Source organism: Mustela erminea, chromosome 5 (genome assembly GCF_009829155.1).
Source record: "Mustela erminea isolate mMusErm1 chromosome 5, mMusErm1.Pri, whole genome shotgun sequence".
Lineage (NCBI taxonomy): Eukaryota > Metazoa > Chordata > Mammalia > Carnivora > Mustelidae > Mustela > Mustela erminea.
The window spans coordinates 68,261,888-68,809,332 of NC_045618.1; the positions used below are offsets into that span (position 1 = coordinate 68,261,888).

General features: G+C 40.3%; 4 protein-coding genes and 2 long non-coding RNA genes across 21 annotated transcripts; 5 read left to right on the plus strand and 1 right to left on the minus strand.

The window, feature by feature from the left end:
• The first annotated feature begins 14,910 nt into the window (after positions 1 to 14,910).
• CTXN2 (cortexin 2) lies at positions 14,911 to 27,959 on the plus strand. Of its 2 annotated transcripts, XM_032343637.1 has the most exons (5): positions 14,911 to 15,195; positions 16,785 to 16,882; positions 22,759 to 23,624; positions 25,415 to 26,610; positions 27,799 to 27,959. In XM_032343637.1, the coding sequence occupies exon 3, from the start codon at positions 22,816 to 22,818 to the stop codon at positions 23,059 to 23,061; it is 246 nt and encodes an 81-aa protein (XP_032199528.1). In that variant the 5' UTR covers positions 14,911 to 15,195; positions 16,785 to 16,882; positions 22,759 to 22,815; the 3' UTR covers positions 23,062 to 23,624; positions 25,415 to 26,610; positions 27,799 to 27,959. The 2 variants fall into 2 exon arrangements, with proteins under 2 accessions (XP_032199528.1, XP_032199529.1); XM_032343638.1 differs by lacking the exon at positions 16,785 to 16,882.
• A 47-nt stretch (positions 27,960 to 28,006) lies between these two features.
• Positions 28,007 to 113,826, plus strand: SLC12A1 (solute carrier family 12 member 1). 3 transcript variants are annotated; one of them, XM_032343634.1, is made up of 26 exons: positions 28,007 to 28,437; positions 39,829 to 39,963; positions 40,119 to 40,194; positions 45,576 to 45,671; positions 48,711 to 48,850; positions 49,948 to 50,058; positions 52,005 to 52,116; positions 53,740 to 53,867; positions 57,991 to 58,075; positions 60,797 to 60,948; positions 61,496 to 61,603; positions 61,921 to 62,044; positions 63,818 to 63,919; positions 65,965 to 66,120; positions 67,409 to 67,508; positions 68,686 to 68,797; positions 77,375 to 77,515; positions 80,138 to 80,244; positions 83,953 to 84,035; positions 95,106 to 95,249; positions 98,280 to 98,411; positions 98,650 to 98,761; positions 100,572 to 100,658; positions 109,437 to 109,572; positions 111,454 to 111,521; positions 112,515 to 113,826. In XM_032343634.1, the coding sequence occupies exons 1-26, from the start codon at positions 28,018 to 28,020 to the stop codon at positions 112,648 to 112,650; spliced, it is 3,303 nt and encodes a 1,100-aa protein (XP_032199525.1). In that variant the 5' UTR covers positions 28,007 to 28,017; the 3' UTR covers positions 112,651 to 113,826. The 3 variants fall into 3 exon arrangements, with proteins under 3 accessions (XP_032199525.1, XP_032199526.1, XP_032199527.1); XM_032343635.1 differs by lacking the exon at positions 45,576 to 45,671 and adding an exon at positions 46,175 to 46,270 and having other exon boundaries at positions 112,515 to 113,825; XM_032343636.1 differs by lacking the exons at positions 28,007 to 28,437; positions 45,576 to 45,671 and adding an exon at positions 44,948 to 45,043 and having other exon boundaries at positions 39,872 to 39,955; positions 112,515 to 113,821.
• A 19,008-nt stretch (positions 113,827 to 132,834) lies between these two features.
• Positions 132,835 to 177,134, plus strand: DUT (deoxyuridine triphosphatase). 10 transcript variants are annotated; one of them, XR_004285820.1, is made up of 10 exons: positions 132,835 to 132,901; positions 138,683 to 138,818; positions 141,373 to 141,464; positions 143,169 to 143,213; positions 149,471 to 149,545; positions 149,698 to 149,768; positions 158,407 to 158,529; positions 170,042 to 170,318; positions 174,120 to 174,197; positions 176,884 to 177,134. XR_004285820.1 is itself a non-coding variant. In XM_032343641.1 (9 exons), the coding sequence occupies exons 1-8, from the start codon at positions 138,011 to 138,013 to the stop codon at positions 174,192 to 174,194; spliced, it is 768 nt and encodes a 255-aa protein (XP_032199532.1). In that variant the 5' UTR covers positions 137,779 to 138,010; the 3' UTR covers positions 174,195 to 174,197; positions 176,881 to 177,134. The 10 variants fall into 10 exon arrangements, 5 of the variants coding, with proteins under 5 accessions (XP_032199535.1, XP_032199532.1, XP_032199531.1 ...); XR_004285818.1 differs by lacking the exon at positions 132,835 to 132,901 and adding an exon at positions 137,492 to 137,724; XR_004285817.1 differs by lacking the exon at positions 132,835 to 132,901 and adding an exon at positions 137,768 to 138,161 and having other exon boundaries at positions 176,881 to 177,134.
• A 34,076-nt stretch (positions 177,135 to 211,210) lies between these two features.
• Positions 211,211 to 221,481, plus strand: LOC116591040. Of its 2 annotated transcripts, XR_004285822.1 has the most exons (4): positions 211,211 to 211,243; positions 219,452 to 219,615; positions 221,188 to 221,335; positions 221,454 to 221,481. It is a non-coding gene; the product is annotated as an uncharacterized LOC116591040 (long non-coding RNA). The 2 variants fall into 2 exon arrangements; XR_004285821.1 differs by lacking the exon at positions 211,211 to 211,243 and having other exon boundaries at positions 219,065 to 219,615.
• On the minus strand, positions 213,978 to 445,714 carry FBN1 (fibrillin 1). 3 transcript variants are annotated; one of them, XM_032343646.1, is made up of 66 exons: positions 445,555 to 445,714; positions 444,569 to 444,913; positions 416,831 to 416,913; positions 414,771 to 414,869; positions 406,389 to 406,484; positions 402,883 to 402,978; positions 339,231 to 339,428; positions 335,718 to 335,843; positions 328,112 to 328,237; positions 322,544 to 322,702; positions 317,273 to 317,452; positions 316,474 to 316,614; positions 314,643 to 314,762; positions 311,653 to 311,778; positions 309,449 to 309,571; positions 306,213 to 306,335; positions 305,009 to 305,161; positions 301,157 to 301,210; positions 299,151 to 299,276; positions 296,692 to 296,817; positions 296,090 to 296,209; positions 295,739 to 295,876; positions 294,843 to 294,893; positions 293,118 to 293,243; positions 290,591 to 290,818; positions 288,739 to 288,864; positions 288,520 to 288,648; positions 287,628 to 287,753; positions 287,389 to 287,514; positions 286,079 to 286,201; positions 285,066 to 285,191; positions 282,992 to 283,117; positions 274,587 to 274,709; positions 274,324 to 274,446; positions 273,049 to 273,174; positions 271,045 to 271,167; positions 269,184 to 269,306; positions 268,719 to 268,883; positions 266,070 to 266,138; positions 265,848 to 265,973; positions 264,524 to 264,646; positions 263,732 to 263,890; positions 260,954 to 261,025; positions 257,131 to 257,256; positions 254,170 to 254,292; positions 250,125 to 250,250; positions 247,961 to 248,077; positions 247,006 to 247,134; positions 246,293 to 246,412; positions 243,756 to 243,881; positions 239,917 to 240,066; positions 239,471 to 239,536; positions 238,626 to 238,742; positions 236,855 to 236,974; positions 235,149 to 235,271; positions 234,005 to 234,136; positions 231,712 to 231,837; positions 230,954 to 231,160; positions 229,228 to 229,353; positions 228,861 to 228,983; positions 226,269 to 226,385; positions 225,885 to 226,013; positions 225,006 to 225,125; positions 219,798 to 220,029; positions 217,206 to 217,380; positions 215,591 to 215,980 (listed from the first exon to the last, which is right to left on the minus strand). In XM_032343646.1, the coding sequence occupies exons 2-66, from the start codon at positions 444,730 to 444,732 to the stop codon at positions 215,591 to 215,593; spliced, it is 8,616 nt and encodes a 2,871-aa protein (XP_032199537.1). In that variant the 5' UTR covers positions 444,733 to 444,913; positions 445,555 to 445,714. The 3 variants fall into 3 exon arrangements, with proteins under 3 accessions (XP_032199536.1, XP_032199538.1, XP_032199537.1); XM_032343645.1 differs by lacking the exon at positions 445,555 to 445,714 and having other exon boundaries at positions 213,978 to 215,980; positions 444,569 to 444,732; XM_032343647.1 differs by lacking the exons at positions 282,992 to 283,117; positions 285,066 to 285,191; positions 286,079 to 286,201; positions 287,389 to 287,514; positions 445,555 to 445,714 and having other exon boundaries at positions 213,978 to 215,980; positions 444,569 to 444,836.
• Positions 269,950 to 294,931, plus strand: LOC116591041. The gene is made up of 3 exons (XR_004285823.1): positions 269,950 to 270,234; positions 283,655 to 283,777; positions 294,333 to 294,931. It is a non-coding gene; the product is annotated as an uncharacterized LOC116591041 (long non-coding RNA).
• Positions 445,715 to 547,445: the final 101,731 nt, after the last annotated feature.

Here is a 547,445-nt window from a genome sequence, read left to right on the forward strand (position 1 = left end):
TATAGTCAGATTTTTTCCCCTAAATATGAAAAAGTAACCCGTTAAACTTAATCAACTCCTAACTCCTGAGTACTGTAATAATATTTCACATTTAAATAACCTTTGTCAGCCGAAAAGTTTAAAGACTTTCCCAAAAGCTTCTTTTAATGAAGAAGCTAACACATGGTTTACATGCTTTGCAGAATATCACACACAGATTAGTGGTAAAGTGGTAGTTAGAAACTAATATTCAAGAAATACATAATTTCCTCATTTTCCCCCGTTCTTTGGCATTTTAATTATGTAGATTTCTGCCCTTAACCAAAAAAATACCTTGGAACAGAAGAGTTGAACTACTTCATCAAACATACACACATTAAAAAATCGGAACAGTCTTAGTCCTGAGGAATACACTTGGTAAAATACTACTGTTTTGGGTGCTATTGACATTATTTCATAAACACAACACATGCTGTTGTAGTTGCTTCATCAATTCCTTATCTTCAGTCAATCCCAAAACTCAGCATTTGGAATAGCAGAAAGGCATTGAATTCTGATACAGAAAACCTGGGTTTGAACCCCAGCTCTGCCACTTCTGCCTGTTACTCCTTGGGCAGGTCACTTAACTTCTCAATCTTTCTGTAATAAATAAGGAGGATTAAGGTGAGAATTAAAAGAAAACACTTTATGTAGGGCAAAATGCTATACGAATATAAAGTAGTATTAGAATTCCCTATCTCTCCAGGCTGAGCAGGGTTTTAGTCAAAGAGAAGTCAGGTGATTTTTCCATAGAACTGAACTATAAGTAATTTCAAACATTGATCACCCTCTATTATTCTTTTGCTATAGTTGATTTTAATGTTGAAAACATAATCCAGCTGTCCCTAATACAGGATATTCTTGCAAAATCTTTCAATAGATGGAATTGAATATTTTTAAGAGAACTTTATGCTTAAAACAGAGTAGTAAGCACATGAGGAATATGAAAATGCATATAACACTGTTGGGGAGAACATTTATAAAAAGTATTATTTGAGTGCTAAAGCAGAGATAAATGTGAAGCATAATTAAAAATTTATTTATAAAAAATTTTATTTACCAAGAGACTGATCTGCTTGGTGTAGTGTGTTAATTAAAATATTCCATTAAAATATTTTTGTTGACTGCTGAGCTTTTTTGGTACCCCTTAAAATGTTGTGCCTAAAACAAATATTTCCCTTACTGTAACTTAGTCCTGGCCCTAATAAATGCAACAAAGGGGAGAGGCTACTTTCTGAAGAGGGATTGGTGAGCATTTCATGGAAGAGCTGGATCTTTAAAAGATGAAGAGAATTGGGGCAGCTTCTAAAGAGAAAATAATTAATATTACTGCATTAGATTGCTCTATGATGTTTCCTTCCTCTCATGTTATCAATATTATAATTACCTTAGCTAAATCTGCAAAAATAAAAAATCGTTATTAACATTCTATTACTACATTCTATTTCTCTATTGTCCTTCCTTCCCTCCACTGTTTTTTTTTTAAGTCTATGTATACATACTGAAAAATTCTTGAGTAATGCTTTAGTTTTTATCTTCTCACAATTCCCACTGCAAATGTTATTATTTGCAATTGCAGAAAATGTATAACTGGTACAACATCACATAACCACTTAGTTGGGGTGTGTGTGTGTGTGTGTGTGTGTGTGTGTGAAGGGAGGGGTAGATTGAAAGAGGCCATTATACATATCTGGAATTTAAGCCTAAAATTCCAAAATATTTTCAATCAATACTTTAATGTGTGTGTTATTTATGAATTGTGTTCACCTGCTAGTAATAAAGACTAGAAATAATTGTGTCTTCAAAAAAATAGAAGTTACTACTTTCTTAAGTTAAAGTGGTGCAGAAGTAGGCATCACAGAGCAGGTATGGTCATCATGGGCGAAGGTTCCTTCTAAATCTTGCACCATCCTTGTGTGTGGCTTCCAATGTTATGGCCCAAAATGGCTACTGGAGATCTAGGCATCTTGAACTCACTGGAGGCCAGAAGTAGTTCAGAAAAGGGGGATCCTATCTAGAAGTCTCAAATGTTATGCCCCAATAATGGGTCCATGATTAAAGGAGCAAGACTGATAGAAAGTGAAGGTCAAGCAAAGCTTTATTTCACGCCAAGCATCAAGAATCTAACCGAACGTTCGGGGACGCACCTCTTACAAGAGATGCGACCCTTCTCTGTTTCACAGCCTAGCTTTTAAGGGCAAAGGCCATGTGGTCAGGTCTAGCCGCGCACAGGTGACCAATGAGATTGTAACACACACAGGAAACTCCACAGTGATGCTAGGTGACCAATTGAGTTACAATTTACCCTAGTAGACATTTGACCCAGCCTATCACCTTGTTTGGGATTGGCACCCAAAAGGCTCCCAAAGGGCGGGACCCATACTCCTTGGTAACCAGGGAGACAGTAAGCATCCCCCCCACTGACTGGATGTCTCCACCTGGCCTGACCCACCCTTGTATCTGGGCTTTGTTACCTGGAGCTGGTTTCCGGGCCTTGTTCCCTGGGGGAAGGGGAGCGGGACAGTTTAACTTTAATGAAAGCCTCTTGCTAAGTAGGTCCTTACATCAAACAACACTTCCATCATGGGTCAAAACTTAGTAATATGACACACTCAGCTATAAGGGAGGTGAGCAAATAATTTCCCAGTTGGGCTCACTGCCCAGGGTTGTGTTTCCAAAGAAGAGAATGGAGTATCAATTTAGATATGATAATCCTTTTAATTTGTTTTAACAGTACAAACAGTACAGCATGATTTTTTTTTTAAGATTTTATTTATTTATTTGACAGACAGATCACAAGCAGGCAGAGGAGCAGGCAGAGAGAGAGGAAGGGAAGCAGGCTTCCCGTGGAGCAGGCTTCCCGCTGAGCAGAGAGCCTGATGCAGGGCTCCATCCCATGACCCTGAGACCATGACCTGAGCCGAAGGCAGAGGCTTTAACCTACTGAGCCACCCAGGCACCCCAGTACAGTATGATTTTTAAGTCAATTTACTTGGCTTTGTAAAATTAAATGGCTGAATTTGGAGCCACTAAGTTTCCACACTTTTAAAGAATTGAAACCCAAAAAGGAATTTATAACTTCAGGAAATACCATGGGTTGTATCGGAGCTCCATATATAGTTCCTTTTCTCATCATGGAAGTTCATTGTATGATGAAAAAGTGGATGCCAGTTATTGTCATTAGAAAAAGTGTGGGGAAAAGTATGGTTTATTCTGACAATGAACTGGTTATATTTCTCTCTCTCTTCTCTCCCCTCTCTCTCAATGTTTCTCTCTCTCTCCTCCCACATTCCCTCATTCTATTGCTCTGCTTAATTTAGGAATCTAATTTTTCACATTTAGCATTCTAAAAATACATCCTAAGGAAAGGTCTCCACCAACTAAATGAATCTTGGAATTAAGGCAATTATCTGAATAATCCAGGCAGAAATCCCACATTCACCTCAATTATTCAAATAACTCAGATAATACAAAGGGTTTTGCTTGAATTCCTTGGGTAACTGTTTCATTTTTCAACTTTACAATGCCAGGGTCATCACCCAATCACAAACTTACTTTTGATTTTTATAAGCAATATTTGGACATTTTTTTCCTTGAAGACTAAAGACTCCTATAACTCCTATACATTTACTTGTCTCAATTTTTGTCCACTTTCTAATTTCTTAAATCATTCTGCTTTTTCCTGAATCTCACCCCAGTAACTCCACTAAAAGGTAGCTCAGAAGAGCCAATTTCTAAGGTTTCTGCCCTGCTTTTCTGCCTATAGGCTTAGTTGCTCCCTCTTCTTTTTTTTTTTTTTTTAAGATTTTATTTATTTGACAGAGAGAGATCACAAGTAGGCAGAGAGGCAGGCAGAGAAAGAGAGGAGGAAGCAGGCTCCCCGCTAAGCAGAGAGCCCGATGCGGGACTCGATCCCAGGACCCTGAGATCATGACCTGAGCAGCGGCTTAACCCACTGAGCCACCCAGGCGCCCTGCTCCCTCTTCTTTAATAATCCAATGAACTGGGCTTCCTCTGTCCAAGGCAATGAGTATTGTATGGTAATATTTTTAATTATTCTAGGTTTAGTCCTAATCTAAAGAATACTAATGAAAATGATTATAACAAATATTGTTTTTCATTTAAATAATTCCTTTTTTTAGAACTATTATTCTCAATTTTCAACTACTACATTTGGAAGAGAAAATAGATTTCTTACAGTGATGAATAAGATTCAATTCATATGTTTCCCCACATATTTGAAGATAATCCTATAAATCGTGGTGATAGAGATAATAACTAACATAATCCATATTCCTCTTCTTGTTTGATAATAGAAATTTATTTAAGGTGACTATGAAAATTGATAAAAGTCCCTATTCCCAAGTCTCACTTATAGCTCTCCATGACCAAGTAACTCTGTTCTGACTAGGAAAATATAAGCAGAAAGGTTGTGAGGACCAAACAGGAGGTTCCTTAGAAAGAACTGACTTAATTGGAAGAATGGACTTTTTTGTCCTCCCTTGCTGCCTGCTGCTGGCTGGCTTTAAATGAAAAAATGATGTCTGTAGCAGTAGCAACCATGCTTGACCATAAAGTAATTTTGTGATTGGAAACTAAGTGCTAAGGATGATGGAACTTGAAAATAGACTAATAAGAAGAAAAAAAAAAAAGAAAGAAAATAGACTAATAGATTAATCAGCCCATCATTAGATAGCCACAGTAACAACCTTCACATTCTCACCCAAAACTGTTGTCAAGAGGAGGAAATAAATTTCTATCCTAATTAAATTGCTACTATTTGGAGTCTTCTTCTTCTATACAGCTAAACTTAATCCTGATGATCAGTATTTTTATAGAAATGACTGAGTTACTTTAATAGTTTCTTCTACACTGCGGTCACACAACACTACTTTTAAAAATGTTTTTTTCTGAAGACATCATTTACATTGGTTTTTGTTTGCTCCTTTGCTTTATGGTTTAGAACACTATAAATTACCTATCTGGTATTCATTCTCCCTTTTTTCCTTACTGACAGAACCACGGTTTTGGTTAAACTAGCAATGTGCCCAGCTAAAATCCTGGGAGTGGCTTTGGAACACAACTCTACCTAAGAAGCTGTAAGGAGAAATACACTGGGGATCCCAGGGGGTCTTTCTTAACAAGTTATTTGCCTTCTTTCTTTCCTGTGAGGCTAGAGGGTAGAATATCCCTTTGGAAACCATGAGAGAATAGGAATGAGAACAAAACCCACAGCTAAGGATGACAGATCAGAAAAACAGGGGACTGAAACACTTAGGATCTTACAGAGCCATTGTAAAACTCCCAGCCTGCCTATACTCAAACTTCTTATTTGGGGAGAAAAATAACTTCCTTTACCTTAGACATTGCTGTTGGATTTCTGTTACCTCAGTTTCATGAAACTGAACAGAATTCAAAAATCCTACCCTCTTACTACCTTTTGTAACAAAGGACACACCATTCCTGATGGCTGCTTATGAGCCTAGTTCATCGGAAGCAATGGTTTTCGGTAGTATACAAATGTGGTACATTTTTTCATAGTGTATTACAGAATGGTAGGCTGGAGTGATTTCATGTCATTACATTTCTATTTACAAACTAAACATGCTAAAAATATTAACCAATATCCAACGAAACATGGTAGATAGTTCATGTAAGTTTTAATGCAGAAAGACTGAGATTTACACAATAATTAGGGCTGGTGAAAAAAAAGGTCTAGGAGCTACTGCTAGAATTTGAACAATTGGGAAGAGCAGGAATCATGGAGAATCTATCACCAGTGAACCCTATGCCTATAGGAGAAAGTTAAGTCTCAGAGCTTACTAACACCCCAAAACTGCTGGTGTAACACCTCACCTGCAACTTGCTAATAACTATAAGTTTAGTGAGATTAAAGATTTATTTTTCTTTACCCCCCGTCTTAAATTTTAAACCAGTGCCTCTCATTGGTAGAATTTATGTTGAACTACTGCTGGCTACAGAATCTGAGATGTCTCATAAAGGAGATGGGGCTGGGTATCAGTTGATCATATTTGGCACAGTGTCTAGGCCATTTAGTATATATTCTGAGGTACGCCAAAACAAAAGAGAGAATTACGATGTCCATTTTTTCATTCATCAGTTCATTCATTGTATCTGTTAAATTTAGGAATGTCTGTGCCTCTAAATAAGGTTAAATATGTAAAAATACTTAGAACAATGTTACTGTTTTTTTTAACTTTTTTTTTTTAAGATTTTATTTATTTATTTGACAGACACGGATCACAAGCAGGCAGATAGGTGGGGGCGGGGGGGCGGAGTAGGGGGGAAGCAGGCTCCCTGCTGAGCAGAGAACCCCATGCAGGGCTACATCCCAAGGTCCTGGGATCAAGACCTGAGCCAAAGGCAGCGGCTTAACCCACTGAGCCACCCAGGCGCCCCAGCAATGTTACTCTTTTGACTACATCAACAAATCTCAATTGTGAGTGCTTTGAGCTATCCTTCAGATTTTTAAGGAAACTGCATGGTAGTACTGTTAAGGTCATTGTTCTGATAGTCCCAAAGTCATTGAGGAAATTTAGGTGTACATAAATTTCCATTTACTTCAACCTAGATTTCTACGTATAGACTCTTAATATTTCTGGAAGCCAGTGTCAAAAATATTTCTGAAAAATCATACCTCATTCTTCCCAACTGTTTATTGCTTTGAGTATCATCTAAGAACAGTTAAATAAGAACTACTATATAGATTATATAAAAATTATAAAATTAATCAGTCCTCATAACATTAGGTTTATATTTTCTCCTTAGAATTTTCATACTTTCAAGTATCCCTTTATGCACTACTCACTAACTTGAACTTATTTTACTGATTTTTAGGTAGTATTGAAAGATAGGGTCCCTATGTAGGCCTTTCTAGTTAACTTCTATAGTTGCCTAAAGTGATTAAACACTCATACAGTTTAGTTTTACTTAGAATATGAGAAGTGTGAATTTTACTTGTCTAGCTTAGTTGTAGAAATCTGATATCAATTATACAAGTGTTTCTTCTTTAACAATGCACACATTCCTGGAGGGGGTTGGGGGGAACAATTCCTGTTCTAAAAAATTATCTCCTGAAAATAACTAGCCACTTGGGGCACCTGGGTGGCTCAGTGGGTTGAGCCGCTGCCTTCGGCTCGGGTCGTGATCTCAGGGTCCTGGGATCGAGCCCCGCATCGGGCTCTCTGCTCAGCAGGGAGCCTGCTTCCTCCTCTCTCTCTGCCTGCCTCTCTGCCTACTTGTGATCTCTGTCTGTCAAATAAATAAATAAAATCTTTAAATAATAATAATAATAACTAGCCACTTAAAAAAGTAAAAAGACAGACTGGGATAAGATCTTTGCAAAACACATATATGATAAAGAACATTTATCCAAAATATTCAAAACTCAATGATAAGAAAGCAACAACCCAATTAAAAACTAAAAAAAGATCTGAACAGACACCTCATCAAGAAGATACAAAGATGGAAAATAAGTATAAGATGTTCCAAATCTTATATCATTAGAGAATTGAAAATTAAAACAATGAGATATGATGATTAACCATTAAAATGGTTAGAATCCAAACATTGACAATACCAAATGCTGGTCATGAACGTAAAGCAACAGGAGCTCTCATTCATTGCTGGTAAGAATGCAAAATGGTATAGTCACTTGGAAGGACAGTATGGCGGTTTCTTACAAAGCTAAACATAGTCTTAGCATTCAACCCAGCAATTGAACTCTTGGGTTATTTACCAAAATGAATTTATGTCCACACATGTACATGAACATTTATAGCATCTTTATTCATAATTTTCAAAAATTGGAAGCAACCAAGCTGTCCTTCAATAAGTGAATGGCTGAACTGTGGTATAACCATGCAGTGAAACGTTGTTAGGCAATAAAAAGAAATGAGGGTGTCTGGGTGGCTCAGTCGGTTAAGCATCTGCCTTCAGCTCAGGTCATGATCCCAGGGTCCAGGAATCGAGTCCTGCATCAGGCTCCTTGCTCAGCAGGGAGTCTGCTTTTCCCTCTCCCTCTGTTTCTCCCCCAGCTTGTGCTCTCTCGTGCTTAATCTGTCCTTCTCTCTCAAATAAATAATATTTTTTAAAAAAGAAATGAGGGATCAAGTCATGCAAAGTCACGAGGGAAACTTAAATGCATACTGCTAAGTGAAAAAAGCTGTCCTGAAAAAGTAACTGTTTATATAACTCCGTATATACAATTCTGGAAAAGAAAAACTATAGAAACAGTAGAAAGATCAATAGTTTCCAGGGGTTCATGCTGCAGGTGGGTGGAAGGGAGGGGAGAAAATAAGTAAGATATTTAAAGAAGTAAAACTATTATAATACTATAATGATGGATGGATAACATTAAACATTTGTCAAAACCCATAGAACTGAACAACACAAAGAGGAACTCTAAACTATGGACTTTAGTTAATAATAATGTATCGATATTGGTTTACCAATTGTACCAAATGCACCACACTAATGCAATATGTTAATAGTAGATGAAATTGTAGGGCAAGGGGAGAAGAGGCATTTGGGAACTTGCTATACTTTCTGATCCATTTTTCTGTAATACTAAAACTTCTCTAAAAAATAAAGCCCACTTGGGATGCCTGGGTGGCTCAGTCAGTTAAGCATTGGACTTCATTTTGGCTCAGGTTATGATCTCAGGGTTGTGAGATTGAGCCGCACCCAGGCTGTGCTGGGTGTGGAGCCTGCTTAAGATTCTTTCTCTCCCTCTCCCCCCTTCCCAGAAAAAAAATTAAAATTAAAAATAAAGCCCACTCAATTAAAAAAAACTGAAAATATTTAGGAGAAAAAAATCACATTGGGGGGGAAAATGTAAAACCCATTCATCTTCACAGCCTGAACACCACAAAAAAACATTTACAAAAAATGAAAATCTAACATAGGTAAAAATATACATTACAATATAACTAGAACCTCACAAGAAAATTTTTAGTTAGGAAAGAATGATAGAAAAAGTGTAAAGAAAGGTTGAATTATGAATATAGGGACCAATGCACAAAGACCAGGAAAAACTGATAAGTATGCATTTACAAGACAGAGCACATGGCCAGACTGAGCCAAGAGTAAGAAGGAGTGAAATGGGCATGTGTATAGGACTGCTTTCCTCCACAGTTCACTGCATTCAGCTGTGTTAATGTAGACTTGGGTTTAAGCCACTTTCACTTGATAGTCAAGCCCTAACATTTGGAGGAAAACTGTAAATAAATCAATTGATTTCCACATGCTATTGACATACTTATTTGCCAATTATGTATTAACTGATTCATAGTACTGACACATGCACTGCAGCAAAATAAACTCCTTCTGTTTCTTTGTTTCTTTAACCCAGTAAAATAAACCAATTTAATATATTATACCATGGTTATTGCTCACACATTTATGGAGATTGTGCCCAAGGTATCCTTTCATACTCATTAGATTCAACAGTAAATATAGTAGAGGGCTTCAAATATACTTTAAATGAAACAATTTAAGGCTTATGGGCTATAAATTAAAGCCAATTAAATGAAACTTCATTCAAATAGATCACTCTGAACTGAAGCATTTAGCACATTTTTTTCTTTGCAGAAAAGTTCACCAGCAAAACATAACATCTCATTTCCAAGGGTGCTCATCAAACAGAGCAGCATTAGATCATTATCCACACTGAAGTGTCATCATGCTCAATTCACTTATGAGTCCAGTTACTTTAGATAATTTCTTCACTGTTGACAAAAATCCCACAGTCATTTTCTAATCAAATCTAATCATCCTATTATTGTACTCTTTAATCTTTTTTTTTTTTAATGTATGTAAAATCAGGAGAGGACTACCTAATTTTTATTTTATTTTATTTATTTATTTGACAGACAGAGATCACAAGTAGGCAGAGAGGCAAGCAGAGAGAGAGGAGGAAGCAGGCTCCCTGCTGAGCAGAGAGCCTGATGCAGGGCTTGATCCCAGGACCCTGAGATCATGACCTGAGCCGAAGGCAGAGGCTTAACCCACTGAGCCACCTAGGCGCCCCTGTACTCTCTAATCTTATGTCAGCATATTCAGCATTGGCTATTCTCTAGAGATCAGATGGTAAAATGACCTAGAAGAAGAACTCCAAGGAAAGAAAATAGAAAACTAATAGGATGATTAGAACAAAAAAAGTACGGGACTTTAAGCCAGTCAACCCTAAGTTACAAGACTGAGAACAAGACCATGGACCATTCATTTTTGCTGAGATTTTTAGATTGTTCCTTGAATTACTTTGGGATAATAGAAATGGACTTCCAACCCCCCTGAATGCTCTAAGCTGTGAGCAGAATTTTTTTTAGGTAGAGGGCATGTATTTCTTATGGTATTTTCAATCAATCTTAACACTCAAAAAAAATTAAAACCACTCACATGAGAAAAGGGCATGGCTAGATAAAAACGACACCAGAATAGGTAAGAATGTACTTTTAAAGATAAAGGGGACTTTTGGATATAGCTAATTATTGCCTACCATCTAAAGCCAAATAAGCATTGGATTAATTTTTTAGTGTTTATAGCAAAAATAATTTATATTTGTCTTTAATATATTTTTTAGAGTTCAGTAGTTGAGAAAATAGCAATACTTCAAATAAAAAGACCCAGCTATATTAAGACATTTTAGTTTAGAAAGAATAATCAAACTTCAACCAGACAAGATGTAGGTTTCCACAAAAAGCTGAAGGTAACATGTTGGCCTAATAAGTTCAAGAGATGATCTCACCATAGAAAACATGAGCGCAAGAATTTAGCTGGAGCAAGGGAAGCAATAATTCACAGCAAGGAAAATTTCCCTCTGAAAAGTATCCTGAGCCAGCTTGTTAGAAGAAATTCTTGATTTTAGTTCCTTTGTTGCACTATTATTCTAATGTATGTTCATAAAAGTGGGGCTGTCATGTTCTTTAAATTTCTATAGTTGCCACATCTTCTAGTAAGTTGGATAATCAACACTTCTGCTCTCTGACATAAAAAAAGTCCTACTCATACAAAGGATACTATTTAGCATATAGACAGAGAAACAAAGTGTTTTGAAATAAACCTGATCTATAGTCATCTAAGTTAAAATTTCTTCCACTAGCTTAACATTTATGTAGTCATAATAAATTATATGTTTATCTTCATAGCTAATTATATGATTTTTTTCTATATTTTAGTGTCTTATTAAAAATAAACTTATAGAACAACTAACTATATATACCCACACAGTAGTCAACATTTTTGGCCAAAAAGCAGAAAAATAAATGTAGAAAAATAAATGTATTTACTTACTTCTAATTTCTTTACTTCATTTCTGATTTTTGTGAGGACATTTATATAGGACACACATTAAAACAGATAATGAAAAAAAAGTAATATACCAATACATGAGAAAACAAAATTGCAGTAGTCAAGGCAATAGAGAAAAAAAACCATAAAGGCCTTAATGTTTTACACAGTTATTAATTTCTAGATATTAATTTTACTTGGACATCCCTATGACTAAAAGAAAAAGCAAAGGGGATCAATTTTATGATGCACATTGTGTATAAGAGAGCATCCCACTTAACTTTGGATGGTTTAAGTGAGGAGGAGTATGAGAGTTCAATTCAGGAAACTGTCAATGAAAAAAATGTTTTTGAAGAGATTTAATATAAGGAATATTAAGTGATGTGTTGGGCAAATCCGAGTCTGTAGTAACAACACTATAGTACATATAGAGCAGGGCATGTAAACTGAGGATTGTTTTATACAGAATATTTGCATATAAGCTGAAAGTAGAATGTTGAAGCATAGGAAAGGCAATTCAGTTTGGAGGAGGTCTAAACAATGCTACCTATATATTTACCTTTCCAATAATTTGTATTGTCTGAAAATACATAATAGACTATCCAGAAGTATGGATTAATCATGTGTGCTTTAGAAAAGCATTTATATGTTTCTTATCTGTAAATAATTTTTTAAAATAAAAATTAAGCAGCAGGCATTGACAAGGACCTGAAATGCAGGTATTCTGGGTTTTGTCTATTTTGCTATTCTTCATCACTTCTTTGGCAATGGAGAATAGAATATAAATTACTAATCTCTGCACTTCTATAAAACTTAGTAGACTTGCCATGTTGTTTTGCAATGTATCTCATCAAGGTCAGAGACCAAAGATCATCTATCTTTGTATCCCAGCCACTAGCAAAGGAAGTAGAACATAATGGATTTTAATTCATTGTATTTTCCTAAGTGAGCCACTTTGCAGACTTTCCAGAACATCATCACCTTTCATATAGCTTGAGAAAGGTCAAGATCACGCATAAACTAACACCAAGGAACTTAATATATAGTCAAAACTTATCTTTCACATCAATTCAAAAATATTGACTAAAAACAGAGTATCAACTGATATATGTATGAATTTATACATAAGAAGGAGGAGGAGGAAACCATCCAGAAGAATCTTCAAAATCTAACTATACTTAGGCTATGTCAGTGACAGATCAGAATTTACTCAAATGATCTATGAAACAATAGCCCTATCTCACTTTCTAAGTTGGATGAGAATTAGATTGTAACATTCAGATTTGTAAAGTCAGTATAATGAGCATTTAGCATGAAGCCATACTAAAAGTCATAAAATGACAAGTCAAAATCATGAGAATAAATCCTTGGTGTGGGGCCCATACATGAGCAGTAAAATCAGTTACTTAGGTTTTTTTTTTTCCTTGAGTTTGGAATGCAAAGAGAATGAGTAATTGCCAGTTATAGTATGAAAATATAGGGTGATGTAAACTGCGGTATGTGTCTAGACAGTGTCAAAATCAAAACCAAATGAACAAATTTAAAAGCAGTTTGAGGTACAAACAGTTGGTTAATATTGTGTAAATTAAATGGTTAACCTCTGAACTTATTTGAATAGAACATTCTTGCAACAGTCTAGAAACATTCATAGAATAATAGATGGAAGAAAATGACCTCCTTTCCCATACTCTATGAGTGACTGTATTGCCAGAATACAATATTTCTGGAACTTGTTGCTTGAAGTGTGGTCCTGAACTAGCAACCTCTGACATCATGTGGGATATTAGAAATGCAGAATCTGAGACACAAACTCATTCTTGCTGAATGAAAACCTGCATTTTTTTCAAGATCCCAAGGGGTTTCATATGCACATTAAATTTCAGGAGGCACTGCTCTAGCATATACTACCAAAATAGGATGGGAGCCCTTAGCAAGTTTTATTTTATTTTATTTTATTTTTAAGATTTTATTTATTGATTTGACATGGAAAGTGAGATCACAAGTAGGCAGAGAGGCAGACAGAGGGAGTGAGAGGAAGAAGCAGGTTCCCCACTGAGCAGAGAGCCCGATGTGGGGCTCCATCCCAGGACCCTGGGATCATGACTGAGCCAAAGGCAGAGGCTTTAACCCACTGAGCCACCTGGGCGCCCCCCTTAGCAAGTTTTAAAAAAAAAAGTCGATAAAGACATGGCTAGGAACATGTTACTAGAAGAACTTCTTCCACTTTCTTCATTGGTGGGCAGTCCACCTATATTATAGAGTGTTTAATAGTTTTGGTGTTTTGTTTTGTTTTGTTTTTAAGATTTATATTTATTTATTTATTTGAGAGAGAGGAATAGGTGAGAGAGATTTCCAAGCAGGCTCCAGGCTAAGTGCTGAGCCTACTGTGGGGCTCAATCTCACCAACCTGAGATCATGACCTGAGCAGAAATCAAGAGTTGGGCACTTAAACAATTGAACCACCTGTGTATCCCAAGGGTGTTTAAAAGTTTTAAATGAAAAAGAATAAGTATTTTTCAGTATAGTCTTGTATGAACTCCCATTTATACATTGCCCATTTCTTGTAAGACCATGAAATTTCCTAAATTAGTAAATACTCTAAATACATTATCTTCACTTTATTGTTGAATTCTAACTCATCTTTACATCATGGGCTTTCAGCATTTTTTACACTAACAATGACCCAATTCTGCATCAACATTTCCCCCAATTGCTGACAATTTAATAACATACAGGACTAATAATTAAGTTTTTAGAGAATCTACAGGTGTTTGCAATTTGAAGGTTCTGAATATAGTATCCAAACATAAATAGAATTGGACCCTTATAACTGAGTTGGACAAGACCCCCAAGTAAGAATGCAGGAAGAGATTGTATTGTTGTTGTTTTGTTTTGTTTTATTTTTGTTTTGCTTTCAATACCGTTTAAGTTTAGAGTCTATGTACTGAACAGTGTTTAGAAAACGTGCCATGCAATCACATATGGGCTTTTATGGAACATTCCTGTCTTGGTGTATTCTAGCTCATTGGTAGGTCTTACTACGCAATTTTTCAGCACTACGGACAGCGCCTAGACGCCAATCCCTAAAAAGCAGGGGCGGGCAGGGAGGGCAGGATCCGGTTGGGTTTGCGCAGAAAAGAAAAGGTGAAGAATAGGAAAAAAATAACTCCAAATGACGCATGCGGTCCCCAGTTAAACCAACACACTTTCACTCTCCTCTTCCTCTTATCAGACGAGAAGGAAGACGTATTTAGCGTCAACTCCTCTGCTGAGACTGCGGTCAACCAGTACAACAAAATGCCCGCGGCACAGCTACGGATGCAGAGGAGAGGAAAACACGGATTTTAAGAATAAATTAATTAAACCTCCACTGCCTTGGGAAGCCAGATGAATGATGAACTCCGACTGCTACCCTGCAGTGTGATAGTGAAAATGAGCACCTTTTTTTTTTTCTTTTCTTTTTAGAAAAACTGAGGAATAGAGCCTGTTGCTGCGGTGGCCCATTCCCCGCCCCCCTCTCATTTCCCAACTCCTCTGTCTCACAAACACAGACGTCTTCACATACACGCGCGCGCGCGCAAATATTTACACTCTGCCACATCGAATAAATCCAGGCACATTTTCCTGCAAATACACTAGCGCGCGCACACGTACTTCGCGGGCGCCCACGTCCTCTGTCTCTCCCTGACAGATACAGACATTTACACACCTAGGCCAGGAGAGCGCTAACCACGGTCCTGTGACTCCACGCAGTTTCCCAGGACACGCCTTTTACACTGTTACTGAACCGATCAGCGAACACAGACAAACCTGCCAACACTTAAGTCTACTCGCTGGATTTCATCTCCATGGCAACAAGCATGGAAGGTGAGACATCGCTGCCTGCGAAGTAACTTTCTCCCCTTACCCTCCGCATTGACTGACAGGGTTTCAGTGAAGGTCCAGAGGAGAAGCCTGTTCTCATTCTCTTGTATTTCTGAAGCTAGGGAGCCGGAAAGGGGAGGGGGGTGGGGGATACAGCCTGCAGGTCTGGTCAGTTCAAATTCTAAAGGAGAAAAGAGCCCTGATGTTGCTGCTGCTGCTGCTGCTGCTGTTTCAAAAAGAAAAAATAAAATGTGTTTTGTGTTTGCAGTTAGCTTTCTGATGCTTCTCCCATGTTTTGTAGGAGGTTTCTACGCTTCTTTAGTTTACTATGTCCAAAGAGAACTGGAGACAAACAAAGCAGAACGATAATGACAGTCCAGGTTTCTCTAGTGAGACATTTTGAAAAATTTCAGACCAGATATCCAGTATTTGAAAAGATCCAATGTCAGAGTCCTTGGGGAGTCATACGAAGATTCTCTAAAGGTTGAAATCTGAAAGGTTGAGGGGAGGGTATTGGTTTTGGCAGATCCCAGGGTTTTGGATCTCTGGCAAGGCCTGAAATGTATGTACTTCACCATTATGACGACATCTGGGTTTGTAATTTAAGGTTTTTCTTTAATTCCAACACATTCCATTCCTAATGATTAACTAGTCTGTGCAGAAATGGTCTGAACAATGCTTCATTTCCCTGTTTACTTTGAATGGGATTTAATAACCTTGATATTTGGTGGGGGATGTATATATGTGTATATGGGAGGAGTCATTTTTTTTTAGCCTAGGTTTTCTTACATGTCTCATTTTATGAAATCATGTGTGTTCATATTATTAGCATTAAAGATCACTATATCTGATATATCAAAATACTTTTCACCGAGAATACCATATTCCACTATAATAGTTGTCATTTCAGATATACTGTTTGGACTATCATTACTAGATAAATATACCAGAGGGAAAAAAACCTGTTGATTAAAATAAAATACAAGAGGTTTTCTCTCTTTTTTTTTTAAATGGGCATATACTTTTCAATATTGGTTTCTACGGTTGCAACATTGTGGCATGCAAACAAACTATAGGTTTCTGAAAAGTGAAATTTTATATTTCTAATCAGTAACTTATTCACAGAAGAAAAAAATCACATACAACATCCATGTCATATGTGGTTATATATATATATGTGTGTGTATGTATATGCATATTATATACATATTATACATATTATATACATACACACACATATATATGGTATAAAAATACTGGTATCTTTGACTACTCACAATGGTATGATTTGTATGATCATAAAAAGACTTTGTTTATTGGTTATTAATTACAAAGCTATTAAGTGAGATTTTGGCCTTTTGGTCTACAGCTATACTGTTGGCCCAATCCTATGATTCATCAGGACCTAAAAATCTTAGTTCCTGACAGTTGTCATGAAGGAAGTGATGTACTTTCAACTCAATTGCTCATTTCTAAAGTACCTATATGTTGATCTTGTTCATTTTTTGTGGTGTAGCATATTTAAAATAACTTCTACTACACAATTTTATATCTACTCTTTTTTTGAAAATTCATTTCTTTTTTCTCAACAGGGTTTATTTATCCTGGTTTTATAACTTCATGGTCTAAATGTCTCTCATTTTTCTATTTCCCAGTAAACAAGATATTAAGATGATGTTTTCCTTCTGAGGTAGGCATTAAAATGTCTGTTTTACAGAAACTAATGATTTATTTTGCTTTTCCATCTCTGTCACAGACTAGAGAAAGTGAAAATGTATCTTTTATCCACATTCATCGAGTAATTTCAGATATCTTATTGATTATGAAGAAGTCAGTATTATAAGTGGAGAGTTCTATTTATTTTTAACAGTATTTTGTTACTAGCAATACTTTCTTTCATCAAATTATGCTCTATATCAATAGAAAAGTACAAAGCTCATTGCACTTACAATATATTCTCAAAAACTTTAGAACTTGCTGTTGAAATGAGACAAGTTGTTCATTTCACACAGCAAGTAAAATGGAAAGTTTGGGCAAATGTTTGAAAAAAAATAGGCTTGAAAATATTGGTATTTCATTTGCTACACCTATGGCTTAAATTACCAAGGGCATCTATTTGCTGAACATATTGTTAGGCAATTGCTTAACTTTTTATTTATTTGCTTATGGAGACAGCCTGCAGCAATGGTCAGACTTTTTTTCCCATCTTAAATACTACCCTTAAATTGTTTACCTTGACTTGTATCTTGTTTTCATCTTTAGTATAGATAGAATTTTAAAATGAATTTAAAAGTCCAAATTCTTTTAAGATATTAATAAAACCTCTGTTCTTTATCTCCCCAATTTCTGGCTAAAAATAGAAATTCCCCAGTTCTTTGAACCCCAACTGAATTTATTTGGTTCTACTTTTAAAATTTGAATATATAATCATGTCCTTATTATTAGAAATAATTGGTTTTTAGATCTAAACTTTTGCACTTAAATTTTTGTGCAAGTAAAACATCTTTTTTGTCAAGTTTCTTTTATCATTTGGCTTTATTTATTCATTACCCATCACTCCAAAACCCTCTTCAATTTAGTGTCCCTCCTGGACATTCCACCACAATTTTTAAAGTAATGAAAATATTCTGAAGGCCAGACCCAAGGCCCTGTTTTCAGCACGTAGTTTCTATCACCGCTGCAGAATTTGACACTGTTTACCAATACCTTTAGAAACTCTAGCTTCCTTTGTTCTAAGTGAACTTCCTACTACAGAGTCACTTATGACTCTGATCATTCCTAATACAACTCCACTAGCAGATCCTGCTTTCCTCTTGTAAGAGAAGGATTCTCAGAGGTTCATTGCTAGATTTCTTTCATCTTCAATCCTTTTTGGTGACTGCAAATAGAACCTTAATGGGATGACATAAAAATTGCTTTCTGGATCAATCCAGAACAAGTAGATCTGGCTTCCTACAGTAACATTTCAAATATCTGAATGCAGTTAGCACCCTCCTTGGTCTTCCTTTTCTGCAAAACTCAGCAACTCTTTCTTTCTCTTAAGTTTTGATCTGTAAATTCTTCTGTGTATTAAACTCTCTTCATCCTGGAGCTATTCTTCCACACAAATTTTATTTGTCAGTAATATCCTTAAGATATTCTTCCCACCAGTAATTTTATGCTAAACAACATGATCTGGGTTAATTTGTTTAAAACTGCCTATTGAGTATCTACTATGTCCCAGGTATGGACACCATAAGTTCGCTAAGCACAGAACTAAACTCTTCATTTACTTTCTAAATTGACACTTTGTACATATTTTCTTAATTTTGGTTAATGAAAGCACTGTCTTTACACTTGTCCAGGCTTAATAGAGTGGAGTCATCTTTGATACCGCTCTCTCCATGGCCCTCTACCTTCCGTCATTTGCCAGAACTTCCCCAATATCTTTACAAATATCTTCAAAACCCATTTCCTCTCCCACATATCTATTTTGTTAGTCCAAGCCCTCATTGCTTCTCACCTGGACCATTTCTTTCCCATGGTGCTCGCTCCCTGAAATCTTTGTCTATTTTGGCCTCATCATCAAGCAACTCAACCTTTAGGCAAATAAATTGCAAACTCAGCCTGACAGTCAAAGAATTTCCCATCTTGGCTCAACCTACCTTTCTAATGTACTGTTTCCCATACTCCACTTTACTTGTGCCAAACTGTGAACAAATTCAGCACTTTTCTACCTTCGTGTTTATTGTCATGCTGTTTCCTTCTGCACATACCTAAATCTTCTGTTTTTCAAGACTAAGCTCAAATACAATTTCTTACAATCTCTTTCCTGATCCTTAAATGAGTGAAATCTCTATTTCCTCTAAATTTGTTGGCTTTGCATCTCTTCTGTTGTCAGGATATTAAAGATAATAATATTAACCTTGTATGGTTATTATGGGGGTTAAATAAAAATAATAGATGTAAAGCAATGTTTGGTATATGGTGTATGCTAAATACAAGTTTATTCCCTCTTCCCTTCTTTTTTTTTTTTTTTTTTTAAGATTTTATTTATTTATTTGACAGAGAGATCATGAGTAGGCAGAGAGAGAGAGAGGAGGAAGCAGGCTCCCGGCCAAGCAGAGAGCCTGATGTGGGGCTTGATCCCAGGACCCTGGGACCATGACCTGAGCCGAAGGCAGAGGCTTTAACCCACTGAGCCACCCAGGCGCCCCATCCCTCTTCCCTTCTATTGCCTTTGTAGAAACCTATGCTGTTTTCTTCCTGTTTGTGCATGGACCCTTGCCCTTACGGGTTGGAATCACCTAGAGTACAAATCATGTGAATCTTTCTAGGAATGCTATCATTAATCAATCTGATAAAAATAAATAAGAAACACTGAACTCTGAGCTGCTGAATTTTGATATTTATCTCCGAGGCCAATTTTTTAAAATCAAACAGAAGTTTTCTTATTCACTTCAACTAAATGTTAAATATTTTTTGACATGTTTTCTGGATGCCTAAAAATCAGATTTTCAGAAACTAGAACTTTATTCATCAAAAATTAGATTTTTCAATACATTTATTTTGATTCAGTTCAGATACTTTTTTGGATAACTATGATAGAAGCTGAGAACTGTAATTAGTACTTGAAAACTAGTTATTTTTGCATTAAAAAGGAAAGTAATTCAGATTGTCTGAGACTCTCAGGAGGAGGCATTATCTGGTGTGTTAGGTAATTTAATAAGAGATCTTGTATCTCAAACTTGGAAGATACTGTGTTTTAATTTTAATAGTGACAAATGAGATAAATGTTTTATTGCTACAGCTAGAAAATGCCTCTTTTTGTTTGTTTGTTTGGTCAATTGATGGGCTTTAATATAAATAACAGAGACTAGAGGATTATTCATTAGGAGCTAACTGACAACTCTTTTAATGCTTAGCTACAACCCTTTGTTTCTGTCTGCAGTATGATTTTTTACAACATAAATAAATTGAACTAATATCATAATTATACATAGTTTAGGTTTTTCTACATAATGTCAATATGGACCAGTTGAAAAATGTACAGATTATTACTAAAACTGCCCAGATGTTTTAACTTTTGCATTAGCAATTGTTGCAAGTGTGTTCCTCAGAAACTGGTCTCTGAGGCAGAGTTCAGTGTGAGGACATTTATTAAGTGGTGCCCTAGGGCCCAACACTTGTGAAAGAGTGGGGAATAGGCAGGAGTGTGCAGAAGTTGAACTATAATGTAGAACCAGTACAGTCTTCGTTTACTGTATATACAACTCTAGACCTAGAATGGTCTTTCAGAGTTGTGCTCTATTGAGTCGAAATGACCAGGCTTTTTAATTTTGCATCAATCAGTCATTAGAAATGGTCTGCCCTGGGAACAGACTGTGACCTTGCATGAGGCAGGCAGCTCCCCACGAAAGGGGCTACATACAGCTGAAGATTATCTAGTGGCAGCACTCCCAGCTTCTGGGCAAGAAGTCCTGCATTGAAGGGAGCCTGTTAGACACACCACACACATCCACCAGTAAAGCAGGTTTATTGCTTCCTCTTATCCGCATATCCTCTGAAATAGTCAAATAATACAGCCTAGCAAAGTCATGACTCTAATGAAAAAAATAGTTCAAACTAGCTACTTGGCTGAATCAGTTACACAACAAAGGTTTGGTTCAGCATGTCCATGTAGAAACATCCTGCTTTTCAGTGTCTTCACTTGTTAAACAAATGAACCAGAGACTGTATGGATCTCAGCAAAAGACCTTTAACTGATAAAAGCAATAAAAATGGAGATTTCCTCAGGGAAAAAAGTTCTTGTTAAGTCCCAAGGTCATTAGATATTCAGTCCAGTCTCATGTCTTCTTCAGGATAAATAGTACAAGAGCTCAATCAGAAAAATCACTCTGATCCATCTAAGTGATACTAAATTTTTAAAAAATTAAAGTATAGTCACTGTACTATACATATTAAGGAAGAAAAAATGATTTGATGGGATGAAGTATAACAGAGAAGTTTGAAACAATATTTTTCCGTTACTGCATACTGCACAATGTATTAAATATTCCTGACACTTAAGGTTTAAAGGTAAAGCTGTTTTGTAATCCAAACTATTATAAAGTAAAATATTGTTTAATATTAACTGGCTTATTCATTAGTGAATAACTGTGAAAGCTACAAGTTTGTTCTTATTAGTTACTTCCTTTCTTTACTCTTTACATCCCGTATCTCTTCTGTATCCATCGTTTTCTGAAAATCGAATCCAAAAAAATTTGGTCAGCCATTTTAGTAAGTAATTCTTAAAAATTATAAGAAAAAGCAGTAATAAAAATGCAAACAAGAAAAATCTATTATTCTTTGTTATTGGATGACAAGTTACTTGCTAGAAGTCCACTCAAGAAGGGTGGCTGTGGGTTAGTAACCATTTGATTTAATTAAACAATCTTAATTTAATTAACATTAAGACATCAAATGGGAAAATCTGTTTTGCTTCAATCCAACACATACTTTGTGAATACTTTTGCTGTAGTTTTAAAATCTCAGTACAGAAGGAGCTTAGGACTGGAAATCTGTTTGGGAAGAGAACTGGGGAGCTCATCTTGAAGCTGAATGTTTATAGCAAATAATGCTGTTTCACTTGGTTTTATGTTTATTTAGGGTGCTGAAAGCTAATGGGGCCGGTGGGGAGACGGTTAATGCACAGCTACTGCTGCTCACTACTTACAAGATGCTATATTGGATACTGCTCTTATTAAAATAATTTTGTAAACACAATCTATCTCTTTAAGAAATTAATATTTAGCATATGGAGCGGTCGTGGGAAAGAAAACACAGGTATATAAGTCTAAAAGCTAAGAGAATGAAAAAGAGAGAAGACATTGCACCTATTTAAAAGGATCAGAATCTACATCAGACAAAATGGCACTGGAGAGAGACCTTAAAACATGGTGTGACCAGCCTACAGGGTCACCAGGTGACCTGGGTGTGACCAGCCTACACCCTATGATTATTTATGATGTTATCTACACATGCAAAAATCAAAGTAAAGGGGCACCTGGGTGGCTCAATGGGTTAAGCCGCTGCCTTCGGCTCAGGTCATGATCTCAGGGTCCTGGGATCGAGTCCCGCATCGGGCTCTCTGCTCAGCGGGGAGCCTGCTTCCTCCTCTCTCTCTCTGCCTGCCTCTCTGCCTACTTGTGATCTCTCTCTGTCAAATAAATAAATAAAAATCTTTAAAAAATTTTTTTAAAAAATCAAAGTAAATATTAGGTGACAATTCAGGTCAAGGAAGCCATGACTTAACCATCTTACACTGAACCAAAAGCTTCTGGGGTTAATTATTTGAATATTCACTTTCATACCTGATTTTATATTCAGTGCGTATGGGTAGTTTCAGGCGTCCCCAAAGGCAACTCCGTAATGAGTACAATAGAAGTAACATCTCCAATGCCAATTTGATCCTGATCCATATCTGATGTTTTCACATGTCTTTTGTGAGCTAAGTCAAGAGAGTTTGAAAACTGCCAGATTTTAGAAAGGTTACCTGCTCAATACCATACACGAATAACACTAAACTGAGTCCAATTTTGTGTCTAGGTCAAGAGGTGACTCCCTCAGCACTTCTGAAGAGCCATAATGCTGTGACAGTGAATAATGAGTAGTACCTATTGTGGCAACTCTTCAACTAAGATGAGTGTCAACGAAGTATCAGCTTTTTCATTGACTCTGGAGCAAAAAACTGGCTTTGCTTTTGTTGGGATTTTGTGTATATTCTTGGGACTTCTTATTATCAGATGCTTCAAAATCCTCTTAGACCCGTATAGTAGCATGCCTTCCTCTACATGGGAAGATGAAGTTGAAGAGTTTGATAAAGGGACATTTGAATATGCACTTGCGTGAGAGTTCCACCATTAAGGCTTTTAGGGCTATGCCACTACGACACATGGAAGATACAATTGTAATTTCCTTGAGCATGCTGGAAGAAGCTCATTTCATTCAGTAAATTCAATAAACACGTGTGGTTGGACAAGTCATCTAACCTGTATGGACTTCAAGGAAGAGGCTAATTAAAGCATTTTTAAGGTCCCTTTCGATTCTAGTGCCCTATGAACCCAGTGAATGTATCTGGAAGCCAGAGACCTGAGATGAATGAAGACTTAAGATGTCATTAGATGTTTTTCAGTTTAGGAGTCTAATCTCTTGTGATTTGAATTCTAATGTTGACTTAGTCAAGAACTAGCCTTATGACTAAGGAACACTTTTCCAGATCTGCAAAACAAGGATAAAGAAACCTATCCTGCATATTTTACAGGGATGTTGAGAGGACCAAGTGATGTGTAATGAATGTGAAAGCAACTTGAAAATCATAAAATATTGTTGGAACATACCATGCCATCATTATTTATTACCCTCATTGGCAATAGAAATAGAGATTCTCAAACCTCAAGAAGGAATGGTTTAGTGTAAGTTATTCCTCTTCAATCTTCATTCTCTTCATTTGATGTATGAAAAGATAGAATTATATTATTCTAAAATTCTTTCGAACTATGAAATTCTTTCTGATTAACAAATGGAAGAATATAGTAGGAGATAAATAAATACAAAACTATTTGTGTCACCAGAACACAAAACTGCCAAACACACTAAAAAAAAGGCTAATATTTACTATGAGTTAGCACTAAATTGAGTGCTTTCCACTTATTATGTGATTTGATACCCTTATGAATCCTCTGAGTTCAATACTACTATTTCCATTTTATTATATTAATGTCACAGATGAGGAACTAAAGCTGAGAGAGATTAAATAACTTTCCAAGGTCATCAAGTGAGAGAGTGGTTGTGTTAGGAATTGAACATGGGCAGGCACCTGGGTGGCTCAGTGGATTAAGGAATTGAACATGGGCAGTCCAATGTCAGATGCCTTGTTTATAAAGACCATGATGTACTCCAAGACACTATCCTGAGTATTTCTGTACACCTTACAAGTATGGTTATTGCTCAAGTCTATGACATTCCAAAACAAGTTGTCTCATTCCTGATACTTTCTATCTCCCAGTAGACTTAGAACACATCGGTGTTAATCTTCTGGACCAAATCCACACCTCAAGGAGCTCTTTGAACCCCAGTAGGTACAGGAGTGTGGGCCTGGGACACCTTATTGCCAGTTAGTTTTGTCCAAGAACATCTCATTGAGCCAAGTCAGCTGGATGTAGTGAAAATTATGTGTGCCCAGGACACTAAGCATCTCCTTTGAGACCCAGGCTTCTTAAGTATTTATTAAGGTATACATCCAAGTATGAGATGCACCATTTGTCCCCCAAGGAGGATACCCAGCAAGACCCTCCATTTTGGTGACTAGAACATAACAAGGACAGATTTTTCCTTCGAAAAGAAGAAAGACCATAAAACCCAAAACACAAGAAAAGTTTATGACATATCAGCCTTGTTTCTGAAAGTTCAACACTCGAAAGCTTTTCAGATATCATCAATTCCACCAAAGTATGATTTTCAGTCCCACTAAATGAAAACCCTTTTAACCAAACATCTCTTCATCCATAGCATTTATTCATGATCTTTTGTTTACCTTGGACTTTTGGAGGGTAGCAGCAGGGAAAGAATCATCAGTGTCTTTTTTTCAGAGCCAGAAACAATATAAAAAATATGAAGAATGGTTACAGTATGCATACATCATGAAAACTCATGAGATGCTAATTCTTCTAGGAATGTCCAGTGTTACAGTCAGATGATCCCCTAGCTGCCCCTTCCTGAGAGCCCCATCAGAAAAGACAAGAGAAAAAATAGAGGAGCATATCTCCAGACATTTTCCTCCTGTTACTTTACCCACATGTCTGAAAAGCCCAAGTTGGGTTTACCTTTCAAGGTTGGCTTTATGGATGGTATAATTTCATCCATATCCCCCAAACCATCTCCGATCTGCTCCAGAACGTCTGAATCCCCTTAATAGAGAACAAATACTTTCATTTCACAGTTACAGATAAAAGGCTTAGAATGAAAATGTCTGATTGATATAAGACCAAGACTAAAACTACCTCACACGACACTGTAGTCAGGCAGACAAGCAGCAAGGAAAAAGGAAATTGACCACTGTAGGACACATTCCCAATCATTCCAATGTAGGACACATTCACATGACATTCGCCTAACATCTAAGGGGTTTTACTTAGGTATCTGCAGACCCTTTTCTACAATCCAGCATTGGTTCACTGACCTACCTTTTCTCCTACTTTAATAGGCATAGTACCTCTCTCAATCTCTAATGATTCACCCTGGAATCTCCGATGTGACTAAGTAAAATCATCAGTGAATTGTAAATATTTCCAAAACAGTGAAAGTGCTTAAGTACAAACGAGGACTGGTCTAAATCCAACACAAATTAACTCATTTTATCCCCTTGATAACTTTACAGCAAGGTGGGTATCATTATTATTCACAACTGCATTTTACAGTTGAGAAAGTCAAGGCACAGAGAGATCAACCAATTTGCCAGAGCTCACACAGGAAGTGGCAAAACTGGATGTGAGTTGAGTATACAGACTTCAGAGTCTTGCTCCTAGCCACTGCGTCAAGCTACAATCATGCTGCTCAGATAGCTGGAAATCACTTGGACAGCTTCTTCTATAAAAGACAAGGAGGATTCATTCAGTCACCCCGATCGAAAACCAGTGACAGATCTTGCACAGAGGAATTGTTTGTGCTCTCTTAATAATCAGGACCTCACAGATTTGAACAAAACCTTTCCCTCAACAAAACTAAAAAACCGGGTTTGAAATAAATGTTTTGTCAGGTAAAGACAAAAAGGCCACTGGGAAACTTAACATAGTTTCATTCTTGCTTGAAACGGTTTTCCCACTAAGCAGAAATATTTTCAGTAAATAACTGAGTCTACATTCAATCTGCTCACTTCCCATGCAGAGAAGAATTAAGCTAATATCTACTATAAGCAAGATGAAATGACCTCAACTACCATATTCTATTTACAAAGTATAGAAATTATCTCTGGAAGCCTAGATTTTGCTATACATGCTAAACAATAAGAAGTCACCAGGAATCATGTGAAGACAATGGGATTCAATTTACTTAGCACCGAACGACTGAAGCACTGCTTATATTTTATTGGATGATTACTGTTGAGCAATCCAACTCCCCTTATGAATTAAAGAAACTTTATATGACTTCCTATCTAAACGGATTAATGGTTTACTACTGGTTACTAGCTGAGGCATTACTTAAGTTTCCTCAGGGCTAATGACTGGGCAGCGCCCACAGTTTGATCCCACACCAATCACTGCTCAATCATCTCTTTCAAGGAAGATTCCAACCAATGAGAAGAAGCCTACGATTCTGGGCTGAAAGCTGAGTGCCCCATATATGTCTGGGTGATGTTGAAACAGGTAACATTTCCTGAGAAGAACTCTCCTTCTTCTGGTGGTAAGTTAAACATTGTTGGGTGGGGTAAAAATCACACTTAATATTATGTCATAAAGTAGATTCTGAGGAGTGGAGTAAAAGTAAAAGATGTTGAAGACTACAATAAGAAGTGGTATATTCTATAAAAACTAAAGAGATGACAACTTCACTTATAATTTCCCCCATAAAAGTTTATTTGCAAGTTAAAGTTAAAATTTTCTTTCTCTCTTTCTTTCTTTCTTTTTTTTTTTTTTTTTTTTTAGTTCAAATAGATAGCTTAAGAACTTTAGGAGAGAGGCAGGTTTTGTTTGTATTTGTCTGTTTTTCTAAAAAGCCAAAATTTAAGGTATCAATAAAGAAAAATTATTCTAATTAAAGAATGTTCTAAGATGGGCTCATGGATTGTAAAGTGATTATGTAATCTATTTATCTCATGGTTAAATATAAGCTTCCCTATGTATTTGAGACTATTTCATTAAAGGGAATCAATAGGGTGTGATTTTTACCTAAATATAGCATACAACTTTATTAAGGACTGAAATTTATTTCCTTATCCTAATATTCATATTTTTTTAAAGATTCCATGATAGCATTTGTAAAATATAAATGTATGAACAAAAAAAAAGGCCAGTAAAAGATCCAGAAATTTTTTAAAAATCCAGAAATTTACAAAGCTATCTTCTTCACAGGATGTATTTTTATAAACTAATAGCATGTATTTCTTAGAAGTTTTAAAAATATTTTTTAAATTTTGTAATCATCATATAATAAAATTATCACTATCACATAATATGTATTCATAGCAGTAATAAAATAGATTGCAGTTTCAACATTTAGTACGGTCAATGAACTGTGTTTCAGACTGAGAACTGAGACTATTCTCATCAGCTCTTACTGTACTCAGTTGGTAGAGTTATATCTTTTCTAAAATCACGTTAAATCCAACTGCACTGAGTCTAAACAAATACTACAAACACATATAACAGTTTGGTGACTGCATTGAAAATTATGTTTGCTGAAACAGTTCCCCAGTTATTTACTATGGGATTTAATTGTTCTGGTGACTAAAGTTCCTGGACAGGTAGTTTTTAATGAAACGAACTTAAAATTGTATGTCTTGTGACATAAAACTGTTTCCTCATAGCCCCATCCCTACTTAAATGTATTTATATTTCTTGAAACAAGTTTATTTTTCTTTTTCAATGACAGCTTTGAAGAACATTCTGAAGACTGTATAGGAGACAATGCATCAAGAATCTATTTATTGAGTCCTTCTAAAACAAAAGCCAGGAACTCCCTAAAGTAAACACATAGAGTTTATTTTGAGGAGAAAAGACATAGATTAAAAAAAAAAAAAAAAAAAGCAACCACAAAGTAGACAGCCTAGTCCAAAAAACAAAAACAAAAACAAAAAATCCACTTTGGAAGATGTCTCTGAACAACACTTCCAATGTATTTCTGGATTCAGTGCCAGGGAATAGCAATCGCTTTCAAGTTAATGTCATAAACGAGAGTCATGAAAGCAGCGCAGCTGTGGATAACAATGCCGACCCTCCACATTATGAGGAAACCTCTTTTGGGGATGAAACCCATAACAGATTCAGAATCAGCTTTAGGCCTGGGAATCAGGAGTGCTATGACAATTTCCTCCAAAATGGAGAAAACGCTAAAACAGATGCCAGTTTTCATGCTTATGATTCTCACACAAACACATACTACCTACAAACCTTTGGCCACAACACGGTGGATGCCGTTCCCAAGATTGAGTACTATCGCAACACCGGTAGCATCAGTGGGCCCAAGGTCAACCGACCCAGCCTGCTTGAGATTCATGAGCAACTTGCAAAGGTAAGTTTCAGGGCACAGGCAAGTGTCCTCCTTTGCTCCTTCAGGCGATCTCCTGCTCTCTAAGAACGCACTGAATGTCACCATGTCTGGTGGAGAGGTCTATTCCGAACCACCCTTCTTCCTGACATGATTGTCCCTACTTCCCCTGAGCCACCCAAGCGCCCCTTTACTTCCCGATAACCAGAAAATGCACAGAAGTGACTCACGAATGCTCATGGACTGAGCACAGAGAAAGAAAAAATTAGCTCTGAAAGTTAGGCAATGTGTCGTATCTTGTTTACCGTTATCGTCTGCTCAATGCACACTTGGTTAAACATGTCAAGCTAAATACTAAGCTGGTTTCACCTTAGTATTAAGGCCTCCACAGCTGTTGCAAAAAAAGAAACAATCACAGGCCCTTGCTGTACTTCATACCGTGATGCAAGCCTTTGGAGCACATGGGTATTTTATATTCTTTAAAGAGAGAGCAAAGATTTATAAGATTCAGCATTTTATCCCTTCTTCTTCAAAACTTTGCCTAAGGCTCCTGAATGCTCTTAAGCATGTAAAAGTAACTAAATTAAATTTAAGTACAGAAGCAACAGACATGGCTAAACTTTTCATTATTTAAGGAATATAGCCAGAGTTCCCAAATCTGCTAGAAGCATGAGGCAGCACTTTTTCTAATCTTGTAGCAATCAGTTATAAACTCAGTAGATTTCTTCTTCTATACCTTGCTCTAAAATAGGTTGAAGCACTTTATCTTTCTGCTCTTCTGGAACAGGGTTTGGAATGAATATCATTCTTTATGGATATAACTACTTGCTCAAAAGAATAATTAGCTGTCACATAGCCAAATGTAGTTTACTTTTGCACAGCTTTTGAGGTAAAAGAAAAAATTGACTGAAACAATTCCTTTCATATTCATTCATTTAACAATTTTTTTTTTCTAATCAAATGATCACCCACTCTGGGGAGTCTTAGAATATTGCTCTCAAGAAAGATGCTGATAAAGTTGAAGATTTCCCTTTAGTTTCTGCTCATTCTTTTTTCCACAAGGACACCCATCTTTAAAACTTATTCCCCTTATTCCCAGCATCCCTGACTCTGCATCCTACTACCAGAGACTGAGAGACTTCCTGAGGGGAGACTATGCTGTGAACTCTGTACCCTTATCCCTTCTCCCCACCAAGCCTTACTTGTCCCATGGACCATACTGGCAAACACTGGGCTGAAAGGCTGGTTTCTTTACAGATAGAAGATTTAGAATTTGTCTGGGATATTTGACATTTTCATCAAAAGATGTTAGCAAGGTGACAATGTGAGAAAAAAATGGCAGCCCCCATTAAGAATGTTGAGAAGGAGGTTGATTTGAAGCTCCCGAAATCAGACTGAGGTGTCACTTTGCGTCATGTAGGAGAGAGGAAAGAAGAGAGAAAGGGGAGAAGGCAAAGAATGAGAAGTGGTTTGCAAGAGGAGAGAAGTTTTCAAGATACGGAAAGGGCAGAAAAAGAAATTTAGGGCCTTCTAAAGAGGTTTCAGTTTATTCTGAAGAAGGAAAATGAGACTTTTAAAAGACCTGAAATTCTCTCCTACCATAATCAACCTCATTACACAGGATAATTTTTAAAACCTGCATCTTTCACAAAACTGCCATCAAAATTTAAATATCCTCACTCACATTCCTCTCCTAATTTACAACAAAACAAAATAAAACTCTAATTCCATTAAAAAGGAAATGGAGCAAACTCGCATTGTTCTTTGGACCGATACTGAGCGTGATATGTAGCTTGTTTACAATTCCCAAAGCCACAGTTTAAGGCAATCTTTATGTTAGGGGAGAAAACCTCTCAGGGAACAATAGTCGGGTTGGTTGTTCCAAAGCCATCTGAATGACCGGGGTCGAAATGAAGTAGCTGTATCTGACAGATTGCACAGCTGTTTGGGATATCATATTCGTTTTGGAAAGATGTAATGAGACAAAGGACTGAACCTTGACCTCAAACACTTTTTTCTCAGCTACAAAGGAGTAGCAAATTAAATAGTTTAAAAATTAGGTTTCGGCCCGGGTGCTTGGGTGGCATTAAATATTAAATATCAGTCCATTAAATATGCCACTCTGTTTAGGCTCAGGTCCTAATCTCAGGATCATGAGACTGAGCCCTGTGGTGGCTTTTGCTCTTGGTGCAGAATCTGCTTGAGATTCTTTCTCCCTCTCTCTCTGCCCCTCTTGCTTGTGCTCTCTCTCTCTAAAATAATTATAACTTTTTTTAAAAAAATCAGGTTTACAGGCGCCTGGGTGGCTCAGTGGTTAAGCCTCTGCCTTCGGCTCTGGTCATGATCTCAGGGTCCTGGAATCAAGCCCCGAATCGGGCTCTCTGCTCAGCGGGGAGCCTGCTTCCCCCTCTCTGCCTGCCTCTCTGCCTACTTGTGATCTGTCTCTGTCAAATAAACAAATAAAAATCTTAAAAAAAAAAAAAATCAGGTTTAGGCCCAATGCCCTGAATAATCATTCTCAATGAATAGGTATAGTAATAAGTCACTCTTTTTATGAATTCAACCCTTACTTACCAAGATCTTACTCATCTTGATTAAATCATACGGAAATATCCACATAGCTAAACTAGGAGCAGAATTCAAATACAACAGTGGAATACACATTCTAATGTTTCTAAAATTGTAGGGCCCCGTTCACCTCTCCACATGTTCTACTTCTGTGCTCTCCTTCGATATCAAACGTGAATCATCCAGGCCTTCTTCAATTCATCTCTTTCTTCTTTGTTAGTGAATTTGATTCTATTTTCCCCTGCTTCACAGCATAATAGATGAGGACCTGTAGTGGAATGTAGCTATGCTTGCTGCTCCTTCCTGGTGGCCCTTGACATTTTTATGGTGGTCCCTCAGACTACAACTAGCAACGATCAATAGAGCAAATGCTGTATAATAATATCCAGACACATCACAGATTTTGTATGCAAAAAATTATAAATGATAATGTTTACCTAAACAATTTAAAAGTGGGAACCAATTGACATAGTACAAGTGACTTTTTTTTTTTAAAGATTTTATTTATTTATTTGAGAGAGAAAGTGAGAGAGAGCATGAGAGGGGAGAAGGTCAGAGGGAGACACAGACTCCCCGTGGAGCTGGGAGCCCGATGCGGGACTCGATCCCAGGACTCCGGGATCATGATCTAAGCTGGAGGTCATTTAACCAACTGAGCCACCCAGGCACCCGAGTGACATTTTTTTGTACCCATGATTCTAATGCTTTAAAAAGCCATATGAGAATCGTACATTCATACTACATGACAGAACATATTTAGACAGAGACTATTTGGATTTTGTGCAAATCCCAGTTACAACTTGCAAGTCAGAAAAAAAAAATGTGAAAGGTTTTCCTTATAGTTGAAATGAAAAATAGATTTGAAAGATATTATTTTAAGTCTCTACCTTAACTGAAACTCTAGGAGTGATACATATTGACAAAACTTGTAATCCCGATGATTTGCGATCAGAGTTGAAGAAATCTTTTCATTTTCTGTGTAGTAAAGAGCTAAATGCCTATACGGGTGGCTATGAATTATGGATTTCCAAAAACTAGTCAAAAGCAGGAAAATAATGACTCCATCCTTTACTTTCTCTGCAATACTATGCAAGCTACATAATTTCAACTGATATTGTAGGATGTTTGTAAATACTTGAGTTTATATGTATGCAAAGTGTAGTACAGTGCCTACAATTGTTAGAAACTCAATAAATGGTTGTTGATAATAATGATGGTAATTTTCATATTAGCTGATTTTTATTTTAAAAGTAAAATATGCACTGATAACATATTTAACAAGTACTAAAAATATATATAAATGTTTCTTATCTAAGATAGATCTTCAGTTATTCTCTGTAGGACAATCATTACTGGCAGTTTTTATAAATCCTCCCAGAAATTTTCTATGCTTATACAAACATACAAATATATCTATGTCTCTCTATTCCTATCTATTTAATTTTCTGTCTGTAATTTTTTTTCAAACACATATTGAAACATACTTTACACATTGCCTTGCATGCTACTGTTTTCACTAAGTAATATACATTGGAGGTCTTTTCATATCAAAACATGTATAATGATCGTTGGACATCTGACAAGTTTAATCTCATATTTTTACTTTGTAAAAATAATTCCACTTTTAGTGTCCAGTATACTCCTGTGGCTACCTTTTAGTACACAGTTCCTAACTACAGGGCTAACCAAAATGAAATTCATTTTCAGCCTTACTAACCACCATTGTTGCCAGCATTTCAGAAAAATATAATTATATAGAAAACAGGAAAATATCCAGCCTTTCAATCAAAGTCAGCATTCTCATGTTATTGAAATAAACTATGAAAAGTATAAAATACTGTAAAAATTAAGATAGAACTATTATTTTAAGGGAAACCAACCATTTACAAACTCTTCCAAAATAAAAACAATGGGGTGACTTCACATTGGGGCCATTAGGCTATCATCGATAAAAAGTAATTTGTGAATAAAAAGCATTAGAAAAAGTAATTTGTGAATAAAAACCAATACACACGCTCTGGTGTAAAAACAAACTTTTTATTGAGCATTTTTTAATGTATCAGATGGGATGCTCACACTTTTTTAATGTATCAGATGGCAAATTCTCATTCAGTCCTTAGAACAACACTTCAGGGTAGCTAATGTTATTATTGCTATTTTATAGATAGCAAAGGTTTTATAAAATCCTATGGATCCTTTAGAAGAGAAAACAAAAACTCAAGTCAGTATACTTCCAAGGTCAAGAAGCCAAGGTCATGTGTCTAATAAGTTGAACCCGTGTCTGCCTGACTCTAGAGTCCATGTTCTTTTTCAGAACTTTTCATACTCAGCCTGCTCTCCCATAGCACTTTGGAAATAGTAAATAGTGGAATTAGGAAATAGGAAATAGTGGATAGTGATAGGAATAATAATAATAAGAAGAAGAAGAATAGGAAATAGTGGAAATAGGAAATAGTGGAATTCAAGCTCAAAGAAGAAATTGCTTTTCAGTCCTGATGGGCAGAACAGGAGATTCTGATTCCTTACTTGGGGACTGTAACAAAAGATCATGTTGCTTCTCCTATAGAATTAATTGTAGGTCTCAATCCTTTCCATTGTCATCATCAAAAGCATTTATTAAGCTTTTGTTTATAAGAGCTGCTGTATAAAGTCAGTTAAAGAGATTTGATATCTACTCTCCAGAATTTATTTTATATGTCAAACGGCATTGTTATGGGTAGATGTATAAGTGTTTATAGTCTATAAAAAGACAAAGGTGTACAAATGCATTCTCTGGAAAATAATATTTTCTAAAGTGTTTTGAAGTTCAAATTTGGAACTTTAGCATTCAGACTAGGGGTATCCAAAATTAGAAATATCACCAAGCCAAATAAAATAGACATGAAAATTGAGGCAATAAATGCTTTGAAGGTCAGTAAGGACCAGTGGCCTAAAATATTTGTTGGAGTGAAAATCTGCAACTAAAGACTCATCCTAATATTTGTTAGAAGTTTTAGCTGTAGTCTCTAGCATTCAGTAATAGATGGTAAGTAAAGTAGAAGTTTCTTTGAAGTATATGTGGAAAATATTAAGAATCTTTTGGTTTTGTTTTCTTATGCCCTTTATTACACACAGTAGCCACCTTTTGGCCTAAGTTACTAAAAATATGTCAATTCGTGCGTGAACTATGTGTTTTCAGGTACAGTAAAAATATTGTGATTACAAATTGTGACCATGGGCAGTAATTGAGAGGCATGGTTTATAGTAACTGTTAAAACAAGAAAAAAAAAAAAAAACCTTCATTTTCCAAATTTAAAATACTCCCCTTTATCATAAAGGGCTAGTAATGTATAACCATAATAACATTGATCATAAAATATAGACATGTGATTAGACTTGTGCTTTTCATTCTGAAATGAACCTTGGGAATTATCTGATCCTTACTGGGATTGGTTTTAAAAAAAAATCCCAGCGTTGTAAGAGGTTTAAGTAGAATAATACTGGCCATATGTTGGTAATTGTTGAAGTTGAGTGATAGGCACATGAGATCTATTTATTCTCCCTACTACTGCATATATTTAAATATTTCAATAATAAAAGAAAGTTTAAAACAATTGGGAGGGAATCATGTAGTCCTAAACATCTATGGAGCTATTTCTCAATGATGGGATAAAATTTCTACCATCCTGAAATTAAAAGGTGAAACCTAAAAACATGCATAGTAGCAAATATTATCTAGTTAGAATTTAAAGAATAAATATATTTATTTCTTTCTTCTTCGATGACAGTCATTTTTCTGAGGTCTGAAAAATCACACATTTTATATTAAGTAAAAGATTTTACGTGATTGAAACTTCACTGGTTTATCAGTATTGGAGGGGAGAAATGGCTTTTATTTATTTATTTATTTATTTATCTTTCTTTCTTTCTCTCTATCTCTCTCTTTCTTTCTTTCTTCCTAATGCATCTCCTTTTACCTTCTCGAAAACTTAATGCCCAGGTAAAACTTTCTATAAATAAATAATCACTCCCTAAAGCTATGCAATTTAAAATACATTTACGAAAGGTGGTGGGTCATCATTTATGGTAATGGAGTGTGAACAAACAAATTAATCCAAAGTATGAGGGAAAAACTGGTTTCAGGCAGCAATCATAAAACTTTTAGTCTTTGAGACTTTGGTCTCAAGAACATGCACCAGCCAGAAGCCTGCCAGCCACTGGTTGGTTATAACTCTCAGCCATCAAGTGCCCACAAACCCTCGACCCAGTCTTTTCAGTACTTTGATGATAAGTTGACTTTATAATTGCTGTATGGGCTTACAAAGGAGACATCTATTAAAGAGTGAAACCAAGTTTTGCTTTGCCATGTTAGAAGAGAAGATGACAAACACAGAAAAATGATTTTGCCTTAGAGTAAATTATTTCAAAGCAAAATTTTCAGAAAACCCCTTGGATTTATTCTCTTTGGCAGTATCCAGGAAAGGTTAAGTAACTTGCTGGAGGACACACCCTGAATTAATTGCATAGCTGAAACCAGATTCCAAGTCTCCTAGATTATACGGTGCAGTGATTTTTCAGCTCCTGTAAGAGAGTAAGCAATGGAAATGGATTCTGTACTTAAAAATTCACTACAGTCCTTTATAGTCAAGAGAAGAAATATACATTTAAAGGTTTTCCCCCTCTATGGCATAAATATATTAAAAACTTTGAAACTCTAGGAGATGGAAAATATTCACCTAAGAAAGAGTAGAACATCCTACACTGGCTCTATTTTTGAAGTTTTTAAAAATTATGGCCTTACTAACTTCCATATATGATGAGTTCCCTGATGTGCCCTCATAGAATAGTCCTTTTGCTTCATATTGTGATGTCCTAGTGACAAATTGAAGAACTATTAAACTGTGCTCAGAAAGGCATCTGCCAGATAGAAATGCCCATTTAAGGAGAAATTTTAAATATCTTATTCATCCTTTAGCCTATTTTGTAAGTTGTTGTTTTTTTTTTTTTTTTTTTAAACAATCATTGGTATTCCCATTAATCCAGATGTAAGGGGCACAGTTACCTCCGGAGTTCAGCCAGGAACAAAGCAATTTCCTGCACCAAACCCTCAAGTTTAGGTTTAATCAGAAAACATAGGTTTTATTCCCAAGATTGCCTTTAAAAAGCAAGTGGCCAGGGGCTCTGTCTCATGGGATCTACAATTAACTGAGGGAAAGGAAATTGCCTTCTCCCTGAATGAGTAGCTGTTGAGGGTCTGGCCATGAGATCTTGATTAACTAGAATATTGACAATTTTAAAAGTTTTTCTCAAACCAAGTCAAATAAATGAATTTCTTTCTTTCTTTTTTTTTTTTTTTTTTTGTTTAAGATTATTTATTTATTCATTTGACAGACAGAGATCACAAGTAGGCAGAGAAGCAGGCAGCGAGAAGGGAGGGAATCAGGCTCCCGCCGAGCAGAGAGGCCCGATGCAGGGCTGGATCCCAGCACCCTGGGATCATGACCCGAGCCGAAGGCAGGGGTTTTAACCCACTGAGCCACCCAGGCGCCCACAAATAAATGAATTTCTTTTCTTTTTTTTTTTAAGATTTTTATTTATTTATTTGACAGGCAGAGATCACAAGTAGGCAGAGAGGCAGGCAGAGAGAGAGGAGGAAGCAGGCTCTCTGCTGAGCAGAGAGTCCAATGTGGGGTTCAATCCCAGGACCCTGGGATCATGACCTAAGCCAAAGGCAGAGGCCTTAACCCACTGAGCCACCCAGGCGCCCCTGAATTTCTTAATGAAATAATCTCTTCAACATTCGTGGGCATCTTAACACATTCCTCAATTCTGTGCTTTAATTGATTTTCTAGTTATGGAAAATGAAAGTTACATATGAATCACTCAGCTGCCTTATGAGTATAGAATCCATTCAGAGAAAAAATAGAATTTTTAATTGCCTGGAGAGAAACCTCAAATGCTTCATCCATCTGTAATAGACTGCAGTGTACAGACAGGTGCGCTCCAATAGGATAACCCTGGCCACCTGCTGCCCTTGATCCCTTGAACTGTGGCTAGTACAAATTGAGATGTGCCATCAGTGTAAACTACAGACCAGATTTCAAAGGCGTAGTGTGAAAAACAATGCAAAATGTCTCAATTTTTTTATTGCTTTCATGTTAAAATGATAATGTTTTATAGAAGTCTATTAAGTAAAATATATTATTAAATATATTATTAAAACAGTCCATTTTCAGGTTCCTCCTCCAAGGTGGGATGCCACTATAGCTAATGAATTAATTGCAAACATTAAGAATATATTGTTCAAAAGTTAAGTATAGGGACGCCTGGGTGGCTCAGTTGGTTAAGCAGCTGCCTTCGGCTCAGGTCATGATCCCAGTATCCTGGGATCGAGTCCCACATCGGGATCCTTGCTCGGCAGGGAGCCTGCTTCTCCCTCTGCCTCTGTCTGCCATTCTGTCTGCCTGTGCTCACTCTCTCTCCCTCTCTCTCTCTCTCTGATAAATAAATAAAATCTCTAAAAAAAAAAAAAAAAGTTAAGTATATTTTTAAAACTTGAGGGTCCAAATCTGAACCCAAGTTATTTTTTTAATTTCCCTTTACTTTTTTAGAAGGAGCTACTGGAAATATTTGAATTACACACATGACTTGCATCTCTAGCTGGTATAGATAATCAGTTTCTGCCTTGCTCGTTCAGCCTCGATTTCTGTGGACTTCTTTTTATCCGTATCTTACTCTGATGTGAACATATGATGTCAGTTTTCAATTTTCTGGGCAAATAGGGACTGGGGATGCTTAAAATTAAGATATTCCTCAGGTAATTCAAGACTAAATTTTAACTATTCATTTCACTGAATTTTACTCCCAGTTCTTTTGGAAAAACAGTAAGATGGTCGGCCTTGAGATTCATTCTCTTCCCCCTCCCTTTTGCAAATGTAGGTTACATAGAGGAAACCATGAGAAATGTAATACCCAATAGGGATGGAAGAGAAAAGAAATAGGAGGCAAAAATGAATAAGAAACAAGGTCATCTGTTCTTAAATGGTTAGAGGTCAGGTGGTCTTCAAATCCACTTTATGGATTCAATACTCTGTTTTGATGACCTGCTATATGGTTGGCTCTTGGCAGGCATTGAGGAGAAGTAGCCCACATCCCCCAGTTAATATACCATGACTTACCAAACTGAATTGCACTGGTTACCCAAGTGTCGTACTAGTATGAAAAAAATCTTGTGGGAAAACAAAGTTGGAGGAAATCCTTATTTACATAGAGCAGTAGAAGAACATGGAGACAAGAAGTCAGTCACTTGGAGCAAATAGCCCAAATTAGAGTCAGCTTACAGTGGGTATGTTAATGATACATCAAAGCCCAAAGAAGCAATAAACCTTGAGCATAGTAAGGACAAGAATTTTGATCACCTTCAAATAAAGTCCTTATAATAAATACTGAATATTTATTTCACACCAGTCCCATTTTAGAGGGGGAGACAATTGTCCTTGTCTGAGACTCCTTAACTAGTAATGCGGGAACACGTTGTCCCAGCTTTAAACTAATTTAGAGCACTTAAATAGAATAAGCTTGTTCTTTAATAATGGTAATTAAGTGCTGAATCTAAAAGACATCCCCAGTGGTTTCCACCCCTTATTGGATAAGATTGTTTTGGGGAACTCAGTGGGTAACTCAGGTGCCAGAGTCAGGTAGGTGCCAGATAGGCTAAATTAAGTGACTGCATCTGAAAGTATTCAAAGTCATATCTAAAAGAGAAATTAGATTTGTTCTTTACTTGAGAGAAACAGGGCTATTTTCTTCCCCCATTAAATTCAGATTATCCTACTGACAAGGAATGTCTTCAAAATCAGGTCACAAAAAACCACTAAATAAGCTTTTGACATTTTTTATACAACTTACTCCTTATTTCTACTCAACCTACCTTTTTATTATTTTTTTTTTAATTTTTTTATTTTTTAAAGATTTTATTTATTTACTTGACAGAGATCACAAGTAGACAGAGAGGCAGGCAGAGAGAGAGAGGGAAGCAGGCTCCCTGCTGAGGAGAGAGCCCGATGCGGGACTCGATCCCAGGACCCTGAGATCATGACCTGAGCCGAAGGCAGCGGCTTAACCCACTGAGCCACCCAGGCGCCCTCAACCTACCTTTTTAGTAGTCAGTCAGTCACGAGACTTCTTACCCTTTGTACAAGACTACTAGCACATCCAGCAATTTTCAGGCAAAGACATATCAAATGTAAAAGAAACTTCCTCTACAGGAACAGCATTCTTGTCACCAGATAGCATCTTTAAATCTCTTTGGAACTGTAACCCTTTTCTTCTTGTTTTTAAAGAAACGCTTTGTGTGTTCTTTCATTCAATCTTCTTAAAGATGATGATTAGAGAAGTTTTATTATCATTATTTTAAGTGAATAAAGTGAAGCCCAGGGAGGTTAATGGAAAGAAGTCCAGAGTGTCTGCGTCAATGAGATTAACTTCCTACTATGCCTCAAAGACCCTCATTCACTTTGATAGGCTTTGCACCCTGCCTTGAGTTTCTTTTTTTCTCCTTTGTTCTTTTTGTCTTCTAAATGTACCCAAATCTAACTGGTTTTTTAAGGTAATATTTTCACCAGTAGAACTGCCCAAGTTCCTTTACCACCCATGCAGCCTTGCTGTGCCTGAAATCACTCACAAAACAAACCCATCAGCGCCCAGGGCAAAAAAAAAAAAATTATTATTTTATTCAAATGCTAGAATATGTTTCTTTTTTTTGCGTGTGTCTAAAATTTTGTGTCAGTTGTTCTGATTTGCTTTTGAAAGTTTTACGGGTCCCTGTGTTGACCAAATGTTATGCTTTTGCTACCTGTAAAAACGCAGAACGTCGCAGTGGCGCCAGGTTCCGCTGACAGGGTTGCTAACGGGGATGGGATGCCTGGAGATGAAGAAGCCGAAAACAAGGAAGGGGAGGATAAAGCCGGTGCTGTGAAGTTTGGATGGGTGAAAGGTGTGCTGGTGAGAAAGCTCCTATGTTTCCAAATAAAATCTGTTTGTTCAGTGTCCTTGGGGATTCAGGGTTAGCAAAGCCTGGACACCAGAATTATGGAGAGGGCTGGGTTTTGCCCCACTCTCGTGTCTCACATCCCTTTTGATGCTCCTTCAACCCACAGGTAAGATGCATGCTGAACATCTGGGGTGTGATGCTCTTCATTCGCCTCTCCTGGATCGTTGGAGAAGCTGGAATTGGTAAGCATGTTTCCCCATGCCCCGCGTATAGTTTTCAATGTCAGGGATAAACTCCATACACAACTTGTTTTGACCATGAACGCTGAATGTGAGATGAAGGTCACAGAAATAATCTGTGCGCCAGCTCTTTCCCTTTGCCTCTTTGACGATGTTTGTCAGAGAGGAAAGGTGAAGCGTTAACTTCTGGGAGACTGGAATTTTCCAGCTCACTAGCCAGATAAATGCTCAGGCAAATATTTTTACCTTTCCCTTGAGTTTTAGGTGTACAGATATAGAGAGACATATACATTTGAAGTAGTACTATTCATATTTGGGGACATACTGACATTTGTGTATCTCCCTTATGATTACTGGCAACATTTCACTCATCGAAAACAGCTTGTGGGAAAAGTGGTAACAGTGTGACCAGGTTAATGCTGAATTAGTTGAACATTTTCCAAAGAAAATAACTGTGTTACTTTCAGGTACCTGGGGTAAGAAAACAAAGATTAATAAAATGTTGCCAGATAGAGGCTTAAAAATAATAAATAAAATGACTATGATATATAACTATTACTAATTTTTCTAATGGAGAATGCATGATGTTGAAATTATTTTGAGTGATTATTTGATTTTTTTAATGTATAATTCACCATCCCTTTGACATCAATTGAGTGCCTATTATTGCCAAACACTGTGTTACCAAAAGGAAAAACACCTACGTATACTCAGAGAACACTTCACTTCTGACACCAAATGCTGACAACTTTCCACACCATTATTTGATGTTCTTAAAGATGGTCTTTTATAAAATATCATTTCCTGTGGCAAACTTTTTTAAAATCTAGAATATACTGGTAAAATTTATATGAAAAATTTGATTGAGTTTTATCAAAGTTCCTGGTTCAATGTGATAAAAATTAATGATGTTCTACTCTATATTTTGGGAAATACATTATAGATCCCTTTTGGAGAACACCTATAAATCATGAGTATCAAGACCATAGAGGTTCAAATGCGCTTTTAGATAACTGCTCCAGAATGTACCTCAATTCACATTCAAAGGTACTTGGTCCTTATTTATTGCCTTTGCCCCTCAAAGCATATTGAGCATCACCGGCAGACTAACTCGCAACAAGAAAGGGCTGAGCTGTAAATTGAAACACTGGAACCAGTTCCCATAGTGTTTCCACGTTTCATGTTTGGCAACTGCTGGGTTCCTGACAAAGGGCTGCTTGCCAGCTTTATGATGCATATCAAATGAATGCTTACAGCCGCAGGGCCCAAAGTAAGTGTATGCTGTTCCATGGAAAATCTGCATCTTAGCATTGCCAAGTGTTTGCTCCAGGGTTTCATGCAAAATTAGTTTTTTAAGGGCAGTTTAGTAACTTATTGAGATCATCAAGCAACATTACTTTGTTTGGAGGTGTGAGCGTAGCCAAGGGCAAGAGTAATTCTTTCTAATGCAACTTATTTAACATCCACGAGTTTGGGCCATAATCTGAACTTTAATCAGATCTTACATTAGTCTTCTCAGTTTCACGCTTATTATAAAATTGTAAAATATGGAGAACCCTGTCTTCTGTTAAACTGTATTCTACTTTCAGATATCAGCATTGTTTTAATAAAGACTTTTTCTTTAAGTAGTCATATCCTACTTTAAGTGGGTGTCCAGCGGGTTTTCCTTTGAATGAAGGTTTGTCTGTCATTGTTTTAGTTCTCAGAAAGTAGACTTTAGTGAGTTGTAGAAATTTATCACCAACCTTACTCAGTTTTACTGGCCTTTGCTGTGAACTTAAAGCTAAATGAGTTGATTAAGTCATCTTCTGGGTCCCTGTGGAGTCCTTTTATTGGGTAAGAAAAGAAGCAAATCCAAGTAGTTTCGCCATGTTGTGGGGATAGTCTGGAGAAAAAGACTGAATACACTTTCTAGAGGAGATCCTGGGAACGAAGCCAGAAGGAAGCTGGAGCCACGAGTCACAGTAGCTACAGCCCTTGGGTAGCTGCTCTAAGGCCATGAGTTTGGGCTCTCTCTTCCCCAAAAGCCAATAGTAGAATAAGCCATTAATGCCATTGAATTGTTCTTCTCTGTCTCAGAGACTTTGGCTGGGGCAAGATAGTTTCTAATAAACATCAGGCATGGAAGAAAGGCATGAAACAGGTATGACCTGAAGTAAGTCATTTATACTCCATGAGTTTCATTTTCTCATCTCAAAATGAAGGAGCTGGATTAATTATTTGCCAACCAATTCTTTGAAGATAAAGCTAAAGAACCTTGCTGTCTAAGCAACACAAATTGAGATAGGCTGGGGTAGTGCAATAGTCTCCAGACTGTGGGGTGCCTATGAATGACCTGGAAAGCTGGGTTACAAAACCACAGAATCCTGGGATTCACTTTGAAAGATTCAAATTCAGTGGGTCTAGGCACTTTTTTTTTTTTTTTTTTTTTTAGCTTTTTATATATTTATTTGAGAGAGAGAGAGCACAAGCAGGGGGAGGAGCAGGCAGAGGCAGAGGGAAAGGTAGTTTCCAGGGTGAGCACAACGTGGGGCTCGGCCCCACCTGACCTGTAGGCAGATGCTTAATGGATTGAGCCACCCAGGTACCCTGTGGGTCTGGGCATTTTTAATAAACACTTCAGGTCTTTCCTGAAGTAGATGGTTCAACTCTCTTGGAGGAAATTACAAACTGAATGTTCCAGAAGTTGCCTCTTACCCTGGGATTTTATGTTTGATTGTGAGAGAAAAGTAAATCTCTTGCCGTTTAAATGTATAAAAGTTTGTTCTGGGATTTCAAATGTTTTACAGAAATATATACAATGTAAGAGAATAAATAAGAATTGTTAGTAAAATAGAAGCAAAGGGAAAATAAGGGTAAGGAAGTAATCAGAGTAGGTTTAATGTCCTGAAATGCGAACTATATAGTTCTGCAAAGTTGCTGGGGTCAGCTGAACATTTGACATCAAAAGTCACCAAAATAAAATCAGAAGCAAAATAGTGTGCAAAAGATAAGAGGAAATTATCTGTAGGGGTACAAAGAACTGAGACCACATGGTGATGTGGAGATGATCCCTTGCAACAGATTCGAAGAATTTAGTGCAACTCTTTCTTACAACACCAAACTTTGTAGGGTCCAAAGCAATATGGTCCAAGTTTACATCTCAGGCTTATAGTTAGCCTCTTCCTACTGCACTTCAAACTGTGAAGTAGCCTCGAGACTTCTCTTAGAGCCAGGATACAGCTGGGAGCTTCAAAAGAGGCAGCCTCCAGTGCCCTGTTTCCATTTCTGTCTGTCTTTCCTCTCCTCCACTTCCCCCTTCTCATGGCCAGAGGGATCACGGCCTCTCATCTAAGAGGGAGCAAGAGAGTCTGCCACCAACAATTACGGAGCATGTCAAACAGACTCAGGGGGACGGCATTCTGGCTAGAGCCAGGGGGATTTCAGTGCCTGTGCCCCCAAACTTCTTTCTGCAACACTGGCAAAAGACAGCCTAACAAGAGAAAAACATTCACAAGTTTATTAAGTTCCACATTGTGTGTACACACAAAAGACTCAGCAATGAGTAATTCAAAGGAGCGGGCTTACATAGCATTTTAACAAGAGTATGAGATTTTCTTAGAGAAGTCACAAGACAAAGGGCAAGGACTGAGTTTCTAGGGTGGTGGCAGATTGTGGGAAGGCAGACGTGTGGGGGGGACTACTGGAAAATCAGAAGAGTTCGTTATGCAGGTTCCTCTGGTGCTCCTCCAGCTAATAAGGGTCTAGAATTGGCTCTGATGTTTAACTTCTTCCTGCTGTAGAGAAAATGGAGCCACTTTACAAACTTATGTCTTGCTTTTAGGCAAATAGGGGGAAGTATCTGCTTTTTTCTTTTTGCCTTTAGCTCAAACTAATTTTTCTCCTAAAGGGGTACATTTCAGGGTAGCAGATTCTGGTACCCTTCAGTATCATCCTGACTGTGTCCTTCCTGAAACTGAAAGTAGCCTTGCCTTTCTCTGAATCCTGGTTTATCACTTTCTCTCTCCTAGAATCATTGGCCTTCCGTGCTGTAAGTTGCTTGAGGGCAGCTTTTTTCATTTCATTTTATTTGTTCCTTGCATTTCTCTTGCTACCTGACACCTGGCTGGATGTATAGTAGACTTTCAATAAACAATAGCTATTGTAACTATTGTGGACATGGGCCAAAAAAGCAGGGCCACTCAGTGTGTCGGACACTTTACGCGTGTCTCCTTTCTAATTCTATTGCCATGTTTGGCTCAGAAAATAAGTAACTTGCTAGAGGTCGTGTAGCCAACAAATGAATATAGTTCCATTCGATTCTTTGCACTTTACTTATCTGCCAGATGAACAACTCGTTATATTGTATGTAATTTTGCACTCCCACAAAACCAAACGGACATGAAAAGAGAGTCACCTGGAAGGATGAACATTTACTCTTCAGTTATATGAGCAGCTTGGAATTGGATGGACCAATTGTTATGTTTGTAGGTATCTAGAACAGCATAAAAAATGGGGTTCTGTCAAATTTTGACCAGCCATCGTTGTTCAATTGTGGGCAATTTTTGCTGCACATCTTAGCTCTTCTTTTTCTAGGATCTGTGCTGCTACAGGCAGAGAACTTCAAAGCTGAGCATTTACTCTGGTGATTTCCAGCCAACTTGTTCATTTCAACGTGGTTCTTTGGTGATTACCCTAGACGTGCTGGCTTTTATGTAAACGATCTAATGGATTGTTCCACTGTTTAATTGCCTTTATTTTTCCTCTCTCAACTGAGGTCTTGGTGTGATTATCATCGGCTTAGCCGTGACAGTGACTGGTATCACTGGTTTATCCACCTCTGCTATTGCCACAAATGGATATGTCAGAGGAGGTAATTAGACTTGTGACCTGCATGATCATTTGTAAGGTAAAGGCAACACAGGCTCAGATAGTTCACCACTGACCTTTCTGGAGTGTTTTCAAAGGTAATCCAAGTTGGCTCCTTTTTTTCCTCCTCCAGGCAAGACAGATGCAAGAAAAACGGGGAAGGATTTAACCTTTGTCAAACCCCCAACTCTCTCACGCAGGTTCCTCTAGAGCAAGAGAGAAAGTCAAATGTCATGTTTTCTCTTTCCACAGCCGGGGTAGTTTCTTTCCCAGGACACCAGCATAAGTCAACTTTTCCTTTCCAGGGCACCTTTTAGATTGTGTTTACTTTTGGAAGCCATCCTTCATCGTAATGAGCAGGCCTCGGACTTGATCTTTATGCCAGGCAAGCCTGTTTCTCCCGAGTAGAAAGCAACTCCACTGGGGCCCAAGGCGTGGACTTGAAAACTTACATCAGAGGCAGTGTAGTTTGCAGCAATAGGGAACCCAAGTAAGGAAAGTAAAATGTACTGTCTTTTATCTTTCATTGCTAACAGGTCTTGGAGTTCTCATAATTCTTCTTTCCACCATGGTAACTTCTATTACCGGGTTGTCAACTTCTGCAATAGCGACTAACGGGTTTGTTCGTGGAGGTAACATTTCTAAGATACCTAATGTCCTCATCGCTTGCCACGGGTAGGAAAAGTTTTTATATATTTCTTTTTGACTGGAGCAAGCAAGGAGCCCACTGTTCTTGACGCCAGATGCAGAAGGAAACCTAAGGTACCGTGAGCTCAGTCCTGGTCCCTGCCACTCAGCGGAGGGATTGCCTCTAATGGACCTCGCGGGCCCATCTGCAACTCATAGTTTCCAGGTGCTCAGATTCCTCCGACGAATGTTTTGTTTTTCAGGCCAGTCGGCAAGCCTCTTGCCGGTGTTTCTGGGGAAATGATTCCTGGACGTGGCTTCAGCTTTAAAGTTTAGTACATTGCAGGTGCTTCCGAGACCTTCACGGACTGGGATCTTTTAGAACATTTCAGGTTATTTCATGGGGAGACAGACCCTACTGTGACAGGACGCAGACTGCTGCCTCCTCCAGTTGCTGGTGACCTCTTGACCTACTGGAGCCAAACTCCTTTCTTGGGGGATTTTGCAGGTCTCGGAGTCATCATCATCGGCCTGAGTGTGGTGGTGACAACACTCACAGGTATTTCTATGTCCGCTATTTGCACAAATGGAGTAGTAAGAGGAGGTAAGTCAATTCATTTACTTATGACGACAAGCTTGGCTTACGGAGTAAAGTCTACAGTTGGTTTAATGTTGGAAGGAAATTTTTCATATTCATAATTAGTCCCCAAAGTTTTAAAGTAAAACGAACTAACCCAAATGTAAACATCAAGGCAAAATTCTCTCAACTAAAATTAAGAGATCTCCAGAAGGTTTTCTTTGACCCGTTTCCTGTGATTAAACATGTTTATAGAGAGTGACTAGGTGTCTAGAAAGAAGGCATAAATAATTACAGTAAAATACATGGTTTCTTGGTGCCTTAGCTGGGCCCGGCTGGCCCTCTCCCAGGCCCACTCAGCACCCCAGCCGACACTTCCGGTTTAGTAAGCCCTGAGTTCTGCCCAACAGGACATTCCCAGTGGCCCCAGGCCTGAAAAGATCCTTCAGAAGAAAACAGAAACAACTAAACAGAAAAAAGAGTTACCTTTAAATCATCCAGGAAAAAGCAGGCCTAAAATGAAGAGGGCGAGGTTTATCATTGCTTCTAATTCCTGTCTTCCCCCTCCCATTCTATTTGGCTCCTGGGGCTGCAACTTGGGGACCTTATCCAGGTTTCCCTACCCAGGGCCTTTTAAGAGCACCCTCCCTCCCACAAACACAGCCCCACTCACAGCTTCCCCTGCCCCTCTCTCCTTTTGACCAAGCCAAAGTAACTGGCTCGCCAAGTTATTTAAAGGACCTCTAGACAAAGGAAGTGATTCACTCCACCCAGATAATTGGTTACATTTCCAAAGAGAGCTTTGACCCTTTAACCCAGAGGAGTTACTACAGTGGAGGAAATTCCTTTTCCTTAAAAGATAGGTTTTGGGGGTGCCTGGGTGGCTCAGTGGGCTAAAGCCTCTGCCTTTGGCTCAGGTCAAGCCCTGCATTCGGCTCTCTGCTCAGCAGGGAGCCTGCTTCCCCAGCTCACCGCCCCCCCCACCTCTCTGCACACTTGTGATCTCTGTCAAATAAATTTAAAAAAAGTTAAAAAGATAGGTTTTTGTTTTGTTTTAAGATATATTTGTCCAGTGTCTTTCTTTATTTCCTTTTTTTTTTTTTTCTTTGCTTGTTTAAGATTTTATTTGTTTATTTGACAGAGAGAGACACAGCGAGAGAGGGAACACAAGCAGAGGACAAGGAGAGGGAAAGCAGGTTTACCTCGGAGCAGGGAGCCTGATGACTGAGCCAGCCAGGCGCCCCTCAGTGTCTTTCCCCTACCACTTCTGCCCACCTCCAAGACTAGCTCAGTACAGGAAGTCATTAGTTTCCTACAGTCTGTCAGAGCTTCTAGCTACCTAGGCCTCTCTACACCTAGTCTTTTTTTACCTGTTCTCACTACCCTCTAGGAGTAACCAGAGCAGCTCAGTCTTTCATGTGTACAGAAAGAAGTTCATAGACACATATTTAATGATCTTTTCAAGGTTCAAAGGAGAAGTGATTGTTCCAAACCTACCTTTCTTCCCTTTTGCCACCCCCATACTCATATGGGTATTTGGCAATAATCATGCCTTCTTGACCTAAAAACATAGAGAACCAATTCCAGTTTATAGAGTGGATAATCAGATACCCCCCCCCTTTTAAAAGATTAATTTATTTATTTCATGGTGGAGGAGCAGAGGGAGAGAGGAATTTTAGCAGACTCTGAGCTGAGAGCAGAGCCCAACATTGGGTTTAATTCCACCACCCTGAGACCAGGACCTGAGCCAAAACCAAGAGTTGGTGCTCAACTAACAGTACCACCCAGGGGACCTATAAACAGACACCTTTTAATGCAGCAAATACATACAAGAAAAGTACACCAGTAAGGAAGTTAGAATAGCAATGATAAACTTCACTTACTTCATTTTCTGCCTAAGCCTGCCTGCTCCGGGAAATTTCAAATATAAAACTTTACTTTGGTTACATTACTGATTTGAACTCACCAATGAATTTTTTTTTAGAAGGCAAGGTATTTTGTTTTAGTAAAGTTTGCTGTAGTCTTATTTGTATACAATTTGAATATAATTGGCTTTTGGTAAATCAGAATTTACTAAATCAGGATAATTCTACTGTGTTCTATTATAGTTCACAGAGTACAAAGAAAGGATGGCTAGCTTATTCATTAAAGTGATACAAGATTCTCAAAATCATTGAGAAGTTGCAATATTTTTAACAGAATAAAAATTATTCAAAATTGGGGCACCTGGGTGGCTCAGTGGGTTAAGCCTCTGCCTTCGGCTCAGGTCATGATCCCAGGGTCCTGGGATCGAGCCCCGCATTGGGCTTTCTGCTCAGTGGGGAGCCTGCTTACCGCCCCTCCTTGTGATCTCTGTCTGTCAAATAAATAAATAAAATCTTTAAACAATTATTCAAAATTATTTGGTCATAGAAACTAAATCCCTTAGCACTTCCTTAGAGTAAAGCATGTTCATTTTTTGTTTTAGGTGGGGCCTACTATCTTATTTCCAGAAGCTTAGGGCCCGAGTTCGGTGGGTCTATAGGCTTGATCTTTGCTTTTGCCAATGCCGTGGCTGTTGCCATGTATGTGGTGGGATTTGCTGAAACAGTGGTAGATCTTCTTAAGGTAATTAAAAGTTTCTCTTTACTTCAGCCACATAAGATAATTCAGTTCAAGTTGCCTTTTCAGGGCACTAGGGGATATCATTATGGCAGAATGAGAGGAAATAGATTTATTCTGTAGAAGGCAGAAGTTGGATATAGTTGAAGGAGCTTTAGGCTTGGCATCAGAACTTGAAATCCTGGCTCTCATATTGATCAGCTGAGAGATTTCTCAGAGAAACAGCCAGTCCCTCCATTCATCTGAACATTGTTTCTCAAATCTATCATATGGGTTAATAATACTGTTCTATAGATTTCATAGAAATGTGGTACAGAACAGATAATATACATGAAACACTGTGTAAAACATGAAACAAAAGATAAATAATGGATGCTGTTATCAGCAGCAATATTACTACCATGGGTATTGATTTCCAAATGAAAGACAGTTCAAACATTAGAACAACTCACTGCAGAAAACTAAGCATTTCCTAGTTTAAGTACACCATCTAGTCGGTCTGTCTTTGAGAGTGTTAACTAGCTGGTAGGTGAACTAACTTCTAGTTCTTTCATGGTAGTGATAGCATTCATTGAATTCAATTAGTAGCAGTACCTTTATTTGAAAATTAGATGAGAAAATGGGTGGATTATACAGTTCATAAGTTACGTGATCTTCAAGAAATGTGTTATCTGGTTTATGGAGTTTGTTATTTAATTGAATAATGCTTATTTTCCAATATTCACATTGAAAATCACTCGTTTTTATTTCTCTAAGATTCCCCTTGAGACACAAAAGTAGTCATTCTTCTGAAACAAAACCATATGTTTACAGGTACCCATACTTATCTCAGTGCTGCAATAGCTTTAGAAGCTGTGACTAGAATGAGCATCTAGAATTTCCAACTTCCAACCTTGGCTATCAATTGCCTATTATTATAGGACAAAATAATGTTAATCTCTGGTTTAGGAACAGCTTGTTTTTCCATGATCCTATATGGTCGTTAGTGCATAGTATTTCTTCTTACTATTCAATTCTACAATACAACATACAGGCAAAAAAAACAAAACAAAAAAAAACACCTCCATCTCTAACCATTTTCACGAATTTTGTTTCTGTTCCAGGAGAGCAATTCAATGATGGTGGATCCCACCAATGACATCCGGATAATAGGCTCCATCACAGTGGTGATTCTCTTAGGAATTTCAGTAGCTGGAATGGAATGGGAAGCAAAGGTGATTTTCTCAAAATGATGTTATCAACCACTGCTGCTGAGGTCTTGACCAAATTGCGGGAATAGAACAAACCCCATATTCAAAAAGAATTGTTATTATTACTTGCTCTGGCAGAAGCTGCAGGTTAGCACTGGAGGGAAATCCAAGCCCTCCAAACACACGAGGTCCAGGCAGTCATGACTTCCCGCTCCTGTGTCACGTGATCAGGCCTGCACTTTTTCCTTCTTTGTGCTGTCATCACCTTGACAGAGACACCATGGTTGCTGCCATCTTCACACCCAGGCCCCTTACGGTCGTAGCAACAGTCCATGCTGGAAACCTGTGTCTCCCAGTCCCACCCCTGGTGTCTCATTTTCCAGCTGACCTGGGTGCTGAGGCCCAACGGAAATGGGCTTCTCTCACATGTGATGGGAGAAGGGCATAGAGGCAGCAACTATCATTCTCCTCCAAGATACAGTATTTTGGGAGTAAGTCCTGGAACTAGACACTGGGTGGATTTAACTAGTAGTAATACAGTAAATTTCTGAATGATAGGAGCATGTCTTTTGTCTGATTTATAACTCTCCAGTTACTGATATAATTGCAACTGGTCTTAAGTCCCTGGAGATACCGTACCTAGACTTAAGGAGATTTCCAGAGATTGAAAAGTGGCCAAACCCACCCACCTTCATAAGACAATGAGAAGCATTCCTACACAGCATTTGTTTGTGGATTATGTATTCACACATCAAACCAAAATTAATTCAGTGATTATTAGGTGCTGGGCATTCTGCTAGGTACTGGATATTCAGTGGTGACCCAAACAGGCACAATCCTGGCCCTAGTTGAACATATGGTCTGTGGGGATATGAGTAATGATCAAGTAGATAAACAAGTAAATATAAAACGGTAAATTGTGAACATGCTTTAAAGGAAATAAACAGGGTACTAAGATACAAAATATGGGGCATCTACTTACAATGACTTTGTTCCCTGAGGGAGGCAATGTAGTTTCATGGTGATAGAGGGTAGGTTTATAGCTCTGGCTTTGTTGCCGCAGCACCTAGATTTGAATCTGGTTTATATTGTATGACCTTGTAATGTATGACCTTGAGAAAGGTGCCTAATCTCTCTGTACCTCAGGGTCTTTACCTTTTAAATGATGATAACAATATTACCTACTTCGTATAGTTATTGGTGGTACTATTTATCTAAAAAATATTGATAAAGTGAAATCTGTCTGTTATTGTAAGCCCTCCATGAATGTTAGCTGTTATTATTTAGATTCAGCGGTCAAGAAAGTCCTCTCAGAGGAAGTAACTAAGACTTAAAGGATGAGAAGAAGGAAATAGTTACACAAAGCATAGGGAGAAGTGTATTCCCTACAGAGGGAACGGCATATAGGAATGCCAAGCCAATAGACCCTTGAAACGTCAGCAGGGAGAGAAGGGGGACAAAGACAGACAATTCAGTTGGTCAACCGTGCAAACCACTTGTGCTGGGCACACACAGGCAGTCCGACATCAAGTGTACAAGGCATCTCAGAACTCTATGAATTTTGTGTTATTAATGCAACTTCTGTTGCATTTAGCACTGGGAAAGGAAAGAATCCATAGGCACTCTGCCTAGAAAAGAAATACGCTATCAGCAATAAAACTCTGGGCTCCATTTATATTCCTGAGGGCACTGCAGTAAGTTACTCACATAGAACTTGGAATGTTTTTGAAATGTCACCTTCACGTGCCCACGCACATGCCGCCATTGAAAATGTAACTTCCACACTCAGGTCAGATAAGTCTTGTTAAGATGCCATTCTGTAAGAGAACACTATTACCGACTCTGGATAGTAGTTCTAATCAGAATAACCACGTAGTCTTGGTCCAGTGGACTTTCTGCGGACATGACTTTTATAACTGTATAAAAAGTTGTTCATTCTAAGCTGGCCTCCTTTCACTTTGCCATTCTAGGCTCAGGTGATACTCCTGGTCATTCTCCTCATTGCTATTGCAAACTTCTTCATTGGAACCGTTATTCCGTCCAACAATGAGAAGAAGTCCAGAGGTTTCTTTAACTACCAAGGTACGTGTTACAAATGAGTTGCTTTGCAATCAATGGTTCTCCACTGCCTGCCTCCATCCATCTACCCTTATAACCCCCGCATCAGCCATTAGAATCCCAGTGTGATCCAGGGAGGAGCCTGGGATTAGTTAGACTCAGGAGATCCAGAGTGAGTCTTAATCCTACTGCTTGCCAGCGAGACTGGCCACCTAACAAATTTGCCTGAGGTAGTGTGAGTGATAGCAACTTCCTGAGGGGATTGTTGAGAAGTCAATAAGATAGTGGATGCAAAAGTGCTTTGAAAACCTTCAAGTATGGGACAAATTGTTGTTGCCATCAAATAGTAGAAATAGAATTGTATATGCAAGGAAAGAGAACATCGTTCAGACAGTTTGTTCAACCCCTGAGAACCCTAATAATAACATAATCATTTTCCTGCTAGACTTTTTTTAAAAAAGACTTTATTTTTAAGCAATCTTTATACCCATTGTGGGGCTGGAACTCACAACCCGAGATCAAGAGTTGTACGCGCCACCTACTGAGCCAGCCAGGTGCCCCCCCTGCTGAACTTTTTTGCATCTTGCTTATCTATAGCATTACCTAGTTAAGCATCACTGTCAGGTTTGCGAGCACAAAATATTGTAGGAGTTGGCATAACATCCTGAGGGAATGTCACAAAGCATGAAATTCTCCTCCACCTCTGCACACCTTCCTAGCTTTCCACTCTAGCTTGCTCAAGAATCCACTGCTGAGATTTAAAATAGATTTCCGTTCATCATTTATTCAGTCACTAGTGTCTGTTTCCTTTTGGTATCAGATCACCTCTTTCTTCTTGATTCTTTTTCTTTATAAAGTTTGTCTTGGGTTTTTTTTGCATATTAACATCCTTTTCCTTTCTATTCTTTTCCCTCCTTCTAGCTCCTGCTGTACTTTTTCTCATGACTTAATTTTTTTTCCTTGTTTCTGCATCATCCTAGATCTTTTGTTTGTTGTTTTTCTTCCCTTCTTTTCTGTTTTTCTTCTGCATTTTTCCCTTCTCATTTAAGTAATTTGTTGAGACCCCTATGGGATAGTATTATTTTATGACTAAAGTTCCTTGCTACGTATGACAATTTGACATAGAATTTAAGATCTAATCTCTGGGAGCAAGGAGTGGGAAGGTTAGAACATAAGTAGCCAAATTTTAAGATAGTTTCACCCACCCCGTACAATTAAAAAAAAAAAGCATAGAAAAGCTGTGTTTGGTTAGAATATTAATGCACGTAAGAAATGAGTTGTGTACGTACAAGGCAGTGTACATGTGTGGTATACTTGGGAATATGACAGCATGGTCATGAGAAAAATTCACCTTTTGCCTCTTTTTCAGTCTTTTAGATTCAAAAATATCTGGAGGCCTGGGTCTCTGTTGGCACAAAAACTTTTTCAGAGTTATATCCTAGAAATCTAAAACCCTGCGATACATATACTGACTCTTAGCAAATACTAACATGAGGTTCATCAGGAGTATAGCAACATCTTCAGATTCATCCCATTTAGAATATAGGGACCCATTTGCATGATACATTGATAGAAGCTAAAGGAAACTCTATCTCCTTTTCTGTAAAGAAAGTCTACAAGATAATGTTCTCATTATTTGTGTTGCAGCGTCAATATTTGCGGAAAACTTTGGGCCAAGCTTCACAAAAGGGGAAGGCTTCTTCTCTGTCTTTGCCATTTTTTTCCCAGCAGCTACTGGGATTCTTGCTGGTGCCAATATCTCAGGAGACTTGGAGGTATGTCGTTTTCCTCTGCTTTTGTAATCCTGGGAAGTGGTGGTGCCATTGGTGAGCAGCGCAAGCTATAGAAGTCAACAGTGACCATACTTCTCTATCGATGTTAAAACCAAAATTTCCATTAAGGGTCCCCAGTAATTTAAAAGTTCTCTCTTTTAATGCCAAAATTTTAAATGCCAGACCATCCTATTTCTGATAGTCCATCCTTTTGGATGTACTTATTCAGTGATATCGGAAGGGTAGAGAAAATTGGGAAGTGTGTAACATTTCCAACAAAATGAATATATCCCAGTGAAAAAAATATCAGAACCAACCTCTTTCTTTTAAACACCTAAGGAACAAAAGCACATAACATTCAGGGAAAACAAAACAAAACAAAAACACCCTCCCCACTCCCCCTTCAAAATCACTTTATTAGTGAATTTTTATGACATTACATTCAGAGGTATATTCACTTATTTAAATGGTATTTATTTAGCACTGCATTCATATTAGTTTATGTTAAGTACTGTAATGAGCACTGTTAGAATATTGGTTTGAATGTTTTATAAAAGACTGGTAGTTCTGGCCTAAACAAGATAGAAGTTTATTTTTCTAGTGGATCAAAATCTGAGCTCATAGGCCATGGAGTCGAATAAGAAAAGTCTGTTCCAAACAGTAGACCAGGATCCCAGATGACCTCCCTTGATTGACCACTCCCTTATGGTTTGCCCTCACCTGCAAAGATGACTGGTCAATTCCAAGATCATGTTTCAGCCCACAGGAAGAGGAGTAAGGAATAGAGGGCAAGCAATTCCTGAATCTTGCATATATTACTTCTGCTAACATTCCATTGGCCAGAATTTAATCTCTGTGACCTTGCCTAGTTGCAAAGAAGGCTGGGAAATGTAGTCTCTAGCTGCGCAGCCATATGACTAGAATTTTAGGGAGTTCTTGTGTTAAAAGGAGGAAGGTGAGAATGATTATTAGGGAACAGTAAATAGTCCCTACCATATACACAAAAGAAGACACCGGTTTTACCTCAATACACTTATAATCAACTTTGGAAGACAAGAAATATTTGTAAGAGCCATGAAGAGACATGTATAAATGAAAATCATATAGACTGTTTAAATAAGTTGTGAGATAAACATAAGAAACAGGTAATCGTTAAAGCCGGGATGATTTCCTCAATAATGTTACTTTGAAGTGTGAACTTAAAGCAAAGGCTCAATACTGATTGTTGGTGAGAAAATATAAACATATTCCAGGTAGAGAAGACTAAAGAAGAGTTTAGGCATGGGGATTTGGGAAACAGTAAGGGATCCCTCACAATTTAATTGGAGAAGTCCTGACGAGGCTGGATGACCTTATAATACAAGGGGAAATCGGCATTGGTGGGACCGGAGCAAGAGGTGCTTACCCTGGAATGTAAGCCCATGAGGGTGGGGACCTTGCTTTTGGTTATACTCATTGTTGCCTCTTCAGAGCTAGGAAGATTTCAGTAAATATTTATTTAGTGAATGAATAAAGGCATTTCTATTTGTCATATTAGGGACCACAGTGCTATGGTAAATTCTTGAGTTGAGATATGGCATAAAATAGATTAGAAGCTCAGAAAAGTAAGTAACTTGTTCAAAATGATTCTAGTAGTTAAATATCACTGCTTAATGAAATTTAGCTATGTATGTGGAGCTGCTGTGTCCTCAGATTTGGAAAAGTATCAGAGGTCACTGATCTAAAATTCTGTAGGGACTCCTGGGTGGCTTAGTCGTTAAGCATTTGCCTTTGGTTGGGGTCATGATCCCAGAGTCCTGGGACTGGGTCCCACATTGGGCTCCTTGCTCAACAGGGAGCCTGCTTCTCCCTCTGCCTGCCTCTCTCTCTGACAAATAAATAAATAAAATCTTTTCTAAAAAATAATAAATAAACAAATAAAATTCTGCAAACTGTAAGCACACATTTAAGATTTTATTTATTTATTTGACAGAGAGAGATTACAAGTAGGCAGAGAAGCAGGCAGAGAGAAAGAGAGAGAGAGGGAACCAGGCTCCCTGCTGAGCAGAAAGCCCGATGCAGGACTCCATCCCAGAACCCCGAGATCGTGACCTGAGCCGAAGGCAGTGGCTCAACCCACTGAGCCACTCAGGTGCCCCTAAGCACACATTTAAATGAAAGAATATTACACTTTCCTTAGAAACAAGTCATCAGTTCAGCTCAGCCAACATGTCGCTAGGCACTAGGGAAGCAAAGAAGCACTCAGTCCTCCAAGCTGTTCATGGTCTAAGGTGAAGACAGACTTACTCTGAGTCATGAGAAGCAAGAACAGAATCATGTGCAAAATATAAGTTTAAGAAGTGGTTGACCCTCAGGAAACAGTTATCTAGTAGATTGTTTATGTATTCTGTCTTAAGAAAAAAATGTAACATCTCATGAAGAAAGGCGAAGGAAGGTTAGATTTTTTAGGTTACAGCTGGGGAGATGGAAACTAACATTTAGAGTGAAAACGAAGAATTTGTTGAAGTCCTGGTCTCTGTTTAGGGGAAAGGGAGCCAGAGTAGGCAGTGTGAATATATGATCATACATTGAGATACTGACATCCTAATTTATATTGGGTCAAGTCTGACCCTTAGGTAAATTCTAAGTAAGTAACTTCGGAGTTTGTAGCATGAAGTAGTTCTACATGAAGACTAAGTTTTCATGTTTGAGGTACATGACTGCCTTCCACCTTCACACCTCATATATCTATATCTGTATCTATGTCTCCTTTCCTCCCATTTAATTTAATCTTCTCTTCCACTCAGATCACAAGAAATAGTTAATAAAACCAAACTTGAAACACAGCATGAATTGGGAGATTGAGTGGGGCTCATGTCAGCCACAATTAATTACCTTCTTCTTCCTTTGACATGCTGTTCCCCTGCACCTGTTGGCCCAAAATCACTTTTGTAGACAACAGTTTGGAAGGAGGAGTCTAGGTATATGTGCAGCAGAACCATGCCTCTGTGTAAATATTCCTAAAAGAGTGGGAAGGAATCAATGTTCAGAGCAGATCTACAGAGCTGACTTAGTCTCATTAAGGGCAAATTCACTGGTAAAGTTATTTCCAGGTGTCAGGTTGGAAATTTACCATGAATTGGTCTCTCTGATGGATTTTGATCAGCAGATTTAAGTTAAAAACAAAAACAGAAAAGCTCGAACTTTGACTGCATTTATTGCATATTTGTAGTACTACATCTCAGATTGTCTGGTGGGGAACTAATATCTACTGAGATATTGCCTCCCTCAATTCAATATGTATTGACTCCTACTATATGCCAGACACTGTCTTCTATAACCGAGAATACACTGAAATCTCCATTTAATAATTCCTGTTAAAAAAATAATCCCTGTTAAGATGAATTCAATTATTTAGAAGTTATGCTGCTTGGAAATTGATTATGCTATGATTTAGCTCCCAAAATAGGATATAAAATGGTATGTTATATATGATGTGAGCTCAGTCCAGTAAATTTATATGCATGCATAAGCAAAAGAGAAGCCCATTTTCTGGTATAAGCTTAAATTTGCCTCTTTCTTTATGCCTGCTTATGGAAATGAAATATCTCCCATTGTAGTCATTCCTGAACTAGATTCCAAATGGGAAATTTGAGGGATTGGAGAGCTTAGCAGATCATCCTTTTTGCTTCAAGTTTTCTTTTTTTTTTTTTTTTAAGGCAAGCCTAAGCTTAGTACAAAACTAATACCCATATACAGATACTGTCAAGGTGCATCAATGTGCGGAGTATGTTTGTGTCTTTCCCCTAATACTTTAAGGTTTGACATATCTGCATGAAATTCCCAGGAGATAAAGGGGAGGGAGACGCATTGAGTGAGCTAACTGGTCTACTTTTCTATAAAAACTCTGTCCTGGACAATTAGAGATCTATTCAGCACAAAATTCTAGACATTTCTTTTTTCACCTCGACACCTGTTCTTTGTCGAAAAAGAGCTCAGGCTCACCACTTTGCCATTTGCTTATCTTTTCTTTGGAACCTGCCTCAGGAAGGGTAGCCTAAACATTGGAAATACCGTAATAACTCCAAGTCATTTCTGTTTCTTACTTCACCCCGTCTCTTCATCCCACCATATTATTTCTCCATAGGATCCCCAAGATGCCATCCCCAGAGGAACCATGCTGGCCATTTTCATCACCACTGTTGCCTACATAGGAGTTGCTATTTGTGTAGGTAAGTCGTGTGTCTCTGGTGTCCAAATGCTGGAATTACAAGGAGTCTGGTCATACATGTCCAGTGGGCTTTCAGGGGATCATAAGTAGAAAGTTTTTTTCTAAAAGACAACATTTTTAATTCCCCTCCTGGGCGCTTTAGGAGTTTGAATATAATTAAGCTGTAATACCGGCACCTCTGGGTCAGGGCTAGGGTAGAGTTAATCAGATTGTTATTCTCCCTGAACACAAAGAGAATCCCATGTAGCTACTCTAGGTGATAATCCCACCACCAAAGAAGCCACCACTCCCAGCATCCACTTCCCTTGCCCTGGGAGGCAGGTGAGAAACGAGCAAGAGAAATGAAGCCAGGAACAAAACGAGACAAAAACAAAAAGAAAAGCCTGAGGAATGTATGAAAGATATAGAATTGATCGTTGTATCTCCTCCTGGCACTACTGTCCCTAATATGGAAATGTCACTGTCACCAGTTGGCAGGAAATCAGAACAAGATCCAGCTGCCAGGCGTGTGGGTGGTCAGCCCCCACATTGCTCACTAAGCAGAAAATATGTGGATGCACCTGCTGTTTCTAGGCTGACTTTCATTCCACCTGCTGCTGCAGCCACGCCTCCTCCTGGCTGGGGGTCACCTCACGCTTATCCCGTAGGAGGAGAGGAAGAAATGTGGAACATTCAGAGAAGAAAACTCTTTTCTGTGCACACTAGGGAATATAGCTCCCCACTGCAGAAGCCCGAATGACCATTTTACTGAAGGGCACATCCCAATTGTCTGCTTAAAGGAAATCAGGGAAGTGCATTTATCTTACATTGGTTTCTGGAGAGAAAAGCAAAACAGTCAACTGAGACCCTCACTTCTCTCACTGTCTCTTATTTGAGGAAATTGGATAATGTTAGGTATGTTGCTGTGGCACTTCCAAGTTTAGTTACATGAAGAGAGATTTTATTCCAATACTTATAAAATTGACATATTTTTAAATGACATTGAAATCACCTTAAGTTAAATTTCCCAAATGGTTTCCTAGCTCACACAATGTAAAAATGAAGAAATGAGTAAAGTTATAGACCTCATTTCAGAGATTCTTCCAGTTTTTGCGGGGGAGAAGATTCCATTTCTATACTTTTCCCTGGAAAAGAGGATAGTCTTGGGGTCCTCGGCCTGTCATTAGTGCAAATTTTGGCTCATGGCATGGCTTCATGGAAATTTAGGGAGTTGTGCTATACAGAAGTCAAAAAGTATGATACACAAAAAGCTCAACAAAAATTAACAAAGTAAAAAGGTAAAATCTGGAACAGATGGTTTTACCTGGTAAGCAACATTCATAATTTCAACTGTTTAAGCAGAGGCTAGGTGGTCACCCCTCAGAGCTATGTAAACAGGATTCCTAAACTGATTATTTCAACTCAAAGATCCTGTCATTTCTAAGTCTTTCACAGATTCACAGGATATGAATTCCATGGATAAAATTAAGGGTTCCCATTAGTACCTGTCACTGGGACCTCTCTTAAAGTTATTAGCAAGGCATGAAAACTCATACCAGCTGGAGTTTGAAGAGCAAAATAAACAGTTTTACTGTTTGGGATTTAGTTTGTAAAATATTTATCCTAGTTCAGGTAGTTCAGAGACGTTTCTATATATTTCTCACATATATTCATATACTTCCATAATTCTATCAAATACATAGTGGCAGAGATTATCATTATAAAATTCCTATGGATGGTTAGTGAAAAAATATATATCAAGAATCTTCAAAAGTTCTGAACTTTTTGATCTAGGGATCTATCCTAGAGGAATATTTTGAAATAGAGAAGAAAAAAATTGTGCACAAAGATGTTCATCGTAGAATGTTTATAATGGTAAATAACAAAAATAGCAAAATGGGTAAAAGTAATGGATTAAACTGACACTTGATAGAATATTTTTTGACCATTAATATTACTAAGGAAATCTCAATATTTTATCCCCAAACATTTTTTTATTATTTAAACCTTTAAAATTCTATATAAAGTAGAATTCTAACAGTTTAAAAAATTATGCACTGACTATCATCAGTTGAAAATAAGGGCTCAGTTCTCTTAATTACCAGAATTTGAAAAATGCCATCCCTTAGTTCTCTTGCAGATGAGGAAATAAATTGTTCTACCTGAAAAACACCTAGCCAGTAGCACCTAGCTAGAAATATGAATTTAATATTATGTGCAAAGCACTGCCATGTGTGTTTCAGAAAGAAAGAGAGTTTCAAACCCTAAGTATCTTGCAAGTGTAGGTGAGAGCTTGGACCTAAACCCCCCAAGGCAGTAGAAGTGGCAGACAGGGGACGCCTGGGTGGCTCAGTTGGTTAAGCAGCTGCCTTCGGCTCAGGTCATGATCCCAGCGTCCTGGGATCGAGTCCCACATCAGGCTCCTTGCTCGGCAGGGAGCCTGCTTCTCCCTCTGCCTCTGCCTGCCATTCTGTCTGCCTGTGCTCGCTCTCTCCCCCCTCTCTCTCTGATAAATAAATAAATAAATCTAAAAAAAAAAAAAAAAAAGAAGTGGCAGACAGTCAGAGTCGGGGAGTGCTCTTCAGTCTCTGAGAATGGGAACCTCCAGGTACCATGTCCCCAGGATGACCAGAGAGGATGGCAGTGAACCTGCACCAACTCAAATTAAACTATGTTTTCAGGAGAAAATCCTACGGGAGCAGAACCCTTATAAAGAACTGACGAGCCACACTTGTTTCCCCAGGGGCTTGTGTGGTCCGAGATGCCACTGGAAGCATGAATGACACCGTCATTTCTGGGATGAACTGCAATGGTTCAGCAGCCTGTGGGTTGGGCTACGACTTCTCAAGATGTCGACATGAACCATGTCAATATGGGCTAATGAACAATTTCCAGGTTTGAAGAGAAAAAAAAAAGTTTATTGCTATTGCTTTCATTTGTAGAATGTCACATGTAATATCATGAAACTTCTGAGTTTACAACGGATTGATTATTGGTCCATTTGAATTCAGCACAGAACAATTCATGTGTGAGGGAGGGGAGCCCTGTGGACATGAGGCAGCACATCCTGTGGTTGCATTACCTACGGTGGGGAGATAGCAGGCAGTTGCGTGAATTGCATCACCAGGGAAGATTGCTGCCTGATATACGGCATCTTCCAATCAATGGTGCAAGATTTCATGGTGGGGAGGAGAGACTTAGATAGTTAATACTTTGTGCATGGATCTCAGTTTTGGGAAAGCCCCTGCCATGGTCCTGGAGAGTGAAGCGTTGGGGGCGGGGGTGTAGAAATCTGTTTAGAAGCAACTGGCTTTTATAACGGAGATTCCAAATCACAGAAAGTGGAAGGGGAAGCGTTTGCGTAAGATTTTGGCTTGGTTTGTCTGTCTGTTTTTTAATTGTGTGTTGGGTGAGTCTCCTTACTGGTGTGTCTTTTCTCAAGGTCATGAGCATGGTATCAGGGTTCGGCCCCCTCATCACAGCTGGCATCTTTTCTGCAACGCTCTCCTCAGCCCTGGCCTCCCTCGTCAGCGCGCCCAAAGTGTTCCAGGTGATAGAGGCTAAGAGCACATGCTGCCCCCTATGTCTGTTCCCACTGAACGTGGATCAAGCTGAAATACTCGTTCTCACCAGCCATCATTTTCCATCATTTTCTGAAACAGTTTAACGTTTGCATCTGGCTCAAATGCTGTCTGCCACATAGTCAAGATCGATTCAAATAATATAAAGAATGATAAACTGCAGTGTTAACTTGTGCCCGTATTGTGTATCGCTTCATCTTTCTCCAAATCTTCTTGTTTGAATCACCTAGGGAAAATGACTGTGCATAGATCTAAATGACGAATTTCTCCCCTTCTTTTCCATTAGGCTCTGTGCAAGGACAACATCTACAAAGCCTTGCAGTTCTTTGCAAAGGGATATGGGAAAAACAACGAACCCCTGAGAGGATACTTTCTTACTTTCGTTATAGCCATGGCGTTCATTCTTATTGGTTCGTAGTTTTCTTGTCTTACTGAAAACCAAAGCATTCTTCTGATTACTCGTAGGGTTTTCCTTTTAGATTGCAGAATTACCTGTTTTCTGTTTAATCTCCCAACTGGGACTATTGGAGTCTGACTAAGAAGGTAATGAGGAATCCTTGTGTGTAGAGAGCGTTTGAGGACTAGAGGTAGACTTTGGACTTTAATCTCTTCTTTGAATCCGAATGTTGGAAATCCATCCAAGCAAATGCAACCAAATCCTTCCTCCAAGCCACCCAATATCGTCTAATTCCAGAGCCTTCCCCAACTGCCACCTGTTTCTACATCTCCCGGGCTGGCAGCTACTGGGAGAATTAAAGTGTCATTTACAAAATGTGGCCCACTGACCACCTATATCAGAACCAACTACTTGGGGTTTGTTAACAAAATGATTTTTCAGGCCCAACCTCAGAGTTAGAATCAGTCTCTGGAGATAAAGAATCTGCATGTATACAGGCTCCTCAAGAGATCTGTAGCCCACTGAGGTTTGAGAACCACTTGCCCAGACCATCATCTCGACTCCCTCTCCCTTAGCATTATAGAAACAGCTGCATAATCTTGGAGAGGCACGTTCGTCAGCTGGAGCCTGCGCATTCCTCGTTCCTCCCGAAGGTGCCACCTTTATTGGTGAGCATATCAGAGGAAAAGAAGCAAAAGGCAAGGCCACGTGTGACGCCACTCGGTCTAGCAGGGCAGACCCTTCCTCAGCACAGTGGTGCCAAATAGTAAAAGCCCTTCATCATCACATAAACTCAGAGAGTGGCTGTAATTCCTAAATCCTTATAAGATTTGTACAGGGTTGAAGAGGGGGAAGGTAGGACTATGTTTGTTAGATTTTTTAAGAAATTAAACAAAAAGTGATTATGTACAGAAATATCCCATTACATACTTTAAACTTTAAGATCTCGAATCATTGTTCTATAATGCATTGATGTGATCAAATAGCCGAAGTGTTAAAAAAAAATTGTGTAAATTAAATGTTACCCTTTAAAAATTGCTCAGATCAACCTAGATGAGCTTCATTGCACAAGCTCCGTGGCAGCTATTTTTGCCTATGTCCTTGCTGGCATCTAGGCTCTAGAATCACGCCCAGCTACCACCTGCATTTGTGTCACTGAGAATGTCAATGAGAATGTTTCTAAATTATTTCTTATACAGCAAACCATTTGGCTAGGATTAAATTATGCTGATATTTAGCTACTGGGGTAAACATTTTTTTTGGCAAAGAGGTAGAACTCTCTAGAAATGTTAAGAAAAGGCCAAAGGACTAGCAAGAGTTCTGAGAGTCAGGGAGTGCAAGTTAGGCATAGAAATTTCCAGGTAGGCATTTCGGGCGCCCCTGTATTGAACTAATCTGTTGCCCTGCAGAGTTTTTTGCTTAGATCCACAGCAGAGAAAGATTGCAGGATTTGGTACGTCTGGAAGAGCAGCAGGGGAGTTTATCATCTGCCCAGTCGCCAAACCCTCTACCCACGCCCCTCTGAATGTTTGCTAGGTAGAAGGCTTGTCTGTCGTCTATTTTCTCGTTGGGAGGTTTTCTTGCTCCTTGCTTTATGGAAGCCCTGGCTGAGAATATATTTTTAAATGAATGCAATCCCAAAGAAAAATCACTAAGTTCTTAAACTTTGACAGATGCTAGCTATGTTTTCAATTTCCAAATAAAGTCAAGCTTCCAGGCTCTGACAGCTGTTCAGCCCCTGGTCCCATAACTCACACGGACATGCTCGCTTCTGCTTCGTTCACAGCGGAACTGAACACCATTGCTCCCATCATCTCCAACTTCTTCCTGGCCTCCTACGCACTTATTAATTTCTCCTGCTTCCATGCCTCATATGCCAAATCTCCGGGTAAGTTGACTCTTCAAAACTAAAAGAACCCTAAGCAGACAGTTAGTTTGTCTCAATAAGATGAAAGAAATCAGTGAAAAGTGATCAATCTGTGTTTGTGTGTATCCTTATATCCTAGTGGGCAGCGTAATCTACTTTATTTTGGTGAGTTGGAGGGGGGATGGTGACTTCTGAAATAGAAAAAGAATCATTTGAGCAATGGCCTTTTTGACCAACCGTAAAGTCAATTTTCTCCTGCGGCAATAAATTATTCATGGCAAGAGAAACCACATTTATTTCAGCAGTAGAAAAACACCACTATTTATTTCCAGGGTGAAAGTGACCACAGAAGTGGAATAAATGTATATATTTGAAACTTCCTTACTATCAATTTGTTTCCTGCCCATGGTGCGGAAGAGAAGGATGAGTAGTTCCCATAATTACCTGCTGAGTATAGTCAATGCAGATTCGCGCTGAAGCCAGTGACATCCCTGCCCTCCGCAGACTGTGGTTGAAAGAGGTGCAGAATTTCACACCGAACAACCTTTCCTACCTCACCACCTCCCCCTCTTCCTCACTTTCACTGGCTATTAGAATTCCTTCTGCCTTTCCACCAGAATAGACGCTCATCACCGTTGACCTTCAGAAAGTTCTTCCCCAGGAGGGTCTTTCTCAGGGATATGAACGCATTTCCACTCCGTTAGGGCCTGCTGTGGTCTCCAGCTTCCTTTGGAAAACCTGCTGCCAATAAGACAGAATATGGATGGAAGGGAAGCTTTTGTCCATCCAACGTCACTCGGCTCCAGACGATAACTGAGGAATTTTTATTTCTGTTGTGTTGTCTTCTTTTAAGCAGAGAACCGGAAGTCCTAGCTCGTGAATACAAGTTATAGTAATGGGTGCCTCTGCACCACGTTATGTTCATCTTTGAAAAACAAGGTGAAATAATAGAGTAGGTAAGGGAAAGACCGGAAAGGAAAGAGCGAAAGGGGAAGAGAGAAAAGGAGAGAGAGGAAAAAGAGCAGCCCACATAGAGACAAGTGGATACACAAAATCCCGAAATGACACACACAGTGCCCCTGTGACACACACACACAGCCAGACTCCTAGAAATAAGGGCATTTTCAGTGATGTCCTCAAAGTGCTATTTCCATCTTGTGGCCACTTCAGAAATTGCTCCTGAAGACTTGGAAAGCTCTGTATTTTGGCAACTCCAAATTTAAAATGTCCATTGTCCACATGCCCTTCAAATCAGAGCTTCCCCAGCTTCTGCATGGCAGGGAACTAAGAGAACAGGGAACTCTCCCATGCATATACGAACCCTGAGAAATATTTTCACTGTAAAATGCAAAATCTTATGAACGCATTGGGTTTAAGAAGCCAATTGAGAAATGTCTCCCTCTTTTCCCATAGATTATTATTTCTGAAAGGGCGAGTACTATCCTCTTTTTTCCCTTTATTTTATTTTTTATTTTCAGCATGACAGTATTCATTATTTTTGCACCACACCCAGTGCTCCATGCAATCCATGCCCTCTATAATACCGACCACCTGGTACCTCGACCTCCCATCCCCAAGTACTATCCTCTTAAGGTAAAGACAGCACTAGCAGGAAGTTAATGGCTTGACTTTTGACGATGCTCTGCCTTTTTCATCGGAACAATAAGCCCATTGTCTTAACTTCCTCTTTCTTGAGCCACCAAGGCGTTTTCCCCATCCTTCCCACTAGACCCCACTCTTCTCATCTCTCCTGCCTCCTTTCAGCTCCTGATGGTAGAGATAGGAGAGGCTTAAGGTCTCATAGTTGAGGAAGATAATTGGGGCGTGCAGGACATAGGAAGAAGCCATAAATGACACCTTTTCGGTATTTCACAGCGTTCTCATTTGGTATACTTTCCTAAGCCAGGGACCCAAGATCACAGAAAACTAATAACAGAATTGGGAGCTTGACCCAAACATGCTGATTTTTATGCTAAAAAAACTGTTGCCTGCATTTTAATCATATGCGGTGATATAAAGCAATAGTGTAAAAGTTTTTTTTATGCACTGAGACTTTTTTTTTTCAGGATGGAGACCTGCATATGGAATTTACAACATGTGGGTATCTCTTTTTGGAGCTATTTTGTGCTGTGCAGTTATGTTTGTCATCAACTGGTGGGCAGCTGTCATCACCTACGTCATTGAGTTCTTCCTCTATATCTATGTGACTTACAAGAAGCCAGGTAAGATAAGGACTGTATGGGGGGGGGGGGGCATTGAAAGCGCTCCTCGACTAACCATTCCTTCAACAAAGGTATATTGAGCAGCCCCTATGTGCTTGGGTGTGCCATGTGGACAGTGGATATTAATAATGTAATACAGCATAATATTTAACTATGTTGAGCATCTTTTATAGACCATGCACTCATTGAATCCTCACAATAAGGCTCCATATTGGGTATTTTTAGACCCATTTTACAGATGAAGAAACTTGATCGCTTGCCAAGGTAGCAGGACATGATGGAGCTGATATTTTAAGTAGAGTGTAAGTTAAGTAGCATACCTAAGGTACGTTAAATACTTGGCTCATAGTCAACACTTTAGGCAATATTAATCTTTTTATCTCCAGATCATTCCCCACCATTTCCCTGACTCTTCCAAGTAAGACTAGGGAAATGATTCTGTCTGCCCTCTGGAGTAAATCTGTACATTCCCACCAGGGACTTCCTGATGAAAGGGTCCATCTAATTTTTTTTTTTCTTCAAAAAAAGGTAGGGAAAAAAAGCGGGTAGGAAATGGTAGTATTTACCTCCCTCATGACGAAGATTAGGTCCTAAAAGATCAAAAATTAAAATGCTTGCTGAAACCTCTTCATGGATACCCCAAAAAATGAGAATTCCTGAGCTATTCAAAATAGCTCATGATCCGTGTCTACAGAAATGCCTCTTTTCAGGGGCACCTGGGTGGCTCAGTGGGTTAAAGCCTCTGCCTTCGGCTCGGGTCATGATCCCAGGGTCCTGGGATCGAGCTCCGCATCGGACTCTCTGCTCAACATGAAGCCTGCTTCCTCCTCTCTCTCTGTCTGCCTCTCTGCCTCCTTGTGATCTTTGTCTGTCAAATAAATAAATAAAATCTTAAAAAAAAAAAAAAAAGAAATGCCTCTTTTTAATCCAAGAATTTGTGAAGATGTTTTGAATTTATTTAGGGGTTAACCATTTATCCAAGTCTATCCATTTGCAATGTGGTTATCACATAGCCTCTCCCACCAGGCAAAATTGCTGGGGCTGCAGCTTTAAAGTCTGATCCTTAGCTGGAAAGAGCCATCTCACTTCTAAAAATTCATAAAGCATTCATAGAAAGACACAATGCTCTTTCTAGGAAATACTACTTTGTGTTTTCTCTAATTTGGGCACTCCTCACTGATGACCTAGCCAAGGAAAATCATAGAAGGCAATGACTTATAAAAATTATTCACAGCATACAGAGAGAAAGGTCAATGCTTTTAATGCCAAAATCTTCTGTTGTCCGCAGATGTGAACTGGGGCTCCTCCACACAGGCTCTTTCCTATGTCAGTGCGTTAGACAATGCCCTGGAATTGACTACCGTGGAAGACCACGTGAAAAATTTCAGGTAAAGTCGGCTTCTCAGGCATCCTGGTGTCTCTCCACAGTAGAAGTGGCTTTCCTTTAGCGGAGACAGATGCACTCGAGTAGTGATACGCTTTATGGGTACATTCTAAGTCTAGAGAGTCCTACAGAACTGCCTCATTTTCACAACAACATCTCTGTGAATGACTGCTTCTTCTCTTCCACTCTGAGCTAAGCTTACCCCCAGCTGTAAACTTTCGTGATGCTGGGTGTCACCTTCACGCACAGAGATAGAGAGGTGATCTCAGGATGCGATTTCAGAGAGACACCCCCTAAGGAACTTAATCCTTGGTGCTGTCTCCATTCAGCTTAAGGCTCTGTGGCTTACTGAATTCTCTTAGGAAAAGTAGAATTTTATTCTTTTATTATTTTATTTATTCATTTGAGAGAGAGAGAGAGAGAGAGCACATGAGCAGGGGAAAGAGGCAGAGGGGAAAGCAGACTCTCTGCTGAGCAGGGAGCCCAATGTGGGGCTCGATCCCAGGACCCTGGGATCATGACCTGAGCTGAAGGCAGAGGCCTAACCATCTGCACCACCCGGGTGCCCCCAAAAGCAACATTTTAAACTCTTCACTAGTTATATCTTATTTTGAATGGACCACCCCTCCCTTTGCAGGGACGAGGAAGGAAAGTGGCCTGGAGATAGGTGCTGGAGCAGGACAGGCTGTACTGGGGATTTAGGAAAGCGTGGTGCCTGGAGAGAAAAAGGGAACACAAGACCACCTTTTCCTTACTTCACTTTTTTTTTTTTTTAAGATTTTATTTATTTATTTGACAGAGAGATCACAAGCAGGCAGAGAGGCAGGCAGAGAGAGAGGAAGGGAAGCAGGCCCCCTGCTGAGCAGAGAGCCCGATGTGGGACTCGATCCCAGGACCCTGAGATCATGACCTGAGCCGAAGGCAGCGGCTTAACCCACTGAGCCACCCAGACGCCCCCTTACTTCACATTTTTGCCATCACTAATAAACTAAGGATACAAAGATGGAAAGATGAATAGATAGGATGATTCAAGAATTCTGGCGAGGAACCCAAGAAATATTTAGCGGGGAGGTTGTCCTAGTTGGTCAAACACTCCATTCCTGCCATTTCCACTGAGATTGTTCTGGCTCATAGGCTTCCTATAATGGCCAGTTCTTACATCTTCTTTTCTCCATTTCCAGGCCCCAGTGCATTGTCTTAACGGGGGGACCAATGACAAGACCTGCTCTCTTGGACATTACTCATGCCTTTACTAAGAATAGTGGCCTTTGCATCTGCTGTGAAGTCTTTGTGGTAAGTGCTACTTCACCCCAGGAAGATGCCTCCCTCCCTGCTCACCCTGTATTGTTTCAGGCGAGTCAGGTGGGTACAGGCCGTGACAGGAAAACGGCAAGGCAGTTTGGACAAGAGCCCCTTTCCTTGATTCACAGAGCAAGGACTGGCAAGGGCCATGATCCCGAATTTAAACGAGTGGATAAAAAGTGTTTCAGATTTCATAGGAGACCAACTAAAAGCGATAAATATTTCCAAATTATGGCCTTTGAGACAAGAAAAAGAGAACTGGCTCAGAAATAAAAGGAAGGCATTTGGGGTAGTAACTGTCCACAGAAATATAAAAGGATGGAATGAGCCAGAGAGTGCTATTATGTAGATTAACCGAAGAGATGAAAACCAGACATAATGTCCTGAAATGACAGCACATAGAATTTAGATTAAATATTTGGATAAAATTGATCACCCTACAAATATCTAGAGAATTAAACCAAGTTTCCCATGCTTTGGATAAACATTCAGAGATGAATGAGTTCCTTTTTGTTCAGGAAGTATGTGGTAGACTAATGGTAACTTATTGGTGGTTATCCTGGGAGGAATGCAAAGCAAATTCTAAAAATTGAACCATAATTATTGACCAATCACCGGTCTCCAAAGTGAGGAGAAAGCATTAAAATTATAACAAAATAGTAAGTCTATCAGACCAGTCTATCTCCACTTCGTTCCCATAACAATCTCGCTCTCTCTATCTCCATCTCTGTCTGTCTCTCTCACACACACGCACATGCCACTCAAAGTCCTTAGCTACTTCAATGAATTTTTTTAGGACATACCTATTCCTCAAAGCATTTTCCTACAATTTTTCTTATTTGACCTATATTACAGTCTAGTGAGGAGAAAGGAGAAAGGATCTCTGTTCTTGTTTTTACTGGTTAGAAAAGTGAGATTTAAGAAAATGAAATTCTTGCACGGGGTCACGTGACAAGAAAGTGAGAGAAGCAGGGTGTCAGTCCAGGCCACCCAGCTGTGCTCTGGGTTACCTCATGAGGAGAAGATCTTAGCAGACTTGTGTCCCTGGAAGTGCCGATAGACTCAGGCACCGCTACCCAAACTTCCAACACCTGCCAGGGAGAAGGGCTGACAGAAAGCCGTGCCACGACGCAGGGACAAATTTACTACACATCATCATGACCAGCACTTAAGCATTTTGTACACTTGGCAATGCTCTAGATGCCATACTGGTCATATTCTCCTTCCTCTTAGTGCTTATATGCTAGTAACTGAGACAATATAGCTCAACATAATTATCCAGAAGGGAGTGGAAGGAACGCTACTGACTACATAAGATTGACAGGTTAAGTAATGACCCACTGTGATGCCAGAGGACTTTTAAAAATCTTATCAAGCACCCTTCTCTCTATTATCAACTTTGGTGCCCTGGATTACTGAATTTCATTTTGGCCAAGATAATACAGGAGCCGGTTTTGATGGAATAAGCAGTTTGGGGTGTTTTTCTTCTCCCAATTTAGAGAAAACTTAGTTTAGCAGGCAATAAAATATTTTTAGGACAGGAGAAATGAACTGAGAGTATAAAAAGTCATATGTTGGCAAAGAAGAATAGATCTTTTCAAAGAGATGAGAGATACAGCTTTTTTTTTTTTTTTAAGATTTTATTTATTTATTTGACAGAAAGAGATCGCAAGTAGGTGCTGAGCAGAGAGCCTGATGTGGGGCTCGATCCCAGGACCTGGGATCATGACCCGAGCCGAAGGCAGAGGATTTAACCCACTGAGCCACCCAGGCGCCCCGAGAGATACAGCTTTTAATTGACCCTTTGCTGCTTTCACTCTAATAAAAGAGCGTGATTGTGGAATATCATATGAAGTATGCACCTGTGTCTGTGCCTCCAATGGCCCTGGTGTTCGACATGTATTTTTGGACCACGTTATATATCACTGTGCTGGTCTCTCTGAGTAAGGCCTGCGAGTCATGCTCCCAGGTGCTGAGGTTCTCTTGGGGACAGAAAAGAGTTGCTGCATCAGTTAATGACTTTCCAGTTAGTTGCTGTCTGTGAGCCCCTGGGGCTGCAGATGCCATCAGCATTTCAACTCTAGGCTCAGTCGTCAATCATCTTTGCAAAGAAACAGATGGAATGGGGTACGGGAGAAGTCCGCTGCATACCCTTAGAAAACTTTTTCCAAAAGCACAGTTGTCGGTAGTTGGGCCATCCTTATTGGAAGGCTAAATAGGAACGATGATCTTGAGAGGTGACAATGCAGTTCTTAGCTCTGGGAGGCTGGTGCTCATGGGCTTCTGAGACACACGGTCAAGTTCTGCATCACTCTTTGCCACCTGTTAGCTGTGAGTCCCTTTTGTACAGAATTTAGTCTTTCTGAACCTCAGTTTTCTCTCTTTCCTTATAAAATGGGAATCATAAGAATAATAGCACCTATGTTGTAGAGCTGTTGTGAGAGTTCTAGCAGGTGAGCTTACCAGGGCTCGGCACATCACCTGTCAAACAGTAATTACACAACTAATTGTACTTGTTATTGCTGGAACTGTTATTTTCATCACCATTATTTTTGGTATAGCACAGTTGCTTGCCATTTTCACTCCAAAAATATATCCCTTTCAACAAAACCAAAAACATCCTTTCTTAGGGAAACCAGATCCCAGTACTGGATTTTGGACTATTTGTGGGCATCCAACATGATCATGATAGAACAATGAGCTACATATTCCTGCTGAATAAACATAAGACAGCAGGCTCTGGCTCCATCCCTCTGGTGGTCTTTGCTTATCTTGGTGCTGACTTAAAATGTGGTTATGCTACAAGGAAGGAGCAAGACTCAGAGATCACTGGTGTTTCGTTGCCAGGGGGTGGATGGGAAGTATGTGGCTACAGCTGCCATTTTCTACAGCAAAGGTGTTTTTAAAGGACTAGCCCTTGGAGCTGCTGAAAGTGAAATGGAAAGAGTTATTCATTTTGCTGGACCCCAAGCCCCCCACCGTGTCCTTCCAACTCTCCAACTCTTAACACTCCCGCATCGGAGCCTCTTCCTCCTTCTTGCTTCTTTCCTACCCAGCCTAAATATTTCAGAAGTATCCTTCATCTTTCAGACAGGAGCATCTTTTGTTTTGTTTTGTTTTGTTTTAAGGAATCCAGCTTGGTAACTCACAATATTGTCTACTCCTCCTCGGAGTTAACACGTGCTAAATCATCGACATATATATCTCCCAAGAAGCTTTATTGAACAAAAGTAATTTTCTTCTCCTTCTATGCTTCATTCCTATAGTCACAGAAAGATCAGAGGGAGGAGGACTCCACCCTTCTAGCATCTTCTCATATTTTTTTTTTTTAAAGATTTTATTTAGTTGACAGACAGAGATCACAAGTAGGCAGACAGGCAGGCAGAGAGAGAGAGAGGGGGAAGCAGGCTCCCCGCAGAGCAGAGAGCCCGATGCGGGCCTCGATCCCAGGATCCTGAGATCATGACCTGAGCCGAAGGCAGTGGCTTAACCCACTGAGCCACCCAGGCGCCCCGCATCTTCTCATATTGTCAAGCATTGTCCAGATCGGGGGGGTTTGGCAACAGGCAAATATTAAGTCAGGAGTTGCAGTCTCTACCGATTGTACCCCGTGTACCATGACATAAAAACACACTTTCTTTCTTTGTCCATCAGTTTCCTCACTTATTTATAGGTGTTAGGAAGACAATAAAACCAATCATTGCAATAACTTAGTTTGGGCGTAGGGAGTCTTCTTTCTCTGGGTACACTCTGGTTCTAAAAATTGTAAGGTGTCAGCTCACATTTCTCTTCGCCACGTGGGCAGGCATCCTGCAGGCGTCGACAGTCCCTCACTCATCTACTTCACAGTTTTAGTTTAAAGGCAGGGTATTTTTTTTTTATTAAAACAAATCAAAGACAAAACTTAAAGATGGAAACGTGATCCAATTGATCTGGGATTTAGAACGCAAATCAGATAAAGCCTTTTTTGTGCCCCAAATGTAACACTTACCTCTTTACTAGATTTGGTTTGTCTTAAAGGTGCAAAAGGCTTTCAAGGGTGCAGTAGCATCTTTTAAGTACATTTGGTCGCTCTGGTGGCTGAAAAATAAAGATTTTTCTTAAGATTGCTTCTATTTATTAAATTTTGAAACATTAAGAAAAATAGTAGATTGAATCATATGAAATTTACACTTTTGTCAGTCAAAACTGTGGAACATGGGCAATTTCATATGAGTAAACTATATAAAATTAAAGGACACCCATATCCTACTCATTTTAATTAATGACTGTTAACATTTTTGTCATGGATGTTCCTACTCACTTTTAGAATGAAATAAACCATCATCACTCAAGTCCCTGTTAAAACCACTTCATGGCTCTCTCCCTCTCCAAAGCAATGTTATCTGAGGTTTACTGGTATTCCTCTACTCAGTTCACCTAAATGTACCAAGATGTAGATCTATTTTGATTAATGTTTCCTACTCTTTCACGTCCTTTAAACTTTGATTGTCCTGTTCTTTCCTTTCATGATAAAGGAGATAACAGATAGTTTTTGATTAGCTTCCTCATGTAGATCTCCTTTTAACAAAATTTCACCCTTACTGTTTCCCTTTCTCTTTTTTCCTTAAAATTTATAAAATATCTTATTTTTTAAAAGATGTTATTTATTTATTTGACAGAGAGAGACACAGTGAGAGAGGAAACACAAGCAGGGGACTAGGAGAGGGAAAGCAGGCTTCCCGCTGAGCAGGGAGCCCAATGCAGAGCTTGATCCCAGGACCCAGGGATCAGGACCTGAGCCAAAGGCAGACACTTAATGACTGAGCCATCCAGGCACCCCAAATTTATAAAATATCTTAATAAAACTTAAAGCTCTATTGGAATTCAAAGATGCTCTTCAGAAAAGTCAGGGAATGCAACCAAATCCTGTGCATTTCAAGGACAGACAAACCAGGGGAAACTACAATTCTCATTTTTTCTTCTCCCTTCAACCTTTTTTTTTTTTTTTAAGATTTTATTTATTTATTTGACAGAGAGAGAGATCACAAGTATGCAGAGAGGCAGGCAGAGAGAGAGGGGAAGCAGGCTCCCTGCTGAGCAGAGAGCCCATTGTGGGGCTGGATGCGGGGCTGAATGCTGAGCTGGATGCGGGGCTCGATGCAGGGCTCGATCCTAGGACCCTCAGATCATGACCTGAGCCGAAAGCAGGCTTAACCCACTGAGCCACCCAGCTGCCCCTTCAACCTCTTTTTAATGTTCACAACCACCAAGTCGATGCATGTTTATAGATGCATCTATTCTTCTTTAGCCATCGAGTCTCTGTTACAATGTGTATAAGATAGTGACATGGCCCAGCGCAGGGAAATGAAATGACCTATGAATGGGCACTAGGCACAAGGCGAGACAAAATATGGACCAAAACAGAAAGGAAAAATTCTCTCTCCCACCCTTCCAACCAGAGTGACAATGAAAACAAAGCCAAAGCAGCAAGACTCTCAGTGTCTTGAAAAATGAATGCTGGAAGAATGTTGCTTTTAGCCCAAATTTCTCTATTTGATACTAATGATATTGGAACTCCTTTGCAAATTCTTTTCATAATTCTCATTTTTTTGTAGTAGCATCACATCAACTACTTCTGTAGACTAAATAGAATTTGTTTACCCTTTTCTCGAGCGATGTCAGAGTTATAATATATATATAAGATTTTTGGAGCTTTTTTGTTCAAATTCTAAATTAATTTATGCATTCATATTTTGGAGCCTCACTGAGCTAATCTCTCCAATATTTTAATTGAGTGGTAAAATCCATTTTGGTGACTATGATAAATTTGAATGTCGAATAACTATATTCGAGTATGTCTTCTCTCTTTGTTAGTTAGTTTTTCCCTATTCCATTTGTGTTGCCGCCTTCTCTCACATTCATAAGTGTGCTACAAAGATATTATAATCGCTTTTAGCAAAGAGAGATTCTGCCTGAAATATTTTTATGACTTCTCAGTATGGCAAATTTAGGCATTCATGTAAATCTTTCTGTCACAATTAATGCTTAATCTGGATTTTTGTGGCAGTAATAGACATACATTAGACTGTATTTATTTAAATAAATGCCACTTTCCCCAGGGGCTCATAGTCATTGTGGTACAACTCAATATACTGATGGCCCAATACCCTTTCCAGCTGTTGGTTATTCTTCTGTCTCAGGGTTACCATTGAATTTTCCTGAATAAAATATTTCTTCTTTCTTTGCTGCTGACAGAGCCTAGAAAGCCCAAGAAGAACTAATGGTTCAAAAATGCACTGACGTTCTAGAACCCTGAGCAAAATTTGATCCATAATGACATATGTTTCTTTAGGTTAGGTCTTCTGGTTTAATAACTACTGTCCCTAGCCCATCTTCATTGAAGTCTTTTGTTTTTTAAATTTAATGTAAGTCATCCAAACTGTTTTTGAAAAATCTTTTGAAAAGTTGGCAAGTTCTAGAAAATACACTGGTGAAAATAAGTACATAAAGAATCTGATCAATTCAAATAAAATGTTAAAAAGGAAGTGATCACAGAGATCATCTAGTATTATGGAATAGCAATATAATATGTGTAACATATGTAATTCAAAGTTTTCTAGTAGCCATTGGAAAAAGCAAATTTAAGGAGACAAGAATAGTTAATTTTAATAGATTTTATTTAATATCATGTGTCCTAAATGTTATTATTTCAATATGCACACTATAAAAACTTTAATGAGATGTTTAACATTTTTCTTTCCATTCTAAGGTTGCAAAATCCAGTGTGTATTTTCCATTTCCAGTACATCTCAGTGTGGACCAGACATATCTCATACGCTCAGCAGCAGATGGGCAGGGCCTACTATACTCGGCAGTGATGAACTAGACAATTTCCTTATTTTTATAGATGTAAAACTCACACCAAGAGAGGATGCATGGCACCGGGGTACCTGCCAGTCAGTGTGAGAGCTAGATCTACACCCAACACTCTGGCTTCCAGTTTAGCACTCTGTCGTAGAGCAAACATAGTGATGGAAATAAATCTGGGGCTTCCATGAGATCGTAAGCACTCATTTACGGTAATAAAAATCATTCAACTTTGGAGAAGTACCTACTACCTTCGAGACATCAGACTAGGCACTTTATCATTACTATTCAAAACAACCTTGCAGAATAGAGATTTTACCCCTGTTTTGAGAAAAATCGACCAAAACACAGAAATAATACTTCCAAAGTGGCCACACTTAGATTTGAAACCAGTTCTGCAGACCACGAAGCCTGGCATCTTTCTCATACATTGCAAGCCCTTTCCAATCTAATACCCTCTAAGACTGTGGCCCTAAGCATGGCCTGAGGACCAGCAGCATCCGTCGCCTGTGGGTTTGTTAGAATGCAGATTTTTTAAAAAGATTTTATTTATTTATTTGACAGAGATCACAAGTAGGCAGAGAGGCAGGCGGGGGGTGGGGGTGGGCAGTGGTGGGGGGAGTGGGTTCCCTGCTGAGCAGAGAGCCTGATGCGGGGCTCCATCCTAGGACTCTGGGATCATGACCCAACCCGAAGGCAGAGGCTTAGCTCATTGAGCCACCCAGGCATCCCTAGAATGCACAATCTTAAGCCTCATTCCAGACCTACACACTGCATTTCATCAAGATCCCAAGTGGCTTGTAAGAAATCTAAGACAATTCAACAGCATACCTAATCTCTCCATGAGTTGAAAGAATTTTCCTAGGAAAATAGTAGCAGATTCTTTAGCTTATCAGCCGTATTATAGATCATCAGAAACACTTTTGGGGTTTGCTTTGAAACTTACAAAGAAAAGAGCTAGCTTGGACTTTTGGGGAAGAAGGAAAAGAATCAAAATTTTAGTTAAAATGAGTTTCCAAAACTCAAATCTTAAAATTATAAGCCGTTTCATCTGCCACGAGAACACCTGTCTCCTTCTCTCTTCAGCTCTACTATTCTTCCTGTGCTATAGACTTGTGAACCTCTGTTCTCACCAAATTCTTTGAGTGGAGGGAGATCTTAATTTATTTGGGTAGGAATAAGTCTACATTACATAAGGAAAAGTGACGCAAGGGTGTTTTTACCACACACAAAAAGCAATGGATGGGCCTAGTAGAATTGTCAAGATGTGGTAGTTCATGGTAGAACTTAGAACCCACCATGTTCTGCTCCCAGGAGCTCAGTCCATGGGCTCTAGCTGAGATTCCCTTAGTGTAACTAAACATGCCTTTTACTGTTGAGTCAAAGTTTGATCGTGTTATTTTTCCTGAATTTCTTCCGTCGCATTTTCATTTTCCTGCGCTATGATGCCCTCAGCTCTTTCTTCCATTGGCATGAGGCAGTTAATTAAGCAGGTGTTCATGCATCTGGACATTCTGCGTGGCAAGTGAGTGATGGGAGCAGCACAGACCCACTTCACAAGGTTCAATCTGCGTGAACCCTGTTTAGTGAGGTGTTTTCCCCTCTTTCCCATTTCTTAACTCGATGGGGCATCGCTGGCTATTTTTGTCCTTTAGAAAACATCAGCAGCGCGTCGGGTAACAGCAGGGCTTCTAACCAATATTTCATCGTGTCGTACAGGGACCGCGCAAGCTGTGTGTTAAAGAGATGAACAGTGGCATGGCAAAAAAGCAGGCCTGGCTTATAAAGAACAAAATCAAGGCTTTTTATGCTGCGGTGGCGGCAGACTGTTTCCGAGATGGTGTCCGAAGTCTCCTTCAGGTAAGGCTGGCATTGAGGGAATGAGCACGGAGGCAAAAGACGATTAGCCCTCCCCCGTTAATGAAGCTCCCATCGCGAACGGCTCCAGTTAGACAGCGCAGGCCCAGAGATCAATGCAGATGCTTAAGGAATTCATTTGGAATTCCCGAGGAGAGACAAAGCTGAAACAAAAGCAGAGAGGTTCTATTACAATGAACGATGGATGATACGCTGGAAATGGAAAATGAGGTTGCCTTTGGCCACCAGCATACATTCTGTCCCCACACTTATTGAAATGCAAATTTGTTCTGATGGTTGACGACATTCAGGATCCTATTAAAACTTCAAACTATTTTTGCATTTTATACTGCATGTAGCAATGCTCAAGTCAGGCATTCTGCTCCTTTTTTCTCCTGCAAATGGCACGAGGGCAAGCTGCTAGCTTCCACTGAATAAACGTGTGGTGATCTGGGAGTAAAGTCTCCCTATCCTCCTAAATTATTTCCAGAATGTTGAATAAAATGTAATAATCTCTGTGGTTGCACGCTAAAACCCACAACTTTATCTTTTCTCCCTTATTCTTTCCTTTTTCCTCGATTCCATAATAAGTACATAGAATCTTTTCCGAGGCCTGATCATAGCTTAGAATGGTGAGGTATCCTTAAAACAATCCAAGGAGACCGTAAGGCTTGGCTTTCTAAACATTTTGGCTTTAATATGGTTGGAAAGCCCTGATTCTACATATACCAAGTGACGTACTCGCTTTCAGAGTTACCATTTCTAGGAGTGTCAAAATTCAGGGCGTTGTCCAGGAACTCTGATGCTTACGCAAGCTGGAAAGAAAAAAATTGGTTAAACTGTCGTATTTTGGAGATGAAGAGTGTTTGGTGCATTCCTGTCACTAATATTCCTGAAGAACTCTTGCAAAGTAGCTGCACATGCAGAGAAACCATTTCTGAAAGACCTATTACCCCCAGTGAGCATCTTTTCATCTGTTATGAATTTGCTAAGCCATGGGAATAGATGCGCTTTTAAGAGGCTGATTTCTTTTGTAGCGAGTTACTACTTTTCAGTAGCTCTTTGGTGAAATATGTTGAGAATGTTACACATATCAGGTAAAATTATCACAAAAGATTGGTAAATCAAATTTCCAGGGAGGAATGGGTGGACTAACATGGAATAAACAGGGAGAGAAAAGATGGGTCTGGAAAACAATTGTTACACGACTCTGGAAGAAACTGTAAAAAAAAAAAATAATAACAATGCAGAAAGCTTGTTCACTTGGATTTGCTTAAAGAAAAGTGACAAAAAGATAGGACAAGGGGCACCTGGGTGGCTCAGTGGGTTAAAGCCTCTGCCTTCTGCTCAGGTCATGATCTCGGGGTCCTGGGATGGAGTCCTGGGATCGAGCTCCTCTGCTCAGCAGGGAGCCTGCTTCCTCCTCTCTCCCTCTGCCTGCTTCTCTGCCTACTTGTGATCTCTGTCAAACAAATAAATAAAATCTTAGAAAAAAAAAGGACAGGACAAATGATCACATTCCCCAGACTGCAGTCACAGAAAAGACAAGTCCATCCCGCTGAGCACCAAATGAGAGCGCTAAGGAGCTGTCCTGCTACCTCTACCATTCCGGGAGAAACACAACAAATATGGCGGCAGGAACCCTCCCATTGATTCCCATCTCCTCCTGCTTGCTACTGCCCCCTTTCACATGTCCCACTCTGGTCACTGGTTTCACTCTTCCTGTGATCCAAAGTGTCCTTCCTTCACTCCCTCCACTCTCCTTTCTGTGCCTGTCAACCTCTCACCAACTTGTAATAATGAGATCCCACCTCTCCCTTGAAGCCAGCCTTGAGTCCACAGCTGGAATTCAAGGTTTCCTCCTTTTTGCTTCCACAGGAGCTCCTACTGCTTGTACACTTGAATTATAATTATCTGTGTATATCTTGCCTCCTTCACAGTATTCTAATCTCTTTAGGGCCGAAGACTATGCCTCACTGCTCTTCCACGGCACCCACCATAACATTCTGCAATTAATAGGTGCTCAATAATATTGCTGAGTGAAGTTTAATTAACCAGAAGCCATATCCCATCACCTAATGGGGGGAGTAAAAACTGCAGTGGAAGATGAGTATTCACCATACTGTCCTGCGAGAGGATTAGGTCCTGGAGACATAGCTCACTTACTCTCCACGAAATAATGGAAGTTAACGTTTCAGTGATGCTTGCATCTAAGCATTTTTCCAAACATGGATTTTATTGCTAATGACATTATGGGTAAAACAGGTGGAAATGAGCTTTGAACCACTAAGTTACAACATGCATGCCAACGGTTAAGCCGACCCTCACTTGATTTTAAATTATTGAACCATTTTAATGAGTGTGTCAGAAGAAATGCAAATGACTGCTAATTTAGAAAAGCTACATTTCTGTCATCTAAAATCCATTTATGGCTGAGATGATTTAGAACTAATCTTTCTATTTTATGCTTGGGTACGGGCATGAAGGACATGCACTAAAATGTAATCTCATCTTCAGAAATCTTCCGGACATTACTTCGGTGCTCTTGTGGACATTATTCTTCATTTGCTGTGGTAGTTTCCTGGTATGGAAAGGATTGCCCATGTGTTTATCTCCTCTGTTTAGGCCTCGGGCTTAGGAAGAATGAAACCAAACACTCTGGTGATTGGATATAAAAAAAACTGGAGGAAAGCTCCCTTGACAGAGATTGAGAACTATGTGGGAATCATACAGTAAGTGATGGCTTTTGAGACGTGTTCTTGTTTACAAAGCACTAAACAGGGCAGTACATAACAGACGCTCTTGTAAATGAAATTGCCTGAGAAGAGGGCATTCAATCCCCTGGTACCCTGAGTTCTTTACCAAAGTGAAAAAACACTGCCACAAGTAGGGCTGCATGGGATCATAGCATCAGAGGAGACAGCGTGGGGGGAAACTCGATGTCACAGGAAAAGGTAAATATTAAGCATTACAATCTTGAAACCTATTCACAAGATTAAGAGCAAAGGACAGCTAGGTGAGAAAGGAAATGGTCATTCAAAACACCAAGAATCTTGGGTTGGCCCGTGTACCCTGCTGTGTCATTGTCTTCTCCTGAGGCTTGGATCAGGAATTTACTACCCCAGAGCCTCCTCGGCTCCCCATCTGCTGATCTGAGGCTGTCATGTATAGATGCTTCTGTGTGGGTTTAAGAACAAAAAGTGAGTTTTCAGTGGAACGTGACATCTCATATCTAAACATCAAGGAAGTCTTGGGACAAGAGCAATCATGATAGTCCCCAAAAGACAAGCAGGTCGCAGGCTAGCGTCCTTGACATGAATTAGCCCATTGAATTCTCACGAGAGGCCTTTGTAGTACAAATACTGTTGTGGTTTTATAAGTAGAGATACAGACGTTAAAAATTAATTAGGCTGCAGAAAATGACCGTGTTGTGACAGAGCTGGAATTCCCACCCAGGGCTACTGAATTGATAGTTTAGACTCATGTCCACAATGCTCTGCTGCCTCCGAAAGTATATGTAGAGCTGAAGTATTATCTGGCTCGGTTCCTCGGTTTCTCTGAATAAGAGAAAACAAATTCTTCACATACAAAAAGGCTCAGAGTGTCCTCAGTGACCATTCTAGAAAACTGAGCCTTTCTTCCGGGCTTGAACATGTTTAACCGAATTTGTCTCACGGGGGGCAATGTTAGCTATGGTAACAGCCCTCTTTTGTCAACAGCTCTGAAAATGGAACATTTCCAGTCTGGAGTCTGGCTTTGCTCTGATTCCACACCACAGGGCAGAGAGTGTGCCCTGAGAAGTCTGACTGTACTTTAAAAATCTGTAATACACAGGAAAGAAATCCTCACCCCTTCAAAACAAACATGTACATACACGGTGCTCCTTACACCAGCCTGTGTCGCTGGGCCCTGCTAGAACGAGCGTCCCTTTTATCATTACCTAGGGGAGATTTGCGGAGCATTGCAAAAGCATTCTAGTATGAGTTTGCTGAAAAGACGTCGAAGAAGACCATTTCCATCTTCTGAAATTTATATGCATTACTGACCAAACAGAAATTCACGTAAAAATCTTCCTAACACAAAGAACCTGTGTATTAAATGCATCCTCCCAAATCGTGTTCCCCAAAGGTATGAAGCCTGGATGCCTCATGCAGCCATGTACCTTGAGTTCAGCAGGTTAAGACCAAAGCAGGTGATCAGGATCAGAATTTTACTGTGCTCAGCAACCAGCATTTTGATATATTGATAATCACAGTCAGTCACTGACCATTCTTGGAAATAGATCAGATCTGCTCTCTGTAATCCAGATTGTTCAGTAAAATTTCATGTTTACCACTGGCAGAGAGGCGTGGAAAGGAAAGAAATTTCTTCTGCATCTTTGGGAAGAAAAGGATTGGAGCAAACAGGAAGACTAATGTAAACCTTCAGTGATTAAACGTCCAATAGTTGATAACAAAATTATCTGGGGTCATCTTCCAACCTCCACTGTCCCAAACATTCTAGAAATTAAAAGGGACCAAAATAATCAAACCCAGTAATATTAGGCCAAGGAGACTTCTGGCTTTTATACCAAATTAATAATTGGTCTTCTTGGTAATAAAATTCAATGTTAAGGTGGCTTGAATTTGTACTAGTATAAAGCTTAGCTGGTTTAGTAAATTTAAATGACTTTAGTACCATAGCAGTGAGGTCAATATAGAAGGAAGACCATCATACCTCCACATTGTATTATATTTCCCTTCCATTTAGTTTCGTTTTGTTTTGTTTTATGACTAAAAGCATGGTATAATTGTTAACATAGGGGTATTATTACAATAGCATAGTATTTCTCATTTTTCTTTGAATAAAAGATTTTAAATGTTTATAAATATTCTTAGATATGGTTTAATTTTAATTCGAATCTGTGTTAGTTTTCACTGACAGCTGTAAAAAAATTACCTCAGACTTGGTGGTTTAAAACAACACAAATTTCATAGCCTATGGATGAATGGGCTAAAAGTCTGATACTAATTCAATAGGCTAACATCGAGGTGTGGGCTAAACTGTGGGCTATTCTCTTCTGGAAACTCTAGGAGAGAATCCTTAGCCTTGCCTTTCCTAAATTCTAGAGGCAGCCCACTGCTCCTGGCCGTCTTCCTTCATCTTCAAAGCTCTGATGGGTCATATCCTTCTCATTATTATTCTGACCTCCTCTCCTACTTCCCAAACGTTCTTTAAGGAGCCTGGTGGTAAAAGACACAGAGCCCTGACAGATAATCTAGGTTAATCTCCTCATCTCAAGGTCCCTAATTTAATCACATGGGCAAAGTTCCTTTCACCATGGAAGGTGACATATTCAGAGGTTCCAGGGATGAGAATGTGGATGTCTTTGGAGGGTTTAAAATTATCCTGCCTGACACAGGACCCAAATATTATTTGTGGAACACGTGGTCCACTTTTTATACACAAGGACAAATAGAAACAAGATTTCTCAGAAATTTATTTTGTAGCAACTTTTGCTCGAATGCGTCCATGTTGCTCAGTGACAATCACTTAAGGTTTAAATTTTGAATGAATGTTCACATTACACTGAATTTACTTATATCGTTATTTGAAAATTCAGGTTCACTTTGGCTAATCAAAACTCGTTTGCCTGTGGTGAGACAATCACAAACTTCATTATTTCTGGTAGAGGGCGACATTCAGTGGGAAGGCTTTAGATCCAGTAAAGAGTGAACAAAGGAACCTCCGAGGAGGAAATTTTAAATAAAACTCAAAGTACTAATTTGTTTAACCCAATTTAGGAGCAGAGAAAACAATATTCTACAAGAATAGACGTACAAGAAAGAGAGCTTTTCTTTACCTTATAGATAACCTAATTCTGTTGGATTGAGTGTAGAGAAGGCAACAGCCAACCTTAATGGCAAAGGATTGTCATGAAAAAGCATTGCTTCAAGTGGTCTGCTCAGAGTCAATGGTGAACATTCTTTGGAGGAACTGGATGTATCTTTAAGAAGCAACTTGACATCAGCAATGTTGTAGGATACTTTCTCAATAAGTAGAGATTTGGCTGATAATTTCAAAGGGTCTTTGCAGCCTGGAAACTCTCTGTTCTAAATATGTACTTACATTAGAAAAGAAACAATTACTTTAAAAGTATGTGGCAAGTTCTTAATCAAAATTCTAGGTGACAGTATTATTTGAATAATTTGATTCCAGAGTAAATGAATTACCTTTATCCAGAATACCTTTTTAAATGACAGAAAGGGAAAGAAAAAAAAAAAAAAAAAACTAACTAACAAAAGAGGCGTCAGCTCTTCTCTATATTCTAAAGTGAATTTTCATAGTTTAGTTACATTTAAATCTTAGAATTGAGACTCTTAGGCTCTCTTATTATTAGTACAAATCCTCAGGATTAAAGGAGTCTTTCAAATCCCTAACTACTTTGCTTCTACTTTCAGTGATGCGTTTGACTTTGAGATTGGTGTGGTCATAGTCAGAATCAGCCAAGGGTTTGACATCTCTCAGGTTCTTCAAGTGCAAGGTATGTACTTTCTTTACTCAAACAACAGATATTTATTGAGCACCTACTCCATGCCTGTCCTTTTCCTAGGTGTTGGGGATAGAGCAGTGTACAACACAGACAAAACCCCCAATGATGGAGCTTCCTTATCCTTGTGCTGACCTGAAGTGTGTCCATTTCCACACTGCTTTCCCCATTGCTAACATAAAAGGCCTTTATCCTGCTACAGAAATATATAGAAATATAGAGTAATCCGGGGCAGTCATAAATTATTCTTCTTATCACAAAACCACAAAGCCAGCATCATTGAAAATAAACACCTTTGGTAAAATAACTGCCAAATTAATTTCTGCAAGATGTTTGAGAAAATAAAGATTAATTCTTTCCTTGAAGAACCATGTATTTTGTTTTTAAGAGACTATGATCTGGTTTGCAACTAACATGGAAATGAGCCTGAGTGTATCATGCTGTGAATCACTAATCTAAGTCCAAGGCAGAAACACTAATTCAGATTAGTGGTTCTGCTTTTCCCTGTAGAGGATTTAGTATACTTGTTTAATCTTAAGAGTTTAAACATAACCTCTTATGTATGAAATAAAGGACACATCTAAAGAGTCATTGAAATATTAGGACAGGGCCCTCACTCGTGACTTACCTCTTTAGATGAACTTCAAAATAGAGTCCACTAATGACTGAGACTAAAACAAAGAGGTTTTTTTTAGGTGTCTCTTGTGTACCAGGCATGGTGTAAATGACAGTGCTAGGTAAACCAAGGCTAATAAAAGTCTGTATCTTCAAGAGACACACAGCCTAGAAATGGGGATGGGCATTATCACTACTGTGCTAATAAGCATATCAAGAGAGGGGGACCTCTTACTCCAAGAAGTCTTTCTGGAAGAAATTACTCTAGGGATGAGTAGAGTTAACTAGACAATGATAGGCGAGAGAGAAATGAGAGAGTTTGAGGAACAGCATTCCGGACAAAGAGGAGAGAATCAGCAAAGGTGTAAATACACGAGTTTAAGGAAGAATGGAATGTGTGGGCTACCCAAAGCAGATTCATGTTACTGAAGTAGAAAGTATGAACAGACAATAGTGAAATTTGAGGCTGCTGATATAAGATCCTCGTTTTAAAAGCTTCATTTGCCATATTAAAAAGTGTACCCATGTTCTGCAGATAATGAGGAACCACTGAAGAGATTTAATTGAGGGGACGTGGACTCAAAGGGGACTAGAATGGAAACAGGGAAGCAAATTAAAAAAAAAAAAGATTCGTACGATAATCAAAGGCAGAGAAGATGACAGCCTGAACTAGAGCCCGGGATGGAGAGGAGAGGAAAGGACAGGAGTACTTCGGAGATCCAGAGAGCAACATCTGGGGGTTGGTTGAATGTGTGGGATACTGGAGAGGAAGGAATGAAAAAGATCCCTTGGCTGACTACATGAAGGGTGGTGCTGCCTGTGGAAATGGGAAGCCCAGAGGAAGAGTGGGCTTAAATAATCTCTTGTGGGAAATTTTACCAGAAATGTCCAGTAGGCATTTAGACTGTCCTGGTTTTAAAGGAGAAGTGTGAGCTGGAGATGCAGATTTAGGAGATGTTATGGACCAAACTATTTTCTGTGAATTCTGTGGTGAAGTCCTAACCTTAGAATGTGACTGTATTTGGAGACAAAGTCTTTTAAGAGGTAAGTCAGATAAAATAAGATCACTAGAGTGAGTTAACCCAGTATGGCTGGCGTTGTTATGAAAAGAGGAGATTAAGACACAGACAAGCACAGAGGAAAGGAAGAAGACAACTCTCTACAATCCAAGGAGTGAAGCTTCAGAATGAAACCACCCTGCCAACACCTTGATCTTGGATTTCTAGCCTCCAGAGCTGTGAGAGAATAAATGCCCGTTGTTTAAGCACTCAGTCTGGGGTATGTGTTATGGCAAGTCGAGTAGACTGATACAGATGACATCATAGTTCAGGTGAAAATTGAAACAACAGCGCTGGAAAAAATAATCCAAAGAGTGCATGTAGTCAGACATGCACAAGACACAGACAGAGAGACCCCAAAGAAAGAACAGGAAAGGAGTTTTCAGAAAGCGAAAGGAACCAGGAGCCTGTGGTGTCACCAAAGCCATGGGAGCAGTGTGCTCAGAATGAGAATCACCATTACTGTCCAACAGAGCAGGAAACACACGTAAGATGGTGAATGAAATGCGGTTAACAAGGCACAGATAATCTTAGTGATACTAGTGATACTAGTATCTGCAGAGCGGTGTTGGCAGGCTCCAGACTGCAGTAGGTTGAACACAAAATATGAGATGACAAAGCAGAGAATATGGGTGTGGCCCACCACCTTGAGAAGTCTGTATGCAATGGAGAAGAATGAGATTGAGGAGGTTGACCATAGGAAGACCCATCGACCTGAGAATGGAAGAGAGGGGGATGTTTTCAGACTGAGGAAATGGGCTCAAGAAAATGCAGGAGATTGAAGGAGGAGGTAAAAAGTTAATTAATTAATTAATTAATTGATTGATCAATTAGTGAAATAAAATGAAGGATGACCCATGGAGTAAGATTCTGGAGGAACAGGATGAATCAAGGCAAGGGCGTGGATGGAAGAAGGGGCCTGAAACAGGAGAAAAAAAATTGCTCTCAGTTCTTTTTGAAGGTGCAGCAGTCCCGCTGGTTGTCCAGGTTTTGTCTAAGGGCATTTGATCTCCAGGTAGAGGAGACTTGGGATTTTGCTGGATCGGTTCAGCAGAAAGGAACAGCCTGTAAGAGATCTGGGAGTGCTGGTGCCTGACGGTCCAGATTCTATCTGGCCATGTAGGATTGTCTTCATCATAACAGAAGGTGGGGTGAGAGGATTTGGTGAACTTTCTGAGGCAGCCGTTCTGGTGAGTTGTAAGGGAGGAAGAGAAAGACAAAATTAGAGATCAAGTGTTTATATGGGCTAGAGAACCACTGTCTGATATGTATACTCTACGATTATGTATGAAGAGCTTTATTTTTTTAAAAGATTTTATTCACTTATTTGGCAGACAGAGATCACAAGAAGGCAGAGAGGCAGGAAGAGAGAGAGGAGGAAGCAGGCTCCCTGCTGAGCAGAGAGCCTGATGCGGGGCTCAATCCCAGGACCCTGGGATCATGATTGAGCCGAAGGCAGAGGCTTTAACCCACTGAGCCACCCAGGCGCCCCACGTGAAGACCTTTAAAAGTAAAACTGAGAGTCTATCCGGTGCAAAACTGTAGCAAAGACGATACTCTGGAGCCTTCAGGCTTCTTTTTTATGCCCCTATTCTCTTTTACGGACATTTTACATCTCCAGATGGATATACTAATTCCCACTCAGTGTTCATGATTAATTTATAGTTCTTTCTAGTAGAACTTAATACATTAGCAGCAACAACAGTTAGCATTTTTTTAAAGTAGGCTCCATGCCCAAAGTGGGGTTGAACTCACAACTCCTGGATCAAGAGTCACATGCTCTGCACCCAGCCAGGTGCCCTTAACCATTTTTGAGCAGTTATTATGTGCCATGTGTATGCTTCCTGTTCACATATAACACTTGTCATCCCAACTACCCTACAGAGAAAATACTATCTTTGTCCCCATTTTATAGTTAATAAATTGAGATATTTCCCCAAGATTCATAAGGTTAGCGATTGGTAGAAGTAAGATTCAAATCTATGACTGTTTAAAACCACTATTCTAACTTTTAAGGAGATCTAGAGAGGACAATGACTAAGATAAAGAGAGCCAGTGGTGAAATCTGAGATATGGGAATGGAATAAATCCTTTAAGGGGGAGAGGGGAGCTGCCTATCTATGATAAGATAGACATGACATTAAGGACAGTTACAAAAATCTAATAAGAGACTTGTTCGATTGCTAACTTTCTACACTGTGCTCTTTTCTGTCTTTTGTGCTATGTTTTCCCATCTAAAAAATGAGAATACAAAATTCAATTTGTGTTTAGATTACACATTTGCTTTGTACATTATGTTGACCTCTTCGAGCCGAAAGATGTGTTGTAGCTGAAAAATAATGTTCCCACCTTTACCGCTCCATCCGCCAAAGCGCCCCACCAATTTAGTCCTGTAAGTCGACACAGCAAGCAAATTCTGTAGTATTTCTGGAAGAATCCTGGCAGTGAACTGCATCCCCTTTTAATTTCCCATGGGATGTATCCAATTTATATCAACTTTGATGTTTGAAATCTTTCTGCTTCTTAGTCAGGAAAGGGAAAATACAGTTGGATGCTAATAAAATAATTCTAAGTACCGATTATCTAGGGTAAACAAAAAACGGTGTTGTATCACTACGTGAAGAACGTGCAGAAAAACAACAGCATAATGATAGAAATTAACTTTATGCCACATTTCCATGCATTGTTTTGAAGTTTATGTAATTTATAACACCAGCCTCATATTAGATTTTGAATTGGAAGAAATAAGCTTGCGTTTCATTATATTATACTGTAATATAGGGCTTAATAAGAGCCTGATAAATCTTAAGTATTGCATTACACTATGTTAATGATTATCATCATAGCTTTTCCAACACAGGCACCACAGTGTCATCACAGATTATAATTTAAAGGAAATATTAGCAATTCAGAGTGCCCATATACTGTAGTTAATAAAGCAGTGAATAGAAATCAGCTTTATAGGTAATTTACCAGCTAATGGCAATTATTTCTATACTGTGTCACGGGCTTATGTGAGGAGAATAACTATTGTATATAAATAAGATCGATGCTCATAACATTCTAACATGTATACCGCAGCAAATCTTCCAGTACCGATGGCTGATAGTTTCTCTTAATAAATTAATTTATTGCCTGACAACATCAAAAAATGCGATATTTCATATTGTTCGATTCCCAGAGGTATTTAGCAAGTTTGCCAACTACAACAAAGCGTGCACACTGTCCTGGTAGGAATAAAGTGACAAAACGTGATCCGCAGTCTATTGCGGTCAAGTGTTCCGTGTAAGTACTGCACGATTTATGACCATCTCAGAGCACGGGGATTCTGCCGTGTCTGCTGGAGTGGCTTAGCCAAATAAAGACAGATGGCAGTGTAGTAAATAATTATTTGATTGGAAGACGTCCACTGCAGGATTGCTTCCTGCCTTCAATTCGGCGAGACTTCACCTGGGGTAAGTCACGTTGATTCATGTGAGCGTTTACAGCTCGGAGCTGATGGACCCAGGAAAGAATCATAATTTAATAATTAATAAAGAGAAAGGTTGCTGTGAAGTGGGAGGGGATGAGATTCCTCAGTGGGTTTCCCCACTCCCTCTTCTGCTGTCAGATAATTGACTGTTCTCCATCCTTGAGATTCGAAGTGAATCGTAATGTGTAGACTCCCGCCTGTTTCTAAAAACATCTTTAAAGAAAAAAAAAAAAAAAAAGACTGGGGATAGAACATTTGAGGCAATCATGACGAGTAAGTTGAATTTCAAACTACAGTGCCTCCAGTTGGTTACCATACAATGCCAATTTATGAAACACTTGAGAAGGGGTAACTGTTCTTCAAGTGGTCTTGGCATTTGCATGAAGAAGGGGCTCAGGATTCTTACTATGAGAACTGTTTGGGTTATGTCTGAAGAACTGATTAGAAACCCCCTCCACTGAGAGAAAAGAAAGGCCTAAGCTTTTTCTTCCATCATTAGAACCTCAGGGATTCCCTTACTCTTGGAATGAGAGACAGGCAGAACTTTACTCTCTCTCTCTCTCTAACTCTCTCTCTTTCTCTCTAGCTTTGTGGGGTTTTTTTTTTAATTTATTTTAAAAGATTATGTATTTATTTATTTGACAGATCATAAGTAGGCAGAGAGGCAGGCAGAGAGAGAGGAGGAAGCAGGATCCCCACTGAGCAGAGAGCCCAATGTGGGGCGCGATCCCAGGACCCTGGGATCATGACCTGAGCTGAAGGCAGAGGCTTTAACCCACTGAGCCACCCAGGTGCCCCTAGCATTTGGTTTTTATAAATCATGATAGACCTGTAGAATTACCTAGTATAGAAGCTTCGAATTCCTACCTGATGCTCAGGTAGTGGATCTTTATAGGAAAAGGATCCCTTTCCTTGCCTCTCATTCTTCTGCTCAGTCCTGCCTGTCCTACCTTCTGTCACATTGCATCCTGGTTTGTACCATCAGCCCCTATTGGGTCCTCATTTTATAATTCTGTATACAGCATTAACCCTGCTTCTTCTCCACACCGTCTTCTGTAGCCCCTCCCCACAGTACTTTGTACTCACTCACCCCTGCCTGACCACCATCCTTTTGCTTCCCTTCCTTTCCGGAGATACTTTCAAATGGTTTGAACTGTGTTGAATAGCACTGACTTGTCCTTTTATTCCAATAGACTCTTCTTGAGTGTTTATCATGGTGGTAGACATGAGTAGGGAGGCGCGGGCACAACGAATAATGTGAAAAGTCTAGGCATAGGCTTTGAAATCGGTCAGACCTGGGTTCAAAGTCCAGCTCAATGCTTTTGGACTGTGCAGCCTTAGTCAAATTACTCATCTTTTCCATTTCACTTTTCACATTTCCAGTTGGAAATAATCATAGCTCCTATCTCACAGATTTACTGTCTTGTGTGAAAGGATATTATGGCCCCAAAATGTTTGGCATGGTGCATAGCACAAAAGAAACTCTCAATAAACGTAGGTGACGAAATACGACATAAGCTACCCTCCAGGAATCTGCAGTCCAGAAAGCATAAAATAAACATGTGTCTTAAAACTATTCCCTGTCACACAGGTGTAGTTACTGGAATAAAGTTCGGAGCAGAGCACTGTGAAAAGGTAAAGCATTATAAAAATTTGTCCAGTTGGGGAATGGGGGCAACGGCTTCTTCAGAAAAAATGCAGACCGTGTATTTCTTCAGCAGGTGGATATTGGCAGTCCGAGCGCATCGCCGAGGAAGGGTGGGAACGAGGGAGAATGCTAGAATTGGAAGCAGGAGCGTACATCCCCAGCTGTGCAACCTTGAACGGGCTGAGCCCCTTTCCTTCCCAGTAGAGTGGTGGGAATGCCTGCAAGCTCTGCCTGCATCCCAGCGCTGGCGTTGGGATCAAATAAGATCCTCTGGGGAAAGGGCTTTGTGAATCCGGAGAATCAGATGCAGCTGGGATGGAATGAGGGATTGTTATCCTCAGCCTCGTGGAAATCAATTCCTGCCTCTCCGACTGTACTCCCTGGGTTCACCCCCTCGTGGCCAATGGCACACTTTGGCAGGTCGGCTAGCCTGTGCTCTTGTTGAAAGAAATCTTTTGACAGAGTGTGCTCTGGACTCACGTGTGGACAGAGGCGAGCAGGACGCCAGCTAGGTTGTGCAGAACAGATCATCAGACCGTCCCTTCTGCTTTGCGCTGAAATTAGGAAAGGACGGATGGCATGGGGGGAGGCCTTAGATCACCTACAAAGGGAATGATTAAGAATTAGCTCTAATAGGAATTTGTAAAATCACGGTGCACGGGATCAGACCACTGGGTGGATGGGAAAATCCAAGAGGGCCAAGCAGGCAGATCTTAGCCCATAGCACAGACCTTTCTCTGCCGGTGTCAGCCTCTATCTCCCGTCTTGGAGGGGACTGCCGATCTGATGCGTTCCGGTGAAGTCTGGTTTTGTCTCTGGGGCCTGAGATTTTGCAGTCTGCTCTGTCCAGGATGGGTTGTGTACATACCTTTGAGCAAATAGTTGGAGTAGTTCCCGGCTCACTCAGCCAGCTGACTCTGTGACAAAGCAGGATTTATCTTTTCTCCTCCTTTGTCCAAACTCGAGGACAAAGAACGTGGTGACTAGCTCCTCATCATGGGGTGTGCGGGAGCTTGCCAAAAAAGGAAAGCAAAAGAAACCATTTTCCAGCGTGGCTGTTGCCATTGCCCCCCCAAAGAAACTCGCAAATATGCACCTTCCAGACATCACCAAAGAAGAGGTTACCCCACAGCTGGACCCCTGCAGCACCCCAAACAGGAGATAACAGTTAGGGGGCCATCCCCCAGTGGGTGATGTTGCCCATCCTGTTACCCTGGGGCCAGCCTGTCATTTGTACCTGTGTCTTCAGGGTCCTGCCTTTAAAATGACATATGGGAGGGACCGTCATTTGGGTGGACTAACTTGACATGACACCACACGCCCAAGAGTGATGAGGTTTGCCTGACCATGATGTGTTGGAGGGTAATGGAACAACTCTAAGATAAGAGTACCAAGCCAAAAGCCAAAGGTCTTCAGAGTGGGAAGCCGGCAGGATTGGAGTCAAGCCGGCCTCTTTGCATTTGAACCCTGTTATTTTCTGGGTGGCATCAGACAGATTTACTCAACCTTTCTGAGCCTCAATTTCCTCATCTACAAAAGTGAGAGTAATAATAGTAACCATCTCGGAGTCATTTGAGAAGGAATCATATGCAGCACAGTGCTGGACACCCAAAGAGTGTGCAAAAAATAGTAACTGCTGAAATAACTCCCGGGCTTCTTGAAATACTCCATTTGCTTTGCTTGACTAAGCCCATTTCCAGCGGTTGCATAAATACGCCACCTATAGAAAGAACACACTCGTTGCTTTGTTCTTTAAGGAGGCACAAAGCACCCTGCAGAAACGGTTGTTTATTCTTTCACAAAGAGTTGGAAAGGGGAAGGGTTACAATTTTCCATTTCACAGATAGGAAATCAGAGGCATAGGAAAAGTAAATGACTCGCTTCATGTCGCATAAAGCCCTCCGTAGAGCTGTCGCCGGTCATGACCACCCCCATGCAATGCGGCTCCTGTTCACCTTTCCGAAAGTCAGGGGTAAGCAACTCCTGTCTGAGCTTTAATACCGTCAGCCTAATTTCTCAGATTTTCTATAGTTGCTGATCTTGAGAACCTCTGAAGCTTTGGGGAAATCACATGGGTGATTTGACCTTAAATCTCATGCCACTGGCAAAAGATTAATTGCTAAGACCTGGAAAGAGGCCAGACAATTCTGTGGAGCTGAATAACAACACCGTCTAGGGATGTGACTGTCCTGACAGATTTAGTTAGTACATAATTGATAAATCTAGACTTTGTATAGCTTCGCTTCCCGGATAGATAAGGCAACAGGCTCCAAGGGTTGACATTTACAGAAGCCCTACCAGTGCTCTGTAACACTGAGGCTAGGTTTTCTACTCTGTTCCTCAGAACACTGCTCGTTTTCTAAGTCTCTGTTCCCAGCAAGCAAGCAAGATGAGGGGATCTGAAAAGAGGCCACCTTGGCCAGTGTAAGCAAGGATGCCTGTAATTCTTTAGCCCTGTCCCCTGACTGCTTGTGAAGCCTTGTTTTCCCCTGACCCACCACAAGCGGACATCAGAGAGGAATGCAAGGCATTACATAGCAGCGAAGAATTTGTCTTCACGATCAGAATCCAAAAAAGATAAAAGGCAGCCAGGGGCAACATCAAAGCTTGGAGGGTGGGTCTCAGCCCAGGACATGGCTTGACTCTTGCTCCAGACTTGAGTGTCACGAGATGTTTCTTAGCTATTGAACTCTGACAGGCATGCGGAAACCTCAGCTTTTCTTTCTTTCACTTCGGTCACTCATTCCAGAAAGTATGTTGCTTCTCAGAAAGAATTGTTGGGGTGCCTGAGTGACTCAGTCGGTCAAGTGTTTAACTCTTGATGTCAGCTCGGGTCATGATCTCAGGGACTTGGGGGCTCCGTGCTGGGTGTGAAGGTGCTTAAGGTTCTCTCCCTCTCCCTCTGCCCTCTTCCTGCCTCCTGTGTCTTCCTTCTCTAAAAGAAATTTCTCAGTGGGCATTTTTCACTGTAATTTCAATTCAGAGCCCATACAAGGCTTTATATAAAGTTTGGTTACCGTTCCTTAATTCTTGTCTAGTTTTATGCCGCAATTCAGGAGGCATCGTTGTGTGCCTGGTACACACCTGGTATACTTTGGTAATTTGGGCATCCACTTGTCAAATATCCTACCCAGTCGTTTAGGTCAGGAAATCAGTGGTGCACTGTGTACAAGATTTTATGTACAGTGGATCTGGCTTTTTGGGTTTTGCTGGAAGCGAATGAAGAGGTTATTAAATAGACTGCCTTATCTTCACAAAGAAAAACCTAGTGACTTCATGTGTTATGACAACACATAGAGCTGCTTTCCCAAGCTAGTTATTACTTTCTGAATATAACTTGTCGATACATATTACTTTTTAATAATCATTTGGAAAAAGTCATATGATGTATAATAATTTCATTGCATAGACACAGTTTTTCATTTTTTGTTTTCTTTTTATTTAAGTTTCACTAAGTTAACATACAGTGCAATATTGGTTTAAAATTCAGTGGTTCATCAACTAGAAACAACACCCAGTGCTCATCACAACTGCCCTCCTTAATACCCATCCCCCACCTAGCCCATCCCCCACCCTCCTCCTCTCCAGCAACCCTCAGTTTGTTCTGTATCATTAAGAATCTCTTATGGGGACACCTGTGTGGCACAGTCCATTAAGCGGCTGCCTTCAGCTCAGGTCATGATCTCAGGGTCCTGGGATCGAGTCCCACATTTGGGATCCCTGGACGGTGAGGAGTCTGCATCTCCCTTTCCCTCTGCTGCTCTCTTGTTTGTGCTCTCTCTCACTCTGTGAAATAAAGAAATTTAAAAAAAAATTTTTAAAGAGTCTCTTGGGGCACCTGGGTGGCTCAGTGGGTTGAGCCTCTGCCTTCGGCTCGGGTCATAATCTCAGGATCCTGGGATTGGGCCCCACATCAGGCTTTTAGCTCAGTGGGGAGCCTGCTTCCCCCTCTCTGTCTGCCTGATCTCTCTGTGATCTCTGTGATCTCTCTCTATCTGATAAATAAATAAAATATTTTTAAAAAAATTTTTAAAAAAGAGCCTCTTATGGTTTGTTTCCCTCTCTCCCCCCATATGTTTGTCTGTTTTCTTTCTAAAAGTTCCACATAGAGTGGAATATTCTACTTTTTCCACTTAGCACAATACCCTCTAGCTCCATCCATATCGTTGCAAATGGAACACCGTTTTTTTTATATTAAAATAGTTTATAAGTTGCTCCTAGAAACTTCATCACTCTGAGTTAAGTAAACGATTTTTGTCTTTTTGCATTAGATGAATTAGAGAAATTGGAACAGGAGAGGCTGGCTTTGGAAGCTACTATCAAAGATAACGAATGTGAAGAAGGAAGTGGAGGCATCCGAGGCTTGTTTAAAAAAGCTAGCAAGTTGAACATTACTAAGCCAGTTCCTAAGAAAGGTAAGTACCTTTAAAATTCACAAGAAATATCCAGAAATGAGCCACTGCTTGAGTATTGTTGGGGGTCAGAAGTCAGCATCTAAGATGTTGGGGGCATTTAGTCAGCAAAGGACTGAAAGACGCTTCTTTCAAGACATTAGTACAGATGAAATATGTAAGTTATTTATCAGTAACAATAAGCCCTGTGTGCGATCTCATTGTAAAAACTTAATTTTAAAATAATAATATTTGGTTTGGGAGTCTCATGGTGCCTACGTGGATTTGAGTGCCATAAAATGGACATTTCTTAGGATGGAAAGAGGATAGAAATTTAAGAACCAATACCCAAATGGATTTATCTATACACACACACACACACACACACACACACACACACACGCCCCTTATATTCCCCTTGCAGACATTTCAGGAGACTAAAAGTTAACTAGGACAGTAAATGAGAACCCTAATTTTGAAAAGCTTCTATCTTTGTCGCAAACCAGAATTTTGGACTTGGAACTTTTGGACTAGGAAACTAATTACCTGTAGATTTCAGCTGAGTGGTACACTTACCTCTGAATGTCCAGTATGCACCCCAGGCATGGGAGACTACAGAATGAAAGCTTTTTATAAAACTTATAAACAGGTGATTCAAACATCTGACTTTTTTGAAAATTGACAATCGTCTTCTTTGCAGAAACATTGCCTGCTTGCGTTTAATGAGGTCCACGGCGACCTCTGCTGGTAGAAAATTAGAATGTTAACATCCACAAATAATCCTACACGTAGCAGAAATCACTTGGTGTGAGTCCCAGAAAACATCATTTCTCTGGGGAGGGTTTTCAAGTCAAATAGCAAGATCCAAATGGAGACTTAGCAGGCTTCTGGTCTAGTTTGACAGGACCCACCCTTTCAATGAGATCCTTCAATAAGCCCCTCTAATACCCCAGGAAAGGTTTGGTTCTGTTTGCTTGTTTTCCTGCTATAGCCCAAGGACAGTTTCACCTGTAATACAATATTTACATAGAATAACATGAAATGTAAACATCGCCCTTCTTCAAATAATAGAAATATCCTTGGGTTTCTGGAATATTCACCGGGCTATAGGAAAGCCTATTAAGTATTGTCCACTTTAACATGACATTGTCCAGAAAAATGATACGTTTGAGTCTCGAGTTGGAGGTACATCAGGACCTTTGGGTATAAATATTAGACTAAGACCATCTGGATGCTAACTGTTTTCTTTCCTTTTCAGTTATTTGGTTTATTCATGAGAAATGTTAACTATTCATTGTATCTGTTCTACCATTCAGTTATTCAATGTTAGTTACAGTGTGGAAAAGCAGTGGAAAATTCAGAAGTCATAGCCCAACACTGTTCTTTGGCTGATGGGAGAGGGAAGCATCGTGTTCTTATTTTTTTTTTTTTTAAAGATTTTTATTTATTTATTTGACAGAGAGAAATCACAAGTAGTCGGAGAGGCAGGCAGAGAGAGAGAGAGAGAGAGGGAAGCAGGCTCCCTGCTGAGCAGAGAGCCCGATGCGGGACTCGATCCCAGGACCCTGAGATCATGACCTGAGCCGAAGGCAGCGGCTTAACCCACTGAGCCACCCAGGCGCCCCCATCGTGTTCTTATTAATGAGAAGGGACTTCTTATTTAACCTGGAAGCCTGTTTCTGCGTCACACATCTCTCGGCAGAAATGCATTCCTCTGAAGGTCAACATGTCTGCTCAGAAAAGCAAAAAGATGTTACATTATATTTCCCACACCTCAGATTTCAAATGCAGCCCTCAAGGAGGCCCCTTCACCTCTCTGGGCTTTCACTGGTTGACAACTGTTTGGAGTTCTAGATCAGGACAGACCCTACCTCCAGGCACTAATGCCTGGGTCCTCTGGGGGCTTTGATTTGCATGGAAGTGGGGGTCGAGTTTGGTCCATTTTGTAAAGATATTTACTTTCTCTCTCAGTAGTCCTAGGGAGAGAGAAGCCATGTAAGATAATTGCTTCAGAACTGACAGGCCCTAAACATGGAAACGGCAAAGGACAGAACAAAGCATCTTCAGAACCTCTCAGATCAGAGAGGAAGCTCTGAAGCAGCCGTCAGCTCGACTCTAAGCACTTTGCTGACACCAACTCTTTGAAATGGAGCAAAAAAGTCACAACATTAAAAGATGTGGAAATGAGAAATAATATCTAGAGTGGAGCAATGAAAACCTCTGCTGGCAAACAGGAGCCAGGGTCCTGCTCAAACACTGGCCTATTTCCCAAGGACACTGTCACTGGATCCTTGATAGAACGGAAAGTGCATTAAAAAAAAAATTTAAATACTTTCTGTGCACCCTTATCTCTACCTCAAGTGAAAGAATTTTGTCTCTCCATATTTCCTGGCTTCTCCATCTCATTCACAGAAATTCAAATAGCTCAGTGGCTTTCCCTGCACTTCACAAGTTTTTCTCCGAAACAGAAAAGGAAGCCAGGCTGACATTAGGACCAAAGGGTCATAGAGTCAAGATACATCTGGTCCCTAGCCACCTTTGTTATCCAGACATTCGTGGAATTGACACCAACTGCACTCAAATAAATGCTCTAATGAAGAAACACTTCTGATTCTATTGCTTATCTCTAGAAGATCAATACCACATTTTCTACTTTCAAGTAAATTTGAAAATAGGATTAAGTAGAGTTATAACTGAAATTTTGAAAAATGGGGATATTTTGGCTATTGTACCAGATCATGTAGCATCGTTACCTGCCTAAGTAATAATTCTGCCCTCACATTACTAGAGACCTGAAAATAATCTACTGCTTTATAACGAAAACGGTAATCATGAAACCAATACCAAATTCTTGTGAACTATTCAAGGTGATCTAAATTACTGTGGGACTTGACCTTTATCTCGCCTTTTCCGAGCTCACTGTTTACCCATAGGGATAAGAAAGCTTACAAATTCATGACCCTCCCTCTATTTTCCTGAATAGATTTATTGGCAAGTTATTTTGTTTCTTTCTTCAAAAGACAAATAGGTCTATTTCTTTTTCTTTCATTACAGACAGCAGCATGAACACCATCCAGTCAATGCACGTGGGGGAGTTCAACCAGAAACTGGTAGAAGCCAGCACCCAATTTAAAAAGAAGCAAGGAAAAGGCACAATTGATGTGTGGTGGTTGTTTGATGATGGAGGTAAAAACAATTCCAGAATATACACTAGGGAGCAGAATTACCATGTTGATCAATTTAACTAACTGCACGGGGAGGTATATGAAAACGCTATCAGCTGGAGAACGATATTTCAGTGTTTTCCCAAGATTTTAAATTATTTAGGAGCAATGAATGTGGGAATGAATAAAGATGTAAAGCTATTCATTTCCTTTCAGCAAGATAGATTCATTCTTTCTGTCATAATTTATTCTTTTTTCAGGGTTAACACTCCTTATCCCCTATATCTTGACTCTCAGAAAAAAATGGAAAGACTGTAAATTAAGAATCTATGTTGGAGGGAAGATCAACCGCATCGAAGAAGAAAAAATCGCGTAAGTAACTCATCACTCCTGCCGTTAGAGCCCTTTGGAGGTCTGTTACTTTAATGCTTTTAATTCTAAGAACTGTAAGTGTTTTTTTGAGACACAGCAGATTTAAAGACAAAACCACCATGATGGGTCTCATGTTTACTTGGTTTTCTGGTCATTAAGTCCTCTGCATACTTCTTGTAATCGCTGTCTTCATGTCCCTTGATCCCCTGCCACAAATGCTTTTCAAAAAGGAATTTCACACAGAGGCCTCATCTCAAGTCTTGAATGGGACTGTCATTACCTTGTACAATGTTTGCTTGGAGTTGACCAGCGAATGTATCCACGAAAGGAAAAGCCCAAAGAAATTTGCGTCCAGTACTTTCTTTGGGGCCAGTCGAAACTGCTGGTTTGTGGTGGCCACTCCAGCACCGCACACTTAAAAAATAGAACCGAGACACTGAACCTGGTCCTCATCCCAGCCCTTCCCACCATGAGTTGTGGGGCCTGGCAACAGTCACCAGGACCCAGACCTGGGTGCCCAGTTTCTCATCTGTAGCTTGAAAAGAGTTTAAATGGATGACTATTGAAAAGTCTTGTAATTAAAAAAAAAAAAATCAGTCTCCCGAGTGCAAATTTGCATCTTTGTCATTGATTTAGTCATGGAGAGCATGATTTAGTCATTGTGGGAGCAATAAGCATGTTAGGAACGCCGTGCGTCCAAAGATCTCTGGGGGAAATCTGGAGAGGGACCTTCAGCAGCCCTGAATCCCTCGTGGCAGGCCCAAGTTCTGAGCCCTTCCAGAAATCACAAAATAATGACAGGCTTTTATTCAGTCATTTTTTGTGTTTTTCCCCCTGTGCTGGGAGGATTTTATATACATACACACATATACATATACATATGCATATACATATACAAAATATATTTTATATATCCACATATAATATAAATTATATATAGTAAGCATACATATATATTTAATTCCCCTTAAAGAGAGTCATATTATAATGGCAACTAACATGTTGGCTATAATAATTTATATTTTCTTAAAGCCTCCAGTAACTTCCTGGGGCAAGTGATGAAATTTAAAAATGGTTGGTGGATTAGACAACAGCCTGGCATCAATTTTAAATTTGCTAATTTCAAAAAGTATACCTTGTTTGTATAAGAGAATGTTCTTATTCTTCAGAAATACTGAGGGATTTATAGGTCAAGGGGCAATAGCTCTAGCTGGGCAGGTGGATGGGTGAGTAGAAAGCAAGCAAGAAAGAAGGAAGATGTAGATAGACAGACGCGGCTGTCTAGCAAGAGAAAAAGGTGGTAATCAAATAAACACCTGGTGATTTGGGGATTTTTTTGCACCACCCTTGCAATTTTTCTGTACCTTTGCAATTGTATCAAAAATTTCAGTTGCCAGGGGAAGAACCTCCAATATATAATGACATATCATAATTATTAGTTTGTCAGTACATTGTCAGTAACTCTAAAAATGATCAGCAAGATAATAGTCAACAATGTTAAAACTTGTTCTCTTTTTTCCCAAATGGTAAGGAAGCATGTACAGCTCTGTATTATCTTACCTGAAATGTGAATGCAGAGTTAGGTTTGCTATTCCTATAATATATAATAATTTATATTTAGGATCTGAATTTACATGAGTCTATCTTTACCTTTAGTGGAATATGCTTGGTCTGCATTTAATATACAGTGATGGAAATCAAACACTAAACACAGCCTTTGTCTGACTGTGAAGCTGAAATAAGACGTCAACTCTTTGCCTGAAAATAGTTACATATGCAATGATGAAGTATTTCTCTCTTGTATTTCCAGAATGGCTTCTCTTCTGAGCAAATTTAGGATCAAATTTGCAGATATCCATATCATTGGTGACATCAACATTAAGCCAAACAAAGAGAGGTATGACGCATTTAACAAGACCCATTGTTTGCCCCCAGTACTCTCTCATTTTCCTTTGTGCTGACTATTAAAGAGTAAAAATGTTATCTATTGACTGTAGTGAACTCCTAATAAGATATAATAAAAAGGGACTTGGAATAACCATGCAGAGTGATCAAATATATCATAAAGGAAGGAAATGATTTTGCGGTAAAGTCGAGCTTGAGGCGGAGAATTGTTGAAACACAGGTGAGTTAGCATTTTAGGATTGCCCTTCATGTTCGTGGTTTCTATGGTGGCAAGAGTAGCAGGAGGCACAAGCTCAGACTAGTCTGGACTGGGCAGTCAGGGCAGGTTTTCATTCTTTAAAGTTACTCATGGGGCAGCTGGGTGGCACAGCTGTGTCCACTCTTGATTTCAGCTCAGGTCATGATCTCAAGGACATGAGATTGAGCCCTGCATTGGGCTTCATGCTCAGTGGGGAGTCTGCTTGAGATTCTCCCTCTCTCTCTCTCTCTCTCTCAGCCCTTCCCTTCCCTCTAAAATAAACAAATAAATCTTTAAAAAAATTTTTTTTTAAATAACTGGTGATGCATCCTGGATGGGGAGCTCTGATACAGAAGCTAGAAACAAAACTGCTTGAGTCTTCCTGGCACAATGACAGAGCCGACCCTCCATGGCCATTTTCACTTTTAGGCATGAAGGAACCAACACCTAGAGCCGTGGAATTTTGGGGGTCCTCTAAAACTATCTGAAGCCTACCAAGGAGATGTATTGGCTCCAAAATTTTAAAATGCTGAAATTTAAATAATTGCTTAAGTGTCTTCAAATCATGATATCATTTTAACGCCCGTTAGTCGTTCAATTTGTCAAGTCCATGATACTGGAAAACAGCTTGTAGATTAGCTCCTCCCAGGAAGTCCCAGAGGTGCAAGAAGATGGATTGGAAATTAGAGCCAATACTAAATAAACTGCTTAGAGTGATAACTTACCAATTATAATATTTTTCTGTTGTTTACAGTCCAAAATCATAGTTACTGTTGCACCTGGAAAGGATTTAGTACATGTGATTTGGTGTGAAGTGGGCCTTCCAGATTGAGGATACAAAGGGACACCAGGATCTGAGTGTAGCTCCGGTTCTCACTGGCCTGTTGGACCTGTTCTCACTTCTGTTGACTGTCATTTCTCCTTCCTCCAGCAGCTCCTGATGGCCTGCAATTCCACACTCAAATCTTGTTCTTCCCTTCTTTTCATTCATTGTTATCCTATATGAGCTTAATACCTAACAGAAAATCACCCATACTAAGATACAGTCTTGGCGCGCCTGGGTGGTTCAGTGGGTTAAAGCCTCTGCCTTCGGCTTGGGACATGATCTCAGGGTCCTGGGATGGAGCCCCACATCGAGCTCTCTGCTCCACGGGGAGCCTGCTTCCGCCTCTCTCTCCCTCTCTGCCTGCCTCTCTGCCTAGTTGTGATCTCTGTCTGTCAAATAAATAAATTAAAATCTTTATAAAAAAAATAAGATACAGTCTTGTTGACCATTCACAACCTGGAACTTCATATCATTTGTGGCTACTCATGATTCCTCCAAGGCCATGGGTCCATCAAAATGGCTTTTACAAAACATCTTAATTGTGATAAGAAAGCTACAATCAACAGAGCTCACCTGGGTTATCACTAGGCAATATTTCTTCACGCTGTATATTCCACTAATGCTTTCTATTCCTATATTTCTACAGTTTTAAATACTTGAGAAAAATTGAGATGAGTTTATAATACTCCTTGGTAAGTGGAATGAACATTCTGCTATGAACTGGGTTGTCATGTAGTAATCTCTGGTGGTCTTCCACATTTCATTTGGAGGATTTTAATTCCTAAGTCATCGCCTCTTTGGCATTTGCAGTGATGTGATCAAACAGGCTCCTCTTATGTCTCTAATTGGTGGAAATGCATTCTATTTCATAACACAGCAGGCACAATGATTGTGTGTGCCACGTTGCAACAGGCCGGAGCCCACCAGGGCTCTCTTATCACAGGGCCACTTTCTGTTGTCCAGAGGGTAGTCACGGTGTCCCCTACTGACTTCAGATTTCCTATTAACCCTGGCTCAGTGCTCGGCGCAAATTCGTCATCTACTTTTTGTATCCAAATCCTTCTCACTGCTGTTTTCTTAATAACAGTTAAGGACTGTCTGTGCTTGCTGATTCGTTTGTTCCTATATCTTTGCCTCTTTACAGATCAGTCTGGTTTTCTGTAAGAAACACAAGTTTCTTTCCCTTTCTTTCATGCTAGTCTCTGCCCAGCTGCCACGGTTCCCCCCCCTACTTACCTGTTCTATCTGTCCTATCACCAAGGACGTCCATGTACTTCTTCCATTAGTGCCTTTCCATTGTCTGGGGACCCATCAGAGGCTAGACACAATTTCTTTTGCTAATCCTGAACTTTGTGCCATGTTTTTCTCTCTTCAGGGAGCCAACATTATGGAGATGAGTAAAAAACGAAGGACCAGACATTTTTGCTTTTGTCCTGGTATCTAAATTTGCTGTTAGACACAATTTTAATGTGCTGTTTCTTCCATGTCCTCATCATCCTGCAATGAAGAGATCTAGTTCCCTTTCTCAGGAAAAAAATGAATTAGATTTCACAATTTGGGAGATCTTTTTCTCTGATGGTTTAAGGTCTTGAGGAAGATGCAAAAAAACAAGGTCCATTTTTCCTGGAATAGAAGAATCTTTGCAGTTAATGTACCCTGGTATGAGGACGAAATCCCACCAAAAACAGAGGTGCTGGAAGGGCCCTTCCCCTCCCTTCAGCTCTCCACGGTAACTGACACCGTATTGCTTTGTAAAACAGTCACGTATCTGGTGTCAGCAACAATGTTCAAATATATAAAGGCGACCCTATTTTAAAACAGGGAGTGATCACTCAGTAAGTCTCACAGATGGCCACTGGTAGCACATCTGGTAGCTTTGTGATAATTTTTTGTTGAATTTTTTATTTTAATTCCCATATATTTAACCAAGTTATATTCGTTTCAGGTGTACAATATAGTGCTTTAACAATTCTACACGTGACTTGGCGCTGGTCACAAGTGTACTCTTAATTCCCTTTAGGCATTTCACCCATCCTCCCACGCACCTCTCCTCTGGTAACCATCAGGTTGTTCTCTCTAGTTGAGAATCTGTTTCTCAGTTTATTTCTCTTTCTCTCATTTTCCTTTGTCCATTGTTTTGTTTCTTAAATTCCACATAGGTGTGACATCATATGCTATTTGTCTTTCTCTGACTGGCTTATTTCACATAGCATTACACTCTCTAGCACCATCCATGTTTCAGCAAATGACGAGATTTCATTCTTTTTTATGGCTGAGTCATATATTGTGTATATGTATAATATATTACATATCTGAATAATATAGTGTGTGTGTATATATATATATATATATGGATAAAGAAGATGTGGCATATATATATATATATATATATATATATATATATATTCATCAGTCAAAGGACACTTGGGCTGTTTGCATAAGTTGGCCATTGCAAATAATGCTGCAATAAACATAAGGATGCATATACCCTTTCAAGTTAGTGTGTTTATATTCTTTTGGGTAAATACCCAGTAGTGAAATTACTAGATCATAGGGTAGTCTTAAATTTTTTGAGGAACCCCCATACTATTTTCCAGAGTAGCAGCGCCAGTTTGCATTCCCACCAACAGTTCACAATGATTCCTTTTCCTCCACATTTTCATCACACTGTTTCTTGTGTTTTTGATTTTAGCCATTCCAACAGGTGTGATGTCATATCTCATTGTAGTTTTGATTTATGTTTGCCTGATGATGAATGATGTGGAGGATCTTTTCATGTGTCCATCTCTATGTCTTCTTTGAAAAAATGTTCATGTCTTCTGCCCATCTGTAAATTGGATAATTTGCTTTTTGGGTTGTGTTATATAAGTTCTTTATATTTTTTTCAATCCTAACTCTTTATCAGATATGTCATTTGCAAATATCTTCTTCTCTTCAGTAGGTTGCCTGCTAGTTTTGTTTATTGTTTCCTTCACTGTGCACAAACTTTTCATTTTGATATACTACAATAGTTTATTTTTGCTTTTATGTTCCCTACCTTAAGAGATATAGAAAAATGTTGTTGTGGCTGATGTCAGAGAAATTACTGTCTATGCTCTCTTCTAGGATTTTTATGGTTTCAGATCTCACATTTACATCTTTAATCCATTTTGAGTTTATTTTTGTGTGTGATGTAGGATAGTGATCCCACTTTATTCTTCTACATGTGGCTGCCCAGTTTTCCCAACACCATTTGTTGAAGAGACCCTCTTTTCCCCATTGCATATTCTTGTCTCCTTTTGAAAATTAATTGACCATATAATCAGGGGTTTGTTTCTGGACTTTCTGTCCTGTTCCATTGATCTATGCATCTATTTTTGTGCTAGTACTATACTGTTTTGATTGCTACAGATTTGTAGTATAACTCGAAATACAGACTTATGGTATCTCTAGCTTTGTTTTCCTTTTTCAAGATTATTTTGGCTATTTGGGGTCTTCCATGGTTCTATACAAATTTTAGGATTCTTTGTTCTAGTACTATGAAAAATGTGGTTGGTATTTTCATAGGGATTGCATTAGATCTGTAGATTGCTCTAAGTAGTATAGACATTCAACAATATTTTTTCTTCCAATTTTTGAGCATGAAATATCTTTCCATTTGTTTCTGTCATCTTCAATTTCTTTTTAATGTTTTATACTTTCCAGTGCAGGTGTTTCACCTCCTTGATTAGTTTATCCCCAGATATTTTATTATTTTGGGTGCAATTGTGAAAGGAATTGCCTTTGTAGTTTCTATTTCCTTAGCTTCCCAATTAGTGTATAGAATTACAATGGATTTCTGTACATTTGATTTTGTATCCTGTGACCTTACTAAATTCATTTATCAGTTCTAGTAGTTTGGGGTAGGATTTTTAGGGTTTTGATATGTAGTATCATGTCAGCTGCAAGTAGTCAAAATTTACTTCTTCCTTACCAATTTGAATATCTTTTGTTTCTTTTGCTTCTCTGATTGCTGTGGCTAGCACTTCTGGTACTATGTTGAATAAAATTGGTGAGAGTGGACATCCTTGTGCTGTTCCTGATCTTAGGAGGAAAGCTATCAGTAATTCACAATTGAGTATGGTGAGATGTGGGTTTTTCATATAAGGCTTTTATTATGTTGAGGTATGTCCCCTTTAAGCCTACTTTGTTGAGGACTTTGTGATAATTTTTAAAAGGCAATTCCTCTGAGTTCAATTAGAGAAAGAAGACTCTTCCTCCAGGCTGATGCAGGCCCTGTCCCAGGGCCCAATGCTCACAGCACCAACTCAATTTCAGCTCTCCTTGGCCAGACAGCCACTACCTACCATTAACAATTATCTCCCCATCACTGTTTTTCCTCGGTCATCAGGTGCACACAATGTCAAAAATAGTTTGTCAATTATTTCCATGTTGGTGGCTAATGTTAAACATACTTAAATTGTCTCTAATAAATCTTTCAACGACCCATAAAACATCAGTAAGTGTGGAAGGAGATATTTACCATAGAAACTTCATAAAGATGGCTGGGCAAGGGTGAAAGGGAGTACAAAAGCAAAGTTAATGAGAAAATGATTGAGCCTGGAGAAACTGAAAATCTCTTGTGGCTAAATTTCGTTTTTTATTGAATATACTGAATAAAAAGTCATAGGCCAAAAAGACAACAATCCTTATACAGAAGTTAAAGAGAAAGTAGAAGCAATTAACCGGATAATTTAAAGATACTAGAGTGGTGGGACACCTGGGTGATCCCATCCATTAAGCAGCCAACTCCTGGTTTCTGCTCAGGACATAAACTCAGAGTCATGAGATCCAGCCCTGCGTGGGGCTCTGTGCTCAGCACAGAGTCTGCCTGTGCTTCTCCTTCCCCCTCTCCCTCTCTCACTACACACATGCTCTCTCTCCCAAATAAATAAAATCTTAAAAAAAAAAAAAGATATTAGAATGGCCACAAAACAACTACTATATTAACTTGAGAAAGGAAATCTTATATGAACTTAAAGAGTTTTTTTTTTAACAATTAAAATTTTTTTAAACTTTGTTATCATGAAGAACAAGGATGGGATGTGCTTTGGTGAGTGCTGTGAAGTGTGTAAACCTGGTGATTCACAGACCTGTACCCCTGGGGATAAAAATATATGTTTATAAAAAAAAAAAAAAAAAAGAACAAGGATGGGGAAGGCAGGGCAGGTGTAAGTTAATTTTTAAATTGAATTAATTGTCATTTATATTCAATAGTGTAACTTATTTGGCCTCTTGAGTCTGTTGCCTATTCTAGAATCAATTACTTGGCCTATTCTAGAGTCAATTAAAAAATATTTATATGAAAAATTAGATATAATGAGAATCAGGATAGAAGTCTTGAGCCACCTTTGCGTCACCTAGCTAGGAGAATGGAAAATGGCCAGTTCAGGGATGAACCTTAGGATGAAGTCAAAGATTAATGTAGACAAGAAACAGTAAGAGTTGAGAGAATATGAATGGGCAAATACATTCCCATTATAACCTATTATGTCACTTATCGTGCTTCAATGCAAAGAAAAGAAAACTTATAATGACTTAAGTAATAAAATTATTGGCAAGCATAACTGAAAAATCCTATTATGTTTTGGCTTTCAGGCAAAGCTTGATCTAGAAGGTTAATTTTATATATAATCAAGGACTAATTCTTTTCCATTATCTCTACTCTGCCTTGGTCCATTATGAAATCATCAAAATTGATTTAGCTCATAAAAATAAGATGACAGCAACCAGGGCTACATACTCGCTCATTTATGTTCAGTGGGAGAGTAAGTTTGCCTCTTCTCTAGTCATTGAACTCAGGGCACGGGCTCCATACCAGTTGTACCAACCTAAACCACTGAGCCACTTACTTGGTCAGTGGAATGCTAGGTGCCTCTTGGTGAAGCTCGCCTGGGCTATATGGCTACCCTGGCCAAACACTCTGGCAGACAGAATAGAATTGTGCTGATTAGCTGATGCTGGGGATGGAGTCACTCCCACCCAGACTACAGTGGTTGCTGGGGAGACAACAAGCCACCTCCACTCCACTTCCATTTCTTAGGAAACTACTTTTGAACTGGTCTTTCTAATAAGCACCTGGGCTGAGATGCAAAAACTTTTATCCTGATCAAAATAAGTGTATGTAGAGCTTAAACAGAGAGCCTCTCAACTGCTAAACTCAGTCCCGTGGCTGTTTGTTAAAATGAATGCCTTGGTTTTGCAGGGCACTATACACTTTCCAGAGCACAGTCACCCAAATCATCATCTAACCATTACACCAATCTTCAGGCCAGCCCTGAGCAGCCACCATTACCTCCTTTCATTGGCAAAGTTATCCAGGGCCAGGAGGACAATGGAAGAGCCAGTGCAAGAGCCAAGGCTCTTCTGTCCTAGGCTGGCAACTTTCCATTGGCACAGATTACTGTGACAGGTCTCTGAAGGCATGGCACCTTTGGAAGGAATAGCAAATAAAAGTATTATGTAGTCTAAAGAATAATAGGGCATATCAGTGGTTCCCTATTGCTGTTCACCATTCGAAACAAATCAGCATCAGAAATCTACCACATTAAGCATCTCTTCAATTACTTAACGAAGGCACTAGTAGGTTCTCCTTTATCACCTCTGCACTTAGATCTGCAAATCCTAAATCAGGGCAAGCGATGAGATCATTGAACTCATGCCATCATATTTTAACTCCTTAACCTAATAGCACATTGATTCTAGTTACTTTTCATCCCAAAGTTACTAAGTTGTAAGTAAGCCACATTATATAAAACCAAAGGTGTCGTTTATATTTGACCTCATCTTCTAGTAGCACACTGAAGACAATTATTCTCATAAACTGTAAGCTTTGTTCTGTACTACTGTTTTTAAAAAAATCTTTGAGGTTCTTATGAAAGACAAGAATGAGATTTGTCTAGCACTTTTAAAAACGTTCCACAGCTGTGTGATACTGCTGCTAGTTTTCTGCTCAATGACTTTCTTCTTAATTGCTCTAAAATGGCTTCAGATCTGTAGACATTAAAATATTATTGATTTTTGTTCTTTCCTCTAACATGCACCTGAAAAATAGTTACTTAAAAATCTCAGACAGCAACAGTAGTCATCAGAAGGACAAAGGCTGCATTATTTGCAGCAAACATTCAAATTGCTCTCTAACCATTGAATTTGCTATTCTTCTAGCTGCCCCACTGACCACCCCCTGCCAGCAGGCGGAAGGTTACATGGACTAAAGGAGAGGGCAGGCCTAGCCAACTCCCATCCCAAGCAACCTAGTTCATCTCCAACATTAATTCATGAACGCCTCCTAGACAGTCTGTACAATAAGCAGATGGAAACTCAATTTAAGGAGATGGAAACTTACTTATGGGCTAAAGTGTCTACATGACAGTGGTGTCTTGGGCTATACCAGGTAGAAAATGTATTTGCAGAATAATTACTATCTGTGTGTTGGTCTGTTTAGATTGAGAATCTAATACACAGTAGGCTAACAAGGCTTTAACATGTTAAGACCTTTCCTTGGGTAGGGAGGCTGTATTATATCCATGGCTTTACTCACAGTAAGTCCCCTGCAAAGATAATTCTTAAAGATTTCCATGACATTCATCTCTGATTCTGCAGCCAGCAGAGCCGGTCCTACCTAGAGTATCTGTGAAATAATGAGTTAGTTTCCCACTGTGAGCCCTCCTTTATAATTCCAATTTCAGCTGGAAAGTCTTTGAAGAGATGATTGAACCATATCGTCTCCATGAAAGCTGCAAAGATTTAACAACTGCTGAGAAATTAAAGAGAGAAAGCCCATGGAAAATTACAGATGCAGAACTGGAAGCAGTCAAGGAAAAGGTAAGGACTTGTCTTAATTTTTACTTTACTGTCTAACTAGCTGAAAAAGAAAACAGTGATTGATTCAAAGATCAACAAGTAACACATTCATTATTCAAGATCTAGGGTTTCTACATTTTCAAGTGCTTTCAATCACATTACTGCATATGAGGATTTAGAAAATGGCTTTTATTTAATATAAAATCAATTCTTTTTTAAAAAGATTTTTTAAAAACCAGATTATTGATATATAGTGAAGTCTCCTTTCAAATTTAATTTTATAGAACAGGAGAGAGATCCATGGGTCTAAAATAATTCAAGTCAAGTCAATATGTGTGCAAAGTAGATAAAGGTAATTGATTCACAATTTAACACAGTGACAAAGAATTTTAACATGATGAGGTTACAAAAACTAACAAAGCAATCTGAGAAAATACTTAATTGGAACAATGATTATGAAAGCTGGATGAGGCACATGTTGTAGGAGGGATATAATAAATAAACTACATTAGGGGCTGAACTTGAAACAATTTAGAACAAGTGATACTAAAGCCTTTCAAATTTAGTGGAGAAACTACTGAGCTAAGATTTATAAACTGTGCATAATAAACTTCTCAGTTCTTTGTTTGCTTGCTTATTTATTATGGGGGTTGGGAAGATTTTTTTAATTTTAGTTTTAATTTTTTTTATTTTTATCAGAGGGAGAGAGAGAGAGCTGGTAAAGGGGCAGAGAGAGAAGGAGAGAGTGAATCTAATCAGGCTGCATGCCCAGCACAGAGCCAGATGTGGAACTCTATCTCAGGACCCTGAGATCATGACCTGAGATGAAATCAAGAGTTGCTTAACCAACAGAGCCACGTAGGAGCCCCTAATTTCACATTTTAATTTAAATTCCAGTTAGTTTACATATAGTATAATATCAGTTTCAGGTGTAGAATTTAGTGATTCATCACTTCCATACAACACCGAGGGCTCCTGGCAACAAGTGCCCTCCTTAGAGCCCATCACATACTTTGCCCATCTCCTGCCCACCTTCCTCCAGCAACCCTCAGTTTATTTTCTATAGTTAGAAGTCGCTTTTTGGTTTGCCTCTCTCTCCCTCTCTTTTTAATAAACTGCCCACTTGTAACAAAGATTTTTCACGTAATTGAGCAAATCATACATCTAAGCCTTGGTTTCTGAACCATTGAAATACAGTAATAAGTATTATTCTCACCACTGTAAAAATCATCAATACCGTTATTTTTTCCAAGTGAGTCTTGGCTGCCTTGTAGTTGAAACCAGTCCCCTGTGCTGATAAAATATTCAAAGAGCCTAAACAATGTAGACTAGGATATAATTTATGTTTTTAGGATATCAAACTGGTATCAAGATTGTTATTTCTTCCCCCTCAAACCTGATCCAGATTTGACCATTCTCACCTTCTCTTTACTATTATCCATGTTTTCTGCTCCCTTTATTTTCCCCCTTAGAATTTAATAAGCCACTCTAGTACAACAACCACCTGGTCTTATTCTTTATAATTCTAGAATTTCTCATGAGCTTTTAAAAAATGAGTTTCCAGGGGTGCCTGGGTGGCTCAGTCGGTGGAGCGTCTACCTTCGGGTCAGGTTATGATTTCAGGTTTCTGGGCTCCAGCCCCACATCAGGGTTGCTGCTCCGCAGGAAGCCTGCTTCTCCCTCCCCCACTTCCCCTGCTTGTGTTCCCTCTCTCACTGTGTCTCTCTCTGTCAAATAAATTAATAAAATCTTAAAAAAAAATTTAGTTTCCAAACCTGAAGGAAATAACTAATTTTTTTTTCAAGTGAGGTTTTTCTACTTCTCCATAATTTGGGGTAAAGAGATTCTCCTCCGTAATTCTGGGTAGAACTGCCCTCAACAAAATCTGAATGTTGTCCACAGAGCTACCGCCAAGTTCGACTGAACGAACTGTTACAGGAGCACTCGAGAGCCGCTAATCTCATTGTCCTGTAAGTACCACGGCAGACACTAAAGAATGTTCCAAGGGGGATCTTAGGTAAATGGGTTAATTGACTTAAAAAGTCATGATGATTCAGGTGGAAAGCTTTTTTTTTTTTTTTTTTTTTAATGGAACATGTGGAATTTTAGTGAAGGAAAATAAATACCACCCCGGGACCCTGCCCCTTAGACTTTCTGTCTGGAGGCCCCGCCCGCAGAACCTTGGCTCCCCCTTCCGACCGTGCCGGGAACCCGCCCCTGGAATCCCCGCCCAACAAGCCTCTCTTCAGCCACTGAGGCTCACGGGCTCCTTCCCCGCGTCCTCCTGTGGTAGATTCCACAGCATGAGCAGGAGGCTCCTCTCTGTGTTGAAAGAGGACAAGGTAAGGAAAAAAGGAAGAAGATTCTTCCCTTTATACTCTTGCTCTTCACCCCACAAATGTTCGAGGTGTACTGCTGGAAATAGGAATGTTTCCTTAAGGTTTGATAGCTGAACATGAAAAACCCCTCTTTCACATTTATACCTCATGACCTGAGGCCTGTGTATGAAGAGTCCTATGTCTTCAAGGTCTGCACTGGGGGACTACCCACCCGCGGCCTCAAACAGTCTCCAGAACTGGGTACAAGGTTTCACCTAGCTGTTTTCTGAGGTTTCTGCCAGATATAAGAGCTTTAAGCTATTGGAAGAATCATTTCCATCAGGAAAAAAAAAAAAGGAGAGATACTGGTTGATCAAATTTTGTTTCAAGAGGAGTGAGAATTGATAGTTCTGTTTTGTGGCTGCTCTACAATGCCTAAGCCTGTTTTTCTGGTTTACAGATAATTTGTCTTATCTGAGAAATACATCAGTTTGATATCTATATTCAGAATAATTTCAGTGCTCTCATGTTGGGGGGGAGGGTTACAGAAGTTTCAGGTCACTGGTTATTAAATAGCTCAGATGATTAGTGATGTTACTGCCTGTAATAATTGTCGCTTTTAAAATTTTTCTTCTATACTGTCAGGAGCCTGCCAGTGGCAAGAAAAGGATCTATATCCGATTGGTTGTACATGGCTTGGTTGGAAATCCTCACCAAGAACCTCCCTCCTGTTCTACTAGTTAGAGGAAACCACAAAAATGTACTGACATTTTACTCTTAATCCATGAAAAGATTTGAACACATCTTAACTTCATGTATGAATAAGTCAGAAACGCATTCTCATGCTTTATGTTGTAAATCTGATCTGTGGATATACAAACCTGAGACAATCGCACAGGATTCCATATAAACCGTGTCAGCATTTTTTTTTTTCATCAGATATTGGGGGCTTTTTTTTTTCTATCAGCCTCGGATAATGCCACCCCTAGAAAAACATCGTTATTGTTGCGGTTGTTGATAAGCAAGGAAATTAAGGAAACCATGCTGGCTTGTGCTCCTAAAAATCACAAACTTCATTGTAAACTTCTCCAGGCAAACCTAATCTCGTGTTTGCTGCTAGGCCCCCGTAGAGGCCTCAGCCCCACAGCAGGTCCTCATTAAATGCTTATTGACAGGCTAGTCCAGTAACCGTAGGTGGTTATCAAAGGCAAAGACCAGCTGGGCAGGAACCACGATTATGCTTGGCCTTCTGAGAGGCTTATACCTACAAAGAAGATTTGAAAATCAATAACTGAAAACTTTAAGAAGTCCTTGAGTCTACAAAATGTTTAAAGCAGTTACCTAAATAAGGTTATTTAATGTAACACAGCGTATATACTTAGAGAGATCTGAGCGATCATTGATAACCTATGGCCTCAATTTGCTGCTGACAGAAGAGTATGTCAGCTGGATTAGAAGGCGACAATGTTCCAATTAGATGAACTAGATTCCATTTTTAATATATGAAATTTGTTTTGCCTGCTAAACATTTTGGAATCTCCATCGTAGGATGACTTTGCATATTTGTTTCTAATGAAGTGGTTAGCACAGATGAGATCTTTGTAGATTTCTAATTGAAAACCAAACACCACCAACTTTCAAACCATTATAAAGAAATATATCCTGAATCATATACTTAGTTACTCTATATACTGATTGTATGGATTGTAAGGAATAATTAAAAGGTGAAGTGGAGAACCTGACAAAATTACAAAATTGTGTGTTGTGTATAATGTACAAGTGTTGATTTTTTCATGTTTATTAATATTCCTGTAATATCTAATCACATTGAAAAACCAACAAATTTCTTTTTATGATGGGTGAGTTGATTTTTTTTTTTCTTAATATGTTTTGACTGTTTATTCTGTTAAAATAAAAGGAAACAATTAACCTGAAATTTGTCTGCTTTGGCCCAGGTCACATTTTTACTTTTAAGTTGCTAAGACCACCGTGCAATGGCAAGCAGATGTGAGCATTAAAAAATTCAATCGGTTGCCTCATCTGATGCTTGTCTAAAACTGGCAGTCAGGATTCAGAATTCCAAGCCCACATTCCTCTCAGGATGACCAGGAAGGAAAGGGGAAACAGTAAAACTTAAGCAGCAGGCTGGCCACTTCCCCAGTCCGGGGCCATGTGTGTCACTGAGCCCCAGATTTAAACCATCTCTCTTGAGCCCTATATGCCTGAAATCCAAACACTACACTAGACATGGTCACAGTGACCCAGGGGAAGGAACATCCAGCTTCATCTGGACCTGACAGTTCTCACTAACACTTCAGAGGGTCTCTGGGAAATGTGAGAAGCCATACAACTTCTGTAATAGGAAAGTCTGACTCTTGTATCCGTGAGAGGCTGTTGCACACTGGGTTCCCTGGGAAACAGACTCTGAAAGAGTATTGAACATGGAGCATGTTTACGGAGGAGGACCTTTGGGATCAACACCTGTGGACGAAGGGAGGGAGGAAGGAAGGGAGCCGGAGAGAGCAGGGAGCAGGAAGGGAGAAGGAGAAGGTAAGCTCTAATGTGGGCCCAAGGACAGCTTCAGCCGACCCCACAGAGAGCTCTGGAGACAGAAAGTTCCTTCAGAGTCGTTCCAAGCTGGGCTGAGAAAGCCAGGCCTCTATACGCCTGCATTGAGCCCTCACTAAGACGTGTGCTGCCCAGGAAGGGGCTTGCCGTTGGGTGAGGCAGTTCTCTGCAGCTGAGGCGTCCCTGGGGGGCCTGAGAGCGCAAGTCCAGTCTGCTGATCACAGCCCCCGCTGCCGGGGTACAGTCCCTCATTAAACAGTGTCTGGTGAGATATCACTGTGCCAGCCACAGCGGTCCTATAAAGGAGTGGTCTAAAACAAACCAAGACAAAAACACACACAAAAAAACAAAAAACTTGGACTGGCCTGAGTTCAGATTTCATCTCATCATTTATTAGTGGTTTGACCTTAAACTAATTATTTAATTTCCTGAGGGCTAATGGCAAGAGAGTGACTGAGGTGATGTCCCTGGATTCTGGGTTAGTGAAAGAGGGGTACATGGCCCGAGAGAGGAGGGACGGGTGGCAGCAGGAACTGGCAGTTTTGAGGCCCAGAGTAGCTGTATTGGGAATAGGTTAGTGTCTCAGGAAACTGAATGGATGGAGGCTGTGGTCAGACACCAGAAGATTCTTATAGCCCTTGGTGTCCTGCCCTTGTCCCTTGCTTCACCCAGCTCCACTAAGCCAACCACTCATCATCTCCACATCTATCCTCAGCTTTCAGGGCAGGATGGAGAAAGTTGCGTGACCATGTGCGTTGGCGTCAAACTTTCTCTGCCCTCTCACTTTGTTTACGTTTTCCATCAGCATCCCTGCTTCTTCCTCATAGTGACTTCTCAAAACCTTCATCAGTTTTTTCAGTTGAGGACTCTGCCTCCAACCCTATCACATATCTATGTGTAATAGACATAAACCTTTCTTTTCTAAATAGGACCATCCTGGGAGCATTGTCTTTTAAGTTCTTTTCTTAATACCCAATTCTAGAAATCTTTATTTGGAGGCTTAAAAAAAAAAAATAGATGGTTGATTCTTGGGACCCATAGGCCTACTAATTTAGAATCTGGGAGAAGGACCAGTGATCTACAAGACTTTAGAACCTTTTCCAGGCAGTCTGTGCTATTCCTGTGACTTGACTGCCACCATGGGCTGTGTTCCTCAGATTCATATTTCTCACCCACATGTCCCCAAAGGCTCAGATCCAAATAGTCAACTACCAACGTTCACAGTGTTTCTCTTTGTAAGATGCAGGAAGATGCAGGATGACCAGACTTCTGTTCAAAAGAAAAAAAAAAAAAAAGTACCCAAAACACACAACTAGCGCAAAGACTTCCTCGGTTGTCTATCAGCTCCCCCCTGAAATGACTAAAGAAACATAAAGGTAGGAAAGGTCTGCATCATAGTGGGAAGCTAAGGAAGGATGCCATCCGTATGACAATACTTTTTAAAAAACAGTCAAGCTGTAGTTTACCTGGGACCAGACTAAAGGAATCTATCAAAGGTCAGCTTGCAACCAGTACTCCAGAGAAAAAAAATCACCAGGAGACCCTGAAAGATTTCCACCAACCCCCACCCACAGTTTGCACCTAGAGATGAGAAACTGGAGGTCGGGCAGAGAAGAGCACCGAGTGGGATCTGTTTTGCTGGGGTACAGATAGTATCCAGAAAAGACTACCCAGAGAGTCCTCCCAAGCACTTGAAGCAGACATGGCTCGTGCCATGGGGCGTCTCATGAATGCCCTTGAAAGCTATGAAGGATGTGTGCTTGCCATAGAGGCCGAGCCAAAGAGGAAAAACCAACTTTCAGTCCACAACTCTTAATGCAAAGAAGAAAATTCATAGAGAGGGACAATCCCGGCCCTTGGTCTCTGTTCTCAGGTCACTAACCTGGCAACGGTGAGTTGCTATCAAGCAAGCCTCTGCGGCAGATGAAATAGGAAGATTGTCACAATAACCGGGTGGTGCGGTAGAGGTCCCTGAGTCCAACACAAGTCCCACCACATCTCCTTGTCATCAGTGTGGTTTAAAAGACCCTGCGCCCCTTGGGGTCCTTGCTGTCTGGATATTGCCACCCGGGTCACCTAGATATGCATTCCTCTGCAGAGATTTAGGGACACGCTGACATAAGGATGAGATCTGTCTGGGCTCCACAAGAGGAGAAGAAGAGAAATTTCTCTTTGGGAGTGACTCACTTTAGTGCTACTCTGTCCCAACTGCCCACAGATCATGGTACCCCCATCAGTTGCAGTTAGAGCCCAGAAGTCAGCCCGTTGCTCTGACCCCAGCAGGTGGCCCTGGGGCCCTTGCAGAATCCCCCGCTGTCCCACACACCCTAGCAGCCCAGGTCACCAGGTGCAACCTCCTCTCTGCAGTGAGGCGTGGCCAGTCTTACATACCTCTTTTAGGATTTCTGATGTTGAAACAATGATCTCAGCCTTCCTTTTCCGTGCAGAAAAAAAGTGTTTTCAAAAAAACATATAAGATTTCTTCTCATGTGTGACACCATCCTAAACACACCATTATTTTAGTTCCCACTGAGGAAGAAAAATCTCTGCTATTTCAACAATGATGCGGTATTGGATTACTTGACATTCTTGTTCTATTAATAGAGATACCTTTTTAAGGCTTATAGAAGTATAGAATTTTAAATCATATGCCATTCTTATGCATATTTTTAAAAAGGGAAAGAGAAGTAAAAAATAAATTTGGTTCCACTTCAGGGTCCTGCTTCTCTATTCATGTTTCCACTCAGAGCTGATGTCCCCATTTTTCCACATAACAGGACTTCACTGCCACCAGGAGAGCTAGCAATGTAGTTTCTCACAAGGGAAAACCAATAGACACTATTTTGTTATTGGCATTAATGTTTTGGATAACTGTAAGTCTAAGTATTATTTTTATTAAAAAAATAACTTAAATGTGTCTTCTAATGGAATTTAAAACATTGTGTGTAAATTTTAATACATAAAGAGCACAAAAATTAGGGAAAAAGCTACAAGAAAAGAGAAATTATATCATGGGATCATGCACATAAGAATAGAAGATCATGCACATAAAAATAAACAGAAACCACGAATGTGTTTATCTTTCTTAATTTAGACTCAAATTTAATGAAAAATAAAATCAAACTCTGTTCATGATCTGCCAGCACTGTATCCTAAATTATATAGCAAAGAGGCTAAAAACAAAAGAATAAACAAAAATGCAGAAGCATTCAAACAAAAAAGAGTTGGCAATATTTTTTAAAGATTTTATTATTTGACAGAGATCACAAGTAGGCAGAAAGGCAGGTGGCGGGGAGGGGGAAGCAGGCTCCCTGCTAAGCAGAGAGCCCAATGCGGGGCTCAATCCCAGCACTCTGAGATCATGACCTGAGCTGAAGGCAAAGGCTTAACCCGCTGAGCCACCCAGATACCTAGGAATTGGCAATATTATTCAAAGTTTAAGACTAAAAGAATTAGAAAGAAAAAGTACCATTTTATGTTTCAAAAAAAATACACAGTCACAAGATAGCTATAATAATAATGGAATTTTATGTAAACAAATAGCATAACATTGACATAAATAATGTAAGAATTGTTGGAAAGAAGGAAAGTTGCAGCAAGTCAGTGCTCTTGGGAAACAGCTCACCTGTATCACAACTTTTGACAGACCAAGGATAAGAGAATTCAAACTACATTTAAAAATGAATTTGATAGGGGTGCCTGGGTGGCTCAGTGGGTTGAAGCCTCTGCCTTCAGTTCAGGTCATGATCCCAGGGTCCTGGGATCGAGCCCCACGTCGGGCTCTCTGCTTGGCGGGGAGTCTGCTTCCCTTCCTCTCTCTCTGCCTGCCTCTCTGCCTGCTTGTGATCTCTGTCTATCAAATGAATAAATAAAATCTTTAAAAAAAAAATGAATTTGATAGGTATGATAGTGCTTATACACAGAGAATACCCTACCTTTTAGAAATCTTTAGGATGTTTATAAAAACAATTTATATATTAGATACCTCAGTAAATGCCAAATGTGGAAATAGTTAATATATTTTTATCACAATCCAGCTAACATTATTTACAAATGTATACGCAGCAACATCAAAAACCTTACTCCCTGGGAAAGGAAAATTCTTCTAAATTCAATTTAAAAGTGCAATTTTAGAATAATTAACACAAAACATTGATAACTACATGTAACAAAATGTATGGTGAGAAAGCGGGACTCAAAGGTAGATTTACACCTATAAAGAGATTCATTCATAACTAAGAAAAAATGGAAGTTAACATTCAACTCAAGAAGTTAGAAGCTGTGCCAAGTAACTGTAGGAAAGCATGAAGAAAAAACTAGGGAAGCAAAGGAGGGAATTGAAATAAAAACTCAGGGTCTAGAATCAGAGAGAGACTGAGAGTCTCAGTGTCCCTACTTAGTAGTTAGTGCAGGGACCACTCCCTAGCCTCCTGAAGAATCCATTTTCTCATTTGTAACTTGAGGATTATTTAAAAAACCTACCCTTGAGGGTTGTTGCAAAGAGATGAGATCATGTGTATTAATGGCTGAGCACTTGATGGTAAATACTTAACTAAGTGTTAGCTGTTATTATTTTCATAAAAGACAAAAAGAGTACAGCTGATAAACTCAAGTGCTGTTTGTTGCTATTATAACTAAAACAAAAAAGAATCATCGAAGCATAAAAGATAAAAAATATATCCAAATTTACAAATGGGCTAGAGACTGTTAGTACAACTTTGAAGAAGAATGTTTTTTAAAACTCTAACTTGGTAAATTTTTTAGTTCCAGTGAAATATATTACTTTCCAGCAAAATTTACATTTTTTACTAAAATTAACACAAGAAGACAAAAATGCCTGACAAAATCTAATACTTTGGAATAAAGTGTAAGGATTGTCAAATAATTAGCTGCAGAAAGGTATCCACCCAAGGGACTTTTTTTTTCTAGGTGACACCATTTAAAATTTCAAAGAAAAGATAATTACAATCCTATTTAAGCTGTTGCTGAATGGAGCAAGATAAAAGTCTTTCTCTTCTTCAGTTATTCTGGGAAACTCTCATGATCGCAATACCAAGAGATGACACACCATAAAAACTGGAAGGGACAAATAACTTTCTTGTATGAATAAACATGGAAAAATCTCAAATGAAAGACTAACAATTCAATTTTATCGATATATTCAAGTGATAATTTATTGTAATCAGGAATACAGATACCCACCCTTATTGTCAGAAAATCAGTTAAATTGAGCATTAGCTACCATTTATTGATGCATAATTATTGAATATTTAATTGTAACTGCATAGAATTCCTCTGGAAGAATGCTCAGATAACCAGTAAGGGTTGACTCTAAAAAAAAACAAGATGAATGAAGCACAGGTATGTGTGTGTGTGTGTGTGTGAGAGAGAGAGAGATCTAATTTTAAATCTGTCATAATGACTACTCAAAAATAATATAGTTTTTAAAGATTTTATTTATTTATTTGACAGAGATCACAAGTAGGCAGAGGCAGGCAGAGAGAGAGGGGGGAGGAAGCAGGCTCCCCGCTGAGCAGAGAGCCCAGTGTGGATCTCCATCCCAGGACCCTGGGACCATGACCTGAGCCGAAGGCCCAGGTTTAACCCACTGAGCCACCCAGGTGCCCCTCAAAAATAATATTTTAAAGTGAAATCCATAATGTGTGGAACTATTGAGTCAGTATCCTGTACATCTAAAACTAATATAACATTGTATGTTAACTATACTGGCATCAAAATTTTAAAAAGTGAAATCCATAAATAACTGAACTACTTGCCTGCCAGGTTGTATTTTAACTAACTCATGTTGAAATGACATATATCATGAGGTCACATGTAACAAGCTTTAAAAAGTTTTATAAAGCACAGAAAAATGTAAGATATTATGCCATCATTAGATTCTGTTGCACTTACCTATAAAATAAGCAACAAAATCATCACTATAAAATTTTTTTGATCCTACCTCCTACCCACTAAGTTTAGTTTAGTTTAGGTCTTTTTTTTGTTTTGTTTTTTTAAATGTGAGAGTTAAAAAAAACAAAAACAAAAACTTACGATTCTCTCCTAGATAAAAACAGTGATAGAGAAATGTTGGCTTTGGCTTAACAGTCAGTAACAACCCTGCACATTTTATTTACTGAAGCTCAGGAGAGGACAAGTATAATCTTCATAAATCCTTGGGTTTTATTTCCTGGACTGCATAGAACTCAGAGTTGATATTATCCATGGTAGGATGAGGTCATTACAATAATATAATTAAGTTTGTATGAACCCATGCATGGCAAGTGTAGTATGCTCTTTTTTTCTTTTTTAAACACAAAATCCAACTAGGATGCTGTCTTAATTTTCTGTTCCTCCATAATAATTATCACAAATTTATCAGGTTAAAACAATGCCCATTTATTATCTCACAGCTCCCGTGGGTGGAGAGTACAGACCTAGCTTAACCAAGTCCTCTGCTCTGGGTTTCCCAACACTGCAGTAAAGGTATTGGCAGTGGCTTTGGTCTCATCTGAGGTTCAATGTCTTTCAAATTCACATGGTTTTTGGCTAAATTAATTTCCTTGCAACTGAGGAACTCATGGCCGGAAACTTCTTCAAGGCTGGTAGAGGAGACAACCTCTTTCTTCTAGACCCTTTTTTAAAGGGTTCACCTCATTAAGCCAGATCTACCTGGGTCAGTCTCCCTTTTGATTAAGTTAACAGTGGTTGATTAAAAACTATAATTACATATTCAAAACCTTTCACCTTAAAAAAAAAAAGTCTCTTCACCTTTGTCAAACATACAAGGTAACCTAATCGCTGGAGTGCTGTCCCGTCATACTCATAGGTCTTGCCCAAACTCAAGGGAAGAAGCTGACACAGGGTGACCATGAAGGAACCATCTTAGAATTCTATCACAAATGTTACCTCACATTTCTGAAGATTCATGTATCAGCCACTAAGAGCTGAATTGGCAATTAGGTAATAAGTTAAAAATGCCCTGAGTTGGGCGCCTGGGTGGCTCAGTGGGTTAAGCCGCTGCCTTCGGCTCAGGTCATGATCTCAGGGTCCTGGGATCGAGGCCCGCATTGGGCTCTCTGCTCAGCAGGGAGCCTGCTTCCCTCTCTCTCTCTCTGCCTGCCTCTCCATCTACTTGTGATTTCTCTCTGTCAAATAAATAAATAAAATCTTAAAAAAAAAAAATGCCCTGAGTTGTATCTAAATAAAAGCCCACTATCTACACATAATGAGTGATGCCCATTTCTCAGGAACTAGGACCATAAAAATAAATTAAAGCCGAAAAAGACCTCAGAGATCCTCTAGCACTAAGCCAAGCCTCTTCAACAGAATGTTCATGCACAATTCTGATTACATTGTTTTTCAATGTTTTCCAGCACGTTAAATGAGCAGCAAATAAATAAACAACAAATGTCAGCAGGGATGATGCAGCAAAACATCAAAAACACTTTTTTAAGAAGAAATCCCACCTCAAAAACATGGCAGTCTGAGGTCGTTCAATGTAGCAGACACAGACTCTCCATACCTCACGAGAGCCTGAGGACATTGTCACTTGTGAGAGGACAGCCTTATGGCCGAAAAGTTTGACTTTGTTCCATATACTCTGGTTAAGACAGCAAGAATAGGTGCAGTTCATCCTCGGAAAAATTCTTCTTCATATAGTTGATGTCAAGGGATGGCTAAGCTTCAGTTATCTGGAAAATTAATTTACATGGAATGACTGCGATGAAGCAGAATTCACGGCACTCTTGCATAAGACTTAAAGAATGTATTTTCAGGTTGGGTAGTTCAAGATGAGGACTGTGGAAGGGAAACTCAGAAGTTGAGGCCAAGATGCAGGTTATGAATGTCATTGCTTCAAAGAAGGTGAGAGCAATGACATCTGGAGCAAAGAGGCTTGGCTTGCTTTCTTGCCTGGATGACCTCTCAGCAGAGGGCTGTTTGGGGCCAAAGCTAAGCACTTGACTTACCAGAGAAAGACGTGCCAAGCTGTGGACCCAGCTGCAGAGCCCTAGGGGCCAAAGCATGCGTGGGCCTCTGTTCTGCTGCAGCCCTTTCCCTCAGGAAAGTTGGTGGCTTTCCTGAGCTTCTGAATACAGTTTATCAGCTCTTCTGGATGCCCAAAAGGTTAGGAAAAGGGGTTATTTCAACAGATGGGCTTTGCTGTTACTATTTCCAAAGCAACTATATACTTGGATTTTCAAATTTTCCTATTGTACTGTCTCCCAACAAAGAAGAGGTAGAAACATTCTCAGGTGAGGTGGGAAGTTCAGGGAAGAAAGCAGTGACAGGTCTGGAAAGGTGTGAAGCTAGCCAGCCAGCCACTAAAGCAATCAGCGCATTTGAGAGATATGATTGCCTTGTTCTATGATATCCTAATGCTTACAGGTACATTTACAAGATGAATTATCTTTTGAAAAATATTACTTGTACACTTTGGACTTAATCTCTCCCAAACCAAGCTCTTGACCTTCCTTCTCAAAGCTGCTTATTTAGCACTCTTCCAGAGCTCAATAAATGGCAATGACCCATCCTTGCCATGAATCTTGGGATCATCCTTTGACTTCTCTCTGTCCCCTAACATTTTCAGAATATACCCAGAATTTAGCCACTTCTTACCATACCTGTGACCTCCCTGATCCATACTACCTCCTTCATTTCTCCCCTGGATCACCAACCAGCCTCCTAAAGGGTCTTCCTGAATCACGTCTTGATTCTTTTCTGTCTCATTCTGCATAGCAGCCCAAGTGATCCTGTGAAATGAAGAGAGAGTATGTCACTCCCCTTATCAAAATCTCCCAGTGGCTTCTCAGTGTACTCAGTGGAAAAGCCATAGTCCTTACAGAAGCTTACAAGGCCCTACAACTGGATCCTGCTCCCCAGTTTTGTGATCTCATCTCCTACAACTGTAAGACCCTTTGTCACTCTCTTCAGTCCACACCCACCATGCTACAGTTGAGTTCACACCTCAGGATCTGAGTGTTTACTGTGCCCCTTGCCTGGAATGCCCTTCTCCAGGATATTACTTCCTCTAGGTATGATTACGGACCCCCTCCCCTGCAACTCCACACCTGGCACATAGTATATTCTCACTGAGTCCTTTCTTGGCCACTCTATAAATTACAGCCTACATTCCACACCTTACTCACCCACTTTATTTTTCTCCTTAACACTAGAACTGTTTATTTCTATCACTTCTACTTATTGTCAAACTTATTTTTGTCTGTTCTGTTCCTTGCTGTGTCCCCAAAGTCTAGACCAGTGCCCTGCATATGAAACACATTCAACAAATACTTGTTGAAAGGATGAATGATGGGGTACCTGGGTGGCTCAGTGGGTTAAAGCCTCTGCCTTCAGCTCAGGTCATGATCCCAGGGTCCTGGGATCGAACCCTGCATCGGGCTCTCTGCTCAGCAGGGAGTCTGCTTCCTCCTCTCTCTCTGCCTGCCTCTCTGCCTACTTGTGATCTCTGTCAAATAAATAAATAAAATCTTAAAAAAAAAAAAAAAGGAAGGATGAATGAATGTAGGGCACTGAGGGGAACAAGAAGTATAAAACCTAAGCTCCCTTGGGTCTGGTTTCTGATTCACTGTGGAGCCTCACGCTAGCCTGCTCAGACCTCATCCCACACCAGCTGTGACTCACATTTCACACATACCTCTGTGTGTCTCTGAGAACATGTGGGTCCTCCTGCATGGGATTTCTGACTCTTTTTTTTTTTTTTTTAATCTTTGTGTGTTTTTTTGTTGCTGTTGTTTTTTGTTTGTTGTTTTGTTTTGTTTTGACTACCAGCAGGTAATTACTAGATAGTTTTTCTGAGTTTATTGGCCATCTGGTATTTCTTCTTTGGTCAAGTCATCCAAAATGTTCTAAAGATATAAAGATACATTGTTCTAAACTCTCCAAATATAAGACAACCATGTCCTTGTCCTCAAGAAGTTTATGGTCTTGATAGACAAGCAAATAAATACACAAAAGAATTATGGATTATGGAAAATACTAGAAAGAAAGGGGTAACTGTGACAGAATAATGGAAACGCAGTACTTAGGGCAGTTATTGAAAAATATTTAAGAATGAGAAGGTGTTGACAATGTTGAATGTCACCTGAACTCTACACTCATGTTTACCTGTGACAAGAGCAAACCTAAACCATTTCCTTTTTGCCTACAACTGCTGACAAAGTCAGACATAGACTTTCTTAGTTCTTTGGCTCCTGAATAATTAGCTGACATTACAGTTGTTTGTGCCCCTAAAACTAGCTAGACATAGAAATAAATGTTTTCTATTCCCTGTTCCAACTTCCTATAAAGATCTAGGGCACAGCCACTGTCCTAGGATATAGTATAGTAGGCCAATAATGACTCCTAAAAGATCTCTAGGTCTTAATCCCTAAAGTCTATAAATGTTACCATGTATGAAAAAGGGGTATTTGCAGATGTGATTAAGGAGCCCAAGATGGGACAATTATCCTGGATTATCTGGGTCAACCTTATATATAATCACAAATGTCTCTGTAAGAGGGATGCAGGACATGTGACCACAGACAGAAAGTAGTCATGTGTTTTCTAGCAGAGAGAATCAGAGTCAGAGTGAAGATGCTATACCACCGGTTATGAAGGGAGAGGAAGGGACCATGATTCAAGAAATTCAGCCCTAGATGTGGAGAAAAGCAAGGAAACAGATTCTCCCCTAGACTCTCCAGAGGCAGCACAGCCCTGCCAATACCTCACTTTTAGCCTTTAAGACTTATTTTGGACTTCTGGCCTCCAGAACTGTAAGGGAATAACTTCCTGTGATTTTAAGTCACTAACTTTGTGGTAATTTGTTAGAGCAACCATAAGAAAATAATATACACTCTCATCTTTGGATCTGGGGTGCTTTCCCTATTGCAACAGACTAAATAAAATCTATCTCCTTACTCAGTTTTTGTCTTTGATTGTGCTAACCACATGAAGATCAGGGAACAGAAATGTCTAGGCAGAGTGAATAATATGGACAAAGGTCCTCAGGCAAAAGAGAATTTGGTGTATTCTAGAACCTAGGAGATGAGTATGACTCAAGGTGAAGTTGAATAAGAGCCAGACCATACAGGGCCTTGGCCCATGGGAGGGAATTTGGATTTTACATTTGTGATAGCAAAACATTAAAAGATTTTGAGGCATAAAGTGTAGAAGTGGAGAGATCTCTTGGTAGTTCTGGTAAGAGATGATGGTGGCCCCAGAATGTGAGAAGAATTTAAATATGGGACTGGATAAACTGGAGTCTGTCTCTATAAGGGTTGTGATATGAAACAGAGCACAGTCAAATCGGGGTGATTTGAGCCCAGTTTACTTTAGGGGCTATTCTTTTATTAGGGGGTGGGAGGTGTATAACACAGAGAAGATGGAGGCACTTGGGGCAAGGGGAAGCCCAGGACTTCCCTGTGATGGATAGAGGGTGATGGGACTAATCCTGATGGCTGCATACACACAGGTCAGCTGACCTGTGACGGTAGGCACATGCTGTCCCATGTTGAAGGTAGTCCTCCGGTACTCAAGCCAGGGACTCTAGAGCGTAGCTACTGGACTTCCAGGCCTGTGTGGGACTCCTGACTGAAGAAGGTATTTACAAAGCTATGGGCCAAGATGAAGGAAAAAACTACAAAGGAGAGTGTAGTACCCTGCAGCTTATAATAGTGGCAGCCCTGAAGGGAAAGGGGAGAAGGTAGTCTCCAGAGCTTAGAATACAGGGCAACCGTGGCAAGAGCAGTGGTCTTTAGTGGAGGGACATCCAGAGAGGATCCAGAACTTATTCCCCCCCACTCCCTCTGACCTCCTGCTGGGGCTCTCTGTTGTCAAACCCCAAGGCAAGCCAGAAGACAAGAGAGCTCACTGGTGAGATCCGAAGATCTCAGCCTCCTGGGGCTGAGAGCCGAGAGGGACGGAGAGGGAGTCTGGAGGGAAAAAGAAAGAGATGTAATAAAAACATTCCAATTAGTCCAATTTATTGAAAGAAAATGTGGAGACTTGGGTTTTCTACATTATTTCCTTAATACTCAATATCACCCAGCCTATGCCTATAGGCTCAAAAACTTCACAAAAACTTCCTGACTTTTCTTTGAACATTTACAACTGCCCTTTTGTCCTAAGGCAATCAGTAAGGACAGTGATTAAAACGCTTATAAGGACTAATAATGCTATCTATACTAATAAAGTATAGATATATACTTTACTAATAAAGTATCTTCAAAGTTCAGCAGAAAAACCTTTTTTGATCAGAGTGTAAAATTTGACGAAATGTTGCTACATGAAAACTGGGTAATATGCACTAAAGACAGAACAGAATAGAGTTTGTGCAGCCTGGTAAGTAAAGGCTGTTTCAGAGGGGCAGAATATTGAATACAATCAACTGAAACCTTAGCAGGCCTAATTCATACATCTCTCTGCATGGATACCCATATTTTACCATTGTTTGTTTGTTTGTTTGTTTCTTTCTTTCTTTCTGTTATTACTTTGGAAGATAATTCAATTTGCATTGCACATTTCCTCACAGAAATTTTGAATCTTATGAATATAAAAATCATGGACTTGGCCCAATTTTATCTTAATCAGTTTTTCTGTTTCCTAATTCAGGATTAACTTCCCAGGATATATGCTGAGAGTTAGCAGCAAGAGCGACAGTGTGCACATTAAAATATGGAGAATTTCAGCAGCAATTTGAGTTATGATAATTACTGGGTTTGTTTGCACAGACACAGATGAAAAGCATAACCTTTTTGTTCCTGTCTTTTTTTTTTTTTTTAATTTGGAAAAACTGTGTTCTACCAACAGAAAAATCATACAACAGTTGTTTAATGTCATGGAGGAAATCAGGTGCAACCAACAAGACCTGAGAAATAGAGAGATCAAAATTGTCTGAGGTAGTGTTTTAACTAAGCGCCTTTTCTCCTGGAATCACCCGCCATGCTATAGAAAGGCTCTCAGGTTCAGTTTCTGCTCAGAGTGATTGTCACGCATTTGCTTGACCCAAACCGACCATCCACTGGGTTTCCACTTACACTGGACTTGTCCAGTGTGGCCCTAACATCGTCTTTTTCCGCATTCATTCTTGTATCTGTTTCCTGGATCCATTTGCTTCAACCAGGAAATGGGCTTGACCGAAATGGAGCCCATATTGAGAAAGAGGAGCAGAAAGGGACAGATGGTCCCAGGCAACTAGGAGCCAACAGGAAAGGCACCAGTGCTCTCAGGGAGGGTGAAAAAATAAACCCATCCCTAGGAACACTCAAGAACAGACCAGGCCTGCTTTTTTAAGGCTTTTTGGTCCCAGATCTAGAAGCTTCCCCAAGACACCCATGCTTTTCTGACTACTAAGTTGTTCCTGTTAAAGGCAGCAGGCAAAGAGGTCTTTACATATCTTGGAATAATTAAAAAGTGGTAAAATTACTCAAATGACTAATGCTTGATCCCAATATCTTTTTGTACCTCTTCCACCCCATTCCTATACCAAATTGACTTATGAGCCACTGACCCAGTTAAGTATTTGCTTAAAATATCTGTTCTGAGTGTTTATGGTAGACATCGTAATGGCCCCCAAAGGCATCCACACCTTGATCTCTAGAACCCAAAGAGATATATACATATATATATAAAGATTTTATTTATTTTAGAGAGAGAGAGACAAAGATAGCCACGGTGAGCATGAGCGACTCTCCGCTGAGCAGGGAGCCTGATGTGGGGCTCGATACCAGGACCCTGGGATTATGACCTGAGCAGAAGACAGACGCTTAACAGACTGAGCCACCCAGGTGCGGCAAACCCAACAATATATTACCTTATAGGGCAGAAGGGACTTTGCAGATGTGATTAAGACTACTGCACTTACCTGGGTGGCTCAGTGGGTTAAAGCCTCTGCCTTCGGCTCAGGTCATGATCCCAGGGTCCTGGGATCAAGCCCCGCATCAGGCTCTCTGCTCAGCAGGGAACCTGCTTCCCCATCTCTCTTTCTCTGCCTGCCTCTCTGCCTACTTTAAGAAAAAAAAAAAAAAAGACTACTGCCCTTGAAACAGATTATTCTGGATGATCTGGGTAGGCCCAATCTAATCTCATGTGTCCTTAAAAGCAAAGAATCTTTCCCAGCTGTCATCAGAGAACCAGAGAGACGGCAGCATAAGAAGGACTCAATCTAATGCTGCTGTCTTTCAAGGTGAAGGATGGAGGTCAGAGAATGTGGTCAGCCTCCAGAAGCTGGAAAAGGCAAGGAAATGGATTCTCTCCTAGAGACTCTAGAAAGGATTGAAGCCTTGCCAACGCCTTGATTTTAGCTCAGTGAGACACGTGGCAGACTTTTGGATTAAGGAACTATAAGGCAATACATTGTTTAAGCCACCAAGGTGATTCCCTGTGTCATTTGTTACACCAGCAGTAGAAAACTTATGCAGTCTTTATCACCTCAAGCTTAGAGTAGCACAATATAAAACTGACAGTTTCTCCAGTCTCTCTAGTCTCTGAGTCATCCTTGAGATTCGTATTCCACCAAACGCTGGTCAAATGTCACTCTACTCGCTTAACTCCTCTGTTCAAAAGGCTACAAATGGGGGTGCCTGGGTGGCTCAGTCGTTAAGCGTCTGCCTTCGGCTCAGGTCATGATCCCAGGGTTCTGGGATCGAGCCCCGCATCGGGCTCCCTGCTCAGCAGGACGCTTGCTTCTCCCTTTCCCAATCCCTCTGCTTGTGTTCCCTCTCTCGCTGTGTCTATTTCTATCAAATAAATAAATAAAATCTTTAAAAAATAGAGGCTACAAATGGCAATCATTTTCCAACTAAGCTTCTCTGCATGTCAGAAGATCTGAGAGGCCTCTTCTGGACCTGCCACAGAGCAGGCTGGAAGGTTAGTGAGAATTGCTGAAGATGACCTGAAAAGATTCCCTGGAGACACTGGTCAGAATCTTCCAGGGGTTCCATCACCAAACGTGTTTAATGAAAGGAATACACTGAACAGTTTGCAGTCAGCGTAACGGGGAGTTACGCTGCGGTGCTGACAGAAAGTGTCCGTGGGCTGGAGTGAAACCAACTTGGCTACTCTGGCCAGCGTAGATCATACAATTAATCTCTGAATCAGGAACCAGTCAGCAGGCATGGTTACATTATAAAACATAATAAAATGAACATAAGATGAAGGAAGGAGACATAATTTCAAAGGGGTCCTGTGAGCCAGGAGAGACCGTAGAAGTCTAGGGGTGACTTAGTTCTTAAAAAGCTTTCTAGTTTAATCCATATAATCCTACCCTTCCCCTGGTGCTTTCCCCTTTGTTTAGTCTTGCAAGTCAAACTGTCAAATATATCAAGTTTCTTAATGCTCACATTTTCATTTCACAAACTAGTAAGTTTCTAGTAACTTACTAGTTAGAAGCTAGCAAGTTTCAGCCTTTTAGTCCTATTTAAAGATTGGGGCACATTTTGTGACTTGCTTTAATGGTCTCCATTTGGTTTATCCAAGAAACGAGCCATATTCTAAAGGCAGACTGGGCTGCAATTATTCTTAGTAAAATTATACTGCAAATGTATTGCTAGGAGTAAAGGCCTCTGTATTTAAGGTCATGAAGTTTCTATCAAAATAGTCCAGAGCACAATAGTTTGGGTGAAGCTCGTGATGCTGGTTAAATGTAAAGGAATTCTCTCTAGCGTGCTTGACCCCAGCAGAATCTCTAGAAATAAATCCCCTAAATCAGTGGTCCTTAACCAGAGGTGGCCAACAAGAATCCTGCTGGGGGATTCTGAGTAGTCAGTTGTTATTAGGGTTTGGACATGGGCATTTGACCAAGGTTTCTAGGTGATTTTCATGTGTATCCTGGCTCTCAAGCTATCTGCTTTTATTTTCTTTACCTGAAAACTCAGTGATTTTTAAAATGAAATAACAATAGTCGTACTCTGGGCTGTAATTACAGAAATTGCACCTTCTGGTACTCCCACACACACTGGCATAATTCAGTCAACTTTTCATGATGATTATGTTAAGAGATTGGGTATTCAGTGCATTAGTGAAAACTGCAGTTCTGAGTTTATGTGTTAACCATTCTGATCCCTTTGGACTTCTGTAGTACCGGGCAGCAGCCATTTGTGAATTAGTCCAAAGTAGTTTTGTAGCAGTAAATGCTTATTTTGGGGGTGCCTGGGTGGCTCAGGGGGTTAAGTCTCTGCCTTTGGCTCAGGTCATGATCCCAGAGTCCTGGGATCGAGCCCCACATCAGGCTCTCTGCTTTGCAGGGAGCCTGCTATCCCCTCTCTCTGGCTGCCTCTCTGCCTACTTGTGATCTCTGTCTGTCAAATAAATAAAATAAATCTTTTAAAAAATGCTTATTTTGTTAACTATCTGCTACCTCCCTACCTGTTTACTGAACTGACACTCAACATAATGTTGATCTCCTGAGCTACTTATATGCTTAAGATCCATGTGCTGCTGCTCTTACGAAATTGAAGATTTTTTTTTATTTGACAGAGAGCACAAGTAATCAGAGAGGCAGGCAGAGAGAGAGAGGGAAGCAGGCTCCCTGCTGAGCAGAGAGCCCGATGCAGGGCTCGATCCCAAGACCCTGGGACAATGATCTGAGCTGAAGGCAGAGGCTTCAACACACTGAGCCACCCAGGAGTCCCTGAAATTGAAAGACTACGTATATTTGATTTTTGTATTCTTCCCGAGCCTGGCAGAAACATTCCTGTGGGTTCAGAAGTTATATGCTAGTTTGGTGTTTTCGAATTGGATTGTAGATACTCCTAAGGAAACACAAGATATTCTAGGAGGTATTCTGGACCAAAGGACAAACATTGATATAGCAAACACAGTGACGTACTTTTTATTGAAATTGATCTGCCTGTATACTACTATTTCTTCTCCATCTCCCTTATTTCAATTGCCCTTCTTTTTTTTTTTTTTTTCCTTCTTAAAGATTTTATTTATTTATTTGACAGGCAGAGATCACAAGTAGGTGGAGAAGCAGGCAGAAAGAGAAAAGAGGAAGCAGGCCCCCCGCTGAGCAGAGAGCCCGATTTGGGGCTTGATCCCAGGACTCTGGGATCATGACCTAGCCAAAGGCAGAGGCTTTAACCTACTGAGCCACCCAGGGGCCCCCTCAATTGCCCTTCTATAAAAAATAGGTATATATCTCACCCATCCTTAGCCTTACTCTGGTGCTTTGTCCATGGTGTAAAAAACTTGGCTTGAGACATAGAACTTCTACATTTTGGTACTAGGACCCAAAGTATGGCTTCTGCCTTTTCTCGGCTTACAAATACATCTGGTAAAGGTGAACTGTGGCATGATAAATGAAGTATTTTTGCCCATGGTGGAATGTTCTGAATTCAGATACAGCAGAACTATCCAGTTATGGGGAATTATAATTTTCCTTGAATGTTCTCACCTCTTCCATTCTTCTACGATGGTCAAAGAATGCACTATCCCTGAAGAAGAGTTCAAGGGTTTTGCTCTGACAGAAATCAAGAAAGTTCACCTACTGGAGAACTTCCTCATAGAAGTTTGGGCAAAAGGACAAAGATCCTAGGTGGAGATCTGGGATACTGAAAGAAAAGCAAAGAAAGTGATGTTAAAGCATTTTCAGGATAAAAATTTTGTTTTAGACTTTAGACACTGATGAATTAAGCACACATGTTTTATCTAAAACACATAGTATCAGAGAACAAAATACCTAATTAGAAAAGAGAAACATGAAATAGTAAAACATTTAAATTAATTAAAGTAATTAATAATAATAAAATTTGAAAGGATAAAAAGAAACAGAACATCTGAAAAGAACCCAAATTAAGATAGATCGAAGGGATGCATGGGTGGCTCAGTTGGTCAAGCGGCTGCCTATGGTTCAGATCATGATCCCAGCGTCCTGGGACCCAGTCCCACGTCAGTCTCCTTGCCCGGCAGGGAGCCTGCTTCTCCCTCTGCCTCTGCTGCCACTCTGCCTGCCTGTGTTCTCTCTCTCTCTAACAAATGAATAAAATCAAAAAAAAAAAAAAAAAAAAAAAAAAAAAAACAGATTCAGGTCCACCATGGAGCTTACATGCTAGAGGAGAAAACATACAACTGACGAGTGAAATGAATAAATAGGTAACAGCACGTAACACTACAGGCTGTGAAGAAAAACCAAACAGGGCAAAGCAGCACGTGGTACCTATGAAGAAACTATTTTTAGATAAGGGAAAGTCTGACAGAGAAAGAGGAAGCAAGAGTAAAGATTTGAGAAAGAGAGAAAGTAGCGGAGAGCACGAGCAGGGGGAGGGGTAGAGGGCGGGGCAAAGGAGGGGGAGCTGCAGAGGGAAGCAGACTCCTTGCTGAGCTGGGAGCCCCCGGTACCAGGTTGGGTCTCGGGACTCTATGTTCATGACCGGAGTCCAAGGCAGATGTTTAACTGGTGCCCCTCCTCGGGTTATTATCTTGGGGAAGAAGAGCGGTTGAGAAGAGGCGAGGCAGCCAGTGAGGTAAGAGGAAAACCAGAATATGGCCTGGTGAGGAAGTGTCTCAACAAGGAGGGCGTGATCGACTGTGAAGCTAGGAGTGCCTGGTTAATTTCCTACCCACATCTAACCGCCAGAACTGGCCCACACAGCACGTAGCAGGCTCCGCGTCGAGAAGAGTTAATCACAGACTGGGTAGGCACAGTTCAACCTACAGAGCACAGTGGCTAAGTGTAGGGACTCTGAAGCCGGACAACCTGAAGTTGAATCTTGGCTTCATCTCTTTCTAGTTGTCAGCTGTATGATCGTGGGCAAATAATTTAACCCGTGATTTGGTTTCCCCACGTGTAATATGGGGATAATAGCACTTGCTTCTTCTGGTTGTCATGATTAATATTAATATTAATGAGTAAATATTCATAAAGCACTTAAAATATACTTTACATAAAGTAACCATCATATTAAGTCTTTGTTAAAAAAAAAAAGAATTCTCCCTATAATGGTACAGATAGGAAGGACAGCTTGGCTTGTAAAGTACTGACTTGCATTCTCAACAGGTTCAAGTTGGCCCTAGACTTATGTAATTGAATTAATCAGCATGACTGATTGGATAATTATATTCTGATTAAAAAAACAGCAGGAAATAAGCTATGTCTAGTTCTTTGCTGTAGAGTACTGAATTTAGGATGTGTTTTCATATCAATTTATATTTCAGTGGTCATAAGTGTTGGGGTTAATGTAGAGCGTGAAATCAGCCATAATACCTGGCTTGCTAGAATGTAACACAGAGGCCACTGGGGGTGAAGGAAGGTTTGGGAGAAGGGCGTAGGCCTTTGGAATGCCAGAGCCTGTGTGAGCACGCTGTCCTTGGAGTGCCTCTGGGAGTTAACCTTCTGGGAAGCTTTCTTAGCCCAAACAGCCTACGCCTGATCTAAAAGAGATGTATGCATTGTCCCTTAGGCTATGTTTAGTGGAACTCCTAGAACTTGGAGATTAGCATATCGGTTATCTTTCCCATAAACATCCTTCTAGCTTCTGCAAGACCCCTTGTCACACCTCACGTGCTTGAGAAATAGTGATAAGGATTTGTGATTATCCTGAAGGACCAAAGTGGGAGGAAAGAAGAGCAAAGAGTCTTCATCCCCGAGTGGTTGCCCTGCTTGTCTTCTCTCTTTCACAGCAAAGTTTGCATAATCTTCCATCCGTCAGTACAGGGATCACTGGGCATTCCCGGCACACAAGGAATGTCCAGTGCTTTCTGGTTCAGAGCACTAACCTATTACTCTTTTGCAGTTGGCTTATATGCTTTTCTCCTTCCAATCTAAAATAAACTCAGATGAAAAGTGACAATAATACACACTTTATCCACATTAGGAAATAGAATCCTTTTTTGGTCCTATGTATTAAAAAGTGTCAAATAACTTTTTTTTTTAAAAGATTTTATTTATTTATTTGACAGAAAGAAATTACAAGTACACTGAGAGGCAGGCAGAGAGAGAGAAGGAAGCAGGCTCCCTGCTGAGCAGAGATCCCGAAGCGGGGCTCGATCCCAGGACCCTGAGATCATGACCTGAGTGGAAGGCAGAGGCTTTAACCCACTGAGCCACCCAGGCGCCCCTAAAAAGTGTCAAATAACTTTTGTATGAAACACTGAAGTAGGTGCTTTGAAGGATTCATACAAGTTTCTGGCTCTGATGTGAAAGTTAAAATGCATAAAAGGAGGCAGTTACACAGCGGGAGTACATGGCTAATGAATGATACAATAAGGATTGTTACAAGATAGGACAAGGCAGAGCTCACTACTGGTTGTAAAAAAGTTTCATGAATGAGGTGAGATTTTTATTTGGGTTTGGGTAAAGGGAGTCATTACAATTATTATATTTTAGGACTCAATTTATCTCTAATGTGAACTTCCTTAGGTAATTACTAGAGAAAGTGCTCCAGCAAAATGAAGGAATAAACTAGAAGATACTAGATCCATAAAACCAAGGCTCCACTGTAAGAGAAGGGCAAAGGGAAGTGCCAGGATGATAGCTGTTCAGCAGGACCAGAGGGTCACGTGCAGAGACTGGAGCAAGAAAACAGGAGTGAGGGAGAGAGTAAATGGAACTGATAAGGGATTTGATGTGTTTCAGGGTTTCATTTGATGTGACAGATGTGAGGTACTGGATTCTCTGGAGCACTTGGGGGGAAAAAAACCCAACAACAAGCAATAGTTGAATCAAAAACACCACTACCAACAAAGACAAATGGAAGAACAACATCCTTTATTAAAATTGAGGAGGACAGGTGTTAAAAAATAGTATCACGTTACTCAACAGTGAATAATATTTACAGTCATGATTTAAGTACTGCTCACTTAACCAAAAATTATTACAAAACTCTTTGCAGAATGGGGTGGAAAGAGCAGTAAGAGACTTATTCCTCAACTACCCTAATTCTGAAGATAATTTCTATGCCATTAAAAAAAAAAAAAAACCCAGCAGGGGCGCCTGGGTGGCTCAGAGGGTTGAGCCTCTGCCTTCAGCTCAGGTCAAGTTCTCAGGGTCCTTAGATCAAGCCTCACATGGGGCTCTCTGCTTGGTGGGGAGCCTGCTTCCCCCTCCCTCTGCCTGCCTCTCTGCCAACTTGTGATCTCTCTGTCAAATAAATAAATAAATATCTTTAAAAAAAAAAAAAGGCAACATGTAATTTAAGAAATGGGGAGGTACACTCCAGTAGAAAGAGCCAGAAAAAGTTGGAAGCATTTTCCCCTGAGGAGTGAAATGTGGGGGAGGGGTAGACCAGTTTTTCATTGCAGGCCTTGGAAAGGCATATATAGAGTAACAAAATGCATTGATTAAAAATAAAGGGGTGGACATAGGACACCTGGGTGGTTCAGGTGATTAAGCAACGGACCTTTGACGTTGGCTCAGGTCATGATCTCAGGGTTGCCAGATCTGATCCCTGTGTTGGGCTCCAAGCTGGCTGTGCAGCCTGCTTAAGATTCTCTCTCTTCCTCTGTCCCTTCTCCAACTCTCTATTTTAAAAAAAGGAAAAGAAAAAAAAATTAAGGAGTGGACAGGAAAATCAAGACTTTGAGAAGGGGTCCTATACAGGGGCGTGATGAATCTCATTCATAGGGCATACATATATCAAGTAGTCTTCTGAGCCAGGCAGTAAGCTAGGCCCCAGGAATATAGTAGTGAGTGAAGACATACATGGTCCCTGCCCCCTGGAACTTTCCTAGAGCAAATAGACAATGAGAAAAATAAATAATGAAAGAAGTACAGATTGTAGTAATACATGGTGTGATTAGAAAAGATTGTTGTGATGGAACACAGTGGTGAGGCCCTTCCCTGACAAAATGAACTGCATTAGTCTTTCTGAGATGAGCTAAAACACAAGCGCAAACCAAGGAAGGATGTGTGTAGACTCCCAGGTGGGGAATTCCGTCCGGTGCGTCCATAAACTTGTTAGAGAGCCGCTGTAGACAGAAGTGCCAGAGGTGAGCAGGATGATGGCTCTGATGAGTTTGGAGAACTAGCAGGGCCCAGATTATGTTGCTATAGGCGAGCAAGCGGAGTGCTCAGGTGGTAGTTATTTTTTGTTCGTTTTGTTTTAGTAAGGCAGGGCGGAACTGAAGACCCTGAGATCAAGGCACCAGCAGAAATCAAGTCAGATGCTTAACCACAGGAGTAGTCACCCATGTAAAGTTTTTCTGACGAGATAAACACAACACCAGGCGAAGTGGGTGCAAGGCAAGATTTATTAAAAACACTCTCCAGGGCGAAGTTTCAGGCCTCAAGAGAAGGGGAGCCAGGAAAGTCGTGCCAGGAGGAGGTGGGCACCCTCCGTGGAGGTTCCCGGACTCTGGAAAGCAGAGTGGCAGAAGTCGCGCCCAAGACAGGGAGAAGGGGGCTTTTAAGGGCCTCAAGGGGAGTTTCAGGGGTCTTTTGGCAAGTTTCCCTTATTTGGGTATTTCGCCTGCTCGTCAGGGTCCCATTGGTCCACTGGAGCCCAGGGCAGGGGTCTCAGATTCCTGCTTGTCAGGGTCCCATTGGTCCACGGGAGCCCGGGGCGGGAGGGTTTTCAGATTCCTGCTTGGGTCCTTGTTCTCCTGTCCGAGCTCAGGTTTTGTGGCGGGGACTTTCGCCATCTTAAGCAACCCTTTCTTTCTGCCAGCGCAACAACCCAGGCGCCCCATCAGGTGGCAGATATTTAAAGGCATGGGAGAATAGTATAAATAGAGTATAATCCATAACTTCATCCACAGGAATCCCAACATTTTAAAAGGAGCCAATAGGAACCTACAGAGGTGGGGCGCATAAGGCACAGCAGGAAAGGCTAGAAGATTCCTCAACAATGCCCTAATGTTGCCATTTTTCTAAAACTGTCCTATAGTTCCCCTGTATTATATTTTGGTTTTCAGCTTTTTTGCCTCGGTTCTGGAAATAACTGGACATATTTATATCCTAGAAAACCCAGTTTACCATTACCTATGCAGTTATTTTCTCATCCCTGCTCAGGATCTCGCTCGAATCCTAGCCGCTGCCCCCCTACACGAGACCTCCCCAGCCCGCCCCACCCCACCCCTTCCGTGCTTCTGTGAGTCGCAGGAAACAGCGCTAGCAACTTCAGTTGTCGCTGGGATCATCCCCAGACCATGCCCTCGCCTTCTTTTAAGGGTAAACGACACGCCGTGCACTGCGGGTGCTGTTCGGAAAGGGACTCGCTGCCTTGCTCGCAGCCTAGGACGTATCACTGAACGCAGCGACTGTCACGGGCATCGTGATGCGGTTCCGTTGCTTTGCGGCTCCCCGAGATTAGAACGGGCGGAGCCATGGCCGCGACTGGGGCGGCCCCAGGTAACTCAGCAGTGCGCAGAGGCCAGGCTCTGGGCCTCGAGGAAGTTCTTGCAAAACGGGCCACAAAAAAGATGCGGTCGAAGGAGGGAGGCAGAGACGCCGTGCCTGGGGGCCCAGGGCCTGCGCCGGCCGGAGGGAGACGGATGTGCCGCCTCCGTGCGCTCCTCGTCAGCCGGCGGCGGTTACTGCTTCCGAGGTCAAACGAACCCGGACGCGTCTATAGGGTGCAGACCCGGCGCGCGCCTGAGGGAGCGGAAGACCAACCAGCGCCCCAGCCTGGGGGGGAATGACTCTCCTCGGCCCTCACCCCGCGCTCCGCCAGCATTTCTTTACGTCCGTGCTCCGCTGGCGCGCCGGGCCGAGAGCCGAAGCCGCGGGGCCTCCCTTCCGGCCGCTGTCCAGCACTCGCAGCCGGAGCCGGGGCTGCCGCGGCGCCAGTAATGTCGGGGCGGGCTGCCAGGACGCGCCTCGTCGCGCGCGTGGGGAGGCTCAGCGCCCGGCCGGCCCTCCCCGCGGTCTCCGGGAGAGGAGGGGGAGGAGGGGGAGGAGGCGGCGGGACGCCGGGACCCGGAAGCCCACCGGGTTGGGCCCGGGAAGGAGGAGCAGCCCCTCTTCGCGCGCGCGCGCGAGTCCATTAGGCCCTCCTGATGGGGGAAGTGGTTGCTTTCTGTGGTGTGAGCGGGAGGCCTCCGTAGCTCTTCAAGCACGGGTTGGCTCTGTACCCTGAGCTGGAAAAGCGTGAGAAGGCGCAGGAGTTTCCTATCCCAAATCCGCTTTCCCAGAGGCCTTTGCAACCCCAAGTTGAATCAGGCGTCCCCTCTCAGCCAGGATTGTGGGCTCGTCCAGGGGTGGGCCGGCGGGAGATTTAAGTTCTGGCAGGCGAGCTAATTCTGTATCCCTCTGTCTCCTCTGCTGCTGTCCTTTCTTGCGTTCTGTCCTGCCATGCCCTGCTCTGAAGCGACACCCGCCACCTCCCCCAGCAAGCGGCCCCGGCCTGCGGAGGACAGCATGCGGCTTCGCTTCGTCCGGCTCTCCGAGCACGCCACCGCCCCGACCAAGGGGTCCGCGCGGGCTGCGGGCTACGACTTGTACAGGTGAGTGGGGACTCCCGGCCGCCTTCTGCCCGCGCCGTCGCTGCCCCACGTGGAGAAGGCCCAGTTCTGGAGTTCTAGGGCTCTCAGTCATGTTCGTTTATAATCTTGCCATCTGTTGCCACAGCTTCCAACTTTGCCTGAAAGATTACAGAAACAAACCCTTTTTGCTTATATGTAGGCTTTCCGTCCTTTTCTAGTGTTGAAAAATTTTAGTTTTCCTCTTGAGCATAAATTCAGTAAGAATTTGACAGACGCGTGCAGAATGGTAACTACAGATAAATGTCCACCAAGGCATTATTTGTTTTGCAACATTTATTGTACCCTCTCCAAGTGGAAGGTAGAGGTGAATAAGGCCCGCCTTGGCTTCAAAGCGTGGCCTGCGGGTGATGCAGGGCACAATAGGAAGAAAAGGCACGGGGGACGTCTAGGTGCTGAGTGTGGAAATAACCCAGGGAGGATGAATGAAAGGTGCTTCTGCCTTAAAGGAATTGTGGAATTTCTCTGTATGTCCCTATTTAAGTTCACTCCAAGTACTGGGAATGTCAGAAAGAGTACGAATATGAATCGCGTTGGGAATGTCCCTAATGCTACCACCCTTCCATTGGTTCAGAACTTTCTATCTCTACTAAAAATTTTACGTGTGCAATTTTTTAAAAATCCTTGCAACAGTTCTGAAGTAGTTGTTACTAACCTTTTTACAGGTGAGGGTACTTGTAAAGAGCTGAATTGATTGCCCCAGGGTTGGAATGTAGTAAAATTTGTGACCCTTAGTTCATTGCTTCCCCCTACCCTTAACTACTGTGTTTGGTCACTGAAGCCATTAAGGTAAGTGAACAGGGGTACTGGGGGGAATGGGTGTTTACTACATGACTACATCCTTAGGATTTATTTTAAAGCATCCTAGGTAATTCTGGTGTGAGAACTACTGGTCTAAGTCATACAAGTATAGGAGAAGGGGAGAAAGGAGTGTGTGAGGCAAGTAATGAAGAAAGGAAAGAAAAGGAAAAGTGAGGTAATGGCCTGTTATAGCTGAAAGGGATGTATTCAGTCCCTTGGTTTTCATGGATGAAAGTGGAGTGATGGAGTACTATGTCTGGGCATTGTGAGTCATATGAGAGATTTAGATTTAAGATACTTAAAATATCTTAATGAACAAAGATGACTATATACAGAAATATACATGGAAATAACTTCTCTCTAATAAATTAGTCTAACTATTGAAAGAGAGGAAGTCCCAATGAAAGAAGTAAAAATGTAATAATGTGTTACTAGCTGCATTAAAGTCTCCTAAATAACTCATAGTTCTGCTCAATGTAAAATCTCACATTTCTATTGAAGGGAGCTACAGTCATAGCAACAGTAGCAGCATTTGCTGGGTGGATCTTAGAGAATCGGGTCCTTAGTAGTGCCCTTCTCCAGGGCCTCTTCTTAGTGATCAGCTCTGTCCCCCAGGCAGTGAGGTTCATGGTGTCGGCTTGGTAAGCTTGGTTAACTCCCGAGACCCACAGAACAGATAAAACAAAGCTCTACTTCCCCTTCCTCCATGTTGTCCACCCATTTTCTCCTTCCCTCTGCATGTCCTCCCTAATCATTAGAGGATTGTTGTGAGAATAAAATGAGTTATATACAGCATTTAGGACTGTACCTGGCACAGAGTAAGGGCTTAGTAAATGTTAGCTGTTATTAGTGAGTATTTGCCCTTCTTTCTTGGCTCTTTTTCAGAGGGAAATGATCCATACGTAGCTGTGGGTTTGGTGTGTCTGGGAGTGGGTGAGTTCAGGATCTTACCATGCCACCATATTTGCACATCCCTCCTTGGTTTTTTCTTTTTCTTCCTCTTTTTATATTGTGTTAGGGAAGCATGCATCTTTGAAAAGTCTGCCTTTCTGCCAGCCCCTGCTAATATGCACATCAATTTCCCAACAGATTTTGTCTGGGGAGAACAAGATTACATGTTGATAACCTCTTAAGCCAAAAAAATTCACCAGAATGACTATATCTAAAGGTAGCACCATTTTAAGAATCAACTAAAAGGAAATGTCTGCCACTACCTTCTTCATAAATTTTTATTTTTAAATGATCTCTACACCGAATGTGGGGCTCCAGCTCACGACCACGAGATCCAGAGTCACATACTTGGAGCGTTTGGGTGGCTCAGTCGGTTAAGCATCTGACTCTTGGTTTCAGCTCAGCTCATGATCTCAGGGTTGTGAGATTGAGCCCTGTGTTGATTCTCTCCCTTTCCGCCCTCGATTCTCTCTCTCTTTCTCTCTCCCCATCTCTTTAAAAAAAAAAAAAAAGGAAAGGAAGGAGGAAGAGTTACACACTCCACCGACTTAGCCAGCCAGGCACCCCTAAACTTTTTTTTAAATCTGAATTGGAAATTTAGAGTACTCAACTCTTAGATGGGTTATTGAAATTTAAGATTGCATGAATTATTTTGTGATTATTTTATGCGATGTATTTAAAGCAATTCTATATATTTAGTCATAAGGGAAAAAAAAGAAATACAATTTTATGAATAAATACTGGTAATTTCCTTTCATTTTCCTAGTGCCTATGATTATACGCTGCCACCTATGGAGAAGGCCCTTGTGAAAACGGACATTCAGGTAGCTCTTCCTTCTGGGTGCTATGGAAGAGTAGGTAAGTGATTTAAGACATGGTAACTATTTGTCAAGCTCTTCCTTTGTGATCTCTTCCTTCATCTCAGTTTCATTCAGGGTATAAGTGAGGGAAGGGATATTGTTTGGCATGGGTCCTAAAATAAAGAAGTGCCAGCTGTGATGGCAGATACAGCTGCTTGAAAACTACATTTCAGTTACATATCTCTTTTTTGCACACGCATATACGCCTACCACCCCCCCCCCCCAATCCTCCCCCTCTCTCTTTTCTGATTCCTTGAGCTCTTAGGAGGCTCACGTTGGCCCTGGAGTTTTTCTCTCAACTCCTCACTGAGACACTGAAAACACAGGTGGTTTTTAACTGAACTCCCCCTCCAAGGATCAGACTGGTTAGATGTCTTCGTGAAGATGATGAAGAGAATGGCTAATGTTTGTAATAGAAGAAAATAGAGGCACGGTTGGACTAATGGCACACAGCATCTTTTATCCTGAGAGTAAAACTTTTGCTTCTCTTCGCTCAGAGTCCATCAGACCATTTAGCCTTTCCCCCTTTGGGTGTTCTCCCAAGGGGTATGTTGGGGTCACGGGTACCCTTCAGGTACCATCAAAGTGGGAAGAGCTATGACAACGAGGAGCCGGTCGCTGTCACTGGAGAGAGCGTTCAGAATGTTCTTAAATTGCATAATCACTTTCTAGCTTCAGAGTAAACATGAAGGAGCAAATGGAACTGTGGGTGGGAAGGGGCTAGACACCATCTTGTGACCATGAGTGTGAGAACTGCTCATACTTCTGCCTTTCAAAGAAAAACGAGATGGGCTCTTTCTTTATCTCCTTTTGGTAGCATTTGGCTGAGAGTATTTTGGGGGGTAGAGATGAGGAGATGGAATTGAAATAAAAGGAAAAGCAGGAAGCAGCAGCATTTAATGACTAGTGCCTGATTTAAGTTATTCTGGAATAGAAAACTAGAAGCTGGAATAATTAATGAGAGGTCTGATGCTCAAGTCAACAAATGTAAGGTACAAAGTTCGCTTGTTTATGCTTTCATTTTAAGAATAAAAAAACCTGAGAATTGAATTTTTAAGGATTAGTTTTTGACCATGTGCCTGACTGATACCAGGCCTTTTATCTTACTCTGGTTTGTTTGTTTATACAGACACATCATTTGGCATTTGAATTAAGAGTAAGATTCCCAGTTTCTAGGCTAAGCTCTGGTACTCATTGGTTAAGTTTATATCTGTGTCTCTCCACCCTCCTCCTCTGCCCTCCTCCCATCTAGACTGCATCACGTTCAGATCTCCCATCTTAAAACAAAAGTCTTCTTCCTCAGCCCTGTTCACTGCCAGCTGCAGTCCGCCCTTTGTGGCAGACTGCTTGAAAGCGTTAGCCGAGGTTATCCCCAGTTGTTCACCTCTCAGTCTACCCCAGTGGTCCACTGCCAGGCCACTGCGAATCCTCAATGGACTGAAGTCGTGTGGGAGTGATTTAAGCTGCCTTTGAATTAAACTTTGTCCAGTTTTTCTACACTGTTCTTTCCTATTTTAAAAAACAGTATAATAAATAGATTCTTGGATCCAGAACCATCTGCTAAAGTTAAGACGAAGAGGTAGATGTCTTCGGAGATGAGAGTGGCATGCTGAAATTGTGTAAATTACATCCAGTATTGCATCTCCCCCTGCAAAGGGGCCCACTTGCTTTTTGTTTTTGTTTTTTGTTTTTTGTTTTTTAGCTCCCCGTTCTGGCTTGGCTGCAAAACACTTCATCGATGTAGGAGGTAATATGTTTACAATTTCATTCTGTAAATATGTGCTTGTGTTTACTTTGCCTTTGCTTAACAGGTAGTAATCAGATGACAGATTCAAGACCAGAAAATGATTTTTGTTCTTTTACCTCTTTAGAAAGTTCCACTTCTGAAATAATAAACAATCGTGATGCAGTTTCAGATATTATTTGGTTATGTCTAATTTTAAAGTGACCATGATGAAATGCATGTTGTTTTAATAATAGGCTAACTAGACATTATCCTATGGATAGGATTTTTGCCCTGGCTTAGTGATAATCTGCATTTAGTTCAAAAATAACTCTATTCTTAAAAGAAAGTTAGTTTTATAAGAGTAGGGAAAGCTTTCATGTCTTTTTTTTTAAGCAAGTATGTTTTGCTTAAGTATTAAATTATTTAAGCATAGCTGTTAAATTATTTAAGCAGAAGTTTACAGAAAATGCAGGTCAGTCTTGTAAGAATTTTCATACCTGTATAGGAGAGCTATCCACATTTGGCAAAATATAAAAAGTGACTCCCTAGGTTAGAAGAGAAAACACTATGCTTCCCTATCTACATTTTTTGTCAAGCAAGTACTTAGGGACTCCTGTTTCCCTTATGATAAAGCCTTACATCTCCCAAAGTCAACAACTTCATTGTAGAGCCCCATCCCTGCTTGGCCCTCGTGCTATCCGCTGCCTAACTACCCTCACCATCAGGAAATTCTCACCTTTCTGGAGTACTGACCTTTGTCCCGACTTGTATTCCCATCGTAGTGAGCAGAGTGCCTCACCCAATTAGGTATTCTGGCCCTCCAGTTCGTGGGTATGCTAGATTTTCCAAATCCCTCCATACTTATAAAGCTACTTTTTATTTTATTTTATTTTATTTATTTATTTGACAGACAGAAATCACAAGTAGGCAGAGAGGCAGGCAGAGAGAGGAGGAAGCAGGCTCCCTGCTGAGCAGAGAGCCTGATGCGGGGCTCGATCCCAGGACCTTGGGATCATGACCTGAGTCTGAGCCGAAGGCAGAGGCTTTAACCCACTGAGCCACCCAGGTGCCCCACAAAGCTACTTTTTAGCAGATAGAGAACTGACTTAGAGATCATCCCAAGCAGACATATAAACCCTGGAATCTGCACCCGTGATTCTAGTCCCTCTGTTCTTTACGCTGCAGTTAAATGCTGGGTGTCCCCTCACTCCATCTCTCACCAACCAGGTGCTGCCCTAAAGTAGCTTGCCGTTAACTGGTGCTGCAGGCATTAAGTAAGGAATGAGGCATGTCCTGGGCCTCCCCTTAGTGTCACTAGGTGGTGCTGTGGGGCAAGACAGGATTCCCAAGGCGGCCCTTTCTTGGGGACTGAAGAGGAGCCAGGTTTGACACAGCAGGGATGAACAGCCCCTTTGGCTTGAGAATTGACTGGGCTCAGTTATGCTTGCTTTTCAAAAATACTTTTATAACATCAAGTATGGTAATTTAGGACTGTAATTTCAGAATATAAGAGATTACATGTATTTTTAAGGAAATTTCAAAGGGTTGTGAAAGGAATATGGGCTTTGGAGTAGCAACTAGACTTAGGTCCCAGCTTTGTCATTCATAGGCTAGTCAGTACTTTCTGAGCCTCAGTTTGCTCTTCCATGAAATGAAAATTAGTGTGCCTGCCTCACAAGGATAGGAGGATTGAGTGATAATATATGCAACACATCTCTTGGCACTTATTAGACCTTGTAAGTTATGGTTCTTTTTTTTTTTTTTTTAAATTTATTTATTTGACAGATAGATCACATGTAGGCAGAGAGGCAGGCAGAGAGAGGGAGGAGGAAGTAGGCTCTCCGTGGAGCAGAGAGCCCAATGCGGGGCTTGATCCCAGGCCCCTGGGATCACAACCCGAGCCGAAGGCAGAGACCTTAACCCACTGGGCCACCCAGTTGCCCCTATAAGTTATATTTCTTATAGAGAATTCATAGACTTTTTTTTAATGTAGCAACGTTTTTGTGTTGTTTTTTTTCTGACTTTGTAACTAATTTTTGTTCTGTTTAAAACAACCTTCTGAAGGATTCATGTAAACGAAACGGAAAGTTAGTTTGCCTGGTGGTTGGTGTGGTATTATTCATAAAATCACATTGTGGTGTGTTCTTGGACGCAGAGTCTCTTAAAAATGTCTCTTAGGCACACGTTTATCATAGTTGGCCACAGTTTTTACTTCAGAAGAGAGATGTTGTTAGAAATCCCAGGCTGTAAATAAAGGTCAAAGGGAAAAGTTGAGTATGCAGGATTCTGTTCAGAATTCCCATCTGGTAGGTGTGGATAGTTTTCACTAAGGAAGGTTTCCAACAAATGACATGCCAAAGTCTTGACATAGTAAAACTTTTGCCTGAAGTCAGTTAATTACTCTGCCAGTTCCAGTGTATGATTTTTCCAGTGATAACTTCAAAATACTTTCTGCTTTCTCATGAAGAGAAATATCCCTGATGCTTATGTTCCTTATGTAGAAAAAGAATGTCTTGGGCTTTTCTTGAAGGAAAGATTGCCTCTAAGTAATGAATAAACTTGGAACAATTGGATTTTTCATATGGTTGGCATTCATGCTAAAAAAAAGTATTATTGAGGATGCATTTTTTTTTCTGCCATACATTTTAATTGACTTTGAACAGCTTCATTTCTTTTAGTTAGTTAGTTAAAAGGGTTTTCACATCTCTATGTGCGAAGCAGAAAATCTTGGTGGATATCTGGCTTTACAGAATTCAAGACACCCGATTCGTGGATATGCTAGATTTGAGTTTGATGAGACTACCTGATAGCTACATAGCAAAGGTCTTTCCAAAAGGGATCATTTTTGTGTGGGAGAAGATGCCATATAGTAAAAACATAAATACTTACAGATCATAGGTAAAAGATTTAAATACCCAAACAAACTGATAAGGGAAATTGTGCAATGAGGGGAAAATATCATAAATAAAATATAGAATAGACATATAAATGTGCAACAAACCTACAGAGGAAAAACATTCTAACCTCATTAGTCATCAGGGAAATGCAAAGTAAAGCCATGAATACCATTTTTCACTCCTCACAGTGGCTAGAATTTTCTTTAGGATTTTTTTTTTTAAGATTTTATTGAATTTTTAAAAAGATTTTATTTATTTATTTGACAGAGAGAGATACGATGAGAGGGAACACAAGCAGGGGGTGTGGGAGAGCTAGAGAGAAGCAGGCTTCCCACTGAGCAGGGAGCCTGATATGGGGCTCAATCCCAGGACCCTGGGATCAAGACCTGAGCCGAAGGTAGACGCTTAACAACTGAGTCACCCAGGCGCCTCGAATTTTTTTTTTTCAATTGATATATTTTTTTAAGATTTTTATTTTATTTATTTATTTGACAGAGAGAGAGAAAGAGATCACAAGTAGGCAGAGAAGCAGGCAGAAGTAAGTTCCCTGCTGAGCAGAGCCCGATGTGCTCTATCCCAGGGACCTGGGTCGTGACCTGAGCTGAAGACAGAGGCTTAACCCACAAGCCACCCAGACACTCCTCGAATTTTTTTTAATTGGGGGTGTCTGGGTGCCTCAGTTGATTAAGCGTTAACTTTTGGTTTCAGCCCAGGTCGTGAGATCAGGCCCCATGTCAGGCTCCTGGCTCCATGTTCAGCAGAGTTTGCTTGAGAGTCTCTCTCCCTCTTCCTCTCCCCTTACCCCTCCCCCCACTCACATGCGTACTTTCAAATAAATAAGTCTTTAAAAAAAAAGATTGCTGTCATTTGGTACTGGTAAGGACTTTGGAATTGGGCATTCTTAAATTTCACTGATAGAAGTTTGAATTGCTATACCTTTTTTGCAAGGTAATCTAGAAGTATCCATTAAAATTTTAAATGTACACACCCTTTGATCAGGGAAGTGCCTTCTGGAAACTTTTTGATGAGACTGAAAATCGCTAAAATACAAGGACATCTGACACCTGACTAATATACAAGAAAGTAATACGTAAAATCTATTACTGTAACATTGGCTACCCAAGGGAAGGTAGGGGAACATTATTTTATTTTATATGTATGTGTAGTATTTGTGTAACCTGAGGTTTTTCTTACTAAGTAGAAACTAAGAGTTCAGAAGTCCGTCTGCATTGTCTTCATTGAGCCCCTTCCAGACAAATGAGTACTTGCCTGCACTTGAGATCTCCAGCTCAGAGATTCTATGGTCTTCTGGGGTCACACGTTCCAGCAGGGAATAGCGTGTTCTCCGCAGGGGTTTCTCCACTGAATCCCATCCAGGTTGTTGTACAGCCAGAACTTTCTGTGTGTAGATAATACAGAAAACAGCTGGTCCCATCGTCCTACCAGTTACACATTAAGGACTAATTTAATGGTCAAGTGGCAGTGGGGAAAGATGCCAGTTTTCAGGATTCTTTGAATTGGTCAAGGTTTTGTTTCTATGCAGCTAGAAAAGACTGTTTGCTTCAGTCTAGACATGATATGAACGAGCTCTGCTGCCTTTCTGCTACTTATCTACCCCTGCTTCTCACGGTTTAAAATTACTTATCTTTGGGACACCTGGGTGGCTGCCTTCACCTCAAGTCAAGATCCCAGGGGAATTGGTCCCAGATCAGGCTCCTTGCTCAGTGGGGAGCCTGCTTCTCCCTCTGCCTGCTGTTCCCCCTGCCTGTGCTCTCTCTTTGACAAATAAAATAAGCATTTTAAAAAATTAGTTATCTTTAATTCAAACTTAAAAATGTTGTGTCAGGAACCTTTAAGAAGGCTCAGTTTGATTTCATTTATCCCCAGTTAGTTATTCATAAAGCACAAGGATTCATTTAAACTTCTTCCATAATCCTCTGGAGAAATCTAAAAGGTTGGTTTTTCTGAGTACTTTACCCCGTGCTGGAGTTTTCCCTCCTACAAGAAAATTGAAAGGGAAGTCTTACTTTTGTTCTTTTAAAAAAAAAAAAAAAAATTTTTTTTTTTTTTTCAGTTGACCTTCAAATAATTATGAGTTTGGTCAGTCAGCATTGATACCCATTGAGGTACATTCCTGATTATTTTTCTTTTCTTTTCTTTTTCTTTAATAAGAGTTTTGTGTGTTTGGTTTTTAGGAGATGGGGTGTTATTAATACATAAGCTATAACATGGAGCTACATTTAATTGGGGTCCCATGAGTCCTAGCCACCATCTAACAAACTGGGAGGAAAGAATGAACATGTATAAAAGGAAATTGGCAGTGGGGAGGATGAGGAGGAAGAGAAGTGACTCCTAATAGGGGATTTTGTTTCAGGGTAATGAAAATGGTCCCCCAAACTGATTGTGGTGATGGTTGCACAGTTCCACAATTCTGAATATTCTAAGAACCGCTGAGTTGTGAATTATATCAGTATTGAAGGAGGAAACGGGAAGGCCTGCTACACCTGTGTTACCTGTGCTTATGTTTATGGAAACATTTTAAGTTCTTGGCTCAAACTTAAATGCCAACAAGCCTGGTAAATGGACCTCTCTGGGCCAAGGCAGGGCCCTGGCTCAAGTCTTCTCCTGCAAAGATTTGTTGTCCCTGTGTTTGTAATCTCAAACAGGTCCTGATTACACACGGTGTTACGGAAAAGTGTGCTCATTACTAGGCTGATGTGTAAATGTCTTCCGAGAGCTCACGCTCTAAGAAGGGCTGGTGGCTCACATTAAAAAGAGGTGGAATATGAATGGAAGGATTCACCTCCATTTTTGTTATAAAATGAGTGTTCTCATATTAGCCGGCCTGAGGCCCAACAGCGTCAGCATTGAGTAATTCCACTGCAGATCTTCAGGCTATTGGACATTTTTATTTATGACTCCATCATATTTCAGTCTTGATATTAGTGGGAAGCAGCTACCAGGAAAAGCCCTTAAAGCCCAAGTTGTACTTTACTTCTGGTCTTTTTAGCAGGTGTGCAGCAGATGCACAGGAGTTTGGGAGTGAGGATGACCCATCTGAGATCCTAAGTACCTACTCCCAGTTTAGAATAAGAAATGGCACCATCTGTTATGTTTATAAAAAAAAAAAAAAAGAAAAAAAAAGAAATGGCACCATCTGTAAGGGTGACAGGTGGGAAAATTAGGACCATTCTATGTATTTGCATTTTAGTAAGACTCATTTCTTAGTTTCCAGACTTTACCTAGTTCCAGAGCAAGATTCACTTACTTGTTTGTGAGGATTAAAATCTCGGAGCTACATAAGAATGGTTTTGAGGTAATTGTATACCCTCAGTGTTTTGGTAGCATAAACCGCGCTCATGTTACTCTTCTTTTCCTTAGCTGGCGTCATAGATGAAGATTATAGAGGAAATGTGGGTGTCGTGCTATTTAATTTTGGCAAAGAAAAGTTTGAAGGTATGTTAAATGCATTTAGTCACATAAATGCAGTGAGTTTTCTGAATCCTGAGTGTCTGGATAACACGTGCTCCCTCTAATTCTGACTGTACAGGCAAGATTAGAGAAAGCATTAATAAAATATCAGTAATAAACTCTTATTTCCTTTCAAGTCAAAAAGGGAGATCGGATCGCACAGCTCATTTGTGAACGGATTTTTTATCCAGAAATAGAGGAAGTTCAGGTAAGTATCATAAAAGCCAAGCAGGGAATAAATGATGTCACCTCTTTAGTGAAGGGAAAAATACAATTTCAAGGGTTTCCTATGCTATTTGTAACTAAATAATAGCACATATAATAGTCCTATTTAAAGCAAAATTAAAAACTTAGTTCTAGAATTTCATGAAAATTTTTTTTTAGCTATTATATGGCATTACTTTGGGTAATAAATCATTTAAGTATACCCTGAAATTCTTTTTCTCTTAGCTTTTTTGAAAATTTCCCAATATTTTATTTATGGAGCTTTAAAAAAAATTGATTTTCTTTTTGTAATCTCTTTGAAAGAATAAAAGTCTTATAGCAAGAATAAAAGTCTAACAGGTTAGGAGCTAGACAGAACTGGAGAGCTGAAATTAACTACCTGGCAACCACCTTTATGTCTTTTCAGGTTTTAGATGACACTGAAAGGGGTTCAGGAGGTTTTGGTTCCACTGGGAAGAATTAAGTTATGCCAAGAATAGAAAATGAGAAAACATACTTTTTCTTAAAAATAAAGAGTTTTTGCTTAAAGTGTTTTGGTGTTTTGCACATCTGTAAACGTAATAGCTTTAGTTTCTAAAACTGGTTCTCTTAGGAATTAGGAAAAGATGCCTCTGTTGGGGGGGGTCCCATAAAACCTGACATGCTGGAGGCGCCTGGGTGGCTCAGTGGGTTAAGCCGCTGGCATCGGCTCAGGTCATGATCTCAGGGTCCTGGGATCGAGCCCCGCATCGGGCTCTCTGATCAGCAGGGAGCCTGCTTCCTCCTCTCTCTCTGCCCGCCTCTCTGCCTGCTTGTCATCTTTCTCTGTCAAATAAATAAATAAAATCTTTAAAAAAAAAAAAAAAAAAACCTGACATGCTTATGTTTTTACACATCTGATTATTGTATAAATCTGTGTGGTGACCTAATACAAACTGTTTATTTTTTTAATTGGATGTATATCAATTACAGACTCAAAAAACCCTGTATTATTTAAATTCACTAAATGCTTTCTCTTCAACTTATTTAGTTGCTTTGTGAATCATAAGCAGTGCCTTTCATTCAACGAATTTGAATTCTTTCACAGATACAAATTATTGTATGAATTGAACTAAAAAGATAATAAAAAGAAGTTGAAGTTATTCCTTGTTCGTACCTTCTCTTCATTGCTCTCAAAAATGTTTTTGATCTCGGGGCTCCTGGGTGGCTCAGTCAGTTAAGCGTCTGCCTTTGGCTCAGGCCATGATCCCGAGGTTCTGAGATGGAGCCTCACGTAGGGCTCCTTGCTCAGTGGGAAGCCTGCTTCTCCCCTTCCTCTGCCTGCCACTTCTCTGCTTGTGCTCTCTGTCAAATAAATAAAATCTTAAAAAGAATGTTATTTATTAGTTTGACAGAGAGATCAGTAGGCAGAGAGAGGGGGGAAGCAGGCTCCCTGCTGAGCACAGAGCCTGATGCTGGGCTCCATCCCAGGACCCTGAGACTATGACCTGAGTAAAAGGCAGAGGCTTAACCCACTGAGCCCCCCAGGTGCCCCCCAAAAAGTTTTTGATCTTCAGGTTCTTAGTGACATTTGGGAAGAAGAGAATCCTTAGGTTATTTTTTTAAAATTACTATTATTTTGGGAGGGGTGGAGAGAGAGAGAGAGAATCTTAATCAGGCTCCATGCTCAGCACGGAGCCAACACCAGGCTTAATTTCATGACCCTGAGATCATGATCTGAGCCAAAATCAAGAGTTGGACTTTTAACCGACTGAGCCCCCCAGGCAGCCCTATTGTTATCTTTTATTCATCCTTTCAGTAGGCCCCATGTTGGCTGGGTAGAGCTGTGTTTGTGAAAGGAGTTGTAACCTGGGTATTTGCAGATGGTTGGTTCTTCTGATTTCATTGCATCGAATAAATTGTACAAGTTGTATGAGTTTCCCTCAAACGACAATAGCACACACAGCGATAATAGGCCATAGCCAATTTAATAGGGATCAAGTACATAATGATGTGTGTTGGGGCCACTGGGTTTGTTTATCCCAGGTATTTTGAGTTACTCTGTGTGAGCAGCGTGCCCTTGCAGGTGCGGGGGCTGAGTTTATGTATTAGCTTGATGGACCTTGTCTGCAGCTTTCCAGGCATGCTTTCCTGTGCTATATGCCCAGACCCCTTTGCACCAGGACTTTGGGTGTCACTAAGGCTTTGCTGGTCAGATGTCCTGGTGTCTGATTCACGGGACATTTTGCGAGTGTGGGCCATACAGATGGGGGTGCTTCTAGAGCTGGTGGCCCTCAGCTGCCCAATTCCTGGAAGCACAGGCTAGAGTTTGTTTCTTCTCTCCTCCCAGTGAATCTTTAGGACATGTTATAACCTGCAATATAGTATTTTCCAGCTGTGGGTCTCAATTCATTGGTGAGTCATGAAATCAACTCCTCGAGTGCATTTTTAAAAATTAAATAGAGAAACAGCTGAGGACAACCCACGTCAGATGGGTAAATATTGTGAACATTGTTTGAATTACATATTTGTGTGCTCGTTGTATACTGGGTCATGATATAAATTATTTCTGCAGTCAATAAAATTCAAATAAATCTCTTAGTGCTCAACTAGTGGATTCTATTCTCTGAACCCTGACCAGTACATAGTAACAGTTGAGTAAGAACAAATGGTATGATGTGACTGCCAAGAGATTTGGCTTAGCTCACACTGTTAATATTCGTTCCACTTACTGAAAGTCTGCTTTACTTCTACAAACTGCTTGTTTTTCTCAGAGCATACCTGTGGGAGAGTAGATAAAACACTCTTTATAGATGACAAAAGTGGGCACAGAAATGTTGAGTAACTTGCTTAGTATTTCATCTCGTGACCATGGTTAAAACTCAGGTCCTGTGGCTTCAAAGTCCATGTTCTTTGCAGTATCTTCAGCCTTCCGAGTGGTAGAGAGAATACAAAAGGGAAGAGATGGCTAATGACAGTCCTCTAATTTACTCGTACCTGGCGTCTGTTTCCGTCTGGGCACCGTACTCAAGGGAGGTTGTTCAGATCTGAAGCTGCTCTGAAAGAGACTTGGAACCATGCTCCTGAGGGAGAGATGGAAGATGGGGGTTGTTGTTTGGAGGAAAAGTGTGTTGGGTGTGGGAGACTGGAAGGGGGCTGGCTAGAGAAAGTCCCTGGAGTATGATCGGTCTTTGATTTTAAAGACTCAGAAAGGGAATTAGGTTTGTCATACGTGACCCGCAAGACTTGAAACTAAGATCAGCCTATTTACTCTATAGAAGATGGTGGCTATAAGAGAAAATACGTACTGGTCTCTGCCCCCAGTTGCTGGCACAGAGCTCATAAACCCTTGTCATTTCCTAAGTGAGAAGAGCACGAGGAGCACCTCTTGTTCTAATATTAGCCTTTGACCTCAGGTGCTGACACCGAACTCCCGAAACCCTTGTCACTTCCTGGATGAGGACTGTCTTGTCCAAATGAGGGCATTCTGGGTGGCTTCCTATGGCTCCTGGGTGAGGGCTGGTTCCCAGAAAGACCAAGCCATGTTTAGAAGCTTAGCATTTCCAGTCCACCCCACCGAGAGGAGAGAAGGGCTAAAACTGGAATTAATGGCTCATGCCCATGTGATGAAACTTCCACAAAATCCCCAAAATAAGAGGTTAGGAGAGCTTCCGGGTTGGCAATGATGTGAAGGTGCTGGGAGAATGGAGAGCCTGCAGTGGGCATGGAAGCTCCGTGACCCTTCCCATATACCTTGCCCTCCTTATCTTCCATCTGGATCTTTGATCATGTCATTTAATCAACTGGTGAACAACTGTGTTTTCCTGAATTCTGTGAGACACTTGCAAATTGAACTGAAGGAGAGGGTCACGGGACCCTCTGGTCTGTAGCCACTTAATCAGCACGGGTGACAGCCTGGGCTTATGACACATCTGAAGTGTGTGTGGGGTGGGGGGCAGTCTTGTGGGACTGAGCCCTTAAACTGTGGGGTCTGACGCTATCTCTGGGTAGATAGTGTCAGAACTGAGTTAAGTTATATGACCCCCTGCTGGTATTATGGAGAATTGTTTGGTGTGTGGAAAAGCCTCTGCACCATCAGTGACCAGAAGTGAGGTGGTTAAAGTGAGTAGTAAAGGACACAAACAGGGAAGAAAGACTTAGAAGGGCAGACCTGGGTTTTTCCCTACATAGGAAGGAAACAAGCTGAGTTTTTTCTTTATAGTGACATAAGGGCAGATTCCTGGAGCTTCCCTAAAATAGCATATTTAATGGAAAAAAAAAAAAAAGCAAAGACCATACCATATGCAAGAGGCCTATCTTACCGGTCAGTTGGGTTGGGTGCATTCAGACTAATTTTCTATGTTACATGTGTAAAGTTTGGATATTTTAGATCATTTTTACTTTGTTTTCTTGTGAAATACAACATTTGGAAAAGTATATAAAGCAAAAGTGTACAAGATTGAGAATTATAAAATAGAACACGTAAATAGTCGTCTGGACTGGTTTTCCAGGAGGTGGAAGCGCTGTGCTAATAAGGCTTGGTTCCTAAGCTCACATCAGTTTTGCTTGATTCCTACCAGGTGGATTAAGTTGGGAGGAAAAGGGCAACCATTTATAAGGGCAAGTTCTTCCTCCTTAGGAGAAAGGAAACCAAAGTTTTTTATCAATGGCCAAAGACAAATCTCATTTTACACGTAGGACTGCACCTTAGGATCTTCAGATGAACTACAAATTGAGCAATAACCACACTCTCAGTTCACTAACTTCCCAGGCAGAAGCTTCTTCCTTGACAATTCTGCCTCACTCACTGATGATGCCCGTTGTCCACCCCTGTCCTTGGTGCTGGACACCTCAGAGGAGAATATTCAGGGAGACACCTACAGGCATCCACTCCTCCAGTTATCTCAATGGGGCGGCTATCAGCCGAGGAAGTCGCGTACTGGTACTTAAACAATTGGCCTAGGTGTGTAGGGAGGCTGAGGCCCAAGATTGGGGTTTCAGAGCACCCTCCTTCCACGGTACCTCCCACAACAGGACCCTCCCCATCCCCCCTGACAGGACATACAGGGTAATTATTTCCTCCAACTTGTTTTCCACCTTATCAATGAAGAACAATGGAGGACTAGAGGGCTAAGATACGTAGGCACCCAGAGTTTTGTGAAATGCAAATATCGGAGTTTGCACTTAATGGGCCTCGGACACTGGTATGGTTATGGGAGTCACGAGTCCAAGTTGTCCCTTGGAGCATTCTCAGCAGGGCTCCTTACCACAAGCGTTCTGCTTTGACCATCCCCAGCTCACTCTTGGCCTGGTTTCTCATTTCTCTTCTTTTCCCTGCATCTTCCAACACCAGTAGCAGTCAGTTAGAAGAGTGCCAAGAGCTCAGACATCACTCTGCCCCCCAACTTCCTTCCCTACTGGTAACCTCTACTGCATGCCCTTAAGGTAGCAGTGATAAGCTCTTGGTCTTGAGAACTGCAGATTACAGAGAACAGTAGAAATCATGCACCAAAGCTCAATGATATTTGTAGGAATATTTATAGATTCAGAAAGTATCCCAACATATAGAGAGAACTGTATGTGCAAAACCCATGCTAAGAAGCACGTGAGTGTTCTAGTAAAGATGAAAGGGTAATCTTGATCAGGCATTTAAAACCATCATACCTCTCTGTTCATTAGTGTAAAATTTACTGTTTATATAACTGACCCAATCCTTTTAGCTGAGAAATGCCCTCAGTATTATATCATCATTCTGAGAAGAGAGGTAAGGTGGGGAGAAATAACTTGTCAAAAGTGAAAATAAAATGCCCTTTGCTGAAAAGATACCTCTCCTTTTGGAGATGGATTATAGACACAGTGTTTTGACAGTGCTTTTTCTTTTCCTTACTGAAAAGAATGAGAAAAGGGAAACATGAAACTGGAATTCACTCACTGAGGGAATCTTCTCAAGAAGTATAAGGAAAAAAAAAATTAAAATGGCCTCCCCTTACTAGCAATGAAACATTGTTAAATTGGGAAAAAAATTTAAAAGATTTAAGAGGTCTCCTAAGGAAAATACCTAATAACCTTTTATGAAAATAAGATTATAGGGGCACCTAGGTGGCTCATTTCGTTAAGCAGCTGCTTTCAGCTCAGTTCATGATCCCAGGGTCCTGGGGTTGAGCCCCACATCAGACTCTCTGCTCAGCTCCCTCTCTGTCAAATAAATAAATAAAATCTCTGAAAAAAATGAAAGTAAGATAATAGAGAAAATTTAAGATTAAGAAATGACAAAATTTTCAAAAATGGATTTTACAGATGAGTGAAGGAACCTCTGGTAGAATAGTAGCAAAATAATGATTGTCTCTTGGAATTGCTGGTAATCTTTTCCTTTTTGCTGTACTTCAACATTTTAAACATGAAAACTATATTATGTGTTTAAGAAAAAAGCTTAAAATTGTATGATGAAACAAATTTTGATCATATTTACTATTTTAATGAATTTTTTTTAATATTGAAAAATATTTGGAAGATTATGACTATAAAAGTACAGTTGAGGGGCGCCTGGGTTGCTTAGTGTGTTAAAGCCTCTGCCTTTGGCTCGGGTCATGATCCCGGGGTCCTGGGGCTCTCTGCTCAGCAGGGAGCCTGTTTCCCCGCTTCCCCCCCTCCCCCCGCCTCTGCCTGCCTTTCTGCCTACTTGTGATCTTTGTCAAATAAATAAATAAAACCAAAAAAAAAAAAAAAAAAGGAAACCATCATAAAAAACCAAAACTACAAGTTGGTATAATACAATGCTAGCTTTGGTGTGTTTTAGACTCAAGTTTAAGGTCTGTTCTTTTATCAACTAAAAGATCTTGAATAAGTAAAGTAACCTACAACTGCTCAATTTTTTTTAGGATGAAGTAAGGATAATCATTGAGTAATCTGCAGGGTTCCTTCCGGCTCTCCTATTGCATTTTAGTGACTTGGGCGTCCAGGCAGTATGGCTGTGGGAATCTACTGCCACCTGGTGGCACTTATCTAAAGTGAGGGGGCTGTATTTAAAGTATAAAAGCATTCATTCACTCACTCATGCATGCTTATCCAGTATTTGCCTAGCAGATGTGTGCTGGGCAAGTGCCAGCATCATGGTTCATTCAATTTGGTGTTTTTCTAGATAATACTTTCTAGACAGGAGCTGTCAAATGCTAGCTGTATGACTTTAAGGACATTATTTAACCACTTATGAGTCTGTTGTCTTTAAGATCTGAAAAATAAAGATAATAATACTCACCTTACATGATTAGAAAATCTAGAAATTATGGGTGTATATATATCACACAGTCCACCACAAAGAATATTTGGTCAATGAATGGTAGCAATTATCCTCAAGAAGGTTACCATCTAGGAAGGGAAATAAGACAAATAAGGAAATCATTGCAATATGTGATGTGCCTTGAAAATACAAAGAAGGCCCAAGGAACAGTCAGCAAAATGGCCAAAAAAAAAAAAAATGGCAAGCAGACTGGAATACAAAGGACATGTAGGAATTGCTGATAGCTGTTACGGAATGGTGGGCTGCTGGTCTACTCCAGAGGGTCCTACGTGCCAGGGAAGCAGGGGCTAGCCATAGAAGGCTTGGGGCAAAGAGTAACATCCTCACAGCTGAGTCTGCAGAAGGTTGATAGTAATCTAATGTCTGTCACAATGAGGTTAAAAGACTATCGCCAGGATAGCTGGGCAGTAAGCACAGAGGACGGCAAAGGAAGGATGGATAGAAAGCACTGAGAAACTATAAAAACAAAGTCGAGAATGAAACTTTCTAAGACTTGAGACAGTGTTAGATTACAAATGAACGACCTGAGACTGAGGGAGGTTACAATGTGCTTGCGGTTATAAAACCCAACCAAATCAGCAGTTGTAGGACTCAGCTCCAAGGTTCCTGACTTGGGATCTCATAATATCCCTTATCCACCGAAGGAAGAGTTTAACCCAACTTTTGCCTACCATATAAACACTAAATAGTTGCAGGTTCCTAGGAAAGAAAGAAACTTTGTGACTTACTTTCTAGCATGCCAGGGGCTAAAAGGGAAATACTGTGACAAAATATTCCTCTGTAAGCCCATTCACTGTGAGTAGTAGAAAGGGCATTATACTTAGAAGGAAATGAAATCCCAAGTGTGCTTCATTTTGAAACCCCTGTGAGATTTATAAGAGCTTAACTTTTAGTTGACATGAAATATTTTTTTCCTCTGGCATCTTAGAAAAGCCGGCAATTTCAGAGGTGATATTTTGACAAATAGTAGCCTAGCTCAGGACAAATGACAGGAAGCTCATAAAATATACTTTCACTAGAACAAAGGCAAATAATGATGTAATCCCCTGAAGCTATATGTTTGGAATGGAAACGTTATATTGTTGGGAATTATAGGAAAAATAATATTGGAAGAAGACCAATGCTCTCTGAGGTCCCTGTCTGATGGGGGTGTGGGGAAGGATAATGCCATGATATGTGGAATAATATGGTTCAGAAAAAAGAAGGTGCCCATTGAACTGAGACTGTGTTTGATTATCATAGAAGAGATGAAACACTTTTTCATAGTCAGAAAAATCAATATACAGCCGAAGAAGAGAAGCTGTTTGATGATAAGGCAATAAAAACTTCAAAGGGTAACTTAAAAATGTTTCCTAATTCATTTCAGCCTAAAATGATCCCTGTGCCCATCTCACGCGGTCTGCCAACTCTTTCACTGGAATATGTTAGCCAGTCTCCTTGGAATCATTGCCGGGTCCCCTTGGAATGGAAATTGTGTCAAACTCCGGGGGTGAGTGGGAGAAAAAAATGGTGCTGGCAGAAAGAGAGGAAGTGTTTTTTCAATTTAGTGCCAGAAGTAAGTGCTGACATCGTCTCCCACGTGTTTGGGGACAATGGCACATACCGCTGGGAACACGTTCACTTTCCCAAATCCCTTGCTCTGAGGCCTTTGGCAAGTGGCTGCAGAAGTCCCAGCTACTCCCTCCTCCCCACGCCCACACTTCTGAACCCCTTTCTTCCCTCTCGGGCCCAATAGACAGTTGCCACCTTCGTATTAGCATCATTATCAGAGCGAATTCTCTTATTCTGCCTACACATGCATGCTGAAGTGAGAACTCTTCTTCCTTACGTAAACCTCATTTCCTCTCTTCATCTGCATGACGTTTTCAGAGGGAGGGGACTGGAACATTAATCTCAGGTAGCTTCAGAACTGCACAAAGCCAAGCCTGCATTTTCTAGGCTAAAGTTGACAACATTAAGTGAAAGGAGCCGGTGCCCAGTTGATGCTGATTAAGATGGGAGAGAAAGTGGTTAATTACATGGGCTGGGGGCCAATGTGCCTCCTTCCCCTCCCACCAAGTTCATGAACGTGTGGGTGTGTTTAGATCTCTCAGGCTGGCAGTACACCTCTGCTGAATCTGCTGGGATAGCTGCATGGCCCTTGGCCACTGCAGTGGAGCTGAGCGGGAGAGAGACATACATTGTTTATTTCTAAAGATACTTCTGTTTATATGTGACGCGATGTCTGATGTCTATGTTGAATATCTTTTGGTTAGAGGGCAAAAATAATCACCCAGTGCTACATCTTACCCGTGCTTTCTCTCCAAGACTTATTTGTTGGCACGGATTATTGTCTTTTAAACTGCTTTGTCCTGATATAATTATCTATGTCCACTTTTGCTAGACTCAATCATGAGAGCCTCAATTAGAATAGAAATCGCAGGAGGAAGGGAACTAACCTTTTAGAACACTGTGCACTCCAAGTAGCATGCCAGTTGCATCACTTTTACCTGAGCTGGCTATGTCTTAAAGCCAGGGCAGAATTCCTCTTAGAGAATTCTGGCTTCTTTATTTTTAGGGAGTTGGCAAGACATTCTGATGGGCTCCCTGAGTCTTAGAATGGGTCCCAGAGCTCGAAGCTTGTTTGGGCAGCCTAAGAAGGAGAGGCAGTAAGACTCAGAAAGGAGGGGACCCCAAAATGGGGCAGAGGCTTATGGGAGAAGGGAGCAGAGCCAAAGAGAAACCTCTTGCATTAAGGATAGCCAAGCAGGGGTGCCTGGGTGGCTCAGTGGGTTAAGCCGCTGCCTTCAGCTCAGGTCATGATCTCAGGGTCCTGGGACTGAGTCCCGCATCCCGCTGTCTGCTCAGCAGGGAGCCTGCTTCCCTCTCTCTCTCTCTCTCTCTCTCTCTCTCTGCCTGCCTCGCCATCTACTTGTGATTTCTCTCTGTCAAATAAATAAATAAAATCTTACAAAAAAAAAAAAATGGATAGCCAAGGAACTCGTTCTTTTACATATTTATTATGCAAATTTCCATCAGATGCAGAAATAGAATGCATAAACCTCACGCGGTCATCACTCAGTGTCAACGACTCTCAACTCATAGCTTATTTTGTTTCTTCTGTAACCCCACCTACTCCCCCATCCCCAACCCAGCGAATTATTTTGAAACAAATCCCAGACATTGTATCATTGCACAGAGTCTGTCCGTCTGTCCGCTGAGCCGTCTGTTCTGCAGCTTTCCTCCTCTTACCCCAGCTGCCATAAAGGTGACCACACACGCAGCTTTAGTGTCAGTGGTGCTTTGGAGGATGACAGGAAGCCGAAAAGTTTGCATCCGGGCCTAAGTAGGTAAAGAACAAGACAGTGCTATGAAGGCTGACGCAGAGCTGAGATTAACAGTGAGTGGAACTCTCAAAAAAAAAAAAAAAAAAATGCAGAACTCTCAAGAATTCCTTAAATGATTGGGGGAATAGAAGGGAAGGTGGAAAGGCTAGATATTCTACAGGAAGTCAGAGGAGGTCTTCATGCAGGACTCTGTGTGTGTGTGTGTGTGTGTGTGTGTGTGTGTGTGTGTGATTATTAAAATGAAGAGTGATTCTAAATGGCTGCAAGTCTTGGGGACAGCCAGACAGCTGGCTTTTGGGTTACAGTTGCATATTCCAAGTTTCCTTTCCTTGAAAGGAAAGAAAATACTAAATTTAGACACCATCTTTTAATTCCCCTATAATTTCCCTTTCTGTCTCTTTAACAAATGCAGTCTTTAGACAGCCAACACAAGGCATGTGTTCTCCACAACGCCTTTCGCCTTTCGGACACATGGCATCGCTGGGGAGGAGTTGTTACGCAATCCCACCCCAGTTAAGTTTTCAGCTGTTCTCTCGGTTAAGTCACTGTTCTTTAATAATTTGCAACTAAAAAGCAAGTGTTACTCATTTATGAAAAATGGACCTACTTGCATGTACAATCCTCCTGCAGGGGGTGGAGGGGAAGAAAAATGGGGGACCATAGTGGGACTAAATACAGATTTGTCAAATTAATAATGCTCTTTAGGTTCACAGATAAACAGAGGAACTGGGAACCTGAAATGCCATCTTCTCTTAAGAACCATTTACACAGTTGATATTGCCCAAATAATTTTCCAATGTTGGATAAACCATGAGGTTTTTGTTTTGTTTTGTTTTTTTTAAGATTTTGTTTATTTAACAGAGAGATCAAAGCAGGTTCACAGAGCAGAGAGCCCGAGGTGGGGCTCCATCCCAGTACGCTGGGATCAGGGCCTCAGCCTAAGGCAGAGGTTTTAACCCACTGAGCCACCCAGGCACCCCACCATCAGTTCTTTTTTTGCGCATTGTCTGGTGTGAGTTACAGGCGAGTTACATCCAAGATGGTTTATCTCGAGAATTGCTATTCTTATGCTAATGAAAAGAGATTTTTTTTCCTTTGAGAAAAGATAATGGCCACTTTCCTATCTGATAACTTGTCCTTCTGTCTGAAGAAAAGACAGAGGATTTCACCTGAAAAACCCAAATGATAAGCAATGTTAAGGCAATATATTGTTGAGAATACTGCTCTTCAGAGGCCTTAGAAAATAACATCCAGACATCCACTAGATGTCACTTGATGTTTGCTATTTTTTCTGAAGGTAGCATTTTCTTTTTTAAAAAGGTTTATCTGCAATTATGAATTGACGACTCCCAGTGGGTCCAAACTGGCAGAAAACAAGATGCAGCAATATTCGAGTGAAAGCAGGCAAAAGTCATTAAATGAGAACAATGATTATGACTTTAAATAAGATTTGGGTGGCTGTGGGGTTTGCATAATCCCTCCTGGCATTTGGAAGGATGAAGCGAAGCCAGCAGCTTTGCCCTCCTGCTGTGTTTAAACAAAAAATGGAAAATTGTAATGAACAGCTAGATTTTTCCTATCTTCCATTTTCTGTTTCTCTCCTCTTCCCTCCCCATTTTTAAGAGAACGCTCTTTTAAAATGATTCCTTTCAATGACGTTCTTCTGCAGCGTTTTAAGACTGATTTTTCTTTGTTCAAATTTCTACCCGCCGATTAAAACCGTTTTAGTCCTCATTATCTCAGGAAAAGGCATGCAACAAAAGTCAATGGTGAAGATGTCTAGAAATTTTGTGAGGATTCTCTGGGGATACCCACTTCCTGTACTTGCTGAAAATCTAATAATCAGTTCCAGTAGAGACCATGTATCCTGGGGTTTTGTTTTGTGTAATGGCTATTTGTTTATTTTTTTAACTGTCATTGTATTTTGGTTTCCCGATGGTTAAATAAGTCTCAGTATTAAGTAAACTTCTCTGACCCTGCCTATTTCCTGTCTTGTCAAACCTTTCCCTGTAAGAATAACAGTGTTCTTTTATTTGGTAGTGTGTGGCATGATGTTTTTGGCATGGTCAACCTTTTTGACTTGCAAAAACTTGTGACCTCAAGCGTGAGAGAAGTGAATGCTTGCTTGAGTACCTCATAGGGTCCCAAACTTAGAAAGGGTCCTGTTGCATACATGTTAGGGTTGCAAAAGAATTATCAGCATATTTATTCCCCAAACATTACAAATAATAAACAAGAATAGTTTTTTTTTTCCTAAGTTACTGCAACGATTAAACCCAAGAATACTCAAATATTTTGTTGCTACTAAACTTATGTAATTTCTCAAATTGACGTAGCTAAACAAAGATGTAGTGCTTTTGTTTACTGTGTTCAATCTAAATAGTTCATATTTTAAAAAACATTTTCAAACCAGCATGCATTACATGGAAGATGTGGTATTACTATTCCAAGTAAAAGAAGAGAAGAAAGGTCTTTATTGCCTAATCTTTACAAATCCAGATCTGACTGCTTGTCTAGTGAATTCTATAATGTAAAAACCAAGTAACCCAAATCAAGTATCAACCAAGGGGCATTTTTTTTTTTTAAAGATTTTATTTATTTATTTGTCAGAGAGAGAGAGTGTGTGCACAAGCAGGAGGACCAGCACGCAGTGGGAGAAGCACACTCCCTGCTGAGCAAGGAACTAGATGTGGGACTCGATCCCTGGATGCCAGGATCATGACCTGAGCTGAAGGCAGACCCTTAACCAACTGAGCCACCCATGTGTCTTGGCATTTTTTTTCCTTAAGGCGGCAATTTGAAAGCATTTTTCCTCTTTTGGTTTATCTTCTGTTTTTCAATAATGTAGACATTATGAGAATAAAAACCGTGGTGAACATCTCTTGCTTTTAAAAAAAAAACTGGCAACTACTGGGGCGCCTGGGTGTCTCAGTGGGTTAAGCCTCTGCCTTCAGCTCAGGTCATGATCTCAGTGTCCTGGGATCCAGTCCGCTCAGCCCGGAGCCTGCTTCCTACCCCCACGCCCCTGACTGCTTCTCTGCCCTACTTGTGATCTCTGTTGTCAAATAAATAAATAAAAACTTCAAAAAAAATTGGCAACTGCTATTGCAAACTAATTGGATCTTGAGGAAAGTAATTGGGTTGATTTGAAGACATCATAGAATAAATTGTTAAAATCACATAGCATTAATTCTGGTAATTTTCTGAACATCTGAGCTAACAAAAATTTTCTAAATATTTGAAGTAGGTGGGATTTGATAAAAACTATTATCAAGCATTCTCTGTCTTTTATACTTGGTCTAGAAATACCATTCTAGTAAAGAGTCTGTGATAGGCAGTAACAAATTAATAATTAAGAACTGAAGACACATTCCTCATCCTGATCTAGATAATTTTTTTCTCTCTGAAACACAGAGCTATAAACTCAGTTTAAGACTGTCTTAATCAAACTTCCCTCTAGCATTCATTGTCATTCGGTATTTCTTCTTTTCAAGAGCTGAATCTAAAGAAATTTAAATTATATTATCAAAGTTTATTGCATTCATACCACACACATATGCTCTCCTATACTGTAGTCCAAAACACTATTTTATTGTCTTCCTTTTATAAAAATAAAAATGAAATGCAGATCTTTCTCTGCTTACAATTTGGGGTTACTTCCTGATACACCCACCAAAAGTTGGACAAGCGTTCAATTCCCATAAACTACCAAACATCATCACTAATTAGTCTGGCCTACCTTAGGCAAAGTCAGACCATTTTCATTAGCCTACAGTTGGGCAGAATCATTAACTCAAAGCCTATTTTATAATAAAGTGTTGACTATCTTATATAATCTATTGAATACCATACTGGTAAGCAACAGAATGGTTCTAAGGGTATCAGTTGTTCGCTCTCCTGACCCCATGGCTGACTGGGGGGCTGCAGCTCACTGACCCTGCCCAGCATCACTGGACCATCACAGACTGCACATCACTATCTTGGGAAGAGATCAAAATTCAAAGTTTACCGAATTTGTATTGCTTTCACACCACCGTAAAGTTGAAAAATTCTAAGTCAGACCATCCTAAATCAGGGCCATCTGTACAATTGACATATTACCTTTTCCACTTTTTTTTTTAAGATTATTTATTTATTTATTTGTCAGAGAGAGATCACAAGTAGGCAGAGAGGCAGGCAGAGAGAGAGGAGGAAGCAGGCTCCCTGCTGAGCAGAGAGCCCGATGTGGGACTCGATCCCAGGACCCTGAGATCATGACCTGAGCCGAAGGCAGCGGCTTTACCCACTGAGCCACCCAGGCGCCTCACCTTTTCACTTTTTAATATAGAGTTGTAATATGCCATAATGAAATGAAAAGGATTTAAAAGTTGAAAACTGGCATGTTTTAAAGAAACACCCGACAAGTAAAAAAGATGAAAGCCCAGAATAAAACCCATTAGTTATTGGCAGTTTTAGCTCTACTATAGGGTCGTCCTGTATGGACTGGGAATTCAGCCTGCCTGGGTTCAAACATTACCTCCTCACCCAATACCTATGGATTTGGGCAAGTTAATGATCCTCTCTAACATGTAATAACCTCTTATGGTAAAATGGAAGAAATGATCTGGTTTATGTTCCTGTTTTGGAAGAATCAATCAATTTTATTTGCAAAATGCTTAGCACAGGGCCTGGTCCCTGATCAGTGTTTCATAGGATATACTATCATAATCATTATTATGATGCTAGATAATAATGTCCTTACAAACTTCGCCCATTTTGGTATCATCTGTTTTATTTATCCGATGAGAACTTTGCAAAGAATTGAGTGACTGGGGTCAAATTTGCAATGTGACTAAAGCACCTGAAATACACTTTGAATTTAGTTTGTGATTAGTTTTACCACCTATTTAATAAAAACACAAGAATCAATGAGCTTGCTTGTTATAATTCTAATAGCTATAAAAATATTTAAAAATTGTTTCGGACCATCTATTAATCTAGGGAATACTCGCAAAACAATTGTTAAATATTTACCCCTTTATGAGAGAACATAATGAAATATCAGGCGATATGGAATCTATTCATTTTCCTCTTATTCTCTCCTTTTTAAACACTAGTCTAAAATATACCCAGTATTCTGCAAAGCGTTGACTGGTGACAAATGCGATCCATGCCCGCAGAACAGTCTTGTTCACTTCTACCATGGTCAGATTGTTTAACAATCTTAACGCCAATAAGTTAAAAGATCTCATGATTAATAGTCAAGCAAATTAAGTACTATCTGGTTCTACTGTGGCCGCAGTCCAGCCTAAATAAGAATCTTCACCAGATACTGAGCCACAGTATTTACAACAAACATATTGACCAAAATAATACAAGCAGAATGAGAATGACAAAATTCAGACATCTTAAAATGATCACTCCATCTCTCCTGAACACATATGCATGCCAGAGTACTGTTTTCTCACGTTTGTTGAAATTATGGAATCCTTGTGTGTTTTTTCTTCCCCAGAGCGGCAGTTTCCATCACCAATTGATTTGAGTTCGCAAGGCTGGCATTAGAGAGAATATTTATTCCCTCCTAGGACTGGGGTTGCAATTTTGATTGCCCTCCGCTAAATGCGATGGTAAGATAGTGTGTCTGCGTTCACACAGGCTGTAATCAAAGGAGCCAAAGGTAATGCAGTCTTTCCCTCAATCACACATTTTTACATTGTCAGCGCTTAGACTTAGGGGAAAGTGGAACATTCATCAGCCTTATAACTCCATCGGAAATTGAGAAAGATCTTGCATTATGAACTTCGGTAGCTTTTCCCATCTTCAACGGTTACTCATATTCTCCTCGTACACTGCTTCCTCCTTCAGTCCTTATGCATACTTAAACAGATAGTGTCTTTTTTCTTTTTTCCTTTTTAATATTAGATTTCTTTTTATTCTTTAGGTTTGAAAATGTAGTTGATTCTTATTACAAAAAAGTAAATACATGAACTTTGTTAAACTTTAGGCTAACAACTTCAGGATAATTCAAAAGGAAAAAAGTATCCATAATATCACCAACAGATATAACTAATATTTTGGAATAGTATCTTTAAATCTTTTAACTGGGCATAGGTTTTTTTTTAAATATATTTTTTCTTTTTTGAGATAATTACCTCTCTATAATTTGGTACACTTCTTTTTTGTTAACTTCATTACAAAATAATTTAAAAACATTGATTTTGCATCATCTGCCTATTTTTAAAAATTAACATGGTGCTGTGAATAATACCTGTTTTAATTCTCCTGATAGCCATGTAAGGTGGACATTGGTATCCTTTTTTGAATATAAATAACTCAATCTAGGAGTCTCGGGAGAATTCAGTCCTCCGTGGTTTGACCTTTTGAACAAATTCTTTCGAATGTACCACAACTAACTCTTCAGTTTCAGCTATGGTTTTCCCCCAGCTTGATTTAGGCACTTTCTTAGGGTTTGCCTATTATTCTGAGATCACTAGATCTAGTCAAAATCCTAAATCCTTAAAACAAACAAACAAACAAAGAGAAAATCCTAAACCCTTTATATCACCATAGCATTACATTCTCCTGCTCTTTATTCTGTGGGAGAAACATGCTTTCCCAACACACAGCTTATTATGGAAACGTCCCCACTTGCTTTTCCAAATACCCTGCTCTTCCAGTTTCCACAAAGATGTCTAAAATAAGAATTTGGAGGTAACAGTATATGGACTGCGTAATAATCCTAAAATCGTCCATTTACAACTGCCTACACATTCTGAGCTTTCATCTTTTTAAAGTACCTTTGGGGACATTTATGGTTGTTTCTCCATCTATCTCCCCTCCTCCATGTTAAGCATCAATGTGGTTCTAGGGGGGTTGAGCCCACCCCGGGGTCCCATGCATCTTATCTGCTGGCCAATGACTGGTTCAGTGGTAGGCACATGACCTAAGCCTATCCAGTGCAAGCACATTTGAGACTGTTGTTGGGAATTATCAAAGATGCTTACTCTTTTCCTGCCACTTGAAAGAGGAAGCATTAGCCCCAGCAGGAAGTAGCAGCCATCTTAAAACCAAGAGAGGTGTCAGCCTCAGGATGGTGCCAAAACAACAGAAGAGAATTGGATACTCAGTGACATCCACGATTTCATCCATGTCTGGTATCTCTCTACCTCTGAGCATTTTAGATGATTGAATACATTCCTTTTTTTATGTTTAAGCCACTTCAAATTGAAGTTTTTGGCCACTTGCTACTCTTAGCCATCTTAAGGTGCACAGCACTACTATGTTTTCCCACAACTGGTGGCTCTTGATAGTCCTGCAGAGGGAGCAGGACAAGCCCCTTCTAGGCATAGGTTGCCTTGTTTTAATGGGGTCACGCTCCCTTTAACAGAACCTGATTTTTTTTTTTAAATCACATTTAAATTGCACAATCAGAAATTAAAATAGTGACCAAAAGTTCTTACATCTAAAAAATCTCAACCCTGGTCCAATATTAGCATGATAATATCATGCTATGAGCTGTGAAAGAGCTGATAAGCTGATAGAATGTATTTTTCCCATGACCCGTTGTTTCTTTGAAGTAAACACCTGGGGCTGACAGAGTTGGATGTCCCAGCTTTTTGGATCCCTAAAAGGATTACAGCATGATTTTACAACCTCTCCCAAACCCCTCCTCTACCAATGAAAATTACTAGGTACTATAAATCTGTCTTTAAAAAAAAAATTAATTGGAATCAAATATGCTTTGAAATGAGTTATTTAATTTTATGTTAGATCTCTTAGAGTTTTCTCACATGTCTGCTAATTGCTTCAGCATGGTGGTGAAATACTTCATGCATGTAGCTTTAGAAGTCAATGATACAGCAAGGTGTACAATGAAAATAGCGGTCCTCTGCCTACCCTTCTCCATCTTAAGTAGAAAACACTTCCAACTGCTTCTTTTCTTTGCTTCAGGTTTCTAAATAATATGCATGCAGCTATTTCCTTATTTTTTTTTTTTAATGTAGGTATTCTCTACCAGGTTTTCTTTTTTCTTTTTTGTGAAGATGTATTTATGAGAGAGAGAGAGGGAAAGAGCCTGCACGGGAGCAGGCAGGGGAAGGGCAAGAAGTTGATAAGCAGACTCCCCACTGAGCAGGGAGGCCCACCCAGTGTTTGATCCCAGGACTGTGAAATCATGACCTGAGCCTAAATTAAGAGTCAGACTTGAACCATCTGAGCCACCCAGGCGCCTCTTGTCTGGTTTTCTTCTACAACTGATGAGAATTGAGCTTTCTCAGCACACTCCTTTGTGGCACACTCCTCCCACCATGCTTTCCTTCTTTCTATCCTTCCAGTGCAATTATGTAGTAATATTTGGGCTAAATTTATAGCTCAGCCACACAGTATACTATGGTAGCCTGTTTTGTAACTTCATTAATAATAGCCTCTTTTTTGTTGCTTAATTTTTTGTGTGTTTATCATTAATTTCTCACCAATTCTTTGATAGAATACTTAAACTCCCTTGAATGGAAATCAACACAAGATAATCTATCCATTTCTTTTTTTTTTTTTCCTTTTTTCTAGATTCTTCTATCTTTAAACCTTTGCTCTGCCCCCCCCCCCCCCCATCTCTGGCCTCAGTTAAGCTGACTACTCTCCAGCCTGCCGTTCAGCTGCCATCCTGGGACTTGCCATCTTGGGAATTGTCTCTGGGATTGGGGGAGTTTCCCATGCCTGTATCCCATGATTTCTCACTTTTGGCATATATCCTCATTTTGGTGAATCACAATCTCCAGCAGTTTCTTAAAAAATCTCTTTGTAAAAAAAAAAAAAAAAAAAAAAAATCTCTTTGTAGTTAGGGTACAATAAACATATGGTAAAGTATATTCAACTCGTATCCAGCCCAATTAATTTTTGTATATATATATTCGTATAACCACCACTGATACTGAATATCAAGGCGTCTGGGTGGTTCAGGCGATGAAGCGTCTGACTCTTGATTTCGACTCAGGTTATGATCTCAGGTTGGTCAGATCAAGCCCCGTTGTTGGGCTCTGCACTGAGCATGGCGTCTGCTTGAGCCTTTCTGTCTTCTTCTTCTGTCTTCCTCCCCCTCTGCCCCTCCCTGCACTCTCGGGCTCTAAATAAATAAATAAATAAAATCTTTAAAAAGAAAAAAAATACTATTTCCAGCACTCCACAAAGTTTGCTCATGTCTTTTCCCAGTCAATACCCTCCACCATCACACATCCCCAATGAGGTAATCACCATTCTGACTTCTATCACCATCGGTTAGTTCTGCCTGTTCTTGAACCTTATATAAATAAACAGGAAGTGCGTACTCTTTTAGATCTGACTCTCCTCTCTATTTTATGCTTGGGAGAGTCATCCTTGTTGCATGTGCCTGTGGTTTGTTCTTTTGTTTGTTTTTTGCTGTGGCACGTGGTATGAATGTGAAGTATTTGGATATTATAAATACTGCTGTCACAAATAGTCTTAGTCCATCCTTTTTTGGACACACGCAACTCATTTTTGGTGGGGTATACCACGTAGGATTAGAATTGCTGGGCCATAGGGTAGCCATTAACTTCTTGAGAAATGGTGCAGTTTGGAAATACTTATGGCAGGTTGTGTATTAGGTTAACCTAAACTACACTACTGTAACAATAAGCCTCACATCTTTTTGGTTTATTGTATTAAGTCTTTTCTTGCTCACAGGAGTCTGCTGAAGGTCGGGTAACCCTCTGGTGCCGTTGTCTTTCATGTGGTAATTCAATGACAGAAAATGCTCCCATCTTTTGGTTCCGCTGTCTCAACACCAGGCCTCTTTGGAAAGCATGGAACTCATACAATCCTCTTCAGTGCTTTCGCCAGGAAATGACATATCACTTCTGCACACACCTACTTGATCAGAACACATGATCCCATCTAACTTGGAGAGGTCTGGGAAGTATAGTGTTCCATGTACCCGGAGGAAAAGGAGAAACAAATCTTGGTGAGCGTAAGTAATGTCTACCACACTTCACATATCTGTCAATACCTCTGTTCTAATGTCACACTGAAATGAAAATACGGGCAGGTATTAAATCTTAGGTAGACAGAACTTACTTTCCTTGGAATTTTGAAGTTGTTTGTCTCCTGTCTTTTAGCTTCCAGTGATCCCTTTAAGAAATCCAATGCCATTGTGGTTCTTTGTGTGGGAACTGTTTTTCTCTTTAATCCTAGTATATTCTAGTATCTGGACATATCATAATGATATGCTTGGTGTGCATATTTTACTTTCTTATTTTTCATCACTGCGTTTTTGTACTAGTTTCTGCAAGGCTTTCTCAACTTCCCATTCTTTTATTGATTTAAAAAATTTCTACTTTTATATTTGTAGTTTTTAGATTTTTCTCTATGGTTTATTTTTTCCCATTTATTTGTATTTGTTTTGGGTTTTTTAATCTTTTTAAATCTATTTTTCATATTAGAGCATTTCCTCATCTATCTGGAGATCTCCAGCTGCCTGTTTACATTTAGGTGTCAAGGAATAAAAAGTTGGTTGGAAGCCCTTTGTAGGCCACTCCGACTACTGAGCTTTCCTATAGAGCCATGAAGTGGGACCCAGGCATTTTGTTGGGTGATTACCATGTTAGTATTGGTAGGTGTTTTATTTTTGGACTGCTCACTTTCTCCACAGAGGAACTTACTATTCTCCTCCATGGGGAGCATAAGCCTGAATGTCAACATTTACGGAGGTGAGGGAAGGAGGCTTAAGAAGCTAAGTCCATGAGAGTTGGAGAAGCCTTATGCTTCAGAATAATGTTCTTTACTTAATCCTATTTCTTTCTGGCTCTGAGCTATCACTGAGTCCAGAACCATGCTGGTTCAGCATCTCTAGAGAGCAAACATCTTGCTTTTTACCAGAGCAGGAGAGAGATGCCTACCTGTGAGGTATAGGGAAGGTCTGTAACTTCTGCAGATTTCAACAAAATCTTTGTTTTCTGTCTCCTCTCCATTCCTCCTTCCAAATATCAGGGACCACCATTTCCTGACCTCTCCAAAAATTTTTAGAGCAACTTATCTAGCCTCTTCTTGGCTTCCTCTTAGATTTTATTGGGCTTTTAGATTTCTCTATTTTGCTCAGTTAGCTACTCTTCTTCTTTCGGCTTCCATCTTCCAAAACGTAGTTGACAAATTGCGTCTGATGTCTCCTCTACAGCTTTTTTGTCTTTGGAGTTTTCACCTTCGTTAATTCCCTCACTGTCATTTTTAGTAGGTTGTAGAGAGAGTTTATACAAATGCTTGCTCTTAATTTCCCATGTTTATTTATTATTTTTTTAAAAGATTTTATTTATTTATTTGACAGACAGAGATCACAAGTAGGCAGAGAAGCAGGCAGAGAGAGAGGAGGAAGCAGACTCCCCGCCGAGCAGGGAGCCCGATGTGGGGCTCTATCCCAGGACCCTGGGATCATGACCTGAGCCGAAAGCAGAGGCTTTAAACCACTGAGCCACCCAGGCGCCCCTCCCATGTTTATTTTGAGTTATAATTGTTTTATAAACCTACAATATAATCCTATCCCTCTCTTTTCCGAACTCTGTTCCTAGAACTGTAACACATATACCTTTAATTCTAATCTTATATTAGCACAGAAAATTTTTCATGATTTGACTCGAGAACTTTTCCAATATTAACCCAACAATCCAGCATAGCAGGTTATATGCTGTTTTTCAAACATGCCTGTTCTTTATTTTCAAAGCCATGCATAGACCATTTCCATTACTTAGAATCTACTTTTCTTCCAACTTTGAAACATCTACTTATTTATTGGCTCCCCAATGAAGCTTTCTTTGACTCCTCCAGACCAAAGTAATTTTCTTCCTATGTGTTCACATAGCACTCAATATTCTTATATAAAATAATATGTATTCTACCAACTTTGCAGTGGAAAATTTAGATGTAGTATTCTCCAGTCCCACAATGGAGGACGGCTGTATATAATATGAGCCCTCCAGGGCTAAGACTGTGTCTTCTTTGAATTTTCTGGCACTTGGCAGTGTCTCCCATATCTCAGGCATATGTATTTCAATATATCTATGGGTGAATAAGGAAGCGATAATACAGGACCCCTTGGGTGTTATAAAACAAGGGCACCAAAGCAGAAAACCTTCACCTGGGAGTCAGCATTTTTAAGTCCTGATTTTGCCTGACTTGGGCTTGCAGAATATAATCTCGCATAAGTCATTCTGGTCTTTCTGCTCTCAGACGTGCTCCCTTGTAGAATAGGGATCCCTCAGAACTGCTTTGAGCTTTAAAGCTCTTGGGCCAGCTATAACAAAGTCACGAGCAAGTCTGTTTCAAACTTTGTAGCTGAATTGTTTCCTGATTGTGCTATAAAGTCTTCCTTCCACATGTGGGGAAAGCAAGGACTCCTCCATTGATAAATGTCCTACATCCACCTGCTAAATACTACCCAGAACCGAGTCTGTGCTATCCTCCCTGGTAGTTACCTTCTCTGTCAAATATACTCAGGCTTTTTCCAAGATGCATCCTTTCGCCTGATCTTGTTTGCTCAACACTGACCTCAGCTGAGGCTACATGCAAGTCCGCACCCCAAAGCTGTCTCTCTTGATAATCATGTCTCAGGCCAGGGTTTGTTTTGTAAAAGATCCAGCTGCGTGGAAAGTCCCAACAATTGCAAACCCTCAGTAGAATCTGCAACATTTGTTGCTGAGACTTTCAGGTGAGAAAACTTAGGAACGATTGATCCCTCTCCCGGCATTTCACAACAGTGAGCTTTCTCTCAAACACCTGCTGGAGGCTCTTCAGACAAGCGTGTTTTTTCTTCAGAGTGACTCCGGAGCATCAGCTCTGGAGCCGGCCGGCCAAGGGATTTTGTTCTTTTTTGTCTGCTAGTTTTTGGCAGTTTACCTGTTTTGCATTCATGTTTGCACTTCTGTAAAATTAGTGCCGGTTGTGAGACTCCAACAAGATAGCTTGTGTAAAGCAAGTAGCACACAGTAGATATCCCCTTTTGGCATTTCTCCTCATAGAAAGAGTGTCTGAGTTCTCTCTGGTTTTTTTCTTCTGTTCACTCTTTAAAAAAAAATTTTTTTTGGTCTTTTCCTGCCCTGCTCACTGGTTACCCTCTTTCATTCTTCTTTTTTCTTCTGCAGGATGAACACTTTTTAGTTTAAACTGCACCTTTAAAAGTTTAAATTTAACCAAATGTATTATATTTCGGTCAGTATTATATTTGCAATAGAACCCTTGAAACACCTAGTTTATGACTATTTCTTTTTCACTTAAGTTTTCTTTCTTCATTTTTTCTGGAAGTTTGCATTTGTCTTGCTTTGGTGGCTGTAGAGGTGATTCTGGGTAGAGTTTGAGAGACGTTTTCTTCAGGCATTCCTTTTCATGGTTAGAAGGACAGAGAGCCGGATGAGGTGGTATTCTGGAAGGGGACTTGCTGGGAGCGGTGGTACAGAGGTGTGAGGGTTAGGAAACACAGAAGAGTCACAGAAATTCAAAAACAAGAAATAAAGCCCCACAACAGCTCATGGAGCTTGCAGTGTTGCCAGGAACCCAAACCATCCTTTTTAGGGGTAGTCTCCTCTGCTCTCCCCCTTCCCCTTCCCATCCCCCACACGTGTTCTGTTCTCCTCTCATTTAGCCCATGTTGCATGATGGCCATCCCAGCCCCCATCTCCATGACCTTCTTACAGCTAAGTCAGTAGCTCAGTTACCCAAAACCAGACATCTCAAGAAGGGAATGTCATTGGACTGTTCTTCTTTCCTCCCCTGACCCTAGGTCACTGGCCTGCCTGCGATTGGGAGCGTCGCACCACTTGGAACCCCTATGGCTTCCTGGATCTGTCCCAGCTGAAGGGTAAGTCTCTTAGGAAACAGTGGGGCTATAACAGTACACTGGATTTGCCAAAAATATCAATATTGGGATGCTGATCTGAAGTGAGAAATTTTAAAAAATACAACTAATATGTCAGACTATTCTACGATATGAAGTATTCTCACAAATATCCTCTTGCGGGGCGCCTGGGTGGCTCAGTCGGTTAAAGCCTCTGCCTTTGGCTCAGGTCATGATCCAGAGTCCTGGGATTGAGCCCCGCATCGGGGCTCTCTGCTCAGCCGGGAGCCTGCTTCCTCCTCTCTCTTTGTCTGCCTCTCTGCCTACTTGTGATCTCTCTCTGTCAAATAATAAATAAAATCTTTAAAAAAAAACAAAACAAAAAAAAAAAACAAAAAAAACCCAACAAATATCCTCTTGTAGAATTTGCCTACCTAAGGGATCACTCTCCTTCCTTTGGAAATATTCCTTGATGGGAAAGCTATTGGCACATTGGAAGTGATGTCATCTCAGACTTTCAAACCTCCATTCTGGAAGCTCCTAAGATGTGGAATCACAGGGAGTTTTCCCTCTCCCTCTAAGAGGCAGTGGCCGAGGGGCATGGCCCAGAACTGAGCCAGCATACCCGCCTATAGATTTTGGTGGGAAACAAGCCTTCTCGTGTGTCCCTGCACACATCCCACACACTGGTACAATCATGCTGGACAAGGGAGCTCCCGAGGGCAGGAGGCCAAGGGGATTCTTGCCTGCTATGCTAGGGACCTGGCACACACTCATTCATGTGACCAAGCCAAATCATTGACACAGACATTAGGTATGCTGTCTGAAATTCTCTCTTCTCAGATTGTGTGTTTCACGTGTCACATCCTGCCTAAAATTATCCTACGTGCACCCAGGAGAGAGACGTGGGAAGGGCCATCCTGGCCAGGTGGCTGCTGGCGTGTGACACCCGGTTTCTCCTTTTTCTTCTCCAAGCGCCCGATGACCAGTCCCTCAGTTTGGATGATGCAGGTGCCCGCCTCTGGTGCTGCTGCTTCTGTTCCTGTTCTCTCGAAGCCAGCTTTCATAAAGGGTGGGAGACGGGCAAAGCAGCAGTTTGGTTCTCATTACGAGCATGGGGAAACTGGACTTCCTCTCTCCTTCCTTGTCCCCACCCATTTTCATTTATTAAATCTGACACATTACATTTAGCCTTCCTATCAAGTTCAGTGGGTTCCTTAAGAAATAAGAATGTAAAATACCTCTGTCATCAATGATAAAGCATTGTTTCACTACGTTTTAATTTATTAAAAAGAATAATAACAAACCCCCAAAGCACAGTATTTAAGCAAGCTGGGTGACCAGTGTGAGACCAAGAAGAGGGTTATTTATTGTTTTTAGCAACTTTTCTCTTCTTTGGCAAGAATCCTTTGAAGGAAATGGGTCAGTTTCAGACTGCTGTTGAAAAACATCCCAAAGACCATGTTGGTGTTTTAGTCTGTTTTCTACATAAAGAGTATTTCGTGAAAGACACACCCAGTGAGCACAAGACCAGAGCTTGGGAACCTCAATCTGTTCCAGAAACCAGAGTTCCCACATAACTACATAATGTGCTGCTATCAGGTTACGGGCCTGCCACAATTGCCTAATGTAACATTGAGTTCAGGGGTGCTGCCGTGGGGATGTGTAATTACCAGGGGGCCGGCTCAGGCTGAGTGGTTGCAGAACTCAGGAATTCACACGCACAACTCATGGGCAGACCAGTGCTCCACCTCAGTCTTCACCCAGGGATATCCAAGATGAAACATCCCAAGGTCTTGCCCCCCTCTCCGAGGTAATACTGCATATCCGCTGCTGTTTGTATGACACAGAGGTCAAGGAAAGGGTAGCGTTTGATTGCATTGCTGGTCTTGCTTGCATGACCATGTCTTCATGCTTCTGAAATGTCTTTGTTTCAGAATCCCCAAAATGATTTCTGACAAGACCTTTGATCTTTCTTTTGCAGTAGGAAAAAAAAAAAAAAAGGTTGATTTTCTATAAGAGGTTTGGGTAGTGATGATGATGGCTTATGATTAAATTTAGTTATTTTCTTATATAATTTGAACCTGTGCTCATTCTTATTCCTAACTCTTTACCCAGTCCTGGATCCTGACCTGAAATGAGCCAGGCTCCCTAGTTCAGGAAAGTCTAGCTGGATGACAGGGTTGAATGTTGATTTCACACATTTATGAAAGCAACAGGTGGAAATAGAAGACCAAACGCGATTCTCTTTACTGTGGCTGATTAGTGTTTCCAGTTGAACTTAGAGCATCAAGGCTCCCAGGAGTGAAGCCCAATCTGGATTTCCAGAAACTAAAGGAACTCTGATGTACGCATGAGAAAAACCTGGGATTTCAATCCTTTACATCCATTTCTCGGTTCCTACTGGCACCACACACGGTTCACTAATGTAATCCGGCACAGCCCGAGTTCCCACCCTCACAGCCTTGGTGGGCCAACCTCCTCTGACCCTGGATGACCATGTCCTTTGTGGCTTCTAAAGCCTGTGTCTTAAGCCTGATCATCACCCCAGCTCCTTGCTCTCTCTCTCTGTCAATATGGGTCACGGCTTACCTCTTTTAACGGCAAATTCCCTGTCTGAAAATTATCCAGATGTCCTGGAGAACGAAACGGGCAAGAGGTTAAATAGTACTGTATAACCATGGTTTTCACACTTTTTTTTTCTAAGTAGCAGAATGTTCTTTCTTCAAATTAAATCTTACGCAGATGTCCGGTATCGAAAGCAGATGAACATGGCACTGTGGACAGGTTCCCTCATACCGTCATGATCACCCTCAGGAGCCTTCATGAACTCAAACGTGTCTCAGGACATGGACTGGAAACCACTAACATACAGGATTCTGAAGGGGAAGAGGAAGCCAAAATGTTTGCGGCTCATTTCAACAGCTGTTTCACTCAGTAATTATAACTTTATTCCCATGACCTGCCTCTGAACCCCAGCTTCCTGGATCCTATTCAGAGCGAGGGATGGGGGTGACCTGTAGTAAAGCTGGCTGCCCATCCCCTCACTCAATTTCTTCTCCAAGTTTTTCCCCAACTTCATGCTCTTGTAAATTCTGGGAGCCTCTTGTCCAAAGATCTAGATTCCGGTTCTAGTTCTGTTCTTTCAAGCCGTATGTAGGATCATATGCGCTCCCAGAACACTTGATTTCATCCTGGTTGACAGAAAAGAGTAATATCTACTCTTCCTGTTGTGAAGATGAAAATCGAAGCTCATTGTATAGAAGAGTTGTGTGGATTATGTCATCTATGTGCTTTTTAAGTTGTATAGAATACATACACACATACTGCTGGAGACAAGAGATAGATCACCAAAGAAGTTTGGCTGGACTGTAATCATCATTCTTAAGATCTTAACGGTTCTGGAACTACACAAAAAAGATACAAATTTAGGAGGAAATGACCTGCTTTTTATTTTCAGCATCCTCCCAGTGTTACACAGAATTGACCTATAAATTCCAGTCCCAGATCTCAGCACGTGCTAGAGGGAAATTTAAGAAAGATGGACGTCCTCTCTGGTAATGTGCCACAGAGCAGAGGATGCTCGCTAAACCCCGGTCTCTGGCAGCATCAGGAAACCTGAATTTCGGGAGACTAGTGTAGCATGTTTGAGCAAGCGCATATTTGAGGCTGCAGATAGAGCAAGGCAGGTTTCTGCATCTCTCCTGGGCTAACAGTGTGAATATTGCAATAGGACCCTTCTTGGCCTCAGTGAATTTAAGCAGCAGCTCTTAGGATCCTGGGGAGAAGGTTGATGAGGATTGGCAGTGGCAAAAAGGGACACCTTTGCTAGGACAGTAATCTAAGGCAGGTATTGATCCCATGGAGCAATATTAGCACTTTCCTATCCATCTGCAAGGCAGCCTCAGAGTCTCTTTCACCACAGCATTCTAAGAAAATGCTTCCCAGGAGTGAGAAGAGACATATGAGCCATTTCTTTTTCTTTTTTTTTTTTAATAGTTGTTTTATTTTTTTAAATAAACATATAATGTATTTTTATCCCCAGGGGTACAGGTCTGTGAATCGCCAGGTTCACACACTTCACAGCACTCACGATAGCACATACCCTCCCCAATGTCCATAACCCCAGAGCCATTTCTGATCTAGTTCAGTCCCTACGGCCATCCTCGCCCCACCATCATTCTGTGACTAAGGAAACGGAAACCAAGGGACCAGAAGAAGCACATGCCCTGAGCTGTGCTGCCTCTGGACCTTGTCAGGGCTGGAAACCCGTCAGCACATCTCCTTTCCAGAATGTTCCTGTATGACATCTCCCCTCCCTTTTATGTCTTCCTTCAAGGCAGAGTGCCCGTACTGCTAAGATCTGGGTACCTCTATTTGCCATGCTGAAGTCACTGAGCACATCGTCAGATTACTGTGAGGTGAGCTGCAGGGAGGTCCCCAGTTCCACAGAGGGTGGTGGTAAGGATAGGAGACCGCAGGGCTTTAGAAGGGAGGGAAAACCGAACGACTCAACAGACGGGATTGTCAATGACATGGACTTGGGAAGGCTGAGAGTGACTTTATAATCTTGTATGATGTTGGCAACAACAGCTGGCTCTACCCTGAGTATTTTTGATAACTTCTTAGTTTGCTAAGCTTCCTGGTGATTTGGAGTAGTGGTTCAACCCCAGGGCTGTGCAGCCGTTTTCCGTGAGTCACTGCCCAGAGGGCCCCCGTGTGAGGCTGCTGGATGGGGGCCAGGCTTTCTCCTCTCCCAGCCTCCGCCCAGATGCATTGTTGTGTCCTTTTGCTCGTCCACTCCTACTTGTCTCCACTCCTGAGATTGCTTCCCCTCTTCCCAGGCTGCCAGTGCCTGCCTTGACCTGCCCTATTTCCTCCCTCCTCTCCCAGAAGAGCTTTTCTCTTCCCGGGCCCTCTGTTCTCACTCCCGTCTCTTTGGCCATAATCTGTCTCTTTCCATTTGTTCCCTTCCTGAGTTTCACCCTTCCTGATTCATACCCAGTTGTTGTCTCTTATATTTCTTTCTCTAGCCACTTGCTCTTTTTATTTATTTTTAAAGATTTCATTCATTCATTCATTTTAAAGTTAAAGTGTGCATGAGGGGAGGAGCAGAGGGAGAGGGACAAGCAGACTCTGTGCTGAGCACAGCGCCCAATGCTAGGCTCAATTTCACTGACAAGGGATCATGACCTGAGCCTACACAGCCCCAGAAACCAGTTGGTAAATGTACAAACCTAGTGCGTACTCGGTTCAGCAGTGACCCATATTACTCAACAATATAAATACCAGCCATTCACTTTTACCTTTTAAAATTAAATAGACAAAGCACACATGCCTGGAACTAAAGCATAAATAAATGTTAACGCAAAGATTTGGTAATGCAAAGATTATGTCTGTAGTTGTAGTTTATTCTGCAAAAAAAGGAATTGACATGTTGCCCAAGGTTGATGGAGGGTGACACAGTGATGGAAATATGTTATTTATAGTCACAGAGGTAACCCGGGGGAGAACTGAAAGCTGCAGTATCAAAGCTCAAAGGATAAGGAGGAGGGGAGGGGAGGGATAATATTAGAAAACTAGATGGGGACACCTGGGTGGCGCAGTCCAGTAAGCGTCTGACTCTTGATTTTAGCTCAGCTCACGATCTCAGAGTCCTGGGATCGAGCCCCATGTTGGGCTCTGAGTCAGTCTCCATGCTGGGCTTAAAATTCTCTCCCTTACCCTCTGTCCCTCCCTTCCCCAGTCTTCAAAAAAAAAAAGAAAAAGAAAAAAAGGAAAGAAAGAAAGAAATAAAAAAACATCACTTTAGAATAAATTGGTATTGTTAAAGCCGACAGAGGGAGAAATATCTGTATTTATGGTCCAGGATCACTTGTGCAGAACGGTTGCCTCCAGGGCACGACATGGGGGTAGGCTAGAAAGGGTGTCCGGAGAGCTGCTTGAAAGTTCTCTACTTTTTTTTTTTTTAAGAGCCCATTCTTATTTAATTCAACCTGAAATTAAACTTAAATCATGCCCCACTGTATGTATGTGTGCCTATTTAGGACAGAGTACTCAGCAGCCACCAGGGATTAATTTTTTCATTTACATTTGCCACATGCTCCATTTTTCTTTCTTTCTTTTTTTAATTAACATATAATGTATTATTTATTAACATATAATGTATTATTTGTCCCAGGGGTACAGTCTGTGATTCCTCAGTCTTACACATTTCACAGCACTCATGGACTCTCAAGTGTCCCATCACCCAGCCACCCTATCTCTTCCACCTCCTCCCCTCCAGCAACTCTCAGTTTGTTTCCTGAGATTAAGAGTCTCTTCTGGTTTGTCTCCCTCCTGATCCCATCTTGTTTCATTTTTTCCTTCCCTACCCCCCCATGACTCCCCACCCTGCCTCTCAAATTGCTCATATCAGAGAGATCATATGATAATTGCCCTTCTCTGGTTGACTTATTTTGCTCAACTTAATACCCTCTAGTTCCATCTACATCATTGCGAATGGCAAGATTTTGTTTCTTTTGATGACTGCATAGTGTTCCACATCTTATTTATCCATTCATCTGTTGATGGACATCTAGGTTCTTTCCATAGTTTGGCTATTGTGGACATTGCTGCTATAAACATTCAGGTACATGTGCCCCTTCGGATCACTACATTTGTATCTTTAGGTTAAATACCCAGTAGTGCGATTGCTGGGTTGTAGGGAAGCTCTATTTTCAACTTTTTGAGGAACCTCCATACTGTTTTCCAGAGTGGCTGCACCAGCTTGCATGCCCACCAATACTGTAGGAGGGTTCCCCTTTCTCTGCATCATTGCCAAGATCTGTCATTTCCTGACTTGTTAATTTTAACCATTCTGACTGGTGTGAGGTGGTATTTCACTGTGCTTTTGATTTGTATTTTCCTGATGCTAAGTGATGTTGAGCACTTTTTCATGTGTCTGTTGGGTATCAGGATGTCTTCTTTGCAGAATGTCCATTCATGTCTTCTCCTCATTTCTTGATTGGATTATTTGTTCTTTGGGTGTTGAGTTTGATAAGTTCTTTATAGGTTTTTGATACTAGCCCTTTATCTGATGTCATTTGCGAATATCTTCTCCCATTCTGTCAGTTGTCTTTTCGTTTTGTTGACTATTTCCTTTGCTGTGCTGAAGTTTTTGATCTTGATGAAGTCCCAATAGTTCATTTTTGCCCTTGGTTCCCTTGCCTTTGGTGATGTTTCTAGGAAGAAGTTAATGCGGCTGAGTTCGAAGAGGTTGCTGCCTGTGTTCTCCTCTTCTAGATGGATTCCTGTCTCACATTGAGATCTTTCGTCCATTTTGAGTCTATTTTTGTGCATGGTGGAAGGAAATGGTCCAGTTTTATTCTTCTGCATGTGGCTGTCCAATTTTCCCAATACCATTTGTTGAAGAGACTGTCTTTTTTTCACTGGACATTCTTTCCTGCTTTGTCGAAGATTAGTTGACCATAGAGTGGAGGGTCCATTTCTGGGCTCTCTCTTCTGTTCCATTGACCTATATGTCTGTTTTTGTGCCAGTGCCATACTGTCTTGATGACGACAGCTTTGTAATACAACTTGAAGTCTGGAACTGTGATGCCACCAACTTTGGCTTTCTTTTTCAACATTCCTATGGCTATTTGGGGTCTTTTCTGGTTCCATATAAATTTTAGGATTATTTGTTCCACTTCTTTGAAAAAAATTGAGAGGATTTTGATAGGGGTTGCATTAAATGTGTAGATTGCTTTAGGTAACATACACATTTTCACAATATTTGTTCTTCCAATCCAGGAGCATGGAACATTTTTCCATTTCTTTGTGTCATCCTCAATTTCTTTCATGAGCACTTTCTAGTTTTCTGAGTATAGATTCTTTGCCTCTTTGGTTAGGTTTATTCCAGGTATCTTATGGTTTTGGGTGCAATTGTAAATGGGATCAACTCCTTAATTTCTCTTTCTTATGTCTTGCTGTTGGTGTATAGCAATGCAACTGCTTTCTGTGCATTGATTTTATATCCTGACACTTTACTGAATTCCTGTTCAAGTTCTAGCAGTTTTGGTATGAAGTCTTTGGGTTTTCCACAAAAAGTATCATATCATCCACAAAGAGTGAGAGTTTGACTCCTTCTTTGCCAATTCGGATGCCTTTTATTTTTTTTGTTGTTGTTGTCTGATTGCTGAGGCTAGGACTTCTAGTACTATGTTGAATGGCAGTGGTGATATGGACAGCCCTGCCATGTTCGTGACCTTAGGGGAAAAGCTCTTAGTTTTTCCCCATTGAGAATGATATGCACTGTGGGATTTTTTCATAGATGGCTTTGATGATTATTGAAGTATGTACTCTCTGTGCCTACCCTGTGAAGAGTTTTGATCAAGAAGAGTTTGATCAAGAAGGATGCTGTACTTTGTCAAATGCCTTTTCAGCATCTATTGAGAGTATCATATGGTTCTTGTTCTTTCTTTTATTGATGTGTTGTATCACATTGACTGATTTGCGGATGTTGAACCAACCTTGCAGCCCAGGAATAAATCCCACTTGGTCGTGGTGAATAATCCTTTTAATGTACTGTTGGATCCTATTGGCTAGTATTTTGGTGAGAATTTTTGCATCTGTGTTCATCAAGGATATTGGTCTGTAATTCTCCTTTTGATGGGGTTTTTGTCTGGTTTGGGATCAAGGTCATGCTGCCCTCATAAAGTGAGTTTGGAAGTTTTCCTTCCATTTCTATTTTTGGAACAGTTTCAGGAGTATAGGTATTAATTCTTCTTTAAATGTTTGGTAGAATTCCCTTAGGAAGCTGTCTGGCCTTGGGCTCTTATTTGTTGGGAGATTTTTGATGTCTTCTTCAATCTCCTTACTGGTTATGGGTCTGTTCAGATTTTCTATTTCTGCCTTGTTCAGTTTTGGTAGTTTATATGTATGTAGGAATGCATCCATTTCTTCCAGATTGTCAAATTTGCTGGCGTATAGTTGCTCATAATATGTTCTTATAATTGCTTGTACTTCTTTGGTGTTGGTTGTGATCTCTCCTCTTTCATTCATGATTTTATTAATTTGGGTCCTTTCTCTTTTGTTTTTGATACGTTTGGCCAGGGGATTATCAATCTTATTAATTCTTTCAAAGAACTAGCTCCTAGATTTGTTGATCTGTTTTACTGTTCTTTTGGTTCCTATTCCATTGATTTCTGCTCTGATTTTTATGATTTCTCTTCTCCTGCTAGGTTTAGTCTTTCTTTGCTCTTCTTTCTCCAGCTCCTGTAGGTGTAGGATTAGGTTGTATACTTGAGACCTTTCTTATCTCTTGAGAAAGGCTTGTATTGCTATAGTACTTTCCTCTCAGGGCCCCTTTGCTGTGTCCCAAAGATTTTGAACACTTGTGTTTTCATTTTCATTTGTTTCCATGAATTTTTAAAATTCTTTAATTGCCTGGTTGACCCATTCATTGTTTAGTAGGATGCTCTTAACCTCCATGTATTTGAGTTCTTTCCAACTTTCCTTTTGTGATTGAGTTCTAGTTTCAGAGCATTGTGGTCTGAAAAATATACAGGGAATGATCCTAATCTTTTGGTACCAGTTGAAACCTGATTTGTGACCCAGCATGTGATCTATTCTAGTGAATGTTCCATGTGCAGTAGAGAAGAATGTATATTCTGTTACTTTGGGATGGAATGTTATAAATATATCTGTGATGTCCATTGTGTCCAGTGTGTCATTTAAAGCCTTTATTCCCTTGTTCATCTTTTGCTTAGATGATCTGTCCATTTCAGTAAGGGGGTGTTAAAGTCCCCTGCTATTATTCTATTATTGTCCACTTGTTCTTTGATTTTATTATTTTTTAAAAGATTTTATTTATTTATTTGACAGAGAGGAGAGAGAGTGAGATCACAAGCAAGCAGAGAGGCAGGCAGAGAGAAGAGGAAACAGGCTCCTGCTGAGCCAGAGAGTCTGATGTGGGGCTTGATCCACAACCCTGAGATCATGACCTAAGCCAAAGGCAGAGGCTTAACCCACTGAGCCACCCAGGTGCCCCTCTTTGATTTATATAATTGGCTGCTCCCATGTTAGGGGCATAGATATTTAAAATTGTTAAATCTTCTTGTTGGACAGACCCCTTAAGTATGATATAGTGTCCTTCCTCATCTCTTATTATAGTCTTTGGCTTAAAATCTAATTTATCTGATATAAAGATTGCCACCCCAGCTTTCTTTTGATGTCCATTAGCATGGTAGATTGTTTTCCACCCCCTCACTTTAAATCTGGAGGTGTCTTTGGTTCTAAAATGAGTTTCTTGCAGACAGCATATCAATGGGTCTTTTAAAAAAAATCCATACTGATACCCTGTGTCTTTTCATTGGGGCATTTAGCCTATTTACATTCAGGGTAACTATTGAAAGATATGAATTTAGTGCCATTGTATTGCCTGTAAGGTGACTCTTACTGTATATTGTCTGTTCCTTTCTGGTCTGTTACTTTTAGGCTCTCTCTTTGCTTAGAGGACCCCTTTCAATATTTCCTGTAGGGATGGTTTGGTGTTTGCAAATTCTTTTAGTTTTTGTTTGTGCTGGAAGCTTTTTATCTCTCCCTCTACTTTCAGTGATAGCCTAGCTGGATATAGTATTCTTGACTGCATATTTTTCTTGTTTATGCTCTGAATATATTGTGCCAGCCCTTTCTGGCCTGCTAGGTCTCTGTAGATAGGTCTGTTGCCAATCTAATATTTCTACTGTTGTATGTTACAGACCAATTGTCCCAAGCTGCTTTCAGGATTTTCTCTTTGTCACTAAGACTTGTAAGTTTTACTATTAGATGACGGGGTGTGGACCCATTTTTATTGATTTTGAGGGGGGTTCTCTGTGCCTCCTGGATTTTAATGCTTGTTCCCTTTGCCAAATTAGGGAAATTTTCTGCTATAATTTGCTCCAATATACCTTCTGCCCCTCTCTCTCTTTCTTCTTCTTCTGGGATCCCAATTATTCCAGTACTGTTTCATCTTATGGTATCAGTTATCTCTCGAATTCTCCCTTGTGGGTCCAGTAGTTGTCTCTCTTTTGCTCAGTTTCTTTATTCTCCATCATTTGGTCTTCTATATCATTAATCCTCTCTTTTGCCTCATTTATCCTAGCAGTAAGAGCCTCCATTTTGAATTGCACCTCATTAATAGCTTTTTAAAATTTAAACTTGGTTAGATTTTAGTTCTTTTATTTCTCCAGAAAGTGATTTTTATTTCCCCAGAAAGGGATTCTCTAATACCTCTGTGCTTTTTTTGAGCCCAGCTAGCACCTTGATAATCATCATTCTCAACTCTAGTTTTTATATATTACTAATGTCTGTATTGATTAGGTCCCTAGTCATCCATTGGTACTGCCTCTTGTTCTTTTTTTTTTTTTTTTTTTTTTTTTGGTGAGTTTTTCCAACTTGTCATTTTATCCAGATAAGAATAGTTGAATGAGAACAAAATACTAAAAGGGTAGCAACAACCCTAGAAAAATATACACTAACCAAATCAGAAGAGATCCGAAACCAGGGGAAGAAGAAAGGGGGAAAAAGGAAAAAAAGAAAAGGAAAAAAATATATATATATATTAGACTGGTGAATAGAATAGATTTTGCATGTATTTTGGTCTGTTAGGAGAAACTACCTCCCAACATTTTTAGAAAAGAAAGAAAATATATATATATATATGGGTAAACACAATGAAGGGATGGAATATGACTGTAAAGATGAAAAATTTAAAAATTCTAAAAAAGGAATTGATAAGTTGGTTGAAAAATGAAAAAAAAAAGAGGAAAGAATGTGATCAGGCTGGAGACTAGGACAATGCCGCGCCCTAGATTTAGGGTATATTTTGAAGTATTAGAATAAACTGTATCCCAAACTTTTAAAGAAAAAAAACCCTATATGTATACAAAAAATAAGGTTAAATACAATGATGGGATAAAATATGACTATAATAATGAAAATTTAAAAAGATTTTTAAAAAGGTATTGATAAGATAAAATAGTTAAAAAATGTTAAAATAGGAAAGAGGGAAAAATTGAAAAAATAGAATAAGAACAAAATAAAACAAAAAAAAATTCACTTTGGAAGACTAAAGGATCATTGGGAAAAAAGCCATGAATTCTGTGTTGCTTTCCCTTAGCTGTGGAGTTCCACAGTTCTCACTGATCAGTGATCTTGGTCTTGGCTGGATGTTCTTGCTGATCTTCTGGGGGAGGGGCCTGTTGCAGTGATTCTCAAATGTCTTTTCCCGAGGTAGAATTGCACTGCCTTTGCCAGGGGCCAGGCTAAGTCATCTGCTCGGTTCACTCTCAGTAGCTTTTGTTCCTTGATTCTTTCTGTACAGCTTTGGAGAACAGGAATGAGGATGGCAGCCTCTCAGTCTCTGGCCTGGTGGAGCTGAGAGCTAAGGGCCCCACTCCTCAGTGTGCCCTCAGAGAAAAGCAGTCAATCCCTCCCATCTCCCTGGTCTCCAGCTGTGCTCTGAGCTCACCTGGCCTACGGCCAAGCATTTCTATCTCTGGTACACAGTTTCCAAACCCAGCAGATTCCTGCAGCGTGCTCTTGTGCCACTCCTCCCAGAGGAGGGAGGAGGCAGTATCTCTGGATCTGCCACCTATAGGGTCCCTGCTCAAAGAGCAGTGGCCTGATTGTGCCTCAGATCACGGTTTAAGGTAACCCCAAGATGAAAGCCCCCACCTCGACTCTATGTCTGTATCTGGCTTCCCTGCTCCAATACCTGGAGCTCTGCCACACTCCAAGATCTCTGGTCTTTCTGTGATCCTGTGGGTCCTGAGACCATGTTGGCCCTGCGAGGGCTCCACCCCCTCACTTAGCCTCTGGAGCGACGTCCCTCAGTGCAGCAGACTTCTAAATGTTCTAATTTTGTGCTCCGCTGCTCCACCCCTTGCTGGGAGCCACCCACCCCTGCCCCCTGTGTCTGTCTTCAAATTGCTTCGGATTCATGTCTCCAGACATCCTGCCTTCTGGAAAGTGGTCGATTTTCTGTTCTCTTTCTCTTCTATCTCCTGTTGAGTTTGTAGATGTTGAGAATGGTTTGATAACTATCTAGCTGAACTCCTTGGACCTGATGATATTTCGGTCTCCTACTTCTCCACCATCTTGCTCTATGCCCCTATATTTTTCTTTTTCTTACCCCTGTTTTCCTCAAAATAAAAGGACTGGGCACCTGTGTGACTCAGCCAGTTAAGCTTCTGACTTAGGCTCACGTCATGATCCCGGGGACCTAGAATGGAAACTCACATCAGGCTCCCCACTTAGTGGGAGTCTGTTTCTCCCTCTATGCCTTCCCCTGCTCATGCTTGTCCTCTCAAATACATAAATAAAATCTTAAAAAAAAAATAAAATGACTCGTGGTGATTTCTGGCACTAGAATGTCATTTTGTAGAAAACAAACACGACTGTTTCTAAACTGGGATTTTATGACCAACTAGAAAAGCAGTTTTATTTATTTATGTATTTATGTAAGTTTTTAAAGTTGAAGTGTACTTGACATATAATATTAGTTTCAGGTGATTCAACATTTCTAGACATGATAAAGTGATCATGACGATAAATCTAGCTACCATCTGTTACCATGCAACATTGTTATCTGTTCTTAACTGTATTCCCTATGCTGTACTTTATATCCCATCCTTATTTGATACCTAGAAGTTCATACCTTTTCATCCCTTTCCCCTATTTCACCCACCCCCTACCTCCCATCCCATCTGGCAACCACTAATTGTTCTTTGTGTCTACAAGTCTGTTTTTGTTTTGTTTTGTTTGTTCATTTATTTTGTTTTTTACATTCCACATGAAAGTGAAATCACACAGTATTTGTTTTTCTCTAATTTATTTCACTTGGCACAATACCTTCTAAGTCCATTTTTGTTATTGCAAATGGCAAGACTTTATTCTTTATGCCCAAGTAATATTCCACCGCGTGTGTGTATAAACACACAACTTCTTTATCTGTTTATCTACTGATGGACACTTGGGTTGCTTCCATATCTTGACCTTGTATATAGTGCTACAGTGACCACAGAGGTGCATTTCATTTATTTAAAACAAATTAGTGGGGGCGCCTGGGTGGCTCAGTGGGTTAAGCCGCTGCCTTCGGCTCAGGTCATGATCCCAGGGTCCTGGGATCGAGTCCCGCATCGGGCTCTCTGCTCAGCAGGGAGCCTGCTTCCCTCTCTCTCTGCCTGCCTCTCCATCTACTTGTGATTTCTCTCTGTCAAATAAATAAATAAATTTAAAAAAAATCTTTAAAACAAATTAGTGTTTTAATTTTCTTAGGATAAATATCCAGAAGTAGAATTGCTGGGTAGTTCTACTTTTAAGTTCTTGAGGAATTCCCATACTGTTTTCTACAGTGGCTGTTCTGTTTTGCATTCCCACAAACAGTGCACGTGTGTTCCCTTTTTATCCACATCTTCACCGACACTTGTTATTTCTTGTCTTTTTCATTCTAGCCATTCTGACAGGTGTGAGGTGGTATCTCATTGTGGTTTTGATTTGTGTTTTCCTGATGATGAGTGATGTTGAGCATCTTGTCATGTGTCTGTTGGCCATCTGGATGTCTTCTTTGGAGAAATGTCTATTCAGGTCCTCTATGCACTTTAAATTGTATTGTTTATTATTATTTCTTTTTATATTCAGTTGTGTGAGTTCCTTATATATTTTGGATAGTAATGCCATATTTGGTTATATCATTTACAAATATCTTTTCCCATTCAGTGGGTTGCCCTTTTGTTTTGTTGATGGGACCTTCACCATGGGAGAGTTGTTTAGTTTGACGTAGTCCCCTTTGTTTATTTCTGCTTTTGTTGTCCTTGGGAAAGTAGTCTCTTCACTGGGTCTAGTACGGCCAAAACTGGACAAGAGGGTCAGAAAGCATTGTTTCAAATGCCCACGTGGCTGCATTTTCTCTTTATGGCCAAAGACACTGAGAACATTCTGTTCTCACAGATGGCCTCCTTGCTGAGATGTGAAAAGGAAACTGTAAACAGTAGTTTGCACCCTGTAGATGCATGTTTCTCTGTGCCACAGTGACCTTGCAGCTCTGTCTGCATAGAGAAGAATATAGGAAGTGGTGGGGATGGTTTCCCTCTTCTGACTCCAGAGACCAACTTGGAAGGGTGTGAGGTGAGACTCTCACACTGGCCGGTGAGTGCTGGCCTCAGTTCAGGTGCCCAGAAACAATCCAGGAGCATCAGAGAGCCTGACAACACTCCTGGGCTACTGAAGTTCATGAGTGACTACATATTATAGCACACCTCCATGGAGTGTGTCCAGAACCCAAGTACTGACAGGCACCTCACCCACTGAACTAAAGCAGTGAGGTGGACCATGACTATGGGGAAAGTAACTTTTCTTTCTTTTCTTTTCTTTCTTTTTTTTTTTTTTAAGATTTTATTTATTTATTTATTTGACAGAGATCACAAGTAGGCAGAGAGGCAGGCAGAGAGAGAGGAGGAAGCAGGTTCCCTACTGAGCAGAGACCCCGATGCGAGGCTTGATCCCAGGACCCTGTGATCGTGACCTGAGCCAAAGGCAGAGGCTTTAACCCACTGAGGCACCCAGGCGCCCTGGAAAGTCACTTTTCAAAACTCTGAAGCAAGGATTTAGTCACTAGATCCCTATTATCTCTAAAGTGTGAACGTTGCTTCCACGAACCCCTAACTCCCACTAAGGGAATTGGTTTTTACACATAATTCAGTACTTTGCAAACAACAGAATGAGGCATACACGATTAAGGAAACTGATCTTTCCTTTGATGCTATCATAAACTTCTGGGTCACCTCATGTTGGTGGACACCTGTTGGCCAAAGAACTTAGAACATGAGAGACTGCATTTTATATCAAATGACTTCAGACCTTGAAAAGTTAAACCCGTTCTTAGAAGAGAGGAGAAATGAGGGACAAGATATTTAAGAGACTGATAAAAAAAATTCTAAAGGGGTTGCCTGGGTAGCTCAGTGGGTTAAGCCTCTGCCTTCAGCTCAGGTCATGATCTCAGGGTCCTGGGATCGAGCCCCACATTCCCCCTCTCTCTCTCTGCCTGCCTTGCTGCCTGCTTGTGATCTCTGTCAAATAAATAAATAAAATCTTTAAAAAAAATTCTAAGAAAAATTATGCAGACGCCAGTAGGAATCTGGTTTCTAAAAATTAAACAGAATTGGACCCAAAAAGTAATATATGACTATGGGGCCTCCCAGGGGCAGGGGCGACCAGGCAGGTGGAATCCCAGTGCGATGGAGCTCTTGCCGATCTGGGGACCACTGGGAGGGAAAGCAGCCAGGGTGAGAGCTCAGCCAGAGAGTAGGACATGCTGGAGGAGCAAGAGGAGGGCGGATCTGCTTCTATGGCTCCTCCACAGCCAGATGATGGGCTGGCCGTGGCACTGGAGTCTTGCCCTTGACAATTTAATTTGCAAGTGTAATTCACGTTTCCCTAGAGAATGACACTTGAGGGACGCCTGGATGGCTCAGTCATTAAATGTTGGCCTTCAGCTCAGGTCATGATCCCAGGGTCCCGGGAGTCCCACATAGAATTCCCTGCTCAGTGTGGAGTCTACTTCTCCCTCTCCCTCTGCCTACTCCTCCCTCTGCTTATGCACTGTTTCTCTCTCCCTCTTTCTGTCAAATAAATAAATACGTGTTCAGAGTCCAGAAAAGTCTCCCTGACATTTCTGGGAAACCTCAAAGAATGTCTTGAATGGCTCCCTCTGAATGACAAGGTTTTTATCACTGACCAGATGCCAGGGCTTGTCCTCCAGCCGTGCCCCATCAACATGGAGCTTGTGAGTGCCCACACCACCACCTGGATGTCTGTGTCTCATGTTAGGAGCCTTGCCATTGGTAGCTGCTCTCTGCTACCACCAGAGTTGAAGCCTCATGTCTTAGTCCATCTGGCTGCTATCACAGAATCCCATAGGAGTGGTGGTTTATGAACAACAAACAGTTGTGTTTCCTGGTTCTGGAGCTGGAATGTCCAAGATGAAGGCACTGGCAGATTCAATGTTCCACGAGGGCCTTCTTTCTGCTTCCTAGCTGGCCATCTTCTTGCTGTGTTCCCATCCAGAGAGAGGGGCAAGGAAGCATTCTGAGGTCTCCTTTATAAGGGTATTAATTGCCTCATGAGAGAGGGAACCCTCCCAAAGGCCCCACCTCCACATACCATCATAGTGGGGATTAAGTTTCAACATACGAATGGAGGGGGGGTAACAAACATTCAGTCTACTGCACTTTGAAGGTGACTGCTCCCCACTCCCCATCGCCTTTGGAAGGATGAACTGTCCTCATGAGGCCCCTTTCCAGCATTGCCTGATGTTATCAGCACCTTACAAGTACCTTATGCTTAGATTCCCCTTGTCTCTACATTGACTGAAGTATTTCTGCTGGACAGAGTGTATGTGCCTGACTGTCCTCTCTTAGGTTGGTTCTTTCCTGGAAGTTTCATTGTGCTGGGTTACCAGATAGACTCAGAAATACCTAACGTCAGCAGGGAATCTGGCTTAGGTTCCAGTGAAAACTACCTTGCTGGTTGTTTTTGTGGTGGATCTGGGTTTGCCCAGAACTGTACCTGGTTTTGTGGCAGAAAATAAGAGTACATTGCTTTTGCCTTGAGAAGCTTAAAAACGTGTTAGGAAAACACGACATGCACATAATATGGTTAAGTAACAAAGCCAAGTGAGATACGGGTGATTACTGAAATGCACATACAAAAATTAGGAAAGGTTGTGAATCATCTTGTGTTTTGTAGTGTTGGCAAAGCTTGTAGAGGAAGGGCTGGAGCTTGAACGTAACTACTGCTGTGTTGGTCAGCTGTCTTGGCTGTAAGTGACAGAAACCCAATTGAGATTCCCTTAAAGAAGGAACTGTGCTTCTAGAGATCATCTATCTTCAGGCACAGCTAGATGCGGTAATCAGAATTTAGTCCTTACTTTTGTGTTTAGACAAAGATAGACTAGGGAAGGCTTTTCTTACATGACCAAGGCAGCATATTCATAAATTTTCTTTGTGGATAGGATATTGACTAATAATAAGTATGATTTATTGAGTCTTCACTAGGTGTCAGGCACATTTATTTTACAGAAGAGGAAAGGAAGCATCAGGCACCCTAAGGTATTTTAGGGAGGTAATGCAATCCCTGTGGCAGAGCTAGCAAGTTGGCAGGGCTGTTAGTGAAACTTGAGACTGTAGTCCTCTCATTTCTGACCCATGTTTTTAACAGCTGAGCTCTTTTCAGCAAATGCACTGTTGTGTCTTGTCCATCTTCATAGCCTCCCTAATGTCTGTCAGGGCCAGCAAGGCCCATCTGAGAGCTGGATATCCCCCGCCTGAGTCCCCTGTTGCTCATGCCCTGCTCTGGGACGTCTCCCCACTAACAGCTCAGTGAACATCTGGGGCACGTGAGGTGACCATGAAGAACTGTGTCGTCATTGTGTCCCATCTTCCTCCAGCAGACACCTGAAGCAGCCCATCCTGCTGCAGCAACCACACAGTGACAGCCCCCGTGGAATGCAGAAGGGGCATCATTGTACCTTCTCTGAACGGAAGGAGACTGGTGGCAAATTGCACTAGCGGGGACCCAAGTTCTTGGTTTCTCTGAATGTCAGGGTCCAGGCGTAAAGAGAATAGAGTGATATGGTGAGCCAGAATGGGTGAGTTCTGGTCTTAAATTGGAAGAGTAAATGTATGGTCTTGAATTTTAGAATAAACTCTCTAAAATGCTTCTCATAGTACCTCACACAAAGCCGGTTCTCATAATTGTAAGACAGTATTATCATTACCACTATGGCTTCCTCTCCCCCAATCCTTCACCTCCTCCCCCTCCCCTTCTTCTCTTCCTCCCCCTCTTCTACTTCCCCTCCCCCTTCTCCTCCTCCTGTCTCTTCTCCTCTGCCTCCTCCTCCCCCCTCCCCTCATTCTCCTTCTCCCCCTCCTTTCCCCATAATGATTCTACTTTTAGTAAAACAGCACAATTACAATACTTCTTAATGATAGTCAGGATTCTTTTGATGACAAGTAACAAAAGACCTACTCAATCAACACGGCTTAAGTGTCAAGAGTTTTATTATCTCGTATAGGAAGTCTAGTGGTGAGGCAGTTCTTGGACCAGTGAATTCAGCACCCATCTCTGTAGTAAAGTCCCTAGTTCTTTCCATCTTTGACCTGCTAGACTAACTGTGTTAGGTTTTGTCCTCCTGCTTATGCCCTAATGGTGAGATATGGTGGAGGCAGCACTAAGCTTCATATTCTCACACATCCATATTTAAGGCTGGAAGAGAGAACCCTCCTGCACTGTTTCTCTTTTTAAGAGTGAGAAAAAATTTTGCATAAACTTCTCTGCAGACTTTCCCTTCATCTCAATGGCCAGAATTGTGTTCTATGGCCTTTCCCAAAGCAATGACTGGCAAAGGGAAATCCAATCCCCATAACTGGTGTGTAGGGGGAAGTGGCCTGTACTTTCTGAAGTCCATGCACCTTTGATGCCTGAACAAAGTTAGGGTTTGGTTAACATGAAAGCAATTGGGGGGGGGGGGTGATCATTGGCCATGTCAGCCACAAGGATGTGGCTGGAGCTGTCTCTCAATGTAAGCAAACTGATTTCAGCCCGAATTTTTCATGAGTCTCTGTTTTTGACTCCTTGAAGAACAGTAACAGAGTCAAATGGAATGATTTCATAGTTGAATAAAGTGAAGAAACCATATATATTTTCCCCATAGCTATGTCTTGTTTTTATTATGGGAACTGAGATCTCATCAAGCTAAAAACAAGATCTCCAATGGTTACTGGTCCCCCAGTGACTTTTTTTTAAAAACCTCTCACTGAGCTAAGAAAGCCCAGAACGGACTTCATTAGTTTTGAGCATTATTGTGAGACTAGAGAGTGGAGAGCTAAGAAAAATGTGTCATCAGGAATGTCTTGTTTCCGGTCTTAAGTATATTTTTAACAGTTTAAATATATTCTTAACAGTTTCAAATGTAAAGGAGATAGTAAGAAGAGTGAATACCTTTGTTTGATGGAATCAATATTTTAAAAAATCTGTAATAGAACTGGCCATTGGACTAAAATAATTAAAATTAGTTTTCATGAGAAAAAAGCAAAAAAAAAAAAAGTTCCTGAATCAGACCTCAAAAGCAATTATTAAAATATGAAAAGGTAGTGTGGGGTAAGAAATCTGATTCTACTTACAAAAAATAACTTATACATTGAGTCAGGAAAGTTTAGTTTATATTGCAATAACAAATAACCCCCAAATCATGTGCATAATGCAACAAAATTTATTTTTTAGTCAAAGTGTGCTGCAAAGTGTCCAGGCAATGTGCCAGCGCATCTGTCCTCCGTGTGTTGGCTGAACATTCCAGCTTGATTCAATCCATGACACTTCCCAATCAACACATACATTGACAATTGCTATGATGGGAAAAAGAGGGTTGGAAAGTTGAGAATGAGTACTTAAATGTCTCAACTTTGAATTGACATATGGGACCTCTGCTTATTTTTCATTGGTCAGAGATGGTCACATGGTCAGCTAACTTTGAGGGGAGGGGCATATACTCCTCCCAAGTGCCTGCAGAATAGAACAGAAATGGCTGCTGATGACCCAAAGTATCATTTATTTGCCAATTGCACACATTTTAATGGGAAGTAAATTCGTTACGAATCCAAAATATCATTCGACTGTTAGAATTATGTAAATATGGGGCTACATTGATAATAGTAAAATCTTGGGATGATGGAGCCAATAATGGGGTTACTTCCTTTTCCTGGAAAGAACATTCATCGAGTATTATGCTCATTGAGGGGACCGTGCTTTAAGAGGTCCTTTGAGGGTGTGAGAGGAGAAGAGCTAAATGTAGAATGATCAACTTTTTATGTTCCAACTGGAAAAGTCTTCTGAGGACGAATAGCTATTCATTCTCAAATATCTTAATATTTGATTTGCTTTAATGGGCTGTGAATGGTAATTTGCAGGGAGAAGTGTTTTTGTTCAATTTAAGAATCTCTTGCAGTCATAACTATATGGATTGTCCCATGGTGAGGGGAGTTTCTTTTCAAGGGTGTGGGCTGAGCATGGGATGAACCTCCTCTGGCACAAAGGGAAGAAAAAGGAAAATTTAAGCATCATATGGCTCATTGGCCTAGATGACCCTTAAAGATGCTTCCAGCCCCAAATTTGATAATCAGATGGTTCCTAAGTTGCCCGTAACTCCCATCTGGCTGATTGCCCCAGGACCTCCCAAACCATTGATACTTGCTTAGAATTCCTTCTAGGGTCCTGGACCATACATTGCTGGGGACTGTCTACACAAATAAGAAACTGATGACATATCCCAAAGGTGAAGAAGTGGGGTGTGATACTGAGCCCTGGGTTGCTGTACTTATCCAGAATTGTGTTCACAAGGCAGCTCCAAGTCATTCCAGAGCTAGCTGTGGAAACATAGGGGGAGCCACACACCCTATTGTCATTCTGCAATGAAGCAGGGCTGAACTAATGCAAACCAAATTTGATTTAACTCCCCCCTCCCAAAAAAAAGTCAAGAAATTCTTGTTAGGCGGAGAAATTTTATGTCATTCTATCCTTGAGTGAATTTTTACAGCTGAGTTGGAAACTCTATCAAATAGAGTTTAGAACTTGTTTGACGACCCTTGATGTCCATATTCACTGGGGTGCAGACCTCTTCCTGATGACACCCTTACACACACTTTTCTTCTTTTTTCAATTCATGAGTTGCACTTTCTTGGTTACTATGGTGGCAAATTGTTGATACTGGATTCCCAGTCAGGTTTTTATTCCTTTTAGTCATTTTTTCCCATGAACTAATCAGTCGCAGTGGAGTTAAAAGTACGCATTAATGTGAACCTTCCTCAAAGCATTTCTACATTCTCTTGCCATTTCCTTCTTACTCTTCATCAGTTAGAGTTGTTAACATCAGAAAATGAAAATGTTCAGCCTCCTCCCCTCCCCCCTCCCGTCGTTCTTCTCATTTCCTGAGTTTCAGAGGAGAGCCGTCGGCTACTTCCCATCAGGACTGTCTGCAGAGTAACACGTGTCCTCAATTACTGGGATCAGAAACCAAAGGCACCTCTTGGGTTGGTGATGGATGACTGGTTGGCCTCTGCTTTCTGTTGGATCTGCACCACGGATGCCACAGTTTGAATGGGTTATTTATCTTGTGGAGGTGACTGTGTTTGGTGGTAGCAATATTGGCTAACCTTTATTGATTGCTTGCTGTGTGTCAGAATTTTATATGTTTCACTCAGTTCATCCTTGCTACAGGCCTGTGAAACAGGTACTATATTTTTCCGATACAAAGAAGGGAGGCACAGAAAGTTTAAGTAACATTCCCAAAGTCACACAGCCAGTAAGTGATCAAGCTGGAAACTGGACCAAGATAATTTAGTTTTAGGATTCAAGCTCATGAAGCCCAGTACTAGAACACCAATACCATAAAGTATTATGACCTTGTTCAGTTTTGATTTCTGGTTTTGTCCTTCTAGGTCTCAGTTTCTTATTTATAGAGTATGTCTCCTCTGAAATAGAAATGAAATGAAGATGGCTCAGCCTTAACCCTGAAGGAACAGACAATACTTGGTCATGTGCTGGGGGTGGGTGGTGGTGGTGTATAAACACTTCTAGTCACATGCATTCAGTGTCCTACTGCAAGTGCCTCCTGGCTGATAAGCCCTTTCTTTGAAGGCACCCTCTCTTGTCCAATTCTTGCATCATTGACAGAAAAGTGAATCTTTTCTTTAAAAAAAAAAAATAACTTTTTTTTTTAAGATTTTATTTATTTGACAGAGATCACAAGTAGAGAGAGAGGCAGGCGGAGGGAGAGGGGGAAGAAGGCTCCCTGCTCAGCAGAGAGCCCAATGTGGGGCTTGATCCTAGGACCCTGAGACCATAAGCTGAGCCGAAGGCAGAGGCTTAACCCACTGAGCCATCCAGGTGTCTCCCCCAAAAAAGAACTTTTGTTCTTGTGAATATTTAGGTGTAGAGGTGAGTGTAGAAAATGTTGCTAGTTCAACACATTTTGCCAATTTAGGTAGAGACCTCGTCCCTACATTTTTATTTTTCCAGTTTGTTGTTTGATGACCTTCTCCACCTACCCATGTTAGCAGGAGCCCATTGTGTTCTTGTCCACTGTGGTGATGGGCCCCTTGTGAGCCCTGCACCAGCTCTGGATACACCTCACCCTTGGCCTTCAGGGTTTAGGCTCTCTTTAGTTATATGCAGAGGATCAGCTTCCCAAACAGCAACCACACCAATGTGGCTGGTCTGGGATGGGCCAGTAAAACTGTGACCCCAGTGGTACTCCTAGAACTAGTTCTTCCCACAAAATAGCCCTGTTTACTGATCCAGACTCCTTCCTGCACTAGGAGTTCTTCTTGGGGGCTCCTGATGTCCTAGTGAATGTCTGTTAGGGCCATCTTGATCCGTGGGAGCGGCTTTGATCCTGCGGAACCCCCTACGCATCTCAGTAGTCCCGAGACACGTGTGTGTAACATCCCCTGACGCTGGAGAGCAACCGAGTCTGCTTAACTGAGCCCCTGAGAGTGTTATGGGGAAACATCAAGGATCATGTGTCCTAGGGTGACTTTCTGCATCTGTGCAGATATAAAAACTGTTGGCAGTTTATCTTGGTAAAAATATATTCAAGTTATGCTTCCCTGGTCATCCTGCTGGAGAAACATGACAATTTCACAGGGTGAAAGAACCTTGGGCAGACTCCCAGGTGGATCCAGCCTCTCTGTCCCAGGAAGATCTACCTGGTTAGAGAAGTAGAGAGGCAGTTCCTCAGAGAGAGGGCATTGTATGCCCAGAGAAAAAGAGAGCTGCTGGACACACAGATGGAAGGGGACCAAGACATGGAAAAGTGTATCTGGGCTGCTTAGCTCTGGGCTTGGGAGAGGGGGAAGAAAACCTCTTTTCAACTCCAGGTGATCCTTGTTCTTCATTGCAGAAAATGGGGTATTGCACATCATTCGTGTCATCTTTATAGGAAAATTAATTTTGAGCTGAATAAAATTTGTGATAACTATGTGGGTTCAGAGTTAGGAGGAAGATAAGGAATTTCTAAACGAAGGCTGGTGCCACTGCCTCAGGATCTCAAATCCTTAAGTACTCAATCTCTATGCCTAGTTCCACTGTGAATAGAGAGCATATGTTCCATCAGTTAAGAGCATACAGGTAATTTACATATTGGGGAGTGTCATCTCAGAAATGAGTGGGCACCAAAGTAAGCACCAGGAAATACCAAAATTAGTTGGATGACCAGAACTGAAGGGAGAGAACATACCATCTCCTCTCTCCATTCTTTTTCTTTTGCCTTCCTCACCTCCCTTCTTTGGATGACTAAGTTCCAAAGGATTAGGAATGCTTGGCAAAAGCATTTCTCTATGGAGTAAGGGAAAATTAATATTTTGGGGGGTGGGGAGGTTGGGGATGTGTAAGCATGAAACCAGTTGTTAATGATTTTCCTACAAATATGGTGACTGGTGGGCTCAGTCCATAGAGCGAGTGACTCTTGATCTCAGTGTTGTAACTTTGAATCCTACACTGGGTATAGAGATTACTTAAAAATAAAATCTTTAAAAAAAAAAAAGGCAGAGAAAATTTGTAATTAAAAGCTGGCAGCCACACCAAACAGCTTGCACCCTGTGGGAAAGCCAGGACTGAAAGGTTGGGTGGGATGAGGAGGCCTGATGCAATCACATTCCACTGGACACAAATCCTTTCCTGTGGGTAAATATTGTCCTGGGATATCATGCTCTGTTCCTAATAAATTTGAATAGGCAAAGACGTCGACATATCACCTAGCAAAGGTCTTCAAATGATGATAGTTCCTGCAAGCCAGGAAATAGAGCTGATTTCCCATTAAAGTAGGTCTGTCTGTTCAGCAGGGTTCCCAGGTTGCTGTCATGGAGAAGTTATTTGCTGATTCATCTTGAAATTGGAGAATTTTCAATTTTCCATTATACACAGTTCTGTCTCTTCCCAGAGAAGTCTTTTTTAAAACAATAATTTTATGTAACATATGTGAACTATGTTTCACTGTTTTATATTTTAACAAGAAATGTTACTCATTCCTAATTCTAATAAAAGGGGAAAATTCACCCTTTTTTGAATGCTTCTCACTTCAGAGTGTAAAAAGCCATGGGCTGTGGACAATTAGTGGCCTAGTGTTTGGAGACAAGACTACTGAAAAGTGCATCTTTGATTTAAGACTTGCCACATTTGGGTAATACTTATTTTCTGCCCTTAAGAAATTCAGATTCTGGGGACGCCTGGGTGGCTCAGTGGGTTAAGCAGCTGCCTTCGGCTCGGGTCATGATCCCAGCGTCCTCGATCGAGTCCCGCATCAGGCTCCTTGCTCCGCAGGGAGCCTGCTTCTCCCTCTGACTCTGCCTTCCACTCTGTCTGCCTGTGCTCGCTTTCACTCACGCTCTCTCTCTGACAAATAAATAAATAAAATCTTTAAAAAAAAAAAAAAGAAATTCAGATTCTGTTTTTTTGTCACTCCCTGCAAACTTCATTTACCTGTGCAACCAGAAAAATGAATTTCAAAAAATTACTTTTTTTGTCAGAAGAAAGAAAATGGTCTCCAAGAACTCTTCTGTCACTTAAATCCTTTCTGTTCAGATATAGGGTTCCACTCTTCCTGCCCTGAGTCCTAGCTCTGGCCATGTGACCGAGTCCCAGGAACTGGGAGTGTAAAGAACCTCAGAGACTCTCCAGATCACAACTGGTGAAGGGATCCTTCCCAACTGGTCACGAGACCACTGTTTAGACACGCAGTGGGGTCTCTATTTTGTGAGGCTACTTTCTGGAGGAGATGGCCTCATTTTCAAATGGGTGGGACAGACAGACTAAATACAAATTCATCTTCTGCACACCAGGCAAGCTTTGTGTTGGCTCTGAGGCCTGAGGTCAACCAAGTAGATGTGGACCCTGCCCTCAGGACCTGTAGGTCACTATGGGGAGATAGCAATTCAACAAGCAAGTGCATGGATCACTACTTACACTACATATAATGATGACATAGGACATCAAGGAAAAGTGAAAATGGGGACAAGGACTGATCATAGGAAGTTAGAACCTAGACTGAGGGTCAGCTGGAAAATTGGACCGATTTTTCACTTTTTCCTATCACCCACATGAAGTCTGGGTATGAAAGAAAGGAATAGAATTTCTTAAAAACAGGGACGCCTGGGTGGCTCAGTTGGTTGGATGACTGCCTTCGGCTCAGGTCATGATCCCGGAGTCCCAGGATCGAGTCCCGCACCGGGCTCCCAGCTCCACGGAGAATCTGCTTCTCCCTCTGACCTTCTCCTCGCTCATGATCTCTCTCACTAACTCTCTCTCAAATAAATAAATAAAATCTTAAAAAAAACCCCAACAAAACAGAATTTCTTAAAACAACTACTCATTGCGAGAGGCAAGGAGTATTGTGAATGAGAGCGTATTGACAAAATCTTGATGTTTTCAATAAAGAAATAGTTAAGTATTTGGCAAGATGTGTATTATATATTATAGTGCCTGGCACATAGTATGTTTTTAATAAATGTTAGCCATAGTTATGGCTATTATCTGATGCTTATATAAACAAAACCTATCTTCCCACTATCATGAGATACCACATATTGAGGCACATGTAGTAGCAAAGTGTTCACTCCTTGAACAAATCCAAAGCAAGCAGATATAACAATTAAACTGTGCCATATATGGTTTTGTATCACTGTGATGAATCCTATCCTCCATCTCTCCTCAACCCAAAATCCTTTAAAGTCTACTTTGGAAGGGGGCAGGGCAGAAGAGTGTAGAAACTGGGCAGAGGTCATTGAGTTTGATATCTGGGTCAAGAGGGTGCACAATGGACACAACATACTGGAAAGTAGAAGCTTAAGTGGCAGAGGAGAATTCACAGAAAGATCTAGGTGGGGGTGGGATAGGATTCAAGCCTCTTGTACCCAGATCTAAGGGGCAGAAACACCCCGTCTGAGTTTCTGAAGAGGTAGAGCCCAGAATGTATTGCTGGCTCCCTGTCCCCATGGTTGGCTGCTGATCAAGGTGCCGTGAATCTTCCACTCCTCTTTTCCTCCCTGCTGTGTTCTTTCTTGGCAATGTTCCTTATGGATAAGCCACATGGGCAGCTTTGGATTCCGTATTTGCTTTGGCTTGGTGGTTTGCCACTTACTTCCTGTTAACATTCCTCTACCCTTACCCCAGAATGGGGTCTCTGACACAGCCACCTGTTCCTTCTCTTCTCTGTACCCACAGACTCCCGCTCTCTAATTTCTCCATCAGCTACTTGGCTCTTGCCTGAGACTCAAATCTAACTTCTGTCCAAATATTTTCCATCTGAACTTCTTGTTTGGAGCAGATACTGTTTCGCTGTGGTAGGCTGTTAGTGGGACAGAAGAGGGTGATCAGGGATGGTGCTGGAAAACTCGAGTTCATAGGCCGAAATGGCTTTTACGTGAGACCTGATAAAGCCCTTCTTCTCATGGGCCTCTGTCCAAAAAGCCTCAGGCCCAGTGCAGAGGTGATTACAGCCAAGGAGCCTAGTGCAGAGTTTGAAGCCAAAAATCAGCCTAGGAATGGACAGAGGCTCATAGCTGGCACACATGCCTTTAGATTCTCATATATTTACTCTCCTGGGTCTTCTAACCCAGGCTGTTGGCCTAGTAAGAGTGCCAGGGCAGGCCACAGTCCAACGCCAACACGTGTGCTAGACCGCCACAGCTCGCGTGTGGCATGCCGCGTCCCGGGCACTCACAGACTGCTTGTGCATTTGTCCCCTCCAGTGGAGTTCAGATAAGGGCTTTCAGCTTGGGCAGCTTCCACATGGCTTTCCTGGGTCCGGGGACTCCACAAAGAAACACATCTATCTACTTAAGGAGCCTCTTTCCTTGACTTTGACTTAGATGGATGTACCAGCCAAGAACACTTTAGGGAGGTGTTTGAGAATAAGGGTGTGGGTTCAAATCCCAGTTCTGCTGTTTTTTTAGCTATGTCACTTGGAGCAATTCCCTTAACGTCAGTCTGCCTGTGTCCTCATGTATGAAACAGAACTAATAACGCAAAGGGGTGTGAAAATTTAAAAATAGAACCTACAGATAATAAGGTAGACGATTCTCTGAAAAACATGCTAGTCCTATTGAGACAGGGGATAGGATCGAAGCTACCTGTGGAGAGAGGATCCCATCTTCACCGTTCCTGGAATGATAGCCATAGCTCACTAGAAAGTACAGTGGCTGGCTGAGTTAGAAAACATAACTGTGTGTGAGCTCTGAGCACTGTGTATAAAGAGCAGAGCTGTGTCCTGGCTCTTAGTGTTTTGTCTCAGGGTCCCAAGTTGAGGTGACATGGGCCGAGGACAGTGGAGCACAGCAGGTGCACATTCTGACAGCCACTGAGAGCTCAGACTTGTTCCCAGGGCTGCAAATGCCTCTTTGAAGGGATCTGACTCCTGGAACGGGCAGGGTTGACCTCATGCTGGGTCATCAATTTCACTGAGCAGCTGTCTCCAGGGGGCACTTTGTGGAGTGAAGGTCACTCATCAGGGGCTGCTGGCACCACCAAGCACAGCCAAAGAGAGTGAGGGTCCTTGGCAGGCTGGCCAAGGTTTTGGGTTTAAGGCTTTAAAGCAGTACCGACATGCACTGACCCTGTGGAGGGAAGACTTCCTGGGGTCTTAGTGTTCGTCCACAGACATAACATGGATGCAAAGGCATTTAATGCTCATGTTTGAGAGAATGCGACCTCATTTCCTATTCCAAGCTGGGGAATCGGTTACTCTTGCAAAGCGGCTAGCAGGCTGCCTGGCACATTTTATGGGCTCCCTAAACGATGCTCGTTATGATGAGGCCACGTGCCACAGCAGCCAGAGGGCAGAGCAGCGCTCCCTGGCAGCCCGAGCTCCCTGAGGGGAGGGTGGAGGCCAGGAGCTGGGAGAAGGGAGTGGAATCATTTAGCAGCTGACACATACCCGGTCACTCCAAGGAATCTCCCAGCCCGGCACAGAAGTCTGACCCAATTTGCTCAGCCCTTCTCCCGAGACTCTCTGGTTGCAGCCACAGATCTGAGTGCGGAGCATCCTTTTTCTTAGCTGGCTGTGCTTGGGAGACAGAGGGGATGGCCAGAGCTCGCCCAGGCTTGGGAGCCTTAAGCACTAGCTCATCTCCTCTGACGTTCCCTGGGGGTCAGAAGGCTGTAAGGAAGGGAGGGGAGAGGGTGTGGGGCACCTTGCGTGGTCAGGATGGCCTCCCCTCCCTTGGAACATGCAGTGGCCAGATCATGGGCTCATGGGGTTGTTTATCATGCTCGGTCTCAGGGAGAACATGCCCACACAACAGCACTTTGCAAATTGGAAAGGACTTTGCAAATGTACAAGACTTCAGGCTGAGATTCAAACCTTGGAGCTCAGAATCCTCTGTCAGTTCTCTCAATAGGGGCTTCCCATCACTTAAGTCACACTGGGGTGAACATGTCACGTTAGCCAGTCCGGTTTGGAAGTCTTGGGCTCCGTGTTCCTGCCGGGAACCTTTCCATATATGTAGAGAGAGCAGAAGCTTGGAGGGTGGGCTGGGCCATTCTAAGCATGGAGTCTCAGAATCTGAGAGGGGGGAGCACAGAGGGTGGACTTGGAGGAGGCCGATAGGGGAGCAAGAGGACTCAGGAGGTTGCCCTGGACAGGTTTCAGACTGTCACCTTCCTCATGGAGGTGCCAATGGAAGCATCAAAAGGCTTATCTACTCACCCAGATCTACCACCCAAACTGCTGCCTCTTCCTACTTCACTGGCCTTTTTACTAGTTTAAAAGGGTTTTGTTTCTTATATGTTGCTATTCTTTTCCAGCTTCCAGAGTGAAATCACATTCTGGAAATGCTCATTTCACTTCTGCATCATGAACTCAGTTGTTTGTTTTCATTTCTTCCATTTTCCCCTGGGGTCCTTGATGCCATGACCACTAAGGCACCTACAACTGGAGGTCGTCACCCATTTCTGAGACTTCAAGATCACACTCGCTTCACTTTCTTTTCTTATATCTTATATAAGCCCCTTTACGTTTAGCTCAGTCCTCTGTAACCTCTTCCACGATTGTGTCTTTTGGGAGTCAAATGCAGGGGACCAAATAAAGTTGAGAAAATGGAGACAAGGAGACGAGGGACCCTCCCTAGGTCACTTAGGAGAGCGGGGAAGAGGATGTCTCGCCTCAAGTGTGCTCCCGAGGCCACCCCCTCCCTTTCATTCCCCAAACCACCACTTTGCTGAAGGCTCCTGCCTGGACTCCCACAGGATTTCATTCTTTCAGTGAGTGATTGAGACACAAACAACCCCTGGCCTCATGCCTAAATGCCCAGTGAGATAAGTGGGCCCTGGCCAGGGATCAAGAAAGAAAGTCAGAGTCGTCTGGATTTGTTCTACCGTGTCAGTGTCCAGGCTTCCCAGGCAATCTTATATACTCCTGGGTTAATGTTCCCAATATTCCCAAAGCAACCCATGATATTCCCAACTACCCTAGGCAGGCATTCTAGCCTCTCCATGACCACTCCCTCCTGACCGCACTCCTCTCCACACCACGCGTGCCAGCTGATACCGCTGCCCACCCCATTCTCGCCCACCTCACGGCCTGCGCTCAGGATATCCTCCCGATGTAAAGGCCCAGCGTGGTCCCTGCATCTCCAAGAAGCTTTCACCAACGCCTCTGATGGAAACAACCTTTCACCACTTCCATTACATACCTCCTTACCAGATTTTAGGACTTCTTTTGTGGGAAAAGATAAATGCTACAAGATTTGAGGAATTTGCAACTCTTTTTAGGCACTGAAAAGCCCAACAGTAGACAAGGGGAATGGAGGACCTTGGATTATCTACCTCTCGGCACATTTTTAGTAGCCTACCCATATTCATAAAACATTCACAGTTTATCTTTTCTGAGCAATTGCCGAGTTCTGGGCACTGAAGGGCCAAATGCAGCAGGCAAAACGTGGTCCCTGGCCTCTTTGCATTTACATTTTGAGAAGTCCCTGGGAAGCCTGTGGTCAGTATTGTCTGAAAAGCACTTTCTAAGCTCCGGGAGCTCAGCCTCTGATACATGTCGCTGCCTGTGTTGTGCCTCATAAACACATCTGGCAAGATGACTCTTACCTTCCCAACTTTGCATGTTCGCTCTGGTTCCTCTCAGCCAGAAATGGCTTCCTCCTCCCCTCTTTTCAGTACCTTTCTCGGGTTCCCTTCTTTCTGCTCCAACCTTATGATCTCCCACTTTTTTGAACTTCTTTCAGGAACTGTCATTTAGCACCACATAATTTAGCTCTTCCTTGTATGGTTCAGAAGCATGACGTTTGATGGCTTTGGAGTGTGTAGCGGAGATGGCCAGCCGGCTGCCAAACGTAGCAGCTCCCTTCCCTTCGGTCAGGTGGTCTCTGGGACCCAGGTACCCAGCCAGGGAGTTTCCCAACCCCTTTGCAACTTCCTGGGGCTATGAAACTAATGGTCAATGAAATAAAAGTGGTTTATATTGCTTTTGGGTGGTGGCGATTACGGTGTGTCATGTGCCCTCATCACATCCTCCTGCCCTTCTTTGACACCTTTGGGTATTTCCAGATATTGGAAATAGCAGAGCCTCAGTATGGAAGGGGCCCGGATTCCTGTGTCACCACCTGGAGATTAACCTCCCACAAAAGCCCAGACAACTGAGAACATTTGCAGATCTGTGACAGGAAATACACATGATTAGGTTAAACTACTGATCTTCCTTGACCAAAATGGGGTTATATAAATTTAGGACCGAATTCCATCTCTACCACTTGTTAGCTGTGTGATATTGGGCAGATGACTTACCCTTTCTGGGCCTCAGATTCTCCTTCCGTAAGAAGGAATCAAGAGCACCTGACTTTGCAGGATGGTTTTGAGGGATAATTGAGATATTTCTGAAATGCTGAGGACACTGTAGGACCAAATATTTCCTGTACCTGTGTGTGTGTGTGTGTGTGTGTGTGTGTGTGTGTGTGTGTGGACGTGTAAGCTCTCCCACATGGTGGCTTCATTTGTGTTAATTTTATCAGTAGATTGTAAATCCTTTGCGTAGTGGCTCAATGTTGTAGACCCTGTCTCTCTTCACCATGAAGGCCAGCCCAGTGCAAAGCACATAGGAAATCTCAATAAATGTTTACTAAGAGGCAAAAAACCATCTTGGTTTAAACATCAGCAAAACCAATTCATGTACTCCACCTTTGATGATTTTCTCTGCAGGCCCCCCCCATCACTCAGCCCATCACACACCTCTTTTATTCTCTTCTCTGTAGGACCCTCCCCACACGCCTAGTTTCCGTGGCTTCCCACGGACCCACCCATTAAAGTGTATTTTTGTGTATGCTTGTTGCTCAGTATGTGAGTAAATGGGTGTATCTATTTGGATAAAAGTGCTTTTGTGGTTTGTGACCAACGGAGTGGAGGCCAGACAGGGAAGGGAGGGGGCCAATTATTAAGCTTTTTGGAAAGAGATAGTGAGGAAACCACGCTGGAGGTGACCTTGTTTCATATTTTTATAAACGAGCTGTAGACACGAGTTGCATGATGAAATCTGCAAGTTGGAGGATGTTGCTAAGCGCTCCTGCCTAGGATAAAATATCAAGTTGATGAGGGTTAACTGTCTCATGATGTTGGTATGTTGAAACTTTGGGAATTGTGTCAATGTGTTTTTAAGAGGAGAATACATATTTAAAGAATAAGAGCAATGAAGGAATGATGGATTATCTGAAGTCATTTCAAGCCAACACAGTTTAGCATATCTTAAATAAATCAAGCTCTATCCTCCTCCATGGAAGATGTGGTTGAAACTCCTTTTAAATCTGACAGTGTTTGACACGCTTTTTTCCAAGAATATATTCCTGACCTCTTCAGACAAAGGCTCCCTAAGAAAAGGAGAGTACTGCCAGTGTATTCTGAGGACAGCAGATGGAGACGAATGCCCCACCAGTGAGAGGCGAACTTTTCTCAGGAGTCTCATTCATGAAAACAATTTAAAATGCCAGGTCTTCATTTTAAAAGGGGGTAGATATCCACACGTAGGTGCATCTAAGCACACTATCAGGAAATGTGACACCTAGAACTATAGCAAAGCAATTTAAAAATTATTTCCTTGATACAGGAATTTCATTGAGAGAGAGCTGGAATTTCAGAAGCAACATATGTAATGACACATTCCAGGCTCTCCTTGATATCTGGGGCTTTGGAAGACCTCCTCTGTGCGGTGGGAACTGGTAGTGTAGAGTAGAAGCAGGCTGGGAGGCAGAGCTTTGGACCCGGGTCAGTCCCAGGCCAGGAACAACAAACAACGAGGCAGGCCACCGGGGTGTCACTACGGGGAGTGTGGTCTGCAGGCTGCACCAAGGGCTGGGACAAGGGCCAGGTAAGTGAGGCACGCTTCTTGCATGCACCCAAAACACTGGGTAACCAAGATAAATAACATTTAAAAAAAAATTCAAATTGCAAACTACAAACTGAGAGCTGTTCGCTTGCTTTTGTAAGGAAAGTTTGTTGGGGAAGTATGGGCATCTCGCAAGTGTTTAGTAGAGATACAGAATCTCAGCCCCCACCCCAGACCTCCAAGTTCATAGTCTGCATTTCAGCAGGGTCCACGGTTGGTGTATGTGACTATGAACGTCTGAGCAGCACTGCTATAGGAGGTTTTAGGACAGGTGAAACAGACACCTGGCTGCTCTAGGCGGGCCAATTCGGTGTCTTCAAGTCGATATTGTTTAACTATTATTTACCATGTAGTTAGCAGTGAGAGGCAGAAATCAATTTTTTCCCCTGAATTAAAATGGATTTCATTCTTCGTATTCGACATAGGGAATTTATTACATGCATTGAATGTACCATAGCATTTAAACTTATCTGTGAAGTGTGTAAACCTGGCGATTCACAGACCTGTATCCCTGGGGATAAAAATATATGTTTATATAAAAAATAAAAAATCAAAAAATTAAAAAAAAAACTTATTTGAAATGATCTTTTCTCATTCTCCTCATCATCTGTAGTTGGATCTTCCCTCGCCCATGAACTACAGGGCAATATAATCGAGCATTCTTATTTGAAATGTATTTTGAAGTTTCTTTTTCTGACTCTCAAATTGGCAACAACATTCTACTTTTCTGGAGTTGTTGTTTTGTCTTCAGTCTTTCTTTTGCAGTTTTCTGAACCAAAAAGCTTGTGGGAAGCATAGTAAAGGTTTAAATTTAGGTAACAGAATGCATCACCTGTTCCTGGCAAACGGCCCCCTGTGTTCACGTCAGCATTTCAAGGCTGAGTGACTGAGCCTGGAGGTGGTAGGTGGGCTGGGTAGCAGCCTGACCCCATTTCCCACCATATAATTCGCACAGTCTTTGCAGACGCTGATCGTTTCTTGAAAAGAAAGTTTCTATTTTCATGCCAGAGAACTGTCTCCCTCAAAAGAACTAATTTATATTTTCCAGTTTTATAAGGTAAAGAGCAGTATGAATACACGTGAGCTCACTGGAGATTAAAATATTTTTTAGGGGATTTCCCCAACATTTTGTTATGAATGGACTTCACCTTGGAGATGCCGACTCCCTGAGAATGTCCCGGTATGGAGGTGAGATTCGCCATCTTGCCCCTCGGCTAGCGTGAGTTGGCCAGTTAATGAGTCTAAGGAACCACCTGGCAACATACATACTACATCCCTGCTGGGTTGTCCCCTACTGCTGCTGCACCCCAAACTCCAACAAAAAGATACAGTTTGCAGAGTGAGGGAATGTCATGGTTAACGTTCTTCTGTGACAATGCATGTCCCGTCGACTAGCCATGTCAATATAGTGGATGGGATACATGTCAGAATTATCCGGTAGATTTTCCCAAGTTGCCTGACTTTTACAGTGGGCCCAAAGATGTAGAGCCATGCTTCCCAACCTTGGTTGCCACCTAGAGAGCTTTTAGAACTGTTGCTATCTTGGTCCCAACTCCAGAGATTCTGAATGGGTGGGTCTGGGGTACAGCCTGGACATAGGGATTTAAAAAAAAATCCCTGAGTCATTCTAATGCTGCAGCCACAGTCAAAAGACATTGATGTGTATGTCTGTGTGTATGTATAAAAATTACCATAATGTCAATATATATGTCTATTACCTTGACTAATCTAATTATACATATATACATATATACTTATTTATATACATGTACACTTGCACCAGTTAGGGTAATTGATGGTTGCTGCTATAACAAATAATCCTAAAATATCAGTGGCTTAATACAATAAACTTTATTTCCTGTGAATGTGGATGATTGCATATGTATTTTTTTGCTAGACTTGGAAATGGCATGTGTCACTTCTGATTCCCTGCTGGTTAGAATCCATCACACAGCACTAAACTAACAGTCTTGGTGTGAGCCCAGGAGGGGAAAAAAATGTTTGGGGAGCATCTAGTCAGTTTCTGCTGCATATAAATATAATGAAAATGTGTATAGCTTCCTTATCTGACATGCTGTCTGTAATGCCCGTATTTATTAATTTAACGGGCTTAGAGTTTTTGTCAACATTTAAAATTAAGTTTATAAATGATATTTGTCTTACACTTGTAGAATCATTCAGACTCTAACTGGCCTTTCTGTTACAATTGTCCATAAGAATTGTCTTGAAGGAAGTGAGTGGAGAGATCCCAGGCTATCTAGATCTGCTTTAACCCAAACAGCTCTGCCCGATTTTATGTGTTAGGTTTCAGGGTAAGTTTCATTTAAACTTGGAAATCTAACTCCAACCATAAACTTCCTACTGAAAAATGACCACTTTTTGGCATTCCATTGTGGGAGATATGCTAGAATTTTGGTTCCTAATTTTGGTGATTCATAAAGATGTAGACCTGGGGCCTTGCAGATGTCAAAGGTGGATTTACTAGGGAATCTTAGCTTGCCTCCTGCCTTCTAGGGTTGTGGGGAGTGGGAACCCTTATACGCAGCAACTTCCTTCAGGCACCTGCAAAGTCTAACCATGTCTTCACTAAAGAACAGTGGAGAGAGAGCTGCCCTGTCACCCCCTGTTTCAAAGTCTCGTAGGCTAGGAACCTGGCTTCCTTCATCCTTCGTCCGTGGGACAAATGCTCAAAAAATATTTGTTGAGAAAGACAAAGAGAAGTAGAGGAGGAAGAGGAGAAGCAGAGGAAATGGGTTGTTCTACTGCATGGGTTTTTCCCTTTTTCACTTGTACTTTCCCTTCCTCCAACCTCTCTCATTGATCCATTCACCACATATTTAGCGCCCACTGTGTGCCAGGCCTAGAGCTACGAGGACATAGAAGAATCTTTGCCATCAGAAGTCCCTCATGACGCAGGGGAGTCAGCAGTGGGCTACCGGGTCATGATGAACATTTAGGAGGGGACGGGAGGGCAGAGAAAGGGGAGAAAGGAGGGCTATGGAAGGCATTTCTCACATCGCCTGTCTTCACTGGGTTGCTGGAGGAGCAGAGGGGTATCTAGATGTTGAAACACATACGGAATTTGTAGCTTTGTGGATTCCTGTTGTGATTTCTTTTCTTTCTTTCTTTTTTTTTTTTTTAAAGATTTTATTTATTTATCAGAGAGAGAGAGGGAGAGAGCGAGCACAGGCAGACAGAATGGCAGGCAGAGGCAGAGGGAGAAGCAGGCTCCCTGCTGAGCAAGGAGTCCCATGTGGGACTTGATCCCAGGACGCTGGGATCATGACCTGAGCCGAAGGCAGCTGCTTAACCAACTGAGCCACCCAGGCGTCCCTCCTGTTGTGATTTCATATACTGTGTTTGATTTCTTCTTCATTTGGCATGCACAGCGAAGGGAGTACATGCTGTTTTAACAGGTGTGGGGGTTTTAGTCTCCATTCTATCTCTATAAGGTGAGAATCTTTATCTCTTTTATGTAGGCTCAACACCCAGCATGGAGCCCAACATGGAACCCAATGTGGGACTCAATCTCATGACCCTGAGACCAAGACCTACGTTGAGACCAAGAGCTGGACACTTAACTGACTGAACCACCCAGGTGCCCCAAGGTGACGGACTTTTGGTAAGACACCTGTCCTTGTGCACAAGGATACTTACTTAGGACTGAAGGGAGGTTCAGAGGGACATTGTTCACGAATGCTTTATAAACCAGCAGTTTTAGATTAAAAAATAAATACACACACATATATATACATATATATAGTAGAAATGAGGCTCAGAGACATCAAGGATTTCGCCTGGCCAAATAACTTGGAACTTAGTTTTGAACACAGCTTCCTGCGTGTGTCGGAACTCTGGACCAGGCACTGCTCAGGACCTCAGGTCTGAACTGCAATCTCAGTGAACCTTATAAGCCAAAGCAAGGTCAAAGCTGCAAACCAGGGATCACAGACCCCAGGAGAATAACTGGAGACTGAGAGCTCAGACTGTAAGAACAGCAGCCCTGGCGGGATCGATGGGATGTGTGATTATCACCAGGATGTTTTCAGTTACCTCTACTTCCAAGAGAGGAAGAAGCTGAAACATTTAGGTTTGATTTAATTTTCTCCCAAAGGGAATTTTACATTTAGAAGGAAACAGACCTCTTCTGATTCCTGCACTTCAGGGCTCAGCTGCAAGGGGCAGCCCAGAAGGGCTATGGAAGGTCCACAGGGACTACTGCACGGAGCTGTGGCTCTCCCCCGAGCCTTGCTGCCTCCATGCTGCTTTTTACTTCCAACCCGAGCTACAGGTTCTCAAAATAGCAAGCATGACACCTGGTAACTGACACTACAACCAACCCACGAAGGGCCAAAGGGAGCCGAGAAGGTAATGAGGCATTTATTTATGAAATGGAGATAGTCACAAGGATTCAAAGTAACAATGGATATTACTTTTTATGGAAGAAAACAAGAGTGGACAGAATGCAGAGTTGAGCTAACAGGAAGTCAGACCCACTTACCTGCTTCATTCATTTAAAAAGAATGTACCTTCCCCTGTCCAATAGTAAAAATGAAATTGACATCGTTTCGTAGAGGTCATGATTCAGGCTTGGCTCCAGGATGCAAAACAGCCCATGTCCTAAAAAGAGGTTTATGACTTTGTGTGCCAGAAAAACCATTTTGGATTCGTTAGCAGTTAGCTGAAATAACAAATTTTGTGGAATTGCCAGGTCCTGTCAAATGTATGTCGGGTGTCAAATGTACAAGACCCTCATGTTTATACAGACAATAGTGAGAATGTCAGACCCTTTCATTGAGACCCAGACCTGTGAGTGAGCCCAGGCATGGATACACATGGAAATCTGCAAAATCAAAGTCACAGCCTTCTTGTTTCTCCCTAACCCTAAACTCAGAATACTGAGAATCCATTCCTAACAATATAATGTTAGGTTCACATTGGGTTTCAAAATGTTTAATGAAATAAATGGGTTTGCTGCTGCTTTTTTCTTTACAAAGTGTTATTTAAAATTGGGAAGGGGGAAATAACTTTGTCTTCAGATCTGCATGTGAAGACTAATCTTCCTAGCAATAGTCTTCTAGCATTCAGAAACAAGATCCTTAAACCATGCAATAATGACATTTCCGATATATCTCTAACAACTACATTAGAATCAGAATAAAGTACATTCTGTGGACAAAGCGGTGATCTAAAAATCTCTAACAGTTTATAGATATATAACCTTTAAGTATACTAATATAGTATCAACCTAATTGTCCTTTATTTTGGCTCATCTAATTTACAAACATGATTTCTGAAGTTTAACAGTATTTGTAATGGCAATGTCCAAAGCAATTTTGGCTGGGTAAAGTGCTATTTGTTGAACAAAAATGTAGTTGTTTGTGCAAGTTTAAACATTTCACAAGGCCAGCTGAGTTCATTTCAACCCTACTTACAAAATAATTATTGGCAAATGAAATGGGCTGAGGGGTAGAGACAAGACGTTTTCAAGCTTCTGAGAGATTTACAAAACCAAGTTCGTCAACCACTGGAAGTAAAATCGAAAGGTCACAGACAATTAAAAGGTACAGGTTTAAATCTCAGGATTCAAAAGGGTTCCAACAAGAGGAATATTTACAATGGAACAATGAGGAAAATGTTTTGTTACAGACAGAAACATGGAAAATATGCTGTTGAAAATTGTTGGCTCTGAAATAAATAAAATCCAGACCGAGACTATTAAAAATATCAAAGTGATCTACCATGTGCCAACTCTATATACTTCTGCTGTTTGTTATAAAGAAAATCCGTTATTCAATATAATGCAGTTCTGGTTAAATTATCAAAGACGTTTTCCGAATGCAAACTGTTGTTTACCATGTGCTATATATTCTTCTCTAACAACGTTAGTACACTTCCATCATAGACCCACAGGCACAGAGTTAGAAGGAAATTTTGAGTCATATTTTCACTTCCCAACCAAGGTACAAATTGCTTCCAAAATAGTCATTTGATTCATTTCTATTTAGCACCTATTACAAGCAAGATTTTTTGGATGGTAAAATAAGAGATACAAAAAAATACTTCAAGATGTTCATGGCCTTTAAGGGAGAAGAAAGCATCCTTGTCCACTGGCTGTCATTATGCCTAGGCTAGAACACTCCAAAAAACGACAGAGAGCTCACCACATCACAAGGAAATCCATTCCTCAGTGGGCAGCTCGGCAGTTAGGAAGACGTATGTTAAACTGAACTTCATGGCGACAAACCTTCATTTTGCCTTCTGGAATAAGATCGAACAGACCTCCTCCACCATCTTTAGCATAGCTTTTTGAAGATGTTGAGAGGATTTTCCTTTGTCCTATATGATTTCTTTCCCCTTCGTGCAGCAATTTTATTTCACCTTTATTTTCGCCACCCTTCACTTTACTGCCCTGGGGGATTGTAAGAATTATTTCATACCAATTCAGTGAACTTAATTGTTAAATGCTCGATATTGCACTTCAAACAGCATTTTCAAATTACGACAGTCAAAAAGCAAGAGCTAGATAGCATTCAGTTGGATTCAATTTGGGATTGTCCTTTTGTAAATTAGACTAGCCCTGACTAACAACAGATGTTTAGGGGGAAAAAGGATGGAGCACCTAAGGCTTGCCAACACTGTATATTTGAGGGGGGAGGGCATGATAAATCTTTTATAATGAAACCCATGTGCTCTAAGACAGTGACTGAACTTGATATCTTAAAATACTTAAATCTAGTGGTCTAAAAGTCACAGGATTAATTAGGTCATGTTTTAGAAATGAGGCTACAATCTAAATTTCTTATTGGCCAGAAATATCTCCACTGTCTTTAATGAACAGAACAAGGGACTAACTCAAATAACTCCACTGTCTTTAATGAACAGAACAAGGGACTAACTCAAATCTGTTAATTTTTTTTGTTAGTGGTTATATGTTTGGCACCTTTCAAAGCTGTAACTACCACACCCAGGATAATTTAAGTTCAGGAAACTTTAGCCTCCAGAATGCCACCCCCCTCCTCAAATCCCACATCCATGCAAGAACACAAAGCCAAAGGTACACTAAAAAAAAGAGAGACTGTTTTATTGTGACATTTATGACATGGACCCCTTATTGACAGGAATGATCGAGGGGAATCTTGGCATATTGCACGGGTGTGATGAAGGGTGCACTGGTGATCCTCTGGCTGCTGGGGCTGGTTCTTTGTCCTCCCAGACCTCCACGCATGTGTGGGCCAGTCACGGAAATTTCCTTACCACTTGGTGTATACATTTAACAAGTCTTTGGTCTTAATAAGCACCATTACAAACCCTCACATTAAGGGCATTATTATTCTAGTTTATAAATGTTTCAATGATAAAAAATAGCACGATTACAGTATACACACACTTAATTTACATGTAATGTATTATAACTCATAACTGAGATAAGCTACTGAACTAACTTTGGTTGATTGAAATTAATGGAGTATTTGAACTGAATACTGGTAATTTGGTTTCTAAGTTGTGTAAATATTACAGTGCATTTATAAATCTAGTTTGAGAATTTACTAGCACCAAATAGATATTATAATTGGCCAACCTAGTATTTGTATTTGGAGAAGCAAAGTTTAAAAATTTGAAAAAACAGAACAGTCCTTCGATTGAAAGCACATTCCTGTAAACTGCTAGAAGGATGGCATGTCAGCATGAATGGCTGACCCCCAGTGAAAATACGTGTCCCAGTTTTCAAGAATCAACACATATGACAAGGTAGCTCAGCTACACACATAAGAAGCCTGAGAAAGTGGTTGTTTTGAACTAGGGTAGTCACCTGTACCTTGCTTTTTGCAATACAAGAATAGTGCTTATTTATAGAAATTTACTTGGTGAAAGATTGTACCTATGATATGAAGATTCTGATTGGGGGAAAAATTCCGTTCTACCTATCTATCTTTGTTTTTTAATTATTTGGTCTCTGTCTGGTGAATTAATGAAGCAAAATCTGAATTTTCATCTTCAGATTATCACCCAGTTCACCACTGAGGTAGTCTTTGTCATAATTATCTTCTAGCTGATCAAGTTCTTTCTTTTTGTAAAGTGGAGTACTACTGATTTGTAATGAATAGGTTCCAGCCACTGGCTTCTTCTTGGTGAAGTGGAGGTAGCTGATCCCTTCCTTTTGGTTGATTTTAAAGAAGCCATTTTCATTTCCAGATTCAATCAAGTATCTGTTGTGATTGGTCAGAGTCGTCAGGGCGGGGAGGAGCTCTAGGATTCGGACCTTGTTACTGATGTGGGAAATATTGAAAGCGAACACGGCTGTCTTCTCAATGTCCCAACTTGCGAGACTCACATTGGTGTCTCTCTCAGGCTGGTCCTGGAAAGACACATGAAAATGCATTAAATAAAATGTAAGTATGTCACCTACTTCTCATCTTAAAGAAAAAGGGACTCGAATCTCACACTAGTACCGCCTCCTGCTCACGTTGGATATACTGTGTCGAAAATGCCTGTTTTCATAAAACACCATTTAAGTCGTAATCTGTTAAACTAGCACATATTTATAATAGTAAAAAAAAAAAAATTAAACTGATGTCAAGATGTCAAACTGAAGTCAAGTAGTCGGAGGTCTTCTAATGCTGCGGGTCTCCAAGTATGCTCCCCAGACCAGCAGCATTGGCGTCACCTGGGAATCTGTCAGAAATGCAAATTCTCGGCGCCACCTGAGTGAGACCTACGGAGTCAGAAACCCCAGGGGTGTTTCCCAGCAATCCAGCTTACCAAGTCTTCCAGATGATTCACATGCACGCTCAAGTTCAAAAACCACTGTTTTCATAGACCGTTTTCTTTCCCTAGACTTATCTCATTTCCCAAACCACAGCGGATGGGTTGCAGCACCGATGCTAAGAAAGAACGAGTCTATTTCAATTTTGTTCACTGACGCAAAACCATCCCCTCGGAAGGACACGCCTAGGAACCTACTTCCTGACTCTGATGATCTGCTAATATTCAATGCTTTTCACCTGGCTGCTTGCTGGCCTCTCTGGGACCACATGTGCCGGATTCTCCGGGCCTGGAGCCAGAGGTCTGGGAGAATATCTGTGCAGTTCTGAGTTGACTGAAAGGCTGCAGCAGCCGTAGGCAAAGAAAACCAGGCTGCTTGAGCTCCATGTTGTTTTTGTCTGGAATCCAAGTTCCCTCACACTCCACATGGCTCTTTTCAGTAGAGGAGCCTTGAGCTTTCAGAACTTGGCGTCCCCATGGAGAGAGCACTATGTCACTTCACTATTCTGCCCACTTGCTGTCCTGGATCTCAGACCTTTCCTTTTAGCGGACTTTGGGTGGGTGTTTGACTTTCTCTTTGGCGAGACAGAGGAAATGAGCAAGTATGTGAAAACCTTCAGATGGCCACTCCCTAAAAGCAGCAAGAAAATCCAGAGTCCCACAGACTCTTGTAAAATGCAGCCTAGAGCTCAGGGAATGTCTGGATTTTCTCCCCAGAGAGCTTTTTCACACTTTGGAACATCCTTGGAGGAAACCACAGGCATCTGGAAGGCCCTTCTGCAACAGGAGACATCAGGAGAAACCACCTTCTGACCCACCTCGATGTTGGAGGCATCTGTTTCATTTGTGCTTCTCCGTTTCCTGCCCCGTTTGGGGTAGCCGTTGATCTTACATTCATAGCAGGCCTCCGGGGAGAGAGAATTGTCATCCATTTCGCCACTGGCAGGAGGCTCTGGGCCTCCTCGGCCCATGCCAATTCCAGAAACACAGTGCCTGTGGAGGAAGAGGGGCATGGCCCCTTTTCATTAGATCTGGGAGATAAGGGAGGAGGACCAAGAGTTCCAGGGATGCATGGACCCCACCGGGTGACATTTAGCCATTGACTATTTGTCTGCTAGGTGACTCGCTGGTTCCGAGAGCCACCCTGAAGTCCTCCGGGTTTAGGCTCAGAGTCCCAGTTCCCCGGGTTGGTCGATTTCTTTCTACTATCTCTCTGGGTCCTGTGTTGCATATGGATTTGCCCCTTCTTTTCTGAACCCGACTATGGCAGGTGTTTTGCTCCATTAACACAGGGAGGGGATATGGAGTGGGAATGGGGAAAAGATTGAGAGCTGAGGGGGAGACCATGTGACTTGGGAGGTTAAAGGAAAACGTCTTCCTTTTATAAACCAGTAAGTGAGAAAGGTATGAGCATCCGCTCCCTGCCCTCTTCCCGCCTCCCTGACCGCATCACTACAGCCTCTCCTTCCGCCACCACCATCACCAGCCTTCACCACTCCGGCTTCTGAGCAGCTTCTCCTCTTATGTGACCACGCGCTTTGGCCAAAGCTACTGAAGCTGTAAGGAAAGTTCTAGGTAGAACTGAGGTTGTCTTAGAAACAAACCATGAAGATGTGTAATGTATAAGATGCAAGCATGGGAGCTTAACCCAACTGTGGGAAATTGTTTCAAGTCATTCAAAACCACTAGGGCCATTGGCTCTGACTCATGTGAGGCTGGATAAACAAACCCATGCCCAAGAGAGAGCTAGTTCAGCTGTTTTTCTTTGCCTTTCAGTTATCAAAGCCAAGTTACAGAGGGAGGCTTGCATGTTTCACAAGTACCTTGTTTTGTTATTCTGCTTACTATTTCCTAGGCCTCTTGGAATGTATTTACCAGGCTCCTCTTTCAAAATGTGTTGAAATATCTCAGTGATCCTAAGGAGTCTTTATTTGGGGGCAGGGTCCACTCTAGTGATTCACGAAGCCCAAGCTGTTATAAATGGGTAGATTTCTACTAATGGGTCATAACAAAGAATAATTATTGATCTCTTTTTCTGTACTTGTTGGCCCGTTTTTTATAACCCATCTTTCTTCATGCCCTCAATGCCAATAAGCAGGATCTTTTTGGTGTTTTGCAGTTCAGGGGCTCCTACTATTTTCTGCAATCCTGCCAGAGCCCAGTACATTTTCTTTTCTCTTCCTCTGTCTTAAGAGCAGCATGAAACGTGCAGAAACAATACAATGGATGAAATGATGAATGCTCATCGTGTATGTGTGTGTGTGTTTGTATACATTTGCAAAATGATTAAGTTATTGGAAGGAAAACCCCAAATTTGTAGACTTTGGTTCTTTTCTCAGAACTCCTTTCCAGTATTTTCATATCCCTGGAACACCACTTACAAGAAGTGTGACTACAAAGTCCCACTGGCCAGAAGCCAGTTTGGACTGTCACAATTTTTGCTGGGAAAATGGTTCTGGCATTCAACTTATGAAGAATGAGTCTACCGAGAGCCAGACACAAACATCTGGGAATTTGTGTCCTATTGCTGGCATTCTGTGTACTTCCCATGAAACATTCTTTTACCTTCAAGTCTATACAGACCCAAAGTGAGTTGCTTGATGAAAAATCAAAGGCCACTAGGTTAATTATATATATACACGTATGTGTGTGTTCTGGGATGTGTGATTTTGTGGGGTGTGGCTGTGTGTGTGACGTGTATGTCTATCTCATGTCTGTATGTTCCTAATTAAAAAAGTAAAAATTGAAATCCTTAACAAGACAGACAAAAGTAGATGGGCCTCCAAGTCTCGATTAAGTCAGCAGGGAAAAAGACCTACATTTGAAAACTTACCACTAAACTTTCAAATTACTGAGTAAAATAAAACTATGTCTTGCCTTCCCCAACATTCACATCTACAATGTGGTGAAGTGTCCTGCCTGGAGAATACAATAATTATTTCAGCTCCTGTTTCATACTCTTTTGGTAATTGTTAACGTAAACTTAAGTCTGAGGTGTAACGTGTGCATTAAAACCAGATACCGTTGTGACTGATCCTAACATACAATGTTCTCTAATGACAAGGCATTTTCAGTAAAGACCAAACCCTGCTTGCCCCAGGAGAAGGGTGGGTCGGGAATGTGCCCTGCGTCCTGTTCTGGTCTGGGTCGGCTCCTGCGTTTCTGGAGAAATGAATCAGTTTTCAACAAGAAGATCAAGAGAACGAGACAGAGGAAACCTGTATCAAGGTATTTACAGCGAGTTTCATAGTCTGTGAATTACAGCCTAACACCTTTGCAGAGCTAACTGCAATGACCTCTAGGATCACAAAACGGATGGTTCTCCTCAGCTAGGATGGGTCGTCAGGAGTGACATCCCCTTCGCGAGGCTGGGAGCAGGAGAGCCCCCCCACCGGGGCAGCGGCACTCACCCTTGGCCTATCCGGAAGTAGCCCGGCGGACAGCCGCACAGGTAGCCGCCCTCCGTGTTGGAGCAGCCGTAGCTGCAGGGCGCCTGCGCGGAGCCACACTCGTTGATGTCCTGGCAGCCCCCGCTGAACTGTTCGTACTGGAAGCCCGCGGGGCACATGCACTTGTAGCTGCCCAGGGTGTTGTGACAGGAGGCTCCTCCGCAGATGTGTGCGCTGAGGCATTCGTTTTCATCTGCAGGGAAGCCAGAACACACCAGGCGTTTCCACCAGGGACTGCCAGCCAGCTGGCCCTCCGCTCCCACTACTCGGGAAGGCAGGGCAGGCTGAGGTGGCTGGGGTGGGGAGAGGGAGGGGAGAGAGAGGGCGAGAGAGGGGGTGGGGGGAGCGAGCGCACTGTGGAAATGGACGTGGCCTCTTGGCACACGGGGAGCCAACGTGGAAGGCGAGGTCAAACGCAGCAGGTGGAGAGCGTTAGAGCGTGGCGTTCGGAGGGCGTCAGATTCCAGGTCTCATCTGAAGCCCACACGGGTGTGTTCCGCGCCACACGAGCCTCCCGTGAAGCACGGGGGGCTGGTTCTTAGCTAAGGCTCAAGGCTCAGGGCAGGAGGGAAGGCGTCCTGCAGTTCTGTGAGAGGGAGGACTGTCTCCAAAGCAGGGACCAGCTGTATTCCCAGAGGCTGCTTTCCCAGTCCTCCTCCTTGAGGATGTGCGCGGCTGGCAGGGCTGCCATCCTGCAAGAAGTGTCTGCCCCACTTGCACTTCCTTTTCAAAAATCTGCAAAAGCCCCCAGGTGCTTGTCCTGGGGATGAATAGTGCCTTCTGGTATGTCTGCTCCCATCTCTGAATGGGCCCCCCCCTTATCCAAACCAGCCTCCTGCCCAGAGTGTCTGGGCCATGTCTAAAGCAAAGTATGGCTGGAAGACATTCAGAGCAGACTTCACAACCAATAATTGGAAAAAACCCACAATAGAGACAGATGCTGCAGGACTGGCTACCCACGGGGACCTGCCAAGTCTGACAGTAAAAAGCAGGGAAAAGAAATCTAACTTTAAAAAATCAACTTGAGGGAGAAAATCTTGACTATCTCACTATTTCTAATTTATACCTTTCTGAAATCTCAAATATACTTTCGTAGGCCTGGCGTGTAGGGCAGGCTGGAAGCTTGCTGGTAAAATATTCCTTAATCGCTGTAGCCCATTTTCAGGCATATATTCATTTGACTGCATACAGATTGGCCTTCGCCTCACTGAGCAAATGCTTCCAACATAAGCAAGGAGGGGGAATGTAATTAAGGTTTATTAGATGCCCATTGCATGACAGAGTACAAGGTTCAGTACCTTGACCTTCCCAACAATCATGGGCAGTAGGTGTCATAATCCCGGTTTTACAGATGATGAAAACAAGGCTCCAAGAGCCCTTCTGAGAGATCCAGCGGCAGCAGCAGGGCCGAGATGCATGCCCAGGGCTGTCTGATTGCAGAAGCCATGAGCTTGCCTTCATGCCAGCGTCTCTCAAGAGACTCCGTACCATTTAAACTGGTACTTCTTTTGTCTTTTTGTTGGTTTTACCTTTTTAGATTCCTTTACAAAAAAACCAGATCTGTTTCTAAGAAAACATCTGTATTTATTATATTTATATATATATATATATTTAAAGTAGGCTTGACACCCAGCACGAAGCCCAGTGTGGGGCTTGAACTCACGACCCTGACATTAAGACCTGAGCTGAGAGCAAGAGTTGGACACTTAACCGACAGAGGCTCCTAGACGCCCCCCAAATATCTGTTTTAAAATTGGAAAAACAGGTGGGTCAAAATGGTGGAGGCGGGGTGCTTCCATATGTATAATACTCTCCCTCCCTCTCTTCTCTCTCCCTTTCCTTTTTCCTTCCTGTGTGGAAGGAATAGATACACAATAAGAAAGCCATTCACTGAGCTGTCTGCTGTGGCTCAGTGCCCAGCTACAGGTCTGTTTGAGAATTCTTTATATCCAGGGACTCCCAGATATCCACCCAAGGTCATTTAGGCTTCAGGGTTCCTACAACAGAGGTAATTAGATCCGCCGTTGTCTTTGTTCTTTCCCCCTTGCTCTAAATCAGAGATGAAGTGTGTAGCAGATACCAGTGGAGGCCATGGGCACCCAAGAGTGAAAGAGGAACAGAGGGTAATCACTTTGGTGTAAAGACTATCCCTGGGCTGGATGTTTTCCCCTTGCCCCTCCATGTCTATCTCTAGACTTTTCACCTGCTCTCAGCCCCTGGAGACTGATGTGCCTGGAGCATCAACACGCTCCTCTCCTTTGCCCTGTGCTTTTGGGCTGGGCTTAGCCATTGGTTTCCTGACGGGACTCTGATAGATAAAACCTCTAAGGCCCATGTCTGTATATGTAGGACAGAACCCACCGATAAAAAACTTAGATTTATTTATCTGTATTGTTCCAAAGGACAGAAATAGGTTAGAAGTAGGAGGAGGAACAGTTCGTTTTCTATGGAAAAAATATTTCCAAGAATTAAAGTTCTCTATAGATAAATTGGGTTATCTTGCAAGAAAGTGAATGCCCTTCAAGCTGGTATTCAAGTGAAGCTTGGACAACTAGGGAGGTTGGAGAAGGATTTATGTTTTAAGAGTGAGGTCAGACTAGATCCTCTCTAAGGCTCTTTCTAGCTTTGAGCATCTATCTCTGTTACTATAAATATCCATCCCAGTTAAGAACTCTCTCCTCTCTTTCACATTCTTTTCTATTTTACTTTCCTTTTTTTTTTTTAAACTCCCTGAGAATCTAACAAAGTTTAAATTAAACTTGCTTATCTATGTGAGGGAACTAGGGTCAGGAGAACAGGGATTAAGATAAGAAACTGGCAAATAGTCAATGTTTACAGCTTGGAAAGAATCTCTGCACTCACTCTGTACATCAGTGTACAAACATGACCTGTTTCCCATGCTTTGCCCTCTCCACCTTTTTCATCCTGGAGCAAATGGCTCCAAGAGCAATTTTTCTTTACTCCAGAATCTTTGTTTTCCTCTCAGTCAATGCTCAAAATTGGGGAGTGGGGTGTCCTTTTTATAAAGAGAAACATTTTAATTTTATTGAAACAGCCTTGGATTCTCCAAAAAAACGCTCCTTAATCTTAAGACTACCACCTATCTACTCTGTCCTCTAAAATCAAAGGTTGCAGCATTAGGCTTGCTTAGTGTTAGCCATGGTGTGAAGAGAGAACTGCTAGGAGAATTCCAAAATGTAGGATGGACTCTCTTTTACAAATTTTCTCTAGGTCATCATGGCTCAACTCCAACTGCAGCTGCAAGCTTGATATATTCCATAAGACGATGAGACCCTGGGGCCCCTGGGTGGCTCAGTGGGTTAAAGCCTCTGCCTTCGGCTCAGGTCATGATCCCAGGGTCCTGGGATCGAGCCCCACATCGGGCTCTCTGCTTAGTGGGGAGCCTGCTTCCCCCTCTCTCTCTGCCTGTTTCTCTGCCTGCTTGTGATCTCTGTCAAATAAATAAATAAATAAAATCTTAAAAAAAAAAAAAAAAAGACGACAATGAGACCCAGTGGCCCTTGGCCCCAAACCCATCCATCTTCTAAAAGTGAAGTTCTGGCAGCCCAGGAGTGAGGATCCAGAAAGGGCTGGCCCGAGAAATCTACCCTGCATGGCTCCAGGGAAGCCATTCTGGCCAAAGGCAATGCTCGTTGTGGACAGCTGTACTTCTTAAGAATTATGAGCCCAGTTTGGGCTAGTATCTTTGGGTATTGAAACCCCTCAAACTTCTTCTAACTTCTTTTTTTTTTTTTCTTAAGATTTTATTCTTTTATTTGACAGACAGAGATCATAAGTAGGCAGAGAGGCAGGCAGAGAGACAGAGGTGGAAGCAGACTTCCTGCTGAGCAGAGAGCCCGATGTGGGGCTCAATCCCAGGACCCCGAGACCATGACCCGAGCTGAAGGCAGAGGCCCAACCCTCTGAGCCACCCAGGTGCCCCCTCTTCTAACTTCTTAATCAATTTATTCTAGAACTCCCAGCCAGGAGATGATCTTCTGGGGGCAGAAGTAGAATCTCTAGGCAATGAAGATAAGATCTGCCCATCTCCACTACCCCCAGACTGAAGGTAGGAAGAGGAGGGGAGGGCAGGTCATCAAGTAGTGTCTAAACTCTTCCAGCACTGGCATCCTTTTAGCCAACCTCGCTCACCCTTCCAAAAATGTGTCTTGGAAAGAATCAAACCAAATGAGAGGGATGCAGTTTTGATAAATGAAAACACACCAAATATCTCTTCTTTTGGAGTAAAGTGGAGCGCTGAGAGGTGGGGCAGCACCAGGGAAGCAGTAATCCTTGTGTCTTTGCTAAGGAGGGCTCTGAACCCATGGGCGTGGCAGCTAGAACAGGTCACCTAAGCACCAAGCTTACCGCAGTGCTGCGTAGATACTTGGTACAAGGAAAAAGTGAGTGAACACAACACTTGAAAGGCAGCCCTGAGTCGGCAAGTTAAGAGTCTGAGGTTCTATTCTCAGGCACGTCACAAAGGAACAGGGTTCAGGACAGATTACTTTTCTTCCTTGGGCTTTCAGGTCTTTCTAGTAAAACCAAGAGCCTGGGCAGGATGAATCTGGGGTCCCTCTAAACTCACCATGTTGGAATTCTCTCATGGGCATTAAGAGTATTTTTCCCATGACAGTATGGAATCAAAAATGACATAATTTCAGTTTAATGAGCCTGTGGGTCTCCCTTAATTTTCCAAAAGAATTCAGAGACCTGAAAAAACGATCCGCATCGGCTGCCTGCGCTCTGCCCCAAAGGGTGTGTAGAGCTGAATGGAACCACTTCTGTGTCTGTGGGCCAAAAGTCACCCAAAATCACCTCTGGCTGGCTGGCTATTTTTCAGTCAGAGGCAGGATTTTGTTGGCCCTCCTGTGAACAGGGCCGCAGTGACAGCACGCAGCAGAAGGGAGGAAGATGCTGAGAGTGAAGGAATTCTAGGGGCATTTCATTTCCAATGCTCTCAAAGTATCCTTTATCATTATTTTTTTCCCCCTCAGTTTGCTGTTTTGCAAAGGCTGTGACTTTCCTCTGGTTTCAACCAGGTTAGGGGGGCTTTAAATGACTCTCTGTTGATCTAATGACAGGTTTCCAGTTTCCAGAAAGAAAGCACTATTTGGCCTCAGTGGAGTCCGCCGCGATTCATCGTGGTACCAAAGAAAGACTACTTGCCCACACACTGGTTCCACTGGTAGTGCTGGAGATAGCCCTGGGGGCAGCTGCACCGGTAGCCCCCGATGATGTTCTGGCAGCCGTGCTGACAGCGATGGTTGCCTTCACACTCGTCCACATCTGCAAAGGAAGGGAGAGCTGCCTTGAAGCCACATCAGCGTTGGTCTCTCAGTTGTTCTCTGAAGCCGCACTGACATGCATGCTAAAGGGAGAGGCAGCTGACCCCTGAGAAACTACTCTACCACCAGAACGTCAAGAATATGTGCGCCAGAGCTTTTAATGAGTCCAAGGAGAAGAACATCCAGATATTCCCACTAATGTCTACAAATTAAAATGACCAAGAAATGAAGGTAAGGCCCAAGAGCACTCTATGGGATGGCTGTGGAAGTTATTTGTATTTGCTTGTTTGTGCCAGGATCAGAAACTAAAAGATGTCAAGACAGAAAGGAAATCCTAAAAAAAAAAAAAAAATTTAAATTTTAATTGCATATTATCAGATGAGTTATTCTTCATGTATATAATCCACATGTGGGGAGTCCTTTTAAGACTTTGGATCCAATGACTAGAATATGAATGAATCAAGTGCAGGAACTGAGCTATTTTTCTTGACTAGTTTGTGCCCTCTTAGGTGATGCTATTCACTGAGCAGAAAAAGCCCTAAGATACTAGGGGAAGGCACATGTTATGGACATGATCAAGCATGAGGTGCAAGATGGGTCTTTAAGATAGGACACCTGTGCCAACCCAGCAAAATAGTTCCTAGTTCCCGTCTTCAGATGGGTGTTCTCCCTGTGCTCAGTTCCGAGATCTCCTAGAGGAGGAGGGTGAAGACTTTCCCCCAGGACCTGGCAGCAGTATCAAGCTGAGAACCCTACCCACCTTCACAGCTGGCGCCACTCTGATCCAGTGAGAACCCGCGCTGGCATTCACAGGTGAAGCTCCCAGGAGTATTCTGGCAAATACCCTTAGAGCCACACAAGTTGATGTCAGAAGTGCATTCGTTGTTATCTAGAACAAGCGGGTAGGGAAAAGAATTAAAATCCACTCTTTGTGTTGTTTAAAAGAGAGAGGGATGATTCACTCAGAAAAGGCCAATAACTTTTCACATACAGGTGTGTGCAGACACACCTGCACACACGTACCTGTACTCACATAGTCTTTTTTCACTTTTTTGTCATCGTCTTCCAACAGCAGAGGAACTAGAAAACAGTTCCTTAAAGGAACAGCTACGTTTCCTCTAGGGTGTTTTCCTCTCCCACTTACCGATGCAGGCAGTATGGTGCTGGGTAAATCCAGGAGGACATTTACACGTGAAGCTGCCGATGGTGTTCACACACAGGAACTGACAGTTGTGCTGTTTGGTGGCACACTCGTCAAGATCTATAAAGAAATGGAAGATGAGCATCAGGGTCGAACTGACAGTACAGCACTCCTCAGAAGGAGTTCTGAGTTCTGACCTATCCGTCTCAACCCTGGCCAGAAAAGACAGGTGGCACCTGGCTAGGAAGAACCTAGGAGATAAGTGTTTGGAAGATGAAATGTGCTCTCCTTGTAGACCAAAAACTGTAGCTCTTTGGGGATCCAAGGAAATCCCAATTCCTTTTTGCTAGAGCAATGCAAAAATTTTTCAACAAAGGCATTTCAAATTGTGACATTTTAAATAAACTATAAAATAAAGTAAAAGATTAGGGATTCTCAAAATTTTCCAAAGCGTTGAAAAGATCTATTCAAGTTGAAATGCAAAAAGAAATGTTGAGGCTGGAAATTAATTTATTTGCTTAGTTCTTCCCCCCGCCCCTCTTTTCCGTTCACTGTTTTGAATCTGCTCAACTGAGATGTTCAACCAAACCAAACCAAACCAAACGGATTTCTTTTCTTAGAGAGTCTCCTTTGGCTAAAACAAAATTGAGCAATCAAAGGGGAAACAAAGGGGGAAAAAAAACCCCTCACTCTGATAATAATTGCACATTTAAAAATGGCCTACAGGATTTACCCAACATTGTTCTCCACATCTCAGTAGAATCCTCTACTTTGACCAGGCTTCTTTTCTCACTGCAGGAACTTGCAGGCTCATTCTCAACTCCATTGCTATTTAAAGACCTCAAGAGATACAAAATATGTTCCAGCTTTCAGCTGAATTTTAACAATAACAACAACAAATCACTGACCCAAGGGGCCCGGCCAGAGTACTGTTCTGCCGTTGCTGGAGCTTACCTGCACACAGGTGAGGGAGACAGCTCAGCGATTTCTTACACTGTTTTCTAACTACCCCACCTTAAGAACAGCAACACTTGCTGTTCTCACCTCCAAGAACATCTTGTCTCCCCTTCTCTCCTCTATTCTGGATCTTACCCGGCTCTCATGGAGGAGGTGTTGGTCCCACATCTCCCCTAGGCCATCCTTTGAGCCTCTTTCTGTCAGATTCAATCGTATATGTATCTGCACCACTGGGTTTGAGCTTTAGTCCTCCATGCCAAGTATGGGGACGAATCTAGACCTCATGAGAACAACAGGAGAAAGGGACTTGTGATGGGATCTGTAAGATTCCCATTGCTGTTTGCCCACTCCTAAAGCCATAAAGAGAGCATCACTGGTGTGTTTGATACATTGTGAAAGGACTGTTACCACTATACATTTAATTTCCATTTTTCATCTCTTAATTGCTAGACCTTTTTGAGGATTTTCTGCCCCCACTGGAAAAACGTGATAATATATACACTGAGAGAGATTTTCTCTTTAATTTGGTTCTCTATTTACATGAGTAAATTTATGGTTCTGCGTTATAGCCTCACACTGCCTGGAGCTCACTGTGATCCGCCGATGAAGAATAAGTTCTATGTTGGAGAAGCACAAAGCCGTAAACAACCCTTTTATCAAGATAGAACTTTTAAGTAGGTCTCTCAACCTCCTCTCCCCAAATTCTAGGATTATATAGATTTACTATCATATAGGAAAACCTCAGGCACTGTTCATTCTGTCTTCCTGTGTTACAAGTCTCTTAACTCTCTCCTTTCAGCAGATGTACAAGAACTCGGCTGAGGGTCCTACTTCCCTCTGCTCTCCACTGCCCCCCCCCACGGTTCAACTCCCCTTACTTTCCTTTTACTCCATCATGGCTTCATGGTAGAAACACGCTAACTCTTAGCCTGCCATCTGGTCTACCCTTCCTTCTCCAAATCCCTCCTTTTAAAAATCACACTTCAGTTTGATTTACTTGTGCTATTCAGTTGATATGTGAAGTTCTTACTATTGAGGAAGATGTTTCTAGGAGTAAATTTACACCAACAGAATTTTGCAAAGGATAACTTCTGGTTGAAGAGGGATTTCTGCATGGAGTTCTTCTGTTTCTTAATTCTTTGTGATATTTTTGGCTCAGATAAGGTTATGCAGGGCAGGAATGGCCCTCCTTAGCAGGCCAGAAACCCAGACAAAATGTTTACTTAATTTGGCACAGTGTTTTCTAGGCACCAGTTAAGCTGAGGCAGGATAATGCCGGAGACCTGGGCTCTATGGGTGTTGAATAGATTACTTCCTTTCTGCTTATTCTATTTATGGAGTCCATCAATTAGGGATCTGTCCCACCTGACACATCTTTCCCCATGGCTGCCCAAGGGGCAGGCACTGAGGATGCCTCCTGTTGCCACTGCACACCCCCTTAGCCCCACAGTCTCCCTGGCCTCAGCGTCCATCCATCCACCATAGGAGGCAGGTGGCAGGGAGATCCCTGGGAGGGACTAACGCCAGGGAACCACCTGTTCCCCGTTGACAGCTTGCCTATGGATTCCTCAAATGCACAGGGAATGCAACTAGTTGCCCAGAAGGCAGGTGTGTGGGTGCAGGCAAATTCTACTTTACCTTTGCAGCTCCTTCCATCCTCCTGTAGAATGTAGCCTTTCGGGCAGGAACACTGGAAACTCCCTTCTGTGTTTTTGCAGATAAAATTGCAGGGTTTGGGGGCCTGGTTGCACTCATTCAGATCTATGATCAAAAAGATACCTTGTGACTATCCATCTAAAATGATGCTCAGTACCCACAGGGTCTAGCAAAGAACTTTAGCTTTGAGGAAAGAAAAGACACACTCTGTGAAGTCTTTGATCATTGTCTTGGATTTTCCTATAAAATTACAGAGGCTATTTAGATGTTCAGTTTGAGGACATTTTTGGTACCATAAGGTACAGTTTTCACTCAGAATAAACCTGAACACCAAAAACAGAGCACTTACCTACACAGGAAGTTCCAGTTATATCTGGAGTGTAGCCATTTTTACACAGGCAATGATAGGATCCTCTGTCATTGACACACTCCCCATTTCGACAAACATCATGAATAACCTTGCATTCATCGATATCTGTTAATTTAACAGAGGTTAAAATAAGAAAGACAGTACAAAATGGGCAACATTAATATGTAGGGGTGACCTCACTGTAAATACTAATAAACTCTCTCATGCACCTAAGACATTAAACCAAAGGGGTGAGAACATAAATTTCATAGGTAATGATAATTATACTGAAAGCCAAATGAATAACTACACTAATAACTAATGAAGTATAATAACTAATCAGGCCAGGGGAACACTTTAAAAGTAGTTATCTAAATGTATAGTTTTCCCCTCTGGGTCCAATGACACTGGTATTTCCCAGACATATTCAACTCCTTGCTCTACCTCATGCCATTAAGCTTGCCTCCTGCTGACATCTCAAAAATGGCTCATAGCTGTAGACTCTTGACAAGAAAATCACATTTTTTTTTCTAATAGTGCATGTCCAAAATAAGGAGGAAGGTTTCCTCCCATTCCTTTTGCTGTATTTAAAGTTAATACTGAAAAATATCGAATTGCATAATATTGGGGAAATGGGACCAAACTTCCTTTGGACAGGGAAGCTCTAGGGCTCTGGGGTGGATCCCTGGGGTTTGGTTTTTACAGCCTGATAAGGTAGCTCCAGCCCAGGGAGAAAGATCTGGTTGCTATGCACTATTGAGTACTAAAGCCAGTGTCTTTCCACATCGTGACCCATCTATCTCCTTACGGCTTGGTGCAGTGAAATACCAAATAAGTTCTTAGCCTTTGATTGCCAAACAATCATTTTATACCAACAGATGTTACTTATCCTAATTCTTTCCAGTTTCCTCTGAAACGAAATTTTCCCTCCCCTGCCTGGTCTCGAGAAGTATTTTCCACCATCTCATTCTCACATCCTTGAAAGAAACCTCAGTTGCTTTCAGTCATCTGGTCCCATCCAGTTCTGTGTCTTCCCACATCCACTTCTGTTATTCTACCTTTAGCCACATCTAACATCCACACAACTCCTGCTTACTCTCCTTCCACCCCTCTCACTTCCAGTTCCTTCCTAAGGAGCTCAAGAAGATGCTCTCCATTCTCGTTTGTGAGGGTAGAGACAAGTGCCCCTGCTGTTGGGGAGCAGAGCCCCAGCAGTCTTTTCCAGAGCTGCCTCAACGCACCGCAACAGCCTCCCTGCGTCACCTACGTGAAAACAGCTGGAGCTTTTCTAGAAGCAACTGTGTTTTAATCACCAGAATATCAGCATCATCTATACTTCCTTTGTGCGCGTCTTTCAGCCCATTTTACAAGTTAAAATGCGTATTGGTAGACTAGTCTAGGAATTCAGTGATCATCTAGCCCATGGTTCATCTAAAAAGTTTACATTCTGGGTGACCAATAACTGACTTACAACAAACTTCTGTTTAAAAAGTTGGGGACTCCTTGTGATGCAAAGGAAGGAACCCAAGTATACAACAGCTTTAGCAACCTGGCCTCGAACGTCTAAAATACCATAATATAATAAAGGGTTTGTGACCCAGCCCAAGCCCACACTGAAGATTCCATATTCTCAACTGTTTGTCATGAAACAAACAAGCAGATTCCCTTTTGGATTGTAAGTGAATTACCTGCTCCACTGGTCATAAGTCAGAACGAAAGAAAGTACCTGCTCCATTGGTCATAAATCCTCGGCCATGGGGGCAGAGTTTTTTGAAGGCCACAGTGCCCTGGAAAGGGCAGATCTCACAGTGGGGGCCCCAGCCTCTCCCTCCATCGCAGCAGCATTCAGACTTGGTGACAGGGTTCCTGTTGCTCGAGCCGATCTGACACATGTTTTGGAGCACCTCCGTGAAGCAGTACCCTTCCCGGTTGTCTGGATGGGACATTATATGGCAAAGAGGATTTTAGGACTTTTATCAGCATGACAAAGTATTATGAATTTGGTCAAATGTAAAACCCAAAAAGGAAGTAACACTTTACCCTGGGTGAGAAGAAGCGAGAAGGGAAAGCTGGAAGCAGCAGTAAGAGAGAAAGGATGACGTCTGAGGGAAACAAGACAAGAAATTCAGTAAGTGGCCCCCGCAAGGTTACAACTCTCTCTGCTCCCAGAAATACGGAGAAGTAGTCATGCTCTCAAGAGGGAGGAGCAGAAAAACACATGGAAATAGATCCTCAGCACCGAGGGCTCAAAAAGGTAGTGGAGAAAGAAATTCCAAACAAGTGATTCACGGATACATTTAGCAAAGGAAGAATTCAGCTGTGGGGTGGTGCTGAGCCCCAAGGACAATCACATTAAGTCACTTCCAAAATAGGAACCTGCCTCAAGTTTTAACAATTTCCATTATTTCAGATCAAACATCCAGGTGACAGGCCTCCCAGCGTGGTGGTCGGGGCTGCGAGAGCCTCCCTGTTGTCCGGACTCACCAAGGCACTCGTCCTGAGTAGGGCTGGCGGTGAAGCCGTCGTTGCACTCGCATGTGTAGCTGCCGCGGGTGTTGAGGCAGCGCCCGTTCTCACAGATGCCCGGCTTGGTCTGACACTCATTCTCATCTGCGGGGTTCGTGGAAAAAGCAAACACAAGAGCAGTCATCCCACCCCTTTGCCCACAAATGGAGTCTGACTTTTAGTTTGTGAATAGATGGCTGTCTCACGTGGTTCCCAATTCAAAAGGTATAAAAGACTATTCAGCAAAAGCACCCCTTCCTGTCCCACACCTCAGCCACCAAACTCCTTTCCTGGGTGGCAACCCTGTGTTACTGCCTGTTTCTCACGTATCCTAGAAATGGAGTTTGCACATACAAGCCAAGACATTGCATGTGTGTATGTGCGTACACCTCTGTCCTTTAAAAAACATACTTGATGGCATTTTGATATACTTAGATGGAGATGATGTCATTTTAGGTACACATACATTTTTCACTTAATAAAATTAAAATTTTCTCTATCTGTCCATCAGAAGGATTCCCAAAGGGTTATTTCAAGTGAAGGGAAAAGACAGCACATGTTAAAGGAATATTATAATACCTCATCAGAATAATGTCTGAACTGAGTTTGAACTGAGAATTGGCCTATATGTAATCTTCCAATTCAATATAGATTACGTTTATTGTAATACTTCAACAATATTCTTGAGAAATAATCGTAATCTAGTCTCTCAGGTTAAAAACAAAAGCACTAAAACAAACGAGATTCTTAGAATTATTTGATGATTTTTTAACAGACTGTGCCACCCAGCTGTCCCAATCTGATGATTTTTTAGGAAGATCATAAATAAAGTGTCATGCAGAACCCAGAAGCAGGGGTCTCATGACGAGAGAGCTGGAAGGTGACAGCTACGGGACTGTGGAAACAGGCTAAAATCCTGACGTTCACGCCATCCCCAGACTCATTAAATCAGAGCGTTTGGGGTGGGACCTCTGTTCTCCAAGTGATTCCAGCAACAAGGGCTGAGAAGGTTGAGAACCACTGAACCTGGAACAGCTGGTGTGCGCTCCTATGTCCAAATACTTTTTCTGTGCTTTTAAAGTCTCCTCTTCAATAACTGCTTAATTCTGAATTTTATAGGGTAAGGGGAAAATGAGATTCTTAAGCTTCTTTTCTTTTTTTTTTATAATTTTTTTTTTAAAGATTTTATTTATTTAACAGACAGAGATCACAAGTAGCTGGAGAGGCAGACAGAGAGAGAGAGGAGGAAGCAGGCTCCCTACTGAGCAGAGAGCCCGATGTGGGGTTCGATCCCAGGACGCTGGGATCATGACCTGAGCCGAAGGCAGAGGCTTTAACCCACTGAGCCACCCAGGCGCCCCAAGATTCTTAAGCTTCTTAACTGACAACATAAGATTTCTTTTTCTGGCATCACTGATGATTAAAAGTAGAAAGGAAGCTTGTGGGAACTTTCTAATACTTTTCTCCTGTATTGATTGTTCAGACCAGATGTCAGGAAACTTCTACTCCAAACAGTAGTAATATTGTAGTATTATTATACTATATATACTAACTGTTTTAGGTTTTGCAGGCCATACGGTCTCTGTTGCCTTCCCTCTATTCTGCTGTGCCGTTGTGGCATGAAAGAACCATGGACAATGTCTAAATGAATGGTTACAGCTATGCTGCAATGTGACTTAATTTACAGAAATAGGCGGCAGGCTGGCAGGCTGCATTGGCCCCCTGGGCTGTGGTTTGCCCATCCCTGGTCTGAAGCTGTGGTTCTCAGTGGAGGACCCACATTACCTAGGAAGCTTTAAGAAATACCAGTGCCTGGGCCCCCACTCTAGACCAGAATGGATTCTCTGGAGGAAGATCCCACTGGTTTAATGCTGTTCCCTGGTTCAGAGGGACCGGACATCTGTCATTCAATGTCAGGGTGCTAACAGCAAAGCTGGGATGATAGAAAGACATTCCAATGTGGTGTGAAGAGAACTTACCCCAAAACAACAAAAAGTATAGGAGCCAAGGAAAGAAGTAGAGGAAACACCTGGTGCCAAGTCCTGGCAGCAACATGGGCTGGGAAGGTAGACAAAGACCCACTCAGAGGGGCAGAAGGATGGTGCTTCTGGAACTGAGAGTTAAGCAAGAGGTGAGGGGCTCTCCAAGGAAAACCGTGACATGAGGGAAAAGAGGGAAGATGGCTCTGGCCCAGAAGAGCACATTGCCCAATGGGACTCAGACTCCTTGTCACCTGACTCCCTTGAAGCTGCCTGGGCCGGGACTTGCTTACCTACGCAGCCCTCGCCATCGGGCCTCCGCTGGTAGCCGGGCCCGCAGATGCAGATGTACATGCCGATGAGGTTCTTGCACTCCATCTGCTTCTCAGCACAGTCGTGTTTGCCCTCTTCGCACTCATCCTCATCTGGAAAGAACGTGCATCCACGAATTATAAAAGGAGCTGCACTAATTTCCTGCCTCTTAAGCAGAGATGGTGTCAAGCAATCAATTTTCTTGTACACTTATTTCAGTGTTAACCTGTTTCCTTTTGTAGGGTGGGCGCTGGCCTCAGATTGGGAAGGAGTTTTGTCCCACCTTTGAACTTGATGATGAAATTATTCCGTAACTAACTGTAACCCATTCAAAGGTGGGAAGTGTGAGTGTTAATTCTTTTTAATGAATTCACCTAAAAAGGTCTTCTATAAAACTTTCATAATATAATTATAATAACAGCATTATATTATAATATAGTATAATAAGCCAAAGCTCCCATTATGTAACAATTATAACATAATATGATATTTTATGTAATATTAGTATATGGTTAGATTATTATTATTATGGTTCTTCCTTCCTTTCCTTTTTTCTGGTGTGGAGAGGGCTTCCTCATCCCTTATTGTCCTATTGCATTTCCCTATCTCTATCTTTCTCCTTTATGTGGTCTGAGCTGAGAAATTTGGGTTTATCCTGGATGATGGAGAGCTCGTAGTTAGGAAATCTGTTCACCTTCAAGAAAAATCCTACTTAAGTCATGTGAAGAGAGTAAATAGCTGCTCATTTAGGACTGGAGGAGCAAATCAGTGCTCTTCAGGGAGCCCCATGATTTACCTAACTTTGTAGAGCAGAGCCTAGTACAGAGGCACAGTAATTGCAGGTGCTCTGTAAGCATTTTTAAAGCAAATTATTTAACAAATTCCATATGCTACCTCCATTCTTAGGATATAACATGCCTTAGTGATGGGGATTTTTTAAAAAATATTATTTAATTTAATATTATCCTACTATAGGCAATGATGACCCCCATATTATCTAAGGACTATAGCAGAGTTCCTTGATTCCCAGCCTTTCTCTACTGATAGAAGCTTTGGAGACCCATTTCCCATCATAGATAGAGTGACAGCCCCCCAGTTAGATGACCTTTAACACAGATGTCTCACCTTTGCACATCCTTTTGTCTTCTCTCAGAACATATCCCGCTGGACATTTGCATTCATATGACCCATAAGTGTTTACACACCGGAAAGCACAGAGTAGAGGGTTCTGGGCACACTCGTTTATATCTGTAGCAGAAGGGAGCATGAAAATAATGGATCATGGGCATCAACCAAAAAAGAGTCTATTTTTATTCAAAGTTGAAATGCTTCGTTGTCATCAACATGGATGCACCAAGAAATCTCTGGTTTTCAATGAATCATAAAATGAGTTGGTTATTTTATAATTGGTATAGGCAAGGTGATCATGGGTTCTGGTTCTCCTAGCCTAGGCCCAGTTCTGGCTTATTATTCTGGTATAATTATTAATGTTATTGAGACAGATGGGAAAATTGTAGACCACCCTGCATTTAGGGAGCTTTTTTGAAATTCTGGCTTTCAAGTCTCAAGTTGACCACTTGCCATTCCCTAGAGTCATATAGGGTGGGAATCAATTTTACCCCATTCAGTCAAAACAGCTGCCAAGTCAGTGGAAGTCAGAACAGAGGCAAACCCATCCACTATTGTTAACCACCTCCTCTTCCCCATAGGAAAGAGGCTCCTGTGAAGTAACAGTGATTCTTGTGCCCACGCAAATGGTGAACTGATACCAAGTTATGCCTTAAATAGGAATGACTTTACCATTCATAGATAAAAGTGATTTCTATGGATTCCATAGTTTGGAACCAGCAGAGTATGTTTTGGAAAAGCAGGGTTAAAACAGACCATCTTGATTCTCATGTTTCTTTCTAAGTCCAGTTATGCTGACTGAGAATGGGACTCCAGATCATATTTAGTCATAGCCTTTAAAGATTAAGCAACAACTAGGACAGTGGTAGAACATATCTCTAATGAAAAGCTTACTTTCACACCATTTTTATCTTCTACCTTCACCTCACCTTCACTCTCTTCTACTCACTACTCTGACACCTCACTACTACTTGAAAGTGTATCAGAATTACCTGGAGGGCTGCTAGGCTCCACTCTTTGAGTTTCTGATTCAGGAGGTCTGAAATGAGGCCTGAAAATCTGTATTTCTAACCAGTTCCCAGGTGATGCTGATGTGACGGATCCAGGGACCGCCCTTTGAGACCCACTGGTCCAGACCTCCTCCTCCTCCCTCCTCACCATACAACTATCCTACTCGGCATTCTGCAGATGCTTACAGAGTATAGACAACATCTTTTGCTGTGATTGCCCCCAGATGGCTGTAGGATGTTGCTGGTTATGTCAGTGTACAGAGGTTTCTATGAGTAGAAAAGGAAAAAGAAAAAGGGAGCATGGGAGAGGAAGAAAGAAAAATCAGGGGAAAAGGGAAAGTAAGAAAGAAGGTATCAAACAAAACAGAAGTTGTATCTACATACATGTAGTGGGGAGACATCAGCAAGAACTCTGCATACTATACAGGGTGATTTGTGCCATGAACCGGGAGAATGATGGTATGGCCCATTCGGCCTAGATGTTCTTTAGCCTGTACGCCCTGAGTGGTATTTAATACCAAGAACTGTAATCACTGTGAAGTGTGTAAACCTGGCGATTCACAGACCTGTATCCCTGGGGCTAATAATACATTATATGTTAATAAAAAAACAAACAAACAAAAAAACTGTAATCAGTCTACTGCTGTCTCCATGATCAGAACATGTAACCAACTATTCTGCGAAGAGACTTACCTTCACAAGTCATCATTGGGCCAGGCTCAAATCCCTCCTCACAGGTACATTCAAAACCTCCAATCACATTCTTGCAGGTTCCATTTCCACAAGGATTGCCCACAGAACATTCGTCAGTATCTGCAAGTGACCAAGAGTGTTTTCAAAACATGACAAATGAAGACAAACATGGGCTTGGACACAAATCATACCTCTCACTCTATCAGGGCACTTTGCTCTGTGGCATCTTGCTTTATCCTCATTCTGCCTTTATAAGAAAGGAGTGCCCATGTCTTATCTTCACAGATTTATAGCTGTCAGATGTGACCTACTAAGTGGCAGTGGCACTAACAGTGACAGCATCTGGGCTTCCAGCCCTCCTACTGCTCTTCCCCTGAGCTTCTCCAGCCTTCCATATTAGGTATGAAGAGCTAAATCGACTGGGAATAGATGCTCCAAGGGTTAAAACCAAGCTGCTCTCCCCAGTCAAAAGTTTTCACTTATATAAAGCTAGAAATATATCTCCAGTCTGGCCTTACATTACATCACTCTCCAAGAAGCCTTAAACAAGATGGATTTTTGCCAGATATAAAATAGAAGACAAAGCTTACACAAAATGAGGGACCAGAGGTTAGGCAAAATTAATATGCTGGATAAAATCAAGATTCAAGATTTCTTGTTGATTCTGTCGAAACCAGATGGTTTACATTAGGCAGAAGAAAAGCTAGAAAGAAATATGTTTAGGGTATGATCTCTGTAAACAACTGGGGGGAGAGAACAAGTCTTACCAAGGAGGTCTAAAAAATATCTATGCCTCCCAACCCATCCCTCTAGAATCTGACACATCTCTTGGGGGAGAGGACCTTCCTTTTGGAAAGGGAAATTTTTGAGGAATAACATTGTCATTTTAGTTCTCTAGGACATGGAATAGTGATGGGCCATCATCAGGGTTATATGTTCTGTTGGGCTCTGAGTCAAATGGTGAAGGCAAGAGGCTGTGGTAGAGAGTCTGGGCGAGCAGGATCATTTAGCATGCACACAGGAGCACTAATTGAAGATCTTGAGAATTCAGTGACAACCTTGCTTTTGTTCTGCTGTGAAATAGTATTTCACTGTCCAGAATATGACATCTCTTTTGAGTTCATAAAAGTTACAACATCATTGATTTTTAGAGCTACCGAGCAATTAGGAATAAATTAGTCCATTTGCATAATATGACATTCTGAGGCCTAGAAAGACTAAAGAACTTGGTTACACTTCATGGTTATAGCTGTGGGTGAAATTTTAGAGGAACAGACATAATACTTGGATTCAATTTTGCATTGGTAGGCATCAAGAGGTCAAAGGTCAGGCATAGCCATTCTTAGAAATTTTAAGAGAGCAAAAACAAGAGGAGTTTACACTGGGTACATAGCTTTTCACATTACTAAATTTAATAAAATCTGAATGTTGTATTTTACATATTGAGAGAATAAGATTATGATTATTAATTTTTATAAAAGTTTAAAAAAATACATGATAATGTCCTCCTTTCCACCACATCTTCAGATGTGTCCAGTGTTTTAGACTGTGATGTCCATGCAAGGAAGAAAGATATTGGCTTGGGTCACTGCTGTAGCCACAAAGCTTGGGACATGGGGTGTGCAACTAGTACTGCAGATGAATGCTGCCTGAATGAATGCACAAAACATGCTTGTCCCAATCCCACTACTCACACTTCCCAGTGTGAATGCTCCATGGCCCAATTTCTAACTTGTAAAATCCCTATGGAAGAAACCGACCTATTACTCACCTACACATTCATTCCCTTCCAGAATGTAGCCAAAGGGACACTCGCAGCGGTAGGAGCCATCCGTATTGATGCACTGTCCATGTTTACAGACGTCAGGTTCTTTACACTCGTCCATATCTTATGTAAAAGAGAAATAAAACACTGACTAACAAGGTACTTTTTTTGTTTTTAGTAATCTTTTTTGCGATTTTATTTATTTGAGAGAGAGCATGAGCAGTGGGGAGGAGCAGAGGGAGAAGGAGAAGCAGACTCCACGCTGAGCAGGGAGCCCCATGTGGGGCTCAATCCAAGACCCCGGGATCATGACCTGAGCTGAAGGCAGACGCTTAACCAACTGAGGCACCCAGGCACCACGAGGTACTTTAAAATCAAAAACAAAAAAACAAAGGTAAACTATGATCATTTCAGCATCTGATCAATGAAATATCTAATATTACAATACAATATTGCCATACAGTATGATAATACAATTTGTACCTAAATGAAAAGTAGAGTTTTATTTTACAAGATAAATGTGGAGAAATAAGAACAGTTTGGGGAGAGGGGCCATGGGTGGCTCAGGTGGTTGAGCATCTGACTCTCGATTTTGGCTCAGGCCATGATCTCAGGGTTGTGAGACTGAGCCCCATGCTGGACTCTGTGCTCGGCAGGGAGTCTGCTTGAGATTCTCCTCCCTCTGCCCCTTCCTCACTGCTCTCATGCACTCGCTCTCAAATAAACAAACAAACAAACAAATAAATATATCTTTAAAAAAAAAATAAAAGTAAGAACAGCTGGAGAAAGGGCAGGAAAGAAGCTGGTTAAGAATATTAAGAAATGCTGAGAAGCCAGTGCAGGCCACTTACCAACTGCTGAATCATCAGGCCCCACAATGATGCCACTTCCATAGGGACAGATCTGGCGGAAGGCCTCTGCAGTAGAGACAAACACTTGTTAATAGATAGACCAATGGCGAATAGCTACAGGCTGCTTCCCACGCAATGTGTGGTGGCTAGACTGCCACAGCCGCGCATGTTGGGAAACAACAGACGAGAAAAGCCCCGATACCAGGGAAAGTGAACAAGGCTCCCAGAACTGGTGTGCCTACTACTTGGGCAGCCCTGATTCATAGCACATTTCAGAAGAAAATAACTGCCCAGCTCCTAAGTTAAAATAATCTTAATGAATATTTAAGGTAGACTTACAATTAAATTATCTTTTATTTCCTGAAGGCCTACATACAATCTTTCCTATTTCATGGCCAGTCTCACGCTATGAAGGGCCCAAAGAGAAGTGCAGATGGTGGACCTACCATCAGGTTCAGTGGGGCACAGCTCACAGGGATCACCCCAACCTTCTCCCTTCAAGGCACAGCAGCATTCCTGTTTGGAGTGATTTCTGGATTTGGGCGATGAACATTTTCCTCCTTCAAACTTGGCATAGCAGTAGCTCATTCGCAGATCTGCAGCATAAATCCAGGAGACTCTTCAGACCTTTCCTACTACATCGTTACTGTACATCCTGTTAAACGTATGCCCTTTTCTTTAGAGTGGGAAGACTCCGTAACATTAAGTGATTGCAACAGAAATTGGGCTCAGATATTTAAAGTCATAGGTGACTTTTGTCGTAAGATCTGATGAATACATCTATGTGGCTTCACTTTATTTCTCATTTCAGCCAATTTTCCAAAATAACCTGATGTGAATGACAAAATCCAACAGTATCACATCATCAGTGACTTCAGGGTGGGGACATTCAGAAGTGCAGTCATTCGCAAGACCCCTGCATTGACAGCTGTGTTTGTGTGTTTTGGATAGCATTTAGCAAGCATACTAGGTTAAGGGAGACCTCACAGTTCTGGTACTTATCGTGCTATCACATTGTGTTGTTTTATCTGCTGTCCCCTAAGCCCAGAAACCAAAATAAAACCCCTGATCCCAGGCATAGAGTAAATAAAGATGTGGCAATTTTGTGGAGTGGCAAAAATACAATAATGGTCATTCGCCGAAGCAGCTGCTGATGTAGTTTCTGTCTATAAAATGCCTGTGGTGCCTTCTGCAGATTTTAGACACGTGTGCGTGCCCACACATGCAAGATACAGAACGTGGTTTAGCTCCACAGAGAGAGAGAGGGTAAAGAGGAGGGCAGAGAGGTGGGTGGATAGGAGGCAGGATAACCTTTCTCTGAAAGAATGTATTGTTTTTATATCAATTATTTTTTGGTGACAACATGGAAGATGGGATCTAGTTGCTACAAAATTCTCCAACACTGCTTGACATAATTTTGGAAATGGACTCTACCATTACTTATAGAGCAAACGGGGTGGCTCATCCAAAAGCCTGGAGTGTTTTCCCTCAAATTTGACATCCAAAGCCCTGCGGGCTCCTCTCTAGTTACACAGAGGCTACAATCTGCAGGCTTTAAGGAAATGCTTTCATACCCATTTTGTACAATTCCCCTTTCTTTCTTTAGGACCAGGTAGGCTCTCTCCTGTCACTGTTTCTCAACCCTAGGTGGCACATTATGACCTATTATTATAGCCACCGATGCATTTCTGCTAAGACAACTTCACAGCTTTTATTTCTTGACAAAGGAGATAATGTAAGAATAACTGAGTTGCCAAAGATCACGGAAGAAAAACTTCCATGAATTAAAGTAAAAATAATAACCAGTCAATCCATCACTCGTATTTACCAGGCCCTAGTAAGTCAAATTCAGTTGGCCTTCTTCCCCAAATGAATTTGTTCGCCTTTTTCAACTAATTCTTCCAGATACATTTTCTTGCTAGTTTTTACTCTCCTTCCACACCTGTGATAGCTGGGACCTAACAGGCACCTTTCAGTGAACTACTCTTCTGAAAGTCAAGTGCAAAAAAAGCCAGTGTGCATCCTGTGGCATGTCTGCCTTCCAAATATTTGCTTTGTTGAGAAGTTTCAAGATTTAATAGATTATAGTTTCTCGAAGGACACACTTTGATTTGTTTTATTCTTCAAGTTCATTGTCACGTACAATGTTCTGTATTTATTATTTACATCTGTAACTGTCTTAAGGTATAATTTAGGGACTATTCACAAAAATGTCTCAACAAATATATTAAAATTCAGTGGTCTCTGTTGTCTTCTAGCTCATAATGTTTCTTCCAAATCTAGATAGATTCTCTTTTCCTTTTATCATCAACCCTGTTCCATAAACCAGCCCTGTCTCTCCAGGACTACTCTACCATCCCGCCTCCTGAAAGAAAAAAAATTCTCTTTACTGAATTTTTTAAGTGGGAGTGGCCCATTTACATCTGTGGCCTTTAGGTACCCAAATCTGTTCACCTGAGTCTTATCACAATTGTTCCCTCAAAAACGTTATCTGTGGTTCTGTGGGATTTTCTGATTTCATGGGCAAAAGAAGCATGACTCCTAATTTGTCTTTATAAGTAAAACCCAGCTCTTAATTCCATGGCTTCAGGGAAGTTTGTGCCCTGTGGGGGGTTTACATTTGCCTGTGGTGATTCTCTAAATTTGGTTTATTAATCAAAGGTGTCTTGCAATGGGACGGAGAGCTTTGCTTGCCCACACACTCGAGTTAGGACTCACTAGGATGCCTGTTTACGAGTCCATGTGCAAAGAGCCCTTAATGACCTCTGAAATTTCATCAGAACTACAAAAGTCACTTTCCCTGCTTGCATTCCTCAATCCTGGCTCTGCCTCTTGGAGCTGAGCATGTGGCAAGGCAGCTCACAGCTGGGCTGATTCTTCCTGCAGCGTTAGCTTGCTCTGTGACAGGCCAGTGCAAATTGAATTAATAGCCTATGAGTTTCCTCTGGCCTGCCACATCGGCAGGCAGATTCACACCTGGTTTCTCACTGCTTTCTTTCCAAACCTGGGCCAAGCCAAAGGCACACAGAGACAAAGGAGTCGATCTTAGAATTTATCTGGCTTGGTCTGTACTCTAACAGAGGATCTGTTTGCGTCCACTGTCACCCCACCCACAAGCCTGAAATCTGCCTGGGCTTCTGACAGCTTCTGATCTATGAGATCAGACCAGTCAGAGAATTCCCAACTCCCCCTTCACAGTTCTAAATATTGGGTAGCAAAAAGACCAGTTGGAGGCAAAAGTTAATCAACAGAATAACAGGGATCTATGAACAATGCAGAAGAAACTAATAAAGCTTTGTTACCTATTCAATAGGATTGGTTGGGCAGGTATTATTTGGTTGTTTAAAATGAGGAAATGGAACCTCCAAAAGATCCAGTGACTTGCCCTAGGCTACGGATGGTGGAGCTGAGACCCCCAAACCCAACTTTCGGAATCTGAAATTATATCCATTGCCTCTTATTTAGTAATACAGAACCAAACTGAACCAAAACAAAACAAAATAACCAAGAAAAAAACCCTGAACAATAAAACGACAACAACAGAACACAGAGGTAGAGGGGGGAAATTCGTATGGGGTTTGTTTGTATGGGGTTTTTTGTTCTAAATTCGTTAAACTAGTATGTATAAATGGATAGACACACACCATTGCATTGTTCACTAAAATTCAGATAGTTTCTGGGATATGATATACTGTGTTAGGCACAAGTTCAGGTTTCTTTTTCTTCTTCTTTTTCTTTTCTAAGTTCACAAGTATTAGACCTGAAAACAAGACTATATCCCAGCAAGAGTCCAGGTCAGTTCAAATTTATTTTCCTGTTTTCTTAGAAAATTTGTGATGTCAGGGGTGGGCACTCTATCCTGGAAGCGAATGGATTAATCTGTATTTTTCTGACCGAGAGTCTAGATTTTGGCCCACATTTATACTAAGTTACCTCTTGAGAGGCAGAGGCCATGGAACTGAACTTTCCCCAGGCTTTCCAGGATTCAGCGGCTCATGGCAGGTCCCCCACTGACAGACCTATCAGCATCTGTGTTCTTAGGGGGAGAGAGAGGTTTAAGTGCCCAGGGAAGTTGTTATACAAGCAACCAGAACTTGATGGATGAGTTTTCAACCTTAAAAGTAAAAATGAACTTTCTGACATATGGTAATCATTAGACCTCTGGGTGAATGAAAACTCTCCATCTTCTCTTTCACAAAGAAGCAAAGCTTTGCCATGTTTAAGAAAATGAAACCACAACAAATAAACAGAGTAATGAAAGTCTACAGTCTTCAAAGGCAGTTACCTTGGCACCTTCTTCCAGTGGAGGACAAGGAGAACCCATCTGGACATAGACATTTGAAGCTGCCTTCAGTGTTACTGCATGTGCCCAGGGCACAGATTTCTGGCTCTTCAACACATTCATCAATATCTAAAAGAATCACATGTGTCAAAGTCAAAACACAATGGAGACACCATCAGATACCTAATGCAAAGTGTGGAAGTACAAAGTGCAAGTCAGTTTCAAAACTCTTCCAATAATGAAGATTTTTCCTGTATCATTATGCTATGAGTGGACTTTTAGGCTGTGACATCTTTTAAAAAATTAACCTTGAAAATTCTTGTTATAAAAATGCACCTGCAGATGTCTTCTAAAGGATACAATGAGAACGGTTTCTTACCCAGACTCAGTTGCCTGGCTAATTAGAAAAGGTAGAGTGATTTTCTACTACCCTAAGCTAGGAGAAAAACAAGAAACTGCAGCCTCTGACCTCCCCACTGCATAGGAAGCAGAAGCTTGAAATTTTAATTATGTTGACGATAAGTTAGTAAGAGATCTAGACCTTTGAAACAAAAATTTATTCCCCTCCATCCATCCACAGTGCTTTCCCCAAAACCCTGTGCTACATCCCTAAAACTCTGAGTTTTACAAGAATAATAATGTTCATGAAAATAATCTTGTGCAGTGTAAACTAAAGATATCACAGAATATAGGGTTCCTAACTCTCATTTGCATGTTAATTTTTCTCAAGACACAAAAATGTCTTTCTTGTAGAGACCAGTTTTTCCTTTCATCATATACCTAATAGGCATTTGATACACTCATATTGTGAAGTATCCTTTAGCATATGAATATACCTTAATCTAATAAGGGCTGATTTAAAGTGGTCTACAGTGAAGTCTGAATGACTTGGGCAATCATATGCCTTGGTCTTCCTAGGAGAGTCCTAGTTTATGCTTGTTGTCCTGGCCTCATTATTAATAGTGCCCTCCTTCAAACTGTCTTGGTTTGGTCAATAAATTACATGATCATCCTATGTACAGGAAAAGTATGGCCACTCTTTACAACAGACTTATCTATCTTTTCCCCTGATTTTCAGCAGGAATTTGTAATAAAAAAGAGATAAGTCTTGCTTCTGAGCCATGCTATTTTTATGGAAATACTTTTTTTATTTTTCTGCAACAAAACTTGTATCTCTTATATCATGGGGCACTTTATTTTTGCATTTGTGCGAAGAGTTCTACCTACATCGAAGTATATTCATGTTATATGAGTTCCCTTCCACAAGGTCCAACTAAGAGGAAGTTAGGAAACTAATTCCATTATCTTGACTTAATATTGTAAATACCACACAATAGGTATTCTCGGGATGTGCAACTCAAAGCGATTATCTTCCTGTTTAGGGCAAAACCAGCCTGTTCATCACTCCTATGATTGCACCATGTTGCTTGTGCTGTATTAATGCATCTGAGCTGCTGCCAATGACTGAATGACTCCAGTCCTACGTGCCCTCCATTTCCATGTCCAACCTTTTCTTAAGAGCGAAGCCAATTTTTGTAAAAATGCTCAAGTATTTCTTTTTGTTGTTGTTTTTATTATTGCTGTTGTGAGGATTCTTTCTCTTATGGTAGAAATTAACCTACAGGTGACAGCTTCGTAAGGATGGAGACAAGGATGGCGGAATGGGCACATTATTTAGTATTCGAGAAGTCATTTTTCTGTCTTATACATTTCCATTCTGTTCCTCTTAGGGAAATTTTGCATTACTCATGGAGTAAATAGAATTGATCTTTAGTAAAAGTGAAATAACACTTATAATAATTTGTATTTAGGCCTAATTTTGATCAACTGTTTCCATTTAGAACATTATCAGTTGCTATGATTTAAATTGGATATATAATAAAATTTCTCCATAGTATTTAAAAGTGGAGAAAATCCTTACTCATTATGGATTACATCAGACCTATTTAAACGTGGGCATATGGACTAGGTGACTTCTTAAAAATCCTTTCAGCCTATTTATTTATGAAGTCCTGGCAATTAATGCCCTTCATTTAATTCAATGACATATATATTGAGGAATGCAGGACTATAAAATTTGCTGAGAATTTATTTATAGTAACATACTTTCACTGCTCTATAGGTAAAAACAACATAGACAAATTATATAGCCACAGTCATCCAACCTTTAATATGGTCACTTAAAGATTTTAGCTGAAATCAGGAAGCTATTTTTGGTTGCGACCTGTTGGCACTTAAAAACATGTAATCCAGGATTTCTTACAAGTTGCATAAAAGCACATTGGAAAAGAGTCAGGGTCATTAGGCCACCCATATGCACAGAGCAAAACAGGGTCATCAGATATGAGCATGAGAATTGGATGTTCTTGTCTCATCATCTGAGTGTAAGAACATAAGTCAGATCCTCTGCTCTTGGATTTGTTTCTTATAAAGGACTCCAAAATGAAGACGCCAGCACATCGTCACAAAAACTGACTTTGAGAATGCCAGTGGAGTAACAAACACTGCTCCTTCTAAACACTGCTAGTTCTTACTCCTACCTTCACACTTGTCATTCTGTAGACTGTACCCAGGTGGACAAATGCATCTGTAGGACCCATCCAAGTTTTGACAGGTGCCTGGTGCACATTTTCCAGGTTCTAAAAGACACTCGTTGATATCTGCAAAGAAAAGGGAAAAAGAAAGAAGAGGTTCCCATTGGTGTGATTTCCATCAAGCAATTAAAATTTTAAAAAACTGGAATCAAATCAAAGAAATACATAAAACCACCATGGACAAAAATTAATGACTCAGTAAAAAGAAGCTTTATCAGCTTTCAGAAGTGTGCGGTAGAACAACCACATTTTATGTGACCTATCACAAATCAGTTGTTTCAAGAAAAGTGAAGTATGTGAGAAGTCAGTGGGAATGCAGATTTTTGAGGACACCCAAAAGATTGTACAAGAGCTTTCCACAAAGCTATTTTAAAGAAAAAAAAATATATGAGAAAGCAAACTACAATTGCTATGGGACAATTTAACTTTCTGTTAAATAATAACAACTTGATTTTAAAACATAACGGAGAAGTGTGTCCTCTCTCTCTCTCTCTCTCTCTCTCACACACACACACACCAGAGTCTACAGGTAGGATTAGTATAATTCTACTCTGATTTTTCTCCCTCCAGACTTCTGAAGGAAGGATGGTGATAGGGACTGCAGGATCCTTTCACCGCTCAGAGCATTATTTGCAGGGTCCTTCGGAGGAAGCACTTACCCACACAGGTCCTCCCGTCTGGAGCCACCTCATAGCCTTCATTGCACTGACACTGGAAGGACCCCACTGTATTGATGCATTGGCCATTTCTGCAAAGGTTCCCATTTCCAGTTGCACATTCATCAACATCTGCCAAAAAAAGATCCTTTGATATATTCCAAAGAAAATGTCATAATTCCAGCAATGATCAAAACCTTCAAAGGGAAAAATACTTATTCTAAATTTTAGTGGCCTTTGCTGGCTCAGCCAAGCATTAAAAATTCCAGTAAAGATCTAGTTTGTAACAACACAGCTGGCTTTACTCAACTATCAAAACCTAACAAGATTATACTATTCTATTAATTAGAAATTGATAATTTATATTAGAACTTTATATGAGTTTCACCTTGATCTTTCTTTACTTTTCATTTTTAAAAGCTAAAAACCCAGTACACAATACAGCTGAGGGTATTACTAAGTATTCTCATAATTAGAAGTATATAAAATTAGCCTCTAGAATGATATAAAATTTGGATCATTAATCTCACTTATAAATAACAGTATGTTTTATAGGGAGGATTTTATAGATTCAATAATTGACTTCTTTTAAGAGAGGCTATAGTGAAACACTGAGACAAGTAGGTCCACATCATTCCTGAATTATGCAATTTCTATACAAAGAATCACACTTATATGTTTTAAAACGTCAGTTCAATTTATTTAAAAATGTACTGAATTCACAGTATGGCACATATAAAACTTATAGCTGCTAATGAGGCATTTTAATGAAAGTCATGGCTGTAGTTACTCTATTTGACATTTACTTAGGACATTATATTTCATAACTCCTTGCCAGTTGTTATGTATTAGAGGGCATATATTTAAGAACACTGGCTGGCACCCCAGACGGGCTGCTAATTGCAAAGAATGCAGATAAAACATCCTTCCTTCAGTGCCCACCGGTTTGCATACGCACCTATGCAGTCATTGTTGTGGGAAAGGATGAAGCCGTGGTTACAGCGGCAGTTGAAGGACCCAATTGTGTTGCGGCAAGTTCCATTCCCACAGGCGTCTCGCTCACACTCATTTATGTCTAGTGGGAACAACGGGCACAGAGGAACATGGCTGTTAACAGAAGACGAGGTGAGTGCCTATCTGGGGCTTCAGGGCATTGTGGGGTTCACAGTGCATCAGGAGTAGGCTAAGAACATCTTGATCATTGGCAGTTCCCCATGACTCAGCAAAAGCCAAGGATCTAAACCTCGGGCATAAACCATTTCCTTGGTTGGCATGTTGAAGGAGGCAAGCTAAGGACATGAGAACTGGACAAGAATTATTCTACTCTATTTACTTCTAGAATTCTACACCCTTGCCACTTTTCTCAAATATTTTCATTTGGAAATGGAAAATTCTGTGTGCATCTGGGTCTTGATTTGCTGCCACCTTTGGCAAACTTCAGCCTTTAGGATTCTCACTGCAGTTTACCAAAAAGCAGGGAGTCACCTGATAGTACCCTGAAATCAGCAACAAAATACATGAGGTTTCTAACTCACCGGATATTTTCGATATCTCTTCCTTCTTTCCAGTCCACCCCTAAAAACCCATGACTACTCCCACTAGTGGTGACTTATTTCACTCTTAAAAACTACCCCAAAGTGATGGCACTGGGCTCTTCTGCTACACTCTTGCGTTATTATTTGTCTTTTTATTGGTCTCTGACTTTTCTCTTTGACTATTTTGTAGAGCTGTTTTGTCATCTTTTTTTATCTTTGCATCGGGCCCCAGCAACTGACATATTTCTTATAGAGCAGGTGTACATTATATTGAGGAGGAAACAAAATGAAAGAAAGTTGATCCTGCTGGTTTGCGGGAGAGGCAGAATGAGGAGGGCAAGGGTGCAGGGAGGGAGATTCGGGGAGTGAAAGACAACGGCTCAGGTTAGCCAGATGCAGTGTTTAGAGTTAGGATTTCCTTTCCTTTAGAATTCTGGGCATGAAGACAAGTGATCTGGGATCCTAAATCAGAAAGCTTTTGCTGACCCCAAAGGGATCCAATGTGTGCGTCTGTGTCTGAAGACCACATTTGGATGAGTCACCCTGCCAGCAGTCAAGAACTGCTGCTTTGATTCATTTTTAGCCAAACTAGTGAAATTCTTCTGTAGGACGGCCTCCTTGGTAGAGGGTTCCAGAAAATCCAGATGGAAGAGGAAAAAAGACTGTTACACAGGGTGCCATTGCTATGCATGGGTAAGCTTCCCAGGAGCAAGCAGGGTTGATGATACTCCTCTAACTGAAAACCTGCTATCTGTTCTGAAGAAGACAAAACTTTATAAGAATGTGCCCTAATGGATGAACCCAATTACAGCAAAAGCTAAGCTCTTAAAACATTACTCTATTGATTCTTCTTTTTTTCCAGCTGTGAAACTCAATCATGTTCATGAAGTCCCCAAAGACTTATTGGATGTTGCTTGGAAGTAGAAAAAGGAAGGAGGAAAAGAGAGAAAATGATTGATTAATATTTGGTATTTATTCTAAATTTATTCTAAGCATCCTGGCTTAGTACTGAAAGCAAGAGAGAAAGGTATTTAAAATCTTGAGCTCTTTTCCCCTAGAGAAATGTGGGTATTTTTTTGTTTGTTTTTTGTTGTATTTTGTTTGTTAGTTAGTTTGTTTGCCTTTGTGGGATCCATAAATTTGCCTTTAAAGATCTGGTACAAACTATATATGCTTCTCAAAAAATGCTCATATTCAAACACTCAAATCTGCACTCTATTCCAATAAGGCGAACCCACGCTGATTTCATAAAGTAATAGGCTATTAACATTAATAAATTTCTTTTTGTATTTTTACAAAGTATGTACAAGTTTTTTTTTTGTATTTTTAAATATTGTTCTCAGTTTTTACCTTAGTAAGTTTTTCTGACCTTGCAGCCAAATGAGTTTCGAGGAAGAGGTTTATTATGTTCAGGTTGCCAAAGATTAAATACCAAAGGAGGTTAATGCTACAGGCCTGCTTATATTTTTATTTTAAAAACAGTAAAACTAATATTGGAGGTTTAGTATTAACTTCTCTATGTATTCAGATGCAAATGAATTTTTCAATAGGCTATGAGTTAAAAATAAACAATAATCACACACTCACCCAAACACATGGTTTGATCAGCATTTGTTTTAAAACCAGTGTGGCAAAGGCAATAAAAACTTCCAACTGTGTCAATACACTGTCCATGGCTGCAAATATTGGGGATTTCTTGACATTCATTGCGATCTGTGGACAAAAAGTATAGTTAAGTATCTTAGGTAGAGTTTAGGAGACCAAACTACATTAAGTGATTTACTTCTAGGTCATGCTCTGGATTGGTCCTAGCTCTAATCCGAGCCAGGAGAACAGACACTGCCATTATATTTATTTTTACTTCAAAATTAGTTAAAGTTACTCTCATTTACTGGACACATTCAGAGTATGTTAACAATTCATGAAGGGATGGAAAAAATGTCCCGAAAGGAGAGAAAATTTAGAAGTAGAATGAGGAAGAAGACTCAAAGCTGGGAGATACTCCGTTTGATTGTGTACCTAAGCAATATCATAGACTATGGAATGAGTTAGGTATCTTGTCTGGTCAAGATTTGGTGCCTCAAGTCATAGACCCTTCATGGCTTCCTTTGGAAATTTATATCAAAGTCAAACTAATCCCATTGCTAAGATAGGTTTTCCTGATGGAAAACCCACACTGTCCCTTGTTCAAGTTTCACTTCATTGTTTTGTCTTACTCCTATTACCTTTTGTTCCATCTCAACCAAGTCTTCAGGTCTGCACATGGCTCCTTTTAGCCCTTGACAATCCTGGTGATGTTTCTTTTTACTCATACTCACTCAGAGGAAGGCCCTGTCATCTTGCCTCTGCCAGTCTTTAAGCTCTAAATTATATTTATCATCAACTGAATCTATGAGTTCTCCTGAAATCGGATCATCTGAGGGGTGGAATTTATTATATGAATCTACAAATGACATAATTGCATGCCTACTTAAGTCTCTAATGTAATTTTTTAAAGGTCTCAGGACTCTACATTTAGGACCCATATCATCTGAAGAGCACTGTATCATCCTGGTCTTCCTCCTGTCATAAAAGAGAGCCAACAGCAGAATGCCAACTTGAGTATAGAATCCATAAAGCACAGCAATTACACTGCTTCTGTCTGAATAATCCAAACTTGCTGTCAGCTGCTGAGAAGACCACAACTGGAATGGGCACTTTTTGCTGCCCAGAGCAGTTGTACTCTTGCCAGAAGAAAGATTTGCGCTCTATTTCATGTGCCCATGTTGCCATTTTTATGACTCCCTCCTTCCAATATACAGAACATTAGACTTGATGAATCACCATACAATTTAAAAGTCTCAAGTGAGGCGCCTGGGTGGCTCAGCGGGTTAAGCTGCTGCCTTCCGCTCAGGTCATGATCTCAGGGTCCTGGGATCGAGTCCCATATCGGGCTCTCTGCTCAGCAGGGAGCCTGCTTCCCTCTCTCTCTCTCTCTCTGCCTGCCTCTCTCTCTGTCAAATAAATAAATAAAATCTTTAAAAAAAAAAAAAAGTCTCAAGTGAGCTTGAATATATCATCTTAATGGAGAAACTGGGACACAGCAGCTTAGAAGCTACTGCTTGCTTATCTAGAAGTGCTTGTTAACCTAACAAATTATGATCATTCCCATTGGGGAAAATGGATTTAAAATAAGCAAACTGGATAGGCAGAAGAAATTCCTTTCCACTGCTAAGCTCTATAAAGGGAACTGGTTTTGAGGAAGGGTGTCTCAGAACCTACGAGAGTTGGACCAAACCTTGGGTACCCTCGGGTATTACTGAATCTCCAGGAATGCAAGGGACCAGGTCTGTCTTATCTCCTGGGCCCACAGGAAATGGAGTGCACTATGGGTCTTCTTGGAGAAGGAATTAGGAAAATTCTTTCCCACGTTGCCTATTTTATGATGGTTTTAAGAAAAGAAAACGTGAAGCACTTTGAGGTTCTAACGATAAAATAGCAAGTTACAGTTTTAGAGAATTTAATTGTGGAGTTCACTTTGGAGACCAGAAAACTAGGTTTCTACAAGCACCAGGATTTGAGCTCCCAGAAAATTATGTCTGAGACAGAGATAGGAGGTTTAAACACAATTTTAGGAGGAAAAATACAGCAGACAGAGATCACAGGGAAGCATATGTCTCCTGCCTTTAAGCTGGGCAAGACATTCACAAAGAGGCTGCATTTGCTCTTTTTTAGAGCGCCTTGGGTCGGACGCGCACCCTGGGCTTAGACACCTACCCGTTCTCTCAGCAATGTGGGTAATATGGCCAGCTGTGATTTGGGATTTGAAATGATGTACTTTTCAAATAAATTCAAATAAAAGTTCACATAAAAATCTAATATTGCAAAGGAAATTTTGGTTCTTTTCATCTTAAACACAGGACAAGAGGAGTATTTTTGCAGTGTGCTTGAAAAAATGCTATGCATAGGATAGCATCGAAGAGATTTTAACAGATTTTAAAAGGTACAGATGAAGATAATTCCAGAATGAAGTCTTCAGCCCTAGAGGCTGAATAATTGCAAAACTCAAGTACATTCCCTTTCTTCCGAGGATTCCAATGAATGAGGGAAAGTGAGCGTTGGCCACAAACAACGCTCACTCACAGTACTTATCCCTGATTGCTGCTGGATGAGTTTTATTGGTGCTAATGTTCTACAAGAAAATATGGCAGGGCTTAAGCCCTAGCAGGCCCTGGTTGGACGTGTTGTTTTGATGTATAAATAGCTTGTCCCACTTCTTGCCTGAGCGTGAAATGGTGTGAAATGACACGTTCTATATTATCAGCAATTCCTTATTTTGATTGGAATTATTCTGCCCAGTTTCAAAGAAATATAAATTAAGAGCAAAATGCAGGGAAGTGGTATAATTGCCAAGTTACACTTGGGTATTGTGACTCATATCAGAGACGTCCCCACTTTTCCTGTCCTGTTTTTTTTTAATACACGAATAACAACTGCTTTGTTGACAAAATGCTAAACACTTACACATGTTCCTTTAAACCCAACAAAATAAGCCTTGATTCTCAAAGTGAGTTTTTGTTCTGCTATTACACCCGCTTCCCACCAAGGTCTAATAAAACAATGCAAAATACCCTACAGAGAACAGTGCACTTCCTACCACTTAATCACTGGTAGGCAAGGAAATCCAAGGAAAATCTGACCACGTTCCCTTGTGTTGTTTCATTCACAAATGCATAAAATATCCAGGAAACTCCTTGGGAAATGAACCATAGCAAAATAACACATTCTTCCTGCCCTCCGTGCTAAATATACAAAGATTTATAATTACTCAAAAACTCACATGAAAATCACTCTGAGGTGTAATTTTGCTTCTGGGCTGAGATACCGCTGTTTTAATTTTGGTGCCACTGGCTAGAGATGCCATCAGATACTTAAAACTTGACCATCCATTTAATCTAACTCATCTCTCTTATTTCTACCTCCTCTGTGCCAAAAGCGAACAACAATCTATCCTCTAGGGGATGGTTTCTCATTTGACTGTAGGTGACTTATAGCTAATAAAAGGCTGTTAATGTTTCCTGCCCTCAATTCTGTTAGATGTTTAGGAGCAAAAGTGGTGCTGTTGGTCTTTTTTGCTTGGTTTATGCAGGTTAATCAAACTCCGCTCAGGAGAGGTTCACTGTCTAGAACTGGGGTGTATGGTTGCAAAGGTGACAACTTTCTGTCCTATGGGGGATTATGTAAAGGGAAATAAAAAAGTATTTGGCCCCAAATACTGATCAGGGGACTCTGTGTGTGTGTGTGTGTGTGTCTGTGTCTCCGTGTGTGTGTCTGTGTCTGTATGTGCGCGCACACGAGCACCCGCGTGTGTTGTGCGTATTTGTGGGAATGGGTGTTTGCAGCAGGGCGGGAGAAAGGCAAATAGGAAATCTTTGTAGGCACTTGATATATTTGTTGTTTTAAAAACATCACCTTTATGAGTGTTTAGACATTTCCATAATTTTCCTTTTTGCTAGTCTAGCTACTGGAACTCAGCAGTCCAAGCCATAACTCATGTATTCTTCAACCAGACCTTCTCAGAAAACCCCCAGTATGTGAGGCGTGATGCAACTTGGCCCCTGGTGGGCTCAGGCAGCCGGCTGGAGCCACTCACCGTTGCACTGGCCCGTGGAGGTGAAGCGGTAGCCGGGCTTGCAGTCGCAGCGGAAGCTGCCCGCTGTGTTGATGCACTCGGCGTTGCGCTGGCACACAGGGCCGTTCTGACACTCGTCGATATCTCCAAGCAGAAGAGAATTTCATTAGAAGGGGAACAGCATGGGGGGCAGGGGAAGGGTCCAGGGGCTGAAGCCTCTCACAGAAGAGAGATTTCTCTTTCCTTATTTTGATCCATTCTATTGAACAGACAAGGGAACACTGGAGACTTATTTTCTAGTTTTCCCACTTTGCTAATATTTTTCATAACTGCGAGTACTTGGTTTATGACCACATATGGACTCTAATGATTCTGTGTCTTAAAAAAAAAAAAAAGTCATGAAACTCAGCTGTTAGGACCAGGACTTGGCATGGTCTAGACTAAATATCCTATGAAATGTCATATTTTGCTCCAAGTCCCCAGGGTTTTATGATTCTATCAGGTTGCTTTCGTCCCAAATGTTCTAAGTTCTATAAGCAAAGCATCTCGAGACTTCATGTACATACGAGTCCCTTGGGGTCTTGTTGAAAGGCAGATTCTGATTCAGAGTGTCTGGGGAATAGCTTGAGATGCAACATTTCCAATAAGCTTACAAATGCTTCTTCTGATGCACAGGCAGTGTGTTGAACTACAGAGCTACGGAGGCTCCTGCTTAAATTACTGCCACATGGCGGTCAAATAGAGGAAACTTAATATAAGAGGCTGCACATAAAACTACTGAGAACAACCCAACTTTCACTATCAAAGAAAAGAATAAATGGGTACTGTGTGCTTCAGAGCTTTGACTATACTCAGGGGGTTATTTGCCTCTTTTTTTTTTTAACCAGGTAGCAATATAGTTCAAATTCATGGCATTGTGAAAGTTACTGCATAGTCCAGGCTATGCCATGGGGCATGATACGTGTTCCCAGTCCCTGCTCTTACGAACAGTCTAACTTGGGCTCAGTCTGGAAAACAGAATAGCCCAGAACACAGGCAGAAGCTGGCTCTGAGCACTAGTAGTGGGGTTTTACCAAGTGGACTCCGCTAAAGAAGTTCCCACAAGGAGGCGGCAAATACAGCAGCTGATGCCTCACAGGTGTATGCTTTCTTGGCGGGAAACCTCAGGACTATTGTTAGTCAAAGGGAGGTTCTGCGGGGTGAGGCTCTCTGGGCAATAGCAGAAGTATGTCTGCTTTGGGTTACAGTGGACCCAAGACAAGCACCACCTCACCGAGCAGGTCTGCCACGATCTTATGAGCATACAGAAACACAGAGGGTAGCCAGTCTCTGCGGAATTCAAATGGTATCACCGACAAGCCTTTCTGTGGAGCCTCGGATGCCTTGCTTAGGATTATATGCATACTTGGAGAGAACAGATGCATGGATATTCCCTAAATCTCTTCTGGAATCCATTCTAATTTCAGGGTTCCTGAGGTGTATATGAAATCAACCTGTTCTCCGATTCTGAGAGCTAAAGGGTTCTGGCAAGTAGTTGACTCTGGATGAAATGTTCAACCTGATGATGCATATCCTGTGAAATGAACCCCCAAAGTTGGAATACTTTGTAATCTCCATATCTGCTGACTGTTACCTCGACAGCAAAATGCCTTATGTTGGTATACCTGTGGGTTTTCAACCTCATGTGGATAGTAAGGGCTAGGTTGACTTGGCAGTCATGGGGAGCCATGCCAATAGGTTTGGGAACTCTAAATGGAAGACAACAAAAGAGGCCCCAGGAAGGTGGCAGACATCCTAGGCATCTATGAAAGGGGGAAGACTGGCTATGAGGAAGACAGCCAATGTTAGATTATCTGCTCATCGGCTGTGGGCTCCTTTCTTTTCTTCTGCATCACGCTTCCTCTCATGCTTCCTCTCCAGACACCTGATCCTTGATGGCCTTCCAAACCACAGGGGCCAGAGCCAAGGCCTGAGATGACTATCTCCTGAGGAAGACTGGGAATGGCTCTCACCCCATTCTCCACCCCCCCCCCTGCCAACACCTGGCAGAGTCAGGGACATGTGCCCATTTGGGCACAGTAACTGAAAGCTTGGTGAAGAGAATTTAACAAGCAAGAGCTGAGGATCATAACTTTACTCATGGTTTGTGAGTCTGTCCCTAGTTTAGGGGAAAAAAAGGTTTTTTTAACATTAAAATGTTGACATATGTGCTCTAACACATGCTCTAAGGCGTAAAAACTGTTTCTGACATGAACAAAAACTCCATGAGAGGCCCCAACTTTAAATATTAAATAGACAATTATTCCAGCTATCCGAGGCACATGGTATCTTTAATAACCAGTAACCAGTCCCTTTTAGTAACTTCTTCCCCACTATCTTCCCCAGATGTAGGAAAAATACGAAGTGCTCTGAGGAATGCACAGAATCACAGTACATGCACATGGCAAGGGGAGGCGATTCGAAAATGAAAAAAGTACCACTTGCACACATGCCAGCATTCTTCATATAAAATCAAATTTGCTGTTCTTGCCATTTGGAATTCTCTCATGCATTTGGAATATTTGCATTAACCTTGTTTTCACTTGGGAGTAGCACAGGCTCCGTGTGGAAGAGAACACTAATTTTGAGATTCGAGTACAGATGACCGCCCACCACCCATGCTCACTTTCAAGCAATGTGAAACAAAAGCAATCTCTGCGACACACCCAGGAACTCAAGGCTTTCTGCTATCAGCTGGGAAATCTAATACATTGTGCGTGGGGCGGGGCGGAGGGGGGGGACAGGGCTGGGAAATGCACCTCCTGCTTTTTCCACTGGGAGTTAGGGAATTCTTTTGCATGAAAGAATGATGTTCCACATGCTGCCCTACACTGTTGCTAGAGCTGATGGATTTCTGAAATCCCAATGTTGTGAACTGGCCACGTTTGTGTGGGCAAGTAGCTTGTCGGTTGGCTCATTTCTGGATATAGTGACATCACTTACCTTCACACACCAACAACTTGTCATTATAGAAGAAGCCCACTGGACATTCACATCTGAAGCTACCAACCATATTGATACACACTCCATTTTCACAGACCCCTGGGATCTCCCGGCATTCGTCGATATCTGGAAGCAGAGCAGCCACGCGTGAGTGACGTCACGGCGCGTGATCTCCATGCAGGGTAAATGGACGCTGAAAGCTGGCAGCTTCTAACGTCAATGTTTATGTAAGGTCCAAAGCCAAGTAAGAGAAAGTGCATGAGTGTTTGGGTGGAGGAGGTGTGTGTTGGCGTGGTGGCGATGCAAATGGAGGAGGTCAATCAATATAAAATTGAAATCATAAACTGCTTTGCAGACACTCGATCTGAATTTAGTATCTGGATATAGTGTCTGTCTTCTTGGTTTTGTTTCAGAACGTCAGCTTAGTCCAGGTAGGAGCCATCTTGGTACCTCCTGGACGCTATGTACCAGATGAGTAGAATAAAGGGACCTTTGAGAGTAAGGGGCCTCTCAGTCCAAAGTGTGCAGGGGTGTTGGGCTAACATAGGAAAGGAGAGCTGGTGAAGCGCAGAGGAACCCATCGCCATAGACAACTGGATCTTTCGAATTCCCCTTCAACACTCCCTTTCTCCTTCACATGGCTTTGAAAAGTGGGTAAGTTAGGTCTGAGATTGTAAGCTGGGCCCACGGTGACTGTGGGGCCAGCATTGAGGAAGGACTATTGCCTTATACTGTGGCTTCCTAAGGCCAGGGGCTGGGGCTGGTTGTGATGTCACTGCTTTACCAGTCCTTAGCATGTCACCTGAGTCCATTAAAATTTGGTAGATTAAGAACCAGTGTCTGGAAGTTGGGTTGGTAAGCATTAAAGCAGGACCAGAGTAGGCACAACAGCAGGGCCAGAACACAGGCTACTTTGAAAGCAGGCTGGCCAGCTGGTAAGTGGCCTTGTGGGCAGGTCTCACCTCCTCACGGTCATGGTGGTCCACTCTCTGCCTGACCTGCTCTCAACTCCCAACAATTCAGTGTCTTCGAGGACAATCATAGAAGGCGTGTTAACAGTGTCTCTCTAGTTGTATACCTGGCCTATTTCTCAGCATTCAGCCTGGATTTACTCACTGAATCATCACAACCACTCTAGGAGATGGTCTCCAGGTATCGTGACTACCATCACTATGCAGGTGATGGAACTGAGGCCAAGACAGCGGATGGAACTTGCCAACGACCACAGAGCTAAGGAGAGGCAGAGTCAAGATCTGATACCAGGAGCCTGCTAACAGGCTAGCCTGCCTCCCTCAGGCTCCTTCAGGTCACAGTTTCACAAAACTATAATCAAATCCTGAAGGACCCCTCCACCAAGCCTTGCTGGAGTTTCACAAAGCACTTTGGAATGCTGGGAGGCAGGGGTACCCTTGGGTGGCTCAGTGGGTTAAACACCTGCCTTCAGCTCAGTTCATGACCCCAGGGTCCTGGGATCGAGCCCCACACTGGGCTCCTTGCTCAGCGGGAAGCCTGTTTCTCTCGCTCCCTCGGCATGTTCTGCCTGCAGCTCTTTGTGCTGCTGCTTCTCTCTCTCTCTCTCTCTCTGACAAATAAATAAATAAACACTTTAAAAAACAACAACAGGAAAGAAGAAGCTGGGAGGGGATGTAAAGCTCCAGTCTTTCCAGTTCACTAAGTATCTGTTACCACGCTGCTGAGATACTTCCGTTGACGTACTATAGCCAGGAACCTCTGCAAGGATCTGTTTGCCCGAGTCACCGGAAGACGGTCACAGTTGCATGCGGAGCCCACAAGAGCGATCACAGTTTCAGAATAATCATGCTCTAAAGTTAGCCTGCTTTCGGGGAGAAATTTGACAGACCACAGGTTTATTTTAGACCCTTTTCTGAAGGGGTTGATTTTGTTTGAAGGCAAACTGATCTCTTTCATGGAAAACACAGCTTGGTGTATATGGTTATTTTGAATATAGGTGATTATGTGTTTGGATTTTTCACACATTTGGCATTCATGTTCTTAAAAGCCTGTGCAAAGGAATGTCGCCAATGCGTGCCATCAGCAAACAAAAAACCAATTCAGATGACATTCTTTTAGCTCAAACATGAAACATTATATTCACCTTCATTTATTTTATATATAAGTGATGTATTATCAAGCTTAACTCTAACAGATGGGGTCAAATTTCTAGCCATTGTCAGGCATAAAATAGCAAAAGGATATATTAAAAATTGTATTTTCTTTTCCTGTCTGGATTTCATTTGACCTTCAACTTGGAGAAGTTTATATTTTAAGACAAGATTAACAAACTTGCTATAGTTTTAACCCCATACAGAATGGGCTCTATGTGCCAACAATCTTAAGGCCTTTCAGAAGGAGAGTATAAAGCTCAAATAAAACAAAGCTTCACAGTCATCTAAATATTTTGTCATGGTGGAATTTGGTAACAATAAGTATATTGCTAACTATCACATTTCCAGCTTTCAAGAGCTCGAGGCAAAGCAAGCTGCGAGTCAGGGCTGGATTTGGGTCCCGGCTCTGTTATTAATTAGCTAGGTGACCTCGGCCGAGTCCCTTCCCCTCTCTGGGCCTCTGTCCCCTCAGCTGTAAAGCAATGCATTTGGAACTACATGATGTCTGAGATGTCTCCAGCTTGACTGGAGGACGATATCGATGTTGTTTCGAATCTTTGCCTGCTGCCAACCTTGGAGGGCAGGCCTTGCTGGGGGACACGCCTGGTCTGTTCATGGAGAAATATTACTATTAAAGACCACTTATCTTTGGATCAGGGATTCTAGGGAGATGAAAAGATCTGTTTTTGGGAAGGGGAAAAACAAAGCAGCGAGGGCCAGGTGTTTCATGCCAATGTCATTTAGCAGCTTTTCCTTCCAAACCATGAAGTTTCTTTGGAAGTTGACTAGACTGTGGAGCCATATGGATTTGGCACTAGGGAAGCCAGGCTGATTGCTGGACCAGACCCTTGTTTTCTTAAACAAGGTCATTGGAAAGGCTGGTGTGGATTTCAGTTTACTCATTAGGAATAAGGTGGAACAAAGCAAGTGGTGATGTTTGCTACCAGACACAATTGCTCAGACTTAAGAGGGGCATCTAAGGATGCATATAAATCACACTGGGGAAAGAGTCCGAGAAGGCAATAGCTTTCCATCCACTTTTATGTTATTTGCTTTTAAACCACAAAGGCCTTGCCTCCGCTGGCTGAATGCCGTGCAATACTTCCCAATCTTGCACAAGCATCTCTAGTGTTGTAGTGGTGTCTGCTCCAGTTACCAGATGGGGCCTCTCACTGGAAAGATTTTTTTTTTTTTAATTTCACATCTGAAATTCCCAAAGCAGATGACCTGAGGAGAGTCCAGGTGAGATAAAACTGATCCCCAAAAGGGATTTATGTGAACAATTTACACATAAAGATTGGTATGAAAAGTCATATTAAACTCATGTCCTAGACAGAAGGAAAGATTGGGAGTTATAGTCAAATCAAATGTCAACTGGCCCCACTCCCAGAATCTCTCTCCTTGTTGATGCCTAGCGTTGGTTTAACTAAACTTGATTGTAATTTTGTGAAAAGCTTTCCAGCCCCCTGAATCACGAGCCACAAATGCGGCTGCCCATTAGGCGGAGCCACACAGGGGATGTGCACTTCATTTCAAATGAAGAATCAGGGTTTCAGTAAAGCTAAATGGCATGGTTTAACTTTTTTTTCCTTCTAAGAAAAAAAAAAAAAAGCAAGCTGAGAAAATATGGGTGTGTATTTCCGTTCTTAAACACAAAGGCAAAACCAGAAAATTCCAACAGTGGCACCATGACTCACCCACAGGTAACCCAGTGTAGATGTCAATGACGAAGCCCGGCCTTTGACTTCCGCAAAGCGTAGCAAATTCATCTGCAACGATGAAGCAAAGATGGGGAGGGAGGAGCAAGAATGAGGGTCGGTGAAGAGCCACGACTACGCCGAAAGAACTTACTTCGTAAACGTCTTCAAAATTATTTCTGTATTTTGAAGAATTTAAAATAAGAAAAAAATCTGAAAGTTCCCCCAGATGTTGTAACCTTGCCCTTAAGGCAAACACTGAATGAAGTGAGCTCATGTTGACGTATTACTAAGGAAGAAGCGGAGGTCTCCACATCACTGCCCACGCATTCGTATGAGCTTGCCTGTAGGAATTTGGGTTTCTAGAAGAATGTTGTTCAGCTCTGAACCAAGGGACTGGCAAGAGTGCCTCTTTCCATTCGCATTAAGGGATCTAGGATTTGAGGAATGCTTACAAAAGCCATTTCCTCAGTAGATCGGGGGAGAGCACAGCAAATCTAGCCAAGTTCTTGACATCAGGTCTATTAATGACTAATTCAGTTCAAACAACCAACTTATGTCACTACTTCAATTTAGGGAGCTGGATTTCATTCGGTGCAGCTCTCTCGTTTTTACTCACTCCCTCCCCCGACCCTCTATCTTCCTCGCATGTGCCCGAATAATTCATCAAAGTTGATAATAAGGGACAAATGAAGTATCATCTGCAGTCCCTTTTAACTTTGAGGTCCTGTAATTCCAGATCCTGACTGTAACTGACAGAACGTGGCTTCAAACTAAGCTCAAGGTGGCCAGTGCCTTGTTGGTCAAATCCGCTGAAAATTATAAAAAGTTTCTGGAAGTATTTTAATCAAAATGAAATATGTTCTTCCCATAGTGCTTTATTTCTTCGATATCTGAGTACCTGATTCTAACAAGTATAGTGCCAGCTGATACTGGTCATCCAGACAGATTTCAGGAACTCCCAAAATGTGTGCAGACTATATAACTAATGAAAATCCATTACTAGATTTGGCCAAGATTCAACACAAAGAAGAAATCTTGTATTTTATATTTAGAATACTTCAGTTCTTAAAAACTCAGGTATTTCTAAAAGTAAATGATAGTCCTTATTTGGGGTTTCCAAGGCAGCCTGTGGGAGAACAGTGATCCATTAAGGTTTTTTAAAAATACAAAAAACTTTTATTTCTCTTTGTAAAATCGAATTTAAAAATTTTTGTGCGTGTTTTCTAACAGAACACTTTGTGAAAACAATACATGCAATAATAAATGCATTTTTTGATCTAATTAAAAAATATATAGACACAGAAACATAGAGTTTTATATGTAAATACACATCCCAGGTATATGTAACCTCCATCTTTTGGGCTGATAGGTATGTGTAATCAAAAGATTTGAAGACCATTGGTCAAAAGCAGGGGTTAGCAATTTTTTTTCCTAAAGAGCTAAAGAGTAACTATTTTAGGCTTTGTAGGCTGTGGAGCCTCTGTTAAAATTGTTCAACTATTCTATGAAAGCAGCTATATAAAATAAGTAAGCGGATTGGGATGGCTGGGTTCTAATATAATTTCATTTAGAGACACAGAAATTTGAAGTTCATGTGCTTTTCAGGTGATGACCTGCTATTCTTTAGTATTTTCCAACCATTTTTGAAAATGTAAAAACCATGTTTAGCTTTTGGGCCATACGAAAATTGGTGGTGGGCTGGATTTGGTCCATGAGCTGTAGTTTGCCAACCCCTGGTCTAGAGACATCCTGCAGACTGGAGATAACTCTTGGTAATTCTAAGTGGTGATGATTACATTATTTCTGGAGTAAACAACGGATAGACTGGTGTATTTCCCTAAAAAAGAATATTCTGTCCAATGCATTGTCCGAGAGCACCAGACAAGAGATTTAATGTCTTCCAGGTCACTGTGGGGAGTGGAGTAGGTACTACAGAATGTTCTGATCACACCTGCCTCACAGTTCCTTCACTCTAAATGGTAATGTCATCATTTACCTGCTGATGTAAGAACCATGCACCAATGCACTTCATTACTCCAAGGACATGGGTTAGGCTTTTTTATTTTTTTTTTTAAATAAATAGCATCATAGAGATTTTTCTCTGTGAGGATATACGAAAAAAGTTCTCTCAAGAAGGGTTGTGCTTTTGCATGGTGTTAGGTTTGCTTTATAGTCATTGAGACTCTTAAACTCGATTATCGCTCCCTTTTTATATGAGCTGCTAGGAAGTTTGGAGCCAAACTTATTGCTCATCTTTGGCAAGTGTGTAGAAATTCCCAGCTCGGATTTTTGCATATTAGCCTCGCTCCTTGCTCCAAGTTTCTTACCCTTGTTTGCCATTTGCCTTAGGCCTTCTTATTTTACATTGAAATCTTTGTGGGTTGCCTTAAATTCCTTTTGGAACAAGACCAGTTATAAATAAGTAAGAATAATAGGAATATGGCTCACCTATCTGTCCTATTGCTCTGCCTAATGTTTCCAGTCTTTTGGCTACAGTGTGAACACCATAACAAAAACAATGTGTATAGTTTTATGATATGCTGAGTCTGTAAGTCTGGTGAATGAACTAGTGTACACGTTAGAAAGTGTGTTCTGTGACTCAATTTTCAGCCAGAAGGACTAGAATCAACTGTGAATTTAAACAATTGCCTTTGTGAGCAAATTTCTGCTTAGGAAGATCAACAGTGAACCCTTTTCTTCCTTTGCGGAGACTAATTTCCCCAGCAGTCCCTGGGTAATTTATCAACCTATGTTTTTGGCGATGGTGCAACTCACCTGTGCTTGGGATGGGACACTGCTCACAGGGCTTATTCCAGGCCCGGCCAATGTTGTAGGAACAACAGCACATCTTCTTGGTCATATTGAACAAAAGTTCTCCGTCACAGGTCTGGTTGTCAGCATAATAGTTTCTGTAGCACAGACTTCTTCTCATATCTAGAGGGAAGCAGTTGGTGATGTCTCAGGGAGAGCATGACAGATTTCTAAGGGGATGCTCAAGGAGGGCCCTTCTTTTGGATTTTACTGAAACTCGACTTTGATGAGAGCTGGGACAGCCTGCCCTTACACAATTTTCTGTCCACATATGCTGCTGTAAGAAAGGGGACTTTGAGAAACGTATTCCCTGGCATTTTGTGCCACAGAACGAAGTCATTATGGAGCTGCAGAATTAATAAACTTTACACGACTCTCCACCCAGTCTCTTATAACAATTCTCCACTGCTATTTGGCAACAATTTTCTCATTTCCGACTCATGATGTTTTAATACTGTAGGTCAGTGCTGTAAATATAATTGTATAAAGATACACCCAAAGTCAAACAAAAGAAGTACTATGAAACTGTTGTTTGGGATTTTCCAACATTACATTTTAAAGAAAACTCCCCAACCACCCACACAAGGTGGGGGAAAAAGGCCAAGCTTATGGTTTACAAGGGAGGAGGCTCTGTTGCAAAGACAGTGAAAGGGTGGCAGGCAGCACCGGGTCGACGAGTAAAGTAACACTAAAGACCAACTGCTGGACTTGCAGATGAGGACCCGACCAGCATGAGTCAGGAAAGCCTGGACTCACCCATGCAATTGTTCCCTCCATTCACTTGCATGTAGTCTGGAGGGCAGATGCAGGTGTAGTTGCCGACAGTGTTGTAACATGTTCCTGGACCACAAATTCCAGGGGTTTCACATTCATTCACATCTGGAATCCAAAGAGAAAGTGGCATGTGAATATGAAAACGTCACTCTCTGCAATGGCCCAAGACTCAGTGTTCCTGTAAATGCTGACAATGGTCGAGAAAATCCACGGGGGCACTTGGAAATCTGGATAAGAAAAATAGATGCTTAATTCATCAGTGTCCTTAATTCATCAGTGTCCATCTATGCTCAGTGTGTGTGTTTTTAAGAAAGGAGGTTCCAGAAAAAGAGGTTTGCCTTCTGATATGAGTTCCTAATAAATAAGTAACATTTATTTTACTGTAACATCCTCAAAGGCATGCAGAGATTGAAATGTGGACAAATTATAATTCTCAACTGTCCTTCAGAAAGACAGCTAATACTTTGTATGTTCTCAAAATCAGTGGAAGGATATGTACACCCTGAAGTCATCAACCATAGGCTTCATGAGTCTGCGTGGATAAGGTGGTACAGAAGAAGACGTTTCACACCCCTAACACACAAACATAGGAGTTGATTCTAGCCTTTGTTAATTCCAGGGGTCTTAGAGCTATGTCATATACATTGTGGTACTCAGCTAATACCCAGCGAGGTTATCACTTATCAAGGTCACCTAATAAGACTTTTGGAGAGCCAGAGGAATATTTCTCCTCCAGGATACAAGGATGTATCTTCCCTAACTAGTCATGTGACTCCTGCATATAGATGAAAACCATTGCTTCCACCCTGGTCTATGGTCCAAGCACTCTGAAAGCCAAAAGTGGTCAGTGGTCTCCATCTTTCCAATACAGGAGTTATCACTTCCATCCTAAAACCAAAGAGGCTGCCTTTTTAAGGGAAGCTCATTTCGGTGCATTCGTACAGATGATAAATCGTGAAGAACAGGAAGAAGAGGAACTCAGAACCTCCCAGAATATACAAGTCACTGAAATGAGTCCTGTGCTACTCTAACAGAAATGGCTTTTCTAAAGTGGCCAGAAAACTGCAGCCATAAGGGAGACTATAGCCCAAGATAATAAAACTCCAATTTTCTTTCTTAGAAAAAGAGGAAGATTTGGGATGTACTGGAAATGACAGCACATCGGTAACAATACAAGCTGCCCCATGTGCAGCTGGCTATGTTCATGTTTAGACCATTGTGCTATACTGTTAAATTCTTAAGTTTTTCTGGTGATTCTATGCTGGTTTTGGGGTCGCAAGCTGGAAGAACTCCTCCTCCTCCTTACCATCACACACTCGGGTATCTTCGTTCAGGTAGTAACCGGTTGGACAGCGGCACTGGAAACTGCCAAACGTGTTGATACATTTCCCACCTTGGCACAGCCCGGGGAGCTCCTGGCATTCGTCGATGTCTACCACAACGAAAACAATGGCATTTCTTCAGCATTGTCAATAACCCCGAGGAAGTTCAAAAAGTGCGTACTTTAAGGTCAAGGATACAGAATTACCTTCCAATATAACTGTGATAGGATTGGGCCGAAAACCTTCTCCTCCAGGACAAAGAATTTTGTACTCAGCTATTGAAACAAAAAATCGAAGTGAGTTCTACTGAAAAGAAATAAAATAAAATAAAATGGAAAAAAAAAGTGAGTTCTTTTGAACCAAAAATTTCTAGAAATAGCGTTCTCAAGAGAAAGACTGACATATCCACCTGAAAATATTCCCTTTCAGTAATCTTTAACAGTTACCCCACCCGTCTTAAGCAAGTCAACAACTTTGTATATACATATTATTTTCAAATGGCTCTTACTATGTGTGCCAAATAAGTGTTAGCCCAGTGTCTCTAGACTTTGGACCCTCCACCTACTCTCCTGGCCTCATGGTCTTGGGAACTATCTTATTCCCTATCGCTCTCACTATTTCTTTGTACAGATTTTCTTCTCCTTTTTATTTTCTAACAAACTCCTCCATTTTTTATATTTTGTTCAGCCTTACTTCTTCTGCAGAGCTGTAATTCCTTCCTTATTAATATATATTTTTAAAGGTTTTATTTATTTGACAGAGATCACAAGTAGGCAGAGAGGCAGGCAGAGAGAGGGAGGAGGAAGCAGGCTCCCTGCAGAGCAGAGAGCCCGATGCGGGACTCGATCCCAGGACCCTGGGATCAGGACCTGAGCCGAAGGCAGACGCTTAACCGACTGAGCCACCCAGGAACGCCTCCTGTCCCACTTCTCTCTCTAATGCCTAGAGATCTTTCTTGCCCCTCTGTTTCTACTGACGGCAGGACTGATGTCTGGTTTCCTAAACCAACTTCCGACAGCGTCCTTTGCTTCCCTCCGTGAATTCTGTCATTCGAGTATTTCATGCAAAAACATTTATTTCAGTGCCATGCACCAGCAGTGTAATACATACAGGTACATGTGAATAAGAATGAACTAATCTGCTGTGTCTTCCTGGTGAGCTTTGATAAGAATCAGCTCTTTCAAAATCATCACGGTCTTTCCAAATCTGATCATCCCTCTCCTGGCTTTCTGAAATGTTATGAGTGCATGCCTACACATATACACGTATGTATTCCAGTTCTAGTTCTGACCCAGTCTGGGGTAGTGTAGACCTCTACCGCTTTGCCAGTCACTATTAATCTATAGAGCTGACTCTCCTACTTAAACATCTTGGCTTGCTTCTTTCAACATCAATGAAATTAGCTATCCCCCTCTTTCTTTTGTTCCTTCCTCCTCTTCCCGCAAACACCCACTCTTTTTAAGTCTTCTCTTTCAGGTCACACCCTCCCTTCAAGGACAATTTAAAAACACCCAAGTCATCACTATCTCTGCCATTGACAACTGGCTTGCCTTTCTTAAGAGAGGAGAGAAGGAGGTATCTGCTAAGAAAGTATTCATCCCTGTGCTGAGTGCTTGACATGAATGACTTCTTTTAATCCTATAAGGCATGACAGGAATGAGGAAACTCAATCGTGCTAAGTGTAACTGACCCACAGTGACATGGGTGGCAAGTGAGAGAGTCCTAACTGGCACCAGGAGTGCTCCTTTTCCTGCTCATGGCACTGTGCCTGTGCTTTCTTCCCTTCTTGAGATGTACACTGAATTATAGCTTTTCTGTCTGGATCATATCTTGCTAGACTGTACACTTCTGGAGTACAGAATCCAGTCTAATTCATCTTTGCACACCCAAAGTATACACTCAAGGCACTCAACAGACAATTTTAGAACAAGTGAATAAGTGACCGTTCAGCAAGGAAAGAATCCATACCTATCCCAATATATACTATTAGCAGCACCACTGACCTTTGCCTAAGAAGCTGTATTTGAGTCTAAATCCTAAAACAAAGCCCACTTTGAAAAACGAGAAGACTTTTATATTTTTAGAAGACTTACTTATGTCCATAAAATCACATTCTGAAGCTTTCCTTCAAGTCCTATCACAAGAGTAGAAATAGTCTTCCCTTTCATATTTATTTGACTAATTGCTTCTCTTTCACCCAGGGACACTCTGGTCTGTCCTAGAGCTTTTGAAAACTAACTAATCACCTCTTGACGACAGGAGAGATCAGTCAATGTATTCCTTGGACGCTAAGCAATATTCTCTAAGTAACCTAACCTGGAAAACCTTTAAAATAATGCTATGTGGGTTTTCACTCAGAAAGAAGTGAAGTGTGGCCCGCCCCACCTGACCTTTTAGTACAAGCCAACTGGGGACATTTCTGATACCCAGATCGGGAGTGGGGTCCCTCAACAGGGCTGAGAGTTTTGATCTTCCTTCCCTGACCAAACAGGAGAGACTGGTAGCAGCTCGCTCTCTCTGTGGTTTCTAGCCTGTGGATCTAGAATGGACAGGTGGCCTGAGCAGGACTAATAATAATTTGTGGAGCATAAGGAAACATGGGGGACATGGGGAGATGGAGAGGAGAAGGGAGTTGGGGGATATCAGAGGCGAGACAAACCATGAAAGACTGTGGACTCTGAGAAACAAACTGAGGGTTCTGGAGGGGAGGGGAGTGGAGGGCACATATTGCATGGAGCACTGGGTGTGGTGCATAAACAATGAATTCTGGAACACGGAAAAGAAATTTTTCAAAAAAGGGAAAAAAAAAAGAAAGTAAAAATGAACAAACAAAAAGCAGGAGGATGTACACTTACAGGTGTTCACAGCAGGGCACAGCTCACACGGAGTACCCCAGGCTTTCCCCAAAGAACAGCAGCAGGAAGCCTTGGAGACACCAACTCCAATTTCATTGCTACAGGCTGTATCTCCGTTGTCTCCTCGAGGCCGAATATCCAGATAGCAATTCCCAGAGCGGGTATCTATTTACCATATACAGACAAAAGAGTGTCAGGAAGATTCCGTCTAGGTGAGGACTGAAACTTCAAATCCATCTCAGAAACTGTTTAAAAATCAGAATTTAGTTTTACTAGGAAACTAAAAGGTGCCCAAACACATATACTGGGACTCTGACCTATAGAAAAAAATAACTGAGAGTATAAACCAGATTTAGGAAATGTTGAAATTTTTACATTATTACTTTTTAAGAAAAAAATTGAGTGTGGAATGTTTAAGGCTGTCTATGTCTAAGTATCCTTCTCTAAGAAGTTTTAAGAGCTTACCAACACAGCCAACTCGAGTCGGGTTTAGCTCAAAGTCGGGGGGACAGTCACAGGTATAGCTGCCTGGGGTGTTGACACAGTTCCCGCTGATGCACGTGGTTGGGTCCAGACACTCATTAACGTCTAAAACCAAACACCGAGGGGCACAATTATCAGCCAATGTGGGGGCAGACATCACCATAAAACAGTAGCACTGGGTCTGGGGCTCCCCACAAGAATTTTAAGAGTTACTAGTTATAATTACACCTAGAAATACAGTCTTCCACTTCTGAAATAAAACCCCTCAGGAAGGAAATATGTCATCATCTTTGGTCTTTTTCCCCTGGAACACATTTAGCATTCAAATCTGTCATCAGGAGAAAATAGAACTTTGGAACTAGGAAAAATATTCCAGTCAAGGTAACTGAAAGCAAAACACTACTGTGACCTCGGTCAACCAAAAATTCAGACACAGGTTTTAAGAAAATATATTTAATATGTGTGGCTTGTTATTTCATCAAATTAGAGCAAGATGTCCCCGGGAACCCTGAGGAACGGGCAACTTCTGCCGCTTTCCCAACTGGGCAAGCTCGCCTTGGGGCCGCTGAGTATGAGTGTAGATGCATGCACAAGGCTTAGCATGTCCCTTCAAGCCTGCTAAGAGTCACTCTCCCATCACTGATGCTGTGTGGACTACTTCCCTTTCAGTTTCTATTCCAAAAATATGTGCAGAATTCCATATTTAGGACATGGGTTTTGGCACACTGCACTCTGTGTAATCCTTTTGTCTGTTTGGAACACTCATGAAACATTCAAGAACAGGCAAGCTGACTCAGAGAGAGGAGGTTGGGGAATGAGGGTGATACCTTCTCCTTGGGCTTCCCTCTCACCCCGCCTTGGACCTGGTAACCCTCCTGCAGGTTCCACTGCAGACAATTCATTTGTTCAGACTGCCTGTGAACTTCCAGGCACAGGGCAGACTAATGGGAAAGGAGGGCAGGCAGAATGAAGCTGATGGTAATCTGGTGGCGCCGAGGAAGGAGTATGGGCTGTGGAGAGGCAACTTCCTCAGGTATGTTGGATGTCCAGCGTGGTGTCATAACAGTTTTCAGAAAAAGCAGAAGAAGAATGCCTGGGGAGGAGTACCCTGGTCCAAATTTATTTCAGGGAGGGGGTCGTGGTAGTGGTGGTGGTCATCATAGTCTACAGAGCCACTGAATGATAGCTTGTTTAGGTAGCTGGAAAAAAAAACCCCACTTTTTCTCCCCTGAAATCCTGGGCCTGTCCAGAAAGAGAATTGCAAATGTCTTGCAAAGTCTTAACTCAGTGCCCAAGTGAACCAAGTGATGTTCTACCGAGGGCCTATAGCTTTTCTCATTTTTTTCCTTATGCTCCCTGAGAATTCCTTGCTCCACAAGAAAACAATCTCTATGCTAGAAACGGGTAGGCGAGTTCTCTGTATCACATTCCCTGGTGACCAGAGACAGGCCAGGGTGGCAAGGGGTGGGAGTTACAGTGGAGAAGTGCAAGGAGAAAAACTCATAATCCCAGCACAGTGCATGCCTTTCAAAAGGAAACTGCGCAAATGTGCCTAAGGAGAAAAGGAATAGCTGGGAAGCCTAACAGCCAGTGCACCCCTGGAACCTTCTTCTGTGGCCGTGAGCTCAACCAAGACTACAGAGCTTGCTCCTTCAGCTGCCTGCTGCTCTTCCCGCTGCATCCTTATGTGTAACCATTTCCCAGGAATTTATTCTGGGATTTCTTTTGCCTTCTCCCCGCTTTCCTTTTGTGACTGAGCAATCCTGCGAGGTCCCAGGGAGGCCCCAACAGCCAGGTCTCCAGGGCAGCTGGGAGCAGATTCTGACGTGAACAGATGTCTTACCTGTGCAATTCCCACCACTTCTGTCCAGTTCGTAGCCAATCTCGCACTCACAACGGAACAGGCCGGGAAGGTTATGGCAAGTTCCAAAGACACAGATGTTCGGAAGGGAGCACTCATCGATATCTTGGGGAGGGATGCAAAGGGGGAGAAAGGAAATTTATTTATTTTTTTGCTAAAGGAACTGCCTAATGTCATCATCCGATGCTATTAAGAAAACGAAGGTTATCTGACTCCAATCTAGGTGCTTCTCCTGTAGCTAAATCAGCTACCATGGAAGTGAAGCCTCTTAGGTGAGAACTTACTTTTTTTCAGCCCCCAGTACATGCCAAGCAGTAAGCTAAGCATCACAGATGTACAGTTTCTGCTGTTCCACAAGGGCTCATGTCCCTTTTGTGAAGTAAGAGTCCAAAAGATGACTTTAGACCCAGTTCTTTGGTTGTTCTTATCTACAAGTCACTGTTCTTATCGTGGGTTTAATTTCTACAAACCACAAAGGCTCTGTGGTAGCGTTTATAATCAGTTTTATAATCCTCTGGATCCCTAGAGCTACTTAGGGTGCTTCCTATTGTGGATGGAGACCTAGAAACTGCAGAAGCCTCTTTCAGGTCCTGGTCTCCCCCTCACGCTAACCTCCTGCTTAGGTAATGGACATGTAGCCACAAGCACAGCCTCGAGACTGGCTTTAAATAGCCATAATCCCTGTGCCGGCAATGATTTATATTAAGAACAAACAAACAAACACAGCCTTCCCTTATAGCACAGGGAGAAGCAAAACTTTGACTGTGACTATTTATGTTACCAGAGGTGGCAGAGACCCTGTTTTGGTTGGATGTTCAGAGTAACAAGAGTAAACAAGGCATTAGGCACATGGTCAAGAGCATAATCTGGTTTCTTGCCTCAGAGGAATTTTATATATCAAACTCTGCAGAGTTAATATAAACTGTTTAAAGAACACCTAATGGTTCCGTAACAAAGAAAAGTATTTACAGAGAACTCTATGAGAGAATGAGTATGCATGTCCTAGCGAAAGTTAATGTCCTATTAACCAGCAACAGTTATTAGTTAAGATATTAATCAGGGTCTTGTTTAAACTTCTACTGTCAATGCTTATCATTTGTTTATTTCTACTGAAATCTTTTTAGTTCACTGTAGACGCGCTAATTCTTCTCCGGAGGGATAATGTACTTAGACTTGACAAGTGTAGGGAAAGAAAAGAACCTTGTGCTTCCTAGTGGGAGCCATCCTGAGCCAACAGGCTCCTAGGGTTCCTCTTGTCCGACTAACACCTCTGGAAGACAGAGTCTTGAGCTAAGAGACAGCATGACATACAACATTATCCCTAGGGGCCCCCTCCCGAATGGATTTGCAAAGGACTCTTCCATGTTCACATATAGTAGATACTTAGAGACCATGTGAGATATACCCAGTACATTATTCTACATATGGAGAAGATTATCTGCTCTGTTATTATTTTAAAGCTTTTATTTCTAGAAACCAAACCATAGCAGAGATTAAAAACATATTTAAAGAGAATCCTTCAACAGGACATGATTCGGGGTCTGGTACTTGGAGCTCCTTCCCCTAGTGTTGGGGACAAACAGGTTGCACTGAGCTGACCATGCTCAGTTAGCCTCTCTCTCCTATGACCAACGGGTGTACTCATGCAGACTATCTGGCCAAGGTTGGGTATGCAGCTTTGTGGCCAGAAAGCTGAGATTTTTCTTTGCACGAAGAGAAATGGTCCAGCTGGAGAACCAATACCTCCACAGACTGAACGGACCACCTCAGATCTGAAGCCAAAACATATGTCAGTAGATAACTAAGTAAGTAACTAAGTAAATAAATAAATAATAAAGAAGAAAGTAAATAAATATTATATATAATATATATCAATATATAATAATAAATTAACATATAATATATAATATATATTTATCAGAAATGCTCAAATAACCTAAGCTTGTCAGGCCCTGCAAGGGCCCTCGCAACTTCCCCGTCAGTTACCTTCACAAGCTTTCCCGTCCGCACTGGGCACAAAGCCCATGTCACATTCACAGCGGTATCCTCCAGGGGCATTCAGGCACTGGCCATTGCCACACAGATTCAGGTTCTCCGAGCACTCATCAAGATCTACAGTCAGAAAGACACATAAGTTACTCTTCCCCAGTTAGGAGCTTTCCGGTTCCCCACGTCTTTCTTTCTTTCTTTTTTTTTTTTAAAATCATTGTCAACTTCCTGAGTATAGTGAGATCTCATCATAGTTTCTATTTGACACCTTTAAACCCATTCTTTCCCCTTCTTTGAATGTTAGTATTGACTAATCCATGAATATGGGGCTCAGATTCAGAATCCTGAATGCTGAATTATCCCTAATGATGTAAAATGAAGAATAAGTCCGATGCATCATTCAAATTAAGGCTTTCGTGAGCAGGGTAGTGCACAGAAGGACACATCCATGACAGGAAATAATGTGCCGTGATTTGTGTCCATTTCTCAGGTTTCAGACTTGGCTCGGATAGGCAGCAAAAGACCTAGAACACCAACTACAGAGGAGGCCAAACATTACTGTCTGCTAGATCTCTCCTGAGCTTTGCTAATCACCACAGGCACTAAATATCAAACACATGAACCATATATGCCCAATACATAAAACTCTGAATATTTTCTAACGAATAATGGGAGGTTTATGACAACAAAAATTCACTGGGTTGGACAAACAATTTCAAATACAATAAAAATTTTCAGCGAGTTGAAAAAGTTCCAGGTATATTAACTGACTGAGCCTTAGTCTGCTTTATGTTTAAATGGAGTCTTGTGAGGGAAGTTCTCAGGATACATTAATGCTTCAAGTCATGTGAAACAGACCTCAATATCTTCTGTTCTAGAATGTCTGAATTCCTGTTCCTCACATAGCTTTCTACAGCAAGCTCACCCTTGGGTTTGGTACAGAAAACAAGTCAACAGTGGAAAATAGGCACAAATATATAAAGGCTAAGGATTATAAATGGAAGTGTGATTTTATTTTATTTTTTTAAGTAAGGACATCATTGCATACAGTGATACCCATACCAAGTATATAACTAACTACATTTAACTTCTGAGGTCTCTCTAATTGACCTGGCTCCAAACTTCCATTCCATGGGGAGGTAGTTTCAAATAACCAATCATCTCTGTTCAAAGTTGACTATAATGGACCAGAAGAATTGACAGTCTGAAAGACAGAGGAACACCTGGCTTTTCTGGTTGCCATTTACGCAGTTGTTTCCAGCACGAGCCTACCTGTACAAGTGAAGCCGTCACCCGTGTATCCCTCTTTGCAGAGGCAGCGATAGGAGCCCATGGTGTTCTTGCAATCTGCATGTTGGCTGCACATGTGTGTTCCATTGGAGCATTCATCCAGATCTTATGAAAAAAAGTCACACCGTATGAACAAAAAGCATCACATTTAGAGTCAGTAGCATAGGCATTTTTTCCGTACAGAATTAATATTTTCAGGTTTATAATCTACACAGTTCCTGAGAAGCATCTATTTTTCAACTCACCGGTGCATTTAATGCCATCTCCAATCCATCCCGGGCTGCAGCTACACTTGAAGCTTCCTGCTGTGTTAGTACATACCGCATGTCTGTCGCAGTTGTGAGCTCCAATCTCACACTCGTTGATGTCTGGAAAAATCACCCGGGGTTTAAAAAAGTTTAGCACAAATGCCTTTTTGGTCTTTTAAGTAACTTAGCAAGAGCAACTAGCAACTTCAAAAGTTGACTCACTTTCACACTTTCCATAGTAGAATAGAGATTGGTTTGGTGTCTACTTATATGACTCTACATATATTGAACAGCTTCAAATTTTAATTTATAAAGAAAGGACAATACGATGCTACTTGCTACTATTAATTCTAAATATCTCCCATTACTTTAATGTAAGCATCCAGTCCCTGCAAAACAAAATGGACCTCTTTCTAGTTGAAGACCTTAAAAAGTGATCTGCCTAATGTTCCATGGCATTAAAACACGTGGTCACACTTTTCTATTCCCAGTATTTTTATTAAGTCAACTACAGAGTAATGGTGCACATTGTTATCATATCTCATGCAAAGGAACACAATATTACTGGCATACTAGCAAACTTTTTCACTCATACGTCATGTATTAAATATATTTTATTCTTCAATGGACATATATTATTTAATTATGCTATATTTTTAAAGAAGTTTTACTTTAGGCATTGCTAATTCAAACATTTGCAGGGAATTTTCCTTCAGGCAGTGAGTGAACCATCTTTCCTCTAGCTTCTTAGTGTTCTAGCATGTTGGAGACCCAAGGCGCCTTGTATATTTCATGTAAAACTCAAATCAATCCAATGGATATTTTTCTGTAAAAGGAGCCAGATTAAGGTCGTATTACTGTCAAAAAGAGAAAACAGGCCTAAAATGGAGTTGCTTGTGTTAAGCCCTATATCAGCAAACCACGGCTTAATACCTAACTTAATTGGAACGAAACTTTTAACTTGTCAATCTGGGGTTACCTGTTTAGCACTGAGAGGTAATCTACCCGATAGACCTCTTCTGTCCCCATAGGAAGGTGACCTTGCCTGAAACAATCTCCTCTTTCCTTGTTTCTCTGGCCCCTTCTACCAGAAAAACTTTCCACTTTGTTCAGCTCCTTGGAGCTCCTTTGTATTCACCAGATGGGAAGCTGCTGGGTGCATAAGTCATGGAATATAGCCAATAAGATCTTCAAATTTTACTCAGTTCAATTTCATTTTTAATACTACTAAAAGACTTCAAATTTTTGAAAGTTCTCCATTCTCCAAAATTCCATTTCCAAATTTAGCTAAGACAGATTCTATACTATAAAAAGTGCTATAAAATATAAAGTGAAATGTTTTGTTTTCTGTGATATTGTGGCTTATAATAAGAAATAAACATTCGGGGGCACCTGGGTGGCTCAGTGGGTTAAGCCTCCGCCTTCTGCTCAGATCACGATCTCAGCGTCCTGGGATTGAGCCCCGCATCAGGCTCCCTGCTCTTCAACGAGCCTGCTTCCCTCCCACCCCGCCCCATCTGCCTCTCTCCCTCATTGTGACCTCTCTCTCTGCCAAATGAATAAACAAAATCTTAAAAAAAAAAAAAAAGAAAAAGAAATAAACTTTTTTCCTCCCTGATTCTGGTACAAAGCTCCTAAAACCCTTGGAATTACCTAAGTGATGAGAACATAAAGATGTCCTCTTATAATATTGATGAGGTAAATTTTGGACTTCACCTCAGGATGGGGTTTGTTGCCCGGAGAATGAACCATGTGATTCAAGGGCTAGAACTTTCAGTTCCACCCCACCGACCTCCATCAGAGAGAGGATGGGGGTTGAATTAATAGCCAAAACCAATGATTTGATCAATCACGCCTATGTAATGAAGCTTCCATAAAACCCAGAAAGATGGGTTCAGAGAGCTTCTGGATTGGTGAACATATAGAGATTCACATAGAATGGCTTGCTCAGAGAGGGCCTCGAAGCTCCACACTCCTGTCCCATGCCTTGCCCTGTGCATCCTTTCCCTCCCCTGTACTGTTCCCAAGTTGTACCCTTTTAGAATAAACTGGTAATCTAATAAGGAAACTAGTTTCCTGGGCTCTGTGATGGGATAGAGGGTTGGTGGGAACCTCTAATTTATAGGATTAACAGCCAGTCACTCAAAAGCCCAAATAACAACCTGGACTTGTGATTGGCTTCTGAAATAAAGACAGTTTTGTGTAAATGAGTCCTTGACCAGTGAAATTTTTCACTATCTCTGAGTAGATATTGTCATAGGAATTGAGTTGAATTTTAAGACACTCTGTTGATCAGAATTGAAATTGGTCCAGAATCCTTATTCCCCAAAATGAATCCATAATAAAAGACAGGTACTTCACTTTATAACAACTTTTTCATCAACTAAGAACTCATAAGCCTGGATACTATGACTCTATATGGAAACCAACGTCTAACACAAAACTTAGGTCAAAAAGGATAGTTTTGGCATGTGAAATGTTGCAAGAATTTTCAGTGATCCTTTGAAAAGTGGCAAGAAAAAAAAAAACGGGCAAGCAACTTGTGTTTACCCTTTTGTTTACTTAAGAAGCCCAATTAAATGATTTGAAAGTGTTTGGAAACACGCTGTTTGCCAAATGTTCCATCTGAAGCCCTGAAATGGTCCTGGCACCTTTGGCTTCTTCATAACTTCTAGAGCAAACACAAAATAAAATAATGGTATTTTTCCTACAAAAATACTTCGTAACATCACTAACGATCGTAAAATGAAAACATGCTTGGAAGGAAGTTCTTGCAATTACGACATATTGTATGGGTGAATTTTAATGTAGCCTTGGCAACCACGTGCATCTACTGAGTTATTAAAACAGGTCAAGGGAGGCACATACCAGGCGGCTTTAGACTTGTGACTGGAAGCTTTAACCAACTGAATAATTGAGCACGGCACATTCCAAGGAAATAAGGAAGAAGGCCAGCCCAGGGATAACAGTGGTAAGTATGCTAGGGAATTCAAGAAAGTAAGCCTGACCTCACGGGCTCCCAAGCGGGACCATCAACACTTCTTTCTTCCTCAGGTAACCACTCCCCTCAGAGTTAAGGACCACTTTTGCAGAGTCCTGTCTTCATTTCCCTCCTTTATTTGTCCTGATCTCTGAGTTGGATAGAAACGATGAGCTTCCATTGCCTAAGTATTGAAGCTTCTTAATGTTATAAAAGTCAAGGAATTTTCTAAGTGGAAAAAACTCACAATTTGACTTTCTTAATTGTCAGTTACTCAGAGGAGGATACCGTGGTCCCCAAGAACATGGGGACTTTCAAGGGACCCAAGACCAGTAAGTGGCAGAACTCATTTCTGAGTCCGTTAGAGCTTTTCCCTGTCCGCTCCTTGGCTCTCTTTCCTTTGGGCCACAGCAGCTGAATCTTGCTGATTTCTTCAATCACATAAGGACTTTATTCTAAATCTCAGTTTCTGGAGTTTTCAAAACCTTGTGAGCATTAACAGACTTACAGAAATTTTCTCTAATCTTTTCTACTAAGTACAATTTTCAGAGATGTTCATAGCCTGTCCACCTAGTAATTCTGTAATCTTTTTCTTTCCAACTTTCTAAGGACCCAAGGTACCCTGATTTTCATATGCCCTTGATACCTTCCATACGTAATCTTGCAATTAAGGAAACGGCCATTTCTTTTAAAAGGAGTCTCCCTCCCTTTTTATTTTTTTTTTTTAAAGATTTTATTTATTTATTTGATAGAGAGAGATCACAAGTAGACAGAGAGGCCGGCGGGGGGTGGGGAGCAGGCTCGCTGCTGAGCAGAGAGCCCGATGCGGGGCTCAATCCCAGGACGCTGGGATCATGACCCGAGCCGAAAGCAGAGGTTTTAACCCACTGAGCCACCCAGGTGCCCCTCCCTCCCTTTTTAAATCAGTAATATGCTCATATAAATTTCTAACTCAAGAAAATACATGTAGTTTTACTGCAATGTTTTCAAGGTGAAAAGAAATTTGTAAGAAGCCATGTATCGTAGGCTTTAGGATACTAGGAGATGATACTTAGGAGCCAATATTCAACTCTCCATTTTATGAATATTTGTTTAAGCATTATGTCAATGACTTACTCTCGGTATGTAACAAGTGAATTAGAAAAAGTTGGTCATAAGGTGTAAAGGCATCCTTGAGGAAAAGCTCCTCGCGTGTGTGTATATGTGCATGCATACTATTGCCGACTATTATTTATTAATTATTTCCATGTCAGCTTTGGGCCTAAGACTGTACTTCATTATAAAAGCAAACAGAAGGAGAAACTGAGCCATAAGGGAAACAAGCAAACAAAATGCTGTATTCAAACATTTACTCCTCAACAGTGTGAAGGAAACATAGCACATGTTTGCCAAGAACATCTCTTTTGGTACAAATGTTCTCTTTCCCCCACAAGTTTGCTCCAGACAGAAAATTCTTTTTTTAAGATTAAGAATAAGCCCAAGCCAAGAAAAGCAAGGAAATTCAAATTTAGGGCTGACACAGCAACCTCCTTAACCCCACCAAAGTTCCCTCACAAAGACTCAAAGGTCCAACTCGCGTGGCTGTCTTGACAGGCAAGGGTGTGGTCCGAGCAGACCCCAGGCTCAGGTTCTGGGTGTGTCTCCCTGACACTCAAGTAAGGGCTTCTTTTCTGAGCCTCTCTGGCCTCCTCTGACAGTCATCCAAGGAGAAGCAGCATCAACCCCACACACCTGCCCTCCTGTCACTGGGCTTCAGTCACAGCAGAGCTGACACACTGTGAGACCTCCTTAATTGGGCATTGGGGAAGAGGACAGTAGAATAAATGGAAAGGCCAAACATGAAGGCTTGGGTTTCTCAATATGGATCGAAATTTGAGCCAGAACTATTTAACTGAACACCCACGGAGTTTTCACAGGCTGACAGCCAGTAGAGGACAATTCACAGTGATAAGAAGCTGGAAAGAAACGGGCACAAATTCTCCCTGAGTCCTGATGGTTTTGAAGTATGTGATTCTCCATCATGGACTAAGACCTATGAGTAACATTTCTCATGTGAAAAAAAGCAGAGAGTTTGCGAAATGGAATTACCCAGATACATGGCTATTTTAACTGAAAACAGTTCTGATTTTAATGGCATGCTTGCTTACTAACTGACTGAGTGAGCACATGGTGGCTGAGGGGGAGGGTAGGTTCTTACAAATTCGTTTGTGAAAGCCGGGACCCACCAAGGATGGCACCTAGCAGCAACCTGGCTCTCTTTCCTCCAGTCTATTGTCTAATTACGATGCCGTAGAATGAGCAGCAGAAGCCTTGCATGTGGGCCACAGAAAAACTGTAATCCAGCCCCCTTAAGCTAAGGACAGAAGAGCCGTGTTCTAGATTTTAAGCAAAGGTCCATTGTCCCTCCATTAAATCAAATGTTCTTCTCAGCAATACCCACGATTTGAATAAAGCTTAAGGAGAAAACAGAAACCCTTAACATCTGTGTGGGATGGGAATGTAAGTCAGTGGGTGGATTCTGAGCACTGCTAAAGTGATTGGGAGAAAAAAACATGTTTATTTGTTAAAATGGAAACAATCAGTAATGACAAGGGAGCTAAAATATTTAGACAAAGCTGTAATGGAACCCAGAGGACATTTTTTGAGTTCTCATGAAAAAAAGTTCTTCCCTATGAAATAGCATACATATTTTTGTAATTCATTTACAGGGTACTCAAATATATATACATATATGTGTACATATACATACATGGACACACATATTATAAATATATACATCATATGTCTGTATACATATTATATATGTACAAAAATATATTTACATATATCACCAAAAACATCATTCCAGGTTTGTTCTTCACTGTTACTTGTGGTGTGGCTTGCTTTATCCCATTAGGCAAGATGCATATCTCTATTTACATTAGTTGCCTGGGACATTACAAACACTTGTCTTTAACATGACTATCACTAGGGAAACCTGATGGTATTCTAAGTTGGGAGTGACACCAATTTTAAACTAAAAGCAGGCTAAAAGAGCCCTAGTTACATGGGATTAAAAATACATTTTGGCTCAGGTTTTTAAAAACTTGTTTTTAAGTATACCAAACTTGCTGCCAATTCCTGTTTGTGTAAGTCATTTCCAATCAAACGTGATACTTTTGGTTGAATAACAGTATTTACAGAGGACCTCTTTTTCTTCCCTCACTGATGCACCCCCTCTCTCCATACTTCACTGCAGGGGTGCTTACCCAAAAGGAACACTTGTTTAACTATAAGGCACCCTGAGGAGTTGTTCAAACTCATGAACCAGTGGAAGAACTAGCAATAAAATCCAGAGTTCTGTGACTTCACACAAGAAATTATCACAGCCTGCGCTGCTATGATATCAAAGGGGCTATGAAACTCCAGTCTTCTCCCAACAGTGCTGGCTGGCTCTGATGAAACTGAAAAGTCATTTTAGGCTACAATTTAAAAGTAGGGGTTGAAAGAAGAGAGGGTTTCTTGGACCTCCAATCTAAGTTTCTGTTCATGCAATTTACCAAAAGACTGCTGTCATATCAAAACCAAGTGTCATCTTCTCCAATACGGAGTACACAGTTCTCAACACCACAGTGCAAACTCAATTATGAAAAACAAGCCTTTTCATATTCAGAGTTTAAACTGATTTCAAGCATGTATCAGTAACTCGTAGTATAGAATTTTGCCAAACTAGAAGTTGCATCTTCAACCAAAGTGGCTTCTATATACTGTGTCTGTAGGTCTCATTTTACAATGACAATAATAGCTACCATTTATTGACCAGCTACAGTATACCAAGCACTGTGCCAAGGGCATTATATATATTATGTCTCATTTACCTAAAATGGTATTGATATTGTAGGAAAACTTAAGCTTTCTTCATGGTGAAAGACCTAAAATAATTGGCCTTTCCACATGCTTCTGTTAACTGGAATTTGGAGCACGAATTCTAGAGATCCTTTTCTTATAGGGAATGAAGACTGTGCCATTAGATTAACTTCTCCCTCTGTAAGCCTCTTGGTTCTCTGGGCTGAATTTCAGTGAGTGCAACTGAACCAAACAATGGTATTAGCCTCTATTGGGTAAAATGCAATATGGAACTACCTTACCTTCCCCTACATTAGTGCCAGACCACCATCCCTTACCTCAGATCCTATATTTCTCTTGAAAGCTTACAATAAAGCATGAACTGTAGATATACTGAGCTAAGCATCATTTGTACCCCAGAGACCAGTAGTTGAGATTTTAAACACTGTTCCATTTATTAGAATGGATCCCTAGCCATGCTTCATATGAAGAGTAATATAGTGAGCATGAAGGCATTCTAGCTTCATGCTCCTTTTTATAATTTGGCTAGAACTTGTCATTTTTGAACCAATAGTAATGTTATTGGCATTATCTTGTATATCTATAAATTTGAAGCTTAGCATTATTGGACAGTTTGGAATGATAATAAATTTTCTTGAAAATAATGTTGATATAATTAAGAAAAGGACCTTTACCACACTGCCAATCTGCAAATATTTTAATGTTAGTTTCAAGTCACAAGGGCTTGCCAAACTGGTTTTTGGAAATAAAGTCTGTTATTTGTAAAGAAATTATGCCATTACTGAATTCAAGCTCACCATGATCTCCATTATGTTTTAAATTGTTATATCCCATAATCTGTTATATTACTATAAGTAACCCTAGTAAAACTTTATTATATTATTCCACATACTTACGATCATGGCTTCAAATTTGAAAACACCAACTAAACCCTTAATAACAATATCTTCCATACAGAATGATTTTATTTGATGTTTAATAAAATAAGCTCCTACAAATATTGTGAAAAGATTTTCTTATGAACGACTGGGAGGAGGCAAACAAAATTACAAATGGTTTACTTATCACTTCATAAGATCTGCTAATCCCCAGGAATGATCTGGGCTAAAACAACTGAATACATCAAAAGCACACTAATTTAAGAAACTGGAAGACTGATGGGAATTGATGACAAATACAAACTGTAGGATGTTTCTTTAAAACCTTAGTTATAAAACCTTAAATGAAATGTTGACAAGGGAGGCTTGCTTTAATAAAGGGATAGGAATGTTTGGTAATTAGCATGTTAACTACTTTGATATAAAAATGTGATTTTCAACCTCATAAAAATGTGATATTTATGGTGTTAGTTATGGTGGTAATTCATCCAATGTGCCTTTTTTCATAGGTAAAGAAAAAAGCTTCAGCATAAATCCAAAGTATGAAAAGCTTCAATGAAGGACAGACTAAGTAAATGAAAATTGTTTTTCAAAAGGCTTTATAAAGTAATTAAAATGTTAGGAGTTTTAAAACTTGTCTTACGCTGGTAGTAGTCTCTTAATTATCAAGTGCTTTTGTTCAAATTGGAAACACATACCTGTACAGCCAGTTTTTCCTTTTTTGCCTGAATAGCCCATATCACAGTGGCAGATAAATGAGCCTTTAGTGTTTTCACAGGTTCCACTTAGGCAGATATTTGGATTCAGGTCACATTCATTGACATCTGTAAGATACAGATATTATTAATACATATAACTATTTGTTTGATACCACTGAAAACTTTTTGCCTGAGATAAAACAACTATGACAAATAAATTAGAAAAGATGAACTGTTTTCACTAAAAAAAAAAAAAAAAAGTGTCATATTTACAGAGCTCAATTCACACTTGCCTTCTCTCCTGCAGGCTAACCAGGCCAACTGGCTCTACCTGGGCCATGAGCAGGAGGTCGAGTAAGCAAATAAACTGAGGGACTCTAGGCTGCCTTTAGAGCCTGTTATGTGACAGTTTAGAGAGCTTTTTAAAGCAGCATATTCTGTTGCAAGATAAAAATTTTAATTCAGTCTGTGACTGCCAACATTTTAGTTTCCAATTTTAAAGAAATGATAGATGAACTAGTTGTCTTAGGAAAGATAGTTACAAACTTCACTTCTTTCCCAAATTAAAAATTATCTACTTTTTATGACATTCACTTCATAAATATTCGGTAAAGGTTTTCTGAAGATATAAATGTGACAGAATTTAAATATTTTCAATTCCAGATTCTCACTTCTGGCCAAGATGGAGTAATAGAGATGGAATTTAGTTTCCCATGTGAAACACCAGCAAAAGGACCACAGAGGCAATAGAAAACAGTGATGCCTGATGGAGAGAAAACAAGCTAGGTGAGTTCTATGAATGTCCCAGATTATGGTGTAGGGAGAGTTTTAAGGCCATGACCTCAGGGTGGGGATAACAGATGGAGCTGGATAGTGTCCCAGAGTTGAGGGGATAAAGCTGGAAGTCATGGAAGGGCAAGGTAGCCAGAGTTCATAGGGCAGAATAAAGGACAGAAGAAAGCTGCATAGAGAGCTCTGGGATCTGCAAAGGGTCCCCATCACGTATTCAGGTAAGTAGTGATCAGTGCATTCATGTAAGGAAACTACTCAAAGCTAGGGGAGGTACCACTCGAAAGAATTAGAGGGAACAATCATCAGAGCTCACAGAAGGCCCAGAATTGTGCCTGTTCCTACTGGTCAGGCTGGAAAATCTCGTAATTCAGAAGGGTCTTGGCTCAGTCATGGGGCAAAATAAGTCTTTTTGCCATGGGGCAGAGTAACCACTGCTTAAAAGCATAAAAACAAGACTTTGAAAGAACCTATCTGTTTCCATATAACTTATCTGGGTTCCAGAATAAAGCCTAAGAATATTTCTAGGGATACAAAAATATCTAGCAACTAGTAAGTCAAAATTTATCATGTCTGGCATCCAATCAAAAATTACCAGGCACTCAATGAGGCAGGAAAATAGGACCCACAATGAGGAAGAAAGTCAATTTACTGAAATGACCCAGAACTGACAGAGATGATGGAATTAGTAGACGAGGATATTAAAGCAGTTATTAATACTCTATTTCATAGGCTCAAAAAGCTAGAGGAATGATTGAACCCATCAAGTGGAGACAGGGAAGATGTAAACAATGACCCAAATCAAATTTTTAGAGATGAAACAACAACATCTGAGATTACAAAGATACTGAATGGGATTAGATATTGCAGAAGAAAAGGACAATAAATTTGAAGACACAACGATAGAATATGTCAATATAATCAATTCTAGAGTCCACTGCATTCTTGTCAGAAATAAATTTTGCTTGCCTTTAGTAAAATATTTAAAAAGCCCAAATTCTAGTCACAGCAGAAGAAGGTTAAGTGGACAGAAATGAAACAAGTGTCCCTGTGGGGATGACCAATGGTCGGCTCGGCCCACACAACATCTGACAAGAATATTGTATCACAGTCATGAGAAAGTTGCCCTTTGGAAGGCTGGTTTTGGAATATTAGTAATATGCCCTTAAATATCCTTACTTTTCCATTAGGAGCCATTTATCAACTTCCCAAACTAATGTTTATGTAATTTAACAGTGCTCAGGGATAACTAGACAAAATGGGAAACTCTGTGTTCTTCGCTTACCTACACAAGTCTTCATGTCTTCAGACGCCATGAACCCATCATAACACAAGCACCTGTATTCCCCTGGTATGTTCGTACACTGACCGCCATCGCAGATATTGGGGTTATCTTCACACTCATCAATGTCTGCAGAGAAGAAAGACAACAATAGCATGTGGTTAATACCAGTCGTTTAATCACCTAACAGTGATTGTGAATTTTACTTTATTTTTCTCATTGTCAAACATAAATACCTAAGGTCGATCATCTTCTGGCTTACTGATATTGTAAAGATGAAATGTATTTAAAATAAGCATATCTATTTAGAAGCACTTTTGATAAAAATATTTTTATTCTTTTCAACATTTGACTTTGATAGTCAGATATATATCTAAGGCTTTTTGGAGGGATTTTTCTAGCTCTGATAAAATAATTTTGATCCTTAAACCCAAGTTCTCTTTTTAACCGAAACCAAAATGAAAACCTGTATCACCAATCTCCTTTCTCTTCTCTAGTTGGAGACATGGCTCTTTTAGCCCAGGATGATACAACAGGAAGTGTGACTTAGAGCAGCAGTTCTCAAATTCAGGCATATCCGAATCATGTGGAGAACTTTTGGAAATAGATTATGGGGATCTACCCCCAGAAGTTTCTGATTCAGTAGGTCCAGGTGGGACCCACGATTTTGCATTTCTAACATATTCTTGGGTGATGTGGATGCTGCTGGTCGAGGAACACACCCTGAGTAGCCTTGCAATGAGTCAAAAGAGCAGATTCTTCAAAACTATATCTTACACCACATGAGCTAGGAAGTTTGCAGAGTGCTGTGTGCATTCTCCCACACAGGCAATCTGAACCCTACCTGATAGATGCAGAATCTGATGCTCAGGATCTTTACCAAGGATCCATAGCTAAAATGTGTGACAAAACAAAATTTTGAACTCAGGACTGTCTGCCTATGAAGTCTAGGCCCCGAACCACTCTAAGAGTGGACCTGTTCCTGAGAATTTCACAGGGGGCTAAAACCTACTCACCAGTGCATGACCTCTGGTCAGGCATTAGTGCAAATCCTGGCTGACAGCTGCATTCGTAGCTGCCTTCAGAGTTTGTGCAGAAGGTCTCACAACCGCCGTTCATTATGCTGCATTCGTCGATGTCTAAGAGAAAGAAAAAAAAGAAAGAAAATCACCTTTCTTTGTGTCTCTGATTATGGCACAGGTTCAAAGTGTTCAAAGTAAAACAAAACCCAACTGAAACATCCTAGGGCAAATGGAAGTCATTGCATCATTCAATTCCTTCAACAAATATAAAGTACAAACCTACTATGTGCTGGAGATAACAATCTAATTGTGAAGGAGACAGACCCTATCCCTACTTTCATAATGCTTATGTTGCAAACTGGGAGTTAGACGAATAGTCAGTCACACAATACATGGGGTGCCACGTGCCAGGTAGGAGAAATGCTAGGGCTAAAGGAATCATCCCAGTTATAATAATGGGCACGTGGATCAAATTCTCTGGGTCACATATTCAGTTATAAACTTGACACTCAGTTCGACTGGCTGAGGTTCCAGTCCTTTTCAAGAACCTGAGCTGGAATTCTGAGCTGTCCTGGGCCATGTTTCAGAAAAATTGGGGCTGATTTATGGCTTTGGGTGGAAACCATGTAAGACTTGGCAGTTCCACATGATGTACACCCCAAACCAGGCAAAAACTGGCAGTTTTTACAAAGTTTCACTTTGACTTTGGGCATAATAAACCCAGAGGGCTTTCTGTGCCACTCTTCCCAGCACGACTAAACCTACAGAGGGCCAGCCAACAAAGGAAAATGCTTGTCCCACAAAACCCCATCTTTAAGGAGTGCCAGACCTGGCCTCCATTTCAGTGTAAGGTAGGAACAGAACATGGTCTTCTTGCCAATAATTATTCTTTGAAATCTCCTAAGCTCATCTAAGCCACCTAAGGGCAAGATGTTTTCTGTCTTTCTCACTGAACCCATGCTTCGTTCACTACAGCTGGTTTGCACTCACTTGCTGATGCACCTGCATAGGCAGGTGCATAAACAAAGCCCGTGCTATCATTCACTCTTCCTAGCAGCAGAGCTCCAATCAGACTTGTTAGAGCTGAAACATTTCAGATCCTTCATTTACAGCGTTCTTTAAACAGACAAGAGAGATGATATCCAAAGACCATGGGCCACTATGAAAAGAATTTTACTTACAGGAAAACAAGGAAGATGAAGGAAAAGCAACTGGTGATGAAAACAGAACTCAGAGAACATCGTTGGAGTGTTTTGAGAAAGAAACTAAATAAAATAAAATATAAAAGAGAAGAGTGCACTTACCCACACAGAACAGCCTGTCAGGGGTTGAATGATAGCCAGGGTTGCAGGCACACTGATACTTTCCTATGAGGTTCACACAACGGCCATTGGGACAGAGGTTCGCACTCAGTTCACATTCGTTGATGTCTGTTTAGAAAATAAAAAATAGCCAACATCCAGTCAAGAAGCTTCCAACTGTGGGAGAGACATGGGTTGAACGACTGACCACCAATAAGTGGTCTGAAAGTCTTCCTCCTTACCTATACATGCTGAGATGTTGGGGGACAGCTGATGACCAGGAGGACATTCGCAGCGGTAACTTCCCTCGGTGTTTAGGCAAACGCCTCCCCGGCATAGGAGAGGATCTCTCTGACACTCATCGATATCTGCAAAATGGCGACGACTCATGTGGAAGATGGTGGTGGTGTCTTGCCCAGGGCCTCGACCAGTGCATTTCTCAGAGCCCCTACTTGCTGGGAGTCCTGGCAGCTCAGGGCTCACGGCTCCCTTCTGAGAACGGCTGTTCACCTCACTCAGAAATGCCGTCGAGGTAAGAATTACATCCCCCTCAAATAATGGGACCTGCCCGTAGCTGACAAGGGAGTGTACAATCTGGCCTGGCTGAAAGGTGGGACCGCTCTCTAACACAATGTCTATTCTAGAATCCCCTGTGGGATCAGGTTAAGGCTAAGAAGCCTCTTGCCCTGCCCTGTTACTTCCCTCACTTCTTTACAGCTTCTTCCTTAAAAAAAAAATCTCCATCTCAGGCTTCTTTCTAGGGAACCTGATTTAATTGCAGCCAGCTTAAATGCTCCCTTCTTCTAGAAATGTTGGACAGAAACCCTATAATAATGTGACCTCAAATATAGCTAATGTTTGAATTGTTTCTCTTCCTTGGGGTGTCTCTTCCGGCGTTAAACTCACTTCTCTGGGACCCAAAACTGGTGTGCTAGGCCACCACCAACCCACAGCAAAAAAGCCCTCCTGCTTTCCTCATGTCAGTCTCCCTCTGCCTCAGACTGATTCTGGACACACTGGTCAGGAGACCCATGCACTGGGGGGAGCAGGAAGAGCCTGGGAGGGAGGATCTGAGCCATCAAAGCCCTGGGGAATCCCTTTTCACCTGTGTGGACCAGACAGCCACAGGCTTACCCATGCAGTTCTTCATCATCATGAATCCGCTTTCGTAGCCTTCGTCACACTTGCACTCGAAGTCCCCTGGGGTGTTCACACACTGACCACGGCCGCAGAGGTCAGGAGAGATTCGGCATTCGTCGATATCTGAATGCAAGCGGCAGTGCGTCAGTCTCAGGACAGCTTTCCTTCTTGGGGCAGTGTGGGAAAGGGGAAGAGCTCTACAGGGTCACTGACCTGTGCAGTTCCTTTCTTCAGAGTCAAGAGCAAAGCCGCTGTCACACCTGCACTTAAAGCTGCCAATGGTGTTTCTGCACTTGCCGTGGGTGCAAAGGCTGGGGATCATCTTGCACTCGTTGATATCTTCGGGAAGAAGAAAATGGGCAGAAAGCACAAAAAGAAAATAAGCATCCCGTAAGGAGTTCTCAGGGCCTCTATTTTAAACCCAGGAGGCTGGAGGGTCTTGATTTAAGGTCTTGGAAATACGCATTTTAAAGAAAGTGTAAGGATCCATGAGAACTATGACTTTCTAAACATTTCTAGTCTTTTAAGCCTCTGTATTTTAGAAAGCATTATTAGGGAAGGAAAACATTATTAGTGTTTATTTGGACTTACAGGCAGCCCATTGTCTGATATGTACCAAACATTTCAGTATCTGCTGAACGAGTGAACAGACCCTCTAAACCACTAGCATCCATACTGAAAGCACATAGATGATTGGAATAAATTGCCCCACGGCAACCAGCTGAAAGTGCAGTGGGCTGAGATGTTCAGCTATGCTTTTTGATGCTTTCTTGGATACACCGAAAATCTAAGAACTTCAAAAAGGATGTCATTTAAAATTTAAATGCCTTGTAAATAAATGGATACTATTTAAAATATTTTCTCAAATAAGTGTACAATTTAAAAGTATTTTCTCAATTGATATTAAGGTGTCATTAACATAATTACAAGAGTTTCTTGTACACTAGGAGACTGCATAATGTCATGGGTGATCTTCTTCCAGGGCCTTTCTAAAGCATGACCTAACACTCAAGAAATACAAGTTCATTTCTACAAAAGGTCATGAAAGACAGAACCAGCAGATTAAATCACAAGAACACGTCCTTCTGTGGCAATGGATTGCCACAGCTTTTGGAAGAAAATCACTCAAATTCCTTTGAATTTACTTAAGAGACATTTAAGAGGGGCATCTAGAAACTGTCTCTCTAGACAGAATTTTAATTCCCAGGGCATCTTGGACCAAACACACAAAACAAAACAAAACAAAACAAAAACAAAAACACTTCTATATATGGATAATTAAACAGTATATATATACTCATTTCCCATTTTTATAAGTTCATTTGGTTATGGAGTATAATAACCAGGCCCAGACACAATAAGCAACCAAGACAAAAAATCTACACCAGGAACATAAGCTGGGCTTCTCTGAAAAATTGGAATTCTCAGAAACCAGTCATGGTTTTCCCGTATGCTAAAGTCAACAAGTTCTATATCCTTGTGTATAAAAAGTTAAAACAGTTTTGGAATTAGATTAAATCTGTAACTTCTCACTTTTTACATGAATTTTAGATGATGGCCTAGTAAACTGAAAGAAGGTTTGACTTTATCAGGAGTCACTGGAATGTGCTTGCCATCAGAATGACATCCAGTGTTTTTGGACACAGAGGATCTGCCACTGCGTTTGCCATGCCATTCAAACTACTACGGTATCCTCAGGTAAACTGCAGTGACCTGGTTAAACCAGCAGAAAAGAGGTCAAGTCTTATGGCTTTAGCAGACAGAATAAAAACTCCCCAAGAAGATTTCCTTTTTGTTGATATTTGGCTGAGGGTAGTGTCAAAATCTACTTTAACACTAAACAAGTGGCTAATGGGAGAAGCAACTGGCCTCAGGAAGTCCTGAATGGCGGGAAAAGCCAACCCATTCCAGAGTGAACAGGGGCTGTCACTCAGAAAGTGAAGAACGTGTGTGGAGACGACTGAGGGAAGGCCAGGCTAATGGGACTCACTGCAGTTCTCCTGTCAGCTGTTCATTCTCCGCTTGGTCTAAAAAGAAGAGCAGTCAGCCACTGAAAGCACAGTACCTTTGAAGAAAGGTTTTCCATTTGTAATTTCTTTTGTGGCGAAACCGGGCCCTCTGGGACAGAGCTCATCGTACTCAGGCGTGTTTCTCACAGGACACTCCTCGCATTCCTCAGTACCCCAGGCCGCCCCAACGGAGCAGCAACAGGCGTCCATGCGGTGGCGGCCGGCAATGGGCAGAGTGCATTCCTCGTCCTCGTACCTCAGGAAGCAGGTTTCCAGGCGGATATCTGCCAGATGGAACACAGGGAGGCTGAGGAGAGCTACCCTATTTCCACTGCCCCAAACTGCCGACCAGTTGGGTCAGGCAAGGTACAATGTACATAATTTGCTGTGCACTTATTGGCTGGAATAATTTTCCTCAAAAGGAGTCCAGGCTTTTTGATGAGTATTCCTCCCTAACAAAAGACTTTCTTTTCTTTGGCAGCTCCTACTTATTTGCCCCTCTTATTTCTGGAAACTTTCCTTTCAATTTTAGGCATTTTCTGATAATTCTACATAAAGAACAGTATTCGGAGAAATCCCGCAGAGCTCTTTGGGGAGATGTTTTCTCCCTGTACAGACATGTTTACCACGAATACATGCACTCCGTCATGCCGGGACCTCCTCTCGCGCTAAAAGGAAACCGCGCTCTTTCTCACTGGAGAACATCTAAGCTAGCTCCAGCACTTCTTCCTCACAGCCATTTCATCTTTGGAGAGGTGCAATGTTAAATTCCAAAATCAAGAATGTCCTACTTGAGACTGAAGAGGAAAAACAAGTGAAGAAAAGCCATTTGCTCCTCTTCTCAAGTATTTCTTTCACTTCTACGTGTGCTTATACGTACATTCTTCTGGGTACATGTGGGATAAATCGAGTCCCAACCCCAAGTTTGTGGAATCGTGAGGAAGAGTAGAAGTGATATACCAGGTGTTAAGAGATCTGGAACTTAGTCCTGTTCCGCAATTAAGAAGCTGCTTATTTTAGACAAAATACTAACCCTGACCCTGAATTTCTAAATCCATAAAATGATGTCGCACCCATCTCCAAGGGGGTACCATAAAGCTTGGATAAGATTCTGTGTCTTGGGTACCTGGGTGGCTCAGTCGGCTAAGTGTCTGCCTTTGGCTCAGGTCATGATCCCAGGGTCCTGAGATTGAATCCCGCATTGGGCTCCCTGCTCAGCGGGGAGTCTGCTTCTCACCCTGACCCTCACCCCTCTCATGCTCTCTCTCTCTTTCTCTTTCTGTAATAAATAAATAAAATCTTTAAAAAAAAAAAAAAGATTCAGTGTCTGGAAACCATAAAGTGTAATTAAAACCTAAGGCATTATCTTCCCTTTCTCTTTCCTTTCCCAATGTGGTCATTATACCTTCACCTACATGCCTGAACTTCCTTTAATGTTAGAAAGCCTTTAAAGCCTTCTGGGCAACTTTACATTCAGGTTGCCTCTAACAAGATGCATAGATACTTTTCAAATGATTTCTAAATTAAATACTGAAGCTTCTTTCAACTGAAGAACCTAGAAGAAGGTTCTCATTAAATGCTCATTCCTCCTAAACCAAGAAAGCGGACTCAAAATGAGATTAACTGACAACCATCGTTACAAAAAGACTCTGCCCTCCAGATTCCAGCTTCTCTACTCCATATTGCTTACATTATACACCTTTAAGTTCTGTATTTCAGGTTTTGTTAGTTCTAATTCATAAATGATCCAAATCTCTTAACCTCCTACTACTGTTTTAACCACCTGCAGTGGTCCTTCACTAAGGATAATCTTCAGAGGAATACAGTTCCAGATATACAATGTACCTGAGCATCATTTTCAGAGCCATGGACTCAGAAACAAGTGATCCAAGAGACATAGTCCCAGCAGTCAGAAGCTACAGAAGTAGGGTCAGAATACGTCTGCCAGATGGGATCTCCAACCTGCTGCCCGTAAGAGCCCACAGGGCAGCTTTCTGAGAACTCAGGGTCCAGTGTCTTCCATATCAAGGCCACTTGGGCTCCCGCAGATGGCATGGAGAGAATCCCACCATGATTAGAAGTGACAGTGGCTCTGGGCTCCTTTAGGCTCACCATTCAAGAATGCAGCTCTCTTCACTCACACCCACTAGGGTTTTGGGCAAGGACCTGTCCATCTGGCCACTGGCAGGACATGCCTAGCGAGCATGGGCTACAGTTTCTAATCAAGCAAAACTGTTCTCCCCACCATTCACCTTGTATCCTATAGTTGGTGGCATATGGGGGCAGATTTAAGAGTTCTGGAATAATGACTGTGATGGTAATGACTTAAGGGATAGTTACACATCAATAAAGAACTGAAGTTTCTCTTCACTAACACGTTCTCTACTCTTTTTTATAAAGAATAAAGGAAGAGCTTGAGCGAGGAAAGCTATTTGTCAAGGAAACTACTATGTATCCTAATGGAAATGCTGAATTTGAGATATGTATAACTGTACTTGGAACCAAATATTCAGCTTTATCTTACTGAGCTTTTAATAACCCTTAAGAAACACCAATTAAAAAAGCAATGAGCACAGGATTTACCTAGGCAGATCCTCCCTGTGGCATCCAAAGTCATCCCACTGGGACACTGACATTTAAATGATCCCTTAGAGTTAACGCATAAGCCATTTTTGCATACTCCTGGGAATACTTCACATTCATTTATATCTATGAAGAAAAAAAACCCATGAAGTTAAAATATTTGTATAGCATCATTCTACTTTATTTCATTTCTGGAGTCACAATTATTCTCACAACAGAAAAGGCCATTTTGAACCAAGTAATTTTGTAAAAATAATTTGCTTCCAAATAGTTCACGTAGCATTTCTGGGAACTCTGAACATCAAGCAGATTGAGTCCCCCTTTTCCCAGAGTTTCTCTTTATGAGTTTCTCCATAGGTCTTAAGGAGTAATTTTTGAATTATAGAGACTGGGAATTGGTATGAGTTCTTGGGGACAGCTCTGGGTGCTATGGACATCTCAGGTAGGGCTACCAGAAGCCACAGAGTTAGCTTTATGAGATCAGATGTCTGCAAATAACAGAAACCTGGCCTTTCAAACTAGCAAAGAAGAAACAGCTTGACGAAAAAAAATCCTACTGAGAAATAGCTGGGGCCAGTTGAAACTGTGTCTTCTGAAAAATGCTGAGATGTCCCCAGAAAGCATATAACTAGTTCCACCTCAGCAACAGTCTTAAACTGTTTGTCAAAGCCTTGGTGGTCCCAGCTTGAGTCAGGGAGAGTCCAAAGATGCTCACGTTCATTCATTTATCATTCACTCACTCACTCTCAAATATACCTGTCCTTCCCAGTTTGTTTAATAAGAAATAGTATGTTCCCTGCACTTAATTTAGAAAAATATTCCTCATCAAGTTAATTTAAAGAAAGCCAGTTGCCAATGCCAAAAGAAGGGGAACATGAGCATACTGTGTCTCTATTTGGAAAAAATAACTTTCTAAGCCAGGGATGTTGGAAAAAAATATTTGAAATCTCTCTTTCCGAGAGATATAAGTGGGGAGGGGGAAATTTACCTTTTTGGGTTTTTCGTTTGGGCCATTTTTACACCAAAATGTGCTGCTGAGGTCAGATAAGTCATTAACAGTGGGTCTGGACCAGAGAAAGGCCAAAGGATTCAGTCATCATTTGGAAAGAAAGACCTTGGGTGGGGGTTGTAGCATTCTTCTTTATTTTAACAGGGAAGAAAAAACTTCATTTCATTCCACATATGGGACTAATTGCTGTTTTTAAAATTTTTCAGCTGCTGTGTCATGTCAGGTTGTGTTAGTCACCCTGACCTACGTCTATCTGGGACTCCGTGAGAAAGAATCACAACAAACTGGAGAGAATCCACGTAGACTTTTAAAAAATGAGACAATGGAGTACATCCTTCTGAATCCTCCATGACATGAAACAAACAAACAAAAGCCAGGGCAAATGAAGAAAAAAATGCAAATTTTATAGTCTCATCGAAAACTTCCATTTTCCTCTTCCTGATGATAGTATTTTGAAAGTGCAGTCGCTTGAAACCATGGTCAGCCTAACCAGCTTCAGTCACCCACCCTGCCCTGTGGCCATAGTGATCCAACACTGGCAACAGCATATATATGCTTGTGAAATTAACATTTGTTATGTTCTGCAGTTCTCATTATTTTCCTCTTGGCTGCATCTTTCTCATTGGGAAGTTACATGACAACTTTATCCAATCCAAGTTCACACAAGCACTCTTCAAGCACACCAAAATTTATGGGTTATAAATACACAGAAATACCTTCACACTGGGTTCCTTTAATTCTTGAATAGCCTTTGCCACATATGGGATCTGTAAAAAAGCAAAAAAAAAAAAAAAAAATCAAAAAACAGAAAAAAAATTTGAGATAACAATATCTAGACTTTATGAAATAGTGTAAGAAACACAAAAGAGGACCTGGACAGGAATTAGATTCTGTGGCTATCAATAAGTCTAAGATGAAAAGGTGTTTCTGCGATTGCATACATGAAGAAGAAGAATGAAATGTTCCTTGAATTAAGCTCTGAGAGGTCCTGAAAAACCCAAAGGTACTGTAAAGATTATGCTAAGGTGATGACTAAGAAGGAAATTGGCTAGATCTCTCTTTTGCTATCAGCTCTAAGATTGGAATCACATTATATGATTCCTAGAACATGAACATGGAAAAGAAAGTCTAGAATCTGAAGATCGCCAGCCCTGTAGCATTCAGATTACATATCCATATACCCAAACATTGAATTAACAAAATCATCAGCAGTGTTCTCAAACCTCAGCTTTGCAACAGATTTAGAAGTTAAGTGGCTTCTTTACATCAATCCATTTTTTGGGGAAGAGAATCTGTGCCTGTAAAAAGCTCAGGACTCTGAATCATGAGGATCCAAGGGAGCCCATAGGAGTTGCTGATCTAGGAAAACCACACTAGGGTAACCACATTACAGTGTGGTGGTAGAAAACAATAACCCAGATGCCAAATCACATGAAATTACTGTCCTTGATACTTCCCTTAGTTTCCTATTCAGCAATATGTTTCAATGAAGCCATCAGAATTAAATCTAGAATTCCTAGGTGAACCTAAATAAACAAAGTACTGGGTTTCATCTTTCTAAGCAAAGGGACCAGTGGGAGGGGCCCAGAGCCACAGAGCCTGTCTCTCTTACCGACTTGGCAGAGGGTACACGGGCTCCCCCAGGCAGCACCGAGGGAGGAACAGCACTCAGACTTTAAGGTGGCTCCATTGATGTTGATCTCACACCGCCCATCGATGACAGTCTGCCAGCAAGTGCCCTTGATGGTTTCTGCAGGGAGGCAGGAAACGATGTTTAATACATGCGTAATAGAATCTATATCAAAAGTTCAAACATGCATTAGAATTACAGCAAGAATGACACATGAAGCAACTGATAATGGTCATTTAAAATTTTGTTCATCCATACTTACACTATTTTGCAATAAACTCTTTTGCATTAAAAGTGGACATTAAACACAGTACTGGTTAGCAGGATAAATACCTATGCAGATGGTTTTTGTTGGATCCAGAGTACTTTCAGAAGAACATTCACAAATAAAAGAACCCGGGCTGTTCTTGCAGACACCATTAATGCAAGGACTTGATTCACATTCATCAATGTCTGAAACAAAAACAGGTGCACATTACTGCTACAACCTAGTCTTGGGCATGAAAGAATATTTAAACCCTGGCCTCAATTGCTACCACATATTCTTTATTAGAGAGTAAATCTGGCCCAGATAGATTTTTTCTAGGCCAAATGGAATGTAAAAATAATAATTGAGCATATCTCTATAGCACAGAATCTGGCATCTGGCTGAATCTTTTTATTCAGAAAGTCTGGAGCAAACATGAAGTGTGGTCTCTGAATTACTAACCACGTGCTGTTTTCTTCATTTTTTACACCATGGCAAATAGAATGTCAACTATAGCTAAGTACCATCAGTAGCTTCCAGAGTGCATGGAAGGGTCATTTAAGACCACAGAATCTCAATTACAATGACATACTTGTCTAAAAGAGAAGTAACTCTAACTTATTCTCATGGTTTTTCAGCGGCATATCAAAAGTTAAGTACATAATATAAGAAGAAAAACACAGTTTACCTTCACAGGTTTTTAGGTCAGGTTTGTAGATAAATCCCTTGGGGCAAGTACAGACAAAACTTCCTGGAGTGTTTCTACATTGTCCATTGTCACAAAGTAGACTGTTCAAGACACATTCATTAATATCTGGAAAACCAACAAACAGGACCTTTTAGAGGAGCTCCCTCCTTGCATGCAATTTCTCTGCCTTTTCAGGTTAATTTTTAAAGGTCATATGATATGATTAACTCAAGCAAACAGGCAAAACTCATCTACCATTGACTTTTGCCTAAATTACCTAACTTAAGGAAAATAGGGGTTTCATCTGATTATTTTTACTTGGTGTCTGCAAAGTCTGAAGTCACCAATTACTATGCAATTCACTTTCTCGAACAGGAAGAAACCTGGATTTGCTGGGAATCATTAATCTATCTAACTGTTCATTGTTGCCAGAATTAAAAGAACTAATCCTATTGATTTAAGGAACTAAATAAATATTTATAAAGTATGGCCCATCTTTAACATGTGTTAGTTCCAGTCTGGGTGTTTCTTCTTTAGAATAACTGCAATTGCCTCTGGTTGTGTTTATAGAGTATGAAGCAATCTGTAGAGTTTATAATTCTCACGAGGAATTTCAGACTTGAGATTCAGAGAGCTCAGAAAAACTCCTTACTTTCAGGTGAATAATAGGTCTGTGGCAAAATCTAAGTTTTGGTATGTGTTACTTAGGTAATTCAGGAAATGTTATATACAGTTGGGTTAAACGACAGCACACAACCCACAGAAGAGGCTATACGTCCACGAGGAATTTCTTACAAATTTCAAAATGCCGCTTAGATCGTTATTTGACAATTCGGCAGCCATAAGATAAAGGGTACACAGATTCAGCACTGGAGAGCTGCTTAGGCTCACAGTAGTAAATATACTTAATTATAAATATCCTTATAAAGTACTAAAAATATAGAAAATTAAGTATACAATTATGTTACTGTATGAGGAAATGACATGGTGAGAATTCTATGAAAATGACACAGGGAATGCTAACACTTTCTAAAAGAGTCGCTATTGCAGTCTTTGAACTTTGATGATGTCAGAAGGATCTGGAACCTTAAAGTGAGGAATTGATGATTAATATAAAAATAGCCACTCCCTGGAGTGCTATGGCTGTGGTGGATCTTTGATTGTTCAATTCCTATTTCTAAACATAATCTGGAATTGAACATTCTTCTGACTTGGTGATAATTATTCCCACTTTGGAGTATGCACTAATGCACTAAAGAAAGAATCCCTATTGCCCCCAAACTCTCCCTTTTGCTTCAAATGGGGGTGATTTTGGGACAAAGCTAAAACATCTTTGTGTCTCTCTGGGCCTATTCAGATAAATGATGATTTTTGCCGAAGAGAAGAGGCACTCGCAGAAAAATGAAACAGTAAAACTTGTTTTGAGTTTAATGTAGTTTGAAAATACCATGTGTAGTTAAATCACAACTGTACCCCTCAAAACGAAGCCTTAAAATTAAGAGTGTGAGAGAGGAAGAATTCATTTCTCAGAAGTCAGTATGTTACTGCACTATTGAATGACCAGTACATTTCAGAAAATACTAATCTAGGCAACTGGAGAAAGTTGAAAAAAAAAAAATAATGGTGCCCATGTTGCCCATTTTATTACCAAAGTTTTTTTTTTTTTAGCTACTGGCTGGTAGTTTCATTAAGGTTTGTTAAAGTATCAAATATGGTGTTTGCTTGGGGCACCTGGGTTAACCTGGTTAAGAGTCTGGTTAAGAGTCCCTTAACCTGGTTAAGAGTCTGCCTTTGGCTCAGATCATGATCCCAGGATCCTGGGACTAAGCCCTGCTTCTTGGTCTTAGGGATTCCCATTCAGCAGGGAGCCTGCTTTGCCCTCTCCCTCTGAGCCCCCTTTCCTACTCATGCTTGCTCTCACTCATGCTCTGTCTCTCAAATAAATAAACAAAATCTTTAAAAAAAAAATACAGTGTTTGTTAAACTTAACAGAGAGCAGTTCTTACTGAAAATAAGCTGGGTTTTCTTTAGTGAAATCTAATAAGTGGTAGGGAGAAGAGTTGCTTTTCTCGGTAAAAATAGGGATGCCTTTGTAGACATATGAGAGCAGTTCACAATCTGTGTTTCATACATCTAAGGAGGAGCCTCTCTCTTTTGGAGTGAACATGACACTTGACTACTTATAAATGATCAGGATTCAGGTATGTAACTTTTAGTTAATTAAGACATGTATGTGCCATCATTTTCTCTCTCTTTCTCAAATAAATAAATGAAACCTTAAAAAACAAACAAACAAACAAACAAACAAACAAAAGACATGTATGTGCCATGCTGACATCCCAAGGGAAGGCTGTGCATTTGCCCAGTCCTTTAGGCTATGCAAAAGCAGTTTCCCCTAAGCAACAAAGAAAGAATGCATGATGCATGAGATGTCTTAGGAAACAGGTGAGACTTCTTACCAACACAGTTTTTCCCAGATGAATCCACTTCATATCCTGAATTGCATATGCATTTGTAGGTCCCACGGAGATTTTCACAAATTCCATTTGGACAGATGTCTGGATCTAATGCACATTCATTTATATCTGCACCATAAGAAAAAAAGTTCAGTATCAGTAACATTCTAAAGGAAAGGTCAAAGAATTATCAAAAAAAAAAAAAATAACATTATAGGGAATGTAAAAACTTTAGGACCTCATAAATACAAAGATTCACTTAGATGAGAAAGCTTGATCACTGTTTCTTACTACAAGAGGGGGAGACAAGCCATGAGAGACTGTGAACTCTGAGAAAAAAAAAACTGAGACATTCAGTTTTTTTTAGAGTTTTAGAGGGGTTTTAGAGGGGAGGGGGATGAGTTGGCCAGGTGATGGGTATTAAGGAGGGCACAGATTGCATGCCCCACCGGGTATTACAGGTAAACAATGACTCTTGGAACACTACATCAAAAACTAATGATGAATTGTATGGTGACTAACATAACACAATTAAACAACAACAACAAAAAAAGATGTTCTGACTCAAATCTTTCCTTCAGTCCTTGAGAAGAATTTGGCATTTGATTACCAATCCTTAACCAGGCTGAAGGAGAACCCCTGGTCTTCTGCCTCGGATATCAAGATGGGAAAGTGGATCACCACAGAGCCCCAGTCCCTACAACTGGTCTCCCTGCCACCAGCCCATGCCTCATCAGTGTACCTTCCTCAGTGCCATCAGAGTTAGCTTAAAAACAGGATGACTGTGTCATTCTCATGTTTCAAACTTTTGTAGTTTCAAAAATATCTTCAAGATTAAACTAAAATATGAACTTTAAATTTACTTAAAATTTCTATTTAATTTTACTTATTTTGAATTTCTCATTATTTTATTTTATTTACTTTACTTTAAATCGACTTCTTATTTTAAATTTCTCATTCTTCTATCAACATGCTCTTCTGCTCTGTGTTGCGAATGTCTGAAACTAGGTCTATTCATTGGTCCAAAGCCCATTCAAACACCACCTGGTCTGGAAAATCCTCTGCTGCCCAGCCCAGAGGAGGCTGGGTCCTCTCTCTTCTGTGTGCCCACAGATTGAGGACAGCTCTATAGTCAAGGGTGATGTAAAATGGCAATCAGCGAATGGCTGGTCTTAAATCTTCTATAAGTCAGCGTTGATATGTTTTTCCTTCTCTGGGTTCCTATTACAACTTCATTTATTCTCCACTAACTATTTGTTATAAATTAACCTCCAAATGTCTCTTCTTCACCTTCATCCACACACAATGATGAACTTCATCATGAGAATGAAGTGACAATCAATTCCATCTACTTTTTTTTTTTTTTACAGAACTGTCCTGTAATCAAATCATGTAGTTTTTTATTTATAAAAAAATCCCTTCATCTTTCCTGTCAGTTATTTTTACCCTTGTTCCAATTCTCCCTTTTAACTTTAATCCTTTTATGGTCCTGATATTTCTCTAGCACTAAGCCCTACACTTAAATATTTCGTTCTCTTCCAACTCAGTTAATTGCTTTCACTGCTTGCTACAAAATATAAGAGAGCTCCCCGTATCATCTTATCTTGACTGAACACTCGACAGTCAATAAATCGTTCAACATGTGAATGGATAACAATTCAGTAACCCTGAACTGTACTTGATCGTAGAAGAGCCAGATGAGGACCAGACTGCCTCTTCTCATGAATGAGAGACTACAGTCACTGTATCCCTCCATGGAGCACCTTTGGGAGAGCGCCCACACCTTCAGTACCAAGCCTCACACCCAAACCCAGCAATCCCAGGATGCAGTGGGCCATAGCTGCTCTGCTCCTGGGGGTTCCTAGGGGTCCCAGGTACACAAGCAGTCATGGCCAGAGAAGGGATCAGACCTCCTCAGTCTGGTGGAAACCCACAGGAAACCCACAGGAAGGCCTAGCGGTGCAACTTCTGCACATGCTGAAGGAAGTGACTTTAAAACAAGTGCTTACCACTGCCTGCGGACGTCATTCCTGGCCCACTGCTGCAGAGCGCCTGATACTCCGCTGCAAGAAATGAACAGATAGTCAATGATTCCCTTTCTTGCCGAACAGGTCAATCCTCTACTTGGCTTTGCACACATTGTTTCCTCCTAAGTGAGTGGAACCGAAATAAAGTGGTAACAGAAAAGGAGGCATCTCCCCAGGGAGTCCCTGGTACACCCGGCTCCCATTTTAAAGGCTTGCATCACTGTGGAAAATGACTTGGAAGGGCACAGGCAAGTTATAGCGATTCCTTGTGCAAAGCGGTTTCGGAAAAGGTGTTTTTCTTATAATTTGATTTTATTCAGCAGGGAACACTTTACACTTACAGAGAAATGTGCCTGTTAAAATGTGGTTTCTTAACTGTTAATAAAACTTTCTCCCACCGTCTTGGGAATAATTTTGTTTCTTAGTGTGAACTGTTTTTCTTTTCATTTAATACAATCAAGTTCTTAACATTTTCTCATTTCTCTCTGAAAATTCTCTAACCTCCACTCAGAAGAAAAACAAAAGTATCTGCACTTGCATTTAAGTGGATTTTTAAAGTTCATTTTCATCGGGATACTAGATTCATTCTATATGATAAATCCATAGGCAAAGTCTTGCATAATGTTAAAACTGAGATCTTACTAAGAAATTGAGGTTTACAGAATATGTTCCCAATCAGATTTTTATTTCCTAAAACTGATGTAATGTTTCACATACAATTTCAACAAGATTTAGATCAACGTAAGAGTGAATGATGAAAATGGAGAACTAACTGGAATCACACTTTATCCAAGGAAAACAAACTCAAGTGTCCTCTTAGTTGCCCACAGTTTCCTACAACCAGGGAGTCCCATGGTCAAATGCAAATCATTTGTGCTTAAGTGGCAGGGGAACTGGATATTGGGATAGGCCTTTTTACCAAGGCCAACCACACCTCACTGTGGAAGCAAATAGCTCTTATACTTCTGCATGCTAGAAAATTGTATTCCTGGTGACAGTGGAGGCAAAGGAATTACACTGATTTAAAAAAAAAAAAAAAAAAAAAGGAAGGTTGAATTCCTCAGAACCTCTGCCTTTGTGCAAATGTAAATTTGAGAAAAGTGGTGAAATTCCTTAATTTTTAAATCCTGCTAAATGGGACCAAAAAAAAGAACAATTGGGAAAGGGTCTGCCTTCACGTGTTTGAAAGCCTGGGATTAGAAGCCAAAAGAAATGCACTGTCATTATTCTCTCACACCAGCAATTAAGTAAAACACTTCTAAAATACTGTAAGTAACAAAATAGAGAAAAAAAATATCATGCCAGTTTTGCAAAAAGCAGTTTTACAGTCAGTGCTAAATGAGTTGATGCCTGGCCTGAGTGGAAGGAAATTACTGTCACTGCTCTTTTCCATTTGGGTAGAATCTGGTCCTAGACTCTCTTCTGCGTATCAGCTCTCATCGTTGGGTTGAATGCCGATGACAATGTTATTGGGAGCAAGCCCTTTCCCTCTGGTAGTTTCCCTTTCCCCTTCTGTTTCCCCTCTGTAAACTGGAGACAAGGATACTCAGTTCACATGACAGTTCTGTGGATTCCACAAGGGAACATAGAAAGTGCTCAACACAGTTCCTCACACAGCTCATGCATTTAATAAATGGTAGGTACTGCTGAGCTAATTCAGTGTTATGCCACAGAAACACTGGTATGGGGACATACGAGAAAATCCCTAACACTTACACTTCAGTGGGTTTAACTGACTGATTCCTGCAAGGAGTAAATATTCAGCTGCCGGGAAGAAAGATCTTCATAGATACTCACTTCTCTTCCTTCCAGAGCACAAAGACAGACTTTAGATGTGATGGGGTTGGAGTTTCTCATTAAGTTGACTAAAGAAGGAATGTTCTGTATATTTTCAGCACCTCTTAAAAGCTTCCCTGTCTCCTGAAACAAGGGATACTCTACACTTAGATCCTTCATGATCTGGCATTTTCGTCTACCAAAGAGGAGGAGAAACCAAACGGAATGAAAGCACGTCTATGCAAGTGCATTCAAATACAGAAAAGAGGCTAGTAGAGCTGAGCTTCAAATTTAACCCCCTTTCAGCTTTACTACTTAAAGAAATCTGGTCTCTTGTAAGTCATCCTTTTGTAAGATTCCTTCATTTTCTGAGGTATCGGAAGAATTCTTTGGAGATGTACTTGGTCCAGAGGAAAATGTAAAAACAAAGACTTGTATGCATCAAGGATCCTAGATTCTAACTTTTGGTTCGTCCACTTACTGAAGATGTAAACAAATCACCTCCACTCTTGTGAACCAATTTTCATGATATTCCAACATCTGGTAAATTCAAAGTATGTAAGAAAAGTACTTTTAAAAGTTAAAGTAACATACAAAAGGACATCAATGTATATTGATAACATACAGCTATAAAGTAACATGGAGGCATCTTTGCTGCGTAGGATTATATTAGATGCTATATAATTGAAGTATTGTTGTGAGCATAAATTGAACTGATTGGTGATCATATATAAAAGGGAAATTGGAGGGGGAGATGAACCATGAGAGACTATGGACTCTGAAAAACAATCTGAGGGTTTTGAAGGGGCGGGGTGGGTGGAAGGTTGGGGGAACCAGGTGGTGGGTACTATGGAGGGCACGTATTTAATGGAGCACTGGGTGTGGTGTATAAACAATGAATTCTGTTACACTGAAAAGAAATTAAATTTAAAAAAATAGTAATTTTTAAAGTAATCAGCCATAATAAAACTTTCTTCTTTAACCTGCATCCTTCATTTCTTTTAAAGTCTTCCCTTTAACTTTCTCTAACTTCTCATATTTTAATTTCTAACTCTCTAATTTCAAACATTATAGTTTTTAAAATAACAAATGTTTAAAAATTGTGAGTTAATCTTTAATTGATTGTATCTAGACCGGAAATGGACTAACTAGATCTGAGACATCAATCAAACCAATCAGAACTACATGTTTTCAATATTAGATCTAACTTTATTTTAGAACACTGAAAGAAACTGCCAAGTTTCCAAATGTTGACAGTTTATTGCTTTAGTTTCAAATAATTACTTTTTGCCTTACATATAGAAATAATTTACAGCTGGAGAGGATGTTCTGGGTTATCTAAGATGATTCATTTTGTAGATGAGAAAACTAAGGATTCCTTTTCCATATTATTCTCTTTTATAACTGTTTACTATTATAAGCTACCTCAAATCCTTTTGAAAGCAGGTGAGCAAAATTCCTAAATAAACAAAATCTTACAATGAACTGAACCCCCCAGTTAAGTACTTTGCCTGCCGGTGGCCTGGAAGAATTCTGACTCACCCACTAGTTTTCTTTCCATTATGCCATGTCACTTCAAATTGAGAAAAATACTTTTCCCCCAAGGTCGAATAAAATCATTTAGGAGAAGCGCACCTCAATCAACATGAGGGATTTGAACAAAATTCACACATGGCCTTTTGGAAAAAAGCTGGAAATAGTCAGGTAATCTGAAAATTATTTATTTTTACACTCTGTAAATTCTGCTTTTATAATAGTTCCTTCAAAATGCAAACACTGTGAAACTACTTTAGAGAACAAGGCAAGTTGCATGAACTCCAGACAGCATGAGTATTATTAAGGTGGAGAAGTTGGGATGGGGGTTCCCAAATGTGCTGCCGATTCCCAATGACCATTGCGATTGGGTGAGGAATGCGTGATCAGACCCTGAGTAGCCCTGCCAAGACCCCAGGCAGGCACAGAAGGTATCCAGAGAGCAGATCATCATCCCTAAGTGCAAAGACTGCAGATGGAGGCAAGAGGCTGGCAGTGTGAGGGCATTCCCCTGACACCACATACCTGAATTCTGTGCAGGACATGGCTGGCAAGGTTCCCCAAATGCATATTCAGTGTTGGCACAACAGCATTCAGATTTAGTAACAGCACCAAACAAGGGTTTGACACACTGGCCTCTCTTGTATCCGCCATAGCATGTGCTCCGCATGTGTGTGTCTAAACGAGAAGATGCATCTGTCATCACACCATCACTTCAAACAGAGGGGAACTCCCCAGGTCAAAGTTGAAGCTGGCTTTATTTAGCCCCTATCCCTGTTCTAACTCACAGAAGATGCCTCTGGCCTTAGATTTCAACAGAAAAAGACAAGTAAACAAACTGCGTTCAGCTTCCAGGAACTGGAAACAATTGCCAGAGCCTTTCCATTTTCTAGACTAGCATGGTTTATCCAACTGTGAGATTCTTAAGAGCTGAGATTCTGTCTCATTCATTTTTGTCTTCCCCAGACCTGTATAGAGCAGGCACTTAATACAAGTTAACTGAATAACGGGTGAGTGGTAATGGATAGTACCTTATGATAAAGAAGATCTTTCTTAAGCAGTGTGGCCTACCTCAAAATAAACATGCCATTTAAATTCAATGTACTTTGAAAAAGGAGGAAGTTTAATCTCTAAAACATTCACTGTACAGGTCTGTAGACATTGGTCTACCAACTAGTGTTATCTTTACCACCAGGGAGTGGGTCTCCAACTATGCCCAACTCAAAGGTTTATTGACTACCTTTCTTGAAAATAATTTAGATAAAATTAATATCCATTTCTCAACAAATTTCAAACTTCTTATAAAGCCACATGAAAATATTACATAAGGCTCTTCATCATCCATATCCTCCTTTGCATTCTACAATTCCCTTTGGACATTTAATTCCCTATTGAAAATGTTCACTATGAGATGATGAGCATACATGGGCCAATTTCAAAGACCATTACGAACAAAGGAGACTTGGAGAAAATTGAGGACATCTACATGATTAGAAAAGTAAAGGGGGCAGAAGAGGTAGGGATTCCCCTGGTCTTCATTTATCTCAGCTCATCTTTCTTTCTTAGATTAATATCCAATTCATGTAAGGAGAGAACTGATCTCGTTGGTTTGTTCCCCCACAACTATTCTGTCCTGCCTGTTACAGTAGAGTGCATTGGTTATTGGTGGGGTTTATGGGTCGACGGAGGGTGCATCTCTAGCACATGTCTAGTTATGGCTTTATCTTACCTACACACACACGTCCATCCAGACCAACGGCGAGTCCAGGAAAGCATTCACATCTGTAGGAGCCATCAGTGTTGACACAGCGCCCATTCATGCAGATCCCAGGTGTTTCACACTCATTAATATCTGTGGTGGGGAAAAGCACTTATTAAAAATGGAGTGACATTTATACAAAACCATGTTTACCGTTCTTTTACACCTGAAAATGGGGAAGATGAAAAGAATATGCAGCACCAGCCATAAAAGCTCAGTGAGATGCATTTCATTGTCCTTAGAGAGAAGGGTAGCAAAAATTGACATAAATTACATGTTTGTTTGTTTTTTTTTTAAACCACAGAAAGGCTATTTCAATCATATTCTCCTGAGGTCTTTTTATCCGAAATAAGAATCACAAAAGCAAAAAGAGAATTGGAAGAAGGAAAGTGACAGCTAACAGACAAAGGATCTGGTTGAACATTTCACGTGGTGATTCTTACAGCGCTGTCAGAACTAGAAACCTAACTTGATAATAGACTGCAACTTTGAGCTGGCCAGGAAGCGACTCCATTTGGCATCCCACAATCAGACCAGTGTTCATTCCAGTATCACTCGTGCCTTAGTTCTCTGAGATGACTAGAATGGCATTAAGAGACAGAGAAATGAAACCCTGATGGAACACCATAGAAAAGAAATGGAAAATGAATATAGGAGATTTTGATGACCATTTCCAGCCAACAACAGCACTGAAGCAATTGGAACCCAGCAAAGAAATATCTTTCTTAAGTATTACAGATATTTTGAGTATCATATGTGTATACTTAGGGAGGTCTGGTAAAAGACTTTATTGGGCACATACTAATAATAAGAAAGATTTTTTCACCTGGGTGGCTCAGTGGGTTAAAGCCTCTGCCTTCAGACCCTGATCCCAGGGTCCTAGGATCGAGCCTAGAAAAAGATTTCTTGTGGGAGCCTGCTTCCTCCTCTCTCTCTCTCTCTGCCTGCCTCTCTGCCTACTTGTGATCTCTGTCAAATAAATAAATAAATCTTTAAAAAAAGTAATATGGGGAAATAGAAATGGTACCAAAATTGTGTTTTGGAAAACACTTAGGAGCAAGTTTTTATTTTATTTTAAGCAAGTCATTTTATAACAACTCCTTTTATAATAAATAACTAGTATATATAACTATTTCTTTTTTTCTGACCTTAAGAAGGCAAATTGAAACTGAAACACCTCTCGATTTTACTTAGCTTGTGTTACTTGGCACAAGATCTATTCAGATGGTCCAAGATTCCATGTACAGATTATATTTTAAAACAGCAGTTATATTTAAATACATGAACTCACATTGGTTCAGTAATTCAGGTCATCTTTCTGTTCAACTTGAGATCTCAGTAAAACAGTGACAACTATAGCCTGGAAAGGCTTTTTAACGGGGACAGAGATACAACATAGATCTAGAGGGCATGATTCAATGTGAGTAGTCAGGGAGGTCATGTTGGTCATCAGATTAGTTAACTGTAGGGATTAAATTCGCTTTGAACAGTCACATCTTTGTGGTCTCAGAACTAAGTACTCAGAGCTCAGAGAAAATCTTAACCAATGATGTCAAGAGAAAAGCTGCAGAAAAGAAAAAATTCAGCACACAAGAAATTTTTTTCTTTATTCTTAGTCTAATGTGTGTATTACATCTTTTTTACCCGTTGTGAAGAGTTACAAAACCTAGTTTCATCTATGAGGTCATAATGTCATCTGAGATAATTACATTAGTATTATCTATTGGTCATACTCAATGCTGAGATGGTGTGACCTAGGTCACCAGCAGCCTATAGGCACTGAAAGTAATCCCGGCATGCCCTGTGGATAGGCAAGGGGAGAATGTGTTCTTGCAAAAGGTCTGTGCACAAAGGGGCTTTCACACTTCCTTCTGCTATTTTGTTTGGAAGCCTAATTCCAAATATTCCGGCAATCATTCCCTTCCCCTTTCTTTTTACTTGTGCAGCACTTAATCTGCACAATTTGGCACTTTGTTGTATTCTGTTTTACGTTGTAGAATATTTCTTGTGTTAATCTTGTCTTCCAAACAATAAGCTCCTCCCAGCACAGGGCTCAAAAGTACAGAAACTTATTTCTTAGTTCAACTTTTAAAAATTCAAATGTTTTCTCTTGCTATGAAGACAGATTTGCACAATATTAAGAGCCACTGATGTGAAGGTCATGGAGAATGTAGGTAAACAACCAAGGGATAGAAGCTCTTTTAAGCCTAGAGAAAAATGCATGCCTTGCCAACGACTTAATACAAGGCTTTCTTCCATGGTACCTTTACCGAAACTGTCTACCACGGGCACCTGGGGAAGAGGTATCATAGGACTTTATTCTGTTTTCTTAATCCTGAATAGCTTAACACTCTGCCCTTCCCCATCTGAAATGATGAGCACAAGGCTTTAAGTGCAGTATTTTAGCAGATTTCCTGGACCTGTTTTAGAAACAAGGTTCCTTGAGAAGTATGGTTTCAACTTAAGTCTTGGACCCAAGGGCAATAATCTCTCATACCTGACTACATAAGGCAAGAGACACAAGCACAAATTTAACTTAGTAACTCTTCTTGGAACTCCAATTTTCAACAGCACAAATAAATATCTTCATATTTTTTTCAATACCCGGAGCAGAACAATTATTTCAAAAGCTACCAAGCTAAACAATGGCTCTTAATTAATTTCTTCTGCTTAATTCTATTTCCCCTCATGCTATGTGACTCGATAATGCCTAAATAAATTGTCTACGAAAAACTTCCTCTATCTTAAGATATCTGGAGGAAATTATGGGGAAGAGATCACTGCAATAAGCATCTAGACTATTTTGTCCAGGTGGAGATGTAAGAGGTAGCAAACAACAGCCATCAAAAGACCTACCTACCATTATTCCCCAAATATAAGGAAGAGGAAGAATTCAGCTTCTTTAAAAAGATGCTCACGTGTTGGTGGACCAACTGTTAATTTAGCTTCTCATTCATTTGCTACATAGTCTTTCAGGCGCCTTTAGAAGAGGCCAAACACCCTTTCTGAAGTCAGAACAGCCTATTGAGCATAAGCCACAGCTCTCTGGATCACTGAACTTAAGAAGGAGGTCCAGTTGGGTTTCCTAAACCAAACTAGGAGGACTTTAAATGCAGAGAATCAATAGGGAAAAGTGGTATCTCTAAGAAATATAGAGTGGAAAAAAAGCAGGGGAAGAATATGGCTTCAAGTTTTATAGCACAAACCTTTGCAGTAACGCCCATCTGATGCCAGCTGAAATCCAGGTTTGCAAATACATTTAAAACTGCCATCTTCATTGATACACATTCCATTAAGGCACATGTTCCTTATGCTGCATTCGTCCATATCTGAAAAATACAAAAAGATATGCTCTCTTATGACCAGAAGAGTAAGCTCACAGGGGAATCCAACCTAAACGAATATAATTCTTTTTCTTCACATTTCTTCTTCTTTTTTTTTTTTTAATAGTCTAAGGCTAATTGTCTTCCAAATTATAGCATTTAAGGAGAAGAAGGGCCATATAAAATATGTATTCTTAAGTTCTCCAATTTTGACATGTACACACAAACTATGGCTAAATTTATTTTATGACATACTGTATATATGCTGCATGTATACATATATTCACACATATGTGTGTGTGTGTAAAGATATGAAATTCATAGATAATCGTATATACACATTTTGCATGTGCTCATATGTTTGTGTGTATGAAATTTGTCTCTGTGGAAGCTACCAGGGCTAGTTTTTAAAAACAGCAGTGTACAAAGTGACAAGTGTGTTAACAGCCAGATGGTTATATCTGCTTCACCGATATTACTTCCAATGCACTGCAAAATAAAATAAAAAATCAAAACTAAGAAAGATGGAACTTAAAATGTACTTGGGCCATGTCCTGATTCTTTATAAAGTAGAAACCAGAAGACAGTTTGCAGTTTAAAGCATTTTTTTTTAAAGATTTTATTTATTTATTTGACAGACATAGATCACAAATAGGCAGAGAGAGAGAGAGAGAGGGAAGCAGGCTCCCTGCTGAGCAGAGAGCCCAACGCAAGGCTCGATCCCAGGACCCTGAGATCATGACCTGAGCCGAAGGCAGAGGCTTTAACCCATTGAGCCACCCAGGTGCCCAGTTTGAAGCATTTTAAATAGGGGTAGGAAAAACTGTATTTTTAAAATGCAAGACTTGGCTATGGAGTATAGCCCTGTTAGCTAACCTTTAAGATTCCCCGATCATAGGGTTATTTCTTTAAATTCATCAATACGTTATTTTATTTGATACTAAGAGCTCTCTTGGAGGTATTTGTTCTTCTAGACATGGTGTGTTTTCACTTACAGGCTTTAGTCAGACCAATGTAATTTATGATTTTTTTTCCTTTGTTTTAAACAGTATTCTATCCCAACCGAGAATTCTGGCATTAAGTCTTTGAATTGAATCACTGATAATATTCTGCCAAAAATGTTTCTAAGAAAAATTTTGAAATTCTTTTAACGTATGAATAGATTCTTGGGATCTTTCCCAAAGACGTTGGGAAAGACGATAAGAAGCATTCTTCATTTTTTGCTAAAGGTCTAAGAAGTGGAAACTCATCAATAATGGTCATATTTTCAATTCAGGAAAAAAATGGCTGGAAAAAAAGACAAAATGTTTGAAACAGCCCAATTCAAAATGAGGTGATTAATTCAAGAGGCAAGACGGCTGCTTCTCAATTGTCAATGACTCAAACAAATTTTACATGGTCAGGTACTCAGCAATGTTTTCTTACTAGACAGACACTTCAAACAGAAGGACTATAAATGTAAAAAAAATTATATGCCACATGTCACCTATAGTTCAGTTAAAAATTTGAAAAAGAAATACAGGAGATTAGGTGTGTCCCATTTAAAAAAACAAAACCACATACAAATTCTAATGGTATAAAATTAGGAGGTAGTGATCTATGTTTATAGAAGTTTCATCATCACCCGAGATCTTTAAAGGACAAGCTCTCCTCATATATCTGAAATGTGATTTGACTCACAGAAATATAAAGTTATGAAAATTGTTGCAAAGTATGCTTGTCTCCCCTGTAACAATATGTGAAATATATTTGTTACTTTGACCTTTCACTGGATGTTTGACTTAGTTTTATGAAAGACTTCTTTTTTTAAGGACTTTATTTATTTATTTATTTGTCAGAGAGAGAGAGAGAGAGCACAAACAGAGGGAGTGGCAGGCAGAGGGAGAAGCAGACTCCCTGATAAGCAAGGAGCCCGATGTGGGACTCAATCCCAGGATCCTGGGATCCCAGCCTGAGCCAAAGGCAGAGACTCAACTAAACAAGCCACCCAGGCTTCCCTTGTTAAAAAGTTCTGGTATTGAAACCATGAGGGAAGACAGAGATGAATATTATCCTCCTGCCCTGACTGCCATCTTACTCTCACTTACCTTCACAGTTCTTCCCGTCTCGTGTCACGTGAAAGCCCGCGTTACACACACAGTGGAAACTGCCATCTGTGTTGATGCAACGTCCATTATTGCAGATACGGCCATTCTGTAAACATTCGTCGATGTCTACAATCAAAGTTAAAACAGAAGAAATAGCTTTACTTGGTGGGTTTACAATTATTTTATTCCTCCCTCCCTTCATCTCTAAACCCATGACGGTAGTCTCAGGGCTTAATTACTAAATATTCTTCAACATAAACGCGATACCCAATAATGTGAGATTTTAGATGACTAACTAGAGTTTGCAAGATATAAAAAAAATGCCAATATAAGAGCACTTGATCTAACTCTAATTTCTAATAAGACCCCTTAAATCTCAATTGTATACACAAAACAGATTCCTCTTCATTTTCCTTCCTGATTTAATGAGCCAGTATATATCATTATTTATATTAAACTTTGGCTGGCATCTTTCAACACATGCTCAAAAAGGCAGATCTCATAGCTACATCAGAACAATAAAACAAAAATCCTATTAAAAATTTTTAATTCCATCTGAAAACCAGCAATCCCATGAAATGTTTACCTTCCTTATGGCAGTTCTGGTCCAAGTACAGTTTTATTGTTTATATAGCCTTAGTTTCTTTTATAACTTCATAAGTAGTCTATCTACCAAGTAAAATATGGGGGCATTTCGCCTTCTTTCTGTTGTGTTTAATATTATGCCAAAGTAAACAACAGAGCTTGCTATGGAAGTGTTAAAAAAGGACAATCACTCAAATAACCGGTATCTGATCCCTCAATTAAAGATCAGTGATTAACTCAAACTGGACCACATGGTACCCTGGATTACATGTTCAGCTAGATACCTGGATGAACACCAAAGAGGATGAGTACACGCTGCCTCATCTACATAGCATGGAATCTCTGCCAGAGCCTATTCCCCAGAAGACAGAGACCAGGGAACCACGTAGCCATGCCTGGGGGCAGAGCTATCTATGCAGAGCTGAGGCCACATGAGCCTGAGTGCAAGCACCCAAAACATCCTCTGGACGACAAGAATGTGCACTCATGGCACATTGGTTACTCTGTCTACCCTGTGTCTGCACGGTGTCTTGTGGTTGACCCTCAGACGCACTTTCTTTCTGGGCAGATCCAGCAGTGGTTTCCACACGAGTCATTGGACTAGCTGAGGCAGTCTGGGCTTTTCTTCTGTCTGATCTTTGTGCCAACAACCTACGCTCTTTTTCTCTCTCATTTATTTCTTAATCCTTGCAAAAATCTGACTTGCTCCACACTTCAAAAAATAGTAAAAGCCACATACTCTTGAGCAGAATTTTTTTCTTTAGGATTCTATAACCTTTTGAGGCCCAAGCATAAAATAAACAATATAGAGTTGAGCATTTTCTCTCCTCACTAATTTCAGAGCCCCATCAGTCTGCCTGTGCGGCCTCACAAGATCAACTGGAAGTCTGCCATTCAATGTTCTCTACCGTGTTTCTCTCTGCATCTTCTGTCCCCCTCTCTTCAGCCTGTCATGTACTTCTCCTCAGCTAAGTACACAGTCTTTCTGTTTTGTGGCCACTTTCATCTTCCCCAAAATATGAATATGTCATCAACTCCTTATATTGGAGATAAGCTTAGCACTAGCTCTTAAAGACGATCATATTTGAGGCTTTTAGGTAATCCTTGGTCTCCAATAAATTAAGTCTCCGAGTGATAACACCACCACTCATCTATACTGGCTGGCCCTCGCCCCTGCTGAGTATTCAATAATCTTTTCTATTTGCTTATTTATAGTGCAGAATTCTAGACATTGGTGTCCTTTTATTCTCTACTACTTCAAAATGCCTAATACAGCATACATGCTAATTATCGTAAACAATAGTTACAATATTAACCATGTTCTAAACTCAATGAAACATTCAAACTATATTTATATTCAGTAAGTAGGCCATTAATAGAAATATTAGCAAGTTGACATACTGCTCAACACTGCCATTTATAGGTAATGTACTAAAATATACCAATGGCAAAAAAATCTCTAAGCCAGAACCACATTCAAAGCCTCTGCAACCAGTCACTGAAAAAAGTAAAAACCGTATGTCTTCGACTCACATGAAGAACTTTTACTTAAAAAAAAAAAGGCAAATAAAATTAACTCCTGTTAATAGCTGACAATTTTTTTTTTAAGTGATACAAACCTTTTGACCTTCTTGTATTTAATTTCAACACAAAATTCTCTTGCTTTTATCTGGCTTTACTGAATCAGGGAAATACCTCATTTTGTGCCAAACTTATGGAGACATAGGTATTTTAGCTCCCCGAGGGTTGAAAGTACATCTTACTTATTTCTGTCCCAGAAACTTAGTATATCAGTCATCTGATAAAAAGCATATAGGATGGTATAATAAATACTAAACCCAAAGAGAAAATTTTGTGAGCAAATTTTAGAGTGATGCTTCTCAAACTTCAGTATGCTTATGGATTCCTGGGGGGATCTTGCTCAAATACTGAGTGTAATTTAGTGGGTCTGGGGTTGGATCTGAGATTCTGCATTTCCCATCAGCTCCCAGGCGATGTTGCTGTGACCACCATGACTCCTTCTTTCCCCTACAGACCTTTCCATTAAGAAATCAACTCAGTGCAATGTCACCTGAAACTTTCCTCAGTTTCTGTGTCAACAAGGGATAACCTCATTCCCTAGCTCTCAGATTAAAAATTAAGATCAAGAGTGATGAGGCAAAAAGTAGTAAAAATAAGATATTCCCATAAGAACAGGAGCATCTTTTAAAATGATTTGCATGTCTGCTGGATTTTATGACACTGTTCTTCGAAGTGACAATATCTGAAATTAAGTGCAAAAAGCAACAAGGGCCTATCAGCCTCTCCTGGCAAAGGTTATTCAAACTCTAAAAATTCCTTCAAAGCAAACTTCTTCCTCAGCATCTATGTCCCCTTGCTTGGCATCTCCCGAGCTAGGACCGTACCTCGGCATTCTGTCCGGGTGAGCGTGCTCTGGTAGCCGGGGCGGCACTGGCAGGTGTACGAGCCCTGGTTATTAATACACTCTCCACCAGCACAAGGGTTTTTCTCACACTCATCCACATCTGCAAAATACAGTATATTCTAGTAAGAAGTTAGACAGCAATAACTTATAACTTAAAGAGCATTTTATTGGCCTCCTTTACACGTTAAAACACTTTCCTCATAAGAAATAAATAGCACAATGAAAAGGATCTTTTGTCTTTCTGCTACAATGTACCATGTCCCCAGCCACTTGAAAACAGGTTGAGCGCTTAAAGTGTCTTATTTTCCTGTGTTACTTTTCAGAGAAAAATACAAACATGTAGCAACTCCACACTCCAAGCTGATAAACATTTTCTCTGCCTTGAGTCTGGCCTAAGGGACTCGAACAGACGAACATTTCAGAAGTGGCTTCTAAGTAGAATTTCGAGTATCTCTCGGAGCTCTCTGTTTCAATAAAAAGGAGGCCTAACTTTATCTAAGCATCCGCAGCTGCGTTCCACTAAGAACATCAGAACAAGACGGGAAACAGTCGTCACTTCAAGAGCTATTCTCACCTACTACAGAGTCCGCTCCCCAACCCTCATCCCCAGACGGGCTCCTATAGGTCGTACACTCGTCTAGAACTATCAGTCTATTTAACAGCAAACTGGTTTATATTCCCTTATTTGTAAAGATGAGAAAACTAAGGCTTTGGGAAGATAGCCCACCTAGCCAGACTCACATGCTCCTTGCCACAGGTCCACTCCCCCACCGTGAGCTAGATGTCCCCTTCTAGCCACTCCGGATGACCTCTCTGGACCGAATGACTCTCTCACTCAGTGTGTGCTAGAAGGGGATTCATATCACCAGGAAACTACACAGGGTGAGAAACTAAGAGCTACTTATTTCTGCCTGATTCATCATTACAGAATTGGATCATATAATTGAACTAAGGAAGGAATGTCTTTTTTAAAAAGTTAGATGGCAACTGGGTGTTCTTTTCCAGTTAACGAATGAATTAGCCTTGTGTTACATTTTCTCCTTTTGTTAACTTAAACGACTTGTCAACAGCTCTAAGTTTCTCTCCTCAGTTTTTAATGATTAACTACAGACAGTTGGTGAATTATCCACTTAAATTAGGAAGACGTGCAAAATTTCATAATTTGGGGAGAGTTTAATGTTGTATTTTAATGGTCAGACTTCTGATAAGATGACATACGTTGAAGTTAACTAGCAATGACTTGAATGTATTTATGATGAAAGTTCAAAGTCACTACAGCTGGTAGAATGGTATCTGTCTCCGAATATAGTCACGTCCTAATCCCCAAGACCTCTGAATATGCTATGTGGCAAAGGAGAATCAAGGTTGTTAATCAGCAGACCTTGAAGTGAGGAGTGTCTCTTGGGTTATTCAGATGGCCCCTATTTAACCACAAAGGTCCTTCAAAGTGGAAGAGGGAATTGGAAGAGAGAACCAAAGAATTAGAGACAGATTTGAAGATGCTATGCTGCTGGCTTTGAAGATGGAGGGGGGGACCATTAGCCAAGGAATACAGACAGCCTCTAGAAGCTGGAAAAGGCAAAGGAATAGATTCTCTGTGAGAGCCTGCAAAAGGAACACAGCCCTGCTGACACCTTGATGTTAGCCCAGTTACACCTATGTTGGGTTTCTTACCCACCGAACTATAGATTTGTGCAGTTTTAAGCCACTAGGTTTGAGCTGATTTATTACAGCTGCAACAGAAAACTCATCTAGTCATGGGAGGGAATTGCCCTGGCTGCTCAGGCTGACCTAACTATAGCGCCACATACCAATGCACTCCCCGCGGAGGTCCAGCTGGAATCCTTTGTTGCATTCACACCGGTAGCTCCCAGGAGTTGGAATGCAGCGTCCATTTTGACAGAGATAGCGAAACAACTGGCAGTAATCAGTGACATTGACCGGCAGCACCCCTGAAGGAATAACATTAAATCTCATTAAAATCATGGGCAAGATGCTTAATCATAAAGGATTGGCCCAATCTTTGGACAAAGGTCATCTGGGGAGAGTAAAGTCTATGTCCGTGCCCATTTCCAGAGATCCCCTGCAGCCAGGTCCTGCACCATCACCATAGCTTGCCTCCCCCTGCCTCTGTTCTGCTCTACTCTTAAGCCTCCAGTTTGGGTAAACGTCAAAGGCAATGAGTTCTTGGTAATTACTTGCAAAACTGCTTTGCATTATAGAAAGCTCAATGTATAATTTTATACCTCCTCTATGACTTCATCCTGTGAATCAGATTTAAATCTCTCCCCTAGCTCTCCCACAGTTGTCGATAACCACAGGCCATTCGTCAGGAGAATATGAAAGCCTATATACAATACTATGTAACCCACTATGGTGAGTGCTCTGAAGTGTGTAAACCAGGCGATTCACAGACCTGTACCCCGGGACTAATAATACATTATATGTTAATAAAAAAGTAAAAAATTTAAAAAAAAACAATACTATGCAACCCAAGCAGTTATTGATATACTCATTTAATGACTAATGCAGTGTAAATAACAACAAAAAAGTTAACTGTTATTTAAGGTATTTAAAAAATTAATAACCAGATGACTTTTCAATCCTTACTTGGTGGTTCCCGAGATGGGTATGGATAATCCACTGGTGGTCGAGGGACTGGAACTGGAGGTCCAGGAGGAAAGCCAGGAGGAACAGGGTGAACTGGAGGAATGGGACCAAGGGGTGGGGGAGGATATCCTGGTCTCTCAGGAATTACCAAAGGGACAGAGCACAGCTTGTTGAAATCCTCTGGAAAAACAAGACACAACAGAATACAAAAGCTGAGTTGCAGCACAAGTCATACACCTGTGGAAGTCACCTTTACATTTCAAAGAAATTTTGAATAAAACCAATCATCAGACTACAAAGATCAGTTGGAGAAAAGAGAAAAAGCCAACGGACTTCATTCCCATCCTAACAGTTATAGTAGCAACCATACTAAAATAGTAATCCAAACCAAAACCAAACTCCCCAGAGTATGTATCACATACCTCTCCCAAAATTTAGGAAGTCTTTACCTATGTCATAATTTACCTCAAGGAAGAATCAAGTGCCACTTTCTCAACTCAGTTCCAATTTTGGATCCTACAGAGCTCTAAAGAGCACACTAAAAAGCCTGGATTTTTCTTCCTTTCTTTCTTTCTTTCTTTCTTTTTTTTTTTTTTTTTTTTTTGACAGAGAGAGAGAGAGATCAAAAGTAGGCAGAGAGGCAGGCAGAGAAAGAGGGGAAGCAGACTCCCCGCTGAGCAGAGAGCCCCATGTGGGGCTGGATCCCAGGACCCTGGGACCATGACCTGAGCCGAAGGCAGAGGCTTTAACCCACTGATTCACCCAGGCACCCCAAAAGCCTGGATTTATTTTAAGCCACTGGAAGTCTTCAGCAGACTAACGTGGGATGTAATCAACCGAACATTTTCAGAAGATCAGTCTTGCTGACACATGGAGAATGTGCTGGAGGGAGGCAAGGCTGTTACAGAACACCAAGGGCAAGAAAGCTTTGGCTGACAGGGGAGGCAGCGATGGAACTGGGCAGGAGTGGATAAATTTAAAGCATACTTTAGAGATAAGTGTGTAGTGCTTCATGAAGGAGTAAATATCAGAACAGAGGGAACAGGAAATCAAGAATGACATAGTCTTCTGGTTTAGCAACTGGGTAGATGTTGGTGACATTTACCAAATGGGAAAAATGGCAGTGAGAGCAGGTTTGGTGGGCAGAAGCCAAATTCCATGTTGAACATATGTATTTTGAGATAGCAAATATCCAAGCAGATTTGTCCCATAGTAGCTGTGTGAGTTTGAAGCCTAGCGGAGAAGTGGGGGCTGGATAGAAGTCTCCGATTGATCAGTAGGTGGGTGGCATGTAAAGCCAAGGGGATGAAGGAGCTCACCTGGGAAGGTGTGGAAAGTGAAGAGAAGAGTGTACAGAGACAGAGTCCTGAGGAATACCTATTTGTAAAAAGACAACCAAGTGTTGGAGAAGCAGCACCATGGGGCAGAAGAATACCAGGGCTGGTGAGTATGTTGTTAATGGGGCACAATAGTTCCCTGCACTTGTACACCTGAGTTAATCAAGGATTTCCCTCGGACAGCACATATAGGCTAATTCCTATTTTTCATGTCGGGTCTTTATTTGGATAAATCATCTTTAGATTTGGGACACATTTTTTCCCTAAGCTTCCAAAAAGATGCTTTAAGACAGTATCTAGGTTTCCAGGGATGTATTTACTTACCTACTACTAGTACATTTTCATGTTTCTTACAGATGGCCACATCTTGTTATAGCTCCTTCTATATGTAAACTAATCATGTGATTTTTAAAATTTCCTTTTCTCCTTCTTATCAGAATATCAGTAATTTTGTTATCACTGCCACACAGGGATTTTCCCATAGATACTTTCTATATTAGTTTTATCCATTAGTAGAAATTAGGCTAATATTACTCTTTCCTTGTGCACTAAGTCTGACTTATTCTAAGGCACCATAATATATCTTAAATGGAAATACATTCATATTCAACCTCATGGGGAAAATCTGCCAATTTACATGTGGCTAAATATACCTAGCTACCATGTACCTTGTTTTTACTTGTTGGTCCATTACTAAACTTTCTCCAATCATATTTGGCATTTCCCACTCGGGTTAACATTATGTATTCACAGAACTCTATTACTGAGTTTTAATAATTATTTATCATTAATTTTAACCCACAGAGATTCTGTAGCACTTGACTGCATCTGGAAAAGAATTACATATTGTTTATGCTTCCCCAAATCAGGATGCTACAAACCCTCTTATGAAACTCCAGTGATCCTTCTTATAGAATTATCACCTGGATGTCCCATATGTATCATTTCCTGGCTACTTGCTTTCCACCAAATTTCTACCACCAAGACTACCACAAAGACCCAAGTCTTTGAAGTCAACGATTCTAACTCACGACTAATTCCCACTCTGAGCCTAGCCCTGCAAATTGTACATAAGAGGAATTCATTAACTATGGCTGGATTTAACTGGATAACAATTACACTAAGGGACTCCTTTTGCTTCCAAGCACCAATTCAGTCTTTCTTTTTCTTTAGTCTTTCAGGATTTGTATAAAATAAGTTGAATAGCTTATCAGGATTTCTGATAATTAGGTGAGTATATGACTTCAAGCATGCTGTTAAATTCATCTTAACCTCCTTGGGAAAGTGTATCAGAGTGGGTCCTATACTCTTTTCCACTCTCTTCAGCTTCATAACTTTCCCATGAGCCCTTTGCATTCAGGATCAGCAAACTGGGGCTGGTTTTGTTCAACTGATGTCCATATTTCCTATTTCCATTTAACCCACAGATAATGCTGATGTACTTTACATGGTGAAATACTGACTACTCTAAAATAATCCTTCATCTCTATACATATATATTTATTATATTATATATATTATAGTATACATACTATAATATATATTACATATAATCACTTTTCATAAGAGCCTAAATAATCCTTCATACATATATATTATATATAATCCTATATTATAATTATATATTACATAGATTATACATATATTATATACGTATATATAATCACTCTCCATAAGGTAAGAGCCTAGAGCTCTATAGCACTGCCTTGAGAACATCTGAGCAAACAAACACACCCACTTGCAAATTAGCTTCTCTCTGTCAGTCTGCCTTGCCCTGGGCCTATCTTAGATTGTGGATATTTCAGTGGAGAAATTGTAGAGATTGTGGGTATTTCACAGAGTGAACAGGGTATTTCATGGAGTGAGCAGCTCTGTGCAGAGCCACACAGGGAAGCAGGGCCTTCCCCTCCAAGCATTCCAAAGCAGGTCTTCAGGAACCTCAATCTGCCTTCCTTCTGTCCTCTATTCAAGGCAAAGCCTCAGCACAGAAAGGAGTCTGCATCAATGTTGTGGATTCCTAAATTAACTATGTATTTCAAAAGCCATTCTCCTGGTATGCAAGCCCCATGTCTTAGTGTGATGTCAAGTACTTCTTAACCGTGACCTACTAAATGGTCCCCCTAGTGCACTAAGGATGGTGGGCTATATTTTTAGGCCATAGGCAGTAAGAAAATTGGACAAAATATATGACTTGTTATATGTTAAAATGTATTGAAAGATTTTTATTGCTTCTTTAATCCACACATAATTCTCAGCAATAAACAGAAATTTTATAGTAACATCTGTGAGCAGGTGTAGAGCCCAGGACAATGGGAAATTCACATTCTGCGAATAACACTGTGCAGTAGTCCATTAACTCTGTGTTTATTCTACCTCACCTTGATTCGCCCTGCTACAGTTCTCTGAGCCAAACCCCCTGTTCAGGAATCAGATTAAGAACGAGTATAACCCCAGTTTTCACTTAGAACTGGTGGGAAAGATGTCACTTAATAAATTGTTCACTCCACCTGAATGCCTTCTATGAACCAGATTTTGCTAACTACTGTGGAAGTGCTAAGAGAGTATAAGGAATACGGGACTATAAGAATGAACAAGACCTCCTAATGAGATTTATCAACCAGTAATAGAGTAAGACATGAACACACACTGGCACATGGCAGAGTGTGGATTTATGCCAAAGCAACAGTAAACACCTGGAACCCTGAGACATAAGGCAACACTTCCAGCCGTGGTTATCTCGGGACATCCAGGGATTAGTTGCATCAGGAATCATGTTAGGATCCTTACCGAACAAAAGGTCATTCAACAAGCAAGGTGGCAGAGGTTAGGAAGTAGGGAGGAAGAACCTGAACTGAAGAGACGCTTTAGGAAAAAGGAACAGTTGAGTTTAGAGATCCTCAGACTGGCTTCGAGGAAAGCTTGATCATTTAATTTAACTAGAAAAACAAAGCCACCATAAAGAAGAAGAATTAAAAGATGAACTGGGGTTAGAAATGAGAATGGGGGCGCCTGGGTGGCTCAGTGGGTTGAGCCTCTGCCTTTGGCTTAGGTCAGGATCCCAGGGTCTTGGGATCAAGCCCCACATCGGGCGCTCTGCTCAGCTTCCCTCCTTCTCCCCCGCCTGCTGCTCTGCCTACTTATGACCACTCTCTGTCAAATAAATAAATAAAATCTTAGGAAAAAAAAGAAAGAAATGAGGATGCTATTTAGTCCGCCAACTAGTAAAATTTTATTTTCAAGGAATGGCATGATTTGGACTACTAGATACCACATGAATTCATCCTGGGAAATTTTTTCTGGACATCTTTCCCTACCTTTTCCCCTGCCATAATTTTTTTAACTGAACTTCAGAGGAATTACGCTTTGGGAAACGTATATGGCAGCTGTGGATTTCATAGAGACGAGTTACGAGGCCACTGCCACAGTCCAGATGAGAGAAAATGAGCTTTATGTGAAGATGGAAGGAATCTGATGGATGTAAGAGGTATTACAAAGAAAAAAAAGAAGTCAACAACAATTGGCACCAAGGAAGAGGAAAACGTCAAATACTAGGGAAGGAGAAGACATGTACCCGGCATAACTCTGGAAGGCTTGGAGACAAGTGAGTTTGATTCGGCAGAGCTTTGGAGAACTCCTTGAGAGCCAAAAGAAACACACGAGAGGAAGAGAGGACAAGTCCTTGGGAGACGGTTGCTATTCTGTGGTGATAAGCAACCTCAGTAAAAAGTAGTACCAGAAAACAGTATTATTTGTATGGACCTCTGTAGTTTCCCAAGTCATCATCTGGGGAAATTTTCCTTGGAGTCGCCTCTTTTATTTTCCGGGATCTTTTTCACTTACCTGGATCTCCACCAGATGTGCCTCACGCACATCGCCACTGGGCTTGTGGGGACTGGGACTGGGACTCTCTGCAGATGACAGGAAGGGCTCTTACCCGTGGCTCTGATGGGACACATCTCAGGGGCGACGGTGACCCCCGGAGACCAGCATCGGCCAACATCACAGCAGCACTGCATTTTCGTTATGGACTGCGGCAGTTGGTTCGAACAGCGCCCATTGGCCAGAGCCGTGTAACAGTATCCGGGGCGAACATCTGAGAGAACAAAGAAACACACCCACACACACATCACTGAGCTGGAACTCGGAACAACAGCCTCCTGCCCCAGCACCTCTGTGCTTCACACCTGGGCTCTGGCGGGACCCGCTGACGCTCTCAGCCCCCAGAAGGGAAGCTGGGTGTGCGGCTCAGGAACAATGCTCGGTCAGAGCTCCCTTCGTCTCACACCTTCCGTCCCTGCAAGCTGGTGCGCTTGGCCCAAGTCCCACATTCCAACCCCAAGGTGGGAACGAATGATTACAACCATATGTGCCATAGGAAAAGAGAGTCTCAGAGAATCACTGGCAGTGACAGTTAATTAGTTATAAAGCCACGTCTCTATACTGAAGGGAGACTGTGTTGTCCTTGGTTTCCAACTACTTAATTCGAGCCACTTTAGGCAAATATTGATATAAATCTATTTTAAAACAACATGAAGTCTGCACTATAGTCTACATTTCTAAAAGATCTTTCTTACTTTTCAGACTGTAACTGTGAGTCAGACGTGTGAGGGTTTTTTTTTTTTTTTTTTTTTTTAAAGGAGTGAGCCACTTTGCAGTCAGATCCAATGCTTGTTAATCAAGATTTCCTTTTGTCCTGGGGCCCTAACAGATTTTATAAGGCACAAATTATTTACAAGTTCCAAATGTATGTGATTCCAAGTTCTTAGTCCTATAGGATACAATGGTTCTTGAAGGTTGGTTTTTTGTTTTGTTTTGTTTTGTTTTTTTGGCAGGAAGGTATCTTCTCAAAGCAACAGAGGAAGACATATTTCTATATACCACTTTTTATTGGGTTACATCATGTCTGACTGATGTAACATTGACACACTGAAGTGCAAGTCTAGGCTATCAAAAAAGAGCCTGTGACATAGTAGAAACCTAACTGCTTCATGGTCCTTTGAGGAACCACAATGAAATAGGCGACACAGGTAGCTAAGTACAGAACAGCTTGATTACCCCTGACATGCTGATGATGTACCTCTCTTTAAGGAAAGCATATCCCTGCATAGACCATATATAATAAAGTAAAAAAAAAGTCATATTTTAAATGTGCTTGTCATTGGAAGAAATGTAGGTGGTAAATTCTTTTATAAAATGAAGAATTCTTTTTTTACAATTAAAACTTCATCCCTATGTTTCCTGTAAGTCTAAACACTAAACTTCAAGTTTTTTTTTTATTTCAAAGATTTTATTTATTTATTTGACAGACGGAGATCACAAGTAGGCAGAGAGGCAGGCAGAGAGAGGGGAAGGGAAACAGGCTCCCTGCTGAGCAGAGAGCCCAATGTGGGGCTCGATCCCAGAACACTGAGATCATGACATGAGCTGAAGGCAGAGGCTTTAACCTACTGAGCCACCCAGGTGCCCCTAAACTTCAAGTTTGATCAAAGAAGGTCATACCTAAGATTGTTTTCATGTACATCGTACTTAAGAATACTGACCTTTCAGGTCTTGAAGGTTGCAATAGATCAAAAAATAAAATGAAATAAAAAGCAAGGCTAATTTAGAAACATATAAATTACTAATATCCCATGAAGAAGGCTACAAAAAATCCAGACAAACCATAAAATTATGGATCACCTTTAAAGAAAACAAGATTTTTTCTGAAAAACACTTAAAGCCATTGGCAGATAAAAGTGTGCTTTCTAGAGAATTTTTGTGGCCCCGTTCCAACATCTCCAGTTAGACTACTAGTCTCAGCAGAGACAGAACAAGTTTCCTTCCAGCCTGGTCCAGGGTAAATGGCTGGAGAGAGGAGTGCAGACAGGATAGGCTCCATGAAGTCACAGGTGGCACCTTCCCTATGAAGAAGAAGGAGCAACAGAACTTTCTACTTCTCCTTTTCATGGCTTTAAAGCCACTAATTATTTATATTCTCAGCAATTAGAAAATGGGTCATGGAAACCAAAGGCTGTTAAGAACGGGAAGAAATGTTCAAAATTGGCTTATATCCCAGTTTCAGATGAATTTGGCACTCAAAATTCAATATAAACACTTGAACAAAATTTGTCTATATAATTTTCAGTGTGGGTTATCTTTTGGAGCAAAACTGGGACCTACAGCTGCCAGTTGCAAACTCTTAACGGGCTAATGTCTATTATTTCACACACTAACCATGATACTATTTTACTGCCCAGCTGGCTCACTTACATGTTAAATCAGCAGTGAGAAAACTCTTGATCAAAATGGTGAATGTTGGGGCTAAAAACCGCACCAGCCACATTTGGGGTGAGGGCAGACTCTGAGGTACAAATGGCCCCTGCACCTACAGTAAGCATTTTTGCTAATTTCTCATTTTGCAGGAGAGCTTTGGTTAAAAATACACACATTGACACAACTTGTAATTTGGAAGCAAACCTATGGGCTACTAAGGAAGGGAAAATGTGTGACAACTGGGAGCCATTGGAGCCATCACCTCCTGGGCACACCAGCCCCAAGTATCCCACGCCATCAGGCAGTGGTGCCCAGGGAAGTGAGAAGGAAGCCCTTGTGGGGCTGGATCACTTTGCAAAGAGCCTAAGGTGGAAGCTGAGGGGGGAGGAACGTTATGATTTGGAAGACAGAAGGGAGGTAGGAGGAAGCGTAGACACCTTCTTCTATTTTGAATCTGCTCTGGCAGAGACATCTGGCAGAAAAGGATTAGAAAGCTTTCTTCCTTTTCCCCCTTCTGAATCACTTGGACCCCCTCCCTTTCAGAACCCAGAAGCCACATTATATCGAAAAGTATACATTAAGGGTAAAACGGATGTTTGCAGGTCATCCTAGCCTATCAGTAGGCCTCTCCTAACCAATCACTAACTTTGTTGGGTCGACCCAGGAGCTAGGAGCTGTGAAGCCCAAACTAGGTACAGGATGTCAGCAGGATTCCTGGGAATCGATGAGACAGAACACCCTGACACGAAACGACCACCCTACACAAGGTATTATTAAAGTGCCAAAGGATGATCACAGAACAAAAAAAAATAAAAATACTCCAAGAGCTTACGGAGCAAAGAGGATGCTGGGGACATGGAGATCTGAGAGCCTTGGAATGTGGTGACCGAAGGTGACGAGTGGAACCTCGCGCTTAAGAGATGTGTAAGGAAGATACGACAGACCCTTGGCTGCAGGCGGGGTTTTCTATTGATTAGATTGACTAATTCCAACCAATGAACCTTAGATTTGTTTATAAGTTGGAGACTACCTGTATTTTCTTTTCACTAGGGATGATTCGGGGAGTCTGTGGTTTTACCATGGCAGGAGATATTAGCTTTAGGGAAGGCAGAAATGTCACTTGGAGTATTTTTTGTAACAAAGTCTTAATTGTGGGTATAATAAAGTTCCCAAGAAGAAGAAACTGTACTGGTCTAGGTATATAGTAAGAAGGGATTTACTGTGTCCATTGGTCATTTGGGAGGGAGCAATGAGAGGGTTTGCAACTGTGGGCTCAGGCCCAAGCTGGGATTCCAGCTCCTTCACATCTACCTGCTTAAACAAGTGAACCAAATTACTTATCTGAGCCCTGTACAACTTAGCTTCTTCCCATCTACAGTGCGGTTGTGAACATGAAGTCAGATAATTTCCCCCAAACACCTCACACCAAGGAGGTCACCCCCGAATCCTAGTTCCCCGCCCTTCCTTTGTATTTAAATAGCATGGACATATATGGTAAAAGACTGCTAAAAATGTAAACCATCTGATATGTAAAGGTGCTTTAATCACTTTAATCCAGGGCTCTCTTTGAAGGTGGGGGTGTGTGTGTGTGTGGGGAGAACAACCAAACTACCTATTATTTGGCCAGCAAAGAACTTCTGATCTACCTCTCTGCTATGCATGATTACAGGATGTCAAGTGTGAATTGGGACAGTCTGGGGAGAAAAAAGGGCTCCCTAAATTGCACTGGCTATTTCTTTCCCTGTGGTGCCAGCACAGATGGAGAGATCCTGGAAAATCTGGCAATCCAGGCATCACTGTTGTTTCTAAGGAAAAGTGCAGATATGCTTCCCTCACTGGTTGTACTTATTCAAACGTCAACTTAAGAGACCACCCTCAGCTTTTATTATATGTGACTAAGTACAAAGGAACTCAGAATTTCAAGTGCAACTCAGTTTGGGTCTGAAATTCATGCCTTGTGGTGAGGATGTGAAGCTGAGTGTCTTTGAAAATATGGGCCAGAAAAAAACATCAAAAGATTGTGTTCATTTTTCTCCGAGGCCATGTGCCATAGGCTTCCCTAGCTTTGCCCAAACAATAAGGAAGTGCTCATTTGGATATTCAACAAATACTTAATGAGTGTCTATGACAAGCAAGGAATCATGCCGGAAACCACCAGCGATGTAGGAGGATAGCAGTTACTTAGGCTTTAAGGAGAGCTTACAACTTAATTAGGGAGGTAAGAACATACAGACATAACATTTCCCCAAGAGACCGTTTATGTGAAGCGTATCTTCAGGCAAGGGAGAAACTGCTCTCAGGTAGGCTGATCCGGGACATCTTCAAAGACAGAGAACCTAAGTAGAAGCATCAAAGGGGGCTTGAGCTGGGAAGAGTAACCTGAGTGGTACCATAGATGTGATTCAAGGCAGGAAGGAATCAAAACAAATGACCTGTTTGAGTTGTGAGATGCAGAGACTGTGCTGATAAGTCAGCAAGGCTGAGAGAGGTCAGAGAGCGGAGGCCCTGCACACTCCAGAACTTGAACTTTACTCTAGAGAACTGGACTTTGGAGGAAGTCTTAGCAATCGCTAAATCCAGCAGTTATCAAACCTTTTTTTGTTAAACAACAAAGTCCCTTATTTAATTGATATTTAATTGATGAAGCCAGCACTCCACCAGGTAAAAGTAGAGTTGCCTGGACTGTTGTGCATATGAGGGGCAGGGAGTGGGAGGCGGGGCCCTTTTCCCCTGCAGCTCTGGAGACCTTTGCTGTACCTGAAAGATCCATGCAACACAGACTAAAAAACTCCTACTTTCCTAATCCTCATGGAAAATTACCAGAGGTTTTTGAGCAAGAGAGTTACTTAATCAAAGCATTATATTAGGAAGATAAATCTGACAAGATGGATTGTAGAGAAGCCAGGAAGTAGGGAGACCCATTAAGAGATTATTGCAAAATTTCAGACTTAAATTAACACGGGTCCCAGGAAATGTTAGAAGGTTTGACACTCACATAACTGCAAAGCTAATGTATAGGCTGAGGATATCTGTACGGGCTCCTGGATCCTCCCTCTTTCTGGAGGTAAAGTCCTAATACCACAAGGTACCTCTTTTCTTAAAGAGAGTGCTCCACTGTTTAAAAAGATGTAAATGTACATTTAACATCAAGTGAGAAATTATTATCCCCCTTGAACAAATGTGTTTCCAAAAATGTTTGTTGTGGAGCCGATTGATGGGAATCAGACACGCTGTTTAGAATTATACCCACCTACGCATCTGGTGCCATCGGGAGACGGGTAAAAACCAGGAGGACATTTGCAGAAGTAACTGCTGACTGTGTTTGTGCATTCGCCTCCTTCACAGATTCCAGGAACGGTGCTGCATTCATCAATATCTGGAACATAAAGAAGAGTTCAGCATCCACGGAACACAGCACAAAACTGTTCACCATCACAAGGCTCAGCCATAACACCGATCCACCCAATCCCCACGGAACAAAACCTGCCTATAAAAGAGTTCAAAAGGTGGGTGTTTCCTCTCTCAACTGAGGCTCACCCACGGAACTTACAAAGCTCAAGAGATTAGAGCAAAATAATAGAAATGTCCCCTGTAACATAGAAAACCATGTACTGTTTTATCAAGTAATGACAGCACGCTAGTATTCCAAACGTCATTTAGCTTAAGATGTGGTTGTCCCTGTTCTCTCCATGTTTTGCCTTGAGTTAGGCTCCTGTTATGTTTATTCAGTATTCTGCATCATTTCCTGTGTTTCTTCTCAATCTGGTTTTCCACAAGCAGATACTGAAATCCTATCGAGAAGAGCATGTGGTCTGAGTGGGACCAACACTTGGCCATCATGGTGTCCACAGAGGCACCCAAACGGCCATGATGATGGTTTTCTTTGGGTTCAGTGAGTGATTTGTGGGACACTGGGACGCTCCACCCAGATTCCTCTCAAGGGAGAGCTTGTTGTCTTAGCACGAGGGGCACTCTCATTAGACGACCTTCCGTTCTCAGCTCCTTCTCGGACTGCTCGAGCCGCAGAGAGCCACCTCCCCTGGGGACTACACCCAGTTTGGGTGCCCATACCCAGTGACTGATCTTGGAGACGAGTGAATGATCTGGTCATCTGTCCCAGCAGGGAAAGCTCTGAAAACCATTCCAATTCCCAAATAGCTAGGGATGTCCGTGGAGGCCACAGTCAGGGTTAGCCCTGACTAAAGGCCTGAGGCCACTGGTTTCCTCCAAGGACGTAGTAAAATTTCCTTAGGACAAATCCAACCATTTCCTTCAAGGGGAGCTCTTCAGGAACCAGCTTCAGACACTGGCAGTTGCCAGTAGATGTGGCACCAGTGAGGGGAGAAAGGAAATGGACAACCTCCTGCTTAGGCTGTAAGTAAACACAGAGCACAGGGTATCTGCATGACCTTGACCCCAAGAGGAATGGACTTTCTGCACTCACCTATGGACAGGGGCATTTTAACCCAAGCCCTCTGCGAGTATTGCAATGGCCAGACTATACCGTTGGCATTTGGAAAGCCCTAACTTTAAAGAAACGAAGAATATTTCTTCTCCAGTTTAAGTACCACTGTTCACTTGTAAAACAAAATAGAGGTCTAAGTGGACCAGATTCAAGGGTCTTCTGACTCAAGTTCACCCTGTTAGTCAAAAAGGCAGCAGTGACATTGTTTACGTGCAGTTCAACCTTTTTAAAAGCAAAATCCTCATTCTTCTATGCTAGGCTAGAGGCTAAAGCAAACAATATCCCCCTGCTTATATTAGAGTCAATGCTAACATAAACAGCGTTGTCATTGTGAAGTTGTATAATGGTAAAGATGTATATTCTATTCCGACAGATAGACATGTCACTGGAGTCAGTGAAAGACTGAGAAACAGCCAAGGATGGAGCCTAGGGTTCTAGAACTAGCATAAAATCAGAAGACACATTTTAAGACAATCAGGCCTCCTCCATTTACCAGCCACTCCTCCTTAAAAACTAACAAGGGGTACCTGCGTGACTCAGTCATTTCAATGTCAGACTATTGATTTCAGTTCAGGTCATGATCTCAGGGTCCTGGGATCGAGCCCCTTGTCAGCCTCTGTGCTGTGGAGCCTTCTTGAAATTCTCTCTCTTAACCTCCGCTCCTCCCCCAGCACACACGCACCTTCTCTCTCTCCAACAACAATAACAACAACAACAAAACCCAGTACGTTCAGCCTAGAGGATTCAACAACCTCATTTAAGGATAGAAAAGGATGTATCGCTGTAACACAGAGGTCTTAAGAAAAACATACCTTCCTCAAAGTGTCCCTAAAGGTTGATGTTTGGGTCACTGAACTCTTACCAATGACCATATGAGTAAATAGTGTCTATTAAAAGAAATCTTGTTTTACCTGTTAGTATAAATGACTACTACCATCCTTATCAAGACCACTTACACCAATAACCAAAGAGGTTATTTAAGTGACAAAACATATTAAAAAAAAAAAAAGGTATTTAAAAACTAGAAAGAACTGGCAGGACTGAGGAGACCTGTTCCACATGCTGGCTAGGTCAGATTTCGCCCTTTTACCGAGATGCCAGCAACAACAATAATCATGAGAACAGACAGGTATTGAGCTCCTGGTGTTGATTAAAGGTTTCATGTGTGTCAAGCCATCTAATCCTCACAGTGTAAGTATGAGCACAGGACTGGTTTCTAGAATTCTGGTGCCCAGGCATAACTCTTGCTTTACATTGAAGCCTTCTGAAAACCAGCATGAGTAAAACTTGAAGTAAGAGCAAAAAGGCTCATTTACAAAGTGATATTAGACCCCAGTCTCCAAGTGTAAGTGCCAGGCGCTGGGCAGTGGGGAGAGGGGCAGGGGTCCCACTTAGGTGCCTGCTCTCCCCCAAAGCTTAGGAAGTCAGGAAACACACTGTCACATGCACCACCCTCAATTTCACCCAGATAAAGATAGAACTGGACTGGGTTAAATTATTTGATTTGAAGGAATCTCAGTGGTGCTGAATTCCCTATACTGTCCTCTCCTCAGTGACAAACCCTTTTTCTTCTCGGGTCTAGAGCCCTTCTACTTTGCTAACCTCCTTGCTTCTCAGTCCCGTTGCTTCGACAATAGCAGTTCTGACTTAGTGACCAGGCTGGGGTGACGTCCCTCCACAGTAAAAGGCCAGAATAAAGCACTGGAATTGAAACCACTTAAACTCTGAAACTCATTCATACCTATCTATTATTTTTTTTTCCCAGACTCTTAGCACATTGCATTTATCTCCTCTTAATAGAGTTTCAGGGATCCCATGTCGGAAAGAATTTGAGATCAGTGGATTTCTTAGCATTTCTGTAAAGCAGTCTATATCATGCGCCAACCATAAAGTAAATCAGTTTGGGGGGCCTGGTGGGAAGTAGGGCTTGTCTGGGAAGAGCTGTTTCTGTGCTCTGGATCCTTCTCTCCGGTTCCCTGGGGCAGGAGGGCGAGGCAGAGCTGCTGGAAGGGCAGAGCTGCTGGCCTCTTGCTGTGAGCCCAAGAAGGGACATGAATGGCAGACCCTTTCTCTGCAGCTTTGCTGGCCCTGTTCATCTGTGAGACAAACATTGCTTTTCTGGACACATGAAATCCCGTGCAAAATATGTGACCAAAAAGCAAACAAGCTAATTCTTCAAGTCACATTGAAAAAAAACACCAGCCATGCTATGTTACAGTCATACCACAGATGTCGACTTGCATGGTTTCTTAGGCAGCACCTGCTCTCTGAGCAGAGCTGGGAAAGAATGAGAAATGTGAGGACAGAGTCTGGACTGCAGACCTGGAAAGGAGCCCCAGGATCCTCTCCTGTTCAGCTGCTCAGCTGAAAGTCGAAGTCACTCATAGCTGGTGACTGACTTATCCAAGTTCACACAGAAGACCGGGGACATGACCAGGACTAGGACTGAGTCTGCCTCGCGCCTAGTGCTCTTATGTCTACACCACAGAGATTTTGTCCAGCAACACATAGGGAGCTGGTGACCTTAAACGGTGGGAGTCAAGGGCTTACAACCAGCTGCACAGGCTGGAGCTCCAGCTACACCAGCGGACTAAGTAGCCCTAGTAATTCTCCTTGGTGCCTGGGAGGATAAGCGCCCGTGAGAGCAAGTAGCCATCAGATAAATACGTCATTCTTCTAGAAAGGAGAGGTCTCCAGGGCTTTGGCCATGCATTAGGGAGTGCACAGGCTTAAGAGCTACATTTTTAAAAAGTCTTTCACATCATGCAGTGCTATTATAATTGCTGAAGGCTGGGCTGGCGTTAATCTAAATCCCAAAATATTAGCGGTTAATTAGGAATCCAAGGGACTTCTTCCAGAAATAAAACTTAATCCTTTAATTACAGTTTTTATTTCTTAATTTCCTCCCACAGTAACCTATGCAAATATGGCCTTGGTTTCCGAAAAGAAAAGGCTCATGTGTTCTTTCAATGCGTACACTCGAGTCGTTGGAAAAATCAACAGGGAAGGTGGGCATGAACTCTGGTTCCCTTTTTCTCAAATCACAGCTATAAATCTCGATCTGTTCTTCTTAAATTTACAAAAATGTAATAACTGTTATTTAACAACTTCAGCTTGTTAACTTACATTTTAAATGAATCTAAATTGATTCATCTTATTGATATAAAACTTGGTCTATGACTTTTTTAAGGTTCAGGGAAGGGGATATTTTAAGAAGGGAGAATTCTGCAAGAGGAAGATCTCACAAAAACACTGCTCTTACCATCGCTGAGGGAATGAAGGTTAACATCTTGTAAATTTGCTAAAGCCAATTTTTGACTGAATTGGTTTTTTAAATAAATTACTGTGGGCTTCCAGGTACCCAGTCCCTTCCTTTCCAAGAGGAAGATGCATTTCAAAAAGCCACTCAGAGTAATGGCAAAGGTGCCAGAACAATTTTCACAAGGGCACACAATCCCACTGTGGCCTGACCATCTTCCCGGGGCACACAGATGTTCTCTTCATCCTTTCAGGGGTGTGGGCTGGATTTTCTGGCATTCCTTCAATTGACCATCCTATCAATCATCCTGTGCCCAGAGTCACGACATTCCCATAATGAGGCATGGAGCCGGAGAAAAGCAAGGGAGAGCTGAAGGAGGGAACTTGGCTCAGCAGACGTTCTTGGAGGACGTTCTGATTACTCTCCTACCCCAGTAAGACAGGGCAACAATGCCCAAACCAGCTTCCAGGCCAGAGTACATGTAGTAACAGGGTATTCTCTTCCAGTATCAATTTTGCATAAAAAAATAAAAAGGGAGGGGGAAAAAACCCATCATCTGAATTTAATGTAACTGTAGATGGCTAAGGAAAAAAAAAGGTCTAGCCAAAAGTGTGCTGTTTTTATCTTGCTACTGATTTCAATATGAGGCTGGAAAAAAAAATATTTGTGAAAAAGGATTAAGTAATTTTCAGACTTAATTTTTTTTGTCCATTGGACACACCACCATAATAGGGTTCTTAGCATTAACAGAGGATTTTGAATGAGTTTTCTTTCAGTCTGAGTATTAAATCTGTGCATCTTTTGTCTTGTTCACAACAGTGCAAGGTGACCGATTGTGACCCATGCTAACTGACAGGTCTGAGGGAAAGGCAAGGGACACTGGAAAGCAATTTTGCTCTAAGCTGGAAGCTATGGAATTCCAGAAAACAATCAAGACTGGACAAATCATACGGACCATACTGCCATAAATCTTAAAGCTGACCCCATCTAAGCTGCATCTATGAAGCTGTGAAAGCCTGAAAATAGATACATGACCCACTGCTGATGTGGATTTTGCATGCTGTTAGAAACCTAACAGCTCCTTTTTTAAAAAAAATTATTTTTAATTATTTTTTATAAGCATATAATGTATTTTTATCCCCAGGGGTACAGGTCTGTGAATTGCCAGGTTTACACACTTCACAGCACTCACTATAGCACATACCCTCCCCAGTGTCCATAACCCCACCCCCCTTCTCCCAACCCCCCTCCCCCCAGCAACCCTCAGTTTGTTTTGTGAGATTAGGAGTCACTTACGGTTTGTCTCCCTCCCAATCCCATCTTGTTTCATTTATTCTTCTCCTACCCCCTTAACCCCCCATGTTGCATCTCCACTTCCTCACAGCTTCTTAATGGCATAAAGAGACATATATAATGGTATCTGAAAATCTATACTATCATATTTTTAAAATTTCAAAATATTAGGAAATATAATTATTAAATGTTAATATTAGAGGTTATGGCTTACAGCTCGGACAGAAGACAATATAATATGGTACAACAAGTACCAGAGTGGGAATCCAAAGAAGGGAATTTTAGCACTATCTAAATGACTTCAAACATTTAGTTTGAAAGTGCACAACAGGATATGTTCTTTATCCCGTTCAATATTAACATTTTCTGCTTCTGACATAGATCTACAATATAACTTCTAGAATACAGCGGGCTGTAAGAGTCAATTTTATTGTTCTTTGAAACTTAAAATGTTTTTAAGAGGTCCCACTTCCGGGCACCTGGGTGGCTCAGTGGGTTAAGCCGCTGCCTTCGGCTCAGGTCATGATCTCAGGGTCCTGGGATCGAGTCCCGCATCGGGCTCTCTGCCCGGCTCTCTGTTTCCTCCTCTCTCTCTCTGCCTGCCTCTCTGCCTACTTGTGATCTCTCTCTGTCAAATAAATAAATAAAATCTTTAAAAAAAAAAAAAAAAAAAGAGGTCCCACTTCCTTAGAACTGAAGTATTTTTTCACAGCTACCTCAACCAGGTATAGCATGTTCAAGAACACATGATTCTAAATTCTTCAAAACAATTTACATCCATAAAAATAATTTGAGCAGAGTCAAATTTCTGATTATTCAGTTTCAGGGCAAGTAGCTATTAAACTTCTGTGTAATTTATGAACCGCACCTGAAATCAGATGCTGTCTTTCCCACATATGATATACTATAGTTATTCACAAAGAAGACTAAGGACCTAGAATCAATCCCAGACAAGTGACTTAGAAATGAACTAGTCCTCATTGCTGGGGTTTAGGAGTTGATACAACAGTAGTGCATATGAATCAAAATGAAACTTTGTATCCCACCAAGTAGAGCTGAAAATGAAGTTTGCTCTGCTGAGTTTGACAGGACACATAACTTGTTACATTACTGTCAGACATTACATGTGCATTCATCAAAGAAAAGAGAGTTTGATGCTGCCTACTTATTTCCCTCTCATGGAAAAAGCATTTATTATGGCCTTGGATGCCAGGCTCTTTTTGGCAAGTAGCAATAGTGGTGAATATGAACACGTTCTCTCTACACACATTTTCAGGAGCTCAATCTGTAAACTAAATGCAAATATGCAAATTTTTTTTACCTCCAGTTATTTTTCTGTTTGATTAACATTAAAAGGCTTCCATTTGATAGGCAGAAAAGGAAGTACTAAATTTGTACCACGAGCATAAACATAAGAGTTAATCTCTCAAAAAACAAGCAAATAAACAAACATACATTTTAACTAGAAAAACATCAAAAGATATGTCTTTTTGAATAATATTTAATGATTAAATTTAAATTCATGTCTCTAGAACTATGCAAAAACATGTGTCTTGAACATTTTAACCCAAATATTGGTTCAGAAATATTTCATGTTTTAATATTTAATTTGATTCAGCTGGATCTCTTATTTTGGGTCTATAAAAGTGGAAAAAGCTGCAGGGTTTTTCTGGTTCAATAGCACAAAGGCATATTATTTCTGGTAAGAATATGATATTTACACATTCATAGGAATGACAAAGACAAAAGGATTTTGGAACAATTTGCAATAAAGCTTGTCATTGATTTGGGTTTTGCCTTCCCCTCCACCCCTTAACTACAAAGCATGATATTTCTTACCTTCACATTTTTGTGATGCTTCATTAAATTTGTGTCCAGCAGGACATTTGCACTCAAAAGACCCAACAGTATTAATGCAATTTCCTCCTTGACAGAGCCCAGGGATGGCCTGGCATTCATCCACATCTGTCAGATTTCAGGATACAGAGAGAGGAGAGGGAGAGATTCATGTAAGTCACTGCAGAAGAAATGTGATAGTTTGTCTACAATTATATCACCATATTTATGTCAGTGAGTTATTTGTCCATCACAATATTTGGAATACGATGTGAGAAACTTTCTTACAACTACCTGTAAAATCAATTATTTGAGTAACATAACTTGGTCGATAATGTTTTATAAGAAGTCACAAATATTGTTACTCTTCCTACCTTCTGTCTTCCCTATGTAGGAGGGAATATTTATACTGATTTTTAGGGATTTTATTATGCATGCTGCAAATTACAGGGATACAATGATTAAAAGGCTGAGCGTAATAACTAGAGTTATTCAAGAAATCCTCAGAATCATAATGCAACACATTTCTATAGTATATCTAAGACTTATATTGAATGATTCAGTTAAAACAGAATTTACTTACGATCCCTTGGATCACATGACACAGTGACTGTTTTAATGCAAATGAAATGGGAGATGCTCACCTTCCATTCTGTATAATTGCCTTGTGCAGTAAAACTTAAACAACCCAGGAAATCGGACTGAGAAGTGAGAGACACCCCAGATGAATGCGTAGTCTCAGCTGCAGATTCACCTTGCTGGCACAGCAGCCACCAGAGGGAACCTTTTTAAAGCTAAGTCAGAGTGTGTCCTTCCCAGCTCAAAACTCAAGCCCGTATCTTAAAGATTCTATCTGCTCCTTCTACTCTCTGACCTCACTTCTGGCCTCCTCCCTCTCTCACTCTTCTCCTTGCCCGCGGGCTTCCTTGCCATTCCTTAACGATACCGAGGATGCACTTGCCTGGGGCTTTATAGGAGTGCCCCGCTACCTGAATCATTCTCCCTCCATAAAGCTGCATAAAGGTTCATGTTGTCCTGTCCATCAGGTCTCTGTTCCACTCTGGCTGTGGATCCTTCTCCCGCCAATCTAACAGCAATAGCCATCATTCACCACCCTTCTTAGCTTATTTTTTTTTTTCCATAGGACGAATCATCAGCCAACCTGATAAATACTTTGCTTTGTTTTGTTTCACAAATCCGTGGTCTTTAATGCAAATTTCAGAGAGCAGGTTCTTTGTTTTGTTCACAGCTATATCCCTGGCACCTAATAACTGTGGTTCTACATGTAGCCCCAAATATGAAACCCCTAGGAACAAAAGCAATCATTCCAGGCTCATTATGTTCAGTTAGAAAGATTGTAAAAAATACATCATGTACATTCTTTCCATCTCTTCATATATAACACACAAAGGTCTAGTTTAATAAAGGAACCCCCAGGGTAGCAGTCTAACATTTCTTTCCCTCACTTTGGATATTCTTTAAGAAATCTGGAAACCTAGTGTACTCTCTTGTTTTACTCCTCATTGTATGGGCAAGAGAGTGATCACCAATTTTAAGATCTCTAATAACCTGTGTTTTTGAGAAAAGTCGACACGAAGGAAAGGATACTAAAGGAGCAACAATTTATTTTGCTAGAAAAGTGTCACTGTTTTAAATGGACTGTCCCAGCCCACAAATGAACCACTACATGTGGAGTATAATTAGATTATATTTTATAGCTGATCTCAATTTTGTCTTAGACCAGAAGTTTCCATTCTCTTGATACATGAATAAGTTATTTAAATGTTTTTTGAAATTGATGGTACATATAAGCAAAACTTGATAGTCTTGTTGGTCATAATTTTTGGCCAAGAGGAAATATGAATGAGGGCTCTTCTCTGTTGGCCATACCTTCCCAAGACCGAAGACAGAATAAGCTCCTTTATGAACCCACTTGCCCACAGCCCCCTCACATCCGGCTCAAGGTCTGAAAACAACAGCAAAGGGACAGAGCTCCCAAGCCAATAGCAGAATCACTCAGAAAAGAACACAACAAAACACGACAAATTTCATTCTCAAATTGGCAATATGACTACCATTTTGATTTCATGCATTTCACAAAATTTCTGATAGAAATAGTATCCCCCCCCCCCCACCTTGGATGTCTAATAGCAGAGTCAGGAAGGGACAGAAAGAAAATCCTGGACAAGTTGAGACCAGAGGAAATGCATAGTAAAGCCAAGAGCAGTCGCTCTTTCCTCTCCCTCTTCATTCTCTTTGCCCCAGTTCTCTTAGTGTATCAACCTCTGACAAGGTCTCATGGACACCACTTCTGGCTTTCTGGTCTAAGTCAGTGCATTCATGGGGGGTAGCTGCCCTCAGGACACCAAGACCAAGAATTTCTTCAAAACTCACTGGGACATTCTAAGGATGAGAAAAAATAAAGAAGGTGCCCGAGAAAGGGGGAATAAAACTGACTTTTTATTTTCTAAAATCACACACTACACCCCTCTGTAATTCCTTCATTCCGAAGTGACTTCTTGCTGCTCCTGACATGCAGAAGGACCAGTTGAAGGGCACGTAAAGGAGCTGTAAGTTATATTATACATAGTAGTTGGGAGCCAGGACCAACAGTGTTTATCACAAGTGGAATTTGTGGAAGTATAATTTAATGGAGACCCACAGACCTGTGGGATTAAACCCAAATTCTGTTTTACTGCCTATTAGCCTTAGAACCGACATATAGAATAAAACCAAACTAGGATGTGTCTGCCTCAGAAAAGCGTACCCGGAATTTTCTGAAAATATTGCAACTTGCTAAAAAAAGCCCTGAAGATGTCTAAAGGAAACAGATACAGCCTGGGAGTTTTCAATCCCATCAGTTTAGTGCTGAACTGCCTCCGTTCACTTCCTCCTGTTTCCTGCCAGACATCCAGACAATAAAAGAATTTGTACAGCTGGAAGAACAGGAACGAAAGCCAAAAACAGAGTAAGGGCTTCTATGGGAGGCAGGAGAAGAAGCGAACAGGCGACATCTGGGGATATTTAAAACTGTGAAACAAATCTTAATTTATTTCTGACTTGTAAAAAAAAAAAAAAAAGCATAATGTAGCATGTAGAATGGAGAGAGGAACAATTTTCTTGAGGTCAACTAAGTACAACCCATGAGACAGAGGAACTCCAACAATATCAAATGAAGGGAAAAAATTGAGAAAAACTACCTTGTTCATAGATTTTGCTTGGTGTTTATATACAGCATTGCTACAACACACAGCATTGCTGCAAACAGAATCATACCAGCCCCTAGAAACACTTCTGGGGTCGGAGGGGAAACTGCTGGCAACGAAAACTCCAGAGAGACCAGCTGCTCCCTCTTGAGCCACGCTCCTCATGCCTAAGTTGGATATCATGCCGTCAGCGAAATCATGAAGTTATGTCTCTGACACCGCTTTTCCATTCTCTCCAACTTCACTGGAGAATGGCTCTCCAGAGCAAATAAGATGAATCCATGAATAACTCCATGGGCCAGAGGCTTACCTTGACAGGCTCCCGTGCGGATATTTGGAATGAAGCCTCGGCGGCAGGGGTGGGGCTGGGCGGGGCACATCTCACAGGGGTGGCCCCAGGCTCGGCCCACCGTGGCACAGCAGAGTGTCTTGGTGCAGACAATCCCGCTGAGCTGTCCCTGGCACATCTGGTTGCTGACCACAGTAAAACATGGGCCTGTCCTGTAATCTGAAAATAAAGAAGAATTCCATGAAGGTCCAGAAAAGCAGGAACCATCACGCAGAGGAACAGCTGTGCCCCATCTCGCGTGACTCTAAATTGGGTAAGAGTCTTCAGGGATGGAACCACACATCAGTGACTCTGTGTGAAGCCTTGGGCAGACCGTTCTAGCACTCATCTCCATGGTCCTCACCTAGGACACAGGGATAAAAACACCAATTCCTACCCACTGTGAAGATGCCATTTTAAGATCAAATGTGTAAATGGAAAACACTTTACAACAGCGGGGTCTTATACGTACACAGCATTATGACATTAATATACATTCATTCACTCAGAAATATGTGTCAGTCACAAAAATATGTGCCTACTATAAATCAGGCCCTGTGCTTGATGTGGAAATTTAAATGATTAAAAGAGATCAAATCCCTGTCCTCATGGAGCTTACAGTCTATTATTATTCATGCTAGAGAAAGCAAAAAATGTCCAAGTTTGCAATGAGGCAAGTCATGGCAACTTCTTCCTGGGAGTTCCTAGAACAAAAGAAATGGGTTACTCGTTTCTTTTGGATTGGGCCCATCCTATTTCAAATACAAAAAATAAGAAAGCAAACAAATAAGTAAGAATTTTAAAATATTTACCCATGTGAAGACATTAGGTATTTAAGGTAAGGAGTAAGGACATTGGTCCAAAATCATTGTAACCCTTGGGCAAAAGTCCATCTTCAAGCGGACAGGGCTAGGTGGAGGCCACAGGAGAATTTCCAAGTACTCTCACTGGATTAAAAAAAATCTGCCTCAATTTTTGTTCTATTCTGTTTTGTTTTGCTAAAAGGAGAAAGTCAATCTGGATTCAACAGCCAAAAAACAAGGAAGATGAACACATTGTGAGCAGAGAAGACCAAAGTCAGGCTGTCCTCAGTCTCTCTCTCAGAGAAATTGAGACCATAATATCTTCTCCTGTTCTACAGTGACCTTGACAAATAAGGGAAGCTGAGGTGTGACAAGACCCATGAGTGTCCACCCACTACCCAAAACTGCATGCTTCCCCATGTCATTTTCAGAAATGCATAGGTAGTTTCCTGAATCCAGGGATCCAGTGGAAAATAAATAACTCCAGTAAGTTCCTTTCACCACTGAATTCTACAGCTTATGAAAGTCACCATGTGTGCTGATGAAACCTCTGGGTTAGGTTTTGACTTTTATTCTTTCTTTCTCTAGGGAGGGAGGCACGCCTCTGATCTGTGTATTCTCTCCTGCTTTCTCTGCTGCAGTTAGGACCCCGCACTCCCTCTCACTAAATGTTCTTCCTCATTCTCCCTTTTTTCTTGCTGGAATGAGCCACCCGTGCTCAATGGCACTGCCTTAATGCCCATGCTGCCCTAACGTTCATGTGGAAAGACGAGCTTTCTGAGCAGTTCCTAAAACAAAACACCACCCACTCAAGTTCCGCAAGAGGACGAGGCCCAAATTATGGTAGCACTTGAGAGACAGACAGCATGCTCAAAGTGTCAAGTCCCCATCTCCGCATCTCCCTTTCCATGCAAGTGCTTGCCAAACCGTGCTGTGTGTATTGCTGATGGTTTGCAAGATGGTTTTAGATGGTCAGGTTTTAATAGTCACTTGTCAATTCTAATTTGTATTATTAAAAATCATAACCATAACGGACTCATATTTCACAAATACCTTTGCTATGATGAGGATGAATTTAAAAAGTTTAACTCAATTTAAAGAAAAATATTAAGTAAACACAGGTACAGGATATGCAAACAGGTCAAAAAGTTGTTTAGCTTATACGTAAACACCACCAGTCTCCAAAAAAACTAACCTTATACTTTTCTTTCCCTTGAGTTTCTAATGTTCTGGCCCCACCCACCTTTCTAGCCTCATCTCGTTGCTTTCTCAGTTTATTGTCTTTTTCCTTTGTTTGTGCATTTATTTTAGCCTACTGATTATTTTTCAGTTTTATATAGCCAAATGCTAGGTATATTTTATTTAATATGTTTCAAAATATGTCAGATCTATTCAAAATCTATTTTCTTACATAGCATTGAATTCAAGCAAGAATACAAAAATTAGGGGCACCTGCGTGGCTCAGTGGGTTAAAGCCTCTGCCTTCCATTCAGGTCACGACCCCAGGGTCCTGGGATCGAGCTGAGCCCGCATCGCATCAGGCTCTCTGCTCAGCAGGGAGCCTGCTTCCCCCCACCCCCTCTGCCTGCCTCTCTGCCTACTTGTGATCTCTCTCTCTGTCAAATAAATAAGTAAAATCTTTAAAAAAAAATACAAAATTTAAATGCTGTTGAATAGATCTCCACCCTCATTTCATTCTGTCAATAAAGAAAAATGACAACACCATGACAGTTTGCAGCAAAAGTTCTCTTAAAGGCAGTAAACACATGGGCAAAGTCAAATGCTGTAATCCTTCATTATTTGGCTCAATTCTTCCAAATACTACCTATAGGCATTTAATAAATCTTTATCTAACATATGGCATTTCTTTTTTTAACATTTTATTACATATTTTTGTGATTCAAAAATAATTATTTCAGATAATTAGGAAAAGGGAGCAATATAAACAAGAAAATAAAAATCACATGTAACTCCACCTAAAGAAATCTTTCATACATATTGGTTATATTACCTTAACCTAATTTTACATGTGTTTTTTTTTCTTTATCACAAAATAGGAACTATATTAAATCTATAATTTTGAATCTTAACAGTGCCCAAAGCATTTTCCCATGTAACCACTATTCCAAAATATGATTTTAACTGTTGCATTAATGGGTGTATTTAATGGATAATTTTCCATCAAATTATAACATAACTTATTCAATAATTTTCTTACTGTGTGTCATTTAAATTGTTTCCAATTCATTTTTTTTTTTAAGATTTTATTTATTTATTTGTCAGAGAGAGACAGAGAGAGTGAGAGCGAGCACAGGCAGACAGAGTGGCAGGCAGAGGCAGAGGGAGAAGCAGGCTCCCTGCGGAGCAAGGAGCCCGATGTGGGACTCGATCCCAGGACGCTGGGATCATGACCTGAGCCGAAGGCAGCTGCTTAACCAACTGAGCCACCCAGGCGTCCCTCCAATTCTTCATTATTACACAGAGCATTCACCATACATCACTGATGAACTCCTTGAGGATGAAAAATGTATAGTCTCATGAAACAGCCACCAAGATTTTTATAACTACATATGCATATTATATTTCTCAGGCTAGAAAGATCATAGCAACATAATCTTTTATTTAAAAAAATAAATAAAGCCTTCTGTGTTAGGTTACAAGGAAAGAAACAGAAGTTTGTTTCTTCTCTTAATTTACGGAGGTAAGTGCAAGTGCTTGGATCAAACAGGCTCATGATGGCATGACATTTTCAATCTTTAAAAAACATAATGGAACATGAATTTGAATTTACAGTCCTCTCTTCGACACTGCTTGGATTTGGTTTTGCTGCTCATTTGTCAAGAGAGCCTACCAGAAAGATTTATATATGAGGATCGCAGAGACTTAGGGTAGATGCAAACACTTGTTTGAGACTGACACCAACAAAATCAAGGCACGCTACAAAATACTAAAACAATCTGATTCAGTCCTATCTGACACGGCCTCATGACTTCAGACATGAATTCCTCATTGGGAGACCCTCATAAAAAGAAAATAACCTTCAGACTTTCCCAGGGTCAGTGACTTTTTACTCTCATTTCAACATGAAATGCATGGACTAGAAATGGCAACTATTGGAGTGCCTGGGCGGCTCAGTCATTAAGCATCTGCCTTTGCCTCAGGTCATGATCCCAGTGTTCTGGGATCAAGCCCCACATCAGGCTCCCTGCTCAACGGGAAACCTGCTTCTCCCTCTCCCACTCCCCCTGCTGTGTTCCCTCTCTTGCTATGTCTCTCTCTGTCAAATAAATAAATAAAATCTTAAAAGAAAAAAAAGAAAGAAAGAAATGGTAACAGTTAATTCTGACAGTTTTCATTAGGCATCTCTAGAGTGCATAGGGACCCAACTTTATTAAATATACTGGATATTTGGCAAACAGTTGGGAGTATGTATAACAGAATCTAGACTTAACACATTTCTAAATAATGCTATGGACAGAAAACCAAACCATTTGACAGTGCAGATTAGTAAGTGGACATAAAATGTATTTGTAGGGCCACATTTTCAATAAAAATGGCTGAGTGCGGAGAGAGAGGCATAATCTGGATGAAACAGAATTGGACTTAAAAACCTCTTGGAAGGTAAATGCTCTATTAACATGGTTTTCAAATGTCATTCTGATTTGGCAGCATGTGCTTTTTGTCCTGTGCTTCATTTAGATTGCCAAAGTTATGCTGTTTTTTGTCCAATACTTTAACCACAGGGGGAAAAAAAAAAACTGCCCACACTCCCAATTCCTTACTAATAATCCAATTATTTACAATTATTCCCATAGCACTTACGTGATACTAGGCTAAATTTACATACTCTTTTTTTCAGATAGTCCCAGCACGAGACAGGGAATGTGCCTAATTCAATGCTTGGGTAATGTCTGACTCATTCCTTCAACGTAAATCATTACTCCTAATGCAACTAAAATATAGTATTAAAAATACTTTCTGTTGGCAAACTGTTTCACTCACTTCCCCATAAGACCTCCATGAACTAGGGCAAAGGGCCAAGCCTCTCCTAAATTAAAATGCAATTTTAATTGTTTTTAACTGGCTTATTTTAGTGTGGCTTGTTCATGGGAAATTCTGCATCTACGTGTTCCCATTCTGAGTGGTTGAGGCTCTAGGGCTATTTCACCGTCCTCATAGATTTAGCCTCAAGGCTTAGGATCTGACCAACGTGTATGTGTGGCTTCAGATCCTCAGCCCTTTCCCAGAGCTGTGGCTCAGAATGCTGGGACCCACAGTGGTACCTCGCTTTCATTTGTAACCAGACTTCACCCTGAAGCAAAGGCATCATGTGCAGAGAAAGAATATTCTGTGGTACAACAAATTCTTGTCACTCCTACCCAGTCGCTAAACCACAAACTACAGGGAAGGCACAAGGATATAATTTGGGGCAGTAGGCTCCAATTATATTAAATCCTTCTTTTCATAAAAATTACAAACAAAAGGATGAGATATCAATTTATCCATGACAGGGTCACAGCATGCTTCTTCCTTTCAGGTAGGTTGGCCTGGGATGCATTAAACTCCTAACGTGTGGAACGTCAATACAACCCCCTGAGGAAAGAGTTCAAGAACTTTCAGTCTGAGGACAATTAAGGCAAAGAACTTCCATGATCATAATTAGTCTCATAACTGATGCTATTTCTTCTTTCTCCAATTATTCTTAACCCTAGGACATAACCAAATCACCTGGGGAAGTTTGGCAAAATACTAATGCTTGGGCCTCACCCCAGCCTTCCCGAAGCTCCTCCCCCTCCCCCACTCTCATCCCCTAGAATCCAATTCAATAGACGTGGCATGGAGCCTGGGTGTCTGCCTTTTGCAAAAGCCCCCCAAAATGATTTTGCCCTCTAGGGCTCTAAGTTCAATCTCTCTCTCTCTCTCCTCTCTCTCTCTCTCAACTTTTATTGAGAAGTGCTTCTGTTCCATTATTAATTGGAGGTGTCTGCAAGATAGCTGACTGCTTACCTGAAGGTCTAACCTTAGAAAGTGAAAAGCCCATGAGCTGGGATCACTGCCACTCAATATAGTCCAATCCCATTGTGCTCATTTCCATAGTGTTGACTGATTATGAGGCTCTTCACTATGTCCTTGATTAATTATACCAACCACAAGCTCACTAAAGCAAACAACAAATCAAAATTTAAGAAGGCTAACCACCCACTGCTCCACTGTCCTAACAGTCAACTGACCTCACGTTTCTAAACTCTTCCTCTCCCAGTGTTACAAAGCACATCTGTATACATGACATCACTCCACTACCAGGAGCTCCCACTTCCAACTGCCCTGCCCAGTGCTAGACATGGTACCTGAGTGAAATGCCAGGGGGATTCTCCACCCAGGTTCCAAAGATGTTGATCAAAGCTAGCATCAGTAACACCAAAAGTTAAACTTTTAATTTCCTCAAGAATTGCACTCTTATAGATCACCTTGAAATACCTCCATGACTCCTGATTTCATTAAATAGAAAGTACTAAACATCATCTATGAAGTTTATGCCAAAAATAGTCAAACCTCAGACCCAACCTGTAGCAGAGAGGACATATGGGGTAGAAGAACAAGACAATGACACCAGAAGGCAACACTGAGAAAACCTAGAATGTGTGATTTTCAAAGGCAACTGTTCTGAACTTTTCCGGAAATAAATGATGCCCCTCTTAAAAAAAAAAAACATGGTAAAGGGATTATTTATATTAAAAAGATATAATCACTGAACCTTAATTGGATTGTTTCAAAAAGAGATAACTGGGGAAATTTTATATGGGCCACGTATTATATAATACTGTGGAACTGTTCTTTTAGATATGGTCATGGTATTTTGGTTACCTATGAAGTAAAGTGTGATGTATGCAACTTAATTTTCAAGTGATTCAGCAAAACAGACAACAAATATATATAAGTATATACCTAGATGTTATAAATATATAATATATAATTACATTTATATATTATGTACTAATATTTAATACATATTATATAATATTAATCTACATTTATATATACACACAAACAAATAAGCACATAGAGAATATTATGTGTATAGAAGTAGAAAAATGTTAAACATTTAATGCAGATAGAAGGTATATGGGTATATTTTATATTATTATTTCAACTTTAATGTAAGTTTGTGTAATGTAATGTAAATGTTTAATAATAAAAATTCTGAGGGCATAAGAATTCTTTCCTGGGTTACTTGTACTATGCAATATTGTCTCTTTCATTTCGTCCAAGCTATGTTATTCTTTTTTAAATGACAAAATAAATTGAGCTTTTGGCAAAATTTACTAAGTTACACTGTGCAAAATGTTTATCGTTTAGTGACTATATCTGAGATGGAGTTTCACTATTAACTAATTTTTAAAAATTTAGAAATAGGGCACAAGAATAAGCACGAAACTCTTTTGTTAACATTTGCTGACTTTTAACTTCTCTAATTATAAAAGTATTAACCATTATAAATTTTAATATAAATATCATTCAAAACTACAGAAACAAGGTGTGGTATACCTTTTAATTTTAACATGCAGACTAAGTATTTGACCAAATTCAGATCATAGTTCTGGAACCTGATTATGTGCAGCAGCAACTCAACCACAAAAGACTGTTACCACATTTTATTCTGTTCCATGATGAAGAAAACAGCATGCAATCTTGTTCAGAGAAGAGAATATCTCATGTCTGAATAATTTTTTTTTAAGATTTTTATTTATTTATTTGACAGAGAGATCACAAGTAGACAGCAGAGAGGCAGGCAGAGAGAGAGAGAGAGAGGAGGAAACAGGCTCCCCGCTGAGCGGAGATCCTGACACGGGACTCGATCCCAGGACCCTGAGATCATGACCTGAGCCGAACGGAGCGGCTTAACCCACTGAGCCACCCAGGTGCCATGTCTGAATAATTATTGACCTGACACCATTTGTCCCCTCACTGTACATCCTACGAGTCTTGACTGATTCACACTTTCACCCAATGTTATCGCCAAACCACCTTTACTAGGAAAAAAAAAAAAAAAAAAAAGAGTGGTGGGGTGGCTAGAACTCAAATTCTGGGTTGGGTGACATATTTACCATGAAGATAATAAAATCATAGAGTGTCTTCATTTTTTGTGGTTTGCAAATTGCACATTCAAGAACCAGCTGGCTCTGATTTATGCACTTTGAAAACGGCTTGCATGAACGCTGTGTAAAACCAAACTGCAGTTTCACCACAGAGAATCAGCTATTGAACAGCCAGACAAAAACAATAGTATTATATAACTATATGATTTATTTGTTCTTTTATATTTTCTTCAAAGCCACCAAGCATAAAACATTCCCTACATTCCAAAAGCAAGATTAATAACATAAGAGTAAAGGCCCTGTGATCAATGATATTAAATATAACTTTCCAGGGCTGACATATTCTTAGATCAACTTGTGTATCTTAAAAGTGCCTTGTAATATTGCTTAATTTCCAAATACAAAATCTATCTGAAGGGAATTGTTTCTGAAGGATTCTAATGGAAAGTTTACTGTTAAAATGGGAAAATCATAATTATAAATGAGATTTTCACATTTAGAGAATAAAGGCCTATGCTTATAAAGGGGCAATAAAAATTAACTGATTGGTGTTACTCCAATGTAGGTTCCACCAACATGAGATGGTTAGAAGAGGCAAATTCATTGAGACAAAGTAGAATGGTGGTTGCCAGGGGCTGAGGGGAGCAAGGAGTGGGGAGTTCTTGTTTAGTGGGTATAGTTTCAGTTCAAGAAGGTGAAAAAGTTCTGGAGACATGATGGTGGTGGTTGTATACTATGTGAGTGTATTTAGTGCCACTGAACCACATATCTAAATATGGCTAAAATGGCAAATTGTGTGTTGGGTATATTTTACCACAACGAAAATATCCCACTGCATAAAATAAAATCAGACATTCCGACTTCCATGATCAGATTCAATGGGTAAGCATTACAGTTGTAAAATGTAATCAAGAATTTCTTCATTCAGGGACGCCTGGGTGGCTCAGTTGGTTAAGCGGCTGCCTTCAGCTCAGGTCATAATCCCAGCGTCCTGGGATCAAGTCCCCCATCGGGCTCCCTGCTCAGCAGGGAGCCTGCTTTTCCCTCTGCCTCTGCCTGCCACTCTGTCTGCCTGTGCTCACTCTCTCTGACAAATAAATAAATAAAATCTTTAAAAAAAAAAAAAAAAAAAGAATTGCTTCATTCAACAAATATTTACCGAGCTACTGTGCTGTATCAGCGAGCAACATGAGAAAGTCCCTGACCACATGGAATTTACCATCTGGCAGGGAAAGTAGTCAGCAGATAGGTGAATAAATTTAAAATCATTTTAGATTTGAGGCTGTGATTATGTCTACAAATGAAGTAAGCATGCTGCCATGATAGAGAACAATTGGGGATACCCACCGTGGAAGCCTTCTTAGAGAAGATGGTTATTTATATGAAGGCCTAAAGGATGAGAGCAAGTCAGCTGTGCAAAGTGAGAGTAAGTGATTCTGAGGTTTAAGACATAGTAAGAACAGTGGCTCCGAGCTGGGAGAGGGCCTGGCTTCTCCAGTAATGAGAGAAGGCCACTGTGACCAGAGCTCAAAGAGCAAGGGGAAAGAGGCACGCCACGGGGCTGGAACATTGGGCAGGGACTGGATTACACAGCACATTCCAGGCCATGGTAAAGAATTTGGATTCGGCCTGAAGCTCAGCAGGAAGCCCCTGAAAACACATGTGTTATTTTTAAAGCATACTGCATAGAGGGTTCAAGAGTAGAAATGGGAAGCTTGCAAGGAGGCTATTGAAGGATCTGAGAAAAGATGGTGGTGGCTAAGACAAAGGTGGTGACGCAGAAGTGGAGAGCTGCCAGCAGGTGGGGGTGTCTCTGGGGGGTGTCTGTGGGGGCCGAGAACCAACAGTGCTTAAAGATGGTTTGCATGTGAAGGGTGAGGGAAACTGAAAAGACAAGGATGACTTCAGGTTTCTGGCTCCAGAAGCTGGATATGTGGCCAGCCACTCACCAAAACTGGGAATCTGAGAGAAGATTAGACTAGAACTATGCAGCAACTTCTTCCTAGAAATATCACCAAAGGCAAGGAAAACAAGAGCAAAAATTTACTATTGGGACTTCACCAAGATAAAAAGCTTTTACTAAGCAAAGGAAAGAGTCAAGAAAACCAAAAGACAACTGACAGAATGGGAAAAGATATTTGCAAATGACATATCAGATAAAGGGCTAGTATCCAGAATCTAAAAAGAACTTATCAAACTCAATACCCAAAGAACAAAGAATCCAATCAAGAAATGGGCAGAAGACATGAATAGACATTTTGGCAAAGAAGACATCAAAATGGTCAACAGACACATGAAAAAGTGCTCAATGTCACTCGGCATCAGGAAAATACAAATCAAAAGCACAGTTAGATACCACCTCACACCAGTCAGAATGGCTAAAATTAACCAGTCAGGAAACAACAGATATTGGTGAGGATGAGGAAAAAGGGGGGACCCTCCTACACTGTTGGTTGGCATGCAAGCTGGTGCAGCCACTCTGGAAAATAGCATGGAGATTCCTCAAAAATTTGAAAATAGAGCTACCCTATGACCCAGCAATTGCACTACTGGGTATTTACCTTAAAGATACAAATGTAGTGATCCGAAAAGGCACATGCACCCAAATGTTTATAGCAGCAATATCCACAATAGCCAAACTATGGAAAGAACCCAGATGTCCACCAACAGATGAATGGATAAAGAAGATGTGGTGTACACACACACACACACACACACACACACACACACACACACACACACACAATGGAATACTATGCAGCCATCAAAAGAAATGAAATCTTGCCAATTGTAATGACATGGATGGAACTAGAGGGTATTATGCTGAGTGAAATAAGTCAATCGGAGAAAGATAATTATCATATGATCTCCCTGATATGAGGAGTCTGAAAGGCAATGTGAGAGGTTGGAGAGTAGGGAAGGAAAAAATGAAACAAGATGGGATCAGGAGGGGGACAAACCATGAGACTCCTAATCTCACAAAACAAACTGAGGGTTGCTGGGGGTAGGGAGGTAAGGAGAGGGTAGTTGGGTTATGGACATTGGGGAGGGTATGTGCTATGGTAAGTGCTGTGAAGTGTGTAAGCCTGATGATTCACAGACCTGTACCCCTGGGGCTAATAATACATTATATGTTAATAAATTTTTTTTTTTTTAAGTCGAAAATAGAGCTACCGTGTGACCCAGCAATTGCACTACTGGGTATTTATCCTAAAGATACAAATGTAGTGATCTGAAGGGTCATGTGCACCCCAATGTTTATAGCAGCAATGTCCACAATAACAAAACTGTGGAAAGAGCCCAGATAGCCATCATGTGCACCCCAATGTTTATAGCAGCAATGTCCACAATAACAAAACTGTGAAAAGAGCCCAGATAGCCATTCCTGAATGGCTAACTCAGGAAAATAGCATGGAGGTTCCTCAAAAAGTTGAAAATAGAGCTACCCTACGACCCAGCAATGGCACTACTGGGTATTTACCCTAAAGATACAAATAATGATCTGAAGGGGCACATGCACCTGAATGTTTACAACAGCTATGTCGATAATAGCCAAACTATGGAAAGAACCTAGATGTCCATCAACAGATGAATGGATAAAGAAGATGTGGTATATATGTATACAATGGAATACTATGCTGCCATCAAAAGAAATGAAATCTTGCCATTTGTAATGATGTGGATGGAACTAGAGAGTACTATGGGGAGGGAAATAAGTCAGAGAAAAACAGCTATCATATGATCTGATATGAGGAATTTGAGAGGCAGGACAGGGAGTTGTGGAGGTAGGGAAGGAAAGAATGAAAGCAGATGGGATCAGGAGGGAGCCAAACCATGAGAGACTCTTAATCTCACAAAACAAACTGAGGGTTGCTGGGGGGTAGGGGAGTAGGGTTAGGGTGGCTGGGTTATGGACATTGGGGAAGATATGAGCTATGGTGAGTGCTGTGAAATGTTTAAGCCTGATGATTCAGAGACCTGTAGCCCTGAAAAAATAATACATTATATGTTAATAAAAATAATTTTTAAAAAAGATTCAAAAAAACAGATGAATGGCTAAAGATGTGGTGTACACACACAACACACACACAATGGAATACTATGCAGCCATCAAAAACCCTGAAATCTTGCCATTTGCAACAACAGGGATGGAACTAGAGGGTATTATGCAAAGCAAAATAAGTCAATCAGAGAAAGACAATTATCACCTGATTTCTCTGATATGAGGAATTTGAGAGGCAGGGTGGGGGGTTGTCGGGGTAGGGAGGCAAAAATGAAACATGATGGGATCGGGGAGGGAAACAAACCATAAGAGACTCTTAATCTCAGGAAACAAACTGAGGGTTGCTGGTGGGAGGGTAGGGATAGGGCAGCTGGGTGATGGACACTGGGGAGGGTATGTGATATGGTGGGTGCTATGAATTGTGTAAGACTGACGAATCATAGACCTGTACCCTTGGGGCAAATAATGCATTATATGTTAATTTTTTAAAAAAGATTAGGCTCAAACTATCAATAATCATTATGAAAGGTCTTCACACTTTCACGAAGTACCAAGTACAGGACAAGTGACTTGAATGGATGAGGCTGGCCCTGCATAAAACAATATTATCTGTACATCCTGATGCTATAAAACTTATGTATAATAAAGTTACATCTTGGTCTGTGCATTTCAGCCTCTACACTACATTTCTTGCCCTTCCCTTCCTCTTTTTGAGCAAGCATGTGGTCATATCACATTCACATATTGATGTATAAACTATATGGTTGAAATTCTTCCTTCAAACACGTTTGGCCAGTTCTCACAGAAACCCGAGTGTTAAGTACACATGGCTCAGACCAACAATATGTGACGGAATCCTGGCGTGTGGGTGGGATTTCCTCCAGAGGAACTTCACTGCTGCTTCTACAAAATGACAGGGCAAGGGAATCCAAGACCACTAGGATGCTCGCTGCCAGCCCTAAGTTCATTCTACAGGAAATTGATACATACCACACTCCGATGATATTATCAATTCCTAGAGATCTGGTAAAAAACTTAAGGGGAGGACAAAAGTTCAGCTATTTAACCACAACTGAGAAATGGCTCATATCAACTGGGCTTTCTGTACCATCAAGACAGATCTATGACAGTGAGATGGCTTAGATACATTGGTTGAAAAGTGTTATTTCTAGAACTGGCTTTTTACCAAATATTCATTTGCTTATGGGTACATGATTACATAGGCTGCTCTTCTCTTCCACCCTTGTCTGTCTGTCTCTGTCTCTCTGTCACACACACACACACACACACACACACACACACACAATCATTGAACTATGATAATATATTATCAGGTAGTTCTCAAGATGACCCTCCTATTCTCAGAACTTTTCTTCGGAAGAAAACGTCTGATGAATGAAAACTTCCGGAGACTGTTTCCAGCTCTGGTTTGGCACTGAACTCAACTGAAGAAAGACAAGTTGGAAGAAAGTACAAGCATTACTCAGAACACGTGAGTGAACTGTGCCGAAGTCAGGCATGGAAGCTGAGGGAATGGGAGAGGCCACAATTCCAAATCCTGGTTAGGTTCATTTGATTTATCAACAAAAGAAGATTCCTGATTAAAAATCTGAGCATGCTCAGATATCAAAACATGGCAGAACACTGATTTTCTGAGAAACTAAAGAGTAAAAACATTAGAACCTTAGAACTACATTTTTGCTGCTATTTCACAGTTATCCATTTTTAAGATCTTTGACATGGACTGAGAACATGTTACCAACTGGACAATCATGACCGCTCCTGGACTCTTGGCAGCTTCACTGGTAACATACAGGTTTGGATGTTCTGGGACATGTATGTTGCGTAGGTGACAACAGTTTTAAAGCATCAAATAACTTCACAGTAAGCAGCATGCTCTTTGGAAGTAAAAATTATGTTCCGCTCACCCCAGGTAAATAATCTGAGGAGCTAAGGGTGAGTGCTAGTGCACAGGCAACGGGTCAATCCAGTTGTAGCTAAGTTTTACCTCATGCAGCTGCTGGGAAGACGGCTCAGAAATTTCCATTCTCTAGAACTGGAAAGAAAATCTCAAGTTGCTCCTGAGACTATGAGGTCTACAACTATTAAATTGTGTACTGTCTGAACACTAAAGGGGCACTGTGTCACTCTGTTCTCTCTTACCACTTACTAAAGATTTACATCAGCTTGGCCAGACATTGGGTTTCATCTGAGGCAGCTACTTAGATATGTGTGGAAAGTGCATATGGTCAGAAAATAATAAGAGACAGCATTAAAAGTGGTTTAACATGCCCCAAGAGGCAAGCCAAACACCACAATTTTCTCCAACTGTGGAAGAAAAAACAACTTGAGCCAGATTTTGGCTCTCTGGATGTATGAACAGGTCTATACTGTATTCCCTTGGATATTTACGAAGCATGTTAACAATAATTAAAATTGAATTTCCAAACCTTTAAGGGTAAAAGTTAGGAATATAATATCAGTGACCTTGGAGAGTGTTATAGTTCAATCTACATCACATTCACCATCCTGGGATTTAACTACTGATATTCAAAACCCACAGCTCCTGCACAGAGCAACCGTTCTGAGGGCTTTTGCTCATGCAAACATCCTCTACTCAAACGGATGTTCCATTTTCTGCAGTAGTTTTACGGCCAAGAGTAGTGCCTTTGGGTTATCAGCATTCCGATTTCTCTGGTCTGCAATTCTTAACTTTATGATCACAGTTAATGGGGACCCCGGAGGTTCAAGAGCGCCCAGATTCTGCTCATAAGTCATGTGTCTGACAGAGCTGGACACAGTGAAGTGGCTCTGGTCTCTGAGTACCTGATCCAAGTGGGGCAATCGCATGTTCTCTTCAAGAAATTTGGAACTGGGATTGGGAAGTACTGGTCTTCATTGTTGCAGGGGGCAGGACCCCAGGTAAGGTTACCTCTGGGGTTCTAGGTCAATAGGTATTTAACGAGAGCACAGAGCATGTCATTTGCATGAAGGGAAGATGATGTCTGAGGAAAGGAGCAAGGACAGAGAGCAGGTGGCCTCAGGGAGAGGCCGAGAGGGTGGCTGATTCCTGCTTCCAGGCCTCGATGAAGCCCTGGTGCTTACGGCCCTTGAGGTCCTGGGACATCCCAAGTATGAATCTCCTATTCTGCTTCAGCCAGTTTTGTTGCTTGGAACCAACTGCATCTGACCCATATAGGGTACGCATTTATACCTTTTTGGAGGAAGAAAGTCTACGATTTTCATCAGATTCTTCAAAGTATTCGTAGCTCAAAATAGGCTTAACCCTTTGCACCACTTAGGAAGTAATGAATAAGACTGGGGCACTATTTAGATAACTTGCCCCCATGGGCCAGAAGGAGTTTTGTAAAATACATACCTTGTCACTCTCAAAGAAAAGTGAAAATACAAACCCCTTCCCAGTTGGTAACACAAGCCCAAACACACACACCATTTGAGCAGCTACCCAATTACCGAGACTGTAACTCAACAGGGGCCGCATTAAGAACATACACTTGCAGAGAAGTTATCACCGCCATATAGAAGTCAGGAGCTAATCCTTAGTGACATGCAAAGTCCTGGCTGATTTTCCCCAAATGGCACCCGGCATTTATGGATGTTTTTACCTTGCCTGTTTCAGCAGAATACACTCTAGGGGTCGATTGAAAAGGCAGAAGGCCTAAAAAGTCAGGAGGCCTGCTTTTCAGTCTTGGCTTAGCAACTAATTTGCTGTGCATCTTGAGTCAGATGCTCTGCCTATCTGATGGACTTCAAGTGGCTGAGGCATGGACCATTTAGATGCCCCAGTGGCCTCTCACCTGGCCTGAGCCAGGACATAGCAGTGAGGTTAGGGAGAGAAGGTCACTTTCATCACCCAAGAAAGGCAGTGTGATAGAAGCTCATTTTTTCTTTCTTTCTCTTTCTTTCTTTCTAGATTTCATTATTTGACTGAAAGAGACACAGTGAGAGAGGGAACACAAGCAGGGGGAGTGGGAGAGGGAGAAGCCAGGCTTCCCGCCGAGCAGGGAGTCTGAAGCGGTACTCGATCCCAGGACCCTGGGATCATGATCTGAGTCGAAGGTAGACACTTAACAACTAAGCCACACAGGCGCCCCAGAAGCTCACTTTTCTCACCAGACTTGTACCCCCCACCCTTCTTATTTTGGGGAAGGGCATCCCCATGGCCCAGATCACCTAGTCCACAAACTGGAAGGAGGTGTTACAGAAGTCCTCACACCCCACACTCAGTCATCCCTGCAAACCCCGTAAAATATACCACCCTGACAGCTTCTTAATCAGCCCCTCCTCAACCACCCAACCATCTCTGCTTTGCCATGGATCCCCATTTCCTCTAACCACTTGGTAGTGAACCTAACTGGGTTAGAACCTAGGGCACTCTGTGGAATGGTCCCTACCAGCTTCATCTCTTGCCACTCGCCTCGGTGCAGTCCTTGTCTGGTGACACTGAGAGGACTAGGGTTCTTCAACTCATGTCCCTTCTGCTTGGATTGTGCTTCCTCCCCTATTTTTCCAGCAAATCTCTCCTCTGGAAGTCTTGCCCTGATCACCCTCCTCTTCCTTCTTCTGTGGCACTAACTAAACCCCATCAAAATCACTGATGTATATGACTGTTTTTCATTTGACCATGAGCCTTAAAGATAAATATCTTATTTCATTAAATTTTATATCCCCAGAGCCTAGACTAGTTTATAGATCCATAATAAGTTCTCAAGTATTTATGAATGAATGAATATGAAAATGACATATCTCCCGTGAGCCTAAACCTATAATCTTGCGTACTAGTCATTCCCTTTGGCCAAGCCATAATTAACTGCTTGTGAGTCCCTGAATCTAACCCATCTGACTTGAATCCTTAAACTATGATGATCAGTGTGGCAGTGAGCACTCACCCGCGAGTCAGTTTCTTCTGCCCCCTGGGGTTGCCTTCCCAGGCAGGTAGTATGAGTAGTACATGAAAACATGAATTGAAAATATTTACCAGAGTTCCTAGTTCTTCCATTTTTTCCCCTTCTTCCCACAGATACTATGGTTACAGATTACTGAGATATTCTGATATTCTTCAAAACAGATGACGCCACTGACCCATAGACCACAGGACATGTACCTTTTAATCTGTTCTGCAAGACAGACAGATTTGTTCTGAATCGGCTCTACTCTCTGGCTTGGCCTCCTCTTGTGAATCACAGTTAGGATTTGCAAAATAGAGTAAGAGTAAAGGCTGCCATAAAGATCAAGTCAAGCCTGATTCTTGCTCTGAGCAAGCTGAAAGGCACAGGTGGAGCTGCCTTGCTCCACTCTTTACAGTCCCTTTGTCCTTAGCTACCTTCCAGTCAGTAGTAGACATGTGCCCTGGTCTGTCAATAAGATGCAAGTGGAGGCCTACAAGATGGAGAGTCAAGGAAAGCTTTTCATTTTCTGATAAAGTGAGACAAGTCACCTGGATAACACCCCTGATCTTTATCCTTTCATCCTTCTAGAAAGATGTGATGCCTAGAAGTCCATCAGCCAACCTGCAGTCATGAGGACAAAAGCCCATGCATGAAGGATGGTAAAGCAGTAAGGAAGAAGAGCCAATGGTCCTTGATGATATTTTTGATTCCTCCAAATTCATTTGTAACATAAGAAAAATTAATCCCTACTCGTTTAAGGCCCCGTGGTAGGGGTTTTTGTTAATTCATCCAAACTCATTCCTAACTAAAACGCCAAGTATGTGGATTTTGTTATCAGTTGATGTATATATATCAGTAAATGATCCAAGAGTAGGATATTGCATTTCTGAAATTCTTATGTAGCATATATTTTTTAAAACTGAGACCAAAATGATTGAGCAAAGTGGATTAAGTGCATAAATAAATTACCCAAATTCAAAGGAGAATTCCAGATATTATTCCTTCATGAACTCATATTCTAAAAAGCAACTTAATTTTCCTTCCTGGCAACTGGATAAGGTGTCTTATGTTAGGACATGACTAGCCTCTGTTAACTTGCCCTAACGCTCTACTCTTAATGCATACACATTTTTAAATTAACTAACATAGAAAGAGTCACATGCATCAATACAACCGCCAGTTCTCATTTGTGGAATACATTCCATCTTTTAAAATAAGGTCACCCATACCTTTGTTTCTCTATTCTATTTTCAAAACAGTTGGGCTATTTTTTTTAATGTAATAGGCCCCACATATGGCCCTTAACTGAAAATAAAGACCAGTATCCCCTCCCCCACAAGTTCTCCATTAGTATAGGTGTTTGATTTGTTACCATCACAATCATAAAAATATAGACAAATACAGTAGGCATCTGGAACTAATGGAATTCTGGAGCTATTGCCAAACAGTGGCAGTTTCAAACTATGTGTCAATAAGAATGGACTGAAAAGCAAAGGACGGTGTAGATGCTGAGGAGGCCCGTGGGCAGGGAGAGACTGGAAGGTATTACCGCATTTGCATCAGTGTGAGGAATTATTCATCTGTACATAGGGTAGGTTTGCCAATGCCCTCCGCAGGCACAGATGGTCTCTACAACCAATAAAAACAAAGTCTTAGCCTCCTAATCTGCTTTGGCTCAAAGAAGGGGAAGGAAAAGGGTGGTAAATGAACTTTATCACATGTTTCTTTCCATTCCCTGCCCCTAACGCTTGTGTGAGAGGAGCTGGTTTTTGGTTTGTTTGTTTTAAATCCCAGATGTTGTTGCTAACGTGAAAAGAAAAGATTCATCGAGACCCTGGAAAGTCTTCTGATGATAAGTCTGATTTGAGGGAAGTGCTTAGTCTTTTAATACCGGAAATTCCATAATTACGAGGGGGTGTGCTTCAAAAGTTTATGTAGTAGATGAGCACGGGAATCTCTCATTTTAGAACTGGAAAGAAGCTTATGGATGGAAGAAAGAAAGCACACATAATAGAGTGTTGTACTGGCTACTTTCACATGCTGGCTCACCTAATTCTCACAGCATTTTCGAGGGAGACTCCCCCACCCCCGTTTTACAGAAGAGGAAACAGGTTCACAGTGAAGACACTTGCCCAAGCCATACACAGGCTAAGTGGCAGAATGCAAATTCTGTTTTTGGTATTTCTGATTCTAAAATCTGTGCTTTTCCCTTACTACTTTGCCTTTCTCAAAGAGATCAAACAATTTATACAACGGTCAGCTAAAACTCAGAGAGATGAATTGATCTTCTCAATGTTACAAAGCAAATCAACAGCAGATGGAATTAGAACTCAGGCTTCTTAAAACTTGGGTCAGGCCCTCATACTCATACCTCCTCTTAGGTACAACTTTTCTGTCTTTCTGTTCATCAGGATTAAATCTCAACGCTCAAGATTCAAGCAATGTTTGTATTAACATCAGTGATCCTACTTTTCCTACTCCTAAATCTGGAGGTATATGTAAACCCTCAGGGCAGTGTTGGAGTGTTTGCATGAAATTTTTTTTGCAAATTATTTTGCAAATTATTCCAATTTTGCTTTGGAAAATATAAACACCCTAAACCATGAAAACACAAAAACAATCTTGGTCTCAGTTGAAAAAAGGTATGTATTAAAATTTACAACAGAGCTAGTTACCTCCAGGAGTTGGGATGGAAAAGTTCAAATAGGTATTAGCATTGTTTTAGTGCTTACACTAAGTGGTATATATTCTTCTATTACCTTTGTAACTCTCTGCAAACTGAGAAGGACACACCTTATATACCTATATGGCCATGAGCAAATCATTTACTCTCAGCTCTTAAGTTTTCTTTACTATACATGGGGATAATAATAGCCAGGGTGTTTGTAAGAATGACAGGAGATAAACTATGTAAAATATTTAATCTTATGTGTAATAGTTCCATGACAATGATACCATGGATAGAGGAGATCTTTTCACATAATGTGCACCACATGATTGATTTCTCCTCCTTCAGAAAGAACTGACCCTCATTTGTGTACTATTCAAACATAAGGCCATACTTAATGTGCTAGGTAAATTTCACTTATACTTGGTATTTAGAATATGTGAATTTCACATATTGTTTCTTCAATGTCCTGTTCCTTTCCTTACCACTTTCTCAGGTTCTCTCCTTGATTTAAGACTAAAGGCTCCCAGCACTGAAAATCTGTGCCCAGTTCAAGGCTGTCATGCTAATCCTAGGTGCTCATTAATGAGGAACATGCACAATCCCCATTAGCCCAGCTTGAGCTTCTAGAGCTCTGGTCCACCTCCACAGACTCACCCCACCCCACAGCTACACACAGGGCAGAAATCTGGGAAAACTATTTGGCATTGTCTATATTATCCAAGAACGTGTCCGGTTATCTCATCCCAGAATGTCTTGCCCCCCTTCAAGAACCTCATCCTTCAAGCCAAAACTTCATTTTGGAGGGAGCCTGTCCAACTTCATCAGTCAAAATGAACATCATCTCCTGTGGTGCAGTGTCTTTACTCTGCCTATTTAGCACTTACACCAGCTGGCCCGTGTACAGACAGAAGCATACAGGTCATAGCCTACTGAGTGGTAAACTCCCTAGGAGGAGGGACAGTCCTCCACTTGCCTCTGACCTCTCATTCTCTATCCCCAAATACCAGGGACAGAAGACACTCAATATATACATTTGTCAAACTCAACTTTTAACCGGATACAGAAACTGTTCTCACTTCCCTTTGGGTCATGCACAACTACCTACAATTATACACATTCCTTAGATGAGCTCATGTGAGGTTAATTAATTCTCCAACTCAACAGGACACCAGAACTGAATGTACCCAACTAATCTACATGCTAAGATAATAAACAGGATTTTGCCTTCTACATTTCTAATGGTGGTCTCTGAAGGAAACTTTCCACACTCTGTATGACTCAAATATTTCCCAAATAGGAGATTCTAAGCTAAAAGGCTTTTCCAAAGCAGTAATATACCTAAACTTCTCAAATATCATCTCTCTCAAAGACAATATTGTTCTGCCTTATTTCAGGAGAGCAAGGGAACACCCATGAATTTAATTTTTTACCCTTATAGAACATATTCATGCAAAGTTCAACAGCTTAATGGGGTGAGATTTTAGGTGAGTGCAACAAACTTCAAACGTCAGTGACTCTCTTTTTCTATCAGTGGAATCTTGGTGCAGTTTTGGAAGAGTCTTTATAATTCACCTTCAATTTCTAACCATTCACAGGATGAAACCACCATGAAATAGTGGTTGGAAAGAAGGATTTAACATCAAACTTCAACCAAGTCAAATTCAAAATCCAGCCAATGCCAGCCAAATATGAGCTCAATAGTGCTCATAAGAAGAGGCTAAGGTTTACAAAACAATCTTCTTTGATGAGTTAAGTACAAGGGAAGCAGAAACATATGGGTTAAATTCCCCTTGAAATACCCATGGATTTAAAATTAAGTGGAAAAGTGCTTGGCAAAGCATAGATTCTAAGCATCTGAAATATAGTTAGAAATCATTTTCTTTGAGACCTTAACAAGTGGGGTTCCCTTGAGATCTCTTGCCCAACATGCCAGGTACTTTGTATGTCAACGGCAAGTCCTTCTCATGGAGAAGACAGTGCTTGAGTTCAGGCTGTGGAAACAGATGAATCTGACCTGAATTCCAGTCCCACCCATTATCAGCTGTGCTGTCATGTAACTTCAAAGAACCTCAATTCCTACATGTGTCAAGCGGAGGTAATAACAACCCCTTCCAGGGTTGCTAAGGATGGTTGAGGTAAACTATGACATGTGAAGCAGATGGAAGTATCCTCAGTAGAGTTTTCATCTTAGAGACAAAGGGATTAAGGTTCCCAAGCCCAACGCCAAGAGTTGGGTTGAGTCCACTCTATAAAACTACAATAGAGAGGTCACATGTTTGGGGCAAAGAGGCAGGGTAGAAGGTAGAAAGATTCATTTGCATGTGGAACCTGAATCACCATTAATTTCAAGAGTTTGTTAACATTACATGCATCCCTGATTTTTTAGGGTCAGAAAGGTCCTAACTTTTCTTTTCAGATGAAAAAACTGAGCTAGGGCAGGGAAATGATTTGCCCAAGATCACACAGCTACTGAAAAGCAGAGCACTAGAACTCTCATTTCCTGCCTTCTAGCCCTGTACTATTCTCACTAAATCATGTTACCACTCTGGATGTGGGCCTGATAAACTCTGGTGCCAAGTGGCAACCGGTTTCCCCTCCAGGGGAGCAATGGAAAGGGCAGCAGAGTCCTTTTTCACCTTGGAACATGCCAGAGATGGCGTCAAGAAAGCCAGGTTTAAACCAGGTCAGCCAGGAGGGTTTGTCTAACGCACAGCTGAGCAAGCTCCATTCAAGCCAGGATTCCGTCAGAACAACGGGTGTGTCAGCAACAAAGTCGAGTGAACTGAGTTCAAGCCAAGGATTCATTGAGAAGTCTAGGCAAGATGGGTCTAGGTTGGGGAAGGGAAGAGGAAAGACTCAGGTGAAGGTTTAAGGAAAGTGACCAGACAACTGGGATTTGCCTTTACAGCATCTTTCTTCCAGCAGGGCTGCTCCAAGCATAATTAGCTGTTTGTGGAGGGTCCCTATAACATTGACTGTCATTTGATATGCTTGCATTTGCAATGTTCTCACTTGAAAATAAAATGTAACCCTCACCTGAAACACTATGCTTAAAATAGAATTAAGCCACCACTCGGTCATGAATTTGTTACTTTGAAGGCTCTGAGATCTGAATAACCAGGCTTCCCTTTCATTGGCTAAGTCACAAACTAGAGTGGCTCCCTGCCCTTCCCCATCCAAATATGCTTTCTTATGAAAGAAAAACTCTTAAGCAGGCTGGACACAAATAATAATGTGCACCCCAAGCTCTCTCAGTTAGGCTAAGTTAGCATCCAACCTCATTTCTCACCACCCTCTTGGAATTATCTCTGCTCCATCAAAACTTCTCTGTCTTTGATTCTACCACACATTTCATACATTTCTGTGCACACACCGTTGTTGGCTCTCCAACTATTCCCCATTCCAGAATACCTCTTCCCAGTTTATCTAAATAATGTAGTACAGGATATAAAGAATTATAAATCTTGAGTATCATTTTGAACATTATTTAGATATTCTTACTGTGAGGTTTAGTTTTTTGATTGCTTGGTAATTCCAGAAAGGAGGGTTTTAATTATTAGATCTATTCCAAGCCAGGATATAAAACCCTTTCTAAGCAGGTACTCCCTAAAGTGTGGTAAAGAGAAATATAAATTATCTAAGTCATCTTCTAGCCCAGTCAAACAATGCAGAAAGTTATTTTGCTAAAGTAAAGGTGATTTTGGCACATTGACAACTAGTTTTGGAAATTCTATACCTAATTTTATACCTTAGAAGTAGCTAAGGAAATTTTATAAAAAGGCAAAAAAAAAAAAAATTCCCAAAGAACCCCAACAAGGTATCTGGCTACAGTATATACTAATGTAAAAACAGATACATGAGTAGCAGAAGGATCAGATTCAGAGAGAAGATTAATATGAATGGACATCAAGTGTATTTTCAAGGAAGAAAAGCCTGTGAGCTGGGTCTGTTTTTCTGGTGGCTAGTTTTATAAAAAATAAAGCCAGGATAATGTCTGATGAAATACGGGAGTAGCCACAGGTGCTACATAGCTCTGACTTTCTGATGAGAGCTTACTCTCAAGCCCACGTAGTACTGTACAGACACATCCACTTAGCTGATTTCCCCTAAAGACAGCTGTCTCAGAGCTCTTTTAATTCACACTGGGAATAAGTGCAGATTATCTGAAGCTCAGACTAGGAAACAGGTGAGTAAAGAGGTCCGCCCCGACTCAACACATGCTCCAAGGGTTTTAGTAAATGCAAGGAGCAGAAACCAGGGGTCCATTCAGAAATAAGCTGTACTTAAAGTTACTGGAAATACTGAATACAGAGCACTAGAAAAGGAAATAAGGATTCTGTACTGCAAGCCACTTTCTCTATCTTAGGTATGTGCTCCTTTGACAATTTATTGGCTGGAATAGCATGGTTCCTTTTGTAACAAATTGTAGGCAGAAATAAATTATGTCTAAGGAATTTTGAGACCCCTTCGTAAGGGAGCTAGATGCAATCCTCAAGGCCCCAGGCACTTTCAGCATCGGCAGAGAGCTCTCCAGGAAATCTGGTGGATGGAGGCTGGGTTCCCCCACACTGAAATCCAAGAACTCTCTCATTAGAAGAGTCTGACTGGGTAAAAGTCCTGCCGAGGACACAGACCAAGGACAGGCAGGCAGACCTCTGTGAGCAGCCAGGGTCCCGAGCAAAGCACAATTTTTACAATCTTGAAAAACTGTCTGCCAACCCAGGCAAGCTATGAAACTTGCCTGTCTCCACATGAACTAAGGAAACAATGTAAACTCTCCTTGCTTCCCAGAAGGACTGGGTGAGTGTTAAGACTTTGAACTGCCAAGAGATTTCCACTGCGTTCAAGTACAGAATGGATTTGCTCTGGCCAACGAGGGACTGAAAGAGATGATGGCAGATAGGAAGGTGAGAATGACAGAGGAAATTTTCATATCTGATAGCAGAAAAATAATGAACAAAATATATGGAAGATAAAGACTGAATGTACTTTGTCCACAAAACCCTTCTTTTATAGACACAAAGCCTGTCAAATCGTTTAGTACAGTCATCATTTGCCTCCAGTCACCCATTATCTGTAGGGTAAGTTCATCTATTTCTACATCATATATGTAGGAGGCAAAAACAAGGTAACAGATGCTAGGCAGAAGAAGTGAGGCTCATATAAGAAGAGTTTTGAGGTAAGAGTGCAGAATTCATGGACTCTTCTCTCCTAACGGACACACGAAACATGACTTACATTGCCATTGCATGAAATCAAGCCTGCTGTTGGTTGGTGGGAGTCAGTTACGTTTCCTCTACAATATACCCTTATCTGAAACCATCCTACACGCATTCCCAAACATAAAGATTAAATAGCCGTGAGGTGAAGCTCACATACCTAAAACCAAGAAAGGACCCTGGCTAGGTCCTTGCTTCTGCCATCTACAAGAGGGCAGTTCAAACCACTTGACCTCTAGCTTTTGGTTTCCTTATCTATAGATGCTGGATAATAACTTTTCTCAGAGAGTTATGGTGAGGATTAAATGAGATAATACATAAAAAAAATGCTTACCCCTGTAGGTGATCCAAGAGCAGTTGCTATTGTTGTTATTACTATTATTATTCATAGATGAGAGACTTGAATGTTATTCCCTGGAAACCGGAATTCCCAACCTTCTGGGTAGTTAGATGCAGACTGTGTACTATGTGCTATGGGAATTTCTAGCATTTTTATAATTTATGATTGGTATGTACTAGATTTCTAAGTACTCCTTGGTCTTCTTCATATAAGAACGTTCTGATACTCTAATTACAATGGGATCTCCTACAAGTGAGGGCCCATGGCTTCAGTTTTTTTTTTTTTTTCAGATTTCTCCAAAAGGCTTCAACAAAAGTTCCCTGAGGCTAGAATAGCTAATATACTCAAAGACTTTAATGCAGGAAGAGGCCTTAACAATTTTCCAATCTGTGCCCCTTCACAGTAAAAGGAATCTCGTAATGGAAGTTAAACACTCCACCCTTATGTGACCCTTCTTAAACCAACTAAGCTCTCTGGGCCATAATTTCCTCATCTGAACAATAGAGATGGCACCACACCACCCACCAACAAGGTTGTTGTGAAGGCTAAATAAAAGAATGTATTCAGATACAGTTGGAAAATTGAAAACCAACGAGGTTTCCTCACTATTATTACAAACTAGAAAATGAAATCTCAACAGGGATGAGTGATTTTCCCAAGGTCATCCGAATTCCCAGTGAAGAATGGTCTGTTGGGGAGAGGTTTTGAGATCATGGGTATATGTGAGCAATCACAGTGACCTATCTTTTCAAGCCAATTAGTGATTTCCTTAAAACTAGCTGAATCTGCAGTTTTTCCCTTCCTGGCCTTGACCTTTAGAATGTTCATTACGTCCTGTTACAGGGAGATCTAGAGTCCTAAGCATGTGTTCATCTAGCCTGGGTAGAATTGGAGCAATCACCTGCTAAGGTCCTACAGTAAATGTCAATGCTGTAAAGCTTTATATAATTTTAAAAATTCAGAATAGGCAATACATTCACAGGATTCAAAACTTAAGAAGTGCAGAAAGTATTCACTTCTCCTTCCTCTTCACTCACCTTGTGCCCAGTTCCCCCAACCAAATACGTAACCGCTTTATTAGTGCCCAAAACATTCATCCAGAAAGGTTTTTGTGGAAACACAAGCAGAGGTAAATATATTAAAGGTCAACTCAAGCTTCATCAGATTCAATTAAAAATTTTAAAGCATCACATGTATCTTTTTAGAGTTCACTAACAATTTCCAATCGAGCCACTGAATCAACAACCTTCTATTGAAAATTGTCTCACTGTAACACTATGGAAAAAGAATCTCTCTCTACATTAGGGGCTTCACCTCACCAACTAGAGTCACGTTCTTAGGTTATCAGAACTAATATTTGGGGCACCTGGGTGGCTCAGTCAGTTACGCATCCGACTCGATTTCAGCTCACATCACTATCTCAGTGTCCTGAGATAGAACGCCACACAAGGCCTGTGCTCAGTAGGGAGTCTGCTGGAGATTATCTCTCTTCCTTTACCCCTCCACCTGCTCGTTCACTCTTTCTCTCTCTAAAATAAATAAATAAATCTTTATTTAAAAAAAAAAAAGAAACAGTATTCAAATTGCTGATACAGTCAACCTACTACTGAACAGGTGAAAATATGAAGGCAGGTCATTCTGGACAAGCAAGCTGCTTGGTTTAAGCCCAAATTTTAGTGCACATAAGAATAACTGAGGAGCTTATTAAAATGCAAATTCCTGGAACAAAACCCCAACAATTCTTTTTTTTTTTTTAAGATTTTATTTATTTATTTGTCAGAGAGAGATCACAAGTAGGCAGAAAGTCAGGTGGGGGGGAGACGGCTCCCCACAGAGCAGAGAGCCTGACGCTGGACTTGATCCCAGGACCCCAAGATCATGATCTTAGCCAAAAGCAGAGGTTTAACCCACTGAGCCAGCCAGGTGTCCAAAGCCCCAACAATTCTGACTCCTTTGGGGGAAGGGGATTCACATTTTTACTAAGCAATCCTACTAATTTTGATGCAAATGCTCAGCAGACCACATCTGAGAAACACTGAACTGGAAGTTAGGGGAAATGGGTCCACATCCAGACTCCCAACAGTTAGCTCCCCTAGTTAGTAACTGGTTCACTGGCCCTTCATAGCATCTCCACAAAGGCAGAGACTGAGCCAGCTGGTCATAAGTTTCCTCTCTAGAAGTCCATGCTGTGATACTGTGACATCGCAGTCAACTTTGATGGACAGTAGGGCACAAAGAGACCATGGATTACTGTGATGCACCTACTTCAGAGAAACTTGACGTGCAATCGTCCCCCTTATCCATGGTTTCACTTTCTACAGTTTCTCTTACCTAAGGTCAGTGTGGTCTAGAAGCAGATTATCCTCAGTCAGTAGAAACCTAAAGCTACATCCTAATGCCTATATCACTCCTCTCACTTCATCCCATCGAGTAAGCATTTCTTTTTTTTTTTTTTCCAAGTAAGTATTTCATCATGTCACATCATCACAAGAAGGGCAAGGACAGGATAATATTTTGAGAGAAAGACTACATTCACATAACTTATTACAGCATACTGTTTTAGCTGTTCTATTTTATTTAGTTATTTTTTCTTATTGTGCCTAATTTTTTAATTAAACTATCATATGAATGTTTAGTATACATAGTATGTACAAACATACATGTATATACATACATAGTATAGTATACATACATAGAATGTATGTCTAGGGAAAAAAACATAGTACATATAGGGTTTGGTACTCTCTGCTGTTTCAGACATCTGCTGGGAGGCTTGGAACACATCCCCTACAGATAACACATTTTGTCAAATTTGGGCGAGTTGTGTATTACAAATGGGGAATTGGGTCAATGTCAGAAGACTCTATGTGGAACAGCCTGTCACGCTTGGGCATGAATGTTTTGTTCTTTGCCATCAGCAAAGGGAAATGTGTGTGCCTTTAAGCAAATTCAAAGCCTCGGATTCATTAGAAACAGAAACATATTTTTAAAACCAAGGCATTTTCATTTTCAAGGATAAAGTTCTGCTATTTTTAGAGATGGCACTTAGTGATGGCCTACTGGTGGATCACCAAACACTGGCGTGCCAACTTGCAAAAAGGCAGAAAATCTCTGCCCATGGTTTGAGGAAAGCATCTTGCCTACAAGTAGGGGCCCCTGATCTAAATCAGGCAGACAGCAGCCCACACAAGTCCTATGCTCATGATCTGACTACAGTATTTAAGTTAGAAGGGGCCATTTATTTGTTATTTTAATAAAGATTTTGAAGACTCTAAAATTCTTAACAAAGCATTGTAAATCCATGTTCATTAGTTTGTGTTTTTCTTTAATGAAGAGGTTGCACTGAATTATCGATGTGTTTTTATCTATTTATAAATCCCTTTAGAACAAGTTTTACCCAGTTAGTTAACACTACCATCTCTGGCATATACCCGGTCGTCAATAAATGCTTGAGGAATAAATGAATGAACAAATGAACCAAGGAAATCTTTTCTCATGGTCCTGTTCAGAGCTCCTTGATGGGACAAGTTTTATCATGAGTCCTTACTGAGAACCCACTTACTGTATACCAGGGACTTTTTTAGACTCTAAAGCTACAGCAAAAAACAGGCAGCCAGCTCCTGCCTTCCTGAAGCTACCTTTCTAAAGGAAGAGATAAAATTCTAGGTGAGTACTTTATTTAAACACAGTAATATGATAAAGAGGGATGAGGGAAGCAACATTAGACAGAATGGTGAGAGGAAATAGGGGGGTTAAGACATAAATTAATTCGCGAGTCTCCTGTGAAGAAGATTGTTCCTTACAAGGCACCTGTCCGGCACTGGGGGGTGTCTGGAGGCTCGTAAGCCACATCTATGAAACCTGTTTTTGAACAAATCAGGTTTGCAAAGCCACAGACCACCACTGAACTGCTGCAAAGCTAAGTTCCAAGTGTATATTCATTTCCAAAACAGGTATAGAATAAAAGCACTTCGAAACCTTCCAAGCAATGAGGCCTTAAACTGTAATATCGAGCTAGTTGTCTTCCCCTGTTCTGTAGGTGTCGACTCCACAGGTATCCGGTACGCTTTCCTCAGGGTTATCACTCTCTTACATGGTACTGGGCACATCTTATCTGTCTTTAGAACTCCGCGTGGGTGCACACCCTATAATTTGGGTCTCCCCTGTTCTCCAGGAAATGCTGAAAGAGAGGTGCAAAGCAGGAAAGGCAGGGAGAGCCCTGAATCAAGTACAAGCTTAAAATGCATATTTTTGTGACACATTTCATCCTGACATTTATTCGTAAATGCTCTGGAAAGGAGACTTAGAGATGAAGCTTGATATCTTTAGGGAGCCAGCTATGTAAAAACAGTGCTCACAATCTAGAAGGTATCACGCGTGCTCGACACTTCACCCGTTCTCTTTCCGAGCATCTGGATCCTTTTACATACTATATTGTTACAGTGGGTGGTCTGGAAATTTTAGGGAAAGACTGCAATGTTTGGTATGGGAGGCAGGCATACGGAAAGCTCAAAAGTGACGCTGTGGTTGCTTAACTAGAGAATAATAAACCTGTGATTAGCTGACCTCCACTCGCCCATAATCCTCTTCATCACGCAGACACCAACACTGCCCTGGCTAGTAAATGATCCCCAGAGGCTTTTTATTGTATAAGATTATTTGTTGGGCAGCACCCCCTTGCAACTAGATCAATAAGGCAAACTTATTAGAATCATCTGCGGGGACAGAGAAGCATTTCTGTGATACAAAGCCAATGGGGTTTTATGTGTGCTGCATAGTGAGGTCAGAGAAAAGATATTTTTTGGAGGGAATGGAGTTGAAGTTTTTGGATTCAGTGCCTTCATCTGAACTGCTTCAGATGTCCGGCACCTATTTTTTTTTTTTTTTCTAGTTACAGCTTTGTCTTCCCAAATGCTTATTTTCTACTAGTAAAACAAAGCTAATTTAGTTAAGAGTAAAAACCCCAGGTGGTCCTCACATATCTACAAAATAACAACCTATAGTTGCATAATGACAAAATAAATCCTTGTTTCTCAGGACCCCCCCTGACATGAATAGAGATGACTGCTCAGAAACATCACAGCCACAACTTGGCTTGAATAACCTAATAACCCAAAATGCTAGTTGTAATAATGTAAAGGGATGCCACGTGGAACAGCGGCTACAGGAGGGGTGAAGGCCCTTCTGAGACTGATTTCACCTGGGTGTAGGGTTTCACTCTCTCCCTGACATGTCCCAGCATAGACCGGGCTGCCTCTGGAGGTAACAACGTCTCCGTCAGGTTCAGTGTTCAAAGCACGATAATCATAACCAAAGCCTTCACTGTGCCAGTTACCAGACCAAGTACCCGACATATGCAACCTCAAGTAATCCTCTTTAATGCCCCAAGGGAGAGGCATGGCATTACTAATGCACTTTACAGGGGGTAATGACATATTGGGGGCTGTCCTTGATCGGTCCCCCTGACCATAACTGGATGAGACGGGGACTAGAGCCCGAGCTCCTTCAGGATAATAGCGGAGTCTCAGTGGCCTTATTGCTACAAACTCACCAAAGTGCCTGCATCTAGTAGATGCACAATGCACGTTAAACACATACACAAAAATTCTTTTGCTGGAGAAATAAAGTTATAAATCCCTAGGCTTTGTTAATTTTTATACCTGTAGTCTTTTAATTAAAAAAATGGCTTTTGTAGAATATTTAAAAAATGGGAATGCAGAAAATAAAATTCAACTCTAACCTCACCCCTCCCCCAGAAAGAACCACTGTAAAATGTTTTGATCTGTTTCCCTCCTGACATTAATGGATGTGTCTTAGCACATAACACAACCAAGGGTTAGTTAATTAAAAATAAAAAGGTCCGCTGAGCTGACCCTATTATTACTAAATGAATAAAAGGAAATCCACCAAATAAAATATCTTGCATCCAAGCCAAAAATAACAGAAATACAGTAAGTATATTATTCAAGTGATGTTCAGTGGGTTAAATGAAAAGAGAAAAGGAAAATTCTAAACTTTCCACACATCTCAGCAAATAAAAACTCCTATATGTTTTAGAGACTTCAAATCTCTTCCCCATAGGAAACAGTTGCTTAATGGTATGCAAAACTAAAATAAATTTGTTTTACAGGGTGAGGCCACTGCAAACTTTAATGTAACAAAATCGATACTACTTCTCTTCAAAATTCTAAGGATCTACTTTAAGAAAACCCTGGGAGCAGCAGTATGTTCTTGAATTGCAGAGTGGCATCTAATGCCTAATCTGCATAGGACTGGGGGATTGAGAATTTCATAAAGTAGCTTAGTATCTTAAATCTTTTGGAAGAACTGAAAGAGGGATGTGAACTCTCGTACACCCCGTAAACCATTTTTTTTTTTTTTTTTTTTTACCCAAAGAATATGTTATTCATGTGCTCTGTACATTAGGTCAATTATTAGTCACTCTCTTTGGAGGCTGACCAAGTGTCTCCACCCTTCATGGCAGAGTTTGCTGTAATCATCTGTAGTGAGAATAGCAGAGTCACACTAATACGTGCTGAAGACTGAGGATACAGCCCCTGGAGGCTTTGACAACACGTTTCTACCACTGATTTAGCACCCTTTCCATTTGCTCTTAAGCAACAGGGGGAAATGTTTCAAGTATCTCAGTAAATAAAATGAAATATAAAGGAAAATGAGATCATTTCAACTTGGCTGAAATTGAAGACTTTTGGCTATTTTGTGTCAACTTGAATTTCATAATATAAACACCTATTTTACTTGTCTCTCCACAGTTGAGGCAAGTCAATTATTTTTTGATTCCATTTCCAACCATAAGGTTAAACAAGACCCCTGCCCACTTTTTCGAAGACTTCAACATGGAAAAATCCTTGAATGTTGTTATTAATCTTCCTGTATCATCCAAAATTTGGGAAAGTGTGTTTATTGTTAGTTTTTAACATCCTGTTGAGAAGTGTGGTAAAATAAGATTTGGGGTTCCTATTTTATTATGTTTATATAAAAAGAAAATGTAAATGCAGCCATAACTCTCTCTCTTGACATGCATGTTTAAAATCACAGACTGTGAGATCTGGAAGGGACTTCAGAGATCCTCTAGTTCAAGTCCCTCGATTTCTAGATGAGCAGCTGGAGGGCAGAGGTCAAGAAAAACAACTGATTTCTAGAGTATCGTGACCATTGAACAACAATCCAACTATCTTTGAAAAACCATTTTGGTTTTTCATATTTTATATTTTTCATATATTTTATATTTTTATATTTTTCATATTTTATGTTTCAAGGCAATTTATGACAGGATTATAGAGAAATCACATCTATCTTGCAACCTGCATATTTCAGAACTTTAGTATTCCAAGTGTGGTCTGTGGACCAGCAGCATCAGCATGACCTAGGAGCCTTAGAAAAACACATAACCCCAGGCCCTGTCCCAGACCTACTGAATCGGAATCTGCATTCTTCTAGAATTCTCAGGTGATTGCTGTGCACATTAACGTTTGAAAAGCATAAGTCTACCCAAGTGTTACTCAAAGGTGGCTGACAGATTTGAGAGAACTGTGTGTAACTAGAATGTGATGAAGTAAGCACAGAATTAAGGGTAATAATAAGCCTCTTAAAAGTTACTCAGAGACAGGTGCCTGGGTGGCTCAGTCAGTTGAGTGTCTGCCTTCAGATCCCAGGGTCCTGGGATGGAGCCCCAGGTCGGGGCGGGGTGGGGGTAGGGGGGGTCCCTACTCAGCAGGGAGCCTGTTTCTCCCTCTCCTCCCCATTTGTGCTCTTCTGTCTTGCTATCTCTCTCTCAAAAAAATAAATAAAATCTTAAAAAAAGAAAACAAAGTTACTAAGAGAGTAAATATTAAAATTCTTATCACAAGAAAAAAAACATGGTAACTATGTGTGGTAAGGGATGTGTACTAGGTTTTGTGTGGTGATCATTTTGCAATATATATATAAAAATCAAATCATTATGTTGTACACCTATAACCAATATAAAGTTATATGTTCATTTATTGCAATTAAAAAAAATAATAAGCCTCTAGAAACTATTGTATCAATTTGACATAATTATTTTATATAAGCTAAATCTATTTTATAAATGACATTTTTATTTGTATATTTTTGTATAATTTTTCTAGTGATATACTTGATTATATTTTATCATAGTTTTGGTGCACAACAGATTAAAAATGACATTTAGATGGAATTCCTCCACAGATAAAAACAGACCTCTACACCATCCTTCCCTCGTCCTCACTATAATTATAAAACAAAAATCACTTGGCTCACTTCTCAACTTGTTCTATGAGCCAGTATTACCCTGATAACAAAGCCAAACAAAGACATCAAAAGAAAACAATAGTACAGACCAATATTCCTTATGAATGGAGACAAAAAATCCCTCAACTCAATACTAACAAACTGAATCCACAATATATAAAAAAGGTGATCTACTCAGACCAAGTAGGATTTATCCTAAGAATGCAAGTTTGACTTAAAATATCTAAAATTCAATGGATATAAATGCCACATTAATAAAATGAAGGACAAAAACCATGATCACCTCAACAAATGCAGGAAAAGCATTTGACAAGATCTTATGTCCACTCATGATAACACTCAGCAAAATATAAATGATATAAGTGAACTCCCTCAACCTACAGTTAACATCATAAATAACAGTGAAACAATAAGTATATTCTTCCTAAGACCAGAAACATGGCAAGGATGTCTGCTGTGCCACTTCTCTTCAACACTGTGTTGGGGTTTCTAGCTAGTAATGCAAAGAAAAGAAATTAAAAGCATACAGTTTGAAAAGGAAGAAGTAAATTTGTATTCACCAACAGCATAATCTGGTATGTAGGAAAGCCTAAAGAATCTACAAAAAAAATTATTACAATAAACAAGTTCAGCAAGGTCATCAAATACAAAATCAATATATGAGGAGCAGTCTTATTTCCATATACTAACAATGAACAATCTAAAAATGAAATCTAAAAAATAATTCCACTCACAATTACATAAAAAATAAAATTTATAGTATGAAATTTAATGTTATAAGTACAAAATTTTCATACAGAAAACTATAAAACATTTCCAAAGGATATTAAAGACTGGAGAGACATTCCATGTTCATGCAAGTGAAAACTTAAAATCATTAAAACGACCTTTCTCCATAAACTGATTTGCAGATTCAATGCAACTTTTATCAAAATCCCAGTGGGATTTTTTTGCAGAACTTCACAAGCTGAAGCTAAATATATATGGAAATACAAAGGATCCAGAATAGACAAAACAATTTGGAAAAAGAATAACATCGGAGAACTATAAAACTTACTTATAAAGCTACAGCACTCAATAGACTATGGTATTAGAGTAAAGATAGAGACAAAAATGAATGGAACAGAACAATAAGGCCAGAAATAATCTCACTTATGTTGATTTTCAACAAAATTGTCGAGGAAATTCAACAAGAACAGTTTTTTAACAAATGGTACTAAGAAAATTGGATATTCAAATGCTTCCCCCCACAAAATTGACCCTTACTTAACATTCACAAAAACTAGTTCAAAATGGATCAAAACTTAAATATAAAAGCTAAAACTACGCAGATGCTAGAAGAAAATATAAAAGAAAAATTTTAGGCTCTTGGGTTAGACAAGGCGTTCTTATATACAATTCCAAAAGCACAATGCATTAAAGAAAAAGAAGGATAAATTTATACCATCAAAACAAAAAACTTTTGTACTTCAAGAGACATAACCAAAAAAATAAAGACAAGTTGCAGACAGAGAAAATATCTGCAATATCTGATAAAGGACTTGCATCAAAAATCACAAGGAACTCTTACAATTCAATAATGAGAAAAAAAATAACCGAACTTTAAAATTGGCAAAAGATTTAAAAAGGCATTTCACTAAAAAAAGATATATGAATAAGCACATGAAATGTGCTTAACATCATCAGTCACGAAGAAATTATAAATTAAAACTGCAGTAAGATACCATTTCACACTCCCTAGATTGGCTACAATGTAAAAGAAAATAAAACATGGTGGTTAAGAAATGGAGAAACCAGAACCCTCATACATTGCTGATGAGAATGTAGAATGGTACAACTACTTCGGAAAAGAATTTGGCAGTTCCATAAAAAGTTAAACTTGGCATACAACCCAGCAATTCCACACCTAGGTATCTTCCCAAGAGAAATGCGTACATACAGTCACACAAAGACTTGTATATGAAGGTTCATAGCAGAATTATTATCATAGCCCCAACCCGGAAGCAATCCAAATGTCTATCAACTAACTGGTAAATGGACAAAATGTAGTGTGTTCATGCAATAGAATATTTTTCAGCAATAAAAAGGAACAAACTAATACTATACATACTACAATGTTATGCAGAGTAAAGAAAGCCGGATAGAAAAGACTATGTACAAGTCTTAGATACATAAGATTCCATTTATATGAGAGGTCCAGCAAAGGCCAATCAACAGAGACATAAAGTAGATTTGTGGTTGCTGGAGACGGGTTGGGAGAGAAGCAAAGGATTGTCTGCAAGTAAGCACAGAGGATCTTTTGCAGGGTGGTGGAAATGTTCTAAACACCCTAAAACACAGATGTGGCAATAGCTGCATAATTCTAACCTTACTAAAAAGTATTGAATTGTACACTTAAGAATGGTTGAATTTTATGGTATGTAAAATATACCTCCATAAAGTTTTTTAAAAACCCAATTGGCTCAGCAGTTCTTACTTTTACCTAAAAGATGCACATATCAGCTGATACATCCATATACTGAACCTTCCAAACCTGCAGTTAGATGCTTGGTTCTATCTTAGCTATCCAGGCTTGTTATTCTTTTTGTGTATGTGTGGTTTGTTTTACCTAGTAGGTGAATGAGGGTTTTTTTGTTTTTGTTTTTAAGATTTTTATTTACCTATTTGACAGAGAGAGAAAGAGCACAAGTAGGCAGAGAGGCAGACAGCAGGAGAGGAGAAGCAGGCTCTCCACTGAGCAGGGAGCACGAGGTGGGGCTCCATCCCAGAATCCCGGGATCATGACCTGAGCCAAAGGCAGACGCTTAACTGAATGAGCCACTCAGATGCCCCCAAATTTTTCCTATATTCCTTAAACTTCATATTTTCCAAGCTGGCCCTGGAATTTAAAATCTTGTTTTGTGCTTCTGCTACTATAAACATTGGGAAACTTGGAGAAAAACAAGAGAAGTGGGAAGTGAAATGCTCATATAACTTTAGAACCCTAGGGTGAGAAGGCTATTGAGATTATCCTGAAGAACTGCTTGACTGCCCTGTACACCATTTCTTAAATGTTTTCCCATCTCTGTTGAGCACTTCAAGTGATAAGGAGCTCACCACATTAAACCTGGGGAGTTGCAAAAGCTGTCTTACCCACAAAGTCTAGCTTATTTGAAAGTCAGCTTTTGATCAGTTATTGAATCACTTGCTCCATACTCATTCCTTTTAGAAACACACGCACAATGTTGTTGCTATCAACAGAATGTTTGTTTACTCTGAAGCAGGGGAGCTAGAAAAGAAAGCCTTTCAGCCAGTAAGAAGGAAGAGCTGGCCCGAGCGTACTGGTCAGGCCAGGCTAACTGCCTCTGTCAGCCAGTCTGCTGGAGATGGGGAGCAGATCCTGGAGGGAAGGTGATTGGAAAGGATCCTGCTGTCAGATGAATGACCCTGTGTTTTAGGCCTTCCAGAACCTAAGGAAAATGGGTTTGTTGAGAAAAGCTGAAAGGCAGAGTCACAAGCCCAAAGGAAAGTCCAAGAGACCTAGCATGAACTAGCTGGAGGACAACGAGAAAATAAGAGCAATGCATCCTACAGGGACAAGTGCCAGATCCCCACTGAGCCACAGGGGAGCAGCACAAGTAGAGGAAGTCCACGGTTGGCCAATGTTTTAGTAACACCCATCTATTTAAGTAACACTTCTAACAAGAGTCAGTCAGATTTAAAAAAAAAAAAAAAAAAAGGCAAGATGAATCCTAGAATGTTATCTATCCGCTACTGCATTTAGCCCTGGTTTAAACTAGGCATGGCAGAACACCGCACCTGCTTATTTGTGTGTGTTTTTAAAAAATTTTTTTAATTATTTTTATTAACATATAATGTATTATTAGTCCCAGGGGTCCAGGTCTGTGAATTGTCAGGCTTACACACTTCCCAGCACTCACCATAGCACATACCTTCCCCAGTGTCCATAACCCTCCCACCCTCTCCTTACCCCTCTCCCCTCAGCAACCCTCAGTTTGTTTTGTAAGATTAAGAGTCTCTTATGGTTTGTCTCCCTCCTGATCCCATATTTTTCATTTTTCCCTTCCCTATCCCCCCCCACAACCCCCCACCCTGCCTCTCAAATTCCTCATATCTGAGAGATCATATGATAATTGTCTTTCTCTGATTGACTTATTTCACTCAGCATAATACCCTCTAGTTCCAGCGATGTCATTGCAAATGGCAAGATTTCATTTTGGACTAATGCATCAAATGTATTTAAAAATCAAATCATTAGGGGTGCCTGGGTGGCTCAGTGGGTTAAGCCTCTGCCTTCAGCTCAGGTCATGATCTCAGGATCCTGGGATCAAGTCCCGCATCAGGCTCTCTGCTCCACAGGGAGCCTGCTTCTTCCTCTCTCTCTCTCTGCCTACTTGTGATCTCTGTCTGTTAAATAAATAAATAAAATCTTTTAAAAAAATTAAAAAATCATAAAAAAATTGAAAGACTATAAATAAAAATATTTATCAAATTTTTGAAAGTAGGAGGGTTCTTTAATCTCAAAAGCCATAGATGAAAACACAAGGAAAAGATCCATGAGTAACATTAAACAAAAATACCTATAGGCTAATAAAAAAGAGAAATATCTGAAAAAAAAATTAAGGTAGATAAGATAAAGATTTAAGAACTTAATTCTATAAAGAGCTAATGGCTATTGATAGGGATGAGCAAAAACTTATTTTCTTTCCAATTACTTTAAAAAGAAAGAGTGGTAAGAATGAGGAGAAATCAGGACTGAGACACTCAGAAGCACATGTTGACTGCACTGGCAATAAGTTTCAAGAGTTTCCATAATTCTACTTTCCTCTAAATACAGAAAACCTCCACGCACAAAATGTTAAACATGGTGATACAACAGAAAAAAATAAAAACTAAAGGTAGAATTCAAATGTCCAACAAAACAGGAACACAAAATTATATGATATTTTAAAAAATGTTTATGTTTAGATAAACATATGATGCAAACTGCATTTATGTCCTGACAGCAAAGTAAATAGCTATGTAAGACAAATAAAATTAGAAGGGAAGAGCATGAAGCAAATTTTTTTTATTTTTTTAAAGATTTTATTTATTTATTTGACAGAGGGAGAGAGATCACAAGTAGTCGGGGAGGCAGACAGCGAGAGGGGAGGAAGCAGGCCCCCTGCTGAGCAGAGAGCCCGATGTGGGGCTCAATACCAGGACCCTGAGATCATGACCTGAACCAAAGGCAGAGGCTTTAACCCACTGAGCCATCCAGATGCCCTGAACATGAAGCAAATATTAACTGAGATTATATTAGTATTGTAGGTAATTTTTGTCCCTAGTTCCCAAACTTTCTTAAATGAGCATATTAAATACTAATAGTAATTGCCCAGAGGCCCATGAGTAATTTTTTCCAACGGCTTTGTACTTTACGGACTTTAAAAAAAAAAAAAATGCTTTTCACATTGTATATTATGGACATGTATTACTTTGATACCAGGATATTTTTTAAGTAAAGAACTAAAATTTTAAAAGGTTTTCAACAAAAATTCTGAACACTGTAAATGGAAGAGTCTCATTGCTAAAGCTACCAAATTAATGGAAGGGTAATATGATTTCTGTAAAAAGAAATTATACATAATTAATATTCATATTTGTGGTGTGGGGGCAGAAAGACTGAAAGAGGAAAGATCAACCAGCCATCCAATACAGGGACAAATCAAAGTCAAAATCTCTAAGACTTTCACAAAATCTCTGAAAAAACATCAGACCAGAAATTTTAGAAAACTTCAAAAAGAAAAAGGCAACAATTGAATTTATTTGTTAGAAAACAAATAAAACAAAGCAAAGAACCTTCAAACCACAAAGTGCAATGAGTTCCCAGGGGGCAGCCCTGGGATTGTCTTCATTAGCATTCACTTGAAACTCTGGGAAAGCGTACAGTAAAATCTGCACTGTCACAAACGGCCAAGAGTCTTCTATATAGTCAAGTGTAGAGATGAAAAAACACATGACAAATGCATAATGACAGGAGTCCCTGGAGAAGGGAATGGCAAAGGAACTAGGAAGGAAAAAGAGAGAGAAACATCAGCTTTATCTGAAAAGTTATGGTTTGTTTGTTTCACACAGAGGCCAAACATAAAAAGCAAAAGGAGCTGCGAAGGTGGGGAAGGACCAGGTCATAAGAGGCCTGGGTGCCAGGGTAAGAAGTCTAAATACAACCTGAAAACAAAAGTTACAGGGACACCTGGGTGGCTCAGTTGGTTAAGCAACTGCCTTCGGCTCAGGGTCCTGGGATTGAGCCCAGCATTGGGCTTCTTGCTCTTCGGGGAGCCTGTTTCTCCCTCTCCCTTTGTCTGCCACTCCCCCTGCTTGTGCTCTCTCTCTGTCAAATAAATAAATAAAATCTTAAAAAAAAAAAAAAGTTAACAAAGCATTTCAACTAAGAAAAGAATCCCCTTTGAGATCTATCTTTTGGGATTGTCTCAAATGATTTTTGAAAGTTTGTATTTCTTGCATTTATATTTATATAGATATTGTCTCAGTTATCGTCCAGAATATATAAAACAATTCAAATTGTATGTTGGAACCGCACATCTGAGGCTCATCTGATGAAGCACATTTATCTCATATGGCACAAGGAACAACATCTAATTACATCTCTGTACAAAACATCACTATTACTCATGATATGCTAACAGAATCCCATGAATTGTAAATTAAATAATGTGGCTTACTATGTAATAAAAATTGAAAGCACAATGTCTATTATTATAAAACAGAAAGCTGTTATAAGGCTAAGTGGATGGAAAGTTAAGTACAAAATAAGCTCCAGCAAATGTAAAATCATAGTTCTAAGGAAAATAATCTCTACTAGGCTCCAAAGATATGGCTTTCGATTACAATTTGTGGCCCAACAAGGAGATCTCAGATTCTCGTCAGTCCCTTGAAGTCTGTCATACTTCCTTTAACCAGATTCCTGGCAAACAACTAAAGAAACTCTGTGAACCAGATTTCAGGCTTCTGATTGATCCAGATCTCTCGGGAAAGGCCGGCAGCAAGGGCAGCACCATTCAAGGACTCTTCTCTGAAGAAGGCCAGCTTGGAAGACAGGCCAGAATCCATGACTTTCTAGAAGCTGGCCACAGTCACTCCTCCCTGCAGATACCCTGGCGAAGGGTGAGGCCTCTTTAGCCTGCTAGCCCTGTCTGCCTGTTCCTGATTGCGGGGCTCTTATCCTCACAGTGTGGAGCGTGGGCTGTAGAACTAGGTGATCTTCAAGCCCTGGCCCTGGCCCAACCCCCCAGTTATTCATTCAGAACACATTACTGAGTCCTTGTTATGGTCAGAAGCACAACATTAGACCTTTAGACACAAAGGTAAGTAAGATAGAGCCTCTGTCTTGAAGGCACATCCCAGATGAGGAGATGAGTCCATCAAGCAAAATAAGATGATGGAGTTCAACTGCAAGCATATGAGATGGTCTGGAAATACTGAAGAGGTCATTCTCCTGCAGGAGAGTTAGGGGAAACTTTCACATCTGGTGGATCAGTAAGAATGTGTTAGACAGAAGGGACAGAACGAGTAAAGGCGTGGGCTGTGAATGTGTAAGGCACAACATGAACTGCTGGTTGTGACGGCAAAGAGAAAAAGCCAAAAGGTCTACCAGCTCCAGATTGAAAATGGGCAGGGAGCTCTCGCAAAGGAGCCTGGACTTCTTCCTAAAGATAGTAGAAGCTGCTCATGATCAGATATAGGTTTTAAAATTATCTCATTCACCCATTCAACAAATACGTTTGAAACTTCTACTTTGTGCAGGCCCCATGTACAGATACATCTATGGCCTAAACATTTCCCATTCCTTTTATCATTATAAAATAAGAACAATATAAATGTGATGAGCTAGAAAATATTCTAAGAAATGCAAGCAGATTAAGAATGTGAGAAAGATCAAGAGCATGCAATGGTTTCCATACAAAATCAGATCAGGACAATTAGAAGTTTCCCATTTGGAAACTCAAGTAAGACATAAAATAGCAACAAATTTCATGTTACATCATTCATTTAATTTTAAACATCGATTTTTTAAAAAAATATTTTATTTATATATTTGAGAGACAGAGAAGAGAGGGAGAACAAGCAGGGGGAGGGTGAGAGGGAGAAGACCACTCCCCACCAAGTGAGGAGCCCAATGCAGGGCTCAACCCCAGGACTCTGAGATTATGACCTGAGCTGAAGTCAGAGGCTTAACTGATGGAGCCACCACCCAGGTGCCCCTAAATATCAACGTAAATGAACAAATATGGATGACAAATCCACCATATGTAAAGATATTAATATTAAAACTACTAAAATTCGGAGGTTACAGTAGATCAAATTAACACAGAACGACCATCTTACTCCACAGGCAGGCATTCCTAGGGCTAATCACAAAAAGAAATTCCAGAAGAGAATGCTAGCAGATCAGAGACTGGAGATGGTTCATGTGTGAATAACATGGGAGCCATGAGTACGCTCTCACAACAGCTCTTGCCCACAACCACAGATAACAAGATTAGCCTGAAAGGGCCATTGTCCTAACAGACTTCACAGCCTTGCAACCAGTAATTATGCTCGGATGAAGCTTCCACACTCCAAATAACACGCTGTCAGGGAAACGGCAACCCTGCATTAGAGCTCTGCTTCATGCTTAGTCTAGGATATCAAGCTGGGAAGGGGTAAATAGGAAGCTGGAACATAGAAAGGGTGCAATGATCAGAGTGAAGGATCTCACCCATTTGTCTAAAGCATTCTGAAGTCCCAGTATATTCGACTCAGTGAAAACACCAAAATACCTTGAAAAGACAGCGATTTTTAAATTATTACCCATTTTGCCTACCTCCAAACTCCCTTTGCTCTAGTACCATGTCTCCATTCAAAATGAGCTAGCTCCAGTTTCCCTGAAAATGCTGTTCTTTCTCTTCTTGGCCAAGGCTTTTTTTTTTTTCTTTTTTTTTGCCCCTCTCCATCAGCTCATACAAATCCTTCGAGGTTCTACAAACCCTTAACTTTTGCTTCTTTCAAACACTCTTCCTTGACCTCTCAGTCAATATGCATTTTTCCCTCTACTCTTATCAACTTTGTGCATATGCCTATCACAAGACCATTACCCTGCACTGGGCTCCCTCGTTTACTCATTTATATCCTTGTTGGCATGTCTGGACTTGTGTCCACAGACTACAAGCTCCAGGAGTCCAGGAATCTTGTTTTCTTGGTCTTTGTGTACTGGTACATCCTCATAAGTACTTGGTGGAAGGGAAGAAGGGAAAGAGGAAGGGATGAAGGAAAGACAGACTAAAATGAATTTTGGGCTTAGAGCTGCACCATTCACTCTTTCATTGATTCGGTATATTTTTATTAAAAACCCACTATATGTCAGACACCACTCTAGTAGCTGAGGATACAACAAAGTAGCTGGGGGGAGTGGTGCAGAAAAGTATTCCCTATCCTCATGCAGGTCAGTAGCATAGTGGAAAAGCTAGATCCTGAAGAGCTATATAATGTGTTAGGTAGAAGAGTGGCTTGGAGAGCCATGAAGCAGAGAGGATGGCTAAGGGGTCCTAGAAGGGGGGGTTGCTATGAAAAACAAACCACCATGCTTCCCATTCAATGCTTCACCCTCATCTTTTATTATTTTTATTTTCTTTCTTATAAGGAATGCATGCTTTCCTCTTCAGCCTCTCTTCCAATGGCAATTCTTTTAAAGCTCATAATTTTCAAGTCGTTGTTTTTAACCTCAGCCTTTTTTTCTGATGCCCAACATCAATTGGGCTATAAATCTGTCATATACTACTACTAGGTTAGGCCTCTCCAAGTTATAACCCATGTGGTCCAGCCAAGATACAGAGATTCCCAAAAATGCTTTCATCATATCCCAGCTGGAATCTCTTAATTCATTATTTTCAGGTCTAGCCAGTACCTCCTGTGAGGAGTTGCAGTACAGGAATAACGAGGTCACTATCATGTTCTCAAGATTCTGAATCCCTAATTACAATTAGGTAAAGGAATCTGTGTGCAAATTTATGTGAACCAAGATTTTTCCTTTCTCAAGCCAACTAGTATTTTCTTCTGTGTAACTTGAATCAGAAACTCAAGATAAAAAGGTATTTTAGGTTTATGAACTACTGATTAATTCCAAGGGAACATTCAAACATCTACCACCACTCTGTCCTGGCCCACTTAAATTATACTTTATTTTTTTTCCCCATTTTATCCATTATAATATACTTTGGCATTTGCACAATAAGAATGCAATCAGGAAACAGATGAATTACCCTCTTAAATAAACAAAGCCTGTTCTTTCTTGAATTAAGTGGTCCAAAAAATGCCCCTTGCCCCTCCTTCCCTGGAGATTCTAAAGTCAACAGTTTCGATTACTCAACAGTATCATTTTTACTTTAATATTTTGTGTGCTGGTGACTCTCCATAATGCATGAATTAACAAATAAAAGTTAGGAAGTGAGCTGGCTAATACAGCATGACCATCCTATTTGCAACCACTTCCCATAAGGTCTGAGATGGCATACATCACTAAGTTTAGTATATTTATAACATACATTTTGCTGTCAAAGCAGTCTTCATTTGACACCAAATGACCGATTTAGGCAGCTTAACAATTCAATTCAAAAAAATTAAGCTGTTGTTAAGCTGTTTTTATTAATATATTATTGCTCTTTATATCAACAAACAAAGTTAGAACAAAGAAGAATTTTTTCTTTTGTAAGAAGAAATTAAAGAATAGAATATATATTTTTAGCCAGGGATGGATGGAGCAGAGAATCAAGAACAATTCTATTGGTTCAAATATTTGAGGAAAAAAAATTTTTTTTAAATCAAACCTTCGAAGGTTGGCAAATGGTTCAAATTCATTTTTGCCTCATTTGTTAAAAGAGAAATATAGGGGTGCCTGGGTGGCTCAATGGGTTAAAACCTCTGCCTTCAGCTCAGGTCATGATCCCAGGGTCCTGGGATCCAGCCCCACATCAGGCTTTCTGCTCAGCAGGGAGCCTGCTTCCTCCTCTCTCTCTCTGCCTGCCTTTCTGCCTACTTGTGATCTCTGTCAAATAAATAAATAAATCTTAAAAAATAAATAAATAAAAGAGAAAAAATAAGGAAGAAAATTAGAATCTTCAAGTTAAGAAGCATTGAGTACCTGCCTCCACATCCATGCTCAAAAAATATGTTCACAGAAATAATGACTAAACACTCTGGACAAAACAATACCTCTGCTGGTAATAATGTTATTTTTGCAGGCTGTGGAGAAACCCAGTGAACTGGACCAACTAAAAGTGTCTGTGGTTTGATGTATCCTTTGTTAATGTTCCATTCCTAAACCTGTGCTCTCCAAAGGGCATCCTGTGATTGATTTTTAGGTGAAAAATGCCAGCTGCAAAAATGCATCTCCAACTTGTGAAAGTTTGTAGACACTTACAGTGACTATGTACCTGAGTGGTGAGCGCAGCTCTGAAGGGAGGGCAGGCAAGGAAAATGCAATGTGAGGGCTAGAGATGGAACCCAGAACACTAGAAAGTATTTTTGGGTGAACATAATAATTATATTATTAATTATTATTATTAATTATGCCTGAACATAATAATTATAGCAGAGAATGAGAAGTTTTTCTTCACATGCTTATAATGGATAATTTTCTGGCAAAACTAAATTCTTAGAAATACCATATTCCTTGAACTTATGGCAAATTCCATGTATGAAGCAAACCTGTTACATGATTACTGCTAGGTCTGTTGCTTAATTTTAACAATGGCCCTTCTTGACATTACTTACCATGAGGGAAATACAAATCAGAACTCTAATGAGATATCACCTCATACTTGTCAGAACGGCTAAAATTAACATCTCAGGGACCAAGAGATGTTGGCAAGGACATGGAAAAAGGGGAAACCTCCTACACTGTTCATGGGAATGCAAACTCACGCAGCTGCTCTGGAAAACAGTATGGCAGTTCCTCAACAAGTTAAAAATAAAACTACCCTATGGTCCAGCAATTACTCTACTAGGCCTTTACCCAGAGAACACAAAAGTACTAATTTGAAGGGATATATGCACCCTAATGTTCAAAGCAGTATTATCTATAATAACCAAATTATGGAAATAGCCCAAGTGCTCATTGACTGATAAATGGAAAAAAGAAGATGTGGTGTATATATATACAATGGAATATTACTCAACCATCAAAAAGAATGAAGTCTTGCCATTTGCAACAACATGAATAGAGCTGGACAGTTTTACGCTAAGCAAAATAAGTCAGTCAGAGAAAGACAAATACTGTATGCTCTCACTCGTGTAGAATTTAAGAAACAAAACAAATGAACATGGTGGGTGATGGGGGGCAGAGGGGGAGAGAGTTAAACCAAGAAACAGACTCTAAACTATAGAGAACAAACTGAGGGTTACTGGAGCTGTGAGGGTTGGGGGACGGACTAAATGGGTGATGGGGATTACAGAGGGCACTTGCAATGAGCACTGGTGTTGCATGTAAGTGATGAGTCTCTAAATTCTATAGCCTAGAGCTAGCTTTCTGAAAGCTGTGGATGTTTGGAAGAGCTCAGGACATGAACAATGATGAGAATACTTGAACATCTTCTGACCGAGAGGTAGCGTTCTTTTGACTTCTACCTCTTATCTCAGTCCACATGGATCCAGAGAACTACATATGAAAAGAGCATATCCTTTCCCAAACTGTCAAGGAAAGAAAAATTAAGTTATAAGTCAGGTCCTTTCAGGCTCCATGTCCTAGGAAGTGTTCCTAATCTATGAGTACCTCTTCCATACTTAAAGAAACACATCCATGTTTAGATCCAACTCATCTGAATGTCCTAAGGTTGGCAAGGTGTGTATGTTTTTGAACAACCATTAAGACTAAGAGTTATTACTTGTATTAACTTCCTGAAGTTAAAAAAGGAACTCATAAAATAAATTACTTATTTATTCTAAAATCAGTTCTATATTGAGATGAATGATATTCTAAAATGGAATGAATTAAAAGGCAGGAGAAAAGAGCCCAAATAATAAGAATTTAAGGAAAAATTTGTGATGGATGAAGGAATAAGTTCTTCATTGTTTCTCAAGACAGTGATTGGCTTGCCCTGTCATTTCTTTAAAATATTTTGGATGAGAATGCTTGCTTTGATAGCATAATCGTTTGTTAACATTTTATATTTATTTAGTGAAGAGGAAGTTCCTGAAATATGCTTAATACCAAATAGAGTTTGAAGAAGAAACAGGAATGAGTGAATAGCTACGAAACATGAATTTTGAAATTGAAAAGATAGATTTTTTTTTTTGGCAGTTCCTCAAGTTATAAAAGAAAGCCTGAAATATCCACCATTCTTGTTATTTTTAATCCAACATCTTACTTTAATTTTCTTTTCCTCCTTTGCACTTTTTCCTGTTGTTTTTCAGCCAACAGATCCTCATACCTACCCATACCGTGACGCTATCAAAGAAAAACATACAGCCACTATGCACGCACCATGGCAAAAAGAAAACACAAAGTCTTTTGGACCATTAGTTCCTGAAAATCTAATGAACATGACATTCATATTTCTTGGGGCAATTGAAAGGCATTTGTTAAAAGTCTGTAGTTTCCTAGCACTACAAAACATGAAATACAGTCCCTGTTCTTTGGAGTTCAACCTATCGATCAATAAATCAGTCTTTTTCTCTCTCTTAGTTCCTTCATGGAAATTCCACATTATATTCCCCTTAACATTAGCTTCTCAAGCTTTCTGAGATGCTTTGCGTAGAATTATATACTGCCCAAGCACACTCTGTCTACTGGCTTTTCAGTGAGACTTGGCAGGATAGTGCTCAGCCTATGGCTGACAGATAACCTTACAGTCAAGACACTGGATTGGGTCTTTTTGAACAACTATGGCAAGGCATGGGAAAAAAGAAACAAAATCTACTTAGACCATTCCAGTGATGCTAGACTATGCCAAAAGCCACAGAACCAAATTTGAATTTCTTCTGAAAGCCAGATCTCCTTGTGACCAAATGTTTCTCAGGGGAAGAAAATTGATAGCATATTAATCCGTGTCACTTTAGACTATCCAAAGCAATCCATTTTAATTCTTTTCATTCTTATCCCATTTTCAGCCACAGATTAGCTGAAGTTAACCATTGTGTCCTATAGAGTTTAGTTACAACTAATTATAATTTCAAAATCAAATACAGTGAGTCAGGGTGTAGGAAGCTACCCCCTGGAAACTGTGGCTAAAACTGCCTGCATTGGTACAGTGGGGCAGACAAGCATCAAACAACAACCTTGATTCAGCCTGAGCTGTCACTGGGTTAAGTCAGTTCAAGATATTGTTACGGCAACACATTTGCAAATCATTCAGTCCACTCTGAACGCAGCCCTGTTGTTAAAATGTGAGAAGCTGGTTGCATGCCAGATCCATTCTTTCAGTCAACAAATATTTAGTGAGCATCTACTAGGTGTCAGTCATTATGCTAGGCATCGTGATAAAACAGGCAGAAATCTCCATTCTCACGGAGGTCATGCCTATAGAGGAGACTATTCTACTCTAAATCCCCAGCTATTTTTATAAGAACAAAGCTGCAAATCCCCTGACATGTGTATCAATGAAACAAACTGTTCGTAAAAGAAAAACCAATTCTCAGCCCTTCCCTGAATACACACACCATTACACCTGGTCTAATTTCATGCTTACATAAATTACACCAGGGCCAAGCAATCCATTCATACATCCAGATTCTCTGAGTCTGTGCGTTCTCAGGCTCCACTGGGACCACATTCTCCTCTTGTTCCCTTCACAGCTCAATTGCAGCTAAGCTCCCACATCCATCACTGTATTTGTCTTTGGCCTAGGCAAAAATGTTTTCATCATACAGCATCAGCTTATAATTAAAGACCAGCCCTCCCTAACAAATTCAATTGCAAAGATTTGCCTGGTCCCATAAAATTTAGTATTTTGAAAACTTGGTCTGAAGACTGAGAGAGAGAATGGAAATAGCCAAATATCAGCAGGACAACTGATAATCAAAGACGTACATGGGATGGAGAGAAAGGAAGAAAGGTAGAGCTAAATTAAAGATAATTAATAATAACAAATATAATCCTACAGATGACTGTAGCTCTAAAACCCAGGCAAATATTTGTTGGAAAATATGGGTGTGCCATAGTCTGGGCAGAGGTAGAAAACAGATTTCTTTCTTTGATGTGTGCCTTATGTGAGACACAGAGGGTCCTTCCAATCTATTTCCTTGATTATAAAATATGAGTATTCTCACAAGATTGCTCTAAGGACAAAGTGAGGCTGTGTATATGTCTATAAAGTACTGCATACGTGGAGGAGATCACATAATTTTGGCTTTTCTGAGGTATTAACACTTGAAAGAATTCACTTAGCCAGCTATCTGACAAGTCAAGCGGAAAACTATCCATTAAAAGTAGAGATAGCAGATATTAATTTCCTACTTGTGTTATGAGAAATAAAATGTGCCTAAAAACTATTCACTTACTCCTTCACCCAGTCAGCGAATACTAAGTTACTAGGTGCCTAACATTGGAGGTAAAATGATAAAACAAGACAGATACAGTCCCTTCTCTCAAGCAGCAGGGAAAGCACTAAAAAATTGGCAAAAAACACCAATGTGTCATTCTTATGTAAAGCCATTAACCATGCGGCATGTCGTGTACCTTACACAGTGGGCCTCCAACAATATTTGCTGTTTAACTTGCAATATATATTTTAGACACAGCAAGAGTTGATCCATCCAAAGCTGGCAAAACCACATGTGGTATTATAAGAATGACATGACCAAACAGTATGTTGCTAGGTGGTTATTGTTATTGTCCACATAAACCATTACAAATGTATCTAGTGACGGAGGTGGTGGCCATGACTTGTCCAAACAGTAAATGATTTATTGATACCAGAACTGCTATTAGGACATCCAAAGGCGTTCCCTGGGGAGAAGTCCACTCAAATGCATGAATTTTCTCAACATGCTGATGCCTCAGCAAACCATTTTCATGGTGTACTTGTTTTATGTATTTTCAAGCCATCTGAGTTCCAGTTTAATTACTTTCCTAAGGGAATGTTAGGGGTCAGAGTCCTAACAGAAACACAGTGCTTAGAAGAGAAGCAATGTAAGTAACATAAAACTCAAGACTCCCCTGGTTTCAAACCTACAAAAAGCACTCTCCCACCTTAAGTAGGTCAGTATTGGGGGGTTCTTCAGGGCAGATTCTCAGGGACCACCTAAGCCCTCAGCTTCTAATGCAACATAGAAAAATCTACAGGGCGCCTGTGTGGCTCAATGGGTTAAAACCTCTGCCTTCAGCTCAGGTCATGATCTCAGGGTTCTGGGATCGGGTCCTGCATCGGGCTTTCTGCTCAGCAGGGAGCCTGCTTCCTCCTCTCTCTCTGCCTGCCTCTCTGCCTACTTGTGATCTCTGTCTGTCAAATAACAACAACAACAACAAATCTTAAAAGAAAAATCTACAGTGTTCTTCTCATTCTTCAATGTGGGTGACACCGCATCACTGCTCATGTCTTAATATGCCGCGCACAATGTTCACTTACAACATTCTCCTGACCCCTGCTCCCACCTCACCTCCCGTCACTATTCCTTACTGTCTGAACTCTGTCCGTAAATGCTTCTTGCATTTCATCATGGGCTTGCCATCTTAGGACCTTGACACACATTCTTCCTCCCACCTTGAAAGCTTCCCCTCACTCTTCACATGGCTGGCAACTTCTCCTTCTCTGACCACCAGTCCACATGCATCATTGTTCTCTGCTCTCATACCCTCTGTTTTCCTTCGTGGTCTTCACCACATCGGTACTGTGCTGTTTCTCTGTTTACTTTTATAATCTCTGCTTCTCATATTAGCGTGTAACTCCTGAAGGCAGAGGTAAGTGTGTTTCAGGCACTATTGCACATCTCCAATCGTTAACACAGTGCCTGGGAAATGACTGATAATACAATGGATAAACTCACATCTCTTCTTGAACACTTCATTTCCAGCTTCATATTATAGCTTTCTACGGGCACATTTAACAAAACTGAACTCCAAACGGAGGTTTGAAGTGCCTGGTTTTAGAATACCCGGCCACTGGCCAACATCGGCATCATTTTTCTAGATATGTCACCTAAGGCAAGGGAAACAAAAGCAAAAATAAACTGTTGGCACTACATCAAAATAAAAAGCTTCTGCACCATGAAGGAAACCATCAACAAAACCAAAAGGCAACTTATTTAATAGGAGAAAGTATTTGCAAATATATCCAATAGGGGGTTAATATGCAAAAAATATAAAGAACTTACACAACTCAACACCAAAAAAACAAACAATCCAATTTAAAAACTGGGCAGAGGACCTAAATAGACATTTTTCCAAAGAAGACATGCAGAAGGTAAACAGACACATGAAAAGATGCTCAATATCACTCATCAGCAGAAAAATACAAATCAAAGCTACAATGAGATATCACCTCAGACCTGTTGGAATGGCTAAAATCAACATCATAAGAAAGAACAGGTTTTGGTGAGGATAAGGAGAAAAGAACACTCAAGCATTATTGGTAGGAATGTAAATTGGTACAGCCACTGGGGAAAACAGTAGGGAGGTTCCTCAAAAATTTAAAAATAGAAATACCATATGATTCAATAATTCTACTACATTTATATTTATATTTACATAAAGAAAATGAATATAGTCATTCAAGAAGATACATGCACCCCTGTGTTTATTATAGCACTATTTACAATCACCAAGATACAAAAGCAATGCAAGTGTCCATCAGCAGATGACTGGATAAAGAAGATGTGGTGTGAATATACAATGGAGTATTACTCAGCCATAAAGAGGGATAAGATCTTGCCATTTGAGACAATCTGGATAGACCTAGAGGGTATTATACTAAATGAAATAAATCAGATAGAGAAAGACAAATGCCACAAGATTCCACTTAAATGTGGAATCTAAAAAACAAAACAAACGAATAAACAAACAAAAAGCAAAATCAGACCCATAAATACAGAAAACAGGATTTTTTCCCCCAAAGTCTGAGCTCTTAACCAGTTTTCTAGGAATGGTCAGGCAATTGAAAAAACATAAAATCTCCTAATTAGGCATCTTAAATTAAAACACTGAAATTATTGTCATGTGATAGTGATAGGTTGGAATGAGGATTCTTTTGGAATAAAATTTAGTTTTGAAAATTATTTTCCTATCATTTACCCTCATTCATGAAAAATCAAGAATAACAACCTAGGAGTCATGGGAACACGCGAGCCCCATACACTCTTCAGGTTGGCTCAGTAAAGGGCTGTAAAGACTCCTCAGTCATTGCCTTTTGTTTGGGTTTGTGATAGCTTGTTCTGCTTGGCAGTGTGGAAAAACACTGTAGAAAGAAATGAAGCCTAAATAAGGTCTGAAAAGAAATAGCTCTAGCCAACTCCAAATTGTGCTATTTTTTTTTAAATTAAAGAATTTTCTATGGTGTTTAAGGGTTGTTTCCCTCAAAGAGGGCAGTTCAAATTGCTATTACACACTGTTATCCAAAGCCAGTTTTGTATCATTTAAAGGTATGTATGCCTCTGCCTTTTATTTTTCCCATAGTACAACAAGAAAGTTCCAAAATATTCTTCACTTTGCAAATGAAGCTTACAAATCATTATACAAAGAATCAATCAAAATTTACCTCTGGAGAGCCACAGTTTTGCCTTTGTCTTTTAATGTTCACTAGTTTGAATTTAAAGAATAAATCACTGGAATCCCTAACAGAATATAAGCCTTTTCCATTAGGACTTTAGGAAAGAAATGATCCCTAAGAGCTAATGTATGTTTATAAAACCATTTTCAATTTGGGTAAAACTTGCCCCCAAGCCCTCAAGCCTTCCCTTTCACCTAGTTGAGTTTCCTACAACTATGAAGGTTAACAATGTCTCTTATGAGGAGGCAGACAAGAGGGTAAGGGATCTCCAGGGACAGAGACAGAAATGGGTCTGTTTTATGATTTGAACCATTAGAACATTCTTTATTTCCTGAGGAATAAATATCGCAATCTACTGTTTACTTAGAGAGCTCTTCTGAAACAGTTCAGAGAAAAGGGATTGCTGCTGAGGGAATACGGTACAAAAGTTGAAGAACATTTTCTTTCATGTGTGCCACAGAATAATTCACTTCCCACACATTTTAATTATCAATATCTGTACTCATATTTCCACATGAAATACAGAGGCATTTGTAGGTACTGTTGTTCAGAATACTTTTTTTAAATGTTGAATTAAACAAGTATACTTAATATTTAAATGATATCTCTCAACAACTTCAAGATCCCATAGTTAAATTAAGTAAATCAACAAAGATTTAATAAATACCTGCTCTCCTCACAGCACTGGGCTTGGTACTCAATGAGACATAATTTTTGTTCTTTGGTCTATAGGAAGCACCGTAGCCCAACTAGAAAACTACATATTAATCAGCATTTTAATAGCCCCCAAATTAGAACTAGATCACCAAATTTGATAATTCCCAGATCATGGGATCGGATAGGTCAAATTTAATTTTTTTTTAGAAACACTAGTTAAAAAATATATGTGTGTGTGTATTCACATATATATTCATGCCTGTGTATATACATTTATTCATATTTTTAAATTAATATGTCTTTTATGTTTCATTTAGTAAAGAAAATACTTTTAATAAAACTTAAAATATTATGACTTATTTATAAGGCTTCCTAAAAGGCAAAACAGGATTCTAGATGTTTTCATGCTGATATAAGTGTCTCAGTGCAAGAATCAGTAAATGTGCATGGAAAAAAGTTTTTCACATGATGAACATGCTTATTCCTTACTTCCTAATAAACATCATTAAAAACCATATATATATATATATACATATGTATGTATATACACACACACACACACATACATACATACATATCCAAAGATAAGGACTGGGTCCTTTATTTATTTAAAAATATAATGAAGTACAAAAAAAAAAAGAATTCATTAGAGGAATAAAAATACTAAAATGGCTAATGTGGTTTAAAGTGAATGACAAAGACTAAACCTTTAATGCACACATTAACCATCAAACAGAAATATGGAGGAGGTCTGTGCAGCCAAAGTGAGTGATGTCAGTGAAGTTGCCCGGTAACTGATGGAGTTGGGAGCTGGCGCTCTCTATGGTCAGGAAAGAACTGGAGGAGTAAGCCTTAAAGATGACCTTGAAAGAAAATAATTTAACCAATCTAGAAAAAGAAGCTCTGGCTTTAGAAACAACCGATTCTTCCAGTTCTGATAAGTAGAACCCTCCAGTGCTGATAGAAACCCAAGGGCATATAAGCTGATCCCATCAAACCTTTCTGAAACAGGTGTTTATTTCTACTTAATGTTAGTAACCCACCCACCACCTCGCCTAGGTGATACTTTAGAATGTTTGAAAACCAAACCCCTGAGAATGGGTGTTTCATATTGCACTTCAGTGTATGGCCAAATGAATCCTCTCAGGAACACAAGAGGTGAGTTACCACATGTTGAAAATCTTCCCCCAAGAACCTCTAGACATGTAGTAGACAAGTATTCATCTTCAGATAAGGATCGCATATGGATTTAAAATATCTACATAGAACACAAAGGTGTTGTCAGGTATGTCAAGTGATTTTCTGAATAACTGCTAAAATAATCAGAATCCAGATCCTCAGGATAAAGATGTTAAAGGATTTAATGGAGAAAAGGATGAAGGGGGAGATGGGGATTCTAAAATTCATGGTTTTAGAAGTGTTGAGTTAAACTAAGTAAAAACATTTACCTTCTTGACGTGCTCCCAAGAGCTAACATGCTAATACAACCACTGCCTCTCCAAAAGAGGACATGGTATAGAGTTTCCAAAATGCTATTGACCATCCATGGAAACTTCATTTCATGGAACCCCTATGGGACTAATGTTCTACAAAAAGTACTTTGGCACATCATCTAGACCATGAAGTCCCATATATTTGTCCAATATACATTCATAAACCAAAAACAGCACAGACTCTCTAGAGGCCATAACAACTAGGGAACATAAACACTAAGCATTCTCAAGGACTTTCAACTGAGCATATAAAATTGGTAAGGGTCTCCAGGCTGCTATCCATGGGATTAAGCGAAAAGAGTTTCAGAAATAAACCAGTCCATCCACTAACTTATATATACAATAACTTTTTTGAAATCCCAATACCCAGTCTTATACAGAAATAGTGCAGAAGCCTTAGTTCAGTAGAACAGAAGGGCACCACAGAGAGATTTGAAATAGACCTTCCCTTCTTTGGAGCTGAGCAAGTTAATATCATACCCCCTTTTTTTCTCATAGGTCTCCAACACTGAGAAAGCTAACGTAGCAAGGACTTCCTAAGGGCAACTTTGCCCTGGTCAATTCCAGCCTCTGCGTCTTTGTACTATCTCTTCCCTTCAACTGTGGTACTTTTCATCTACTCTACCTAACTAAATATTTGACCTTTTTGGTTATTTTACTATTTTGCATATGCATTTCTAACTTTTTAAAAAATGATTTTTAGTCCCTGACGACAAGAACCATAAATTTCCTTCTGATTCCACCATTGTGCCCAGCTCCGGCCTGAGCCTTTATGAAATATTTGCTATAGTTCTTATAACCTAACTGGCAGGACTACAAGAGATTTTGCTCAGCACTTACATTTGAGCAAAATTCAACTTAGAAATTCCTAAGAAACTTGACTTTAACCTAAAACCTCTAGTTTTGTTTTGTTTTGTCTTATATTGGTTTATTTTTAAATATCAGGAAAGGTTCTGATTCTCTAAGACACTGTTTTCTTAAAAGTAGGAGAAGAAGTAATGGGAAGAGGAAAACTGGTGACTTAATAGAGACCTTAGGAGAAGTGTTGATGTGTAATATTAGAAGCAAATCTCTAGAGCTGTGCTGTCCAAGGTGGTAGCCACTAGCCACAGCTGGCTCTTAGCTGGCCTAGACTGAGATGTGGCATAATATCCATGAAGGTTCAAAGTCTTAGGATGGAAAAAAGAATGCAAAATATCCCAATAATTTGTAGTACTATTAAAATACAACTTTTAGATATAAGGGGTTAAGCAAAAATATATTACTAAAATTAGTTTTATCTGTTTCTCTTCACTTTTTCATGTGGATACTAGAATAGTTAAAATTCTATATGTGGCTCACATTGTATTGCTCTTGGTCAGTATTACAATAATACTTCGAGTATCCAAGACTGAAAAATGATCCAAATATTAAGTGAAGCTACTAACTTATAAAAACTAGTTTCATCTTTTTTAAAAGTTCATAAGAGCTTTTAAAAAGAAAAAAAAATACATTTGGAAAAAAACTGTCTTAGAAGATGAAACTATGATATGAAATTTTTATATCAAATTTAATCACTATTTTTTTCAAATTTAAGAACTATATTAAATGATTCATTTTGATATTAGAGGATGTTAAAATGAACATTTCAATTGAAGCGCCAAGATAAAAGATGCCACATTCTAAGTCAAGTGTGACACTATGATGCGGAATTTGCAAAGGAGGTAATGACAATCTGGTCACAGGGCTCTTAAACCCTCATGCCTAACAGGAATATAAACATGTCTGAAGGAGTCAGAGATGAGATTGCTTGAGAGAGAGCTGGACTGTCACTAGCTTTCTAGGAAGCTGGTGGGAGACCACATTATGATGACAAATCATGAGAGGGGCTTCCAGGAGACTACTCAGACTGCATGATATGTATCCACTGCAATTTGGAGGACACTGTGAATTGGGAGCCATCTAATGCCAGGAAACTAGCTGTCCAGATGCCTGACGTGGTTTAAAGGGGAGGTTGCTATTGTGTTGAAGTTAGTTTGCACTCTGAAAATGTATTATGGCAAACAAACAAACAAACAAAAACAACAACAGCAACAAAAAACACCCAACAACAATGCATGAATGTTTTCCAGCAGGTCATTGTGAACTACAGCAAGAGAAAGCTGGTGTGGAGTGGGCTTAGATCCCTTCACAAGACAAGGCGCCCAGAGGGTTACCTGGGGTGGAGTGACAAAGAGGTCCCAAATGGCCGGAGGTGCCACTGGACATCCAGGGCTTGAGGAAGGAAATGTAAGCAACCAATAAGAATACGGACATCTTTTCTCACATAAGGGACCCACAGGGGAGACATTCTGAAATGGACCAGAAAATGTCATCCACCAGCTTGGAGAAAACTAGCCCACTGAGTGAGCTGAGAGGGCTAGTAAGTGGAGACAAAAATTAAACTTTGTGATGGCCTCCCACCAGTCCTGCTTGCTCATACGAGGCACATGGAGTGTTCTGGGGCATGGTAGATTAAGTTTCCGATGTGCATATGGTTATTACTCAACCACCAAACCCAAATGTCTAGCTCAACAGATGCATTTCATGAAAATGTTCTAGGAAGATCAAGTTTATCCGATGATCGACCAACTGCCAAATATTGCAATACCACTTCGGATGCATGGTAACATTTAGGGCATTCGGCCCCTGTTATCTACACATGCGCATTTACTTTCCATTAGACTGAATTCCAAAGGCAAGCTCATAAGTGCCTCAACATAGTTCAATAAGAGTAGTTCCTTGCCTGTTACATTTTAGGAAAAAGAAATTCATAGTTCACAGAGCTTTGCATTCCAAAGGTACTTTGAGAATGAAGTTAACTTGGGGACTTTAATAACAGCCACCTAATATGTAAAATTAGTATCAGAAATGCAGTGTTAACCATAATTCCAGAGAGACAGAAGGGAAAAAGGAGTCTAGATTTCATCAGTACCATCCAGAAAAACTCCAGGGAAAAAAGCACCAGAAAATCAGCTCTTGATTCTGTGAAGCATTCTAGGCAGTCCTCTGAAAGTAGGTCATGCTTCTACTTTCTTGTTATAAGGCAAATGCATCCAAAATAGACTACCTGGTTATTAAGTATTGGGGTCATTATATGTTAGCCCTTTCCATTCACTAAACACACCACAGATGCTGCTTTCCTGGATTTTACAAAATAATGGCTTAATATTGTTTTTTTGAAAATTGTTCAATGAAATCATTAAAAAGGATCTCTGGGCAAAAACCATCATTTATGTGTCATCAGAGACACCACACATGAGAGAATGAATTGGAATTACAGCCAACCTATCTGCCTTCTGTTCTATTTCCACTGTTGTGCAAAACGAACAAAGAACCCAAACAAACAAACAAACAAACAAAACCCTAAACTTCTTCTCCGGCTCCATTAACACTGGAATTCCCTGAAGGAGGCAAGTATGATGAACAGAGATTAGTTCAACTTCTCTGGTCACATTTTTCTGTGGACTATAAATTATTGCCACATTTTCATTTTTATTCTACTCACTTGTTCATTCTTCTTAGAGCTATCAGTTCAATAATGATTTCTCCTATATTTTATCAACTAATAACTGGCAGAACAGCCAACAGACTTTCTTGATTTGGCAAAAATCCAAGCATTGTCTTCACAGTTTAGATTCGGGTAGGAATTTAACACTGAACAAATGATTTGGGACAGGGAAGAACCCATGTCCATGCTTACATTCAGATGGTACATGATGAAAATCTCCAGATGGGTAACAATAGAAAATACCTCATTATTAGCATTTATGCTTCCAAAAGGGTCCATCTTCTGGCTCATATCAAAACTAACATTAGAATGTTAATCCAATTCCATGTGCTTTACGAGTCTCACAAGCTAAGTCAATTTTTGAACCCAAGCAACTTAAGTGTTTGGGGACTATCCACTATAGTCCCTATTTTATACTGTTTCTAAAAATTTAAACGCGCCCCAGAAATGATGACAAATGTTCACATACTCATTCAAATGTATTGCTGACTCTGTAAAGAGAATTCCAAAAAAGTTTCCAAATATGATTTGAAGAATTATAATGTCATAGGTAAACTGTATCTCTTTCCATGGTAATTGTACAAACAACAATATTCATTTTGTGTGTCTACATTTCAGAATGTTGGTTCAGTGCTTTGGAGTAAATTCACATGTGCTACTAACAGACAGGGATCATCCTTTCTCCAAGAGTGGGTTTTTATGTTTAAAATATCAAAATCAAGCAAACAGAAATAGCCCAAGTCCCCATATTAGAGATACCCAAGCAATACTCAAGACTCCTTTCCCTTGGCTTTTGAAATTATTTAAAAGCAACTTTGTTCAGCTCTACGAAGGAGAGAAACTATTTACCTAGCTGAATTTTTTTTTTTCCTAGCTGAATTTCTTAAAGTGCTTTTTTTTTTAAAAAAAATCTATTACTTCCATGTTAAAACTTAGAGTTCTAGATTCCTTCTTATGATTCCTCAGAAAAATTTTTTCTTGTTACTAACAAGCTCTTCCCAGTGAGACCCAAATATAGCACAGTGGTTATTAAGCCAGTCTAGCTGGTTTCAGTTTTTTGATTGCACCTCTTATGAGCTGTCTGACCTTGGGCTAGCTCTTTGACCTCTCTTTGCTTCTGTTCACTCCTCTGTAAAATGGGACTCGTTATAGGACTTTGCTTATAAGCTTGTTACAAATTGCCCAAGTACAGTGTTCAGTATGCTGTTTGGTACATGCTAAGAACCCAGTACAAGTCACGTGTTGCTACATCAAAGGGCCTCTCTTTGATCCTCATTCTTTCTTTACCCTTTGAAGAGTCTAACAATTGTCAAACTATTTCTTAAACTCCTTGCTTTTAGTTTCTTTGGCTCAGTGCTCTCCTGGTTCTCTTGCTTCTCCTCATGGGTTCTCGCTATGTACCTTCTGTTCTCTTCTTCCCCAAGCCTTTTCATCATTATCCCTTCCCAGCTCCAACTTCAGCTCTATTCCCCTCATTCTTTCTTTTTACCTGGAGAAGTCTTATCCCCTAACATGATTCACCATGCTTAATATAAGAGCATTTAATAAGATTTTAAGTAGTCAGCATTCTAAGGCAAAATGGCAAGTGAAAATGTGATTCCATATACTCTTGTTGGCAATAACTATAATAATACACAACTAGTTTGTGTTGTCACTGCCAAAATAGGCACTGATCTCAATTCCATATTCTAATAAGAAATCCTAGGAGTGCCTGGGTGGCTCAGTGGGTTGAGCGTGTGCCTTCGGTTCAGGTCATGATCACGGGGTCCTGGTGGGATTCCTGTCACTGGGATCCAGTCTCGCATCAAGCTCCCTGCCTGGTGGGGAGTCTGCTTCTCTCTCTCCCCCTCTCCCCCTGCTTGTGCGCTCTCTCTCTCTCTATCTCTCTCTGCCAAATAAAGCAATAAAATAAAAAAGGAATCCTAATAAAAAAAAGAGAGAGAAGTGCTAACATACTATACCGCTGAGGGTAGGCAAGATAAGTTTTACTAAGTTACACAAGACCCCAGCAGAGAGAAGACAAAAGCAAAGGGGAGTGGGGGAAAAAGCTATCCAAAAACCTTACGTGTCAATTTATACTTTATGTAAATGTAACAGTAGGTGGCAGACTGAAGTGTCCATGGGGGCTAAGCAGCAAACCGAAATGGAAGCAAACTAAAAATGGATGAAGTGAACAGAATGCATCACAATAGGGAATGCTAAAGACTGTGACAAACTGGAAAACATAACTAAAGGTATTCACATTCAGTTTTCAAAAAGTAAACACCCCAGGCCAAGCAAGTCATAGGTCTCCACTTTTCCTTTTCCTTTTTTCCTTTTAGTATACAGAGACAGGAAACAATATCACTGCCACCTGCCTGCTGAGGCTAACTAGCTAAGATATATATGTATTTGTATAAATATGTACAAATGTATATACAAATGTATATTTGTACATATTTATACAAATATATATATTTGTATATATTTATACAAATACAAATATATACAAATATATATTTCTACAAATATATATTTGTATATATTTCTACTATATATATATATTTGTATTGAGACAATTTTATTCCATACTTGGTTTCATAAAAAGGAAATAACTGAGAATACAGAATAGCCTAGATATCTTTTAAAAACATTATTTTACTGGCTAAAAGCCACAAGTGAGACAAATTTTGTTTCATGTTCTGATTGCATTTGTTGAATGAATGTTCTGATTTGCAATTCAAGCATGAATCCACTGCTTGTCTCCATCACAAATCCAAACACTATGTTCATGGGTTATTAAGATTCACTTACTGGCTCAAAGTGATCCAAATCTTGCCAGTGTCACCCCTAAAGGGTATTCTATACTTACATTGGCTCTCTGAGGTTGTTACAGATGTAAAGAGTTCCGGTATCTGCCGGGGACAAAGCTGCTTATCCTGAGAGGTACTAGTAACTGACATTTGAAATGGTCCTTTCCATGCGTATTACATCATGATAGGAAGTTGTTTATTTGCTTATTGCCACCTGGCTTTAGTCAAAGTGTACCTTTCTTTCTACATCCTTTCCAACTGAAAAATGACAGTCTTGTGGCCCTAAAAGATCATACTTGTAAAAGATGGGGTCAAATTCAATTAGTCATCAACACTGTAAATTCTGCTTAAAATGAAACTGGTGGTAAGTATCCAGGACTATCCACAAATAAACAGCAATTACTTCTAGGAGATACTTGTTCAATGTGATAATCGTATCTCCAGATTTTCTGGTGCTTTAAAATAAGTCCAGTTCAACATTTCCTGACCATGTACTATGCATTAGGCATTGAACTTCATGTGAGAATTAAAAAGCTGAGGAAACCATAGTTATTGTTGAAGAGCTATACCCTAGTCAAGGAGAGAGGCATGAGAACCCGCAGTTTCAACATAATGTGGTGAGCGCTATCAAAACAGGCATGGAGAGTGTGCTAAGGGAGAATGCAGAAGGAGCACTTGGCTCAGCCTCCAGGAAGGGATAAAGGGGATTAGTAAAGAGTTCCTGGAAGTTCTTTTTAAAAATAAAAAGCCATAACCCAATTAAAACATAATGTTACTAGCCTAGGTAGTTAAACAACTTAAGTAATAAACAACTTAACCAATATACTAATCCACCTTCAGAAGTCACACTGAACACTTCCCCGTGCTTCAGGATAGATTTGTCCTGACACGGTCCTACCTTTTTATTAATCACTCTTGAAATCATAAGCATGCATATGAATAAAGGGATATAGTGCCTCTAGTTCTTTAAAGAGGTAAGCAGATGACTTCCGTAACAGCAGAAAACAATGAAGACTGTATAAGTGGAAATTCAATTCTGGAATAGAAAAGACTCCCCTTTCCCATGTGGTGAGGGAAATTGTACTTGTGTTTTCTTTGTCCCCCCTGAAGGTCTGGGATGGTATTCACAGGTACAACAGGCAAAGGGTAACAATGAAAGAGAGCCTGTTTTCCACCCAACCTCCACTATGCACATGCCTGAAAATCTGCCATTTCGGGATTAATTTTATTTAGATAATCCCCACTGTAAAGATCTATGGGGCTGAAATACATGTATGCCTTAGTGCAGATTTCAGGATAGCAATAATGAAATGGAGCAGTTAAAGACACTCCGAGTATAGAGAAATCCCTGAATAATATGCCAGTTTTGATTCGAATTTTAGTAACTCAATGTATTCCCTTCATTTCTTAATCTTGGCCAAAAGTAAAGTCTTTTGAAAAAAGACTATCTGAAAAAATAACTGTGGAATGGTTAAATATCACGTCCCCTTTATTTTGGACTGTATTAACATCAATGCCTGAACTGTGGGTATCCATATTCTTTATAGTAAATCATTAACCACTTTCTTAGAGGTAAAATGCCTTATCACTTCCTCCTGTTTGTGATTTTTCTAAAATAAATTAAGCCCAAGATTATCATCTGAGGAACTATTTTCACACACCGCTGTTCAAGTTACACACTAGCAATTTTAATCTCAACAATTTAAACCCCACAACTTCTTCACTGAGTAATAACAAGGCCACAGAATGATACTAGCTAACTGAAAGAGGTATCTTTACTATTCTGAACACTGTTAGAGATATATTATCTCCAAATCAATAAAAAATACTTCAGGTTATAGAGAGAACCACTTTTAAAGAGGGACTCCAAAATGATGCTAAAAGCCCATGATGCATTACTCATCACACCATGTAGTGGTACTGAATTAAGATACAATATAATTTATCCAGTAATAATAGTAATTGACTGAGTAACTCTAGGCCCTTGTTACAATTACTAATGACCTAGTTATAACCTACTAAAATAGGCATTACTGCTTTATCAGCAAATAACCGAGTTTAAATGAACTTGTAAAAATAGAAGCAGAAAATAATCTCTCCCATACCGATCTCTGCTCTTGGTTTATAACATAACATACATTCAACATCTGCTACTTGAATCTTAGATTTCCATCTTAGAACAGAAAAAACCTTTATACAACTTGGGATAAAAAGTGATGACTGTAGTTTAAAAGATTCATGAGTATTTTTAACGAGTGTTTTCATGACTATTTGTACAGTTTTGTATGAAATAAACCTCCCACACCTTCACCATAAAACTCAGAACGATGAGAAACAACTATGAATGTAGAGACAAGACAATCAATAAAGCCAAAGTGCAGGGGGTTAGAGGGAAAACTCAACAATATGTCACACTAAATATATCTCAATATCACATTTGCATTTACACATAGGCAAATCATGTAGAACATTTCTTTCAATTAGGAGCAGCAGTGAGCATCAGACTTAGACGCAGAAAACCTACATTCCAATTAAAGCCTATTATCAGGTGTGTGAACTTATGCAGATCACTTGCCCTCCTGGAGACTTGGTCTTTCCATAAGCATATGCACTTCAGAGGGCTGTCTTGAGTACTGGATAAACCACGTATGTGAAAGCCCAGCTCCTCCGCAACTGCCATTTCCAGTGCATTTTGGATGCTACGTTTGTATGCCCCTATGGCCCCCAGTAGGTCCTCACAGATCTTTAAGAGTATTTTTCTTCACTCTAAATTTTTTCCTTTCCATACAGATGTTTCATGTGAAGCCAGTTCTCGAATTTACTAGAACAACAAGGAGCTCAATCCTTACCCCTTTGGAAAAGTCTCCCCTCTTTATCTTGATGCCTGCCAACTGGTGCTTATGCCTAGGCACACTAGTGAGTCCTGCAGGCCCCTGGCAAGAATTATAGAATAACATGCCTAGACGTAGGGCCACTGTCTTGTCATTGCAGGGACCTTCCCTTAAAGTTCAACGAAATTCATGCAGGCGCTCTATAAAGCCAACATGTGCTTAAGTCAGGAATAGCTTTAGCCACCAGAACATATTTATAGTAATCCACTAAAAAAAATTACCTCTTTCACACTGGGGTCCGGTAAAGCCGTAAGTGCAGGCACATCGATTCGGGGCCACACACCTGCCTCCATTGAGACAGCCGCTCTCACATACAGCTGGAAGAGAAGGAGAGAGGAGCTGAGAGCTGTTACCTGAAAGCAGATGCTGATGACGTAACACTTACCATCCCCTGAGGGACAACAATAAAAAACCTAAATAATCATCCTGGTGTTCATTTTCCACAGGTCTGCTCCAGTTCCAGCTCTGCATAAGCTCCTCAGTCAACTCGGGTTAAACTGCCAGGAATAAGTGAGTTTGAACCCACGTTGATGCCGACAGCTTCATTCTGGGAAGTAGTTGAGCAATGCTTTCAGTTCTGTATCTAAAATGGTGGTTTATAGGAGATGTCGGTGGAGGAGAACTGCATTTTAGCAAGCTGACTCTTTTGCTTATGATTTGAGGGCTCCCGTGAGGGAAAATGCTGGCCTCTGTCACTGTTACAGAAATATGGAATGTTAAATCACACAATTAACTGCAAACGATCAAACATTAATTCCGACCATATTTATGTGCCGTAATGAAGACCCAACTGACTGTTGTAACAGTCTATTCGTGAGGTAAGTCCAGCGATGCTTGAGGGAGGGACAATTTACTTGCCAGAAAAGGCATTAAAATAGGATCTGAGAGCTCATGCCCCGAACGACTCTTCTCTGTACAATTTCCTGCAATTCCTTCACGCGTGGCCTCTTTCTAGGCACTTTTATCCACAGGTGGTAGGCTCTTCTGAGCCAAATTTGCCAATACCACCCACACTTCAAAGTCCAGCTCCCATCTCACTCCACCATGAGGCTTCCCTAATAGCTCCTCCTTTTGAATTAATTCCTCCGTCATGTATCTCCTGCACACTTTATCTGTATCCTCGCGGCAGTCATGGAGTTGAGCCGCTCAGATCTCCTTCCAAGAAAACCTACTGTAAGGAGCTTAGCTGGCTGACAGCCCCCAGCCACTGCACCTTCAGACCTGCCTCGTGTTCACGCCAAGGGCACAGAACTGCCCTTGATTGGCTGCTACCATCCAATGACTAAGCTTAGCGCGGTACCAGAGACTGAGCATTTCTGCCCATCACGGAACTCTCCCCATGGGAGATCTTTGCTCTGGGCTCACCATCAGCCTGACCAAGGCTTCATTCTGGTCTGAGGCACCTTCTATACAACCTACACAGTCCCCCTCTCCTTGCACGGGGGTGAGACCTACATCGCAGTCTGAAGGCCCTCCCCTCTTGCTATGCCTTCTTCCCCCTTTCTTCCTTACAGGTATTTTCTACAATGAATCTCTTGTATATCCAGTTCTGTCTTGGCATCAGCTTGGGATCAGAGGACTTGAACTGACACAAACCCTTCTTGCCAGAACTACGGTAAAAACCGATTTCTCATCATCGAATTAGAGAGGTTTCTGTATATTCATTGTTTTGATTTGCCTCCTGATTTACAGTCAGGGGAGAAGAAGATTTTAAACAGAAAAGAAATCTTGAGATGGCCTAAGCCAACCATCCTATTGTATAGATTGGGAAAGTAAGGTCTGGGAAAGTTTTTCTAACTCTGCTAGTGTTAACTAAATGTCTGTCGTGTGGTAGAATTGGGGCTAAACCCTCAAGGAGCACCGAAGGGAGCAGGAAGATGTCCAGCAGCTCTTCATGATTTTTTTTTCCAAAAATGCCTTGGACTCCATCCCTCCCACCAGCTCTCCAGCCACAGCCCCGGTACTAGTCTTCCTGCTTTCTGTTTCTTCCCCCTGCATTTACACCATTACTTGTGGCCACTGAGATCTTTCTCATTGTGAACCATTGTACGTAAAGTGCCTGAGGCCAGCATTTCATAGCAATAAAGGCACAGGCCAAGAAATCAGACTGCTTGGGTTCGAAACCTAACTCTGCCAGTCCCTCCCCATAGAACTTTAGACAAGTCATTGATGTCCCTGTGCCCCACCTCCTCATTTGCTAGAGGTAAAAGATACCTCTAACTCAGGAGACTGCTGCTTTATTCAATGAGTTAATGCATGTGATGAGTTTGAAAATGTGCTTCGCATATGGTAAATGGAGAGTCAATCATTCAACAGAGGAATGCTCTTGGCTGTTAACCCACTCCTCTTCCCTGGCTCTGTTGTGGATGCAAACACGGTATTCATAAAGGCACTCAAAACCTGGTCCAGGGCTTCCATTCTGACCTTATCTCCCTTCCCCTCACCTCCCTCGGTAACACCAAAACACATGCTGTGTCTGACGGCTTGTCCTATGCCATGACCCAGGCTATGTCAGCTGCATGAGAAGCCCACCTCCCACCATCTGACAAAGGATCTCCACCCCATCCTTCAAGATTCAGCTCGAGGGTCTCCCACATTGGAGAAGCTGTCCTGTGTTTCCTCTCTCCACACTACTGTGGTGGGCTACCCAAAACTCAGTCATTATTCTTACCACACTGCAGTGCATGGACAGTCTTGGAGGCATTATATAAATCTTGGTTTATTTCTAATAACATTACTCATCATAGCAAATATATATATAATGGCAAAGACTGGAAAAAATAGGAATAAACCTTCATCATTAAAGATTCATTAAATAAATAATAAAACATCCATATCATGGAATATTCTGCAACCATTAAAGCATTTTAAAATGTTTAATACTATAACATACGTCTAATAAAATATTACATAAAAAAGGAGTATGAAAAACTATGCATACAATAAGATCTCATGTACCAAATATCCATTAAAAGACTGGAAGAAAAAAAAAAAAAGAAAGAAAGAAAAGACTGGAAGGTAATGACAGGATTATGGAGAATTTTACTATTTAATTGTTTTCACTTTTCTGAATGGGTGTATATATTTCACTTTTCTGAATGGGTGTATATATTTCTGCTGGGTGTATATATTCATCTTAGTGTAATAAAAAGTAAGCTTTCTTAAAGGAATTTTCCTCTTCTGCAGGGACCGACTGAGAGTAGACCCGAAATAAACAGTGTTCATGAATGAACCAGCGAAGCAAACACCATGTGGTTTAAGTATTACAGTAGCAGAATCTAGGTTGGGAAACTAGAGAGATTCAGCTACCATTAATCAAGAAAAAGGACATGTTTGGGGAGAAATATGAGGTTGAGTTTTGAAATACTTCGAGATGCTTCTTCAAAAACCAGGTGGACATATTCAGCAATCAAATGGAAGGTATACGTCTGGAACAAACAAGAATTCTGAAGGGGATGAGGTAAGTGGGGTGCTGAAGATAAAGAGAAGAAAATGAGTCAAACCACCCCTCCAAAGGTTCCAGTCAGAAATCTGGTGCAAAGCGCATTAGGTCAGTGGTCTGATCATCCATGAGATGCACTGGACTTCTGTAAAAATGCCACATCCCGCATAACCAAAGAGACTCCATCAGTACTGAGTTCTGTATTCTTTCTGTCTACTATCTGTCTACACATTCGTCTACATAGTCTAGCATATAGTGAGATACTTATAAGTATGGTTTACTTACGTTGTCCACAGTGAGTCCCAATGTATCCCTTCTGGCACAGACAGTGGTCGTCACTACAGCTACCTCCATTCATACAGCGAATGTTACAGTGTTGGACTTGAAAAGAAAAGAAAAAAGAATGATTTACTTTTGCAGTTTAAGTAAGTAGATTGCAACACATCACAGGAATTGATTTGTAGTGATCTGGAGAGAAAATGAAATGGTTTATCAAGATTCACATACTTGTGCAGAAATAACCTAACGACAACACTAAATGTGTTATTTTAATATGTGAGTATAAAATCAATTACAATGCAATTGTTTCTTTGCTATTTACTTTAATGGTACTAAATGACTTCCCTAATTTAGCAGGACTTTCCACTCAATGTCATTTCTGTAATTTATACCAACAAGAAAATAGTGCCTTGAGCAAGACAAGATTACAACGGTAATAGTTTTCCTATTACAAGATTTAGAGTCCCAACGTAGGTGGCCAGGAAAACGGTCTGAGGGAGAAATTCCAAGGAATTTTGTTAAAAGAAATTTTGGAGACAGCAAAAAGGAGAAAAAACTGCCTACAAGAGCATTTAATAAAAGGCTGCCTGATAAGGGAGGCAGCCGACCTGGGCTCAGAAAGAGCTGCTTATTTAAACCGTGACCTTAAACTAAATAAAACCTGCAGTGTTTGAAACTCACTCTTTGTCATCCTTTCACCTAAAGACGTGTGACTTTACTCAGGGCAGAAGGACCATGGGGTGCAGGCAGCCTTGGACGTGAGACGGGACGCTAGAAGAAACTGGAGTGACAGACGCCTGTGAAGGGGAACGACAGTATGACGCGTGCTCTCCCTTCTCTAGTGTGTAGGCTGTCCCTAATTCAATAATTTAGGATGCTAAAATGAAGTGTTCAGAATCCCAGGCTGCCCCTTTGTCCTCTGGAAACAATAACTACCTTACTTGGAGAAGACAGAGGCTTGACTGAATTCGTCATTAATCCTTGTTGACACAACCCCACACAAGGAGACTAGGATTGGGCACTGGAAGTTGGCATACTCTGACATGTTCTCCAAGCTATGGGAGAATATTCTTACAGAAAAAGGTTCCACAATTTTACAGAGGGAGAAGAGAAGTCCTCCTCTTGTGTGCAAGAACAACAATCAGCTGCTCAACCTTCCTGGAGCATAGGGGGCAAACCCGCTACGAGTAGAGAGAGGGCACCTCACAGCAGCCACCTTCTTTGGTAGCCCTGGTTAGGACTCTCAGTGCTGCATCAAGAGTGGCTGTGGACCTCTAGAGAAAGGACCATTTCCATAAGGAGCTACACAGATTTCAGCATGACAATGGGGAAGAGATAGCAAAATGAATATTTCCTATGCCCTCACAGAGGACCAAAGAGTTACCTGAGTCAAGCTGAAAGGGATACACTTTCTCAGGAACTTGTCACACACTTACTGAAGCACTACCAGAGGCTCCCTGTCTCTAGTAAGCTAAGAACTTCCTCCCTCTCTCAGTATGGCCACGGGCCTTTCAGGGCTGCTCTGCAGACTTCTAGTATGTCCTATGGCTCAGTCCTCGATCTACTGATCATTCATTCATTCACGCAACACTACCTCCTATGTGCCATGCAAAATGCTGAACACATTGGTCTCGTTTCCTGCTGGACTCTCTTCTTCATCCTCTTTGTCCTTTACCCTTAATCCCCAGCATACAACACACATAGCTGCTAGCAAATAATCCCTACCTAGCTCTAAGACCCACTGCAAATATATCTTCTTTTCTTTGATCTTTTCTGATTCCTGTTCTCTCTTCTTTCTCCCACTAGATATGAGCCCTCTTTTCTCTGACTCCAGAGTACTTTATGCTTCTTTTTTGAAATATATATAATCTAAAACTTATTTTTTTTTTGTTATTTCTCCTCTCTTCAACCCATTTGTTTAAAAGCTTCTTTGGAATGGAAAGCATCATGGTTATTAATTATACCCCCTAAGCATCTAGAATAGTACCTTGCCTACTTGTAGGTGTGGTACAAAACTTTACTCAGGTAATTTCCACTTACTTAACTCACACCACCAGATAATGACATCAAAAGCTATCCTCAAAAACTAAGACTGAGAAATTGCCCATTATGTCCCAGGCTATTACACAGCCCTAAGTAGGCTGCTATTAAAAATATTTTATCTTCATTTCCCCATGTATAAAAGCAGAATTAAATCCTTTGTTGGCACATTGTTATAGAAGTCAAGCAACCCAGTAAACTGATTAAAACAGTTATTTTAGGCTCCTCTGATTCTATTAAAATGTCTCAGCCAAAATGCTTTTGAATTAAAAAACTATCTACAAATATACAAAAGGAATGACTTGGTGAAAATTTGGATAATATTCTAAGTAGGTCAGGAAAAGGTGTATAGTTGCTTTAAAATTTGAAGTTAAACTTAGCTTCATCCTATCTTAGAAAAACAGTGAGGATTGGGAAAAGCACAGGAAATGATGTCATGTGTCAAGCAGCATAGGAACTCAACCCACAAACTGATTTCAATTAAAGTGGTTCATGCCAAGAGCTAATTTCCATTCCCACATGAGCAACAAAGCCATTTAGCTACTTTGAGATAAAACGCTAACAGTAGTTCCAATAGTGACTTTACATTATTTGTTCAAATTGAAAAATAGAATGAATTCTTTTAGGAAAAATGATAAATTTACATTTAAGTGCAATATAATAAAGATCTGATTTCCTTTTATATTTTTTCCTATTCTGTCTTTCAGGTAAACCTTTTCCAGGTCTAAAATATTTCCATAAAATATTCTGTCTCCCTTAAAAAATAAAACTCCTTGGTCAGACTTGTGAAACAGTACAGCATAGTTAGTCCACTGATCCCAATAAACCAACGAACTATGAATCTTTGGGCTGGGGGATCATGCTTAATAAAAAATAATTGGATCTTAACCATCTGTTTTGCCACAAACATGTCTGCCAAGGAAACTTCACATTCTTTGTGAGTCTCAGATGCTCAGGGGAGAAACACATTTCTTTAGAACAATCACTCAGGATTTCTGTGGGGGAAATAAAGGAACTAGATGTGTAGCTTTACTACAGCAGGAACAGTTTGGAGTGTATATGTACATAAATTGGTTTTTTTTTTTTTAATCTTGTCCTGCCATTGATGGGTATTCTAAATTTACACTGAATTGAACAAGCATCCCAGATGTCCAACAATTACAAGACCAAGTTCTCCATCTCTAGAAAAAGCCAAAGCTCCACTTAAATCCATAAGGATGCTGTGAATTTCTTAGATGCTCTAAATACTTTAAGCCAGAATATATTCCTAAACTCAGTCTGTGTTAAGAGTTTACCAGAAACTGACAATACTAGGGAACTAAGTGTCACTTTCCAAGCTGCTACATGCAGATAACTCGGACAACTCTAAAACCCAATGAGGGCTTCCCCTTGAAAATGAGAAGACAGCCTCAAAGGGTTTCAACATTCTGGAAGGAGCAGAAAATGCTGCCATTTACCTGTATCTATATAGGATCCCAAATAAATGTTATGTTTTTTTTCCAGATTCAGTCAATCTTTCAGTCATTCGATAAATACTTACTGAATGCCTTCTATTTGCCAGGCACCAGGAAGAGTAAAAGAAACTTCCTTTAGGGGATAGCCCAATACAAATTAGTTCATAAAATGACCAACCAGTAGAGAACAATTTGAACATGCTATGGGAATGAGAGAGATGCAGGGCTAAGGTAACCATTTCCTTTGGGATGCATGAGGTTAGGAATGATTCTACAAACCTGCCACTGTCTTGGCAAGCACAAGGGGAGCAATTTGCGAATAAGCATCTATCAGCTCAGGTCAAGATCTCAGGGTCGTGGGATCAAGCCCCACATCAGGCTCCACACTCAGCATGGAGTCTGCTTGAAATTCTCTCCCTCTATCCCTTCCCCTGCTCATGTTCTCTCTCTTTCGAAATAAATAAAAATATTTTTTAAAAACCCAAAAACCTGTACATGAATGTTCAGAACAGCTCCAGTAACCAAAAAAACTGGAGACAACCTGGATGTCCTTCAACTGGTGAATGGCTAAACAAACTGTGATACATCCAAAGCAAGTAACACTACTCAGTAATAAAAGTACTAAAAAGTAATAAAACGAACAGTTGATAATGAAATGACGTGGATGACTCTCCAGGGAATTATGCTGAATGAAAAAAGTCAATCCCAAAAGGTTCCCTATAGTGTGATTCCATTTATATAACATTCTAGAAATGAAAAAACTATAGAACTGCAGAACAGATTAGTGGCTGCCAGGATTAAAGAGAGCATAGGAACAGGAGGTAAAAAACTATAAAAGGGCAACAGCAGGCATCCTTGCAGTGGTAGACCTCTTCTGTATCTTGACTGTATCAATGTCAATATCCTGGTAGTGATATCGTGCTATAGTTTCACAGGAAGTTAACACGAGAAAACTGGGTGAAGGGTACCCAGGATCTCTCCGTTTTATTTCTTACAACTCAATATGAATCTATAAAACAAAAAAGAGTTTAGTTTTTAAAATCCTTGAAAAGGCACAAAGAATAAAACAGAATGTGTATGAATTTGACCTATAAATTCTTAAATATAAAATTCAGGGAACAACTTCTTTTTTTAAATATTTTATTTATTTGTCAGAGAGAGACAGAGAAAGAAAGCACAAGCAGGGGGAATGGCAGGCAGAGGGAGACAAAAGCACCCTGCTGAGCAAGGAAACCAATGCAGGACACAATCCCAGGACCCTGGGATCATGACCTGGGCCAAAGGAAGATGCTTTAATCAAATGAGCCACCCAGGCATCCTAGGAAACAAGTTTTATAATAATACATATTATTAAAGAAGATAATATATTTTATATGTATAATTTAAAGAAGAGTTTGAGTAAATTCATGAATTGGTCTACTGTGACCTAATTATGAGAATTAGGATTGCTTAGGCTCCATTGTCAGCCTCAGAGACAGAAAGATTTGAGAATAGTACAAATAGGTTTGAAATTAAAGTTCAGAAAACCTGGGGTGGCACCTGGGTGGCTCAGTCAGTTAAATATCCCACTCTTGATTTGGGCTCAGGTCATGACCTCAAGGTCGTGAGATCGAGCCCTGTGTTGTGTTCCACGTGGAACCTGCTTAAACTTCTCTCTCTCCCTCTCCTGCTGCCCCTCCTCCCTGCCTGCTCACGCGCTCCCTCTTTCTCTCTCTCAAGAAAAGAAAAAAGAAAAAGTTCAGAAAACCCATTTTTCTGACTCTGGCTAGCCAATCGTTTTTGCCCTGGTGTAATGCCCATGACCAGTGGCAAGAGTTCCAACAGGTTAAGAGAAGCCTTGTCTTCTTAGTGCCCAAAGGAATTGCTGCCTGGCAGTTTGGACCTTCTGGAAATGCAATCTATTCTTCAGGCCACTAAGAGATCATTGCCTATTCTCAGAGTCCCAGGACACTCAAAAGTAGAAAACAGCCTGAAAGAACATCCTTCCTTTTATTCTTTTCATTGTCAAATGAAAAAAGTAAGGCCTCAGAGGCCCCACAACTTTCCCAGGCCTCTGGATCCCTATCACATAACAAGTATAAAAGTTCTCATAAGAAATATTGGGGAAATGATCTAAATTTGTCCCCTTTTGGTAGAACCACTGGTAGTAAATGCAAATATTTTGCTGTGTTATCCTTTTACTAGCAGGGAAGTTATCAAAACTGATCTCTCCATATTTATTGCCAAGCATACCGTGGCCAGAGAGTTCTATAGGACAACACAGCTATTCCCTAGAATAATATTTCAAAAGATCAGAAATAAATTGATTACCACAACTACACTGAATCTAAAATATTCTGCCATCTTTAATTTTGCAAGATGTTTAGACAATATTAATTCAGGCAGAGTCCAAGCCAATGATTTTAAAGGCTCCAAGTGCCTCAAAGATCCTGATGATGCCAGATCGCCGCCCTCATCCCACTCTTATCCACAAGCTACTCAGGTCCAAGGTCCAGGTACCGTAGGTGGACCCAAACCTCTTCAGAGAGCATCACCCATAAGTCTTTGACATAAGTCTCTAACCTAAATCTGACCCACAGAACCTACCACTATACTGCCATCTCGAGGTTAGCTTGAAAGCTACCAGATCAACTGTTAACATCCTATCTTTACATCTCATGGGGTTTTTTTTTTGTTTTTTTTTTTTACATACTTTTTTTTTTTTAAAGATTTTATTTATTTATTCGACAGAGAGAGATCACAAGCAGGCAGAGAGAGGGGAGGAAGCAGGCTCGCGGCTGAGCAGAGAGCCTGATGCGGGGCTCGATCCCAGGACCCTGGGATCATGACCTGAGCCGAAGGCAGCGGCTTAACCCACTGAGCCACCCAGGCGTCCCTTTTTACATACTTTTAAAAAATTTTTTCATTTATTTATTTTCAGAAAAATAGTGTTCATTATTTTTTCACCACACCCAGTGCTCCATGCAATCCGAGCCCTCTATAATACCCACCACGGTTTTTACTTGACAGAGAAATCAGCAGCAGCTCTCACTATTGTATTGAAGACCTCCCCAGGTGGATACCCAGTTTTATCATCCAGCTATAGTCCATCCCCTCCAGAGGAGCACTCTGTTTTTGACTGGCTCAAGGGCCAATCTGAGTGATGGGGTCTGTTCCCAACTTGGTATCTAGACTCCTTCCCCATCCCTTAGGTAGCTCTCCGTGGCAGCCTGATGGAGACAGAGATGTCCCACAGGCTCCCAGAAGGGCCACCCACTGACTTCTCTACCTTTCTGTTTTCCTCCAGCTCAGGTGCCCTTGATTTGTACAATGAACCTGCTGTTGCTTGGAAGATGCCATTGAAAACGAAGCTGAGATGAAATAAGAATATGCTATTCTCAGTGCAATAAGCAAACGACTCCCGGCCCACAGGGAAGTTTCTATCCCCATCAACAGCTGACCGTATTTACCAGTAGCCTGTATTTGGGTTCCACCATAAGCAGATTCTGAAATAGTAATTTAAATGCAAGTAGTCTGTTTTAGAAGTAACTTCAGGAAACACTGGTAGGAAAGTGAGGAGGTGAGAAAGGAAGATGATCAAGATGATGAATCCATGATCAAGCCTTTTACCACTGTGGGCAGCTGGGGCTCAGTCCACTAGGAAACTCCAGGACACAGTTCCAAACACACTCCATAGTTCTACAAACTGAGAGGCAAGGAAGCTGGGGCACGTATCCAACATGCTCTGTCTGTCACTAGTTAGTAGTTGTTTCTAGGGTTACCCGTCCTCCAGCACTTCCAGCTTGCCTTGGATGCAGACCAGGCACGTTCCCTGTCAGAAAAACCTTGCAGAGCTCTAAGGCCGAGTTACCATGAATGCCAAGGTATATGAGCAGACACCGAAAGAGTCTATTAGGACTACTTGCCCTATCCAGTTAATCAGCTCAGGAGAGCTATGACTAAATATCAGGACCCTTAATAGGTAATCAACCTTGACTACACTGAAGTTTCTACCTACAACAGACAAAAGAGAATGCATTCATTCCGTAGTACTTTTCCTGAAAACCTTGTCAGAAATGGAACACACTACAAGGGGAACTCATTTTCTCACTGGAAATGGGAAATGGAAAAGGAACTTCACTGTTCACTTTGGTAATGGTCAAGGTGTTGAGGGGCAGTTTCTACAGGCATGAGCTTCAATGGTTTTAATGACGTATATGACTCACCTTCTTCCCAGCCCCTGCATTTCCCCGAATTCATTGCTGAGGACACATATTTAAAGAATAACCACCCTCCCTCCCAAAGAGAAAAGTATTAAAAAACCAATAGAACAAGCAAGCAAAGGCTCTGGAGAATGAACTGTGGGTATGTATTTGGTATCACAGAATGAAGTGGTAAAACTGTGAGAGGGAAAATAGGCTTGTGTTTCATGAAAAATCACTTCCCAAACCACCATAATGACTTCTCACATTTTCTTCTTGCAAAGGCAGGGGTCTTTAGTTTTTAAAAAGTGTTTAATCAGACTCAGATTTCAGTACAAGGAAAAATGCCTCGTTTCTTGAGCCAAAAATGTTCATTAAAAAATCATTCCACTGAGCATCTCATATGGTGTTTACATTGGAGATACAAAGATGAATAGGGCAATACCTACAAAGGAGGTCATAATCTTTATATATTCATAGTAACTATGTCCCATAGATAATTTCCCTGTAAAGAGTGAAGAAGGAAAATGGGAGACCAGATTGAGGAGAGCCAGTCCAAGTATTCTGAGCTGAACAGAGAAGGCAGATGTTCTAGTGAAAAAAAGAAAAATATATATATATTGCAGGCAAGAGAAAAGCCAAAAGCAAATTTAGGAGAAAATGGGGCATAACCACATAAAATAATATTATATATAATAACATGTTATACTCACTGGATCGGGAGCCACAGGAAGGAGATATCTGACCAGATGGGCAAGTGCACATATTTGGCCTAGAACAAAATCCATCCCCACAGGAATGCCGGCAAATGGCTGTGAATAAAGCCAGAGATGTGTTAGTACATGGCTTCAGAATGTGGTGCGTTACAGAAACCCAACCCTCCAATGAGGAAATCTGGACTCTCAGCTTCCCTGTTAGTTTTACTATCATGACTTATGTGACCCTCGGTCTCAGGTTTATGCATTCACAAAACAAATATGTTGCACTAAATAAGGTCTGGAGGCAAAATGCAGTAACTCCCCAGTCCCCATCCGTGGTCTCAACCTCTCTGCTTAGTCAACGCAGCCCCCGATCTATCAAAAGCCCAAGACATCCTATTTAGAGAAAATAACACAAACAGAAGTCCTGCACTTAAACATACTTAAAGACCTATAAGCATTGTTTTTATATTAATTTTAACATTTAATGGTATAAAAATTTTAGCAGGATTCTTGGAAGCCGATTTTACTATAAGCTTACTGCTTAATAATTTTTATAAAAATCCTGAATCCTGCTAGGACTAATTCTCTACATCAGAACCTGCCCACCAGGAACATATAATCTATGGAGCAGCTTTTATCCTACATTTAAGTCCCATTCTCAATGACATCAACAGCCTGAGAGAAGAAGTATGGAATACATTACAAGAGCACGGATTCTGTAGTCAAGAAGCTGTTTATCCTTCAGAGAAATATTAACACTTTCATGCCACAGAGAGACTACTGTACTGGGACCAAATGCTTGCTGGTGGCCAGAAGAAAAAGTTCAGATGGTAAATGATTTATATATATTAGCAGGCCACTACTTTTTATACTCAAAGGCATGATCCCTTTCTCAAATGCAAGCAGCAAATGAGACGGGCAAGGCTAAAAATATCACACTAGATAGAAAGTGCATTCAAGCATCAAAAAAAAGCTTAGGATAGAAATTGAAAACCATTTAGAAACAAACTGTCAAAGGCTCCTATAAACACCTATTTAAATACCAGAAGACAGCATTTCTCAGAGATTCTACAGTACCTCAGTAGAGAGTTCTTTTGTTAAGTTCATTTAGAAAACTCTAAATACCATTCTATACCTCTCTTAGTGATTAGGTTTTGATCCTTACATAAAGCATGATGTGCCAAATGAAGAAGATGCTTTTGGTCAAAATCAAGAACTGAGAAAGAGATTAACTTTTTCAGGTCACCAAGAGAACACTGGTTGCAATATTCTATTCTTCTGCACAGACTACTCTAGGTCAAGAGAGAAAGTGAAGTAATTCCTCAATGTCCTTTCAGCTCTAAATTTTCCCATCACACGGACAGAGCTTTCTGAAAACTGGAAATTACTTCATAGGTATGATGACAGTAAAAGTTCATAAAAGACAGAAGCCATAACCAATTTGACAGAGTACCTCCATTAAATAGCACCTTTCCTGGCATGTGGTCTGTCACTCCACATTTGTGGGATATGATGAGACTATGGAGGTTTGCTGTGACCACAGAGTCAGTGGAGGAATTTCTGGTACCGTTTGAACTCTTTCCTCAACTTTCCACTCATCTGCATCTAATACTCTATCCACTCCCTTTCCTTTATAAAAGCTAGAGACCCTCCAGATTCAATATACAAGGTTTGAGTAGGCTGGTGGGAGGCCAACAGAGTTAGAAATTCAATAAGGAAAGCAGCAACGGTATCCTTTTTTCCAAAATCCCATCAAAATGATTACATAGTCTGTGGATCCAGGTCATGCATACCCTTAAGCAAAGTAACCCTGTTGCTCTATTCCCTAGAAGACAGAAATATTATAAAGGAAGTCACTGAACTAAAGTGTAACAGTCGTTTGACCAAATTAGTGTATTTCCCAATCCGAATTCAGAGGAAGTAGGAAAATCTGAGAGCTGGAAGGATCTGCTATAAACATATTAATGGCATGCAGTTACAAGAAGTAATAAGAAGTTACAAGTACTAAGAATCACCATGCAACCAAAACAACAAAAGAACATGGAAGAATGACAGACCATCTCTTTACTTACGGACAATACACTGATTTCCACCAGGTAAGGTTTTCCATCCAGGACAACAGTAAGCATTATAACGTGAGCCACAGACATTGGGTCTGGAAAAAAAAAAATCCAATCACAAGAATTCCATACTTAAAACACACACACACACACACACACACACACACACACACACGTGCCCAAATAAAAGGAAAAGAAAAAACCATCTCTGAGTTACAAGAACAGGATGAATTTTTGCAGACCAAAAAAAAAGTAAACCCATGGGACTCAAAAATAGCCTAGTAGTTTGGGACTCCTTAATGTAATGATACTAATAAGGATATCCCTTAATATCATCTATGCATATATCAGAAAAATAAGAACCAGAGATACCAAATTCACTGCATTCTATCACTGCATTTGGCATAGATATAAAAATATATGGGGCTATATGAGTCTAATTTAAACAATAAAATTCCTACCAATCTAGTTAAGAAAGGTCATCATAAATCTGCATATAAAGTTCTAAATTTCTACTCATTGAAGCTGTACATATGTTTTTTTCAATTACCCAACTCACCCCTAAAATGTGACCATATTCTTCCTTTCACTAGAATTACGGGAATCCAAACTCTGACCTTAGTCAGAAAAAATAAAAGCCAAAAAATGTAAATATTTCTTTAGCCAAAGTTTGGAAACACAGTAGTTGATACCGGCAGTTAGAGGAAAATAAAGTCCATGTAACTTTGGGTTTCTTGTTTACAGCTATTTCATCAGGTTTCTTGGAGCAAAGCCTCCGTTCAGAATCCGAATGATCCATATTTAACAATTTAAGGGAGCCACTGGGTAAGGAAGGCTCTAGCTGGTTCTGTAGCAGAATCTAAGGCAGAAGATCGAACACGTGAAGAAGAAACCATTCATTTCACTATGCCACATCGGAGAGCCTAAACCTTGATGCTACTTCCTCAAGTTCAGGGGGTGATGAATAAGGTCAAATGTTTTGCAATTGATTTCACAAACAGTAGCTATTCCAAGCCTCTCTGGTATAAATCCTGCCGTCCCATCAGAATAAACCTTTAAGAACAACTGTGTCACTAAAATGTACTTCTGGTTGGGGTGTGCTTACATGTTCTCCCTGTCTGTGCCCACCATGCGTAATGGCACAGAAGCTTCCTGCATCTCCTCTGAACTCACTACTTCAAGGAGAAGCAGAACACGGGACTAAGGTAAGGTTTTTGGCTTGTCCTGTGCTCCTCTCATGGCCACAGAGGACCTGGAACACTGCAGAGCAAAATGCATACTTCCCACTGACTGATGCCAAGGTCAAAGAGAGAAATAGGAAGAAAGTTAAAGGAGCTCAGGAAAGGGCCCTCCATCCATACCCAACAGTCCTAGGTATCTCCAAAGCCACCTAGAAAATGACTGGATAGAGGCTTATAATGTGCCTGATCCGAGGGGCTCCCTGAGCCTTAGTTTATGTCTCTATGCATCGGGATAATGCAATGTCTGCCTCGGTCCCACATCACTTGTGTCCGTCTATCAGATGAAATAATGGACATGAACGCAATGTAGCATCACCTCCTGACCTTCATCAGTGACTCAACCAAAGGAACTCTAAAAGATTAAGGAAGAGAGAGTTTATCACAAATTTTAAGCCAGGAGTTCTCAATCCTGTGCCCCTCCTGTGACAAAGTAGTGCCCCAAACTCAGTTCAGGGTACCCAGAACTTGCTGGGGCAAGTCAGAATCTTGGAAAGGGGACAGAGACAATAAGTTAGGATAGGGAGCTAGAGTTGGGGGAGCAACTGAACCTTCTAAACTCCATATTAGTTCTCCAGATTGAAAATGATAATCCAAGCCAGAATCAACCGCCTCAAACCCTCCCCACTAACAGCTCATTACAACTACACTGGCTCCAGTCCAACCCCAAACCAATCCTGGAATAGCTTCAGAGGACCCCTGAGCCTTTGTAGGTGTCCTGTGGTCAGAATAACTCTGTCTTCAAAACAAAAATCAGGACATACTATCTGACGAGAATGAGTGTATTTATGGAGTAATAACACATATAACATGGTGAAAACGCTAAGAAAAAGAGTCCAGAATCAAATTTCATCCTACAAAACAAGATATCCCAAAGATTTTCCAAGGTGTTTGAAAAAAATATCACAGCACTATAAACATCCTCATTGTTTTTTCAATGTTTAAAATCAACCTACATACAAAACATGGAAGACATTATGATTTACAATGATTGCAACACAAAATGTAAATGTTTTAAACCAGAACCTGTAAAAGTAATGGTATAGCTGTTGTAAATCAGGAAACAAGTGGGAAAGACATGTGTGGAGAGAAATAAAGTAGATGATCCAAGAAATAGAGGTTTAAGTATATTATATAACGTTTTAAAATAATCAATAACTGAAATTCATGCTATGATTACAAAACAAAGTGGGAAAGGAAAGAGAGAGAAAAGGTATAGATGTCTCAGTGAGCTACGGCTCCATCTTTCATCGCAAGGGGCCAATGGGTAATGTGTAAACCTAGAAATAGAGGTACAAGCACAGTGCATGGTGTCATGAAAATAAACATGAGAAGAACCAAAACCAGCAATGGTTAAAATTGGTTGCCTCAAGAGATGAGGATCTGATGGGGCGCCTGGGTGGCTCAGTGGGTTAAGCTGCTGCCTTCGGCTCAGGTCATGATCTCAGGGTCCTGGGATGGAGTCCCACATTGGGCTCTCTGCTCAGCAGGGAGCCTGCTTCCTCCTCTCTCTCTCTCTGCCTGCCTCTCTGCCTACTTGTGACCTCTCTCTGTCAAATAAATAAATAAAATCTTAAAAAAAAAAAAAAAAGAGAGATGAGGATCTGGGAAAATGAAGAGAAATCTTTTGCATTCTCACCTAATACTCATTCAAAACAGCTCATTTAAAAAAATATATACATTGTTACACTTTGACCATCCTCTTTTATTTAAAGCAATAACTTTAAAAAGTATTAACATCTGGGAATGCCACTCTGGAAAACAGTATGAAAACAGAGCTACCCTATGACCCAGCAATTGCATTACGGGGTATTTGCCCTGAAGATAGAGATGTAGTGAAAAGAAGGGATACCTGTACCCCAGTGTTCATAGCAGCAATGTCCACAATAGTCAAACTATGGAAAGAGCCTAGATGTCCATCAACAGATGAATGGATAAAGAAGATGTATAGATATACACACAGTGGAATATTGTACAGCCATCAGAAAAATGACATATTGCCATTTACAACAATGTGGATGGAAATACAGGGTATTACACTAAGCAAAATAAATTTATCAGAGAAAGACAATTATTATATAATCTCACTGATATGAGGAATTTGAGAAATAAGGCAGAAGACCATACGGAAGGGAGGGAAAAATGAAGCAAGATGAAACCAAAAAGGGAGACAAACCATAAGACTCCTAATCTCAGGAAACAAACTGAGGGTTGCTGGAATGGAGGTGGGTAGGAAAGATGGGGTGGCTGGGTGATGGACATTGGGGACGGTATGTGCTATGGTGAGTGCTGTGAATTGCGTAAGACCAATGAATCACAGACCTGTACCCCTGAAACAAATAATACATTATATGTTAATTTTAAAAAGTATTAACATCTTCTCTCATAAATGGGGTACTTTCTGCTTCATTCTATGAACAGTTTCATTCATTCACTGTTTCATTTCATTAGTTATGACATTTTCACTTCACTGCATTACTAAAATTCTACATAATGTCTAATTGTGATTTATTTTTCTTTGTATTCTCTGATCTTTTTTGAGTTTAATAACTTTATCCTTTATAATACATAATATATCATTTCACTTCAAGTGTTTCAACCAACCTCCTCAAACAAGGACTGCTTTAATTTCTTTAACACACTAAATACTACTAGGTTATTTGGCTTAATGCAAGATAGTGGAAAGATGTAAGATTTCTCCTCTGCAAACTCTGGTCTTGAGAACTGCAAACTAACAGCACTCATTCAAACAAGCTGGGTGGCATTTCTTCTACTTACACACAGGAAAAACAGCTCTAATTCTAGAAATAAAGGAATGTCTTATTTAAGTTGGAAAGCACGAAGCTATGTAAAGTCTAAAGTAGACACGTTGGATTATTTCCATTATAAAATATTTTATTCTAAGGTTTCAGCATAAAAAGCATTAACAAAGAAGATAAATCTTTAATGAAATTATTTTTGTGTGTATAAACGAAAGCATAGCATTCTCACCTTTCTTTTCCGTGTTACTTGGTCAGCCATCCCCACCAACCCACCACCAAAACAGTCAAGAGTTAAAGCTCTGTGCAAGTGGCAGTAGCATTTGGTGAATTACAAGTAAAACCCAAAGAGAAAAGAACTTTATGTTAAGTGCTAAAGATACATTACTTTATTTCATCCTCATAGCAACCCTTTGAGGTAAGTTCTATTATCATTGTCTTTAACATTAAGGAAATTATGGCTTAGGAAGGTTAAACAAAACAGCAAGTTCCCACGGTCTGGAAGTAAAGAATGGGGATTTGAACTCAGGAAGCCTGACGCCACAGTACACTCTTAACCCCTATGTTAAGGCAGAAGTGCATTGGGGGCAAGACGGTATTCCACCCAATAGCATTCATGAGGATATGAGTAACAAGGGCCACAAAATGTCCATCAATAAACCACTAATGAAGCATAAATTGTTTTTACCTGTGTTCTAATCGCTGAAGGGGGATACATTTAGAGTCATTTCACTACTGTATATTACATTGTTTTAACTGCTAAGTCTTTATCTGGAACTTTTATTACCAATTGCTTTGCATACAGTGCTCTTCAACAACGTACCTCCAGTCTCTCTGGGGAATGGGTGAGCCCCAGCAAGCTGAATATTCGGATCCAGTTCAGACAGCACTCAGAGATTCTGTGGGCTAGCAAAAGCCCCTCTCCATGGAGCAAACAGCTGTGCTTTGCCATGTCTGACCACATCACTGCAGGAATTGGCCTCTGTGCAAGATGTCTGCAGTGTGTCCACATTCCTTAGCCAGAATCCACTTCTACAAGTCTGGCCTCTTTTACAGGCAAGATAGCCTTTATGCTTCCTATCCCAAGTTCAAATTCCCTTTCAGACAAGACTGGGGTAATAAAAACAAGTTCAGGGGACTCTTATTTCATATGCATGTGAGGTGATTAAATCCTTGGGTAAGAAAAATACTAAGCATTAGGTAAAGGTTAATGAGGCTGACCCTATTCCATGCAAGAGTTGCCTGCTTTTCTGAGCTGTCAGGGAAAGAATGATGACTTAGTCCTCTTAAGTGTAACTGTGGCGGGGTTTCAAAAGGCCTATGCCCCCACAAAATAAAGGGTGCTCAACTATCCATGTAACCTGCCTGAAGGTAATATCTTAATATTCCACTGTTCCAGTTTTTAAAAATGATAATTTTCACTGTCAAAAAATGTGAACGATCAGGGACACCTGGGTAGCTGAGTGGATTAAAGCCTCTGCCTTCAGCTCAGGTCATGATCCCAGGGCCCTGGAATAGAGCCCCGCATTGGACTCTCTGCTCAGCAGGGAGCCTGCCTCTCTGCCTACTTGTGATCTTTGTCTGTCAAATAAATAAGTAAAAAAATCTTTAAAAAAAGGAAAAAAAATGTGAACGATCATGAAAAAACTATAATACACAAATGAGCTAAATATATTGTGAACCATACATCATGACTTTAATAGTTTTTTGACAGATTTTTTTAATCCAGGTAAAAAGGGAAAAAAAACAAAAGAAGTAAAAGAAAAACAAAATTTAAAAAACAAGTACTATCAGATGAGGGGATCTACTACTCCAATAAACTTTGCAAGAGCTCCCCCCTTACTTAGGTGCCTTTATTCTGCCCCTTTTTGCTAAAGGCAGATGCCACATCTACTAGCAGTGATTTGAATACCACATGTGACTATTCCAGCCCATCTGCCAGTCACAACATCTCAAGTAATGAAACTTCAAACCCTGGTAATGAAAATGGCTTCTACGGCCTCCTTAAGCTTCCATGGGGGCTCTGCAGTCCCAGGGACTCCTTTCTGGATTTTCTGGGTCAACACTGGCTGGGACTCTTGAAAGCATAAGCCAGCCAGCCTCTCCAACCTACTTCATGAAGAATTATCCTCCTGATTTTTTGTAAATCTAAAACGGTTCTATAGTGAAAAGTTTCTTAAAAAGTAAAATAATAATACTGTAACCATGCACCTATATACTCTTCCGGGTTTTAATAGTGATTGAGACAGTCTTTGCTCTTGGAAGAAGACAGGCAAATATGCAAAGAATGTCAATACAGCAGGTGAAACACAGTCATCAAGGTCAGCCTGGAGAGCTGGGAGTCCAGAACAGCGGTACTTTCTCCCATCACCCAGGGCAGGCTCAGCAGAATCCTCTCTGAGCGACGAGCTGCTGTTTCCCACTTGCTAAGAGGAGTCATTAGTTTCAATCCATCCCACTGTTGAAATTCCTCTTAAATTCTCTAACCCCATTACCAAACCCCTTGTTCATTATTCTATTTCAAGTTTTTATTTAAATTCTGGTTAACATATATAGTAAAATTGGTTCCAGGGGTAGCATTCAGAGACTCATCACTGAACACTCAGTGCCCATCACCCAGTTAGCCCATTCCCCACCCACCTCCTTCCAGCAACCCTCAGGCAAACCTCTTGCTTCAATCTTGGTGTTTCACTGCTACTCTGATATCATGTTCTTTTTTCCTGTCTTCCTCTTTCCTCTCTATTTCATTAGAACAATATAGCTATGTATCTTTAGCACGTTTACCATGCTTAGTTCTATGCTCCTAACTTCCAAACATAGACCCTCACCCTTCCTAAGATGTGAAACATCTCACTATCAGCTTCAGATCTCTGCCAGGTGGGCCTAACCAGCCTACCCTCATCTTCACCTACACCTTCAACTTCCACCCTCCTGTCCCACTCCCTCCCCTCAACATCTCAGCCCTCACTCATGCATTCACCTCTCCTCCAGGACATACATGCTAAGTCCAGATGCTTCTTCCATGTTCCCTTTTTAATGTATAATTTCATTTCCCCCTCTAGTGATAAACCTCCTCCTCAATTAATTCCAACCACCTTTCAACCCACCAACACAATTCCAGACATATCTCCCAAAAACCTACATATGCTATACTGTAATTGCATTTTTAAATTAATTATATATCTAGATTCTCACCCCTGAAACCTGGCCCTACCCACTCTGTTCCAAAACTAGTAGTCCTCTAGGCAGAGAAACGATGTCTGCCATTCCTAGAATATCCTGGAGTTTATTGAGAAGCATGCAAGACAACATTGACTGAATGCCTTAGTTAAGTACAAAGCACAATTAGGATTAATATGATGTCTTTGATGTCCTAAATAGTCTACCTGCAAATGCCACTAATATGGAAACTGTCTAATAAAACTATTTCTTACAAATTCATCTGTTTAAAAGAAAAATATTTCCTACCTGTTTGAAAGGCTATCATTAGTTAAACAGTCATGTATAATGGTTTCATACCTTGGTTATTTTGCTGATGTGCTGATTGTTTATTGCGATCAGTTAAGTTATCAATATTTATAATTCAGGGATCACTATATTTCCTTCAATACTCAATGCAGACAAAACTCATATATGCATAACTGATTCTGTTCATTTCTTTGGCAAAAGAAAACAAAAATCTCAAAGCAACTAATCAAAGGTTTTCAGCCACAAATTGGTAGACTTTTCACCGTGACAGGTTGTGGCAACTGATCAAGGCCAGAGATGGCAGTGGCCATAAGTGGCCAATTCCTAAAGACAAGCGTCATGAAGTTCACAGGAAAGCGTTGAAAGATCTCCTACTTGGGGGATCACTTTCCTCTCTGCTGAGTGGCGTAACTCATAGCACAGGCACAATGGAGATGGGGCTGCATCAACAGTTTCATGTGCTATGCTCCCTAAACTCTGCTTTTGTGGGAATTTTGTGTTGATCAAAAGCAACAGTCCGAGAACTTAGAAGCCCCAGAATTTAGGTCACCATATCAGGGACACACACACACATACAAACATGCACAACCTACAACAACTGAAGGAAGAGAAAAGTGCGAAGACAGTTGCCCCAAATCTGGGAGGTCATTTTAGACTGGCAGTCAATTTAAATCCTGTTGGAATCTTTTCTAGGTGACTGGAACAGTGTACGTACATGAGTGTGTGGTTTTCCTAGGAGGAGGAGGAGAAGGAGAAAAGAAAGGAGGAGGAAGAAGAGGAAGGACAAGGAGAAGAAAAGGAAGAGTTTAAAGCTACAGGGTATACTATAAAAAGAAACTAGACTTTGAACCCAAAGACCAGAAGGGCTGCTCTGTACAGCAGGTCCTAATCCTTCTGAGGCACTGAGTACTTTCTGTTTTTGGAACTCAGGATTAAACAACCCTAGAACACAGAAGTCTGCACTGGCCACTAAACCATCCAAGTGGCTCCCAAGCTTCTAAAGGCAACGACTGGACTAACTTGCGGTCATAGTCTGCACTGAACCAACTGCTCTCTAAGGGAGGGAGAACTGTGTCTGCCCGGCTGGCATCACCGAACCCCTGGATGGGTGTATAAAAGGTGTGTTCCCACCTACACATGGGGAGAGATGGATTTGTTTCTGAGGTGGGAACTTTACTATTTGACTCCGTAACGATGAGGAGGGATTGCCTCAAAACCAAATACTGAGCCTGTTTCAAATTCACATCTTACCCACATCTGAGAAGGTTTGACCAATGACACCATGAAAACACATATGGTGCATTTAGAAAACTGCTTCCCAGAACTCAACAACCCCTTGACTTTACCTATGAGTTCAGGGATTATGGCGACATTTGCTTTGGGCTGTTGCTCCATTACTCAAGCCAAACCCATGTTGTACTTCACCAAAGGGTAGGTGAAATCGTAGAAATGACTGAAACACAAACAAGCAAACTAAAGAGGTGATCCAGAACCCACCATGGTCAAAGGCAGAATGGTGTCTGGGGAATCCATTGTTCCCTTCAGTTCCAACTGTTCCCTTCCCTCATCTTTACCACCAGCAGAAAAAAAACCATGATTCTCACTACTTCCCAGAAATTCTCAACCAAGAACTCTGTCCAGGGAGATAATAATATCTTTTGAATGTCCTGGCAGCCCCACGAAAGACAGAAAAACCAACCAATGGTGTCAGGCTTAGGGGAAAGGAATGGGGTCCTTCAGGAACTGGTAGGGCACAGAGACTCTGAACTCTAGTTCCGAGGACTGGAGCTCCCAATCGGACAAACAGGTAGAGCTCCAACATGTCATTTCTCCATTGGTATTTAAAACTTGGAATAGCTTTTCCAAAAGAAACAGTGTTAATAGGTGGTGGTTTGGTCCCTAGGCTAGGCAAACAGCAGTCTCTATCAGCTAAATAGGCTATTGTGGACTGGTCTGGGAACCTGACCACAACCTAAAATGTTGTTTCTATGGGAAAACACATTCCACGGCAGGCAACCAGAAGGAAACTTGGCTACTCAAACTCATGGTCCCTGCAGCTACAAGCAAGCTGGCCAGTGAGCTGTGAGAACCGAACACCTTAAACTCAGGCCACGCCACAGTCCTGAGAGGGCAGCTGGGATCGGAGCTTGCCCAGCCCCAGGCCCAGGGCCATCCCCCACCCGTCAGGGCCAACAGGGCAGATCCAGTAGGTCAATAAATCAGGGATTTAAAAAAACTGTGTATACATCTGAAACTAGTGTAACACTGTCTGTCAACTGTATTCAAATAACAACAACAACAGCTGGGGAGTAACTGGATATTCTAATCCTTAATACACCTGATTTCTTTAGAGACCAGAAGGTTCCACCATGCCAGCAGCTATAATATGAGATCAGGATCCTGGACTGTTCACAGACCAGGAGTTCGGTGAACCATTTCCAGGAAGACTGGTTTCCAGATGAAGCAAAGAAGCAGGTCGGTTTTGAAGTCTATTTGGTGGCTTCAATCTCATACTCCAGTTACTCAAGCAGTTCAGATCCCCCTGGAATCCAATAATTACCCTCTCTTTTGCAATGTGAGCTCTCTAAAGATAGAAAATTCAGGGGCGCCTGGGTGGCTCAGTAGGTTAAAGCCTCTGCCTTTGGCTCAGGTCATGATCCCAGGGTCCTGGGATTGAGACCCTCATCGGACTCTGCTCGGCAGGAAGCCTGCTTCCCCCTTTCTCTTTGCCTGCCTCTCTACCTACTTGTCATCCCTGTCTGTCAAATAAATAAAATCTTAAAAAAAAAAAGATAGAAAATTCAGATTTATCTTTACAATCCAGCCCCTAGCACAAGACCTGAATCTTAAATGGTAAATGAAGGCTTAGGTTTTATATACACCTCTCATGAAGAGAAAAGTGAGAGAGAATTGTCAGAGTAGTGAACATTTAATTTGTTGAAAAGGTAAATATTCATAAGAAATTAACAAAATAATGAAAAAGATTATTACTACTAAGAGATCAATATCATTTCATCTGCTTTTTTTAATTTGAAAAACTCAAAATGAAAAGTCAAATACGTAAGAGACCCATAAAGAGAATTCATGGGGTCTAGGAGTGAAATACTTCCGTGTTTCAGATGAATCACTTAGAAACATTTTATAGCTATTAAGGTTTCAGAAACCTTGTGCCTCAAACTTTATTTCATAGGAGTCAAGAGGCAATGGGTCTTTTAAAACATTTATCTACCAAACTTTTTCATTAGAACAGAAGCAACACTGTTGCTAAGGAACAAAGAAATAGAAAATAAATCATTGATAGAATTTAAGTTTCTAAAAAGTCAGAAGAAGTCAGCTAAAAGCATGCAGTCATAGATATTATTTCATTGAAATTAACAATTCACAATATTAGGGACAAAGAACTTGACAAGTTTTTTTTTAACTTGGCAATTGAGGCAAAGTTGTAAGCATTTATCTCTAAGAATTTAGATCTCTAGAAAATTTTTAACAAGAATAGGTTAATTTAAATTTGAGGAAATTTTATGAAATTGGGAATTTATCTAGTCCATATGAAGATACACTATAGACTAAAAATGATAATTAACAATTTTCAGAGAGCTTTATAATTTACAAAGTGATCATGTGACTCTTCTTCCAAGTCCTATCAAGAAAATATATTGCTATGCCCATTTTCAGATGAGGAAAATGAAATTCAGAGAAGTGAAGTAATTGCTCAAAGGTCACATAAAGGAAACATGTTATAAATCACTAATTAAAAACAAAAAAGAATTTATTAATAAAACATTCCAAGGTCAGTACTAGAGATTTTTAGATTAGAAAGATGTTTCCATAAATACACCAGCAAGAATGTGTTCATTTATATAAACTAGTTTATGCTTAATTTTTTGTATTTTGGTTTTCTTTTCTTGGGTCTACAGAAACAAACATTTAAGACAGATCTTCCAAAGGATATTGGAAAAAGAAAGCAATGGTAAAAGGAACACATTTCAGAAACACTCACTCCTATAGACTTTTGTGCGGTGAGTATTCTATCCCATTCCCTCTAGTGAAAATATGAGTCAGCTGTTAATATGTTCAGTGTTTTGTGGGTGGGGAAGTGAAAAGCAAGGTAGAGATTCAAAATGTGGACAATTCAAAACCTACTCAAAGCTGCCACTGGAATACATTTTACATATGTAATTGAATATGGGTGTGACTTGTCCTTTTAAAAGTCTGTTCAAGGAGAACCTTCAGACCATGTAGGCATTCTGTTCTGGCTCGGGAAGACAATGAGTGGCACAAAGACCAGGGTGATCCAGATGATGTTCTAAAAAACCCTGCAGTGGGGCGCCTGGGTGGCTCGGTGGGTTAAGCCGCTGCCTTCGGCTTGGGTCATGATCTCGGGGTCCTGGGATCGAGTCCCACATCGGGCTCTCTGCTCAGCGGGGACCCTGCTTCCCCCCTCTCTCTCTGCCTGTCTCTCTGCCTACTTGTGACCTCAGTCTGTCAAATAAATAAATAAAATCTTAAAAAAAAATTTATAAAAAACCCTGCAGTTTCAGGTCTCTATGGCAATTCAGAGGCTTCGACATGTTATCCATTAGATAGAGAAGGTCACACATTTCAACTGCCAGCACATCTCTTCCCTGAAATCCAACCCAAAAGATTTCTCTTTCAGCCTGAGTGATGCCAGCACTGTCCTCTCCAAACTTTTTAAGTTCTGGGAAAGGTGTGACAGTATTCGGGTTGTAAGCTATAATTAAGCAGTGGGATCTCAATCCCAGGACAAAACTTCAACCTCTAAGAAAGGAAATGATGAGTCCTTATCTTTTAGAGGTACGTATTGAGATGTTCACAACAAATTTAATAGTTTTTCATGGTTTACTTCAAAATAATCTGCGGTGGGGGAAAGAAGTGGCTAAAATAAGACTGACCATTCACTGGTAAGGGTTAAAGCTGGAGCTTCACGGCATTATTCCTATTCATAGACAAAACACTAGTTTTGTCTATATTTGAAATTCCCCATATTAAAAAGTTAAAACAATGACTTTGCAGCAGCAGGCAGTCTAGTTATAACCCCCCCTCTCCTGTAATGCCACCATGACAACACACATAGGTTTATTTTTTCATTGAGGTGAAGAGCCACTTTTATCTGTTATGCAACTCAACATTCTTGAGTGGGATGGGGATCCCCATTTGGAAATAATAACAGTCAATCCCACGATGTTTATCATCTAAAACAAGGAGCAAGAACTAACTGAAATGTTTCTCTGCAGCTACTAAAGAAAGTTAACGTTCATTAGACAAGGAATCCAAGAACAAAAGACTTAACCACACTTGTGCGAATAACTTAGCGTGTTAGCCCAGGGGATGGGAGTCCTTGGGCATTACAACTGCTTTTTGACCTGCATGATTCGTTTTCATAAGCATACCTTGTCTTTCCTTATGACTAACATAAACCCATCAGTTAACAAAAGACGAGATTGAGGGAAAAGGGAATAATTTGTATACAATCCATCAAAGGGCTGAATGTTGGCTTTTCTGTTCACAAATGGAAGAATTCTTATACTCATGGGAAATAGGAAACAGAAGGAGAAAATCATTTAGCAAAGAATCCTGGGATGTTTTCTGACTCCTCAAAATGTGAAGATGTGTGTTAAACATCCTATTTTTAAGGAGGGGATCCAAATGCAAATGAGCAAAGAGTCAGTCCAAGGTCAAATTAGACTTTTGCCTAGGGACGCCTGGGTGGCTCAGCGGGTTAAGCGTCTGCCTTCAGCCCAGGTCATGATCTCAGGGTCCTGGGATCTGGGAAGGGAGTCTGCTTCTCCCTCTCCCTCTCCCTCTGTCCCTCCCCTCTGCCCCTCTCCTCTTCTTGTGTTCTCTCTCAAATAAATAATCTTTTCAAAAAACCTCAAAAATAAGAAAAATAACTGTATTTTAGAGTCTGTCGTTTAGAATTGTCAGATATTCAAAAATGTCTACACAGAGTCAGAACTGCTGACCAAAAAAAAAAAAAAAAAAAAAGGAAAAAATGGCTTGTATGTTCTTGTAAGATTCCTAAAAGGTTTTCAAAGTTTAAAGTTTAAAAAGAAAAAAATTTATTTCATTATTTGGGGTTTCTTTCTTTCCTGAGAAGTTAGCAGAGAAACTACCTGGTTGTTTGTTTGTTTTTATATTTTTGGGTTTTTTGTAAACCTTGATTGTATTGGTGACAGTGTGACTTACCCCAGAGAGATGAGAGATATTAGGTAATTGGAACATTTGTAATGACAAACAGAAAAATAACTACTATCCATTTAAACCATTCCTTACTTAAGGCAGTCTTATTTTTATAGCCTGTGAATGAACATGAAGCAACCACAACTTCCTAGGTTTATTGCCAATCAGTTAACAAGAGGTTGTTAGGTAGGGTGCAGGGTATAGGAATTCTACCTAAGCACTGCCTAAATTAAGATAATGTATGTTTTTGTTCCACTTTCCCAGATGCTCAATAGCTGAATACCTCTTAAAAGTCAACTTTCATTAGAATCGAAATAGGAATCATTCAATAAAAATGAAAGAATAAGATTTTCAGTTTCTCAAGAGAAATTGGGCACAGAAGAAAAACAATGACAAATAAGAATCCTTTGTACTGAATGAGCATTACATTGCTGCAGGGCATGAAGCCAAAGGAAGGGAATGCTCAGTTGGAGAGCAAAGGCCATGGCTCTTCTCAGAGGTGGCCAATCTCAGTCAGCCTACCCTCAAATCACGTAAGATGGCCTGCCCACAAAGCGCCCAAAGGGAACAGTAATAACAGAGTGAGTTGAAGGAGTTCTGGGTCTATGGAAAGGGAGCTTTCCATAGTTTGGGTGCAGATACTGTATTCAACCATCTAACACCCCTCTACTTCTTAAAACCCATTCCATATGAGTCAGGCCTGGCCACACAAGTGCCCCATTTCTTTGGCCACAGTGATGGACACAGTGACAGGAGTGGCACCAAAAGAAGGGATCAGCAGGAAAGAGAGAAGTCCTGTTCTCAGAGCTACCAGTAAAAAAATACAAACTTCTCTGGAGGAGTTGATGGGGGTGTATGGATAAGGAATTGCACTCAGTAAGTTTATTTCCCAGTAAAGGTAACACAATTTAAAGGAAGGGGAAATTTAAAAATGAAAGCCTTATCAGCACATTGTCTTTAGGTATAACCAGATCCCCACAAAGGGAGTTTCCATTAAAATGATCATTTTTAAATGTTTGCAGTTCAAGTTTGTTCCCTCTGTTTCTGAAAATAATCAATGAGGAGGTTGAGACCTTGGTCTCCAGATACTAATGGTTATCTAACTTTTGGCCACAAATATCCAGCCTCTTTGTATGACTCCACCCCCTCTTTACCTTTATCCCTAACAGAATTCCAATCATCCTCATCACCGTAGCTAAATCATCAAGCACTATACTAGGAACTTGAGATGCATTATCGCCTTGAATCTTAGAACCACCCAGAAAGGTGAGTATTATAATCTCATTTTACAAGTGGAGAAACTGACAGTCAAACAGGTCAAACCACTTGTCTGAGGTTCCTTCCTAGTAGGTGGGGGAGCCAGGATTTGCCTCCAGGCATGTCTGTGTCCACACTTCCAAGTCTTCCCAAAAACATGGCCAATGGTTATTAGTGTTCATTGAAAATGACTCCTCGGTCCTTTAAAATATAGTCTCACAAGCCATACCACTCTACCCAGCTACCCACAGCCAGGCTCGAATAGGAAACCATGTGAGGTCATTATAATGTATACCCCAGCCACTCACTCCGGGTTTTTACGGCTGAACTGCCAAATCACTCCTAGCCAACTCTTCAGGAAATGTTCAGACACTTTCTCAGATTCCAGCTAAAACATCAGCTATGTGGCCCTGGGGAGCACAGAGCTCACAGGGTGGTAATGGGATATAAAATTTGCAAACTTGAGGTCAGTGGCCTAACCTCTGGGGTGTGAAGCAGCAGCAGCCCATGAAAGATTAAAAACTATTTGTTAGCTTGAACGCTGCATATCAAGTCCCTCCTTCTAAAGCACGTGTCCACACCACCTTGGACATTAACCCCATCCATAAAAGGAGAGAAAGATACTCCACATGTAGTTCTGCCTAGAACCATTGGAAAGAATATAATCATATCAACAGACATGAGGTGGGGTGTTCATTCTGGGTGCTAAACATCAGGTCCAATTAAAACACAGTGCTCAATAAATAGTTGTCATTTGGATTAGGCAGATGTTTTGCAAAATTATTGAGGTAGATGATAGAAGAAAAGACAAAAATTTAAGATTTTTTTCTTCATTGGCATGATGCTTACATGGAATCTAAATGTGTAAATTAGTAGTCTGGATAACTGAGTCAGGAAATTACAAGAGTCTGAGCTTCCACACAAAGAATTGCCATGGCCCATCCCTGGACATATGACACTCTAATTGCCAATTACAAGATTACAAGTCTGAGTGCAGCAACGATGATGGTGGTGGTGGGTGTTACTCTTCAGACTCCCAGAGAAGATGCCCCCTTCTCATTCTCCCACCCTCTCTCTGCTACTCTTATTCGTTTACAAATAAACGAATGTCCACACCCACATGGTACAGGAGGTTTGCTTATTTGAAGCACAAGTGAGGACTGAGAGATACCAGTCACCCTTTCTAAGAAACAAAGACAAAGAAGAGGTGTAATCTTGTGCCCAACAAAACAATCCTACTTAAATTGTCTTTTGTCACTTTGTGTGGCTCACCTTCTACACAGTGGAAGAAAATAGGTACCTTGAGCACTTTTTAATGAATTTTCTCTGGACCTTGGTTTTAGCATGTGTAAGTTTCTGAAGTCTATCCCACTATAATTCTTATTTATAATACTTTTGTAAAGACAGATCATCTGACTATAAAGGAAGATCTGAGTCATGATTACATATGCCAAAAAATTTTTTTCAAGTAAGAGGAGACTTTAAGAGTCATTCATCAAAGGCACCAACCTATTAGGGTCTGATTACACAACATTATAAATTAGTACCAATGGGTAGGAGAAATGGTGGACCATGGGAAGAGGGGGATGCACCAAACTTTACACGGCACCATATACACAGGTTCATCACACATGTTGGATTCACCTCCTTTTTCCAATGTATCCCTCTAAATGTTTTCGTAGGAATCTTTTCTGATATCCAAGTGTCTTTCTTTCATGCCCCGACTCCTCCAAAAGCTTTCAGTCCCCTTAAGAGGCTAGTCAAGGCCACAGGTCACCTGAGGGGATAGACATTTGTATCTGTCAGAACCTTGCACCTGTTCTGTCCAGCCCACATCCCTGGCTGATAAGACTCTCCACCCTGGAACTTTCTCCTAATTCCCTCCTCCTACTTCCTTTTTCTCCTATCCTCTCCTAACAAAATCCTTACCTCCACTCTTCGTTTCCAACATCCTGAGACTACCAAGTAAAAATCTAATATTTTACTTAGAATTAATTTTTCTCAATGTCTTAACTCTTATTTGGTATTCCTGTTACCCCTATTTTATTTATAGCTCAGCTTCTGAAGTTTCTTACAAAAAGAAGAAAAGGAAAATGAGATGGTGATGATGATGATGAAAAAGGTGAAGGAGGAGGAGAAAATGGTGATGAGAAAGAATGACAGATGCTGGCGAGGATGCGGAGAAAGGGGAACCCTCCTACACTGTTGGTGGGAATGCAAGCTGGTGCAACCACTCTGGAAAACAGCATGGAGGTTCCTCAAAATGTTGAAAATAGAACTACCCTATGACCCAGCAATTGCACTACTTGGTATTTATCCTAAAGATACAAACGTAGTGATCCGAAGGGGCACGTGCACCCGAATGTTTATAGCAGCAATGTCCACAATAGCCAAACTATGGAAAGAACCTAGATGTCCATCAACAGATGAATGGATCAAGATGTGGTATATATACACAATGGAATACTATGCAGCCATCAAAAGAAATGAAATCTTGCCATTTGCGACGATGTGGATGGAACTAGAGGGTATCATGCTTAGCAAAATAAGTCAAGCGGAAAAAGACAACTATCATATGATCTCCCTGATATGAGGAAGTGGAGATGCAACATGGGGGGTTAAGGGGGGTAGGAGAAGAATAAATGAAACAAGATGGGATTGGGAGGGAGACAAACCATAAGTGGCTCTTAATCTCACAAAACAATCTGAGGGTTGCTGGGGGGAGGGGGGTTGGGAGAAGGGGGGTGAGGTTATGGACACTGGGGAGGGTATGTGCTATGGTGAGTGCTGTGAAGTGTGTAAACCTGGCGATTCACAGACCTGTACCCCAGGGGATAAAAATATATGCTTATAAAAAAAACAAAAAAGAAGAAAGAAAGAAAGAAGCAAAAGAGGAAGAGGAAGGAGGAAAAGGAGAAGAAACAGAAAAACAAAACAAAACAAAACCCTGGCCCTGGAATACGTTCCTGTGATTAATGGAGATATTCCTATGCTTCAGTTCAAAACCAAGAACTTAACAGTAGACATAATGTGCCCATAGGGTCCCCATAAATCCTGTCTCCCAACACCAACATCATAAAATGGTTGTTCTATATTTGGACTTAGATGTGTTTGGATACTTATATATGAATGTAAGTATGACTGATGGTCTAGGAATTCACAACCCTTCAAAACACTGAACCAAATCACTTGTCTAATGGAGCAGCTCTCCTAACTCAGAAGCTGACTGCTGTCTGGAAGGCATCTCTGGCCAGGAGTGGCGGACACAGGGAATTTTCCTCCCTCCCTTCCACTCTGAAGGGCTGAATAAATCGACCTAGCGATGATTTCAACAACAACAACAACAAAAAAGGCCACTTGAGAAAGTGGTAAAGTCATAAGAACTTAAAAGTAGGATTTGTTATAATAGAGGATTAACTCCACAATACAACTTTGACTGTATTCCTAATCCAGTTTTATCCTATTAACAATGTGGCTACTCCATTTACAGCACAAATAACAGAGTTCAGTTCACTACAATACTGTCTATTGGCAATTGCATATCTTTTTTTTTTTAAGATTTTATTTATTTATTTATTTGACAGAGAGAGATCACAAGTAGGCAGAGAGGCAGACAGAGAGAGAGAGGAGGAAGCAGGCTCTCTGCTCAGAGAGCCCAATGTGTGTCTCGATCCCAGGACCCTGAGATCATGTCCTGAGCCGAAGGCAGAGGCTTAACCCACTGAGCCACCCAGGCGCCCCTGCATATCTATTTTTAATGATCAGTTATAAACCCTGATTCCCCCAAAATGCTTTGGAGGCAAATTACACCAACAGATATATAAATATGGGGTTATTAATAGAAGTTGAAAGCAAAATCCCATCAGAAGGAAGGCAAAACATACCAAATATTTAAATAATATATTAATATTATATTATATTGTTTATTAATTTTATATTAATATATTAAATAATATATTATTAAATAATAATAATAAATTAAAATGATTATACATGAAACTGGTCCCTATCTTGAAACTAAAGGAAAAATGGGGGCGGGTGTTAAGTGCTTTATAATTCTTATATTTGAAAAAACAGAATTTGCCAGTTTGTTAGGGACTATAATCTTATTCATGCGGTTTGTGAGTCCTTTAAATGCAGAACAGTGCAAAAGTTAAGAACAATGTTCCTAACATTAATCTAACAGATTGTGAAGACACATTGGTCATGTTGCATTTTTCATTCTGAAATTACAGTAGCAAAATATAATGCAGTATCTTCAATGCAAAAGTCAGTCAATCCCACTAGATCGAGGTAGGATTAAAACATCTGATTATCCTTCTCAAAAAACTATTATTCCCTTACTGTGGTAGCTAGTTTCCAAAGATGTCCCCCCAAAATGCCTCCCTTCCCTGCAGACACACACTGCTCCACACATCAAGAGGCAGGCTAGATCAGTCCATGCCCTTGAATCTGGACAGCCTGTGACTTCCACGGAATTCCAGGTCATACCACTCCAGGCTCTGCTTAAAGAAAGTCTGGTAGCTTCCACATTTGTGCTCTTGGGATCCTGAGGTATACGGTAAAAAGCGTGGTTACCCTGCTGGAGAGCCCCCATGGGGAGGCTGCGTGGAAAGGAAGACAATCTGAGACCATATGGAGAAGTGAGGAACCCAGCCAACACTGATAACACATGAGCCCATCTGAGCCCTTCCAGCTAGCCCTCAGCTATTCCTGTCAGTTCTGTAGGCAACACTGGGGTTAAAGCATGTGACCAGGGATCAAGAGGTTATAGTTCAAAATCCTGCTCCAATGGACACTTGCTCTGAGCAAGGCCTGGTCGCTGTACCTGGGGCTCAGTTTCTCCATTCTTAAAAACACCCTCAGTGGCTCTATTTCCAAGGAAAGGCCCAGACAGGAGACTGCATAGGAGAGCTTTAAAACCTGGAAAGTGCCCAGCACAGCCTGACAAGTGGCTCTCTGCACCCTCTATTCCCTCCTCTGTCCATCCATTTAGATTAACCACACCAAAGTAAACAGGGCTGCAGGCGCCAGCCCATGGAACCAGAAATACACGTGGAGAAGTCATCTCGCCCACTCCAGCCCCATCCGATGTTGTGGGAAGCAGAGACAAGATTCCCCACTGTGCCCTGTCCAAATTCCTGGCCTGCAGAATCATAAGAAATAATAAAATTGTTGTTGTTTTAAGCCACTAAGTTTGGGGTAATTCGTTACGTAGCAATAAGAAAATCAAAACACTCACGAATGAAAATAGCTTTTTTCCTGGTAGTAGAGGGACTGGGAATGGTTCATTTCTCTTTAGTTTCTCATTCTCATGGTGCTGTAATGTTTTTAGGTATAATAAGGTTTAAGGTACATAGAGGTGGGGTATTCTACGTATGCCTCCCCTTTACCTTTCCTCTTGACCAACCAAGTGCTCATGTTACTTCTGGAACACCACTTGATCTTCCTCTTCACCCCCTCAACCATTCAGGCCACCATCCACTCTCACCATGACTCCTCTATTAGCCTCCCAACCTCCCTACCTTTGGCCTCCTTACTCTCTAACCCACACACCTTTCACCAGAGCTGCAAAGGCCTGGTGTGTTCCTATCCTAGAATCCTTTTCTAGCTCCTCATCCTCACCTTTCACAACATTCAGATATTGATTGATGTTTTGTGTCCTTCAATCCCTCTTCCACCCCTGACAGTGTCACAGTCTATGGACAGGCACACAGAGTTGCATACTGCACAACTCCAGGGGGCACTATAATCCTAGGCTACATTATAAACTGTTCCCCATCAAGTTGTGCAGGGCAAACCTTGCCCAACTGTACTCACTGTCCCTTAACGCCTTCACGCTTTTCACTATATACTTTTTTACACTCAGATTTTTCCTTATTTCTCTCTTCTATTTTCTCCAAGCTCAAATTTATATCATTTACCTCACCCAAGCAAAATTGGTCAATCAAAAATTGTCTATTGAACACTTACCGTGTGTCCAGGTTCTCAGTCTCCCTAGTGATAAATAAAATATGAACTCTGTCTTCAGAAAGTTCTCAGACCTAGTCGATGGTCACTTATTTATCACAGAGACCAGAGGTAGGCAAACTTTTTCTTTAAAGGGCCAAGTAGCAAATAATTTAGCTTCTCCAGCCATACTTTGTCTCCACTACTCCACCCTGCCACAGCAGTATGAAAACAGAAATAGATAATACATAAACCAATGGGCATGGCTTTGTTTCAGTAAAATCTCATTTATAAGAACAGGCAGCTTGGTCCACAGTTGGTCAACCCTGATGGACTCTCACTGTGAAGGCTTTTCTGAAGAATCCTGTTCCCACAGGGAGGCTTCCCTTGTCATGTGACTGCATTTGCCTTCACTAGATCTTAAGTCTTTCCCACAGCAGTGATGGGAGAAGATTCTGGGGAAATGAAGATACCAGTATGGTACGGGAGAAAGAAAGAAACTTCCCAGGTATAAGATTTATTATAATTGGGAAGCAGCAAGATAGATTGGTTAAGAACACAGACTATGAGACCAGATCTCCCAATGCTTACTAGTGTAGGTCCCTGGAGGAATTCCTGAAACCCTGCCTCCCTCAGTTTCCTCACGCATTAAGTGGGCAAGTAGGTATAAACTTCCTCATACAGAAGTTACACATTCAATGAATTAATGTATGAAAAGTGTACTACTGAGTGATATATCAGAGCTTGCTAATCTTCACCATTATTATTGCAATTTAATGTAAAAGTTACATTATATTAATGGCTCTGAGCTTATAGGTAGGTGGCTAAGGTAAAAAAAATGAAACAGGAAGGATTAAATAACTTGTCATGTTGGTAAAAACTTAACACATGTACTGTTTCCCCTAAAAAGAGAAACATCTCTTGCAGCTCTAGTCTGTAAGTTATCACACAGGACATGAGAACAAGAGATTCTGAATGGCATCATGAGGAACGTATCCCGCTCAGAGACCTACATGGGCAATGCAGAAGGAGGGTACCCGTGATGGTTACCTGCCAGCCTCAGTGGAAGTTCAGGGTCTAACACTAAAATACATGTGCCATTCAAAAACCCCACCAACTCCAACATCCTATAATTCCTTCTGTGTTTTATTAGCATATTTGTAAAAATGTTAGGGAAAGTTTCTTGTTTGACAAATATTAGTATATCATTAGCCATACTTGGGAGGTGTCAACTAACACAAAGGAATATTAAGAACTTTAAGTAGAACTTTACCAAAGTCTTTGTCCTGCATTTCTGACCAGTGGAATGAAAAACCAAAACCACAACTAAAATTAATAGAGAAAGACATTTTAATATTAAGAATTTGTCTTTAAAACTTAACCTTCATGCACCTCAGTTCTTACTGCTGTAAAAACTAATAAAAAACCCAGCCCAAAGAGATGTTATGAGCATCAGATGAGTTATCATATGTAAAACTCTGAGAGCAGTACAGGTGCATAAATGTCATCTAGAAGTTGCTATCCCTGCTACAATTATTGCTGTCATTTGTTCTTACTTAATCCTACACCCCATGCCGTCTGCTACCTTTCCATCAAATCCCAGTTCCCATGATGCATCAGATTCTCCCACCAAATGTGAAGCCTCCCCTCCAGGCTACAGGCTAGATGTCTCTGGCATCCCACAGAGCTAAATTCAGGCTGGCATTCAATCAAGGCTTCCTGAATTAATGAACTCTTTGAAATCCCATCTAATGATCAGTCAGTGTTAAAATGTTTTTGATTGGATTCTTTCTTGCCTTTGATGATTTTGTAATCTAATGGGAAAAATCAAACTTAACAAGGCCTGCCATATAGTTCAGGCCTGATATATTAATTGATTTCAGCTTTCTTAAAAAAATTTCATGGAAAAAAATTCTAAGTTGCTTCAATAGGCCCATTTGATGGGTTAGTTTCTAGAAGCTAAGAAACTGTTAATGTAGCTTCTTTCTATCTTGAGAAAATATTTAAAATCTTATTTTCACATTATAAACAAAGGCTAGACTTCATAAATTCATTGTTTGGTTTGTTGAAAAAAAGGCAAACAAATTCTCTGTAAATATCCTAACATCTTGTTCAGTATTTTGCTTATAAGCGTCATTGGCATAATATTCTAATCTTTTTAATCGTCAGCTACACAAGACAACAAGGGAATGTTTCAATGTTCTTTAAAATTCCTAATAAGCTTGGAGGGATAGCTGTGCTTCCATTTCTATCACATTCAACCTCGTCTCACCAGAGGCCGATGTTTTAAATTAATTTGTGATACCAACAACTTACGCATTTTGGTAAACAATCTCTGTCCCAAATGCTAAAAAGTCAGTCATATAAATAAATATTTTGTCTGCATCTTCTCATTTAAAAAGTGCAATTGCTAAAAACTTCTATTTAACAATACCTTGGGGGGAGCGGGGGGCAGAGGGGGGAACCTGGGTAGCTCAGGCAGTAAAGCGTCTGCCTTTGGCTCAGGTCATGATCTTGGGGTCCTGAGGTCCAGCGCTGCCTTAGGCTCCCTGCTCAACTAGGACTGTGCTTCTCCCTCTCCCTCTGCCCCCTTTCCCACTCACTCAAACATGATCATGGGCTTTCTCTCTCTCTAATAAATAAAAAATATCTTTTTTAAAAAGACTATCTTTTTTTTTAATGATATTGCAATATTTTAGCCCAATCTTTTCACTAAATACAAAAACAAACCATACCACTGCAGGAATCCTTTCCCTATATTTAATTATTAACCTACCTGACTTCGGATGAAGTCTTTTAAGTCCTCTTTGTAAAATAAATGGACTTCATAAACTCTACAGAACTTTTTCTGCATTCCCTGTTAGAGTTCTTTATTTTAATAACAGACTTCTGTGTAATTAATCCCTTGGAGTTTGCCATCACATAATCTACCCTATGTACAAACGGTTCCATGTGTATTTTTTTGGTAACAAGACCTCTGGAAAAAATAAACAAATAAACAAAGACCAAAAAGAAAATCATACACAAAGTCACAAATTGTGTGACATATACCCCATCTCTCATACACTTACAAACCAAGCAACAAGGATAGAGAGTCTCAGTCTACCTTATCAGGGATTTGAGGAAAAGGGGTTTCACTCTGAAGAATTTTTTCCCTGTGACAGGAAACTGTAATACTTCCTTATTTGAGGGCTAAGACAATAAGGCAATTTCAAATAAATGGTTCTTAACTACTGCTATTCAAGTAAAGTTGTGTATTTTTTTAATTGAATTATCTCCCACACTTTTTGCCTAATCACAGAAGTTAAGAATTCAGCTGAGAAAAACTCCTGTGAACTGAAATTTGAACAATAAAACTAGGATTTTATTATTTCTCATAAAGTCATTTCACATATGTTAAGCAATGTCTGGTCAAAGGAAAACTACTATACATTTATTATTTGAAAACATTTTTGAGACTTGCAAAATTCTCACTTCAAAATAGAGAAAAAAATGCAATTTTTGCAAAGTGAATGGGGACCACACTCATTCCATAAAAGAAGGATTTCCTGTAAAAACAGAAATTGGCAATTTAGTCTAAGAAAACACAGTGAAAGCTGGGAAGAAACTTGAGGATGCTTAAATTTCCACTGTGGAACAACTTCTGTTGCCCAGTGGGAAGGAAAAAACAACAACAACAAAAAGCCACCTGCAACATGAGGAGAGAAGACGACAAGCTAGGACGGTACTCCCGGAGAAGGAAAAATGAAGCAGGTCCCTAGTCTGTGAACCAGGGTTGCTGATGGGAAAGGAATATATGTCCCAAGAAGAATACCAAGGCAAACTCTGCAGTCACCTGTCATATCAGAGAAAGACAAGAAGGCAGTATTTGTGGAAGAGATGAGAACAGTGCATGGCGGACACTGGTGATTTTAGAGCACCTTTTAACTAGAGGAAATATTAGTGAGGTGCTGAAAGTTGCTGCCACCAACTGGGCATCAGGCAGACTTGGGGTTACAAATCACTTTCACTTCATAAACTGTGCATTTCCATCAAAATGGTAAACAGGTTTTACTGTCGTCAAAGAGGTTAGTTTTGAAGCTGGTAATATCTTAACTAGCAAAAATAGAAATTTTAAGCAATAACTGGAAAAACTTTACACACAACTGCTTTTCCTGATGATTTATACAGCAGAGCATGGTTAAAAGACTTCTTCATGTGAGACTATAATAGCAATAAGCAGAGAGAATGCCTTTTAAATGCTGTTCAAATCCAAAAGCAGAATTGGTACTTGGTTTAAAATCTATGGGAAAACCTTTTATGCAGAGATTCTACTTTTATTAATTTGTGCCACACATAAATTTGCACATCTATACAAGTAGGTGTGCAGAATTGGGGAAGAGGGGAAAAAATTAATATAATCAAGAGAGCCATCATTAGGGAACAATTTTAGCCACGTTATGGGATTCTGTACACCAAGAGGATACACAAAGTACATCCATTTGAATTAACAGATGGATGCACAAAAGGTATACGGAAGTGAGCAAGGTTTAGAACAGTATGTACAATATACTGTATGTAATTAAATAGGTCACATGCTATACATATACATAAACATGTGTATGTATATATTATGTATATATATTTGTATACGAATACAGATGCCTACAATAGGTCTACAAAAATATACATGAAAATGGTGTCTGAGAGGTAAGAGGGACATTTTTTTAATTGTATATCCTTTTAAATATTATTTTTTACTTCTCCAAATACACACACACATATATATATGTCCTTATAGATAACATGAGAATTCTAAAAATAAAAACCTTTATATTAGGAAGATTCATTTTTCTATTAGTATATGATACATTATACTGTAAATGTTAATTATAATTATTTTTTAATCTTTATATATGTAAATTCTTATAGATCATGTGAGAGCGAGGCATACTCATAATTACTATCTACTAACAACACCTTTTTAGGAAGGCTTTGTGAATCATTTGCAATAGCATAACATCTATGTCAGTGACCAAAACCTGCAAGGCCCACAGAGAGGTATTTCCCTATAATCATAAAGGAATAAAACCCAAGAGAAAGAACTGCTGGTGTGAGTAAAACTAGGGACATTCTGTTAAGCGACAAAGTCAAGCTTAGTTTCTGTTTTCACACTGAGTTGGTGCCTCCGGAAGAAACAGCGCTGGTTGGTGACAGCACATAGAGATGAGACAAATGTCTGGAGGGGCCTAACATCTCTCTGCAGATTTTCATCCCCAAAATTAAGCCCCACCTCCTCTCTTTCTACAGGAGCAATACCATCAAACTTAGCTATTAAGATAATATATATAGCAGAAATATATACATTTTAAGGAAGAATGCTAGACTAACTCTGGTCCTTTGAAGAACATATGAAAATCAGAGTTTCAGTCCATATGTTGAACTTGCTTGCATGGGCCCTACACACAGCAATGAATGTCTGCTGCCTGATCAGAATCAGGCTTAACATGATAAGCAAATTTCCTTTCCAACACTGTTGGAGTCCTGGACTTATTTTCCACAAAGGCCAAAATGGAACTAAATTAATCATAACTATTTCCTGGGGCCAGAAAACCATGCATATTTTACCACAGCCCAACCGCGTGGCCCTGACCATCACTTTGTCCCTCCATGGTCTAGACCAAGATTCAAAAACAGGTTCATTCAGTTTACTGCACTTTTTCTTCCTGTGCCTGGGCCATACAAACATAAATTTTACTCCCTATACAGTTAAAACAGCCCATAACAAAAAGGAATAAAGGAAATGTTCAGCCACAGAATCAGATAGGACATCATCGACTGGTGATTCAGGATCTTATGATCGAGCTACAGAACTTCTCAAAAGGAGCAACAATGAGAATGAAAAGAACTTAATGAAAACCTCTGTGTCTGCATACTGTCTGGGCTCATCTAACAGACTCCTCCAAGGACATAAAATGGATCATTTACAGTTGAGCCTTCTGCTTCTAGGGAGGCCTAAATTTAAACAATCTCACAAAAACAAATTTTTCTTTCCTTCTGAACAATTTTAAGGAAAATGTTTGCCCACCCTTCTTCAATTCAGAGAACTGACAGTCCTTATACAGTCAACCTGCCTAATTTAAATATTTCCTGCTGAAACATTTCCTGTAATAGCGACTAGGAAGCCAGTGAAATGCTCAATTGCATGTACATAACACATAAACCACTGGTTAAAAACATCCCTCTAAGGCCGGCCACAGAAGCATCAGTGCCCCAATGAAACGAAGAGCCCCCTTACAACCCAAAAGATCACAAGTTCTCGAAAAATTTGCCCTGCTCTGCCTCCAGGGTAGACACTGGAAAGACAGTATCAACCAGAAAATCCAGTCCCTAATTTTAGTAAGCATAACTCATAGGAGAGCCAACCCTTGAATGTGTCTTCCCTAACTCTGTCATTAGAATTCCTTTCTTTCCTTGCTCCCTTACCAATAGAGCATCTGCAAAGGTGCCCACAAGGCAAGCACTTTCCCCTACACACAACGGGAATTGGTAGGAAGGGAAAGGAACGGGCTTCTCTGTGTCTTTCAGTCTCAGCTCCTCCCCTTCTTCCTCAAAGAACACTTCTCGCCTCCAAAAATCGGCCTCGACAATGGCCCAAGAGTCCTTTTAATCATGGCATCCCCTCTAACGCAGAAATCTTTAAAGAGCGGAAGCCAAGTGGTTTAGCCTCGAATGGGACGAGAGCTGGACATCCCCTGCACTTCTAAGGTGCCCCCTGGAGATCTTGTCAAGGATCCTTCTGGTGTGGAGAATCAACCCTGTCAGTTCCCTCGGGATCTTGATACTAGGGAAAAGAGGGAAGTGAGACCCACACCAAAGGAGCTGGCCGGTTCGGTTACCCTTTAAGCGCGTCGTGTCCTCCGCCGCCTCTTCTCTTGGCCCGGCTAGCTCTGGTTTCCTTCACGTTCCCAGCCTCCAAATTGGCGTCCGCCCCATGGCTCGTGTAGGACGCTAAGAGCACAGTAAATCCCAGGACGACCTCCAGCAGCCCTCCTCGCCGCATGATGCCCAGCGGCCGCCGGCTCCCGCCGCCCCTCGCTGTGCCCCGGGCTCGATCCGCGGCCGCCGCTGCGCCCTGGAGCGCGCCGCGCCGCCGGAGTCCCGATCTGCCGCCGCCCGTCCCCCGGGCCGGGCTCCTCCCGCCTTCTCCAGGCGCTGCTCCCACTTCAGGCGGCCCCTGCCAGCTGCAACAGACAAATCGCCGAGGCAGGGGAGACTTTCAGGGCATCGGGATGCTGAAGCTTGGGGTCCCCATTCCCGAGCCCAGCCCGAGCGCCGCCTGAGCGTGGCGCAGTTACTTTGGGTAAGTGAAGACCGTTTGGTCCACGGCTGGCCGAAAAGCCCAGGCCCCCGCCTGCCTTGGTTCCAGCCAACCTCTCGGCCTCCCAGACACCGCCTGAAAAGCGCGCCGCAGAGTACCCATGTCCCGAGCAGTTCTAAACCCCAGGGCCAGTTCGCTGAGTTTGTTTTTGGTTTTTTTTTTTTTAATGGCACAAAACGCGCGCGATGCGCGCTTGAACGCCCCAGCTTCCCTGACTGTCCTTTCCGCGAAGCCGCGGCGCTGGAAGCCCGTTGCGCCGTCCCCGGCCGGCTCCGGGCGCTGCCACCGCCCTCCGCGCATCTGACGCGGAGCCCGGCACCGGGAGCCCCGGGCCAGGAAGCTGTCAGGCAGGGGAGGGCCAGCGCCAGCTGTGGACGTTCCGGGACAGCCCCTCACCCAGTCCCTGTCCCTGCCCTGCACGCGGCGCAAACGCAAAAGCCTCTGTGGCTGCAGCTCCAGCCCCGGTGGCCGCCCGACCCCTGAGGGGACCCTGGCTGCACCCACTGGAAAAGCGGCGCCTCCGGCTCCCGAGGTGGCGGCGGCTGTTCCTCGTCCCGGCTGCGGCAGCCGCTGCCCCACTCCTCCCGCAGCTGCCCCAGCTGTGGCCGCCTCTCCGCCCGTGGCACCCACAGTCTCTGCCGCGGCTCCCGCGGCCCCCTCCTTTCCCCACCTCTTCAAGTATCGTCTGCGCAGCGGTTTCTCGCGAGAGAAATACTTTTTTTAAAAAAAGAAAGAAAAAGAAAATGACACCCCCTCCTACATCCCCCTCATCGCCACCCCACCCCTCGGCCCCATCCATCCTCCCTTTCCACTCCCCTTTGCCAGCCACCGCCTCGGCGCAGGGGCCTCCCTCGCTCACAGGATTAGCGCAGTTGGGAGGAGGCAGAGGTGATCAGGTTCTGTCCGGCCTAGGAGTTTTCGTTTGGGGGTGAGGAGCTGGGGGAATGGGAAAAAGTGGAGTAGCGGTTTAGCTCTCTCTGCCGCTGGGAGGTCTAGACCCGAGATTAGCCTCTCCCGTGATCTGGGAAGCCAGGCGGGCGCAGAAAGCTGTGCCACCTGCACCAAGAATGCATGTTGGAGACGGTGGCCACGGAGGCCCCAGCGACCCTCGCGCAAGGGGAGTCGCATCTTGGCTGCCCCTGCCTCCCCGGCTCCGCCTCACTGCGACTCTCCCGCCTGGCACCGAGCGGAGACCGGAGTCCCGGAGGCTGGGGCAGGGCGCATCGCGGGCGGCGGTACCCGTAGCTGCAGGGGCTGGTGTGTGGTGGTGAAAGGGGTCTCCACCACTGCCACTTGCCCCCTAAGCATCGGGTGCCCACTCTGAGGCACTGCTCTTCTGAGACTCAGGTCAAGCTACCCAGGAAGATCCAAGATGCTGCAAGTGCCTGAGTGGGATCCTTCTGATTCAGAGGCCTGTGAATGTTAGAAGCTGAGATTTGGGATGGGGGTGAAGGGATGGTCCTCCTGGCCAGCCTACAGCTAACTAAGATTGGGCTTCTTTTAGACAATCCTAGTTCACCTCCCCGACACACACATACACTCTCTCTCTCTCTCTCTCTCTCTCTGCCTCTCCAGGACAAGCAAGGCACAGTGACTTTGGAGAATGAAGTATTTATGGCATCCTTATATGGATAAGGCCCAGTGTTGCCTATATTCTATAAGGAGAGCAGGAAGTCACACCCTGGGCCCTGGCCGCTGGAACTGGAGACCCCAGAAAATCCCCATGTAGCAGCCACAGCTGTCAAGCCAGAAGTAAGAGCTCAGCACAAACAGGAATTCAGTTGAAGGGGGCTTTCCTTATTTGCAATTGTTTGTGCCTAGATAACAGGGTACGGGGACCTGGGCAAGTTACTTAACCTCTTTCCCATCGCCAGATGGAAATAATAATGTTGACCACACCAGTTATCATGGGGATGATGAGCCTGCTGAACAATGACAAGTGAACTTGAAGATGAAAACAGTGAAACTGTCAAAAATATGTGCCCATTTAAGGTCATAGTTCTAGAAGTATGTGGTAGCTTAAGATCTCACCTGTAAAACTTCTCTTAGCAGATCTTTGAGTTGGTGGCTTGGTCACACACATTTGGTTGATATTCATCCAAGATGTAAATTTGCTTAGCACCACCTGTGTACCAGTTTGCTCATGACTGAACCTGGCTCCTTGGTGAGAAAGGCAGATTTTTTTCCTTCACTCGGCAGATAATCTACAGGGAAACTTGACTTGAAAAAAATAATGACCCACTTGTTAAGTGCCAAGAAGAAGGAATACGGGATGCTTGCTTGCTTACTTGATCTAGGTTGTGACTGATCAGGGAAGGCTTTCCTGAAGAAGTGATATTTAACTTACATTCAAACACATAACTAGACTTGACTTATAGTAGCGGCTCTCAATCCTGGTTATACAGTAGAATGACCTGGGACCACTTAAAAAAATTTTTTTTCTTTTTTTGACAGCACAAACCAGCCCCCAGAGTTCTGACTTAAATAGCCTCAAGTGGATCCTTGATGTGGGCATTTTTTAAAAAGCTCCCCAGTTATGGAAAGGTAAGGGAGTTGTTCAGACAGGGAAAGTGATCTAAGCAGAGGAGTAATTGCTCAGGAGCAGAAGGGCTGTTGGACATCCAGGAAGGTCCCACATATTCTGGACTGTTTTACACCCTCTGCGGAATCTGGAAATAGCCTACTTTCTCTACACTCCAACAGCATGTGAGACACTGCAGTCTCTCTTAGAATCCTCTACTCAGTGATGTTGCACAGCAGCAACTGCACACAGGCTTTTCTAAGGTTTTTGCCCACAAAACAAAAAACAAATCTTGGTACTCTGCAAGCCTCCTTCCAACATTTCTGAACATTTCTATTAGGTACTCCTAACTCAACTCCAAACTGCCATCCTGGGCTTTATCTCTAAGGGAGAGATATAGATTAAAGCTTGCTTCTGGCCTTTGCCCTTTTTTTCCTTCTCTTTTCCCCTTGGCTCCCTCCTTCAGTAGAGCAAAGACTTTCTACTTCCTCTTCATATTGCTTGGGAGCTCTAGAACCCACAAAACACCCTTTTTGGGCAATAAGTCTTATGAATTAACCAAAAGGGGATAAGAGAAAAAAACCTGATCACTGGAAGAGAAATGCATTTTTAAATATGTAAGAAATATTCCCCATTATCTAGGCAATGTACATATAACAGAACAGCATGCTACCAATAACAAAATTTAGTAACTAATACAGAAAACCATGTCTTTGCAGTAAGATATTGATGCCAGGTGATCCAGGAGCACCCCCTCTTTTTAAACTTATCGCTGTTTATAACACTTTTTGAAAAATAAGTCCAGGCTAGATCTCCCTTGTTCCTCTTCATTTCAAAGGATTCTACCCCTTGTAAAATAATCTACTCAAATTCCTCCTGTTCATGAGGAATTTTTGCTCATGTTGTCTCTCCTGTTCGAACTTCACTGCACCTAACTGAACCATTCATTTAACAATGTATTAATTATATATACTGTATGTCAAGCACCATGTCAGGCACTAACAATTAGAATATTTATATATTGCTTGGTGAACTATAATTTTTTTCTATAATTATTGTACTTATTCTGCCTAGCTGGATTATGGACCCTTAAGGACAAGGCTGTATTTCTTATTCAAGGAAATGTGTATCATGTACTGAAAACTGTTACAAAAGATAACTACTTTGTCAGCTGCTGTTTGATCATTTAGTCTTCTATTTTTGCTTCCAGACCACTCTCATTACTCTATATCTACTGAATAAATATCTGTGTCAGCAGTCTTTGTGTACAAGAAAACCAACTCTGGATAACTTAAACAAAAAAAATTGCTTTGTGTATTATCAGGTTATGAGATGGCTCACTGAACTTGACTCTGGAATAAAATGGGAACTAATGCAGTTCTGGGTAGAGGCAGCAGAAACAAATGGAGAAACTCTTCAAGGTAAGACTGTTTTGGTGACTCAATTCCAACTATTTTAGTCCTTTTGCCACCTCTCTTAGGGTTCAGATTCAAAGACTAGGGTCCATTTGGCCTAGCTAGTTTAAGAAATCTGCCCACAATCCTAGTCAGGGGATGATGGAGCATCCTGGTGCACAGTCCAAACAAGATGCCTGCTATGGAAAACGGGTTACTCCATAAAGGATGACCAAAACACTATGACCCAAAACTGGGGGCACTGATGCTTGTCTCACACACACACACACACACACACACGCACACACAATGTCTGGTTGTCCCCTGTACCACCTCAAGAGCTTTCAAAGATGTTTAGTGTTTACTGAGATCAAGCATTTCCAAGAGCCTAAGAAGAATATTCTAAAATCAGATTCTAGGGCTTTTATTGAAAACTAAAGCATTACTTTGTGAAATGAGTTAACTAGACTCTCACGTAACCCCAATTTTCTCCATGAATGGTGGCAAATAGATCTTTCATAATAAAACCAGTCATAGCATCAAAAACTAGCTTTGGACTCAGAATGCAATACTGCTCACATTGTAGAATTTTGAAGTTACAAAAACAGAAAACATATATGACAGCTACCAGAAACCATACCTACTTACATCAGAAAAACAACACCCAATCACATACATCATCTCTAATCCTCACCACAACTTCTGAAAAATATGAGCACAATATATCTTATCATCTTCCATTAAGAAGTGGAGGCTGTTGGGTACCTGAGTGGCTCAGTGGGGTAAGCATCTGCCTTCAGCTCAGGTTGTGATCCCAGCATCCTGAGATCGAATCCTGCCTGGAAATCCCTACTCAGCAGGGAGTCTGCTTCTCCCACTTCCTCTTTTCCCACTCATTCTCTCAATTTCTCTCTCACACATAAATAAATAAAATCTTAGAGAGAGAGAAAGAAAGAAAAAGTCCAGGATGAAAACGTATGTCTGAACTAAGCTGAGATCCTCACCCATCTGCCAGCTAAATGTAGCTACAGGTGTGAACCCAGGTAGATCAACAGAAGAACTGCCCAGTGAACTCACAGAATAAAGATATTGTTGTAGTTTTAAGACTCTTAATTATTAGGGTGGTCTATTATACAAGAATAGATAACTAATACAAACTTAGGAGGGGGACTATTTCTGTCTCAATTTCAATAGCCAAATAAACTCACATTCCAAAAAGTCAAGAAACTCACTCACATTCACAAAACTAGAGGCAGGGCTAGGTTCTGAACCATGCCTTTGACAACAAGTCAAGGGTACTTTTCATTTCATCAGCACTACCTTGTCCATCTGCCACAAAAATGCCAGTCAAGATGTAGGGCTGATGTAGATAGGAGCCACCCCCAGTATCCATAACAAATGGTATTATGCTACGTAATTCATTCCTTAAACTTCTTTGCAGTCTGAATGTACACTGCATCCTATGTGAGAGTTCTATTTACTCCATGCTACAGTCACGAAGATCTCCCCAGGAAGTGGGGTGATCATAACAGCTGTTCTAGTCAACTGCCCTGTCTCCCTGCTTTAGTTTCCAGTTCCTGCTCACATCCCGTCACAAAGAACAACTCCTTGTACATAGCAGGTGTTCAATGAATAGTTGTTGAATTCACAGTTATGTTAATTTCCTTTCAAGATGGTGATATGATGGCAATTTATGAACCTCACGCATTCTTCCTCATTACTCTGTGTGTTGAGGAAAGCCTTAAGGCTCACAGCTATTGATGGAGCCCTGCCATGTCACATTGCCTGATTATGTTTTAGATGTTCCATCCTGGGTGGTAATAGGAATGAATGGCTCTGGGCACTGAAAAAGAACTGAAGGTAGAGTTAAGTTGCCTGCTCACTAGCAACAATAATAATAAAGGTAGTAATAGGGGCGCCTGGGTGGCTCAGCGGGTTAAGCCGCTGCCTTCGGCTCAGGTCATGATCTCAGGGTCCTGGGATCGAGTCCCATATCGGGCTCTCTGCTCAGCAGGGAGCCTGCTTCCCTCTCTCTCTCTCTCTCTGCCTGCCTCTCTCTCTGTCAAATAAATAAATAAAATCTTTAAAAAAAATAATAATAATAATAATAATAAAGGTAGTAATAAAATAGATAATAAAATCATCAAATTTTCTAATAAAAATAAAATAATTATCTAATAAAATATTAATAAAAATTAACATATAAATACATAAATATGTTATATGTTATATAAATAAATGAAAAAATAAAAAACAAAGTAAAAATAATTATCTAATAAAAATAGAAGTACTATATATGTCCCATTTATTATTATTATTGTTGTTGTTTAGTTCATGTATTCTTTTAACCGAATTCAGTTGAAAGTCAGTTACAATATGCTAGCCATTGTCAAAAGCTGAGGATATGACTGTGAGGAAGCTGTCATATCTGCCTGTGAGAATCATAAGGTCTAGGGCATTGGAAGAGTCCCCTTTAATGACAACTACCATTTCTTAAGACTGGGTTATGCAAGCACTGTGTTCAGTGGGAAGTTAGTAATGTTCTTCCCATTTTACAGTTTGAGAGAGTTTGAGCTTAAGGAAGAGCATTTTAAGGTAACACAAGTAGATATTCCTTTTAAGGAAAAGTTGTACGTGTTTGTGTCTGTATTTATATTCAGGCTCCTAAAAATCCTCAATGTAAAATTCCGGGAAAAGTGAAAAAAAAAAAAAAACTTTAAAATGTATGCATGCTAGAGAAGGAATGTGATTTTTTTTTTCATTTTAATTATCTTCAGGGGTTTTATTGTAGAAATATTTGAGCTATTTAAAGAAAATGGCATTTTTGGGTATGTATTTTCCCATAATCCCACCACCCTCACACAATTGTTTTTATTTATTTTTTTTGCTTCCCTCTCTAGCCTGTGTCCATATGGTACAATTTACACAGTCTAACCAAGGTGTGCATGTGTATAGTTTCAGGTCCTGCCAAACAGGGAAGAGACTTTACTCAGTACTGCAGTGTTTAATCTTCACATTTTGCAGAAGTTGTTTCTGGGTGAGGTTTGCCTAGCTGTACTTCTGGCAGAAAGCATGCACAACTGTTAAATTATGTTATTGAAATAACTTTCATTACCTCAATCCCCCAAAGCAAACAGTTCCTCCCCACCCAAAACAAAAGCTCTGCTTCCCAGACTTCATTTCATCTGAGTTAGCCATGAGTTCTGTGATCCACCCTGGTATTCCCTGTCATTTTTTTTTCTCCACCAGACATAACAGATACCAGCCCAACAGCAGAGGAGACTAGAGAAAAGGCCTGGACAACAAGAATGGACATAACGTTTTATCCATCACAAATCAAAAACGCCTTCTTTCTCAGCCCCATTCAATAGCATTTGCCAAACACCAGCTCTGTGCTCCATGATCTGGTAGACCCAACAGGAGCTACCATGAAGGGTTAGCCCTGGGTCCTCCCAGAAAGATTACACCCTCTCTTGGGAGGGAGACATCAAGAGAGGTCAACAAACTTTCCATAAAATGACAGGCACCAAATATTTTAGGCTTAGTGGGCAGAGAGGCAAAAGAAAGCAAATTTCCACAAAATTTACTGAGAAAAATGAGTATTTATAGGCACTGGATTTAAATATCACGTAATATTCACATGAAACAAAATACTAGTTTCCTTTTGAGTATTTCAACAATTTCGAAGTGCAATAACCATTCTTAGCCTGCAGGCTGTATGAAAACAGCCAGTGGGATGAGATTAGGCCCGTGGTTTGGGCTGTGGTTTGTCAACCCCTGATGAATAAGACAAAAGCAAGCACAGAAAATGGCTGGGGATTAGCCTGCAAAGTGGGCGGCACCAAGACAGAAGTCCAGGGAGGAGAGAGGTGGGGTGGGGTGGGGTGGGCTTGTCCAGTCAGGAAGACTTAATGGAAGAGATGGGATTTAAGCAGAGCCTTGAAGGGAGGGTAAGATTTGGCTGCCTAAAACAGTCTGGGAGAACATTCCAGCGGAACCGATGAGCATGAGGCAAAGGCACACAGGGAGGAAAGATCATGGGCCAAAGGAGACTATGAGGTGTTTCCCCATCTTTCACTGTGACATATCTCTAGCTCTCCAAGGCTTCTGTGACACGCCCTGGGCGGGGTGCTGATGGAGGGGAGGGGTCCTGGGCTTGTGGGAGGAGGCCTTTAGAGGACCATGATTAATCGTGCTATATGAATATCTATAGTATTCTTCAACCAAACCTGTTGGAAACACAGATCCATCCGATTGGTAGTTAAAATTGATAGAGCACAAACTAGACTTTATTTTTCTTCATCAGGAGACTGTTCAGGTTTCAGTTAGTCACCTATTTTAAGGAATTTCTGCGGACAAGTAGTTTTTCTCAGGATCTTAATAATATTCTAATCATACTAGGAAACGTCACATGCCCTAACCCAAATTTTCATGGCCAGTCTCAAAGTTTGAATTGAGTTAGGAATGACAAGTAGCTTTGCTTAGTGGCATTTGTTTTTTCCCGCAGGTTTTTGTTTTTACTTCCAATCCGAATTTTCTCTAAGAAGTTAGTAATGAGTAGCTACTAGTAAGTAGGGAATACCTTAAGAAAAAAATGTTCTTCCTGGCTGACTATCTATTCCCATGATTTCACCTCCTGCTCATAAAATGCTACTAACTCCTAGGTCTGTATCTCCAGCCCAGATTTTCCCTAGAGCTTCAAATTTAGTTGCCCAAGTTCCTGCTGGGTGTCTCCACCTCATCCTCCCACAGGCTGGGCAGCAGCCTCCAAGATCATCCCCAAAGATCTCCACCTCTTGGCACTCATGCCCTTGGGTAATCTCCTCCCCTTGAATGTGGGCTAGACCTAGTGATTCATTTCTAGCAGCTAAAGGGTGGCAGAAGTGTTGAGATGTCACTTGTGATATCAAGTTGCAGAAAGACTTGGATTCCATCTTGCTTGCCCTTTCTTGCTCTCCTGTTTGCTCATGTTGCTGGAAGCCAGCTGCTGTGTTCTGAGCGGCCCTATGGAGAGGCCCTGTGGCAAGGAACTGGGAGACCCCAACAACCAGTGAAGATCTGAGGCCTTCAGTACAACAGTCCTGGATGAACCCACTTCTGCTAACAACCACGGGTAAGTCTGGAAGCCTCCCACGGAGAACACAACCCCAGCCCATGACTTGATTGCCTGCTGCAAGAGACCTGGAGCCTGAGGCACACAACTGAGCCGTGCCCACAGAGACCCGCAGAAACAGAGATAATAAATGTGTGGTGTTTGCAGCCACTAAATTTTGAGCTAATTCATTCCACAGAAATAGATAACTGACGTATCAGCAAACTCCCTAAACCTGTTCCTTCCCCTAAACTCTATTTCTGTTGCCAGGACTGCCATGTATCCACTCACCTATGCCTAAAATGGGCTTGCTAGACATCCTTTATTTGCATTTCTTGCATCTACAAAAGCTCAGATGTTTTGTATGTTCCAATCACAATTGATAGGACTTAGTAAGCTTAAAATTTGCCTCCTGTGTGTTCCATTTGGAAATCAAGCCATTTGTGCTACATAACATGCTGTAGCAGGAAATTCCTCTATTTCTACATGATTTTCTGCTAGCAACAATATTTGTGACATCATATTAGATAACTTTCCACAGATAATCAACCCCTGGGAAGTGTCCAAAGTAATAGAATGGGAGAAAGGAGAGTCTGGGAAACTCTAGAAAATGATGCCTGTAGTTTGAATGTTAACCACACAAATTGGGATGGGACAAGCATGGGATTAGAAGACACATGTGGGTCCTGGTCTGGGCTTCACTCCGAATCTGCCGCATTCTTGGCAAGTTGCTTTACTCCTGGGAGCCTCAGTTTCCTCTTCAAGAAAATGAGGGGGTTAAATTTCAGTGGAAAGCAGAGCCCATGGGTGTGTTGCTTTAAGATGAACTGAGGAGTCTGTCAGACTTCAGATTCCTGCCCCTAATATTCACACTATACTGATTCAGGAGGTCTGAGATACAGCCTAGGAATCTGTATTTCTAAAGTGACCAGCTCCCTGAAATATATCCAGGTATAGAAATCCTTAATTTTACCCTCTCAAAGGAAATTTACAATTCTATAATCGTGCTACAATTGCCAATTTGTGTTTTACGCCAGTTTTACTTCGCATGGACTTTCTAAACATGCAAAATTTAAAAATGTATAGAATGATTTTGCATGTGTGCTTATATGCATAAAAGGGTTCTATGCACAATTTCCAAGGTGTGTGGGGTGGCGGTTTCCCCACAACACCAAGGAGCAGTTCATGGACACCAGCAAGGTGTCCCACAATTCAACTCAGTTCCGACGCTATCTACCAGAGATGGCATCATACTTCTAGGGCTAAGGACTCAGTCTCATGAGGTTCCCTCCACTTGAGACACCAATCACATGCCCGTTTTGTTATCTGTGCTTCTGACCAACCAACTACAGACTGGACGTTCCAACAGCCTCCTTCTTGGGTTACAGGTTAAGGGCTCACTCCTGTAAGACTGCCTCCTCGTCCTCAGGTGCCAGTCGCAAGTCCAGGTTTGTCCTCTGTACTTCTGACCAAATGGCTATAAATCAGACATTCCCATTACCCTCCTTGAGTTTAATAATTAATGAGCTCATAACTCAGAGAAACATTCTACTTACTAGATGATAACTTTGTTACAAAAACAGATAACCTGGGAACAGCCAGATGGAAGAGATACAGAGGACAGGGGGTGGAGTTCCTATGCTATTTCAGAGTACACCATTCTCACTAAATATAAACACGTTCACCAGTCTGGAAGCTCTCCAAATCCTTTCCATTTTTTTTGTGTGTTTTTATGGAAGCTTCACTGCATAAGCATGATTGATTAATTAATTGGCTATGGGTGATTGATTCAATCTCCAGCCCATTTCCTCTCCCCCAGGAATCAGGGGTTGGGACCCACATTTCTATCCCTCTATTCATGGTTGGTTCTGCTGGCAAGGAGTCCCCATCCTTAGGGGATTTCCAAAAGTCTTCTCATTAACATAAACCCAGTTGTGGTGGAAAGGTACCTGTTATGAATAACAAGACACCCATTTACCTCTTTGTCTCTGAAGCTTTTCAGGAACCGAGGAAGGGACCAAATATTACAACAAAAGTTGCTCCCATTGCTCTCATCACTCAGCAAATTCTGAGAGTTTTGGAGGCTGTGATCCAGGAACTGTGGACAAAGACCAAATATATATGAGAAATACATTTTGGTAACCTAACTGACAAAATATATTTTTCCTATAATCATGAAATTCCATTTTATCCCATTTTGTCTTCTTCCAAAACCCTAATGGATCTCCTTGCATAGTGACTGGAACATATCCACCTCATTGGGATACCCATGGGAGACTATGACAAGTCTATTGGAATTCCATGAAGAGAGCCACAAAGGTCCAGGAGTACTAAAGACAAACAGGTTGGCAGGTGGGGTTCTTATATTCACAGTACTGATTGGTATTGCATAGAATAATGAGAAGTAAAAGATTTTGGCCCAGAAGAACTTAGAGACTAGATGAGAGTATATGTGTGTGTGTGTGCGCGTGTGCACACACAAGAATTAGCCCATCTTCTCTGAACCTGAAAGCTAATCTCAACATAGTGCCACATTTCATTTGTTCAAGCTGCCACAACAAAATACCATAGACTGGGTGTCTTAGATAATAGACATTTATATCTTGCACTTCTGAAGGCTGGCAAGTCCAAGATCAAAGTGCTAGCCCAAGCAGCCATGTGGAAAACAGTTTGGAGGTACCTCAAAACGTTTAAAACAGAATTACCATAAAATCCAGTAAATCTATTACTGGATATTTATCCAAAGAAAACAAAAACACTAATCCAGAAAGATACATGCATCCCCATGTTTATTGCAGCATTATTTGTATTATTTACAATAGCCAAGATATGGAAGCAGCCCAGTGTCTTTTGATAGATAACTGGATAAAGAAGATGTGGTATATGATACACATATAAATATGTGTATATTTTTGTATAATATGTATATATTTTGTATAGATATGTATATATTTATATAAATACGTACATGAACACAATGGAATATTATTCAGCTATTTAAAAAGGGTGAAATCTTGCCATTTATAACAACATGGATGGATCTGGAGGATAAACTGCTAATTGAAATAAGTCAATCAGAGAAAGATATATACCGTATGATTTCACTCACATGCAGAATTTAAGAAACAAAACCAGTGAACAGAGGAAAAAAGAAACAACAACAACAACAACAACAACAACAAACCAGACTCTTAAGTACAGAGAACAAACTGACAGTTGTTAAAAGAGAGGTGAATAGGGAAATGGGTGACATAGGTGACCGGAATAAAAGCACACTTACTCTGATGAGCAATGAGGAATATACAGAACTGCTGAATTACTATATTGTACACTTGATACTAATATAACACTGTATGTTAACTAGACTGGAATTTAAAAACAAATAAATACATTTTTAAAGCGGTAACCTGTTTAGTTCCTGGTGTAGGAGCAGAAAACTTTCCCTTCTTCTCTTCCAGGTTCTTTGGCTGGTCTGAAAATTAAATTCACATGAGATAGATTAACAGAGAAAAAAAAAATAAATTTAATTTTGTATGTATGGGAGCAGCATAAAAAATTGAAACTTGGGCTCCTGGGTGGCTCAGTTGGTTGAGCAATTGCCTTCAGCTTAAGTCATGATCCTGGAGTCCCAGGATCGATCCCCACATTGACTCCCTACTCAACAGGGGGTCTGCTTCTCCCTCTGACCTTCTCACTCTCTCTCATTCTCTCTCTCTCTCAAATAAATAAAATCTTTTTTAAAAAAGTATGAAATTCAAAGAAGCAACCAAAGCAGGCAGCTTTTACATCTTTTAGACAAATAATAAATTTGTGAAGAATTGACAAGACAAAGAAGTTTGGACTTGGGATACTAAGTAAGCGAAGAAGCAACAAGGTTTGTTTACACAGTTTCAACCCTAACTTCCTATTTCTGGTGGTGAGGGGACTACGGAGGGTCAGAGTGCCCTTGTACCAACTGTTTTTTTTTTAAGGAACTCTAATTTAAATATATGCCAAAATGACATATTTCAGGGTGGCATATTCTGCTCCCCTTCAGTGGTAAGAGCAATATCCCTGGGTTACAGATGGTGGTCTTCTCTCTCACCCTCCTGTGGCAGACAGCAAACACTCTCTTCTTCTTATAGTCACTAATCCCATCATGGGTGTTCCATCCTCATACTGTCACCTCAACCTAATTACTTGCCCAAGATCCATTCTCCAAACACCATCACACTGGGGGTCAGTACTTCAACATATGAATTTTGAGGGTACATAAATATTCAGTCCATAACACACACTCACACACACATAGAACAGAACGTGACTTAATGAGAAAATACCTGACACAATCTTTAATAAGAATTTATGTAAATCTTTACTGAACTTCTCTGGAGGAGGTGTAAAGGGAAAATTGTGCCACACCACACAAGGCAAGGCTTTCTCTGCTGTGGAAACTCTCCCCTCCACTCCTCTTTTCTCTGTCTCCAAATCTCTCAGATACCCTACCTTCACCTCCCCTGACTGGTTCTCTTCCTCTCCTCCCTCCACTGTCTCCTGGCGTTCTTCAGCCTACCTCCCCGTCCGCAAGCCCTTTGCTACGTAGAGTTACTTCTCCCTTCTCTCAGCTTCTTCCAAGTGTTCCTCAAAAGAAAAGCATTCGCCTGGGATTCTCTTTCAGTTGAAGGGAGACACAGGGTCATAGACACATCTAATATAGTATCTTTAACCAGTACACTAAGAAAATGGAACCAATAATATATGGCAAAACATACTTAAAAACTAAGTGGGTAGGGAATTGGAGATCTAGATGTGCAGAGGAGAAAGTGTGAACTCTATGCAATAAAGGCCATGGAGAAAAGAAGAGATAAGGCAAGGGTTGAAAACTTGGGACAATCTTTTACAGGTGAGTAGTAGAGCCCTTCTCTCCCATGGGAAGAAGAACTCTTGTACAAGGGACGGCCAAAGATAGGAAAGTATACCACCCGTTTAGAAAAATGGATAAAACCAGATGACCTCTAAAGAGAAAAAGGAGTAAAAGATGAGATTAGGAAGTGGAACCAGAAGATTGAGGACTTCAGGAAATATAACTCATTAAAGAATATAGAGCATGGGAGTCACATGATTTAGAAAATTCATTCTTTGTCACTATGCTGGAGGGACTGAGAAACAGAAATTTTTTAAGAAAGGAGGTCAGGAAGGGGAAATGAACCATGAGAGACTATGGACTCTGAAAAACAATCTGAGGGTTTTGAAGGGTTTTGGGGGCGGGAGGTTGGGGAGCCAGGTAGGTAGTGGGTATTATGGAGGGCGCATATTGCATGGAGCACTGGGTGTGGTGCATAAACAATGAATTCTGTTATGCTGAAAAGAAATAAAATTTTTTAAAAAATTTAAAAAAGAAAGGAGTTCAGGAAGCTAATGCAGCCTCTGGGTCTCAGTGATGAGGGTAAGCTCCAGGGATGTCGGCAGCACACATTAAAACAAAATAGAAAAATTACTATGTGACTTCAGGCTAGAACCACCATGGCTGGGGAAATGACTAGATATGAAAAGCAATGGAGAGAAGAAGCCAGAGATGACAGTGAGACCTGAAACTGGTTAGATGGAGGATAAAGAAATTGGGACCATGGGAGGAAGAAGATGGTGAGTATGATGCTTCTTACATGTAGCAGTTCTAAAGGCAGCTCACCTGAGCTGGAGTAGCCAGTAGGCAAAAGAGATGCAGAGGGTTGTTTTGGAGAGACTGGGGGTTTAGACTGGTGAGCTCCTGTAAGAAATTATATTTACCGTGTAATTAAAATTGCATTTTCCTATAGTTTGGAGTTTTGGTTCCTAATAAACATGCAGGTTGGCCTGGAAGAGATAACCCTATTGTTAGCCAAAATTTGTCCTTTGAGTTTCAGATTCTTGGGAACAGATTCTTAGAACAAGAAGGATAGGAATTTTGAGTAACTAAATAGGAAAGGAGGGACACCCTCTAAATACCAGAAACAGACTTTGGCCTGGAAGGGATAACCCTATTGTTAACCAGCATTTGTCTTTTGAGTTTCAGATTCTTGGGAACAGATTCTTAGAACAAGGAGGGTAGGAATTTTGAGTAACTAAATAGGAAAGGAGGGACACCCTCTAAATACCAGAAACAGACTTTTCCCTGGCAAATAATAGATCTGCAAACCTCCACTTGTGGTCAAAATTTTGGGAATGACTAAGAAACTACACTCATTCACTTCTGGATAATTTGTGAATGATAAATATTACAACTGCATGTGGATACTCAAATGGCATCAATTAAAGAAAGCTTTGCAAATGTTTTTTATTCTTTTAAGAGAGGACAATTATTTGTTTAAAACCTGTATCCAGGGGTGCCTTGGTGGCTCAGTGGGTAAAGTCTCTGCCCTCAGCTCAGGTCATGATCTCAGGGTCCTGGGATCAAGTCCCATATCAGGCTCTCTGCTCAGCAGGGAGTCTGGCTCTCTCTCTCTCTCTGCCTACCTCTTTGCCTACTTGTGATCTCTCTCTCTGTCAAATAAATAAATAAAATCTTTAAAAAAATAATAAACCCTGTCTTCAATGTTTATAACAGCATTATCAACAATAGCCAAGTTATGGAAAGAGCCCACTGCCTGTTGACCAATGAATGGATAAAGATGTGGTATATACACAATGGAATGTTACTCAGCCATTCAAAGCAATGAAGTCTTGCCATTTGCAATGATGTGATGGAGCTAGAGAGCATTACGCTAAAGGAAATAAGTCAGAAAAGACAAACACCATTATGATTTCGCTCATGTGTGGAAACAAATGAACATGGGGGGGAGGGGCAAATTATAAACACCTAACTATAGAGAGCAAATTGAGGTTCCCTGGAAGTGAGGTGGGTGGGGGATGTGTTAAATAGATGATGGGGTTAAGGAGGGCACTTGTGATGAGCACTGGGGGTAAGTGTTGAACCACTAAATTCTACACCTGGAACTAATGCATATGCATAACTAACTGGGATTTGAATTAAAATTTGGAAAGAAAAAATAAAGATTTTAAGAAATCAAAATAAAACCCGCTTATAAGCTACAATAACAAATTTACATCCTAGAGTTAAATCTGCGGCTCTTGACTTAAGATTTGAGAATATTTTAGAATTATTCTCTTGATCAGGAATGTAGAGGTATATTCCTGTTGTTGATTTTACACCAGAATGCATTCACCTGATGCTCCAGATCAATAACCTCCAACTTTTTACCACCAAAGTCTCCTTTCATTAATTTTTTAAAAAATATTTTATTTATTTATTTGAGAGGGAAAGACAGAAATATCGACAGATAGTGAGAGAGAGCACAAGTGGGGAGAAGATGGAGAAGCAGGCTCCCCCCTGAGCAGGGAGCCTGAGGTGGGACTTGATCCCAGGATCCCGGGATCACGACCAAAGTGGAAGGCAGATCCTAACCAACTGAGCCACCCAGGCACCCCTCCTTTCATTAATTTTTAACCAGATACCCATGCTTGAAAGATTTTCTTCATATTTATTGAGTAAAAATGAATACCCAAAGGCGCCTGGGTGGTTCAGTTGGTTAAGTGCCTGTCTTCAGCTTAGGTCATGATCCCAGAGTCCTGGGATGGATCCCACATTGAGCTTCCCCTGCTCTGTGGTGAGCCTGCTTCTCCCTCTGCCTCTGTCTGCCACTCCCCCTGCTCTCTCTTTCTGTCAAACAAATAAATAAAATCTTTAAAAAAAAATGAATATCCATTTTCATCAGTCTAGGGGCCCATCAGCACAAAATAACCAGCATTAGAAAGCAAAGTTGAATATCACTAGCAGACTTATCACTGCTTCCAGGATAGACATTACAACTTTCTTAGACCCCTAGGAACCCAGGGGTCCAAGTTAGTGGATACTGTTTGGGCCCTTCCCACATTTATTCTCTCCTCTTGGCCCTCACGAAATTCAATGTTGGCTCTGCAAATCTCTTGCTATTTAACACCTGTTTTTGCTCAAATTTTATCTTACACTCAAAATGTCTTTTCTCAGGGTGCCTGGTTGGCTCAGTCAGCAGAATATGCAACTCTTGATATTGGGGTTGTGACTTCAAGCCCCACACTGGGTGTAGAGATTACTTTGAAAAAAATTTAAAAATTAAAATTTGGGGCGCCTGGGTGGCTCAGTGGGTTAAGCCTCTGCCTTCGGCTCGGGTCTTGGGATGGAGCCCAACATCAGGCTCTCTGCTCAGCAGGGACCCTGCTTCCTTCTCTCCCTCTCTGCCTGTCTCTCTACCTATTTGTGATCTCTGTAAAATAGGATAATGCTCTTCTGTGCAAAGATCTCTTCTGAGCCTATGTGCCCATCCTCCATTTGCCAGGAATGTTAACTGCTAACAGTGAATAGCCATATCCATAACTGAACATTACCTTGGCCACAGGGAAGCACGCAGCCCAAGGTGCCACCTCCTTCCCAGGGTGTAGTCCAATATTTTCAACTTTCCTAAAAGCCTGCTACGAATAATATAAATTCAGCACTGTTCAAGATAAAAGGAAAGAAAACACAAATTACTACTATCAGGAATAAAAAAGGGGACATTATTAAAAATCCTACAAACATTATTAAAAATCCTACAAACATGAAGGTAATCATGAATAAATTCATGTAGATGAGTTAGGCAACATAAATGAAATGGAGAAATTTCTTGAAAAGCATAAATTATGAAGCTGATATGTAAGTAATCAAAACTTAAAGAGACTTTACAGCTACTAAAGAAATTAAATTCATAATTTAAAATATTCCTACAAGGAAAACACCACATACAAATAGCTTAACTGGTATATTTTATCAAACATTTATGAAAGAAATATTAACAATCCTACAAAAACTCACTAAGGAAAAAAAAAAGAGGAGCAAACACATCCTAATTCATTTTATAAACTCACCATTGTCCTGATACCAAAACCAAAGAAAGACATTACAAGAAAATAAAGGACAGGTCAACATTCTTTAGAATTGTGGGGGCAATAATCTTTAACAAAATTTTAGCAAATTGAACCAAGCAATATATAGAAGGGAAAATGAATTATGAACAAGTGGAGTTTATCCCAAGAATGTAAAGTTGGCTGGACATTCAAAAATCAATGTAGGGGCACCTGGGTGGCTCAGTCAGTTGATCATCCAACTCTTGATTTCAACTCAGGTCATGACATTAGGGTCATGAGATCAAGCCCTCTGTTGGGCTCTGTGCTCAGCATGACATCTGCTTGAGTTTCTCTTCCTGTGCTCCTATCCCCACTCTCTTTCTCTCTCTCTAAAATAAATAAATAAATCTTTTAAAAAAATCAATGTGAATCTCCATATTAACAGATTAAAAGAGAACACTCACATGCTTGTCTCCAAGAGATACAGAAAAAGTATTTAACAAAATTAAACACCAAATTATTATAAAAGCTTTCAGAAAACTAGGAATATAAGGGAATGTCCTGATAAAGGGGATCTATGAAAAAGCTACATTAACATCACATTTAATGGTAAAAGACCAAATACCGTTATCTTTGGATAAGGAACAAGGGTAAGGTAGTTGATCTCACCACTTTGATCCAAGCTGCTTGGAGTTGGAACCAATTTTATTAGGTACAAAAAAGAAATGAAAGACAGACTGCAGAGAGACTGGTAAAACTGCCACAGACAAAGTGATCAGGTACATAAAATATTCTATGAATCTATAAATAAGTAACTACAACTCTAAAGTAAATTCAGCAAGGATGCAGGGCATAGGCCTGTGCAATTCTACCTGCAAACAAAAAATATTGTAAAATAGATGAAAAAAATTTTTTTAACAATACCATTGGGACTATACCTTTAGTTTGGCTGATTAACCTCTTACTGGACACTTCTGTCATAACAATAAACTTTGTGGGGGGGGGACATAAACAAAAAACACCACAATAATAACATCAGAATTATCTAAAAAACTGGACTGTGAGCAAAAGCAGGTTCTGGAGGGAAATGACACCTAAAGGAAGGCAATGGCACAGGGTGTATACCCTATTTCTTACAACTTTAGGTCTGAAGACAGACTGCAACCAGCATTGTGCAGGGTGACTAAACCTTTAAGATAAAAGTCATGGTCTCTCAGGACGAAAGATACAGTACAAAGTTTGGAGCAACTCAGTTGCTAAAAATGAGAGTGGAATCCCAAAAGGAGAACACAGAGATACGGAGCTACACATTTTGCGTATATACTCATCTCAAATATCTGCCTAACCCTTGAATTTGCATAGGTGGACAGAGTACAACCAGCCCAGTTAAGGATACAAGAACTGAGCTGCAATTTGAACTACTGCCCAAGAGACAGGGTCCATAGTTTGAGTCCAGCAAAATTAACTGCCAGTTAAACCAAACAAAACCACAACTCTCTCAGGAGATATGCAATAAAATTGAGAGTCTTTACGACTTAAAATTCACAATGTCCAGGATACAATCCAAAATATTCAACACACAAAGAAACAGAAAAATGCAAACAATTTTCAGGAGAAAAGATAGTCAATAGAGACAAACCCTGAGATGTTCCAGATGTTGGAGTTAGCAGACAAGAATTTTTAAAGTAGGTGTTACAATTCTGATTGGTGAAGTAAAGGAAAACATGCCCATAATGAAAAGGCAGAGGGAGCACCTGGGTATTTCAGTGGGTTAAAGCCTCTGCCTTTGGCTCAGGTCATGATCTCAGGGTCCTGGGATCGAGCCCCGCATCAGGCTCTCTGCTCAGCAGGAAGCCTGCTTCCCTTCCTCTCTCTCTGCCTGCCTCTCTGTCTACTTGTGATCTCTGTCTGTCAAATAAATAAATAAAATCTTAAAAAAAAAAAAGGCAGAGAAAGAGCAACTGTAAAAAAGCAAAAAAAAAAAATTCAAAACTGGTAAATATCTGAAACTAAAAATGTACCAGTTGAACTTAACAAAAGAATTGAGAAGATTGAGAAAAGAGTCAAGAAACTTGCCTATTAACCCATAGAAATTTATATAATATAAAGGTCACAGGCGAAAAGACTGGAAAAAATGAACAGCTTCAAGGATTTGCCTTATCATATCTAACATGCATGTATTTGAAGTTACGTAAGGAGAGGAGAGAGACAAGAGACCAGAAAATTTTTGAATAATAGTGACCACAAATTTTCCTATTTGGGAGAAAATTATATTTACTGATTGAAGGCAATCAGGAAACCCCAAGAAGATTAAATATGAAGAAAATTATGCTGATACTGCTGAAAAGCAAAGATGAAGATAAAATCTTTTTTTTTTTTTTACTTTTTTTTTTAATAAAAGATTTTATTTATTGGGACGCCTAGGTGGCTCAGTTGGTTAAGTGACTCCTCAGCTCAGGTCAGGATCCTAAGGTCCTGGGATCAAGTCCCACATTGGGCTCCTTGCTCAGTGGAGAGCCTGCTTCTCTCTATGCCTGCCGCTTCCCCTGCTTGTGTGCTTGCTCTCTCTCTCTCTGACAAATAAATAAATATAATCTTAAAAAAAAAAAAGATTTTGTTTATTTATTTGAGAGAGAGCGCACATGCATGAGCAGGGGGAGCAGGAGGCAGGGGGAAAGGGAGAAGAACTCCCTACTGAGCAGGGAGCCTGATGCGGGGCTCCATCCAAGGACCCTGGGATCATGACCTGAGCCAAAGCCAAACGCTTTAATGACTGAGCCACCCAAGTGTCCCTGAAGAAAAATCTTAAAAGGAGATACCAAAATGACACATGTACTATGGAACGATAACACAAGTGAATATTGACCTCTTATCAGAAAAATTAAGGTAAGAAAAATCTGGAATAATATCTTTAGAGTGCTGAAATAAACAAAAAAAAATTGTCGGCCCCAAGGTCTATATCCAGCAAAAAATATCTTCTAAGGCCAAATACATTTTTGTTAAATAAATCATTTAAGATACTATAAAATAGGAAATAATAGGAATAAGCTTAATAAAATGTGTAAGATCTGCACACTAAAATTATAAAACATTAGTAAAATAAAGACCTAAATAAATGGGAAGACATCAGTTTATATATTGAAAGACTCCATATTGGTAAGTCAATGCTTATTAAATTGGCCTAGAGATGTACAACCTATAAACAAAATCCTAACTGAAATTCCAGTAGAGTTTTATTGAAAAATTGAAAGACTGATTCAAAATTTTTAGGGAAAATACAAAGGACTAAGAAAAGCCAAAGGAGTTTTCTATTCAGTAATTTTATCAATTGCTGAGAGTAGGATATTGAAATTCCCAACTGTAACTATGGATGTGTCTACCTCTCCCTTCAACCTAGTGGTGACTAGCACTGCCTCCTTATTTCTTGTGGCTTCTGGGTGGTCATGGAGACTCAGTTGACCACTGGACTCTGTAGACACCACCCTGGCATAGAAATCAGAGCATCATGTGCTTCCCCAAGGCAGGAAATGGAAGATCTCCTTCCTGCTCAGCCCTGATATCCAGTGAGGGGACTGGAGCACATAGTTTGCTTTTGTGGGGTAGGAGTGAGGTGTGTGGTTTTTCCATTGGTGTTTGGATGGAGTAGGGCTTGTATTGGCTAAAATATTTTGTTGTTAGGCCATCTTTTTCCCAAACTTTGGCAAGGGGGAACAGAGTTGTTTGTTACTTACTTGCCAGGGGAATGTTGGGAGCTGTTGGTGTCTGACCTGTTGGCCATCTGGGTTGAAGATTTCTGTAGCTCCTGGTTCAAGATATAGGAGAGGCTATAGGGAAACCCAGAAACTCACCACCTATTCTTCCTTAAGTCCTGAGGTCCCTAGGCAGCCCATCTTCTTTTTTCTACCTTTAGAAACTTCCTGAGCTCATGGTTGCATTAAATGCGCAAGGATTTAACTAAAGGATACAAACTAAAGGATTTTTAGTTGTAAGAGGAAGAATGGAGCTACACATTGAGATGAAACAGAAGTTCACTTGAAACAAATCACAAAGTTAGAGGATTTATGCTATAAATAAGTAATAAAGACAGTGCAGTGACAGGATAGTTCATGGCTCAATGAAATAAATTAGAGATTCCAGAAGCAGACTGACCTGTACATAAGTCATTGATTTTTGGTATAAGTGCCAAGGTAAGTCAATGAAGAAAGGACAGTCTTCTCAATAAATAATGCTGTAAAACTAATGGCCATATGAATAAAAGTAAGCCTTGACCTTTTTCTAACACTACAGAAAATCTAAGGGACCTATGTAGAAGATTAAAATTTTAAATATTTTTATTAAAAATATTTAAAATATTTAATTAAAAATATTTTTATTAAAAAATATTTACAAATGACCTATCTGATAAAAAATTTAGATTAAAAATATAGGGAAATATCTTTGTGATCTTTGGATAGTCAGTGATCTTTTTAGATAGGGAAAACAAAAACACTTATATAAAAAGAAAAAAATAATGAGTTGAACTTCATCAAAACTAAAAACATCAAAGACACTATTAAGAAAAGACAAAGGGAGAGGAGGAGTCAAGATGGCGGAGAAGTAGCAGGCTGAGACTACTTCAGCTAGCCGGAGATCAGCTAGATAGCTTATCTAAAGATTGCAAACACCTGAAAATCCATCGGCAGATCGAAGAGAAGAAGAACAGCAATTCTGGAAACAGAAAAACAACCACTTTCTGAAAGGTAGGACCGGCGGAGAAGTGAATCCAAAGCGACGGGAAGATAGACCCCGGTGGGGGGGGTTGGCTCCCGGCAAGCGGCGGAGCAATGGCGCACAAAATCGGGACTTTTAAAAGTCTGTTCCGCTGAGGGACATCGCTCCAGAGGCTAAACAGGGGCGAAGCCCACGCGGGGTCAGCGTGGCCTCAGGTCCCGCAGGGTCACAGAAGGATCGGGGGTGTCTGAGTGTCGCAGAGCTTGCGGGTATTGGAACGGGAAAGCCGGCTACAGAGACAGAGCCGACAGTAAGCTCACAGCTCGGTGTTACCTTGAACCGGTCGCAGGCTCAGTGAGCTCGGAGCGCGGCCGGAGGTCAGGCAGGCGGGAGTAACTGGGCGCTGCTCTCTGAGGGCGCACTGAGGAGTGGGGCCCTGGGCTCTCCACTCCTCCAGGCCGGAGACCAGGAGGCCGCCATTTGTATTCCCGTCCTCCGGAACTCTACGGAAAGCGCTCAGGGAACAAAAGCTCCTGAAAGCAAACCCGAGCGGATTACTCACCCCAGCCCCTGATAAGGGCGGTGCAATTCCGCCTGGGGCAAAGACACTTGAGAATCACTACAACAGGCCCCTCCCCCAGAAGATCAACTAGAAATCCAGCCCAGACAAAGTTCACCTACCAAGGAGTGCGGTTTCAATACCAAGGAGAGCAGCAGAATTCCAGAGGAGGAGAAAGCAAAGCACGGAACTCATGGCTTTTTCCCTGTGATTTTTTTTAGTCTTGCAGTTAATTTAATTTTTTTCTTTTCATTTTTTGTTTTTTTTCTTGCCTTCTGGTTAAAATTTTTTTTAACTTTTACCTTTTTCTTTTTTAACGTTTTTTAACTAGTTTATCTAATATACATATTTTTTCTTTTTTATATTTTTCTTATTTGTTTTCTTTTTTTTAAGTTCTTTTCTTTTCTTTTTTTTTTTTCTTTTTTCTTTCTTCCTTTTTGACCCTCTTTTTATCCCCTTTCTCCCCCCTCACGATTTGGGATCTCTTCTAATTTGGTTAAAGCATATTTTCCTGGGGTGTTGCCACCCTTTTAGTATTTTACTTGCTCCTTCATATACTCTTATCTGGACAAAATGACAAGACGGAAAAATTCAACACAAAAAAAAAGAACAAGAGGCAGTACCGAAGGCTAGGGACCTAATCAATACAGATATTGGTAATATGTCAGATCTAGAGTTCAGAATGACAATTCTCAAGGTTCTAGCCGGGCTCGAAAAAGGCATGGAAGATATTAGAGAAACCCTCTTGAGAGATATAAAAGCCCTTTCTGGAGAAATAAAAGAACTAAAATCTAACCAAGTTGAAATCAAAAAAGCTATTAATGAGGTGCAATCAAAAATGGAGGCTCTCACTGCTAGGATAAATGAGGCAGAAGAAAGAATTAGTGATATAGAAGACCAAATGATAGAGAATAAAGAAGCTGAGCAAAAGAGGGACAAACAGCTACTGGACCACGAGGGGATAATTCGAGAGATAAATGACACCATAAGACGAAACAACATTAGAATAATTGGGATTCCAGAAGAAGAAGAAAGAGAGAGGGGAGCAGAAGGTATACTGGAGAGAATTATTGGGGAGAATTACCCCAATATGGCAAAGGGAACGAGCATCAAAATTCAGGAGGTTCAGAGAACGCCCCTCAAAATCAATAAGAATAGGCCCACACCCCATCACCTAATAGTAAAATTTACAAGTCTCAGTGACAAAGAGAAAATCCTGAAAGCAGCCCGGGAAAAGAAGTCTGTAACATACAATGGTAAAAATATTAGATTGGCAGCTGACTTATCCACAGAGACCTGGCAGGCCAGAAAGAGCTGGCATGATATTTTCAGAGCACTAAACGAGAAAAACATGCAGCCAAGAATACTATATCCAGCTAGGCTATCATTGAAAATAGAAGGAGAGATTAAAAGCTTCCAGGACAAACAAAAACTGAAAGAATTTGCAAACACCAAACCAGCTCTACAGGAAATATTGAAAAGGGTCCTCTAAGCAAAGAGAGAGCCTACAAGTGGTAGATGAGAAAGGAACAGAGACAATATACAGTAACAGTCACCTTACAGGCAATACAATGGCACTAAATTCATATCTCTCAATAGTTACCCTGAATGTTAATGGGCTAAATGCCCCTGTCAAAAGACACAGGGTATCAGAATGGATAAAAAAACAAAACCCATCTATATGTTGCCTCCAAGAAACTCATTTTAAGCCCGAAGACACCTCCAGATTTAAAGTGAAGGGGTGGAAAAGAATTTACCATGCTAATGGACATCAGAAGAAAGCAGGAGTGGCAATCCTTATATCAGATCAATTAGATTTTAAGCCAAAGACTATAATAAGAGATGAGGAAGGACACTATATCAAACTCAAAGGGTCTGTCCAACAAGAAGATTTAACAATTTTAAATATCTATGCCCCCAACGTGGGAGCAGCCAAATATAAACCAATTAATAACAAAATCAAAGAAACACATCAACAATAATACAATAATAGTAGGGGACTTTAACACTCCCCTCACTGAAATGGACAGATCATCCAAGCAAAAGATCAGCAAGGAAATAAAGGCCTTAAACGACACACTGGACCAGATGGACATCACAGATATATTCAGAACATTTCATCCCAAAGCAACAGAATACACATTCTTCTCTAGTGCACATGGAACATTCTCCAGAATAGATCACATCCTCGGTCCTAAATCAGGACTCAACCGGTATCAAAAGATTGGGATCATTCACTGCATATTTTCAGACCACAATGCTCTAAAGCTAGAACTCAACCACCAAAGGAAGTTTGGAAAGAACCCAAATACATGGAGACTAAACAGCATCCTTCTAAAGAATGAATGGGTCAACCAGGAAATTAAAGAAGAATTGAAAAAAATCATGGAAACAAATGATAATGAAAATACAACGGTTCAAAATCTGTGGGACACAACAAAGGCAGTCCTGAGAGGAAAATATATAGCGGTACAAGCCTTTCTCAAGAAACAAGAAAGGTCTCAGGTACACAACCTAACCCTACACCTAAAGGAGCTGGAGAAAGAACAAGAAAGAAACCCTAAGCCCAGCAGGAGAAGAGAAATCATAAAGATCAGAGCAGAAATCAATGAAATAGAAACCAAAAAAACAATAGAACAAATCAATGAAACTAGGAGCTGGTTCTTTGAAAGAATTAATAAAATTGATAAACCCCTGGCCCGACTTATCAAAAAGAAAAGAGAAAGGACCCAAATAAATAAAATCATGAATGAAAGAGGAGAGATCACAACAAACACCAAAGAAATACAAACTATTATAAGAACATACTATGAGCAACTCTATGCCAATAAATTTGACAATCTGGAAGAAATGGATGCATTCCTAGAAACATATAAACTACCACAACTGAACCAGGAAGAAATAGAAAGCCTGAACAGACCCATAACCAGTAAGGAGATTGAAACAGTCATTAAAAATCTCCAAACAAACAAAAGCCCAGGGCCGGACGGCTTCCCGGGGGAATTCTACCAAACATTTAAAGAAGAACTAATTCCTATTCTCCTGAAACTGTTCCAAAAAATAGAAATGGAAGGAAAACTTCCAAACTCATTTTATGAGGCCAGCATCACCTTGATCCCAAAACCAGACAAGGATCCCATCAAAAAAGAGAGCTATAGACCAATATCCTTGATGAACACAGATGCAAAAATACTCAACAAAATACTAGCCAATAGGATTCAACAGTACATTAAAAGGATTATTCATCATGACCAAGTGGGATTTATTCCAGGGCTGCAAGGTTGGTTCAACATCCACAAATCAGTCAATGTGATACAACACATCAATAAAAGAAAGAACAAGAACCATATGATACTCTCAATAGATGCTGAAAAAGCATTTGACAAAGTACAGCATCCCTTCCGGATCAAAACTCTTCAAAGTGTAGGGATAGAGGGCACATACCTCAATATCATCAAAGCCATCTATGAAAAACCCACTGCAAATATCATTCTCAATGGAGAAAAACTGAAAGCTTTTCCGCTAAGGTCAGGAACACGGCAGGGATGTCCATTATCGCCACTGCTATTCAACATAGTACTAGAGGTCCTAGCCTCAGCAATCAGACAACAAAAGGAAATTAAAGGCATCCAAATCGGCAAAGAAGAAGTCAAATTATCACTCTTCGCAGATGATATGATACTATATGTGGAAAACCCAAAAGACTCCACTCCAAAACTGCTAGGACTTATACAGGAATTCAGTAAAGTGTCAGGATATAAAATCAATGCACAGAAATCAGTTGCATTTCTCTACACCAACAGCAAGACAGAAGAAAGAGAAATTAAGGAGTCAATCCCATTTACAATTGCACCCAAAACCATAAGATACCTAGGAATAAACCTAACCAAAGAGGCACAGAATCTATACTCAGAAAACTATAAAGTACTCATGAAAGAAATTGAGGAAGACACAAAGAAATGGAAAAATGTTCCATGCTCCTGGATTGGAAGAATAAATATTGTGAAAATGTCTATGCTACCTAAAGCAATCTACACATTTAATGCAATTCCTATCAAAGTACCATCCATCTTTTTCAAAGAAATGGAACAAATAATGCTAAAATTTATATGGAACCAGAAAAGACCTCGAATAGCCAAAGGGATATTGAAAAAGAAAGCCAAAGTTGGTGGCATCATAATTCTGGACTTCAAGCTCTATTACAAAGCTGTCATCATCAAGACAGCATGGTACTGGCACAAAAGCAGACACATAGATCAATGGAACAGAATAGAGAGCCCAGAAATAGACCCTCAACTCTACAGTCAACTAATCTTCGACAAAGCAAGAAAGAATGTCCAATGGAAAAAAGACAGCCTCTTCAATAAATGGTGCTGGGAAAATTGGACAGCCACATGCAGAAAAATGAAATTGGACCATTTCCTTACACCACACACAAAAATAGACTCAAAATGGATGAAGGACCTCAATGTGAGAAAGGAATCCATCAGAATCCTTGAGGAGAACACAGGCAGCAACCTCTTCGACCTCAGCCGCAGCAACATCTTCCTAGGAACAACGCCAAAGGCAAGGGAAGCAAGGGCAAAAATGAACTATTGGGATTTCATCAAGATCAAAAGCTTTAGCACAGCAAAGGAAACAGTTAACAAAATCAAAAGACAACTGACAGAATGGGAGAAGAAATTTCAAACGACATATCAGATAAAGGACTAGTGTCCAGAATCTATAAAGAACTTAGCAAACTCAACACCCAAAGAACAAATAATCCAATCAAGAAATGGGCAGAGGACATGAACAGACATTTCTGCAAAGAAGACCTCCAGATGGCCAACAGACACATGAAAAAGTGCTCCATATCACTCGGCATCAGAGAAATACAAATCAAAACCACAATGAGGTATCACCTCACACCAGTCAGAATGGCTAAAAGGGGCACATGCACCCGAATGTTTATAGCAGCAATGTCCACAATAGCCAAACTATGGAAAGAACCTAGATGTCCATCAACAGATGAATGGATCAAGAAGATGTGGTATATATACACAATGGAATACTATGCAGCCATCAAAAGAAATAAAATCTTGCCATTTGCGACAACATGGATGGAACTAGAGCGTATCATGCTTAGTGAAATAAGTCAAGCAGAGAAAGACAACTATCATATGATCTCCCTGATATGAGGAAGTGGTGATGCAACATGGGGGCTTAAGTGGGTAGGAGAAGAATCAATGAAACAAGATGGGATTGGGAGGGAGACAAACCATAAGTGACTCTTAATCTCACAAAACAAACTGAGGGTTGCTGGGGGGAGGGGGTTTGGGAGAAGGGGGTGGGATTATGGACATTGGGGAGGGTATGTGCTTTGGTGAGTGCTGTGAAGTGTGTAAACCTGGTGATTCACAGACCTGTACCCCTGGGGATAAAAATATATGTTTATAAAAAATAAAAAATTTAAAAAAAAATTAAAATTAAAAAAAAAAAAAGACAAAGGGAGAAAGGGTTGTAATAGAGACCTGACATTAGATTTATTTTAAAATATGTAATGAACTTCTACAACTTAATAATAAGAAAACAACCCAGGGCGCCTGGGTGGCTCAGTGGGTTAAGCCGCTGCCTTCGGCTCGGGTCATGATCTCAGGGTCCTGGGATCGAGTCCCGCATGGGGCTCTCTGCTCAGTAGGGAGCCTGCTTCCCTCTCTCTCCCTCTGCCTGCCTCTCCGACTACTTGTGATTTCTCTCTGTCAAATAAATAAATAAAATCTTTAAAAAAAAAAAAAAGAAAGAAAACAACCCATTTTTTAGAAAATGAACACAGTATTTTAGTTTCACAAAAGATTATATAAATAGCACATGAAAATATGTTCAAAAGCATTAGTTACCAAAGAAATGCAAATTAGAACCACAGTGAGATCACTATACACTGGAGGACCTAAATAGTTTTATTGATAAGCAGCCCTGTGAGACAGGGCTGATCCTACAGCCAATATGACACAGATTTGGGACCTGTAACTTCCAAGAGCAACAAGGCCCTAAAGTGCCAAAGAATATAGAAGAAATCTCTAGGTGAACCTCAGTTCCAGATGGCACATACTCCCTTCCTTAATCTCCGTATGGCTTTTAGTGATGAGATATATGCAATCCAGCAGCTGAAAACAGGCAGAAATTAACTGTCTTTTTTACAACCTCCCTACTCCATGGACACCAGAACATAATGTTCTTTTCTCATCACCTCAGCAATGTTGGCTGCTTCTCAGAAACAAATAAGTAAATGAACATGAAAAATAAACTATTCTTTTCATACACAGGTTGCCCTCCTTATCCAAAAGTAGAGCATTCCTATGAAACATCTCCAAAGCTAAAATGGAGTAAAACAAAGAAGCAATCACCATTAACTTATAAAGAAAAAATCTGAGCATTCCCAGACCCAAAAAATAACTTATTCTTAGGCTCTTCTGATATTTCAGGGCACATCTTGCTAGCAGATGCACAAAGTAAATTGAGATAAAGGACAGATGCTCACAGAGACTTTCAAAGCATGGCTTGATGCTGAGATGCTGGGTATAGTTCCCAAGAAAGGAGCTTGGCAGTACCACTGTCACTGCTGGGGATGGGTGGCCTATGTAATGGCTCACCATAAATTCAAATGCTGAACACTGTTTTTGCTTTTCACCTTTTCTCATAAAAGTGAAAATCCTAAGGGGTGCCTGGGTGGCTCAGTGTGTTGAGCCATCAACTTTGTTGCAGCTCAGGTCAGGATCTCATGGGTTGTGGGATCCAGCTCCAAGACTGGCTCCATGCTCAGCGTGGGCTGGGGAGGGATCTGCTTAGAGATTCTCCCCTTCTGCCCTTCCCCCCCAACATTCCTGCACTCTCTCTCTAAAATAAGTGAATAAATCTTTAAAAAAATAAAAAAGCAAAAATCCTAAGGTTTCTTTAAGATAGTGAAAGCAGGTATTAATGTAGGTGTTTTGTAGAGGTGGAGTGGGGTAATGCCAACTTTCAGAGTGGCATCAGATACCTGATAGAACTGTGAACCTCAAGAGCATGAGAAGACAGGCCACAAACTAGGAGAAAATATTTGCAAGTGAGCTATCTGATAAAAGGTTTTTACCCAGGCACCTGGGTGGCTCAGTGGGTTAAAGCCTCTACCTTCGGCTCAGGTCATGATCCCAGGGTCCTGGGATTGAGCCCCACATTGGGCTCTCTGCTCAGCAGGGAGCCTGCCTCCCCCGCTCACCTCTGCCTGCCTCTCTACTTACTTGTGATGTCTGTCAAATAAATAAATAAAATATTTTTAAAAAATGTTTTTATCCAAAATCTACAAAGAGCACTTAAAGTTTCACAGTAAGAAAAAATACAAACAGATTTAAAAATGGGTGTAAGTTCTGAACAGACATCTCACCAAAGAAGATATACAGATGGCAAATAAGCCTATGAAAAGATGCTAAATGACATCTGTCATCAGGAAATTGCAAGTCAAAACAACAAGATAGGTCTACCCACCTCTGACATTGACCAAAACACTAACAACACCAAATGCAGATAAGGAAGTGGAGCAACAGGGACTCTCATTCATTGCTAGTAGGAATGTAAAATGGTACAGCCACTTTGGAAGATGTTTTGGCCTTATAAAATTAAACATACTCATACTCTTACATACTCTTACCATATAGTCCAGCAATCACACTCCACTTGGAAACTTACTCCAAATCTGCAAAATGAATGTTTACAACAGCTTTATTCATGATGACCAAAAGTTGGAAGCAACCGAATGTCTTTTGGTAGGTGAATGGATAAACCATAGTACACCCAGACAATGGACTATTACCTATCACTAAAAAGGAATAAGCTATCAAGCCATTGAAAGACATGGAGAAATCATCAGTGTTAATATCAAGTTAAAGAAGTCAATCTGAAAAAGCTATATTTTATATGATTCCAACTGTATGGCATTCTAGAAAAGCCAAAACTATGGACACAGTAAAAAGACCACTGGTTTCCAGGGGTTAGAGAGGAAGGAGAGATGAACAGGTAGACCACAGAGGAATTTTAGGACAGTGAAATTATTCTGTGTGATACTAAAATGATGGATACCTACCATTATACATTTGTTCCATCTCAGAGAACGTACAACACCAAGGGTGAACCCTCATATAACCTATGAACTCTGGAGATTATGCTTATTATTATTATGCTAATGTAGGCTTATCAGTTGCAGTACCCCACTTTGGTACAGCATATTGGCAGTAAGGAAGGCTGTGGGGAGAGGTGAGTGTATGGAGATACATGGAAACTCTCTGGACTTCCCATCCAATTTTGCTATTCACCTAAACCTGCTGTCAAAAATAATGTTTTTGGGGGTACCTGAGTGGCTCAGTTGGTTAAGCATTTGATTCTTGATCTCCACTCAAGTCTTGATCTCAAGATCATGAATTCAAGCGCTGTGTTGAACTAAAAAGAAAATAATAATAAAATAAAGTCTTTTTTAATATATATCTATATAAGCCTGACCAAGCAAGATAACTATTCCTGATGTACTCTGCCTGGCACATTCTACTAGTTCCTTTGTCGGAAGGCAAGGAGAAGTGAGGAGAACTTACCTGGTGAGATATATGGGCCAAGAAAAGAAATTTCTTCACACTTCTTTCCCTATTCTTCACCTCAGTTCCTCCACCTTCCATTCTAACTTTTTGAGTCCTCCAAATTCCACAAGACTCATTTATTTGTAGTTCATCTGGAAAATATCGTAAACATTAACAAATACCTTTCTTGTATGAGGGTATAGATTCAACTCTTTTGCTAAGACCAGGTTTTTTATAAGGAATCCTTGGCTGAAACATTATAGATAAGCAGAAATGGAAAGAAGATGGAAGGAGAAAAAAGACCACAGAAATCAAAGACTGTATGTACCGAAGACAAATTTTGAGAATTTCACCAAAAGTAAAACCCAATTCAAAAAAAAAAAAAAAATCATAATTATCTGATTTCAAAACAGCACAATAGTTAAAATGAAGAATTTCTGAAAATAGAAGAATGTTATAATGTTTTCTGCTCTTTCCCCAGACTTCTGATCTTGGATAAATTATTTAACTTCTCTCTGAACCAGTTTTTCCCAGCTGTGAAATAGAGATACTGCTTGGTTACTGCCAAAGCCATTCCTGGAACAAATCATGGTAGTGTGGTCCCACCCTAAATATTCTGATATAGATGAAACATAATTCAAGTGAATATTAAGTATAGCTTTGAAGGAGATAAGAAATCAAGAGAAAGGCAATGTGCAGCCTTGGGGGAACACGAGTGCATAGTATTGTCCCACTTCTCATGGGAAACATGTAGGCTGATTATAATATAATTGGGCTTGTTACTAAAGCAAGGTAATACACACACCCCACTTCACTCTCTTTACATTGTCCTCAAGTCATCACCATGCCCTTGGTCCTGCATTGATTTGCCCCTCCCCTTAGTCCCCCAGGGTTCTAGGTTATTATCAGAATCTTCTGTATCTCAAAAATAGACTTGTCAACCAAACGGCAGTGTAAAACATAATTTAAAATATCTAAGGGTTTTTCATAAAAGAATTTGAGAAGTCACTATCATTTGAAGTTGATAACAGAAATAACTTAGTTGAAAACTGAATCAGAAATGTGAAAAACTAATATGAGAACATACTTCAGAATGAAAAGGAAAAAAAATTTCAGAAAGAGAGATGAGAGAGAAAGTAACAAACAGGGAGGACAGGAAAGGGAGAGGGATGCCAAAAACTTGTTAGTGCTCCCAAGAGAAAAATGAGAAAACCTGGTACAGAAATAACAGCCAAAAATACCATTAAAGAAAAAAGAGGGGAGTGAGCAAATCAAAAGGATTTACCTTATTCTAGGCTAAATAAATAAGAGGAGACTTGCATGTCCCAGAGAGAATGAGTAAAAAAATACCAGAGAACATGAAGAAGATATGTTTTAGTCAGGGTTCCTCAGAAAGTCATGTGAGACAAAAATCCTATTTGTGTACACTTTACTGGGTAGTATAGTGTATAGTATAGAGCCCAGGGAGCAGAAGTGAAAGAAAGGGGTGGTGTAGGGTATAGGATGTATTTCTTATCTATTGCTGTGTCACAAATGCTCCATACTCCAGAAGTTTACTGTTTGAAGCAACACATTCATTATCACACAGTTTCTGTGGATCAGGAATCCAGGAGTAGCTGAGCCCAGCGCCTCTCATGCAGAGTCCCCTCCAGACCTGCAACAAGGTGTCTGCTTAGGTGGCGATGGGACAAGGTACAATGAAGGTCCCTTGGGGGTGGTCTAGGGGAGGAAGCTCCCACTTCACTTGCAGTCTTCATGTCCTCACTGGCTCTTGGTCGGTGACATCTGTTCTCTGCCATATGAGCCTCTCCACAGGGCTCACAACATGGCAGGCTGCTTTCTCTAGAACCAGGGCTCCAAGAGGAAGAGAGAGAGAGCAAAAGAGGGCAAATGAGATGGAAGTCAGAGTCTTTTTATAATCTCATCTCAGAAGTGACATTCTACCATCATTGCCATATTCTGTTTTTAGAATAGTCACTAGGTCGAGCCCACAATCAAGGAGGGAAGATTATCCAAGGGTGTGTATATCATGAGGCAGGACCTCAGGGGGCACAGATTGGCTGCCTACCACAGTAGGGGGGCTGCCCAGCACAGGAAAGAGGGAGAGTCATAACAGGATGTGTTAGCAAACAGACGCAGAGCACCATGAAATGCTTCTCAGATCCATATACAGGAAAGGAGAGGAGAGGAGCCGAGAGGGGAGGAGAGGAGAGGGGAAAGGGAAAGGAAGGAAAAAAGGGAAGGGAAGGAAAAAGGGGAGAGAAGGGAAGGGAGGGGAAAAGGAACAAGGGGAGGGAAGGGAGAAGGGAGGGGAAAGGGGAAGGGAAAGAGCAGAGCATAGATCCATACATTTTCCCCCACAAAGCAATTAACTCTCATTCCTCCCAGCACAGGCTTAGAATGGGCTTTCCTGGGAAGAAAGTGTATGCAGGAGGTGAGAGGCACACGAAGCAGCCCTGGGACCTTCTTGAGGGAGAGGCTGTACCACCACATCAGCATGAAGCTGGAGGGCATCTGCATGGAGTGGGTTGCCCAGATTGGTGAGACAGAGAGATCAGAAGTGTTGTGTAAGAGCTGTTTGACATAGTCTGAGCTCCAAATACTGAGGTGATAGAAACTGAGTCTTCTAGGGGTGCCTAGATAGCACAGTCCATCAAATGTCTGACTCTTGATTTCAGATCAGGCCATGATTTCAGGGTCATGAGACTGAGAGCCCTGCATCGGGCTCTGTGCTGGATGTGGAGCCTGCTTAAGATTCTCTCTTCCTCTCTCTCTGCCCCCTTTCTATCTCAGAAGGAAAGACAGAAAGACAGACAGACAGGCAGAGAGGGAGGAAGAGTGGGAGGAAGAAAGAAAGGAAGGGGAAGGGGAACTGAAGGGGAAGGGCAGCGTAGGGCATGGAAGGAAGAAAACTGGGTCTTCTAGCTTAAGGGCTCGGCACAGTCAGATTTCCAGACGGTTATAAATTACCATATCTCAGTCCCTTGACACTTTCCATGACAACAGTGGCTTCAGGAACTGCAGGACAGATAAGATAGAAATGGACATATTTTATTTAATAAGTAGGTAAGCATCACCATCATTTACTTAATCACACTCTTCTTGACTAACTTGATAGCACATCTTTGGCATGTCTTCGAAAGTAATACACTTCTTGTTCAGTTTTTACCTAGGTATTTATGCTACATCAGGAGATATCATGGGGTGCCCGGATGGCTCAGTCAGCTAACTGTCTGATTCTTGATCTCAGGCTCAAGTCTTAATCTCAGGGTCATGAGTTTAGGTCCCTTAATCTCTGGGGCCCATGCTAAGTGTGGAGACTACTACTACTAAGTATGGAGTCATAGACTCAAAGAATTTAATATCTAGAAGAAACTTTAATTCAAATTCATTTAATTTATCTCCTCTCTCCAGGCAGAACTATCCCTCAGTCACTGAAATCAAAATACATCACTTTTTAGAGGATGTTCAGATATACCAATTTTAGATATCACTTAGTGACTGGTTTTAACTATATATCTGTTTTCATAAACTACATATAATTACACCTATATATTTCTGAATATATCTGTATCTATGGTACAGCTCTCCATCCCTCTCTCCCCGACCTCCTCTATCAAGAGATTACTTGTTGAACACTTCTTGCAATCCTTTGAGAAAAGAACATGTTCAACATAAAAATCTAAAGAATTAGACAAATTTATTATGCATTCTTACAGAAATTAGTCTTAAAATAGTTATTAGATGTATTAGATCTTTACCTTACACTAAATTAAAGGAGTAGAAGCAGGGAAACCAATCAGGGGATTATTGGAGTGGTCAAGGTGAGAGAGTGGTACCCTGAGCTGGAGAGGAGTGGGCACAAAGTATATTGAGAGATAAAAGCAGTAGGATGTTCTGATAGTTGGCTGTGGGGGACCACAGGAAAAAGTCAAGGGTTAGTTCTGGGTCCAAATGGCCAGATGCCTGGTATCTCCTTCAGAATACCTCCGAGGGGAAGGGAACTGTGGGTAGTGGTGCTAGGGAAGCGAGACTGCCCATAAATTGATCATTGTTGAAGCTAAGTGATGGATGCATGGGGTTCAATTTGCCCTTCTGTCCTTTTTCCTTATGCTTTAAATTGTCCATAACAAAAATATCTTAACATACCAATATACCTTTACCTATTAATTTCAATTCCAGAAATCAACCTTAAGGAAACACTCAGAACTAAAAAACAGATTTTTATATCAGAATGCTCATAAGATCCTCATCTCTGTATTTATAATACTGAGGTATTATAAACAGTCTTGTTGATTAACAAAGGGATAATAGCTAAACATACTTTGATAGAATAACATGAATTTATTATATTTCTATTAAAGATCATGTCCTTCAACCAAATCGGCAAAGAAGAAGTCAAACTATCACTCTTTGCAGATGATATGATACTATATGTGGAACACCCAAAAGACTCCACTCCAAAACTGCTAGAACTTGTACAGGAATTCAGTAAAGTGTCAGGATATAAAATCAATGCACAGAAATAAGTTGCATTTCTTTACACAAACAAGACAGAAGAAAGAAAAATTGGGTCAATCCCATTTACAGTTGCACCCAAAACCATAAGATACCTAGGAATAAACTAACCAAAGAGGCAAAGAATCTGTACTATATGAGTACTATAAAGTACTCATGAAAGAAATTGAGGATGACACAAAGAAATGGAAAAATGTTCCATGCTCCTGGATTGGAAGAACAAATATTGTGAAAATGCCTATGCTACCTAAACCAATCTACACATTTAATGCAATCCCTAGCAAAATCCCGTCCATTTTTTTTTTCAAAGAAATGGAGCAAATAATCCTAAAATTTATATGGAACCAGAAAAGACCTCGAATAGCCAAAGGAATATTGAAAAAGAAAGCCAAAGTTGGTGGCATCACAATTCTGGACTTCAAGCTCTATTACAAAGCTGTCATCATTAAGACAGTATAGCGCTGGCACAAAAACAGACACATAGATCAATGGAACAGAATAGAGAGCCCAGAAATAGACCCTTAACTCTATGGTCAACTAATCTTCAACAAAGCAGGAAGGAAAGTCCAATGGAAAAAAGACAGCCTCTTTTTCCCCAGCACAAATGGTGCTGGGAAAATTGGACAGCCATATGCAGAAAAATGAAATGGACCATCTCCTTACACCACCCACGAAAACAGACTCAAAATGGATGAAGGACCTCAATGTGAGAAAGGAATCCATCAAAATCCTTAGGAGAACACAGGCAGCAACCTCTTTGACCTTGGCCGCAGCAACTTCCTAGAAACATCGCCAAAGGCAAGGGAAGCAAGGGCAAAACTGAACTATTGGGATTTCATCAAGATCAAAAGCTTTTGCACAGCAAAGGAAACAGTTAACAAAACCAAAAGACAACTGACAGAATGGGAGAAGATATTTGCAAATGACATACCAGATAAAGGACTAGTATCAAAAATCTATAAAGGGCTCAGCAAACTCAACACCCAAAGAAAAAATAATCCAGTCAAGAAATGGGCAGAGGACATGAACAGATATTTCTGCAAAGAAGACATCCAGATGGCCAACAGACACATGAAAAAATGCTCCACATCACTCGGCATCAGGGAAATACAAATCAAAACCACAACAAGATACCACCTCACACCAATCAGAATGGCTAAAATTAACAAGTCAGGAAATGACAGATGCTGGCGAGGATGTGGAGAAAGGGGAACCCTCCTACACTGTTGGTGGGAATGCAAGCTGGTGCAACTACTCTGGAAAACAGCATGGAGTTTCCTCAAAAAGTTGAAAATAGAGCTACATTATGACCCAGCAATTGCACTACTGGGTATTTACCCTAAAGATACAACTGTAGTGATCTGAAGGGGCACGTGCACTCGAATGTTTATAGCAGCCATGTCTACAATAGCCAAACTATGGAAAGAACTTAGATGTCCATCAACAGATGAATGGAGAAAGAAGAAGTGGTATATACATACAATGGAATACTATGCAGCCATCAAAAGAAATGAAATATTGCCATTTGCAACGACATGGATGGAACTAGAGCGTATCATGCTTAGCAAAATAAGTCAATTGGAGAAAGACAACTATCATATGATCTCCCTGATATGAGGAAGTGGAGATGCAACGTGGGGGGTTTGGGGGGTAGGAAAAGAATAAATAAAACAAGGTGGGATTGGGAGGGAGACAAACCATAAGAGACTCTTAATCTCACAAAACTGAGGGTTGCTGGGGCGAGGGGGGTCAGGAGAGGGTGGTGGGGTTATGGACATTGGGGAGGGTATGTGCTATGGTGAGTGCTGTAAAGTGTGTAAACCTGGCAATTCACAGACCTGTACCCCTGGGGCTAATAATACATTATATGTTTATAAAAAAATAAAAACAATTTTTAAAAATCACACCCTTAATAATTTGAAAAATACTGACAATATAATAGAAAGTTAAATATGTAAATATATATATGCTAAAAGAAAATATACAACAAAATACTATCATTGTAGGGGTGCCTGGGTGGCTCAGTCAGTTGGGCACCCACCTCTCGGTTTGGCTCAGGCTGTGGTCTTGGGGTCTTGGGATCGAGCCCCACATTGGACTCTGCACTCTGCAGAAAGTCTGCTTTGGTTCTCTCCATCTGCCCCTCATGTCCCCCCACTAAAATAAATGAATAAATCTTTTAAAAAATTTATCATTTTAATGAGGAAAATTTTTTTAAAGACTTTATTTTTAATTTTTTGACAGAGAGAGATCACAAGTAGGCAGAGAAGCAGGCAGAGAGAAGAAAGGAGCAGGCTCCCTGCTGAGCAGAGAGCCCGATGTGGAGCTCGATCCCAGGACCCTGGGATCATGACCTGAGCTGAAGGCAGAGGCTTAACCCACTGAGCCACCCAGGTGCCCCTTAATGAGGGAATTTTGAGTGATCTTTTATTTTATCTTTTAAACCACAAATAATTTACTACAAAGAATATGCATTAGAAAGAAGTAAACATTACTTTAAAGGGTAGGAAAAGAATGATTTGTTGGAATTCGTCACTCCTAGTGATGAATTAAACAGTTAAAACAACAATAGATTTTCTTTCATTCTGGAACATTTATTGACTATTATTTGCAAAGCACTGTTCCATACTTACTCTATGCCATTTAGCAGGAAAAATAATTCACATTTCAGATTAGTTAAAAAGAGAGGAGATAAAGTTGGAGAGAACAAAAAGGAAGGAATTCAGTATTTAGAAAGCCCAGAGTAACTTTCTAGAAAGATAATGTGTTCAATTTGGGAACACTCAAGTCCAATAGAGTTAATAGCAATTCCCCACCCATTTCCTTTATTGCTGCTGCTTCAATATGGTCTCAAAACCACAGAAAAACAATACTTCATATGTCCCACTTCAATGAATTCTAAGTTCATGATGAAAACTAGGAGAAAAGTAAGCATTGTTCAATGACAGCTGCTGCAAAAATGTGTCAACGTTACTTGCAAAACCCTGGGAGGCAGAGATATACCCTTTTCTGGGAAAATAAAAAGGGGGGGGGAAATGAGTAAACATTACAAGAATTTGTCATAAAAGTGCTGAAATTACAATCCAAGTTGGCAAGATTTCTTAGCATTTTCCTTTCCTTTGTGGTCTTCTGGGAAGGCTCAGGGCTCCCTCCACCCTGAGATTGGGGATCTTACCAGCAGGCCTGACCAGGATGAATATGGAAAGGGCCAGCTGCCCCAGGGAAGACGACTGCGGAGCCCAGATACCCAGCCGCTGATTCCTTGACGACAACAGGTATCCGAGTGAACTTCAGAACTTCGGACTGCTGGAACCCACAAGTTTTAACCTGTAACTGAGGGTTCCGTTTCAATAAGCACAAGGTCTTGTTTTTTAAAATATTAATGGATGAGGGCCTCTACAGAGTAAGGATTACTTCTTATTTCTTACTTCTTTTTGTTTGAATGTGGCAAGTTTTCCTGAGAGGAAAAATTCCTCTTTCTTCCAAGGTAGGCAGGGGAAGCATAACAGTTCTTGACACAGGGTCTTCCCACACTGTCCAGCCCATGCTACCACTATGTTGTTCCAGATCCTGATGCATATGGAGAAGTAGAGGGTGCATAACATGTGTGTCAGAAGAAGAGGGGAATGGATGTGGGGTGGAGGAAGGGTTTATAAGGCTTGTGCCCTTGAGCAATATTGCACATTCACAAATTCATATTCTCTTTTGTCTGAGCTCTGTGGATACAATAATCTGCACTGAAAAGACAATGGAGGCCAGACTGCACCCTGTACTTTCCTTCTATGCCCTCACATCCTCGGTATTATCTTTCTCTGAGGTAGTGCAGATTCCAAATGGCTAGAAACCTCAATATGTCCACGGGGCTTGGGAAGAAAAGCATCTCTATTCTCTTTTGCAGATTTTCCAATGGCCTATGGATTCTCTTGACTTAAAAGAATAATTTTTGCTCTGCTGTGAAAAAAGATAAAAACTTCTGACTCTTGAAAAACCTACAGAGGATTAAAATGGTAAATGAGCCACATGCAGTAATTCACAGTTTATGAACCTACTTAATATAAAAGGAGTTCTTGTTTATAAGATTTTTTAAGTCACATGAAAGTGATGTTAAAAAACAAGAACTATACTTGAAAGAAATCCAGACTAAATGTACGGATAACCAAAGAATAGTAAAAGATTTACTACCATAATGGTAGTAAATGATTTACTACCATAAGGTATTCAAACATTTAGACTGACTTCTGATGTTTGCATGTTCTGGGACAGGAACTAGAGCCTGTAAAATAAGTTAATTAGACTTGGATGGCTTTGATATCTAGTGGGACATTCATGACGTATTTTATGTATCTTGCATATGACACATGATTACGGCATATGAGGTAATGTTACACAATGCATGGTGTGCGTGAATTAAGAGAGAAATATGCAACACATAATCATTTGGTACACAGATTCTTGACAGTTGATTTATATTCCGAAAAGAACAGATTTTTAGCTCATTGAGTTCGAAGCTGCATATATTGCCAGAGGATAAACAGCTATATTCCTGTTTCTTCTAGACAAATTATTTTTCATGTTAACAGGCATAAAGTGACTTCTCTTCTATATAATTGATTATAAAGCCTTAGCTCTTTGACAGAAAAAAGTACACAAACATCTCTAATATCCCTTAATATTATTTTTATCCTTTGAGATCAGGTGAGTAGAATATAAAAAAAAAGTGAGGGATTTAATGTAAAAGATATGGCCAAGAACAGCAGGATAAACCCTGTGCCCCAAAACAATATATCTGTATACTCAAAGATGGGATAAACATAGCCAGTTATTTTTTCTTAAAAAGTCAACTTTTCTTTATCTTTGACACAAATGTTGTAAAGGACAATGAAGGACAGTAACACCCTATTTCATGGGGGAAATGTGGGTAGAGTCTACCAAAAACAATCAACCAAAAAGCTTAGGGTCAAAAGCTTAGGCACAAAATTCTATAGTATAGTGTAGTATACTGTAGTACAATAGACTGCATATGTTATGATATTGTCTATAGTTTCTCACCATGGAACTTTGGTTCATTGGAGAGACAAGATTAATATAAGAAACAACAAACAAACCACTTAACAACAAATGTAAATGATTGCTAAATGCCATGGGCAAATTATAGACCCATGGAAGCCTACAGCAAAGAGGTTCCTCATTGGCCAGTGAAAGCTCCATGGAGGAAGTGACACTAGAATTATTCCAAATAAAAAGTGTGTGACCCATTTAGGCTAAAGGGAGAAAGAAGAGAAGGCTGTCCTGGCTGAGAATAAGAAGTGTGAATATAAGTAGAATGAGCTTTGTGCATTTGAGGAACATTAAGAGACTCACCTGAGTAAAAGCAGAGCGTACATGTATAGGAAAATGGGAAAATGGAAAAAGCTGTTGGATCAGTATAGAGGAGTCATGAAGGGCTCAGAAAACTGGCAAGGGATTTAGATGTCTGATAGGAGCAAGGAGTGGTGAGATAAAAGCTGTGTTTAAGGCACATTTGTCTGGAGTGCACGTGCAGGAGAGATTGGGGCAGGGGCTGATGTACCTACCCAAGAATGAGCATGGGGGGAGGAGTGACAATGAAGAGTCAGAACAGACATGGGGAACAAGATGAAAGAAGTTAGTAGACAAGCTGAGTGCCAGAGATATCAGAAGTGAGTGGAGACAAGGTTTTAAACTGAGAACATGAGAGGAAAGGGGAAAAAAAAGTTGGTATTGATGACAGAGATATCAAAACGAGGATGGAGAGCCAGTCGTGGAGAGACAATTTCATTTATAGACATCTTGAGTTTCCACATGGGGATCCAAGAAGTGTCTTTAAACTAAATATAAAGCAGGCGTTTAAAAACCCACTTTCAGCATTCAGAATTCTAGAGTGGGAATTCAGTTTGTGATAATTAAGCCTTGAGACTCTTTAATGGTTATAGGTTTGATGGAAGAAAAAGAGCCACAGAATCTGGAAAATTGTATTTTTGTTCTTCACAGCCTTTGTGGGTGTGAGGAGAAAAGTGAATGAGGAAAACATATCTTAGACCCTTAGCATCCCTTAAAACAGTGTCCAAGAGCCTGTCTGGCAACTAAGAAGGTACTCATAAAACCTTAGATCTTTTTAGGATCCATCCAGAATAATCACCTATTGCACAGACAGAACGTAAGCACCACAAGCACAAGAACTTGATTTGTTCATTCATGTGCCCCAGGCACTAGAATAATGTCTGGTACATGGTAGGCAAATATTCAATAAACATTTCTTGAATAAGTGGTTAAATAGGGGAATGGAGAGATCAGGAAGATGAGGCATAATGGAATTGATGTTTGGTCACTTGGGCCACACAGGTCCTCTGACAGAGCAAACCATGCAGGTGCATTTCTACTGCAGACTGACTTGAGGTAAAAGCCTCCCTGAATCCGAGACCAGTGTTCTATGGGCAGGGGGCTAGCAGAGCTAGAGATGGAGCTTCACTCTGTAGGGCAGGGGATAGGCTCCCTGGGATATTTAAAGTCCTTGCTTTTTCTAACTCCCCAATTATAGATAACAGGCTGTGTGAAGAAAGCCCAGCACAGCCAGGGTGATCTCATACTTAGTAAAATTCCCTGAAGCATGCATAGTCATTGTTTCATTCGAGGCCAATATCTGTAGCCAACATCGCTCCTCCCAGCACTAAGCTTCGGACTGGATCCACTGGGACGCCGCCATCCCAGAAAACATGATGTTTCAGGCTCACATACTTTCTGCATGTGTGATGCAGGGGTCTCCCTGAAAGGGTGGAGTTTTAGCTGCAAGGGGTTCTTTATTCCTAAGCCCAAAGGGGTTCACCTCTTGATCTTGCCAGGTGGTTTTCTATGAGTTAAATTTATAATAAGCCAAGGCTGTCTTTAGTCAGATTTTGGCCTCTTTGGGTTGAGATGACTAAACTTTTGTAATTTCTCACTCCTCTCTGATTTGATGGGTGGTATTTCTGCCAGAAAGGGACAACATCGGTCCAAAAGATTCTCTTTTCCCATCAGAAATTCTGTCTGCTGTCTGAAAGTGTGAAAGGAGAAGACTCAGGATCAGACATGTTCAAAGTTGGAAGGGATCTAAGAGATCCTCTAGTCCAGGGTCCTAAACTCATGCAAACAGGGGCCGAGCAGTTGAGAGAGAATTGTGAATGGGAGTGACAGGGTCTGTGTCAACCAGAGACTTGATAACCCACTCCATGGACTCACACTGAAGGACCTGACAGGCCCAGGCTAACCAGATGAAGCACATCTGTGCACTGATTAGGCCCTGAGCCATGTCAATCCCTTCATTTTACAGATGAGCTACACGAGGTCCAGCCAGAGACAGAGTGAGATCATTTTGCTACAGAAAAAGCGCTGCACTAGAAATCATGAGACCTGAGGTTCTAGACCTGTCCACATACACCAAATAAGATGGACTCCTCGGAATCTCATTTCCTTGTCTATATAAGAAGAATTTCCCTAAGATCTTGTGTTCTAAAATTCTAAGACTCCCCAAGGTCACCTGACCGGTTAGTGACAGATCTCTAATTGGAGCTCAGGTTTCCTGGTAGAGTGTTCTTTCTTTTCACTAATACAAACTGCCTGCCAAGACAGGACTAACGGAGGAAACAGCAAAAACACGTGGGAACCCGTGTTGGCCACTTATGACATCTGCTCACTACTTGGGCAGACTGTGAAAACCAAGCCGGGAGGGAGACCTGGAACAATTTGGTGCCACATGTTGGGCTTTCTCGCTCCTACTGAAGCATGTGCTGAGTCCCTATGTGTCCCAGGCAAGCCTTCTGAAGATGGGAGTCTTCAGACCCTTCATGACCTATATGGAGTACAGGTCACCCAACACCAAAAGGATAGATCCAACTCGGAAGAGACATGGATCTCCTTGTTTTGTTTCAGTTTCTTGTTTTTCTTTTTTGGGGGGTTTGTTTTAGAGAATTTTTCCTTCTGTTGGAAGGTGGAAAAGTAAAGAGCTTTTTCTTCATCAAGAGCCCTGTTAGAGCCCATTCTGTAGTTCTCACTTCCCTGTATGATCTTACATTCTATATTTTTTTCACCTGTGTGGTGGTTCTTATTAGGAAAAATTATCTTGTTTACCAATCTGCTTCTTATTCTCTGTATTACCAATTTATTTTTATTTCTTTTTTACAGATTTATTTGTGTGAGAGAGAGCAAGCAAGCATGCAAGCAGGGACTGGGGGTGAGAGAGAAAGATAAGCAGACTCTCGGCTGAGCAGAGAGTCTGATGTGGAAATCCACACGGGGCTAGGTCCCAGTACCCTGAGATCAAGCCCTGAGGTGAAATCAAGAGCTAGACCCTCAACTGACAGAGCCATCTATGGCCCCAGTGTATCACCACTTTAAATGCATGTTTGATGAGAGCGGGGACTCTGTCTTCCTTGTTCACTAGTATATGTCCAGTGCACCAAACAGTGCCAGGTCCGTAGTGAGGTAGAATCAATATTTAATGGGTAAATAAATGATTGCTCAAGATTCAATAGCTAATTAGTGGAGGAGTCAGGTGTTGTACCAAAGTCATCGAACTGTCAGTTCTTTTCCCTCAACTATGGGGCCTAAAAAGAACTAACTTTTTTAGTGAGTTGTCTGAGGAAGAGCCTACTAGGTCTAGGCATCAGGACAGCATGGGTTAGAAGAAAGAACCAGATTCTTGTCCAAGCTCCAGTACTCACTAGCACAAGACCTTGACCAAACTAAACAATGTCAACTTTAGACAAGATCTTAAGAGATCATCTGGTCTAAAGACTATGGATATGTTTATAGCATCAGTAAGCTTTATTCAAACACCATCTCCCACAGAACCTGAATCTACAAATCCGATAGAACAGTGCTACTCTGGTAAACGCCGAGGACAGTCCAGACAGAGACTGCCCTTGAGGCTCGTATTTTACCCCATTCAGGTCATCTCTGAAGCAAAACACAGTGTAAATCCCCTTAGTTAGTACAGTTGCCCACCCTAGAATCAGGGCAGTCACTCCACCGGGGCAGCCCATTCTGTTACTGTGGTACTTCTGAGGGAGCCCAACCTCTTCTAGGCTCCCAAAATGTCCATTCCCCAAAACCGAAAGCCACCCCTCACCAGCTCTATGCCAGCTGTCAAAAGACAAAGACCAGGAAGATAAGGGCCCTGTCCTGAACAAGAGAGATCGGGGTCTGAAAACCAGCTCCAAGCTACTTATCTTCTCTAGCCCTTAAATATCTCTTTTGTAGGTTAGGGATACGACTGGAGTTATCCCATGGGGAAGACGGTGGTAAAGATTAAGGACAGGAATGTGAAGGATTTGGTGCAATGCCTGACACAAGGTAAGTGCTCAGTACATTTCAGCTTTCCTTTCAGGATCATCATCTTCATCCTTATGTATTCGCACCTCACTCCCTTGCCACCATCACCACCCATACTTCTCCTCGAGGAATCTGCTTGAGGAAGCAGATCAATGTGCAGTAAAATACAATTCGTTGTGGTAAGTTCTACCGTGGAGATCTGCACTAACTATTCCTTTAACGATTAGCCAAGAGTATCAGCAAAATAACTCAGCAAGCGTGTCATGTCCATGTAGTTATGCCTTGAAATGATTTTTCCTGGCCAGACCAGTTGGAATCATTCCAGTCTCACAGGATCTCACCACACAGAGCAGCATCAGCATCATCGGGTTATCTGTTAGAAAGGCAGCATTTCAGGCTCCATCCTAGGCTTACTGTAGCAGGATCTGCATTTTAACAGAGGTGCCAGTGGCTTCATACGTGTGTTAAAGTTGGAGAGGTACCATAGGGTCAAGTGCTTCATCTGTGAGATGGGGAGACAAGTATTTGCTCCGCCTGCCTCACTAGGGGTCATGAGAAAACTGAATGAGATGCAGAGAAAAGCACCTTAAAACAAATCAACTGTGAATTCCTCAGTGCCTACCGGATTCCTTTACACATAGGACTGTTGAACCTTCACGGATGTATGGAAGGACTATTCCAGCAGGCCATCCTGTTTGATGTCTGAATCAGTTATTGAATATCTACACCTTCCGTGCTATCTTTGCCTTATGAACTGCATGTGTTCTCTGTAAAACAGGAAATTCCATTAAAATGATTTCTGCCTCAGAGTATATTCATGTTCTTGAGCCTGCCTGGTCCCTGTGTGGTCATCTTTCAGAATTCAATTTGACCTACAGTTATTACTCCCACTCTATTTTATGGAACACTTTCAGCCAGCTACATGATTTAATGGGTTTAAACACATCATTATTGCCATTATTTCATAGCTCACATGCCTAAAATAATACATGACACATTTTTAAATGCATCTGAAGACTTATTTTTAAATTTTATTACCTAGGAATTAATAAAAGCTACTCATTAAATCTTGCCACCCAGGATATCTAAGCCCTGGTTCTAGCTGGTAGTTGGGTGGTCAAAACACATGTAAGGGAGATATACCCTGAGGTATCACAAGAAGGCTGAAACCAGACATCACAGGGGAAAAAGAAAATTCAAATATCAGTATAGCCAATGCCCTCAAAGGTGGCCCAACATAAAAACAAATGATCCAATAGTGCAAAGCCCCCAACTAACTTATTTCACAGAGGTGACCAATGCAGGCACTCAATATAAAACGCACTTCAAACTCTCCAGAGAGCCAGCTATGAGTCAGATATTATTAGGGAAATATGAGGAACTGGGAAGCATTAGGAGGCAGCCGAGGAAGGCAAAATGGCAAGGATCCAAGGCAAGGAGTCACAAAGTCAGAAGAAAGAGGTCATGCCTGCAAACGCTTAGGCTGGTACTCACCACTCCATTCAGCCTTCTCTTCATTGTAAAATGCTGCAGAAAGAGAAGCAGTAACATGAATAACAGCAAACCACAGTACATGTCCCATGTTAGGGACACCAACATAACCCTCTCCCTCATTGTTTAGGGATGTTCTGTTCCTACAGCATTCATCTGCTGCCTCTTTGCCTTCCAGTGCAGCTCATTCTCCATACAGTTTCCCAGCTAGCCCTGTTCTGAAGGCCTTTGAGTACCTGATTTAAGACATGCTGGGGCTGATGTCAGGAACAACTTACCTCTTTGGAGAGGACAGCAAGTATTCTGGCTCTACTGTGACCAGGAGTGGTGTCTAGTTCTTTGTGGCCTGGGACTCAGGAGATGGAAACCAAGACTTGGACTGGGAATCCTGGGGGCCTACTGTCTTCTCTCTTTGAACTGCTCCATCCATTACCCTTACAGTCCCTGGAGCTGGATGGGGTATAGAGTTACTTTAGTTCAAACTCTCATTCACATCTAGCTTTACTCTGTGGGGACCACAAATGTGTCAAGTCTAGCATGTTAAGTCTGAACTCTACCTTCTCTGAACTTCAAAGAAAGCCCCAAATTCTTTTCATAGTCAGCCACTGGCCAATTCTGAATAGTCAAAGCCATCTCACCTTTACATCAAAGTTTCCATTGCATCTGGGTTTGTTGCTAACAATTCTAATATTCATTAGAATCTTTTACATTATTTTTTAATATTATGGTGCTTTGAGAAACCAATGGATGTAATGGGATTATAACACAACTGTCCAGTTAGATGGAGAATATGATAATGCTTTTGATGCAAATTTTAAATCCATCCCTGCAGAAACCACAATAAAGGTTTCTGCCAGCAACAGTTCCTCCCTTTCCCTCTGCCTCTTAAATGGCCCTGTGCTTCCCCATGTGTCCTCACCCATGGTATGGCTTGCCCTCCCCTCTTGGGAACTTTGAGTAATAAACTATCTTTTCTATGGCAATCACTTCCTGATATATTGGTCTTAACATACCCCAGATTTTCTATTAATACACTATATTTTAAAGCATTGGTCAAATTTGAGCCCAGATTTGGTTGCCAATCAAGGAACTCATTCCAAGAAAGGAGGTAGTCCTGCTCAGAGCTCCCCTGGCAGTGCGCTGAGAAGGATGAGCACTTGCAGAACATCCATCTGGCTCATCAGGCCACCTGCTGCCGTGTTGCTGCCTCACTCCCTGCATCACGTCCAGACTCCAGCCCTGGAGTCTGCCGTGACATGTGTCCCTGTCCGGGCCATGGCTTACTCTTGCTCTAAGAGACATTTCATGCCATTCAGGGTATAAGGACCTGTGCCATGCTGGTGTGGAATCCTCCACAGCCAGGAACTATTCCTAAAAGAAGAGTATGGCAGAGATGAGAGAGGTCGGGAGGAAACATGAGCACTGGGACTTCGTACTAAGTGAACGAGGCTAGGCTTGTTATGGAAAAATGGTCCAGGCTACCACCTGGTTATTACACCTTCACAGAGTCGGGGTCAGGAAACCTAGATTATGTCCCCAATTTTTCTGAAAACCAGAGATGTAGGATGCCTTCTTAGGCAAATCATTTTTCCTTCCAGGTTACTAAATCTTCATCTACGTATAACACGGTTTGTCAGCTGAGTCAGAACTGACAAAAGGAAGTCAGGCAGCACCACCTCTTAGAGGTTTTCTATGTGCAGACCAAACTTCCAATTAACATGAGATATGTGGGGAGATTCTTCCATGAAACTCCAAGTATGCTTCTTTTTTAACTTTCTGTTTTGAAATAATTTTAAATGTCAAAAAATTATAAGAATAGGACAAATAACATCTATATACCTTAGATTTACTAATTGTAAACACTTCAGCCAATTTGCTTTAGCATTGTCTTTCTCTTGCTATACATACACACACACCTCCAATATAGAAGACTGCTATCAAAACAGCTTAATCTCACAAAACAAACTGAGGGTTGCTGGGGGGAGGGGGTTTGGGAGAAGGGGGTGGGATTATGGACATTGGGGAGGGTATGTGCTTTGGTGAGTGCTGTGAAGTGTGTAAACCTGGTGATTCACAGACCTGTACCCCTGGGGATAAAAATATATGTTTATAAAAAATAAAAAAATTTAAAAAATCAAAAAAAAAAAAAAAAAAACAGCGTCAGCTGTCAACCCAGAGGTAACAAAAAGTTTATGAAAGTGTAGAATGGCTATGACTGCCCAGAACCTGTGTATCTCCCCTGTCCTTCCTCTCCCAGCTAAGTTCGAAGGACTCTTAAACCAGCAAGCATGCCATCCAGGTAGGTTAGAACTCCCTAGAAGCAAGGTCATAATGAGGAAAGGTAGGGTTGTCCTCAATCTCTAACTTGAAATATTTAATTTAGAATTCTTGAGGTTTGGCCAGACTGTGGGTTATGTGGAATATGAGTTTTCAAAGAATAGGGAACAGTTGCAGACCTAGCTGATTAAGACAAATATTTGTATGTGTCGAGGAAAATTCAGTTTCTGCATTGTATTTTAAAATTAATGCATTTTAGCCACTTTTTAAATTATATGTAAGATACATTTTCTAAGAAAGGATAACCCTCTAGATCTGTTCATAATTTTGAGAGTTTTTAGTCTTTTTATATTGGTAGTTCATACCATAAACCACTCAAAGAACAGTTAGTGGGTTAATTTTCACTAGGTTGGTGGGTGAAATCAACCTCTTAAGAAATGGTTATCATTTTAAGTGAACAGTCTTCTACCTGTACATTTTAACAACTGTAGTTTTCTATAGCAAACACTCAGTCACAATAGTCCTTAAATTATTAAAATAAAAATATCTCTGCAAACAGATTTAAATGGAAACCCAACTTTATGATGTCACATTATAGATTTAAAATGAATTTTAAGATAATTGGTTTATAACTATTTGCTATCTTTTCTCCATTTAAATAAAATTTAATGACCAACCTAGCACTTTGATTTTTTCAGTTTTTATTTCAAGCAGTTTTAGGTTCACAGCAGAATTGAGAGAAAGGTACAAGGATTTCCCATATACCCCTTACTATGACACATATGTGGACTTCCCCACTATCAACATCCCCTCCCTCAAGTGGTATATTTGTTATAAGTGATGAACCTACATTGGACACATTATCACCAGAAGTCCATAGGTTACATTCCAGTTCACTCTTGGTATTATATATCAGATCTAGACGAACATGTGATGGCAGATAGCCATCAGTATGGTATCATGCAGAATATACTCACTGCTCTAAAAATCCTCTGTGATCCTCTTATTTGTCTCTCCTTCCTCTCCAACCCCTAGAAACCACTGATCTTTTAACTGTCTCCATAGTTTTCCCTTTTCCAGAAGTTCATGTTTTCATTTTTTAAAAACACATTGCCTCTTGGGCTCTAAAGTTTCTTTCTCGAAATGACTTGTGGGCCTCTAGCTTTCACTTTAACCAAAGCTGAATTAAATATATTGGAACTTCAAAAATGCTTCTGCTTCTATATGCAATTAATTCTACACATATTAATATGTTCTGAAGAAGTAGACATCATTCTCGTTTTAGAAATGAAAGAAGAAACTAAGATTTAGGAAAGCTAACTTGTCCCAAATCACTCTACTTATGAGCAACAGTTTTAGGATTGGGTTCCAGATTTTTTACTCCAAAGCTCATTATTTTCTGCTACATGCCCTTTAGCTTCCTTCTCAGGAATGCAACCGCTAGATAAACAGTCCATGTCTCCTGAGGCAACGTAATTCATTCCACGTGAACCTGCAAAATAGCAGTGACTTGGTTGAGCAGTGACCATCTTGTTTTGGAAACGTAATCCGGGAGAAATGCTTTCTTCCCTATTTACTACGTGTGTGCGCTCTCTGGCTGCCTCTATTCTTCTCAGGAAGAACTCTGTACCAGTTCCCATGAATGTGTCTCTTCCTCCTCAGCCTGGTATGAAAGAACTCCATAAACTGCCAACACCTGGGAAGGCTTCTGAATGTTTGGAGCAGGGGAATGCCAGTGCTTCATTTCTGGATGTTCTCTCTACAGATGCAGCTTCTCTGGATAGCTTCTCTTTTCTATAGCTTCAAGGATGTCATCTCTTTTCCTCTCTCCTTCCTTTAACCAACCCCTTAACCTATTTCTAACTTCCAGGGTCGTTGTCAATCATCTCCCACTGGCACCTCCACCCCTGTCTTCCTACTTAAGTACTGAATCTGTCCTAAGAATCTTTTCATCTCTTCTAGTAAGCCAGAATATTGGTTGCACCCTAAACATCATCTCATCTTCAAGATCAGCCCCTACACAATCAGTGAGTGGTTCATGCACAAAAACCAACACAAACAAGTTTCTGGGGTAGTTTTGCGTACGTGTGCTCAGACTTATGGTTTCCCTTGAAAAACATCTACTCAAAATCAATAGTAAAAATGCCTGTTAACTGCTAAATTTGCCATGCAGGGAGTTCTAGGAAGGGTCCTAAGAAACACTGTCCAAATATTTAACAATAAACCACTTTCTATCAATTCATTATGTATATTAATGTGTTAAAAACCCTTTAAAGTGACTTTAATACATTCTCTCAAAAATACTTCAGCAAGAAACTTTTGTGGCCAGCTATAACATCCATGGAACATCAGTTTAGGAAATGTTAGTCTAATTGTATGAAAGCCTCTGAGTACATTAAAATATGGAAAGTATTTTAAATGTTCTCTTAGGAGCTTGAAGCTGCAGTAATTTATAATGATAATTTACAATGATAAACATCTGAAGGACCTCTGAAGGCAAATAAACTGGCCAGGATTTGTTAAGTGTGGAAAATAAAGGCAGATCCTATTTTTTTTGCATAGACACCCTTGGAATCCCTAGAAAAGCTGAACAATGAAAACCGATTGGGGTGCCTGGGTGGTTCAACGGGTTAAAGCTTCTGCTTTCACCTCCGGTAATGATCCCAGGGTCCTGGGATTGAGCTCCACATAGGGCTCTCTGCTCAGAAGGGAGTCTGCTCCCCCACCCCCCAGCCTACTTGTGACCTCTGTCTGGCAAATAAATAAATAAATAAAAATCTTTTTAAAAAAAGAAAAACTGATTGTCCCTCGGGGATGTTTTCACCCTAGGCAACTGTCTTTTAGTACTAGAAAGCATATTTATTGTGATCAAGTTAAATGCTAATTCTAGGTAAGACATGCAGAAAGGACCCAAATTGGTGACAAATAAACATGTAAACGAATCATTTGCATATTTTTTAATGTGACAGAGTGAGAATGTGAATTTTACAGTAAAAATAAAGGTTAAAATTAAATTTTAATAGAGGAGAATGAGGAGGAAAGTCATGATGGGAAGGGTATGTTTGATAAGAAAAAGCACAGACATATTTCTAAGGCCATGCAATGGTGAGGGCCCTTTTACTTACTCTAAGGAATCCCCGGAACGCCTGGGTGGCTCAGTTGGTTAAGCAGCTGCCTTCAGCTCAGGTCATGATCCCAGCGTCCTGGGATCCAGTCCCACATCCAGCTCCTTGCTCAGCAGGGAGCCTGCTTCTCCCTCTCCCTCTGCCTCTGCCTGCCGTTCTGTCTGCCTGTGCTCTCTCTCTCTCTGATAAATAAATAAAATCTTAAAAAAAAAAAAAGAATCCCCAAATTTAATATTATTTCAGTCAACTATATCCAATAACTGCTTGTTAGATCAATATCAAGTCTTGAAGCTTTATGGTATTTGCCTTATTACAGAAACTAACATTTGATAAATTTCCCTGGAAATTACACTATTCCAGTGGGAAAGGTGGGAGCCAGAACTTGCTTGTTATTCACATGATTTGATGGCATCACAGAATTCCAGAAAATAAACTATATGAATATTTCCCCAGGGGTTTATTGTCATTGCTACCTACATTTGCTTATCTAAAAATTCCGAGTGAGACATCTTTCCTGAGAACTCCACGGGGCAAAGAAATGAGCCTCTTCTGGTCAGGGTTTTCCTCTGATATAACATTCCTTGAGTTCCATTTAAATCAATTGCACAAAGGAGGCAGCAAAGAGGAGGCCCAGGAATAGGCAAAGAAACCCAAACTGAGGACACTGTTACCCACAAACGCAGCAGCTTGCCCTCACACCGGAGATGGGATGCTGGTGAAAAAGTCTCCAACAGGCCAGGGCAGCCCCAAGTCTGAAACATTTTACTTGAACTAAAGATGCACAAAGTAAACTTATTTACCACTTGTACTATTTTTGATTCATTCTATTTGTTCCTTGTTCCTTTTACCCTTTCTTTTCCTGCCCTCTCTGGTATTAATTGAAGATTTTACATAATTTCATTTTATCTTTTTTCTTAACTATCAATTATACCTCTTTGAAAGGCAATCTTAACATATGACCTAGAGTTTGTGATAGGCATTTACAATTAATCTAAGTCCACCTTTAAAAATCACTATTCCTTTTCACATGTAACACAGGTGCCTTTTAACAGAGTATCCCACTGCCTCCGGCCTGTTGCTAATATACCCCCATCCCTCTTTTCACTTATTCTGTGGTACTAATTATGCAGTGCACTGTTATTATCATTAATTAAAACAAAACAGCTATCTTTTGGATCAGTTAAGAAAAATACATAATTTTGGAACGTCTGGGTGGCTCAGTTGGTTGGACGACTGCCTTCGGCTCAGGTCATGATCCCGGAGTCTCAGGATCGAGTCCCGCGTCGGGCTCCCAGCTCCACGGGGAGTCTTCTTTCCCTGACCTTCTCCTCGCTCATGTTCTCTCTCACTGTCTGTCTCTCAAATAAATAAATAAAATCTTAAAAAAAAAAAAAGAAAAATACATAATTTTAACATACCTTTATTTATTCCTCCTCTGATGCTCTTCCTTTCTTTATGTAGATCCCAGGTGCTGACGGTATCAATTTCCCTCTCCAGAAAGAACTTCTTGTAACATTTCTCGCAGGACAGGTCAGTTGGCAATGAATTCCCTCAATTTTGTTTTCCTGCAAAGCTTTTTTTCTCTTTCACTTTTGAAGGATAATTTCACTGAATATAGATAGAATCTAGGTTGGTAGAGTTTATTTTTTATTTTTTTTCCATTGCTTTAAGTACTTCACTCTTTTCTTGCATGGTTTCTGATGAGAAGTCTGTTTTAATTCTTATCCTTGTTCCCCAATAGGTAAGAGTTGTTTTCCTCTCTTCTCTGCCTGCCATTTGAATAGAATATGTAAAAGTGTACTCATTTGTTACTTATCCCGTTTGTTCTCTGGACTTGGTATCTCTAACTAGTTTTGGAAAAATCTTGGCCATTATTTTTATTTTTTTTTAAATATTTTATTTGTTTATTTGACAGAGAGAGATCACAGTAGGAGAGAGGAAGGGAAGAGATCACAGAGAGAGGAAGGGAAGCAGGCCCCCTGCTGAGCAGAGAGCCCGATGTGGGACTCGATCCCAGGACCCTGAGATCATGACCTGAGCCGAAGGCAGCGGCTTAACCCACTGAGCCACCCAGGCGCCCCAATCTTGGCCATTATTAATCAAATATTTCTTCTGTCTTTTTCCCCTGATACTCCAGTTATATATATAGTACACAGTTTGAAATTGTCCCACAGTTTTTGGATATGTTTTGGGTTTCTTTTCTTTTTTCTTTCTTTTTTTCCCCCCATTCTTTTTTCTCTCTGCATATCAGTTTGAGAAATTTCTATTGCCATCTCCTTTCATTGACTCTCCTTAGCTGTGTCTGGTGACTAGTAAGTCCGCAAAAGGTATTCTTCTTTTTTGATATGATCTTTTTGATTTCTAACATTTAAAAAATTCTTTCTTAGAGTTTTCTTCTCTCTGCTTACATTATCCATCTGTTCCTGCATGTTTTCTACTTTCACCACTAGAGTCCTTAACCTATTAACCACGGTTATTTAAAATTTCCTATCTGGGGTGTGCCTGAACGTCTGGGTCAGTTAGGCATCTGACTCTCGATTTCAGCTCAGGTCATGATCTCAGGGTCCTGAGATTGAGCCCCACATCAGCTTCTGTGGTGGGCATGGAGCCTATTTAAGATTCTCTCTTTCTCTCTCTCTCTCTCTCTCCCTCTGCCCCTTCCCCCACAAAAAGTAAAATAAAATATCCTATCTGATCATTTCAAATCTGTGTCATATCTCAGTCTGGTTCTGATGCCAGCTTTATGTCTTTAGACAGTGATTTTTCTTAACTTTTGCCATGCATTGTAATTGTTGGATGAAAGTAAATCACATTGATTAATAGGAACTAAGGTATATAAGCCTGTAGCATAAGGATTTATGTGTATCTGGGCTATGTTTAATGTGTCCTGTAAGTATAGCTGCCAATGATTTCCAGTTCCTCTGGGGCCTCATTTACGACTCCCCTGGTGTCTTTGGGTTTCCCTAAGAACTCCCACTGGGAGTCTGCATCTTGCAGATATGTAAGCTGTAATCTAGCTGGAGGTACCGGAGCCCCACTGGTGTGGTGGCCAGGTGATTCCACTGTCTTTCAGTGGGCCTGCATCTCTGCATTAGAAACTTCACCAGCTTTTGCTTCCTATCTCCCGCTTTTCCTGCTTAGGTGACATGGAAAGGGTAGAGGGGGCTCTTGTCAGAGACATGGCCTTCCTCTAGGCAGGCAAAGACTTTGATAATTGTTTCCCCCCACAGACAGCAGGCTTTTGTGATGGAGGGTGCTTAGTCATATGTCACAATAATTGCTTTTTCCTTCGCCCTGCCAGAGCTATGAAGGGATCTTTCTTTGCTCTTTACTTGAGAACATGGTAAGGTTCCTGGAGGTAGACCCATGCAGTGCAGAGACACCCTGCCGCCAGCCCTTTCCAAGTCTATAGCCCTGAGGAGATTTTCACTCTCAAGCTAATAAAAAATCAGCCTCTAGCTAATTTATCAAAAATGACCACTTAAGTGTTCATACCAGTCTATGACTCCAGTAGTTCTTCTCCCCAAGTGAGCGGATCTCAGCTATGACTCTAGATTTGCTGGTCTTTCCACATTTCAGGGTGGTGATTTGTTCTGCAACCGCAATTCTCTGATGGGTCCAAGAAATCACGCTGATTTTCAGTTTGTTCAGCTTCTTCTTGTTGTAAAGGCAGGAGTGAGAACTTTTAAGTTCTTTACATGTCAGAACCAAAACTGGAAATAGAAGCTGCATTTTAACAAATACTTCAGAGATCCAACAGATCCCAACTGAAGAAATACAGCCTTTTTAAGCACCCTTCCTTACTTTGAGAACAATTAACAAGCCCTTGAGAAATTGATTATAAATAACCATCTTGGTTGCTCAGTAAAGCAAAACCTCTAAGAGCAACTCTATGCAGCCTTGATTAAATCAATGCCTCTGAGACAAGTTCCATAAATACCCTACAATTCATACTTTCCACCCATTCAGTATTGTGTTTTCCACAATTTGTTTTCATTTAGTGATGACATAGTACACAATTAATTGAAAAGGTATATGTGTATGATTATGGCTCTGCTAAAATTAATACATCTGGGTAAATATTGGAAGGGAATTCAGACAAATGAAATGGTTGTTATTTAGGAATTCTTTTTACAGTTAAAAAATTAGAAGTATGTACAGCCGGTGGGAGAGATCACACACACACACATACACGAAGTCAAAAGTTAGACTGTCAAACCAAATAACTATTAATCTGACATCATCTTCATAAAAAGTTCAGTGTCTTATTATAGATGGCTTTCCGGTAAATGTTCTGCAAATTTAATTTCATTCTTTGTCCACTGAGCCATTGATATGAAGAAAATTCTGACATATGCATATCTATTTCAGCCTTGCTTGCAATACAGGAAAAATATCAAACCAAGCCATAAAGATAGTAAAAATTTTTACATCATATTTGAATCTAGAAATGTACATTGGTAAGCGGAAATTTGGCTTGGAAAAATCCAGTATTAGAATAAGGGACTCAGAAGAACTACTTAACTGTCTCAGATTGTGAGAGAAACTAGAATTTTAGCACTGACATACAAAAGTAGTTGCTTAAATGAAGAAGACTCCATGGTAGAAGCACAGTCTTTCATTGAATGTGACACACATTTCACATTTCCTGGGGTGTAGAGAAAATAGTTGAATGTTGAAAACATGCACTTGGCTCTACGCCGTGGGGATATTAAGCGACAGAAATCAGAAACAAACCAGGCCATTAACAAAAAACACTAGATCCTTACGACAACCCAATGAGAATGTTAAGAGATTGTTAGATTTTCTTTTAATGGAAAATAAAACTATGGTTGGTTTTGATTAAACATGGTTTTTAAATGCTGGTTTCCAGGAAAGACAATGGGACAGATCTCTTAAATTAAGAGCCCGATTTGGAAGTGATCCGGAAGCCTGCAGTCACTCTTGGCAAAGGGTACCAGTTGCATTCACATCTGAGAAATTAATCAGTAAACACTGATCAGCTAAATATCTGATGATAGAGGGAAATGTTTTGTGTTTTTTTTAAGAAGAAAAACATCTTTTTATGTCTACAAAAGGAGCGAGATTATTTCTTACTTTAGATAGGCCTTTAGAATTGACTTGAAATTGTTATTACTTTATTATTTTTTCCAGCTACATGTGAAGTGACAGATGGAAACAGATACAGTTACAAGGGTGAAAAAGTTTATAGCCATTAAAAATCTCTCAGATGAAACAGAAGCTGAATAACTGCTCTAAGAATGTCAAGTTTAGCTACCTATAGGCCTTGGAGTCCTAATCAAACAAAGAATAACTTGAGATGAATTCTTCTACTCAAGTTTAAGGAAATAACCAGGTAATAAACAGGCAATAATTGATAATGGATATAGGTTACTACAAAAGGTAGAGTTTTTAATACAGCAACTATTGTTTGCTTTATCTTCTGATTTCAAGAGCAGTGCATGCTCAGTTAAAACATCTTGAAACCCAGAGAAAACCTCTTCCACAAAGAAGAAAGAATATTTGTCATGCCACTAACCAAAGTTAATTACTGCTGTATTCTGTGCAATATTTTTCGTTCAAATAGACCTATGCTGTTTACCAATAATATAATAATATATATACTGCTTTTCTCTTGGTAATGTGTGATGAATATATTCCCATGCCAAAAATATTTTCCTTGTCATATTTTAATATCTGTATAACATTTCATTATATCAATATTCCATAATATAGTTAATCAATATATGCCCAATAGACTTTTCCCCAAATTTTGCTATTATAATTAATTTTGTGATGAACAGTGTGAAAACTCATCCTAGTATACATCTCTAATTACCTTCTAGATGTGGAATCCCTGGGCCCGAAGGGAGTCTTCATGCTTTTTTAAATTATTTTAAGTAAAATTCTTTTTCAAAAAAAAGACCGAGTAACATAATAATATTAAGCTCATTTTCTTTTAACATTATTTCAATAATATAATATTATTATTTCATAATATATAATATATATTATTATTTCATAATATAATAATATAATATATATTATTTCAATAATATAATATTTCATAAAATAGCACTTTTTAATAACCAAGTGGTAGGTTATCCGCAACCAAGGAATGTTTGACTACTTCCCACATTACAGGGCAAACTCGTTCAAGAGCCTCCGGGTTGCAGTTTCTACAGGTATGTGTCATTGCCAATAACTGAGTCTTTTGATAAACCCAGTCTTCATCATTCCACTCTGTGAGCACCACATAACCATATATTCAGGTACCTCTCTTTAGCACCTCAACTATGTTCGTTCTCTAGGACTAGGACAGGACATCCAACCTTGTCAGCCTTGTCTTGTCCATAAAGCTTGTTGACTCTTATTTCCTCTCTTACCCGGCTTAGCCACCTTGAATAATCATAACTGTTCCTTTATATTCACCCAACTCCCTTCCCTTTCGTTCCTCTGTAAGTTTTCTGCCTGGAAAAAATTTCTTGTGCTTGCCTGGCTGACAACAATCCTGGCAAAACCAATTCTCCTCCTGCTCCCCCAGGCCTGCACCCAAGCAGCTCAGGACAGCGGGATAAAATCCCACTACCATACTGACTTGCCTCCATCTGAATTCATAGCCGCAAAACTTGAGTGAACTCTCATACTGCCTGGCATTCCTACATTTTCCTGTTCAATTCAATTTCTCCCTTTCTCCTCTCTTCTCAAACTTCCAAAACTCTGCTCTCCTCCAAACTCTTATTTGTTAACACTGGTTATTATTTTGGTGAGAAAATAAAAGCAATCAGGAGTCTAAATCTACATGCACCTCCTCCACTAACCTGCATCTCCCTCCTTACACATTGCCTCCCTTCCATTTCAAAGGTGGATAATAACACTCCTACTTAAGGCTAATCTACTGCTCTACTGGATCATTCACATCAACACACATATTGTCATTTCTTCCATATTTAAAAACAAAAACAAGTGTTCTTTATTGGGCACCTGGGTGGCTCAGTGGGTTAAAGCCTCTGCCTTCGGCTCGGGTCATGATTCCAGGGTCCTGGGATCAAGCCCCGCATCCTGCTTCCCCCCCTCTCTGCCTCTCTGCCTACTTGTGATCTCTGTCAAATAAATAAAATCTTTTTTTTTTTTAAAGATAATTTTTTTTGTTTTTGTTTTTGTTTTTTAAAGATTTTATTTATTTATCAGAGAGAGAGAGAGAGCGAGCACAGGCAGACAGAGGCAGAGGGAGAAGCAGGCTCCCTGCCGAGCAAGGAGCCCGATGCGGGACTCGATCCCAGGATGCTGGGATCATGACCCGAGCTGAAGGCAGCTGCTTAACCAACTGAGCCACCCAGGTGTCCCAAATAAATAAAATCTTTTAAATAAATAAAATCTTTTTAAAAATGCAAAAAAAAAAAGTTCTTTATCAATATCCTTTTCCAACCCACTTCTTTGTAAAACCCCTAGAAAATTAGCTCTGCCTGCTATCTCCACACCCTCTTTTCTCCTTCATTCTCCTTCTCCTTCATTCTTCATTCTCCTTCATTCAATGCCATTATTCCTCTTGTTGAATGGTCAACAGTTTCAATGTTGTCGAATCCAATGGTTAACCCCCTATCATCCGACCCATGCTACTCAATCTCTCAAGAGCATTTGAGGTGGTTGATCCCACACTCCTTCATGAAACACTTTCTTCACTTGGCTCTGGCTAGGATGCCACACTTTTGGGTATTCCTTGTCTATCACTGTTGACTCCTTCTCCATTGTTTTGGCTGGTTCCTAACCTCTAAATACATGGTGTTTCCAACCTCTAAATACATGGTGTCCCAGCGTTCAATCCTAGGGCCTCTTCTGTCCTCTAACTACACTCCCTCTTAAGATGTCTCATGGAGTTCCAGCGCTTCACTGACAACTCCCCTGAAGTATCTCCAGCACTGTCCACTCAACTGGATTCTATCTCTTATAAATGAATCTTCAAACTATATTAAGGTTCCAGTTCTTTTCTCCAGCCTCACCACTACTATATAAATCCAACCCATGTCATACCTCAGATACTGCCAGAGCTTCCTCTTTTGTCTGGCTTTGAGCTTGCACTGCTGTCTCACTTTATCACAGACTCCATCCAGCTACTGGAGTGATCCTTCTGAAAAGTAATTGAGACCATGTTACTCCTCTGGTCAATGTTCTGTGTTTCACTTTAAATAAAATTAAAGTCCTTACCAGAGCCCATCAGACCCTATACTATCTTACTCTTATCTTTACCATTTCCCCCTCATTCACTCCACTGTAGTCACACCCAAGTCATACTTGCTGTTTCTCAAACAAGACGAGTGCAATTCTACCCAAGGGCCTTTATACTTGCTGGTCTTCTGCCTACATATCTGCAGGACTCGCTCCCTCATTTTTTCCATGTCCTTGCTCAACTGTCATCTTATCATTAAAGCCTACTCTAAGAATCTTACAAAAAATATATTACACATTACACAGACACAGACACACACATCTGTCACTGTCTATCTCCTAAAATTGCTCTTACTGGCATTGTATTACCACTTTTTATGCCATATATATATAATTTAAATTATCTATCTATTCCAGTGAGATAATATCTATGCAGAATAAAAACTCTGTCAGAGTCGGAACTTGGTCAGTATCCCCAATGTCTAGAATTCTGCCTGACCATAGTAAGTCCCCAGCAAATTTAAAAAAAAAAAAATAAATAAAGGAAAAGGAAAAAAAGGACAAACAGAATAACTAGAAATGCTTATGCATTCCAACTATAAATTCAAGCTTAGAGAGTAAAGGCAAATATTTCCAAGTGAATTGCAATCTGAAAAGGAAGTTTTTCTTGGCCATGCACATAAGCTTTTTGCAATTATAGTATATGAATGTGGAATCTTATGCCATGGGCCATCTACCACAGGGAAAATTAAAATAAATCTCAGGCCACAAAGAAGCAGAAAGCAATAATTAAGGGCTAGAAAAAGGATTAGACAATTAGTCACCACTTGCTTTGCCAGAGTGGTTGAGAGCACAGGCATAGGGGTGAGACAGATCTGGGTTTGAGTCCTCACTGTCATCCACTTCCTCTACCATTTTGAGCAAGTTAGTTACTCTCTGAGTCTGAGTTTTCTGATCTATAAAAATATGGCTTAAAGCTTCCAGAGCTGTAAAAGATCACATGACATAATGTTCTTAGCACAGTCCCAGGCACATAATAACATTTCATATAACCTGGCTTCGTTTGTTAGTATTTTTAATACATTATTATACTACTACTCAACTCATCATCAGTACATTTCATTAAGTGACACAGCGGTTGCACACACACGTCCTCCAACAGAATTCTCTGAAGGGTAAGGGACTGGTTTTTGGCTTTACTCACAAGATTCTTCACTTTATGGTTAGGTAGGTACATCCAGCATAGGAATCTACATACAATGCCATTAAGAGGTTCATTAATTCAAGACTTCTGAGGAGTACATAAAGACTTGTTAAAAACAAATGAACCCACACTCAGATGAAATCTCTGACTAATGAACTATACATCCCCCTTTTGGAATGTAATTCCCACATGTTTCCTATTCCCCTGCACTAAGAAGCTGGTGACAAGCCTTTGCAGTGAGTCTAGAGGAGGAATCTCTGACCATTCCTTCTCTGTGAGTTCCATGGTACTCTTGTTCTATATTACTGGTTGATTTGTGTTAGGATATCTTTTACTTTTTTTCAATTCTCCTGTTAATCTTACTTCTAGCTTATGCACTTCAAGTTTTCTCTGAGTCTTGAATCTTATTAATCCTAGGAGTCACTAAGTGATATAAGAGTCTGTAATAATCCCTTTCCCTTTATTCATTCAACAGATGTGTAAAAAAGCTGCCATGTGACCAACCTCATGCCAAGGTAACAGAAAGCAAGAGAAGCACAGTATCTGACTTCTCCTCTGGGAGCTGAAGTCTAATGAGGAGAACAGATATTGAATGTGTGTGTGTGTGTATGTGTGTGTGTGTGTGTGTGTGTGTAAAATAAGAACTGTAATGAGTGAATTACATTACAGAGTTCTGTCTAATATACAGGAGAGGTACCACAATCAGAATACCAGGGAACTGAGGGAGTTATATTTAGGAAATATTTTTCAAGTCTTTTGACCATGACCCACACTAAGAAATAAAATTTACAGTGCAATGCTGCACACATACATATGTACACAAAACCAAAACAGACATTTCCTGAAACAGTACATTTTTCTATTCTATTTCACTCTATTCTATATTTCCCCCCCCTTGCTCAAAAATACCTACTACATTAGTTTTATGACTCTTTAGTCAGTGATAACCAACAGTTTGAAAAACACTGATCTAAAGTGAAAACTGAAAATAAGTACCAGTTAGCCAGCTCTGGATAGAGTAAGGATTGAGAGGAGAAAATACATGTTCCAGGCAAAAAAAGCATAATGCACAAGGTCTCTGAAATGAATGTATACCAATTCATTTCCTCTCACCTCTAGTGTTGTGATTATGATCATCTGGCAATCAGCTTCTGTTTCCACCTCCCTCGAGGGCACCTTCCTGTACAGCAGAGAGTAGGAAATAAAAACTATGTTTCCCAGACTCCCTTGCAGCTATGTTCTACATTTGAAATAAGCTCTGCAAGTTAGATGCAGTATCGTGATTAGGAAGCTGAAACTGAATCGGACCCAACTTGCTATAGATTTCAGATGGTTCCAGCTGGAAGCAAGGTATTTTTTTTAAAGATTATATTTATGTATTTAACAGAGAGACAGAGAGAGAGAGAGAGGGAACACAAGCAGGGGTAAAGAGAGAGGGAGAAGTAGTCTCCCTGCTGAGCAAGGAGCCCAATGCAGGGCTCAATCTCAGAACCCTAGGATTAGGACTTGATCCAAAGGCAGATGCTTAGCAGCTGAGCCAGCCACATGCCCCTGGAAGTAAAGTCTTAAAGATGTGGCATCTATATGACAGTGTCCATGTACAGTGTTCTACTTTCTAGTCACTGGTTTTGTCTGCTGAGAGGTAGTTGTGTCTGTGGTGACATCTTTCCTTGGATTGTTACTATAGCAGTGTATTTTTTAGCTTAATGGTGGTCTCTGATTCCTACTCCTTTTCAATGATTTTGAAAGCACATAGTTCCCTGTATTAATCTCTGTATTAATCTTTTTTCATAGAATACGTAAGCTCGGGTCAGGTTTTCCAAAAGCAGGCCCAGAGAGGAGGATTTATGTGCAAGTAATATGTTAGGAAGTGCTTCCTGGAGAAACCGTTAAGGTGGCAGGGGAAGTGGGACTGGGAAAGGGAAGAAGCCAAGTAAGGGTGTAATTTTAGGCATAGTTCCAGTCATAGGCCAGGTGCCACTGAAGTGCTCGTGGGATAAATTATACCTCAGAGGCTGGTCTAAGTTGAGGCAAGTCATCTGGGTTTTCAAGTGCTCATAATGTCTGTCACTGACTATGGGCCAGTGCAGGGGATGTCGTATGATTATAGAAAGAGTGACTCCAGGAACATGAGGGTAGTCCTTTGGAGATGTATGAGTGGTTAAAAGCAAAGGCCTATCAAAATTGGGGGAAGGGCACACATAAACATTAAAAGGGATTGATGGGGACTCCTATAGAAAGTACATGGAGGACAGGGTCCTCTATAGAGTGATTTCTGTGAAGCACTAAACCCTGACAGATATAATCAGCAACAAAGTTCACAAGTTACTAGTTACTTACGCTCTTTGTCATGTAGGTTGTAATCACTCATGCTAAAAATGCTATTGAAGTTGAATCTACATCTAAAGTAGGTTTGTTTGTAGAGTTGTCATCATATATGTAATCATTATGAAACAAAAGGCTTGATTCAGCCCTTTGGACTTTGATTTGCTACCTCAGATAAAAGAGTTTGTTGAAATTTGTTGGCTTTCTAGCTATTTTTCATTTTCATAAACATTAAGCGAGAAAAAGGAAAAAACGAAACAAGACAACAAAAACCCTAACATTACAGTTGTTAAGGGATCTTGGCATCCTAGCACGTGGTGGAAGGATACACCTATATGAACCTCCAACTTCAACTTACCAAACCTGTACACCACTAGGCCCCCTGGTGGTTTATTCCATAAATGTTTAAAAAAGTGTTTCTTCCTCCAAAAAAGAAATCTGAGTAATTTTATTTTTTATCTATTTCAGAGTCTTCTTAGGATTTACTGTTACATAATACTTATTTCTCCCAAAGTACTTTTCCTTCTTTAAATCATTAATCTGACAAGCATGATTTGCCCCATGCTTATTAGCAAACCATAACTAATTCCCTTCTCTTAACCTTCAATTTTAAAAATGCATGAAACTAGATAAAAATATGTATTTTTTTAAGTGTCAGAGATAAAAATAAAAAAGGAATTGTATTTTAGATAGTGAAAAGAAGTGAAATTCTTTTTGGCTTTTGGATCAAGTTCACATCCATTCTTTTGCTTAAAAAGATGTGAATAGCAGTAAAAATATTAACTGGGATCATAGTATATATGAAGAATACAACCTGAATATAATGTAGTAGTTTGAATTCAAGCATGGATGTTTATTGTTGGTAATGCCATTAGAAAGGGTTTTGGGGTTACTTATAACTATGCATCCTACATCATTAGTGCCTGGCTGTTCTCATTATAAACTCTGACTTCCCAGTTAGCCACCCAATTAGGGAACCCTATAGTTTTCTCCTCAGGTGACAGAACCCACAGGCAGGTCCATTCCATGACTGTTTTACCTATTAGTACCTAGTGGCAAACTTTTTGTCTTTCTCCACATGATTAAAAATTATATTCCATATATTTCCAAGAACTAGGAATGAGTAGAAGTGGGGGTGGGGGATGGGACAAAATTCAGGATATCTTAATCTACACAATTCTAAGTCTTTGCTCTCTGCATAAAAGCCCACTCGGGGGTGGGAGGGTGGGGTGTGGAAGAACCCGCCCTCACTTTCTTCTTTAACTAAACTACTGAACTGAAACAGTAAACAACATAAACAACCAAGACTAAAGCTATCCAGGATTTCTTTTCTCTTTCTGCTCATGCTGACAATTCCAGTAACATTTCTTATGCTCATTTTCCATTACCCCTTGCTTGCTGTATACTTTTCCTATATAATATTAACTATCCAAAGTATTGCTAAACACCCAACCTATAAATAGTCTCACATTTTACTGATCCATAAACAAAATCAAGAGATTTATTTTGGTTAAAAATCAAGAGGATTATTTCCAGAAAGTAATACTATCTCAGGTCATAGACACACACACACACACACACACACACACACACACACACACACAAGATTTCAAGTTCTCAGAGCTATAAATATCATATTCTCTGATCACAGTGCCATAAAATTGAAAGTTTATAACTGAAGGATAAGTAGAAAAAAAATAAAAGATAATTAAAAACTAAAAATTCATTTTCTATGTAATTTTGTATTAAAACAAGAAATAAAAGTAGTTATAACTAATAGTTCAGATACAATAAGATCTAACAAGGATGACAGTATTACATCTGAAAACATGAGATTCTGCCAGTGCTGAACTGAGAGGAAAATTCATAGCCTTAATAGCATAAAATTAAAAAATAATAAAAATGAACCATTTAACACTAAAACCTAGAAAAAAGAACACAATAAATTTCAGGAAAGAACAAAGAAGGAAATATAAGAAGAAATAAGAGAATCACACACCAAAATAGCATTAAAGTATATTTAAAAGTGAATTATTTGAAAAGACCAATAAAACAGACAAAATTTTGGCAAAACTAATTAAACACATACTTACAACAAGTAACAAGTAAAAACATTAGGATTAAGAAAGGAGGTGTAACTACATATAAGAAGAAACAGAGATATCATAATGGAATGCCATATAACACTATTGCAATTTAAAAATCTTGTAAAGGATGATTTTCTAAGGAAATATAACTGTTTCATTAACTATCACTGCATAACAAACTCAGTAGTTTAAGACAATAAACATTATTATTCTTGAGTCTCTGTGTGAGCTGGGTGGTTTCCTCATTAGTTTACAGTCAGCTGCAAGTTTATGAGGTAGCTCTGCTAATCTTAATTGGGATAGTGCACATGTTTAAAAGATGACTGCCTACAGGCTTGTCTAGGATGATCCTGGATGGGACCCTGCAGTTTCCTCCATGTATTCCCTCATAATCAGGCTAACTTAGGCTTATTCACATAGAGATGGCAGAGTTCCAAGAACAAGAGCATAATTACACATGTCCACTTGAGGCCCAAGGTTAGAAATGGCACATTGTCCAGGCACCTGGGTGTCTCAATCAGTTAAGCATCTGAGTGTTGGTTTCAGCTCAGGTTGTGATCTCAGAGTCAGGGGATCAAGACCCACATCAGGCTCCAGGCTTAGTAGGGAGTCTGCTTTAGATTTTCTCTCACCCTCTCCCTTTACCCCTCCTGCCTCATGTGCTGTCTCTCTCTCCCTCTAAAATAAATAAATAATTTATTTTTTTTAAAGAAATGACACATTGGGGCACCTGGGTGGCTCAGTTGGCTGAGTGTCTGCCTTTGGCTCAGGTCATGATCCTGGGGTCCTGGGATTGAGTCCCACATCGGGCTCCTTACTTGGTGGGGAGTCTGCTTCTCCCTCTCCCTCTGTCCCTATTCTAATGAATAAATAAAATATTAAAAAAAAAAAGAGAGGGGAGGAGTCAAGATGGAGGGGAAGTAGCAGGCTGAGACTACATCAGGTAGCAGGAGATCAGCTAGATAGCTTATCAATCCATTGCAAACACCTACAAATCCAACAGGAGATGGAAGAGAAGTAGAGCAGCAATTCATAAACAGAAAATCGACCACTTTCTGAAAGGTAGGATAGGCGGAGAAGTGAATCCAAAGTGACAGGAAGATAGACCATGGTGGGAGGGGTTGGCTCCCAGTAAGCAGCGGAGCAATAGTGCACAAAATCAGGACTTTTAAAAATCTGTTCCACTGCGGGACATCACTCCAGAGGCTAAACCGGGGTGAAGCCCACATGGAGCCAGCATGGCCCCAGGTCCCATGGGGTCACAGAAGGATTGGTGTGGAGGCCAAGAAAAATTAAGGCTATCCCACCTCAGGTTTAGCCTTAGCATAAGTACAATCATGTTAGTTCTGGCAGGCCATCTCAGACCCCTGTGCCCAAGGGCTGAAACTTCCCCTACTCTACAAGAACCCCCACCTTGCTTTAGTTCCAGAGACCCCCACCCTGTTTTAGTAACAGGAAGCACCACACTGCTTTGGTTCCAGAAACCCCCACCCTGCTTTAGTAACATGAAACCCCACCCTACTTTAGTAACAGGAACCCATAACTACCCCTGCCTTAACTAAGCTTGGGGTCCAAGTCCCTGTGTGGGGTATACTTGGGCCCAAGCTTAAGCTTGTTGAATAAACCCTCGTGTGATTGCATTGGTGTTGGCTCCTTGGTGGTCTCTCCGATGCGAAAACTCAGGTATAACCTCAGGGGTATCTGAGTGTCGCAGAGCTCACAGGTATTAGAGCAGGGAAGCCGGCTACAGAGACAAAGCTGAGGAGTGACCTCTCAACTCAGGGTTACCTTGAACTGGCCACAGGCTGGATGAGCTCAGAGCATGGCCAGAGGCAAAGGAGATGGGGGTGATTGAGCACTTTTCTCCAAGTGCGACCAGAGGCCAGGGAGATGGGAGCGCTTTGCTCTGAGGATGCACTGAGGAACGGGGCCCGGAGCTCTCAACTACTCCGGGCCGGAGATTGGGAGGCTGCCATTATCATTCCCAACCTCCGGAACTCTACGGGAAGCATTCAGGGAACAAAAGCTCCCGACCCCAACAGATTACTTAGCCTCACCCCTGGTAAGGGTAGGGCAATCCCGCCTTGGGCAAAGACACTTGAGAATCACTACAACAGGCCCCTTCCCCAGAAGATCAACAAGAAATCCAGCCAAGACCAAGTTCACTTACCAAGGAGAACAGCAGAATTCCAGAGGAGGAGAAAGCAAAGCATGGAATCCTTGGCTTTCTCCCCATGATTCTTTAGTCTTACAGTTAATTAATTTTTTTTCTCTTCTGCTAAATTTTTTTTTTAACTTTTACCTTTCCTCTCTTAACATTTTTTTAACTAGTTTATCTTAACAATACCTTTCCAAAATAATAATAATAGTCTTTATTTAACCTTCATTATTATAGTCATATTTTATCCTACATTGTATCTAACCTTATTTTTTGTGTACACATAGGGTTTTTACTTCTAAAAAGTTTGGGGTACAACTTCTCCTAATAGATCAAAATATACCCTAAATCTAGCTCTGGGCTTGTTCTAGTCTCCAACCCAAGCAAATTCTCTCCACTTTCTTTTTCTTTATTCTCCCAACCAACTTACTTTATCAACTCCTTTTTTAGAAATTAAAAAAAATTTTTTTCTCATCTTTATAGGCATATCCCATCCCTTCATTGTGTCTACCCTTATATATGTTTTTCATTCTTTAAAATTTTGGGAGGTACTTTCTTCTAAGAGACCAAAATACTCCCATCCCTTTAACATTTTATTTGCTCCTTCATATATTCTTTTTTTTTTTTAAAGATTTTATTTATTTATTTGACAGACAGAAATCACAAGTAGACAGAGAGGCAGGCAGAGAGAGAGAGAGGGAAGCAGGCTCCCTGCTGAGCAGAGAGCCCGATGCGGGCCTCGATCCCAGGACCCTGAGATCATGACCTGAGCCGAAGGCAGCGGCTTAACCCACTGAGCCACCCAGGCGCCCTCCTTCATATATTCTTATCTGGACAAAATGACAAGGTGGAAAAACTCACCACAAAAAAAAGAACAAGAAGCAATACCGAAGGTTAGGGACCTAATCAATACAGACATTGGTAATATGTCAGATCTAGAGTTCAGAATGATGATTCTCAAGGTTCTAGCTGGCTTGAAAATGGCATGGAAGATATTAGAGAAACCCTCTCGGGAGATATAAAAGCCCTTTCTGGAGAAATAAAAGAACTAAAATCTAACCAAGTTGAAATCCAAAAAGCAATTAATGAGATGCAATAAAAAATGGAGGCTCTTACTGCTAGGATAAATGAGGCAGAAGAAAGAATTAGTGATATAGAAGACCAAATGACAGAGAATAAAGAAGCTGATCAAAAGACAGACAAACCAATACTGGAACATGAGGAGAGAATTTGAGAGACAAATGACACCATAAGACGAAACAGCATTAGAATAATTGGGATTCCAGAAAAAGAAGAAAGAGAGAGGGGAGCATAACGTATATTGGAGAGAATTATTGTAGAGAATTTCCCTAATATGGCAAAGGAAACAAGCATCAAAATCCAGGAGATGCAGAGAACCCCTCTCAAAATCAATAAGAATAGGTCCACACTCCATCACCTGATAGTAAAATTTACAAATCTTAGCGACAAAGAGAAAATCCTAAAAGCAGCCTGGGAAAAGAAGTCTGTAACATACAATGGTAAATATATCAGATTGGCAGTGGACTTATCCACAGAGACCTGGCAAGCCAGAAAGAACAGGCATGATACATTCAGAGCACTAAATGAGAAAAACAGGCAGTCAAGAATACTATATCCAGCTAGGCTATCATTGCAAATAGGAGAGATAAAAAGCTTCCAGGACAAACAAAAACTGAAAGAATTTGTAAACACCAAACCAGCTCTACAAGAAATATTGAAAGGGGTCCTCTAAGCAAAGAGAGACCCTAGAAGTAGTAGATCAGAAAGGAGCAGAGACAATACACAGTAACAGTCACCTTATAGGCAATACAATGGCATTAAATTCATATCTCTCAATAATTACCCTGAACGTAAATGGGCTAAATGCCCCAATCAAAAGACAAAGGGTATCAGATTGGATTTAAAAAAAAACAAAACCCATCAATATACTGCCTACAAGAAACTCATTTTAGACCTGAAGACACTTCCAGATTTAAAGTGAGGGGGTGGAAAAAAATTTACCATGCTAATGGACATCAGAAGAAAGCTGGGGTAGCAATCCTTATATCAGATCAATCAGACTTTAAGCCAAAGACTATAATAAGAGATGAGGAAGGATACTATATCATACTCAAAGGGTCTTTCCAACAAGAAGCTCTAACAATTTTAAATATCTATGCCCCTAACATGGGAGCAGCCAACTATATAAACCAATTAATAACAAAACCAAAGAAACACATCGACAATAATACAATAATAGTAGGGGATTTTAACACTCCCCTCACTGAAATGGACAGATCATCCAAACAAAAGATCAACAAAGAAATAAAGGCCTTAAACGACACACTGGACCAGAGGACATCACAGATAAATTCAGAACATTCCATCCCAAAACAACAGATTACACATTCTTCTGTAGTGCACATGGAACATTCTCCAGAATAGATCACAACCTGGGTCATAAATCAGGTCTCAACCGGTATCAAAAGATTGGGATCATTCCCTGCATATTTTCAGACCACAATGCTCTGAAGCTAGAACTCAATCACAAGAGGAAATTTGGAAAGAACACAAATACATGGAGACTAAACAGCATCCTTCTAAAGAATGAATGGGTCAACCAGGAAATTAAAGAAGAATTGAAAAAATTCATGGAAATAAATGATAATGAAAACACATTGGTTCAAAATCTGTGGGACACAGTAAAGGCAGTCCTGAGAGGAAAATATATAGCGATACAAGCCTTTCTCAAGAAACAAAAAAGGTCTCAAATACACAACCTAACCCTATACCTGAAGGAGCTGGAGAAAGAACAACAAAGAAAGCCTAAACCCAGCAGGAGAAGAGAAATCACAAAGATCAGAGCAGAAATCAATGCAATAGAAACTAAAAAAACAATAGAACAAATCAACGAAAGTAGGAGCTGGTTCTTTGAGAGAATTAATAAGATTGATAAGCCCCTGGCCAGACTTATCAAAGAGAAAAGAGAAAGAACCCAGATAAATAAAACCATGAATGAAAGAGGAGAGATCACAACAAACACCAAAGAAATACAAACAATTATAAGAACATACTATGAGCAACTCTACGCCAAAAAATTCGACAATCTGGAATAAATGGATACATTCCTAGAGACATATAAACTACCACAACTGAACCAGGAAGAAATAGATAACCTGAACAGACCCATAACCAGTAAGGAGATTGAAACAGTCATCAAAAATCTCCAAACAAACAAAAGCCCAGGGCCAGAAGGCTTCCCAGGGAAATACTACTATACATCTAAAGAAAAATTCATTCTTATTCTCCTGAAACTGTTCCAAAAAATAGAAATGGAAGGAAAACTTCCAAACTCATTTTATGAGGCCAGCATCACCTTGATCCCCAAACCAGACAAGGATCCCATCAAAAAAGAGAATTATAGACCAATATCCTTGATGAACACAGATGCAAAAATTCTCACCAAAATACAAGCCAGTAGGATCCAACAGTATATTAATAGGATTATTCACCACAACCAAGTGGGATTTATTCCCGGGCTGCAAGGTTGGTTCAACATCCGCAAATCAGTCAGTGTGATACAACACATCAATAAAAGAAAGAACAAGAACCATATGATACTCTCAATAGATGCTGAAAAAGCATTTGACAAAGTACATTATCCCTTCCTTATTAAAACTCTTCAAAGTGTAGGGATAGAGGGCACATACCTCAATATTATCAAAGCCATCTATGAAAAACACACCGTAAATATCATTCTCAATGGAGAAAGACTGAAAGCATTTCTGCTAAGGTCAGGAACAGGGCAGGGATGTCCATTACCACCACTGCTATTCAATATAGTACTAGAAGTCTTAGCCTCAGCAATCAGACAACAAAAAGAAATTAAAGGCATCTAAATCGGCAAAGAAGAAGTCAAACTATCACTCTTCACAAATGATATGATACTATATGTGGAAAACCCAAATGACTCCACTCCAAAACTGCTAGAACTTGTACAGGAATTCAGTAAAGTGTCAGGATATAAAATCAATGCACAGAAATCAGTTGCATTTCTTTACACAAACAACAAGACAGAAGAAAGAAAAATTAAGGAGTCAATCCCATTTACAGTTGCACCCAAAACCATAAGATACCTGGAATAAACCTAACCAAAGAGGCAAAGAATCTATACTCAGAAAACTAGAAAGTGCTCATAAAAGAAATTGAGGATGACACAAAGAAATGGAAAAATGCTCCATGCTCCTGGATTGGAAGAACAAATATTGTGAAAATGTCTATGCTACCTAAAGCAATCTACACATTTAATGCAATCCTTAGCAAAATCCCACCCATTTTTTTCAAAGAAATGGAACAAATAATCCTAAAATTTATATGGAACAGAAATTTCTATGCTACAACATTGGCCTGTGGTGCAGAGAAAGTAGAAAAGACTTTAATTCATTTTATGAAATTGGCATAAGGCTGATACCAATCATGTCAAAGAGAACTACAGATCCATATCATGTGATGAGAGACCCCCAAATATTAAATTTTAGCAATTAAAATACAGAAGAACCCCAAAATATGAAACTTTGTGGTCATGGAATGGTTTATTTTAGGAACTCAGGGATAGTTTAATATCTATAGTTTCATGTCTAGTTAATATAATTTATCACACTGATCAAAGGAAAAATGCAATTCAATCATCTAAATTAACTACTATAGTGAATTTGGTAAGATTTATTATTTACTTATTAGTAAAATAGAAATCAAAGAAATTTATGTAAAGTAGTGTTTTTAAAAATTATTTCAAGCCAACATCCAATAGCATTTTTAAACATGTAAAGCGCTAGTCAGATAAGAGTACAGTTATTGTTTAAAAAAAAAAGAAGAGAAAGGTTATGAGATGTTTATGGTTAATACTAAATACTTTTAGGTGATGGTGACCATATATCTAATTTAAATAAGTGTATTTACTACAGATATTTCAGTCTTTAATATACTAATGTGTTTGTAAAACATATTTGACTACTGAATTTTTTTTTAAAGAAGAGACTATCAGAAGAGACATTGGAAAACATTGCAACAAGGACATTTTCTTTTCAAGTAGATGTAAGATAAGCATGGATCGTCACTATTATGATTTAAAATTACTCTAGAAGTGCTAACCAGTACAATGAGAGACACCAACAAAACAGGACATATATATTTGGAAAAGGAAATGGAAAAATCATTATTATTTACTGCTGATGATTACCTTTCTGGAACACCAAGGAAAATAACTGGAAGATTATTAAAACTAATAAGAAACCATCCTTTTACTTAATACATATAAACCAATAATTTCCTTATATTTCATTATTTGTTCATTGGAAATTGAAATACAGAACAAAAAATATAAAATATCTAGAAATAAACTTAAGGAATATGCAGGACCTTTGTAAAGAAAACAAAAGCAATACAAGAAAAATTTTCTGAAAACCATAAAAATTAAAAGGACGGATGTAGTAGGTCTCAAACTGCAAAATTCAGCACTGCAAAAATGTCAGCTTTGCCTAAATTAATCAAAAAATCCCACAGAATTCCAATGTCATTTTAAAAACATAACTGAATGATTAAAAATTTCATCTGGAAAAATATGAATAGTAACAAGGCACCAAAGGTAGAAACCATAAAAGAACAAAATAAGAGCCATCATAAATATTAAAAAGGTACACAACAAATTAAGGAAAATATTTGTAATACATATGACATATGGATAAAGAGCTGAGATATTTTTTAAAATGTGCAAGTAAAAGAATTCAAATATCATTCTCAGGTAATTGTAAGACATCCAGTCTCCTGTTTAATATTTCTTAAACATCTTAGAAAAGACAAACATTTTAGAAAAGACATACTCTTTTGTGTGGTTGCTTGCCAACTCCATGCCAAATTCTCACTTGTGTTTTCTCCCAGATGGCCTTACCCATTTCAGAACCGTCTGGTATATCTACCTGTTTACAGAAAATTCCACCTTTAATATACAGTATCTCCTCCCTCAGCCCCACCCAACCCCAAGATAATAATCTCTAGCCCTCAGTAATTTCCAGAAGTTTTCCTACACAGAAGGATTCAGGGAAACAGTGCAACAAGAGTTTATCACTGCTCTAAACCTCATCTCCCCCACCAGTATATACCAGTATAGACCAGTGGAAATTACTATGTACATGTTAGCTTCAGTAGGTGAAGAGGAAGTATCATGGAGCAGGTTCACATCTTGGGGCTTCCTTTATCTATTGGACCAGCTAGGTATAACCTTGACCCTGTTTTCAGGAGTAGCCAGGATTCTAAAGCATTATGGATGAAATATTATAATGTCAGGAATTTGCTTTAAAATACTCCGGGAAATAAAGGTGTATATTGGGAGGAAAAAAAAAAAAAAAAAAAAAAAACTCATCAGTAAAACAACTCATCAATATAGAGTTAAACATTAATCATTCTTTAACATTTCAAACATTCCCGGGACGCCTGGGTGGCTCAGTTGGTTAAGCAGCTGCCTTCGGCTCAGGTCATGATCCCAGAGTCCTGGGATCGAGTCCCACATCGGGCTCCTTGCTCCACAGGGAGCCTGCCTCTCCCTCTGACTCTGCCTGCCACTCTGCCTGTGCTCGCTCTCTCTCTGACAAATAAATAAATAAAATCTTAAAAAAAAAAAAAAAAACATTTCAAACATTCCCAAAGTCAAACTAGTGGTACTCAATCTAGTTGCATCAACCAGCTTGATATTAACAAACCAGATGCCTCATTTAGTGGACAGGATGGTTATCAATTTCTCTTGGGGAAATCTCAAAGCTCAAAAGGTGACTGGGTCTTCCACTAACATGTATCTTAGAACCTATAGTAAGGTTTGGTCTTGTCACTTCATTCAGATATCAACTCAGGAATTTCCATATAGTTGGGGATCTTTACAGATGTACAGCCAGCTAGTGATACAAAAAATTCTGGTCATAATTCTCTTCAAGATCCTCTGGAGCATCTTTCAATTCCCATGAGAAAACAAACCCTCTAGGGCTACTCTATGAGACCCAATCTACACAGTCAATTTTCTATCAGCCAAGACACTGATAAAAGTGTTCTAAATTTGAGGATTTATCCCTGTTTTCTCCACTTAGTATATTTTCCAGTGTTGCTAACCAACAAGTCATGAACCCACCTAATGGGGTTTTTTAAATCATTAAGGGCAAGTCATTACTATTATGAGAATTCCATGAGTTTCATTTTGTAAGTCAGTGGCTATTAAGTGGAAAATATGCTAAGACCCAAAGTCTCCAAATTACTATCTTTATTTCCCCTTCACTCTAATTTTAACCAGAGGTCATTCTCATTAAAAAGCCTCTGGGGTCTTTAGTAAATGTAAATTTTATACTCCCTGAGAGATCCTTGGCCCTTTCCTGTGGCTGTACTCATGCCAGTCATCCAGCTGCTATCAATTAACATTCCATCGATTTCTCTGTCAGTCTGGGTTAGACTTGACTGAGTCACAGGTACAGTCTACTTGGCAATATTTTGATCTCACAGTATGCTCACCATAGTAGAGTTAGAACCTTTAATGAAGTTTCATTCAAAAACAAAAACGTTTATTGAGTGCTTACTATGTGAAAGGCATTTTAAATTGATTTCATTCCAATGACATGAAACTTCATTGTTCAATTAGTGACGGCTAAGCTAATTTTCTAAAAAAGAGAATAAAATATTATTCATAGGCCAAGAAAAATTTTTTGGTGTTTGTTTAAAAAACTGCATGAATGACAGAAAGAAATAGGAAAGGAAGGGCAAGAAAAATTAAAAAAAAAAGTAAAGAAACAAGAATAAAGAGACAAAAAGAAAAAGGACAAGTGAAAAGGAAAATAGAATGACAAAAAAGAAAAATGGAATAAAAAATAATTAAAAAGCTAAGAAAGGCGATAAAGAAAGAGAGAGAGAAAACGTTAAAAAGAAATCAAAAGTGAAAGGAAGCAAGTTATCACCCCTAATTTTCTCCTAGTACAATATACTTTAACATACTGAATAAAAGACTATTTATTTATTATTATTACTTTTAACCCACAAGTCATAAAATGAAGAGTTGACCTGGCAAGAGAGAAAAATCCTTCAATGCCACCAGCACAAGAAAGGATGAATTGAAAGGTCAGCCAGTATTTAAGATAAAATTTGCACAAGAAACCCAGCAAGCCTTGGTACCCTGTGGGGGGGGTGGGCGGGGAGGGGTAGAGAAGGAAAAAGCATAAGGCCCATGCAAGGTGAGTCAAATCAGATTCTCCCACACAAAGTGAGACCCCTGGAAGGTAACGCTGGGCAAAATAGTGGGCAAAATAGAAAATCAATGTACAAAAGCCCTAAAGAGGGAAGTTATAAAGGAACTTGCCTATTTCATTCTTGGTTCAGGTGAAAAGAAAATAAAAATTGTTCTAACCAAAATCGTGGCTTGTGGTTGAATTTCTACTAGGTTACCCCCCAAATTTTTTTTGTTTAAACTCTTCTTAGGTTGTAAAGTCTCCCCAGACTTGTGGCAGAAGCAAACAGTATTCTTTGCAGAGTAGCAAACCTTAAATAAATCCAGTCTTTGGTATATCCCTAATCCTTATGCTTCAAGGCACTTGGGCTCTCTTTAAAAAAAGTCACCAAACCCAAAAAGAAACAAAATACCAGAGGCAGAGGCAGAACAATAGACTTCAGAACTATACCTTTAAAGACTGGATATAGGGGTGCCTGGGTGGCTCAGTTGGTGATGCGTCTGCCTTCCGCTCAGGTCATGATCCGGGTCCTGGAATCATCCCATGTCAGGCAAGGTGCCCTGCTCAGCAGGAGTCTGCTCCTCCTTCTGCCTGCTGCTCCCCCTGCTCATGCTCTTTCTCTCTGTCAAATAAATAAATAAATAAAATCTTTAAAACAATAAATAAATAAAGACTGGATATGTTAGGATAATCAAAAACTAATACAAAAAACCCCCATTATATTTAATATGCTTAAAGAAAAATTAAGGCTACCAAAAATTTGGCAAGGAATAAGAGTTTATCAAAAATAACTAGAAATCATTTTTTTTTAAAACACATAAGATGTCTAGAAACTGAAATTAGAAATTCAGTGACAAGCTAAAGAGCAAAGGAGAGATTTTGTGAGGTGAATAATAGGGCTGAAGGAATTGATTAGAACGCAACTCAAGAGACAGAAACAGGAAATAAGAAAAAGAAATCATGAGCCATACATCATGGTTTGAGAAGTTTGAACTATACCCTAAACTAGAATTCCAGAAGGAGATAATGGGAGAAGCAATATTTGGTAGAGCTTATAGCCAAGACTTTTTCAGAATCTATTAAACTCATGAATTGTCATATTCGGGAACCTCCAATGAATCTCAAGCAGAATAAATACATCAAATCACCTAGCTCCCCTATAGGGAGACTGTAGAACATTAAAAAGAGCAACTAGAATAAACACAGAACAGGTTGCTTTCAAAAGAACATCAATTAGACTTTAAAGGATGATTTCTCAAGAACAATAATAGCAAGACAGTGGAATAGTGTCTCAAAATGCTGAATGAAATCAATCATCAATTTATAAACTCAGAAAATTTCTCTTTTAACATGATTTTCAAACGAACTAAAGAATGAACTTCCAACATATCTTTTTTTTTCAAAGATTTTATTTATTTATTTGAGAGAGAGAGAGAGAGAACATGAGTAGGGGAGAGGGGCAGAGGAAGAAGCAGGCTTCCTACTGAACAGGGAGCCCAATATTGGACTCGATTCCAGGACCCTGAGATCAGGATCTGAGCTGAATGCAGATGCTTAACTGATTGAGCCACCCAGGTACCCCCCAAGACATCTTTACTCAAGGATATTTAGTCGTGAGTAAATCAGGAAGAAAGAAAATCTCAAAAGGAAGTTTTGAAATACAAAAATGAAGTACTAATGAGAAAAATAATAAGAATATGGGTAAATCTAACGAACAACAACTGTTGAAACAATAATAATATGTAACTTGTGGAATTCCCTTGTAAGGGAATTAAATTTTACTAATGATAATAAAGGCCACTAGATAGTTTTTTAAAGTTTTGATAAACAAGGAAGGAATAAGAATTCTAAATGTGTTTGAACATAAGACAGCTTCAAAATATGTAAAGAAAAACTGAAGAGGCTTGAAGGAAAAACTGATGAATTCACTGTTTTAGTTAGAGATTTCACATACCTCTTAAACCGGCAGAATGAGTAAACAAGGAATTATAAGAACATAGAAAATTTAAACACACTTCTGTCAGTCTTATTCAAATGATCACATATGAAATGTGGAACTCCAAAATGGATAACATATATTCTTTTAAAATAGACAAAGAACATTTGACAAAAAAGGGAGAAAAGATTAAGTGTAAATCATGCTGATAGGGAAAAAAAAAGGAGGGTGGAGAGTAAGGGATATTAATACCTTTTCCTGGGGTCTAATCCTTGCCCTAAATACTAACCAGCAGCCATTCTACGAAGAATTAAACTCCTTCAGAGAATCTCAGAGAGACTTCAGGGTCATCTGCTCCAACCAATGGCTAACCTGTATGTCTAATATAAAAGTCTCCCGAACATACCCCCAAAACCTTAATCTCTCTTCTAACTTCTCCTTGGTGGAACTGTGGTGGTCCCTGAGAAGCCCTATCATGTCAGCCCCACCAGCCTTTCACCAACTCACATGCCGCAGGGGAGTCATTTTTCCATAGAAGCAATTCAACCGTACCTCGAACTAGTCAATACCATACAGTCTGTGTCACAGGATGGGTCTGGTGATGATGTAAAAAATTCTACCGAGAACCCAGATCTTAGATCTAGGAGACCGGGCTTACTAAAAGCAGTTGTATAACTGTGCAAGGCAATTATGTGGCGTTTCAGAATAATGTAATTAGACTTTGTAAGCCCCACTCAGAGCTTCTTGCAACCTTGAAGTACCCCAGCTTGGATAAGCAGAAAAACAGCACAATTCTGCCCCATCTTTTCCTATTCTCAATTCCGGTAACAACCTGCAATTACTTTATTTACCTCCAAATTTCTAAGTAATGTGTTCATACTAATTTTTCTTAATTTTTTAAGTTTTATATTTCTTCTCTTTATTTCCACCTATAGACACTAAAGGTTTAGTTCCTAGACAACCTGCCTGCCCCCTACGTTTAAATACTTTCCCCACCTGAAAATCTCAATATAGCTTATTATTCTTTTTTACTGAAATCAGTATAAAGTGTTTACATTATTAAAATAAATATTATTTAGAGATGAGTGTATAGCATACAATAATAATATTACTTTCCACATGCAACTTTAAGTCTTCTTTAGAGGAAATACTGTCTTTTTAAAAATTTTCTCATTTTTTATGTACCTCTTAGTACTTCACCCACAATTCTTCAACCACACTAAAAATACTCTCTCAAATACAAACTCATCAGGTACTCTACAAGTTTAATTTTTCTTGAAGACTGACCTCTCTTGGGTATTTCCATCTTTTTCCATTATTTTCCATTAGCTGTGCTCTGGGCTTATTGTACCACTGGAACTTCCCTTCAGGATCATTCTGGGAATTTCCTCTCTTTCCTGGGAATTTCCTTCCTTCTCTACTGTGATGCATTGGGTCCTCATTCTCTGGGTCCTGTGTCTTCCACTTTCTTCATTTGCCACCTTGTTTTGGTGAAGTATAACCCATCATAGTTTCTTTAAAAAAGTAAATTTTAAAAGATATTGCATTATTCATGCTGACAGGCTGAGTATTGAAGTATGAGTTGAAAATCTCCTTTCATTGGAACTTTAAAAGCACTATTCCACTGTCTTCTAATTTTTTTCATTCCAACTGAGAGGTCTGATGCCTTTCTGGCTCCTGATTCTTATTCTGTGATCTCTTTAATGTGCACATTTATGTGAAAAAACAAAAACAACTTATATGTCAAATAATAGGAAAACTATTGATTTAATTTTGATACCTTCATACAATTTAGACATTAAAATAATATTTTAAGAAGACAATATTATAATAAGGTCACACTGATAAAATGATATATGAATGTTTTAAAATATTGAAAGATAATTTATAAAAATATCAAAAGTGACACTTGGTATATGATGAACTTTTGGGAGCTTCCCTTTTTAGTAATTTCTTGTTCTGGGCTAAATGTTTGTATTCAGTCTTTAACTCCCAGTGTGAACATATTTGGAGTTAAGGTCTTTGGGAGGTAATCAGGTTTAGATGAGTTCATGAGGCTAGGGTTCCCATAACGGATTTAGTATCCTTGTAAGAAAAGAGACTAAAGTTCATTCTTTCCACATCACATGAGAACACAGGGAAAGGCAGGTGTCTGCAAACCAGGAATCAAATCTGCTAGGACCTTAATCTTGCATTTCCCAGTCTCCAGAAATGTGAGAAATAACTGTCTGTTGTTTAAGCCACCCAGTCTATGGTGTTTTGTTATAGCAACCCAAGCTGAGTAAGATACTTCTATGTCAAGTATATTTCTGGAACCTATATTTTTAGAGTTGGGTTTGGAACAGTGTTTGAATGCCATGAGCAAAGTCCTCTTTAAACCAGTAAAAAATATCATCATTAAATTGAAAAAAGAATCAATAAGAGCATATTAATGCAGATCTTTATAACTGTATTTTAATCTCATATTTCTAATATTTTTAGTAAACACTTCCTAATGTATAGCAAAGGTAAAAGAATTTTTCAGTGAATGATATACCCATAAATGTACCCATTTAAATGATATACCCATAAAATGTACCAATAACATTTTATTATGCTTGCTTCATCACATATTTATCTATCCATCCCTCTAGTCATACATTAATCTCTTATTTTTTATGTGTTTCACCATAAATAGCAGACATTAGTACACTTCTCTTTAAATATTTTAGCATACATATCATTAACTAGAGCTTAATATTCTTTATAGTACTTTTGAGTATATGGTAAAATGTACATATCTAAAATATACATTCATTGAATTTTGAAAAATGCATACATTTAGCCTAAATTTCTTTGGTTTTCTTTTGTCTGAAAATGTCTTTATTATTTGCCTTCATTTCTTGAAGAATAGTTTTGTTGACGTTGAATTTGGGATTCACAGGTTATGCTTGTTCTTTTTTCTTGCAGTTCTTTAAAGATGTTAGTTAATTGTCTTCTGTCATTGTTTCTGAGACTGTATATGTTCCCCTATATGAAATGTTTCCTTTTTTTTCTGGCTGCTCTCAGGATTTTATCTTTATCCTTAGTTTTCAGCAGTTTCACTGTTCTCTGACTTGGGATTTGTTGAGATTTTCTAAACTGTAAATTTACAATTTGTATCAAATTGACAGGATTTTGGCCATTTTTTGTAAAAATATTTGTGTTTTTTGCTCCTTCCTCTCTCTTCTGGGCTTCCAATAATACTCTTATTGTGCCACAAATCCCTGAAATTCTATTTTATTTTTAAGTGTTCTTGCTTACTGTGCTTCAGATTAGATCATTCCACTGATATGTCTTCAGGTTCAGTGGTTCTTTCTTTTCTCACCTCTTCTGATGTTAAGCCCACCAGGTAAATTTTACATTTCAGGTCATTTAACTTTCAGTTCAATAACCTGTTTGATTCTTTTCATGGTTTATTTCCTTCCTGAAATTTCCTATCTTTTCATTCATTGTAACCATATTTTCTTTTACATCACTGTGCATAACTATAATAGCTGTTTTAAAATTCTTGTCCAATTCCAATAGCTGGATCATATTGGGTTTTTTATTACCATTTTTCTCCCGAATAGATCAGAATTTGTTTATATTATGTTGAGTAATTTTGGTTTGTATCCTGGTTGTGAACATTAGCTGGTGAAACTGTATTCTGTTACATTCCTCTGAAGAGTATTACACTTTTTTTTTTTTTAAATATTGAGTTAGTAGGTAAGTAACATTGTTAAACTTAAGCTCTAAACTCTAGTCTCTTGGGCACTGGCCCAAATATCAGTTCAGTTATTTTGTATTAAGTTATATAGAATCTGACCCACATATAGAGTTTAAGAATCAGCAAAGATTTTAACAGAATTTTTGGTTCCCTTCTCTGGCTTTCTCATTGCCAGGATTCTTCCCTCACTTTCCAGTGGCTTTCATTGCCCTAAACTCTGTTCTGATTCTTAAGGCCAGAAAGATTATTGGTTTTCTGTAGTCATTTGCACTGACACATATAGCCAAATGTGGTCTGCCTTAAGGCTAAAAGCTATAAAAAACAAAGAAAACTCACACTTTGTCATTTTCTGCTTCCAAATGCTGACTTCTCTACATATAATCTGTTTAATTTTATTCAGGCTTCATTGACTCCAGGTAGTTGTTTTTCATTTATTTTGCCCAGAGTTTATAGTGGTCATCTGTGGAAGCATTAGTCTAGTAAGTGCTTAATCAGACATTGCTGAAATGAACAACCACTGTGGGAAATTTTTATTTTCTTTTTAATACTTTACTATATTGTCCATATTGAACAAGAGTTACTTTAATGATAAGATTATTATATTAGCATAGTATCACAAATTAATAATTTTCATACAAAACATGTGATTAAATTTATATGGAGAATAAAGGGAAGTAGAAATGCTTTGGAGAATGATAGTGAACATTTTAGGAGACTGAAGCAGAGCTGGAAATTACACAGCAAGAATTCAGACTATAAGACAGTAAAGTCTTGGGGTGCCTGGGTGGCTCAGTGGGTTAAGGCCTCTGTCTTCAGCTTAGATCATGATCCCAGGGTCCTAGGATCGAGCCCCGCATCAGGCTCTCTGCTCAGTGCAGAGCCTGCCTCTCTGCCTACTTGTGTTCTCTGTCTGTGAAATAAATAAATAAATAAAATCTTAAGGGGGGAAAAAAAAAAGATAGTAAAGTCTCTAAGCCAAAGGACCCCTCTGAGAAGTTATTGCATCCATTAGCAGCACTAAGAGAAAGCCAAACCAAAGCTTACCTAGGCACAATTTTCATCAGTAGGTATTCTTATTAGTACTTAGCCTTCCCTTCCCAGTGCAAGTCCCTCCCCTCCCAGAGTATCCATAGTCAATAATACACTTACTGAATTTGCTTTCCAATTTCCTCAAAAGCATAAATCTTCCCTCATTTGACAAGCATCTGAGTAGACAGGTGTAGGCTATTTCCATGAGAACCACAAGTATATACATTAAAAACTGCCATTAGTAATGGAATGATCTATTAGAAACCAACTGTGTGATCTTGGATGAGTCATTTTTCCCTTTTGGATCTTAGCTTCTTCATCTGAAAAATAAAGGAACCGACAAAACTTCATTTTTTTAAACCTTTGAATTTCTACAGAACTGCACAAAAATTCTATAGAACATGAACATGCTTTAAATATATTTTTAAAGTCTTTCCTTTAAAACCTGCTATATCATACTTGGGGTATCGTGTACTATTAAAAAAAAATCCACTAGAGGGGAGTAAAACATTAGATGAGAGTTTACTACAGCTCAGCTTGGGTATCCTGCCTATATTATATTTCCAACTGTTGCCTAACATCTATTCTTTCCCATCAATCCCATTTAATAGCTTTAAAATACAAAGATGTGAGGGAAACACCATTCCTATGTGGAAATCCTCTGCTCTGTGGGATAAAGCCCAAGCCCGGGGCTAGGGAGTCTTTGTACTCTTTAAGGTTACTCACTAATGGAACAAGAGCAGCCCATTCCATTTCTCGTTTTCATTTACAACTGAGTTATAGTGACCAAAAGGATTCCCTAATCCTTAATTCGAAGAGATGCTTCATTCTGACAACTAATTCTTACTTGAAGGCCAGTGCAACCCCTGTGTGTGTTCCCATTCCTTGCGTAGTTCAATATTTAGAGAGACCTCAGAATCTTGTCTGTGTTCCAAGTTCTTTGCACCCTGAAGGCTGAAGAAAAGATTCCTTCGGTGAGGGGCATAAGATGATTAGAGACCCCTGCCCCATTGGTTTAGTACTTTTACCTTGAAGAAATACAATTTAATATAATTAGCTCATGTTCTTCTCTTTCAGAGTAAAGTTTCTAAAAAGAGATCTGGGCCTCTGGTTTCTATTCTCAGGGAAACAGTTTCAGGGGAGGGGAAGGAGAGACAGAGGCTAGAGAAAGAAGGTGATGCCCTGGTGGGGCTCCACTGGAGAACTAGCTCAGAGGGCCAGGCATTAGAAGAACCCAGTCACACACTTTTTCTTTGAGTTCTGTATCCTGAGGGTTTCATAATTTTTAGTTGCCTCATAGTTGCAGAATGACATACTAGGAAGAGCATTCATTGTAGAGTCAGTTGGACCAATTCTAGATCAATGAATTGACTTCTTTAGGATGTGGAACTATTTATGTAAACTTTCCTAAGTTACAGTATCTGAAACAGGACTCTGGTTACAAAAGACAGATATCCAGCTCAAATTAGATTAAGCATACAACATCATCAAGTCTATCTTTTGATTCCAGAGTCCCTGTATGTCATTCTAATAGTGTACTGTTTCTTTCACTTGGCTAATGGAGGACATTTAAACTGACACCATCCCAGAAAGACAGCATCTCTTTCTTTCAACTACGATACATAAATAAAATCCTAGCAAGAGATTCTGATTGCCCTAGCTTGAGTCGTGGCCAGAAAGAAAAGATTAAGTTAAAACACAGGATGCCCTGCTAAATTTCTATTTCCAATGAACAACAAACAGATGTTTAGGATGAATCTCACGCAACATTTGGGACATACTTACACTAAAAAAGTGTAAGTATCTGAAATTCAAATTTAAATTCTAATTGTGCCATACCTGGTCCTTCACCATGTATGGTTTGAGAAGCACTGGAATAGAGAAGACTTGAAGTGAGCATTCCCTTTAATGAAGGGATTCAGGCAACCTAGAGTATACTAAGGGCTGGATTTAGGGAATTAAACTCCTGGATGTTCTTTTCCCCATCTCCTGCAAATATTATCCCCATGTCCTGCAAATATTATCCATTGGTCAATCCAATTGGAAGCCAGGAGGGGTTTGGAAGGAAGCACTGTTGATACAGTCCAAACCAGCCAAAACCTGTCAAGAGTCCCGAGGTTGAACAGGTGGACAAGGATGAGGGGAGAGTCTGAATCAGCAAACCAAAGATATCCAGTATAAGGAGACTTGAAGTTATTTCTGTAACATCTCTGCTTTGGCTTATTTTCCAAATCTGGCATGGAAAAAGAAAATATATATTTTTAGCAGAAGTCTCTTCCCTTTCGATAAATGGTCCTTGAACTATGTTGAAGGGTTGAGGAGCTCTCTGAGGCAGGGTAAAGGGCATATGGGAATGTCCTATTTCTGTTTGTGCCATTTTAAGGACCCTACAAAAGCAACAGTGGAGCAATAATTAGCTGTGAGTTCTTCCAGGATGAATCTGGCCTGGCAAGAACAGGGGCATTTGCCCACCAACTGCCCAGTTTATTAACTCTCTGTGATGACCTTGTAGTGTTTCAACTTGTTTGGGTTAAACTGTGTTAGCCAGAATTGCCTCTCTAGTATGTTTCTGGATAATGTGGGCTATAAGACATATTTTCTTATAAGAACTAAAGAATGAAAAGAAAATAGGGGGAGCCTGGGTGGCTCAGTGGGTGAAAGCCTCTGCCTTCGGCTCAGGTCATGATCTCAGGGTCCTGGGATCGAGCCCCGCATCGGGCTCTGCTCAAGCAGGGAGCCTGCTTCCTCCTCTCTCTCTGCCTGCCTCTCCGCCTACTTGTGATCTTTGTCTGTCAAATAAATAAATAAAAATCTTAAAAAAAAAAAAAAGAGAAAGAAAGAAAGAAAATGGCAGCCATTTCATTGTATTCACATGTCCCCTTCCAGTTATTCTATCAAACACTAATCTATGTGCTGCTATGACTTTTGCAAATGTAAGTGAAATCCTTAATGAGAATATGTAATTAGGGAGACTACCCTGGGTGGGCCTGACGTAATGGGTTGGAAAACCTTACAAGAAACAGAGACTATGGGGTGCCTGGGTGGCTGTGTGTGTTAAGTCTCTGCCTTCGGATCAGGTCATAATCTCAGGGTCCTGGGATCGAGCCTCCTATTGGGCTCTCTGCTCAGCAAAGAGCCTGCTTCCCCCTGCCTCTCTGCCTACTTGTGATCTCTCTGTCAAATAAATAAGTAAAATCTTTAAAAAAAAAAAAAAAAAGGAAAGAAAAGATAGAAAAAGAAAAGAAAAGCAGATACCTTGCCTGTGGGCAATAACTTTGTGCCCATGGGGTTCTAGCCCCATCAGGGTTCTTCTCTTCTTGACTGCCTAAAGACTTAGGACTTGCTTATCCAGCTATAATTGCATAAGCAAATTCTTTGTAATAAATCTCTTTGTATCTATCTATCTATCTATCTATCTACCAATCTACCTACACCTCCTACTGATTCTACCTCTCTGATTGAACCCTGACTGATAACACTACTTCTTGCAGCTGAGCAGGTACTGAAGGCAGGGAAGGCAGTCTTGATTCCAGCTCCTGGGCTATTTGCTCCACAACATCATCAGCTCAGTGTCATCCTCTCGAGACCCAGCCTGTTATAAATTTTACTGTTTCTTCATCAATACACAGATAGCTTCTCCATTCCAACCAAAGAAGGAAGAACTCAAAGGTAAGGAAGAGTAGTAATCAGGAAACCCAGAAAGTGGAAATGATGGAGGTGGAAAGAGTAGATGAAAAGACCTGGGAGTGATTTATAGAAGGAAGAGGGAAAAGAGGTTTGGAAAGGCAGGATGGGTAGCCTGGGAAAATGGCACAGAGGGGAAGATGTGGAGGAAGGGACTGAGTCAGACAGTGAAAAGAAGGTAGCAGGGGACACCTGTGTTCAGCTTTGTCCCTTTTTGTCAGGTTGCCTCCATCATCTCCTTGGGATAAGGGAGGCTGTCCTCACTAGGTCACCTCACAATTTAGTTATAAATTATCTGTGAAAGACCACACCATGCTTATAAGCAACTAACAATTTTTTATCCAGTTTTCACTATTTTGACTATTAAAAAATGCCAATTTGCTGCTCATACACTCATTTAAAATTTTTTGATATAAAAATAAGGCACAGAATAGTGGGTAAAATATGCTACCACTTACATAAAATAAGGGCTATCTATACTTCCATACCTGTGTGTACAGATTCAGAGTAATGTTCTGCTTCAAGGTGAGAGAACTAGGATCTGGGGAACAGAGCAGGGAAGGAAGCTTTTCACAATACAATACATATTCTTATACTGTTTAGCTTACTATTTGTATACACTAACAATTTAAAAATATAAGCTTACTTGGGGCACCCAGGTAGCTCAGTGGGTTAAAGCCTCTGCCTTCAGCTCAGGTCATGATCCCAGGGTCCTGGGATCGAGCCCCACATCAGGCTTTCTGCTCAGCAGGGAGACTGCTTCCCCCACCCCCTCTGCCTGCCTCTCTATTTGTGTTCTCTGTGAAATAAATAAATAAAAGTCTAAAACAAATATAAGCTCACTTATTAATTATCCCTATAGGTACTGATCATTCTATCTGCTACACCTGCAACATGTCTTCAGATGTTAAGTAGAATGCATAGAGTAGGCAGCCATTGTTATCCTTATCTCTTTCCTGAGCCTCTCCAATGCTTAACCTATTAGGACAGGGATGTGATACTCTCCATGGAGGTATTCCCACTTAGGATTATATCCCTCCTCAGCAAACACACGATTTGTGCCAGTTACTCTAACACACTGCAGTGATCATGCTCTCCATTGGCACAACCATCCATCCCATGTGCCTTATGGGAAAAGGAGAAACTCCAGTAACATATGGAGCCAAGTTTTCTGGATGAATTTAAGTGAGCACTCCAGAACATAGGGAGCACATTTTTATACCCATTTATTTTTTTATTTTTAAGATTTTATTTATTTACTTGACAGACAGATCACAAGTAGGCAGAGAGGCAGGCAGAGAGGGATGGGGAAGCAGGCTCCCCGCTGGGCAGAGAGTCCAACGTGGGGCTTGATCCCAGGAGACCTTGGGATCATGACCTGAGCTGAAGGCAGAGGCTTTAACCCACTGAGCCACCCAGGCGCCCCATACCCCTTTAAATGGAAAGCAGGCATCTCTGTTTAGGACCTGCGTCTTAAGAAAACAAAGCTGCACCCACCACCGCAGAGGAGACAGTACAAGAGCCCCGGAGGGGCTCTCCAGTCTTTCTCCAATAGAAACTCACATCATGGGTTTGGAGCTCCAACAATTATCCATGGTCTCTAGGATCATGGCAGCAAAGGGGAATGAGAGTACATCAAATTATTTTGCATTTTAAAAAGCACACAGAGAAGCTTTGTGTGATTACAAAGTAACAGATCCGAATAAGAGAGATTTGCCAGCTGGAACTATTGAGGAAAGGGCTCTTGGTGGTAAAACAACTATGTGTCTTGAGAAAACAACTAGTATGTGTTGCAGGCTCAGTGGAATTTGCTTAATAAGTTGCACATTTGTCATTGTAAGTCAGTTCTTTGGGTGCCAGGAGACATAACTTCTTTACATAATCAAATATTTGTCCTGAAACTGTGCACTGAAGAACGTCAATCACTCTGCCATATCCGAAAGCCTTTCTCTGGCCAGCTGAGTATTCTGAATTGAGCCTTCATCATTAGGAACATCTTGAAAGCTAAGTCTGGCATTGAATTTTGGCCCCTCTGCCACCTATCTTTGCACTTTTTCTTGGAGAATACCACCCGGCCACTCTAGAAAGGCTGATGGGAACGGGGAGGAGAACAGCTGTTCCTTCATGATCTCAGGAAGAGGTGGGAGGTCAGAGGATTCCAAATTTTTCTACTTGCAAGTTTCCGTCTGGCCACAGATTTTATCAGCTACAGCAACATGTTAATTATTCTGAGGAACTTACGACAAAACATCTTCATTGTGCGAGTTCTGTTTTGTTTTAATCTTATGGTTCCTGATGAGGGACAGTAGAAAAATATTCTCCTTTAGTCCAGAAGGCTGATCTACAGCCCACATAGCTTCAATTAAAGAGCAAACGGGGGGGGGGGGGGGCGCCGGGGTGGTTCAGTGGGTTAAGCTGCCTTCGGCTCAGGTCATGATCTCAGGGCCCTGGGATCGAGTCCCGCATCGGGCTCTCCGCTCAGCAGGGAGCCTGCTTCCTCCTCTCTCTCTGCCTGCCTCTCTGCCTACTTGTGATCTCTCTCTGTCAAATAAATAAATAAAATCTTTTAAAAAAAGAAAAAAAAGAGCAAACAGGGGCTGGCTCCTATGTTCTTAAAGGGTCTTCTGACTGCTTATACATCTCCCAGCTAGTGAATATCCAGCTAGAATGATAAGCACCAAAGAAATCTTGGGCAAGTTTTGAGAGCAGAAATTCAAAGAAGACATTTATGATCTAATACTCCCAGTACATCTCCTTCCCCTTGAACACTAAGCAAATAACCAGCTTCATACAGCAAAAGTGCAGCTCTTTATGCCCACAGGTCCTGTCCCTACGCTACTTAAACTTACTAAGTTTATGTAATGTCTCAAGAATTTTTTCTAGACCACTGCATTCCACAATCCCACAACACTGCCCATATCCATATGTGTTTGGCTTTAAAATCTTTGAAGACTTGTTTTAAGAACAATAAAGCTTTCGTTTCTTCTAAGGAGGACTCTTTGGGTTTACCTTACATATTCTGATTTGGGACATGTTCAGCATTTCTTCTGGTATCCAGTTTTACTTCTGAGTGGGCAAACAGATGTAGATAATTTGATTTGCTCCAAGGGAAAGACCTTTGAAAATAAACTTCATAGACTATTTATTCAGGAGGAGGTAACCTAAAGGAGATAATTTGCTTTTAATAGGTAAGAGCTAGAAAGTAGCTCTCACCTCTGATCTAGAGGTTATACGCTCGTCATTGCACATCCGTTCTAGCCAATGTAACAGATACTATTTAGAAGGAACATTTTCCAGAAGCCCTCCAGCCCTTCCCTTATATCACATTGTCCAGAACAGAGTCATACGCCCCACCCTAAACTAATCACTGGCAGTAGGAGTTGGGATCACTGTGCTTAGGTCATACTAAACAGGAGTTAGCTCTTGAGTTGGAACAGTGTCACCAGGGGAAGGAACAGACACCTCTCCTTGCTCTGACAAAAAGGAAGAAGTGGGTGATAAGGCTGTGTACACAAGCAACAGCCACATACCCATTTTTCAGAGGTGGAATTCCAAAGTCTGATCAGAATCACTACCTCAGTATTCTAAACTGAGAAAAGTATGGTTTGTGCTAACTGGATTTGAGCTATGCAGTACAGACCTAATCTAATTTTAAGAAGGCATTTCTTCGGGACAGGGTAGCAACTCCTGTTTTTAGTAAGAAGGCCTCCCATCAATTATACAGTAGCATCTACATATAGTTTGGGGGAAAGAAGCAGCATCAGTGTTAGAGATAAATGGTTTGAGTTTATAGACAATGCCTGGTGAACATCTGGCCTCAGAGTCCCCTTGCAGTAACCCCATGGCCACTCTGGATACTTTATCAGCTGCACGAGAATCCTTGCGTCAGTCCCTTCACCTTTCTCTTCTGTAAAATGAGGATTTTAAAAAATCCACTTTGGAAAGATGGAATCAAAATATATGTATGGAGCTTAATATGACAATTGGCCCATTATACATAACCCCAAAACCATATGCTATGACTTGTGTTTATACATAGCCCAAATCTTAAGAAATCTAACAGGCAAGAATTTTGAAAAACTTTTAACCAATTACAACAGAAATCTGAATTCATGGGAAGATCAGAAACCATAATTATGTGAATGCTTGAACATCTAAGAATCAAAGTAACTATTTAATGAACAATCAAAGTCTTGGAGACTTTGCAAGGCAGATTGTGAAACTGCATCACATTTTTTAAAAATCTACAGAAAAACTAACTGGTAGTCATGAAACCATTAACGCTTATAGGCCATAATAATGCATGAATTGGGTTCACCCAATGTTATACAAATGAACTGTTTCTGGGATTCAGATGGTTGGGGAAATACGGAAAGCAGAATTTTGTCTAGTATATTATGTACACAACAAGATTAATAAAATTGTGAAATCAAATTTGTGAGGAAGCAAAATCTTTCAGACAAGGACTATGCCTGAACCAAAACAAAACAATTTTAAAAACCACATTTTTGTTGGTTTTATTCAATTTACTCATCAGACAACATTTTTAATACAAAATTTAATTTGATCTCAAAGTTTCCATATTATTGCTGAACTTTAAGGAAGAAACCATTCCATTTATATTATTTTTAAAAAAATAAAGTTTCTCCTTAAAGACAGTTACCAGTTTGATTTCTAATTAATTTGCTGTCTGGTCCTTAAGGGAAAATGTTGTTATAATAATATCAAGAAGTTTGAATGGTCTATTTACTGCTAAGAAATTTCAAAATGTCTTTTAATCTTTCTTTTTAGATGAACCATTAGTCGTATTTTAAAATTAGAGAAGACGGTTCTATTATATTATAGGTTCTTCCGGTGTGTTGGTTAATGCCTAGTTTCAAATCAGCTTCTACATAATGTCCTATTCCATAAACCTTCCCTAAAGAGTAAATCCTGGTTTTTTTCCTATATCCTACCAAGAAAGCAAGTTAAACTGATTTTACATGTGGAGAAACCTGCTGAACTCATTTTCCTTCTTGGGAGCCTAGGGGAGAAGTAGAAGGAGATGGAAAAGGAAAGAACTCTCCCTTAAAATAAATTCCAACTCACCTATAAGCCAAGTCAAATAAAGACAGTATAGGGATTAGGACGATGGGCTCTTAAGTAAAAAAAAAAAAAAAAAAAAAAAAACAAAAACCCAAAACCCTAGATGAAATCAATTCCTTAGTTGTGGCAAATGGAAGACGTTAACAATAGGGGAATCTGAGTGAGAGGTATATGACAACTCTCTGTACTATATTTGCAACTTTTTTGTAAATCTAAAACTATTTTAAGTGAAGTTTATTGGGAAAAAAAAAAACAACCTGGGTGTGACTTCTGGCTTCCACATGTTAGCTGTGTTAGCCTTGAGCAAATTACTTAACCCCTCTAAGCCTCAATTTCATTGATCCAAAAAGTGCCCATACGGAGCGTACTTCAAAAGACTACCATGAGGATTAAATGAGCTAACGAAGTGCTTGCCACAACACTCAGCATGAAGTTAACATGTGTGTAGTTATAATCACTAATGTGTGCCCACTAAAGACCTGGACATTGCAGTATTCAGTGGAAGGCAAAGCCACTTAAAATCATCATGTCCTAGTTTCTTCCTAATTTCTCAATACCTATAGATGGAACTATCATCTTTACAATCACCCAGGTTCTAAAAATCCCTTTTGGTACTTCTCATTCACAATCAGGCAGCAAGTCCCATTAAACCTACTGCTGTACCATTGTCACCTCTTCATTCTGACCACTTGCACTTGGGCTCTGGCCTGGCTCCCATCTAAACTGTGCCAAGACATCATCTTCCTGGCTTCCCTGTCTATTTCCTCCGCCCCTCCAAGGCCTCCTGTGGCACGGTCTCACTAACCTCTGCACATTATGCTACCTGACCTCCAATAACTCTCCATTTTCTATGAACCAAACTTCTCATTCTTTGCTTTGCATTCAAAGTCACCCATAATGTAGTTTCCCTGTACCTATTTCTAGCTGTATTTCCCACTACTCCGCTTCATATACTATTAGATCTAGTTTACCCGAATCATTAACTAGTTGTGAGACATGCCTAAATCTTAATAGCAGCAGACATGGAGGCCCAAAGATGCTAAGAAAATAGCCAAAGGCTAGAGTTAACAGCAAAGCAGATTTTTGGTCACTGATGGCATTTTTAGTCAATACTTGGGGAGTATCCAACATCTGCCAACATATAGCAGTGATAGAAAAAAGAAAAAAATCAGAACATTAAAAAACAAGATATTTCTGAGGAACCTGAAAAGTAAGGTACTACCTGTTCTGGATCCAAAAGCAGTACAGGTGGCCAGGAGTTCTTCAGAATATCAAGGATAAAAAGTGTCCTACCTAAAGGGGATAAAGGAAAAACTAGCTGTTTAAACTAGTAACCCAGGTAGAGTTTTCTTACCCTGGGGTGACTGAGAACAAAAATCACTGCCTGAGGCCATAGCTTATGTAAAAACCATGTACCTAAAGAGCCAGGAGGATCCAGACACAGTCTTGCAGCCAGGACCGGGGCCAACTTGCCTGCTGGTTCAGTGACCAGATTTAAGATATCCCCAAAGGATCAGAAACCACTTATATAAGACCTGCTCTGGAACTGGGGACCCAAGGGTCCAGGCAGAGGCAACCACAAAAATCTAGACAGGTGGACGGAGAGAATTCAGAAGGAAAAAAAAAAAGGTCCTCCTTATCATTGCACTGCAAGTTAAAATTCCATACGCAGGGCAAAACGAATTCTATGAAATGCAAAAAAGTAATAATTTGGGTAAGACCACTCCCAAGTGACATCAATAATTACTCCAGAAGTAAAGTATTTTTAGGTCTCTAAATATATAAACAGATTTTTTTTTAAATTACTAAACAAAACAAGCAAAAATGATACAAAAAATAGAGGTAAAAACTCATCAACTAGAAATCCTGAAAGTGAAGTTTTAAAAACTTCATAAACAGAATCAACAAAGAATTAGCAAATTGGAAGCTCGCACTGAAGAAGTCCACAAAGCAGCACAGCTAAAAATATACAAAAGAACTTAAAGGTACGGAGGGTGCGGTCATATTTGATAAGAATTCCTGAAGTAGAGAATGTAAGAAATGGTGAAGCTGTGTTCAATTCCTTCACATCATTACCCGAATGTTAGCATCTCAGAGCGACTACTCCCACTATCCCATTTAAACTTGTCACCACCTCTCTCCTATCACTCCACCCCCTTACTTGACCTTACTTTTCTCCGTAGCACTTAACCAGTTTCTAACGTACTATGTAAGTTATGGGTATTTATTATCTCCCTGACTAGAATGTGAGAGCTATGAGGATAGAAACTCATCTGTTTTGATAAGTGCTGCATCCACCAACAGCCAAAAGCAATTGTTACACATCATAAATCTGTAATGAATGAAAATTGATGGCTGAGTGTTTTTCATAATGGAAGAAAAGCAGTGGGGTCCTCAGTTTGAAGGTGGACAGCAAAAATCTAAAAAAAAGTTATAACACATTATCGTGATAATTAGAGCAATTTGAATGTAGACTATGTATATGTTTATCAATATACAATTTCTTAAATATGACAATTGTATTTATGTAGGAAAAGGTCTTTGGTTTTTTGTTTTTTTTTTTTTAACGGTTTTATTTATTTGACAGAGATCACAAGCAGGCAGAGAGGCAGACAGAGAGAGAGGAAGGGAAGCATGCTCCCCGCTGAGCAGAGAGCCCGATGTGGGGCTTGATCCCAGGACCCCGGGATTATGACCCGAGCCGAAGGCAGAGTCTTTAACCCACTAAGCCACCCAGGTGCCCCAAGGTCATTGTTTTTAAAGAGATGCATGTTGGAGTATTTGAGGAAATGCCATGGTGTGTGCAACTAAATTTCATAGTTAAGAGTAAAAACCTATATAACATATATGCATGTGTGTGTTTCCAAAAAAATATAAAGCAAATATAGAAATTTAACAGTTGGTAAATCTAAATGAAGAGTATGCAGATGTTTATTTTCTATAGATTATGAAGTTTTACTAGATAAAAAATTTTCAAGATAAAGGAAAAATTAATACATGAAAAAGAATTTCAGAGAATAGATAAAAATAAGAGAAGTAAAAACAAAGTAAAAGAGAAGTAAAAATAAAATAAAATAAAATAAAAAATAAGGCAGCAAAAGAGGTCAGCAGTTCCTCTCCTCCCCAGAAAACAACTATAACTCTAGAGGAAAAAAAAAAACAAACAAAAAACTGTCAAAACCCACCTTTTCAGGGCTCTGGAAATAAAGGGAAACAACAACTTGGAAAAGGAACTCTGAGGCATTCTTACCTGGGGCTACTCCCATTCTTTCCAGCTTGATGAGTTAGGTAGTGCTAACGGAGCTCGGATGGTAGTGAAAATTAATAGCTTCTCTTCCAGAGTGGGCTGACTTAATCTGGAGTGGAAGGCAAGGAGCCCATACCCAGAGGTTAGGGTGTTAGAGGGACAAAAATAAGGAAGGTATATAGCTCTGCTTGCCTGAGACTGTGGCCCCATTTGAGACCAGAATCTAGCAGACTAATAAAAAAATTGGCAAGAAGACTGCAAATGTGGGGCTAAATATGCTCTCTATGCATCTGTCCCTGAGTGGGAGGCTGCATGAATATACAAGGAAGACGTAAAGGGCCCAAGCTCTCCATATATCGTTTGACTGACAAAGAGGATGTACACATGTGCACAGAAGACCTGGAAAGTCTCAAGAGGATGTAAAAGTGGAGGAAGACAAAAAAACGTTGTCTGAACTTGGAATGCGGGACTCCACACACCTATGGATATATCAGCAAAGGGTGGAAGAGCTACTGACTCAAGATTTTTGAGTACAATCTCTGACTAATCATTAGATGACCACAAAACTATATATACAAGCAGGGGCATCCTCTAAAAGCCAGGCTTAAAAGATAAAAACACAAACTAAAATAACTGAGAAGAGAAATCAGCAGACACACTGCAGGAGAAAGATTTTTCAGATTAAGTCCACAGAAATTACAGAGCAAACAAATTAACAACAATAACAGCAGAAGCAGCAACAACCCTCAGGGAAACAAATGTCAAATTAAAAGCTGCTATAGTATCTTACACAACATCCCAGTTTCCAACAAATTTACAAAGCATATAAAGAAATAGTAAAGTGTGACTCATGCTGAAGAAAAAAACTATCCAGAGAAACTGTGCTCACATGTTGAATTTAATAAACAAAAACTACAACTCACAGAATACTGCATGATACTACATATATGAGATATCCAAACTCCTATAAACAGAGTAGAATAGTAATTGACAGGAGGAAAAAGTAGAGAGTTGCTTTTCAAGGTGTATAAAATTTTAGCTATACAAGATGATTAAGTTGTAGAGATCTGCTGTACAACACTGTACCTATAGCTACCAATACTGTATTGTGCAGTTAAAAAACTGTTAACAGAAAGATCTCATGTTAGTGTTCATACTACAATAAAAAAAGGGGGAATATAAAGTAGCCATTATAAATTTGCTTAAAAACTTAAAGGAAACAATGATTAAAGAATTAAAAAGAAATAGGACAATGAATCAACAGGGAATCTAAAAAAAAAAAGGTAATTATTAAAAAGAATCCATGAAAATTCTAGAGTCAAAAACAGTATCTGAAAATTCCTAGACAGGCTCTATAACAGAATTTAGAAGGCAGAAGAATCACCAAACTTGCAGATGAATAAAAATTATCCAATTTAAAACATAAGATAATAAAAATTAAAGAAATATGTACAGGGCTTCAAAGAATGGCTCAACAACAAATGTATCAATATACACATGAGCCTCCAGAAAGGGGCAGAAGAAATAATGGAAAGAATAGTGGTCAAAAAACCTCCTAATTTGATAAAAATATTAATCTACAAATCCCTGAATCTCATAAGATCCCAAGTAGGATAAACACAAACAAATGCACACCTAGACACACGATGCTCAAACTGCTGAAAGCCAAAGAGAAAATCTTAAAAGCAGTAGGAGAAAAACAACTCATCACAAACAGGAAAACAATATGATTAACAGCTAATTTTTCATCAAAAACAATGGTGACACCAAGACAGCATGGTACTGGCATAAAAACAGACACACAGACCAGTGGAAGAGAGTAGAGAGCCCAGATATGGACCCTCAACTCTATGGTCAATTAATCTTCAACAAAACAGGAAAAAATATACAGTGGAAAAAAGACAGTCTCTTCAATAAATGGTGCTGGGAAAACTGGACAGCTATATGTAGAAGAATGAAACTCGACCATTCTCTTACACCGTACACAAAGATAAACTCAAAATGGATAAAAGACCTCAACGTGAGACAGGAATCCATCAGAATCCTAGAGGAGAACATAGGCAGTAACCTCTTCGATATCAGCCACAGCAACTTCTTTCAAGATAGGTCTCCAAAGGCAAAGGAAACAAAGGCGAAAATAAACTTTTGGGACTTCATCAAAATCAAAAGCTTCTGCACAGCAAAGGAAACAGTCAAAAAAACAAAGAGGCAACCCACGGAATGGGAGAAGATATTTGCAAATGACAGTACAGACAAAAGGTTGATATCCAGGACCTATAATGAACTCCTCAAACTCAACACACACAAAACAGGCAATCATATCAAAAAATGGGCAGAAGATATGAATAGACACTTCTCCAATGAAGACATACAAATGGCTATCAGACACATGAAAAAATGTTCATCATCACTAGCCCTCAAGGAGATTCAAATTAAAACCACAATAGGGGCGCCTGGGTGGCTCAGTGGGTTAGGCCGCTGCCTTCGGCTCGGGTCGTGATCTCAGGGTGCTGGGATCGAGTCCCGCATCGGGCTCTCTGCTCGGCGGGGAGCCTGCTTCCCTCTGTCTCTCTCTGCCTGCCTCTCCATCTACTTGTGATTTCTCTCTGTCAAATAAATAAATAAATAAAACCTTTAAAAAAAAAAAAAAAAAACCACATTGAGATATCACCTTACACCAGTTAGAATGGCCAAAATTAACAAGACAGGAAACAACATGTGTTGGAGGGGATGTGGAGAAAAGGGAACCCTCTTCCACTGTTGGTGGGAATGCAAGTTGGTGCAGCCTCTTTGAAGAACAGTGTGGAGATTCCTCAAGAAATTAAAATAGAACTTCCCTATGACCCTGGAATTGCACTACTGGTTATTTACCCCAAAGATACAGATGCAGTGAAAAGAAGGGCCATCTGTACCCCAATGTTTATAGCAGCAATGGTCACGGTCACCAAACTGTGGAAAGAACCAAGATGCCCTTCAACAGATGAACAGATAAGGAAGATGTGGTCCATATACACTATGGAGTATTATGCCTCCATCAGAAAGGATGAATACCCAACTTTTGTAGCAACATGGACAGGACTCAAAGAGATTATGCTGAGTGAAATAAGTCAAGCAGAGAGAGTCAATTATCATATGGTTTCACTTATTTGTGGAGCATAACAAATAGCATGGAAGACATGGGGAGTTAAAGAAAAGAAGGGAGTTGGGGGAAATTGGAAGGGGAGGTGAATCATGAGAGACTATGGACTCTGAAAAACAATCTGAGGGATTTGAAGTGGCGGGGGGATTAAGTTTGGGGTACCAGGTGGTGGGTATTATAGAGGGCACGGATTGCATGGAGCACTGGGTGTGGTGAAAAAATACTGAATACTGTTATGCTGAAAATAAATATATTAATAAAAAAAACAATGGTGACAATAACGCAGTGGAAAGACATATTCAAAGTGCTGGGGTGGAGGGGTAACAATAAAAAATTCTAAATCCATCAAACTCTATCCCTCAAAAATTAATTGGACATATATTTCAAATAAAGACAGAGAATTTGTTGTTGGCAAACTTACCTTATGCGGAATGCTAAAAATAAAACAAAACAAAACATAAGGGCTTTAGATGAAATAAATAAAAATAGACTCAGTAACTTGAATCCATGGGAAAAATGAAAAGCAGCAACAATAGTAAACATTTCTAAATGTATATACATTCCCTCATATGTCATTGTTTAAAGTAATAATAACAGTATTGTGTATGCATGTATATGTGTGTAGATATATATAAAATAAAACACAAAGGTAATATATATGACAATTAATAGAACAAAGGAGGGGAAGGAAATAAAGGTATGCTGGAACAAAGTTGCTATATTGTACCAGAAGTTAGTAAATATTAATCTGAAGTAGTCTGCAATAAATTATGCCTAATGACACCTAGAATGACTTAGAAAATGACTTAAAATAGTAAACGGTTACGATTAAAACAGTACCCCAGTAACTATGTTTAATACAAAATAAGGAGAAAAGGAATAACCCAATAATAAGAAGACATACTATATAGAGAAAGCACGGGCGCCTGGGTGGCTCAGTTGGTTAAGTGTCTGCCTTCAGCTCAGGTCATGGTCCCAGGGTCCTGGGATTAAGATCCATGTCAGGCTCTGTGCTTAGCAGTTCCTGGGATTGAGAACCCCATTGCCATTGTGCTCACTCTCTCTCAAATAAATAAATAAATAAAATCTTAAAAAAAAAAATAGAGAGAGAAAGCAAATAGTAAAATGGCAGACATAAATTCAACCATAATTTTATTAAATTTTATGGACTAAAAACTCCAATACAAGAGCAAAGCTGTATTGTATAGGAAAACAAACAAAAAAACAAAAATCAAGATCCAACAACATGCTACCAGAGGCCCACTTAAAAGACACAGATAAGCTCAAAGAAAAAGGATAGAAAAATATATGCCACATCAACTGTTATAATGAGAGAGTTGAAATGGCTGTATTAATATTAGACAAACTGGACTTTCAGACAAGAAATACCACTAGAGGCATAATGACACACTTTATAATAATAAAAGGTCAATACATCAGAAAGACCTAACAAATATAAAGGTATATATGCCTAAAAACTGAGCCCCAAGATATATGAAGTAAAAACTGACAGAATTGAAAGGAAAAAAGGAAAAATAGACAATTTAACAATTGCAGTTAGATATTACAATGTTCTACTCTTAGTAGCTAACAGAACAAGCAAGCAAAAAATCAGCGAGAAGACTTGAGTAACACTGTCACCAAAGTGACCTGACATTTTTTTTAACACTCCATCAAATGAGAGAAGAATATGCATTCTTTTCACATGCAGGTGAAACATTCTCCAGCATAGACCATATGCTAGACCTAAAACAAGCCTCAACATGGAGGTTCCTCAAAAAGTTGAAAAGAGAGATACCCTATGACCCAGCAATTGCACTACTGGGTATTTATCCTAAAGATACAAATGTAGTGATCCGAAGGGGTATGTGCACCCAAATGTTTATAGCAGCAATGTCCACAAGAGCCAAACTATGGAAAGAACCTAGATGTCCATCAACAGATGAATGGATCAAGATGTGGTATATATACACAACAGAATACTATGCAGCCATCAAATAAAATCTTGCCATTTGTGATGACGTGGATAGAACTAGAGGGTATTATGCTTAGTGAAATAAGTCAATCGGAGAAAGACAACTATCATATGATCTCCCTGATATGAAGAAGTGGAGATGCAACTTGGGGGGTTTGGGGGATAGGAAAAGAATAAATGAAACAAGATGGGATCGGGAGGGAGACAAACTGTAAGAGACTCTTAATGTCACAAAACAAACTGAGGAGGGAGAAGGTGGTGGGGTTATGGACATTGGGGAGGGTATGTGCTATGGTGAGTGCTGTATAGTGTGTAAATCTGGTGATTCACACACCTGTACCCCTGGGGCTTATAATACATTATATGCTTATAAAAAATTAAAAGATTAAAAGAAAATAAAACAAGCCTCAAGAAATTTGAAAGTATATTCTCCAACAAATAAATTAAAAATAAACAAAGAAATTCAGAAAATACCTAGTACTTGGAAATGAAGTGACATATTCCTAAATAACCCATGGTTTCAAAAAAGAAATGAGAAATTAGACAATATTGGGATTAAATGAAAACAAAAATACAACATATCAAATTTTATGAGGTAGAGTTTATTTAGTACTTAGAAGGAAATTTAGAAGTTTAAATATCTATACTAGGAAAGAAAGGTTTCACATCAATAATCTCAGCTTCTACTTTAAGGCAAACAAAGAAGAGCAAATTAAACCTAAAGCAAGCAGAAGGAAGGAAATAAACGTCAGAGGGGAAAGAAATCAATGAAATAGGAAACAGAAAAACAATAAAGAAAAGCAAAGAAACCAAAAGTTCTTTGGGAAAAATAATCGACAAAATGGGAAGCCTTTAGCTAGGCTAAGAAAAAACAAGAGGTGACAAAATACCAAAACTAGGGATGAAAGAAGGGACATAAATAGCCACCCAAATTAAAAGGGCTATAAAAGAATCGATCTTACACAAATTCTTTCAGAAAATAGAGGCAAGGGAACTTTCCAACTCATTCTGAGACCAGTATTACCCTTTTACCAAAGAAAAATAAAGATACCACAAGGAAAGCAGAGATCAATATCCCTTGCAAGCACTCACATGAAAATCCTTAACACATTAGCAGCACATAAAATCCAGCAACATACAAAAAAGAAAAACCACCATAAGGCAGTAGGATTTACGTGACATCTATGAGGCTCCAACCTCCTCTCTGTGCTGATGTCATGCTTCATTCAGACTGATGCAAATTGCCAGTGGTACTTTGGCTGTGCAGTCCCTTCAGTATAAAGCTTCCTTGATGGTTGTGTATAGAGTAGACAAAATAAAGTAACCTAATCCTACTGAACTTATGGAAGATACCATAAAAGAAGCAGAAACCAAGATGATTTCCAATTTCAACCTTGATATTGAGGGTTAAGATACCTGACAAGGATTTAAAACAAAGATGAAAAAGTAGGTGAGCAAGGAGCTAGATTTCCAGTTTAATAATATCCACAGCTTAAAACTACTGATCACCAACCAGATCCAAGGGAAACATGGATGGTTAAGTAGTTTTCCTAGCATGAGAAATGACACCCTAACTGTTGGAAAAGGAACGTTGTGTCACCAGGAATAGAAGTGAGACTTTGAGGAGATGGTGTGTTCCTTCCTTTAGCTCATGTCAACTCATACTCTGAAATCCAGGACTAAATTTTTGGCTTAGCACCTCAGGTCACCAGTTAAGGTGACAGTGCTGTTCACTTCTAGATTCTTGCTTTTAAAGATGGTTATCAGCAGGATGACGATGTACCCTGCTACTCATCCAACCACCAGCCAACTTAGTCTGGTAAAAAAAATAATTCAATCAATCCACAAATACAGTTCATAACACAGTTGAAGGTAAGAGAAACCAGGGAAAGCCATAAGAAATGTTTTCAA

What these genes read in the sequence shown, in the direction of transcription:
- CTXN2 (XM_032343637.1), top strand. Translation starts at nt 22,816, where the DNA reads ATGAGTAGTACCTATTGTGGCAACTCTTCAACTAAGATGAGTGTCAAC.
- SLC12A1 (XM_032343634.1), top strand. Translation starts at nt 28,018, where the DNA reads ATGTCTCTGAACAACACTTCCAATGTATTTCTGGATTCAGTGCCAGGG. An exon ending in TAACGGGTTTGTTCGTGGAG is followed by an intron (nt 45,672 to 48,710) that starts GTAACATTTCTA and finishes TTTTTGTTTTAG; the next exon opens with GTGGGGCCTACTATCTTATT. An exon ending in CATGGCGTTCATTCTTATTG is followed by an intron (nt 62,045 to 63,817) that starts GTTCGTAGTTTT and finishes CTTCGTTCACAG; the next exon opens with CGGAACTGAACACCATTGCT.
- DUT (XM_032343641.1), top strand. Translation starts at nt 138,011, where the DNA reads ATGACTCTCCTCGGCCCTCACCCCGCGCTCCGCCAGCATTTCTTTACG. An exon ending in GCGGGCTACGACTTGTACAG is followed by an intron (nt 138,819 to 141,372) that starts GTGAGTGGGGAC and finishes TCATTTTCCTAG; the next exon opens with TGCCTATGATTATACGCTGC. An exon ending in AATTGTGTCAAACTCCGGGG is followed by an intron (nt 158,530 to 174,119) that starts GTGAGTGGGAGA and finishes CCCTGACCCTAG; the next exon opens with GTCACTGGCCTGCCTGCGAT.
- FBN1 (XM_032343645.1), bottom strand. Translation starts at nt 444,732, where the DNA reads ATGCGGCGAGGAGGGCTGCTGGAGGTCGTCCTGGGATTTACTGTGCTC. An exon ending in AGACAAAAGGATGTGCAAAG is followed by an intron (nt 234,137 to 235,148) that starts GTGAGACATCTG and finishes CGTTCTTTCCAG; the next exon opens with ATGAGGATGAGTGCGAAGAG. An exon ending in TACTCAGGACGAGTGCCTTG is followed by an intron (nt 231,161 to 231,711) that starts GTGAGTCCGGAC and finishes TGTCCCATCCAG; the next exon opens with ACAACCGGGAAGGGTACTGC.